Here is a 447,838-nt window from a genome sequence, read left to right on the forward strand (position 1 = left end):
ATTTATTGCATTTGTAGTAATTCATTAATACATTTTTAACTTTCAAATTTTTTGTAAGATGGACTGTATTAAGAAATGGCTGGGGTGACCGTATTCCAACCAATCCTTTGAAAATCAGTGAGAATGAGTACAATCACAATCTTACATTTGGTTGACTTTGACTTTTTCAGATTTATAGCTTGGCACATTTTTAAGAACTACAGAAGATTCCAGAAGGATCTGATGTTGCACAACATTGAGTTTTTGAGATAGGTAATGTATTCAGTTGCAGGAAATATTTACCTTCTGAGAGAAAGGTTAGATGAGTTAATATTTTCTTTAAAAAACATGTTTTTATATATTTTTACTGAATTACCCAAAACATTGTATTTCCAGTCTTCCTCTGAATGTAATAAGCTGCAATAAGCTACCAAACATCTTGCTCATAGAAATGCTTTTTTCTTCTCTACCTAGCAGGTTAAAAATCCTTATGGATTCTATAAAAACCTCTGGTTAACCTCCTCTGGTGTAAGAAGAACAAAAGTACGTTCTTGAGTATCTTTCCATGACTTCTGTAGTTGTACCGTGGAGAGCATTCTGACAGAACCGAAAGAAGCTGCAGAAGGTTGTAAATCTAGTGAGCTCTATCCTTGGTACTAGCCTAAAAAGTACCCAAGACACCTTCAGGGAGCGACGTCTCAGAAAGGCAGCTTCCAGCCAAGGACCTCCAGCACCAAAGGCATGCCCTTTTCTCACTGTTACCATCAGGTAGGAGGTACAGAAGCCTGAAGGCACACACTCAGCGAATCAGGAACAGCTTCTCCCCCTCTGCCATCTGATTCCTAAATGGACAATGAATTTTTGGGCACTACCTCACTTTTTTTTTAATATACAGTATTTCTGTTTTTGCACGTTTTTAAAAATCTATTCAATATACATTTACCATAATTGATTTAACTTATTTATTATTATTTTTATTTTATTTCTTCTTATTATTATCTTTTTTTCTCTTCTATATTATGTATTGCATTGAACTGCTGCTGCTAAGTTAACAAATTCCATGTCACATGCCGGTGATAATAAACCTGATTCTGATTCTGACAGAAATTGTTGGTATCAATTTTGTAAACCACATCTGCACCCTATCCAAGTTTTATCATCTTATGCACTGAACATGTTATTATGCATCTATGGAATAAAACCTATTGGGAAGTATATCCTTTCTCATATAGAAATTTGGTTATTGATTCTATTTTGTAGATTTTGTTCAGGATAGCACTGAACTTCATAGTCAATTCTGCCAGTGATTACTTGGAGGGGGTTCCCAGCACAGAGAACAGTAGAGAAGTACAAATTTGGTAAATCTCCAGCACCAATAGCAGTGAATCTGTCCAATAAACCTACAATAAATCAGGTTAGATCTGACACAGGACCTATAAAGGCATTTGTTTAAAAAGATAGATAACTATCAGGAAGCATGCTTCAGTTACATTTAGTAACTTAATTGTTTGTTTTAAATTTTTTTAGTTGTGTTTTTAAAAGTTTTTAATTTAATTTTTAGATCATTTATTTTTAATTGATCTCTAATTATTCTGAATGGAAAGCATTCAGAAACATTCTTAAAGCTTGAGAACTTTTACAGTCAGCATGGCTGAAGGCAATAGAGTAGATTCCGGTGAATTGGTCCATTGGTTAATCAGAGCAGCTGCTTATTTGGGACAACTCTTAAAGAACGAAAACTAATTGAGAAAAAAAGCCAGGATTCCCTTTGTTTATTTGGGATACTATGCCACTTAATTGGGACAGGACAGTGTTGCTGAACAGTTTCTAATTAGCATCAGTCATGTGAAACTTGTGTGGCTGTTAGATACTACACCGTGCTTGGAGTGAGCAATTTTTAAATGACTTCATTTGCTTGTGTTTGTGTTCAAAAAGCAACAATTTTGTCACTGATGGTTGGTGAGACATAAGCAGTAAGGCAACTTGGAAGTTTTTTGCTCACTGTAGCTTCAAGCATTCAGGTTTGGAGATGCCAAAAATGGCCAGGAGTGAAAATGAAACAATTTCACTACTTCAACAAATTAGAAACTATGAAGAATTTTAAAGTACTGGCAGTCATCTTGAATGTTACAATGAAAATGAAAATGAAGATTTGGAAGATGCAATTGTTGAAAGTGTTGTATGAAAGCAGTCCATTATCTGCACTAGGTGTCTACGGTAATTTTGTTCCTTACAGTCAATTGGAAGAACACAGCGGTGTGTTGGTTGTCTGTTGTATCCAGCGATGACAGTGAAGACTGTGTGGGAGAGTTTTTAAAGTGGAAAAGCCGTTGCACTGGGACAGTTATATTTCCTAGACTTCAGAATTTTGGGTGCAATGGTATGTCACAAACTGGGTTCTTCTTTGGTTTCAGTGGTGACCATGATTTCTTCTGTGCCTTTGCTTTCCATGAAGAATTGCAAAACCGTCTTCGTGGCTGTTGGACTTCACTGTTGATTTCATCCACGCAATCCATTGGAGCTAACTTCACATTATAGGCCAGACATCGTAATGTGAACGGTTAGTTTACATGTATGTCAAAAGGTGCTTCTGCCGTGCTGGTCATTGATTGGCTCATTCAAAGGATGCAGCAGCTCTTTCCCATTGGTTACCTTGTGTAGCACAGCACCTCTATCCAGTTTTGGGTGCCTCAGAATAACATGTGCAAGAGACTGCCTGGCTTTCTCTTGTCTCCAGGGGCTTCTCTTCACACTCAGGTTGCGACCATTGCTGAAGAACCACTGGGAAAGTGTGCTGCGAATATAGGAGGGCCCAAGTGTACGGTCAGCTAAGTATCTGTTGAATGTTTAGTTTTGTGGTTGCGTAACTTAAGACCGTAAGACCATTAGATGTAGGAGCAGAAGTAGGCCATTCGAACCTATTTATCTCTGCCAATGACTTGGCCTCTACAGCCACTCGTGGCACAAATTCCACAGATTTACCACCCTCTGACTAAAGTAATTTCTCTGCATCTCAGTTCTAAAAGGATGTCCTTCAGTCCTGAGGTCGTGCCCTCTTGTCCTAGAGTCCCCCACCATGGGAAATAACTTTGCCATATCTAATCTGTTCAGGCCTTTTAACATTTAGAATGTTTCTATGAGATCCCCCTTCATTCTCCTGAACTCCAGGGAATACAGCCCAAGAACTTGGGGAGACTTAATGCAGCACCTGTTGAGTCTGAAGTGTTGCTGAATGTTTAGTATCATACGTTATGTGACTTAGCATGACTTAGGTGTTTGGTTGAATGTTTTACTGTTTGTCTGTAAATAAATGACAAAAAATGGTAAAATAAATGTAAATACATGATTATTCATAATCGGTGTCTTCTGTCTCACGTAACGAATCTGTGAAACTACTGCCTCATATCAGGCACGTCCCTATTTCACAAGGGTATGAGGCCCACTGGATACCCTCATCCGGTTTAGCCCATCTTTTGAAGTGGTGTGCTAGGGTGTGGCAGCTGTTGCATGCAAACAGTTACTTGGAGCCACAGGTGAGAGCTGAGTGTCTGGTGGGGACCAAACGTGAGTGAGCTGCCCAGGAATGGACATGTCAAGCCCCTTCACCAGAGGTGCCACCTCCCTGGACTCCCTATACATGGCAACATACACTGGATGAATTCCTTTGTCGATAACAATTAGGAACTAAAACACAGTTTATAGTATTGTAGTGGCAATGGTACAGTTCTAATTTGTTTTGTATTTCATCGAAATACACAACTTGTTACTCAGTTAAATGGTACTTTGTCTTTTTTTATATGTTTTTAACTATTTCCATGAAATTTCGGCTAATTGGGACAGCCACTTCATTGGATCAAAATGAACTGGTCCCGACGTGCCCCAATTAACTTGAATCCACAGTACTTTTTCATTTGTCAATTCTTTTTCAGATATTTCATAGACCCAGCTGGCTCTGGCCTGTCCATGTGACAAGGTTCCATCATGCAAGACTCTACCACTGCACAGAGCCTCATCATTGTCAGTCCAACTTTATCGTTTAGCAAGTTTGGTCTTTTAGATAAGGATCAGGTAAATATGCCACAAGTGCAGACAACAGCAACAAGTATAGTCGATGATCTGCAATGTGCATGTTTCATGCCATTAACTTAAATTAAGATATTCTGATTTGTTAATTTGCTTTTTAGGATGAGCTGCAATCACCATAGAAAGGCTCTTTACACCTTTGAAACAAGTGATAAATAAGACTATAAGACCACAAGACATAGGAGCAGAATTAGGCCATTTGGCCCATCAAGTCTGCTCCACCATTCAATCATGGCTGATCCTTTTCTTTTCTCCTCCTTAACCCCATTTCCCAGCTTTCTCCCCATAACCATTGATGCCAGGTCCAATCAAGAACCTATCAATCTCTGCCTTAAATACACCCAACGACCTGACCTCCACAGCTTCATGTGGCAACCAATTCCACAAAGTCACCACCCTCTGGCTAAAGAAATTTCTCCGCATCTCTGACTTGAGTGGACGCCCCTCTATCCTGAGGCTGTGCCCTCTTGTCCTAGACTCGCCCACCATGGGAAACATCCTTTCCACATCTACACTGTCTAGGCCTTCCAACATTCATAAGGTTTCATTGAGATCCCCCCCTCATCCTTCTAAATTCCAGTGAATACAGAACCACAGCCATCAAACGTTCTTCATATGATAACCCTTTCATTCCTGGAATCATCCTTGTGAACCTCCTCTGGACATTTTCCAATGTCAGCACATCTTTTCTAAGATGAGACACAAGTAAGAGCTACAAAAGAATGTCACCTAGGAAAGCAGTTACGAAATAAATGAAAATATGCTGGATATATTCACGTTAAGCGGGATCTGTGGTGAGATAAACAGTTAACATCCCAGGCTGATGATCTTTTAACATAAACTATTCTCTGATGGAAGATCATTGGCATGAGGATTAATTATTTCTCTCTTCACATCTGAACAACTGAGCCTCTCCTGCATTTTGATTTTTATTACAGATTATTGCCGCCCACAGTGTTTTATTTTTGGATGATGTGTAACACCACAAAAACCTATTAAGTAGCAAATTTGTGCCCTTCTTCAGCAATGATCAAATAAATTACAAATCAAAACTTTTGCAAACAATTGACTATTTTAAACAATTTAAGCAGACTAAACATTCTAAGTGTATTCTTGTGGTATTTAGATGACATTTTCAAAGTAAACTTAATTTGCTCATGATTGGATGACTTTTTTCCTTAGTTACAAAGCTAAGAAAACAGGTTTAACTGGATGGCTTTAACAAAGGCCTCCTCAACTTTTAATAAGTAAAGCATACTTTACTGAAATCATGGAATATAATACCTGGATTAATATACTTGTATTTCACTAACAGTAATTAGTTTCTGTAGTCATGGTACGTTGAGTAAGGATATCTACACAAGTAGATTATATATCCAATCAAAAGGCCACTGGGAAGTCCATCTCATTTTAAAGCATAGCCGTTTTCCTTTTCCTAAATAAAAAAGCAAGGCAGCAATCTATAACTTCTTTCAAAATTCATAGTAATTAATATGACGTGAGAAACACAGAGGAACATCTGGAGAAACTTCTGAAATGCCCGGTTCGCTGCCGCTGCTACTGTGCGATCGAGAATCTCCGGAGGGAAGGCCCCAAAATCCTCGGCTTTGCCTGCTGCTGGCGACCGAGGCTGGGGTTGAAGCGTTCGGCAGAGATGGTGCTCGGTACTCGGTGTTGGAGGGCTGGTCAGAGGCTCGAAGTTTTCGGACGACTCAGAGTCGGACTGTGGCCGGGCATGGCAGGGAGAGTTTTCTTCCTTCTCCCGTCTGCGTGAGATGTGGGCCTTTCGAGAAACTTTGAACTTTTTTACTGTGCCACGGCCTGTTTTTTATCAAGTTATGGTATTGTTGCACTCTTGTAACTATATGTTATAATGATGTGGTTTTTGTTAGTTTTTCAGTCTTGGTCTGTCCTGTGTTTCTGTGATATCACACTGAAAGAAATATTGTATCATTTCTTAATGCACGCATTACTAAATGACAATAAAAGAGGACTGCGTGTCCTCATAATCTAATATTCTAATCTAATATACGGCCAAACAAAAGTTTAATTCAAAGTGAGGAACTGAGTTGTTATCCAGTAAACCAGTTATTTTGTCAGATACAGATGAACACAATTGTCACTTCAAACTAATGCAGATACAGTAAATCAGAAAAGAGTACATAAACATCTTTAACAGAACATTTTTCATTGAGCTAAGTAACTGGATACTTAAAAGTGGTTCACAAGAAGTTTTAAATTGTCATCAAAGCTCACTTAAAAATAACTTAGTAATATGATTGAGAAGTCAATGTTAGAAAGCTATTTAAAATTATGACTAAAAAGGTGAGTCTAGAGCATAGAAGAAATTGCTCCTGGAACCTGGAAGGTGGGGAACAATGGCTATGAAGCATTTCAAGGGGTAACGTACCTGTGGGAGAGGAGAAGTGTAGATTGCGGGACTGCTGGGTCTGGAGCAGATACTTCTTCCATGTGGAAGGGTCGGAGGCAGTGAAGCATTGCAGAAACTTCTCCACTTGTTGATAGGCCCTTTCTGACTGTCTGTTGGTGCGCAGATGATAGCCAGAGGACAAACTCACTGAGGCGCGCAGGAGGGAATAGAAGGCTCGCCAGAAGTGGGAGATGAATTGTGGGCCCCAGTCTGACATAATGTTCTGGAGTAACATGATGGCAAACTACGTGTTGGAGGACCGGGTGCAGTCCAAGCATCTCAGTGGCTGACAGAACTCTGGGAAGAGCAAGGAAGTGGGCAGCCTTGGAGAACCAGTCCACCACTGTCATGATTACCGTGGCCCCATCAGAAGGTGGTAAACCCCTGATGAAATCAATGGCAAGGAGGGACCATGGGTGTCGAGGAACCAGCAGGGGCTGCTGGAGCCTAATGATCTGCTGGTTGGAGGAATTGGACTGGATACGTTGAGGGCAGGCAGCGACAAACTGACATGTGCCTGCAACAATGGTGGATCACCAGAACTGATGTCACAGAAAATCCAGAGTCTGTCATGCACCTGGATGACCAGTGAGTGGCGAGGAGTGGTCCCACTGGACGCCCTCAAAGTGCACGGCCGCCAGTACGTGCATGGACAGTCGTGATTCATTAGAAGGACAAATAAAAATAAGGCACTGCGTGAGTAGACAAGGGTTAGAATGGGGAGGTTTCGGCTCATCAGGCTTCGGCGTGAAAGGGCTTGGATGAGGTAAGTGTCTGGTGTTTCTTCTTCTCCATCCTTCATCTGTCAGTGCATAGCTGGAGTAGTGGGAATGGCTCCAGGGCGGTACTGTGTTCTTTGTGTGAGATGTGGGAATTCTGGGAGACTGCCTGCTTCCCAGATCACCACATCTGCATCAGAGACAATGTTAAGGAACTGGAATGGCAGCTTGATGACCATCGGCTCATATGGGAAACTGAGGAGATGAGAGATAGGAGCTCCAGTCACCCCAAAGCTGCAGAAGGCAGATAAATGGATGACTGTCAGGAGAGGGATAAATATGGGCAGCTAGTTACTCTCAATAATAAGTATACCATTTTGGATACTGTTAAGGAGGAATGACCTACTGGGGAGGGGTTCACTGGGGGAAGCAGTAGTGACTGGGTCTCTAGCACTGAGGCTGAGAAGAAAAGAGAGGTGAAGAGTAGCAGTGATAAGGGATTCCATAGATAGAGGAATAGACACTTTGGACGCGAAAGAGACATCTCGATGGGATGCTGCCTCCCAGGTACCAAGGTCAGGAATGTCTTGGATTGGTTGCCCAGATTTCTAAGGGGGGGGGGTGAGCAGCCAGAAGTCTTGTTACATATTGGCATCAAGTAGGAAAAGCAAGGAGTTACTGAAGGGAGACTTTATGGAGCTAGGTAGAAATCTGAAAAGCAGGACCTCTAGGGTAGCAATATCTCGACTGCTGTTTTCGCTACATGCCTAGGAGGATAAGAATCGGATAATTTGTCAGGTGAATGCATGGCTGAAGAACCGTTGCAGGGGACAGGGTTTCAAATTTATGGATCATTGGGATCTCTTCTGGGGAAGGGATGGGTTGCACCTGAACCTGAGGAGGACCAATATCCTTGTAGGCAGATTTACTAGAGCTGTTTAAATTAATTTGGCATGAGGATGGGAACTGGAGTGATAGGGCTGTTGGTTTATAAGCTGAGGCAGAGTGTAGAGTGACCGTCAGGAAGGACAGGCAGATGATGGTGCAAAATTGCAGTCAGTGGAATGAGTTGCAGTGTAAAAGGTGGACAAAATCAAGAAGGATGACGGATACAGGACAGGAGGTGTTATATTTGAATACACACAGTATATGGAATAAGTTAGATGATCTTGGAGTACAGTTCGAGATTGGCAGGTGTGATATTGTTGGTATCACTGAACCATATCTGAAAGAAGATTATAGTTAAGAGTCTAACATCAAGGATACAAATTGTGCTGAAAGGACAGGCAGGCAGAGGGGGTGGTGTGGCTCTGTGGGTAAAAAATGAAATCAAATCCTTAGGAAGAGGTGACATAGGATCAGAAGATGTAGAATTCTTGTAGGTAGAGTTATGAAACCGCAAGCTTAAAAAGACACTGATGGGAAGTTACATACAGCTCTCCAAACAGCAGCTAGGATGTGGGCCACAATTTATAATGGGAGATAGAGAAGGCGTGTCAAAAGAGAATTATTCTGATAGTCCTGGGGGATTTTAATATGCAGGTAGATTGGGAAAATTAGGTTGGTGCTGGCTCCCAAGAGAAAGAATTTGTAGAATGCCTATGAGATGACTTTTTAGAGCAGCTTGAGGTCGAGCCTGCTAAGGGATCAGCTATTCTGGATTTGATGTGGTGTAATGAACCAGATTTGATTAGGGAGCTTAATCAAATAGGAGATAATGATCATAATGTGATAAGATTCACCCTGCAGTTTGAGAAGGAGAGCCTAAAATGTATCAGTATTACAGTGGAGCAAAGGGAATTGCAGAGGCATGAGAGAGGAGCTGTCCAAAGTTGATCAGTAGAGCACTAACAGGGATGATGGCAGAGCAGAAACAGCTGAAGTTTCTGGGAGCAATCTGAAAGATGCAGGATAGGTACATCCCAAAGAAGAAGAAATATTCTAAAGACAGGATGACACAGCCGTGGCTGACAAGGGAAGTCAAAGCCAATGTAAAAGCAAAAGAAAGGGCATATAATGACGCAAAAATTAGCTGGAAGTTAGAGGATTAAAACCGACAGAAAACAACTATAAAAGCCATAAGGGGGGAAAAGATGAAATATGAAGGTTAGCTAGCCAATAACATCAAAGAGGATATCAAAAGATTTTTTCGATACATAAAGAGTAAAAGACAGATGAGAGTAGATAATGGACCGCTGGAAAATGATGTAGAGGTAGTAATCGGGGACACGGAAATGGTGGACAAAATGAAGAAGTATTTTGCATCACACTTGAGGAGGAATTTCTTTAGCTAGAGGGCAGTGAATCTGTGGAATTCGTTGACACAGGCAGCCGTGGAGACCAAGTCACTTAAGGCAGAGGTTGATAGGTTCTTGATACGTCAGAGTGTGAAAGGTTATGGGGAGAAGGCAGGAGAATGGGTTTGAGAGGGAAATGGATCAGCCATGATGAAATGGTGGGGAAGGCTCAATGAGCCAAATGGTCAATTCTGCTCCAATGTCTTACGGTCTTATGTAGTCGTCAGGTGTGTTGGCCAGAGCAGCCTCGTGCCGTAGGGCTGGCAGATCTGATTCTCGGGGTCCGAGATGGTCAGGGCGAGGGTCTGGGAAGATGGAATGATGGGCTGAGGGTCAATCTCCATTTTAACTGGTTGATTTGTCATGACAAAGCGTCCACCTTAGTGCTGCATCAGTAGGACATGGTGAAGTTGAATTGCTCGAAGAAGAGGGCCCAGCGAGCCTTATGTGGGTTGAGCTGGTGGGTCTGTTGAATAGACATGAGGTTCTGGTGGTCAGTCCAGATCAGGAAGGGCTTGGTATTTCCCATCAGCTAAAGTCTCTATTCCTCTAAGGCCTATTAATGGTGAGTAGCTCCTACTCCACAACAGTGCTGTTTAGAGCTGAACCAGCACAAGAAGAGGACACAAGGGTATGTCTTCCAATCTGGTCCTTGCTGGGAGAAGGTGGCCCTGGAGCCTAAGTCAGATGCAACCACCTCTGCCACAAAAGGTTCACTGGGGTTCAGATGGCAAAGAATGGGAGCAGTGGTGAAGCGTCCTGAGCTCGTCAAAAGTGTGGCCCACGGCCACAGACTAGGCTATCTGTGAAGTAGATAACTTGGTGAGGGAGGTGATAGTGGTGATTTGGCTGTAGTTTCTGATGAACCAGCGATAGAAGTTGGAGAAGCCCAAGAAGTTGTAGCTGTTTGAGTGCAGTTGGGGCCATCCAGTGACAGTGCACACTTTCTCTGAGTCCATGATTATGTCATGGAGTGAAACACATACCTATGGAACATTTTTGTTAATGAAATATTGGAAGATGGCCAGATTGTTGCAAAGTCCAAAGGGCATCACCAAGTATTCACAGTGGCCAGTGGGTGTTATGAACACTGTCTTCCACACATCTCTCTGACGGATTGGAATGAAGTTGTGCACATTCCAAAGATCCAGTTTGCTGATCTGGGCCCCGTGGAGTGTTTTAAATGTGCTTTCTATCAAGGGAAGATGGTAGTGGTCCTTATTGGTGAGTTTGTTGAGCCTATGGCAGTCGATGGAAGGATGGAGACCCCCATCTTTCTTTTTGACAAAAAAGAATCCTGCACTGGCTGGGGACTGGGATGTTTGAATGAATCTGCGCTGTACCATTTCAACAATGTAGTAATTCATGGCTTGGGTCTTAGGAGTGGTGAGGGAGAACAAACAAACTTGGGGAGAGGTGGTGGATAGTGCAGTCATGTGGTCTCTGAGATGGCAAGGTGCTGGCTTCCTTTTTACTGAAAGTGATGGCTAGTCAGGGTATTCCTGTGGAAGTTTGGTGAGGTCGAGGGTTTCCACAGATTTGTGGGGTGGAGGTTGCAGGCAGGTAGGTCTCTAACTCAGCACTGAACTCAATGGCCAGGTGAAGTGAAGGTCTTGAGTGGAGAGCTAAGTTGAGAGGAATGTTGGGTGAGTCAATAAGGGGAAATTGGATAAACTCTTGGTGCTCTCCGATGTTCATGTGTATAGGCCTTGCGCACATTCTGACCATGCCCAGACCCCAGGGGATGTCCGCCAATGGCCATGATGCAGAAGGTGTGAGAGATAGACTTGGCAGGAAGTCCAGTCTGCACACTCAGAGTCCAGACCAGAAAGTTGGCTGGAGTGCTGGAATCCAAAGTGTGCGTCAGGACGTGGAGGAGGATGAAGAGACTGAGGTGGGCTATGGTGCTAGAGTGAGGAGCTGCAGTAGCTTACCAGATAGAAGGCCCCTCGTGTCTACCTGCTGGGACCGTTTTCCCAGATGCAATGTGCATTTGATGCAGCTCCACAGTAAGTGCTCAAGTTGTTCTCCCACTGAATCTCATGCTCTTGGGGGTGGGGTTAAGGGAGCTCTCCCTGACTGCCTTCGTTAAGGAGGTGTTGCTGATGAGGGTCTTTCATTTGAAATGGTTTAGGAACGGAATGAGATTCTGGCTGATGATCTGTGGGATCGTTGCATGAGATGCTTGTCAATTCGGAGGGCCAGTGATGCGGCTTTCAGCTTGGTAGGCATCTCCCAGGTAGCCAGCCTGTATTTTGAGTGCTCTGAGAGGCCGAGATGGTAATGAAACAGCAGAGCTTCCGCATTCCAGTTGCAGTCCATCTCGTGAATTTCACAATGTGATCCAGCATTGAGCGTGAGTTTTGATGCAAGCGAAGTATCTGATCCACTGCCACCCTTCCACTTCCCGGATGGTCAAACACCCAACACATCTCAGCAATGAATTCCTCACACTGGTTGCAAATGGAGACCTTCTTGTCCCACTTAACAGCAGCCCAGGTCAGAGTTCACCCAGTCACGAGAGAAATGACGAAGACAATCTTGGCTTGGTCCATTACGTACAGAGATGGTTGAAGCTCAAAGTGTAAGACACACTGCATCAGAAATTTGTGACATTGGTTTGAGGATCCCTCGAAGCATTCAGATACTGGAATCTACAGCTCCAAAGAAGGACGTTGACTGGCATGGCGTTGCTGAATTGAGATGGAGAGTTGGCTGAGAATGGCGAGCTGATGGTTAATGGTTTCCTGCTTCAGGATCGTGTGCTCCTGTTGAAGGACAACTTCCTTGAGGTGAACATACTCTGCTGGGTCAAACAAGGATTCACTCATCCTGTCAGGAAATGTATAGGAAGCTTGACCCAAAAGCAGAGCAATGGAGATGATTCAGTGATGACTGTTAACTTTAATAATAGACTGCAAAAATAACAAGCCATAAGGGGTCACGATACAAGAGAACAGATACTAAACATCACAGACAACAAGGTAACTGAAGGCTAGGAGCTACTGTTTGAGGCAGGCAGGTTTGTATGAGTGAAAAAGGACTGGGGATGAGAGCTGGGTTTAAATAGGCTGCAGGTGACTCCTGTTTGCTTGGTGGAGACCAGAAGGAGCCTGCTTGGGCAAGCCTGACAGGATATCCCCAGGGCATGATGGGATCTATCACAGAATATTGAAGGAAGCAAAGAATGAAGTAATAACAGCTCATGCGTGTCAGTATACATTCTGGTGCCAACATAGCACGCCCACAATGCTCAGTAGAACAACAAAGAGCATGACAAAACAGAAGAGAACAAATAACAAAACAACAACAGCAGAAGAAACCCATTTACTCCCTCCCATGCAGCAACACACAATGACAGTCCTCCAACTCCAAGACAAGCTTCCAATCTCCAGGCTTTGACTTCCAGACTTCCGATCAACCTTCAGGCTCTGACCTTCGGTATCAACCCCCGGACCATAGAACTATAGAACATTACAGCACAGAAACAGACCTTTTGGCCCTTCTTGGCTGTGCCGAACCATTTTTCTGCCTAGTCCCACTGACCTGCACCTGGACCATATCCCTCCATACACCTCTCATCCATGTACCTGTCCAATTTTTTCTTAAATGTTAAAAGTAAGACTGTATTTACCACTTCATCTGGCAGCTCATTCCACACTCCCACCACTCTGTGTGAAGAAGCCCCCCCCCTAATGTTCTCTTTAAACTTTTCCCCCTTCACCCTTAACCCATGCCCTCTGGTTTTTTTCTCCCCTAGCCTCATGGGAAAAAAGCTGCTTGCATTCACTCTATCTACACCCATCATAATTTTATATACCTCTATCAAATCTCCCCTCATTCCTCTACACTCCAGGGAATAAAGTCCTAACCTATTCAACCTTTCTCTGTAACTCAGTTTCTCAAGTCTCAGCAACATCCTTGTAAACCTTCTCTGCACTCTTTCAACCTTATTTATATCCTTCCTGTAATTTGGTGACCAAAACTGCACGCAATACTCCAAATTCGGCCTCACCAATGCCTTATACAACCTCTCCATAACATTTCAACTCATACTCAATACTTTGATTTATAAAGGCCAATGTACCAAAAGCTCTCTTTACAACCCTATCTACCTGTGATGCCACTTTTAGGGAATTTTGTATCTGTATTCCCAGATCCCTCTGTTCTACTGCACTCCTCAGTGCCCTACCATTTACCTTGTATGTTCTACCTTGGTTTGTCCTTCCAACGGGCAATACCTCACACCTTCTGTATTAAACTCCATCTGCCATTTTTCAGCCCATTTTTCCAGCTGGTCCAAGTCCCTCTGCAGGCTCTGAAAACCTTCCTCATTGTCTACTACACCTTCAATCTTTGTATCATCAGCAAATTTGCTGATCCAACTTACCACATTATCATCCAGATCATTGATATAGATGACAAATAACAATGGACCCAGCACTGATCCCTGTGGCACACCACTAGTCACAGGCCTCCACTCAGAAAAGCAATCCTCCACTACCACTCTCTGGCTTCTTCCATTGAGCCAATGTCTCATCCAATTTACTACCTCTCCATGTATACCTAGTGACTGAATCTTCCTAACTAACCTTCCATGCAGGACTTTGTCAAAGGCCTTACTGAAGTCCATGTAGACAACATCCACTGCCTTCCCTTCATCCACTTTCCTGGTAACCTCCTCACAAAACTCAAATAGATTTGTCAAACATGACCTACCACGCACAAAGCCATGTTGACCCTCCCTAATAAGTCCCTGTCTATCCAAATACTTGTAGATCCTATCTCTTAGTACTCCTTCCAATAATTTACCTACTACTGATGTCAAACTTACTGGCCTATAATTTCCCAGATTACTCTTAGAGCCTTTTTTAAACAACGGAACAACATGATGGGACCCAAAATCCAGGCTTGAACTCCAGGAGTGTTGACTGACTGGCCCTCATGCTTCCTGCTTGCAAGAACATCCAATCCCTGGGACCTAGGATCTTTGGTTTTTGCTAGATATGATAATCTGTTTAATGTCCAAGTGTTCCCAACAGTTCTTAAATGAACGAGTAAAATCAGAAATCTCAGAGTACCAAATAGCTTGGGCAATGATCTAACTGTTGGATTTCTTTGCTTGTTAATGCACCTGATAAGAAAGTTTGTCCGTCTATTGCCCGTTCATCAATACACTACATCTGAAATTCCCCGGTAAGACTGTAAACCATATTGCTTCAATTTAAAGTAACGTGGTTTGTAGATGCAACATTATTTCTCTTTGGAAATGTTATTTTTGATTATTGTAACCCCAGCATTTTTCCACCTAACAGTAGATTTTCAAATAACTAACAATTTCTGTTAATAATAAGTGTAGCACAGGTTATAAATTGCAGTAAGCAAACATGCTGCCTAATCCTTTAATGCTTTGGAAAACCATTTCTTGTGAAGTTAAATGCACTGTAGGATTGCTCACATACTTTATTTGGCTTTTGAGTACTGGGTCAGAATACTCTTGGCAGCTGATAGTAAACAGCACATCTTTGCTTTATATGTCCCAAATACAAGTAAGTGGTGTAATCATTACATTCTTCAAAAATGCATGATAGGCAGAAAAGATGATTTCAATCCTTGACCTAGAGAGCATTAATGTTGTTTATAATTAACCAATGAACGTAAATAACACTGAAATTTGAATCTTTCATCTCCAGTGTTGCAATGCAGTTCCTGGTTAGCAGAAAATATTATTTTATTTAATTCTAAGCTGCAGTTAAATCATGGATTTTATACCAAGATCCAGGTAGTGTTTCCTCTTGAACAAGATACAAGCTGTTACTTGTTGATTTCAGGAAGAGGGGCGGTACACACATTCCTGTTTCCATCAAAAGTGCTGAGCTAGAGAGGGTTGAAGTTTTCAAGTGGACATCACCAACAGTCTATCCTTGTCCAGCCCTGTATCTGCCACAGTTAAGAAACCACACCTGCATCTCTGCTTCTTCAGGAGGATAAAGGAATTTGTTTCCCCTTTGATCCTCACCAATTTTTATCAATGCACCATAGAAAGCATCCATCGTGGATTAATATGGCAACTGCTTTGCCCATGGCCACAAGAAATTGCAGACAGTTCAGTACATCAAGGATACCAGCCTCCCTTCCATGGACACTTCCATTGAGTAGGCCTTAGATAAAGTGACACAAAAAGGATTAGCAGACATGGTGAAAACTTATTACATTGGGAGTAATAAAACAAACAGATGATTGGCTAACTAACAGAAAATAATCAGGAACATGGGTCTTTCAGTTCAGTAAGCTGTATGAGATGGAGCCCACAGGGACTAGTTCTGCAGTCATAAAATTGGAGAGCTGCAACATAGAAGCAGATCTGTTAAGTCTGCCCCAAGCATCAAATGTCCAATTTTGCACTGATTCTTCCCTAATCTGTGTTATTCTCCTCATATTCCTATCAAAACCCTCTGATACCTACACACTAGGGGTAATTTTCTATCACCTAGCTTGCAAGTCTTTGGCGTGTGGGGAGGAAAATGGAACATCTGGAGGAAACCCAACAGAGGAAAGACATGCAAACTCAACACAGAACAGCAACGGAGGTCAGGACTGAACACAGACCACTGGAACTGTGAAGCAGCAGCTCTACTAACTGTGCCATTATGCCACACAACAAATCAACCACTGATCAGCTATATTAGCAACTTCAGTGAAGGAACTGCAAAGAAAGTTGGACAATTAATGAAGAGGATGCAGGGTCTTAAGAGAGACATAGATCAAACAAACAAACCGAGAAAAAACTTAAATATGACTGATGAGAGTTTAAGGAGGGTAAGATGGAAAAGTCATTGTACAACTTGCGTCTGAGCCAGGGGAGTTCTGGCAGTCAGAAGGGTCATGGTGTGGGGAAGAGGGAATGGGTGGGAGAAGCTGAGATCCATCCGTTTGAGGATCAATGATTCGCAAAAGTTTTGACCATCAGTGTGTCAGCCAGGGCCAGGGGTCTAACTGGCCAGTGACATTGCATCACTGGGTGTGTGTGAGTGAGGGGAGGAAGTCGGGTACATAAACTTCATTGCCTTCACTCAAGATATGGTGACTTGGGAATCAAGAATTTGGGTTCAATGATGCTTGGCAGCTGGGAATAAGGGGAAAAGGGGTTTCTTTCGTAAGTGGGAATGGGCATGAGATCAGTGAAAATGGAACTTACTTTCTTACTTACTGCCTGTTATACCACTAGCTCTTAGAGAAACTATGAAGGTCCTCCATCTCTGGAGGTGTTCAAGACTTCCTTCATTGAGTCAGTAGCTTCCTCTCGGTTTTCACTACTGTCAGTCATGCAAGACCTGGGTGGAGACTCAGGAATACCATCGCACTCAGATACAAGAATTCTTCATTGCTGTTTCCATAACAATTTTGTTTACTAGTCAAAGTTGTTAGCCCTGAGCTGAACCCCCAATCGTGGAGGATCAGTTAACCATTCTTAGTCTGGCCTCTACCCGTTGATCTGTTTGGCCTGGGTGACTCTACCAAGAGCCAAAACATAAAGACCTGACTCCCACCAACATAGCTCTCTGGACCAATGAGGCACACAAGCCTCCAAACCGCAACAAGGTTGTGGCCTCTTGGAAGAGTGAGAAGGGGAATTTGAACTATTTTTGGAAGGTAGGGGAGGAGATGCCGGAAGAATGTAAGGTAAGTAATTGAACTTAAGACTGCAAACTCTGATCCTTAAAGTGTAATACATTTGAAATACAGAGCAGGTCAGGCATCTTCTGTTTAAAGTGATACAGAGTTAATATTCCTGGTTGAACATTGTTCATCAGAACTGGAAAGTGAGAAAACAAGTTTAGTTTGTTGCAGACGATGAGGGACAGATGGATAAATCAGAGGGAATATCACTGATAGGGTGAGAGCAGAGTTGCTTAGGTGATTCTGATGATTTTACAAAGCCTTCTGTAAATCTCCTCTCTGCAGCCCTCTGTAAACATTGGGTTCACCGGGGCAGCACTGGCCACACTTTTTGCCCCATTCATTGCTTCCTGTCCTCTCTATACATCGACAAATAGATACTTTATTGATTCCAAAGGGAATTACAGTGTCACAGTCGCACTGCAAGTGCACAGGTATAAATATTAAAGAGAAGAAGAAAGAATAAAAAATGTTACCACAAACAGTCTGACAGGAGGAGGTCATCATTGCCCCAGCTGTAGGTTGACTCATGATTGAGCCTGATGGCTTAGGGTAAGAATGACATCATATGGTCCTCTTTGGAGCAGTGCAGTTGTCTTAGTCTATTACTAAAAGTGCTCCTCTCTTCAACTAAGGTGGCATACAGAAGGTGAGAAACATTGTCCAGAATTGCCACGATTTTCCATAGGGTTCTTTGTTCTACCACAGCCTCCACTGTGTCCAGTTTGACTCCTGTAACAGGGCCAGCCTTTCTAATCAGTTTATTGAGCATGTTGGCATCACCCATGTTAATGCTAGTGCCCCAGCACACCACTGCATAGAAGATTGTACTGACAACAACAGACTGGTTGACCTTGTGAAGGAAAGGCCTACACGCTCCAAAGGACCTCAATCTCCTTAGGAAGTAGAGGTGTCTCTGGCCCTTCTTGTACACAGCCTCTGTGCTGGTGCTCCACTCAAGTCTATCATCCAGGTGCACCCCCAGGGACTTGTTGAAACTAACCTTCAGCTCACTTTCTCATTTCTGATTCTCCGTTTTAAATATTAATTTTCTCTTTTCACTGAAGCTGCCAAGTGCAGCAGTCTATTTATTTCAAATTTCTAGCTTCTGTGGCTTGATTGTCAACATTATAACTTAGTGAGCACGATTGCTGTGCCTTGGAACAAAAACTCACCTTTTCTATGAAATTTCAAAAATAATGTTGCCTAGCAACAGTGTTGCTCAGTGTGCATCTCTCACAGTTGTCACTTCACATAATTAAGAGTGAATCATGCTGTGAACTTGCCAGTGAAATTTCTGAATGAAACCAAACAACCAAAAAATAATAATTATCCTGCTTTAACCTGGAATAAAGAGCATTTTCAAACATGTAAGTACTAACACTAATGGCCTTGTGATTAAATTTCTAGACATATGCAAATTCAAGATTTAATGCATTTTTTTCTTCCTATATTCTGGATTTGGTCTGGCGACAAATATGCAAAAGCATTGGTCCAATCATTATTTCTGGGGGTTATGTATTTGATTAATATGAGTAATTTATGCTTCTTGAAAGGTAAAACAGCTAACATGTTTCTTAGCGTATAGACTAACATATTAAACAACTGATGCTTTTATTTTTGGATTAACCAAATACAATAATCCATTTAAGATCCAAGTAACTCCATCAATATTGAGTGAATATGATCATCAATACCAAATTACAAATGAAAATTGCTTCTTAGTGTTGAACATCATCCAACTTCCAGATTCCCTTATTGGTTAACATATAGGTTAATATAGCTTTTGGCTTTTATGTTATGCCCAATCAATATTCTTTATCAATGTGACCCCTACAAGATTGTAAATTTATAGCATAGAAACAGTTCCTCAGCCAACCATCTTCATGATGACCAAAATCTATTTTAAAGTAATAGGCTTTGTAGAAATTGTACCAATCTGCAATGGAACTAAAGTTTATTTTTGATAAATGTGACCATGGCTTCATTCATTCAAGAGTGAGTGAACTTTCTTCTCTCAAGAATAGATTTTCACAAAATAAACAATTTCCATTAAAAATGAGTGTAGCAGAGATCATAAACAACTGATTAGCCACCAAGTTAAAAAATGTGCTGCTTAATCCTTAAGTATTTGCCGTGCTTCAGAAACTAATCCTTGCAAAGTTGAAAGTTGTGTAGAATGGTTCATAAGCTTTATTTAGCATTGTGGCATTGGGTCAGAATACACTTGGCAACTGCTAGTAAACTGCATATCTTTGTTTTATATGTTACACATCTAAGTATTGTGTGTTATTGTTACAGTCTTCAAAAGTGCATGATAAGCAGAAAATCTGAATTTCATTCTGTGGCTTAGAAACCTCCAATGTTGTTTATAATTAACATGAAAATAAATGAGACCAAAATTTGAATCGTTCAACTCCAGTCAATAAAAACAAATCAACAATGCTGGCTGTGCGCTATCTTGTTTGCAGAAAATATTTTCTTAGTTACTTCTATCTTGCAGCTAAATTATGGATTTTATATCCTTATTTAGATACATTGGATAACTTCAGTCTATTTTGTCTGTGCAGAACAAACTCTACAGAATACACTTCTTAACTCATAACTTTTTATTGATTGACCAACAGAATGATGGAATTCCATATTCAGTCTGACTACTGTGTGTCTGAAATGTGTGTCTTAGGCCTAAGTAGAGACCGTTACAAATTTGAGTGGAAAATAGATTAAAAGATATATGGTGGAAAAGCAGTGGAAGACATTACAGAGATATTACCTAGTCCTGTACAGACTCATCTAAGAGCTAATTTTGAGAAAATACTGAAATCTATAACTAAGAACTTACATTACTGGCATGATCAACACTTACTGTTCACTCCAATTTTCTCCTTGATAAGCATCTTCCTGAACTGCTACATGATTTTTATTCAGAGCGATTCCGAAGTGTTGCTGGGATGGAGTTTCAGAATTTAGAGCCAGTGACGATCAAGGAACAGCAACGTAGTTCTAATTCAAGAGGTTGTGCAATGTGAAGAGGAACATGCAGATGCTGTTCAACATGGTTTATGAAAGGAAACTATGTTGTGGTATTTTTGAGAGTTATTTGAAGATGTACCAAGCAGTGCATTTAGATTTCTAAAACGCATTTGATAGCTATCATGTATATGGTTACAACTAAAGTTCTTTCCAATTTTTTTACACCTGCATAGACCAGCCATTGCTCCAAGCAGAGTATTTTACATGGCCTGAAAACTGCATGGCATATTATACAGTACAAAAGAAAACTCCAGGTGCACATCAACAAAGGCTATATACGTGGGAGCATTTTAGTTACTGCGCAGTCCCAGATCTGGGCCGTACCCTCCAAATACCCGGACCGGCCTCTCGGTTTTTTTTTTGCACTATCTTACTTTCCCTTTTCTATTTTCTATTTATGATTTATAATTTAAATTTTTAATATTTACTATCAACTTTGTACTCCAGGGAGTGCGAAGCGCAGAATCAAATATCGCCGTGATGATTATCAATTGTTTGGCAACGATAAAGTAAAGTCAAGTCACGCACCTGCGCAGCTTAGAGGGAATGGTGGTAACAACATAAGGAAAGAATGCAATGTATTAGGGTAAGGTATGGACTGATGATTAGCTAATAAAAATCAGAATCAAGATAAATTGATCATTCTTGGTAGCCATTCTGTAACTGTTGGATTGGTCTGGAGATGCAATTATTTAGACCCAATCTTCTTCTTGGAAGTCAGTCGGGAATGATAATGGTGTCAGTGATGCCTCTGATGAGAGCAAAGCCCGAAATGGGAAGCACAGATGCGCCCACAGGTTGGGCATGTTACAGCCATTGAAAAGTCAGGTCATTTTTCCTCGCAGCCCTGGCACTTTGATCAAGGTTTATCAGCCTCGGCTCTTCGAATGTGCTGGTTCCTTCGTAGACTGCCAGGCGCCAGGCGTTGCGGTCTTTGGCCAAGTCCTCCTAACCAGTCACAGGTATATTGTATGCCTTCAAGGACACTTTCGCAGTGTTTTTATAGCACTTTGTGGGGCCTCCCTGCTTTCCAGTGCCATGTGCCAGCTCAGAAAAAAATACCATCTTTCGAAGGCGGTTGTCTTCCATCTGCATGTCCAACCCATTGAAGTTGAGCCTCCATGATCAGTGTCTCTGTTCCAGAGCTCACGGCCGTTCGTAGCACTTCTGAAATAGTAATGACTTAAATGAAGGATGCAAGCGTGTTTTAAATAAAGCAGGACATTGTGTCTCTCAACACTTAAACAGAATACTGATGTACAAAGGCATGAAACACAAAGTTAGTGAGAAGATACAGAAAGTAATTTGAAAGACATGAAGAACTTTGCCTTTCATTACAAAGTATGCGCTGTACAAAAATAGCAATGTGGTACAGCGCGATTTTTTTGAGACCATACCTGCAAAGCTGCTTCATTTTTGGTCTTCTTTTTTAAGGAAAGATTTGTCTGCACTAGGGGCAGTTCAGAAAATGATTGCCAGATTAATTCCTTGGACTGAGGAAAGATTGAACAGTTTAAGACAACACTTATTAGGATGTTTAGCAGAATGAGAAGTGATCTTATTAAAACAATGGATATTCAGAAAAGCTTTTACAGGGTAGAAGCTAAAAGGATGCTTTCCTGGAGCGGAGATCTAGAACTTAAGAACTTAATTATCCATTAAATATAATGCTTATAGAGACCATCTTTTTCTCAAATGCCTGATTGGAACTTTCTACACTAAAGACCTGCGGAGAAGAATCATTGAGTATATTCCAGGCATATTGTTTCGAAAAAAAAAATCAAGGGTTGTAGCAAACAGAGTGCAAAGTGCCAAGATCAGGGTAACCACAAAGTTGTGGAATGGCAAAACAAACTCAAGGAGCCATTTGGCCTATTCCAGTATTTTATGTGCTTAAATTCCAATGGTAATTGAAGTACAATAAAACATTTCTCTCATGCAAATGGACATGGAATATTTGCACAGGGATAAAGATGATTTTTCCCTCCAAGAGTTCAAGACAGAAAGGTTGGACTACATATATTAAGGATCATAGTAGAGTGGAAAAGTATCTTTCACAAACACCACAGTGGTGAAAGCAACTGCGCAGGGAGAATTTTATGTAAAGACAAGAAAGTCTGCAGATGCTGGAAACCCAAAAGCAACATACGCAAAATATTGGATGCTCAGCAGGTCAGGTAGCATCCATAGCAATGAACAACAATTGACGTTTTGGGCCGAGACCCTTCTTCAGCACTGGAAAGGAAGAGGGAGGCACCAGAATAAAAAGGTGGGGGGAGGGGAAGAAAGATAGCTAGAATAATAGCTAAACAATATCCATTGTTATATGGTTATAAGGTGACAGGTGAAGCCAGGTGGGTGGGTAAGGTAAAGGGATGGAGAAGGAGGAATCTGATAGGAGAGGAGAGTAGACAATGGGAGAAAGGGAAGGAGGAGGGTCACCGGGGGAGGTGATAAGCAGGTGAGGAAAGGTAAGAGTGGGAAATAGAAGAAGAGGAGAGGGAGAGGGAAATAATTTTATGTAGCGGAATGATGATCACAGCGAAGAGGTTCAACTGAAATAAACCTGATATTGTTTTACTCTCGTACAAATTTGCCATTAAAAATAAACTTCTTTCCCAATAATGCCAAATAACGTCAAACAGCCTCCGCTCCCGCACCAGCAGGCATGGGAAGAGCTTCTTCCCTGCGGCTGTGACCCTGCTGAACCTCATATCACAGCGCTAAGCAGTATTGCACCCATATTGTACTGTGTCAGTACTTTTATATTTGTGTGCTGTAGCACTTACTTTTCATTCGCAGTTATTTTGTAAATAACACTATTCTTTGCATTTCTGGTTAGATGCTAACTGCATTTCATTGGCTTTGTATCTGTACTCGGCACAATGACAATAAAGTTGAATCTAATCTAATTTAGTGGAGATCTGAGTTCACTAAGAGATTGCAGATACTGGAATCTGGAGCAACACACAAAGAGCTGGAGGAAGTCAGTAGGTAATACAGCATCAATAGAGGGAAGTGAATAGTCAATATCTTTGGGCTGAGGCCCTTCATCTGGACTGAAAAAAGAGGGGATATAGCTGGTATAATAAGACAGAGGAAAAGGGTGGAGTAAGAGATTGTAGGTGGAACCAGGTGAGGGCAGTCATAGGCAGATGAGGCGGGGGGGAGTGGGAGCTAATGTCAGAAACTGGGAAGTGACAAAGGGCTGAAGATGATGGAAGGTGGCCACCAGGAGATCCTGGTGGGGACAGTGGACAGGGCAAAGGTGATCAGTGAAATAGTCACCCATCTGCATCTGATCCCACTGATATAAATGTGGCCATATTAGGAGCACCACATGCAAAAAGCAACACTGGGCATTTCATATGTTAAAGCCTGCCTCACCTAGAAGGGCTGCTTAGGGCCCCGTATGGTGGTGAGGAAGGAGATGTAAGAGCAAGAGTAACATTTTGTGCAGTTACACAGGTGAGTACCTGGGGAGGGGGAAGAGATGTGTGGATTGCAGAGTCATGGAGAGAGTGATCACTGTAGAAAGTGAAGAGAGGAGAGGATGTGCCTAATGATAGGATCTCATCGTAGTTAGCACAAATTGCAAAGAATGATATATGTTGGATACATAGGCTGGTGGAGTGGTAGGTGAGGATAAGGGGAACATTATTCCTGCTATGTCTATTTGCAAGGGGGAGGGTTTTGGGGTGTGGTTGGTGTGAGGGCAGAAGTCTGGGAAATAGAGGAGATGTGTTTAAAGTCTCCGTCTATAGCAGTGGGGTTTGGGGGTTGTGGAGCGTTCCATTTTCTAAGGAGGAGGACATCTCAGATGTCCTGGCCTGGAAAGCTTCATCACAAGAACAGAGCTAGTGAGGCAATCCTCCACTGCTAATTTCTGCAGTGTTATTTACAGCATCTGACATTCCCATTGCGGCCTCCTCTGTATCAATGACGCTGGACACAGACAAGGTGACCATTTTGCAGAGCTCCCTCACTTTGTTTGTCATGCCAGCTGGGATCTCTCAGTGGCCAGCCATTTTAATTTTACTTCCCAATCTCACAGAGACATACCTGGCCAAGGCCCCCACCGCTACCAGGTTGAGGCTAAGTGAAAATTAGAGGAATAGCACCTCATATTCTGTCTGGGGAGTCTGAAATATAGTGGCATGAACATCAAATTCTTAAACTTCCAGAAACCATTCCCCCTCTGTCCCTTTACCTCGTTTTCTTCTTTTCTCTCTTCGCCCTATTCCTCAGGCCCCATCATTCCCTTACTCTACCCTCTCCATCTGCCTATCACCCACATACTCCTCCCACTGGTTCCCCTCTCCACTTCTCTACATTTATCCCATCACCTTTGTGATTGTAATTTCCCCTATCACCTCCCAGCTTCTGATACCATTCCCATTCTTCTTATCACCTTCCTCGCCTGGACCCACCTATCACCTGCCAGTTCTTTCTCCATCCCTTCCCACCACCATTGTATACTGGTTATCTCTCTTCCTTTCAGCCTAGATGAAGGGTCTTGACCCAAAACTTCGACTATAAATTCCCTCCGTGACCCGGTGAACTGAGATTCCCTGCTTGCTTCATCAGATTTTCTTTTTGTGAAGGCAGATCAAGATCCACGATATCAAACCATTAAATTGAAAAGAGAATGATCTAGTTATCTGGTGTTCCAACAAATCAAGAATGTTGATTATTAGAAGTTAATAATTACTTTAGCATCTATAGCATATAATCTAGGCCAGTACTTTAGAACTGTGCTGAAATCCGGTATCTCTGGGTACTTACTTTATGATGAGACATTAAACTGTGACACCATGTGCCCATTCAGATAGATGATAAACATCCAGAGACAAGACGAAAGAAGGGCATGGAATTCTTCAAGAGTCTGTGAAAATATTCACGTTAAAATAACAACGCTCTGAAGATGACCTTTAATTTTTACCAAATATCTCTGATGATCAAAGACATTTAAAAAGAATTGAAATAAATAATAAATTTTTAAATAATTTAAAGATAAATTTATTTCAAAACATTTAATTAATTTAAAACAATGTACATTCAAATTAAACAAACTAACTTAAACATTAACGCCCAAGATCACGTCTGTCACATCCATTCAGTTCTTCAGTATCTCCTGGAAACCCAACTGTACTGCAATTGGAAAATGCCAGATCCACACCTCAGTCATTTCCTTCCTGTGTAATGTCCTTTCACTCCAAGGCATGATCACGGACCCACATAAGGTGCACGCTGACATTGAATGGTCCCGATTATGCTCCCCCAAGCAGCTACAGCATTTCTTGGGCTTCAACTTCTAATGAAACTACAGTCAAATAACTGCTCCTCTCACCTCCCTTACCCAGTTACTTCTCTCACGGACAACTTGGTTTGCTGCTGCAAACCACGCTTTCAAGGAGCTTAAGAGACGTCACACCTCTGCTCCCATTCTCTGCTATCTGAAACACTCTGCACCATTTGTGGTAGAGGTGGATCTGACATGAGCACCAGAGCCATCCTCTCTCTGTGAAGGGTGGATGGGAAGACTCACCCCCTTGTGCCTTCCTCTCACGCAAGTTCATCTCTGTACAGCACCAGTATGCAGTAGGAAACAGAGCTACTTGCCATCAAATGGGCATTGGAGGAATGGAGATATTCACTGATGGGAAACACCAAGCCCTTTCTGATCTGGACTGACCACCAGAACCTCATATCCATACAGCAGACACACAACTCAACCTACAACAGGCTTGCTAGACCCTTTTCCTCAAGCAATACAACTTCACCATCTCCTACCTACTCGGCTCCAAGAACGTTAAGGCGGACTCCCTGTCACGATAGATTGACCCAGCTGAGAGGAGATTGAAACTCATCCCATCATTCCATCCTCCCAGATCCTCACTCCATTCGTCTGGGACTTGAGAAGTACATCCACCAGGCCCTACAGCATGAACCTGCTTTGGCTGACACTCCTGATACAGTAACTGCATATATGTGCTGCTGGCCATGCACTCTGAGAATTTCCAGAGTGCTGATTCCTCACCCCTCTCGAGGTGCACAATGGATTCCAGGATTTCTACGACGCTGGTTCTGGTGATGCACTGTGATTGCAGATGTACATCAGTTCATCGCTGCCTGCTCTCGATGTGCCCAGTCCAATTCCTCCAACCAGCAGCCCTCTACATTTCTCCAGCCCCCTATTTGTCCCTTGATGCACATGGTCCCATATTGTCACTGATTTTATCACGGGTTTTCCACCTTCTGATGGGGCCACAGTGATCTTAGCAGTGGTGGACAGGTTCTCCAAGGCTGCCCACTTCATTGCCCTTCCCAAATTTGTCAGCCTCTCAGATGGCAGGCTTGGTTCTCCAACATGTGGTTCACCACCACAGCTTCTCCCAAGCCAATATGTTGGACTGGTCGCCTCAATTCACCTCCTGTGCAGTTGTCCTCTGGCTATCACCCACAGACCAAAAGGCAGTCTGAAAGAGCCAATCAGCAACTGGAGAAGTTTCTGTGATGCTTTTCTGCCTCTGACCCGCCCACATGGAAGAAGTATCTGAGCTGTCCCATAATTTACACGCCTCCTCTGCCAAGGGTGTGTCATCCTTTGAAGTTCTTTATGGCTACCAACCAGTTCCCTGTGGAGGTCCCATCCTCCAGGGTCCCGAGTATGCTGTTGCCAGAAAGCTTAGAGGAGGGCTTGGAGGGACAACCTTACCTAATGCCACCAGGCCAACTGCCAGTGGTGCCCAGCCAGACTACTGTGGCCTGGGAACCATATCTAGCTGTCCACACAAGATCTGCCCCTGTGAACCACCTCCCATAGGCTCTCGCCCCAGTTCATTGTTCCCTTGAAGTTTACCCCATCGTGAAACTGCCTCTCAGGATCTCACCTACCTTTCACCTATCCTACCTCAGGCCCATTGTCCATGGACCACCTCAACTCCCTGAAGCTGCACTTCCAGATCCTAAGATGGTGGAAGGTGGCCCAGTGTACACGGTTCATGGGTTGATAGATACACATTGTCTTGGACAGTGTGTGCAGTACCTAGTTGTCTGGGAAGTGTACAGCACAGAAGAAAAATCTTGGTTCGCATCCACTTTCATCTTGGATCCATTGCTCATCAAAGAGTTACACTGGACCCATCAGAATTGCTCTGGGCAGCCTGATGCCAACCATAGGGGTGGAGGACTTATCAGGCCTGCATAGGCAGGTACCTCTCAGAATCCACCCAACTAACAGGAATCACCTGCCACTCATTTCCAACTCATCACCTGCAGCCTATTTAAACCCAGCTCTTTTGCACAACCCTTGTTCACTCATTGAACTGGCTAGCCTCATCCTAGCTTTCAGATACGTTGTTGCCTGTTGTGTTTAGTATCTGTTGTCTATTGTTTTATGGCCCCTCGTGGCTTGTTATTTTGTAGTTTATTACTTTATCCCTTATTCGAGTCCTTGGGGCCAGTTGCATCTCAGAATTCAGAATTTTTTGGATTTCAGAAAATTGATAATTATATTGATAATTAACTTGTCTCAGTGCGGGTGGACTTTAGGACCCAGGGGAGCTCCAGGCATACGCACATCCTCCTGTGTACTTTAAATCATCTCTCGATTACTTATAATACCTAATACAATGTAAATGCTATGTAAATAGCCGTTATACTGTATTGTTTAGGGAACAATGACAAGAAAAAAAGCCTGTACATGCTCAAACAATGAATGCTGGAGAGAGAACTTCTGGGTTTTCCTGATCCGTGCTCTTTTACAAATACTATTACAGTTTACTTACAGAGTAGTATACCGATAAATGAAATAGAGGGATAAATGTAGAACGTAAATACTCTAGGACATATACAGGTTCAAACTAAGCTAAATACGTACAGGTACCTCTAGTTAAGTTGCATTACGTCTGGCAGATAAAGCTACAGGTACCTCTACAGGTACTTGGTGGGCCAGGAACAGGATTCTCAAGTTATGAAGCAGCACTACGACAATCGGAGTTTTTAAAGACTTCTTCAAGCGTCATCTGTCTCATTAACATAGGTTTATGTCTAAGCAATTTCTCTTTAACTGAGTAAACTGCCATAATCTCTTGCTCACTGATAAATGCACGTTGTTCAAGGCCAGCAATTAACTGATCACACATTTTCACCATATCGTCTCTGGGGATTTTTTCACCTGTGTTCACTATGTCATCATCATCACTACTATCTTCATGCTTATCTGTATTTAACACTATTTCAGCAATTTCCCCATCACTCAAGGAATGCACGACAGGTGCATCATTGTCAATGTTCAGCATTTCTTCGATGTCAGCTTCCTCTAACTTATTTACACTTTCGTTCAATAACATTTTAGGGTAAGTTACAAGGTTTGCTATCATCATCTTCTCATTAGTGACACGAAATCCTTCAAAGTCTTGATCTGTAGGTTCAACAAAGTCAACAGTGAACACAAAATATCAGCATCAGCAAATGCACGTGTAACCAGTACAAGCGCTGAGCCACAACTGATGTCTGGCGGCCTCTGCTAGTGCTGCCACGTCACACCTGAGTGACGTCAGCTGTTGGCGCGTCAAACAAGCCTTGTTACGACACGCTCCACACTCCATGAAAAGGACTTTGGTTTTCGGAGCTTTTCGGATTTCAGAATTTCGGATAAGGGATTGTGGTCCTGTAATATAACGTTTACTGCGAAATGTCCCTGCTGTGCCACTTCTGGATCAAGCCTCCTCTACAGTTCCTGATAATGGACAGTAGAAAATATCTTACATTTACACTCATATGATTGATTTTTAAAACTAGTTTTGATCACTGGGTTCCATCATTAATTGTAATCTACAGTAAAACTCAAACAATCCACACTCAAACGATCTGAAATTCTGATGATTCAGCAACTGGTTCCGGAGGTACTGATTCTAGCGTTCCCTTCCACTCACTGTGGCCCCATTTCCCGCGCTCCCTCGAAACTTACCAGCTTCAAGGAAAAATTAATAAATTTACATCTGATAGCTCAGAAAATTTGCTCATCTGGCACCACCAGCGTCTGGATTAATGGACTGATATAATTTAAACTTTCTATTAACACTGATCTGTAAAATGAGTTTTCGTCACAAGATTTGCTCAATGAAAATAAATTGCATTTTATCCCATTTAAACAGACTATAATTTAGTGTTCTTTTATTAAGATAATATTTTAATACATCTATTCATTTTTCTTTGTTATCCTTTAGATTTCTTTTCTCTTTTCATTTACTTCTTTTCCAAAACTGAATATCGGACTATAGTTCTGAAAGTTCTGAGTTATTTTGTTTCCTCGGGACTTTGAAAGTGTTACACCAGTCTTTGCTTTTCCTTGCCAACGGGGTGTACCAATGTTTGTAGAGTCGGAATTAAACATATTTACATACAGATAGATAAATGATTAGAAATCAATCACAGAGAGGAAGACTCGATCACATTCAGATACTTTCAGAGACATGAAGCTACTCGCAGAGTCGTGAACACTAAGAGACACACACATAGACACGTAACCGTAGATTCACTCCCAAGACAAAGACCCAGACAGGAGTACGGGTGCGCACATCTCTCAAACTCAAACAAACAGACAGACAGACAGACAGACAGACAGACAGACAGACAGACAGACACACACACACACACACACACACACACACACACACACACACACACACACACCCCTTCCAGATTCACATCCACTGACGCCCATACTTTCACGGAGTCACTGGCCCCTTCGGGCCACCTCTCGCTCGCTCAGTTACAAAACAGCACATTTTGCAAGTTCCGGCAAGTTTCGCAAGATTTTTTTGTTTAAATTCTGTGACCAGATCTACGGTACCATCCTCTTTCCCTGTTCTGTTCTGCTTTGCCAGGCTGGCGTTTCTTTCTGTGTCCCGTAGCTAGACTATAAAAGACTGGACCCGAACGGTTTTTATTCCTTTGGTTAATGAGAGACGTTTGAGTGGATTATGGGGAATCCAGAAATCTCAAGGAAGTTCATGCTGATGTTAGTACTCCTCATGAGGCGATACACTGAAGGTGAGGCTTACCGGAAAAGCGAGCGAGCCAAAAGTAGTAAGATTTCATTCATCTTTCTGGGCCTTGCATTTTCCCACTATCTGACATGGAATCATACTAATCTTCAGATGTAAGGCAAGAAAGTGGATTTCATTCCTTTTTTTATGTGATGAGATTAACTAACGTCAGATCAAAAGGTACCATAAAACTGCAAAACTGGGGCTTCCTTCTTTCAAGGAAGCAACATCATGTGTGCTTTTAAGAATGACTTGCAGTTATGTTTTTTAACTTCCACGCTGCGGTGCACAGAGGACTGCTTGCAATGGTATTTGAGTCACACAAAAACAAAACAGCACGTTGAAGAGGGAAGAAGGGGGGATTGTCACAGAAAATAGGGTGAGGATCAGTGGGGGGGGGGTGTCATTAAAACATTGGAATTGGAAGGAAATATATGGGTTCAGCAGTGCAAAGGTTTCCTGAGATCACCCTGCATTCCCAACCACTACTGGCTTGGAACATCGTGCCAGATGGCTTTCAGTGATCCTGAACCTCCACTATCAGTGACAATTACCTGGTCAGTTCGCTGAAACTTTGATCAATTCCCAGTGCAGTCAGCAGAATAAAATTATGGAAATAAAAAGCACAGGGTATGAATATTAATACAGTATTTAAAATAGTTTTGCAGGGCAAGAGGAAAACACTTCATATCATTACTAACTCCTGATGTACTCCTGGTTGAACTGTATGTTAGGAGATGCCTGGTGCATTTTCAAAAGGGGCAGGACTTAACCAAGAAATATCTGCAAACAATGCAAAACGTGCTAAAAATCTCATACATAGTCTGAATATATATTTAAACTGAGCATAAACTGATTTTTTTTTCCAAATTACGAGACTTCATTTATATATTTACTTACTTACTGTTCTTATTTTAAAATATAATAGAAAATAAAAATGCCTATACTTTAAAATCCAAAAGAAAAGAGTTCAAAAACTGATAAATGTATTGAAAGGTGAAGAGAACTGGTGAGGTTGACAAGGGAAGTCAACTCCCAAATCAGTTGTGGGGATACTAATTTTACCGCCATCTAGTGCAGATGTTTGGGTTTATCTGAAGTTTTTGCCATGTTTTTACCATTTTACAGTAAATATGTATAAAAGCCTGAATCAGTGCAGTGGAATAAAACTGATAAATTATGCATGTATAAATAATTCAACTATGAATGAATAGGGCAAATTAAGATGACTTTAAAATATAATTCTGCTTCTATTACTGCAGAATTTAACAAAAACATTTGCACTATATGTGCAGGAAACAATCCATGCTTGCTTCAAAGTATAACCAGTCAGTTCAACCAATAAATGTTTAAGAAGGCTCACCATAATGTTTTGTTTCTTACCAATTTTACTTTACCCTCTTTCATCTCAGGTATTTATTATTATAAGTGGCAGTACCAACAACATCCTGGGGTCCCACTATTGACAAGAAATTCATTTGGATCAGCCACATAAATATTGACGATATATAATGACAGATCAGGGGTGGGGATGGTTATTCTGTGGAAGGTTACTCCTGAAACCCAAAACTTTTCCATCCTCTATAAGGCCCAAGTGATGAACGTGATGAAGCTCCAAATACACAGAAGCCGCACCCAGAACAGAGGCACCTGCTTGATTGGTACCCTATCCATCACACTAAATATTTATTTACTTCACTGCTAGTGCATCATAGCCACACAGTGTACCATATGCAATATAAACTATTGCTTAGACTATTGCAACATCATCTCCTAATACCATGATCTCTACTACTAGAAAGGCAGCAAGTAGGAAGAGGATGAGTAAATGTATAACCACTGGCATATTCCATACTAAATTGCACAACATGCTGATTCTGAATTCTGTTTCTTTAAATACCTCTGGGTCTAAATCCCCGTACTCCCTATCCGACAGTATTCTGGGAGTACCTTCACTATAGAAACATAGAAACATAGAAAATAGGTGCAGGAGTAGGCCATTCGGCCCTTCGAGCCTGCACCGCCATTTATTATGATCATGGCTGATCATCCAACTCAGAACCCCGCCCCAGCCTTCCCTCCATACCCCCTGACCCCTGTAGCCACAAGGGCCATATCTAACTCCCTCTTAAACATAGCCAATGAACTGGCCTCAACAGTTTCCCGTGGCAGAGAATTCCACAGATTCACCACTCTCTGTGTGAAGAAGTTTTTCCTAATCTCGGTCCTAAAAGGCTTCCCCTCTATCCTCAAACTGTGACCCCTCGTTCTGGACTCCCCCAACATCGGGAACAATCTTCCTGCATCTAGCCTGTCCAATCCCTTTAGGATCTTATATGTTTCAATCAGATCCCCCCTCAATCTTCTAAATTCCAACGAGTACAAGCCCAGTTCATCCAGTCTTTCTTCATATGAAAGTCCTGCCATCCCAGGAATCAATCTGGTGAACCTTCTTTGTACTCCCTCTATGGCAAAGATGTCTTTCCTCAGGTTAGGGGACCAAAACTGCACACAATACTCCAGGTGTGGTCTCACCAAGGCCTTGTACAACTGCAGTAGTACCTCCCTGCTCCTGTACTCCAATCCTCTCGCTATAAATGCCAGCATACCATTCGCCTTTTTCACTGCCTGCTGTACCTGCATGCCCACTTTCAATGACTGGTGTATAATGACACCCAGGTCTTGTTGCACCTCCCCTTTTCCTAATCGGCCACCATTCAGATAATAATCTGTTTTCCTATTTTTGCCACCAAAGTGGATAACTTCACATTTATCCACATTAAATTGCATCTGCCATGAGTTTGCCCACTCACCCAACCTATCCAAGTCACCCTGCATCCTCTTAGCATCCTCCTCACTGCTAACACTGCCACCCAGCTTCGTGTCATCCGCAAACTTGGAGATGCTGCATTTAATTCCCTCATCCAAGTCATTAATATATATTGTAAACAACTGGGGTCCCAGCACTGAGCCTTGCGGTACCCCACTAGTCACCGCCTGCCATTCTGAAAAGGTCCCGTTTATTCCCACTCTTTGCTTCCTGTCTGCTAACCAATTCTCCACCCACACCAATACCTTACCCCCAATACCGTGTGCTTTAAGTTTGCACACTAATCTCCTGTGTGGGACCTTGTCAAAAGCCTTTTGAAAATCCAAATATACCACATCCACTGGTTCTCCCCTATCCACTCTACTAGTTACATCCTCAAAAAATTCTATGAGATTTGTCAGACATGATTTTCCTTTCACAAATCCATGCTGACTTTGTCCGATCATTTCACCGCTTTCCAAATGTGCTGTTATCACATCCTTGATAACTGACTCCAGCAGTTTCCCCACCACCGACGTTAGGCTAACCGGTCTATAATTCCACGGTTTCTCTCTCCCTCCTTTTTTAAAAAGTGGGGTTACATTAGCCACCCTCCAATCCTCAGGAACTAGTCCAGAATCTAACGAGTTTTGAAAAATTGTCACTAATGCATCCACTATTTCTTGGGCTACTTCCTTAAGCACTCTGGGATGCAGACCATCTGGCCCTGAGGATTTATCTGCCTTCAATCCCTTCAATTTACCTAACACCACTTCCCTACTAACATGTATTTCACTCAGTTCCTCCATCTCACTGGACCCTCTGTCCCTTACTATTTCTGGAAGATTATTTATGTCCTCCTTAGTGAAGACAGAACCAAAGTAATTATTCAATTGGTCTGCCATGTCCTTGCTCCCCATAATCAATTCACCTGTTTCTGTCTGCAGGGGACCTACATTTGTCTTTACCAGTCTTTTCCTTTTTACATATCTATAAAAGCTTTTACAGTCCGTTTTTATGTTCCCCGCCAGTTTTCTCTCATAATCTTTTTTCCCCTTCCTAATTAAGCCTGTTGTCCTCCTCTGCTGAACTCTGAATTTCTCCCAGTCCTCAGGTGAGCCACTTTCTCTGGCTAATAGGGACTGCAATGGATCAAAAATTTGGCTCAACACCACCATCTCAAATAAATGATAGTTTTGCCAGTATTATTCAGATCACATAAAATAATAAATTTTGAAAATATTCAATGGATCAAATGTTATTGTTTTCATTGAGCTTGGAGCCTTTTATTAAGGCTGGTAAGAAAGTCTATAGGATTAATAGTTTAAGTATAGTCATATACAGTATATTGAAATAATCTAATGCTGTACTTTAGGATTATACAGAGAGAAAGAGCTCCATTGAAATCAAAGCCAGCCCAAGTGAAATCACAGTGCCTTAAAAGCAGAATCCCCTCATACTGAAACAGGACACTTTGTTGGAAAAAAAACTCATAAATATATTTAATATAATTAGAGAATGATTGTAGCAAATGCTTGTTTGAATATGTGTTGATAACTTATTATTCATTTTGCCAATAGGAATAATTGTAGATCTTGATTCTAATGCATTGTTCAAGTACAAGTACATTGTCGATTTGTCTCTGGAGACTTTGTTCCACCCAGCTACAATGCCGGGATCAGGACTGAGGATTGAAGCTCTCACTCAACTTAATGTAGTTTGGGAAAATAGCAGCAATCAGCATGACAAGCTAATTCAATTGCAAGTAAGTAAATTACGTCATTCTTTGCTATCAGTTTAAATTCTAGTAAATTACCCGCCAAGTTTGATTATTTGAATAACTGACAATTAGGGTGGCGATTGTGGCTTAAGGTGTTCCTAATCTTCCTGCCTTTGTAATTTTTCATCATTAAATGTCTCCAGGGTGCTTGTGCGCTAAGAATTATTGGTCTATTGCATATATAAATTTTCAGTGAAGCCCTTGCTGATTATGCCCTCAGATGTTAAGATCCCAAACACTGGAATTATTCTGTAAATATCTCCAACTTTGTTAAGCTGCTCCTTAAATTTCTCTCATTCACCTCATTCTTGCTTATTCTTTCAATAGTTGGATGTCAAATTTTCTCTGATGTCTTTGTAGTGTGCTTTTGAATGTGTTGACCACATAAACAGTGCTATGTAAATGCACGTGTTGTTATTTAATCAGATAGAATTGTGCTGAGAGACCAGGTAGGCTGAGAAGTGGCAGATGGAGTTCAACCCGGAGAAGTGTGAGGTGGTACACTTTGGAAGGACAAACTCCAAGGCAGAGTACAAAGTAAATGGCAGGATACTTGGTAGTGTGGAGGAGCAGAGGGATCTCGGGGTACATGTCCACAGATCCCTGAAAGTTGCCTCACAGGTAGATAGGGTAGTTAAGAAAGCTTATGGGGTGTTAGCTTTCAAAAGTCGAGGGATAGAGTTTAAGAGTCGCGATGTAATGATGCAGCTCTATAAAACTGTGGTTAGGCCACACTTGGAGTATTGTGTCCAGTTCTGGTCACCTCACTATAGGAAGGATGTGGAAGCATTGGAAAGGGTACAGAGGAGATTTACCAGGATGCTGCCTGGTTTAGAAAGTATGCATTATGATCAGAGATTAAGGGAGCTAGGGCTTTACTCTTTGGCGAGAAGGAGGATGAGAGGAGACATGATAGAGGTGTACAAGATAATAAGAGGAATAGATAGAGTGGATAGCCAGCGCCTCTTCCCCAGGGCACCACTGCTCAATACAAGAGGACATGGCTTTAAGGTAAGGGGTGGGAAGTATAAGGGGGATATTAGAGGAAGGTTTTTTACTCAGAGAGTGGTTGGTGCGTGGAATGCACTGCCTGAGTCAGTGGTGGAGGCAGATACACTAGTGAAGTTTAAGAGACTACTAGACAGGTATATGGAGGAATCTAAGGTGGGGCTTATATGGGAGGCAGGGTTTGAGGGTCGGCACAACATTGTGGGCTGAAGGGCCTGTACTGTGCTGTACTATTCTATGTTCTATGTTCTATGTAGCAGTTACACCAGGGAGTTACAGGTTGCATGAGAGGCCTGAATCACTGTGTACGTTCTACAGCAGAGTAGTTACATGAAACACCATAATCATATTATGGGATAGTGGTGAGCCAATAGGTTCTCAGATCTGAACTGAGGCGTACAGAATAATAATTAAATATGCAGTCCCTCTATACTATAAGTATGAACCAAATTAGACAACTACAGAAGAATATTAGTGCAATCCAAAGTATTACTGGAGAGGACATATAGGTAGGTGGGCGTCATCTGAAACCTCCTGAATTTCATTTTCTTTACTTCCAAGTTCACATGGATTTTGACAGCAAATTTACAGTCAAGTTTAGGTTTGACACTATAAAAATGCATTATCAAAATCAGTGTGGTTGCATAGGTTCAGAGGTCTGATAAAAGTATCTAAAGATCGAGAGCCAAGATCCAATAAAAGGGAAACACAGAGAAAAAGTGTTTCTAAAAGAACAGTATGCTTAATACTGTTAATTGCTATCACGCTTTATAAACAACACCTTTCAAAAAGATCTACTTGAAGATACCTGAAAACCACATCACAAATGATCTTTAACATTAATTGATCCTCAGAGTAAACTTTCTATCTAAGGATGACTGCATAAAGATAACTTGGGCTAAACTCATGTAGCACACCAGAGGAACTGCCCTTTGAATCAGGATGTTAAAAGATGCCTTTCAAGTGGGCGTAGAAAATCACATGATGCTATTTTGAAAAGTATTTTGGAGATTAGTTGAGCTGAAATCAAGCTCAATTTTAAATCTTTCAAACTACAGAAATAAGCCGTTTTGACATTCTAACCAATACACATTAAATTAAATAAAATCAAATTGATTGAATACTATCACATAGATATTTGTAGAATCTTTTTAAATGGAAATGAGACATGGTGTATCTACTGTATAATAGGCACATCAAGCGCTGAAGAAGTCCTATCACAGAATAAGAGAATAAACATCAGCGTCAAGTCCCAAAGCAGCATCCTCAGTCGACTCAAAAGGGCAACCTGACACCATACTCCTGTAACAAACGCACGATCTCAAGTTCCATCACTGCAAGATTACCAGGAAGATAGAGGAAATGATTGAAGGATGTTCTCAAAGCCTGCTTTAAGAAGTAACATCTAAGAGTAATATCTCCACTAATGTGCAGCAACCACTGTTCCTGGCTCACAACAGGGAAGATGCATTCAGGACTGCACCAAGAACTGTTGTGGTGATAGATTTAAAGTTGCAAAAGGAAGACAGTAGAATTGCTGTTCATGGAAATGTTGAGTGAATAGGCTCCAAATTTTGTTCAAAGCCCTCCTATGCACCTTGACATTGTGCCCAGGTATTCTGATAGTCTTATCGTTGTAGCAAACAATTTATTGGCACACCCATTATATTTATCTGCTCTTTAAATCCGCAGCTCTTGTCCAGGCTGCAGGTCACTCAAGGACAGATACTCAACACATGATCCTCCGGTGAGATGGCGGTACACTCAGGCACAGTTCTACGGGACCAACCAGAGGTGTTGTTGCCTATCGTAATCACGTGTTTTACAATCGCAAGACCGTGCTGGACATTGAGAACTCGGTGTGCCGCAGGTCTGCACCATCAGTGGGTTTCTCACTGGCAGAGGAGGTGGAGGAACTAGACTTGGCGCGGATTGCGTTGCTGCCTGTGTCAGAGGAGCCAATGCATGAAGGCAGTGTGCATTCTGGGTCGCTTTTCTCATGATCGCAAGACCCTGTTGGACATTGTTGATGTGGATGCTGCGGGTCCGATTCACTGATTTATTGGCGGATAGCGGGGGCGGGCGGCAGGGGAGCTGTGGGTCATGGCAAGACTGGGACTTGGGCCGCAAAGTCGCCTGTTTGCAAGTGCCCAGGAGAGAAGTGATGGAGCTGTTGTGCTCCACCTGAGTGCCAGTGGTGGAGATGGTGCTGCCTCCTGGTGTTTGCTTCACAGAGGACAGGTTGTATTGTGTTCCACTGGACTGCTGTAAAATTCATGGACTCAGGATCTTGGACTATATTTTTTTTGTGTGACTGTATTGATATCATATATGTGCTTGCTATCTTATATGTGCCTTGCACTGTGTATGACTCTTGCTACTGTGTTTTGCAACTTGACCCCGGAATTATGCTCTTTCATTTGGCTGCATTCATGAGTATTCATGTATGGTTGAATGACAATTAAACTTGAACTTGAACTCAAAATTAATCTGTGTAGAATGCCAGTAGCTGTGGTGTTGTTTGGGAAAGTTAAATCGCAGACTTATAATTTAGTATGGCCGGGTTGCCATTTTTGGCTGTTTAACGACTTGAGAGTATCCTTCAGGAAGATGAAACCACGGAAAGTGTCTGGCCCAGACAGTATACCTGGCCAAGTACTGAAGAACTGGCTGGAGTGTTCACTGACATCTTCAGTCTCTTGCTTTAGCAGCTTGAGGTACCCACCTGCTTCAAGCAGGCTTCAATTGTACCAGTGACCAAGAAGAACGAGGTAACCTGACTCAGTGACCTTTATCCAGGAGCACTTACATCCATTGTGATGATGTGCTTTGAAAGGTTGTTCATGAAGCATATCCACTCCTGCCTGATGAGAGACTTGGATATGCTCCAATTTGCCTACTATCAGAACAGATCAACAACATATGCCATTTCATTGGCTCTTCAATCAGCCCTGGAACATCTTGCCAACAGCGATGCATACATCAAGATGCTTTTTGTTGACTACAACTCAACATGCAACACTAATGTCCTCTCAAAATTAATCACTAAACTCCAAGTCTTGGGCCTGATACCCCACTGTGCAACTGGGATCCTTAATTTCCTTTCTTGCAGTCCCCAGTCAATCGCAAAGGCACTTGGTGAGGGATGGTACCGATGGAGGCATGATCAGGTCCTGAAGACCATCGCTGAAGCCATCGGCGCAGGAGTTGAGTGGGCGAAGCGGTCCCGACCCTCCAAGCAGACCATTGCCTTTGTCATAGCTGGGGAGCAGCCAATACCCGCCAAAAGAACATCTGCAGGCACCCTGACCTTTGCAAGGGACTGGCGGCTGTTGGTGGACCTCCAACGGCAGCTGAAGTTCCCCAACCATATCGCGGCCACCACCCTGCAACCAGACATTGTCCTTGTGTCTGAGTCTACTAAGCAAGTGGTGCTGCTGGAGCTGACAGTCCCATGGGAAGATCGCTTGGAAGAGACCTTTGAAAGGAAGCTCTCCAAGTACGCAGGACTGGTCAGCAACTGTCAGCAGGCTGGATGGAGAACGAGGTGTCTCCCAGTGGAGGTTGGTTGTAGGGGATTTGCAGCCTGTTCCTTAGCTAGAGCCTTCAGCAATTTGGGCATCGAGAGAAAGAGGAAGAGGAGAGCCATCCGCAGTACCACTGATGTGGCAGAGAGGGCCTCAAGATGGCTGTGGCTCAAAAGAGGGGAGCCATGGAGTCATAAGTAGCTAGCCATCTGGACACAAGCTGGGGTCTGATCAGCCCCGGCTGGGTCACCTGGAGGAGGTTGTATGATGTTGAAAGACCCGAAACACCGGATGATTCCAGGAAGATCACTGAAGATGTGTCCAGAAGCATCAGTAGATGTACAGTTAAAGTCAGAAGTTTACATACACCTCAGCCAAATACATTTAAACTCAGTTTTTCACAATTCCTGACATTTAATCCTAGAAAACATTCCCTGTTTTAGGTGAATTAGGATGACTACTTTATTTTAAGAACGTGAAATGTCAGAATAATAGTAGAGAGAAAGATTTGTTTCAGCTTTTATTTCTTTCATCACTTTCCCAGAGGGTCAGAAGTTTACATACACTTTGTTAGCATTGCCTTTAAATTGTTTAACTTGGGTCAAACGTTTTGGGTAGCCTTCCACAAGCTTCTCACAGTAAGTTGCTGGAATTTTGTTCCATTCCTCCAGACAGAGCTGATGTAACTGAGTCAGGTTTGTAGGCCTCCTTGCTCACACACACTTTTTCAGTAATGCCCACAAAGTTTCCATCAGATTGAGGTCAGGGCTTTGTGATGGCCACTCCAATACCTTGACTTTGTTGTCCGTAAGCAATTTTGCCACAACTTCGGAGGTATGCTTGGGGTCATTGTCCATTTGGAAGACTCATTTGTGATCGAGCTTTAACTTCCTGGCTGATGTCTTGAGATGTTGCTTCAATATATCCACATAATTTTCCTTCCTCATGATGCCATCTATTTTGTGAAGTGCACCAGTCCCTCCTGCAGCAAAGTAGCCCCACAACATGATGCTGCCACCCCCATGCTTCACGGTTGGGATGGTGTTCTCCGGCTTGCAAGCCTCACTCTTTTCCTTCCAAACATAATGATGGTCATTATAGCCAAACAGTACAATTTTTGTTTCGTCAGACCAGAGGATATTTCTCCAAAAAGTAAGATCATTGTCCCCATGTGCACTTGCAAACTGTAGTCTTGTCACAGTGGGGTGGGGCATTGGGAGCAAGGGTGGACCCAAATGCAAGACACATCTTGTGAGGTTAATTAAATTTAGTTTATTGTTCGAAACCAGGAGAGCAAGGCAGGAGTATGAATAGCGAACTGGACAAGGACTGACGATTACGACTAGGCTAGGACCAAGGGTCTGGGCTGGGACTTGGAATCAGCTCCCAGAACTAGAGGAGACATGAAGAGGCTAGGGTATGGACTCCGAGCCCGAGACTGGGCAAGGACCCAGTACCTGGGTCTTGCCTCGGGCTCAGACCCCAGAACCAGGCATGGACATGACATGGGCTAGGGAGAGGAGGAACATGGAAAACAGAGCCTTGGTCTCGGGAGAGCAGGTACATGGAACCATGGACACATACACAGAACACAGAGTTGGGACCCCTCCTTGGAAACAGGACATAGGGCCGGGACTCACACACACAACAGAGAGTAGGGACTCCTCCTTGGGAACAGGACATAGGGCTGGGACTCATGACTCCACCCCCCCCCGCGGGTCAACGGCAAGACGGCCTGACTTACCCCACGGAGACGAGGACAATACAAGACAAGACATGACCCCCCACGGAGCAACGGCAAGACGGCCTGACTTACCCCACAGAGGCGAGGACAAGACAAGACAAGACATGACACCCCCGTGGAGCAACAGCAAGACGACCTGACTTACCCCACAGAGGCGAGGACCAGACAAGACAAACACCCAAGAACAACACAGTACCTATCTAGCTCCAGTGATAGAACTAGACTGAGGTGCAAGCGAGGGCTACAGACGAGGGCTAGAGGCGAGAGGGACTTGGTACTCGGATGCCGCCAGGGCCAGGACTCGACTTGGTATTCGGATGCCGCCAGGGCCAGGACTTGACTTGGTACTTGGATGCCGCCAGGGCCAGGACTTGAGTTGGTACTCGGATGCCGCCAGGGCCAGGACTTGACTTGGTACTTGGATGCCGCCAGGGCCAGGACTTGGACTTGGACGTGATACTTGGATGCCACCGGAGCCAGGACTTGGACGTGGTACTTGGATGCCGCTGGAGCCAGGACTTGGACGTTAAACTTGGATGTCGCCGGAGCCAGCACGTGGTACTTGGAACCTCCGGGTAGTGGTGAGCTCTGGACTCGGCCCAGGAACAGTAGACAGCGGCTCCTGATTCTCTCCGGCGGGCTAACTGACGGACCCACCTTGATGAGGAAACTTTGCAGGCTCGCTTCGGTGAGGTAACTGGACAGGGTTGCTCCGGTGAGGAAGGGCGAATTACCGGCACTCGCTTCGGCAGAGACTAGGCTTGCTCCGGCCAGATGACATCGGCACACTGTACCTTTGATGACTTTGCAGATGCTCCCGCGTCGAAGGGCTGAAAGCCGGAGACTATAAACTACCGGTTCAGCCCAGCATTAATTGCCTCTGATCACCAAAGCCGAGGGACATGGGAAAACAGGGAATCAACGGTCCGGATCGTAACATAAACAAGGTAAATTTAAAGGGACCCCGATCTGGACCATGACAAGTCTGGCTTTTTTATGGCAGTTTTGGAGCAGTGGCTTCTTCCTTGCTGAGCAGCCTTTCAGGTTATGTTGATATAGGACTCGTTTTACTGTGGATATAGATACTTGTTTACCTGTTTCCTCCGGCATCTTCACAAGGTCCTTTGCTGTTGTTCTGGGATTGATTTGCACTTTTCGCACCAAAGTACGTTCATATCTAGGAGACGGAATGCGTCTCCTTCCTGAGCGGTATGATGGCTGCATGGTCCCATGGTGTTTATACTTGCGTATCATTGTTTGTACAGATGAACGTGGTACCTTCAGGCATTTGGAAATTGCTCCCAAGGATGAACCAGACATGACATCATTTTCTGACCTCAATCCAATAGAAAATTTGTCGGCAGAACTGAAAAAGTGTGTGCGAGCAAGGAGGCCTACAAACCTGACAGTTACACCAGTTCGGTCTGGAGGAATGGAACAAAATTCCAGCAACTAACTGTGAATAGCTTGTGGAAGGCCATCCAAAACATTTGACCCAAGTTAAACAATTTAAAGGCAATGCTACCAAATACTAACAAAGTGTATGTAAACTTCTGACCCACTGGGAAAGTGATGAAAGAAATAAAAGCTGAAATAAATCATTCTCTCTACTATTATTCTGACATTTCACATTATTAAAATAGTGATACTAACTGACCTAAAACAGGGAGTGCTTTCTTGGATTAAATGTCAGGAATTGTGAAAAACTGAGTTTAAATGTATTTGGCTAAGAACAACTTTAATGCTATATTTAAGTTTGCTGATGACGCCAAACAGAAGGTGGTGACAAATCAGCATATAGGAGGGAGACTGAAAATCTGGCTGAGTGATGCCATAGCAACCTCTTACTCAGTGTCAGCAAAACCAAATAGCTGATTGTTGACTTCAGGAGAAAGAAATTGGAGGACCATGAGCCAGTTACAGACAAAAGAAAATCATCAGATGCTGGAAATCCAAGCAACACACAGAATGCTGGAAGAACGCAGCAGGCCAGGCAGCATCTGTGGAAATAAGTACAGTTGACATTTTGGGCCGAGACCCTTCAGCAGGACTGGAGGAAAGAAAAGCTGAGGAGTATATTCAAAAAGTAGGGGGGGGGAGAGAGAAACACAAGGTGATAGGTGAAACTGGTAGAGGGAGGGATGAAGTAAAGAGCTGGGAAGTTGATTGGTGAAAGAGATACAGGGCTGGAGATGAGGGTGTCTGATAGGAGAGAACAGAAGGCCATGGAAGAAGGAAAAGTGGGGAGGAGCACCAGAGGGAGGGGATGGGCAGGTAAGGAGATAAAGTGAGAAAGAGAAAAGGGGATGGGCCTGACGTAGATTGGGAGACCGCTTCGCCAAGCACCTGTGCTCCATCCGCCAGAAGAAGCGAGATTTCCTAGTGGCCACCCATTTTAATTCCACTTCCCATTCCCATTCCAATATGTCTATCCACGGCCTCCTCTAGTCTTGCGATGGGGCCACACTCAGCTCGGAGGAACAACACCTTATATTCCGCGTGGGTAGTCTCCAAACTGATAGCATGAACATCAATTTCTCAAACTTCCGGTGATGCCCCTCCTCTCCTTGACCATTCCCCACCCCTTTTCCCTCTCCAATCCCCATTGGAAACACCAATGCCCAGGAATGGAAAGGTCTCAAAATGTGGTGGATATAGCACAGTCCATCGCAGACAAAACCCTAACCGCCATCGAGCACATTTACAAGGAGCATTGACACAAGAAAGTAGTATCCATTGTCAATGACCTCTATCATTCGGGCCCTGCTCTCTTCTTACTACTATTGGGCCTTAGGTCCAAACCACCAGATTCATAACAGTTATTACTCTAACCACCGGGCTCCTGAACCAGCATAAATAACTTCACTCTCCTCACATCTGAACTGGGTCCACAACCTATAGGCTCACTCTCAGTGATTCTTCAACTAACTTCTGAGCATTAGTTATTTATTTTTTAATAATTTGCATGATTTGTCTTCTTTTGCACTTTGGTTGTTTGTTAGTTTTATTTTATGTATAGTTTTTTTCATAAGTTCTATTATATTTCTTTATTTTCCTGTAAATATCTGCAAGAAATGAATCCCAATGTAGTGTATTGTGATATATACATACTTTGATAATAAATTTACTTTGACTTTGAAAAAGCAGAATTATTAAGTGAATATTAATAATACTGATGTTATTGCATACCTGTAAGTTCCTTCAGTACGTTTAAAATTTTGCTGAGCAATCCTAAAATTGTTATTGGAAGGTACTGATGACTAGGCCTTTGGTGGATGAAATGGGGTCTGCAATTTTAATCTGAAAAAAGCTCTGAAAACTATTAGGAATCTGCAGCAATTTAGTAAAATTACACTATGAATGAATGCTTAAAAAGTTTCTGTTAAAGTTATAATTTTATACAATGTCTTTCTCCCATACAGATCCAAGAAATAAAACTACTTAATGTGACTGAACAAAATGAGAATCAAAACAACTTCAAAAACATTCATGTTGAGAATTTGCTGGAGCCAACAATAATGGTAGCTTTGAAAATGCCTGTAATTTTCCATTGGAAATCTGGGAAGGTAATTCATTGCAGCAACATTCTTGATCAGTGTCAGCTAATCTCGGTGACAACAGCCTAACTGGTTCAGAAGAATATTAAGTTCAACGACTTTTCCAGTACTTAAACCTATCATATAGGTCCGTTAATGTGATAATGAAGAAAGAATTTGCTGTACCCTGACCAACATTTATACATCTGGAAGTATCTGCAAAACAGAATTAAGGTGAAAATCTCTTGGGTAGTGACAGAAACTTAGATGAAAATAAGGAGTATATTTTACTCTTCGCCTGATCAATTTTCCGCAGAAGGAAAGCTAAGTGGAAGGCCAGTTTGCCATTACGTTTTATATAGTGGCTTCAAGGTAAACAAAATGCAGGAAGAATTCAGCAGGTCAGGCAGCATCTACGAAAGTGAATAAACAGTCAGCATTTCGGACTGTCAGCTGTTTATTCATTTCCATAGACGCTTCCTGACTTGCTGAGTTTCTCCAGTACTTTGTGTTGTATTGGATATTCAGCATTTGCAGACTTTCTCATGCTTAATGTAAATTAACTGTTTCTTTATAAAATCTTTTCTTTCTTTTCTTTTTAAATCTTTTCTTTAATTTTTCCAAAGATATAAACAAAATAATAATGTTGATACAAAGAGATTGGAATAATCTTATTGTTATTAAACATATACAGAAAAGATCTCAGATAACACAGGTATAATAGACTTCCAAACTTGTGATGTAATTAATCATAGAGAAAAAAGATATAAAAAGAAAAAAAAACAAAGAAAACCCCCCAAAAAAAGAAAAAAAGAACTAAACCCAAAAAAGCAAACAGAACAAAACAAGACTAGACCAATATCTCAAATGGAATACGTTCAGTAATGTTGTCAACTCCGCTCCTCTATTCTTATATTTTAAGTCAATAAGAAAGATTCAGAAAGGTCAAATTACATCATATGAAAATGTTGAATAAATGGTTTCCAAGTTTCTTCAAATTTAACCGCCAAGGATCAAAAATATCACTTCTAATTTTTTCTAAATTTAGACATAATATAGTTTGGGAAACCCATTGGAATGTAGTAGGAGGATTGGTCTCCTTAAAGTTCAATAAAATAGATATTCTGGCCATTAAAGTAACAAATGCTATCATCTGACAGGCTGAAGAAGATAAAGATCTATGTTCTACAATAGGCAATCCAAAAATTGCCACAATAGGATGGGGTTGTAAATTAAAACACAGAACTGTTGAGATAATATAAAAAATATCTTTCCAATATTTTTCCAAAAGAGGACAGGACCAAAACATAGGAGTTAAAGAAACCACCTCACAGTGACATCTGTCACAAATAGGGTTTATATGGGAATAAGAAACGAGCTAATTTATCTTTAAACATATTGGCTCTATGCACTACTTTAAATTGTATTAATGTATGTTTAGCGCATATAGAGGAAGTACTGACTAATTGAAAAATTTTATCCCATTTCTCTATAGGTAGGCAAAGTTGAAGTTCCCTTTCCCATTCATTTTTAATTTTATCAAATATACCTGGCTGGAATTTCATAATTATATCATGGATAGATGCTATTAATCCCTTCTGAAAAGGATTTAAATCTAAAATTTTATCAATGATATCAGTAGGGTATGAGGTCTGAAAGGTAGGCAACATAGTATTTAAAAAATCTCTTATTTGTAAATATCTAAAAAAATGAGATCTAGGCAAATCAAATTTCTTAGATAACTGTTCAAAGTAAAATCTAAATGTAATTTTATAAGTAAAAGATTTAAATAAGGATTTCCTAGTTGGTTTGAAATTGTAGTATTAATGGATTTAAATTTAATCCATGAGGTAGATTCATATAGTTTTTTTGTAAGTAATGACGATTGATGATACTGTCAGTCAATGTGTGAACAGTTTTTTTGTAATTATCAACTTGTAGTGATCCCAAACAAAAACTGCCGGAGTAAAGCTAGAGCAGTGCATACAAGATGATAGAGGAACTCAGTAAGTCAGGCAGAATCGATGGAGGGGATAAACAGTTGACGTTTTGGGCCAAGACCTTTCATCAAAATGTCAACTGTTTATAACTGTTTATTCCTCTTCATAGATGCTGCCTGATTTGCTGAGTTCCTCCTGCATTTTGTGTGTGTGTTGCTCAAAATTTCAAGCATCTGCAGAATCTGTGTTTGAAGTAAAGCTAGAATGTTTTCATTGGCTTATTTCATGCTTTTTTCAGATAGAAACTCTGTATGGATCTGTTGAAGAAAGGGGATTACCTCTGAACCTGAAACGAGGCCTGGTTAGCCTTTTCCAATTACAACCAATCTCTGAGACAATCACTGAGGTAATCTATTCATTTCAGTTGAAGAATTGGTTATCTTTCTATATTTGTCTTCTAATACCATTTCCTTATAGAACCATGCCTTGTACAAATGGTAGCTGTGGATGCCAGAATTGCAACAATGGCTCTGATTCTAAAGTGCCAAAAATATTTTCAGATAGTTTATGAAGAGGGATAAAAACAATGTAAAGTGATTCACACTTTTCATTCACCTTTTGACATTCCTCCTAAAGTTCATAGGATTGGCAATATATTTAGTAACAGGCAGGACAAAAGTAAAAAGAATTGAATGCCTTAAATGTCAATATCATCTGGGTTCGGAAACAAGAAATCCAGGGCTTGAACTTGGAAAGAACACTCAAAATTTGCTGCAGGTGCTTAATATGCAAAATTGTTTGAGTATGTACAGTATATATTAGTTACTTCTATAAAACTCCCTCATATAATTTTGCTTCTTTCTTTAGGAGATGATTTGATCTGAATGATATTATCTAGGGTTTAGGATATATAAATATCTTAATCAGTAAAACTTAAATATGTAAAAATACTGGGTGGGTACAGCTGCTATGGATGCTTCACCTTTTCAATTTTTCTGTTCATTTTATGTGAAATGGTCATTTTGCTTTATTTTAACACGTATCTGAGAGCTACATTGGATTGGATTAAACTAGCCATCTATTGTTTCTAAATAGCTCCATTTACCAGATATAGATGCAGTATAAAATGGAGAGGAAATCTGACCATTGAATTCCATGTGAGTCTATTCACAGAGTAGAGCTGCAGACTGAATTCCACGTGAAGTCCTTTCAATAGATTTCAATAGGTACACTTAATGTCAGAGAAATATATACAATATACATCCTGAAATGCTTTTTCTTCACAAACGTCCACGAAAGCAGAGGAGTGCCCCAAAGCATGAATGACAGTTAAATGTTAGAACCCCAAAGCCCCCCTCATCTCCCTCCTCCCACGCACAAGCAGCAGCAAGGCAATGACCACACACGTCGCCAACCAGCAAAAAAGCATCGGCGGCCCCACCAAGCACTTAAGTGTGCAGCAGAGCAGCAATAAAGACACAGACTTGAAGTACCCCAAATACCGTTCACCTGGTATTCAACATACCACCGGCTCTCTCTCTCCCTAATAAGGGAAAACGCAATGTCCCCATTTCACAGCGAGAGGGGAAACCTAACAAAACAACTCACTGATTTATGGTGTTAAAAGTCTGTTGCGTTGCTTTTTTCAAGCTCTGTGCCTCTGGGCACACAGCCAACAGCAAGCCATTGTTCTCCACGACACATCAGATGGCAGCACCAGCCTTGAATCAGCCCGCCTCCAAAGCCATGAAAATCCAGCACCCTGAACGCGCGCTAGCCTCCCAGGCCGCACCGTTGGCACATCCATTGAAAAGTGGCCGGTCATGAGGCCCTGAGAGTGGGTCCCATTCTCACAAAGAACTGAAGTCAGTGTGTAACTCCAGGTCAGGGTCTTCAAAAGAATCTTGAAATGGAAAAAAAGGAGGTATCAAAGATAGAAATAGAGCTGTTTCCAAAGATGCAAGCAAAGAAGATGCCATTTAGCGCCATCTTCTGGTCCGCCCTCTTCTGGTCTGATTCACAGAGTAGAGCTGCAGATGAAGTGGTTTTGATCATCCAACACGTATTAGACTTAACACATATTAGGTACTTACTTACCTGGGAAATACTTGCTGCAGCCTGCATTAACTGGACCATAAAATGTTGTCTAACATATTCTGATAAGGTCTTCTTTGAGGTCAAATGGAATATATGAATGATAATAAATAACTGCCTATGTTTAACACACTATTTGAAACACAAGAGAGGGTACAGATTTGAGAAAGGAAGATGGACAGGAAAAGACGCCAGCCACTTGTGCTGACCCCCCCTCTGTAATTTCTCTAACTTTTTACATATTTATATGAATAATGATTTTCTCTCTGCAATATTTCTACTAAACTTATTGTGGCACTCAAGAATCTCAACTAAATATCATGTAGCAAGTTTAAAGATATGTTAGAGACTTTAATATTAGAGAATTCCATAACTTATTTAAGAAATTAATGGCTAGAGGCGGTGCAAAAGTGTATTATTATACCAAGGAAAATGGATTGCAGTTATCTGGAGACTAAAGAAGCTGGGATTATTGCCCTTTAAAGAGAGATTGCCGATGAGGGATTTAATAGAAAAGTTCTGATACAACTAATATAGAGATTAGAGTAAACAGGTAAAAAAAATCAACAGAAGTGTTGGTTATAAAATTCAGATATGCTAATTGAAAAAATATTACTGAATTCATAGAGACGTTAATTGGCATAAAGGACGAGGATTTTTTTAAACTGACTTATCATAGCAGTTAGCATAAAGTTTTACAGCACCAGCTACAAGATTGGGGTTCAATTTCCATCGCTGTCTGTAAGGAGTTTATATGTACGCCACGTATGGGTTTCCTCCAGGTGCTCCGGTTTCCTCCCACGTTCCAAAGAAGTTAGTAAGCTATAAGCAAACATGTTGATGCTGGAGTATAGTGACAATTGGAGGCTGCCCGCAGGGTGTTGGCCATTGATGCAAACAATGCATTTCACTGTATGTTCAATGTTTTGATGTACATGTGATAAATAAAGCTAATCTTTAAATGTTATGTTCTGAATGCACTGTGTGAAACTAAAGAACAAAATTATTGTTACTCCAGATATGTTGCAGCATATAAAAACACTAAGATAAAGAACATAATAATGCAGAACACAATCATAGCAGTGCCCAAGTCGAGCAGGGCGAACGGTCTCAATGACTATCACTCAAATGCACTTACTCCTACTGTGATGAAGTGCCTTGAGACAGGTAAACCTCAAGGATGCGTGCTTACCCCACTGCTCATCTCCCTCTACACCCATTACTGTGTGGCGAGGCACAGCTCAAACGCCAGCGGTAAATTTGCCAATGACACAAATATTGTTGGCTGAATTTTAGCTGGTGACAAGGACGCATATAGGAGTGAGATAGATCAGCTGATTGAGTGGTGTTGCAACAACAACAATCTTGCACTCAGCGTCAGTAAAACCAATGAATTGATTGTAGACTTCAGGAAGGGGAAGTCAAGGGAACACATATCAGGCCTCATTAAGGAATCAGCAGTGGAAAGAGTGAGCAGTTTCAAGTTCCTCTGTGTCAACATTTCTGAAGATCTATACTGGGCCCAGCAATTACTTATTTATACAAAGACAGCAGCTGTGTTTCATTAGGAGTTTGAGGAGAGTTGGTATGTCACCAAAGACTAGCAAATTTCTACATTTGTATTGTGGGGAGCATTCTAACTGGTTACATCACCATCTGGTATGGAGGGGCCATTGCACAGGATAGCAAAAAGCCGCAGAAAGTTGCAACCTCAGCCACCTCCATTATGGACACTAGCCTCCTTATCTTTGAGGACATCTTCAAAACATGATGCCACAGAAAGGCTGCATCCATCATTGAGGACCCCCATCACCTAGGACATGCCCTCTTCTCATTGCTACCTTCGATGAGGAGGCACAGGAGCCTAAAAACAAACACTTGACATTTTAGGGACAGCTTCTTCCCCTCTGCCATCAGATTACTGAACGGACAATGAACCCATGAACACTAACTTACTTTTTTTTTGCTCTCTTTTTGCACTAGTTATTTAATTTTTTATATATATTCCTCTTGTTTTTTTTGTATTGTTATGTATTTTTATGACATATATCTGTGATGTTAAACCTGATTCTGATTCAAACCAGAGTAAAACTTATACAGTGTAGGACTCTGAGGTGTGCGGTAGACCAACAGGACTCGAGAATACAGATTCATAATTCCTTGAAAGTGGCATTTTGGCCTTCGTAAACTGAGTAGAGGAGTTGAGTTGGGATGTTATGATGAATTTGCATAAGATGCTAGCGAGGCCAAATTTGGAGTATTGAGTGCAGTTTTGTTCACCTGCCTAAAGGAAAGATACAGGTGTCCCCCTGTTTTCCGAAGATTCGCTTTACAACACCTCGCTGTTACGAAAGACCAACATTAGTCCTGACGAAGGGTCTCGGCCTGAAATGTCGACTGTACCTTTTTCTATAGATGTTGCCTGGCCTGCTGCTTTCACCAGCGTTTTTTATGTGTGTTGACCAACATTAGTTACCTATTTTCGCTAACAGACGGTGTTTTCACTGTTACGAAAAAAGGCAGCACACACCCGAACAGCCAAGCTCCTCCCCTGGAACTGCATCCTAGCCAGCATTGCTTAAGCACGTGCTTTATCTTGATTTATTTTGTGCATCCGTTAGCAAGATGAGTTCTAAGGTATTGGAAAAGCCTAAAAGAAAGGGTGTTACACTTAGTGTAAAACTAGACATAATTAAGCGTTTCGATTGTGGTGAATGAAGTAAGGACATTGTCCGTGCATTGAACTTACCTGTGTCCACCATTCGCACTATTTATACGCAGAGAGAAAGAATTTTGGAGGCTGCTGATGTTACTGTTGGTTCTGATCGTAGCAAAGTGGTCTCCCTTAGTCGGCATCCAATAATGGATAAAATGGAAAGTCTATTGCTTGAGTGGATTGATGGGTGTACAAAGCGTGGTGTTCCGTTAAGTTTTCTTATACTTAAGGAGAAATCAGTCAGTCTTTTTAATAAGCTGAAACAGAAAGCACTGGACAATGGTGATGAAAGTGTTGCGAAAGTGGAATTTAAAGGTAGTCATGGGTAGTTTGATTGGTTTCTGAGGCGAGGGCAGCTTTATAGTTTAAGCAGTGGTCCCCAACCTCCAGGCTGTGGACCGATACATTGCCGCGAAGAATGCAGTGGTGCAGCGGTAGTCAGAACTCACGCAGCACATCTTTAAGAAAAAAGCCGAAATAAACAAGCGAATTAATTAGGTGCCGCCCGGCACGGAAATGTCGGCCCAGATTAGAGGCGATTGCCGATTGCGTCAGGTGGTTATTCGTATAAGCAAGTGTTTAACTGTGACGAAACTGCAATTTATTGGACTCTTCCTGATTCCGGTAAGTGAAACTACACTGTACATACATTATTTCTACTTTATATAGGCTATGTATTTTTATGTGTTATTTGGTATGATTTGGCAGCTTCATAACCTAAAGGTTACTGGAGAGTGTTTCTGCCGAGAGTGCTTCCGCGAGATTTTCGCTACACTAGACAGTGCTGCAGAAAAGTATTTCTACTTTATATAGGCTGTGTATTTATCATATCATTTCTGCTTTTACTATATGTTACTGTTATTTTAGATCTTATGTGTTATTTGGCATGATCTTGTAGGTTATTTTTGGGGTCTGGGAATGCTCAAAAATTTTTCCCACATTAATAAATGGTAATTGCTTATTCACATTCTGGCTTACGACATTCCGGCTTACGAACCGTTTCATAGGAACGCTCTACCTTCGGATAGCAGGGGAAACCTGTATGAATAAGGTTAAAAGCGTACAGAGAAAATTTACAAGGATGTTGTAGGATTTGAGGACCCACTAATCTGCTATCTCAATCGACCATTTTTAAGCCTACATTCTACTTCAAAACAGAAACACTTGATTATCTCTAGATAAACAGATCTTCATCTGTCCACACCCTTTTACTTCCATTGTTATTTATTTCCCAGCATATTAAAACCATGTTTACCATCAAGTGCCTCATATTTTTCCATACATAAATTAATTCAGGGAATACTAGTTTTACATTGATAAAGTCATTCACAGATAATAGCTATTTAAAGGGGTATTGCCTCCAAAAGAAAAATGCCTTGCATGGAAATTCCCTTGTGTTTCTGCTCTTTCAGTCATTGTTAATGCAGCTTGCTAAGGTAATTGATAACTCAATTTATGGTGTAAATTTATAGTACATTTAGTATAATTCTCAGCTTTGCAGTGTCACATTATCCTGGCTGAGATGTTCATCAGCGTGTTGTGTGATGTGGACATGCATTATCGACTGCGATTTTTTTCTTCCACCATTTTTTCCTGTTACTGCAAGATGTTCGAGCTTCTCTTTCCTCAGTACCTGTCCCAGAATTTCCGACTGCCATTTCTTGATCGATGATATCAGCTCTCTTCTTATTCCGGCTTTTTTGCAACACTTCCTCATTTGTTACTCAGTCCTTCCACGATGTTTTCGTCATTCTTCTAAAACAAAAAACACATTGATGCAGTTTCGAGTCTTCCCTCAGTTTACTGTAGTAACGTTCGTTTCCATATATAAGTGTGGAACGAATGTAGCACTGCAACACTCTTTGAGTTTCGTGTTGCTACTGGCCCAAAATGCTGGAATTTCTACCTGGCAGTAACATCGGGAAGGTGGCTCCATACTATCTTCTCTCGGCATCCACAAAACGCAAGGGGTATCTTCTTAGTGCTATATTCGACCTAAAAAATAATAGTAAATCATTATCAGTCAGGTGTATGATATTTTACATTTATTCTTCATATGTGTAATTTTTGAGTTCTAAGAGTAGCTTTACAAGGCTTTTTTTATTTGGGGTTACCTTGCGCAGACACAGGGCATCGACAGCACCAAATTCACTACTAACCAGAAAACAGGCTGCCAAGGAATCACGGAATAACTGGTGTAATGAAAAGATGTTTTAGCTGGAGGGGATAGTCACTATGGGGATGGCCAGGCACTTAACCTTGGGATTAGCCACTTTTCCCAGCACTCCCGTTGGGAGCTTCCCCGAGGGTGCGGGCACAAATGGCTCCAGATGTGAGACTTGCGCGGTGACTGTCGTGCCGTTTGAAAATTGGCGCTGTGCCAGAGGCCCAAACTCCACCCCAGTCCCAGTGCCAACCCCAGAGATATCACAAAAAGAGTGAGGACAGCGAGGCGGGATCTTTTCTGGAAATGTTGTGCATTTAGAGAACACTCTGAGTAATAAACTAGCGAGAGAGAGAAAAAAACAATGGGGTGGTAGGAAGAGCATTAGTTCTTTCCTGAGTAATTCAGTATAAAGACCATTTCTAGGTCATTTTGCCTTGTGACTGAATTTTGCTTTGGTATTGACTGTTCAGTGTGTTTCTGCCTGAAGAAATGAGGTCTGTGAATGCTGCTTAGTTTGCTGAGTATATCTGGCATTTTTTGTTGCCATTTCGGCTTTTCATAACGCAGTTTATGCCGCAGTTCCTCCGCTTAAAGGATCACTTCCAGTCTTAAAATAGAGTCGAAAACGTAGGATTTCTAGCATTTGCAGGTTTTCTCTTGTTTTTAAAACAAAGTCGGTTAGATTTGTAATGCTGGTATTAAAATCGACTCTCAATCACTGAACAGGCATGATGTAAAACATACATCAGTTTAGTGCAGGCCTTTTGGTTCACGGTGCTGCACCAACCTTTTAGCCCACTAGATCAATCCAACCCTTCCCTCCTACACAGCCCTCCACTTTTCTTTCATCCATCATCCAATCTGAGAGTTTCTAAAATGCCCTAATATATCTGCCTCTACCACCACCCCTGGCTATGTGCTCCATACACTTATCACTCTGTGTAAAAAAACACGTCTCTGACATCCCCCTATACTTTCCGCTAATCATCTTAAATGTAGGTCCTCTTGTATTGGCCACGGTTGCCTGGGAAAAAGGCTATCCGCTCTGTCTGTGCCTCTTATCATCTTATATACATCTATCAAGTATCCTTTACCCTCCTTCACTTCAAAGAGAGAAACGTAGATATACCAGGGATCCCCACAGATTTATTTATTTATTTATTTATTTGGCGATACAGCCCTTCTGGCCCTTTGCGCCACACAGCCGCTGACAATCCCGATCTAACCCCAGCTTTATCATGGGGGACAATTTGCAATGAGCCGGTACATCTTTAGACTGTGAGAGGAAACTCCCGAGGAAGATCCACACATTTCACAGCGAGGATGTACAGACTCCTTACAGATGATGCCGGAATTGAACTCCAAACTCTGACGTCCCGAGCCGTAATAGTGTTGTGCTAATGGCTGTGCTACCGTGGTGCCTAATCAGTGAGGTTCAGTGAGGTTATTCCATCCCCCCTCCACCCACGCATGTGAGTGTTCTTACTGTGATTTCTCTACACTTCTGGGGATCTGTCGTTGGCAAAACTATTCAGAAACTATAACAGTCATCAGTATTTTGGTATATCTTGCCCAATGTCATATGGAAGTGTTTTTCCACATATCATATCAGTTGATTTTTGTGTATAAGGACTCTTTTCTATTTCACGCTAGAAATCATGGGACCAGATTGCTGCCGAGGTCAACTTTATCTCTTTCTGAGAAATGCAGGATCTTCAGTCTACCAAGAGTTTCTGATGAAAACTGTATCCTAACTAAAACCTTGAGTTAGTTTTCCTAGCTATGTTTTCTATAAATGCTCCTAATGGTTTGCCGAATACAATGTTATTATTTTTCTGATTAGTTTTCAATGGTTGAATAGCTCCATTTAATATCAGAAAACGTATACAATACACAACCTGAAATTCTAACTCTCTGCAGACATCCTCGAAACAGAAGGAAAAAATCCCGAAGGATGAATGACAGAAAAAAACATAAAAACCAGAAAGCCACTGCCCCCTCCCATGCACAAGCAGCAACAACCCCTTACCCCACTTATACTGGCATAAAGCATCAGCATTCGCACCACTACCATGCAAGCAACAGCAAAGCCCCCAAAGAGAGATCATGGTCTACAGTCCATCAAAAACTAACTGTTCACACCAGCATTTCAACATCCCGCAGGCTCTCGGCTCTCTCTCTCTCTCTCACTACCAAGGGCAAGACAGATATCTCTCCTTCCACAGTGACAGGGGAGACAACAGTCACTATGTCGATGTTACAGTCAGTCGGAAGCATTGCTTTTTTATTTCGAGTTCCCCAACCCGAGAATCGGCAAATCGATTACCGAGAGCAGAGCACTCCGACAGCCAATCTTGCTGTCTTCGAAGTTCCAGCTCCAGTATGTGACACCGGCAAGAATTTGTGTCCACAGGGCCATGCAGGCCCTGAAGGTGCCCAACTTCAGGCCGAACCTGGACATGCCAAAACATGGCTGGTCGGCAAGCTCCAAGAGCATTAACATGCCACCGTGTAGAACCGCAGTCTTTGAATGCTGCTGTAGATCAAAGACCCCGATAGGACCCAGCAACCCTGAAAAGGGAAATAGAAACATTAGAATAGGAAAAATTTAACTGTTTCGCTGATGAGCTGGGAGAAGTTGCCCTCTGTCACCATCTTCAGCTCCAGCCAAAGGACATTCCAGCAAACAAAACCATAAATTTTAAATACAGTTTAATATCCTAACATAACCCCATTTTATGAATACCTTTGCTTCGTGCATTTATATTATTGTTTATTTATTAGCTAATCTTTTGTTCTTAGTTAATTGGCTTGGTAGCAGGATTCAAGATTTCTATATACAGTATTTCCTTCAAAACCTTTCTCACTTTGCCCTAGCATCTTCAAAGGTTTGTATGCACTAATTGATTTTTGAGAATGTGTACCAGGAGTTCCAAAATGTGTCTATGACATGCATGTGATCTGATGACTAACATGATGATTAGAACACAAGCATAGATTTGTTACAATTCGTTCACATTTAGTGCTTTCCATAGATGTTTGAAAAGTCATAGGGAATGGTGTAGCAGTTACTGAGAAACTTTGCTTTTGTTGTTCTCAAGGCTTCTGCATAAATAAGTTGCTTCCATACAAACTGCACTAATAGAGGAGGTGGCAGCCAGGCATCGGAGCATATCAACACAGGGTGTCTCGGGACGAATTCTACCCAGGAACCAAATGTGAAATGAGGAGGATCTCAATAAAGTCAGACAACTTCTGCAGCTATAATTAAAATCTCAAAGCAGGATGAGAACATAAGCTCCTGTAATAAGCATGGATATTGTTGGAAGCAAGCACAGGTCAGGTAGCAGCTGTGGAAAGAGAAGAATTTGTGTTCCTGATCAAAATCTCTTCAGCAGTTCTGATGAAGTGTTGATTATACTTATGTTTCCCAAATGATGCCTGACCTCCTGGGTGTTTACAACATTTCCTGAATGTCTTTTTAAATTTCAGTTTTCTATCATTTGTACTTCTTATTTTCACTTAACTCCCAATGGCATCCAAAGTAACTTTTATGCATGAAAATCCTCTTAACTTGGTACTTATGGTTGCAGTCACCGTGGTTCCTCATTCAATGGAAACTAATTCTTTCCAGAGATGAGTAGAGCATGAACAGGAGTTTTTTTTATTGATTACAGCATTTATCGTATTACAAGTTGTCTTTGAGCACCCGAGCATTGGTTAGCTAGCATTAGACAGAGACTGGAAAGAATTTAGTACCCTCAATATTCATCATTTGTGTGACCTGAGATACATGTTGTGAAGGTCAGTGGCCAGAAATTTGGCAGAAGTTTATCGTGTCTTTCACCAAGCAGCAGTTCTATATGATACTGGCTTCTTGCTGGCATGCGGTCATAATTCACTATTCGAATCTGCTCACAAACAGTGATAGCAAGGCTGTCACATGAAAAAATGATAGAACAGATTTTTGAGGTTCTCAGTAAGGGTTTTGTTACATGGCTTTCTCTGAATGATCTTGCTTTATTTGGCTGAATGTACCTCGTGACTCATGGGGAAATGCTAAATGCTATACAGCCAGGCCATCAGGAAGGGATAGCCTGACCCTCTGAACTTCAGGTGAGAAGCTGAGCTGTGGAGAAATGAGGAAGTGGAGGTGGAGGAAGAGAGTAGAAGAACAAATTAGGATCCACATTTTTACATGGATAAATCAAATGCACCCACAGTTTCCTATTGGAGTGAAGGGATATGGGGAGAAGGCAGGAAAAAGGTACTGATTGTGGATGATCAGCCATGATCACAGTGAATGGTGGTGCTGGCTCAGAGGGCTGAATGGCCTACTCCTGCACCAATTGTCTATTGTCTATCATAAATAGTTTCATAATCTTTAAGAATAGTGGAGAATGGCCAAGATCTAACCAAATGCTGGAACAAGCCCAAAGGGTCCAATGGTTTCTCCCTGTCTGTAGTGTTCTCGTGCAGTGTGTTGATAATAATACTGGATGTGAAAAAAGAAAACGGTAATCCTTGGCTTTTTCTTAATAAAAGGCATACAGAAATATGTTACTTATGTTAAATCCTTAAAAAAATGTTGCCAAGTGTGTGAACGTAGTAAGCTATTTGCAGCATATAAATGAGCCATCTAGATCCACTGGGTTAATGCCAATGTTTTTGATCCGCAGGAATATTCTGTCCATTTATCTGACCCCTATTAACACGTCCAATCCTTATACACTTCCATTCCCCATCAAGAAGGCCTCAAAGCCCTCCGCTACTTTCTGGACAATAGACCTCACCAGTTCCCCACCACCACCACCCTCAGATTGGGGGACCGCTTCGTCGAGCACCTCTGCTCCGTCCGCCATAACAGACAGGATTTCCCGGTTGCCACCCACTTCAACTCTGCTTCACATTCCCATTCGGATATGTCCATGCATGGCCTCCTCTACTGCCATGATGAGGCTGAACTCAGGTTGGAGGAGCAACACCTCATATACCGTCTAGGTAGTCTCCAGCCCCTTGGTATGAACATAGAATTCTCCAACTTCCGGTAATTCCCTCCCCCTCCCTTCTCCCATCCCAGTTTCACTCTGTCCCCTCCTCCAGCTGCCTATCACCTCCCTCATGATTCCGCCTCCTTCTACTACCCATTGTGCTTTCCCCTATTCCTTCTTCACCTTTCCTGCCTATCCCCTCCCTGCTTCCACTCCCCCACCCCTTTATCTTTCCCCTTACTGGTTTTTCACCTGGCACCTACCAGCCTTCTCCTTCCCACCCTCCCCCCACCTTCTTTATGGGGCCTCTGCCCCTTCCCTCTTCAGTCCTGACAAAGGGTTCCGGCCCGAAATGTTGACTGATCATTTCCACGGATGCTGCCCAACCTGCTGAGTTCCACCAGCGTATTGTGTGTGTCCCTATTAACATCACCCTGTATGTTTTCTCCCTCATTTCATTATACATTTCCCTGCATGAGAAGTTCTCACCTCCTAGCTGCTTGATTAGTATGGATATCATTTTTTCCGAATTCCTTCTTTGATATGTGGACTATTTTAGTTTCTAGTTCAGGTCTTCAGGGAAACAAAATTCTAAAGATAAAGAGTAATACCAGATCAGTTGCATGGAGAATGAGGAGAAAATGAAGTATTTCTCCTTACAGTGTAGAAGCTTGAGTGGGCGTTTAATAGTGGTGTTCAAAGTCTTGAACGTTTTTGACAGTGAGTAATGAGAAACTTTTCCATGTTGGAGGACTGGTAACCAGAAGATACAAAAAGAATTGGGGCAGAATGATGAAAATTATTTTAATAAAATCAGAATCGGTTATAATACTACTGGCATATGTCATGAAATTTGTTGTCCTGGATTTGTTGCAACTGATCTGGTATTACTCTTTATCTTTAGAATTTTGTTTCCCTGAAGACCTGAACTAGAAACTAAAATAGTCCACATATCAAAGAAGGAATTCGGAAAAAATGATATCCATACTAATCAAGCAGCTAGGAGGTGAGAACTTCTCATGCAGGGAAATGTATAATGAAATGAGGGAGAAAACATACAGGGTGATGTTAATTATGTATTGCATTCCATTGCAATACATAATAATTTTTTAAAAACTATAAATTGCGACAAGTAAATATAAAAACATTACATGTGAAAAAGTAGTGCAAAAAGAGAGGAAATAAATAAGACTATAAGACATAGGAGCAGAATTATGCCATTTTGGCCCATCAAGTCTGCTCTGCAGATCCTTTTCTCCCCTTTTCAGCCCCACTTCCCGGCCTTCTCTCATAATCTTTGATGCCATGTCCAACTAAGAACCTATCAATCTCTGCCTTAAGTACACTCAACAACATGGCCTCCACTGCTGCCTATGGTAAAAAATTCCACAAATTCACCACTCTCTGGCTCTGCATCTCCGCCACTCTATCCTGAGGCTATGCCCTCATGTCCTAGACTCCCCCACCACGGGAAACATCCTTTCCACATTTACTCTGTCTAGGCCTTTCAATATTTGAAAAGTTTCAATGTGATTCCCCCCCCCCCCACCCATTGTTCTAAATTCCAGCAAGTACAGGCCCAGAGCTATCAAACATTCCTCATTCCTGGAATCATCCTTGTGAACCTCTTCTGAACCCTTTCCAATGCAAGCACATCTTTTTTTCAATGAGGAGCCCAGATCTATTCACAGTGCTCAAGGCGAGGCCTCACCAGTACCTTATAAAGCCTCAGTATCATATCCCTGCTCTTGTATTCTAGAACTCTTGAAATTAATGCATTTGCCTTCCTCACCACTACCTCTACCTGCAAGTTAACCTTTAGGGTAAATAGTGGGGTAGTGTTCATGGACTCTTTGTCCATTCAGAAATCTGATGGCAGAAGGGAAGAAGCTCTTATGTATACACTGCACCAGAGGGTGGTGGCAGAAGATTAAGTGATAACGTTATAAAGTGGAGTTATTCTCCTTCTCAGGTTGATGTGTCTGGGAGCTGCAAAGTAAAATATGAAACGGAGAATAATCAGGTGACCAAGATCAAAGACATTCTAAGTTGTGAGAGATCAGAATTTGGCTTTATTCCATCCAACCAGGTATGTTACATTTGCTTCATTGGTTAATGTAATACTGAATCATGCAATATTCATTCTGTTGTTTTGCTTTTAATAATACTGTTTTGAATTTCATTTTCCCTAGTCATAGTCCCAGTTACAAGGGCAAAGATTAGCTAAAACTAACCTGGTGGAAAGTTAATTAGGGAGGAGGAAGCAGAGATAATGGGTATACTGTCAGTTGGATGAGAACAATTAGCCACGCCATGTCCAAATTTACTAATCTGGCCATCTATATTTTTATCCAATTTATTAACATTATTACAAAGATGCTGAAGTCCCAGCACTGATCTATTGATTATAGATCTCCAGTCAGAAGTAGATGCCCCTCTGCCACCTACTCTGTTTTCTATGACCAGACCAATTTTAGATCCAATTTACTAACTCACAATGTGACTTAATCTTCTGGACCAGCCTTCCGTGAGTGACCTTGTAAGATGTTTTATTGAAGTCCATGTAAACAACATCCACTACCCTACACTCATCAGTTACCTTTGTTGCTTCAGACTACTTAAATTGGTGAAACAGGACCTCCTTCCCACACAAAGTCCTGTTGGCTGTTTTCCCTGGTAAGACCATGCTTTCCCAAATACAAAAATCTTTCTGTAATTTGCCTTTACTTATCTTCCTTCCTATTTCACAGTTTTTGTGTTTCTTCCTAGCTTGCTGTCATATTCCATTTTCCCTTTCTTTATAAATTTCTTTCTCACTTTTTTCAAAATCAAATCAAATCAAGTTTCATTATCTTTCAAACCATACATAGACACAACTGAACGAGACAGCATTCCTCTGGGGCCAAGGTATAAAAAACATTCAAAATAGCAAGCAAACATTCAAAGACAGCAAGCAACATAATTCAAAATATCAAGCAAAAAAGAATATTCACTCGAAAAAAAAACATAGTCCAAGACCCTGAGCGACAATGTGCAGACACACACAATCCAGCCTGTCATTCACGGGAGGGCAGCACTAGCTGGAGAGGCCAGTCCCAGCTGAGCTCAACCATACTGTAGCACTTACATGTCCTTCACCTGGTCTGTAGCAGCAGTCAAGCCTGAAGCTTGAGGCCTCTAGTACTTGCTACAACCAAGGCTGCACAGCTCCCATGTCGACTGCCCATCCACTAGACAAGGGTAACAGGCCTGTGGCAACTTGCATTACCACTGTCCAACAGAGTCTTGCAAACGCAAGTGAAATGTCTGAAACAATCTCCCACGGTTGTACTGCACCAACTCCAATGCTTCCAAGTAGTGGGGAGCAACACAATCTGTAGCCAGATCAGCTCCCCCAGCATCCTGACCAGCTCCTTTGACACCTTCGCCGACCCCCTGGACACTTTGACCGACTCTGCCGCTGACACCAGTCCAGCTACTCCCGTCAATGACCAGCTCACTGATGGAGTAGCCCTGCAGTACCCGATGTTCTTGGATTGTCTTTGGATCATTATAAAAACAAATTTTAGGAAGAAGAAAGCATCTTTGGTGGCCCCCGAGAGGACGCTGCATTCACACGCACCGCCATCTTACCGGAAGTAAATTTTTGTTGCATTCTCAAGCACTCTTGATCCTCAAGTTTACTGCTTTTATGTGTTTCCCTGAGATTTAATACAACCTTTGATTTTCTCCTATAATCTGTGGTTGGATCAATTTTCTTGTGTCTTAAAGAAATAGTTAAAAATTCTCTGAGCATGGAAAGGACCATCAGAAATAAAACCCCCAGAATATGTCCAGCTCGCTGTTAACACCCTGACAGTGGCAACCTGCTTTGTATAAAAGGAGTAATAGTTTCTGTTGTAAACAGCAGATGGAGTATTGCAAATGGAAATACATTTTGACAATCGCATTCTCAAAAAGGTAGCAAATAACTTGCCAATATCATTTGACCTCAGGGAAAACAAGGTTTTTCATGCAGGTTACAGCTCGCTCTTATTTATTCAGCTTTGGTGATGGAAAGTAAAATAAAAATCAATTGCTATTGTAATAGTGCAGTATAAAATATTTAGGACAGTTGAATACCACCACAATTTGTCAAATGTTTTCCACATGGAGCTGTGATGCTTTTGAATATACAGACAGAAGTTAAGGAAGTTCAATAGCAGCCAGTCACAGTAGGATTTAGGGAGAAGCAATTGGAGAGGGGCCCTTCTTGTGGTCACTTTCTGGTAAACCCTTAAGGGGGTGCATATGTGTGGTGCAGAGAAGACCATGTTCCAGGTCAAAGGTACAGTACTGTGCAAAAGTCTGAGGCACATGTATGTAGCTAGGATGCCCAAGACTATTGCCTAGTACTATAGTAATTTTTTTAATGTATTGTACTGTACTGCTGCCATAGAAATCAAATTTCATGACAGCTGTGTCTACATCAGTGCAACCCCCCCCCACCCCGCCCCTGACACTCCTTCTCTGCCACCTATCCCACACCTTCCCGTGGCATTCCATCCTCACCATCTCCAACATCCTTTGCTGCCTCCAGATACTCAGACTCGCTCTCAGCTCCACGTTGGCTAATACAAAAGTCTTAGGTGCCCTAGCGATATATATGTGCCTAAGACATATATGTGTGTTGGCGCGTGACCAAGTAGTTAAGGCGTTCGTCTAGTGATCTGAAGGTCGCCAGTTAAAGCCTTGGCTGGGGCAGCGTGTGTGTCCTTGAGCAAGGCACTTAACCACAAATTGCTTTGCGACGACACCGGTGCCAAGCTGTATGGGTCCTAGTGCCCTTCCCTTGGACAACATCGGTGGTGTGGAGAGGGGAGACTTGCAGCATGGGCAACTGCTTGCCCAGGCCTGCGCTCTGGAAACCTTCCAAGGCGCAAATCCATGGTCTCATGAGACTAACGGATGCCTATATAAGACATTTGCACAGGACTGTAGTATACACACAGTGGCCACCTTATTAGGTGCTCCTGTATCTTAAAAAAATGGCCTCTGAATATATGTTTGTGGTCTTTTGCTGCTGTAACCCATCCACTTCAAGGTTCGAAGTGTTTTACGTTAAGGGATGCTCTTCTGAACACCACTGTTGTTAGGCATAGTTATTTGAGGTACTGTCATCTTTCTGTTAGCTTGAACCAGCCTGGTCATTCTCCGCTGACCTCTCTCATTAACTAGGCATGTTTGCTCACAGAACAGCTGCTCACTTGGTGTTTTTTGATTTTTGCACCATTCTCTGGTCAAAGTTACTTAGATTACACTTCTTCCCCCATTCGGGTGTTAGGTATGAACAGTAACGGAACCTCGTGACCACGTCTGCATGCTTTTATGCATTGAGTTGCTGCCACATGATTGGCTGATCAGATAGTTGCATTAACGAGCAGGTGTACAAGTGAGCCTAATAAAGTGGCCACTCAGTGTACATCCACCCCAAATGTCAAATCGTCAATTACAGCAACTTTGTTCGAGGAGGGTTTGATGAGACGCCAGATAGTTCAGAACAGTTGTAATAATGGACACAAGGAATCAAGGGGAGGAATTTAACCCCTCTTCCTACCTGAAGCAGAAACTCTGTCTGAATGGTGACCCAAAGCACTGATTATTAGAAGGCTAGGCATGTAACATGATTAATGTAGCCAAACCTCTCCCTATTCCTCCCCTCCACCATCCCATCATCTTGTATTGCTCCAACCTGAGGGTGGGGGTTGGTGGTGTAGTTTCTATTATTTCGCAGATCTGTAATGCTATGGTGTTTAGAATTTCTCGTAACCATCTGGTTACTCTTGCTTTTCCAAAGCTGCGAATTAATTGCTCCCATCAACCAAGAAATGTGAAGTTCGATTCCCTTCTTAAAATGTATGATAGTCTCATGAGACTATCAATGAGTTAATTTTTTTACTTCCGGCAGAATATTGAAATACCTTATAACATTAGGCCAAATAGCAAACTTCTCAACATGTTCTATGTTACAGAGGAGCGATTGACAGGTTAGGCTGTTAATGTTGTCAGCAACATGTATTGTAGTTACATATACAACAGTAGTACTTGCAATCATATGAGTCAGGAGCCTCATTCACATTTGCCATTAGCCACATGTGTTGCATGACTAATTTTTGCACTATACACCACCCCACCAAACAAATACGAATAATCACATTATATTTGTAACTATAGACATAGCCAAATCCTTTAATTTTTTTCATCAAATAATGATGTTGTGTGGTCATGTGATATTTGCTCTGTTCCATATAAATACCACAATCAATTTTCATATCACTGTGTTAAACAGCTGCCTACTGTTTACTGTTCAAATAAAGAGTTTTCGCTTGCTTATATATACGAGCTGGTGAAATTTCTCTGCACCTTAACAGTGTTTATTTCTGTGCTGGTGCTGGCAAAATTTAATGGGAAACTATAATTACTATAATATAAACCTTCATATTCAATCAGAGGTCATGAAGAACCAAAAGCTGTATGTCAAAGAGACATGCAGTTTGAGGGCCGAGGTCTAATTATCTCTGATACAGCGACATTCTAATACTGAAACTCTTACTTGAACTTTCAAGAAAATACTTCATTTCCTTCTCATTCTCTAGAGAAGAACATCCATGGGTACCTAAATTTCACAGACATCCAGGTGTCTGCATTTATCACTCCTACTTAATATCTCCCACTCTTAATTCCCCACTCTGGCCTCTTACCTCTTCTCACCTACCTATCACCTCCCCCTTGGTCCTCTCCTCCTTCCCTTTCTCCTATCAGATTCCTTCCTCTCCAACTCTTTATCTTTCCAGCCCACCTGGCTTCACCCATCACCTTCTGGCTATCCTCCTTCCCTTCCCCCCACCTTTTTATTCCGGCATCTTCCCCCTTCCTTTCCAGTCCTGAAGAAGGGCCTCAGTTTGAAACTCCAACTGTCCGTGGATGATGCCTGACCTGCTGGATTCTACCAGCACTTTGCGTGAGTTGCTTTGGATTTCCAGTATTTGCACAACCTCTCGTGTTTAATCTCTGTACATTCATGTTGTGCAGAACTACTTCCCTATAACCCTGAGTTAATGTTCTAGCATTTATACATTGATCACAATGCACTAAAGGCAACAAAGTAGTTTGTGTTACTGTATATTAACGCAATGTTACTGTATGTTAGTTTAAATAAGGCATCCGTTAGTCTTGCAAGACCATGGATCTGCGCCTGGAAAGTCTTCACTCTCTAGGGCGCAGGCCTGGGCAAATGTTAGTTTACTGTATATTAAAATAGGGGCAATAGTATCTAAAAGTTATTTTAATGGATATAATCCACTTTAAACTATTTGCAAGGCAATGAGACATTAAAACAAGTGACTAGAGGGAAATGACAGTTCTGTTTCCTGGCATGATTTCCTCTCATCATTTGTGCATTGATTACAACTGGGAAAGTTTATATAGTTTCAATTAGCACACTATTATATTCCTGTTGATAGCAACTCTTCATGATGCGAACCCATTCAACGTGACAACCAAAAAAAACAGCCAAGAGACTTTGGGTGAGCCTTTCAAGTTTCTCAGCAGCCAATCTACATGAGTATGTTACCTCTGTCACAAACTTCATCAGTAAGTATGTAGAGGGCTGTGTATCAAAGAGTTCAATTTGGGTGTTTTCATGGATGAACTGAGAGATCTGCTTTCTATTGAATACATGGACCACACTGTTCAAATTCGGTAACCTTGACCTACACAAGAATTAAAGACATGACCTTCATAAAACTGTCAGGGGTGCCAAGAGACAATACCAGTCCAACATTCAGTCCTAGACCAACCAATATTTGTTGCAGGGCTTACATACCATAACAGGCTACAAAATGAAGTTGGGCAGTATTGCTGACAACAGCACATCCCTTCATTTTGAGCTTAACTCATTCTGTGCAGATTTTGGCCAGAAGGGGAATGGAATGTCACCATCCACCAAACAGCATTCAATGCAATTGTACTAACTGTCACTGTTGCAGATGTCAGATTCCAGAGTGAACTCTTGGAAAGCATTTGGCCCGGCTGTGTCCTTAGTTGCTGCGCTGGTCAGCCGGTGGGTGATATCTACAAACATTTTCAGCCTCTCGCTATTTCAATCTGAGTTTCACGTCGGCTTTAAGAAAAACTGCACATGAGAAAATAAGTTAACATGCCTTAATGACTACCACCTGATCTGACGTCCACGACCATGAAGTGCTTTGAGAGGCTGGTCATGACACACATCCAGTCTAGCCTCCTGGGTAACTTTGACTCATTGCTGTTCACCTATCCTCAAAACAGGTACATGGCAAATGCTGTCTCCCTGGCCCTACATTCACCTTTAGAGCATCTGTATTGTAAAGACACCTATGTAAGACTACTATTTATTGACTACCGTTCTGTCTAGAGTACTATAATTCCAGGTAAACTCATCCATAAAGGTTATTAGGTCAGAAGTGGGGATGTTTGCAAATGACTGCACAATGTTCTGCACCATTCGTCACTCCTCAGATAGTGAAGCAGTTCATACCCTAATGCAGCAGGGCCTGGACAATATCCAGGCTCGGGCTGACAAGTGGCAAGTACCATTTGACCATTAAAGTGCCAGGCAATGACCATCTCCAACAAGAAAGGCTCTAATTATCGTCCCTTGACATTCAGTGTCATCACCATCACTGAATTGCAAACTATCAACATCTTGGGGGTTACCATTGACAGGAAACTGAACTGCTCTAGCCATATAAACACCATGGCTACCAGAGCAATTCAAAGGCTAGGAATCCTGTGGTGTGTAACTCACCTACTGACTCCTCAAAGCCTGTCCAACATCTACAAGGCTCAGGTCAGGAGTGTAATGGAATACTACCCACTCGCCTGGGTGAGTGCAGCTCCATCAACACTCGAGAAGCTCGACACCATCCAGTACAAGGCAGCCCACTTGATTGGTACCCCTTCCACAAGCATCCAGTCCCTGCACCATCGATGAACAGTTGCAGCAGTATGTACTATCTACAAGATGCACTGCAACAACACACCACAGTTCCTAAGGCAGCATCTTCCAGATCCACGACCACTACCATTTAGAAGAACAAGAACAGCAGATACCTGGGAACACCACCACTTGGAAATCCCCCTCCAGTTCACTCACCATCCTGACTTGGAAACATATCGCTGTTCCTTCATTGTCGCTGGGTCAAAATCATGGAATTCCCTCCCTAATAGCGCTGTGGGTGTACCTACACCTCGGGGACTGCAGCGGTTCGTGAAGGCAGCTCATCACCACCTTCTCAAGGGCAACTAGAGATGGGCAATAAATGCTGGCTTAGCTGGCAACGCCCACATCCCATAAATGAATGAATATAAAAAGGCTCCTAGACCTGGGATTCAACACTTCCATATGCAACTTGATCCTTTACTTCCTGAACAACAGACCACAAATAACAGACCCACCACGATTGCCCTCAACACTGATACTCCACAAGCGCCTACTCTACTCCCTGTACACTCACAACTGCATGACCAGATTCTGCTCTAACTCCATCTACAAGTTTGCAGATTACATCACTGTCGTGGGTTGAATCTCAAAGAACAATGAATTGGAGTACAGGAAGAAGATGGCATAATGGCAGGTTATCATGACAACAACCTTTCCCTCAATGTCAGCAAAACAAAAGGGCTGATCTTTGATTTCAGAAAGGGGTGCATATGTTCCTGTCCAGATCAATGGTGCAGAGGTCATGAGGGTTGAGAGCTTCAAGTTTATGGAAGTGAACATCACTAATAGCCTTTCCTGGTCCAATCATATGGATGCTAAGGTCAAGGCTACTTCCTCAGAGGGCTAAGGAAATTTGGCATGTCAACACTCAATAGTTTTTAAGAATGCACTATAAAAACATCCTATTTCTGTGCATCACAGCTTGCTATGGCAACAGCTGTGCCCAAGACCAGAGCGTAATGGACACAGCACAGCATATTACAGAAACCAGCCTTCCCTTCATGGACTCTGTCTATATTTTTTTGCTGCCTCAGTAAGGTAGCCAACATAAAGTCTTCACTCACCCCAGACATATTCTTTTCTTACCTCTCAAATTGGGCAAAAGATACAAACAGTTGAAAGCATATAGCACCAGGCTGAAGGAAATATAAGATTTAACTCTTGACCTCACAGTCTACTTTGCTATGGCCTTGCATGTTATTTTCTCCCTGCACTGCACTTTGTAACTGTAACATTTTATTCTGCATTCTGTTATCGCTTTTCCTTTGTATTATTACCTCAATGCACTGACTGACGTGATGAATAATTTCTAGGGATGGCATGCGAAACAAGCTTTTTCACTCTACCTCAGTACATGTGACAATAATACTCCAATAATAAAATAACTGATCCCAGAGGTACTCATTGCATCCCTCCAGCATAGATATTTTCTAAATGGGGAGAAAATTCAAAACTCAGAGGTGCATAGAAGCTTGGGGGGGGGTCCTCATATAGGATTCTCTGAAGGTTAATTTGCACATTGAGTCGGTACTAAGGAAGGCAAATGCATTGTTAGCATTCATTTTGAGAGGGCTAGAATACATTATGAAGGATTTAATGCTGAGGCTTTATCAGGCTTCACTTGTGTATCGTGAGCAGTTTTGGGCCCCTTATCTAAGAAAAGATGTGCTGGCATTGGCAAGGATCCACAGGAGGTTCACAAAAATGATTCTGAGAAAGAAAGAGTTAACATATGAGGAGCATTTGATGGCTCAGGGTCTGAGTGGAAGTGGAGAGCATGTTTCCTATAGTGGGTAAGTCTAGAACTAGAGAGCACAGCCTCAGAATACAGGGGCGTCCATTCAGAACAGAGATGATGAGGAGTTTCTTTAGGGAGAGGGTGGTGAAACTGTGGAAGTCACTGTCACAGATGGTTGTGGAGGCCAAGTCATTGGGTATATTTAAAATGGAAGTTGATAGGTTCTTGATTAGACAGGGTGTCAAAGTTTATGGGGAGAAGGCAGAAGAATGGGTTGAGAGGATTAATGGATCAGCCATGATGGAATGGTGGAGCAAACTCAAATGGGCTGAATAGCCTAATTCTGCTCCTGTGCCTAATGGTCTTATGCTCTTTTGGTCTTACAGACCCATTTTTTACAACGCTTTGCCTTCTATGTGACACTTACTTTTCAATCCATGCTAACACATCCTCCAATACTTTGGGCTGTTAGTATATGCACCAGCCTCTTATGCGACACCTTGTCAATTACTTTTGGAAACCTAAATACATTTCAGATACAAGTTCCACTGCATTGACTCTCCCGACCACATCTTCAAAAGAATTTGATAAAATTTGTCAAACATGATTTACTTTTCATTAAACCATGTTGACTGGGTCCGATTATATTCAACTTTACTAAATAATTAGTTACTTTCTCTTTTGGTTATTAACTTCATCATCTCACCAACAATAAATGTTAGACTAATTGGCTTATATTCCCTACCTTTTGTGTTCCCTTTTTAAACATTGGCTGTTTTCCAGTCCTGACGAAGGGTCTCGGCCTGAAACGTCGACTGCACCTCTTCCTAGAGATGCTGCCTGGCCTGCTGCGTTGACCAGCAACTTTTATGTGTGTTGCTTGAATTTCCAGCATCTGCAGAATTCCTGTTGTTTCTGTTTTCCAGTTGTTTGGTTTCTTCTTGGAATTCACTGAAAAATTTCACCTTAAGAGTCCACAATCTCTGCAGCCACTTCCTTTTAAAACTCAAGTGCAGACCATTGGATCTTATCAATTTGTTCACCTATGTTTCCCTGATAGATTTGAAATCATCCCATCTGTTATCTCAGCAATATTTTCAGAGCCCTCCCTGCTGATGAATGATACAAAAATAATTTAATATTTCTACCATCTCTTTGTTTGTTATTATTAATTCACCATCCTTGTTCTCTTCATTTCCACACTTACCTGAGCCACTTTAGTCCTGTAATGTTTGTTTTGATAGTGCATGCAATTTGTCTTTCAAAATCAGATTTCTACCTTCTTTCCCTCCTGTATCTGGCTTCTGGCCAACTCTTGCTCCTTTGTATGCCCTATTTAAAAAAATAGCATTATCTTTGACTTCCTTTGTTAAGCACAGATTGTCCCTTCTCTCATGGAAGCCAGCACACCAATGGAACATACCCATACTTGGCACAGGATAACCAGATGCTGAATAATGTATATTGCATACTTGGCCTAAATTGTAGCCAAATACAGCAAGTCTGCTGTACCTGTTAAATCTTATCAATTTCCCACAGCAGCTATTTTGAAGATTTCCTGAGAAAGAGAACAGAGTTAGGTTCCATCCTTGTAAGCTCACAGGCATAATGAATTGGAATGCATTCATCGTGGTCCTAATTGAGCTCAGCTACTAGAGGTGAATCCCCTTTATCTAGCTGACTGCACCAGCAGATTCCCTGATTAGTTGTCTCTATGCTAAAAAAAGATATGTGGATATTGCAATATAATACGTGTTTCAGAAATTTAAATATCCTTCATAATGCCCTATGTTAAGCAGATGTTTGATTAAAAATGTGACCTTTCATTCAAGGTTCTTGGAGTTCAGTGGCAATCTACATGTAAAGGTCTTTATTCTGTGGAAAACAGTGTTATCAAAACAGCTGTCATCGAGGAGGGTCATATGTTCAAGCTCAATCTTCAAACAACAAGTGGAGCCAAAATCAGCTCAAGGTTTGCCAAGTTTTACCTCTTATTATAGACAATTCTGCTCTTTTGTTGTCAAGGGTTTTATTCTTCCGATAGACATAAAAGTGTTCAAAGTTTAAGAAAAATCTAGATCCTGGCAAATCTTAATACTTCCACAAAATACCTATAAAAACATTTCTGCTCCATTATGTTTGTATTGTATTGATGGAAGTATGCATTTTGTATGCAATATATACCCACAGCGCAAAGTCACACATGTAGCATATAATGTAAGCTCAAAGAAATGCATATTATTTTAACCTCTCCCTAGGTCTAATAGTGAATTTAACAAACAAAGATAACCATCCCTTTTAGACTCACAAGCAGTATTTTTAGGTGTTAACATACAAATATATGCATACACATACACAACTACATATACTTTCCAGCACAATATATTATCTACTCAGATATATATTATACAATCAGGGGTGGATGCTGCCTAATTTTATTTTTTATTACACGTTGTTCATTGTTCATATTCTGGCTTAATTTAGAATCCCAATAGAAAATCTCAAACCGAGTACATATCTAGTAATCAAATTGATTTGAGCATTAATGCTGTAGTGAAGCAATTTATGTTATTCATCAGACCTGGTAAAGTGAGAAAACAGAGATTTGCAGAGATGGGGAGTTTAGAAAGAACAGAGGGAATGACTGTGATAGGGTGCAGCTCGAAGTTGTAAAGGTAACAGAAACTTTCAAAGCCAGCAATTAGAGACAGAGATATTGAAACAAAGAGTCACAGACACATGTAGAAAGATGAGCAAAGGGGATGGCTATCTAATTTTGTCAAATTCTTTCTTAAATATGGGGATGAGAGTGAGGATGGGAGGAAAATGGGATCTTTTGTTGATACTGAGGGAGTGGGTGTTGTCATGACACCATGCCACTAAGCTCTCTGACTCCTTCTTGTACTTCGAAGCATTGTTTTTTGAGATTCAGCCCACTATGGTGTGTAAAATGTAGATGAAGTTAGAGCTGAATCTGGCCATACAGCACTGATTGTATGGGGCTGAGGATGCAGCCCTGTGCGGCATTAGTGTTGAGGATAATTATGATGGAGGTGTTGCTGCCTAGCCTTGCTGATAGCATTCTGTTAGTCAGGAAGTCAAGGATCCATTTACAAATGGAGTTTTTGAGATATGGGTCTAGGATTTTAAGATGAGTTTGTCTGGAATTATAGATTTGAAAATGGAGCTGCAGTCAGAAAACGATAGTTTAACCTAGGTGTCTTTACTGTCTAGTCTCTCCAGAGATGAGTGTAGGTTCAGGCAGATAGCATTTGCCATAGACCTGTTACATCGATAGGTGAATTGCAGTGAACTGAGTTGTCTGGGACGCTGGAGTTGATGTGCACCATGATCAGCCTCTCGAAGCACTTCATGACGGTGGATGTCAGAGTCATTGGACAGTAGTATTGGCATATTGCTCATGTTGTTCCATTGTTTAAAAAGGGTTCTAAGAGTAAGCCTAGCAATTATCAGCCTGTGAGTTTGACGTCAGTAGTGGGTAAATTGATGGAAAGTATTCTTAGAGATGGTATATATAATTATCTGGATAGACAGGGTCTGATTGGGAACAGTCAACATGGATTTGTGCGTGGAAGGTCATGTTTGGCAAATCTTACTGAATTTTTTGAAGAGGTTACTAGGAAAGTTGACGAGGGTAAAGCGGTGGATGTTGTCTATATGGACTTCAGAAAGGCCTTTGACAAGGTTCCACACAGAAGGTTGGTTAGGAAGGTTCAATCGTTAGGTATTAATATTGAAGTAGTAAAATGGATTCAACAGTGGCTGGATGGGAGACACCAGAGAGTGGTGGTGGATAACTGTTTGTCAGATTGGAGGCTGGTGGCTAGTGGAGTGCCTCAGGGATTTGTATTGGGTCCAGTGTTGTTTGTTATATACATTAATGATCTGAATGATGGGGTGGTAAATTGGATGAGTAAGTGTGCAGATGATACTAAGATAGGTGGAGTTGTGGATAATGAAGTAGGTTTTCAAAGCTTGCAGAGAGATTTAGGCCAGTTAGAGGAGTGGGCTGTAAGATGGCAGATGGAGTCTAATGTGAGGTGTTACATTTTGGTAGGACTCATCAAAATAGGACATACATGGTAAATGGTAGGGCATTGAAGAATGCAGTAGAACAGACGGATCTAGGAATAATGGTGCATGGTTCCCTGAAGGTGGAATCTCATGTGGATAGGGTGGTGAAGAAAGCTTTTGGTATGCTGGCCTTTATAAACCAGAGCATTGAGTATAGGAGTTGGGATGTAATGTTGAAATTGCACAAGGCATTGGTGAGGCCAAATTTGGAGTACTGTGTAGTTTTGGTCACCGAATTATAGGAAAGATGTCAACAAAATAGGGAAAGTACAGAGAAGATTTACCAGAATGTTACCTGCGTTTCATCACCTAAGTTACAGAAAAAGGGTGAACAAGTTGGGTCTTTATTCTTTGGTACGTAGAAGGTTAGTGGGGACTTGATAGAGGTATTTAAAATTATGAGGGAGATAGATAGAGTTGACGTGGATAGGCTTTTTCCATTGAGAGTGGGGGAGATTCAAACAAGAGGACATGAGTTGAGAGTTAAAGGGAAAAAGTTTAGGGATAACATGAAGGGGATCTTCTTTACTCAGAGAGTGGTAGCTGTGTGGAACGAGCTTCCAGCAGAAGTGGTTGAGGCAGGTTCGATGTTGTTGTTTAAAGTTAAATTGGACAGCTATATGGACAGGAAAGGAATGGAGGGTTATGGGCTGAGTGCAGGTCGGTGGGACTAGGTGAGAGTAAGAGTTCAGCATGGACTAGAAGGGCCGGGATGGCCTGTTTCCATGCTGTAATTGTTATATGGTTATATGGTAGTGATTAAGACTTGTTATCTTAATTTTTCTTGGGTACAGTGATGATAGTGATCTTATTAAGCAGGTGGGAACCTCAGATTGAAATAGGGAAAGGTTAAAGTTTGCAAATACCCCTGCCAGCTGGTCTGAGAAAATAGCTGGGGACACCATCTGGGCTAGATGCTTTCCGTGTGTTTACTCTCTGGAAGGTGCCTGCAAAGGTGACTGTGGGTTCAGGTGCATTGAAGGCTGCCAGGGTGTGTGGTGACATTCTATTCCATTCCCCTTCCATTCAAATCGTGCACAGAGTGTGTCAATACTTAAAAGTACTCTGTTAAGCACTATAATGATCACTGATGCATCAAGACTATTGAAACCAGCCCCTGAGCATGGGACATCCTGATTCTGTTACATTTGTTTCTCGGCAGGAGGAGGTGATAAATAAATGTTTGTGTTAATTGGCCCTTATCAACTCCATACGTTCAATACCTGTGGATTTATGCATACCGCATCATGATTTTATGTATTTCTGATTTATTATCAAAATTACTTTTGGACTTCTGTAAAACTGGAACCCTTTCGTAACCCAGGGATGGCCTGTATCCAACACAGATATACATAGCTTGGGCTAGTGTGACTTTTGCTTGGAAAGCTGGATGAGTTCAAATTTTGAAATTGCAGGGTACATTTCATCATGGCTGACTACATTGCTAATTCTGCATTTTCTAAATTTATTAGATATATTTTTGTTTAATGGTAATGGTATCTTGTTTATATTTTTCTTATTCTGTATTTATAAAGATGTTTTAATAATGTGTGTGGGATGTGGATATAGTTCTGTAGTTACATGACTCGACTGAGTGAAACAATTATTCCTCACAACAGACAGCAGCTTCACTATTTGACTTCAGAGTTAAAGCCCAGACCAGTTCATAAGGAAGGTCTCCAGGAAACACTGCATGATCTTGGGATTTTTACACCCTTTTCTATGACTGGTGATCCGGAGAAGGTACACTGCAAGAAGTGTACACTTGTGAGTATTACACTGTATATTAACACTACGCATTTGGTGAGCCGATTAGCTGCAGTTTGTTATTTTTATGTCTGTCTTGGCTAAGTCTCACAAGATGTCCCATATGAGTTCCACTGTTACATAAGATGTTTTTGTATCTGGACCATATACTAATAACAGTTTCTATCTGTATTAAAACATCCCAAGGTGCTTTATGGGAATGCCATTGGCTAAAATTTAGTGTGGAACCATACAGGTAACCAAAAGCTTGGTCAAAGCTATAGATTTTAAGGATTATCTCAAAAGAGGAAGGAGAAATAAAGGGTTTGGGGTGGAATTGTTAAATATCTGCTAGAACTGCGAGAGAATTGGAGCAGTGAAATGATTAAAACTGGTGATGAGCAACTTACTTGAATTGGAGGATATCAGATGTCAAAGAGGATTTCTCAGCATCATTACAACAGGTTGAAGCCTAATTGGAAAACCACTAATAGATGCAGAGATCAAACTGAGGAGTGCACATTGATTACAGTGGAAATGACATGCCAACTGTGCCATGGCTATCTACTTCATGCAGCCAGTAATAACCCCACTGCATATCGGGTACATTCATCTGTGGGGATTCATTTTGCAACTTATCAGCATTGAATAAAATTACCCCATCTCTCTTAAAGGGGAACAAAAATATATAGTGCATTCTAACAGTCTTTCAAGAAGTGGTTTTGACTAGAAAATACTGGATTATCATCAAAAGGTTTAAAGTTTTACTGACACTATATTGTATGCCTTAGTGGCAAAGAAACAAGGACTGCAGACCAGGAAATATTCCAAGACCATGCTCAAAATGTAGTGAGTAAATGTTTTAGAAGCTAATGCAAGTGTGAATCTTGATAATCTGGTTGCAGTGACACAAAATGTTCAGTGAACTCACATCTATGGCGATGGTCAGTAAATGTATCTTTGAATCCTCTCTATATATATACACGCTACCATATACAACTCTAAGATTAATTTTCTTGCCGACATTCACAGGAAATTCAAGAAACACAGTAGAATCCATGAAGGTTATTGAGGCCAAGGTCTTGAAGCTTATTGATTAGCTTTGAGGTGATGATAGTATCGAATGCTGAGCTGCAGTTGCTGAAGAACGTTTTCATGTATGCATCTTCACTGTCCAGATGTTCAAGGGTTGAATGAAAAGCCAATGAGCTGACATCTGCTGTTGACCTTTTGTGTCTGGAGGCAAACTGGAGCAGATCCAAGTCTCTTCTTAGGCAGGAGTTGATATGTTTCATCATCACAGTGGAGGTAAGTGCTCCTGGATGATAGTCATTGAGGCAGGTTGCCATGTCTTTCTCAGGCACCCGTTTAATTGAAACCTGCTTGAAGCAGAAGGGTACCTCAGACAGCTGAAGCAAGCGGTTAAAGATATTGGTGAACGCTCCAGCCAGTCGATCAGCAGGTCTTTCGTACTCGACCAGGTACCCCATCTTGGCCAGATGCTTTCCATGGCTTCACCCTCCAGAAGGATGCTCTCACTTCAGGCTCAGAAACTGTGAGAGTTGGTGAAGGTGCCTCCATGTTTTGACAGTCAAAACAAGCATAGAAGTCATTGAGCTCATCTGGGAGCAAAGCCTTGATGTCACCTACGTTGCTTGGTTTCACTTTATAAGAGGAAATGTTGATGCAAGCCCTGCCACACCTGTCAAGCATCCTTCAGTGATTCAAGTTTGGTCCAGAATTGCCACTTCACATGTGGGATTTGTTTCCAGAGATCGTACTTGGACCTCTTGTATTTTACTTGGTCGGCATACCTGAATGCCACTCCTCTAGCCCTCAGCATATTCTGGATCTCATGCTTCTGGCTGGGGAAGACGCTGATTTTTAGCCTGGCTTAGAGCCCTCCCCTTCTCCCTCTCTTTCAGCCATGGTGATGTACCTTCATCAGCCTAAAGGTGCTGTAGCTGCATGTTTGAGAGTTAAGTCACTAAGTCTTTCAGAAGTTCGTCAAATTGCGAAACTTAGCACTTTTACGAAGCTCACATCCAAATCTCACTGTTGGGGCAATCCTTCAGGGAAAAGCCCTCCCTGCGAGACCTGAAGAAGATACTGTGGCTGATAGTGGAAAATCCTTACTGATTCCCTGACCCACAACAGAGCTAAAATTATCAAAACTGATTAGCGTTTCATACCTAATGAAGAAGTTATCTAATCTTCCATCTTAAATTTCTGTTTCTGCTCCTCTCACATCTCCTTATCAGCCATATAACACATTACAGATGACATAGGTACACAACTCTTACTTTCTCTTCCATTCGTAACTGCAGTTATTTCTCCCTTCAGGCTGCAGACAGATCCAACTGAAAGAACAAGAGATTGACAATAAAGAAATACTGGTCAATTTGATGTGCCCAGTTGCCAACTCAGATTTCTCTGATATGTCTTGTGGTAAACCATATATATATATGTTGTAACTGGGTTGCCTGTCTGGACACGCCCCTCTGCTGGCTGCCCCTGTGGCTCCTCCCACAGACCCCTGAATAAAGGCGATTGGGCCTTGGCTCCTCCTCTCAGTTCAGGGGCAGACACTCGACATGCTGGAGGTCACATTTTACTGCGAATAAAAGCATTTCAGTATTTACTCTACTTCCAGTCTTTTGGAGTTATTGATGGTGCATCAATTTTATTCGCAGTAAAATGTGATCTCCAGCATGCTGAGTGTCTGCCCCTGCACTGAGAGGAGGAGCCAAGGCCCAATCGCCTTTATTCAGGGGTCTGTGGAAGGAGCCACAGGGGCAGCCAGCAGAGGGACGTGTCCAGACAGGCAACCCAGTTACAACACATATATATGGTTTACCACACGTCTCTAGCAAAGGAAGTATAAGGTGCTCCTTCCCCTCCACTAGCCTGCAGGTCACCCTTGGGTAAGGTGTAGCAGCTGCTTATCCCCTCCCCTGCCGCTCAGCATCACATAAAGCCATGAAAGCAGGGGTGGATGGTTGTAAGAGCAACTGGTGCCTTTAACAAGTCCTGGTTATGCGACCACTGATGCTGGGCAGACAACCTCTGAAGAGTATTGATAATGACTGGGATTACCCGTCTTTTAGAGATGTTGCCCAGAAGAAGGCAATGGCAAACTACTTCTGCAGAAAAATTTGGCAAGAACAGTCAACGTCATGGAAAGGCCATGAACACCCACGTCGTACTTCACGGCACATAATGAATGAATGAAGAAGCAAGGATAGAGTATATGCTGAACTTTCACTCACTGATGGTGAGGCTACACAGAGGTTCAATAACCCATTATCTACATGAACACTTTGTTGAGGCAGCCTGTAAAAGACTGCTGATGGATATGAACAACAAATTCCTTGATGCTTTGGAAAACTGGTGACCAAGAAAGTTACTAGAGGTCCAGGTCCGTCTCTGGAAAGCTATCTCACAGGCAAAGTGGCAATTCCGGGCTAAACTTGAATCAATGAAGGATGCTTGACAGGTGTGGCAGGGCTTGAATGCTATCACCTCTAACAAATTGAAATAGGTGACAACAGGACTTGACTTCTAGATAAGTTCAATGCCTTCTATGTTCGCTTTGACCGTCACAACATGGAACCATCACAAGCTCCTACAGCCCCGAAGATCCTGTGATTTCAGTCTCTGAGGCCAATGTTGGAGCATCCTTCAGAAGGGGAATCCATGAAAAGCATCCGGCCCAGATGGATTCCCAATGTTGGCCACGGGGGATTTAAAATATGGAAGAAAACATTGAACTCGAATGGGTCAAGGACAGTGGAAGCAGAAAGATCAATTATCTTTGTCCCTGCCAACTGCTTGGAGATGGAGGCTACCATCTTGTGGAAATGTTTTACATCCTCCATTTTGTGAGATGAAGTTGATTGGCTTTCAGTGTTTTAAAGAAGACACATTGATGCTTGAGGTAATCTGCTGGACGGAGGTCATTTCTAAATAAGGAATTACTTGTGAGATGTTCATTGGTTGGACATAACTTGCAGGTGTGTGAATGTTGGAGTTGGTGCCTGCCTTGAGTGATTCGAGCTGGTTACTGAAGAGAACAAAGAGCCATAAATTACCGACTGTCACTTGCTGGGAAGAGGGTGATAAATGGATGCTGCCCTGGAGCAGAGTCAACAAAAAGATGTTAAAGGTCAATCAGATGACCTACAGCCAATGACACTGGAATGCAATATTTGAACTGGTAAGGAACAAGCATAAAAGTGGACATTTCGAGAGTGCTATCAGCGACAACTCTAGAGAATTACATCGCAAGGAAGAATCCCACGCCAGGGGCTGGGAGAAGAAAGGATCGATCGTCTGGTCAACGGAGATCCCGTATTTCGGTATTATAAATTGGACAAGTTGTCTGAATGAGTATTGGTACAGAGAGAACAGTAGAATTTATGTTCTAAGCTGTTGGCCCGGGGTCAACATATTACGTTGTTGTTTGTGCAGAGATAATAAAGTGCGAGCTTCGATTAATTATGAGTTGCAAAGTGAATTTCCTAATGTTGTTCTGTTGACAAAAGGTCAACACCTGTCTGAGTACTAAAGTCTTGTGCTGATTGACTGGCTGGAGTGATCACTGAGATCTTTAACTTCTCACTCCGAGGTACCCATCTGCTTCAAGCAGGTTTCAATTGTACTGGTGTCTAAGAAGAATATGGTCACCTGCCCCAATGACTATCGTCCAGTAGCACTTACTTATAAGCACAGTGATGAAGTACTTTGAGAGGTTGGTGATGAAACATACCAACTCCTGTCTAAGAAGTGATTTGGATCCACTTCAATTTGCCTACTGGCACACAGGTCCACAGCAGATGCCATTTCAATGGCTCTTCACCCAACCCTGGAACAGCTGCACAGAAAAGGTGCATACATCAGTATGCTCTTTATCGACTACAGCTTGGCATTCAAAACTATCATCCCCTCAAGACTAGCCAATGAGTTTCAAGACCAAGGTCTCAATACCGACTTGTGCAATTGGATCCTCGATTTCCTCACTTGCAGACCTCAGTCAGTTCGGATTGGCAACAACATCTCCTGCACGATCTCCATCAGCACAAGCGCACCACAATGCTGTATTTATATATTTTTGCTGACAACACCACTATTGTAGGCCGAATCAAAGGTGGTAGTGGATCAGAATATAGGAGGGAGATTGAAAAATCTGACTGAGTGCCACAACAACAAACTCTTACTCAATGTCCGCAACATCCAGGATCTGTTTATTGATTTCAGGAGGAGGATTTCAGAGGTCCATGAGCCAGTCTTCATCAGGGGATCAGAGGTAGAGAGGGTCAGCAACTTTAAATTCCTCAGTGTCACCATTTCAGAAGATCTGTCTTGGGCCCAAGTTCAATTACAAAGAAAGCACAGGGGCGTCTCCACTTCTTTAGGAGATTGCACAGATTTGGCATGACATCTAAAACTTTGACAAACTTTAATCACCATGTAGTGGAGATTATATTGACCGGCTGCATTGCAGCCTGGTATGGAAACACCAATACCCTTGAATGGAAAATCCTGCAAAAGTAGTGGATATAGCTCAGTCCATAATGGGTAAAATCCTCCCCACCATTGAAAACAGCGACACAAATTGTTGTCACAGAAAAGCAGTGCCCATTATAAGGGACCCCCACCACCCACGTCATGTTCTGTTCTTGCTGCTACCATCAGGAAGAAGGTACAGAAGCCTCAGAACTCACACCACCAGGTTCAGGAAGAATTATTACCACTCAACCATCTGACTCTTGAACCAAAGGGAATAGTTTCACTCAACTTCACATGTCCCATCACTGAACTGTTCCCATAACCTATGGTTGCACTTTCAAGGACTTTTCAACTCATTGTTCTAGATATTTATTGCTTATTTAAAAAAAAATTATTATTGTTATTTTTTGTATTTGTACATTTTGTTGCCTTTTGCATAAAAGCCTGAGGCATGACCAAGTGTATTCCTAAATGTTGTGGGAAGCAAGGGAGGAAATTGCTGGTGTCCAGCAGTGATTTTAGTATCTTCCTTAATCACAGGTGAAGTATCAGTAGACTGGAGGGTGGCTAATATGCCTTTATTTAAGAAGGGCTTTAAGGAAACCCAGGGAATTATAGGGCACTGAGCCTAATATCAGTAGTGGGTAAGTTATCGGAAAAGATTCTGAGAGACTGCATTATAAAATTATGTAGCACATGATGTGGATGATCATAGTCTTTTTCCCAGGATGGGAAATCTAAAACCAGAGGATATAGATTTAAGGTGAGAAGAGAGGGGATCTGAAGGGCATATTTTTCCAGGAAGATGTCAAGTTTCAAGATTCAAGCTTCAAGGTTGTTTAATGTCATTTCCAGTACACAAGTGTAAAGGAGAACAAAATAATTGTTATTCCACAACTGATATATGGAACAAATTGCCTGAATGAGTGATGGGGAAGTATAGCATTTGACAGGTACTTTCTTTCTTTCTTTTTAAATCTTTTTATTAAATAAGTATACAAAAAGGTAAGCCATATAGACACTAATACACTGTTAGAATATAATAAAATTACAGAAGATATTAATACAAAAAAAAACTACAAACAATGTAATTTAAACATAACATACCAAGGTAACAAAATAGTATACTAATTTTATATATATATCAATAGAGAAAAGGAAAACCCCCCCCCCAAAAAAAACCCACCGTGCAACTAACTAAAAGCAAAGCAAAGCAATGGGCTAACTTGAAACCAAACAGAGTTAAACTTAAAATCACATCCTCAATCCCGACCTCCATTAAAAACAGTAAAAAAAAACAAGAAGGGTATATATTACATTAAATGAAAATATTGAATAAAAGATCTCCAAGTCTGTTCAAATTTAAATGAGGAGTCATAAAGATTGCTTCTAATTTTCTCCAGATTCAAGCATAATATCGTCTGAGAAAACCAAAAAAAGGTAGTTGGAGCATTAAGCTCTTTCCAATGTTGTAAGATACATCTTTTCGCTATTAAAGTAAGAAATGCAATCATTCTACGGGCTGAAGGGGAGAGATTACTGGAAATTTTAGGTAGTCCAAAGATAGCAGTAATAGGGTGAGGAGAGATATCTATATTCAATACCTTAGAGATAATATTAAAAATGTCTCTCCAAAAAGTTTCCAAAGTAGGGCAAGACCAAAACATATGAGTTAAAGAGGCTATCTGCCCCAGACATCTATCACAAAAAGGATTAATATGAGAATAAAAGCGCGCTAACTTATCTTTGGACATATGTGCTCTATGAACAACTTCAAATTGAATTAGGGAATGTTTAGCACAGATAGAGGAAGTATTGACTAATTGTAAAATCTGCCCCCAGTCATCCACAGAAATGGTAAACCCCAATTCCTGTTCCCAATCTACCCTAATCTTATCAAATGGAGCTTTCCTAAGTTTCATAATAATATTATAAATCATAGCCGATGCACCTTTCTGACATGGATTAAGGTTGATTATAGTATCTAAAATGTATGTAGGAGGAAGCATTGGAAAGGAAGAAAGTCTAGTACTTAGGAAATTTCTAACTTGTAGATATCTAAAAAAATGTATTCTTGATAAGTTATATTTATTAGATAATTGTTCAAAAGACATAAGGGAACCATCTAAAAATAAATCCAAAAACCGTGAAATACCCTTAGTCTTCCAAGTTTGAAAAGCACGATCCGTAAAAGAGGGAGAAAAAAATATGTTACCTAAAATGGGAATCGCTAACCCAAATTGATTAAGATCAAAAAGTTTTCCGAATTGAAACCAAATACGCAAGGTATATTTAACTATCGGGTTAGACACCTGTTTAAGGCGTTTCCAATCAAAAGGAAGAGAGGAACCTAAAATAGAGCCAAGTGTAAAACCCTGAACAGATTGTAATTCCAATACTACCCATTTAGGAATGGATAGTATATCCTGGTCCAGTAACCAGAATTTCATATGTCGAATGTTAATTGCCCAATAATAAAATCTAAAGTTAGGTAATGCTAAGCCTCCATCTCTCTTAGCTTTCTGTAAATGTATTTTACCAGTCTCGGGTTTTTATTCTGCCAAATAAATGAAGAAATTTTAGAGTCAACTTTGTCAAAAAAAGATTTTGGAACAAAGATTGGTAATGCCTGAAATATATATAAAAATTTTGGCAAAAAAAAATCTTAACTGCATTAATACGACCAATCAAAGTTAAATATAAAGGAAACCATTTAGATGAAAGTTGAGTAATATGGTCTATTAATGGTAAAAAGTTAATCTTAAATAAATCTTTGTATTTACAAGTAATTTTAATCCCAAGATATGAAAAATAATTATTAATCAATTTAAATGGAAATTTATAATATAAGGGAAGTTGTTTATTAATCGGAAAGAGTTCACTCTTACTAAGATTTAATTTATAACCTGAAAAAAGACCAAATTGTGCTAATAACTCTAAAACAGCCGGGATGGATTTTTGAGGATTAGAAATATATAAAAGTAAATCATCAGCATAGATACAGGTACAAGGATATAAAAGGTTTAAGAGGGATATGGGCTAAAAACAGGCAAGTGGGATTAGTTTAGTTGGGCACCTTGGTTAACATGGACAAGTTGAACTGAAAGACGTGCTTAGGTGCTATATAACTCTATGAATCTATGATTAGGTAAAAATGATATCAGTTGAAAATAAAATCTTCTTTTGTAAAGTGCAGTAGTTTGTGGTCATATGTACATTTTTTTTTGCCAAAAATGACATTGAATTATTTGTTTAAAAAGTAGGACAAATTAAATTGTAATAACCTTGGTCTCTCACATGTTCTTGGATTCTTGTCAATGGTTCTGCCTTTGAGGTGAAACTGTGGTTAGAGGTTTACTGTATGTTATGACTGAGAAGTGTTACATTATTGTTTATGCTCCTTCCTATCTGATTTACACTTTTCAAGTAGCATGGGTCTGTGGGCAGTTAATAACCTGAATTTCATAACATTTTCAATTCCATTGTTTACTTCCCTCTCCGGCCAGCTCTCAAAAATATTGATCAATGTGTTGAATTGTTTCTGATGCCACATGAGAATGATTGTGTATATTTTCAAGCTTTCTTTCATCTCCATTCCACCCCACTTTGCCATAACTCCCCATTGTTGTTGAATTTGATTGCTCATCAAGTTTAAGATTGCCATTTTTGTTCTCAAACCCTTCAATGGATTGTGCTTCCTATTGTCTCCAGTGTTTATAACTTCCTCTGTATCAACTCTCCAATAACACTGCAAGGAACCATTACTGTATCTTGCACAATCTTTGTAAATAACAATCCAACCATTGCCAGCTATGTCTTCAGCTGGTTCATCACTGAAGTCTGAAGTTGTCTCCCTAAACCTCTTGTAGGTCACATCCTACAATCTATTCTTTTAACTAACCTTTTAGTTACCTATCATAATATCTCACATGAGTATGGAAGTATGAAACTTTCACTAATAATGTTGCTATCAAATACTTTGGGACAGTTTGCAATTTATAGCTGCAATAAAAGTTGGTTGATATTCATGCATAAAATAAATATTTGCACTTGATGCTCATTGTGGAAAGTACTTGCCTTGTGGAAATGAACCACAAGCGTATTCAGTAAATTTGGTCCAATCCAAAATCTGCTTCTGTATTGAGCTTTCTTCTCGGAAAGCACAAATGAACAGGCATCACATTTATGCCATACTCCATTCAAAATTGCTGACTACATCAGCTATATTATTTTTCACTTGGTGAATGGTTCAGAGAACGTGCTTCATCTTCATCACCTTCAATTTGCTAAATTTATAATTTTAATGAGAATGATGTGCGATGTGTGAGCCCATGATGTATTCTGAAATGATATATTCGTCAATCACACAGTGACATCAGTCATAATACTTTGTCCAAGAGTCTAAGCAGAGGTAGAGAAGCAATCTGTGGTTAATTGGAAGCAGATGAATGAGCTTACATTTACTTTGCATCTCTCATCTCCTTGGAAAATGGAATTTCATTATTTCTCCTTTGGCGATAGCCTATGGACTTTTTTGTTATATGTCTATCACTGGGAGAGATCTCAAGACAGTAACTTCCAAAAAATATTAGAACGCATGAAATACAGGAAGGGAATTTAATTTTTAAGTGTTTCTGAATGATTAGATTGTTGTTTTCAGTTAATACTGGTACCTATACTATTTATTTAGTTGAGGTAATGGTAAATGACAGTTTAACTACTGAAGGCTATTTTGTCAATTTCTAATCAGGGTGAGGGACTGGTGTTACAGCTTTATAAAACTCTGGTTAGATCACATCTGGACTATTAGATAGATAGATAGATAAATACTTTATTGATCCCAAAGGAAATTACAGTGTCACAGTAGAATTACAAGTGCATAGATATAAATACTAGAAGAAAGCAGAAAGAATAAAATATAAGTTACCACAAACAGTAACAGGAGGGGGTCATCACTTCCCTGGCTATAGGTTGACTCATTATAGAGCCTAATGACACAGGGTAAGAACGACCTCATAGAGTGCTCTTTGGACCGGTGCAGTTGTCTTAGTCTATGACTAAAAGTGCTCCTAGACCATAAGACTATAAGAAATAAGAGGAGAATTAGGTCATTCAGCCCATCAAGTCTGCTCCGCCATTCCATCATGGCTGATCATAGCTCCCACCCAACCATATCCTTTGATGCCCTGATCAATCAGGAAACGATCAACTATTGTCTTTAAATGTATGCACAGACTTGGACTCCACCACTGTCTGAGGCAGAGCATTCCACAGATTTACTACTCTCTGGCTAAAAAAATTCCTCCTTACTTCTGTTCTAAAGGGTTGTCCCTCAATTTTGAGGCTGTGCCTTCTAATTCTGGATACCCCTACCATAGGAAACATCCTCTTCACATCCACCCTATCTAGTCCTTTCAACATTCAGTAGGTTTCAATGAAATACCCCTGCATTCTTCTAGATTCCAGTGAGCACAGACTCAAAACTGCTATATGCTCCTCATATGTTAACCCCTTCATTCCCAGAATCATCCTCGTGAACCTCCTCTGAACTTTCTCCAATTACAACACATTCTTTCTGAGATATGAGGCACAAAACCGTTGATAATACTCCAAGTGTGTCCTGACTAGTGTCTTATAAAGGCTCAGTGTTATCTCCTTGCTTTTATATTCTATTCCCCTTGAAATAAATGCCAGCATTGTATTTGCCTTCTTTACCACAGACTCAACCTGTAAATTAATATTCTGGGAGTCTTGCACAAGTACACCTAAGTCCCTCTACACCTTTGATGTTCGAACCTTCTCCCCATTTAGATAATAGTTCACACTATTGTTCCTTTTACCAAAATGCATTGTCGTACATATTATGGTATATATATTGTAGCAGGATATATAGAATATAGAATATAGTATTAATGGTAAGACAATTGGCAGTGTGGAGGATCAGAGGGATCTTGGGGTCTGATTCCATAGGACACTCAAAGCTGCTGCGCAGGTTGACTCTGTGGTTAAGAAGGCATACGGTGCATTGGCCTTCATCAATCATGGGATTGAGTTTAGGAGCTGAGAGGTAATGCTGCACCTGGACAAGCTAGCAAGCACTGTGAGGGTCATGTTTTTTGACTTCTCCAGTACGTTGAACACCATCAGCCCTGCTCTGCTGGGGGAGAAGCTGACAGCGATGCAGGTGGATGCTTCCCTGGTATCATGGATTTTTGATTATCTGACTGGCAGACCACAGTACGTGTGCTTGCAACACTGTGTGTCCGACAGAGTGATCAGCAGCACTGGGGCTCCACAGGGGACTGTCTTGTCTCCCTTTCTCTTCACCATTTACACCTCGGACTTCAATTACTGCACAGAGTCTTGTCATCTTCAGAAGTTTTCAGATGACTCTGCCATAGTTGGATGCATCAGCAAGGGAGATGAGGCTGAGTACAGGGCCACGGTAGGAAACTTTGTCACGTGGTGTGAGCAGAATTATCTGCAGCTTACTGTGAAAAAGACTAAGGAGCTGGTGGTAGACCTGAGGAGAGCTAAGGTACCGGTGACCCTACAAATACCTGGGGATACGAATTGACAATAAACTGGACTGGTCAAAGTACACTGAGGCTGTCTACAAGAAGGGTCAGAGTCGTCTCTATTTCCTGAGGAGACTGAGGTCCTTTAACATCTGCCAGATGATGCTGAGGATGTTCTACGAGTCTGTGGTGGCCAGTGCGATCATGTCTGCTGTTGTGTGCTGGGACAGCAGGCTGAGGGTAGCAGACACCAACAGAATCAACAATCTCATTCCTAAGGCCATTGATATTGTGGGGATGGAACTGGACTCTCTCACGGTGGTGTCTGAAAAGAGGATGCTGTCTAAGCTGCATGCCATCTTGGTCAATGTCTCCCATCCACTACATAATGTACTGGTTGGACACAGGAGTACATTCAGCCAGAGAATCATTCCACCAAGATGCAACACAGAGCGTCGTAGGAAGTCATTCCTGCCTGTGGCCATCAAACTTTACAACTCCTCCCTTGGAGGGTCAGACTCCCTGAGTCAATAGGCTGGTCCTGGACTTATTTCATAATTTACTGGCATAATTTACATATTACTATTTAACTATTTATGGTTCTATTACTATTTATTATTTATGGTGCAACTGTAACGAAAACCAATTTCCGCCGGGATCAATAAAGTATGACTATGACTATGACTATAGGACCCTGGTCAGACCCCACTTGGAGTACTGTGCTCAGTTCTAGTTGCCTCATTATAGGAAGGATGTGGAAACCATAGAAAAGGTGCAGAGGAGATTTACAAGGATGTTTCCTGGATTGGGGAGCGTGCTTTATGAGAATTGTTGAGTGAAGTCGGCCTTTTTTCCTTGGAGCAACAAAGGATGAGAGGTGACCTGATAGAGGTGTATAAGATGATGAGAGGCATTGATCGTGTGGATAGTCAGAGGCTTTTTCCCAGGGCTGAAATGGCTTGCACAAGAGGGCACAGTTTTAAGGTGCTTGGAAGTAGGTACAAAGGAGATATCAGGGGTAAGTTTTTTTATGCAGAGAGTGGTGAGTGTGTAGAATAGGCTGCCGGCGAGGGTGGTGGAGGCAGATACGATATGGTCTTTTAAGGGACTCCTGGACAGGTATATGGAGCTCAGAAAAATAGAGGGCTATGGGTAACCCTAGGTAATTTCTAAGATAAGGACATGTTCGGCACAGCTTTGTGGGCTGAAGGGCCTGTATTGTGCTGTAGGTTTTCTATGTTTTTCTATGTCAAATTGATAAATTAGTTTATTGGTTTATTATTGTCACATGTACTGAGGTACAGTAAAAAACTGTTTTGCATGCCACACAGATCGTTTCTTCACATCAGTGCATTGAGGCGGTAACAAAGAAAACAATAACAGAATGCAGGACAGAGTGTTACAGTTACAGAGAAATAGTCATGCAGGCAGGTAATAAAGTGCAGGGCTACAATGAGGTGGATTGTCTGGTCAAGAGTCTACCCTTATTGTACTTGAGGGGCATTCAATAATCTTCTAGTAGCAAAATGCAAACTTAGTGTGGCGTTACATGCTTACAGGCTTCTGTATCTTCTGCCAAATGAGACGGAGAGCATCCAGAGGAATCTCACACAGGAGAATATACTTCATAAAGACATTGCTGTAGTCAGGATCGAACCTGGGTCACCGGACCTGTGAGGCAATGGCTCTATTTGATGCACGCTGTGCTAGCCTCTGAGATCTGAATAATCCATTCCATTGCTAGGTTAGGATGGCTGGTGGGCTTGTGCTGTGGCAGAACTGACTTTTGGTGGGCATTGTGGAGTAGGAAATGGTGAAACAGGGTATGTTCGGATGGCTGGATTATGGGGGGGGGAGGAGTAATGGGAAATTGAGAATGTGGCTGCATTTGGATCACAGAGATGGAAGTTGAAAGCCTAGAAGCTGAGTGGTGTTTAAATGTTGGGAGCAGAGTAGAAAAGAGAAAGCAACCGAAAGGTAGTAGGGGAGAGGGATTGTACAGTGGCAGCATGGCAATTGGGGACTGAGAATACGGCAATTGTGGATTAGGGATGCTAAATCTGAGGGCAGTCTCTGACAGCAGAGTGTAGAAGCTTCAGGGTCAGGAAAAACATCAAAATTACGTCATTGTGTGTCATCTTATCAGATGTGGAAGGTTAACTCGCAGTAAGTAGTGCTCAACTGAACACAAAAACATCAGAAATAGGAACAGCTGTACAAATACTTGAGCCAGCTCCATCAAAATCAGGTTTAATATCACTTGCATAGTTGCGAAATTTGTTGTTTTGCAGCAGCAGAATTAGAGAGCAATAAAAGAGAAGTAGGGAGGTAGTGTACATGGATTCATTGTCCATTCGGGAATCTGCTGGTGGAGGGGAAGAAGCTGTTCCTAAAACACTGAGTGTGTGATTTTAGGCTCCTGTACCTCCTCCTTAAGGGTAGCAATGAGAAGAGGGCTTGTCCTGGGTGACTGGGGTTGTTAAAAACAGATACCCCATTTTGAGGCATCGTATTGTGAAGATGTCCTCACTGCTGGGGAGGATAGTGCCCATGATAGAGATGGCTGAGTTTGCAGCTTTTTGAAGCTTTTTCCAATCTTGTGCCATGGCCCCTCCGTAGCAGGTGCTGATGCAACCAGTAAAAATGCTCTCCACAGTATATCTGAAGAAATTAGTTGAAGTCGTGGGTGACATACCATATCTCCTCAAGCACTTATTGAAAAGCAGTTCCTGTCGTGCCTTTGTAATTACATCAAAATGCAGGGCCCGGGATAGAGTTTCAGAGATGTTGGCAATCAGGAACTGAAACTGCTCACCCTTTCACTGCTGGTCCCTCGACGAAGACTGGTGTGTGTTCCTTCATCTTTCCCTTCCTGAAGTCCTGAATTTCATATGATCATGTCAGGTTCGACTGTTGGAATCAACTTTACTTTTGTGCCAAATCCATATTACCCAGCATTTTTTTGTTAACCAAGAGATGGTAATTCAGATTTTAAAAAATTCAATTCTGGAGTATAAAACGTATTTTTCCTTTAATTTTGAGCTAGATTTAGGAATCATTTGTTTAAGACTTGTATATGTTAAAATGATTTAAGGTTACTATATGAGGAACGTCTGGCAGCTCTTGGGCTATATTCCATGGAATTCAGGAGAATGAGGGGAGATCTCATAGAAACATTCCAAATGTTAAAAGATCTGAACAGATTAGATATGGCAAAGTTATTTCCCATGGTAGGGGAGTCTAGGACAAGAGGGAACGACTTCAGGATTGAAGGACGTCCATTTAGAACAGAGATGTGGAAAAATTACTTCAGTCAGAGGGTGGTATATCTGTGGAATTTGTTGCCACCAGCGGCTGTGGAGGCCAGGTCATTGGGTGTATTTAAGACAGAGATAGACAGGTTTTTGCTTAGCCAGGGTATCAAAGGGTATGGGGAGAAGGCAGGGGAGTAGAATGACTGGAAGAATTGGATCAGCCCATGATTGAATAGTGGAGCAGACTCAATGGGCCGAATGGCCTGCTTCTGCTCCTATATCTTCTCTCTCTCTGGCTAGCCATCCTATAGGATGTTGATGGTTCCTTTCAGTCAGTTAGTGGGGTTGACCCCACTCCTCAGAAAGGAACAGTGTATGCATGAATGGATTTTAGGTGAGTAGGGGGTTGCACAGGTCCAGACCCACCCTCTCGACATCCTGTCCCGGATCCAGCGGCATGGTGGGGTCCAAGACAGCTGGGGGAAGTCCTGTTGCAGTGAGTGGCCAGACCAAGCTTCGATGCAAAGGATGCCCTTTCCGCGCTTCACGGAATGTGTTTGCTAGATGGCTGTTGACCCTATGAGAGGGTTCATCCGCCCTTTGACAGGTCTTGTTTCTCGTCCTGCAGGGTGTCTAGCCACCCTCCTCACCAGGCAAGCCTGGTGGGGGAGCTGGTTTAGTTGCCAACCACCCGAGCATGCGACAGGTAGTACTGGGTTACATGGTACCAGTAGCACTCAGACCAGTGACCTGACCTGAGGGGTCCTATGTCTTATGGTCTTATAAAATGAAGGAGGAATACAGCAGTTTTTGTTATTTCTAAACACATACAGGGTTCTACTTATATTTATATATCTGAAGATAATTCTACAAGACAGAACTTGTAGCTTTGATTCTTCTGAGCACTCAGTGCAGATTACGTTGTGACAAAGCGGACAGACTGACTCTCAAATCAGGATCACAGACCACACACGAACTAAAATTGCTTATCCATGCATTTAGTAATTTCATACATCATTCTGCAAGAGGTCTGGAAATAAAAGTAAAATTTTCTTGCATTTTTTGTGTTTAGTTGCACTTCCTTTGCTGGAGCGTATGGCAATAGATCATAGGCGCTGGGGCATCAAGGCACCCGCAGGGACCAAGTGAAAGTTGCTTTAAGAAGTGCTCAACACACAAGACCTTATCTACTCAGACTTGTACTCATAGTTAATGTTCTCTAAGAGTGCACTTCACCAAGATAGCACTAATGAAGATCTGGGACCTCCTGGAACTCAAATGCAGCTTTATGTATTCAATCAAACAGCTGTCATTTGAAGTCAAGGTCATTATCAGTCTCAGTTTCCAAGCCTGAGATCATTCCAGACCACTGCCATTGATCTATGCCACATCTTACAAGTTTTCTGTGCATTGCTGCATCAGGAAGGTCATCCAAACTCTAAATTCAAGGAGAGATGACAGCATCTAATTTTCTGCGAGTCTACAGAAACAGGCGGCTTGAGCACAAGGACTTACTATCACTGCGGACGTGCTTAAGCGCATGCATTCGCACACTGGACCTTGTTAGCCCTTAGCAACCAGCTGGCGCAAGCATCCCGGATTGGCTCCTTGGCAGCTACAAAAAGAGCAGTGATTCAGTTAGAACTTTACTTCTCTTCTCCCATCATTGCAGCTGCCGTATGTGAAATCAAAGCTGCTTGTGTTTTGTTTGCATTCTGTGGATCTCTTTAAAGACTGGCTCGTGTAGCTGCGAAACTAAATGTTTTTTCTAAGGATCCATATAGTAGCTCACCCTGAAACTGACACTGCACAAGGGGGAACCTGGGAATTTCAAACAGTGCAGCGTTGCCATCTGAACCTCAAAGAATTTCAGGATTCTGGTTCTTTAGCGATATACTTGCATTACCTGTGGATAACTAAAAATTCCTCATCTGATGAGATTTAACAAAAAAGTATCTGTATTCCCTGAAAGTTAGATGTTTGACAGGCGATTTTTAGAACATAGAACTTATAACATAGAATGCTACAGATCCTTTAGCCCACAATGTTGTGCCAAATGTTTTACCTATTCAATCAAACCCTTCCCTCATACGTAGCCCTCCATTTTTCTGTCATCCATGTGCCAATCTAAGAGTTTATTAAATGTCCCTAATGTATTTGCCTGTACCACCACCACCACCCTCTGTGAGAAAAATGTACCTCTGGCTCCCCCCTCTACTCTCTTCCAATCACCTTAAAATTATGCCCCTGGTTATTTCTGGGCTGGGGAAAAAAGGTCTAGCTATCCACTCAGTCAATGCCTATCATCATATACACCTCTATGAAATCAACTCCTTCACTCCATAGAGAAAAACCCAAGTTCATGCAACCTAAAAGGTAATCTCTCTGCTTTAGGTAGCATCCCGGTAAATCTCCTCTGCTAAAGCTTTTACATCCTTCTTATAATGAGGCGATCAGAACTGGGCACAATATTCTGAATGTGGTCTAACCACATTACCTTGCAGCTCTTCAAATCAAACCCTGACTAATGAAGGCCTACACACTATATGCCTTCGTAAACATCTATCAGCTCTTCTAATCAAAACAACTTGAATAAGCTACATAATGATAAACTTGGTTGATATAATTGTTGAAGAAAGTGCAAAAATGGGTCTATCTATCAATTGAAAAAAGATAGAATGTATGGTGATACCCAAAAAGAAGGAGAATCCTATCTGCAGGCTGAGAATAAATGGGGAAGACATAAAACAAGTATAGAACTTTTGCTTCTTAGGAAGCTGGGTGACATCAGATGGCAGGTGTGACATGGACATCAAAAGAAGAATAAGGATGGCAAAAGACACCTTTACAAGAATGAAGAGTATACTGACCAATAGTAAACTAGGCATGACAACCCACCTCAGAATACTGAAATGTTACGTTTATCCAGTTATGTTATATGGCTCAGAATGTCGGGCAATATCTAGTAACATGAGGAAACAAATTGTAGCAGCAGAGATGTGGTTTTTGAGGAGGATGCAAAGAATATCATGGACAAAACAAATATCTAATAAGGATGTCATGAACAGAGCAAACACAAAAAGAGAAATAATGTATGAGATCATGAAAAGGAAACGTAACTTCATTGGACATGTGATTAGGAAAGAGGAGTTAGAATGCACGGTAATTATGGGAAAGATTGAAGGGAAGAAAGCAAGAGGAAGACAAAGACAAATGATGGTGGAGACAGCAGCCAGAGAACTGGAAATGAATATCAATGAATTGATCGACTTGACCCGAAACAGGAGTGTGTGGGCCATGGCAGTCAAGGCTCAAACTGGGCATGGCACCTGATGATGGTGATGAATCAAAAGAACAAATTTAGTTTGAAGCCCTCCACTGGTCCGGTCAACATGGATATTATGTCCTAGCTGTGTTCATAGGCAAGCTAGGGCAGTATGATATGGTGTACAATCTGTTGCCCATGCAGGGCTCCCCTTCTCTGTGCAGCTGATGAATCCAAAGCAATGGCAGAGATCTTTACAGTTTGGAACCAGGGGCATCACAGGAATTGCCAGTAAGTACTGAACTCAACATAGGACTGTCTTAGGGACTCCAGTTCTGGATTTTTCCTCAGGGTTTACACCCGAAGCCTTCCTCATGAGTGAATAAGACGGTGGCGATTTGAGGTCAGAGTTTTCCTTTTCTCAGGTGAGCTGCCAACCACGGCTGACGAGCCCCATCTGCCCGAAAACAAATAAACTCGGTAAGAACATAGAAAACCCATCACCTGAAAGGTTCCTTTTAAGTCATGCATCCTTCTAATTTGGGAATATATTGCCTCTCCTGAAACGATCTTCAGTTTTTATCTGGGAACTCCCCACTGAAAAGCACAGAGGGAGTACCTTCATTAGAGAGAGTCCATTAGTAGAATGATGTAACTTATTACCATTGTTACGTACCCCGTAACTGGGTTGCCAAACCAGCAGAAATGGATCACTCAGTTGGAGTCTGGAGTACTAGAACTAAGAAAGTTTTATTAAAGAAACAAGCAACACAGTAATCGAAAGGATAATAAATGCAACAATTCAACAATGATAACCACACATGTGCACAGAATTAAGATAACAGCATCAATCAAGCTCTATCGTTGTCTAGGGGTAAATGACCAATTTCAAAATTACTCAAAGTTCAGTCCAGTTAGTAGTTCAGTTCGCAGTAATCATTGCCATGGCGGTGGACAACGTGGGGGAAGAGAGACATAGAACAGGAACAACTGATCATTCAGAACGGCTTCACTCACAGACCAGCAAGATGGCTCACAGACCAGCGAGATGGCTCACAAACAGCTTTTGGGCAGGTCCTTGGTGATGTCACCTGAGGTCACCGACTGTGACCCCTCCTCCAGATGCGGTTGATCCTCTGCAGTGAACCCGGCACCCAGGCAAGGGCGGACACACACCGGGTTCCCGCTGATCGTACCTTTCCACCCTGGTCGTTGTCTGGTACTTCTCACCCACTCGTGAGAAGCGTACCGCTTCCAGGGTCTCGTTATCTCGGGTGGCGTGTGTCTGTCTTAGCGAACCTGTCCCTTTTTATCCCCCTGCTGGGGTATCGCCTGTCCATCACTTCAAACAGTTCAGGGTTCAAAGGGGGGAGCCGCTCCAGACAGCTCTCTCTCCCACATCCCTTCATTACACATCTCCAGACGCTGCTCCATTGTTCCTTATCTCTCCTTCCCCTGAGGGCAGGTGGCAGACCAACTGCTGATGCCACTGATGCTAGCCCAGGCCAGCAAACATCTTAATTTTATGTGTATTCTCGTAACACCATTTTCAAGGGAATTTAAGGATGGACAATAGACATAGGCCTTGGCAGTGACATGATTCCAAGTAGTAAATGATTTTAAAAATTATATCAATTAGGATCATATTCTCCAAAAAATTAGAGGATTACTTGGTGGCGATCAAAACTTTTGAAATATTAACCAAAATAAGTGCATAAAATGAAGCTATTTCTATTGTTGAGGACTAAGGGATGTAGTAGATAATGTAGAAGTTATGTTAGGATTCATTTTTATATGCAAATAGTTGATGGCTTACAGTAATTGTTTACTACAGAGCAGAAATTGATTTGAGTTTTGTGAGGTAAAGAAACTAAGACCAATGGAGATAAGGTTGATGTCATACATCAGCTACAATCTCACCGAATGTCAGAAGAGATTATAGGTCTAAATGCTCACCTTTTATTGCCAATATGTGTTATGTGTTTTTCTCAACACAATTTTTTGTGGAAACCTATTTGTACAGTATGTCTATCTGGTGGGGGGGGGGGTGGAGGGAGAGAGAGAGAGAAAAATATATATATATATAGATGTATTGATTTATTGATTTATTTATGATTGATTAACTTCTGGGAGCTATTCAGAAGGTGCAGGATAGATCCTCGAGAAGAAGTATTCTAAAGGAAGGATAAGGCAACTGTAGCTGACAAGTGAAGTCAAAGACTGCACGAAAACTTATAATATAGCAAAGGTTAGTGGGAAGTTAGAGGTTTGGGAATCTTTTTTTAAAATTAACAGGTAACTAAAAAGCAATAAGGAGAGAAAAAGATGAAATAAGAAGGTAAGCCAGCCAATAATATAAAAGGGGGAGTCTGCAGAAGGACTTAGACAGATTAGGAAAATGGCCAAAGTGGTGGACAGAATATAATGTAGGAAAGTGTATGATCATATATTTCGGTAGAAGGCAGAGACTATTTTTAAATGGGGAGAACATTCAGAAATCAGAGGTGCAAATAGACCTGGGAGTCCTAGTGCAGGATTCCCTAAAGGTTAACCTGCAGGTTGACTTAGTGATAAGGAAGGCCAATGTAATGTTAGCATTCATTTCAAGAGGACTAGAATATAAAAGCAAGGATATAATGCTGAGATTTTATAAGGTATTGGTCAGACTGCAGTTTTGTGAGCAGTTTGGGCCCCTTATCTAGGAAAGAAAGATTGTGCTGTCATGGGAAAGGATTCAGAGGAGGTGCACGATAATAATCCCAGGGAATGAAAGGGTTAATGTATAAGGAACATTTGATGCCTCTAGACCTGTAGTCACTGGAGTTTAGAAGAAGGAGAAATCTTATTGAAACCTATCAAAATATTGAAAGGCATTAGTGAACATTGAGAGGATGTTTCCTATATTGGGGGAATCTAGGACCAGAGGGCACTGCCTCAGAGTAGATCTGCAGATGTTCCTTTGGAATGGCGATGAGGAGAAATTTCTTTAGCCAGAGAGCTTTGAATCTGGAACTCAAAGCCATAGATAGTTGTGGAGGCCAAGTCATTGGATATATTTAATTCAAAAGTCAATAGTTTCTTGATTAGTAGGGGTGTCAAATGTTACCGGGAGTAGGCAAGAAAATGGGGTTGAGATGGATAATAAATCAGCCATGATTAAAAAATGGAGCAGACTTGATGGGCTGAATGGCCTAATTCTACTCGATGTCTTATGGTCTTAACACAGTTACAGTATTGGTCATCAGAACTGTGCAAACATGTTTGATCACAAATCTGAAAAAACAACTAATGATCATCTTAAAAATACTGATAGCTTAACTGGAAAATAACTGTGAATACAAAATATACAAAATCGAAAGAATGAGAATCAGAATTAGGTTTAATTTCATTGGCCTACGTTGTGTGATTTGTTTTGCAGTAGCGGTACATTGCAATACATTATAATAAAAAACTATAAATTACAATGAGAAATGAATATAAAAATTAAATAGGTTGTACATAAAGAGCAAAAAGGGAAAAAAATAGTAGGGTAGTGTTTATAGGTCATTGTCCATTCAGAAATCTGAAGATGCTGTCCTTGAAACATTAAGTGTGTGCCTTCAGGCTCCTGTACCGCCCCCATAATGGTAGCAATGTGAAGAGGGCGTCCCCTGTGTGCTGGGGGTCCTTGATGATGCATACTACCTTTCTGAGGCATTGCCTTTTGAAGACGTGTTTGATGCTGGGAAGGCCAGTACCTGTGATGGAGTTGGCTGAGTTTAGAAATTCCTGCAGTGGCAAGAGCTGGAGGTTGGGGTCCAGTTCAGAGCATTCCATGGTCAGATAAGAGTGATCCCAGAGGACGGGGTGTGGGGTGGGTGAGGTGGTGGAAATGGCTCAGCTGGCACTGATGAAGATGGGCAATTCTCAAGGTCAAGAACCGATTTTTTTCAGCACCGAGTATGAGTATTGTTGACGCTCGAGATCAGCAAATTCTGGGATCTTATGGGCATGTGGGCCGGAGACACAAGTTTGGTCAACAAGTCCTGATGTTGGACTCCAGTGATCCCCAAAGGAAATCAGATCAGCTGGTGCTGAGGACTAAGACCAGCCATCCCTGTGGTCCATGACTGAGGTGAGTGAGCCCCAAGGACGAGGGCCAGTGATCCCAACTCTGGTAAGACCTAGGATCAGAGGTCCATACAGGGCAAGTCCGGAGGCCTGAGTTCAGTTGGCAGGTCCGGTTGTTGGACTTCCATTATCCCAGAAGACGGAGGTCAGGTTGGCAGGCACTGAGGATGGAGATCTGCAGTCCCCAAGGTCAAGGATCATGATTGGTGGGCCGCAAGGATAAGGGCCGGTGACTACCATTGTGAGAGCGTGGAGGGTAGGAAGGAGTTTTGTTATGTCTGTCTTCAAAGGGCATCAATCATACCAAGAAGAGCAGGGTTTACTGCTTCAACGATGATCATCCAGTAGCACTCATGTCTACCATAATGAAGCGCTTTGAGAGGTCGGACATGGCCAGAACTGCAATTTTTCTACTGCCGCAATAGGTCTACAGCAGATGTAATGTGACTGACTCTCCACTGGGCCTTGGATCACCTAAACAGCAGTCTACCTACATCTGGCTGTTGCTTATTGATCACAGTTCAACGTTAAACAACATCATACCCTCAGTACTAATCAACATTTCAGAACCTCCCTCTTCAACTGGATCCTTGACTTCCTCAGCGGGAGACCACCATCAATCCAGATTGGAAATAATATCTCCTCCTCGCTGACAATCAACACTGGCGCACCTTAAGAATGTGTGCTTAGCCCACTGCCCTGCTCTGTCTCTAGACCCATGACTGTGGCTAGGCACAACTCAAATGCCATCTGTAAATTTGCTGAAGACACCAACTGTTGTTGGCAGAACCTCAGATGGGAATGAGCCATCAGGAGAGAGAGAGAGATGGGGCTAGTTGACTACTTGAGTGGTGTTGCAATAACCTTGCACTCAACATCATTAAGACCATGAAAATGATTGGAGATGTCAGGAGCGGGCAGACAGGAGAACACGTAGTAGTCCTCATTGAAGCATCTGCAGTGGAAAGGGTAAGCAGCTTCAAGTTCCTGGGCGTCAACATCTCTGAAAATCTAACCCGGGCCCAACATATTGATGCAATTACAAAGAAGGCACGCCAGTGACTATACTTCATTAGGAGTTTGAGCAGATTTCATAATTCATCAAAGCCTCCAGCAAAATTCTATAGATGCACTGTGGACGTCATTCTGACTGGTTGCGACACTGTCTGCCAGTGCACAGGATCAGAAGAAGCTGCAGAGGCTTACAAACACAGCCAGCTGAATCATCAAGGATATTTTCAATAAGAGATGCCACAAGAAGGTACAGCATCCATCATTAAGGACCTTCACCATCCAGGATATATCCATGTCTCATTGCTACCATCAGGAGCCTAAAAACATACACTTATTGTTTTAGGAACAGCTTTTTCCTCTCCACCATCAAACTTTTGAATGGACCATGAAACCCATGATCAATTTTTGATCTAATTGCTTATTTTTTAGATATTTCTTATTGTAACACAGTATTTTAAAAATATATTTCTTTGTACTGCTGCAAAAAAAAACAAATTTTCTGACGTATGTCAGTGATAATAAACCTGATTTTGATTCTGTATGTTGCCAGTGTGTTGTTCTCCTGAACATTGTGGGCATGTTATGTTGGCCCCGGAAGTATGGCAACAGTTGCAGGCTACCCCCAGCACATTCTCAGATTGTGTTAGTTGTTAACGCATGTATAGTATGTTTCAATATGTATGATGAATAAATGTTATTTAATCTAATCTAATTTATGTTTAGTTTATGATTTTCGTGTAATGCTTGTGTTGTATCTGGAAATAAATTTTTCATTGCACTTGTGCATACACGTACTTGTGCATGTGACAATGAACTCGACTTTGAAGAAGTTCTCTAGACTCCTTAAGTTGAATTCCTGTGAAGCACAGGATGGAATCCACAATGTAACATCACTTTGTTCTTCTTTTAGGCAAATGGCTACTTGAAAAGTCTCAATGAAAAAGACAGTGTGCAAGATCTTTCCAAGGTATCTGCAGCAAAAGTTTTTCTGGCTTTTGTTCATCTGCTTAGAGAAGCAAAGACGAAGGTGATCCTGAATTTTCTGAAGAAGGCAGCTGAAAATGAGATGTGAGTCCATGGCATATGTTTCTTTTGCTATTCTAAATGTACATTTGTTTAAGATTCTATAAAATACTATTTGGCAGATAAAGACCTTATTACTGGTCTGAAATAATCCTATTCTTTCATAAGCCTCTTTGTAGGTCAGGGCTCTATTTTGTGCATAAGACCTCTCTCTGGAGTCGCAAGAAAGGTTCAGCTGCGATGCTAAGGGATAAATTGTTTCATATAAAAAAATAAATCTTGGAGACCTTGCTAGAACGTACCATTCACATCTAGTCAACCTTCAGCTAATTAAACGAAAAGGAAGACAAGTAGAAATATGAAATTTAAACAAAATTATGAAAAACAACATTGAAAGGGAGCTAGATAGAGAGAGGGGGAGAGAGAGAGAGAGAGGTTTTTTGACTGCAGGAAAAAATGGTGAAAACAATGAGTTAGTAATAGAATGGATAGTTTGCAAAATATGGCGGTATAGTGAGTTGATAATAGCTAGGAGAAAACACATTGGTTAATTGTTGCACATAAAGCTGAGGTGTCAAATTAGAATGTTGTAATCTTATGTTTCAATCTGTAATCATAGTTTAGTGACTATTGTTTCTACAAGGCATGTAAGCCTCTTAATAAAAAGCAATTATTGAGAAAGCTGGACTTTTATTTTTACTTATAATTTTTGCATAGAGTGTCAGAGGATGAAGGCTTTCCCAACCTCAGTGTTGTGCGTAGTCATATATTCAATGCTCACCAAGAATTTATCTCTGCTACTTTTGAGTGGAATGGTGGGCGTTGACCTACAAATCATGACAGAACAAATCTGCTGTGAAGTTGTGCCATGCAGAAGGGAGGGAGAAAGAAGCAGGTGGAGGTAGAAGGGAAGTGCAGGATTAACGATAGGAGATGGAATAGAGAGCAAGGGAAGGGCAAAGAGGAGAATGCATGCAACGTTTGAGTGGGTCTCCGAAACTGGCGATATTCCTTCAACGTGTTGTGCATGATAAAATGGACTTTAAATAACACACTAAGACCTTCATGTTCACATCCTTTTGCTTAGAGTAAAGACTATCAAGAAATTGTGAAGGGGTGCTGTTGGTGGGCAATGTGATGGGATTGTGGGGTGGCAAAGGTCTCAGGCAGACAGATGATCTTGTTGAGGAAACATAGGAAGCAAAAAGAAGGTTACCAAGAAGTCAGTGATAAGGTAGAGAACAAGGAGGAATGACAAAAACTTAATGGAGGATCTAACTGAAGAAAGGCTGATGGTTGTATTCAGCAGCAGGATCCCATGTAATCTGTGGTCCATTAACTAACTCCAAACAGTCATCTGGTTCATTTCTGCTTCATAATTAAAGACTCCCTTATTGCACCCAGTACAGTTCTGTGCAAGTGATATTTAGTGATTGTATTTTCAAGGATCCATCTTGGCACAGAAAATGATTGTACGACATAGTTGAACTTTTAGGCCATTTTCTTTCTGAAAATCTTCATGACTTCTCCAAAAGGGACACTGAGTTTTCATGTATCTCTGCACAAACTTTGGGTCAGATCCCCTTGCTTCTTGCCAGTTTGTGAGTCATTTATCATTGGATAAAACCATTTGTTGGAAAATACAAATGCCAGATGTTCAAATTTACAGTTACCAAAACTGGGGTGCAGCACGTAAAGGACATTGGTAACAAACAATCTGGTGGAGGAATTCATGTTTTAGGTCAAAACTCTGCATCAGGTCTGAGGATGGAGAGACATGATGGCCTCTCGTTTTCTTATTAATATTCTGGCCATCTCTGGCCATGAGGAGGAACTTCTTTAGGCAGAGGGTTGTAGATCTGTGCAATTCATTGCCATGGGTGGCTGTGGAGGCCAATTCATTGGGTATGTGCAAAGTGGAGGTGTTGATAGGTTCTTGATTAGTAAGGGTGTCAAAGGTTAAGGGGAGAAGCCAGGAGAATGATGTTGAGAGGGAAAATAAATCAGTCATGATCAAATGGTAGAGCAGAATCAATGGGCCAACTGCCCAAATTCTGATCCTGTGTCTTATTGTGTTATGGTCTCATCTCACCTCCACTCTCAGGCCAGATGCAGAATTTTGACCCAAAATGTCGACATTTCCTTTTCTCACACAGATACCGCTCAACCCACTGAGTTCCTCCAGCAGATCATTTGTTGTTTCAGGTTCTTGCATCTGCAGTCTCTTTCATCCCTACTTAAGCCTGCTGTACTCTTTAATCTTCATAAAATTTCAACTCTTGAGATAGTTTCCTGCTTGTGAATGAAACAGAGCTGAAGGTTTTCCATAGAAATTCAGTTCCAGTGACTACATTTCTACAAATGAAGGCTTCTTACCATTTTTGATGTATTCTAGCTCCTTTCTGATAGACTCAGCGACAGCAGCGCAGACAGAATCATCCCTGAGTGCACTCTCGGAATATCTGGACTTCACCACAGAGAAACAAGTTCCTCAAATGCAGACATTTTTGCACGCTGCCGCCTTGTCTTCTCACCCATCTAAGGAGCTTTTAAATATGTTGCTGGTACGTATGTGTGTATTACAGGATCAGATGCTTGAGTGGTTCATGTTACTCAGTACGTGATTTGAGTGAGCCCAGTAATAAGAAATCAATATGCTTAAATAATTTTCTACTACTAAGCTGCAGGAATAAAATCTTATGTTCCAGTAGCCAATAGAAGCTTGCTGCCTTGCGAGTGGAGAACCAGTAATTTTTCCTGAGAAGTGGACAATACATAATGGCCAAAAGGTGGACTTGTTGTCATATCTCAGGATCTGACTCTTATAAAGGCATGCAGCACCTTCAATGCACCCATTGATTAAGGAAAATGGTGTTTTAAGATTAATAACCATGGTAAAACAAACCATGGTCTGCCATATCACTGCATTCCTGTACGCTTCTGAAACGTGGACTAACTGCAGTAGAGTACTGGAAATATACCATAAAAACTGTTTTGGCAAAATGTTCTGAATCTACTGAAAGGATAACCAAACAAACATCAGTGTTCTCTCCCAGGCTAACATCCCAATACGGCTCTAATTACCTTCAGTCTGCTCCATTGTACTGGCCTTGCCATTCTCAGAACTAACATCAGAAACTGACCACAAACCATTGAGGGAAAAGATTCTAAATCAAATGGAGAAGAAGCTTTAACATGTTTTGAAATCCTCCTTAACGCAACATAAATTTTCCCTTACTCCATGAAATCACTGCTCAGAATAGAGGATAAGCATTTCAAGATTCAAGATTCCAAAAACTTTATTGTCATTCTAACCATACATCAGCTCTGCAGGGCAGAATGAGACAGCGTTCCTCAGGGGCAGTGCAATCATAACATAACAAACGCAACACTAAATAATAAACATAACAATAAATAGTAAAACACAATGGCCACACGTCAGTTAAATCAGTTATAAGTGTCCAGTGCAAGTTAAAAGTGTCCAAAGCAGAGTCAGGTGGAGCAGCTATTTAGCAGTCTGACTGCCTGTGGGAGGAAGCTGTGGAGTAGCCTTGTGGTTTTAGTTTTGATGCTCCTGTAACATTTGCCTGATGGCAGAAGAACAAACAGTTCATGGAGAGGGTGTGAGGGGTCTTTAATGATGCACCGTGTCTTCCGGAGGCATTGACTCTGCAAGAGGTCTTGGACGGAAGGTAGGGAGATCCCAATAACCTTCTCTGCTCCCCTAACCACCCTCTGCAAGGCTTTTTTGTCGACAGCACTGCAGCTGGAGTAACAGGTTGTGATGCAGAAGGTCAGCATGCTCTCAACCACGCCTCTGTAGAATGTAGTTAAGATGTTAGTGGGGAGTGATGCTTGTTTAAGCTTCCTCAGAAAGTGCAATCTCTGTTGGGCCCGTTTCACAATCCCAGTGGTGTTTCTGGACCAGGTGAGATTGTCTGAGATCTGCACCCCAAGGAACCTGATGTTTTCCACTCTCTCCACTGTGGAGCCGCTGATGCTGAGGGGTGTGTGCTCAGGCTGAGACCGTCTGAAATCGACGATCATCTCCTTGGTTTTGGTGACATTAAGCATCAAGCTGTTATCCCTTCACCAGCTCTCTAGGTGTTTGACCTCCTCCCTGTACATAGTTTCATCATTTTTGCTGATGAGCCCCACCACTGTGGTATCATCTGCAAATTTAGTGATCAGGTTCTCCTTGAATCTGGCTGCACAGTCATGTGTTAGCAGTGTAAACAGCAATGGGCTAAGCACACAGCCTTGTGGGGATCCAGTGCTCAGTGCGATGGAGTCAGAGATGTTCCTGCCGACACGGACTGACTGTGGTCTCTCTGTCAAGAAATCCAGAATCCAGCGACACATGGCAGTGCTAAGGCCAAGCAGTGACAGTTCCTCCACTAGTCTCTGTGGGATGATGGTATTGAACGCTGAACTGAAATCAATGTACAGGATTCTGGCATGTGTCTTTGTTGTCCAAGTGAGAGAGAACTGTATGCAGTGTGGTGCAGTGTGGTGTGTTTTGAAAAACACGAGGCCACACTATAAGACCATAAGATATAGGAGCAGATTTGGGTCATTCGGCATATTGAATCTGCTCCATCATTTCATCATGGCTGATGTATTACCCCACTCAACCCCATTCTTCTGCCTTCTCCCTGTAACCTTTACACTAGGAATTCTGCAGATGCTGGTAATTCAAGCAACACACATCAAACGTTCACTGGTGAACACAGCAGGCCAGGCAGCATCTCTAGGAAGAGGTACAGTTGACGTTTCAGGCTGAGACCCTTAGACTTTGATGTGTGTTACCTGTAACCTTTGATGCCTTGACTATCTAAAATTTATCAACCTCGGCTTTAAACACACCCAATGACTTGGCTTCTACAAACGTCTGTAGCAATGAATTCAACAGATTCTCCACCCTCTGGCTAAAAGAAATTTCTCCTCATCTAAAAGGACATCCATCTATTCTGAGGCTGTGCCCTCTGGTCCTAGACTCCCCTGCTATAGGAAACATCCTCTCCACATCCACTCTGTCTAGGCCTTTCAATATTCGATAGGTTACAGTGAGAACCCACTCCTCACCCCCGTTCTTCTAAACTCCAGTGAGTGCAAGCCCAGAGCCATTAAATGCTCCTCGTACATTAAACCTTTTATTCCCTGAATCATCCTCGTGAATCTCCTCTGTACCCTCTCCAAAGCCAAGACAGCTTTTATTAGATAGAAGGCTCAGATCTGCTCACGATACAATGCAGTCTGGCTAATGCCTTGTAAAGCCTCAGCTGAAGACTCCCAAGTCCTTTTGTACCTCTGACTTTTGAATTTTCTCCCCATTTACAAAATAGTCTATGCATTTATTCCTTCTGCTGAAGTGCCTAACCATACACATCTCCACACTACATTCCATCTACCACTATTGTGTACATTCTCCTAATCTGTCAGTGTCATTAATGCAGATTCCCTGCTTCCTCATCCTACCAACCCCTCCATCTTTCTTTGTATCATCCACAAACTTGGCCATAAAACCATCAATTTCTTCATCCAAATCATGAACATATAACATGAAAGGAAGTGGTCCCAATACTGACCTGTGCAGAACACCACTAGTAACTGGCAGCCAAACAGAAAAGGCCCCCTTTATTCCCACTCTCTTTCTCCTGCCAGTAAGCCAATCTTCTAGAATACAAGTATCTTTCCTGCAATACCATGAGTCCTTATCCTGGTAAGCAGCTTCATATGTGGTATCTTGTCAAAGGCCTTCTGAAAATCCAAGTAAAGAACATGCGATGTCTAACCTTTGTCTATCCTACCTGTTATCTCCACAAAGGATTCCAACAGATTTATCAGGCAAGATTTCCCTTTAAGGAAATAATACTGACTTTGGGCTAGTTTATCATGTGCCACCAAGTATCCTGAAGCCTCATAATAGACTCCAATATCTTCCCAACGATTGAAGTCAGGCCAACTGGCCAATAATTTCTATTTTTGCCTCCCTCCTTTCTTAAAGATTGGATTGGTATTTGCAATTTCCAGTCCTCCAGAACCATTCCAGAATCTAGTGATTTTTGAAAAATCATTACTAATGACTCCATAATCTCTTCAGCGACCTCTTTCAGAACCCTCGAGTGTGGTCTACCTGGTCCAGGTGACTTAACTACCTTCAGACCCTTCAGCTTCCCAAGCACCTTCTCCTTAGCAACAGCAATAACTTTCACTTCTGCCCCCTGACACTCTTGAATTTCTGGCATACTGCTAATGTCTTCCATAGTGAAGACCGACACAGAAGTTATTCCACAGTTTCTTTACCCCCATTACAATTTCTGCAGCACCATTTTCCAGTGCTCCAATATCTGTTCTTGCCCCTCTTTTACTGTTTATATATCTGAAAAGTATTTCGGTATCTTTTTTTATATTATTGGCTAGCTTATTTTCATATTTCATCTTTTCTCTCCTCACAGCTTTTTTTGGTTGCCTTCTGTTGACTTTTAAAAGTTTCCCAATCCTCTAATTTTCCATTACTTTTTGCTCTATTATATGTTCCCTCTTTTGTTTTGTTTTTATGCTATCTTTGACTTCCCTTGTCAGCCACGGCTCCCTCATTCTCCCTTTAGAATTCTCCTTATTCTTTGGGATTTATCTATCCTGTACCTTCTGAATTGCTATTCAGGAGGGTGCTGGTGAACTGTGGCGAAGTTCTGTGGGCTACGTACAAAGCTTCTAAATATACCTCTTTTGAATTGCTCCCACTGCAATCTTGCAGCATGTGATTTCCCTTTAAATTGACGATGATCTACAGATTTCACGACTCGGCTCTCAAGAAAGCAGATATAGCACCTTTAAGTAGATGAGGGTTCATCGCTGTGGCTGGAAACGAGGCAGAAGGAGGGGTTGGACTCCAAGCCAGGCTGAAACTCAGATGAATGAGACCACTTCTATCCAGCATCATTTTAGCAAATATGCAGTCCCTGGGGAACAAAATTGAGGACCTCGGGGAAAAAATAGCTGTCCAGAGGGAAATGAAAGGTTGTTGTGTTCTATGTTTGACTGAGATGTGACTTATTTCCAGCACAGCAGATACATCAATCGGATCTGAAGGCTTCTTGATTCACAGGATGGACTGAACTGCTGATGCAGAAAATACAAAAAGGTGGAGGTGTATATTTCACGACAAACTCTCAGTGGTGCTCCGATGTGGCCGTTTTATCGAACTTGTGTTCCCCATTCTTGAACACTTAACAATCAAATGCCATCCGTTCTATTTACTTAGAGAGTTTTCATCCATGATTCCCACTGGAGTTTACGTCCATTCTATTTTACTTTGAGAATTCTCATCCATGATCCCCACTGGAGTTTACATACTATAATCAAGTGATCGACTATAATCAAGCACTTGAGATACTACATGATGCCATGTCCAAACAGGAAACAGTCCATCTCAATGCATTTTAAATCATGGATAGAGACTTCAACCAGGCCTGTTTGAAGAGAATCCTGCCCAATTAGCATCAGCATATAACCTGTAGAGATCCCAACACACTAGCCCACTGTTATACTAAGGTAAGGAATGCCTTCCATTCCATGCCCAGACTGCACTTCATTAAATCTGATATCTTGCTTCTCCTTCTCTTACCTGAATACAGGTAGGGGCTAAAGAGCAAAGGCCTAGGGATTAGAACAACAAGGAAATGGCCATGGGAAGCAGAGAAGCGGCTATGGGATTGCATTGAGTCAGTGGACTGGGCTGTGTTCAAGGACTCGTCTGTGGATCTGAATGAATACACCGTGGTTGTCATGGACTTTATGAAAACAGTTGCAGACAAGTGTGTCCCCACAAAATCACTCAGAGTCTTCCCCCACCAGAAGCCCTGGATGAACCATGAGATCTGCAATCTGCTGAGGGCCAGATCAGAGTCATTCAAGCCTGCTGACCAAACAAGTACAAGAAGTTCGAGTACAGTCTCCGAAAAACCATCTCAGAGATGAAGTGGCAATTCCAGACTAAACCTGAACCAACGTAGAATGCTTGACAGCTGTGCCAGGGCTTGTATGTTATCACCTCTCACAAAGTGGAATCAGGCAACATAGGTGACAACAGGGCTTCGCGTCTAGGTGACCTCAATGCATTCTATGTTTGCTTTGACTGTCAAAACACGGAGGGGCCGTCACAAACTTCCAATGATCCTGTAATTTCAGTTTCTGAGGCTGAAGTGTGAGCAGCATTCAGGAGGGTGAAATCAAGGAAGCATCCAGCCCAGACAGGGAACATCCACAACAATGAAGTTTTTTGAGAGGTTGGTGATGAAATATGTCAACTTCTGCCTGAGAAGCGACTTGGATCCACTCCAGTTTGCCCACTGGAGCAACAAGCCCACAGTAGATGCCATCTAATTGGATTCCTACTCAATTGGAACATGAAGACAGCAAAGATGCATACATCAGGATGCTCTTTCTCATCTACAGCTCAGCATTCAATACCATCAACCCCCTAAACTTAACCAATAAGCTTCAAGACCTTGGCCTCAATATATCCTTGTGCAATTGGATTCTTGATTTCCTCACTTGCAGACTCCAGTAGGTTCAGACTGGCAACAACATCTCCTCCATAATCCCCAGCAGCACAGGTGCTCTACAAGCCTGTGTGCTTAGCTCCTTGCTCTACTCGTTTTACACCTATGGCCGTGTAGCTAAGCACCGCTCCAATGCCATATTCAAGTTTGCTGAGGACACTACTATCGTAGGCTGAAGTAAAGGTGGTGACGAATCAGCGAATAGGAGGGAGATTGAAAACCTGGCTGAGTGGTGCCATAACAACAATCTGTCACTCAATGTCAGCAAGACTGAGGAGCTGATTATTGCTTTCAGGAGGAGGATACCAGAGGTTCAAGAGCCACTTCTCCTTGGAGGATCAGAGGTAGTGAAGGTCAGCAATGTGAAATTCCTTGGCGTTATCACTGTGAAGGACCTGTCCTGGGCCCAGCACGTAGGCAATTACATAGAAAGCATGACAGCGCCTCTACTTCCTTAGGAGTTTGCAAAGATTTGGTTTGACATCTAAAACTTTGACAAACTTCTATAGATACAGTATGTGGTGAAGAGTATGTTGACATTGTGCATCAAAGCCTGGTATGGAAACACCATCGCCCTTGAATGGAAAATCCTACAAGAAGTAGTGTATATGGCCCAGTTCCCCACAATGTATAAAAGCCCTCCCACCATTCAGCACGTCTCCACAAAGCGTTGTCTCAGGAAAGCAGCATCCATCATCAGGGACCCCAGCCACCCAGGGCATGCTCTCTTCTCACTGCTGTTATCGGGAAGAAGGTACAGGAGCTTCAGGACTCACACTACCAGGTTCAGGAACAATTACTATCCCTCAACCATCAGGCTCTTGAACCAAAGGGTTAACTACATTCAACTTCACTTGCCCCATCATTGAAATATTCCCACAGCCTCTGGTCTCACTTTCAAGACTCTTCATCTCATGTTCTCAATATTTATTGCCTATTTATTTATTATTATTCTTTCTTTCTTTTTGTATTTGCAGTTTGTTCTCTTTTGTACACTGGTTGAATGTCTAAATTGGTGTGGCCTGTCATTGATTATATTATGGTTATTATTCTATTATGGGTTTATTATGAATCTCAGGGTTATGTATGGTGACACATATGTACTTTGATAATAACATAACTTTCAGCTTTGAACTTTGAACTTTGCTCCCAGAAACGAGAGCTATTGCTGTTCTGACATCATCCCTGCTAGTGTCCCCTTCCATTCAACTTTAGCCAGCTCTTCTCCCATGCCTCTGTAATTCCCTTTACTCCATGGAAATATTGATACATCTAACTTTAGCTACTCCTTCTCAAATTTTAGGATGAATTCAATCATTTTACAATCACTTTCTGCTAAGGATTCATTTTCCTTAAGCTCCCTAATCAAATCTGATTCATTATACAGCACCCAGTTCAGAGATGCCTTTCTCTAGCGGCCTCAATTACAGGCTGCTCTAAAAAACCATCTCGTAAGCACTCTAAAAATTCCCTCTCTTGGGATCCAACACCAACCTGGTTTTCCTAATCTTGCTGCATATTGAAATCCCCCGTGACTATCATAATATTGTCCTTTTGACATGCCTTTTCTACCACGTGTGGGCACGTGACCAAGTGGTTAAGGCATTTGACTAGCAATCTGAAGGTTGTGAGTTCGAGCCCCAGCCAAGGCAATGTGTTGTGTCCTTGAGCAAGGCACTTAACCACACAGTGCTCTGCGACGACACTGGTGCCAAGCTGTATCGGCCCTTGCCCTTCCCTTGGACAACATTGGTGTTGTGGAGAGGGGAGACTTGCAGCATGGGCAACTGCCGGTCTTCCGTAGAATTTTGCCCAGGCCTGTGCCCTGGAGAGTGAAGACTTTCCAGGTGCAGATCCATGGTCTCGCAAGACTAAGGGATGCCTTTACTTACTTTACTTCTACCACCTGTTGTAATTTTGCAGCCCACATCCTGGCTACTGTTTGGAGACCTGGATATACAGTAATACCCATCACATTCTTTTTACCCTTGCAGTTCCTTAACTCTACCCACAAGGATTCTACATCTTTCAATCCTATGTCACCTCTTTCTAATGATTCGATTTAATTATTTACCAACAGAGCCACACCACCCTCTCTGCCCACCTGCTTGTCCTTTTGATACAACATGTATCCTTAGATGTTAAACTCAGAACTATGATCTTCTTTTAGACATGACTCATTAGAACATAGAACATAGCAGGAACAGGGACAGGCCATTTGGACCACAATGTTGTGCCAAACTAGCTAAAAAGTAAATCAAAAACACCCAAACATTAATCCCCCCACCTACACCATGTCCATATCCCTCCATCATCCTCCTTATATCCATATGCCTATCCAAATGTCTCTTAGAAGCCTCTAATCTATTTACCTCTGCCACCATACCAGCCAGTGTATTCCAGGCATCCACAACTCTCTGAGTTAAAATAAACACTTACACCTCACATCCCCCTTGAACCTTCCTCCTCTCACTTTCAATGCATGCCCTCAAGTATTGGACATTTCAACCCTGGGAAACAGATACTCTCTGTCCACTCTATCTATGCCTCTCATAATCTTGTAAACCTCTATCAGATTTCCCCTCACCCTCCGGCGCTCCAGAGAAAGTAATCCAAGTTTATCCAGCCTCTCGTGATAGCACATAGCCTCTAAACCAGGCAGCAGCCTGGTGAACCTCTTCAGCGTCTTCTCCAAAGCCTTAGCACCCTTCCTATAGTGGGGCAAGTGGAACTGTAAGTAGATGTGTTTTAACCAGAGTTTTATGAAGTTGCATTGATGCAACATCACATCTGCCAATCTCCACCTACACTACAAGTTTATCTACCTTATTCCATATATTGTGTGCATACAAATATAGCAGCTTTAGTCATCACCCTATTCAATATTGCCCCAATGTTACACTTCTACTCATCCCACCGTCTGCAATTTTGCCTAATCATCTGCATGTCCTTCCTCACAGTCTCACTACACATTGTATCTATTTGTATAACAACTGCCCCAACCTCAGCCCTGTCATTCCACTCCCCATCCCAGTATAAAATGCCCTCCCCAATAGCTCTAGCAAACCTGCCCACAAGGATATTGGTGCCCCTCGAGTTCGGGTGTAACCATTCTTTGTATTCAAGTCCTACCTTCCCCATAAGAGATCTTAATGATCCAGAAATCTGAAACCCTGCCTTCTGCACCAGTTTCTCTGCCACACATTCATCTGACAACTCATCCTATTTTTACCCTCACTGGCACGTGGCACAGGCAGCAATCCAGAGATGACTACCTTTGAGATCCTGCTTTTCGGCTTTCTACCTCATTCCCTATATTCTCCCTTCAGGACTTTATCCCTTTTCCTACTATGTCATTGGTACCCATATGTACCATGACTTCTGGCTGTTCGCTCTTCCTGGTTAGAATGCTATCAAGTCCAAAGAGTCTCCTGTCTGCTCTTCTAATTATGGAATCCCCTGTTACCACTGCACTCCTCTTCCTCCCCCCCCCCCCCTTTCCTTCTGAGCAACAGAGGCAGAATCAGTGTCAGAGATCCAGTCACTGTGGCTTCCCTCTGGTAGGTTGTCCTCCCCACCTCCCCCCAACAGTGGTATACTTATCATTGAGGGGAATGGCTACTGTAAAAGGGTACTCTGCACTGGCTGCCTAATCCCTTGCCCTGTCCTGACTGTCACCGAGCTAACTGCCTCCTGCAACTTAGGGGTGACTACCTCCCTGCAGCTCCTATCTATCACCTCCTCATTTTTCTCATGAGTCAAAGATCAGCCAGCTACAGCTCCAGTTCCTTAATATGGTCCTGAAGGAGTTGCTGCTCAATGCGCTTTCTGCAGATGTAGTTATCAAGGAGACTGGAGGCTTCACAGAGTTCACACAAAGAACATATCACTAACCCTGGATCCATTAGTACACTAGCTATGTACACATAGAGAAAGAAAGAGAAAAAAAGCTTACTTGAAACTTACTTAAGAGCCTCTGCCTGTTCTTGCCGAAGCTTGTTGAGCCAAAGCCTCCCACTTTAACCCTACCCTGCTCCAATAATGGTCAACAAACAAGAGAAGGTGTTCAACACCTCACAAATTAGACACCCATCTGCCTTGTTATCTTCCGTCCTTTCTGGGGGAGCGCTTCCTACATTGTCCTCATCGATCATCTTGTATGGTATTACTTGCTACATATCAGACTATATATACGATTTTTGTGCACAGCTTTATTATCTGAAGAGTACAAACATAGAACATTATGAATTTACAAGCAAACTGATAATGATATGAAAGTGGTAAAGACTGCAGATGTTTGTGCTGAGAACATGCTCCCTAAAAAGCAACAGTAGTGAGATGTTGAGGCTGAAATAATCACAACCACCACCTTTGTATTAAATATGACTCATTCACAGTTTATCCAAATCTTCGAGCCCAGCACACTTTTTGCCATTTAACATGCTATCTCTTTCAACTTGGTGCTCCTTATTTTCTTGGTTAGCCGTGATTGAATTTTTCTCACAACCCCCTTACAATCTCTCTTCTTCATTGGGATATACATTATTTTGCTGGTTATGGATTATCTCCTTAAATGTCTAATTCTACTCACGAGCACAAGGGATACTGTAGATGCTAGAAATCCAGAGGAACACACACTGAATGTTAGAGGAACTCAGCAGCTCAGGCAGCATCTACGGAAGTGAATAATCAGTTGATGTTTCAGGCCGAGACCCTTCATCAGGGCTGGTAAAGTCTGATTCAACAAATTTTGTAGGCACTCCATAATTGACCATATATGAGTAACTTTTATCATGGTGATTCATTTTATTGTTAGTCACAGAAAAAAACAAACAGGGAAAGATAAAAGATGGAACGATAAAGGAAATATTCTTCAATTTCCTTTACTGATGAATATTTGTGAAACATAGTTCTTTGCCATAATCCCGCAGTTTTGTAATCCTGATATTGACTTTTAATTTTGTGTCCTAACTGAAATTAAATTCTTTAGCTTCCTTAGTAAGATTAGACTTTGTGTTTCTTTATTATGTGTATCACCAGTATTACCAGTATCTAGTAAAGTCATAATAATTTTGGGCAAAAAAGAACTTTGATACATTGTTTACTCAACCAAGTAAAGCTGAGCCAGAGATTAGGAAGCAAATGGGAATTCCAGAGGTTAATGTGTAGATAACTGGAGGTTTCCAGCATCTGCAGAATCTCTTGTAGATAACTGGAGAGCTGTGTTATGGATTGTACGCAGCTATATTAGACGTATGGTGACATTTGCGGGCTACCCCCAGCACATTCTTGGATGCTGGTGGTCATTGACACAAATGACACATTTTACTGTTTTGATGTCTCGGTTATACATGTGGCAGATAAAACTCATCTTTTTAGCTGGTACTAATTGCAGGCCATGAAAAATAGAAGCTTGTTAGATGCCAAAATTGGAGGAATACAAAAATCTCAGAGAGTTTAATGAATGTGGTCCAATTACTGCTTTATCTCCATTCCCTACAATATTTCTGTTTTGAACCACTACTGTATTGAAGATTTGCAGATCAGTAGTTTTAAGTTTAAATGAACACTGAAGTGTTTGAATTCAAGGGCACAACACTAGTTTACTCATTGTGATTGCAGGCAGCTGTAAAGAGTGTATGATCAGAGTCTCTATTGTAAGTCTCAAGTTTATTCTCTGTTAAGTTGAAACTAGTGAACCAAGACATGCCCAAAAATAGACCTGGTCCAAGCTTGCTTTATATACTGTAAGTATTGCTGTAATCACTTACCTGACTGATATGTTTCATTTAAAGGCGAAGCTTAAGGGCGAGATTGCGAGCAGAGAAGTCCAGGAAACCACCATTTTGGTGATCGGAGCAGTGATTGGCAAAATGTGTCTGAGGAACCAGTGCAAACTCGTGGTTAGTAACTTTGGTATGTTTGCCCTATTGTTAATGTACAGGTCAATACTTCACAATTATGCTTGTTACATTGAGTGAGTAAATGATTATTCCTTTCTTGACAAATAAAAAGTTGTTAAATGCCTTTTTTAGTTCAATCGATGTTGATTCACTTCCGAATCATGGTCCTACGTTTTTAGTGTAACACACAATACTTGGCAAATTAAACAGTAACTCTGCATATACAGTACATGAACACTGGAAATAAGCAACACAGGCAATTGCTTATACAAATCCTTGTGGAATACTAATTTGACAGCAATCTGAAAAACAGAGAATCTCGGAGAATTTTCATGAGAAAGGACATTAGGCACCTTTGTGGTGCTGAAACAATGCCATTGAACAACATTGTAGAAAGACCCAAGTTACTTCTGGAGGTCAAACGTAAAGAGGAAGTACACAGTTAATGGCAGGACTCTTAATGTCATTGATGTACAGATGGATTTGGAGTCCAAATCCATAGCTTCCTGAAAGTTTGAGGAGTCAAGGTGGCATATGGCATGCTTGCCTTTATAGGTCAAGGTGCTAAGTGTAAGAGTCAGGAAATTATGTGGTAACTTTATAAAACTCTGGTTGTTCTACATCTGCAATATTGTGGGAACTCTGGAGAGGATGCAGAAGTGGTTTACCAGGATTCTGCCTGAATCGAAGAATAAGTGCTATAAGTACTTGGTCAAACTAAGGTTGTTTTTTTTTGGAGTGGCAGAGTGTGAGGGGACACAAGAGAAACTGCAGACACACATAAAGTGCTGAAGGAATTCAGCTGGTCAGGCCGTAATGATAGAGGTAAACGGACAGACCCAGGCTGAAGGAAACCTGATAGAAATGTATAAAATGATGAGAGGCGTAGTTAGAGTAAACAGCCGTTCATTATCTTTTTTCCAAGGTCAAAATATCTTTCACTAGGATGCATGTATTTGAGGTGAGGGGGGAGAGTTCAAAGAAAACGTGCAGGGCAAGTTACTTACATAAATTAGTTGGTGCCTGGAATGCGCTGTTAGGGATGGTGGAGTTGGCAGATGCGATTAAGACATTTAAAATAGGCATATAGATATGCAGAAAATGAATAGTTATGGACCATGTACAGGCAAAAGGGATTTGTTTAATTAGGCGTTATTGGAGTAATAGTTCAGCACAACATTATGCACCAAAGAGCCTATTCCTGTGCTGTCCTGTTCTGTGTTCTAAGGCAAGGGAGGAAATGGAATAGTAGGATTATGAGATTAGGAATAAACTGCATTCATCCCAGAACATATTTTAATTCTTCTTTATACTTACCATCGTTCCAGGAAGTTGAAATTGCAAAGAAAGTGATTTTGGATGGGCTGAATTCAGCTAAAGAAGAGGCTGATATAAAGACGTACCTTCTTGCACTTAAGAACGCACTTCTTCCAGAAACTATACCAGTATTGTTACAGTACACCAGGAATCAAAGAAATTCTGTGACATCTATTGCTGTGACTGCACTACAGAGATTCCCAAGTGTCTATATCACTCAAGAGGTAAAGGTCTTGCACAAAGTTTCAAAGTCATAGTGGAGTTTAATGTCATGGTAACAGGTTGAAATCTGTATTGCATACTGTATATACTCAGTATTTCCAATAAGTTTTCCTGAAGACTGCACTTTTTAAAAAAGTATGGAGTACAATAATTATATCTGTAAAATTCAGTGCCACCAATGATGGTTTGTCGATTTTACCTTAGCAGAGTAAAAATGCAGATTTCCCTCATTAGAGTGAACCAGAATCTGACAGATTGTGATCGTATTTAAGACTAGTTATGTCTTACTGAGATTCAAAACTGCCGTGGGTAGAAGTTGAACTTGCATCTCGAGATTTTTGCTCCAGGTCTCTTGGTTGCAAGTCTAACAAGTTAATATCTATGCTACATCAGTGTTAGGTAGTTAATAACATCTAAAAAGATATGCATTTAAAGAGCAGCCTGTGAATGGCATCAAAGCACATACCCCAGTGTGTCACACCTGGAGATTCAGATAGTCACTGAAATTTTCCATTTGGTCTTTTGGTGCAAATTTCAACCAAATTAAAATTATAGGGTCGAAAGATATAAATCATAATGTTACCATTTGTATCATTATAAACAGATTGTAATGTATATAAATCATGATAATTGATGTAAATATTGTAAAGAAACTTGGCTATACCAACTTGCACACCAAGGACTACTATTTTCAATCATGCCTTTGGATACCTCATCATCTACCACAGTAATTCTAGAAATCTCTCTGCCTGAGAAACCTCTTACTCACAAAAAAACTTGACTTGAGGACTTTTAGCCATATGCAGTGGCATCTACAGAGGCTGCCAGCTAAAAGTCCCTTGCTCATGCTCATGAAGTAGGTTATTCAGGCAGTTCTTTCCACCCAGATCCTTACATGAAGCAACCCTCTTCACAGGGTGCACAATTGTAGAGACCAGCAGACACGAAGCTGAAAGGACTCTGTTTTGAGTCAGCTGTATGTCCTTGTAAATAGCTCAGGTTGAGTCTATCTGCGCCATACAGGCAGAGATTGAGAAAGAAAGAGGGAGAGAGTGAGATAAAGATATAAACACACATAATATAGGTTGAAAAACATAAAGAGAAGGGACAGTATAAAGGACCAGACATACAGAGAGATAATGGTTCGATCAGGGTGGGAAAAATATTGCTACCCAAGTGAGAACTGGAACAGCCATGGTTGGGTTAGGCCTTGGCTGTATCCCAAACTTATGCCCATGCAGACCCTATTAACCTTTTGAAGGGAAGTATCAAGTATAATTTTCTCTGCATGGAGATCCTCACTGATCGATAGGGATGAGCCCTGCTGCAGGGAGTACTTTTTCTTGCACTGTTGAGGAGCACAACCTTATGACTATTTATATCAACAGGCTGACACATTTATTGCATGTGCAATGAAATTTCTGATGAGTATTCCCATTTTGAAGACTGAAATTATGCTCGTGAAATTAAAATCGATCCTGATTATATGGACCTCAAGTTGATTATTGGTATTCGAATTTCAAATCTCATAGCAGTTGAATCAGCAGTGCTTAACACAGTCCTTTTAAGCCTTTATTTTAAATCAATAGTGGAGCAAGCCCTAAGAGATAGAACATCTCATTCTGATTTCATGCATCATTTTAAGGAGGCACAAAGAAAGAGAGAGAGAGAGAGAGAGACTTAATGAGCAGTGGGAAGTATATAAGTTGGTAACAATGCATTCTGATTACCTGTCTCTATTTAAAAATTGATGTATTTTTTCACATTTAGGTGAAGAAGCAGATGAATAGAATTTTTCACCAAAGCAGGGAACAATATGGGGCCGCTGTGCGAATGGCTGCACTGGATGTGATCCTCAATAACCAACTTTCATCCATGGAATTGAAAAATATTGTGCTGTCTTTGGGAGAAATGGAATTGGAACTCTCTAAGTTTACAGTGGCAAAGCTGCAGAATATCATGCATTCAGACCACCACCCAGCAAGGTGACCGTGAACTGCAGTACCTAGCATCATAAAAATCTTGCAAAGCCGTAGGAACCCATTTAGTTCAACTGGTTTATGTTAGATTTTACGATGAGCATGGATTTCTCACTGTTTCATAATTTATCAACTTTTACCTTAAATGCATCTATGCCTTCAACTCTCATACTACTTATAAAACTATTTTTTTACATATCATTTGTTTTGGATAATTACCCTGCTTCACAGAAATTTATTTCAATATTGATAAGTTCCTCTGCCTGTTCGGCCTGTCAAGTCTGTGCTGGCTCCTAGTTAAACAACCCATTAGTCCCATTCCTCTGCATGTTTCCCATATCCCTGCAAATTACTCTACCACACATGCGACCTTCCCCCACCCTCTCTTAGTTTGTTTTAACTGTGCATACAGACACTGAATTGTAATTTTGTGCAGTGGTGTGGTGGAAGTAAAAATAATCGTAGTTTCTGCACACATTACTCAAAGCAGAGACTATATTCTGGCATTTTTGTACCGTAGTCTGAGATACTCTCAAGACGAAGTGGATAAAGCAGAGTTCGTAGCTTCTGCTGCATGTTTTCCTTGTTTTTGTTGTTGTCTCTCTCCATGGCGCATCAGGGTTTTCATTCCTGTTAATAGTGTAATATCATGGTGTGAGAATGAAATCCTCATACCAAAGATTTTTCTATATTATTGTGTCTGGGAACTTTGCTTGGAATGGCACTAATGTGGAACTCTAAGTCACCGAGGGATTTTATTTACGCCTTAGATAAAATATAGGTATTTTGTGCTCAGTTGCTTGCATATATTTATGTTTGTACTTCTGATACAGATGACAAACTGCAAAACATAATTTTCTCCTTACAAAATATTCCTTGTTCCTAATTTTTGTAGACAAGTAATCCGTGAATTCCTGAAAGATCCAATGATAAATAATTACAATTGTTTGTCCAGAACTGGGAGTTCATCTTCCGCTTCAGGATATTTAGCAGGTAAAAGAAGCTGGATTACATTACCTTACATTACCTTACATTATGCATTTTAGACCATTAAAATATATATGGATATTATACCATTTTAATTTAAATTTTAGAAAAAGTTCCAATTTAATTTCTTTCATTATCAGTTACTACAGATACAATATCCTCTTACAATATGGATTTACTCTTCGGAGACACTGGAATATTACAAAATAGTCTTACAGATTTCTTCATATTTACTCAGGGAAGTCAGCTTCATGTAACACAGGTATGTTAATATAATTGTGCATCTCTTGGCTTCATATTCATCTGAGACTAGCTATTTATTAAATATGCAATCTAACAGCTAACATTCAGTTTATAAAAATTATAAAGATTTGAATCACTCCCGTAACAAGAAGAAAATGCTTTTCTTTTCAGGAACAAATATTAAATTCAATTTCAGACCTAAACAAGTTTATAAACTCTAGATATTGAATAATATTGCAGCTATGTGAACATATGTGACATCAGTTACAATTGTCCTAAACGTTCCACCTCCAACTCGGAAAGAAAGAGTCTGCAGGCAGGCTTCAAACTATAAATGGCAGATTGATCTGTTTAAAGCAAAGGGAAATAATGGTAGCTCTACTTGCTTAAAGAAAAGGGAATTAAAACTTAATCCAATAAACTACGTCTCTGTCAGTGTGGTAAGAGATACAAAAGAAGAGAAGACTTCTTGTAGCATTTATTCTATTGAATATATGTGTATATTTACTTCAGCACTATAGACAGCTTAATGTAAAGTATGTCTAGGAATCTATTACTAATATATGCCTAGTAATTAGATCTAATCTTACTGACTTTCTTGCTCAATGCATTGAAGATACAATTTTATCTTGAGTGGCTAGCAATTGCAAACATTTCCAGGGAGCCATTTTTCAGCATTCCCAATATAAATTCGAGCTCCCAGGTGCGGACAGATTTCTGTGCTGCCGCATACTTCTTAAGAACAGCAATTAATCCAGCAGTCAGCTTCAGAGCCTGAAGGAAACTCTATTAACAACTTACAATATTCAGAGTAAACAGTCGATGTTTTGGGCCGAGTCCATTCATCAGGACTGGAAAGGAAGGGAAAAGGTTTCCTGATGGTGTTACGAGACAGCTCCAACCGCGCCAGCGTCCGGGATTTAGACGCTCAAACTCACTGGAGTACAGGTAGCTGACACAGCCCCTTGAAGTGTTCAGAACGTTCCCACTTATTGGTAATCATGTTTCGAGCACCAAGAATTGCGTGCTTAAGGAACATCTGAACTGTGGTTCGGTGCTCAACCTTAAGCCTACTAGTGATATTGTCTAGCATTTGTTTTGTGTTCAGATCCAGTTCAATACCGTTTCTAGAACCTTGCTTCAGATACCCCAGCATCTGGGTCCAAACGATCCTTGTCAAGGACTCTCATCAGAGATGAAGGGAATTGGCCCAAAACATCAGCAGATTCAGCCTGGCCTGCTGAGTTCCTCCAGCATTTTGGGTGTGTTGCATTTGCAGATTTTCTTGTGTTTGTGTTCCCATTGGTCAGTGCAGGAATAAGACTCATCTAGATCCATCACTATATGTGGACATATCTCAGAGCGCAGCTTCCTACTCCCCCCTTTCTTTAGGTTTCTCCAAGTTATTTTATTTCTTTTGAACAATACTCTGCTCCCAGGGGTTGATTTCTGCATTGTTGAGGACCCTTGGTGAAGAGACTAGATGCAATTATGAAAGGTTTATCTCTGGCTCTAGTGAACAGCTATCTGCCCACAGGTAGCAATGCGGTCTTCCTGATGGACTAAACTGTTCTCTGATGGCATCTCCCCAATCCAGAAAAAGAATAATTTGCTCAAGAATAGAAACATAGAAAATAGGTGCAGGAGTAGGCCATTCGGCCCTTCGAGCCTGCACCGCCATTCAGTACAATCATGGCTGATCATCCAACTCAGAACCCTGTACCTGCCTTCTCTCCATACCCTCTGATCCCTTTAGCCACAAGGGCCATATCTAACTCATCTGTCTTTCAATACAGCAGAGGTTCCCAACCTTTTTAAAACTCTGGACCAATAGCATTAAGCAAGGGATCTGTGAATCCCAGTTCAGGAACCCCTGGAAGAGAGGCAATAATCTGCTGAAGAGTTACATCACATTGTTCTTATGCAGCCTAGTCCAGGTGGCAGAAATCAGAGCTTGACTTGGACTCTAGAGTAATCTTGATATCGAAGTACATTTATTGTCAAAGTTTGTATGCAGTTACAACCCTGAGATTAGTCTTCCCCATAGATAGCCACATAACAAAGAAAACCATGGAACCCATTTAAAGAAAAACATCAAATCTCCCACACATAAAATAAAACCGCGCAAATGGCAACGGAAAAAAGAGCAAAAATCACAACATCGAAAAGAGTTCAGGCATATTCAGTTCAGCTCAGATTGTTATCTGCAAACAGCCCCGATCAATATCACTCAAAATAGCAACAAAAAGAGCAGCCAGAACCAGAAACACATCATAACTGGAGCTCCAGAGTCCAATCCACAAATTGCTTCGATTAATCTTTGCCCAAGATCTAGGACTCCAGTGCTCTCTTCCGACAGCTTTGAGGGAGAGAGAGAGAGAGACCATTTGAATGCAGGGAGGTGCCTCCAGGATCAGCAGGCAAGAGGGAGAGACAGACCGTTACATGCAGACATCTTTCTCCAGCAGCAAACAGAAGAGGCTGGCAGATGGCGCTGAACACCTCGCCTTCTGTTCTCGCCTCAATGATTTCAGTTTTCCTTGATGCTTTAATTGGCGAGATTGGTGAGAAATGGAGTCAATCATGGGCTCACAGGCTTCTTGACCTCGAGGCTGCAAGCTTCTCTTGAAGCCTCTCCGAGTCCTCTCAGAGACAGCAAAGCGCTAGATTGCTCAATCGACCTGAAAACACACCACCAAAATGTAGATCATAGGCTCCAACAGTAGCAGAACCACATATGAAAGAAAAAGAAGGCGTAAAGTAACTAATTTCATGAACCGTCTGGAGGATGTTGCCCTTGGTCGAGTCGTTCGCTGGCGCCATCTTCTTCCAGTTGGTTCTTTATTATTACAAAGTAGCATCAGCCTCTGCCTGTAGTGCTGTTGGGCCCTTGCATTCCCCAAGTGGAAACACTGGTCTACTCGTTCTTCCTCACCTCCATTCTAAAAGGACACCACTCTATTCTGAAGCTGTGTCCTCTGCTCTTACTCCCTCCCACCAGAGGAAACCTCCTTTCCACATCCACTCTATCAAGGCTGTCAACATTTGATAGGTTTCAACGAGGTCACCCCTCATTCTTCTGAATTCTAGTGAATATAGCCCCAGAGCTATCAAATGCTCTTCATATACAAACCATTCAGTCCTGGAATCATTTTTGTGAACCTCCTTCGAACCCTCTCTGCTTTCAGCACATTCTTTCTAAGATAAGAGGCTCAAAAATGCTCATAATACTCCAAGTGAGGTCTCGCCAATGCTTTATAAAGCCAGAATCTTCCATCTTAGTCCCTGGTTAGACCCTGTCCCACTAGCAAGAGAGACACACCAGAGGTGGTAGCACATTAAATCCAGATATCACAAAGTCTTTTAGTCCTCAGGTCAAACAAGTGTAAGGAAACCTCCAGAGTACCACCCACCAATGAATGTTGAAGGACAGTTTGAAAAAGCACTGTAAATAACAAGTGGAACAATGAACTCTGTTGGGATTTTCAGTGTGGCTCAGTATCACCATTTGTGACCAAGCTGAGTGAGTCCTCAGTTTCAAGTTTATTGTCACTTGACGGTACATATATACAACCCAATGAAACAATGTTCCCTTGGACCACGGTGCACCCGCAAAACATATACTACACACAGCACATAAAACGAATATTACCATAAAGAAGTCAACAAAATATAATTCAAGATGCATATGGTGTGCAGCATAGGTAAACAGTAAACAGTACAGTAAACAGTACAGTAAACGGTAAATAGCTCGCTGTCCTGGTGACGAGACCTCGGTGGTAGCAGAATATTTTTTACTCTCACAGCCTGAGGGAAGGAGCTGTTACCCAGTCCTGATGCTCCTGTAGCTCCCTCCTGACGGTAGTGGGTCAAAGGTAGGGATCCTCAACATTATTTTGGGCCCTTCATCTACAACGGTCCCAGTAAATGTCACAAATAGTGGGGAGGAAGACCCCAATGTTACTCTCATTGGTTTTTACTATCATCTGTAGGGTCTTGCGATCCGATGCCTTGCAGATTCCGTACCACACAATACTGTAGCCAGACCGGACACAGGGGATAGTTGTTAGAAAGTCATTAGAATGGGAGCAGGAAGGCTTGCATCTCCCAGTCTCCTCAGAATGCGTAGATGCTGCTGTGTCTTCTTGACAAATGAGGAGGTGTTGTGGGTCCAGCTTAGACTGTCTATTATATGCACACCGAGGAACTTTGTGATCTTCACTCTCTCTCTCTGCTGCAGAGCAATTGCTATGCAAGGGAGAGTAGTTGACCTGCATCTTCTTGAAGTCCGCAATCATCTTTTTGTCTTGTCTGCATTGAGACTCAGTGTGTTGTTCTCACACCATTTGACAAGCCTCTCTATCTCTTCTCTGTAGGCAGACTCATCATTGTTGCTGATAAGGCCAACCACTGTTGTACTATCAGTCAACTTGATGATGCGGTTTGAGCTGGATCTGGCAGTGCAGTCGTGAGTCAGTAGCAGGAGCACACAGCCTTAGGGGCACTAGAGCTCAGTGTGATGGAACGTGAGATGTTGCTGCCAACTCAGACTGACTGGGGTCTTCCCATCTAGACCCACGACCACTGCCATCAAGAAGAACGAGAACAGCAGATACCTGGGAATACCACCACTTGGAAATCCCCCTCCAAGTCACTCACCGTCCTGATTTGGAGACATATTGCTGTTCCTTCATTGTCACTGGGCCAATATCATGGAATTCCCTCCCTAACAGCACTGTGGGTGTATCTACACCTCAGGGACTGCAGCGGTTCAAGAAGGTAGCTCATTGCCACCTTCTCCAGGGCAACTAGGGATGGGCAATAAATACTGGCTTAGCTGGCAATGCCCACATCCCGTTAATGAATAAATTTTAAAAAGTCCCAAGATCCAGTTACAGAGGGGGCTGTTGAATCCCAATGAGAACAGTTTGCCAGCCACCCCCTGGGAGATGATTGTGTTAAATGCCATGCTGAAGTTGAGGAACAACATCCTGGCATATGAGGCATCATTTTCTAGGTGGGACAGGACGGATTGGAGGGCCAAGGCTATGGCATCATGAATGGACTGGTTTGAGTGGTAGGCAAACCATAAAGGATCCAAAGTAGTTGGAAGGTAGGATTTTATATTATCCATTACAAAGCACTTCATTATTATCCGCTCAAAGCACTTCATTATTATTGAAGTCAGTGCCACTGGGTGGGAATTATTTAGGCCAGCTACCATCACTCGCTTGGCACCGGAATGATGTGGCTGCCTTGAAGTCTGCAGAGAGAGTGGACTGTTGCAAAGAGATAGTAAAGATGTGCATTAAGACTTCCGTTAGCTGGCCTGCACAATCCTTTGGCACCTGACCATGTATGTTATCTGGCCCTGCCGCTTTGCATGGGTTTACCCTGGCTAAAGACCTCCTCACCTCAGCTGCGGCCAGACTGGGTGCCTGTTCCCCAGGGGGAGAAGGGGCTTTCCTCTACATCAGATCTTTCATTGCATCAAATCGGGCATTGAAGGCATTCAGCCTATCGGGGGGAGGAATTATTGTTGTTGGTGCGCGGGATGGACTTGTAATCTGTTATAGTTTGTATACCTTGCCACATGCGCCACGTGTCCCTGCTGTCACAAAGGTGTCTGTGAGTTTTCTGTGAGTACTCTTGTTTTGCCTTCCTGATGGCATGGGAGAGCAGGGCTCACGCTGACCTTAAAGTCATCCTATCCCTCAGTTTGAAGGCAGCGTTATGATCCCTAAGCATTGCATGAACCTCTGCAGTCAGCCATCATTTCTGGTTTGCCCTTGCCATGTGGTGTTTAATCACGGTAACGTCCTCAATGCACTTTCCTATGTAGCCAGTCACTGATCTCACACATTCATCAGTGTTGACATGATGATCATAGATAGCCACCAGTAGTTTCAAAACTGTCTTGTTGTGCCTAGGTGGCACTTTCTGGCCAGGTCCTGATCTCCCTGTAAACTGGTTTGACTTGTATAGCCAGTGGTCTGTATGAAGGGATTAGCAAAGTGGATATGTGGTCTGCGGGTTTGAGTATCTGAGATAAGGGCAGGGGGGCAGCCTTGCAGGCTCCACAAACATTGGTTTTGAGCAAGTCTTTTTTTTTTGAAGAATACCCCTCACGATGCTCTGAACACAACATCAGTGATGTAACCTGGGGTCATCAGGTGTTTCGGGTCTTTCAACATCAGACCCCCTGACCCAGGTGACCCAGTCGTGGTTGATCAAGCCACAACTTGAGTTCAGGTAACTTATGCTGCAGATCCCCATGGACTTTCTCTCTTCACATTGAGGCTTTCTCTGCTGTCTCGGTAATGTGACTGATGGCTCTCTGCCTCCTTGTAACAGCGATGCCCAATGCATTGAGTGCTCTACAAAGAGACTATCCAGAAAAGCACCGGCAGACCACTTCAACAGGCATGGTCTAAGATATTCTCTCCTCTGGTTGTGAAGTTGACATGCTAGTAGAACTTTGGTAGGACTGTTTTTAAGTTGGCATGATTGAAGTCACCAGCAACAATGAAGAAACCATTGGGGTGAGTGGCTTTGAGGTTGCAGTTTGTGTTGTAGAACTCCTGCAGCACTTCCCCAACACTGGTGCAGGGGGTGGTTGTAAACAGCATCAGTCACAATGACAGTGAACTCTATCAATAGGTTAAAACCTCAATCTGCGGTGAACAGTGGGCCGTTACTACCAAGGCACTCACACAACAGTTCTTATTGGCATAGACGTACAGACCTCCTCCATGGGTCTTACTGGAGATCATCACATTTCTGTCTGCCTGGAAGGAGATTAAGCCTTCTTGATGGATAGCTGAGTCTGGGTGTTGGGTCCTGGAGATACATTTCTGTCAGGACGATTGCACAGTTGTCCCTTACCTCCCGATGGTTCAAACACAGAAGCAGGTAATCCAGTTTATTTTCTAGCGATCGGAAGTACCTGCCACACTTCTGGTCTGTTAGTTAGTGAGCGAACAAAAATTAGCATGTATTTACTGCATTACCAGTCTAGAACTAGGGGACATTGCCTCAAGATTCAGGGGAGAATATTTAGGATGGAGGTGAGGAGAAACTGCTTTTCCCAGAGAGTGGAATTCTCTGCTCAGGGAAGCAGTTGAGGCTTCTTCACTAAATATATTTAAGATACAGTTAGATAGGTTTATACGTAGTAAGGGAATTAAGGGTTATGGGGAAAAGGCAGGTAGATGGAGCTGAGTTTACGGACAGATCAGCCATGGTCTTATTGAATGGTGGGGCAGGCTTGATGGGCCGAATGGCCTAATCCTGCTCCTATTTCTTACGTTCTTGTGCTCAGTCTATCTTTGCAGAAAAAGCACTAGTAGAAATAACCGTCTGACATTCCTCATGAAGACAGCATTATTATTCCCCCACTGAGGTCACCCACTTTTGAGCTAAAGAACTATCAGGCAGCATGTGTGATGCTAAAATTAACCCCAGTGCTTCTGGAAGGGGATAGAATAAATTCGTACAGAGCTTCCCCTCATAATTTCAGTTCAGTAATATATGGGATTAGCAGTCTGCTTTGGGAGGCTTCAATTTTGATTTGCCCTCACATGCCTATTAACATTATCATATTGACATGCTTATTTATTGCATCTACATCTTTACATTTGAAATAGGTATCAATTGAAGCAAAGGGTCTGGACTCATTCTTCAAGGAAAGAGCTCAGGCTGATGATGATGATGATGATGATGAAGTCATGGCCGGTATGTCAGTGATTCTCTTTGATGTCCAGTTCCCTCCCATTGTATTTTTCCAAGGATACAGTGATCTGATGGATAAGCTCTGGTCAGTCACTGAAGAGCCTACAAGTATAATAAAAGGATCCATTTTACTGATTGACCATCGACAGGTAATGAACTCAGACACATCCTTGATATTACAAAATGGATATTATTAACTCGTGTAACCAATATTTTCAATAATCTGGTATGGTCAATCACAACAGTCGAATAGGATTATCATTTTGCCACTTCTATTATAATTTTATGGGTTTGAAGTGAATTAATTGAGAAACAAGAGAATGCTGGAAAATCATAGGTTAACCAGTAAGCGTAAGAACTCTGATAAGTTATTGTTTTGAGGGTGGACACATTTCAAAACAAAAACAGTAGATTGGAATGTTAATGTAATTTGAATCAGGAGATGGGGACATGTATATGGAGAGAGAAATCATAAACAGAGCAATGTTACAGGTTATCTGTCGAGTATCAGCTGAAAACCTTGAACACATAAAACATGTACATCCTCTTTGCAAAGAACATCGATCAGTACTGCACAGGCCAGGCCCTCCATCCCACAATGTTATGCTGAACTAATTAAACCAATCACCTCTAATTAATCTCCCATGGTTATCTTGATTATACCTCTTCACACCCTTTCTCCTGTAAAAACGCTATTCCCTTTTCTCAGTTCCTTCATCTCTGCCACATCAGTTCCTAGGATGAGGCTTTTCTTCCCAGGACATCAGAGATTCTTCAAAGAATGGGGTTTTCCTTCCCCCACCATTGATGCTGCCCTCACCTACATCTCCTCCATTTCCCAGACTTCCACGCTCACCCCATCTTCCCGCTGCCTCGACCGTGATAGTGTTCCTCTTGTCTTCACCTACCACTTCATGAGCCTCAGCATCCAGCATATCATTCTCTGAAACTACCACCATCTTCAGCGGGTTCCTACCACCAAACACATCTTTAGCATCTGCCCACTCTCCACAGCGATCGCTTCCTCCATGATTCCCTTGTCCATTCGGCCCTCCTTTCTAATCTTTCTCCCAGCACTTATCCCTGCAAGCAGCCAAAGTACCACACCTGCCCATTCACCTCCTCCCTCACCTCTATTCAGGGCCCCAAACAGTCCCTCTAGGTGAGGCAACACTTCACCTTTGAATGTGTTGGGGTCATGTTTTGTAACTGGTGCTCTCGATATGGCCTGCACTACACTGATGAGTCCCACTGTAAATTGGAGGACCACTTTGTCGAGCACACTGCTCCATTTGCCAGAAGCAGAATTTCCCAGTGGCCAACCATTTTAATTCCTATCCCCATTCCCTTTCCGACATGTCAGTCCTTGGCTTCCTCTTTTGCCACAATGAGGTCACTCACAGGGTGGAGGAGAAACACCTCATATTCCATCTGGGTAGCCTCCAATCTGATGGCACGAATATCCATTTCTCCTTCCAGTAAAACATTTTTCCCTTGCCCTCTTCTATTCATCACTCTGACCTTTAACCTCTTCTCACCCGCCTGTCATTTCCCCTTAGGTCCCCTCCTCCTTCCCTTTCTCCTATGGTCTACTCTCCTCTCTAATCAGATTCCTTCTTCTTTGGCCCTTTACCTTTCCCACCCACTTGGCTTCACCTATCGTCTCCTAGCTGGCCTCTTTCCTTTTTTATTCCGGCATTTTCCCCTTTCCTTTCCAGTCCTGAAGAATTTGACCTGAAGCATCAGCTGTTTATTCATTCCCATAGATGCTGCTTGACTTGCTGAGTTCCTTCAGCGTTTTGTGTGTGTTGCTTTGGATTTCCTGCATCTGCAGCCTTTCTCGTGTTTAGGAAATTGCTAAAAGTGTTACCGATTAAGGTGAAGTGACATGAGAGTGTGAGATTAAAATGAGAGAGAGGTATTTATAAGGTGGCGAGCAATGTGTTAATTAAATTGGCTGAAGCAGCTTCATTCATGATTCTTCTTCCCTCGTAAGATCAGAACTGAATGTTCTCTGAGTGTATAGTGGTTGATTCTGTTTGAAGCTTCAGTAGATGAATCAGTTTTCTCCTGCATTAGGCTGGATTTGGACATCATCCAAATTATGAACAGGAGTTGGACATTCACTATCACAAGCTTTCCCTTCTACTTATTAAAGACATGGCTGATCTGAACTTCATATTCATGTTTATCTAGGGTAACCTTTTATTCTCTTACTTTTCAAGTGGTTATTTATCCCTTCCTTAAAAATACTCAAAGACTGCTTCCACCATTCTTTGAGAAAAAGCGTTCCAACCACTCATGATTCTCCAAGAGAAAAGAAATCTCTCTGTCTCCGTCTTAAGTAGTTGATAGCATTTTAAATCGTAAACCCCTAGTTTTAATTTCTTCTAGATGAGCACATATCATCTCCAATCTACCTGAATAGCCCTCAGAACATTATATCTTTCAATCCTTTCGAACTCTTCTAAACTCCAGCAGTTATAACCAGACATGAGGTGATAAATAATGAATCACATTCATACCTGAAAAATTAAAGGGAATTACAATCTCAGGCAGAGTCTAAGTACCAAAATTTCATGTTTAGTGGGAAATTCCCCACTCGCGATGTTCTGAAGGTGACCTTTGATCAGAAGTTCATCTCGAGCAACCTTGTTAATAATGTGGTTACAAGTGGTTGCATGTTCTGTGTTCAGTAACTCATCTCCTGATGTTTGAAAGCTTGTCCATCTTCTACAGGACAGGAGTGTGAAGGAATTCTTTCTACTTGTTTTGATGAATGCAGCTCGAATATTTAAGAAACTCAACACAATCAAGGTCAAAGCATCTCATTGATTGGCATACTATCTGCTACCCTAAACATTCAATCCTTTCACTACTGATGGACCAAGGCAGCATCGACAAAATGCATTGCACTTACTCATCTAGGCTACTCCTACCACATATGCCAAGCCCTTGATCTCTATCGCCATACAGGACAAGGACAATAGACACATGCAACATCATCACTTGCAGATTCTCCTCCAATCTGCGCACAATCTTGCCTTTAAAAAAAACTACTCTTTCACTGTTACCAGGTCTAAAATCTGGAATGCTCTATCAAACAGCACCGAAAAACTGCAGGTATTTAGAAAGCTGGCTTACTGCTACCTGTTCAAAGACAATTCAGAAAAAATGCTTGTTTTCCCAAGAATTTTTTTTTAAAAAACCAGTAGCTGTGGCTTTATTAAAATGTGAAATATTAAAAATATGGCAGTGATGTGTGAAATTAAACACATTGAAAGTAGGAATAACAATATTCACCATGTACCCTTTAAATACAGATTTGAAATGTTTAAATGGCATGTACATAATGAACATAACACATATATCCACTGCTCTTGGCGATGTTCAAAAACAAATTATTTTTTCACAGTCTCATAGCATCCAATTTTCCTGCAGGCATTCATGTTGCAGTCGGGCCTTCTAGCAAATGCTGAATTTGAAGGGGGGCTTGGAATTGATGTTTCAGGCACTATTGAGCTCAGCTTATGGAGTCAAAATTGTAAAACCAACATTAAAAGCAGGTATGGAAGAAAACATATTGAAATCAGATAATTGAGTTTCTTTCTTTAGTAATAAGGCACTGACATAGCTTACTGAATAATTCTGATGTGACAGTGGTACCTCTCTTGATTTCCTGTTCTATTAGTTTCCTTTCATAATTACAGTACTTATATTTTCTTAGAAATCAGCACAATTTCAAGTTGTTCAGTTCTAATTAGTTACATGAATTCTTGGAACTTCCTTCATCTGAGAGCAAATGTAATAGCAGAGGTACTTAATGAATACTTTACTTCAGTATTCACTATGGAAACAGATCTTGGTGATTGTAGTGATGACTTGCAGCAGACTGAAAAGCTTGAGCATGTAGCTATTAAGAAAGAGGATGTGCTGGAGTTTTTGGAAAGTTGGATAAGTTGCCGGATCAAATGAGATGTACCCCAGGCTACAGTGGGAGGTGAGGGAGGAGATTGCTGAGCCTCTGACGATGATCTTTGCATTATCAATGGGGACGGGAGAGGTTCCGGAGGATTGGAGGGTTGCAGATGTTGTTCCATTATTCAAGAAAGGCAGTAGACATAGCCCAGGAAATTATAGACCAGTGAGTCTTACTTCAGTGATTGGTAAGTTGATGGAGAAGATGCTGAGAGGCGGGATTTATGAACATTTGGAGAGGTATAATATGATTAGGAATAGTCAGCATGGCTTTGTCAAGGGCAGGTCGTGCCTTACGAGCCTGATTGAATTTTTTGAGGACGTGACTAAACACATTGATGAAGGAAGAGCAGTAGATGTAACGTATATGGATTTCAGCAAGGCACTTGATAAGGTACCCCATGCAAGGCTTATTGAGAAAGTAAGGAGGCATGGGATCCAAGGGGACATTGCTTTGTGGATCTAGAACTGGCTTGCCCACAGAAGGCAAAGAGTGGTTGTAGACAGGTCATATACTGCATGGAAGTCGGTGACCAGTGGTGTGCCTCAGGGATCTGTTCTGGGACCCCTACTCTCGTGATCTTTATAAATGACCTGGATGAGGAAGCGAAGTTTCTGATGACACAATGGTTTGAGGTGTTGTGGATAGTGTGGAGGGCTGTCAGAGGTTAGAGCGGGACATTGATAGGATGCAAAACTGAGCTGAGAAGTGGCAGATGGAGTTCAACCCAGATAAGTGTGAAGTGGTTAATTTTGGTAGGTCAAATATGATGGTAGAATATAGTATTAATGGTAAGACTCTTCGCAGTGTGGAGGATCAGAGGGATCTTGGGGTCCGAGTCCATAGGACGCTCAAAGCAGCTGCGCAGGTTGACTCTGTGGTTAAGAAGGCATACGGTGAATTGACCTTCAATCGTGGAATTGAATTTAGGAGCAGAGAGGTAATGTTGCAGCTATATAGGATCCTGGTCAGACCCCACTTGGAGAACTGTGCTCAGTTCTGGTCGCCTCACTACAGGAAGGATGTGGAAACCATAGAAAAGATGCAGAGGAGATTTACAAGGATGTTGCCTGGATTGGGGAGCATGCCTTATCAAGACAGGTTGAGTGAACTCGGCCTGTTTTCCTTGGAGCAACGGAGGATGAGAGGTGACCTGATAGAGGTGTATAAGATGATGAGAGGCATTGTTCGTGTGGATAGTCAGAGGCTTTTTCCCAGGGCTGAAATGGCTGCCACAAGAGGGCACAGGTTTAAGGTGCTTGGGAGTAGGTACATAGAAGATGTCAGGGGTAAGTTTTTTACGCAGAGAGTGGTGAGTGCGTGGAATGGGCTGCCGGCAACGGTGGTGGAGGCGGATACAATAGGGTCTTTTAAGAGACTTTTGGATAGGTACGTGGAGCTTAGAAAAATAGAGGGCTATGGGTAACCCTAGGAATTTCTAAGGTAGGACATTTTCGGCACAACTTTGTGGGCTGAAGGACCTGTATTGTTTCTATGTACAATCAATCAATGGGTACATCTAATGCAATGAGTTTCATTACTTTTCAAGTGGGGAGGGGCCATTTCAGCAAAACAGTTTCAGAGAGCCACAGTATTAAATTAACACACTTTTTGCCACCCCACAACTACTGCTCTCTCTCTACTTCACACTCTATCTCACTTCACCTTATTCTGTGCCTGACCCTCTAATATATTTTGCCATTCACTGTCTCTCTCTTGCGCCCTCTTTCATTATCTCTCACCATTCTCATTTTGTTGCCCTCTCTTTTCTGCTCCCCTCTGTTTTCCCAATCACCCACCTTTTTCTGTCTTTGCACCTTGCTCAGCCACTCTAATTTTATATTCTGAACGCCTCTCCCCATTTAATTTTTTGCCCCTATTGCTCTCTCACTACTTTCCTCTATATTTATCAACTTTGACCAGTCATTCACTCTATAGCCCACTTGAGCTTCACATTATCTTTCTCGCTACGTGCCCCTTACCTATTTCTGCATCATTGGCAAACAATTAGGAAACAAAATTTTTGCTTTCATTATCCCTGTAGGATGGCGGAGAGAAAAGCCTTCCCGTGTTGGGAACCGCTTATTTTCATTGCCTTACCTGTGTTTTTCTCAAGCTTATTCTACCATCTAAGGAATCATGATCTAGGCTCCTGCATGATAAGTAACCACTAGGTGGAGACCGTAGATGGTTACCATTTCAATAGAGTGCCTCAGCTTTAGTCAGCTTCTCCAAAAAGAAGTGTAAGGAGGCATTCACTTTGTAATAAAATTAGATTTTAAAAAGAGCTTGAATTAGTTCTTTGAAATACTAGTAAACATTTTTTTTCTGATTTCAGCATAAAATTTCTCCTTTGAAGCAAAAGGGATTTTATTTTCTGTGAGAGTTTGCATTTCACTTCCAGTCCACAGACTGTTGTCAATGTATCACCAAATGGACCTTGTTTTTTTGTCTACATTTACTCTTGTAAATTGATATGACAACAATTCAAGTTGCATTCTTTCTGGTGTTGTCTCTCAGTAAAGGTATGTAGGTTTTGCCCTCTAGCACACCAATGGGATTCTTTAAATTTACTTCTCAAGCCATAGCATATTTAATTGTTGCTGAGGATTCAAAGCATTTTTCCCCAGCTAATGAAGATTTTTAGGAAGTGGATTGGGATCAGATATATGATTTACCAATGTATTTCCCAGAAATTCGATCAGACAAAACTTGATCTCGAGCCACATAAAAAAATGTTAGCCCGGGTAAGTGTCAATAGTATCATAAACAAAGTTAGGGATGCCACAAGTGTTATTCCACATGCATTATTTCTTCATATCCACTCTCTGAATAGTCTGTGTTTAACCAGTCTGTTGATATATAGTACAATAGGTGTCTCCAATGCAAATGAAATTAAGCTGTAAAATGCTGGGAACTGGTTTTAAGATCTTTAAAATTTCCCTGATCCAAAATGGAAGGGTGAACAATTGACTGGAAGCAGTGTAAATGCCTATCTATTGCTTGATCAGACCTTTAAGTAATGTATAATATTTTTCTATTTGATCTACAGAGGGGCACTGGTGATTAATTCTATAATCAGAGTCGACACCACCTCTCTTCAAATAGGAGTGAAAAATAATTATGAGGCAACAGCTTCTTTGGATTTCATCAGCTCTGTTGAATTTATAGATTCCCCCATTCCTGTTTGCCTTCAACTGTTGAATGGGCCATTCAAATACAGGTAAATCTTCCTTCAATCCATTCTCCTATATATACATTTTACCCCTTTGTTTCTGCTATTAAGCTTGTTCAACTATCACCTACAAGAGGGTCCTAATGCTCTATAACCAAGCTGTTTGCCAGCTGTTAAATTTTTCTTCGGTATTATGTAATTTGAAATATTTTTCCCCAACTCAATCATGATTGAAATCATTAAGAGATCACTTCAGCTCACTCTGGAAATTTAATTGGGCATTTACAGACACGGATCTTTGTTATTTTGGTATAATCAGGTGAATCCGTTTGGAACATTGCACCATAAATTCATTTTGGAATGACCATCTTGGTTTTACTTAAATAGGGTCAGTGTGTGTTGCTGGCAGGCAAGCAGATTCCACATTGGGGGTGGGGAAGTCCAATCCAGTTCTCATCTCACCCTTTTAACCGTGCCACCCATGGTACGGTAGCATACCGTTTAGCATATCACTTTACAGTACCAGCGACCCAGGTTCAATTCCCACCACTACCTGTAAAAGGTTTGTATGTTGTCCCCGTGACAGCGGGTTTTCTCTGGGTGCTCTTGTTACCTCGCACAGTCTAAAAACGTAGCAGTTGGTGGGTTAATCGGTCATTGTAAATTGTCCTGTGACTAGGCTAGGAATAAAGTGGAGAATTTCTGGGCGGTGCAGCTCGAAGGGCAGGAAAGGCCTACTCTGCACTGTCAATCAATCAATCAGTCAAAACCTGATCTCCCCACTATGAGCCTGCAGATCTGATCCCAGCCTCTTAATCACCCAGTAAATGCTCCCTCACCATTGCTACCCCTCCCTCTCAAATACTGATTCACAATGAATTTCTGCCCACTTGTCTGTCAGGGCACACTTGGCTGATTATGTACATGGTCACCAAGTTTACCAGTCTTTCCTCAGCATTTTCATAACTGTTCTGTGGCACCCAGCCTGCAAACGTGTCAGCGTACATCAGAATTTTGAGAATAATGTTTTGTGAATAAATCAGGGAATTTGGTGTTGGACTAAGAAACACCTGCATGAATTTTTGGTACTGACCTTTTTTTTATGAAGGGACATGCTGCATAGTTTCTGTACAGAATGATATGTAGACAATTTCATTTTTCTGGCTAATAATTGGTAGCTATTGTTTTGACCTTTTAAAAAAATAATTTGCTAGTTTCCCTATTATCATAATTTTTCAAGGCATGTAGCAGACAATTATTTTTGAAGTGGAGAGCACTGTTATAAATTGGAGGAACACAAAAACTAATTTACTCTTACTAAGAACCCACAAATATGAACTACTATTGAAATGAATTACTGGTCCAGTTCTAAATGTCATTGTTGGTTGATGTATAAACATTGGTGAAAATATACAGAGAATTCATTTCTTTTTCAATCAGCTGAGCAAACAGATGAGTTGAAAGACAGTAATTCTGTGACTGGGTTTCTCATGGTACAATACTGAAATGTCAGTCTGGATTATGGGTTTTAGGATGAAATGGGGCATTAATTGACTCAATGCATGAACTCTCAGCTATAAATAATTACACTCTGAGAAGCTAATGTTAAGCATATCAAACTTTTCCCTTTCTAAGACTGACACATTAGGAATGAATATGTTGAAATATCTATTATTTTGAAAATTATTCAAGTGCAGTTCAAATAAACTTTTGAAGTTAGTCTTAAATTGTCTTGTTTTCAGAGAGGAGGTTACAATCTACAAATCATTGCAAGAGCACGTAGCGTTTATCAAGAGAAAGAAGAGAACAAGGACTGCTCAGGAAGCGGAGTTACCTCTTCACCAAGCCAATTCGGAAATGTGTAAAAAACTGTTGTAGGCTTCATCTGGGTGCTGAATTGGTTTGGCACTAGTGCTCAATGTAAGAGTAAAATTAGCTGGGTGGAATATTTCATGTGAATAGTTCCCTCCTCTTTGCCATTCCATAAACCCACTGAGACATGGTTCTAAGGTTAACGGTGTTTACTGTTCTTTGGCAGGTTGTTAACCAATCCTCTGGATATGATCATTATTATTAACATTTGCATTTGATTTAAAAGGAAAATGCATATATGAAAATCAGTAAATGCCCTGGGATTTTGATCACAAATATCCTGCAGATCGAAGTACGCAGTGTTAAAAGTCACTCATCAATTTGATGCATTGGTTAATCTTTCAAAGCAAGTATACAGCATTTCATATTATTTCTTCTCCTGATCTCTGCCAATCCCTGACCTATGTTTCAATTTTTTTTGCCTCTTACCCAGTATTTTTTCTTCTTATTTTAATCATCTTATTACTCCCATGTGTTTATTAATTGCAAGGTCAGAGCAACAAGGTTTGACTAAACTGCATATTTATGTGAAGCAATTAAGAGGTTGTTGAAATAGCAGTGGGTGTTTCAAAGCAAATGTGTTAGTTGAAAAGGCAAATTGATTTATCCAATTACCCACAGTCTCACACCTCTCAATAATTGGTTAATATGGTTGCCATTGTACTTTTGAATTCAATTTATTTAAATTAAAACCTATTGTGAGGGCTTGTTAACTGCAGTTCACATGGAGGATGAAACAAGTGGAAAATGAATGAGAAAAGAGGAACTAATTGGAGCTGTGATGTATAAAACACAGCAGTTACTGGAAATTTTAAATTTAAAAAAATATTGATATCGCCCAGATGGTAAGGCAAAATTTAGATAGAAAAAAACTGAGGTAACAGTGGAGGTTGATGACCTTCCATCAGAATTGGGCAGGTCTGATACAAACTGGCATCACTAATTGTTGAAATCTAAAAGTTACCCAGTGGGTAAGGTAACATATATGCAGGGAGAAAATGATGTTAATGTGTCAGCTCAATGAACCTTAATCAGAAATACTTTTTATTATTCACTAGAATTTGCTTGTCATTTTCAGCTGTTTATAATATTAGCTCTCCTTATCTCCACCCTAACTCTGATATTTCCTTTGTCCTCTCCTTCCTTTCTCTGTAACTTTTAACTTTTCCCAGTTCTGATCAAAAGCTTTGAACTTTGTACGTCTCAGATGTTCCAGTATTTTCTGTTTTTATGTGACATCTGATTTATTATAACATAAGTCATTTATTTCTGTATTCCAGCATCTGCAGATTCGTCATGTTTACATCATGTTTACGTCATTTCTGTGTTCTTGATTAAAATGTAAACCAACAAACTGAAGGCTACTAATAACTATTAAATGTGTTAATCTGAAACAATATGTAATAGAGTATTCGGCAGATAAATTAAAATGTTCTTCTCAGGCAGTCCCTTGGGATTCAGGATTATTTACTTTGCTTTCTGGGTGGTAGCCAAGGAAGATAGGGTAGGAGGTGGATGACTGGGTGGGTACTTAGCTGATGACACCTCTGCTGCCTATAGTGAGCTTCTGTTCACTCAACTCATAGGCTCAAGGTATTCAGCACCATTCCAAATACTTCTTTTTGAGCTACCTAGGATTCAGTGAGGCTGTTGTAGCTTTAAGGAAGCTTTGAACACTTCCTTGAATTGTTTCCTGCTAGATACGGATATGGATGAAGGAACAATGGCGAGCTATGTGAGGGGAAGGGTTAGACCGGTCTTGAGTAGGTTAAAAAGTTAGCACAACATTGTGGGCCAAAGGACATACACAGTGCAGTCCTGTTCTGTCTGCTTGGTAATCTTCTGTCATGGCAAAGTTTACAATAGAATGCAACACACACACACAAAATGCTGCAGGAACTCAGCAGATCAAGTAGCATCCATGGAAAAGAGTATCGTTGACGTTTCGGGTCAAAACCCACCGGCAGGACTCGAATGTCTGTTTTTGGGAGTCTGATGTCAGGCACGTGAATGATGTGAAAAGCTCGAAGCTAACTGTGGCCAAGCTTTAAGACAGTGTGAGGACCATGGGCTTTACAGTTAATATCCACAATACAGAAGGTCTCTATCAACCTGCCTCCTGCTGCGCTCCTCTCAGAATAAAGATTCATATGATGACTCTGGAAACCTCGGATCAGTGTCCCTCTCTGTTGTGAAAGCAGACATTGATGATTACATTCACTACTGCTTTCTCTTCACCAGCACAGAGTTTGACCAACTGAAGAAAATGGCATTGGAAGACTGACCTCAGACCCAGCACAAAACTCATGGTTGACCATCCAGAAAGGATCCCCATCTCTCTGAGACATGGACAACTAAGAGCCAATGGTATCTCCGGTAAATCCACCAAAATTACTGGCAGGATAAGCAACCCAATATTAACATCCTCTCCCAGGGTTTCATCTCCAACATCAAATACAGTACCATTGACCAGCAAACTCTGAGGGGACAAAGACATGAAAGATTTTTTATTTGTAAATTTAAGTTCTAAGGTCTATAATCAATTGGATGACACTCAGAACTATGATGTAGATATTCTGATTGATATGCTTCATTTTTGATGGCTCTGGGCCTGTACTCTCTGGAATTAAGTGTCATAGAGAAGTATAGCATAGAATCTAGCCCATCTTGTCCATACCAAAACCATTTAAACTGTGTAGTCCTGTTGACCCGCACTGGGACCACAGCCCTCCATATCCCTACCATCTATGTACCTATCCAAACTTCTCTTAAACTTTAAGATCAAGCTTGCATGCACCAGTTGTGCTGGCAGCTCATTCTACACTCACAACCCTTTGAGTGAAAAAGTTTTCCCTCATGTTCCCCCTAAACTTCTCACTTTTCACCTATAACCCATGATCTCTAGTTGTAGTCCCACCCAACCTCAGTGGAAAAAGCCTGCTTGTGTTTACCCTATCTATACCCCTCAGAATTTTGTACATCTCTATCAACTCTCCTTTCAATCTTCTAAAGAATACAGTCCTAACCTATTCAATCTTTCCTTCTAACTCAGGTCCTGCAGACCCAGCAACATCCTTGTAAATTTTCTCTGTACTCTTTCAACCTTGTTTACATATTTCCTGTAGGTAGGTGACCAAAATTTCACTTAATACTCCAAATTAGGTTAGGTCTCACCATCTTATACAACTTCCACATAACATCCCATCTACTGTATTCAATATACTGATTTACGAAGGCCAATGTGCCAACAGCTTTCTTTACGACCCTATCTACCTGTGATGCCACTTTCAATGAATTGTGGACCTGTATTCCCAGAACCCTTTGTTCTGCTACATTCCTCAGTGCCCTACCACTTACTGTGTCAGACAGCTGGCATCAATCTTGGAACAGAGGTTTATCACCACAAATGCTCTCCCACAAACATCGCAGGAAATGTCCACATCACACAATTTGTACCAGCAGGCTAACCTCCAGAGCACCATATAACATCTAAAGATGTAAGCATTCTGCAGGTTGCTTGGGATTGGAAAATGGACGTGGACTTGGTAAAAAAGCTTGTGTTTCCCCCAGACATTGTGGCTACAACACTCCTGCCAGATATGGTCCTGTGGTCCACAACAGCCAAGCTGGCATATGTTGCGGAACTGACAGTACCATGGGAAGATGGTGTCGAAGAAGCTTATGAGAGGAAAAAGACCAAGTACTCTGAACTGGCAACTGAAGCTGCCCAGAGTGGCTGGAAGACCAAGATTTTCCCTGTAGAAGTGGGATGCAGGGGATTCGTTGCTACATCTCCGACCAGTCTATTGAAGAAGATGGGGGTGAGGGGTCACTCCCTCCAACAAGCAATCAAGTCCTTGTCAAATGCAGCAAAAGAAAGCAGCAATTGGATTTGGATTAAAAGGAAAGACAACAACTGGGCTGCAAGATGAAGACAGGAGGGTATGGAACTGAGGGGGGTGTATCTGGGACGCCAGGTAGCACCATTGAGCCCTCTGGAGACGTTGTGGGCTTATTAACGAAACGTCAAAGAAGGAGGATGCCCACCTGATGACCCCAATGATGTACCTGCCCTCCCTCCTTGTCACCACTCCAAGCCTACTGCAACATCAAGAGTGTCGACTTACCATAGGGATTGAAACATCAAGTCCCAGTAGCTCTACTCTACTGTGTAAGACCTACCCTAGTTGATCCTACTGAAGTGCTAAACCTCGCACTTGTCTGCATTAAATTCCACTTGCCATTTTTTAGCCCATTTTTCCAGCTGATGCTGATCCCTCTGCAAGCCATGATAGCTTCCTCACTGTCCAATACACCACCAATCTTGGTGTCATCCGCAAATTTGCTGATCCAGTTAACCACATTATCATTCAGTTCATTGATATAGATGACAAACAACAAAGGACTCAGCACTGATCCCTGGGACACACCACTAGTCACAGACCTCTAGTTAGAAAGGCAACCCTGTACTACCTCTCCCTGGCTTTTCCTACAAATCCAATTGCCTAATCCAATTTATTACCTCATCCTGCATGCCCAGGGACTGAATCTTCTTGACCAGCCTCCCATGCGAAACCTTGTCAGATGCCTTACTAAGTTCCATGTAGACAACATCCACTGCCTTACCTTCGTCCATTTTCCTGGTAACTTACTCGAAAAACTATAAATGGTTAGACATGACCCACCACACACGAAGCAATGCTGACTATCTTTAATCAGTCCATGTCTAGCCAAATACTTATATATTCAGTCCTTTAGAATACCTCACAATAAATTTCCCACAACTGATGTCAGGCTCACCAGCCTATAATTTCCTAGTTTATGTTTAGAGCCTTTCTTAAACAGCATAACAACATTGGCTATCCTCCTGTCCTCTGGTACCTCTCCTGTGATTAAGGATGTTTTAAATATCTCTGCTAGGGCCCTGGCAATTTCTACATTTGCCTCCCATAGGGTTCAAGGGAACACCTTGTCAGGCCCTGGGGATTTATCCAGCCTGATTTGCCTTAGGGTAGTTAACACCTCCTCCTCTGTAATCTGTACAGGGTCCGTGAAGGGTGGGTTAGGGGGAATCTATTTGAAACCTATCAAATATTGGATAGAGTGGATGTAAAGAAGATGTTTCCTATAATGGTGGAGTCTAGGACCAGAGGGCACAGCCTCAGAATAGAGGGACATCTATTTAAAAGGGAGGCAAGGAGGAAGTCTTTAGCCAGAGGGTGGTGAATCTGTGGAACATGTTGCAACAGGCAGCTGTGGAGGCCAGGTCATTGTGTGTATTAAAGCGGAGCTTGATAGATTATAATTAGTCAGGGTGTGAAAGGTTATGGGGAGAAGGCAGGAGAATGGGATTGAGAGGGAAAATGGATCAGCCATGATGAAATGTCAGAGTATATCGAAGGCCTGAATGGCTGAATTCTGCTCCTTTCTCTTATGCTATCATAGTCTCATCGTCTCACTCTGGTTCATAATCCCTAATGACTTCCCAATGCAGAAGTACCTATAATTCTTCCCTGGTTTACTGTCTCAGCAAAGAGATGGAGCGGCCAGGTGTAGAAAATAAAAAATATAGCGCATTAAGATACTGTCCTTGAGCAAGGATTAATGAAGATTGTTTCGGTGAAAGTAGGATGGTACTTTTAGAGACCTCTATTTATATAGCACTTTTACATTTTATTGGAAAGCTGCCAGGATGATCGTTCCCCCATTTTATGCACACAGTTTTTATCCTACACTTGGAGAGTCAAGAAATAGAAGGCATAGACTTAAAGTGAGATAGATTTAATAGGAACCTGGTGAGAAACTTTTCCACCGAGCAGGTGTTCAATATGCGGAATGAACTGCCAGAGGTACTGGATCAGACAGCATTTATGGAACTGAATAAACAGTCGAGCTTTCAGGCCGACACCCTTCATTAGGACATCTGTGTGTTTTGCCTTGGATTTGCAGCGTCTGCAGATTTTCTCATGTTTGTTACCAAGCTGTTTGACTGTATGATTTAAAGAAAATCAAAAGGAAGCTATGCACACCTACACATATTGGTTTGGTGTTGATTGTGGAATTACTGATGATTGTTGATGTTATGAATTGCAGAAATCTAATTTAAATCTTTCAGAAAGTAACATTTTGGGATGTAGTATGATTTGGAACATGTCAATTGAAACATTTTTGGGAAAATACATGTCTTTGAATTTACAAGTCTTTGAAGTTTCCCAAGATTCCCCCAGTTTTTGTTTAGATCTGTTGTAGATTAGTTTGCTACAATTAAACAACAGCTCTGTCACTTTTGTCAACATGACTACAGGGATGATAGAAGATGAAGAATATGATATTGGTCTTTTTCCATTCATCATTTTCTATCTGTCATAACTTAAAGTTATAGAGTCATAGAATACTATAGCACAGAAACATGCCCTTCAGCCCATCTACTGTGACAAACCATTATTCTGCATAGTCCTGTGGACCCACACCTGGACCATAGCCCTCCATACCCCTCCTATCCATGTACTTATCCAAATTTGTCTTAAATGCTGAAATCAAACCTACATCCACTACTTCTGTTGGCAGCTCATTCCACACTCTCACCACCCTAAGCGAAGAAGTTACCCCTCAATATTTTACATTTTACCTTCAACCTTTGACTTCTAGCCTCTCCTAACAGCAGTTATAATGGGTGACTTCAATCTACATGTAGATTGGGTGAACCAAATTGGTAAAGGTGCTGAGGAAGAGGATTTCTTGGAATGTATGCGGGATGGTTTTTTGAACCAACATGTCGAGGAACCAACTAGAGAGCAGGCTATTCTGGACTGGGTTTTGAGCAATGAGGAAGGGTTAATTAGCAATCTTGTCGTGAGAGGCCCCTTGGGTAAGAGTGACCATAATATGGTGGAATTCTTCATCAAGATGGAGAGTGACATAGTTAATTCAGAAACAAAGGTTCTGAACTTAAAGAGGGGTAACTTTGAAGGTATGAGACGTGAATTAGCTAAAATAGACTAGCAAATGACACTTAAAGGATTGACGGTGGATATGCAATGGCAAGCATTTAAAGGTTGCATGGATGAACTACAACAATTGTTCATCCCAGTTTGGCAAAAGAATAAATCAAGGAAGGTAGTGCACCCGTGGCTGACAAGAGAAATTAGTGATAGTATCAATTCCAAAGAAGAAGCATACAAATTAGCCAGAGAAAGTGGCTCACCTGAGGACTGGGAGAAATTCAGAGTTCAGCAGAGGAGGACAAAGGGCTTAATTAGGAAGGGGAAAAAAGATTATGAGAGAAAACTGGCAGGGAACATAAAAACGGACTGTAAAAGCTTTTATAGATATGTAAAAAGGAAAAGACTGGTAAAGACAAATGTAGGTCCCCTGCAGACAGAAACAGGTGAATTGATTATGGGGAGCAAGGACATGGCAGACCAATTGAATAATTACTTTGGTTCTGTCTTCAATAAGGAGGACATAAATAATCTTCCAGAAATAGTAGGGGACAGAGGGTCCAGTGGGATGGAGGAACTGAGCGAAATACATGTTAGTAGGGAAGTGGTGTTAGGTAAATTGAAGGGATTGAAGGCAGATAAATCCCCAGGGCCAGATGGTCTGCATCCTAGAGTGCTTAAGGAAGTAGCCCAAGAAATAGTGGATGCATTAGTGATAATTTTTCAAAACTCGTTAGATTCTGGACTAGTTCCTGAGGATTGGAGGGTGGCTAATGTAACTCCACTTTTTAAAAAAGGAGGGAGAGAGAAACCGGGGAATTATAGACCGGTTAGCCTAACGTCGGTGGTGGGGAAACTGCTGGAGTCAGTTATCAAGGATGTGATAACAGCACATTTGGAAAGCGGTGAAATGATCGGACAAAGTCAGCATGGATTTGTGAAAGGAAAATCATGTCTGACGAATCTCATAGAATTTTTTGAGGATGTAACTAGTAGAGTGGATAGGAGAGAACCAGTGGATGTGGTATATTTGGATTTTCAAAAGGCTTTTGACAAGGTCCCACACAGGAGATTAGTGTGCAAACTTAAAGCACACGGTATTGGGGGTAAGGTATTGGTGTGGGTGGAGAATTGGTTAGCAGACAGGAAACAAAGAGTGGGAATAAACGGGACCTTTTCAGAATGGCAGGCGGTGACTAGTGGGGTACCGCAAGGCTCAGTGCTGGGACCCCAGTTGTTTACAATATATATTAATGACTTGGATGAGGGAATTAAATGCAGCATCTCCAAGTTTGCAGATGACACAAAGCTGGGTGGCAGTGTTAGCTGTGAGGAGGATGCTAAGAGGATGCAGGGTGACTTGGATAGGTTGGGTGAGTGGGCAAATTTATGGCAGATGCAATTTAATGTGGATAAATGTGAAGTTATCCACTTTGGTGGCAAAAATAGGAAAACAGATTATTATCTGAATGGTGGCCGATTAGGAAAAGGGGAGGTGCAACGAGACCTGGGTGTCATTATACACCAGTCGTTGAAAGTGGGCATGCAGGTACAGCAGGCGGTGAAAAAGGCGAATGGTATGCTGGCACTTATAGCGAGAGGATTCGAGTACAGGAGCAGGGAGGTACTACTGCAGTTGTACAAGGCCTTGGTGAGACCACACCTGGAGTATTGTGTGCAGTTTTGGTCCCCTAATCTGAGGAAAGACATCCTTGCCATAGAGGGAGTACAAAGAAGGTTCACCAGATTGATTCCTGGGATGGCAGGACTTTCATATGAAGAAAGACTGGATGAACTGGACTTGTACTCGTTGGAACTTAGAAGATTGAGGGGGGATCTGATTGAAACGTATAAGATCCTAAAGGGATTGGACAGGCTAGATGCAGGAAGATTGTTCCCGATGTTGGGGAAGTCCAGAACGAGGGGCCACAGTTTGAGGATGGAGGGGAAGCCTTTTAGGACCGAGATTAGGAAAAACTTCTTCACACAGAGAGTGGTGAATCTGTGGAATTCTCTGCCACAGGAAACAGTTGAGCCCAGTTCATTGGCTATATTTAAGAGGGAGTTAGATATGGCCCTTGTGGCTACGGGGGTCAGGGGGTATGGAGGGAAGGCTGGGGCGGGGTTCTGAGTTGGAGGATCAGCCATGATCATAATAAATGGCGGTGCAGGCTCAAAGGGCCGAATGGCCTACTCCTGCACCTAATTTCTATGTTTCTATGTTTCTAACCTTACTGGAAAAAGTCTGCTTTAATTTACCCTGTCTACACCCCTCATAATTTTGTATACCTCTATCAAAGAAGGCAAGACAGCGGCTATATTTCATTAAGAGTTTGAGGAGAAACACTCAAAAACTTCTTCAGATGTACCGTGGAAAGTATTCTGACAGGCTGCATCACTGTTTGGTATGGAAGGGCCACTGCACAGGATCAAAAGAAGCTACAGAAAGTTGTAAAATTAGTCAGCTCCATCTTGGATACTAGCCTCAGTAGTATCTAAGATATCTTCAAGGAACAGTGGCTCAGAAAGGCGGAGTCCATTATCAACGACCCCTATCACGCAGGGCATGCCCTCTTCTCATTGTTACCATCAGGTAGGAGGTCCAGAAGCCTGAAGGCACACATTCAGTTATTCAGGAATAGCTTCTTCCCCTCTGCCATCTGATTCCTCAATGGACATTGAACCCATGAACACTACCTCACTTTTTTACTATTTCTGTTTTTACACTATTTTTAATCTATTTAATATACATATACAGTATATACTTACTGTAATTAATTTAATTTACCTTTCTATATTATGATGTTTTGCATTGTACTGCTGTCACTAAGTTAACAATTTTCATGACATATGCTGGTGATATTAAACCTGATTCTGATTCTGATCTCCCCTCATTCTCCTACACTCCAGGGAATAAAGTTCTAACCTACTTAACCTTTCAATATAACTCAGGTCCTCAAGACCCAGCAACATTCTTGTAAATTTTCTCTGTAAGATTACAGAGAAACTTCAAACAAACCTTCTTAATAAAGTAATATGGGCCTTTGGTTGTAGAAAAGAGGATCGCTGTATAAAATCTTGGAGAAGGTGGTAAGCATTTAAACAATCACATCCAAATAAAGCAGAAATGCTGTTTTACTTGTATTCCAAGGGTGGATGGTGCAACAAACCGGATTGTGGAGGAGATGTTGTTGCCAATCTGAACTGACCAGGGTCTGCAAGTGAGGAAATCAAGAATTAAAGGATATATTGAGGCCAAGCTCTCGATTAGTTTTGAGGGGATGATGGTAGTGAATGCTGAGCTGTAGTCGATAAAGAGCATCCTGATGTATGCATCTTTGCTTTCAAGATGTTTCAGATTGAGTGAAAAGCCAATGAGTTAGCATCTGCTATGGACCTGTTGCTCCAGAAGGCAAATTGAAGTGGATCCAAGTTGCTTCTCAGACAGGAGTTGATATGTTTCATCGTCAACCTCTCAAAACACTTCATCACTGTGGATGTAAGTGTCACTGGACGATATTGAGACAGGGTTTACCACATTCTTCTTCGGAACCAGTATAAGTGAAGTCTCCCTGAAGCAGGTGGGTAGCTCAGACTGCCAAAGCGAGAGGTTAAAGATCTCAATGAACTCTCCAGCCAGTCGATCAGCACAGGTCTTTGGTACTTGGCTATATACCCTGTCTGGGCCAGGTGCTTTTTGTGAGTTCACCCTCCTGAAGGCTGGGCCCATGAAAAGCGTCTGGCCCTCCTGAAGCTTTTAAGGAGCATCTTAGAGCAGAGTGGTAGGGAGGTAGAGAAATTTGTAGACAGGGCTTGGGTTTGAGTTAACTGAAAACATTGCCATCAGTGGTGGATCAATGAACAAGAATCCAGGGGTACAACAGTGTCAGTTTATGAGCCTGGTGGAGGTTATGGAGAGGATTGTAAAACAAGGATGAGAATTTTTAAATCAAGGCCTGTCTTAAGTGTGCGTGATTTTCTGTGGACAATGATAATTTATAAAGCTCAGTTTCAGTCAGAGCACAAACTCAGAATGATTGACAATACATCCAGGAGAATGAAGGCAATTTTTAAAATAATATTGTGAGTTGCTTTGTTCTGAATTTTTCTCTCAAGGAATCAAGGAAGCAGATTTAATAATTAACTTTAAAAAGCAAATTAAATATTCCTTTAAAGTGGGAGACTGATCAAGGTTATCAGGCATCAAAGCAGAACTCATTGGATTATTTTTCACTGACAATAAGCCGAACAGATTTTTTTTGTCTATATGTACACTCTCTACAGTACTGTCTGAGCTAGAGCTGAAGACAAATTCAGATCTCAGGAAGTTGTGAATAAAGATCATCTCACATGGCCAATGGTCCAGCATTTAGATATTATCTAAAAAAAAATTAGGAAGCCGATTTAAAATCATTCTGCTTGACAGGTTTGGGGCAATAACAGTTCAGAATTGGTGGTACTTTGGCTTTCATTCTCACCTACCTGACTTTTCCAATTTTCTCCACTCAGAAGCTTGCCTGATTCAGAAGAGGCCCTCTTTCCAATATTTTATTTATAATTGGTTTGATAATGCAAAGGGGCAGAACTTTTGCTTGTCACCTTGTCAGCAGTGGAAAAGCTACTGGAAAAAGTACCCTAATATGTCTTGATTTCCCCTTATTTTCTGCATCTCCCACTTGATTCAGCCAACGGTATCTACCTCAACAAATGGGAAGGTTTTTAAGAAGATAGGATCAATCCTGCCAAAGTCAGTCCCATTGCTTGATGTAGTTCAAGTGCTACACTCAGTAACAGAGGGAGATTGTACTGCCCTTTACCCACTCAATATCCATCCAAACCATTAAGATACCTGCTTGAGAGAAGTCATGTGAATGACCTTCTGAAATGCGCTCAGCCTTGTCCTTGAGTTAATCATTATTTGTTTAATCTGTCTAGTCATTACGCTGGTTTTGAATTAATCACGTCTCTAGCAGACTGCTCAATGTACCAGTCTCAATCTGCAGCCCTTTGATAAAGAATTAGGCTCTCCATTTAAAACTTAAGGATCCACTGTTCTGCATTGTTGATGACTGCTTTCCTTGTGTTCTAAAGCCTTATCAGGTGAGTTAATGATTCCATAACTAGCCATGCCTGTGGCAGAATCATAACTCTGATGTATGAGAGGAAGAGAAGACCAGACTTTGTAGAAAGTGCAGAGAAAATTTCAAATCCTTCAGTCGGGAAGAAAAAGGGACACTGCGAAATCAGATGAATGAAGTGACCGAGGTTGAAGAAATCCATTCCTCTGTGGGTGTTAATTCCATTCTTGTGGCTCAGAAAATGATCCATTCTTGGTTAATGAGATGAAGGCGAGGGATGCAGCTCATTTATTAAGGATGTATAAAACTACGCTTTGGGGTGGAAATGGCAGCTTCCTCGATACTCCCAACCCTCCACCCCATTCACACAAACACATATGTGCTTCTTCACTCATAATTCACACTTTGGTTGTGAGTTCAAATCCCATGATGCCATGATGGAAAATTGAATGTATTGCATCTGTGATCTCTGTTAGCACAAGCTAACACAATCATGAAAGGTGCTAGGTTGTTAAACAAAACCCTAAGAGATCCATTCATGCCCCTTTCCCATGGAAAGGAAACCAGCTGCACAGCTTGACTGGCCTACACTTTACTCCAACCTCTCATTATGTGATTGACTGACAATACCTACTGGAAATTGGAATTCATCCAATTTTACCGTAGTTTGTCAGAACAAACCATCATTGCTGGGGAACGTTCCAAGTGTGTATATATTATTGTCCAAGCCAAATTAGTCAGTTGATGTAAAACTGGAAATGGTGAATTAGCAAGATCAGTACATGACACCTTATTCCCCTGGGTAATTGACCTTCAGCAACTGTAACCTTGTCCATTAAAGATCCATGGTCAGGACTCAGCTGATTCCAAAGTAGATAGATAATTACCTGGATCCATACAATTCAGATGGAACTTCTGGGAAACACTGGGAAGAATCCTTCATAGTGGGGCAGGTATGGCAACTTTCCGCAGAATTTTATAATTAAATGTCCTTCGTTGATAGGCAGCTGGATCAAGGGCATGTCCAAAGCCATCTCTCAAAGACTGGGATTTTAATGCAGGACGCTGATGGAGGAAGGGAGGAGGAAAGGAAAGAGGGGGTTGGATAAGTCTTTACACTTCTAATTGGGTTTCAGCTGTTATGTATAATATCTATATAAGAATACCTTTCACCTATATAACATTTTTCTGACGTACAAAGAACTAATGTTGGTTAGTACAGAGTCAAGGATTTCTTTGTCTCAAAGCCACTAAATAGAAACAATGGTCTAGATGTATAAAAGTGGCTTGTCACAGCATCTGTATAAAGAGAAACGGTTGGTGTTTCAGGTCCAGGACACATCATTAGACAGGCAAATGCATGCAAGGCTAGTGTGTGTGTTGGGAGGGTTGAGGAGAAGCTTGCCATTTGGCACATGGATGAATTCCTGGAGGCAACAGAACATCAGTGATAGAAGTTACCTGGCAGCAACTTTATCCACTTTTCTCCCACTGTTGGCAAGTTCTTCCATCAGCTTTTTATTATAGTCAAGGGAAGATTTGGCATAGTGGTATTTACCACTGGATCAATAATCCAGAGACCAAATTATACGCTGGGGACATGAGTGTGAATCCCACCATGAATTCAATAAAAATATCTGATGACCATGAAACCATATCGATTGTCGTAAAAACCCATCTGGTTCACTAATGTCCTTTAGGGGAGGAATCCTGCCATCCTTACCTGGTCTAGCCTAAATGTGACTCCAGACCCACTGCAATGCCCTTTGAAATGGCCTGGCAAGCCATTCAGTTGTATCCAACCGCTAAAAAGAAAACAATAAGGAATGAACCTGGACGGATAACCTGGCGTCGACCGAGGCACTGGAAACGACAAAATCAAACCAGCCCTGTCAAAGGCCTCCTTACTAACATCTGGGGACTTGTGCCAAAGTTGGGAGAGCTGTCTCACAGACTAGCCTAACATTGTTGTAGTGACAGAATCATACCTTACCATTAACATTCCAGACTCCACCATCACCATTCCTGGGCATGTACTGTCTCAGCATCAGGACAGGCCTAGCAGAGGTGGTGGCACACTGGTATACAGTAGAGAGGGAGTTGCCCTAGCAACTCGCAACATTGACTCTGGACCCCATGAAGTCTCGTGGCACCAAGTTAAACATGGGCAAGGAAACCTCCTGCTGATTACCACATACTGTCCTCCCTCAGCTGATCAATCAGTACTTCTCCATGTTGAGCCGCATTTGGAGGAGGCGTTGAGGGTGGCAAGGATACAGAATGCACTCTGGGTGGGGGACTTCAATGTCCATCAGCAAGAGTGGTTTGGTAGTACCACCACAGACCGAGCCGGTTGGGTCCTACTGGACGCAGCTACTAGACTGGGACTACAGCCGGCGGTGAGGGAACCAACAAGAGGGAAAAACACACTTGACCTCATTCTCACCAATCTGCCTGCCGCGGAAGCATCTGTCCGCGACAGCATTGGTAGAAGTGTTTGTGGAGACTAAATCCTGTCTCCACATTGAAGAAACCCTCCACCGCATTGTGTGGCACTACCACTGTACTAAATGGGATAGACTTCGATCAGACCTAGCAGCCTAAGACTCGGCATCTATGAGGTGCTGTGGGCCATCAGCAGCAGCAGAATTGTACTCAACTACTATATGTAACCTCATAGTCCGGCATATCTGCCACTCTAACATTACCACCAGGCCAGGGGATCAACCCTGGTTTAATGAAGAGTACAGGACGGCACGCCAAGAACAACACCAGGAATACCTCAATATGAGGCGTCACCCTGGTGAAGCCACAATACAGGACTACTTGCATGCCAAACTCCATAAACAGCAAGTAACAGAAAGAGCGAAGTGGTCCTACAACCATCAGGTCAGATCTTAGCTCTGTACTTCTGCCACATCCAGCAATCAAACGACTCACCGGAGGAGGAGGCTCCACAAATATCCCCACCCTCAGTGATAAAGGAGCCCAGCACACCTGTGCAAAAGGTAAGGCTGAGGCATTTGCAACAATCTTCAGTCAGAAGTGCTGAGTAGATGATCCAGGTCGGCCTCCTCCAGAAGTTCCCAGCATCCCAGATGTCAGTATGCAGCCAATCCGATTCACTCCATGTGATATCAAGAAATGGCTGAAAGAACTGAATACTGCGGAGGCTATGGGCCCATACAAAATCCTGGCAATAGACTTGTGCTCCAGAATTTGCTGTGCCACTAGCCAAACTGTTCCAGTACAGTTGTAACATCGGCATTTACCCGGCAATGTGGAAAATTGCCCAGGTATGTCCTGTACGCAAGAAACTGGACAAGTCCAACCCAGCCAATTACCGCCCTATCAGCCTACTCTCAAATATCAGCAAAGTAATGGAAGGGTTATCAACAGTACTATCCTGCAGCACCTACTCAGCAATAACCTGCTTACGGATGTCCAGTTCCGTCAAGGCTGCTCAGCTCCTGACCTCATCACCTCCTTAGTCCAAACATGGACCAAAGAGCAAAATACCAGAGATGAGGTGAGAGGGTTAGCCTTCAACGTCAAGGCAACATTGACTGAGTTTGGCATCAAGGTGCCCTAGCTAAAATGGAGTCAATGGGAATTAGGGTGGTTGGGATCATACCTGACACAAAGGAAGATGGTTGTGGTGGATGGAGGTCAGTCATCTCATCCTCAGGACATCACTGCAGGGGTTCCTCAGGGATTTGTCTTAGGACCAACCATCTTCAGCTGCTTCATCAATGAACTTCCTTCTGTCATAAGATCAGAAGTGGGGATTTTCACAGATGATTGTACAATGTTCTGCACCATCCCTGACTCCTCAGATAGTGAAGCAGTTCATACCCAAATGCAGCAGGGCCTGGGCAATATTGAGGGTTGGTCTGACAAGTGGCAAGTAACATTCAAGCCACGCAGGTGCCAGGCAGTGACCATCTCCAACAAGAGAGGTTCTCACCATCATCCTTTGACATTCAGTGGCATCGCCATCACTGAATCTCCTACAATCAACATCCTGGGGGTTACCATTGACAGGAAACTGAACTGGTCTAGCCATATAAACACCGTGGCTACCAGAGCAGGTCAAAGGCCAGGAATTCTGCGGTGCGTAACTCACCTCCTGACTCCCCAAAACCTGTCCACCATCTACAAGACTCAGGTTAGGTGTGTAATGGAATACTCCCCGCTCACTTGGATGAGTGCAGCTCCATCAACACTCAAGAAGCTTAACACCATCCAGTACAAGGCAGCCCACTTGATTGGTACCTCTTCTATAAGCATCCATTCCCTCCACCATCGACAAACAGTTACAGCAGTGTGTACTATCTACAAGATGCACTGCAACAACACACCACAGTTCCTAAGGCAGCACCTTCCAGACCTACGACCGCTACCACCTAGAAGGACAAGAACAGCAGATACCTGGGAACACCATCACTTGGAAATCCCCCTCCAGTTCACTCACCATCCTGACTTGGAAACATATCGCTGTTCCTTCATTGTCACTGGGTCAGAATCATGGAATTCCCTCCCTAACAGCACTACACCTCAGGGACTGCAGCGGTTCAAGAAGACAGCTCATCACCACCTTCTCAAGGGCAACTAGGGAAGGGCAATAAATGCTGGCTTAGCTGGCAATGCCCACATCCCTTAAATTAATAGATTTTTAAAAATTGGTGTGTGTATTCAACTTCCACTGCTGCCAGTGTTGTGGAGTGCACAGTAGGCCCTCACCGTTCTGGAGACCGAGAACTTGGAAAGTAGGAGCTGTAGAAGGCCATGTGGCTCCTTCAGCCTACCCACCACTTAATAAGTTCAGCTCCATGTTTCTGACTATACCCCATAATGGTCCTTATCACAAACGCTGGTCCATCTCGGCTTTAAATTATTAGTAGTACAGTAGACAAGTCAACCTTCAATTTCGCTCTCCAATTAATAAGGTCATGACTGATCTGACTGTAATTTCAGCTTCTCAGTCCCATCTCCCTGTGGTAACATTTCAACCCTTTTCGGTTATCTATATACCCCATCTTAAAAATTTTCACTGTGCTTCCATCATTACTTGAGAAGAAGCATTCCAAAGGCTCATAACCCTCAGGGGAAAAAAGCTCATTTTATTTATTTTTGATAGTGACCCCTAGCTTTGGATTCTATCATTATTTGGATTCTAACATTATTATGAATCATGCAGTAGGATACACAGATCTCACTGCATCTCAGAGCTCTGTAATCTCTCAAATTTAAATAATAAACTAATTTTATTATTTTATTATTTTGCATACCAAAATAGACAATTTCAATTTTACCACATGATATTCTGCCATTACTTATCCACTCGTTTAACCTATCTGCATTCATTTATAGGTTTCTCTTCACAACTTGGTTTCTTACATACAGATCTTCATATCCTCAGCAAATTTAACTATACTCAAGTCAATTATATAAATTGTAAAACACTGAGGTTCTAGCACTGATCCTTATGGCACAGCACCAAATTGCATTTTAGTAACCAGAAAAATCATTTTGTTGCTCAATATTTCTTGCTAATTAATCTTCTTCCATGTGAAAATCTTAACAGCTACTCCATGAACTTTTATTTTCCGCAATAGCCTTTGATGTGGCACTTTGTCAATTGCCTTCTGGAAATCTAGGTGTAGAACATCCATTAATCCATAGCCCATGTCCCTTCTTCTAAAAAATACGCTTCCCTTCCTCAAAGCCTTATTGACTTTGTCTGGTTTTGTAGGATTTTTTTAAGTGTCCTTGTATAATCACTTTGATAAAAGTTTCTCATGATGCGTCTATGACAGACGTGAATTGAATTGCCATGTAGTTCTCTATTTTATGTCCTTGTTTTTAAATAAAGGGAAAATTAATGAAACCTTCCCCAAGTGTGAAACCTGAAAGAGAATTAAAAGCAGTGCATCAACTACTGCTCAAGTCACTTCCGTTAAGTCTTTAGGATGAAGTCCATCAGCATTAGAATAATTGTCGGCCAGCCGCTTCAGCTATTTAAAACCATAAGATACAGGAGCTGAATTAGGCTATTCGTCCCATTAAGTCTGATCTGCCATTTCATCATGGCACATCCATTTTCCCTCTCAGCCCCAGTCTCCTGCCTTCTCCTTGCATCCTCATATGCCCTGACTAATCAATATCTGCCTTAAATATACACAATGACTTGGCCTCAACAGCCGCCTGTGGCAACAAATTCCAGATTCACAACGCTTTGGTTGAAGAAATCCCTCCTCATATCTGTTTTAAAAGGACACCCTTCTATTCTGAGGCTGTGTCCTCTGGTCTTAGACTCCCCCACTATAGGAAACATCCTCTCCACATCCACTCTATCTGGGCCATTCAACATTCAATAGGTTTCAGTGAGGACACCCCTCATTCTTCTGAATTCTAATGAGTACAGAGTCATCAAATACTTCATATGACAAGCCTTTCAATCCCAGAATTATTTTCATGACCTCCTTTGAACCCTCTCCAATGTAAGCCCATCCTTTCTTAGACAAGGGGCACATAACTGCTCACAATATTCCAATTGAGGCTTCACCAGTGATTTATAAAGCCTCAACATTACATCCTCGTTTTTATATTCTAGTGCTCTTGAAATGAATGCTAACATTTAATTTGCCTTCCTCACCGCAGACTCAACCTGCATTTAACCTTAAGGGAATCTTGCACAAGGACTCCCAAGTCCCTTTGCACCTCAGATTTTAAAATTTTCTCTCTTTTTAGGAAATAGTCTACTCCGTTATTTCTTCTACCAAAGTGCATGACTGTACAATTCCCAACACTGTATTCCATCTGCCATTTCTTTGCCCATTCTCCTAATCTGACTAAGTTCTTCTGTAGCCTCTCTACTTCCTCAAAACTACCTGCCCCTCTACCTATCTTCATATTGTCCACAAACTTTGCCACAAAGCCATGAATTCTGTCATCCAAATCATTGACATATAACATAAAAAGAAGCCCAACACAGACCCCTGTGGAACACCACCAGTCACCGACAGCCAACCAGAAAAGGCTCCCTTTATTCCCATGCTTTGCCTCCTGTCAATCAGCCACTGCTTTATCCATGCTAGTATCTTTCCTGTAATACCATGTCCTCTTAACTTATTAAGTAGCTTGCTATTTCTTCAAAAAATTCCAACAGATTTGTCAGGCAAGATTGTCCCTTAAGGAAACCATGTTGACTACTGCATATTTTATCAGGTGTCTCCAAGTACCCTGAAACCACATTCTTAACAATTGACTCCAATACTTCCCAACCATGGAGGTCATACTAACTGTCCTATAATTTCCTTTCTTCTGCCTCTCTCCCTTCTTGAACAGTCGAGTGACATTTGCAATTTTCCATTTCTCCAGAAGCATGCCAGAGTTCACTGGTTCTTGAAAGATCATTACTAATGCCTCCACAATCTCTTCAGCCACCTCCTTCAGAACCCTGGGGTGTATATCATCTGGTCAAGGTGACTTATCCACTTTCAGACCTTTCAGTTTCCCAAGAACCTTCTCCCTAGTAATGGCAACTTCAAGCACTTCTATCCTGACACACTCGAACTTCTGGCATACTGCTAGTGTCTTCCATAGTGAAGAGTGATGGAAAATACTTATTCAGATCACTACCATTTCCTTGTCCCCACTACTATCTCTCAGCATCATTTTCCAGTGGTCACATATCCACCCCTGCCTCTCTTTTACATTTTATGTATCTGAAGAAACTTTTGGTATCCTCTTTAGTATTATTGGCAAGCTTACCTTATACTCCATCTTTTCCTTCTCAATGACTATTTTGTTGCATTCTGATGGCTTTTAAAAGCTTCCCAATCCTCTAACTTCCCACTAAATTTTGCTCTATTATATGCCCTCTCTTGGGCTTTTATGTTGGCAGTGCACATCCCTAGATTGCAACTTTCCTGAGCTCTTCGATCTCATTTACTAAATAGTAACGATTTATGGATCGTATATATTTTCAGTACTGATGTAGAGTACCTATAAAAATCATCTGAAATCCCATTGATTTCCATTATTATTTTGCCATTCTCATTTCGTGTAGACCCAGCACTTTTTATTAAACTCTATAGTAGTTTTTAACTAGCTTTTTTTATATTTCCGGATAGTAGTACTGCAATTTTCCTTCCCTATTTATCTTACTGCTTTTTGCCTTTTTTATATTCTATCCAATCATTTGACCTACCAATGGTATTTGCAGAATTATATGTTTTCTCTTTTAAATATGATGCATGTTTAACTTTTTAAGCACGGATGGGTTCACTACTTGCAGTTATTCTTCCCCATTGGAATGAATCTGTTCTGTGTATTTTAAAAGATTCCTTGAATAACCACCATAGCTTGTAGGGTCTTTTTAAATGTTATGCAACCTTAAATATTCAGGGCACAGCTTACTTAACCTTGTAGCCATTTATTTGAAGTGCCAATTGGGTAATTAAGTCTTCATTGCTCTCTGCAGATGAAGATTCTGAAAATTTACTGAAAGTTAAAATTTCTCATAGTCTATCCCCCTTGCTGAAACAATGCCTCTTAGTTATAGATCCCATCAGAATCTTGTGTCTTAAAATAAGATTTCCTCCTATTCTTTCAAACTGAATTAACTCGAAGTTCAGCTTTTCTTCATCGGTCAGCCACCTCGTTCCAGGAATAAACACATTGAAACTTTTCTGAACTGCTTCCAATTCAAATTTATCCTTGTTTAATTAAGGTGACTAAAATTGTACAGAATATTTCAGATATGGTCTCCGTAATGTCCTTTATATTTTTCACAGGAGTCTCATAGTTTTCTACGCCATCTGCTTAGCAATGAAGACCAGTACTTTCCTGTATCTGCTTGAGACCACCCAGGTGCCTCATTCTGTAAAACCTCTCTCTTAATACAATATTCTTATTTTCTATTCTTCCACCCAAAATAGATACTCATTTTTCCTCACATGATGCTTCATCTCTATTTCTCCTTCCTCTATCTCCCTCCAATAACATTGATAGATGAATCTCAGTCTTTGACAGATGCTGATTACCTACTTTCCCTATAAAGTCCATCAATCTCCTGCTGAATATTTGTCCTTCTCTGCCAACCTTAGAGACACTTTGAGACCCAAATTGTACTCAAAGGTTAATGGCAACTGGCCTTGCCATCAGCCTTTGCATTATCAGCAAGTTCGATGGCAATAAAGCATAGAACAGTACAGTACCAAACAGGCAATTCGATGTTGAGCTAAATTGTTTAAACTAGCTAATTAAATATCTAACTAAATTCATCCCTTTGGCCTACACAAGGTCCAATTCTCCCATTCTCTGCAAATTCCTGTGACTAAGAGCCTTTCAAATACCTCTATCATATCTGCCTTCACCAATGTTGTGTATTTTATATTTCAGTGATACTTGAGTAACTTTGTAAATTGTCTGATTAAGCATTCTTTGTTGTTTTCATAATTCATTATAGGTTACATGTAAAAGTATGTGAATGACATATGTCTCTATGCCACCACGTCAAAAGTGTGTGCCTCTCTGAAGTAAAAAATGAAACGTACATTGGTTATTGCTGGCTCTGTCTTTTTCTTTTGGTTAGTTTCTGAAGTTATAAACCATAACAACCACCATGCCTGTATTCCAGGCATCCGCCACTCTGTGAACAGAACCTGCCCCATACATCTCCTTTGAATTTATCCCCTCTCACCTTAAATACATGCCCTCTGGTATGAGGTATTTCAACCCTGGGGAAAAAGATGCCATCTATCGCTCTATCAATGCCTTATATAATATTATACGTTTCAATTAGGTCTCCCCATCAGCATCCACTGCTCTAGAGAACACAACACAAGTTTTATTAGAGTTTTATAAACCTGTAACACAATTCCCTGACTCTTGAACTTGTTGTTTTGACTTAAAGGTAAGCATGTGAAATTTCAAAGAAAATTTATTATCGAACTTCGTATATAGAAACATAGAAACATAGAAAATAGGTGCAGGAGTAGGCCATTCGGCCCTTCGAGCCTGCACCGCCATTTATTATGATCATGGCTGATCATCCAACTCAGAACCCAGCCTTCCCTCCATACCCCCTGACCCCCGTAGCCACAAGGGCCATATCTAACTTCCTTTTAAACATAGCTAATGAACTGGCCTCAACAGTTTGTTGTGGCAGAGAATTCCACAGATTCACCACTCTCTGTGTGAAGAAGTTTTTCCTAACCTCGGTCCTAAAAGGCTTCCCCTCTATCCTCAAACTGTGACCCCTCGTTCTAGACCTCCCCAACATCGGGAACAATCTTCCCGCATCTAGCCTGTCCAATCCCTTTAGGATCTTATACGTTTCAATCAGATCCCCCCTCAATCTTCTAAATTCCAACGAGTACAAGCCCAGTTCATCCAGTCTTTCTTCATATGAAAGACCTGCCATCCCAGGAATCAATCTGGTGAACCTTCTTTGTACTCCCTCTATGGCAAAGATGTCTTTCCTCAGATTAGGGGACCAAAACTGCACACAATACTCCAGGTGTGGTCTCACCAAGGCCTTGTACAACTGCAGTAGTACCTCCCTGCTCCTGTACTCGAATCCTCTTGCTATAAATGCCAGCATACCGTTCACCTTTTTCACCGCCTGCTGTACCTGCATGCCCACTTTCAATGACTGGTGTATAATGACACCCAGGTCTCGTTGCACCTCCCCTTTTCCTAATCGGCCACCATTCAGATAATAATCTGTTTTCCTATTTTTGCCACCAAAGTGGATAACTTCACATTTATCCACATTAAATTGCATCTGCCATGAGTTTGCCCACTCACCCAACCTATCCAAGTCACCCTGCATCCTCTTAGCATCCTCCTCACTGCTAACACTGCCACCCAGCTTTGTGTCATCCGCAAACTTGGAGATGCTGCATTTAATTCCCTCATCCAAGTCATTAATATATATTGTAAACAACTGGGGTCCCAGCACTGAGCCTTGCGGTACCCCACTAGTCACCGCCTGCCATTCTGAAAAGGTCCCGTTTATTCCCACTCTTTGCTTCCTGTCTGCTAACCAATTCTCCACCCACACCAATACCTTACCCCCAATACCGTGTGCTTTAAGTTTGCACACTAATCTCCTGTGTGGGACCTTGTCAAAAGCCTTTTGAAAATCCAAATATACCACATCCACTGGTTCTCCCCTATCCACTCTACTAGTTACATCCTCAAAAAATTCTATGAGATTCGTCAGACATGATTTTCCTTTCACAAATCCATGCTGGCTTTGTCCGATCATTTCACTGCTTTCCAAATGTGCTGTTATCACATCCTTGATAACTGACTCCAGCAATTTCCCCACCACCGACGTTAGGCTAACCGGCCTATAATTCCCCGGTTTCTCTCTCCCTCCTTTTTTAAAAAGTGGGGTTACATTAGCCACCCTCCAATCCTCAGGAACTAGTCCAGAATCTAACGAGTTTTGAAAAATTATCACTAATGCATCCACTATTTCTTGGGCCACTTCCTTAAGCACTCTGGGATGCAGACCATCTGGCCCCGGGGATTTATCTGCCTTCAATCCCTTCAATTTACCTAACACCACTTCCCTACTAACATGTATTTCGCTCAGTTCCTCCATCTCACTGGACCCTCTGTCCCTTACTATTTCTGGAAGATTATTTATGTCCTCCTTAGTGAAGACAGAACCAAAGTAATTATTCAATTGGTCTGCCATGTCCTTGCTCCCCATAATCAATTCACCTGTTTCTGTTTGCAGGGGACCTACATTTGTCTTTATCAGTCTTTTCCTTTTTACATATCTATAAAAGCTTTTACAGTCCGTTTTTATGTTCTCTGCCAGTTTTCTCTCATAATCTTTTTTCCCCTTCCTAATTAAGCCCTTTGTCCTCCTCTGCTGAACTCTGAATTTCTCCCAGTCCTCAGGTGAGCCACTTTCTCTGGCTAATTTGTATGCTACTTCTTTGGAATTGATACTATCCCTAATTTCTCTTGTCAGCCACGGGTGCACTACCTTCCTTGATTTATTCTTTTGCCAAACTGGGATGAACAATTGTTGTAGTTCATCCATGCAACCTTTAAATGCCTGCCATTGCATATCCACCGTCAATCCTTGAAGTGTCATTTGCCAGTCTATCTTAGCTAATTCACGTCTCATACCTTCAAAGTTACCCCTTTTTAAGTTCAGAACCTTTGTTTCTGAATTAACTACGTCACTCTCCATGTTAATGAAGAATTCCACCATATTATGGTCACTCTTACCCAAGGGGCCTCTCACAACAAGATCGCTAATTAACCCTTCCTCATTGCTCAAAACCCAGTCCAGAATAGCCTGCTCTCTAGTCGGTTCCTCGACATGTTGGTTCAAAAAACCATCCCGCATACATTCCAAGAAATCCTCTTCCTCAGTACCATATGCCACCATATGCCTGAGATTCATTTTCTTGTAGGTGTTCTCAGTAGAGTTATAGGCATACAATAGACTCAATGAAAATAACTACACACAAAGATTGAAAAACCGCCAATATGCAAAAGAAGACAAGTTACAAATACAAAAAAGTAATGGTAAATAATACAGAGAATGTGAGTTGTGGAGTCTTTGAAAGTGAGTTTATAGGTTATGAAATCAGTTCTGTGTTGAAGTGAGTGAAGCTTTGCACGATGGTTCAGGGTCCTGATGGTTGAATGGTAATAACTGTTCCTGAACCTGGTGGTGTGGAACATAAAGCTCCTATATCTCCTTCCCAATGACAGCAGCGAGAGGAGAGCAAGACCTAGATAGTGGAGGTGCTTGATGATGGACGCTGCTTTCTTGTGGCAGAGCTCCTTGTAGATGTGCTCAATGGTGGAGAATGCTTTTCCTGTGATGGACTGGGCCATATCCCCTACTTTCTGTAGGCTTTTCTGTTCTTGGGCATTGGTATTTCCATACCAGTCTTGAGACTCTGTTTCTACAGAAGTTTGTCAAAGTTTTAGATAGCATGCTGAATCTTCGTAAACTTCTAAGAAAGTAGAGGCACTTCCATGCCTTCCTTGTAATCACAGATATGTGCTGGTCACAGGACAGATCCTCTGAAATGATAATGCCAAGGAATTTAAAGTTACTCACCCTATCCAGCTCCAATCCCCTAATGAGGACTGGCTCATTGACCTCTGGTTTCTTCCTCCTTAGTTTTTCTGATGAGGATGTTGTTGTGGCATAATTCAATTAGATTTTCAATCTCCCCCCACCCCCATATGCAGATTCGTCTCCTCCTTTGATCTGGCCAACAACAGTCGTGTCATTAGCAAACTTAAATATGAGATTGGAGCTGTGCTTAGCCTCATTAAAAAATAAGGCGAATAGGGCAGGGGGCTAAGCATACAGCCTTATTGTGCACCTGTGCTGAGAGAGATTGTAGTGAAGGCGTTGCCAACCTGAACTGACTGGGGTCTGCAAGCAAGGAAATTGAAGACCCAATTACACAAAGAGCTATCACGGCCTAGGTCTTGGAGCTTATTGATTAGTTTTGAGGGGATGATAGTGTTAAATACTGAGCTGTAGTCAATGAAGAGCATCCTGATGTATGTGTCTTCATTGTGCAGAGCAGAGTGAAAAGCCAATTAAATGTCATCTACCGCTGACCTGTTGTGGTGGTAGGCAAATTGGAGCAGGACCATGTCACTCCTAAAGCAATAGTTAATATGTTTCACGACAGACCTTTCAAAGCACTTCATCACGGCTGATGTACAGTAAATGTCAATGGCTGCCTTCTCACCCTGTCAACTTGTGCAGCTACTTTCAGGGGTAACAGCTCATGGGGACGTAAATTTAAAGTGAAAGGGAGAGACGCAAAATTTAAAGGTACGTGGGGTAAGTTTTTTTTACAGAGTGGTGGGTGCCTGGAATGGCCTGCCACAGCTGCTAGTGGAAGCAGGTACAATAGTGATGTTTCAGAGGCTGTTAGACACATGGGTATGCAGACAGAATAGAATTAGTTTAATTCCACCTCATGTTTGGTGAAGACATAATGGGCTAAAGGGTCTGTTCATGTGGTGTACTGTTCTGTGTTAACTCCCTTATTTAGTCACTTCCTCATATTCCCAGAGTTTTATTTTGCTCCGCTATTACTGGAACCATCTGTATGCCCACAGTGTCAAATACCTACCTCAAACGTTATATATACATATATATATATATTTTGGACTGAGACCCTTCACCTATATATAGTTGAAGGTTTGAAGTTGAAGGACCATTTAACTATATATTGTTAAATTAAATAAAGTAGTGTAAAAAGAGAAAAAAATGTGTTCATGGGTTCAATGTCCATTCAGAAATCTGATGGCAGAGGGGAAGCAGCTGTTCCTGAATCATTAGGTGTGTTCCTTCAGGCTCCTGTAGATCCTCCCTGATGGTGGCAATGAGAAGAGGGCATCTCCTGGGTAATGGGGGTCCTTGGTGATCGATGCCATCTTTTAGAGGCATCACTCCTTGAAGATGTCCTAGATGTCCTAGGTGCTGAGGAGACTAGTTCCATTATGGAGCTGACTGAGTTTACAACTTTTTACAGCTTGTTTCGATCTTGTTCACCCAATACTTGAAGGTAATACAGCCAGTTAGAACGCTCTCCACAGTACATCTGTAGATTCTACACCTGTAGAAATATGCAGGTATCTTTGGTGACATACCAAATATCCTCAAACTCCTCATGAAATATAGCCACTGCCGTGCCTTCTTTGTAGCTGCATTGACATATTGGGACCCAGGATGATTCCTCAGAGATATTAACTCCCAGCTACTTAAAGTTGCTCAGCCTTTCCAATTCTGATCTCTCAGTGAGGACTAGTGTGTGTTCCCTCGTCTTACCCTTCTGAAGCCCTTTGATCTTATTGGCATTGAGTTCAAGGTTGTTGCTGCAACGCCACTCAGCCAGTTGATCTAGCTTGCTCCTGTACACATTCTCGTCACCATCAGTCCCCTGAGGCATGATATCAAGACTCAGAAACCTAGAAACCTTCAATAGAATACTGAACTTAAACCACAATCACCTTGAAAATCACCCCAAGGCAGTCATATTAAAGATGCCAGAGCAGTTGCATGCTCCGACTCAATTGCTGGTCAAGTTTCCTGAAAATATGATAACACTAGTATTTGATAGTAATGTCATTAAATAGCAATGCAACTTTAACTTTCTAGTATCGAACATAGTCAACACTTGGTGTTGTTCAAATATTACTTGAGGTTTATCAGCACAGAACTGAACACTGTCCAAGTATGATGCACATATACGAAACCTGCCTCATACGGTATTATTTTCAGATACATAGGACAGACCTCAGCACTTTGGAAATTTCAGGAGCACATGACAAGATCTTGGGTAGGATTCAACAGAGAATGAGACTATTGGGATTTCTCTTACAGAAAGTTGACTTGGACTCTTAGATGAATGATATTCTTCCATGTTGCAATCATTATTGTCATTCTGTGGCTGGGACTGTTCTAGAGAAATGGCCAATGCTTCTCTGTTACTCACTTTATTTGGTGGCAATGGAGGAGTGGTGTATGCATTGGTCCACAGAGTTACAGGTTGTGGAGGGTCACGATTCTGTTACTTCGTTGGCTAAATTGCTCATGGATGACCAACACATTGAACAGAAACTGTCACCAGCTTATTTCTTTTTTAGTTTGGTGACTGTTTCAATTCAATAGATCCTTTGTGAAAAGCCGGTTTTCACATTGACCACGAAGTCTTAAACCCTGGTGTGGGTCAATGCCATAGATAGGTGTTCTTCCATTCCTCTGCCAACAATCTGATTGCTTCAGTTATTTTATCTGATATCATGCTAATGATATAATCTGAGGCTTTACAGTATAAGGCATTGGTCAAATTGCATGAGTATCATAAGCAGTTTTGGGCCCCTTATCTAAGAAAGGATGTGCTGTCATTGGAGAGGGTCCAGAGGAGCACTGAGCTAAGCAAATGCTCAGCCAAGCAATAACTGCAAACACGAGGAAATCTGCAGATGCTGGAATTTCAAGCAACACACATAAAAGTTGCTGGTGAACACAGCAGGCCAGGCAGCATCTCTAGGAAGAGGTACAGTCGACGTTTCAGGCCTAAACGTTTCAGGACTAACTGAAAGAAGAGCTAGTAAGGGATTTGAAAGTGGTGGGGGGGAGATCCGAAATGATAGGAGAAGACAGGAGGGGGAGGGATGGAGCCAAGAGCTGGACAGTTGATTGGCAAAAGGGATATGAGAGGATCATGGGACAGGAGGCCTAGGGAGAAAGAAAAGGGGGAGGGGGGGATAAAGGCCCAGAGGATGGGCAAGGGCTATAGTGAGAGGGACAGAGGGAGAAAAAGGAGAGATAGAAAAAGAATGTCTGTATATAAATAAATAATGGATGGGGTACAATGGGAGGTGGGGCATTATCGGAAGTTTGAGAAGTCACTGTTCATGCCATCAGGTTGGAGACTACCCAGATGGAATATAAGGTGTTGTTCCTCCAACCTGAATGTGGCTTCATCTTTACAGTAGAGGAGGCTGTGGATAGACATATCAGAATGGGAATGGGACATGGAATTAAAATGTGTGGCCACTGGGGGATCCTGCTTTCTCTGGCGGACAGAGCGTAGGTGTTCAGCAAAACGATCTCCCAGTCTGCGTCGGGTCTCGCCAACATATAGAAGGCCACATCGGGAGCACTGGACACCGTATATCACCCCATCCGACTCACAGGTGAAGTGTCGCCTCACCTGGAAGGACTGTCTGAGGCCCTGAATGGTGGTGAGGGAGGAAGTGTAAGGGCATGTGTAGCACTTGTTCCACTTACAAGGATAAGTGCCAGGAGGGAGATCAATGGGGAGGGATGGGGGGGACGAATGGACAAGGGAGTCGCATAGGGAGCGATCCCTGTGGAAAGCGGGGGGGGGGGAGGGAAAGATGTGCTTAGTGGTGGGATCCCATTGGAGGTGGCGGAAGTTACGGAGAATTATATGCTGGACCCAGAGGCTGGTGGGGTGGTAGGTGAGGACAAGGGGAAACCTATTCCTAGTGGGGTGGTGGGAGGATGGAGTGAGAGCAGATGTGCGTGAAATGGGGGAGATGCGTTTGAGAGCAGAGTTGATGGTGGAGGAAGGGAAGCCCCTTTCTTTAAAAAAGGAGGACATCTCCCTCGTCCTGGAATGAAAAGCCTCATCCTGAGGGCAGATGCGGCGGAGACGGAGGAATTGCGAGAAGGGGATGGCATTTTTGCAAGAGACAGGATGAGAAGAGGAATAGTCCAGTTAGCTGTGAGAGTCAGTAGGCTTATAGTAGACATCAGTAGATAAGCCGTCTCCAGAGATAGAGACAGAAAGGGAAGGGAGGTGTTGGAAATGGACCGGGTAAACTTGAGGGCAGGGTGAAAGTTGGAGGCAAAGTTAATAAAGTCAACGAGCTCTGCATGCGTGCAGGAAGCAGTGCCAATGCAGTCGTCGATGTATCGAAGGAAAAGTGGGGGACAGATACCAGAATAGGTTTGGAACATAGATTGTTCCACAAACCCAACAAAAAGGCAGGCATAGCTAGGACCCATATGGATGCCCATAGCTACACCTTTAGTTTGGAGGAAGTGGGAGGAGCCAAGGGAGAAATTATTAAGAATAAGGACTAATTCCACGAGACGGAGCAGAGTGGTGGTAGAGGGGAACTAGTTAGGTCTGGAATCCAAAATGAAGCGGAGAGCTTTGAGACCTTCCTGATGGGGGATGGAAGTATATAGGGTCTGGACACACGCATAGCCTTTGTTGTTGTGCAGCTGGAATTTTCTTTTATATAATATTAATTTAAAATGCCACGCAGTTTTCAGGCTATGCAAAATTATCTGCTCAGAGCAATAATTGGTCGGCACAGCTATAGAAAATAAATTTGAGGGAACGCTGCAGAGGAGTTCAGAAGAATGATCCCTGAAATGGAAGGGTTAATATATAAGGGGTGTTTGATAGCTCTGGACCTGTACTCACTGGAGTTTAGAGGAATGAGGGGGGGATCTGATTGAAACCTATCGAGTGTTGAAAGGCCAAGATAGAGTGGACATGGAGATAATATTTCCTATAGTGGGTGAGTCTAGGGCCAGAAGGCACACACTCAGAACAGAGGGGCGTCCCTTTAGAACAGAGATGAGGAGGAATTTGTTTAGCCAGAGGGTGGTGAACCTGTGGTACTCATTGCTAGGGACAGCTGTGGAGGGCAAGTAACTGGGTATATTTAAAGCAGAGGTTCATAGGCTCTTGATCAGTAAGAGCATCAAAGGTTACTGGGAGAAATCAGGATAACAGGTTTGAGAAGGATAGTAAATTAGCCATGACAGAATGGTGGAGCAGACTCGATGGGCCAAATTACCTAATTCTGCTCCAAAGTCTTATGGTCTTATCAAAACTTATTTCTAGATATCCATATTTTACACAGAATTTAAGTTGTCAAGTTTTTATTATTGGATTTAAACTCATATTCCTATTGGATCATTAGCTAAATTAGAAAGATAATGTACAAATATCAAAAGTATTAGAATTAATAAAGCCTCTAATTAGCTAAATATTATCATAACTAGTTGCCTGTTATTCCAAGTGGAAGCTTTCATTTCTGGCTAGTTATGTAGTGTCCTCTGAGTTAACCTCAACAGTTCCTTCAGTTTGAAGGCTTCTTGCACCATTCACTACCTCTTCTGTTTCATAACCCTATGTAGTTACTGATTTTCAAATATCAAGGTGCCTAAAACAAGGAAACCATCATAAGTTCTGTAAAGTGTGGCAAAACACGAGGTATAAGTGTACTTGGCGTTCCCTTGCATTGATGACGTTAGAGTCAGTTTCTTAAATGGTAAAAGAATCATAGAAATCTTGTAAGCACTGTTCTTGAATGAGTTTGAACCTCAACACTTAATCAAATTTTCGCTGATTGCAGAAGCATATTTTCTAAACAGCCTATTGTTGAGACTACATGACATTTTAACTATTAATTTTGACTGCAAACTTTTACTTTATGATGCAATTATATTTTAAAACAAACTATTAAAATATAAAACATCTAAACTTAGCAAAAACAAGTCTGGGGTATTGTTTAGCTAAGCAGCGTATAAATATTAAGGCTAAACAAAGTTCAGTGATGTTTGGCTGGGAAAATCCTGGAAGGCGTTACTTGATAAAGGTGTTGCTTGCTATGGGAGAAAACTTACAGATGGTCCTAGATTTGATTCTGGAATTAATGTCAACTCATTAATGTAATTCAGAGTGGCAGTCCCAATATTCTAAACTGGCCTTGACACCCCCCAGAAACATCCATTAGACCAAAGAACAAAATAAGCCAAGACCATGAATTGCAACCTAGTGGGCTTTGCCAGAGTGTACGTGTTCACCTCTGGTGTACAGATGTCTTTGGCTGGATTAGACTGTTGATTTTCAGATCCAGGGTTTCTGACTCCCTAGAGCCACTGGAAAGGTACGAGAGTGTGCTGTGTTTTGCTAATTCAGTCTGTAGCTCCTAATTTTTTTTATAAATTCTCTTCACACACTCCCTGCATTTCACTTCCATCACCCCAGAGCTTTGTTTTCTATTTTAAATGGAATTTTTAGTTGCCATCTCATTTCTTTTACAAAACACTATCCAAGACTCCATGACACAGCCTCCACCTTGTGCTAATTCTTCCTTGCGTGAACCCCACATACTTGTACCATTGAAAAACTCTTCAAGGTTCACCTCTTCAACTGAGTTTTTAATTGTCCCTCCTGATTTGGAGTTTTAGCGCAATACAGTTCAGATCTCAGCCCATCAGCCCAATCAGTTCCTGCCAACCACAGTGCCTACCCAGCTAGTCCCATTTTACTGTGTGCAGCCCATATCTCTCCAAGTCCTGCCCCTCCATGTACCTATCCAACCGTTTCTTAAATTTACACACACAAAACGCAGGAGGAATTCAGCAGGCCAGGCAGGACCTGAAGAAGGGTCTTGACCTGAAAAGTTGACTGGCTACTCTTCTCCATAGCTGCCGCCTGACTTGCTGAGTTCCTCCTGCATTTTGTGTGTGCCGCGCTGGATTTCCAGCATCTGCAGGCTTTCTCGTGATGTTATTTACCCGCCTCTACCACTTCCTGGCAGCACTTTCCACGTACTCACCAACTTCTGGGTGAAAAAGTTGCCCCTCAGGTCCTTTTTAAACCTTTCCCATCTCTTCTGAAGGTATGCTCCCTACTTTAGGATTCCCCTGCTCCGGGTAAAAGACTACTACCATCCCCCTTATCTATACCCCTCACAATTTTAAACACCTCTATAAGGTTGCCCCTCATTTTCCTATATTTCAAGGTATTAAGACCTAACATGGCCACTCTTTCCCTATAACTCAGGCCCTTTACCCTGGCAACATCCTTGTAAATTTTTTCTGCACTCTGTCCAGTTTAAGCACATCTTTTCTATAACAGGGAGACCACAGTACTCTTAGTACTGCCTTACCAATCAGATGCAACTGCAACAAGATCTTTCTCACCTTCTTGATATGTCATACGTGCTTTAGGATGTTGTACACATGAAAACGTACAATCACGTTAAAAGGTGCTGAAGATCCTCTGGCTGATGTTTACCTCAATATTGCAGCTAAAATTGGTATGTCATCATCGTCGTTCTGTAGGAAGCTTTCTGTATGCAATTATATTTTGTGAAAAAAATTACACACAGTCACTTCACTGCAAAAGTGACTACATGAGTATTTCAATGTCAAGCAGGGCTTCCCAACCTGGGGTCTACAGACCCCTTGGTTACTGGTAAGGCTCCATGGCATAAAAAAGTCAGGACCCTTGCAATAAAGGATCTTTGATGGTGTGGACTATAAAAGGCATTTATAAATCAGTCTTTCTTCCACTGAGTTGGACTTCAACTAAATTTTTATGTTCTGATTAACACTTAGTATAATTTGGAAAGAGATTAAGCGAAATTTCTTAGAGTACTCCGGAAATCTTTGCACCTCACTCAGCTCTTTTGTCAGCAACCTAAATGCTCTCAGTCAGATTATACTTTGCATGTTAAAACCATTGACCATACACATCTACAACAGAGAGATTAATTTTGAAATCTTTCCTTTAACATTAATAATCTACTGGTGCTCCACACTCTATTTATGGCTCCATATATAAATCTGCTAAAAGTATGAATGGAGGCATTAGCCCATTTCCTGGAATAAAACAGTGTCCAGAGTCCTTCACTGGCTGGGGGGAAAGAAACACACTGAATTCTGAGAGAGGAAATTTCCAAGCATTTCAAATAAATGGAAAAATTACCTGCAAATATGTACTGTTAACACAAGCTATAATTAGTGTTGCATTTTAATTATTTAAATGTGGTGGATCTTGGAGAGCCCATCATTCATTAATTTCTTATGAAAACCATCTTACCTCTTTGTAAAAGAGATAATCAGCCATTACCCATAATGAAGATCAATAGATTTAGGTTCTATGTTCTAATGGATTTAATATCTGCATTGCAAATGTATCTGTCTATCAATAATGGAGATTTTTCAACTACTCCGTAGCAACTCTTTCGAACACTTGAAAAACATTGTACATTTAATACAAACATGCAACAGGTTATTCTGAAAAATAATAGTTAAATGCTATGTTAGTTAATATTATTTATTTGTGGATGTGTCATGTAATAAAGCCAGAATTTTTTGCACTCTGAACAGTGTGTGATTTCAAAGGGCAGTTGAGAATCAATAATGTTGAGGGCCCAAGGTTGAACCAGGGCTAACTTCCCTCCCAGAAGGAAATTAATGAACCAGATCTTTTTTTTAGAAAAAAACTGACAATTATATTTTAACGCCAGACTTATTTAATAACTTGAATTTATACCTCCCAGCTGCAGTGAAAGGATTTTTAAATTCAGGTCAATAGTTCAAATCTTTAAATAGCGCTCCAATAACTTCACCACTAAAATTATGACGTTGACTCCAAATATCAGAGAGAAAAACACCAGTGGATCATTTTGTCTCACAAACTTTAAATGTCATGTTTTGCTATGCTCCTGCTGTCTATTTCTAGCACTTTTTAATATTTATTCAACCTTTATAACATTTCTATCTTTAGCAAATCTGAAATATGTTTTTGAATTGTTGCCAGCAGCTTCTACTGAGTGAAGAAGTTCATAACTCCTTGAAAGTGGCTACAGAGGTCGATGAGGTAAGGTTTATGGAATGCTTGCTTTTATTAGTTGAGGCATTGAGTTCAAAAGTCAAGAGGTTATGTTGCAACTTTATAAAACTCTGGTTAGGCCACATCTGGAGTATTGCATACAGTTCTGATCACTCCACTATGGGAAAGATGTTGAGGCTTTGGAGAGGGTGACTAAGAGGTTTACCAGCATGCTGCCTGGTTTAGAAGGCATGTGCTATTGTGAGAGGCTGGATAAACTTGGGTTGTTTTCTATGGGGCACCAGAGGCTAAGAGGAGATCTGTTAGAAGTTTATAAGATTATGAGACACATAGATAGACAGTGAGTTTGTCAGCTGAAATGTATAATACCAGAGAGCATGCATTGAAGTTGAGAGGGAGTAGATTCAAGGGGATTTGAGGGGTAAATTTTTTACTCAGAGAGGCATGGATTCCTGGAAAGCGCTGCCTGGTATAGTGCTGGAGGCAAATACATCAGAGGCTTTTAAGAGACCTTTGGATAGGATAGGCGCATGGATGTAAGGAAGATGGAAGATTATGGACCTTGTGTAGTAGAAAGGATTAGTGTTTGGGTGTTTTTGATTTGCTATTTAGCTGGCTTGGCACACCACTGGGGGCGAATGGCTATTCCTTTGCAGTACTGTTCTATGTTCTAAGCAACACTGTGTAACAGAACAGACTATATGTGTATAAGCAGCTGCTTGTTCAATGTATGGATCAGGAATTAATCTATTGTTTGCTGACTTAATTTTTTGGTTAAGGCACAAGAGACCTCTGAGTTTGTCCCTCTTCTTAGCAGCAGTTTGACCGGAGTCCAATTTGGGGCTGAGATGAACTTCCAACCATGTATACATGTCAATATCAAGAGCACCTTCATAATATCCTGTGCCAGTCCTGCAGCATGCCTGTTGAAATACACATCATTCCTTTGCTGCCTTTGAATTTGGTGCACCATCCATAACTCCACAAGACTGGAAATAGGGTAAGTACTGAAAGGCTTTTATTCGCATTAAAATGTGACCTCCAGCATGCTGAGCGTCTGCCCCTGGACCAAGGAGGAGGAGCAATCGCGAAATCGTCTTTATTCAGGGGTCTGTGAGAGGAGCCACGGGGCAGTCAGCAGAGGGACGTGTCCAGACAGTTAACCCAGTTACAACACATATATATATATATATATATATATGGTTTACCACATTCACCCCTCCTTTCTTAAAAAGAGTCTCGCGGGGTGCAGTGACTGACAATATTTAAAACAAGTATATTTACAGGTCAAGTCTATCAGGTGGTTGATTCCGTCGCTGTGACCTACGTAGCACCGGTGGTGATTGCACCGGCGACGACGGTTGTGCTGGCTCCGGCCTGACTTGAGGTACCAGCACGTTGGGCGTCGGTAATCCCTCGTGCGTATGCGTTGTGCCAGGTATGGGAGTGTTGTGGGGTGTCTGTGTAGGGCTTGGAGTGCACAGTGTCTGGTGGGTATATATATCAGTGGATACGGGGTCAATAGTCACCACGGAGTGTTCAGGGTAGGGGTCTGGTGCTCCTGCGGGCGCCAGGTCGCGGATGGAGACCGTGTCCTCCCGCCCATCAGGTAAAACCACATAGGCATACTGGGGGTTCGCATGAAGTAAATGAACCCTCTCGACCATCGGGGAGTATTTATTGCTCCTCGCATGTTTCCGGAGCAGCACTGGCCCCGGGGACGTCAGCCAAGTTGGTAGGGTGGTCCCAGTGGTCGACTTTCTGGGAAAAGAAAAGAGCCGCTCATGAGGGGTGGCATTGGTGGCCGTGCATAACAGGGAGCGGATGGAGTGGAGTGCCTCCGGAAGGACCTCCTGCCAGCGGGAGACCGGCAGTCCCTTTGACCTGAGGGCTAAGAGCGTGGCTTTCCAAACCGTGGCATTCTCCTTCTCCACCTGTCCATTCCCCCGGGGATTATAGCTCTTGGTCCTACTAGTTGCAATTCCCCTAGCCAGCAGGTACTGGCACAGCTCATCACTCATAAACGAGGACCCTCTGTCACTGTGGATATAGCATGGGTATCCGAACAGAGTGAAGAGCTTGTGCAGGGCTTTTATAACTGACGTGGTAGTGGTCTCAGGGCAGGGGATGGCAAAGGGGAACCGTGAGTACTCGTTGATAACGTCAAGAAAGTACACATTGTGGTCAGTTGCGGGAAGGGGGCCCTTAAAGTCAACACTCAGTCGCTCAAAGGGGCGGGTGGCCTTGATGAGTTGTGCCTTTTCAGGTTGGTAGAAGTGCGGTTTGCACTCTGCGCAGACTTGGCAGCCCCTGGTCATCGTCCTGATCTCCTCAAGGGAGTAAGGCAGGTTCCAGGCTTTCACGAAGCAGAAAAGCCGGGTGACCCCCGGGTGGCAAAGATATACATGTAGGCAGTATAGCTGGTCGACTTGCGCGTTGGCGCATGTTCCCCGGGATAGGGCTCGTTGAGCTTCCCAGGCCTGTACATGATGTCATAGTTGAAGGTGGAGAGTTCGATTCTCCACCCCAGAATTTTATCATTTTTGATTTTGCCCCGCTGTTGGTTATTAAACATGAATGCGACTGGGAGCTGGTCAGTTAGCAGGGTGAACCTTTTGCCGGCGAGATAGTGCCTCCAGTGCCTAATAGCTTCCACTATGGCCTGGGCCTCTTTCTCCACTGTGGAGTGCCAAATTTCAGGGCCTTGAAGGGTACAGGAGAAGAACGCCACTGGTCTTCCCGACTGGTTGAGGGTAGCAGCCAGTGCAAAGTCGGAGGCGTCACTCTCTACTTGGAAGGGAATGGCCTCGTCCACCACATGCATTGCTGCTTTGGCAATGTCCCCTTTTATGCGGCTGAAGGCCGCGCGGGCCTCGGCAGAGAGGGGGGAAGGGGTGGACTTGACCAGGGATCAGGCCTTGTCTGCGTAGTTAGAGACCCATTGGGCGTAATATGAAAAGAAGCCCAGGCACCTTTTGAGGGCTCTGAGGGTGTTGGGAAGAGGGAGTTCCAACAGGGGGCGCATACAGTCGGGGTCAGGGCCAATAACTCCATTCTCCACGACACACCCAAGGATAGCAAGTCAGGTGGTCCCGAATACACACGTGTCCTTGTTATAGGTGAGTTTGAAAGCTTTGGCCACTTGGAGAAATTTTTGGAGGTTGTTGTCGTGATCCTGCCGGTTGTGACCGCAGATGGTGATGTTATCCAGATATGGGAATGTGGCCTTCAGTTGGCACTGCTCCACCATCTGGTCCCTTTCCCTCTGGAAGACAGATACACCATTTGTGACACCGAAGGGGACGCGCAGGAATTGATAAAGCCTGCCGTCCGCCTCGAAGGCGGTGTAAGGGCGGTCCTCCCGGTGGATGGGGAGCTGATGGTAAGCGGATTTTAGGTCTATGGTCGAGTACACCTTGTACTGTGCTATCTGATTGACTATATCTGTGATGCGGGGTAGAGGGTACGCGTTGAGCTACGTGAACTTATTGATGGTCTGGCTATAGTCCACGACCATCCTATTCTCCTCCCCGTTCCAAACAATGACCACCTGGGCCCTCCAAGGACTTGTGCTTGCCTCAATGACCCCCTCCCTGAGCAGCCGCTGCACATCCGACTTAGTGAAAGCTCTGTCCCCCGCACTGTACCTCCTGTTTTTAGTTGCCACAGGTTTACAGTCGGGGGTCAGGTTGGCAAACAGCAGTGGGGGAGGGATCCTGAGGGTGGAGAGGCCGCAAGTGGTGTTGGTAGTGTGGCAGTTGGCATGGTGTTGGGTGGGATGCGCGGGTCGGTGTGTGTGGGTGGTCAGTAGCGGGGTATGTGACGTATTCCCACAAAACTGGGGATTTACGACAGTGATTGGTGGGAGGGGCCCATCATACTCCATTGTCACGCTTTTCAGGTGGCTCTGGAAGTCGAGCCCCAATAGCACAGGGGCACACAGTTGAGGCATGACCAGTAACGTAAAGTCTCGATATTCTGTGCCCTGCAACACTAGTGTTACTACACAAACCTCCCCACCCCCCGGATGTCTGTTGTATGCGACCTGGAAGCCATGGCGACCCTCTGAGTTACCGGCCGTATCGCGGGTCCCCAATGCTGCACCGTGTTCGAGTGGATAAAACTCTCCGTGCTGTCTGTGTCAAACAGGCAGCTTGTCCTGCGCCCCTCCACCAGGATGTCCATCATTGACCTTGCGAGCTGGTGGGGAGCGCTTTGGTTGAGGGTCACGGAGGCCAGGGTTGAGTCGCTGTCTTGGTCCGGCACGTTGGGGTGCCCTGTGAGCACCCGTTGGTCGTAGGCGGTGGGAGGTGGTGCCGACCAAGATGGCTGCCCCCATGTCTCGCACGTGGTGGCAGCATGCAGGGAAGATGGCGGCAGGCAAGATGGCGACCCCCATGACCCGTACACGGCGCTGCTTGATCCCACCCGCGGTTTGGACTTACAGACCTTGGTAAAGTGGCCCTTCTTTCCGCAGCTGGAGCAGGTAGCTTCTCGGGCCGGGCAGCGTTTCCGGGGGTGCTTCTCGAGTCCGCAGAAGTAGCACTTCGCGGACTTATGACTGGCAGCAGCCGAGGTCGATTCGCCGGCGGGTTGCGGGGCTGCGGCACCCACGAGGCCATCGGGGGATCACATGCCTGGAGAGCCTCAGAGTTGTGCAGAGTGGCGGCCTCCAGCGTGTCAGCCAGCTCGATCGCTGAACGTAAGGTAAGATCAGCTTTTTCCAACAGCCGCTGGCGCACATACACTGACCTGGCCCCCGTGACGAAGGCGTCTCTCACTAGGAGCACTGCATGCTGTCCTGCCGTCAGCCCCTGGCAATCGCAGGCCCGCACAAGCGTCTGTAGTGCCTGGACAAACTCAGCACTTGATTCCCTGGGCCGCTGGTGCCGAGTCGCTAAGCGGTGCCGAGCATAGACGCTGTTTATCGGCCGCAGATATTGTCTTTGGAGTGTGCTCATCGCACCGTCGTAGCTCGGCTGGTCTCTGATCATCGAGCAGACCCGTGGACTGACCCTGGAGAGTAGAACTCTGCGCTTCGCTTTGGGGTCAGTCGCTTCAATCGCCTCTAGGTATGATTCGAGCAAGCCAGTCAGAGTTCGAAAATGTTTCCAGCTTTAGGTGTTTGCGGGTCGAGGTCTAACTTGTTGGATCTCAGGGATTGTTCCATGCTTTAAAATTACTGCGAATAAAATTGATGCACCTTCAATAACTCCAGAAGACTGGAAGTAGGGTAAATACTGAAAGGCTTTTATTCGCAGTAAAATGTGACCTCCATGCTGAGTGTCTGCCCCTGGACTGAGGAGGAGGAGCAATGGCGCAATTGCCTTTATTCAGGGCTCTGTGGGAGGAGACACAGGGGCAGTCAGCAGAGGGGTGTGTGCAGACAGTTAACCCAGTTACAACATACATATATGGTTCACCACAGAACTTGACCAACGTAACGCATTTTTGAAATAAAAACTGCTGGATATCACAGAACCCTGAAGTTCTGACGAAGGGTCCCTGACCTGAAACGTTGATCGAGCCTGACTTATCTGTTCGGGGTTTCCAGCAATTTGTGCTCTTTATTTCTAAACTACTGGCCTGTTTTCTGTTCTTCATGAATGTGCATCAAAAATACTGTTTCCTAGGACTAGAGGGACTGAGATATAGGGCGAGGTTAACCAGGCTATGTCTTTATCCTTTGAAGCATAGGAGAATGAGGGGAAACCTTAAAGATATCTTTAAAATTATAAGGGGTATAGATAAAGTGAATGGTAAGAGTCATTTCCCCAGGGCATGGGAATCCAAAACTAGTGGGTATGGATTTAGAGTGAAAAGGGATGGATTTAAAAAGACATGAGAGGCAACTTATTCACACAGAGGATGCTGAGTACTGTATATAGAACAAGTTGCTAGAGGAAGTAAATGGTTGAGGCAAGTACAATAGTGAGATTTAAACAGCCCTTAGATAGGTACATGAAGGAGGGAGGCTTAAAGGGATATGGATGGAACACAGTAAATTAGGACTAGCTGGAAGGGATGGTTTGGCTGGGTCAAAAAGCCTGTATTATTGAGCCTGTTGGCTCACTTCACCTGTGAGTCAGCTGGGGTGATATACTGCGTCTGGTGCTCTATATATTCTATATATTGGCGAGACCCGACGCAGGCTGGGAGACTATTGCGCTGAACACCTACGCTGTGTCCGTCAGAGAAAGCAGGATCTCCCAATGGCCACACATTTTAATTCCACGTCCATTCTCATTCTGATATGTCTATCCATGGCCTCCTCTACTGTCAAGATGAAGCCACGCTCAGGTTGGAGGAACAACACGTTATATTCCGTCTGGGTAGCCTCCAACCTGATGGCTTGAACATTGACTTCTCTAACTTCCGTTAATGCACCTCCTCACCTTTGTACCCCATCCGTTATTTACTTATTTATTATTTTTTATTTTTCCCCCTTTATTCCCTCTCTCTTTTTTCTCCCTCTGTCCCTCTCACTATAACTCCTTCCCTGCTCTCCATCCTCTGGGCTCCCCTCCGCCTTTCTTTCTCCCTAGGCCTCCCATCCCATGACCCTCTCCCTTCTCCAGCCTTTTGCCAATCAACTGTCCAGGTCTTAGCTCCATCCCTCCCCCTCCTGTCTTCTCCTATCAGTTCAGATCTCTCCCTCCCCCTCCCACTTTCAAATCTCTTACTATCTCTTCTTTCAGTTAGTCCTGACGAAGGGTCTCGGCCCGAAACGTCGACTGTATCTCTTCCTATAGATGCTGCCTGGCCTGCTGCATTCACCAGCAATTTTTTTTTGTGTGTGTTGCTTGAATTTCCAGCATCTGCAGATTTCCTCGTGTGAAGCCTATATCTATGTTGTATTACTCTATGCATTTATACTGTACTGGTTCACCTACCACTTTTGTACCTGCAGGTCCTCCGAAATAATGAACACCTGAAAAAGTTTAAAATACTCATGATCATCAAATCCTTTTAAGGACTCCCCCATCCCTGTCTATGTTAAGCTGCCCCAAACCCACAATCCACGTTATTTGCACCCTCAATTGTAATTGCTCCAACATTAAGAAAATATAATACAGCTGCTGAGGTGAGAATCATTCAAATTTTCAATATAAAAATCTGCATCTTGACAACTCTTGCCCCTCTTAAGATGTTCTCTCATTATTTCATTATGTCACATTATTCACATGTTTTACTGGTCTGTTGTCACCAGTACTATTTCCTGTGCAGTGGTGTACTAGGGCAATGGCATCAAGACAGGTGATGCCAACAGGCTCAATAAATTGATTAGAAAGGCTGGCTCTGTTATAGGAGTCAAATTGGACTCACTGGAGGCTGTGGTAGAACATAGAACAAAGAATAGTACAGCACAGTACAGGCCTTTCAGCCCATATTGTTGTGCCAACCCTCAAACCCTGCCTCCCATATAAACCCCCCACTTTAAATTCCTCCATATACCTGTCTAGTAGTCTCTTAAATTTCAGTAGTGTATCTGCCTCCACCACTGACTCAGGCAGTGCATTCCACGCACAAACCACTCTCTGAGTAAAAAACCTTCCTCTAATATCCCCCTTGAACTTCCCACCCCTTACCTTAACGCCATGTTCCCTTGTATTGAGCAGTGGTGCCCTGGGGAAGAGGCACGGCTATCCACTTTATCTATTCCTCTTAATATCTTGTATACCTCTATCAGGTCTCCTCTCATCCTCCTTCTCTCCAAAGAGTAAAGCCCTAGCTCCCTTAACCTCTGATCATAATCTATACTCTCTAAACCAGGCAGCATCCTGGTAAATCTCCTCTGTACCCTTTCCAATGCTTCCACATCCTTCCTATAGTGAGGTGACCAGAACTGGACACAGTACTCCAAGTGTGGCCTAACCAGAGTTTTATAGAGCTGCATCATTACCACGCGACCCTTAAACTCTATCCCTTGACTTATAAAAGCTAGCACCCCATAAGCTTTCTTAACTACCCTTTCTACCCGTGAGGCAACTTTCAGGGATCTAAGGACATGTGCCCCCAGATCCCTCTACTCCTCCACACTACCAAGTATCCTTCCATTTACTTTGTACTCTGCCTTGGAGTTTGTCCTTCCAAAGTATACCACCTCACATCTCCGGGTTGAACTCCATCTGCCACTTCTCAGCTCACTTCTGCATCCTATCAATGTCTCTCTGCAATCTTCAACAACCTCCTACACTATCTACAACACCACCACTTTGTGTCATCTGCAAACTTGCCAACCCACCCTTCTACCCCCACATCCAGGTCATTAATAAAAATCCTGAAAAGTAGAGGTCCCAGCACCGATCCTTGTGGGACACCATTAGTCACAACCCTCCAATCCGAATGTACTCCCTCCACCACAGACCCTACGGAAAACCCTGGCAATTCTGGACAATGTTTCTCCCCCTCCGAATGCCACCTTGGATGAACAGAGGAGCACTTTTAGTAATAGTCTAAGACAACTGCACTGCTCCAAATAGTGCTATATGAGGTCATTCTTACCCTCGGCCATTCGGCTCTATATGAGTCAACCTATAGCTGGGGAAGTGATGATCCCCTCTTGTTAGACTGTTTGAGGTAAGAATATTTATTCTTTTTTACTTTTAATATTTGTATATTTGTATATCTGTGCACTTGCAATGCTACTGTGATACTGCAATTTCCTTTGGTATCAATAAAATATGTATGTATGTATCTATGTCATTGACTGTAAAGCTCTTTGGGATACCTTTAGATCCTGAAATGTGATTAGATTCTGGTTAACTGAATGAATATTTTCTTGTGGGATTTTCTTTAAAGAATTGCTTGTGTAAACTCCGTGTTAATTCCTTGAAGATTACAAGTATTTTATAAAGATAAATTATTACTGATTTAGGCATGAGCAGATCAGAATAAAACACTGACATAAAAACATCAGCATCTGTGTCACCACCCAGTGGTTAGCTCCAGATATTACAGTGATTGACATCAAAAGTAGACAAAGACATGTAGATACTATTCAGCCAGATTAATAATGACAAAGTATTGTAAATGAATAAATAAATCTCAAAGAGACACAATCTTATAGCTTTATTAAAAATGTCTTTAGATTTAACCCTCCAGAATTTGATATTTAACTTGTGAATTAAAGAGTAATCTGCAGGTTACCTCTGTGAAAATCAGAATCAGATTTAATATGCCATGAAATTTGTTAATTTTATGGCAGCAGTATAATGAAATACTTGATAAATGAATACAGATAAAAATAAACGAGTTACATTAAGTATATTTATTTATTTATAGGCCTCTGTTAGTCTCGTGAATCCATGGATTTGAACTTTGGAAGGTTTCCAGGGCGCAGGCCTGGGCAAGGTTGTATGGAAGACCGGCAGTTGCCCATGCTGCAAGTCTCCCCTCTCCATGCCACCGATGTTGTCCAAGGAAAGGGCACTAGGGCCAATACAGCTTGGCACCGGTGTTGTCGCAAAGCAATATGTGGTTAAGTGCCTTGCTCAAAGACACAACACGCTGCCTGAGCTGAGGCTCAAAGTAGCCACCTTCAGATGACTAGACCGATGCCTTAACCACTTGGCCACGCGCCAACACGTTAAGTATATATATTTTTAAAAAGTAGTGAGGTAGCGTTTGTGGGTTCAATGTCCATTTAGAAATCAGATGTCTGAAGGGAAGAAGCTGTTCCTGAATCGCTGAGTGTGTGCCTTCAGGCTTCTGTACTTCCTTCCTGATGGTAACAGTGTGACAACGGCAGGTTCTGGGTGGTGGGGATCCTTAATGATGGATGCCACCTGCCTATGCACTGCTCCTTGAAGATGTCTTGGATACTATGGAGGCTGGTAGCATGATAGAGCTGACTAATTTTACAAGTTTCTGCAACTTATTTTGACCTTGTGCAGTAGCACCCCTCCCAACCCACACCCACCCCACCCCCATAACAGAGGTGATGGAACCAGTCTGAAAGCTCTCCACTACAGTACATTTGCACAGGTTTTTGAGTGTTTTAGTTGACAAACCAAATCTCCTTAAACTTCTAACGAGATATAGATGTTGTCTTGCCTTCTTTATAGCTGCATTGATATGTTGCATTCAGGTTAGGTCCACAGAGATATTGACACCCATGAACTTGAAACTGCTCACTCTCTCCATTTCTTATCCCTCTATGAGGATTGGTTTGTGTTCCCTTGTCTCACACTTCCTGAAGTCCACAATCAGCTCTTTGGTCTTGCTGATATTGAGTGCAATTTGTTGCTGTGACACCACTCCACTAGTTGGCGTATCTCACTCCTGTACGCCCTCTTGTCTCCATCTGAAATTCTGCCAACAATGGTTGTATCATCAGCAAATTTATAGATACCGTTTCAGCTGACCCCTAGCTACACAATTGTGGATGTAGAGAGAGTAGAGCAGTGAGGTATCACACGTCCCTGTGAAGCGCCAGTGTAAATTGTCAGCAAGGTGGGGATACTACTTCATCAGATTGTACACAGATTGGGGGCTTCCGGTTTGGAAGTCGAGGATCCAGTTGCAGAGGGAGGTACAGAGGCCTGGGTTCTGTCATTTTTCGATATGGACTGTTGGAATGGTGGTGTTAAATGCTGAGTTATAGTCAATAAACAAAATCCTGACATAGGCATTGTCCAGGTGATCCAAGGCTGCATTGAGATCATATCTGCTGTCGACCTATTATGGTGATACGCAAATGGCAGTGGGTTCAAGTCCTTCCTGAGACAGGAGTTGACTCTAGCCATGACCAACCTTCCAAACCATTTCATCACTGTAGATCTGATTGCTACTGGACAATTGTCATGGAGGCAGCTCATGCTGTTCTTCTTGGGCACTGGTATAATTGTTGCCCTTTTGAAACAGGTGGGAACTTCTGACTGTAGTAGTGAGAGACTGAAAAAATAGAATCTCAGATGAAAGTGAGAAGGTGTACAGGAGCGAGATATACCAGCTGGATGAGTGCTGTCGCAGCAACAACCTCGCACTCAATGTCAGTAAGACGAAACAGCTGATTGTGGACTTCAGGAAGGATAAGACAAGGGAACATGCATCAATCCACATAGTGCAATCAGAAGTGGAGAGGTTGAGCAATTTCAAGTTCCTGGGTGTCAAGATCTCTGAGGACCTAACTTGATTCCAACACATCGATGCAGCAATAAAGGCAAGACAGCAGCTATATTTCATTAGGAGTTTGAAGAGATTTTGTTTGTCACTAAAACACTCAAACTTATATAGATGTACCATGGAGAGCATTCTGACAGGCTGCATCACTGTCTACTCTGAGGGGGGTGCGGTCTACTGCACAGGACAGAAAGACGCTGCAGAAAGTTGTAAAATGCGTCAGCTCCATCTTGGGTTCTAGCCTCCACTGTATCCAAGACATCTTCAAGGTGAAGTGCCTCAGAAAGGCAATGTCCCTCATCAGGGACCCCCATCACTGAGGGCATGCTCTTTGCTCCATGTTACCGTCAGAAAAGAGGCACACACTCTGTGATTCAAGAACAGCTTTTTCCTCTCTGTCATCCAATTCCTAAATGGACGTTGAATCCATGAACACTACCTCACTTTTTTAAATATATATTATTTCTGTTTTTGCACTATTTTTAATCTATTCAATATATATATATACACACACACACACACATATATATACTTACTGTAATTGATTTACTTACTGTTTTTCTTTCTCTATTATCACGTATTGCATTGAACTGCTGCTGATAAGTTAACAAATTTCACGACACATTTTGGTGATAATAAACCTGATTCTGATTCTGAAAATATCTTTGAATACTCCCGCAAGTTGGTTGGCACAGGTTTTCAGAGCCTTACCAAGCACTCCGTTGGTCCCTGCTGCCTTGCAAAGGTTCACCCTCTTGAATGAAAGCCTGACATCAGCCTCTGAGACAGATGTAGATAAGCAATTAAAAATTCAGTCTCTTTGAAATTTTGTTTTAAATATATTGCATATTGGAAGAGAAAGGCACCAAAAAGGCAACTCAAATTCCAAGCATTATGAAACAATATTTTAAAATGAATCACACAAGAAAATGCTAATTTAATTAACTGCCCAATTAGGCATCATACTGTGAAATGGGACTTGAGACAATCCTGATGGTAACTCAAATATGGAATGGTTGAAAACACAATAACATCCATTGAAACTCCAGGAACCATCCATCCAGAGTTGGTCATCCTAGTTTTGACCAACAGCAACACACACAAAATGCTGGAGGAACTCAGCAGGCCAGGCAGCATCTCTGGAAAAAAGTCCAGTCAACGTTTCGGGCTGAAACCCTTCGGCAGGACTGGAGAAAAAAAAGCTGAGGAGTAGATTTGAAATGTGGGGGGACGGGAGAGCTGAAACTTGGAAGGGGAGGGATGAAGCAAAGAGCTAGGAAGTTGATTGGTGAAAGAGACAGAAGGCCATGGAAGAAACAAGAAATGGGGGGGCGGGGAGAGGAGCACCAGAGTGAGCTGGTGGGCGGGCAAGGAAATAACATGAGAGAAGGACAAGGGGATGGGAATTGGTGAAGGTGGGATGGGGTGTAGAGGCATTACTAGAAGTTTGAGAAATCGATGTTCATGCCATCAGGTTGGAGGCTACCCAAATGGAATATAAGGTGTTATTCCTCCAACCTTAGTGTGGCTTTATCCTGACAGTGGAGGAGGCCATGGATAGACATCAGGTAGCCTTCAACTTGATGGCATGAACATCGATTTCTCAAACTTCCAGTAATGCCTCCACCACTGCCCGCCCACCCTTTTCACCATTTCCCATCCCCTCGTTCCTCTCACACGTTATCTCTTTGCTCGCCCATCACCTCCCTCTGATACTCCTCCCACACCCCCATTTCTTCTTTCTTCCATGGCCTTCTGTCTCTTTCACCAATCAACTTCCTAGCTCTTTGCTTCATCCCACCCTTCCAAGTTTCACCTATCGCCTGGCATTTCTCTCTCCCCTCCCCCACCTTTCAAAGCTACTCCTCAGTTTTTTTTCTCCAGTCCTGCCGAAGGGTTTCCGCCCCGAAACGTTGACTGTACTCTTTACCATAGATGTTCCCTGGCCTGCTGAGTTCCTCCAGCATTTTGTGTGTGATGCTCGGATTTCCAGTATCTGCAGATTTTCTCTTGTTCGTGATTTGACCAACAGCAAGTTTCTGGCATGTCTTATTTTTATTGCCAGGCAGGATGACATGCAATTTAAATGTCCATGAACAAGAACACTCGAGCAGGTTGCTGAAAAGTTTGGCATCAGTCTTCTCTGATAACAATGAAACAACATGGAAAGTCATATGCCCAAAGTGAGTAATTTTTTATCACGCAGTTCTCTGCATTGTATGAAATCTATCACAAAATCACCTGCGTAAAACTTCACTCATTACTCCATCTGCCGTCCTTGAAGGCTGTATTCAGCTGGTGAGTAATTATCCACACATTCTTATCAAAAATTCTGGCCTTCATACAATAAGTATAAAAGTGGAACAACACTACAAATGAACCATAAGCTCAGAACAGAGCAGGAAGTCGCACAAAAACCATGTTGCCAGCAGTATTCAAATTATGTTGTGGCATCTCATATCAGCACTTCAGGATCATGACAGGTAGAGACTTGCAATTTGTTTCCAATCTGCTTTCTTACGCTAAAAACATAAAACAGCAAATAATTTTAATTCAGCAATGTAGTAAAGCTGTTATTCTGTAGTTAAGAGGGCTATATGGAACATACTTCATAAAATGGAGGAGTCTTTAGGAACTAACCTGCCCATTATTCAATTTCCTTTCTCTTGCAGGATTGAAGAAAACTGCAGTGGTTACAATAGCACAGGAACTGAAAAGTATGAAAAGAGAAGAAAAAGTTCTGCCGAGCATCATTAATACGCTATCTCAGAAAGAAGACTTCCATGAAGGTTTGCATCTACTTTGGTACACAGTTTATATATTGCTGAGGTATTAACACAAGACTATATTTACTATTAGGTGTAACACATGCTTTGCTGTTCCTGCCTTTTAGTGGTATATAACTTAACGACAACTGAAATAGCTCATCTTTATTTGAGCAATATAGAAGGCTATCTTTTTTTAGCGTTTCTTAACCAGGGAAGGGATACATTTGACTAGATCACATGATTGGATAGCTAATGAGAAACTCCTATTTAATGAGATAATATATTTTTGTTGAGCAAGTGTATTAAAGGACAAGGAGCCCAAGCAAGTAGATAGTGCAATGTTAGAGAATACAATGAATAGCTGAAGAAAGCTTAGGGAACTGAATGACCTATCCCTGTTCCTTTGAAAATGCACAATCCCAAATGAAGGCAAGATCAGATTCTAATCTCTCTATAGCTCACTTGTCAGAGGCAACCATATACCATCGAATATGCACTGTATAGCTATAGCTGCTGAAAAAATGTTTCCCAAATAAGACACTAAATAAAGCAGAAAGGCATTGAGAAGGGAAAGAGTAATGAGTTCATATAGTCATGCAAATTCACTTCTCTAAACAATATTTAATTTTATCACAGCTATCAGGGTAGAAGATGAAAAGCAGACAATAAACAGCACTTTGAACACAGAAGAGTTGTCATATGTTAAGCAAGGGGAAGAAGCTTTACTAAAAGCACGAGAGATCTTAAAACAGGATGCTGGATGGACAACGGAAATCAAAATGGTAATTTTCTTATTAATGGATCTTGAAAATGAGCATTAAGGGGAATCTGATAGTTACATTGAAATAAGTTGCTGAGTTCGCCAAGCCTCCAAAGAGGAGTGTGTAAGACATTTTGCTTGGTCTTAAGTGTTCACAGTTTTATGGTGACAGAGCACTGGTTTTAATCATTTTTGATAGTAAGTGCCATGGATTTAAAAGAAGAAAGGCATTGGGAAGGGAAAGGACTCTGAATTAATAGAAGATATTATTATAATTAGAACTGTTTATGAAATTGGTCCAGTGATGGATAAAAGCCATCTGGGATCACTTTGACTACTTCCTTTATACATTTATGTGTGAAAATGTCAGAGGACAAGATCAAATCCACCTCTAATGCTTCCTAGGTTGACTTATTTGCTAACGTTTGACATAGGCTCAATAATGAAGAATGGCAGATTGGGTAGAATGTTGGATAAAAATGATATTGAGAGGTTAAAGATGATGAAATTGCGAATGGCAACCATTTAGAAACAGATACCTGCGTTTTGTTTTGCAGAAGAATGGTGATAATGTTGCAAGCAAGATTCTACCTGGAACTGGAAAGGTTTTCAAGTTGGAGGCGGTATTGGATGCAACTGTAGAACATGTGTATTCAGAGCTTCATGAAAAAGTGGATCAAGTGAGCTCATGGAATCCAAGTGTTAAACACATACAAGTAAATTGTCTCTGCTATGTTACCCCCACTTTATGACATTCAAATCATATAGGATTGCTTGCCCTGAAAAAAAAGTTGTCTAATGTTTCTTATAACGTTTTTTTTTAGATCCTCCAAAAAATTGGTGATAAAACCATAGTAACTCATGAAATCATGGGAGAGACAGCTGGAAACACCATCGGACAGAGGGACTTTGTGAGTGTAAGATACTGCAGGAAAGAAGGATTATGTTATTACTTGGCCGGAATAGCTGCAAAATCCAAGTTGATGCTACCACAGAAAGGCTTCATTAGGTATGGATTAATAGCAGTTATTGACAAGATCTATTGCAAATTACTGAATATATGAAACATGGATTTCTAAGATATGTTTTCTAACAACAGAGCTGAAATTGGACCATCCTGTATAATATTATGTCCTGTGAGCAACAACAAGAAAAAGACTCAATTTACTTGGCTTCTCAGCATGGACCTTAAGGTTAGTTTGCGGCTTCACCTGTGTAAATTTCTCCAGGTTTGACTCTCACTGTTTTTCTTGTCAGATGTAATAGCATTGTTATAATACCTCCCCCAAGTGTCTAATCTTACTGCATAACTCAAATGGTAAAAAAAAAATGGATCCCACCATTCTGGCTGGGCTGTACTTGTCAGAAGATTGTAGGAACTGTATTCACAGCTTTCCAATCAGCAACACAAGTTACTATGGATTAAGTGTTTAAATAGATTTCACCCAGTGTGGTGGTCTTAGATCCCAGGGAATAGCAAATACAGCTGCCGTCTCACAGCTCCAGTGCTAGGTTTGATCCTGATCTTCAGTGTAGTCTGTGTTTGCATGTTCTTCTTCTCACCATGTAGATTTCCCCAGATGCTCCAGATTCCTCCCACATCCCTTAGATGTCCAGATTGCTGGGTTAATTGTCTCTACTATGTTACCCCTAGTATGTAGGTGAGTGATAGAACCCATGAGTAGCTGATGAGAATGTAAGGAGAATATGATTAGTATTAAATTGGTTGCTTAATGGTCAGCATAGACGTTGGGCCAAAGGGTTTGTTTCCACTCTGTAGATCTGACTCCATCTATGGCACATGTAACTCTCCAGTGGCTGTGGTCACTAAACCAGTGCAGAATTTTACACATAATTTACACTGGCCCAGGGCGAAGAACAGATACTGGTTACAAATCTGGGATGAATTAGCAACCAAGTCAAAAAAATACTCTGGGATCATCCTGAGTTATTTGGCTTGTTATCACGTTAATAATCAATTTAACTACACTGCATATGTTTGATATGGAACTCATCACAAGGAATAGTTAAGTCACATAGTAAAGATTAATTTAATTGGCTAGCTAAGCACATGTGGAAGAAAGGAAATGCTAGGTAGAATTAGGTTAGTAAAATCAAGAGATTCCTATAGAGCATAAATTCTTGAGTTGACTGGCCTTCTGTGGCATACATCCTCTGCAAGTTTATGTAATTTACTTCGCAACTGTTAGTTCTCTTATTTCTACTATTAAGTCAACTAGTTTCATATAGTTAATGCAATTCCAGAGCTCATTCCTTAAACTTTTTGTTGTCTTTTTACAGGGTTGGCTTCCAAAAGCCCTTATCAACCAAGTTCTGTCACGGGCACAAGTGGATTTCGCAAAACACTTGCGCTTGCAGCTCTCTGCCAATTTGACATCCCAGTTGAACTAGTTAGGAGGAACAAGAGAAGTATAATTAGAAATGGAGTCACAAGGGACCACCTTACATCTGTTTGTGCAACTTAACAGTCGATCAAAGAAGTCATGAATCAATGAATGCTATATGCTATATGATCAACTCATGATAAAACGGCCGAGCAGACTCGATGGGCCGAATGGCCAACTTCTGCTCCTTTGTCTTATGTCTTATGGTCTTATGGAATTGCAGCTTTGATACTAGATACTATATCTGCAAATTATTTCAAGTGCAGGCTTGTAAAGTGAGAAAGACAATACTTTGTGAAACTTGTGTGTGATATGTACAACATATTCATTCCATAGCATATCAAAAATATACTATTTCAATAACTGCTAGGATTTCAGAATCTGCAATTATCACTTAGAATTTAAGTGAAACAAATTCTGACGACTGACAGTAAATGAAAGAGAATTAATACAGATCTTGCAATGGTAATGAGACTTGCTGCTGGTTTTATGATAATGTTAACTTATTTCTGATTACTTGAAAGATTTATCAGAAAACTATGAATTCATAAGATTTTTATTTGTTTACTACAGTATATTAAAAGTTTTCTGGCAATGTTTATCTTACCAGTATTAACTGAGCTTTAAAATAGTGAAAAACTGGGAAAAAAATGGCGTCTTGGGATGCAGAATTTACTGATGGTTTGTAACCCAATGAAAATCAACTCAGTAAGCACTAATACAGCTTTCTTGATTGTCCACATCCAATTAAGTGCTTTTTGAGTCTCAGTCAACTCTTCTCATTGTCCTTCAAGCATTCCTTCATTCATTCAGGAGAAAGCTGCCCCAGCTAGCGTGTTTTTTTTGTAATCTTTGGTTGCTGTTGAAATTTTGTTGACTAGTGACCTTTCTAGGACTGTTGGCTTGTGCTGTGGTGGTGGTCCTACATGCAATTTTTGTAGGGAGTAACTTGGAGAACTTCCAGTGCCCATGTTGCCCTTATTCTTCAAAGTGGTAGAGGTCACATTTGGAAGATGCTGACTTAATAGCCTTGGTGACTTTCTGAATGCATTTCAAAAATAAAACAGCTACAGAAGGCCAGTAATGGAAGAGTAAATGAGATACTAATCATACATTTTTATCCAAGTGATAAATTGTTGGGATAGGCTCCTAACTAATACCTTGATGTCAACTAAGATCTCCTTCATCTACCTCCACATTACATAATTCAGCCCAAGCTTTAGTTCATCTAACTAATGAATTTTTCATTGGTTCCTATTGTCCCTCTACACTGGATTATTCTGATGTATTCCTAACTGATCTTCACATTCTATCAGTTGTCATGTTAAAATTTCAGCCTCGGTTTTAAATCCTTCTGTGGTTTTCCACTTCCTATCTCTCCAATTTATTACAACTCTAATCCCATAGTACCTGCCTTCCTACTGTTTCGAATTTTTGATTAATCTTAAATTTAAGGTCTTCACATGTCTTCAGTCTTCCCAAACTACAGCATTCCCAGAGCTTCGATTTAAGGCCCAAATAGGAACCATGCTGGTACCTGGGAATGTCCAAGGCTATATAAGTGATTTTGCAAGGGAATCCATGGTGGAAAAATTGATCATAATCTTCCTTTCAACTTGATATGAGAAAAGCAATAAATAAACCCTGATCATGTTCAGAGGAGGTAACCTAGCCACTCTCAGCACCAATTTTAACTGTCAATACCTGCACCTGAAGTACATCTGATGCACATCAGAATCAAGAGTGTAGGGCCATATTTAGATATTAATGGCAGACATTCTTAGAGCCATAAGTTCTTGCATACATAAATGAGGTATCCAACCCCTGTTTCAGAAACCCTGTCAAACCAATCAGCTGAGAATTATTTCCTCCATTCAGGAGGGAATTGTTTGCAGCAAACAAATCTTGGGCACTGAAATCCACTGAGATGTGTCTCCTTTTGAAGCTATGTATCACTTAACTGTGGTGTCAAGGAGGCAGCCAACTAAACTTTATGCTTTTAAAATGGGCAAACTCCCTAAGGTGGGAAGAAAGGCATGAGTACCCTGGACAACCCATGCAGTTGATGTAAAAAAGAAATCAAGCAGCATCCGTGCAAAGGCAAACTTATGCTTCAGGTCAGGGATCCTTCAGCGTAACTGGGGAAGAAAAGAGGGATTACAACATGCTCAAGGGAGAAATGAGAAATACCCAATCCTATGAAGGCCATAACAGCTGTTTCACATCTGGAAACTGACCTCAAAATAGGTAAGATAACCAGAAGTAAGGTTGTCATGTTCTGTTAAACTCAAAAATTGGGCTAGGATCATTGGATCAGAACAGGTGGTTCATCACAGCTTAAATTCTGATGTTCAGTATGCCAATGAAAATCCAAGTAACCTTAATTATCAACTAGCCTGATGTTAGGACACTGATGGAAATATACAAAAATAGGATCCTGGTTTAAAAATCAAACTTGTAAGGTGTAACTGAATGAATTCTCAGTAGGCCTGAACCTTATTCATCCATGTGGAACATGTCAGAAATTCCAAGGGTAGGTCCAGCTTACTGGGAGCAAAAATTGATGCATTTTGTTGTGCAGATGTTCAGCCTACATCTTATAAGTTCCAGACAGCACTTCACTCAAAAAGTAGATAAACTCTATCAAAACTAGAGAGGTAAAAACTCTTATATATCTTCAAAATTGATATGATCAAAATCCATTGGGAAAGGCTAAATACATCAATCAAGTAGATTCAATTTAACAAAATTCTGTTAATCTGGCACAATCAGGACTTCAGTCATGCCAAGTCTGGCAGATCTTTTAGACTATAGATAGTATTTCAATTGATACTCCGATATATTTTAAAATCCATTTTTACACAATATGCCAATACATTTTCCATCAAACAAGTTTAAAGGGAATGCAGGAAAGCGCATCCTGGTAAGTTTCAAGGGTGTGTGCAAAACAGAACAAGGCAAGTTTCAAGGAATAGCGGGGAAACAGATCCCCAGCATGTTGAAAATAGTTTGGAATTGTGTTAAAGTGAGTGTAGGAAACCAGGGCTCTGTTGTGTTACAACAGGAATGTGAGCTTCAGAGAATTGAAGGGAGCACGTGAACCTGGACTCAGGGAAGTGGTTGCTGAACAATTGCATTTCTGAACAGGTAGCATATTATTGGAATTTTATTGTACTTAGACCTAAGGCAGGAGATTGGGGCTGAGAGGGAAATGTATCAGCCATGATGAAATGGCACAGCAGACTCAATGGGCCAAATAACCTATTTCTGCTCCTATATCTTATTGTCTTGTATATTACAATGATCAGAAATATTAATTTAAGTATAGGCAGCAATATTTATCAGCAATGAATGCAATCTTTTGAAAGGATGAGAAGTACATTAAACTATTTTAAAATTATAATTCAGTCTGTAAATTATAAAGAGGTGGAATTTCCAAAACAACTTTTGACCAAGATATTGAAATAGCATTTATTACCAATCTTAGCATGATCTATCAGTAAACTAAACAGTGATTTAAGAATGCAAGGAATCTATTATTTTTGCATATTTTGTGTTAGTTGCTAATCAAATACAATGTTCAAAAACACAATCATGATTTAAGTGTTGGGAGTGAGTAGAAGAATTAAACAACTCACTAAGTGCTAAGTGTACTGTGTTTTCCAACAGTTCTCAGTTACTTTGAAGAATACACTGATACAAAAAGTTATTACTAATGCAATTAACTGCATTTACACTTAAACAATTAATAGTGGGAGGTCAGTCATGCACAGCACCAGTTCTAGGTCTTACATACATTCAGTCTGTAGTCTATTTTGGTTTTCATTAATCCAGTTCCAAAAAACTGTTTTTCATGAGGTCAGATAATATTTGTAGAGTTTAAACACTGTTCACATGCTCATGATAGACTAATATTTTCACAGTTTGGTTCAGCCATTGCACGGATAATAGGCTGCATGTTTAGATTTTATACAAGAATGTACAAGACCTGAAAACCCGTTTAAAATTTTACATGCAACAACTTTAAAGCATCTAAAATTTAAAGAGTGTAGACTTTAAAAAAAATCACTTCTACATCATCGAATGAGAATGCATTGACCGTTATGTGGAAATACACTTTGCACTGGCAATATCCAGTTGCTCCATAAATTAATATTAAACTGTTTGAACCTCCTTTCAATACAAGGAAATGATGATACAAATGAGGGGATATGGAGGCCAGCATTAATAAATTCTTTCAAAAATGAAAAACTGAGATTTCTTTTCCATTCAATAAATATTAAAATTAAAAGCTCTTAATTCATTTATGTACAGGAACTATACAAATGCAAAAAGAATGTAAATGTATGTACTCTGTAATGAATGATGTGCCAAACAGCAGTAAAGGCAGATCTGTACAAGCAACATCTAAATTAACAAAACAACCATCATTTACTTGCATATTATAAGCCTATTAACTTTTAAGATGCTAACATTTACATTATATACAATATGGATAAAAGTTTATCATTTAATTATCACAACATTATCACAAAAGTCTCGAAGAAATTTTAAATTGCATCATTCTTTATGAGAAGCAGTCATTCCATAAATGTGAGATCTTTTGTTTCAATGATGCTGTCAGAATGAATCTGTTGACTAAAGTGTTCATTGCATATTGAAAATGCTCAATGTAGTATCTTTATATTAAATCAACCTAATTTTGTATCCAAAGACGCTGACCTTTGCCATGAGGTGGTTGTTACCTTTTACAGTATCTGTACAATCATCAGTAACTTGAACGAAGATGGTCTAAAACTACTGATCCCAGCACACCTTTAACTGCAGCTTAAAATGAAACTGGCTGAAGTCTCCTTCAGTTGAGCGAGAGTATTAAGCAATTCATGAGTGCTATGTGTTAGCACTGAGAAGATACTGGAAAACCAGAGTTTATTTTAATGCAAAGCAGTGTTGTTGAATTGGAAGTTCATGTTGTGATGGGTGAGATTCTGTTGGCCAAATCTGCTTCTGATTCACCATCATCCCTTCTCTGTCTTGTTGTACTTGCTGAGCTCCAACTATTGCTCCAGGTAGTTGTACGAGGCAAAGTCTTGCCGTTATTTATAAACAACTGATGGGTAGTTGAAGAGTCAAAATGGTCCTCCTCTGTGCGTTGTGTTACCTGTTGAGCAGTAGGCAACCTGAATGTACTTGCAAAAGTGCGAGTATTTAGCCTATCAAAGCCTTTGGTAGTTCCCTGAGACTCTGCGACAAATATCTTGGGTGAAAATGCATTACTGCCATCAGTGTTGTCTGCTACAGTAAGAATTGTTGGCAAAGCCTCATCCTTTATAGTGGTCCCTCTGAATGTTGGATAATGGTTGTGAGGGGTTGGCTTTGTTGTTGTTTCTGGGCTGGGACTAGAATGGGTAGTGCCCTTAGAAATTTCAGTTCCTGTGGCAGCCTGAGAAACAGGAGGTGGTGAAGTTGGGTTTCTCTCTTTGCAGGATACACAACACAACTTCCGATACCCAGGAATGGAACAGTATCGAGCCAAAACCTCCATCTGACAGAAAATTGATTTATCACCAAGACATGGCTCCCCTGTGAATTGAATCAAAACAAAGTTAATTAGGTTTGTTAAAAGATAACTAAATTATGAATAACTGATTGATTGCGGATTCTGATTTTAAAAACTTAAAATTGTTTACTTATTTAATAGGAAATCAAAATACTGGCTTCTGTTGGAGCTGTATTCATATCAGAAGTTAAAGCAAAAAAAAAACCCCTAAAATTACCATGTTTAATTTTAGTTATAAACGATGAAACTTGAGATTGCAGAATCAATGTGGCCATGTGCCTACATGAAACTATATAGTAGCTGAAAATTAGATTGTCTGATTGCATTAACTTCAGCACTAAGCAAATGGAAAAATTATTGTCTTTGAATGAATTGAGTCAATAACCATCTGTTGGTTGTTTTCCATTGGTGTAGAAGTTTGAATCATTTCGAACACCTAATGTAATTTCTGTATCACATCTTTCCTTGTACACGTTCCTTTTGAACCACTATCTAGGAAATTATGCCACATGATTCTGGTCAACACCACACTGTTTGGCATTTGCAGGACATCTAGTGCTGTGACAAACTGGGACACCATTTTGATGATTCTAAAAGTTGCCTTTAATCCTTCATACCACTACTTCCCTCATCTCAAACAAGGAAGCATCACCATTTCCACACCTACCAAGTTCTGGCAGTGAGGGTCATGCCAATTCCACTGACGATTTCCATCCTAACTGATCGAGGTCCCAACAATACCCAACTGCGACCTAGAGGCTTCTGTAGGAGAACCATAGTGGTAACCTCTGACCTGTCCCAAACTTTTATTCTGATTGTCAATAATACCTACAGTATTTCCTCTCTCCACCAACATTACAACCCCCCTTAACACTCCTCCACCTCTGTCCCTACTGCAACCCTCTAACTTATATTGGACAAAACCAAACTCAAATTGGGTGCACTTTGCACAACAAGGCTGACGTTAAGTTTCCAGTCACTTGTCACTTTAACTTCCACCCTTCCCCACTCCAACGAATGTGTCTTTGGCATCCTATACTTTTCCCACAAAGCTCAATGCAAATTGCAGTGTCAGCCTCAACAATTTCTGATAACCAGATTTTCCAATTTATTTCTCAAATAACCAGTTCTGATAAAACATTATAAAATTGCAATTATTTCTCTCTCAAGACTTCCAGCATTTGTTTCTCCAGCAGTTACTTCACAGTTCTCTTTTCCTCCTGCAGTGTAGGATGAAATGGAACTGTCAACCAGCACAGCTCTGAGGCACCGTAAGATGGTGCTATTGAACAGAGATCGAGAGGATGCATGTCTCAACATGAAGCATGGATCTTACAATGTAACGAGAGCAGCTATTTGAAAAATGCTTAAAATCTAGAATATATTGTGGATCCTAAAGGTGAAGAGTTGATCTTTGGTTGGAATCCATGTGGAATAAGTCAGAACAGAAGATATTCACTAAATAATTAGACATGATATATCATAAGGTTTGAAGGGGAATGAAAACCAATGAGAGTAAATAAGGTAAAAACAAATAAAAATCCTAAATAAGGAGGGAAATTTCTTCAGGGAGGGCATTTTGAGAAGTGGTTTCAGAATTACAAAGTAGTCAAAAAGAAAATAACTACCGTCCAAGTCCCAAACCTAATATTATGGAAATAATTAATCGTTCTCAACAATACCCACGGTAAGTGCGTACAGAAATAGATCGAGTGGTCAAGAAGGTAGGTGGCATGCTTGAGTTCAAAACACTGAGTTTAAAAGTAAGGAAGTCATGTTTGACTCCATACAGCAAGGATGTGGAGGCTTTATAAAAGTTACAGAAGAGATTTACCAGATGTTGCCTGTTTTAGAGGGTATGAACTCTAAGGAGAGGTTGGACTCATTTGAGTTGTTTCCTTTGGAGCATTGGAGGCTGAGGGGAGACGTGATAGAAGTCTATAAAATTATGAGAGACATTGATAGGGTAGATAGAATCTTTCTCCCAAGGTAGAAAAGTCCAATACTAGGGGACATGAAATTAAGTTGAGAAAGGGGAAATTTAAGGGAGACATACAAGATAATTTTTCTTTTACATAGAGAGTATTATGTGCCTTGGAACAGGCTGCCAAGGGGAGTAGCGGATAGTGGCATTTAAGAGGCTTTTAGATAGACACACAAATATTCAGGGAATGGAGGAATTTGGATAATGTGCAGGCAGAAGAGATTTGGTTTAATTTGGGATCGTGTTCAGCACAGACACTGGGGCTGAAAGGTCTGTTCCTGTGTTGTGCTGCTCCATGTTCTAATATGTATTTTACTGAGAAATAAAGATTCCATGAGATTAATTTATCCACAGTCCACTAAAGTGATTAAGGATAATATCAAATTGAAAGAAAAGGCATACAGAGGCTCTTCACTTTGCAGTGGAACACCTGGAAAATGAAGATGCATACTTCAGGATGCTGTTCATTGACTGCAGCTAAGCACTCAACACTATCATCCCCTTGAAGTTCATTATTAACCTTCCATACCTGGGTCTTAGTACCTCCAGGTGGAAATCGATCCTTGATTTCCTCACTGACAAACTCTAATTGGTACAGATTGGTAGCAACATCTCCTCCACACTCACCATCAGCACAGGTGCACTACAGGGCCACGTCCCCAGACCCTTGCTCTACCAACTAATATCTATGATTGTGTGGCAAAGTACAGCTCCAAATCCATATTTCAGTTTGCTGACAACACCACTATTGTGGGCTAAATCAAATGTGGTGACAAATTGGCATATAGAAGGGAGAATGAAAATATGGTTGAGTGGTGCCTCAACAGTCTTTCACTCAATATGAGCAAAACCAAAGAGCTGATTATTGACTACAGGAGGAAGAAGCTGGAGATCCATAAGCTAGTCCTCATTTGGGGGAATGGAGATGAAGAAGGCCAGTATCTTTAAATTCCTTGGCATTAACACATCAAAGTATCTGTCCTGGAACTAGTGTACATTTACATGGAGCATTGCCACGATAAAGCAGCATCCATCATCAAAGACCCTTACCGTCTCCATTCCCTCTTCTCGCCATCTACCACCTACTACGTACTAACATCAGGCAAGGAGGTACAGATGCCTCATCTCTCAAACACCAGGTTCAGCAACAGTAATAACCCTACAACCATCAGATTCCTGAATTGACGTGGATAACTTCATTCACCACTACACTAAACTGATCTGAAAACCTATAGACTCATTTTCAAGAACTCTATACGTCTCATGTTGTCAGTATTATTTTTACTTGTACAGTTTGCTTTCTTTTGCACATTGGTTGTTTGTCACTCGTTGCATATGTATACTTTTTCACAAAATTCTATTGTACTTCTTTTTTCCCTGCAAGAAAATGAATCTCCAAGTAGTATATGATAACATTTATGTACTTAGATAATAAATTTACTTTGAACATAGAACATGGAATAGTACAGCACAGTACAGGCCCTTCAGCCCACAACGTTGTGCCGACCCTCAAACCCTGCCTCTCATATAACCCCCCACCTTAAATTCCTCCATATACCTGTCCAGTAGTCTCTTAAAATTCACGAGTGTAACTGCCTCCACCACTGACTCAGGCAGTGCATTCCACGCACCAACCACTCTCTGAGTAAAAAACCTTCCTCTAATATCCCCCTTGAACTTCCCACCCCTTACCTTAAAGCCATGTCCTCTTGTATTGAGCAGTGGTGCCCTGGGGAAGAGGCACTGGCTATCCACTCTATCTATTCCTCTTAATATCTTGTACACCTCTATCATGTCTCCTCTCATCCTCCTTCTCTCCAAAGAGTAAAGCCCTAGCTCCCTTAATCTCTGATCATAATCCATACTCTCTAAACCAGGCAGCATCCTGGTAAATCTCCTCTGTACCCTTTCCAATGCTTCCACATCCTTCCCATAGTGAGGCGACCAGAAGTGGATACAGTACTCCAATTGTGGCCTAACCAGAGTTTTATAGAGCTGCATCATTACATCGCGACTCTTAAACTCTATCCCTCGACTTATGAAAGCTAACACCCCATAAGCTTTCTTAACTACCCTATCTACCTGTGAGACAACTTTCAGGGATCTGTGGACATGTACCCCCAGATCCCTCTGCTCCTCCACACTACCAAGTATCCTGCCATTTACTTTGTACTCTCCCTTGGAGTTTGTCCTTCCAAAGTGTACCACCTCACACTTCTCCAGGTTGAACTCCATCTGCCACTTCTCAGCCCACTTCTGCATCCTATCAATGTCTCTCTGCAATCTTCAACAATCCTCTACACTATCTACAACACCACCAACCTTTGTGTCGTTTGCAAACTTGCCAACCCATCCCTCTACCCCCACATCCAGGTCGTTAATAAAAATCACAAAAAGTAGAGATCCCAGACCAGATCCTTGTGGGACACCACTAGTCACAATCCTCCAATTTGAACGTACTCCCTCCACCACAACCCTCTGCCTTCTGCAGGCAAGCCAAATCTGAATCCACCTGGCCAAACTTCCCTGGATCCCATGCCTTCTGACTTTTTGAATAAGCCTACCGTGTGGAACCTTGTCAAATGTCTTACTAAAATCCATATAGATCACATCCACTGCACTACCCTCATCTATATGCCTGGTCACCTCCTCAAAGAACTCTATCAGGCTTGTTAGACATGATCTGCCCTTCACAAAGCCATGCTGACTGTCCCTGATCAGACAATGATTCTTTAAGTGCCCATAGATCCTATCTCTAAGAATCTTTTCCAACAGCTTTCCCACCAAAGATGTAAGGCTCACTGGTCTATAATTACCCGGACTATCCCTACTACTTTTTTTGAACAAGGGGACAACATTCGCCTCCCTCCAGTCCTCTGGTACCATTCCCATGGACAATGAGGACATAAAGATCCTAGCCAGAGGCTCAGCAATCTCTTCCCTCGTGTCATGGAGCAGCCTGGGGAATATTCCGTCAGGCCCCGGGGACTTATCCGTCCTAATGTATTTTAACAACTCCAACACCTCCTCTCCCTTAATATCAATATACTCCAGAACATCAACCTCACTCATATTGTCCTCACCATCATCAAGTTCCCTCTCATTGGTGAATACCAAAGAGAAATATTCATTGAGGTCCTCACTCACTTCCACAGCCTCCAGGCACATCTTCCCACCTTTATCGCTAATCAGTCCTAACTTCACTTCTGTCATCCTTTTGTTCTTCACATAATTGAAGAATGCCTTAGGGTTTTCCTTTACCCTACTCGCCAAGGCCTTCTCATGTCCCCTTCTTGCTCTTCTCAGCCCCTTCTTAAGCTCCTTTCTTGCTTCCCTATATTCCTCAATAGACCCATCTGATCCTTGCTTCCTAAACCTCATGTATGCTGCCTTCTTCCACCTGACTAGATTTTCCACCTCACTTGTCACCCATGGTTCCTTCACCCTATCATTCTTTATCTTCCTCACCGGGACAAATTTATCCCTAACATCCTGCGAGAGATCTCTAAACATCGACCACATGTCCATAGTACATTTCCCTGCAAAAACATCATCCCAGTTCACACCCGCAAATTCTAGCCTTATAGCCTCATAATTTGCCCTTCCCCAATTAAAAATTTTCTGTCCTTTTCCATGATAATGCTAAAGGCCAGGGAGCAGTGGTCACTGTCCCCCAGATGCTCACCCACCGAGAGATCTGTGACCTGACCCAGTTCATTACTTAGTACTAGATCTAGTTTGGCATTAGCCCAGTCGGCCTGTCCACATACCGTGACAGGAATCCGTCCTGGACACACTTAACAAACTCTGCCCCATCTAAACCCTTGGAACTAATCAGGTGCCAATCAATATTAGGGAAGTTAAAGTCACCCATGATAACAACCCTGTTAATTTTGCACCTTTCCAAAATCTGCCTCCCAATCTGCTCCTCTGTATCTTTGCTGCTACCAGGGGGCCTGTAGAATACCCCCAGTAGAGTAACTGCTACGACCTGTTCCTGACTTCCACCCATACTGACTCAAAAGAGGATCCTGCTACATTACCCACCCTTTCTATAGCTGTAATAGTATCCCCGACCAGTAATGCCACCCCTCCTCCCCTTCCCCCCCTCTCTATCCCTTTTAAAGCACTAAAATCCAGAAATATTGAGAATCCATTCCTGCCCTGGTGCCAGCCAAGTCTCTGTAATGGCCACTACATCATAATTCCATGTATGTATCTAAGCTCTCAGTTCATCACCTTTGTTCCTGATGCTTCTTGCATTGAGGTACACACACTTCAGTCCTTCTGCCCTACTACCTTTACACCGTTTATTCTGCTTCTCTTTCGTCAAAGCCTCTCTATATGTTAGATCTGGCTTTACTCTTTCACTGCTCTATCGCTCTGGGTCCCATCCCCCTTGCAAATTAGTTTAAACCCTCCCGAACCATACTAGTAAACCTACCTGCAAGGATATTGCTTCCCCTCGAGTTCAGGTGCAATCCATCCAATCTGTACAGGTCCCACCTTCCCCAGAAGAGATCCCAATGATCCAAAAATCTAAAATCCTGCTCCCTGCACCAACTCCTCAGCCACGCATTCAACTGCCATCTCCTCCAATTCTTACCATCACTGTCACGTAGCACTTTGAACTTTGAAGATTGTGGAGGAAGCACTGGAGCTGCTAAGTAGCTTGATTAGCTACCACTGCAATCTCCAGCTGCTTTAGAAACATAGAAAATCTACAGCACAATACAGGCCCTTCGGCCCACAAAGTTGTGCTGAACATGTCCCTATCTTAGAAATTACTAGGGTTACCCATAGCCGCCTATTTTTCTAAGCTCCATGTACCTAACCAAAAACCTCTTAAAAGACCCTATCGTATCCACCTCCGCCACCATTGCCGGCAGCCCATTCCACGCACTCACCACTCTCTGCATAAAAAACTTACCCCTGACATCTCCTCTGTACCTACTCCCAAGCACCTTAAGCCTGTGTCCTCTTGTGGTAGCCATTTCAGCCCTGGGAAAAAGCCTCTGACTATCCACACGATCAATGCCTCTCATCATTTTATACACCTCTATCAGGTCACCTCTCATCCTCCTTCGCTCCAAGGAGAAAAGGCTGAGTTCACTCAAACTGTTTTCATTAGGCATGCCCCCCATTCCAGGTAACGTCCTTGTAAATCTCCTCTGCACCCTTTCTATAGTTTCCACATCCTCCCTGTAGTGAGACAACCAGAACTGAGCACAGTACTCTAAGTGGGGTCTGACCAGGGTCCTATATAGCTGCAACATTACCTCTCGGCTCCTAAATTCAATTCCTTGATTGATGAAGGCCAATACATTGTATGCCTTCTTAACCACAGAGTCAACCTGCACAGCTGCTTTGAGCATCCTATGGACTTGGACCCGAAGATCCCTTTTTCCTCCACACTGCCAAGAGTTTTACCATTAATACTATATTCTGCCATCATATTTGGCCTACCAAAATGAACCACTTCACACTTATCTGGGTTGAACTCCATCTGCCACTTCTCAGCCCAGTTTTGCATCCTATCAATGTCCCGCTGTAACCTCTGACAGCCCTCCACACTATCCCCAACCTTTGTGTCATCAGCAAACTTACTAACCCATCCCTCCAGTTCCTCATCCAGGTCATTTATAAAAATCACAAAGAGTAAGTGTCCCAGAACAGATCCCTGAGGCACACCCACTGGTCACCAACCTCCATGCAGAATATGACCCTTCTACAACCACTCTTTGCCTTCCGTGGGCAAGCCAGTTCTGGATCCACAAAGCAATGTCCCCTTGGATCCCATGCCTCCTTACTTTCTCAATAAGTCTTGCATGGGGTACCTTATCAAATGCCTTACTGAAATCCATATACACTACATCTACTGCTCTTCCTTCATCAATGTGCTTAGTCACATCCTCAAAAAATTCAATCAGGCTCATAAGGCATGACCTGCCCTTGACAAAGCCATGCTGGCTATTCCTGATCATATTATACCTCTCCAAATGTTCATAAATCCTGCCTCTCAGGATCTTCTCCATCAACTTACCAACCACTGAAGTAAGACTCACTGGTCTATAATTTCCTGGGCTATGTCTACTCCCTTTCTTGAATAATGGAACAACATCCGCAACCCTCCAATCCTCTGGAACCTCTCCCGTCCCCATTGATGATGCAAAGATCATCACCAGAGGCTCAGCAATCTCCTCCCTCACCTCTCACAGTAGCCTGGGGTACATCTCATCCGGTCCCGGTGACTTATCCAACTTGATGCTTTCCAAAAGCTCTAGCACATCCTCTTTCTTAATATCTACATGCTCAAGCTTTTCAGTCCGCTGCAAGTCATCACTACAATCACCAAGAGATGAAGTAAAGTATTCATTTAGTACCTCTGCTATTTCCTCCGGTTCCATACACACTTTCCCACTGTCACACATTCTTGTGGAATGCCTTGGGGTTTTCCTTAATCCTGCCCACCAAGGCCTTCTCATGGCCCCTTCTGGCTCTCCTAATTTCCTTCTTAAGCTCCTTCCTGTTAGCCTGACAATCTTCCGGATCGCTAACATTACCTAGTTCTCTGAACCTTTCATAAGCTTTTCTTTTCTTCTTGACTAGATTTACTACAGCCTTTGTACACCACGGTTCCTGTACCCTACCATAACTTCCCTGTCTCATTGGAACGTACCTCTGTAGAACTCCACACAAATATCCCCTGAACATTTGCCACATTTGTTCTGTACCTTTCCCTGAGAACATCTATTCCCAATTTAAGCTTCCAAGTTCCTGCCTCATAACCCCCTTACTCCAATTAAATGCTTTTCTAACTTGTCTGGACCTATCTCTCTCCAATGCTATTGTAAAGGAGATAGAATTATGATCACTATCTCCAAAATGCTCTCCCACTAAGAGATCTGACACCTGACCAGGGTCATTTCCCAAAACCAAATCAAGTACAGTCTCTCCTCTTGTAGGCTTATCTACATATTGTGTCAAGAAACCTTCCTGAACACACCTAACAAACTCCACCCCATCTAAACCCCTTGCTCTAGCGATATGCCAATCGATATTTGGGAAATTAAAATCTTCCATCACGACAACTCTGTTATTATTACCTTTCCAGGATCTGTTTCCCTATCTGCTCCTCGATATCCCTGTTACTATTGGGCAGCCCATAAAAAAACCCAGTAGAGTTATTGACCCTTCCCGTTCCTAATCTCCACCCAGAGACTCCGTAGACAACCCCTCCATGACGTCCACCTTTTCTGCAGCCATGACACTATCTCTGATCAATAGTGCTACGCCCCCACCTCTTTTGCCTCCCTCTCTGTCCTTTCTGAATCATCTAAAAACCGGCACTTGAAGTAACCATTCCTGTCCCTGAGCCATCCAAGTGTCTGTCATGGCTCCAAGTATTGATCCACGCTCTAAGCTCATCCGCTTTGTTCACAATACTCTTTGCGTTAAAATAGACACATCTCAAACCGTCAGTCTGAGTGCATGCTTTCTCTATCACTTGGGCGGGAGGAGAAGATGGCGGCGCAACGCAGCGCGCGCAGCTCTCCGGTGAAATGATATATTTGTAAGTAGGATGCCGTGCACAATTCTGATTTGATGGAGACAGACGTGAGAAGGCACAGAGGAACATCTGGAGAAATTTCTGAAATGCCTGGTTCGCTGCCGCTGCTACTATGCGATTGAGAATCTCCAGAGGGAAGGCCCCAAATCCCCGGCTTTGCCTGCTGCTGGCGACCGAGGCTGGGGTCGAAGCGTTCGGCAGAGATGGTGCTCGGTACTCGGTGTCGGAGGGCTGATCGGAGCTTGAAGTTTTCGGACAACTCAGTGTTGGACTGTGGTCGGGCATGGCAGGGAGAGTTTTCTTCCTTCTCCCGTCTGCGTGAGATGTGGGACTTTCGAGAGACTTTGAACTTTTTTACTAAAATCATAGCCTGTTCTTCATCAAGTTATGGTATTGTTGCACTGTTGTAACTATATGTTATAATTATGCGGTTTTTGTTAGTTTTTCAGTCTTGGTCTGTTCTGTGTTTCTGTGATATCACACCGGAGGAATATTGTATCATTTCTTAATGCATGCATTACTAAATGACAATAAAAGAGGACTGCGTGTCCTCATAATCTAATCTGATCTAATAATCTAATCTATCCTCCCTCACACACTGTCACCGAGCTTTCTCTATTTGTGAGCCAACAGCTTCTTCCCCAGTCTCTTCAGTTCGGTTCCACCCCCGAACAACTCTAGTTTAAACTCTCCCTAGTAGCCTTAGCAAACCTCCCCGCCAGGATATTGGTCCCCCTGGGATTCAAGTGCAACCCGTCCTTTTTGTACAGTTCACACCTGCCTCAAAAGAGGTCCCAATGATCCAGAAATCTGAATCCCTGCGCCCTGCTCCAATCCTTCAGCCATTCACAGATTCAGTAGATTTTTTTGAACTTGTGCTAACCAGGTAATAGTAGAATTTCTGTTCATATTAATAGCTCAAAGATTTGGTTAGTCACAAATACAAGCACCTGATTTTCTGATTAGTTACCCAAAGTGCAAATCTATTGTGGTATTTCTTAAAATCTAATCCAAATTTTAAACATTGTTAGTACAAGCTCTGGTAAAGTGTGATTTACTTGTTAGGATTTTATGAAGAGGCTTCTCTGGTACGAGCTGTGACACCCAGTTGTCCCGTGGAGTTACTTGGACAATGGTTTCCATACTTGGAGTGAAAACAGAAGATTTTCCTAAATGAACCAAAGGGATTATTTAATAAAATTGGTATTTTATTTAACTTTGTAGCATGATAGTGAAAATTCATTAACTGACAAAATCAGATGCATGAAAACCAAAAGTTAATTTTTTTCAAATCGTTCTCAGAGCAATGTCCCCAGAGAATGCATATTGGGGGCTTGATTGCAACAAACACCAAATTCAATATAATTTTTTTGTCTGCTGATGTTAATAGACAACTAATTATGTACATTACCAGCAACCTAGGCACTGGAATACCCAACGTATGCCTAGAAAGTTATAGAATTATAGACATTCTTAGCGCAGGAGCAAGTCATTTCATCCTGGTCTATAAGCAAACCAGGCCAATTTTATTTCCTAGTTCATAATCTACAGACCTGTAGACCACGGCTCTTTAAAATGTGGTGAGGGTTTCTGATAGCCAGTTCTGGAGGAGTGACATTTGTTTGTACCCCCGAGATTCCCTCCAATCCTTCAAATGACGAATTGAAACTTATGCTCAGTATTTACTGATGTATCTACCAAGGGAAATAAATCCATCTTGTGCATCTTGTCCAGCACAATAACTTTTATCTCAATTATACCTCCTCTCATATTCTTTTGTTCCAAAGTAAACAACTTCAACTAGCCAGTCTGTCCTTAACTATAATTCTGAGGCATGTTAATATCTATGCAAATCCTCTTTATACCTTCTTCAGTGCTATCATATCCTTCCTGCAGCACCCTAGGACAGTGGAGGGATGATGGGGGGTGGCTTTTTATTTCATAATCTATAAGCTATTTAGGCCTGAGATAAGCAGAGATTTCTTATCACTGAGGCTGGTAAATCTTTGCAAGCCTCTACTTTGGAAAACTCAGTTGTACTTATTCAAAACAAATGAATAGCTTTATAGGTGTTAAGGGGAATCAAGGGAAAAAGGATTGGTGCTAAAATGGCTTGATGGTTGGGTAGCCTATTCTTATTTCTTACGTTTGCAAGCTGTCCACTACAAAAAGCAAGGAGCCACATATGTAGCCTTGCAGAATCCCATAGCAGAAGCTCTCTTATCAACCTCTTACCTTCTGTGTCTATTTTGAATCCAGTTTCAGTTTCCCAGGATTTCATGGGCTTTTATGTTTTTTTTATCTGGTATTGTCAAATGCCTTCCTCAAAACCACGTATAGAAATCAAATGCTTTATACACATTGGCTTTCATTATGACCTCCTCAAAAAAATCAGCGCTAATGTTCTGGAAACATAGAAAACCTACAGCACGATACAGGCTCTTCAGCCCACAACGCTGTGCCAAACATGTCCTTACAAATCTCTTAACAAATCTACTCTATCTTCGATTTACCCGTGTTTCACTAAATGCTTATTTATCTTCCCCCAGAATTTACTCCAACAATTACCAAAGTGAGTGATCTGTAATTACTCAACCCATCACTTCCTCCTCTTCTAACAGTTTTACATCTGTTCTCTGGTAGCAAAGAGTGTTGGAAAACTATAGTGGGAGCATGCACTAATTCCTCCCTTGTTTCTTTAAGAGCCTGAGGTATATTTTATCTTGGCCTGGTGACTTATTAATTTTTAAAGATACTAGATCCTTTAACACATCATTTCTCTCTGTTTCTCTCAAATTCTTCTAAACCTGATGGTATGAACATCAATTTCTCTAACTTCCAGTAATTTCACCCCCTCCTCTTCTCATTCATCATTCTGACTCCCCACATACCTCTTCTCTTCTCCTCACCTGCCTATCACTTCCCTCGGATGCCCCTCCTTCCCTTTCTCCCATGGTTTCACTCTCCACTCCTATCAGATTCCTTCTTCTTCAGCCCTTTATCTCTTCCACCTATCACTTCCCATCTTATTACTTCATCCATCCTCCCCCACCCCTTACCTGGTTTCATCTATCACCTGCCAACTTGTTTTCCTTACCCTCTCCCCACCACCTTATTCTGGCTTCTTCCCCTTCCTTTCCAGTCCTAATGAAGGGTCTTGGCCTAAGAAGTCAATTGTAAATTCCCTTCAATAGATGATGCTTAACCTGCTGAGTTCTTCCATCATTTTGTGTGTGTGTTGTTCTGGATTTCCAGTATGTGCAGAATCTCTTGTGTTTCATGGTCTATCTCTGTTTAATATTTTTGATACCTCACATTCTTCTTCCTTAATGGAAATATACTCCTCTGTTAAAAACATTCATTCGAAACTTCACACACCATTTAGGGATTTAACCAATCTCTCTTTCTTGTCTTTTAGACTATTCCATTACTCCCTCCCTTGGAGGCTTCTTGATTTTATCATGTCCCTTCTCTGCCCTCAATTTTTTAAAATTTCACCTCTATGATCCAGACTTTCTGTAGTGTGTGCTTTCAATATCTTTCATAAGTTTCTCCTTATACCTTTGTCCTGCCTGTATATTCTTCAACATACATGGGGGTCTAGAACTGGACGATCTCCTTTTTCTTTTAATGAGTACATATTTGTTTTAGGCCTTCATTATCTTTTTGTTCATTCCTCTTACTTCTTTACACAGATCTATCTTCAAGTGACCATTTCCAGTCTACATATGCCAGCCTAATAAATCTGGCTGTGCCCCTAAAATATCTTATACTCCTTTCTGTCCTTTTCTATTACCATGCTAAACAAGCTGAATTATGATTCATTATGGTCTCTCACTGACTCTTTTTAGACCATTCAGATTCACTAGGGGAATGAAGTCTAGTGTGGTTCCAAACTACTGACAAAAATGGGCATTAAGATACTCTGACATCTGCATACGTGACCTTCTTGTAAAGCCCTTATTCCCAAAACGCTTGAATTAAATAAAATAATTTTGCACTTCACAAAATCCTCATTTATTTCAGACTTTTTTCTTCTGCCTTTCAAACTCAACCATACTTTCCAATCATGTTTATCAAACCCCATCTATCATATTGAATTTTGCCTCTTCATCAGTAGTGCCAAATTCATATCATAGCAAAAATATCCATTACCAAGCAGGTTCTATTTACTTTGGGTATAGTGTACTGACCTCTATATCTAATTCAATGTAACTCTGCATTTCAATGGAAACCAACATTAACAGTGCAATTAAAATATTGCTGTTTTATACAACATGGCGAACTACGGTTAGCTTACTCACATGTCATATCCTTACTCATATCCTTACCAATGCACTGTGCCAGTTTGCACACTTGGACACTCTCAGGCTTTTCACCCACACATTGACTGATGGTGTTATCACTGCCTCGGCAGACCACCTGGCGTTGCTGGAAACCTTCTCCACAAGTCACAGAACACTGGGCCATGAAAAGTAAGGACAGAGGGATAAGAATGAAGTTCTCGCAGTGGGAACATATAAAATATATATGGAAACATAGAAATGTACAGCACATTACAGGTCCTTTAGCCCACAATGTTGTGCCCATCATGTAACCTACTCTAGAAAAAACCTAGAATTTCCCCACTGCAGAGCCCTTTATTTTTCTAAGCTTCACGTACCTATCTAAGAGTTGCTTAAAAGTCCCTATTGTATCTGCCTCTATCACCTTCGCTGGTAGTGCATTCCACGCACCCACCACTCTCTGACAGCCCCCTTGTACCTATTTCAAGCACCTTAAAACTATACTCCCTCGTGTTAGCCATTTCAGCCCTGGGAAAAAGCCTCTGGCTACACACACGATCAATGCCTCTCATTATCTTATACACCTCTATCAGGTCACCTCTCATCCTCCGTCGTTCCAAGGAGAAAAGGCCAAGTTCACACAATTTATTCTCATATGGCATGCTCTCCAATCCAGGCAAGATCCTTGTAAATCTCCTCTGCACTCTCTGAACTTGCCATTCAAATTTTTTTCTAAGAATATGATGTTTATCATGAAGGTTTAATAATAACATGTCACTTAGGCTTCACTTCACTTAAAATTCACTTTGCAGAATTAAGTAATTCAATCTTTCCTTCAATATATGATTCATATGAGCTTCCTATCATCTGAGTAAACCTGAATCTATTCTTTCCATTCTAATCCAGCCTCCTCCTAAAGATATTGGCCTAATAAAATGCTTTAGTACAATGTAATAACATTAAAACAGTATAGTGGATCACTGTAACACTGCTGTAAAGACCCCATGGAGTTCAAATTTTCAATTGTAACATCCCTAGAACATTGGATGGCACTTGGCTATGCAACTGTGATAGGCCACATGTTAACCTTAAACCTTAGGGTGATATAGAAGCAAAATTCTTCCAGTTGCAGGGGAGTGATACTCTTTAATAAATGGCTGCTGTAATAATGGGAGAGATGTTAGAAACTGCTCCCAGGGAGTCTGAGTGACACGGACGAGCAGTTGAAGAACAGTGTCCACAGGAGGCATGCTCTTTGTGCAGAAAAGCCACAGACTACCTAAAAGGTTACAGTCAAGCTCTATGCAGAAGCTAGTATAAAATGTGCAGTCAATGAATGCCTGTAATACCCATGCTCACTATACCCCGTCCTGTAGATGGAAAGAAAAGTAAATGATGCTTTCTTCGCTTGGGTAACCACCCTAATTTAAAAGCAGAAACTGATGAGACGTAGCAGTACATTGGAATGAAACTGAGAGGAGCCATGACTTTGATCATAAAGGCAAAGCAACCTGGGCACATTTGTAAATCTTGTATTTGAGTTGCAAGAAAGCTACAGATCTCAATGGGAATGGAAAATGTAATCTAAGTGTTGCCCTCTACAGAGCATGGTTTCAGGAGAACTGGATTAGTAACAGTTGGTCTGTGAGGAAAGAACCAGCAATTTCAACCTGTGAGGTTGAAATATCATGCTAGGAACAAATATTGGCCATTGCACAAGAGTTGATAATATTGGGGTAATTTCACAACATAATCAAACAAAATGAGTTAAAAATTTGAATTTCCCAATGGGTGTTAAGATGTGCTGATTTGTATATAATATTGCTCTGCTCCACAGTGACTACTTTCAATTCTTCAACACATTTTGTGATTTGCAATGGATATCCGGCTATTGCCTTTACTTAAGTAGTAGCGAATTTCATATTCATATGTTCCATCAAATTGTTTTCTGTATTTAAGACCACAAGAAATAGGAGCAGAATGAGACCATCTGGCCCATCGAGTCTGCTCTGCCATTCAATCATGGCTGATCCTTTTTTCCTCCTCCTCAACCCCAGTTCTGGCCTTCTCCCTGTAACCTTTGATGCGATGTCCAATCAAGAATCTATCAATCTCTGCCTTAAATACACCCAGTGACCTGGCCTCCACAGCTGCATGTTCCACAAATTCACCACTGTTTGGCGAAAGAAATTTCTCCACATCCCTGTTGAGAAAGGGCACCCCTCTATCCTGAGGCTGTGCCCTCTTGTCCTAGACTCTCCTATCATGGGAAACACCCTTTCCACATCTACTCTGTCTAGGCCTTTCAACATTTGAAAGGTTTCAATGAGATCCCCCTCATCCTTCTGAATTCCAGCGAGTACAGACCCAGAACCATCAAACACTCCTCATATGATAATCCTTTCATTCCTGGAATCATCCTTGTGAACCTCCTCTGGACCCTCTCCAATGCCAGTAAATCTTTTCTAAGATGAGGGTACCAAAACTTTTCACAATACTCAACATGAAGCCTCACCAGTGCCTTATAAAGCCTCAGCATGACATCCACTGCATCCCCTTTATCTATCCTACTTGTAATCTCCTCAAAGAATTTCAACAGGTTCATCAGACAGGATATTTCCTGAAGGAAATAATGTTGACTTTGTACTATCTTGTCCTGTGTCACCAACTACTCCATCACCTCATCCTTAAACAACTGACTCTAACATCTTCCCAACCACTGAGGTCAGGCTAACTGGTCAATATTTCCTTTCTGCCGCCTTCTTAAAGAGTGGAGTGATATTTGCAATTTTCCAGTCCTCTGGCACCTCCATGACAGAACCTAATGATTTTTGAAAGATCATTTCTAATGCCACCACAATCTCTAACGCTACCTCTTTCAGAACCCTAGGGTACAGTTCATCTGGTCCGGGTGACTTATGTACCTCTAGGCCTTTCAGCTTTCTCAGCACCTTCTCCCTTGTAATAGTAACTGCACCCACTTCTCTTCCTTCGTACACAACATTAGGCATACTGATAGTGTCTTCCACAGTGAAGACTGATGCAAAATACTCATTTAGTTCATCAGCCATCTCCTTGTCCCCCGTTATTATCTCTCCTGCCTCATTTTCAAGCAGTCCTATATCCACTCTCATTTCTCTTTTATTTTTAACATATTTGAAAAAACTTTTACTATCCACTTTGATATTATTTGCTAGCTTGCTTTCATATTTCATCTTTTCCCTTCTAATGATTTTTTTAGTGCTCACGGTAGGTTTTTAAAAACTTCCAAATCCTCTATCCTCCCACTAACTTTTGCTTTGTTGTATGCCCTTACTTTTACTTTTACTTTTACAATAGCTTTGGCTTCCCTTGTCAGCCATGGTTGTACTATTTTACCATTTGAGTATTTCTTCACTTTTAGAATACATATGTCCTGCACCTTCCTCATTTTTCCCAGAAACGCACACCCTTGCTCCTCTGCTGTCATCCCTGCCAGCAGCTCCTTCCAATTTACTTTGGCTAACTCCTCTCTCATACCACTGTAATTTCCCTTACTCCACTGAAATACTGCTACATCAGACTTTACTTTCTCCCTATCAAATTTCAAGTTGAACTCAATCATATTGTGAACACCGATTCCTAAGGGTTCTTTTACCTTAAGCTCGCTAATCGTCATTACATAACACAGAAACAAATATAGCTGATTCCCTAGTAGGCTCAACGACAAACTGCTCTAAAAAGCCATCTCTTAGGCCTTCAACAAACTCACTCTTCTGAGATCCATTACCAACCTGATTTTCCTAATCAACCTGCATGTTAAAATCTCCCATGACTACCACAACATTGCCCTTTTGACTCACCTTTTCTACTTCCTGTTGTAATCTGTGGTCCACCTCCCAGCCACTGTTGGGAGGCCTGTCCGTTTTACTGTTGCAGTTTCTTAACTCAACTCACAAGGATTCAACACCTTCCGATCCTATGTCACATCTTTCTACTGATTTGATGCCATTCTTTACCAGTAGAGCTACACCACTCCCTCTGCCTGCCTTTCTATCCCTTCCATTTAATGTGTACCCTTGGATATTCAGCTCCCAACTACAATCATCCTTCAGGCACGATTCAGTGATGGCTACAACATCCTACCTGGCAATCTGTAATAGTGCAACAAGATCATCCAACTTATTTCTTGTTAGCGACTATTTTATTGCCAGTGACTTTTAATTGAACCACAAATTTAAACATTTTGACAAGTTTATAACGGTCAGATGAATATAATTTATTCAAGAATTAAGATATTTGTACCTGAGACCAAGCTCCTGTCCGCCACAGCCCTGGACATGGTGTGCGGTTACATGGCCTTCGATTGTCAGGGCGTTCTCCCGCGCAGTACTTGGTGTGCACTGTTTTGTTGGCACCTTCATTAAGATATTGGATACATTGTACAACTCTTACTTGGTATCCTACTTTCCCACAAGTTTTACTACAGGGTCCCCATTCCTCTGTTAACCACCTGCAAAAAATCAAAAATAAACATGTAAACAATGTACAACATTAATAATCAACACTGACAGATACTTTCAATTGGTTGTCCTTTAATGGCAAGATCTGTTTGAAACTTTGTTCACAGTTTCCAAATAAGAAAGGAGTAACATTGTACTTACGATGGCTGAGTGCACTCTTGAAGGTTGCAACGTCTCCTTATAGGCTTTGGTTTTTTGTCGTTATCACAGAAATTCCTTTGAACCATTTTACTATCATTTTTTCGTCTGCATCCATATTTTGTATATTGTATGCCTGAAAATATTATTACAGTATCACTATAATATTGCAGTAAAATAATATGTAGAGTATACACAAAATCTCAATTTGGAGTTTTGTTTTTGAACTATACTACAAATTAAAGACTTCCTTTTGAACTGGATAACTGAAGTAACTTTACTGCTACCTTTTAAGAAGTGAAATATATAACTGGAGATACAAAAGACTGCAGATGCTGGAAATTAGGGGCAACTAACAAGTTGCTGGAGAACAGAGTAGGTCAGGAAACATTCATGGAGGGAAACAGGCAGTCAACATTTTGGATTAAGACCAAAATGTATAATTGTATAGCACAATCATATTTAAATCTTTAAAGATTTTACAGGCAGTAAATTATGCAGCAACACTGGTCTTGAAATTGACATTCTTGATATATTCCCAAAACACAAAAACTTCTGTTTGTATTCTCATCTGTTAACTGTCCTTATTTCATAGTTTTTGTTCGTGTTCTTTCTAACTGCCCCCGTTAACACACCAATTCGATATCCTCTACAACAACTTCACAGTAATACTAGCCTTACCCTATCAGAGATATTCCTATTATCCCTTTCCTTGTAATGACAACATAATCAACCAGAAATATTATTTCTGTTTTCCTTTACATGGATGCTGCTGAATGTTTCTTGAATCTTTTATATTTGTTTTTGATTTCCAGTATCTGCAGATTTTCATTTACAGTACAGCTGGATTCTACTGATCTTGCAAGATTACATACCAGCAGCAATAGATTACATGTTAAAACCACCACCTTTATTAGTATCTACTCATAACATAGAGAATTAAACAAAATAAATAGAAGGTAACAGTGTTATGCGTGTGAGTGTGTGTGTGTGTCTCCCAAACAATCAAGCTTAGGAACAGTTTTTAAAGTCTTAAGATGGCAAAGTAGGAAAGGGTCCAGTAATCCACGAAATGAGCGATGGGAGAGATTTGGAAATCCACGTTAAAATGTAGAGAGAAGGCGATTACAAAGAAATTCCACAGGTTCCATGCTGGGTAAACGAAATAACAGTCGCCGAAGATCTTATCCATCAAGTCGTTCTGAAATCCACATAAAACATCACAGGGTGACAGTCAAAGAACATCCCTTCTTCCAAGTGGTTACCACATAACACACCCGAATCCAGGTAAGGGTTAACGAAAGTGGGACCACAGGATACTCCAACAAAATCCATGTATGGATCATATGAAGTGACAATCACACATCCAATCCATTAAACAACACAATCTTTTGGGCTTGGCAAAGTATCAGACTTCACTAATTTCACAGCAAACTCCTACTAGCAGTTTGCAATCCAAAGTCCTTCTTCTCTCTTTCTCTCTCTCCTTACTACTGAAAATCTCAGCAGTTCGTCACAGCTTGTTATACTGATATCATAGTCCCTCCTCAACCAAGCGTCTCTTAAAGTGACACATAGTAAACGAAACCCGTGGGCACGTAACACCTTCCCCCCAAAACAGAAAATTTTGATCTAGAAGAGCAAAATTTTTAACTGCAAACTACAATATATGAAACAATACATGTATGGTTACCCTATAGCATGCTACAGACTAATATATTTTGCAGCAGCATATACAAGCAAATAACAAATTCCACTCCACTATTAAGAGTACATCGCAAGCTTAACATCTGGAAAGACAATTGGCAATTATAATTATCCTTGCCTTTAATGTGAGTTATCATGAGATCATACTCATGCAAACTCAAACTCCAATTTAACAACTTCTATTCTTGTTTTTCACTTTACTCAGAAACACCAATGGATTATGACAAGTGGTTTCTGAGCTGGACAAACATACACATCAAAATGCTGCAAGTCAAAATAAGTGATAATAATTCCTTCTCTATGGTGGAATAATTTCTTTCATGCTCATTAAATTTCTTTGAAAAGTAAACCACAGGATGGTCAACATCACCACAATCATCCTGCAGCTTCATCACTGGCACCCACAGCTATAGAAAATGGCTTTGCAAAGTCAGGTGACCTGAGCACAGGTTGGTGACATAAGATGGCTTTCAATTTATCAAATGCCTGCTGACAAGGCTCTTTCCAAACAAACTTTTCACCCCTCTTCAGGAAGTTAGTCAAGTTTTTACAGAACTTGCAATAATATCCGAGCATTCCCAGGAATCTTCCGAGTGTTTTTTTACTGGTTGGAATGGGAACCTCAAAAATTGCCTGAATAGGAGCCAACCTGCCCTGACCGACAACATAACCAAGATATGTCACAGTGGCATGGCCAAATTCACTTTTAGCCAAATTAACTGTAAGATTGGCCTTTGAAAGCCCGTCAAACAGCTTTTCCACTGCGGAGATATGGGCTTCCCATGTGTCATTTCCTATGACCAAGTCATCAATATAGGCATCGGTGTGCTTTAACCCTTGAATTACAGAATTAATCATTCTCTAGAATGTTCCTGGAGCATTTTTCATTCCAAATGGGAAAACATTGTATTCATACAACCCAGTAGGTGTTACAAATGCAGAAATTTCTCTACCTCTATCAGTTAATGGAACACATCAATACCCTTTTAACAGATCGATCTTTGTAAGAAACTTAGCTGTTCCAACATTGTCTACACAATCATCCACTCTGAGGATGGGATAAGCATCTGTTTTTGTCATAGCATTCACCTTTCTGTAATCAGTGCAAAACCTGATACTACCATCTGGTTTAGGTACCATAACACAAGGTAAGCTCCAATCTGAAGTAGAATGCCTAATACCATTTTCCAACATATACTCAATTTCTTGTTCAGCAAGTCCACATTTTTCAACATTCATGCGATATGGATGTTGTTTTATGGGTTTAGCATTGCCGAAACCTACATCATGTGAGGCTGCTGTGGTTCTTTTTGGGACATCAGGGAACAAATCCCTAAATTTCATAATTAACTGCTTCATCTGCTGCTGCTGCTGTGACTGTAAATGAGCCAATTTCTCATCAAGATTTTCCAAAATAGTCGAATTCATCAATCTGGCTGAAATAATGTTTGATTTAAAATAGGCCTCAGATGGGTCAGCTGGTAAGTTCCCAGAGAGGTCAGCTTCATTGTTATTGACAAAAACAGTCACAGCTGCTGTTTGTTTCTCATAATACAATTTCAGCATGCTTACATGACAAAGCTGCATTGGCCTTCGTCTATCTGGTGTTTTGACTACATAATACACATCATTAACTTTAGACACAACCTCAGAAGGACAGTGAAATTTTGCTTGAAGAGGATTTTTCTGGACCGGAAACCAAACAACCACTTTATCTCCCACCTGGAATGCTCTCATTATACCAAGCTTTCATTCCTTCCTGGGCTGATTTTAAATTTTCTCTTGCTAAATCGCAAGCCCTTTTCAATCTGTCCTTGAATTTCAAAACATAGCCTAACAAATTAACATGCAGGCCACTGTTAACCCACTGTGCCTTTAATAATGCCAAAGGTCCTTGGACCCGGTGTCCAAACACAAGTTCAAAGGGGCTAAAGCCTAGGGACTCTTCCACTGACTCCCTTACTGCAAGTAAAAGTAAGTGAACTCTCTCATCCCAATCCTTCTCATTTTCAACACAGAATGTCTTAATCATGGTTTCGAGGGTAGAATGAAATCTTTCTAAGGCCCCTTGGGATTCTGGATGGTACGCAGATGATGTAATTTGTTTGGCTCCCAGTTTATAAACTATCTGCTGGAATAACCCTGACATAAAATTACTTCCTTGATCAGATTGGATTTCTTTAGACATACCAAATAAGGTGAAAAACTTCAACACGGTTTTAGCTTTTATATTCCTGAGAGGTATTGCTTCTGGAAATCTAGATGCTGTACACATGATGGTTAGCAAATACTGATAGCCAGCTTTAGTCTTTGGCAATGGGCCAACACAGTCCACAATAACTTTAGAAAAGGGTTCATCAAATGAAGGAACAGGCTGCAGTGGGGCCACTGGGGTGACCTGATTAGGTTTATCCAGAACTGGGCAAGTGTGACAAGTTTGGCAAAATGTCGCTACATCTTTCCTCAAACCAGGCCAGAAGAATTATTTCAAAACCTTGTTCACAGTTTTATTCACACCCAAATAGCCACCCAAGGGCATACTATGGGCCAAAGTTAAAATCTCATTCCTATAAACTTTAGGAACTACAACCTAGTGAACAATTGCCCATTCCTCACTTGCAGGAATATCAGTTGGTCTCCAACTCCTCATTAACACTCCCATCCTTGAAATAATACCCTACTGGCACTTTCTCAATCTTAATCTCATCACCTGGGACAGCTTTTTCTTTCAAGGCTGCAATCTCAGTGTCACGGGTCTGTTCTGCTATAAACTTCTTCCTGGACAAAGACAAACCTTTATAGTCAGCCCTACTACAAGGATCTTGATCAAACAATGAAGGTAGGAAAGTCGCTGACAAGTCATCAAAATCTGAATCCTGATTTGGGCTATCATGGGCAGCAGAATCATTCTGCACAGAACCATCCGCATGGGCTAGCTTCTTGGCCATAGCTTGCACAGGATGGATACATGTCCAAATCCGTCTTTGGATCATCAGTGATTGGCTTAGTTGTCAGCTGCACTGCAGGGACAACTTTACACCTGCTAGATCATTCCCTAACAACAGAGAAACACCCAGCACCAGAAAACTGGGTCATAGTCCTATCTTAACAGGTCTTGAAACTAACTCTGACTTCAAAATTACCTTGTGCAGAGGTACAGGAACAATGTCGTCCCCAATACCCTTAATAAGGTTTACCTCACCTATGGCAGTCTCATCACTAAACTTGAGAACATTGTCTAACAAGAGTGACTGAGAAGCCCCAGTATCTCCAAGAATTTTCACTGGTACCGGAGGTGACCCCTCATTCACTGACACAAACCCATCCGACATAAAAGAATGCTTTTCTAACCAGGCCACACATCTTAGCCTTTGACAGAGCTTTATCAACATGTCCAGAACCCTGTGGGTTTATAGGTGTTTCAAAGTGTTGAATGCAAGCACCTGGAACTGCCTCCTTTTCTTTCTGCTTCTTTAAGAGGAAATTGTTAGCCATAACATGACCAGGTTTCCTACAATAGTGACAAATAGGACCAGAATGTTTCTCTTTTAACTGCTTCCCTTCATCCTTACCTTTGTCACTAGTCCCAGATTTAATTTCTGGTTTACCCTGACTGTCCATGCTACCCTTTTGGAAGGTCTTACGCGAGGTAAACTTAAACTTTTAGAGCAAACTCATCCGCTAATTTAGCAGATTCTTGCAAAGTGGCAGCATCCTTCTCATCCAACAGGAATTCTGCAGATGCTGGAAATTCAAGCAACACACATCAAAGTTGCTGGTGAACGCAGCAGGCCAGGCAGCATCTCTAGGAAGAGGTACAGTCGACGTTTCAGGCCGAGACCCTTCGTCAGGACTCCTTCTCATCCAAATATGTCTTTATGTCGTTATGGACGCACCTTTTGAACTCCTCAATTAAAATCACCTCTTTCAATTTGTCGAAATCACCATCCACATTTTTAGATGTGCACCATCGTTCAAAACACACAGCCTTCTCATAAGCAAATTCCACATGAGACTGGTTCACAGATTTCTTCAAATTCCTAAACCTTTGTTTATAGGCTTCTGGAACCAGTTCATAAGCTTTGAGCACAGCCTGCTTCACAATCTCATAATTAGCTGCATCTTCAACTGATAGAGCAGAATAAGCCTGCTGAGCCTTACCCTTAATTATACTCTGTAACAGAACAGGCCAACCAACTTTTGGCCACTTTAAATCCTGAGCTACTTTCTCAAAATGCTGAAAGTATTTATCAACCTCAGCCTCATCAAATGGAGGAACCAATTTAACCTCCCGACTGGCAACAAACTTATCATCAGAGTCAAACGCTAGACCCCGTTGCTGTAGATTCTCTAACTTCTCTAGCTCAAACCTCCTTTGTTTCTCTGCTTCCACAGCTTCGAACTGTCTTTGTCTTTCATCTTCCTCAGCTTCATCCTAAGTTTCTCTCGGTCAAACTTTAATTGTTCCAGCCGCAACTGAAGCGCAGGGTTAACTGATTTACTTTCAGGAAACATTTCTAACACTGCTCCTTCAAACTCCTTCGTAGATACATAGTGCTCAGCCATTCTCCTCTGAATCTCTACCTTTTTCATAGCCAGCTTTACCACAGTAAGTTCCAGCTTTTTAGCAGTGGCCAAAAAGTCGTCCTTTCTGGCGTCCCCCATGCCTCAGGGGTTGGCGATGCCAGAAATCCCTCAATCTCCATTGCTCCTGGTTTCCACACAGAAGTCAATCAAAAAGGAATTGACCAATGAGATCAATAATCAATCAATGAATAAGCTTCAATAGATTACACATTGAGTCAGGTTTTAATGTTAAAACCACTATCCTTATTAGTATCTACTCATAATATAGAGAATTAAACGAAATAAACAGAAGTTAACAGTGTTATGCGTGTGAGTGTGTGTGTGTCTCCCAAACAATCAAGCTTAGGAACAGTTCTTAAAGTCTTAAAATGGCAAAGTAGGAAAGGGTCCAGTAATCCATGAAATAAGCGATGAGGGAGATTTGGAAATCCACGTTAAAATGTAGAGAGAAGGTGATTACAAACAAATTCCACAGGTTCCATGCTGGAACATAACAGTTGCCGAAGATCTTATCCGTCAAGTCATTCCGAAATCCATGTAAAACATCACAGGGTGACAGTCACAGAATTTCCCTTCTTCCAAGAGGTCACCACATAACACACCCGAATCCAGGTAAGGGTTAACGAAAGTGGTGCCACAGGATACTCCAACAAAATCTATATATGGATTATACCAAGTGACAGTCATACATCTAATCCATTAAACAAAACAATCTTTTGGGCTTGGCTAATTTCACAGCAAACTCCTACTGGCAGTTTGCAATCCAAAGTCCTTCTTCTCTCTCTCTCTCCTTCCTACTGAAAATCTCAGCAGTCTGTCGCAGCTTGTTATACTGATATCATAGTCCTGCCTCATCCAGGCGTCTCTTAAAGTGACACTCACAGTAAACGAAACTCATGGGCACGTAACAGTACAAAGGCTAGCTTCAAGAAGTCTCAGTAATTAGAAATAAAATGGAAAAGTTCTTAGTTTTTATTACATTGTGAAGAAGTCTTCACAAAATACAATAGCATTCAGCAACAGCACGCTAAGTAGCTAAAAAGAAACTCACTGTTTCCTTGCATGCACAGGTTGAAACTCTGGTCTAGCATTCTGTCAACTGGCAATTTCAGTGGTCCAGTATGTTTTGAATCAGTAGTACAGATCTGTACTAATTAACTAATTCTAATTATATTATGCAAAATACTACTTTAAACTATCAAATAATTGCATTTTTATAGGAGCACAGTTGGTTTTGCTCAGGAACTACCTACCAAACATAATGCACTACAGTTATTTGATCTATAAATTATTCTTCTGAAAACTTTAATGTATTCCATTTTATTAATTTTAGGATCAACATCAGGCCTATAAGAATTTCTTCTGAAATAAAGATAATAGCATTTAATCCAAATATCCTGGACCTCTGCTGCTGGATCAAGCCTACTTGTATAACAGGTTGAGGTAGTTTCATTTTACTCCAGGGATTCTCAGATGCAGCTGAAAATTCAGAATAGTTCCCAAGCATGGATTCACAAAACATTAAACTGAATGTAAGCATACCATAGTTATATGGCTGGCATTAAAAGCCTTGTCTGGCACCTACTTTCACAACTCTGCTGTTGTTAGGATGGAAATGTTTCTGCTTATTTTCTTGCACCTAATGTATTAAGTTTTAACGTGGAATTTCTTATGGCCTTGAGTTTTTAAAGCAGGAAATCCAGTTCACAGTTAAGTGGAGTGAGACAAAATGTATTAATAAACATGAAACATAGTGCTGTAATCAAAGCCATTGATAACATACCTCCTCCACAGGCTTTTGAACATTGGGACCAACTTTTTAAAGCCCACTCATAACTTTCAGTCTCTTCCAGGAGAACATTGTTGTTGCCAATCACAGGAAGTAGATCTTCATGAATAATATACTTGTACATCATATTTGATTTAGCATCTTTACCTTGTGGGGTAATCTGAAATAAGAGAACACCCCTTCTATTTAAGTAAGCTTCAGTAAATCCACAACACTATGGCCTAGAACTTCCTTGGTGTTTTCATGGTTGTATTGATCATTTATAGTATTTGGGTGTGGGCCTGTGTCCAAAGTTCAGTTGTATCTGAGGCTTAAGGCATTAGGCTCTGATACACCAACTTTATCATCACTCATTATTCCATTGGAGAGTACGTGAAGAAAAATGCTCAGGAGCAAGGTCTGGGTTCAGAGAGTCAAGAGCAATCAAGGCCAGGCATTAGAGATGAGGGTCATGAGTGGGAGAATGGTTTTGTGTGAGAGTCAAATGCTGGCAGCAATGAGCCAGAGACTTACTATTAGTCTTAAGGATAAGGGAGAATGGGGAAGATGAAGGAGGAAATCTGTTAATGACTTGACTGTGCCAGAGGTTGGTGTTATGAAAAACAAAATCAGTAGGGTGGTGGACTTGTGATTAAAGGTTGGTTGGGATAGGGGAATCGAGACATTTGATATGTCTGACTATAGGTCGTGCTAAGGAGGATTTAGTTATAAAATATATATATATATGGCAGTATCAAGTAAGGATCATGTACTGTACATGGAGAAGAGGGCAGGGTTTCTGAGAGCCTGAGTAAGAACAACAAAGTATAAGAAATTTATGTGAGCTTTTGGTAGATAATAACCCCATCTTTGACTAACTTTTCTATATTCAGTCTTGGCTAGCATTAAACTGGGCTTTAAGATGAAATACTGTGGATTCGGGTTAATTGGGCCATTGGTTAATTTAGACAGCCATTTACTTGGGACAACTCTTAAAAGAGCACAATCTAATAAAGAAAATAGCCTCATTTATTTGGAACACTATGCCGCTTAACTGGAACAGGAGACTGTTGCCGAGAAGTTTCTAACCAGCGTTAGTCGTGTGTATGTCATGTGGCCGTTAGACACTACACCATGCTTAGAGTAAACAGTTTTTAAATAGCGGCACTTGTGTTTGTGTTCGAAAAGCAATGATTTTTGCTAATGATAGTTAGTTAACAAGAAGTAGTAAGATAGTTCAGAAATTTTCGCTCACTGTGGTTCTAGGCATTTGGGCTTAGAGATGTCAGAAATGAGTGAAAATTAAATGATTTCACTACACTAGTTAGGAACTACAAAGAATCTGAAGGTATTGACAATCATCAAAAGCATTGTTTGAAGGCAGCCATTATCTGTACCATGTGTCTGTGCTGACTGTTCATTTACAGTCAATCAAAAGAACATGGCAGTGAACACTGAATTAATTCCTCCATTGATAACTATTAAGAACTAATATACTACTTTATAGTACAGTAGTAGTTTTGGTAGTGTTCTATTTAATCCTGTATTTCATTTAAATACTTAACTTGTTACTCAGTTAAATGGTTGTATATCTTTTTTATACCTTTTTAACTATTTCCATGAAACTTCGGCTAGCTGGGGCAGCCGCTTAATTGGGCCAAAATATACCGGTCCCGAAGTGCTCTAATTAACTAGAATTGACTGTATTCGAAAAATGGAATCTTGGAATGAGTTAGAACACTGGGAGGAGAAGGAAAAGTTATTTCTTCTGAGAAAGGAAAACCGAATCTTGCATTGCTTACATAGATAATTATGCTGTCATGTAGTGGGCCACTGGTTTTAAGGACTTCCTTGTCAGTTTCTACAGAGTACTCCCATTCCAGACCCATTTCGATAAATATCTTTGGCTTTGCATTTTCACCTTTGGCATTGAGAATGAAATTACCAGATGCTTGAATCTTCACAGCTGTTCAAAAGATATAATCATTAAATGCTTAATATACTGTAACTTGCCCCAGAGATGACATTAAATATTTTAGAACAGTAGTTTTTTTAAACTAATTTTTTTTTTTGCTCAGCATAACAAAACTTTCAATTTTCAGATACACTTACATTTACATTTCTTCACTTGTCAGGTAATAAAAGAGGAAGGATGAATTCTGGTGGATTATTGCATTAATTTCTATGGTAACAAATCTTGCTGATGTTTGAAGTTTTATCCAACACGGAAAAGACTGAAACAATTTACAGACTCAAGTACTGAGTTGCAGGGAAAAACTTACAAATTAGATTTGTCGATAGTTCAGTTTCTTCTATCTGAATATGTCTTGCTCCAGCTGGTATTTCAAACATTTTGAACATCCCTGAAGGATATAAAATATCACATCTCATTTACTCTACCTGTTTGACTTGAACACTGTGAAAGCTGAGAATATTTCCAAGCCTCCCAAGCACTGCACAGAAGTGTTGAACAAACTAACAGGTATTTGTTTCCATAAGACCATAAGACACAGGAGCAGAATTAGGCCATTCAGCCCATTGAGCATGCTCCACCATTCCATCATTGTTGATTTACTATCTCTCTCAACCCCATTCTCCTGCCTTCTCTCTATAATCTTCGTTGACCTTACAAATCAACCTCCGCTTTAAATATACTCAATGACTTGGCCTCCAAAGCCATCTGTGGCAATGCATTCCACAGATTCACCACCCACTGGCTAAAGAAATTCCTCCTCAGCTGTTATGGATGGACCTCCCTCTACTCTGAGGCCGTGCCCTCTGGTCCTAGACTATCCCACTATAAGAAACATACCCTCCACATCAACTATATCTAGGCCTTCCAATGTTCAAAAGACTTCAATGATATTTCCCCAATCTTTCTAAACGCCAGCAAGTATAGGCCACGAAGCATCAAACGCTCCTTATATGTCAACCCTTTTATTCTCCTCAGGGCCCTCTCCAATGCCAGCACATACTTTCTTAGATAAGGGGTTCAGAAATGCTCACCATACTCCAGCTGAAATCTAACCAATGCCTTATAAAGCCTGCATCTTTGCCTTTATATTCTAGTCCTCTGAAATGAATGCTAACATATGCCTTCCTTACCATTGACTCAAACTACAGGTTAACATTTAGGGCATCCTGCACGAGGACTCTCAAGTACCTCTCATTCTTTAATTTTCTCCCCATGTAGAAGATAGTCTATGCCTTTAATCTTCTTCTAAAGTTCATCACCATACACTTCCCTACACTATAATATTAGGATGTGGGATACTAATTACAATGGGAGGTAGAAAACGGATGGAATAAGGTAACGTTATGATAGTCGTGGGAGATTTCATTATGCAAGTAGATTGGGTAATCAGGTTGTTCATGGATCCTAAGGAAAGGAATTTATAGAATGCCTGTGAGGGTTTTAGAGCAACTTGTGACTGAGCCCACTGGGGAAAAGGCAATTCTGGATTGGGTGTTGTGTAATGAACCAGATATAATTAGGAAGCTTAATGTAAAGGAACCCTTAGGAGACTGATCATAATATGATAGAATTCAGCCTGTAGTTTGAGAGGGAGAAGCTAAAATCAGATGTATCTGTATTACAAGGAACCTATAGGGGCATGAGAGAGGAGCTGGCTAAGACCTTATACTTCTTTCTCCCCTCGTCCCCCCTTCTTACTCTGACCTCATTTTTTTTCCAGTCCTGATGAAGGGTCTTGGCCCAAAACATTGACTGCTTATTCCTTTCCATAGATGCTGCCTGGTCTGCTGAGATCCTCTAGCATTTTGTGTGTGTTGCCATGGATTTCCACTGTCCGCAGATTTTCTCATGCTTGTGCTGGCTAATATTGATTGGAAGGGGACATTAGCAGGGACGATGGCAGAACAGTAGTGGTTGGAGTTTTTGGGGAAAACTTGGAAGGTGCAGGAAAGATCCACCCCAAAGAAGAAGAAGATTCAAGATTGTTTGAAGTCATTTCCAGTACAAAAGTGTAAAGGAGACAGAAATAATTCTTTCTCAGGATCCAATACAGCACAAAAAATAAAGAACACAATAATAAAAAAGCACAATAAATATAAATGCATAAGATAGCTTATATACATAGATTGATTATATGTCCATAAAATGACGATAAGCACAGATATGTCCATACATAAGGTGGCTCACAGGAAATGATAGAGTAGTGGTGGTGGGTGGTGTGGAGGGCTGGTTTAGTGTGTGGAGATGTTGATTAGCCTTACTGCCTGGGGAAAGGAACTTGGGGAAGTATTCTAAAGGGAAGATGAGGTTACCTTGGTTGACAAAAGAAGTCAAAAACAGCAGAAGAGGAAACGAGAAGGCATGTAATATAGCAAAATTCTGTGGGAAGCTAGAGGATTGGGAATCTTTTAAAGAGAAGGAAACTTAAAAAAAACATTAAGGAGAGAAACGATTTAATATGAAGATAAGCTAGTCGATAATATTAAAAAGGATACCAGAAGTTTCTTCAGATACATGAAATATAAAAGAGAGGTGCGAGTGGCTATTGGACCGCTGGAAAATCACACTGGAGAGGTAGTAATGTGGGACAAAGCAACGGCAAATGAACTGAAGAAGTATTTTGCATCAGTCTTCACTGTGGAAGACACAAGCAGTATGCCAGAAATTCAAGAGAGTCGGGGGTAAAAGTGAGTGTAATTGTAATTACTAAGGAGAATGTGCTTGGGAAGCGGAAACGTCTGAAGGTCGTTAAGTCACCTGAATCTGATGGACTACACCTCAGGGTTCTGAAAGAGGTTGCTGAAGAGATTGTGGAGGCATTAGTAGTGATTTTTCAAGAATCACCAGATTATGGAATGGTTCTGGAGGACCGAAAAATTGAAAATGTCATTCCACTCTTTAAGAAGGGAGGGAGACAAAAAAACAAGAAAATATAGGTCAGATATTGGGAGCCCATTATTAAGTTTGAGGTTTTAGGGTACTTGGTGACACATGGTAAAACAGGTCACAATCAGCATGGTTTCCTTAAGTACAAATCTTGTCTGACAAATCTTTTGGAATTCTTTGAGGAACAAACAGGTAGGAGAGACAAATGAGAGTCAGTTGATATTGTTTACTTGAATTTTCAGAAGGCCTTTAACAAGGTGCCATACATGAAGGCTGCTAAACAAGATAAGAGCCTGTGGTATTACAGGAAAGGTACTAGCATGAAAAGAAGATTGGCTGACTGGCAGGAAGCAAAGAGTAGGACTAAAGAGAGCCTTTTCTGGTTGGCTACCAGTGACCAGTAGTTTTCTGCAGGGGTTGATGTTGGGACTACTGCTTTCATGGTAGACGTCAATGATTTAGATGATGGAATTGATGGCTTTATTTGCTAAGTTTGCAGATGATACAAAGATAGGTGGAGGGACAGCTAGTGTTGAGGAAGCAGGGAGTCTGCAGAAGGACTTAGATAGGTTAGAAGAATGGGTGAAGAAGTGGCAGGAGGAATGTAGTGCAGGTAAGTGTGTGGTCATGCACTTTGGCAGAAGAAATAAAGGCATTGACTACTTTCTAAATGGGGAGTATATTCAGAAATCAGAAGTGCCAAGGACTTGGAAGTCCTTGAAAAGGACTTCTTAAAGGTTAACGTGCAGATTGAGTCAGCGATAAGGAAGGCAAATGCAATATTAGATTCATTTCAATAGGTATAGAATATAAAAGCAAGGATGTAATGCTGAAGCTTTATAAGGCATTGATCAGATTGCATTTGGAGTATTGTGAGCAGTTTTGGGCCCCTTATCTAAGGGTGTGCTGGCATTGGAGAGGGTCCAGAAGTGGTTCACTGAATGATCCCAGGAAAGAAACGGCTAACACATGAGGAGCGTTTGATGCCTATTTGCTAGAATTTAGAAGAATGAGGTGGCATCTCATTGATACCTATTGAAAGGCCTGTATAAAGTGGATGTGTGGAGTACGTTTCCTATACTGGTGAAGTCTAGGACCAGAGTGCACAGCCTCAGAATACAAGGACATCCTTTTAGAACACAGATGAGAAGGAAATTCCTTAGTCAGGGGGTAGTGAATCTGTGGAATTCATTGCCACCACAGGTAGCCGTGGAGGCCAAGTCATTGAGTATGTCTAAAGCGGAGCTTGATAGGTTCCTGATTAGTAAGGGTGACTAAGACTGAGACAAGGGAAGAGAATAGGATTGAGAGAGATAATAAAACAGCCATGATCAAATGGTGGAGTAGATCTGATGGACGAATGGCCTAATTCCACTCCTATGTCTATGGTCTTAAGGTTTACCAGTCTACATTTATTTCAAGCTATTCCTACCTCCAATCAATACTGTTCACATCTTCAAGTTAGAATCATCAGAAAATTTTGCACTTTTACCTCTCATAGCTATATTTAAAATATTATCATGCCAAAAAAAACAGTGGATCTTAGCAGTGACTTTCTGGGGAAGATTATTCTCTCATCTTAAAAAGCAATTGTTCACCACAGATCTCTGCTTTCTGTCCTGTTTCTTATTCATACTGCCACATGATCTGTTTATTCCATTAATCTCCATTTTTCTAGCTAGTTTATTATGTAGAACAATATCAAATGTTTTCTGAAAATGGCATTTACTGCATTCTTTTTATCATTTTATCAGTTACATCATCAAAATTTCAATTAGTCTGTCCTTTATTAATTCAAACTTCTCCAAGTGCCTATTAATATTTTATACTGGTTACTGAACTCAAAGGTTCCCCATCACTAAGGGTAAAATACCTTCATCTTGGGCATCCAGTAGTAAAAAAATTTATAGTTGATCAGTTTAAGAGTAAATTTGTAAAGCATTTTTTTCAACAGGTGGAGATAAAAGTTTGAAAGCTTTTCATCAAAGGTCTGTGAATACTCAGTGAACTGAAATTTCTAAGATTAAGGCGGTTAAGAATGTCAAGTAAATAGAATTAAGGTACATGTCCAAAATGTTTTAACTCGATGAATCAATAAAGAGTCCTGATGAGTAGAATGATCTACATCCCTAGATATATTCCAGTACTTCTGAAACTGAGTGTCTCTAAACTATCTCTTGTTCCAGTGGTTTAACTGCTACAACCCTGTATTCTGGAAATCATTACTTTAAGTACTTCCAATTTACTAATTGCTGTTTCAACATCAGAAGTTTCCTCAACATCTATTTTTTTGACTACGTCTCTGGTCACTTCCAATTCATTCATATATTATCATCCACTTTTCCTCTGTGAATCAGTGTAGGATGGATGCAGAATTAAAAGTAATGTAAAAGTGCGCAAGTTGTGTGATATGACTCAGAGATGCAGTATAAAATCAAAATGAAATACTTGCAATTGCGCTGAAAACAAACAACCAAATACAGTGTACACTGAAGAAAAACAAAGCAAAATATCTTTTAGGTCTTATAATATTTCAGTAGCTTATCACAATCCTGTTGCAATGTGTAGAGTTATTTAAAGATGTCAGTATTATCTGAAGGTATTGGACTGATTTTCCAAGTTAATGGAATTGCTAAGGAGATAGTTATGCAACAGAAATATTGCACGTGATTTCCTCCATATTTCCAAATTCAATTATTTTTGGTTTATGATTTTTGAAGTGCTGTAAATGGGGAATCAACAAGAGATCATGGTATGTATTAATTGAAGTAGTAAATTAATTTAAATAACTTGAAATAGGTCTTTTAAAATAGACAACTTTGTACCAGAAAAGTGAGCTACATGTGATCACTGTGGATATAACTTACTCATTTGTTTGGTTGTCTTGGCAATGGTCCCTTTAACAGTTCGACAATGTGCATTATCACCACCACAAACACCACATTTATCTTCTCGTTTAAAAGAACCTACTTCTTTGTCACAGCCTACAAGCTTCAAAACAAAAATTATTCAACATTGTTAAGTATCATCCCTTGCCAAAAAGATCAGAATTAACTCTACAACCAAGGTTATAAATATTAAGACCAAAATCGTAAGAAGCAATCCTTTTCTACATACATTCAGTGGTCACTTTAAAAAATAAAATGGCCTCTAAGTGTATATTCATAGTCTTCTACAGTTCTAGCCCATCGATTTCAAGGTTTGACATGTTGTGCACTCAGATGCTTTTCTGCACATCATTGTTGTAACAGGTGGCTATATGAGTTACTGTTGCCTTTCTGTCAGCTTGAATCAGTCTGCCTATTGTCCTCTGGCTTCTGTCATTAACAATATGTTTTCGCCCACAGAACTGCTGCTCACTGTATGGGTCTTGTTTTTTTGCACCATTCTCGGTAAACTCTTGAGACTGTTTTGCATGAAAATTCCAGCAGATCAACAGTTTCTGAGACACTCAAACCACCCTATCTGGTAACAACAATCATTCCATGGTCAAAGTCACTAAAATCACATTTCTTCCCCCATTCCGATGTTTGGTCTGAACAAATGAACCTCTTGACCAGTTCTGCATGTTTTTATGAATTGAGCTGCTGCCACATGATTGGCTGATTAGATATTTGCATTAATGAGCAGGTATGCATGTGTACCTAACAAAGTGGCTGCTGAGTGTTAATACGTTATCAACAATTTACGTATTTATGCAATGCATTTAACACAACAACGTCTTGAGCCATTATAAGCCACGTGGATATGTTAGCATAGTATTCATAAACTTGGCCTAAGACCCAGCTACATTTTAGGGAACATTTTAAGATGGGGTAGTTTAGAGTGAGAATTCTACAAAGGAATTCATGAATCCAGAATTAGAGGAATTAAGGAAAAAGTAATAGTGAAGAGCACCTACCACACATTCTCCTCGAGCACACACACTGAAGGGATCCTTGTAACTGCAGCGAGTACCATCGTGCACAACCTGATTCATGAACACCACATCACCCGTTTCCTTGGACTTGCAAATCAGTTCACATTTTTGAGCCTCTAGCATTTGTTGATAGGAAAAGAAAAACAGTGGAAGTTTATATAGGCTTATGAGTGAAATTAAAGCTCTGAAAACAAAACACAAAAGGGTTAGAAGTACCCAAACCATCCAGGTTTGGTTTACCTGTAATTCACTCCTAGGCATTCTTCATTTCATTTCAGTATATTTCCTTTCCTTATTATCTTGGAAGAAAATGATTTGAAACAATGTTGGCAACAGTACTGCTCAGAGAATGAAGGGAATGGTGATCAATGGGTGCAGTGGAGTAGAAGAGGAGCTTAAAGCACATTAATGAAACAACAAAAGCAGCATCAAAGAATGGATGTCAAGATTTAAGTCCAACATGTTATTTTTACGTGACAGGATCCTCAGATTTATTAAGATCTCTGCGGGTACACTGGAAAGGATAAGGCCTGAAGTGTTAAATTGCTGGGCAGCAAGAAATACAGCATAGTTAGACAGGGTGGTGAAGGTGCCATTTGGCATGTTAGTCTTTATCTGTCAGGATAGTGAGTACAAGATTTGGAATGCCATGTTACAACCATACAAGATGTTGATATTCAGAGTACCACAGACAGTTCTAGTTGTCCTGCTACAGGAAGGATATCATTAAATTGGAAAGTGTACAAAAAGGAATTATGAGGGACTGGAGGGCTTAAGGTACAGGGAGAAACTGGATAGGCTAGGTCACTTTCACCCCTGTAATCTAGGAAGTAGCTCCCCACAAGCATGATAAAATCATAATTTATCTCCAAAAATCACTTAATGACTCATTACCCAGTATTCAATATTTGTAGTCTCTGCTTTAAATAGAGTATTAAGGACAATCTCACCATCTTGAGGCTCATAAGGCAGCCAGGTATGCTTAACATTTTGGTGAAGATAGTACGAGTTTCGCTGTTGACACTGCTGAGCCCGAAAATCTTTAAAATGCCCCGAGCAATCTTCAGAATTGCAGACTTTATATTGAAAAGCAGGGCCACGGCAGTCTCGGCCACCATAGGCAGGGCTGCAGAGCAGTAAAGATGCAATTAGTGACAAGATATGCATTCTTATTTTACTGCATGATTTTATTAATAAGTCATAATCTTATTGTCTTAATAGTTTGTGAAGCTTTCCAGGTAGCTATACTGAAAGTTCAGTAGCTTACAAAATAGTCATATTCAAATAACTGACAATTGATGGTGTTCGATTAGCTATCCAGCTACTTAGTGTAGCAAGGAAGATGGTGGTGGAATCCATGGAGGAGAGATGCCAACTTGCATGCATCTACACTACATTCATATTCAAGCATATTTTCCAATGCATTAAATATGCCTATCCTTCAGTGACAGTGTACGGGAAAGAAACGCTGATTTTAAAGTTGGAAGTGCGTGGGGAAGAGGAAAAGAAAAAATGACCACTTCTGTTGACTGTGGTTATGATACAATCTGAAAAATCATACTACTAGGCTCAAGGACAGCTTCTACCCCACACATTAGACTACTGAATGGTTCCCTAATACAGTACAATGGACTCTTGACCTCACAATGACCTTAAATCTTTTTATCTACCTGCATGCGCTTTCTCTATAGATGGTACACTTTATTCTGCATTCTGTTACTGTTTTACCTTTACGGTGTAATGGATTGATCAGTATGCAAGGCAAGCTTTCAATGTATCAAGGAACAATAATAAACCAATTCCAATTCCATCCATTTAAATTCCACCTATCACCTCCAAGCGTCCCAGGACATTCCCTTTCATTCTCCCCTCCCCGCCCACCCACGGTCTCCCTCACTTGTACTGACCTATCACCTGCCAACTTGTACCCTTGCCCCTCCTCGCTGGCCTCTTTCCTTTTCAGTCCTGATGAAGAGTTTTGGCCTGAAGTGTCAACTGTTTATTGCCTTCCATAGATGCTGCCACACCTGCTGAGTTCCTCCAGCACTTTGTCTGTGTTCCTCATGACTTCCAGCAAATGCAGGGTCTCTTATGTCTCCAATTCCAATTTTTCATAATTTATAAAATATACTATAAAAATTGAACCCCTTATCTATGTTGGTAAAGATATGTAATTAAGTATACTGTACATTGATGAAGGTTGTGAATGCTGGACTTACATAGTTATTACAGTTTTTTACTTAGTATACTACACAATTATGTTGAAAAAATATTCTTATTACTTTCTAAAATAACTAATTTGTTATCTCAGTGGGAAGTATTCGTATTCAGAAAACAATGAATTCAAACAGTTTTTCAGGGTAATTGGCATGCCAAGAAGTCTGCAAATACTATTCTGAAATATATTGTTCTTAGGTCTAAGTAGTAGACAGAAGCCGCCTTAGTGCCTTGCAGATGTTTAGATTTATTATTCTAAGTGGGGAGGCAACATTTCTCTCTGAATCAGATTAACTTCAGTTATTGGTTGTGAAATCTTGGTGCGAGCTATCACTAAATTTCAAAGTGCAATATGGCATATGAAGAATCTGAGATACTGCTGAGAAATGTGGTAAAACATCATCATTATTGCTTATGCTGTGTCTCCTGTTATAAAGGAAAATGATTCTTAGTAGATGACTGCAAAATGGATTTTCAGTGGAATGGATTTATCACTCAACAGATTATAAGAAATATATGTTTAATTGTTGATATGCTGAATAAATTGGCTGTGGTTCTTCTCATATTGCAAATGTTAGAAGAGCAATGTTATGAACACACAATTAAGTGTATCATTTGGTCCAGACTTACAAAGGATTGTTGCATTGCCTGCTACGGAAGCGTATTCCGCCACCACAAGTCCTTGAGCATGTTCCAAACCTTGTCCATGAACCCCAGCTTCCATCCTGACTGTACAGCTGATCTGGACTCTTCCAAATACAGTGACCCTTGAAGCACCACTGGAAAGTAGAAATGGTCAACTATTGGTCAACTAATGGTCAACAATTCGTTAATAGCTAATATGGATTAAACTCAGAGGTTTGCATTCCTGCTGCTGAGCTATCAATGACAAAGTTCAAAGCAAATTTATTAATGAAGCACATATCTGGCCATATACTACCTTGAGATTTATTTTCTGGTGGGCATACATAGTAAATCCAAGAAACACAATAGAATCAATGAAAAATGGCACCAAACAGGATGGACAAACAACCAATGTGCAAAAGACAACTGTGTGCAAAAGACAACTGTGGGCAAATACAAAAGTTAAAATAAATAAATAAATGAGTAATAAATATAGAGAACTTGAGATGAAGGGTCCTTGAAAATGCTTCCATCGTTCTGTGATGGAGGTAGTAAAATTGAGTGAAGTTATCTCCTCTGGTTCAAGAGCCTGAATGGTTAAGGGGTAATAACTGTTCCTGAACCTGGTAGTGTGGGTCCTGAGACTCCTGTATCCCCTCCCTGATGGCAGCAGAGAGAAGGATGATGGATAATGCTTTCCTGTGAGAGTACTCCATGCAGATGTGGTGATGAGGGCTTTACCCCTGAGGTATCCACTATTTTCTGTAGGCTTTTCCATTCTAGGGCATTGGTGTTTCTATACCAGGCCATGATGCAACCAGTCAATATGCAGACAATATTAAAGGATGCAAATTTAGAAATAGAACACTTATTGCCAATTAGTTGAAGATGGGGAAGGAGATGCAACTCACAGGAAATAATTCATTGCACAGCAAAAGAGAGTCAGAAAACAATTTTAAGCCTCACCAGAGGAATTACCTCATCATTTCTACACTATCTAGCTATATACTACTGTCACTAAAAAGTTAATTGAAAATTGCACCCAATTTTCAACATAAATAACTTTTCACCCATTCAAGTTAAAAATTAGTTCTCCATGATTTGGATGAGTATCAGTTCCATTAAATCCATCGTATAGAGCCCAATGGCAGAGAAGAATATAAGTAAAACTATTCTCTCCATCCACTGTACATAAAATGACCATCAACACACAGAATACTTGGGAGAGTAAGAAAATTGGATCTTTTACACATACCCAGACATCCCACCTCTCCCGGAGGTTCCGGGAGTCTCCTGCATATTAAGAGTGGCTCCCTGATGCCTGCAAATTATATACAATGTCCCGGAAATCAACTTTTTTGAGAGCGAGCGAGAGAGAGAGAGAGAGAGCGAGAGAGATCACGTGAGCGAGAGAGCGCGCGCCATGGCAGAGTGTTCCAAAAAAAGAAAATATAAAACGTACGTCACCCCAGACTACCCTAAAGTGTACCCCTGCCTAATAGGGGTCAAAAATAATGACAGTGTTGTTCGCTGCACTGTTTGCAACAGTGACTTTTCTATCGCCCATGGTGGGTTAAGACTGTAAAAGACATGTTGAGGTGAGTTTAACAGGTGTCATTCGTTCATTAGCGTAGGTAACATTATTTAAGCTAGCTGGCTAGCTGCTAAGGAGCTACTCTATTGCAGACATCCCACTTCTCCCGGAAGTCTCCCACAAATTGATGGTGCTACCTCCATGAAATGAGGTTTTGCGGGTGGGATGTATGCATACCTCTTTATAAATGTTGGAATAACTATGTAAAAGATCAGTCATCATATTTTTGAATGGTTGAATAGGTACAGGAGAGGGGGACAAAAGACCTACCCTGCTTGTTTTTCTTCTGTTTATATGAACAGGGAATAAATTAAAGTGCTGGAAATGTGGCAATCAGATGAAATACAATAATAATATGATGAACCGTTGAATATTTGACACAGAATCACTTTTAGTTGTGTAATTTTGGCAGGGTGGGAATCACACTCAATCGGTGAGCCTGCTAGAATTCTTCAGACAAATGGCACTAAATTAGATTACTGAGTAGAGATGGGGTGTTGTTGATAATTTATTGGGCAAATGCTGAAAACAAGATTTACTGGAGGTTATCCAGGCAGAAATCTGATGTAACATTTAATTAAAACAAAATGGCAACTTTTGTAACGGGGTGACTTTGTCTTTGTTTCCTCAGTGGTGTCTTAGTCCTGAGCAATTTTCGTGGGCCTCATTTGTGATGTAACTTTCTACTGGATGTCTGCATTTGGCTGCAACCAGCATATTTTAGATAAGGCAGGGAGAATTTCAGTGGACAAAAGTTTCCAGAGGTTTACTCCAATCCTCAAAATGTTTATTTCATCTTTGACACAAAGACCATGGACTCCTTGAATCCCGCCCATTTTATTTCATGCTATGACACACAGGAATACCTTCAAAGCATGCCCATAGCAAAAAAAAGAACAAAAACTTTCTTATTTTAATTGTTGGCAAAAAGGAGTGTCTACTTCACCATTTCCAGTTTGTTTTAATTATTGCAACCTTACCTTTACTATTATAAGTGGCTTCTTTTACATACAAACACTGGATAGTTATTGCTAATAATTAGTATAACCCCCTCAAGATTGCCAAGCAAGTCCCACAGCTCCAATCTGCTAATTAAATTTGCCAATGATACTATATTGATTGGCTTTATCTCAAATAATAACGGGGCAGCCGACAGAAAAAGTCATCACACTGACACAGTGGTGTCAAGAAAACAACTCCCTCAATGTCGCTAAAATTACAGGAAGAACAAAGACAGACTCATCCTTATTGACATCAATGGATCTGAGGTTGAGAGGGTGAACAGCTTCAAGTTCCTCTGTATACACATCACCGAGAATCTGACATGTCTGTACATATCGGCTGAATGGTGAAAAAGCGTAACAGCGCCTCTTTCACCTCAGACGGTTGAAAAAGTTCAGCATGAGTCCCCAGATCCTAAGTACTTGCTACAGGGACACAATTGAGAGCATCCTGACTGGCTGTATCACTGCCTGGTATGGGAACTGTACTTCCCTCAATTGCAGGGCTCTGCAGAGAGTGGTGCAGACAGCCCAGTGCGTCTGTGGACGTGAACTTCCCACTATTCAGGACATTTCAGCAATAGGTGTGTAAAATGGGCCTGAAGGATCACTGGGGACTCAAGTCACCCCAACCACAAACTGTTCCAGCTGCTACCATCTGGGAAATGGTACCACAGCATTAAAGCCAGGACCAACTGGCTCTGGGACAGCTTTTTCCACCAGGCTGTCAAACTGATTAATTCACACTGACACAATTGTATTTCTCAACTATATTGACTGTCCTGTTGTATATCTTACTGTACATACTATTTATTACAAATTACTACACTGTATATTCAGACGGAGATGTAACGTAAAGATTTTTACTCATGTATGTGAAGGATGTAAGAAATAAAGTCCATTCATTTCAAATAATTTGATTAGTTAATACAACAATATGATCATTTATTAAATGGAGTTTACAATAATTTTAAACCTCAGGTTATTGGTTTACCTTTCCTGATGCACACTCTGTCCCATCTAGTGGTGGACCTTTTTTAGTTTTGCAGAAGTAAGGATTATCAGGATGGCTGCACCATAATTGCTTGCAGGGATCAAAAGTTCGGAACTGCAATCAGGACAAAGAAATTTTTGGTCTGATTACGAAAGCCTGTGATGTCTAGGATAATAAAAAAAAAGCATAGTGCATACAACACATGAAAATTCTAGAAAGGAAAAGCTGGTCCACCAGGCGAGGCTCAAATAAACAACCATGTTGTAAGCAAACATCAGAACCAAAAGTGGTTCTATCCAGTGATGGCAATATAATCACCTGGGAAAGATAAAAGAAAATTCATTTTGGATCCACTGTTCAGGTGGAGGGATAGGGAGAAAATCTGAGAAATATTTATCTAACTTTGCAAGGCTATTCTAAACAAGTGTAAAAAGATTACAGTTACTTTAAACCACATCATCAACAGCATAGTGGTCTGCATGATGCTACTACAGTTCGGAGTTCAATTCCAGTTAGCATGACACTATTACAGCTCTGAGCGTTGGAGCTTGGAGTCAATTCCAGTGCTGTCTGTAAGGTATTTGTACATTCTGCCTGTGACTGTGTAGGCTTCCTCTGGGTTCTCCAGTTTCCTCCAGCAGTCCAAAGATGTACCAGTTAGTAGGTTAATTAGTCATCGTAAATTGGTCTGTGATTAGGCTCGTGTTAAATAGGTGGGTTGCTGGATGGTGCGGTTCGTTGGGCTGGAAGGGCCTGTTTCATGCTGTATCTCTAAATAAATAAAAAATAAATAAATCTTGTCCAAATATTTTCTACATCTGAATATTACCTATCCCATGACAGGATCAGAAATCAACATCATATGTTAGCTGACGCCCAAACAAGATTTAAAAAACACACATAAATGCATAATATTGAACAAAATTAGAAACTGAAAAAAATTCTTCACAGAAAAAGACTATTAGAATCTTTTATTATTTGCTTTATATCATTTTAAAAGAAATGCAATATGATATCTAATTAAGCTAAGACTTACAGCTGTACATGTTTGGTAACCTGCTCCAAAATCAAAACGGCATTGCTCATCCATTGAGTAACTGATTCCTGGAAGCTCTGGCAGCATTGGCCACTTGCGTTCAAATGGGTCATCCAGCAAGCAATCATAAGAACTGACAAAAGTAATAAGAAAATATCAGATGTACTTGGATTTAACCCTCATCAGATTTTATGCTGTTTTAAAGTAATTCACCTTGTTGCATGTTAAGTATCCACTTCTGGTGAAATACAAACGAAGAATGTTGTTAATTTATCTGCTGACCATTACTCATTGAGCTGAATGGTTCATAAGATTCATTATAAGCTATGCAAAATTGTGGGAAGTGTCAAGTAGACAGGCCTCAGGAAAATACTCAATTATTCCATTTATGCCCATGTTAAAGCTTACAAGATACTTGTTCTATCTAGGAAAATCAATCCTTTCATGCTTTGTAAAATTCCTCTTCTTAAATGCTTACTTAGTTTCTTGATTCCTTAAGATTGTTATAGTGAGATGGTAGTGGGGATAAGTTCCTATTATCTATTAAATACTCCCAATGGTGTTCATCTCAAATAGCTTCTGACATCTAAGACCAGCTCATGGCCTTCACATGTGGCTTAGGTACCAAGCCTGACGGAACCATTTCTACTGACAGAGAGGACAAAGGTGGGTTACTGGAGCCTTAAAATCAGCTGGTTTGGACAGATAAGGCTTGTCAGACGTGGTTGGAAGCTCTTCTAGGAAAAGAAAAACTCTGATCTCAAACCCCCGTTGCCTTGCGGCTATACCCACTCATGGGGAAAGCCTTGAGAGTAAACGCCAAGGTAAAATCTGGAGCTGGAGTCCCTAAAGCAGACCAACACTGTGTTCAACACTGACTGGTAACTCCTATGAAGTCGCTCATGCCAAGCTCTATCAGTCTCTGCTTTTCCTTTGGGTACATCAGCTGCATGGAAATGGGGAGCCTGCTACATGAGCAAGCCTGCTGCTTGCTCTCCATATTGTACTGACCTGGCTTGTGTATCACATAGATTGCTGGGATGTAGCAACCATGGTCAAGCCCGACCAATGGAGAAGCCTTAATTTAGTTTCTTCCTTCAAGAAGCTTTTGCTGCTATTACAGCAACATTTTGTAGCAGAGAATGCTAAACTCAAATAGTTGTTCATATAAAAATTCACCAACCTAGATTTTCACTTTCCAATGAAATTCTTAAATGGAGAGCTTCACCACCAACTGTCAGAAACTATTCATCCTGTCAACACCTTTCACAGTTGAACATTGTTGTCTAGAAATTCAAAAATGTAAAAGGCAATTTTTCTGTGTACAGGTGGTTGAGAATGGCCGGCAGTGACACTGAAGCTTTGCAATTTGAATGGTGGTGGTGAAGTGCTCTGTGGATCGGAAAATGGGAGAAGACTTGAATTGCAAATCAGTTCTTTGTCCAACTGGGATTGGAGAGTGTGCTGATGGATTGGAAAAGGTAGTTGTGAATATGATCAATAATCAGTAGTTCAACAGGTTGCTTGGGAAGATATTATTGGACTGAGATCTGTGGCATAGCAATTTCAGAGTAGGGGAACCGGGTGGAGATGGGTGAGTTGGTGAGAGAGGAAGGGTGGCAAGGATGTTGGTGGAGTGCAGTTGAGATACTGTCACCTAATTTTTCACTGGTAGGTATCTTTCTGGTTCTCTTCCATTTCCTGCACTGGATTCTCATTAAACTGAGTTCATACAAGGTTTATTATTCCCCCAGGTAAACATACTTTACCAATGCCTTGCCATTTCACTGGAAATTCACATCTATTGTTTCCAATCTTTGCTGTAGAGCATAACTTAAACAGGCATATAATTGTTCCAGTGATAAAGAACCACAGTAAGTCATTTACTTATTTGGTAATATTCCAACCTGTACTGTGCCATGTTTGGAAGTATATACAGTACTGTGCAAAAGTCTTAGGTACATCTATATAGCTAGGGTGCCGAAGACTATTGCACTGTACTGCTGCCACAAAAAAAAACAAATTTCATGACATGTGACTGATGCTAAACTATATTCTGATATGGGTCTATATTGTGGACTTAAGAATGGGAAGTGGGCAGAAAGAGGGGAATCATGGTTGGGGAAAAGAGGAAGGGAGAGGGGAGGGAGCAGAAAACACCAATGAGTCATTCTGTAATGATCAATAAACCAACTGTTTGGAATCAAATGGCCTTGCCTGGTTTCTCAGGGCAGGGTGCGTCTGGCACTCTTCCCACACCCTTCCCACAGTGCTCCACCCTCATCATTCCCAACATCCTTTGCTCCAGCCAGATTTACAAACTCGCTCTCCACTCCATGTTGACAAACATAGTACTGTGCAAAAGTCTTAGGCCTCTTTAGCCATATAATGCGGCTAAGAGTTTTGCACAGTGCTTTACTGTCCTGGGAATACCCAGTAACAAGGATGCACAGGACAACTTGTTCCAAATTCCCCTACAACATTTCAAAAGCAGTGCTGCACATGAATTAACAACATCTTGTGTGTCCCAATACAGAAGTCACGTCAGCTGCAAGGCTAACTTGTTGCCCTCTTAAGCTTTTGAGAGTTTGCAAAAATATCTTTAAAAATTACTGTGTTTTATTTTGTTAAAAAATCATTCTTAGTTGTATAATGCTGAAAAAAAAACACCATGCAACATTGCTCTAGGGACAAGTTTACTTTCAGAATTGCATTGAAACATAAAAAGGACATATATACAATGTCAAATACTGTTGTCAACTCTACCACATTTTGAAGTTTAAATGGAGTTTGGAAGCCACCGAATGGAGATTATGGATATTCATGTCAGTTCTATTATGATTGAGCAAGGGTGACCCAGGAATGAGTGATGCAGTTCTGGTCCTGATCTAAACCCCTCAGGGAGCTGTATAGAAAAAAAAGCAATTATACTCAGCTATACAAGTTATCTTATATTTTGTAATTATTTGTATATGCTCTGTGTTACTTTGATATAGAAATTCAGTTTTTCAACTAATATGCCTTACAGATACTTTTCCACATAAAACTGGAATTACGGTATGGATGATTACTAAAAAGATGATTACTAAATTTGATAACCTACTTTAGGTAGCGGCTGAGCTCCTGCCTGCTGCAACGAGACCAGTGATAACGGTGAAACGCCGCCTGTACCAAAGGTGCCATGATGCTGCCCATACTTGTCTCATCAGCACAGCGATTACCTTGCCCATCATGTTCCATTCCTAAACTGTTAGCATGTACTAGTCATTTCAGAAATTCACTTATTCAAGAAAGCATAATAAAACTATATAATATACATGAATTCAAATATTGTTGCAACATTTTGTTCAAATTTTAAAACATTCCACTACTTTTGGAGGCACAAGCACAATTTTCAAACACCTGACTCACATGCCCCTTACAGAAAACAAAACATAAAATCTGATATTGTAGACAATTCCTAACTACTAATGTCACATCCTTCAAGTCTCCCTATTGAATCAAAACCTAATCTTTTGCTGGTAAATGTCTTTCTAATTCTTTTCCACTTGCTGCATCAAATCCTCATTAAGCTGAGGTACAAAAAGATTTATCACCCCCCCAGTTAAACATACTTTTCCTGGACCTCACCATTTCATTGGAAATTTACCTCTATTTTTTCCATCCTTTGCTGTATTGCATATCTTAAACAATCATATAATCGCCTCAATGATAAAGAACCATAGTAAGACACCATCTGGAATTTTAAGTATTCTAACCTCTCGACTCAAAGCAGGATATAGTTGCTCTGCAGGAATCTGTTCCTCATATCAGAGTTAGTTAAAACTAGAGGATATAGATTTTCCATAATGGGTAAAAGATTTAGAGGGGATCTGAGGGAGACTTTTGCATCCAGAGAGTGACGAGGACTTGAAATACACTGCCAGAGAATAGTGGGAAAAGAATTGCTGACAATATTCAAGTGCCTAAGTGAACATCTGAATTTGCTAGGCATAGAAGTAAGTGGGCCAAATGCCAGAAGGTGGGATTAACGGATGGGTACCACTGGTTAGTATGGACGTGTTTGGCCTTAATGGCCAATTTCCATGTTGTATGATTTGGCACTAGGAAGAATAGCAAATCACTGGACTGATTTTCTCATTGGTTGAGAAAAGAGTAAGCAGATTAGGTCAGCATATTCCTGACTTTAGCAGAATGAGAGGTGTATACAAAATTCTTAAGGATTTGACAGAGTAAATGTAAAGTTGGGTGCTTGATAGTACAATTGTGGAAGACCAAGGAATCTGTTTCTGTGTTGTAAGGCTCTAATAACGATTGGTGAACCACTGATGTTTAACAACAATCCATTAATTTCTAGCCCTCTATTCAGAAACTGCAGAGGGTTAAGGTTGCAGCTCAGCACATCACATAACGGAAACATGATAGTGTAGGGAAGTGTATGATCATATACTTCGGTAGAAGGAATAAAAGTATAAACTATTTTCTAAGTAGTGTGTGAATTCAGAAATTGGAGGTAAAATGGGATTTGGGAGTCCTAGTGCAACACAGTCCTAGAAAGCACATACCACCAGCTAAAGGATAGCTTCCAATCCGTTCTTATAAGAATACTGAATGTTCCCTATTATGATAAGCTGGATTCTTGACTTCACAGTCCATCTGGTTAAGATCTTTCACCTTTTTCTCTACCTGCACTGGACTCTATCTGTAATTGTAACACTTTATTCTACATTCTGTTACGGTTCCACTGTAGCTTGGGATATGTGACAGTAGTAAACCAGGATATATAGACAGTTAGACCGCCTGAATTTAAATTATATTATTCTGCCGCCTTGGTGGGATTTGAATGTATTGATCCAGATCAATGATTCAGTTGTCTGGTTACTAGGCTATTTCAGTGAGCAGTTAGGAATCTTGAAGGAAAAAAACCTGATGGGATTTAAATCTGCAATCCAGTAGTATCATTGTTACCAATACTGAGACTACATTTTTATTTTGCTTTGAAATTTCATATTCATTAATTAACTATATTTAAATTATCCGATTGCTCAGCTGGGACTTAAAATTCAGGTCTCCATCAAAAGATCCACTATATCAAATTCTTCCTCATATATGTTGAGGATGCTGATGCTACATTCAACAGTTTTCTGATTTCATTTTAAAGCACAAAAAGTACTTTTGCCGAGTGTGGTTCAAGAAATTGAAGAATAGAAGAAAAAATATAGGAGCAAGCCTTGGCATCCCTTGAATATGCTTCACACCTCATGATATCATCAAATTTCCAAGTTCAAAGTAAATTTATTATCGAAGTCCATATATGTCACCATATCCAACCTTGAGATACATTTTCTTGTGGCATACAAAGTAAATCCAAGGAACACAATAGAATCAATGAAAGACCACACTCAACATGATAGAAAAACAACCAATGTGCAAAAGACAACAAACTGCAAATACAGAAGAAAAGGTAAATAATAATAATAATAATAATAATAAATAAACAATAAATATTAAGAACATGAGACAAAGAATCCTTGAAATTAAGTCCATAGGTTATGGGAACAGTTCAGTGACAGGGCGAGTGAAGTTATCCCCTCTGGTACAAGAGCCTGATGATTGAAGGGTAATAACTGTTCCTGAAACTGGTGGTGTGGGTTCTGAGGCTCCTGTACCTTCTTCCTGATGGCAGAAGCGAGAAGAGGGCAAGGCCTGGATGGTGGGGGTCCCTGATTTTGGATGCTGCTTTCTTGTGATAGTGCTCCATGTTCCGTGTAGAGGTGTCAATGGTAGGTAGAATTTTGCTTGTGATGGACTAGGCCGCGTCTTCTACTTTTTGCAGGCTTTTCCATTCAAGAGCATTTGTGTGTCCATACCAGACTATGATGCAACCAGTCAATATATCGTCCACCACATTTCTATAGAAGTCTGGTAAAGTTTTAGATGTCATGCCAAATCTTGGTAAAGTTCTAACGAAGCAGAGGTGCTGCTGTGCTTTCTTCATAATGGCATTTACATGCTCGACCCAAGACAGATCCTCTGAAATAACACTGAGGAATTTAAAGTTGCTCACCCTTTCCACCTCTAATTCCCTGATGAGGACTGGCTCATGGACCTCCAGTTTTCTCCTCTTGAAGTCAATAATTAGTTCCTTGTTCTTACTGGCATTGAGTGAGAAGTTGTTGTTGTGGCACCACTCAGCCAGATTTTCAATCTCCCTCGTATACTGTGTGCTGATTCTTCACCACTTTTGGTTCAGCCAACAACAGTCGTGTTGTCAGCAAACTTAAATATGGTATTGGAGCATTGCTTAGCCTCACAGTCATAATTATAAAGCGAGTAGAGCAGGGAGCTAAGCATATAGCGTTGTGGTGGACCTGTGCTGATGGAGATTGTGCAGGTGTTATTGCCAATCCGTACTGACTGGGGTCTGCAAATGAAGAAGCAGAGGATCTAGTTGCACAAGGAGGTATTGAGGCCAAGGTCTTGATTAGTTTTGAGGGGATGATAGTACTTACTACAATCATACCAAAATAGTAATGAGCACAAGGATCTGGATCAACGGAGATAAGTTAAGATAGTAGGTCCAGCACTATGAAGCAGTAGCTATGACCAAACTGAAACATTGTACAACTTGAGGATTTTAATGGTCTCCTATTGTGGTCTGTGACTGTTCTACTAGCAAGGAGTCAGAAGCTTTTCTAACTAGACCAATAGATGGTGCTCTAACACTCCAATGATTGTGGTAACTACACATTGAACTGCGATACAATCGAATGTGCTGGAATCTGGAGCAAAATAAAACACAAAACATCCATACAGGCATACATTGGCATTTCAGGTCAAAACCCTGCAAGAGGACCTGAAAAAGTAGAAAAAAGATAGGCAGTATGCAGAAGTGAGAGGGAGGGTTCTTCAAAAGCTGGTAGGTGATAAGCCGTAACAGATGGGTGGGGCAGTGGATGATGGGCAAATGAAGTCAGACAGGGAAAGGAGAGGAGGTGAGGAACTACTGAGACAAAAGTCTGGTAGACAATAGATGGAAACAGATAAGAAAACAAATTAGGCAGGTGGAGCCAGATGGATGGGGGAAGGGAAAGGGTACAGATCAATGCTGGTAAGAGATACTGTAGGTGGAACCAGGTCTGGAAAATTTAATGTTCATACCATTGGGTTATAGACCACCCAAGTGGAATTTTAGGATTGCATTTGGCCTCAGCTTGATGTGGAAAAGATTCATGATAAATACATGAGTGTGAGAATGGGACGAGAAGTTGAAATGGCATGCAACTACAGAGAATGAAATCATGTATTCTGAATGAATTCTAGAAATTGACCAAAGTTATGGATAAAATTAATGAAAAGGGAGAAGGCTCCTAAGTCATAAATTAGAAATACTCCTCACTCCCAACTTAGGCTGTTCCTTCTTCCTCAGGATTTATGTATTAGCTCTTTCCTCTCCTATCCTTTCCATGATTCAGGCAGCCAGTTCCATAGAAAAGTCCTCTCAGGCATCAAACTACAACTTGACATATGTTTACAAAATTAATCTCTAACACATTCTCATCTGTAACACAATCTTGGCTTCAGTCAATGCCTCCCCTCATTCTTGGCCAATGTAACTTGACTTTAGTCTCTTTTATATTATACCTAAATGTACTTCATTTGGGCTGTAGTTCTCCCTCCTCTAACACTCTTGCTCCAAAACTGGCATTTTCTCATCTTTGCATTCCTTTTCTCTCATACACGTACAGTGAGAACTGTCCCTAAGAGCTTCTTTCCACATGGTCCCCTTACCATCTTTCAGTCCAAAATATATTGCTGACCACCTGAACTGGATACTGAGAGACCAGTCTCATGGGAAAAAAACATATACAGTGGGAAAAATATTACAGGAAATGTGGTTAATAGAGTGAACAGCAGGTTAAGGACATTAAAAACGCAATCACGTCTGTGCAAGAACCATGGTGGGAGGGTAGGAGATGGACGAGAAAGGGGTGGGGAGTAAGGGAGAAAAAGACAACATGCAAGGGTTAGAGAGTCATGTTCTCAGGCCTTACCACAACAAATTAAAGCTAAGCACCTGCTAAAATTATGTCACAATGATGAAGGTTGCATAGCTATTGCCAACACTATCCTGACTTTCTGCTTGCCAACTATGAAAAAAAGTGATTTTCTAGTAGGCTACTACCTCTTTTTTGTATTGTTTGCTACAACTGCTAGTCAGGAAATGACTATGAGAAAGACCATTTAGTTTTGGCTAAATCCAATATAAAAAAATAGACTTTTTACTTCAATTAGCCCTGGATAGTATCAGTATGTACCATTATTAATCTTCTCACCTACTGCCTGAAAACTAACATTGATATACATTCTAAGATAATTGTGGTAATAAGGTTTAACAGATTGAATTAAATATTACTTCTTCCTCTTTTGTGCCAATCCCCAGTCTAGTTATATATGTGCCAAGAGTAACTGTTCTGCAACACAGAACTTGCACTGAAGTTTTGCACTTAAGGTATCTGCAGTGGTGTTTTCTTGCAATGCATACTTACACATGACCTGTTTCATGGGCTACAACAAATGCAGAAGAGAATCCATCTTCATGGTTGAGGGTACAGCTTCTTAGTGGATGGCACATGCCTGTCACTGGAGCATAACCTGTGCATAACACAGAGCACAGAACCATGAAAAAACTGAGAATGACCCAGTTCTTCACATACATTTATAACTGGAGCTCATCAACATATAAGGACCACAGAAGTGTAAATCCTCTGAAAAACACAAAATATAGACTAACATAATACTAAAATAATATCTTTTTTCCATGGTAGTTAATACACAAGAAACAGCGTTACTCCATGCTTCTATCTTGGGGAAGGATTAAAAAAAGTGGGCTGAAACATCAACTATTTATTCATTTCCATAGATGCTGTCTGACCTGCAGAGTTCTTCCAACATTTTGTTGTTTTGCCTTGGATTTCCAACATCTGCAGATTTTCTTTTGTTTGTCGGGCTGAATACAAATGTTTCTCTGAATAAGATCATTGCTGAGCAAAGTTTTAGATAATACTGTAAGCCCTAGTCTCAAAGGTTCTGGAGCATGCAAGTGTAACATTAATTATTGTAATACATTAATAAATTCATAACAATTAAAAATACTGCAAAAATGGAAACTGTAGCCCGAGAGTGACTTCATTCATTGGAGAGAGGCTCTACAACATGTAGTCAAAATTATTTTGCTCTCCTTTATATTTCAAACTGTCCAATGCATCACTGGGACTAACCTACCCACCATCAAGGACATCTATACAGAAAGGTATCAGAAAAGGGCCAATAACATCATGAAGGATCACATCCACCCTGCTTATAGACTGTTCGTCACATGCCCATCAGGGAGGAGGTTCTGTAGCATCCATGCCAGGACCATCAGTCTCAAAGGGGAACATCGATACAGACCATGAAAGGCCGCGTCGGGCATTTTCATGCCTTACAAGTCGCAGATTGGAAGTCTGTGTGGGGCGCCACTCCTCGCACAGACTAGAGCAATGTGTGATTAAGTGCCTTGCTCAAGGACACAAACACGCTGCCATAGCTGAGGCTCGAACTAGTGACCTTGTGATAACCACAAACAGATGAACGCCTTAACCACTTGGTCACGTGCCTCAAAAACAGTTACTTTCCCCAAGTAGTAAGGCTGATCAACAACTACACCCACTAACTTCACCACTACTTTATTATTTCCATTCGCTCACCTTATGTACAACCTAACATCATTATCAATCTGCTGTATGTGTATAAGCTATCCTATGTGTTTATATTAATAGTGCTTTTATATTACTATGTTCTTCATCTTTTGTGTTTTTGGCGTGTGCTTTGGATCCAAAGTAACAATTATTTCATTCTCCTTTATATTTCTATACAGAAATGACATTAAATAATCTTGAATCTTGAAATTATTTGGTTCTAGTAAGGTACTGACCAACAGTTTACTTCATAATTCAGATGTAGAATCTATTATCTTTCTATATGTTGTAATCACAGTATAGTACTACAAATTTAAGTTTGAAGAGATGAAGGGACACTTGTTTTTGTCAATTTGATCAATTAAAACTATTTCTCTAACAAGAAATCTGCATACTATAGGTGAGGCTGTTCCTTAGGTACATGTTTGAGATCTTTACAAATGATCCAGCTGGAAAAGTATTCAGTAAATGAAAACAAAAAAAAAAGACTGCAGGTGCTGGAAATCTGAAATAAAAACAGGAAATGCTGGAAATGCACAGTAGGTCAGATAGTCTTCTGACAAACAGTCATTGACCAAGAACGCAAACACTTCTCCGGGTTGAACTCCATCTGCCACTTCTCAGCCCACTTCTGCATCTTATCAATGTCTCTCTGCAATCTGTGACAATCTCCTACACTATCCACAACACCACCAACTTTTGTGTCGTCTGCAAACTTGCCAACCCACCCTTCTACCCCCACATCTAGGTTGTTAATAAAAATCAGGAAAAGTAGAGGTCCCAGAATCAATCCTTGTGGGACACAACTAGTCACAACCCTTCAATCCGAATGTACTCCCTCCACCACGACTCTCTGCTTTCTGCAGGCAAGCCAATTCTGAATCCACCTGGCCAAAATTCCCTGGATCCCATGTCTTTTGACTTCCTGTATAAGCCTACCGTGTGGAACCTTGTCAAATGCCTTACTAAAATCCACATAGATCACATCCACTGCTCTACCCTCATCTATATGCCTGGTCACCTCCTCAAAGAACTCTATCAGGCTTGTTAGACACGATCTGCCCTTCACAAAGCCATGCTGACTGTCCCTGATCAGACCATGATTCTCTAAGTGCCCATAGATCTTATCTCTAAGAATCTTTTCCAACAGCTTTCTCACCACAGACGTAAGGGTCACTGGTCTATAATTACCCGGACTATCCCTACTGACTTTTTGAACAAGGGGACAACATTTGCCTCCCTCCAATCCTCTGGTACCATTCCCGTGGACAACGAGGACATAAAGATCCTAGCCAGAGGCTCAGCAATCTCTTCCCTCGCCTCATGGAGCAGCCTGGGGAATAGTCCCCGGGGACTTATCTGTCCTAATGTATTTTAGCAACTCCAACACCTCCTCTCCCTTAATATCAACATTTTCCAGAACATCAACCTCACTCATATTGTCTTCACCGTCCTCAAGTTCCCTCTCATTGGTGAATACCGAAGAGAAGTATTCATTGAGGACCTCGCTCACTTCCACCGCTTCCAGGCACATTAAAGGCAAAACACTATGTGGTTGAGCATTCGGTACAAATTCACCCCAGCAATTTCTATGGGATCCCGACGCAGACTGGGAGACAGCTTTGCTGAACATCTACGCTCTGTCCGCCAGAGAAAGCAGGATCTCCCAGTGGCCACACATTTTAATTCCACATCCCATTCCCATTCTGACATGTCTATCCACGGCCTCCTCTACTGTAAAGATGAAGCCACACTCAGGTTGGAGGAACAACACCTTATATTCTGTTTGGGTAGCCTCCAACCTGGTGGCATGAACATCGACTTCTCTAACTTCCACTAGGGCCCAACCTCCCCCTCGTACCCCATCTGTTACTCATTTTTATGCACACATTATTTCTCTCACTCTCCTTTTTCTCCCTCTGTCCCTCTGAATATACCTCTTGCCCATCCTCTGGGTCACCCTCCCCCCCCCGTCTTTCTTCCCGGAGCTCCTGTCCCATGATCCTCTCGTATCCCCTTTTGCCTATCACCTGTCCAGCTCTCGGCTCTATCCCTCCCCCTCCTGTCTTCTCCTATCATTTTGCATCTCCCCCTCCCCCTCCAGCTTTCAAATCCCTTACTCACTCTTCCTTCAGTTAGTCCTGACGAAGGGTCTCGGCCTGAAACGTCGACTGCACCTCTTCCTATAGATGCTGCCTGGCCTGCTGCGTTCACCAGCAACTTTGATGTGTGTTGCTTAATATATTACACCTATTTTGACTAATTCTCAAATACTTTCCTGTCATAGAAAATATATCATGATATTGACAATATTCTGGTGATGTCTAGTTTTACAGCAAAGTGATACTTGCTTATATGTGTTACTTAAATAGTGAAAACTACAGTATACTTGAGAGCATTAAATTAGATTTTAACAGCTGTCTTAGGCCTTTTAACAAATGCCTGAAATTTCCACACAGGGGCTTGGCCATGGCAGGAGCATATTTAGTAAATGGATGACAGACAAATAACTTTGAGGAAAGTTCAAGCCAATAATAAATGGGCAAAACAAGCAAAGAAAAAGCATTTGCTGTAGTTGTAATCGATAAGAAAAAGGAATAATAAGTAATTCAAATTTCTTTGACAGAACTATCAAATTATCACTATATGAACATCAAGATTTTGAAAATAAAAACACCGAGCTAGAAACATCATGCACTTGTTTTCTAATTCAATTAAATATAATGTGTTGTACTCATTAGCAGTTGATTAAACAGACGTGGAAAAAGTTGAAGACAAAACTGAAATGTGGTAAGTTCTTCCACTTGCCATAGAAAGAGACAAGCAGGCAATTGCACACCGACAAAGATGCAAAGTTTGGGCATTCTGACGGTACAAAAGGAATCTCAGGGACAAACTATTAAGAAACTTTAAATAATATGTGTATCAAAAATGAAGCACCAGAATGGGAATGCAAATGTTTTTCTAAAGAATATGTTGTATGAAAGAAATGAGCCTTTGAGAAAGAGAAGTAGTTATATAATTCAAAACTGGATCATTCAAAAAACAGCAAATAAAGTTAAGAACACATCAGCACTACCGATGTCTACAGAATGTTAATTGCTTGTAATAAATACATTTTAATTTATATTAAATTTATGTCAGAGTAATTATATTCCAAGAAGTTACCTCTTACGGCTGCAGAATTCAGACTGCACACACCTGATCGAGAACAATACTGTACCTTGCATACCTGCAGGACCAAAATCTTGCCTGGTAAGGAATATGGCATGATCGTGATGCTCCGCGTGCTCTGGATCAGAGCGTTGTTGAACATGAGCCCACCGGCAAACTTGTTCTAAACTTCGAGAAGGATTCCCATGCTCTATTAAGCTGATCGACTGCAAAATAAGAACAATGTATAGTTAACAAAACAAAATAAGTTTATGAAAACAGAAACTCAACAAAATTGAATTTTAATTCTTCATGACTTAAAATGAATTTAAGTTTCTTGATGTTTTAAAGGTGCATGGTTATCTGTGGGGTCATTGAATATATGTTTGAAAATAAAATTAGATTTAACTTTTGATTGGCTTCAATTCCATAGTTTTCTGTCCCCAACAAGCTTTTTCTATTCAAAAATCTATGTTTTCAGAGGTGGCAGAAAGAAAATTAGGATTGCAACCATATCCCAACTCGGGAGATGCAATGGCAAGCACATCCAATATGCTGAATTGGCTGAGATCAGAGAATTTAGCACATACCTGGAACGCTGACTCGGAATTACAATCACAAGTGCATTTACAAACTTAGCTGTCAATTGATCAAGTAAACCTAACTGAGCACATCACATACAATCTTATTTTTAATGCACCTTATCAAATTTAATTCAACTGAATTACAAGATTGTATTAGAATATGCAACACAAAAGTTCATTTTCAGCTATGAAATTTTTCCAAAGTTAGAAGCTACCTGCATGGAAAAAGTATGCTATTTGTTTTCTATGCTTTGTTTCATCTATAAATGAAGTCCCGTTTCAGTCCTTTTCTTGCCCATTATTTCCAATCCATGAATACAAAATGGTAAACCTTCAAAGTGACAGAGATAAACTACACAAATAAGAGTGTTACAGCCTTTATCAGATAAGCACAATGATCAGCTGGTGCATGATCTATCCCGCACTGAACTGCTGAGCATAATGATTTTCCTTTTGGTTCTTTACAGTTCAAATCATTTATTACATACCCCAAATACAAATATTTGGTAAGACATTAATTAGTCAGAATAAACAACTAACTCAATTGAATTGGTACCAGGGCTACACCAAATGTCATAAACAAAGTTAAAAATTTCACTACCGTGCATTTTACTTACTGTTAAAAAGGCTCAGTAATCATAATTTCTGACAGATTTAAGACCTCTGTCTTAAGCAGAGTATCAAAGAGACACAGAAATTCCTGCATTTTTGTTGAAGAGATGACAACAGTTGTTTGTTGGCTTCTTCTGGTTTGGCAGTTGAATGATGTGCAGGCATAAAAGTACTGAAAGAACGATATATTAGGCATAGGCAAAAGATGTTCTTCATCAGAAAAGCAAAAAAACTAAGTGATGACAATGTAACTGGCAACATCTTGTGTGCAAATTGACAAGTGATTCATATTCCAAATATTTGGGAATTTTGGTTGATCACAAAAAGACTTTTAGAATTAATATCGACCTATTAGCATGCATACTCATAAAACTAGTGTTCATGAATAGAGATCCCAACTTTGCCCATTGTAGCACATAGAGGAGCTCGCTTTATTACCTTGAGAAGGCAGCCCAGACTACTTCCATGAAATGCCATCAATTCGGCGCACCTCTCCATGTAAGGAAGACCAAGACTGAGATTCTTACATGTGCTTGGGCAATTGCAGTTGGTGGCTCTTCACCAGACTTTCCATAGAATCACAGCAACTTATCAAGGAGGTCATCAGTCTAAAATCTGCACCAGGTTACTTCCAAGTGTCAGTTCTTAAGACTGTAGTCTTATCGTTATGGCTTTTCAAATGCTCGTTCATGTACCTGTTGAAATGTGATGAGGATTTCTGCCTCCACTACCCTTACAAGACTGTGACTTATAAATACCCAACTCTCCCTTGGACTTTACACCAACTAACATACTTAGTTGATGTGGTCTAGTTATCCATCTGTCTATATTCTTCCTATTTGCCAATCTTCCTATGGCCTTCTAAGTTCTAAAGAAAACAATCCTAGCATAGTCAATCTCTTCTCCGAATAATTCTTTTTGAAAATATCTTTTTTATAATGCGTATGTTGCAGGTTAACTGGGGTTGAACTATCTCTTACACAGTTTTAGCATAAATTCTTTGCTCTTAAAATTCTAAGCCTCAGCCAACATAGACAAGTATTTCCTATACTTCTTTAGTTGTCTTATCTGTTGATCTCCACCTTTCCAGATATATGAACATGCACTCCAAGAGCCTTCTATGTCTCTACACTTCCTCATATCCCAACATTTACCAAGTACTCTGTCAGACTGTTTACTTTTACAACATGTATGACCTCACTCTTCAACAATGACCAAGCTTTGAATGGCATAGTTGGCATTTTGGGTACATGCCAGGAAGTGAAGGAATCAACATAGAGGATAACCTGATCTGATTTTGTCCTCTTCAATGTACCTGTGACAAATAACAATATGGACCTTGTAAATGTGAATTTGTGGAGACAAAGAAGTCTTTATTTCATTAGGAGTTTGAGGTGATTTGGTATGTCACCTAAAATATTCTTAAATTTCTACAGTTGTGCAGTGGAGAGCATTCTAAATGGCTGCATCACCGTCTGATATGGGGTGGGAGGCTACTGCACAGGATCAAAGTAAGCTACAGAGTTGTAAACTTAGCTTCATCACGTGCACTAGCCTCTGTAGTATCCAGGACATCTTAAAAGAGCAATGCCTCAAAAAGGTGGCGTCCATCATTAGAGACCTCCATCATATAGGTCATGCCTTGTTCTCATTGCTACCATGAGGAAGGAAGTACAGAAGCGTGAAGGCACACCATAACAATTCAGGGACAGCTTCTTCCCCTCTGTGATCCGGTTTCTGAACAGATATTGAACCCATGAACACTACCTCACTATTTTTATTTCTGTTTTTGTACTACTTATTTAATTATTTAATATACATTGCCTATAAAAAGTATTCACTCCCTTGAAAGTTTTCATGTTTTATTGTTTTACAACATTGAATCACAGTGGATTCAGGTTGGCTTTTTTGACACTGATCAACATAAAAAGATTCGTTCATGTCAAAGTGAAAACTGATCTCTAAAAATTATCCAAATTAATTACAAATATAAAACACAAAATAATTGATTGTATAAGTATTCACCCCCTTCAAGTCAGTATTTAGTAGAGGCACCTTTGGCAGCAATTACAGCCTTGAGTCTGTGTGGATAAGTCTCTGGACACGGCAATTTTTCCCCACTCTTCTTTACGAAACTGTCCAAGCTGTGTCAGATTGTGTCAGAGGCATCGAAAGGCAGGCAGAGCACTACTAGACGTGGTGAGTTCTTTCTCCTTGCATGGGGATTTTTTCTTAAAAACAGTAGCTAGTGCGCAGGCGTAGGAAGCATCAGAGACATCGGCGGCAGGGGAAGGCAGGCAAAGCACCACCAAACGCAGTAAGTTCTTCCTCCTTGCTTGGGTTTTTTTTCTTATTTTTCAAACCATAAAAAAGAGATAGGGTCTAGTGGAGCGGCCATCATCGAAGTGGGGGCTAGAGTCAGAGTGGGAACTTAGAGGCTTTGACTCAAGAACCTTCAACAAGAAGAGGCTGAGGCCAAAGAAACACGTAAGAAGGGTAGGTTTTTCCTTTCTTTATTGCTGATTTGATCCTGGTTGCCCATAGTACAGTGCAGGCAGGATGGCAGTGGAATACTCCTCCTGTAGGATGTGGGAATTCGTGGAACCTGATGGTCTCCCTGATGACTACACCCTGGGAAGTGCAGCCAACTCCAGTTCCTGAAAGACTGCATCAAGGAGGTGGAGGTGGATGAACTCAGGATCATCAAGAAGGCAGAGCAATTGAGAGATAAGACTTTTGAGCAGGTGGTTACACCCAGAGAGCAGAATTCAGAGAGTAGATGAGTGAACACCGAGAGAGGTAAAGGGAGAAAGAAGTTAGTGCAGGGTCCCCTTGTGGCCATTCCCCTCAGCAATAGGTATACCCCTTTGGATACTGATAATGGGGATGACCTATCTCGGGAAGGCATCAGCAGCCAGACCAATAGCCCTGTGGTTGACTCGGAGTCTCAGAAGGGTAGGGTGAAGTCAGCTGGAGCAATAGTCACAGGGGACTCAATAGTTAGGGGGACAGATAGGAGATTCTGTGGCAGCAAAAAAGATACCAGGATAGTGTGTTGCCTGCCGGGTGGTAGGGATCAGGATGTCTCTGAGCGGTTGCAGAATATTCTTGAAAGGAAGGGTGAGCAGCCAGAAGTTGTGGTACATATTGGTACCAATGACATGGGAAGGAGAGGGGTAGCGGTCATGTGCAGTAAGTTGAGAGAGTTAGGAAGGAGGCTGAAGAGCAGGACCTCCAAGGTGGTCATCTCTGGATTACTCCTGGTGCCACGAGCTAGGGAAGGTCAGAACAAGAAGGCAGCACAGATAAATTAATGGCTGAGGAAATGGTGCAGGCAGCAGGATTTCAAGTTCTTGCATCATTGGAGCCTATTCTGGGGAAGGGGTGACCTGTACAAGTGGGACAGAATGCACCTGAATTGGAGGGGAACCAATATCCTGGGAGGGAGGTTTGCTAATGCTATTGGGAAGGGTTTTCACTAGATTTGCAGGGAGTTGGGTACTGAAGTGAAAAGGCAAAGGATGGGGTAGATGGCGCACAAGTAGGGACAGCTTGTAGGGAGTTTGTGAGCAGGGATAGCAGATGATAGAGCAAAGACTGAGCCAGATGGTTTGAGATGTGTCTATTTTAATGCAAGGAGTATCATAAACAAGGCGGATGAACTTCGAGCGTGGATCAATATGTGGAAATATGACGTTATGGCCATTACGGAGGCTTGGACGTCTCAAGGGCAAGAATGGCTGCAAAAAGGATAGGGAGGGATGCAAAAAAGGGGGGGGTGTGGCATTGCTAATCAGGGATAATGTCACAGTTGCAGAAAAGGAAGAAGTCATGGAGGGATGGTCTACTGAGTCAGTGTGGGTGGAAGTCAGAAACAGGAAGGGGGCAATAACTCTGCTGGATTTTCTAGACCCACCATATACTAACAGAGACATCAAGAAGCAGATAGAGAGGCAGATTCTGGAATAGTGCAATAATAATATGGTTGTTGTGATGGATGATTTTAACTTCCCTAAATTAGACTGGCACCTCCTTAGAGCAAGGGGTTTGGACGTGGTGAAGTTTGTTAGGTGAGTTCAGGAAGGTTTCCTGATGAAATATGTAAATAGGCCAACTAGAGGAGAGGCTGTACTTGATCTGGTATTGGGAAATGAACCTGGTGAGGTGTCAGATCTCTTGGTGGGAGAGTATTTTGGAGGGAGTGATCACAACTCTATCTTCTTTGCCATAGCACTGGAGAGGGATAGCAGCACACAATTTGGGAAAACATTTAATTGTGGTAGAGGGAAATATGATGCTATTAGGCAGAAACTCGGGAGCAGATGTTCTCTGGGAAATGCATGGCAAAAATGTGGCAGATGTCCAGAGATAGGTACGTTCCATTGAGGCAGGGAACGGATGGTAGGGTAAAAGAACTATGGTGTACAAAGGATGTAGAAAATCTAGCCAAGAAGAAAAGCTTACGAAAGGTTCAAGAAACTAGGTACTGTTAGAGCTCTAGAAAATTACAAGGTTGCCAGGAAGGAGCTTATGAATGTAATTAGGAGAGCTAGAAGGGGTATTGAGAAGGTCTTGGCAAGCAGGATTAAGGAAAACCCAAGGCATTCTACAAGTACGTGAAGTATGTGAAGAGCAAGAGGATAAGCCTTGTGAGAATAGGACCAATCAGATGCAATAGTGGAAATGTGCACATGGAGTCAGAGGAAATAGCGGAGGTACTTAATGAATACCTTGCTTCAGTATTCACCAGGGAAAACGAACTTGGCGATTGTGGGAATGACTTACAGCAGACTGAAATGTTTGAGCATACAGAGGATATGCTGGAGCATTTGAAAAGCATTAAGTTAAATAAGTCGCTGGGTCCAGACGAGATAGACCCCAGGCTACTGTGGGAAGCAAGGAAGGAGATTGCTGAACCTCTGGCAGTGATCTTTGCATCATCAATAGGATGGGAGAGGTACCAGAGGATTGGAGGTTTACAAAAGTTCCTTCGTTCAAAAAGGGAGTAGAGATAACCCAGGAAATTATAGACCAGGGTTTTACATCAGTTGTTGGAGAAGATCCTGAGAGGCAGGATTTATGAGCATTTGGAGAGACATAATCTGATTAATCTGATATGGTCGGTAACCAGTGGTGTTCCGCAGGGATCTGTTCTGGGACCTTCCTCTTTGTGATTTTTATAAGTGACCTGGATGAGGAAGTAGAAGTGTGAATTGGTAAGTTTGCTGATGACACAGAAGTTGGGCGTGTTGTGGATAGTCTGGAGGGTTGTCAGAGGTTACATCAGCATATCGATAAGATGCAGAACTGGGCTGAGAAGTGGCAGATGGAGTTCAACCCAGATAAGTGTGAAGTGGTTCATTTTGAGAGGTCAAATTTGAAGACAGAATATAATATTAAAAGTAAGACTCTTGGCAGTGTGGAGGAACAGAGAGATCTTGGAGTCCTTGTCCACAGGACACTCAAAGCTGCTGCGCAGGTTGGCAGTGTTGTTAAGAAGGCATATGGTGTATTGGCCTTCATCAACTGTGGGATTAAGTTCAAGAGCTGTGAGGTAATGTTACAGCTATAACCTTAGTTAGACCCCACTTAAGAGTACTGTGTTCAGTTCTGGTCACCTCACTACAGGAAGGATGTGGATACTATGGAGAGCAGAGGAGATTTACAAGGATGTTGCCTGGATTGGAGAGCGTGCCTTATAATAGGTTGAGTGAACTTGACCTTTTCTCCTTGGAGTGACAGAGGATGAGAGGTGACCTGATAGAGGTGATGAGAGACTTTGATCATGTGAATAGCCAAAGGCTTTTTTGCCAGCCTTGAAATGGTTAACACGAGGGTGCATAGTTTTAAGGTACTTGGAAGTAGGTATGGGGTATGTCAGAGGTAACTTTTTCACACAGGGTGGTGGGTGCATGGAATGCACTGACAGCAATGGTGGTAGAGGTGGATACAATAGGGTCTTTTAAGACACTCTTAGATAGGTACATGAAGCTTAGAAAAATAAAGAGCTATGCGGGAAAGGGAAATTCTAGGCAGTTTCTAGAGCAGGGGTCGGCAACGTTTTTGCCTCTGTGGGCCGGGTCGCTTATTAATGAGCGGACAGTGGGCAGATAAATGCCATAAAAAACTTGAAATATGGGAATTGTCCATTTAAATACATATAGTTATGTTTTGCCTCAAATTAATGAATAACACATGCTAGAAAATCATTTGTGCTTAAGGTTGCCTACCCCTGTTCTAGAGTAAGTTATATGGTCGGGCAACATTTTGGGCCGAAGGGCTTGTAATGTGCTGTAAGTTCCTAAGTTCTATGTTCCATAGGATCATGAGTGAACAGCCCTTTTTTAAATCCAGCCACAAAATCTCAATTGGATTGAGGTCTGAACACTGACTTGGCCACTCCAGGACATGAACTTCGTTACTTTTAAGCTATTTCTTTGTAGCTCTGGCTTTATGCTTCGGATCATTGTCTTGCTGAAAAACAAATCTTCTCCCAAGTCGCAGTTCTCTTGCAAACTGCATCGGTTTTTCCTCCAGGACTTCCGTGTATTTTGCTGCATTCATCTTACACTCTACCTTCCGGGGCCTGCTGCAGTGAAGCCTTCTCATACTGTCATGCTTCACAATAGGGATGGTGTATTTCTGATGATATATGGTATTTCGCTTACACCAAACATAGTGTTGAGTCTGATGTCCAAAAGGCTTATTTTTGGTTTCATCAGACTGTAGAACCTTCTTCCAGCTGACTTTAGAGTCTCCCACATGCCTTCTGGCAAACTCTAATCTTGGCTAGAGTTTCACATGGGAATATTTCCAACAGTGGCTTTCTCTTTGCCACTCTCCCATAAAGCTGCAACTGGTGAAGCACCTGGGCAACAGTTGTTATATGTGTAGTCTCTCCAATCTCAGCTACTGAAGCTTGAAACTCCTCTGGAGTTATCATAGGTCTCTTGGTGGCCTACCTCATTAGTCCCCTTCTTACACACCCAATTTTTGAGGACATCCTGCTCTAGGCAGATTTATAGCTGTGCCATATTCTTTCCATTCTTTGATGATTGACTTAACTGTACTCCAAGGGGTATTCAGTGACTCAGAAATTTTCTTGTATCCATCTCCTAACTTGTGTTTTACAATAACCTTTTTGCAGAGTTGCCTGGAGTGTTCTTTTATCTTCGTGGTGTAGTTTTTGGCAGGATACTGACTCACCCAGCCATTGGACCTTCTAGATACAGGTGTAGTTTTACTACAACCAATTAAAACACTTGACTGCACACAAGTGATCTCCATTAACTAATTATGTGACTTCTAAAACCAACTGGCAGCACCAGTGATAATTTGGTGGGTCATATTAAATAGAGGGGAGTGGGGTGAATGCTTATGCAATCAATTATTTTGTGCTTTATATTTGTAATTAATTTAAATCATTTTGTACAGATCTGTTTTCACTTTGACACGGAAGTCTTTTTCTGTTGATCAGTGTCAAAACAAAAACAAATTAAATCCTCTGTGATGCATTGTTGTAAAACAATAAAACATGAAAACTTCCAAGAGATGTGAATACTTTTTATGGGCACTGTATATATTTACTGTAATTCATGGTTTTATTCTCTATTATTAAGTATTGCATTGTACTGCTGCCAAAAAGTCAACAAATTTCACAACATATGCTATTGATAATAAACCTGATTCTAATTCTGATTCTTTACACTGACGACTTCCTTAAGTAGAATGTCATTGCCATCGTGCTACCGACATTAAAAGCCAGGTATTCATAGAGGTACTGTGAATGAACAGCAGCAATAATTATACTACCATAATCTGTAACTTCATAGTTTGGCATAACCCTCACCTTACATTGTAATCATCAGGATATCAACCCTGATTCCATAAGGAATGCAGAAGAGCATAGCTGGAGCAGGATGAAGTGTACAGAAAAATGACGCGCCAACCTGGTGAAGCTGCAGCAATGTAACACATCAGTTTGCTGCTGAACAAAAACAGTATGTTACACACAGCTAAGCAATTTCACAATCAATAGATCAGATCAAAGGAGTGTCAAATTTGGTTGTTCATGGCAACAAATGATAAAAAGCTCCAAATATCTACATCGAAGTGCCAAATATATGATCTATCTTGGTTTCCTCCTGAGATTCCCACTATCCTCAGAAGTTAGTCTTTATCCAATATTTGTTCCAAGATTTTCCTTAACAGTTACAACTTCAGCATCTACATGGAAACTGTTCGGACGTGTTGTATTAAAAAGAGTCTATCAACTCTTGCTAATTACTGCCCAAACATTTCACTATCAATCAGCATCAAAATTGTGGGAGGTGCCATCAATATGACTGTCAAATAACTTACGCACTCACCAATAACCTGGTTAGCGAGTTTGGGTTTTACCAGCACTACTCTATATACCAAATCTCAGAAGAATGAGGGGTAACCTCATTGAAACATATTGAATGGTGAAAGGCCTTGATAAAGTGAACATGGAGAGTACGTTTCCTAAGGTTAAGACCAAAGGACACAGTCTCAGAATAGAGGGGTGTCCTTTTTAGAATGGAGATAACGAGGAATTTCTTTAGCCAGCGAGTGGTAAATCTGTGGAATTCTTTGCCACAGGCAGCTGTGGAAGCCAAGTCTTTATGTATATTTAAGGCAGAGGTTGATTGGTCAGGGCATGAAGGGATACAGGGAGAAGGCAGGAGACTGGGGCTGAGAGGAAAATTGGATTGGCAATGATGAAATGGTAGAGCAATCTCAATGAGCCAAATAGCCTAATTCTGCTGCTGTATATTATGGTCTTATCTCATCACAGCCTTGATCCAAACACAGATTAAGGAGCGGAATTTCAGAGGGAAGGTGAGAGTGACTGTTCTTCACATTCACACAGCACTTGAGCAAGTATGGCATTAAGAAACCCAAGAGAAAAAGAACAACTAAGTCAATGGTCATTGGGAGAAAATACTCAAGTCATTTCTGGACATCACTGCAGAAATTTTTTCAAGCAGTGTTTTACACCCAAACATCTTCAATAGCCTTCTATCCTTCAAAAGATCATAAGGGGGTACGTTTACTGATGATTGCACAATATTCAATTTCATCCATAACTCCTCAGAAAAGACACAGTCAGGTGGCATGAAAGTGGTGCAACAATACATAATGCCACGTCATGACTAATTCCAATAAGCATAAAAACAAACACCAATGTTGTGCAAGGCACCATCAATTGTCAAATTAGCCCCCGTCAACATTTTTGGGTTCACCCAAACAAGACGCATACATACAGTACCTTCAAGAAAAAGTCAGAAGCTGGCTATCCTGTGGTGACTGACTCAAAGCTTATTCACCATCTAAAAAAGGAACAAATTAAAGGCATGATGGAATGAATGCTCTCTCCTAGACTGGATAAGTGCAGCTCCAACAAAACTCAAAAGAAGCCCAACACCATCTGGAAAACACAGCCCTAATGATCAGCACCTCATCCATCACCTGAAACATTCATTCCTTGCACTACTGTTGAACAGTGGCTATATTGTATACCATCTGGAAAATGCACTGCAGTTACTCCCTTAGACAACAACACCTCCAAATCTGGGAGTCTACCATCACAATGAACAAGTGCTGCAGCCACTTGGGAACATCATTACCTGCAGATTTCCATCCAATTCAAACACATGAAATTGGAAGCTTTTTTTCTGATTATTGCAAGAAATAAAAATATGAAAACTCTCTACTCAATAGCAGTATGGAAATACCTTCACTAGAAAAACTCCAATGATTAAAAAAAGATATACCACCATAAGGGAAAATAAGAATGGCAGAACATGTTGCCCTTATCATGAACACCCACAACCCAAGTTTAAAATAAACTGAAATCATCCAAAGTTCAAAGTAAATTTATTATCAAAGTACATAAACGAGGGGTGATTGCTAAGTTTGTGGCCTAAGGTAGAAGGAGTCAATTTTAGAAAACCCTGCACATCTATTTTTCAACATAGTCCCCTCCTACATGTACACACTTAGTCCAGCAGTCATGGAGCATACGGATCTTGGACCTCCAGGTGGCCCACAGCAGGGGTGATTGATAAGTTTGTGGCCTAAGGTAGAAGGTACACAGTGGTGGTGCCAGAGATTTTTTCTTGCTGGTGCTACAGTGGGGCTGAATTATTCAGTGATGGTGCTGAGGGATGCACTGTATGGTAATATGTATTCGCAAGCCCAGACGTGCGGCGTTAAAAAGTCAGTTTCATGCATTATGTGCCTACTGTAAATGCCTCTGTTGATTTACAAGCAACAGCAATTGATAGATCTAATATAGAAGTGAACTGTTACAGTGTCAACAGCATCAGAGACAACCTGGGCTACTTGAGCATAAACAAAAAAAACAAATAGAGCATCTGAGCAAAAGCGGACAACGTGAATCATGCACCAATCCTGCAATCAGCGTCAAATGCATGCTTTTCAACTGAAAAACACAAAACGGATCCACTGCTATTCGCATTACATAGACAGCAATGCCAAAAGATACACCGTTATTAAAGTCAAACAAGGCAAACAACAGATGCAAGGCTTTACCAGGAGTTGGACAAATCGTACTCTGACCACACAATACCTCAATTAATTTGGCTATTGAATTTACAACAAAAATCAACAGAATCACCACTTGGAAATCTAAGCAAAACCAGTAAGCTTAATAGCAGTAAATGTAATATTTTAGGATTTGTAGGAAACATAAGGACTATGGGGTATCCACCACAAAATAATAATAATAATCAGCATTAGTCTTGACCCAAATTTTTAAAAAATCAACTGCACTCACCATTAATATTTTCAGAGAAGCACAATCCATCTGTTGTTGTGATTGGTGGAGAAAGCATCAATGATTTTCTGGATGTCAAGTGCTTTGGTCCTCCGGCTGTTTATGGCCAACAGAGCCAAGTTGCTGTTCTTAGCATCGCCGCTGCTATTCCTTAAGTAGTTTTTGACGCGTCTGAGGCAAGAGAAACTCCGTTCACATGAGGCAGATGTAACAGGCAGAGTCAGTGATATACAGATTAGTTTGTATAAATCTATAATTGCATCTCGGTAGGGTCTCATTAGAGCTAGAGATTCCACTGTGTTATTCACTGTCTGTCCTTGCTTTTGTTTTGTTTCCAGCAGACGCCGAACTTGATGTAGCTCTGCAGTCAGGTTCACTTCAGTCACTCCATAGTATTGGGCCATTGGCCAAAGACAATTCTTGTCTAAGAAGAACTTGCGTTTGGGACTCAATGCTGAGACTCCAGTCAGAACACTCCCAGTCTCAACTGAGAACCATCTTTTCATTTCAGTCAGAAGTCTGTCTATAACTGGATAGAAACAGTGGTTGCGAAGGTCATCAGAGGATGTCACAGGTGTGCGTTCAGTTTGGGCCTCAACAACAAAATCATGTAGGCGGCAGGGTGGCAGGACCTGTCTCCTTTCATGTGGTCTGCTCTGTATACCGGCCTTGACGCATAAGTCCCTAGCTCTTGTCTGAATTTCACTCCATGATTCCTCTCCCCGTTTTGCTGAGGTGCATCGATAACAGACTGAGCCAAGTCCACAGCGTATGAAAGCTCCAATCTGAGAGATTGTAGCTGGTCTGACATGAACTTGGTGACTCGGAATAAATCCTCAAACAGAGTGAGAAGTAAAGCAAACTGCTCGTCAATCAGTCCATTTACAGCTCTGGCCTCTGTTTTCCTCCGTGCATTTGGTTGACCCATAATATCCTGTAGTGTAGCTAGAATGGCAGGGAGTGATTTCCTTTTAGCCCACAAAGCTGCATACTGCCATGCCCAGCGTGTATCTGACAATTTCTTCAACTCCATGGGCTGTGCAGTTGATCCCAGTTCTCTCTGTTTCTTCTTGAAAAGATCGGGGGCAACAGAGTTTGAAAAGAAGTTGTAAAGCAGCTGCACAGTTTCAAGAAACTCACCCGCTTGTGGTACATTGCTCACAACATCCACTAAAACAAGGTTAAGTCTGTGAGCATGGCAGTGTGTATATATAATGCCTGCGGGACCTCTTTCCTGAACCTCTCGTGTACCCCGTTATTGCACCCGGACATCACTGTCACCCCGTCATAACACTGACCTATACACGCGTTCTTATCAATAACACACTGGGCGAGTGCCTGTTCAATGCTTTTAAGAAGCGACTCTGCGTCCAACCCTTCTGCTGGAGTGAAGTGCAAGAATTCTTCAAGCACTGTTTCATTATTCAAATACCACACCACCACTGATACTTGCTCCTTTTTACTCAAGTCTTTACTTTCATCCACCATGATGGCAAAATATCCAGCCTCCTTGATTTCTGCACTTATTTGACGTCTGACCATATCTGCCATAATACCCATAATTTCATTTTGGATATCGTGATGGGTATTTTTTGCATTTCCAGGACTGTCCTCTACTTTTTTAGCTACAGTCTTATCAAGCTTCCCAATTACACTGAGCAACTCAACAAAGTTTCCCCTATTGCCAGATCCATCATTCTCCCGGTGTCCTCGGTGGGCAATTCCTTGGCACGCAGTATAGCGTAGAGACTCAACCACTGCTCTCATATACTCACGATTTTCTTGGACAATCTTTGCATGCCCTTTATCAAGCATATTTCTCAATCTTGAACCATCTTGTTTTCTCAATCTGAATTCGGTTCATGCCTCCATAGCAAACTTATGAGCTGCACTTACATGGTGGGTTTTGAAAGCTGTTGTAGCTTTCCACCAGTTGTGGTAACCGGTGACAGTGAAGGTAGACTCAGAATGGAACCCATGTCCTCCACACAGGAAATGCCTGCATGTGAAGCAGAATGTAGCATCTTTTGTGATTGAATATTCCATCCAGGAGTACAGGTCAAACCAGCCACGAATACTCCTTTGCTGATTGCCAAACTGTTGCGAAGGGTACTTTTTCAATGCTGGCCGATGGGGTTCTTCCTCAGGCTGCTGGCTAACATCGCTAACAGTATTCCCACTTGCACTAAGAGCAGCTTCATCCATGTTCTCTTCCAAATCCCGCTCCATTTCTTGTTCCTCTACTTTGCCCTCACAGTCCTTCGATGAACTGCTGTCGTCCTCATCCCCACTTACTCTTTCTGCATGTCACTTTCAATTAAGACATGCTCAGGCTGAGATACCACTGATTCCCCTGGATGAGGTCGCTTTCTGACTAAAAATCAATCTATTTTTCATGCCGGCCAAAATAATGCACGAGCCAGGCCCACGCTCGCTTGTAAAAGCACAATGTGTGTGTGTGGCATCCGTTAGTCTCGCGAGACCATGATTCTGCGCCTGGATGTATACTATCAATCTCTCGCGTGAGTAAGAGTGAGTGACATCACCACCTTAAGTGATCTTAGATCAGCTCAACTGATCTGAGGACAGCAAAGGCAAGACATTGACAACAAACGAATAAGCAGAAGTGTAAAGTGGATCTGACAGAGTTTATAACTTTATTGCTGTGTGGGTGCTATGGTAACTGGGGGCACTGTTTCACTAGATCAACTGGAGAAACAAGCTGTATTTAAAACCATAGAGATAAAGCAAAGCAGCTGCAGTTAATTTCTTGGTGGTGCTATTGCAATTTCTGCTGGGGCTATAGCCCCAGCTAGCACCACCTTAGTGCCGCCCCTGAAGGTACATGCACATGCAGTTCAACTCTTTTGAGTGAAAATGCAGAAAGTTTGAAGTTTCTCCTCATCTCCTTCTACTTTAGGCCACGAACTTATTGATCACCCATCTGTGGACACTTTCTGGAGGTCCAAGATCCATATGCTCCACGACTGCTGGACGAAGTGTGTAAATTTAGGATAGGACTATGTTGACAAATAAATGTGCTAGGTTTTCTAAAACTGACTCCTTCTACCTTAGGCCATGAACATATCAATCATCCCTCGTATGTCACTATATACTGCCCATTATCATTTCCTGGAAGAACCGAACTAAGGAATTGAAATTACTGTTTTACTGATTCAAAATGTCATCATCAAACTTGAACCTGATATCTAGATCAACATAAAGGCCGAAGCTGAACTGTAAGTGACACAAGATGCTGTAGGAATTCAACAGGTCAAGCAGAATCTATAGAAAGGAATAAACAGCTAATGTTTCCAGCTGAGAGCCTTCATCAGGACTGGAAAGGAAGGGAAAGAAACCAGAATAAGAAAGTGGAAGAGGGGTGAGGAAGGAATACAAGATAGCAGGTGATAGGTGAAACCAGGTGAGGGGGAGGTTGGGTGGTGGAGGAGGGGGAATGCTATAAAAAGTTAGGAGGTAGGTAATAGGTGGAAGAGGTAAAGGGCTGACAAAGAAGGAATTTGATAAGACAATGTACCATGTGAGAAAGAGGAGGAGAGGCATCAGGGGAAGGTGATAGGCAATTGTAAAGAAGAGAAGAGGTAAGAGGTGAGCCAAATCAAATTTTTTAAAACATCAAGTTTAATTTTCATTCAAACCATACATAGGTATTGTTGAACGAGACAGCGTTCTTCTGGGTCTGAGGTGCATAACACACATCCAAAATAGCAAGAAAAAAAACCAAACATCGTTACATAAGAAAACACATGTATAGTCAGACCCAGAGCAACATGCAAATTGATTGTACAGTTCATGACAATCCAGCCTGTCATTCCACCAGTTGAACTCTGGAGGGCAGCACTGATGGGAAAGGCCAGACTCCAACCGAGCATCGATGCCACACTACATCACCACCAGCATCTCCTCACCTGGACTGCAGCAGCAGGCAAGCCCACAGCTTGAAGCCTAGTCTTCACTACAACTGAGGCCGGCCAAGCTTCTGCCTCATCACCTGTTGCGCCACCAAACAAGGGAAACAGGTCTCAATGTCCAACAGGGTCTTGCGATCACAAGAGAAACGTTCAAGACATTCTTTCATGATTGCACTGCATGCTGCTTTTGTGCACCAACTCCAATGCCTTCAGGTAGCAGGCAGCAATACAGTCTGCACCCAGATCAGCTTCTCCAAAACCTCTCCAGCCCGTCCACTGGCTTCACCTTCTCTGACCCAACCACCAGCTTCTCCTTCTCCACCCTGTCTGCCGGCTCCTTCAACACCCTGGCTAGCTGCTCCAATCAATGAACAGATCAGTGATTCGATAGACCTGCTGTATCCGTGGTCCCTGGATTCCAGCATAGTGTTACGATCATAAGAAAACACATTTTAAAAAGAAAAGTGCATCTTTGGTTGGCCCACAAGAGGTCGCTGCATTTGAACGTGCTGCTATTTTACTAGATTAGAGAATGGAAAAAAAGAAAAGTGGGGGGGGGGGAAATTACTGGAAGTTAAAGAAATCAATGTTTATGCTATCAGGTGAGAGGGTACCTCGACAAAATATGAGATATTGCACTCCAGCCTCTGAAAGGCATCATCATGGCCGGAGAGGAAGCCACAGAACCATATGTTGGAATGGAAGGTCACAGTGAAATGCTGGCCAATGTGAAAGCCCACATTTTGTGGCATTCAGACCAAAGGTGCTCAATTAAGCAGTCCACCAATCAAATGTAAGCCCTAATTTTCAGTCGGACACTTTTTAGCCTAAGAGACTTGAAGACAATGCACTTTCTTCTCCAAGTTACAAAAAAACTGATAATTTGTCCCCTTCAGGACTTTGGCGGTGAGAATTGTTGTTTTGTAACTCCAAAATGTAAAACAAATTGAAAGAAAAACACTGAGCAGGAGATACATGTCTTAGTTTTGTTTTTTACTTCAATGAAGCATGCACTTTTGATGTGGCGGCATAACAACATATGCCATTTATGTACTTATATATATAAAACCCATAATTATATAACCAACAAAGAATATTTAATCAAACAACATATTTGCAATATTACTGCTATTATATATTTTCAATATTATAGCAGGGGAGTGGGGATGACTGGAAGAATTGGATCAGCCCATGATTGAATGGCAGAGCAGACTCGATGGGCCAAATGGCCTACTTTTGCTCCTATATCTTACAGTCTTATGGTCTTACTGAATACACAACACGCCTTCCTGCTTAGTTATAAACTCTAACTCAATATAGATTTCAAGTTACCTATAAATACAATATACTATGTAATACAACTACTATATGAACATCCACAGCATAGTAAGTTTTTAATTGTCCTATTTGGGCCTAAGGATTTAATCGCTGTGGAGGATTTCTTACTCTTGTGGGATAATGTCTTTTCTGTCAAGGAGGGTCACTCTGTTGGCAGGTGAGACATAGAGCTGTGAAACAATCTCAAGTTCTGAGGCCTCTTCCATGGTAGTTGTAGGAAAAGACTCTGGGACTTATGGTGAGAAACACTTTGGACTCTTCTTCCATCACTATCTATAGGTAGGCCTCAGCTCAGGCTACATCCACACTACGCTGGATAATCTTAAAAACAAAGCTTTTCCTCTTTGTTTTAACCCTCTGTCCACATTGAAATGGCGTTTTCATCCCCGAAAATGGAGCTTTTCTAAAACTCTCCAGAGTGTGTAAATTTGAAAACGATTGTTGCGCGTTGTAGTGTGGACCGGGTAAATGGAGATATTTAAAAATGCTGTCATGACAACACCACAACGACAATGCTTTTTCTGCTTCTGCTTGGTACTGCGCAAGCACTGCCGGACGGCTGTTATAACACACAGTCAGTGTGAACGGAATGAGCGTTAAATTGTAAAGTGAGCTTTTTTGACTATTTAAAAACGTTGTCATGACGTGCCGGAACAGATGGCGGCATTTCATTGTTTTCTCGAACGCAAACCCCCACACAGCCTAACAATTTCAGAAGACGGCAACGAGACTGAAGCCAGAAGAGTTAGAAATGTGCTCACCAAATACTTTGACCCATAGCTTACTGAATAAATAAGTATACTCACTTTGCCCTGTTTTCTGTCCTTGCTTGTATGAAGGTGGTTTACCTATTTATGCAAGTACTTCTCTGACAATAGATGTGTAACAGCCTAATGTAACGTTGTATGGAAATACAAGATAACACTGATGCAGACGTTTTATACATTTAACAAGATGCTTTATTAACGCAACAGTTAGTCAGTTTTTCAATGTTCGTCATCAGCTGGGTCATACTGTCCGTGAACTCCCTGTCAGTTGCCTCCATACGCTCCAGTATTTGTTGTTTTTTTTTGTTTTAAGTCCTCCTCCGCAACAGCCAACAGCAATTGCTTTAAAGTTTTTCTAGTCTGTAACTGGACAAACGCGCACCAAGTACACCGTTTCCTCTTCGCTTGATTTGTGTGTGTCCTGCGCATGCCCAGTAGGAGATTTGCCCAAATATCCGTTCTAATGTGGACGGAGATATTTTGAAAAACGCCTGGTGTGGGACGCCTGTCGTTTTTACTCGAAATCGGCATTTTCAAAATTATCTGGTCTAGTGTGGACGTAACCTAAGTCCACCTTGTGTTTCCCTCCTGAAAGACTTGCCAACATATTCTCTATCCTGGGCAGAGGGTATTGATCTATTTTTAGTACTGGGTTGATGGTGACTTTAAAGTTACCACGACCCTGACAGACCCATTCTTCTTGGTTACTGGGACCACAGGTGTTTCTTATGAGTTCCACTCAACCTTGGAAAAAATTCCTTCAGCCTCCATGCGATCTAGCTCACTGACTACTTTGTCACGGATGGTATAAGCAACTGGATGGGATTTGTAAATTTTGGGTGTGGCAGTTTCATTTAATAGTATTTAACTTTGATATGTTTCGACTTTCCCAATTCCATCCTTGAACACTGCTGTGGCATCATCCAGTACCTTTCTTAATTCACTTTCAGTTGACTCTATTACAGGGTGAATGGATCTCCAATCATTGTAGTTGTCTCAGCCTATCACACCCCCATGATACTGGCCCTCACGTTTTTTTTTAAACCACTTACAAGTCCAATGTGGCTTGTTGGTTGTTGTATTTCACTGTTATGAATGCCATTCCCACAGGAATGATCTTATCTGCAGTATAAGTTTTTAGCTGGATATCTGTAGGCTTCAATTCAGTATCTTTGAAATGCCATTCACACTCATTTTGTGGAATGACTGAAACAGCTGAGCCAGTGTCCAATTCCATTTTAATTAATTTACCATTACTTCTGATGTCAGCCATATTGCTTGTCTATTGTCAGTTTTCACATTGTAAATCTCAAGACTAGCCAGTCCTGTGTCACTCTCACCATTATCAGATGTTTCATCAACAGCATGCAGATTAGTGCTCTTTTTGGAACTGCAACTTCATATTTTATCTTTTTCTCTTCCTGGTGCAGTCCATTTATTTTTGCCTGTCCAATATGCTCTTAGTATGTATCCTACTTTGCTGTATTTCCTGCAAGTTTTGCCTTTAAACCTGCATTGGCCTGGTTTATGTGAGCCCCTGCTGCAATGGTAACACAATTTGTTCAGGCAGGAAGGTTTTTGTATAGACGTTACAATTTTGTTCATACTCACTTTCATTCCAGACTGCAACTCAGTTGTATCTCTGTCTGCAGTTTCTATTGATAGAGCGATTTCAACTGCTCTTTTCTACTTCAGTTAGCACTTTTTGAATGCTTTCTTGTAAGATTCCACAAACTAAATGACCTCTCAGTGCATCATTAAGCTCATCACTGAACTAACAATGATCAGGCAATTTCTTCAATTCAATTACAGAAGCTGAAATTGACTCCCCTTCCTTTTGATTCCGGTTATGAAACCTACAGTGTTCTGCAATCAACAGCGGTTTCGATTCTAATTGTTCCTGCATTACCAAAGCTAATTTTGGCTGGTTTGGTTGGAGCAGTCAAACTTCTAAGCAAACTGTATGCTTTTCAACCGAATGCACTCAGCAAAACTGGCTCTCAATTTTCATCGGCTATTTCAATAGCTTCAAATTACATCTTAATTTGCTCAATATCCAAAATCCAGTTACCTCCTGTGCAATTGAACGTGTCAATCTTTCCAATGTAACCAGGCATTTCTGCTTTTTTTGTATATATTTATGATTATCATCACCCAGTACTCACTGTTTACGAACCTGTGAATTTTGTCCATTTTCTGCCTTTTTTAAAAACATGATTGTCTTTCCTTTTCTGAAGAAACCACATGTTGCACTTTAAAAAAAATGTGAATGGCTCGCTGCCCTTTTTTATAACTTGAACATCTCTTTTCAGGTCAACAGATAGCTAATTATCTTGGGTTCATTTAAAATCCCATCCTCATAGTCACTGTTATGTATTTTAATTCCAAAAGATTAAACTAATTGACGGATGCATGTCTTAGTTTCATTTTTTACTTTAGTGAGGTGTGCACTTATGACATGGTGGCGTAATGACGTTGCCATTCACGTACTTTACTATTTAACCTGTATTGAATTATGTAAACAAAGAATACTTATTCGAACAATATATTTACAATATTACTCAAATATTACTGATATACTAAATACACAATTTTTCTATTACTCCTACTTTTTCATTTTTTATCTCCTATTCTTTCTAAGCTCTCATATTTGTTTTTCTTTTATTTCATGCTTTGTTGATTTAATATTCATGAATTTCATTTTCAATGCTCATTCATTTTTTGTTGCCATCTTGTAACTCAATGCCTTTCTATTTCCACACTTTAAAATTTTGCTGGATCTCTTGTAAAGTTGGGCTAGTCCAGAAGCAAATGAACAAAAATTAAGAACTTATTATTGATTGGTAGGCCAGAGCACACGCTCGGTATTTGGGCAGACTGAAAAGTTATCTGAGCTGTGGGACAAACAAGCAAACCAGCTTAGAAACACTTAAAGCCAGCAGAAAGCCTACATGATTTCATCCCTTTATTGTTAAAACCATCCTCAACTTTCTTTTTATCCTTGTCATTTGTATCTAGGATCACTTGGTTATAAAAGATGATCTGAGGATGGAACCAAAATGACAATCATTAACTAAATAAGAGAAGCTAAGGAAGTCCAGATGGATTAAATGGGTACTTAATTCTGGGACTAGAATTTGTATTTTAGGAATAAACACATAAAAGCCTTGTCTCTTGACAGATAGAGAAGGCAATTGGGAAGGCATCAGTCTAAATCAAACAACAGGAATTCTGCAGATGCTGGAAATTCAAGCAACATACATCAAAGTTGCTGGTGAACGCAGCAGGCCAAGCAGCATCTGTAGGAAGAGGTGCAGTCGACGTTTCAGGCTGAGACCCTTCGTCAGGACTAACTGAAGGAAGAGTGAGTAAGGGATTTGAAAGTTGGAGGGGGAGGGGGAGATCCAAAATGATAGGAGAAGACAGGAGGGGGAGGGATAGAGCCAAGAGCTGGACAGGTGATAGGCAAAAGGGGATACGAGAGGATCATGGGACAGGAGGTCCGGGAAGAAAGACAAGGGGGGGGTGACCTAGAGGATGGGCAAGAGGTATATTCAGAGGGACAGAGGGAGAAAAAGGAGAGTGAGAGAAAGAATGTGTGCATAAAAATGAGTGACAGATGGGGTACGAGGGGGAGGTGGGGCCTTAGCGGAAGTTAGAGAAGTCGATGTTCATGCCATCAGGTTGGAGGCTACCCAGACGGAATATAAGGTGTTGTTCCTCCAACCTGAGTGTGGCTTCATCTTTACAGTAGAGGAGGCCGTGGATAGACATGTCAGAATGGGAATGGGATGTGGAATTAAAATGTGTGGCTACTGGGTAGCCTCCAACCTGATGGCATGAACATCGACTTCTCTAACTTCCACTAAGGCCCCACCTCCCCCTCGTACCCCATCTGTTACTCATTTTTATGCACACATTCTTTCTCTCACTCTCCTTTTTCTCCCTCTGTCCTTCTGAATATACCTCTTGCCCATCCTCTGGGTCACCCCCCCTCCTTGTCTTTCTTCCCGGACCTCCTGTCCCATGATCCTCTCGTATCCCCTTTTGCCTATCACCTGTCCAGCTCTTGGCTCTATCCCTCCCCCTCCTGTCTTCTCCTATCATTTTGGATCTCCCCATCCCCCTCCAACTTTCAAATCCCTTACTCACTCTTCCTTCAGTTAGTCCTGACGAAGGGTCTCGGCCTGAAACGTCGACTACACCTCTTCCTACAGATGCTGCTTGGCCTGCTGCGTTCAACAGCAACTTTGATGTATGTTAGTCTAAATCAAATGTTATTTTTCCCATATAAATGTTTAAATTTGATGTATGATATCTAAGGAGAAGTATTTTGAGCTGAGACCACTTTAAAATACATGAAATCTTGATGGTGCAAGATAATAGACTCTGATAAACTTAGATATTCATGATCTTGCATTAGGTTGGCAAGTAGTATGATGTCTGAACATGAAGTATTAATACAACTGAACTAAACTCCAAAATATCATTTAATTTGAATATTAAATAGAGAAATTTCAAATGCAAGGGAAAAGCAATTTTTATTTTTCATGATTTAGAAATATTAACCTGTGATTTTCATGCTAAATAAGTTCCAAAATGTACAGAACAGTTCAGAATGTTGTGGAAGATGATAATCAGAAACATTATCCATCTTTCTCTTAAGATTCTTTTATATATTTTCTTCATTACTTTCTCTTATTTACTTTTTTTCTTTCCCATAATATTCAATTTAATATAAATCCATGGAAACTTTGAACATTTTGCCAAACAGATCAAATTTAGGATTTCTGCAAGATTTGCTTTGATTTTCATCCATTATTTATGAGCTGTAGCACATCCATGGGTTGGTCATTTGTTCAGTGATCCAAAAGTGAGCAGGTGGAAAAACACCTCAGACTGTGCTCAAAGAAAATTTTGACCTCAGCGTAAAATATAGTCCTGAATTCTTTAAAGGCATACTGAGTTGTTAATTATAAATCTCCTTGATCAGAGACTGTGACAGTAAAGCAAAAGCAAATTTTAGAGTAAAATACATGCGTCCCTACAGAAGGACAAGGCAGTCTATTGTATCACCCTTGGATAGCAAGTTTAATGACAATGAACACAGATACCTGTGACTTCAAAAAATGCTACTCTTCAGTGATCTCTTGATATGTATTTTCTGCAGGCTAAAGATCATCCCTCTACACCATTTCTATCCATGTACCTGTCCAAACGCTTTTTTAAATGTCGTAACTGTACTCGCATCTGCCACTTCCTCTGACAGTTTGTACCACATATCACTATCTTTACCCTTTCACCTTAAATCTACTGTATGCTCCCTCATTTTTGACTCCCCTACCCTGGGAAAAAGATTGTGACATTTTACTTTATCTATGTTCCTCATATTTTTTATATCTCTAAGCTCACCCCTCAGCCTCCTGCACTCAAAGGGAAAAAGCTCCAGCCTATCCAGTTTTTCTTTATAACTTAAGCACTTTAGTCCCAGTAAAAACTTTCTAAATCTTCTCTGCACCCTTTGCAGCTTAATGACATCCTTTCTATAGTCATGTGACCAGAACTACATATAATATTCCAAGTGTGGTCACCAACATCTTGTGCAGTTGTAATATGACATCCTAACACTTGTAATCAAAGCCCTGATCAATGGAGACAAATGCAGCAAACTCCTTTTTCTCATTACTTGGCTTATCTGCGCCATCACTTTTAGGGAAGCATGTACTTTTACTCTTAGGACCCTCAGTTCTAAAACACTCCCAGAACTCTGCCATTTATTGTCTAAATCTTGCTCTGGTTTAACTTACCAAAATTCAATGTAGACACCCAAATATTAAACAGAGCAACAATGAAAATTTACAGTACAGGCGGCAGCTATTCAGCCTATTTTACCTGTGATAGTAGTAAAAGGAACTGTCCCGACCAAGGTTCATAATATTGCAGGCCAAGTGCACGTTCCAAGTTTTAAAGTGATTAAGTCTTCTGTTCTTGTTACCTCTTCATGTACAAAGTTACAAATTTCTATCATTCTCTAAGTAAAATTGTTTTCTCTCATCTCTCCTCTACTTCTTCTACCAATGGCCTTAAATCTATGTCATTTGATTTTTGGCCTTCTGATAAGGTCCATCCTTCTAAAGAGGCATTTCATAATTTCAAACACTGCCTGCCCTCAATCTCCTCCATTTCAACAAAAACAACTTTAGTTTATTCAATCTTTTCCTAGTTAAAATGGCAGCATTCCCATAAATCTCTGCACCATCTCTGATGCAAACACATCTTTTCAGTAATCTGGCAATCAGAACTGTACACAATACAGTGATCTAAACAGCATTATAAACAGTTTTGTTTAATCTGTACTTATATTCTATGCAGTACTGAATTTTAAAAGACAGTATCCTGTATATTATTTTACTTTAACTATCTGTTCTAGTACCTTTAAGAATTAGTAGATGTATTCACCGATTTCCTTTTGATCCTCCACATCATTCCACACAAATCCATTTATTTTATTTTCCCTTCCTTTGTTGCACTTCCCCAAATACATTAAGTTAAACTTCTCTGAATTAAATTCTATTTGCCACTTTCTACCCAACTGGGTAGTCCACCTATCTTGCTGTAGTCTAAAGCTTTCTTCATTGTGCACCACATGGCTCATTTTTACGTCTTCTGTAAAATTCATCATCATACTCCTTACACTTAGGCACAGCTACTGGAGCTGCTCCCTCACAGCTCCAGAGACCTAGGGTCAATCCTAACCTCCAATGGTTTCAATGTGGAGTTTGCAAATTCTCCCGTTAACTGAGTGCATTTCCTCTAGGTGCTCCAGTTTTTTTTTCACATTCCAAAAATGTGTAGGTTGCCTGGTTAAATCTGTCAGTTGTACATAGTATGTAAAAATCTGGTGGATAGTTGTTGGAATGATGAGAATAAAATGAAAAGGACTGAAGGGCCCACTTCTGTGCTGTGTGTGGCTCCAAGTCAGCAGGGAGCCCCCTTGAAACTCTGCTATGATCTGCCCTAGAAATACAGAACACCAGTCAATTTTGATCTTCTGGTTCCTATCAAATTTGGATCTGATTTGCCACTTGGATGCAAAGGGCTTTTACTTTTATTAATCAACTTTCCAAGTAGGACCTTTCCATAAGCCTTGGTAAAATTCATGAAGACTATATTAATAATTTTGCCCTCATCATCCCTCCTTATTACCTTTTCAGAAGTGAATCAACTGAATCACACAGGATCTTCCCATAATTAATCCAGAACCACATTGATTATAAAAAAATAGGAAGGTGGAGTGCGTGATATAATGCATTCTTGCATGGCTATTCCATTTCAATTTGCATCCAACACTTTTGACATCAAGTGAAAAAGCTAATTCCTATGTGCTAATTTCTTTTTGTGGAAGAAACTATGTACATTAATTCTCAATGATCAAACTGAGCAATCAAATCACCTCAATACAAGACGTACAGTCAACAATTAGAATATTGAAGTGGAAGAAGAGAAGCTGAACAAATATTGAATGGAGAAAGTTTATTGCTTCTAATGTTCCTTGTACTTTATAATAAAATGACTAATTCAAGAGGCTGACTTATTTAAACAAATTAAAATGGTTTAATTCACCACTTACTTTAAATGATACAAAAAATTTTAATTAAAAAGCCTTATTTTTGAAATCCTTCCAGGGAAACGTATTTTTGGATATTTTAAAGAACCCTCCTGACTCCAGGCATCTCATTTCTAAGTTTGTACGTTTGTTTGATGATTGCACTGTAGCATCTACTGTGAAGATTAGAGATGCCTGGAGAGAGGAGTTGGGCATTGAATTACCTGAAGCTGCCAGGGACAAGTGTTTGTCTATGACAGCGGTCCCCAACCACTGGGCTGCGGACCGGTACCAGGCCGCTAAGCATGTGCTACCGGGCCACGAGGAAATGATATGAGTCAGCTGTACCTTTCCTCATTCTCTGTCACGCACTGTTGAACTTGAACACAGGGTTGCCAGAACATCCCGTATATTGAGCTAAATTGGTTTGTCCCGTATTTCCCCCGTTAAGGCAGAGCGTTCCTATGAAATCTCTCGTGTCGAAATGACATGAAGTGAAGAAGCAATTACCATTAGTTTATATGGGAAAAATTTTTGAGTGTTCCCAGACCCAAAAAATAACCTAACAAATCATACCAAATAACACGTAAAACCGAAAATAAGTAACACTAACATATAGTAAAAGCAGGAATGATATGATAAATACACAGCCTATATAAAGTAGAAATAATATATGTACAGTATAGCCAGGAATATGAAGGCAAAACCGATTAGTGGGAAAAAATTTGGCACGTACGCGCATGCGCACACAGGTGCCCGTGCAAGGCTTCATGGTCACGGTAGTCTTTCCTGGGGTAAAGTGTCCCGGGATTTGACTGCTACTTTTGTCCCTTATTTGGGAGTGAGAAAGTTGGCAACCCTAACTGTAGAAGACATGTTGAGGTGAGTTTAACCTTACTTGAGCACCCCCCCCCCCCCCAGCTGGCCAGTCCGCAAGAATATTGTCAATATTAAACCGGTCCGCGGTGCAAAAAAGGTTGGGTACCCCTGGTCTATGATACAGGTTTACTCTGTTAACAGCAGATGCCAACTGATCCAGTTTAAAGTTGTCCACCATCTCCACTTCTCTAAACTTAGATTGCACAGGATTTTCCCTTCTGTCTCACCAATATGTGATAGATGCCAAGGGACGGAGGCCATGTTGTCACACACCTTTTGGTTTTGCCCATTACTGACTGGATTTTGGTCCAAAATATTCGACTGGTACTCAGAGGCCTATAAAAGATCCTTCCCCTTGGAAGGAGGTCTCGCCATATTTGGCTGCTCGCAATCTACTATTTGTTTCCCTGCAGCCATACAACAGTCTTTGATGCTGGGGATGATTGTTGCCAAAAGACTTATCTTGATGGAATGGAAATCACCCTCTCCTCCTTCCTTTCGGAGATGGATGGCTGATATGATATCAGTCATACAGATGGAGAAACTTAGGTTCTTGAGAACCAATTCTATTAAAAAATTTTCGGCTATCTGGGATCCATTTCTTGCCTACCTGGACGAGGCCAGGGGCGGATGAGCAATTTCCCCCCAGCTGATTTCTCATGGCTCTCATTTGAGATTTAATGTTTAGTATTTTTGAGCACTTTGTACAATAGGCATCCCTCTAATGTTATGTCTTTTTTTTTGCTTATTTCATTTTTACACATGTCTGAGCTGGTATGTTGTTGATTTCGCTGGGTTTTTTTTTGAAAATTTTGCAAATAAAGCATTAAAAAAAGACCTTATTTTCAAAAATTTATGTTAAATAATTCCAGACATCTACTCAACTGTTTGCAAACACAAAGCCGAAGGGACAATTAATCCATACCGTACTTAAACATTCTAAGGAAAATTGTCAAAATAAATGGAATGTCAAAATGAAAAAGGCTTCAAATAAAATTCTTGGGTGCGAAGGTAGGACCCGTAACAGCACAGCCCAAGTTGACATCTTGTGGTCTTTAGACCAGTACAGTGAATTCTGGTTAATTGGGACACATTGGGACCAGTACATTTTGGCCCAATTAAGCAGCTGTCCCAATTAGCTTAAGTTTCATGGAAATAGATAAAATGATATAAAAAAGACAAACTACCTTTTAATTGAGTAACACGCACAAAATGCTGGAGGAACTCAGCAGGCCAGGCAGCATCAATCGAAAAGAGTACAGTCGACGTTTTGGGCTGAGACCCTCCAGCTGTACTCTTTTCCATAGATGCTACCTGGCCTACTGAGTTCATCCAGTATTTTGTGTGTGTTGCTTGGATTTCCAGCACCTGCAGATTTTCTCGTTTGTGATTTTAATTGAGTAACAAATTATATATTTAAATAAAATACAGAACAATGGAGAACACTGCTAATGCTACTGAAGTATTTTAAAACAGTGTATTAGTTCCTAATAGTTATTGTTGGAGGAACTCATCTGGAGTACACTGCCATGTATGGGAGTATCCAAGGAGGGATAGCACCTCTGTGAATGGCAGTTGTAGTGTCCATTCTGGGCAGTTCACTCACCATCAGTCCCCATTGGACAATCAGCTCTCACCTGTGGCTTCAAGTAGCTGTTACATGCGACAGCGGCCACACCCCGGTGCACCACTTCAATAGGTGAGCTAAACCAGGTGAGGGTAGCCACCGAGCCCGTAAGCTGGTGAAACAAGGGCATGCCTGTGCCAGATGTGAAGTCAGCTCCAGCAGACTGGGCAGGTGAGATCAAAAGTGATATCCAATGGCCAAGAAGGCTTCATGCAACACTTCATGGAGAGTGAAGAGCAGTTAAGGCACTGAAGAAGTCATGGTTATCCATTGCAACAAAGGAAGACCCCAGTTTGTGATGATTACGGTACCACTGAACACAGACTTATGAGGTTGAGAGAGTGGAACTGTCCCAGTTCAATGGCTTCACCACTTTCTCTTTCAATATTTTTATTAGTTTCTACATAAAAGAATACAGAGTACAAGAAAGTATATATAAAGGCTGAAAAAAGACAACTACCAATTACATTATATCTATTCATAATAACAATTTCATTACCCCGTATTCATGTAGGTTAGTCGAAGTTATATTGAAATCTACTAATCTTTTACAAAAAAAATCTAACCCCTACCAAAATCGAAGCCGTTTATAAAGGAGAACAAAAAGGTAAAATACCTTCTTGTATAATAAAAATTAATAATAGCCAACATCTAAATTTAAATAACAAATTGAGTGTTTTGAAAGTTTTGAAAATAATTCAGAAAGGGTTCCCACAAAGTTTGAAAGTCTTGATGAGATTGAGAAATTGAACAACGAAACCTCTCTAAATCTAGGCACGACATAACATCGCATAACCACTGAGCATGAGTAGGAGGAGAAATATCTTTCCATTTAAACAAAAGCACCCCCTCCCCCCGAGCTATAAGAAAGCTAAAGGCCAAAATATGTAAATCTGATGTCTTCAACTTGATATCTTGTCCAGCAACAATAATGAATAGGGCCGTCAGAGGATTTGGCTTAAAATTGACTTTGAAAAGTAAAGAAAAAGTTTGAAAAACTTCCTTCCAATATTTTTCAGGACATGGACAAGTCCAAAACATATGAGTTAATGAAGCTTCTCCACTATTGCATCTGTCACAGTAGGGAGATATATCTGAATAAAAATAAGATAGCTTATCTTTAGTCATATGGACTCTATGTACCACCTTAAATTGTATGAAGGAATGGCGAGCACATAACGATGATGTATTAACCAGTTTAAAAATTTCATTCCAAGTTTCCTCAGATATTGATGTCTGTAAGTCTTGTTTCCAGAGATTCTTAATTCTGTCTAAAGGAACATTCTTCGTCTCCAGTAACATACCATAAATATTAGATATTGAACCATTATAAAAAGGTGTCAAATTAAAAATTACATCTAGTAAATTCTTATCTGAGCTTATAGGAAATGTGTATAATTGAGATCTTAGAAAGTCTCTAATTTGTAGATATCTAAAAAAGTGAGTTTTGGGTAGGCTATATTTAGCTGACAATTGCTCAAATGAAAAAAGATTTCCTCCAACAAACAGATCCCAAAAACATTTAATACCCAACCTGTCCCATTCTTTAAAACCTGAATCAGTCATGGAGGGTTTAAAAAAAAATTAGAATAAATGGGACCAGAAAGGGAAAATCTCAATAAACCAAAATGTTTTCTAAACTGTATCCAGATACTCAGAGTATGTTTAACTATTAAATTATCAGTTAGTTTGCTTACAAATAAAGGAAGTGAGGATCCAAGAAGAGAAATAATAGAAAATTTATTAACAGTATTAGCTTCTAAAGAAACCCTTAGCTGACAGTCTACACATTTAATACAAACATATCCAAAACGTAAGATATCGTATATTAACTGCTCGGTAATAAAACTTAAAATTAGGTAAGGCTAAACCACCAGACTTTGTAGGTTTTTGAAGATGGACTTTATTTAAATGAGGATGTTTACTTTTCCATATATAGGAGGGTAAAATAGTTTCAAGAGAGTCAAAAAGGATTTAGGAATAAAAACGGGTAAAGCCTAATAAAGATATATAAATTTAGGTAGAATATTCATTTTAATAGAATTAATTCGTCCAATCAATGATATTGAAAGAGGTGACCAATTTAATAATACCTTTTTTACATGGTTCAATAAAGTAAGAAAGTTTTCTTTAAAGGGTATTTGTAATTCTTAGTGATTGTTACACTCAAATAAGAAAATTGATTCCTTAAAATTTTAAAAGGAAGATTGGTATTAATTGATACCAAATTATTTAAAGGAAATAGTTCACTCTTATGTAGGTTCAATTTATATCCTGAAAAATGGCTAAAACAGGAGAGTAAAGACAGTACACAAGGTAATGAAATCTCAACATTAGAGATAAAATGCAATATATCATCAGCGTAAAGCGAGATTTTGTGGGTGATAATTCTCCTTGAAATACCACAGATATTATTAGATTCTCGAAAAGCAATAGCAAGGGATTCTAAAGCTAAATCAAAAAGCAAAGAACTCAATGGACAACCTTGTCTAGTTCCGTGGTGAAGTCTAAATGGTTTGGAACTTTGAAAATAAGTTAAAACTCGAGCAGAAGGAGATAAATAAAGTAATTTAATCCATTGAATAAAATCTGGTCCAAAAATTTTTTTTCTAAGGTTTTAAATAAATAATTCATTTAACCCGATCGAAGGCCTTCTCAGCATCTAAGGATATCACACATTCCGATATCTCCTGAGAAGGAGAGTAAATAACATTTAACACACGAGGTATATTAAAATGGAAATGTTGGCTTTTAATAAATCCAGTCTGATCATCAGAAATAATAGAAGGTAAAATATTTTCAATCCTATGAGCCAGAAATTTAGAAAGAATTTTAGTATCTACGTTAAGTAATGAAATTGGCCTATATGAAGAGCATTCAGTTGGATCCTTGTTCTTTTTTAGGATAAGCAAAATAGAAGCTTCATAAAAAGATTGAGGCAAACTACTCAATTTGAAAGAATCCAAAAAGATTAAGTGTAACTGCGGTACAATTAATGAAGAAAAAGCCTTATAAAATTCTCCAGAAAATCCATCTGGACCTGGAGCTTTTCCCGAGTGTAATGAACATACAGCCTCAGCTATTTCCTCATAAGAAATGGGTTGATCCATCTGTTTGCAATTATCTGCAGAAAGTGCAGAGATATTTAATTGATCTAAAAATTGTTCATTACAGTATTATCTTTAGGGAAGTCAGGACTATAAAGTTTAGAATAGAATTCTCTAAAGGTATCATTTGTTTCAGAGTACAGGTTTCCCCCACTATCCGAAGGTAGAGCGTTCCAATGAAATGGATCGTAAGCTGAAATGTCGTAAAGTGAAGAAGCAATTATCATTTATTTATATGGGAACATTTTGTGAGCGTTCGCAGACTCAAAAATAACCTACCAAACCATGCCAAATAACACATAAAACCTAAAATAACAGTAACACATAGTAAAAGCAGGAATGATATGATAAATACACAGCCTGTATAAAATAGAAATACTTTTCCACAATCATTACTGCACTGCTCTCCGTAGCGAAAATCTCATGCAAGCGCCATCTGCAGAAAATCTCGCACAAGCGCTGTTGGCAAAACACGGCGCAAGTGTCTCCAATAACCTTTAAGCTATGAAGCTGCCAAATCATACTAAATAACACGGAAAAATACACAGCTGATATAAAGTAGAAATAATGTATATACAGTGTACTATCACTTACCGGAATTGGTTCAGCGCCAAGCAAACTGATGGTGTATTAGACTGAGTTGTCGCAGGTTGGCTGGTGCAGTGGCCCCCACCCTCCAGGCCGCCGACCAATACATTGCCGGGAGGCATGCAGGAATGCAGCGGTAGCCGGGAGGCACACAGCACATCTTTAAGAAAAAAGCCGAAATAAACATGCTACTTAAATGGGTGCTGCCTGGCACATAATTGTCGGCCCAGATTGCATCGCCTTTGATCTGGGCCGACATTTACGTGTGGGGCGGCACCTAATTAATTAGCATGTTTATTTCGGCTTTTTTCTTAAAGATATGCTGTGTGCCTCCCGGCTACCGCTGTATTCTCTGCGAATCGGTACAGTATCTGTCTGCGGCCTGGGTGTTGGGGTGGTGGGACACTGGGGTGCCATCTCGTCGTCTGTTTCCATTAGAGCAGGCAGCTCATCTTCTCCTATGACTTCCCGCCTCGATGTCGAAGATCGAGGTTCGTCGTCTGCTGTGGCTGATGTGGAAGGCTTGCTTGACTGCTGAGCCTCGCGCATTTTCTATCATACAGTTCCTTGTAAGGACTCAAACCATCTTGCAAATATCCCCTAAACCTACGTACCCTTTCAAAATTAAAGTCGTACTTTATCATTGCAGCGAAAATCTCACGTAGTTGCTTCACTTTCGCTACTGCATTCGCTTTTGATTGTTATCCTTTCCTCTTCCAATTGCATCAGCTCCCTTACTTTGTTCACCACGATCAAAACGATTAATTATGTCTAGTTTTACGTTAAGTGTAACACCCTTACGAGCTCTTTTAGGCTTTTCCGACACCATAGAACTCATCTTGCAAACGGCTGCTCACAGGCACGTGTTAAAGCAATGCTGGCTAGAATGTAGTTCTGAATCCGGGGAGAGTGGCTGCTCAGGGCGCGCGCTGATTTTTTTGCGTGCTAAATTTTTTATTGCGCGCTGCTTTTTTTTTGTAACAGTGAAAACACCTTCTGAAAGCGAAAACAGGGTACTAACGTAGGTCTTTCGTAACAGTGAGGTTTCGTAAAGAGAATGTTCGAAAAGCAGGAGGACACCTGTAATCATTTGTCCTATCACCATTAGTTTTGCAAATCCCTTTAACCTGTCGTTTAACTACAGAAGTTTTTATTTGGTTGGCCAATACTTTGCCTGATTTATCTTTGCGAATGTAAAATTGAGGTTTATCATTAAGAAGTTGAGTTTCAATTGGGTAGGTTAACAGAAGATCATATTTAGTTTTAACTTCAACACGTCTTTTATATAAAACAGGTTCTGGACCTATAGCATATTTTTGATCTAATGGTTTTAATTGATTGGCTAATTCAATTCTTTATTAGCTTTATTCTTAACACTTGCAGTATAAGGAATAACTTGTCCTCTAATCTTGGCCTTGAAAGTATCCCAAGTATCCCATACAATAAGATTAGAAGTCTCTTCCTTTCTATTCTCTTCAAAAAACAAAATAATATGCTTCTCTAGAAATTTTAAAAATTCCTTATCAGATAACAAAGTTGTATTAAAACACCAGAATCTGTTGGTTTGAAGAAGACCAGGGAGTTTTAAAGATAAAAATATAGGAGCATGATCTGAAACAGCAATCTCTTTATTTCCACAGGAACGAACTGATGAAATCATTTGACTATCAATAAAAAAAAATCAATCCTCGAATATGTGTGATGAACATGGGAAAAAACAAATATTCCCCATCTAAGGGATGTAAGAAACACCAAACATCAACTATACCACACTTCAATAAAAAGGATTGAATAAACAAAGCTGATTTATTAAGAGACGCTGGTTTAGAAGATAATTGGTCTAAGACTGGGTCTAGCCAACAGTTAAAATCTCTTCCAATCACCAAAGAATAAAGATTCAGATCTGGTAAAAACGAAAAAAAAAATCTCAAAGAATCCTGGGTCATCTACATTTGGGGCATACACATTGGCAAATACTATTAACTTATTATCTAGTTTTCCTGAGACTATAACAAAACATCCATTAGTATCAGACACTACTTTATGTTGGACAAAGGAAAGTGTATTATCTGTAAGAATCGAAACCCCTCTAGATTTGGCCTGAAAAGAAGAGTGAAAACAAAGTCCATTCCAACAGCTAAAAAACCGTAGATTATCACATTTGCGTATGTGAGTTTCTTGTAAAAAAATAATAGGGACCTTAAATTTCTTAATATAAGCAAAAATCTTATTATGTTCAACAGGGTAATTTAACCTTTTCACATTAAAACTGAGCAAATTAATAGTTTGGTCCATTTTTAATATTATTTAAAGGAAGGGTTAAAATGTAAGTTAAAACCCAAGCCATAAGTCTTGAAAAATGGTAACCAAGCAACAAGTTGGCTAAAAATTCGAAAACAGCTCCTAGGAAAAAAAAACATAACCCCACCCACCTCCCAAAGAAGGAAAACCAACCAATAGAAAGTCAGCATCTACAAACTACTGACAACTCCCCAAAAAACCTGGTGATTGCTCCAATTAGTTTCAAGGTTAGTTATATTCCAACCTAGACTAAACAAAACCCAAACAAGAGATTCAGGTCTCGTATATCAAAAATACAGTATTAAAAAATACAAAAGGAAATTAGCTACAAAGGTTTACCAAAAGTAAAAGATACAATTATTCATACAGATAGACATTGAACATTAATCTTATATCTTCATGGAAAAAACAGACCAAGCAATTAGCTTTCAAATTTTAAAAAATGTTTGTGCTTCGACATTCAAACAAAGCCATTTGAAGAATCCATCTTTAATTAGATTCTCAGTCAAACTGGGTAGCCAAGGGACGGGTTAAAACCCTTGTTAAAAAAAGATTCCAACAGAGCTTGTTTAAACTTAACACACTCCTGCATAACCTCAAGCGAATAACCTTCGAGAAACTTAACATTCCATCCTATAACCAGACATGCCCCTTCGACGGGATTTGCGAATTAAAAGTTTCTCATTTAATCTTAAGTCTTCATGTAAGGAGAAATTAAACAGTTGGCCTTGGGATTTAACCTTCATACTTTAAAAACTTTTGTGCTTCAATAGTCAAGCGGAACCATTCGAAAGAACAGCTTTTAAGTGTAATTCTGAGTTGGGCTGGGTAGCGAAGGGAAGCCTTGAAACCCATATTAAAAAACTCGGACATAACTTCTTTGAATTTAACACGTTCCTGCATAACCTCAGGCGAATAATCTTCAACAATTCTAATCTTGTGACCATTATAGTCGATCATGCCTCTTCGACGAGATTCGCAAATTAAGAGTTCCTTTGTTTTAAATTCATGAAAGCAGATTATTACTGATCTTGGTTTCTGAGCATTAGGAGACCTAAATGCAGGAGATCTGTGAACTCGTTCAAACATAGGCACAGACTTCAAAATCTCCAAAAATAATTCTTGCAAAAAGTTTGCAAAAAACTCTATAGGATGGTTACCTTTAATTCTTCGAGACCCAGAACCTGTAAGTTATTCCTTCTACTTCTATTTTCTAGGTTGATAATCTTCTGTCTTAACTTTTCGTTGGACTTCGATTGCTTTTCACAAAGCTTCTGCAATTCATCCACTTCCATTTCCAGAGCCAATTCTTCCAGCACTCCTTCCAGCCATAATGAAAGAATATCACACTTTAAAAAAAGTTTCAAGACAGGTTGGAAATAGTAAGATAATTAAAATTGGAGCAACGGCAGATTGCTGTTACTCCATCAGCCACCACCAGGAAATTCCGTTTCACCACTTTAAAAACTCTCCCGCACAGGTTTCACTGTCATCATCAGAAACAACGGGCAACCAACACGCTGCAGTGTTTTTTTGATTGACTGTAAATGAACATTATTAGTGCAGACGTGGCTAGTGAAGATAATGGACAGCCTTCATACAATGCTTTCGATGACTGCATCTTCCAAATCTTCATTTTCACTGTAACGTTCAAGATGATTGTTGATAGCTTCAAGTTCTTCGTAGTTCCTAACTTGTCGAAGTAGTGAAATTGTTTCATTTTCACTCCCAGCCATTTGTCATCTTCAAGCCTGAATGCTTGAAATCCCAGTGAGCAAAACAATTTTAAACTGTTCTACTACTTATTTCTTGAGAGCTATCAGTGACAAAATCACTGCTTTTAGAACACAAAATATATGCAAAAACTGTTCGCCCTAAGTACGGTGTAGTATCTAACGGCCACACAAGTTCACATGACTGATACTTGTTAGAAGCTCTTTGGTAACAGTTTCATGTCTCAATTAAGTGGCATGGTGTCCCTAATAAATGAAGGGAATCCCGGCAATTTTCTCAATTAGTTTCTGTTGTTTAATGACTGGCCTAAATAAGTGGCTGGCTGATTAATCAGAATCTACTGTACTAATAAATCAAAGAGTGCTTGATCACCAAGTCCAACAACATACTACTATTTTGATCTCTATATTCTTCAAACACCTACTTAATATTTTAGTACAAATGAATTTGTAAAATAGGTATTTTACTTTGTGCATTGCACAAATCTTAGCTTGCAAATATCATGGAAGATATTAGCTAAGCACGCAGCCATTGATCTTGTAGATAACAACGAAATAACAAAATACAGCCATGTTTACCAATTGAGTAAATCAGTTTTTGAGTCTGTGAAAGAAAGGTGTGTGAGGCACATATTGCATTTCAGCAGATTTTATTTAGGTATTATTTTCCAATGTTATATATAATGTATGCTAATCAGCCCTTTCCATCTTTCAAGTTTAATGTAGGGGAGAAAGTACAATTAATGGAATAAGGGCAATGGCAGAAAACAAAGAAATGAATCAAGAGCACCATGCAAATACTTAATTCATAACTGAAGAACAGGTAGAAAATCATTATAAGAGTGTTATACAGCCATTAGCACATTGGTCATGGGGTTATCTCTGCAGATGTCAGACAAACGTGAAGACTCTGTACCCTTTGTATTCCACATCATTATAATTCTTTTGCAGAAAATTCATACAATTTGCCAACAGAAATTAATGTTGGTTACATTATACTTATGGATCCTACATAGTGCACTAAATCACCTATAACACTTCATAATTAATTTAAAATTATGTAATCACTTGAGAAAACTTAGTAATTATCATCTAAAGGCTAGTAAAATAATCATATTGTCATTGACTCACCTGCCTGTAGCCGACCATAATCATCCTGACCAAAACTATGTTGATGTGGGTACCTAATGATTCATCATGGTAGATTTCATCAACCTGAAACAACAAAACCATACACTTTTAAATTATGTATAAACACGCTTCTGCTGGGAGTGTCACTACAGACAAATGATTCAAATTCAGGAATGTATACCATCCTCTGATAAATAACTCCCAGCTGAAGAAATAGCATTTTTTTTTTCTCTTTAACCAATAATCGTTTAAAAATTTATGTGTGATGGTGTGATTTACACCTGGAATTATAAAGTAAACAGGAATGTTTGTTGTTTCTGATGAGAACCACATTAAAAGCTTCTAATTACTACATGTTTGCCCATATCAATTTGCCCAGTGAAGATGATTGGATGTGCATAAAGAACAGACTTCTGGGTTTTTATGTTTATAATATGTAAAAACCAGTTTCTGTAATTTTGAAAACAGTACTTCACATGATTCTCTTCATAACTGAAATTGGGGAGAACTGGAAATATATCCTTAAGTAAAACAACTTCCATCTCAATTGCTACATTGCTTTCTTAATTAATGTTCTTGCAAACTGTCATTAAAATCTTTACTGGTGTTCAAATCACTGGCTTTAATAGTCAGAATTTAAAGAGGTTGTTGTCCATCATTCATGAGAGTGAATAATACAGTATTTGAAAAAATTGATTAAATCTTGGGGAAATTCATTGAAATCTGGAAGAAATAAAATGAAATTAATGTAGATGGTTGCTTGACACTAGAGAGAATTTGCTGGACCTGTTCTGTGCTATATGACTGTGATTCTGTGATTCATTTCTGACATTAAACAGAACCCACAAGGATCAAAACTAAAAACATCAACTTCATCCTTAAAAATCTTGATTATGAATTTTGTTTTGTTTTAGGACAGTCCAAAGAGTTTGGAACATTTTGTAATATATGTTTCAGAACATAAATAATATCCCAATGGCAATGTTAAATTAAAATCTCATCGGATCAACAACCTATCAAAACAGAGACTAACCCATGGCTATGAAAACATGGAAATAGTCTGCATTGGACAAGTTTACCATGTGAAAACAATTTAAACTGTAGAACATATCAGCTAAAATGCTACACAGATGTTCAAACCTAATCAAATCTAATCTAACCATGAGATCAAGGAATGTGAGAAACTATTTATTATGAACGCAGGTCCTCTCCTTGGACTAAAGTAAGTGCATTCCACATATGAAGCTAAGCTGGTACACAGTTCTGCCAAAGAAAGAACTGGTTGCATTGGAAGGGATGAGAAAAGAAGGCTATTACAGTACATGGCAACCTGAAGTAACTGCCTAGATCAACAACATGTTTCCCAGTAAGGGAATTAAACAGTCTGAAAGGGACTCTTTAAATCAGGGTGATTTTAATATGTGTTAGAAATTTCTATCAGAGTACTAGTTTTTGTATTGTTGGCAACAGTAGCAAGAGGACAAGAAGGAAGCAGAATGTTTGCAGGTATTTTCTCCCCCATGCACGATCTGAAATGTGACAAAACGTAAGAGTGTGTGTTACTTTTGCGTTTTTTTATGTGTGCATATATATTCTAATAAACATGTCTGGAAATTGCTTTGGAAATGCTGATGTACCACCCAAAGCTTTTAATGTCACATTCTACATGAGGAAAGAACTATAACATTATAAAAATGAGGAAGGAATTATAAAATATTTGAAAGCAACATATCTTTCATGGAGACCGTCATAAATGCATTACTATCTTCAATTTCGTAAAACGTGAGCAACATTAACAGAAAATCATAAATAAAAACAAAATACAATGAATGCTATCTATGTAGAGAGAAACACATTTAGCATTTCAATCTATGACATTTCATCAGAATTTATCTGTACATGGATGGACTTCCTGGGTTTCTGACATGTAGGAAATCTCTATCTCTCCAGAATGGGGGTTCCATAAGAAGTTTAGAAATTTCCTATATATTTAGGCTATGTGGTACATGCAGTAAATGGACAAAAAAAACTGTCATGTTAATGTTTCTCATCAATCAGCTTGTTATTGACAACAAAATCCAAGGTTTTGATTGAGCTCTGACTACTGAAGGTGGATGGATTAAAAATAACAGGGAGCACACTTCAACCAGTCAAAGTGCACATACTGCCATTTTGATGTAGTGAGTTCCTTGTAACAGCATGGTCCATTCAGTGAGATTAAGATGCTTGAATTTCTGCGATGAGGAACGTATGGATCAACTAGTAGATGAATAAACCAGATAAGAATGTAAATCCAATCAGGCAGTGAGAGGATTTAACTTAGATATCTAAATAAATCTGAATAATAAAAAACTAGCATCACTAACGACAAACCAGCTTATTTTTATATGATAAAGTCAACTGTCCTTATCTGATCTGGACTAGACATAGCTCCAGGCCTTTAACAACGTGGCTGGTTTTTAACTGCCTCAAGGAGCACAACCTTGTGAGCCCCTCGACTAAAAAGACAGATTACACTAAAGTATGCTCATTATTTGTTGGCCGTTACATTCCATGAATGAATTAAAAAAGAAATGGTACTTCAATCAGTCTTCCACAACACAGAGCGGTAGGGGGTAGCATTGGAAAAAGCTCACCAGATGAATTCCTGGGACTTCCCTGGATTTAGTGTCTGCAGATTCTTTTTATTGAATTCTTGGGATGTTGGGATTGCCATGAGGAAAATACAAATCCACTAGGCCTATATTTGCTAGGTTCAATAAGAGACCTGATTGAAGAATTCAAAATTTCTGACAGCAGTTGTCATACTGGATGCAGGAAGAAGGTTTCTCCCAGATAGGGCAAAAGTGTGTCTCAGTCTCAGGACATCTAGCACAACATGAGAGGACGCTCTTCACTCTGAGTTACCTACCATGGAAAGCTATGGATCTCAAACTATTTATTTAACAAGAAGGAAATCAGGGATAATCCTGGAAACTACAAACTGGTGAGTCTCACTTCAGTGGTAGTGAAGTTACTGGAGAGAACTGTAAGGGATAGGATTTATCAGCATTTGGAAAACCATGGCCTAATTAGCATGGCTTTGTGTGGAGCAAGTTGTATCTTACTAACTTGATAGAGTTTTTTGATGAACGTAAATTTTATGTATTATGGCAATAAAGTTGTCACTTTATAGTACATTAAGAACCAAACAGTTAAGTCATTTTGACGTTTTGGGCCAAGACCCTTCAAGGTCTTAGCCTAAAATGTCGATTACACTCTTTTCCATAGATTTCCAGCATCTGCAGATTTTCAATCACAAACAAGAGAAAATCTGAAGATACTGGAAAGCCAAACAACACACACAAAATGCTGGAGGAACTCAACAGGCCAGGCAGCATCTATGAAAAAGGGTACAGTTGACGTTTCAGACCAAGACCCTTCAGCACAGAAAAAATGATGAAGAGTCAGAGGTAGAAGGTAGGGGAGGGGAGAGAGAGAGAGGGAGCGAGAGATACAACTGGGGGGAGGGGGAGAGGAGGTGAAGTAAAGAGTTGGGAAATTGATTGATGAAAGAGATACAAGGCTGGAGAGGGGAATCTGATAGCAGAGGACAGAAGGCCATGGAAGAAAGAAAAAGAAGGAGTATCACCAGAGGGAGGCAATGGACAAGCAAGGAGATAAGGTGAGAGAGGGAAAAGGGGATGGGGAACAGAGGAGATTATCTGCAGTTTTTCTCTTGTTTGTAGTTAAGTCATTTTATGTGATAGCATATAACAGCAACAGCATGAGATTAAAGACATTAAGTCACATAGCACGGACTCAGGCACTGTACCCAATTCCATGACAACTATCAAGTACCCACTAACATTAAACCTACTCTAGTCCTACAATATTCTCCCCCATGTTCTCATTAACAACTTCTATTTCTCAGTTGCAGACTATGGGAAGCTTACAGGGGCAAATTAACCTACCAATACACCAGCCTTTGGGATGTGGAAGGAAAGCAGAATACCCAAAGAACCATATGGTCATGTAGGAAATGTATAAACCCACAGACAACCCAGAGGACAGGACTGAACCTGGGTCACTAGTGCCCTGAGACAGCAGCTCTACTTGTAGCACCACTATGCCATGGGGTAAGATATGTCTCTTCACTGACATGAAAACTACACAATGCTCTGAAATATTAACTTACCTTTAATTTTGTGAAATGGAGATATAAATTTGCTACTTGTCACCACGTGAAAAGAAATAGATCAATTTTATTGCATTTGAAGTTGACAGACCTCAGAACTTAAATTTAAGGTCTATTTTGTTTCAGCCATTGCTGAGCAAACACCTTGAACAGTCAGATTAAAAAAGCAAATCTTTCCTCAACTCTGAATGGTGAAATCTGTCTCCCTTAGCTCTGCATATAGTAACCTTGTTTAATCAAAAGAAATATTGCCTTAATCTGTGAAAACACTTCTTGTGCTTTAACAGCTTCATACAGAATGAATGTATTGACACTGGATGGGGTTCAATAGCTCAAGAAAGACACGAGAGGCTGCTGATGTAGAACAACAAACTGACTTGTTGTGAAAAGATAAATATGCTCGTTCTGACATCAGCAAGGACAAAGCCAACATTCAGAAGTTCATTCATAGACCAGTACTGAGGTATAGATCAATTGCTTGGCAATGAGGAATCTTCAGAAATGCATCCTATTTAGTTGTTCTGCATTTATCAAAAGAGAATGTATTTTAAATGATTTATCTTTACTTGATAATCTCCACTTAAATACTACATTATCTGCCAGGACAGCTTTCACCAAGCAGCCAGCATGAACAGCAACATTTCTGGGATTACATTCTAAAAATGTTAAGATGTAGCTCAGAATGTTGTGCTAATTTCCTAAATGAAGGAATATGCTCACATTACATTGAGAAGTTTTCAACAGACTGCATGTGAGCTCACTGGTGCAATTTAAGGCCCTTCAGAACTGGATTTATTTCTGGCAAGAGAGAAGACTCTTCCAGACATCCCACCCTGCAAAAACTCATTTCAGGGAGGTAGCACCATCAATTTGCGGGAGACTCCCGGAACTTCTGGGAGAGGTGGGATGTCTGCAATAGAGTAGCTCCTTAGCAGCTAGCCAGCTAGTTTAAATAACGTCAGCTATGCTAATGAACAAATGACACCTGTTAAACTCACCTCAACATATCTTTTACAGTCTTAACCCACAAATAGAAAAGTCACTGTTGCAAACAGTGCAGTGAGCAACACTGTCATTATTTTTGACCCCTATTAGGCAGGGGTACACTTTAGGGTAATCTGGAGTGACATACGTTTTATATTTTCTTTTTTTGGAACACTCTGCCATGGTGCGCGCTCTCTCTCTCTCTCTCGTGGTTGCTCTTGCATTCACTCTCTCGCTCTTGCGCTCACGCTCTCTCGCTCTCCCTTGCTCTCTCTCTCTCGCTCTCAAAAAAATTGATTTCCACGATATTGTATATAATTTGCAGACATCAGGGAGCCATTATCAATACGTGGGAGACTCCAGAGACTCCCGGGACTTCCAGGAGAGGTGGGAAATCTGCTCTTCTCTGTACTAGGGGGTCTATTTGCAAACAGAAAAATAGACGCATCATGGTTGATTTTCTTCTTCAATCCTTCTACTTAGGAAACTTATTTTAAAAATTTTAATTTGTGAACAAGTTACCTCAACAAGTAAAATCTTCAGATTAAGATGCCTACAAGTAAAAATTAAAATGTCAATTTCTTGAATGTATGCACGTTTAGCATCATAAACAAAAATGGCATGGAGTGACTACCCAACTCAGAATATGTTGATGTGGCTTTTGATATAAAACAAAATTCCAATAATCTTCTAAAAAATTAATATTTCTGTATTTCTATTTACATAATTAATCAAAGTATTATTAGAATGTGACATTTGCATGGGTATCCTGAATTAAGGTACTGTTTCAAAAAAAAATGGTTGGGGTTAGGGATATTCTCTGCCAAAATCCCAGGAAGCGGAGCTTCTAAAATTATTCCTAAAACACACGAACATTTCTGTCACTGAACAGGTTTTACAGAGCAGCATCCTTCCAGTTTCAATCTGTGTCTTTTGCATTCTACATTAGACCAGCAGTGAGTATTAACATTTATCTCAAGAGTCCCTAAATTTTCCAAACCTGGTATTATTCAGCACATACACGTAAACATTGAGCATTAATTAAGTCAGATTTGTATGACATCTTCCATTGTCAAATGGTCTACTATTGTTCATCACATATTAACAAAGTATGGTTTTAAATTATCAATGGTACGCGTAGATTGAATTTGAATAAGACTAGAGAGAGAATGCGACTAATGTTTTTAATACATCCAAAATACCTTTTAACAGATTATACGTTAATTATAGATAGCACATTCAAAACAGTAAGACGAGCACAGATAATGATACAACATCCTAAAATAACCAAATGCTGAAAATGTAGAAGTGATGGTTTTAGTAAATTAATTCCATAAACTAATAGCTACTAAAACAAAATAAAATACTTCATTTTCAAAATCCTGAATTTTCTGTTTTTAGTTGAACAGGTCACAAGTCAAGAAAGCAAGAAGTTCTCTTTATACTGATCCATGACAACCAAAACTATATTAAGCATCTGGAGATCAAGGAACTTTGGCTCAGAGCAGCTGAGGTGGAGTCCAATACACATAAATAGTGGCCACTTTATTAGATACTTCCTATACCAAACAACTTGGCCACTGGGTGTATGTTTGTGGTCTTCTGCTGCTGCAGCCCATCCACTTTAAGGTTCAACATGTTGCGCATTCAGAGATGCTCTTCTGCACAACACTGTTGTAACTCTTGGTTATTTGAGTTATTATTGCCTACCTGTCAGCTTGAATCAGACTGGCCATTCTTCTCATCGTTTTCATTAACAAGTGTTTTCTCCCAGAGAACTGCAGCTTATTGGATGATTTTTGTTTTTCACATTTTCTGTAAACTTTAGAGAAAACCCCAGAAGATCAGCAGTTTCTGAGATAACTAAACCACTCTGTCTGGCAGCTGAACAACAAATGAACCCCTTGACCATGTCTATGTGCTTTAATTGTTGAGTTGCTGCTGCAAGATTAGATATTTGCATTGACGAGCAGGTTTGTAGGTGTACCTAATAAAGTAGCCACCGAGTGTAAATTTAGTCTTTTATAGCATTTTACATACCAATGACCACAGTCCAAGGTTATAAATATTTCTCTCTTCAAGCTGTGATTCATGATGCCAAATATTCCTTGCCAAAACAGCAGGAAGACCATGCAGTTCAAGAATAAAGAAATATCCTGATTCTGATTTGAGATTATCTGTTAACTCTGTAAGGACAAAAGCAGGTAACTTGTTGTATTTCCTTTTTATCTCTAATCATCGCTTCAGACCAAGTTACACTGAATCTGCGCACAGAATCATCTACTTAGTGTTTTTCTGGACTTCATTTATATTCTGGAAAAAAACTTCCTCTCAATCACCTTCATATAAACCTCATGGGATCACCTAGCTTCTCTTACATTGAAACCAATTGCAAAAAAAATTAGTTATTGATATAGGAACAGTCATGTATTTAGTATACAGGCTCTTGTGGAATAATATAAGGAACCTTCCATAAAGCATATGTTGTACTAGGAAGTTTGACTATTTTATAATTATGCATGTGTAAGTCGCATTAAGAGTAAACTGGCATTATTGAGCTACTTCATATCTGAGAAACTACAAACTTAAAATTCCTTTTATCACTGATGGTGTTTAGCTGCCTGTGACAGTCAATGTGTTTGGAGAAATGTACCACAGTCTTTAATGAGACATATGCACAGACTATTTTTGATGACATTGAAAATACCATAGGCCATGCAAGATCTATGGAGAGAGATAGAGGATAAAAATTTTAAATTGCAGAAAAGGTGGAAGACGGCTAAAGAGAACATGAGGAATATCTGTGATAGGGTAGAAACTTAATAACATAGTATTCTTATCAACTGAAGGAGGGTGATGAATGCTTCTTAACAGGAGCAAAACCAAGAAATACGTAAATAAAGGGAAATGAATGAGCACAGGAGAGAAAGTGATACAGAACTGTGAGGCAGAACACAGTAGTTACTGTAAACCTGAAGCAAAAAAGAACAATAGAAAAGCCCAGGAGATCAGGGATAAATTCAATGTTGAAATTGAAAGCTGCAGTGTGACTGGACAGAAAATGAGATGTTATTCCCTGATTTGAAGTACTGTAACACATTAACTTGCATGGCAACAATTTATAAAATATGACACGTAGAATTCCTAACAATGTTTTCAATAGAACTTATCTTTAAAAAGATCAGTACATAACAAGCTTAGCAAAATGAAACCTTGGTAGTGCAGAACATTTTTCAGGTAGAAATCATAATTCAGATTTAGAAAACGACAGAGGTAGGGTAAATTTTACTGGACTGACATATGATGTAGCAAGTGACATCGGGAGGAACAAAACAGTGGAAGGGACTCAAGGAGATAGCAAAGGTTCAGATTGATTATGTTCCCATGTTAGCAAAAAGGGTAGATTCCAAGCCTGTCCTTTATGAATATTCCAGAACATGCAAATTAGGAAAAAGCAAAAAAAAACACAAAAATCTGAATGGAAAGTAAAGATCTGTACAATTCAAAGTAAGTACTTTGCCTGACTTTATGGAAGGGGCAGTAATACAAACATTGATATTAAAAAGGAAATGTGAAATACTTATATAGCAGTCATATTAAAAGGACCATTATTTTTAAGAGTGATCTAATGATACGGCCCAGCCCAAATAAATCATAGGCTCTTATAAGAACTAAGGAAGAAAACAGCAGAGACTCCTGCTAATTTCAGATGTTCTTTGGCTTTAGGCACATGATAAAAGGACAGAAAAATTGCCAATGCAATACTTGCTATTTAAAAAAAAAAGGAGAAAGAGATAAACTAACTGTAAGTCAGTCAACCTGATGCAATTTTGGCAAGGTGTTTGATATAGTCAATAGACAGTGAGGGATAAATTTACAGGCTACAGAAAGATAAATAAAATAAAAAGAATATTAAAAATACTATGATGGATTAGGCAGGCACAAAAATGATAATTGGAATTCAGTGCAGAGGTATGTGCATTCAAGAACATAAGAGAAGATGGTGGCATGACGCAGCTCGCAGTGGCTGCTCCGGTGGTGATATCTGTTATCTGTCAAGTACGGCACCGTGCACAATCCTGATTTGATGGAGACAGACGTGAGAGCACGGAGGAACATCTGGTGAAACTACTGAATGCCTGCTTTGCTGCCGCTGCTACTGTGTGATCCAGAATCTCCGGAGGGGAAGGCCCTGAGTCCTTGGCTTTGCTTGCTGCTCGGCAGCCGGGGCAGGGTCGAAGCACTCGGCAGAGGATGGCGCTCGGTACTTGGTGTCGGAGGGCTGGTCGGAGGCTCGAAATTTTCAGACGGACTCAGAGTCTGCTGCGGTCAGGTGCTTCCAATGGTGCGGCATCGGCAAGTTTGCAGCGCTTGGAGGTTCATGGCAGGGAGTTTCTCCCTTCTACCGTCTGCGTGAGATAATGAGGCTATCGGAACTTTGGGACTTTTTTTTACCGTGCCCATGGTCTGCTCTTTATCAAATTACGGTATTGCTTTGCACTGTTGTAACTATATGTTATAATTATGTGGTTTTGTCAGTTTTAGTCTTGGTTTGTCTTGTGTTTCTGTGATATCACTGTGGAGGAACATTGTATCATTTTTTAATGCATGCATTTCTAAATGACAATAAATGCGGACTGAGTGTCCTCATAATCTAAAAAAAAGAGCAGTACAGCACAGGGGCAAGCCCTTTGGCCCACAAAGTTGCGCCAACTAATTAGTAGTGAAATGCCCAACTAAACGAATTCCCTCTGTCTACACAAAGTCCATATCCTTCTATTTCCTGCACATTCATGTGCCTACCTATTTTTATTTTTAAGAGTAGCCCTTCTAAGAGTCTCTTGATCACCTCTTTTGTATTTGCCTCCACCACTGCCCCACACAGCGCATTCAAGGCTACGTGTGCTGCACTTTCGCTGTACCTGTTACACTTTATACTCCATACTGTTATTGCTTTACCTTGTATTACCTCAAAGCATTGTGTAATGAATTGATCTGCATAAACAGTATGCAAAACAAGTTTTTTTCACTGTACCTTGGTACATGTGGTAATAATAAACAAATTCCAATTCTAAACATTCCACTCATCTCCTTTGATTATGCCCCTCTCACCTTAAATGCATGCTCTATGGTATTAGTCACTTCAACCTTGGGACAAAGATACTAGCTGTCTGGTCTATCTGTGCCTCTCGTAACCTCAGCCTCACCTCGGCCTCCGCTGTCCAGAAAAACAGCCCAAGTTTGTTCAATCTCACCTTATAGTACATCCTCTCTAATCCAGGCAGCATCCTGATTAACCTTTTCAGCACCCACTCCAAAGCCCTGACATCCTTCCTATAATGGAGTGCCAAGAATGGAATGCAATACTTCAGATCAACCTCACTGGGGTTTAATAAAGCTGTAATATAAACTTCCCAACTCTTGAACCCAATTCTTTGACTAACAAAGAGGCAAAGACAGTGGGAGAATACATAATAAATTATGGGATAAAAAATACTTAAAGGGGCAAAAATTCTTCAAGTGCCTTTTCACAGATTCATAAAGGTAGTTGTACTTTTATACAAAACGGATAAGAAGGTAAGTAGTAACTTGCCTCAAAGCAGTGAGTGCAGAATCAGGGAGTACACATTAGAACGATATAAAACATCAATTTGACCAGAAAACGAATCTGCAGCTGCATACTATGAGTCTTACTGGGATGTTGCCATTGATGGAATAAATTAGTTTTGAGGCTAGATTGGGTAGTTTGGGTTACATTCAGCAGGACAAATATGACCCAGGGGAAATTTAGGTGAGGTGTATAAAAGTGTATGGCCTAGAGACGGTGAACAGAATTTCTCTTAGCTGTGGGGTCAAGTAACCAGTGGATATAGATTAAACATGTGGCAAAATGATTAAAATTAAGTTAAAGATTACTGTTTTCATCCACATATGCTGAGGATAATAAACCTGCTAAGTGAAAGAGTGAAGAAGGCAGACACTCTTGATACCTTTAAAAAGTACTTGTCCACTACCTCGAATCCGGCAGTCACCAATCCGGTCCCACCGCTGGTCTGGACATAATTTTCGCCAGCTGATTTAAAATTTCCCGCATTACTACGCCAACCAGTCGCCACTGTTTTGGGGTGCCATTAGCAAAATTATTGGCTTTGTGGAACAATCTATGTTCCGTGCCTATTCTGGTATCTGTCCCCCACTTTTCCTTCGCTACATCGACGACTGCATTGGCGCTGCTTCCTGCACGCATGCAGAACTCGTTGACTTTATCAACTTTGCCTCCAACTTTCACCCTGCCCTCAAGTTTACCAGGTCCATTTCCAACACCTCCCTCCCCTTTCTAGATCTTTCTGTCTCTGTCTCTGGAGACAGCTTATCCACTGATGTCTACTATAAGCCTACTGACTCTCACACCTATCTGGACTATTCCTCTTCTCACCCTGTCTCTTGCAAAAACGCCATCCCCTTCTCGCAATTCCTCCGTCTCCGCCGCATCTGCTCTCAGGATGAGGCTTTTCATTCTAGGACGAGGGAGATGTCTTCCTTTTTTAAAGAAAGGGGCTTCCCTTCCTCCACTATCAACTCTGCTCTTAAACGCATCTCCCCATTTCATGTACATCTGCTCTCACTCCATCCTCCTGCCACCCCACTAGGAATAGGGTTCCCCGGTCCTCACCTACCACCCCACCAGCCTCCGGGTCCAACATATTATTCTCCGTAACTTCCGCCACCTCCAACGGGATCCCACCACTAAGCACATCTTTCCCTCCCCCCCCTGCATTCCGTAGGGATCGCTCCCTACGCAACTCCCTTGTCCATTCGTCCCCCCCATCCCTCCCCACTGATCTCCCTCCTGGCACTTATCCGTGTAAGCGGAACAAGTGCTACACATGCCCTTACACTTCCTCCCTTACCACCATTCAGGGCCCCAAACAGTCCTTCCAGGTGAGGCAACACTTCACCTGTGAGTCGACTGGGGTGATATACTGTGTCCAGTGCTCCCGATGTGGCCTTTTATATATTGGCGAGACCCGACGCAGACTGGGAGACAGCTTTGCTGAACATCTACGCTCTGTCCGCCAGAGAAAGCAGGATCTCCCAGTGGCCACACATTTTAATTCCACATCCCATTCCCATTCTGACATGTCTATCCACGGCCTCCTCTACTGTAAAGATGAAGCCACACTCAGGTTGGAGGAACAACACCTTATATTCCGTTTGGGTAGCCTCCAACCTGGTGGCATGAACATCGACTTCTCTAACTTCCACTAGGGCCCCACCTCCCCCTCGTACCCCATCTGTTACTTATTTTTATGCACACATTCTTTCTCTCACTCTCCTTTTTCTCCCTCTGTCCCTCTGAATATACCTCTTGCCCATCCGCTGGGTCCCCCCTCCCCCCTCCTTGTCTTTCTTCCCGGACCTCCTGTCCCATGATCCTCTCGTATTCCCTTTTGCCTATCACCTGTCCAGCTCTTGGCTCCATCCCTCCCCCTCCTGTCTTCTCCTATCATTTTGGATCTTCCCCTCCCCCTCCAACTTTCAAATCCCTTACTCACTCTTCTTTCAGTTAGTCCTGACGAAGGGTCTCGGCCTGAAACGTCGACTGCACCTCTTCCTACAGATGCTGCCTGGCCTGCTGCGTTCACCAGCAACTTTGATGTGTGTTGCTTGAATTTCCAGCATCTGCAGAATTTCTGTTGTGTAAGTTGTTCCTCTGTGTTATTCTGCATTTATTTTTATAACCTGTGCTTATCTAGCCCCAGTCATGTCTGCATTGAATGAAGTGCTTCTCATGGTGTAAAATGGAAACACGTTATCTATACAAGATATATTCCAAAAAAAACTCAACAGTGGCATGCCTGTGAAAAGCATATGCAATTTGTATAACATTGCCTCTTCCACAGTTTATGATATAGAGAAACAAAAAGGTTGCTCCAGTTCTTTGCTGACAGCAAATCAAAAAAACAGGTATGCATAAGGAAAACAATGAAAGATGGAAGATGTTCACCATTAGATAAAGTTGGGTTTAAACTCTGTGTCAGTGAATGTGTAGAAGTGTCAGAACAGATGGTGAAGGAACAAGCAAAATTATTTCATGAAGAATTTGAACAGGATTATGAGTGTGATTACAGTGAAGGGTGGCTGCAGCGTTTCAAGCAACATGGCCTAAAATTTTGTGCAGTGTGTGCTGAAAAACAGTCAGCAGACAAGAAAGCGGCTGCTGAGTTTGTTAATGACTCCGCTAAGTTAGTTTCTGATGAAAATTTAAGTCCCCAGCAAGTCTACAATTGGACGATACAGCCTTATATTGGCCTTGTACTCCAAGACGAACACTGAACAGAGGACACAGAAAGTCCTGACGAAGGGTCTTGGCCTGAAACGTCGACTGCGCCTCTTCCTATAGATGCTGCTTGGCCTGCTGCGTTCACCAGCAACTTTGATGTATGTTGCTTGAATTTCCAGCATCTGCAGAATTCCTGTTGTTTACACAGAATCACCAACAGGTTATAAAGCATCAAAAGATCGTGTCACTGTGCTGGGTTGCTCTAATGCTGTAGGAACCCACAGGTGTAAGTTGTTAGCCATCGGCAAAAGTTTACGTCCAGAACTTTCAAAGTTCTGAAGCAGTTTCCAGTTATTTACCATGCCAACAAAAAAGGATAGATTACAACTGATATTTCATTGGAATGGTTTGAACATTACTTTGTTCTAGAAGCAAGAGCTCACTGTGACTCTGCTGGTCTAGACAAAAATAGTAAGACAATGCTGATTTTAGATTACTGCTCTGCACATCCAAAAGCTGAACTATTGGTAAAGAATAATGTTTATAGTATCTGCCTGCCACCTAACTATACGTCATTAATTCAATCCCTGGGCAATGGCATATCATGCTCGTTGAAGGCTAAATATTACCCCCTGTTTATGAAGCAATTACTGAATGCAGGTGACTCTGATAGTCTAATACAGGAATTTGTGAAACAATTGCTTTTCATTTGTTGTTTCTTTTTTCTTTATTATCTAAGGGCGAGGAGGTCATCAAGTGGGTTAGAGGTGTTTATTTATTTAATCCTAACCTAACCACCTGTGATTTGGCAAAATCACTAATCTGACATTGCACAGGTCCCAATCATTCCAGATTTGTGGTGGCCAATCCGTATTTAGGTCGACCTTAAATGCTGGAACCCAAGAAAGCTGAAGAGTGAGATTAAACCAAATAATTCCTCATTAGCCAGTCACAGCTTTTTTTAAAAATGTCACAATATTATAGCTTCAATATAATACAATTTTCTTCTCTCTAAACCATTTTCATAATATAAGGAAGGGCAAATCATATTTAATGCTATTTTAAGTAAAATTTATCATATAATATTTGCTATTTGTTTACATTTATATTTAAGGAAACTATCTTAAAACAATATTTCACACACAGTATAATAGATTCTGCAAAAATTATGAGTTAATTTTGATAAAGGTAAAGAAATATATCTTCAGCAGTGGATCAAAAGTAGGTTGATCATTTCAAATTTGTGATGCAAAATGTTTTCAGTAGTAAAGAAATATTAACTCCTAAAATCTTTTGCAAGCTATACAAAAAATTATTAAATCCTAAACACTTCTGTTATATTTACCAGAGTTCAAAATATCTTTATTCTTCAGTAAAATTTAAAGGATAAAAATAATTAAAAATTACAAACTATCAGATAAAGGTTAAGTCAAATGATCTTAAAATATTTCACTGCCATTACCAAACTCAAGCAAACATAAGCAATGACTACCAACTATGGTAGTCAGATATCTCATCAGTTGCAAGGAGAAAGGGCAATTGGCAAAATGCATCAGTAAAAAAATTTAGTTGGCAGGAAGAGAAAAAAATTACGAATCTCACAGTAGAACTTATTTTTCATTTATTGGCTCAAAACAAAATAGTCTGTGCCACTCTGAAGAGTTATTTACATAAAGTGCAGATGCAGTTAAAATATTAGCAATCCAATGAATATCATTTGATTTACGCAGTGAAGTGTCTTAAACTAAGTGTCTTACATTAAGTGATTTGTACTAGTTCATTTTTTAAGGCCAGAAGAATTGAATATTCAAGCAGCTATAGTTTTTAAGCAAAATAAAATGTGTCAGACTAAGTTAAAAAACACTGTTTAAACTTAATTATCAAAGAAATAATAATATTCATGTAAGAGAATAAGGTTAAAGTGGCCACACATTTTAATTCCACGTCCTATTCCCATTCCAATATGTCAATCCATGGCCTCCTCGACTGTTGAGGTGAAGCCACACTCAGGTTGGAGGAACAACACCTTATATTCCGTCTGGGTAGCCTCCAACCTGATGGCATGAGCATTGATTTCTCTAACTTCCGTTAATCAAGTCAAGTCAAGTCAAGTCACTTTTTATTGTCATTTCAACCATAACTGCTGGTACAGAACATAGTAAAAATGAGACAACGTTTTCCAAGACCATGGTGCTACATGAAACAATACAAAAACTACACTGAACTACGTAAGAGAAAATACAAAAACTACACTAGACTACAGACTTATCCAGGACTGCATAAAGTGCACAAAACAATGCAGGCACTACAATAAATAATAAACAAGACAGTAGGCACAGTGGAGGGTATAGTAGCTTGGTGTCAAGCCAGGCTCTGGGTATTGAGGAGTCTGATGGCTTTGGGGAAGAAACTGTTACATAGTCTGGTCATGAAAGCCTGAATGCTTCGGTGCGTTTTTCCAGATGGCAGGAGGGAGAAGAGTTTATATGAGGCATCCATGGGGTCCTTCATAATGCTGTTTGCTTTGCGGATGCAGCGTGTGGTGTAAATGTCTATGATGGCGGGAAGAGAGACCCCGATGATCTTCTCAGCTGACCTCACTATCTGCTGCAGGGTCTTGCGATCCGAGATGGTACAATTTCCGAACCAGGCCGTGATGCAACTGCTCAAGATGTTCTCAATACAACCTCTGTAGAATGTGGTGAGGATGGCGGGGTGGGAGATGGACTTTTCTCAGCCTTCGCAGGAAGTAGAGGCGCTGCTTGGCTTTCTTTGCTATGGAGCTGGTGTTGAGGGACAAGGTGAGATTCTCTACCAGGCGAACACCAAGAAATTTGGTGCTCTTTAACGATCTCTACGGAGGAGTCGTCGATGTTCAGCAGAGAGTGGTCGCTCCGTGTCCTCCTGAAGTCAACAACCATCTCTTTTGTTTTGTTCACATTCAGAGACAGGTTGTTGGCTCTGCACCAGTTCGTTAGCCGCTGCACCTCCTCGCTGTATGCTGACTCATTATTCTTGCTGATGAGACCCACCACGGTCGTGTCATTGGCGAACTTGATGACATGGTTCAAGCTGTGTGTTGCTGCACAGTCGTGGGTCAGCACAGTGAACATCAGTGGACTAAGCACACAGCCCTGGGGGGGTCCTGTGCTCAGTGTGATGGTGTTGGAGATGCTGCTACCAATTCGGACTGACTGAGGTCTCCCAATTAGGAAGTCTAGGATCCAGTTGCAGAGGGAGGTGTTCAGGCCCTGTAGACTCAGCTTTCCAATCAGTTTCTGAGGAATGATTGTGTTGAATGCTGAACTGAAGTCTATGAACAGCATTCGAACATACGTGTCTTTTTTGTCCAGGTGGGTTAAGGCCAGGTGGAGGGTGATGGCAATGGCATCGTCTGTTGAACGGTTGGGACGGTACGCGAACTGCAAGGGGTCCAGTGAGGGGGGCAGCAAAGACTTGATGTGCCTCATGACAAGCCTCTCGAAACACTTCATGATGATGGATGTGAGTGCAACGGGACGGTAATCATTGAGGCAGGACACTGAAGACTTCTTCGGCACGGGGACGATGGTGGCGGCCTTGAAGCACGTAGGAACAGCGGCGCTGTTCAGGGAGATGTTGAATGCCCCTCCTCCCCTTCTTAACCCATCCCTAATTTATTTATTTATCTATCTATCTTTTCTCTTCTCTCTCTTTCCCTCTCACAATAATTCCTTGCCTGTTCTCCATCTTCCTCCAGTGCTCCCCTCCCCCTTTCTTTCTCCTTAGGCCTTCCGTCCTATGATACTCCCCCTTCTCCAGCCTTGTATCCCTTTTGCCAATCAACTTCCCAGCTCTTGGCTTCATCCCTCCCCCTCTTGTCTTCTCCTATCATTTTGGGTCTCCCCCTCCCACTTTCAAATCTCTTACTATCTCTTTTTTCTGTTAGTCCTGACGAAGGGTCTTGACCTGAAACATCGACTATACTTCTTCCTATAGATGCTGCCTGGCCTGCTGCATTCCACTAGCATTTTGTGTGTCTTGCTTTCTATTTTTGCAGGAGGTGGGGAGAATACAGTAGTTCATTTGCTTTAGAGATACACAGCTGAATTATGGATTAATATTGTGAATATTTTAATCCCCCAGCTTGCTGTTGAATGGCCAGTTTCAAGTTGAAAAATCACAGAAACAAAGCCATGGTCAGGGATCTTTTACAAGTGAGCAACCTGGGCAAGATTCAGTTGCTGATTGGTTTGACAGCTGATGAGATTGCCAGTTGTATCTGGGCCTACAGAAAGAACATGATAAATAGGAAGGAAAACAAATGTGTGCAAAAGGAACCAATGAGAGCACATTGCTCCACCAGGAACGATCAAAAGCATACATTTGGAGACAATTTACAGGTCCACATTCAGCTGTGAGGTTTCCTAAGTCCTAAATAATTAAATTTTCAGGCTCATCTTGAAGTCAGTTTATATATAATAATGAATATCTAGCTCTTAAAAGGCACACTGTACACATCCTGTGCCTATCACTTTAACAAACTAAATAGACATTCTCAGATAGATGTAACTAAATCATCTGCTAATCCTGAATCCTCAATTCCTCATGCTCCAAGAGGAGTACCAATATTCCCTTTTCCTCTTGAGGCATAACGAAGATCCACATCTGAATTTAAAACTGAATAGGAAAATATATATTGGAACTGAATGCCTCTTGGGATTCGAACCACTGCTCATGTGTATACTTAATACCAATGCTAACTGGTTAAATTGGCCTGATACAATTCAATTTAATATGAATTTTAGCAACAGGACTACTGCACCACAACATAGCTCAATCATTTTAATTCTGAACCACTGATGCTGGATTTTTGTATGCAAAAATCATGAGTTTTAAAAACGTTGCAAGGAAATGCTTTGTGGCATAAATACTTGGCCAGTGAGCTAGCTCAGAAAACAGTAAGGGAGCTATACCTTGGCAGCAGTTTTCAGATTGGTCAACTTCATTCACAGTTGGAGCCAGGATCTTGGGATTCTGCTAAAGTACACATTCTATCAGTCATCTGCTGCCATATTTAGCATGCCAATTTTAATAAAGTAGCAGGGGGTTGAATATACCATCATTAAATGCAGTGGTACAGGGTCAACACACCTCTATTATACCGGGATTCTTTTAACTCAACTCTTTTCACTCATAACAAATGGAAATGTACATGGTGATCTTCAAACTCATGTGCTTTGTGTGAACAGTCCCCCAGGCAGTCTGTTGTGGTGGCAACAGATCACAATAAATAATAAAGATGTGCAAACCTTAACCATTTAAAAGAAACTAGACTAGTCAAAGCAGACAGCAGAAACACACATTTACCTTACTTTGCATTTGAACTGGAGAACTCGTTACTTGTATTGTGCTTGTATAATTTACAACTTTATCAAATGCACAAAATAAAAATCTATCAATTCCCACTTTTCATTAGATCAGACTTTCTCTGCATTTTAGCAGATGTTCAAGGCATTGGCAGCCTGTGGGTGCATTAGTGAATACAGTACTAAATCTGCTTACTGGTCTAAAAAATCTAGCAAATGCACCATGAGTTATTTTAATAAATTACAGCTTTACTGCTAGATATTGTTACATTCATCTATCATTTTAATCGATTTTTACTAACTTTAAGTCTTATTTAATTAGCACTTGTTACCATGTGAAAACCACATTAATCACTTGTGCACTGCGAGATCCCACAAACAATAAATACATATAATAACTACTACTGGGGGATAACACTGGACAGAATAGTTCTTGGTATTGGCATATTATTGTCACATGTACCAAAATGTAGTGAAAAGCTTGTCTGTATATTGTTCATACAGATCAAACAATTACACGGTGCATTATTGTAGAGCAAAACAATGCCAATGCAGAATTAAAGTGTAAAAGCTACAGAGAAAATTCAATGCAGGTAAACGACAAAATGCAAGATCATAATGAGGCAGATTGTAAAGTCTGAAAGTCCATCTTATTGTACAAGTTTATTCAGGAGTTTGATAAATGTGAAATAACAGAAGCTAACCTTAAGCTTCTTCATTATAGTTCTAAGGAATAGTACAAAGTACTATTGTGTCCATCCAAAATAAGGCAGGGGTTTAGTGTAAGGTTTCATTTTTAAATTGTGTTGGATTAGGGTATAGATTGTTATTTTTCTTGTCATTAACTTTCCTATGCCTGCTTGTATTTTTATATAATCACTTATATACATGTTCAGTGAGTTTTCCAGTGGTTGTGGTGCAGTTGCCTCTGGATTTTTCTAGAAACTTCTTGGTTTCAATAATAGGTGTCACATTACTTGAATGTGGCTATTTTATTGATTGACTGTTATCTCTAGTCTGGTATGAGACCACAACTACTTTTAGTCTGCTCTTTTCTTTGTTTCTCTTGCCACACTATTTCTTCTTCTCTGCTCTTGTAACACTTAATAAAGTGGCTGTAAGCAACAAGTTTTATGCCTCATTCTTGACTTCTGAGGAACCTATGGATTACAAAAGTATCAGGGTCCAACATTTGACTTCCTTGATAATACAACACCATTTCAACGAATAGATGAGTGCATGACAAAAGAGGAAATACTGTACAAAGAAATATGGGTGTTCCGTACACAAGTAACTAAATGCAAATATACACCTGGAAGAAGCAAATATTACGTTAACTTCATTTCAGGTGGATTTCAGTAAATGAGCAAGGATGCGCTGATGTAATTATGCAAGTCCTTGGTAAGACCCAAAATCTTGGTTCCCAAGGGCAGTTTTGGTTTTGTTATTTAAGGAAGGATACACATACCATGGAAGAAGACTAATTAAACTGATTCCTGGGATGCAGGGCTGCCATAGGAGGAGAGGTTATGTCAACTGTGTTTGCATTCACTGCAACAACATCCAAAAAGCCAGAGGAACTCAGTGGATGGCAGGATCTACAGAGAGATATGTGCCATTGACATTTCGAGTTGGGACCCTTCATCTGTACTTCACTTGCCATGGTAGGCTCATTAATTCTGCCTACTCCCCACAAAACTTCTCTTTCTTGATTGCATCTTTTCCCACTGGTCCAGCCCCCTTCCGACCTAAATCCATGACACCTCCAACTTTCAAATCCATGGCCCTACTGCCTTAATTTCCCCATAGACACCCAGTCCCTGTACTCTCTATACCCTATCACAAAGTTCTTAGGGCTCTCTTTTTCTTTCTGGAATGCAGAACAGACTAGCTCCCTTCCACCAATGCTGCCTCTGGAAGAACTTGTACTTTGCCTCAGCTCCAAGCCTTGCATTCACTGGAGTTCAGTGGAATGAAAGATCTAATTGTAATTTACCAAATTTTGTCAGGAGTGGATAATCTAGATGCAAGGAGAGTATTTCTCCTGGCTGATGTGTCTAAAATGAAGGGTCACGGATACAGAGTTAATACTGAGTGAAGAAATCTCTTCCTATTTGAGTACAGTAGATCTGTGAAATTTGCTACCACAGGAGGTTATAGAGCCAAATCACTGAGGAATAGATATAAAAGTCATCATGGGTATTGTAAAGAGCAGAATATGGTATTAAGGCAGGTGATAACTACTGATTATTTAGCATGATGGAGAAGGCTCAATGAAGAGCCAAATAACTAATTTCATCAACCATTCGAGTTACTTCAGTCACTGCACTGCACTGTAAACACTTTAAACCACTTTTTGTAATGCTGTTTACATTGTAAATACGCATTGTATTTATGCACATTTTATTCCATATCTGCGCTTTAACCTCAAAGTTTATATTTTATGATTCTTTATTCTTATAATTATTTGTCGTTGTTTCTGTTGTAATGTTGCGCCACTACACCATGGCAAATTCCTAAAATAATTTAAATGTACATGGTGAATAAAGTTGATCCTTCATATACTCCTGCTACTATTTCTCTGCATTTCTATCTTTCAAAGCAGTATATATGGATATTTTAGGACAAAACAAATGACAAATTCAGTAAGCTTGAACAAGTCACTGTGTAACTATGGTTTACCAGAAACAACTGCACCAGACACTTAAATAACATGGCAAGACCAGTTAGAGCCCAATATTCTGGAACAAGTGACGAGTCTTACAACTGACAAAACCTCTTCTGCCACCTACAAAGCACAAGCCAGGTGTGCAGTAGAAGTATTTCCATCAGCTGGTTGGGAGTATTCCAACAACAGTCAAGTAACTGAATATCATCCAGACCAAAATAAGACTGTTTGATTGACATTTTATATAATTAAACACTGATTCTCTCTTGCACTAATGCACTTGGGACTTGTTACCAAGTCTTACTTGACAGAACCTCCCCACTCTGCAAGTTTTACCACCTAGAAAGACAACAAAAAAAATGCACATGGGAACAGTATCAACTGCTATTACCCTGTGAGTCATGCAGTGTGGAATTGGAAATATTGAAAGGCCCAGATAGAGTGGAGAAGATGCTTCCTAAAGTAGGAGAGTCTAAGACCAGATGGCACAACCTCAGAATATAAAGGCGCCCCTTTAGAACAGAGATAAGGAGGAATTTCTGTAGCCAGAGGGTGAATCTGTGGATTTCACTGCCACAGATGACTGGAGGAGAAGTCCTTAGGTACAGTATACTTAAATTGGAAGTTGATAGGTCTTTGACTAGTAAGGGCGTCAAAGGTTACAGGGAGAAGTCAGGAGAATGGGTTTGAGAGGGATATAAATCAGCCATGATAGAATGGCAGAGCAGAATCAATGGGCTGAATGGCCTAATTCTGCTCCTATGTCTTATGGTCTTGTACATTGCTTTAATAATTGCTGGATCAAAATCCTGTAAAACCCTATTTAACATCACATTTCCAAGAAATGTTTTAAGAAAATATTCATCACATCAAAAATACTCATCTCATTACATCAGGGTTGAGCTGACTTTGCCAATGACAGCACAAGCTGTGATTGAATGTTGTCAGGCTGGACATTATTGACTTTGTTTTTATCACGTTGTGGTTTTATTTATCTATTATTTATTGAGATACAGTGCAGAATAGGCCCTTCCGTCCCTTTGAGCTGTGCCACCCGATTTAACAACCTAATCACGGGACAATTTACAATGACCAATTAACCTCCCAACTGGTACTGTAGAAGGAAATCAGTGCACCTGGAGAAAACCCACACACTCCACGGGAAGGATGTTCAGACTCCTTACAGATGACGTCGGAAGTGAACTCCGAACTCTGATGCCCCAAGCTATAATAGTGTTGCGCAAACCGCCTCATCACCATGGTGCCCGTGCTGTGGTTCTAATGTAAGCCAGTTGATGGAGACTTATTGTTAACTTCAACATCAAAGTTATTGTATCAAGATGGTGGTAGGATGGTATTTTCTCATCATCCAGGATATTCATATTTCTATGACACAAGGCATTGGCTTACTGAACCTATGATATAGGTGGTCTACTACTCCAATAACTAGGCATGTGGCTATTTAGTTTTTGACCAATTAAACATAAACATATATTTCATACAACTATTCTGCTATTAATTTCTCTCATCAATGCACCATAAATCCAACAACTAAATTAATCACATTTCTACTTTCATTTTTGAATATTTCCTACAATCTCTTTTCCATAATTCTTTCTCTGTAAATCCACTCATTTGTTCTTCTTCAATCTCTCTAAGTTTTATTCCATGTAAAAACTGCCAGGTACAAGCTTTCATATAAATCAAAATTTTCTAAACATTCATAGATCAAGTAAGAATTCCATAAATACATGTGATATTTCTATATTAAGAGCTGGTGTTCTGTCAGTTTTGAATCACTGAACTGCCAGCTTTTATGTTTTGTAACTCAAAAACATCAAAACTAATTAAAAGCAAAACAAGAAGCTGGGATATTACTCGTGCACGTGTCTTTATTTTAAGCGTATCATGTGCTAGCGTCATGAAGCATGCAATTCATGTGTTTTACATATAATCCATAATGAATTATGTGAACAAAGAATGCTTAATCGAACAATATATTTACAGTATTACAAAAATATTTCTTAAATATTAAATACATGGCACTGTTCCCTGCTTAGCTAGAAACACCAACTCAATATAAAATACATCTCAACTTATATACATATACTATATATGGCATACTATATAATACAAGTACTGGAAACAATTTGCAAAATGTGCAGATCAGGCAGTTGATGCTTGTCCTCTGACCTTGGCAAATTACTTGCAAATGTTTCATTACCATATGAGGAGACATCATCGGTGCACTGTTAATTGTGTTGTGTCCTCCAAACGTTTAGCATTTATGTACTTATCAGTCAGCTGATTGGTTGTCATTTTGGAAACTCAATTGTGATGTGTGGAGGAAATCTCATTGCTGATTAGTTGCATGGCAAGCTTCCTACATTGTGATCTGGAATGTTACCTGCATTCGCTCACAAATAGGATTGAGATATTCATGTTTGTTTACAGAACTGTTCACAGAAAACCTCACTTCTAGGAACTCTTCTGCATGCTGCATGGTTGCTTGTGCCATGACATTCAGCGATGCACAGCTGAGTTTGTGCCCCACTCTATCTTCATAGGTAGAGACTAGGGAGAGTTGGTCATACTGTTTTACAGCCAGCTGATCTTCATGGATCCTTGTGGAAGGTTTTCTCCCAGTATGGCCAACGTAATATTTGCTGCAGTCCCCACAACAATCTTAGCTGACTGATAAGTATATACAGGCCAAGCATTCAGAGGACATACCACAATCGACAGCGCACTGATGATGTCTCCTCATATGGTGGTGAAATGTTTGCAAGTAAATTGTCAAGATTGGAGAACAACTGAACCCAATACAACTACTATATGGACATTCATAACCTTGTAAATTTTAAATTGTTCCATTCAGGCCTAAAGATTTAATTGCTGTGGAGGATCTCTTACTACACGCTGTTTGGCAAGTGAGACGTGACTGAAAACAATCACAGGTTCTGGGGACTCCTTCGTGGTGGCTGTAGGAGTTGACTCTAAGACTGCAGGAAGTGGTTCCTTTTCTCAGCTTTTCTCTCTGGATCTACTTAAATCATTACTTCTCTCCTGGTCCCAGCTTCTTTCCCTCTCTTTAACCTGTCTTTTTCTTTCTCATGTTCCTTCTCCCTTTCATGTCTTTCACCTTCTTGCTCACGTTCTTTCTCTCTATCTCTTCTCCCATTCTTTCTCTCTATTTCTTCTCTCCTTTTCAACTTCCTGTCTTTCTTTTTCTTCCAATCATCCAGCTGGGCTTTGGTCTTTGCATCTACTTTAAAAACAATCTCTAGTCTCCCACTTGAAGTTCATGCAATAAATTTAATGCACACATCTGGTTCTTTATACTCACAAAAGCCAAATACTTGCAACTTTCCTGAAGCTCCTTTTTTTTAAATTAAGTGCAATCGTGAACAATAGTCAGATCAGAAATGCTGATCAAGTCAACTAGTTCCCAAAAGAACTCTGATAAGCCAATCAGATGGTTCACTGCTGCTCAGCGATAGAACACAAAAAAATCATATGTACAATTAAGAAACATTAAAAAATAGTAGAAATACTGGAGTCATGATGATCACGATGAGGTCTGCTGGAGAGAGACATTTATACACATGCTGTCCTCCATAGTTCAAAGAGATTGAAGGATAAGGTTGCAGGGTAACAAAACGTGGCAGAAGCACTTGGAACTAAAGACTAATCCCCACTGGGAGAAAACAGGACCTGTTCTTTCTGCAACTGTTCTCCAGCAGTTCAAGGACTAAGTCCAGCCAGAACATAACTCACAAGAGCTCTTGAAAGCCAGGTACTAACCTTACCTACCAACAACCAAGCATTGCCATCCTGGTCCCCTTCATGATAGCTTATGAAGAAGCATGTGACTTCCCTCCCAGAGATGATAGGTGTTTGTGCACTCAACTCTTGAAGGCTTGAACTCTCTTCCAGCTTAAGACCAAGCCACATTTTGTAAGTAACTGTCTAACTTAACAGAAACTTTCTCAGGTATGCTGCCAACAAAATCTGTAGTAATCAGACCACTGCTTTCATTACTTTCACAATTCCTCTGAGCAGCATGGTCCTTCTCTAGTCCAATATGCTTTCCAACCAGAGGCACAGGGGTTGGCATCAACACCTGTTTGCACTATGTTGAGCAATGGTTCATGGAGATAGTTGCAGCACAATCCAGTACCTTTCTTAATTCACTTTCAGTTGACTCAATTACACTGATGTGCCATGCAAATTGTGGATAGATCTCCAATCAAATGGTAGCTGCCTCAGCCAATCATGCCCCCACGAAGCTGGCTTTAGCAAAAACAAGCACAATATGGCTTGTTGGTTGTTGTATTTCACTGTTACAAATGTCATTCCCACAGGGGTTATCTTTTCTCCAGTATAAGTTCTTATTTGGATTATCTGCAGGCTTCAGTTCAGTATCTCTGAAATGCTGTTCAAACTCATTCTGTGGAATGACTGAAACAGTATTCAGTTCCATTTTAATTAAGACCATAAGATATAGCAGTAGAATTAGGCCATTTGGCCCATCAAGTTTGCTCTGCCATTCAATTATGGCTGATCCTTTTTTTCTCCCTCCTTAGCCCCACTCCTCGGCATCACCCCATAACCTTTGATGACATGGCCAATCAAGAACCTATCAACCTCCGCCTTAATTACTACCAATGACCTGACTTCCACAGCTGCCTGTGGTAACAAATTCCACAAATTCACTAACCCTCTGCTAAAAAAAAATTCTCTGCATCTGTTTTAAATGGACTCCTCTCTATCCTGAGGCTGTGCCCTCTTGTCCTAGACTCCCCATTCATGGGAAACATCCTTTCCACATATACTCTGCCTAGGCCTTTCAACATTTGAAAGCTTTCAATGAGATTCCCCCTCATCCTTCTAAGTTCCAGTGAATATAGTCCCAGATCCATCAAGCGTTCCTCATGATACCCCTTCCTTGCCAGAATCATCCTTGTGAACCTCCTCTGTACACTCTCCAATGCCAGCATATTTTTTTCTTAGAAAATAAGCCCAAAACTATTCACAATAATCAAGAGACTAGTGCCTTATAAAGCCTCAGCATCACATCCCTGCTCTCATATTCTTGACCTCTTGAAATGAAAGCTAATATTGCATTTTCCTTCCTCATCACTGTCTCAACCTGCAAGTTAATCTTTAGGGTCTTCTGCACAACAACTCATAAGTCTCTTTGCATCTCATATTTTTGGATTTTCTCCCCGTTTAGAAAAAGTCTGTACATTTATTTCCACTACCAAAGTGCATGACTGTGCATTTTCCAACACTGTATTTCATTTGCCACTTTCTTGCCCATTCTCCTAATCTATCTAAGTCCTTCTGCAGCCTACCTGTTTCCTCAACAATACCTGTCCCTCCACCAATCTTCATATTATCTGCAAACTTAGCAACAGAATCATCTAAATCACTGGCTTACAGCATAAAAAGAAGTGATCCCAACACCCACCCCTGTGGAACACCACCAGTCACTGGCAGCCAACCAGAAAAGGATCGTTTTATTCCCACTTACTGCCTCCTACTGATCAGCCAATGCTCTAACCATGTCAATAACTTTCCTGTAATACCATGGGCTCTTAACTTGGTAAGCGGCCTCATGTGTGCCACCTTGTCAAAGGCCTTCTTAAAGTCCAAATATAAGACAGCTACTGCATCCCCTTTATCTATCCTACTTGTAATCTCCTCAAGGAATTCCAACAGGTTCATCAGGCAAGATTTTCTCTGAAGGAAACCATGCAGATTTTGTCCTAACTTGTCAGTGTCACCAAATGGCCTAATTCTGCACCTATGTCTTATGGTCTAAGACAGAGGTCAGCAACGTTTTTGCCTCTGTGGGCGGGATCATGTATTAATAAGCAGACAGGGGGCTAGATAAATACCATAAAAAACTTGAAATATGGGAATTATCCATTTAAATACATCTAGTTTTGCCTCAAATTAATGAATAATGCATGTTAGAAAATCATTTGTGCTTAAGGTTGCCTACCCCTGGTCTAAGACATCTGGCTGATCTCCATCCCTCAGCAAAACGCTGTGGATGTGATCCAAAACTTCTCTAACTCTGGCACCTGGGAGGCAACATATCCACATCCACAGAATCTCCCGTCTGTTTCTCTGAATATTGAGTCCCCTATCACTACCACTCCCCTCTTCTCCCTCTTTCCCTTCTGCAGCAGGAACCCATGCTCGCTGCCGGTAACCTGGTCTCTGTGGCATTCCCCCGGGAGGTCATCTCCCATAACAGAATCCAAAACAGTATATTCATTATTGAGGGGAATGGCTACAGGGGTGCTCTGTGCTAATTGCCTATTTGCCTTTTCGTTTCCTGTCCTGACAGTCACCCAGCTTCCCACCTCTTGCAACTTAGGGGTGACTACTTCCCTGTAACTCTGATTGATGATCTTCTCACTCTCCCATACAATGCGAAGGTCATCCAGCTGCTGCTCCAGATCCCTAACACAGTCTTCAAGGAGCTGTAGCTCTTTACACAGATGTAGTTCCCTGGGGAACTTTAGGTCTCCCAGGACTCCAACATCTGGCATAAAGAAAACACAACAGCCATTTAAACTACGCTAACTACCCCTGACACAGTAAGAAAAAAGGGAAACTTAACAGAAATTTACCCAGAGCCAACACCTCTTCCAAGCTGAAGCCTCCTTTGAGCCAAAGCCTGACAATCTCACTCTCGCCACTGGCTCATTCCCAACAATGGATGCTCCACTTGTCCCTTATGTAGTTTTATTTACTCCTCTTGCCACTGAAATAACATTAAATGTCTGCAAAGCTCTTCTTTTAAGCGAGCACCGATTACCTGTGAGAATCCTCACTGTGTACTGCTCCTACATCTGAATGGACTGCCAGAATGACAATGAATCTCTGCGAAGCTCTCCTTTTAAATAAGTGTGGCCAACCTGCAAGAAACCTCCTCACTGTACACTGCTCCTGCTGCTGACTGGCTTGCCGGAATGACCATTTTGCCATTCACTTCTGGTGTAAGCCATATTGCTTGACTATTGTTAGTTTTCACATTGTAAATCTTAAAGCTACACAGTCCTGCACCACTCTCTTCGTTATTAGATTTTTCATCAATAGCATGCAGATTAGTGCTCTTTTTGAAACTGCAACTTCAATTTCTATCTTTTTCTCTTTCCTGTACAATTCATTTATTTTTGTCTGTCTGACATGCTCTTGTTGTATGTGTATTACTTTGTCGCATTTTTTTAATGTGCATTGGTCTGGTGTATGTGAGCCCCTGCCACACCAGTAAAGGCTGATTTATACTTGTGCATTAAATGTATGCCGTAGGTATAGTATAGCCGCAAACCCTACGCAGTATCTACGCTGAACCCTACGCCGTAGCCTAATGCGCACCTCTCCCAAAATGTAACTAAGCGTCGCGGCGACACAGACAGCAACAACTGTGATTGGTCCGCTTGGTAGCATCGCATTTCCTCCTATGCTGCAATAGCTTGCCATTGGGCGACTGAAGGGCAGGGAAGGAACTCTGGCTGCAATGCTTTCCATAAAGCTTTACAGACCTCCGAAATTACAGAGGACCCTGTGCTTGATGCCAGTTTGTAGCTAGCTGCTACAGCCTGTTGACTTCTACCTGAAGCTAAAACTCGAATGGTGATTGCCAGTCTCTGAGTATAGTGTGCGTACACTGATGTGATATTAATGGTTGGAGATGATGAACCAAATCGTCAAATCTACTTGCTGATATCCGAAAATATTTGAAACACATTTCCTCGTCCATGTCTCTCAGTGGCTGGACAAGCACAGAAAATTCACCCTCCTTCAGTTTCAGTCGCCATTGTTTGAAATTTGAGTTTCTTCGTGTTGCCAACTAGCATTTTGGCGGTGAATTGCAGCGCGACGCAGACACACCAATCCACGAGTATAAATGCTCACAATGGCGTAGCTCACTTGCGTAGGCTACGGCGCAAGCTAGTACGCAAAAGTATAAATCAGCCTTAACATAATTTATTTGACAGGCACTCTTCTATTTAGACATTGCAATTTTGTTCATGCTCACTTTCATTCCTGAATGTAACTCAATTGTGCCTCTGTCTGCTGTTTCCATTTGGCAGCTACGTCAACTATTTTTTTTAATAAGTGAGTTGTGCTTCAGTTAGGTAGAATTCCACAAACTAAAGAACCTCTCAGGGCATCATTAAGCCTATTACCAAACTGACAATGCTCAGACAACCTGTTCAATTCAGCCACATGCGCTGAAATACACTCCCCTCCCTTTTGATAACATTTATGAATCCTAAAATGTTCTGCAATCAACAATGGTTTCAGTTGTAAATGTTCCTGCAGTAGTCTCATGATATCAGTGAAGCTAATTTCAACAGGTTTGATTGGAGCAGTTAACTTCTAAACAAACTGCATGCCTTTAAACGCAAGGCACTCAGCAAAAGCACACGTTTCTCGTTAACTATTTCATTTGCTTTAAAAAGACCTCTCAGTTTGCTCAGTATATAAAAGCCAGCTATCTCTTGTGCAACCAAATGCGTCAATCTTTCTGACGTAACCAGAGATTTCTATTTTTCTTTTATTTCAGATTATTATCAGCCCATACTTACTGTTTATGAACCTGTGAATTTTGTCCATTTCCTGCCTTTTTAAAAACTTGACGCCTCTGTCCCCATGCAAAGAAGCTCATACTGTGCCGCTTTTTAAAACCTCGAATGTTTTGCCGCATTTTTTTCAACTCGAACATCTCAATGTGCTTTAACAGGTATGTAATCATCTCAGCTTTCTTTAAAACTTCCTCATTGCCACAGTTATGTTTTGTAACTCCAAAACATTAAAACTAATTGAAAGCAAAGCAAGGAGCCAGGAGCAAACTTGTGTATATCTGAATTTACTTTACGTGAGGCAGGCACATATCACATGGCACCGTCATGATATATGCAGTGCAAGTATTTTTACATATAACCCATAATGAATGATTTAATCAAACAATATATTTACAATATTACTCAAATGTTACTGAAATATTAAATACACAACACCAGCAGGGGTCAGGACAGGATATCATACATCATTTCACTCAAGTGACCTAAGAATTGTGCATTCTGCAAAATGATCTTTCGCACAGGCACAATTGAATTGATGTTTATATGTCGACCTAGTCTTTTTACACCCATAATGTGCATTATTTTATGTAAGGGCCAGCATTTCATTGTTCCTCTTTTTGATTTAGAAGTGGTAGAAAAGGCTAATGAAGAAATCACAGTGACAGCAAAATTAGAGATTTCAAATGGGCCTGTTGAAAATAATTAACATTTATAAATGAGGAAAACAAAGTCATTAATGTCCAAAACTGGAAAGTATGTGGCATGCTGTCACAGAAAGCCACAACCTGTGCTACAATCCTCACTGACGGTCCATATTGGCGCACCTCAGGGATGTGTGCTTAGCCCACTGTGCTACTCTCTATACCCATGACTGTGTGGTGAGGTGTGGCTCAAATGGCATCTATAAATTTGGTGATGATACAACCATTGTTGGCAGAATCTCAAATGGAGCTGAGAGGGTGTACAGGAGTGAAGTATACCAGCTAGTTGAGTGGTATCACTGCAACAACGTCAGTAGACCAAAGAGCTGATTGTGGACATCAGAAAGGGCAGGATGAGGGAACATGAACCAATCCTCATAGAGAATCAGAAGTAGGGAGAGTGAGCAATTTCAAGTTCCTGGGTGTCAAGACTTCTGAGGATCTAACCTGGTCTCAACATACCGATGCAGCTATAAAGAAGGCAAGACAGCTGCTATATTTCATTAGGAGTTTGAGGAGATTTGGTTCATCACTTAAAACACTTGAAAACCTCTACAACTCTACAGATGTACCATGGACAGCATTCTGACAGGCTGCATAATTGTCTGGTATGGGGGGCGGTGGGGAGCTACTGCGCAGGACCGAAAGAAGTTACAGAAAATTATAAAATTAGTCAGCTCCATCTTGGGTATTAGACACCATAGTAGCCAAGACATCTTCAAGGAGCAGTGCCTCAGAAAGGCGGTGTCCATTATTAGGGACCCCCATCACCCAGAACAAACCCTCTTCTCATTTTACTGCCAGGAAAGAGGTACAGAAGCCTGAAGGCACACACTCTGCGCAACAATTCCTAAATGGACATTGAACCCATGAACACTACCTCACTTTTATTTCTGTTCTTGTACTATTTTTAATTTAACTATGTAATATACATATATATACTTACTTTTTGATTTACACTTTTTTCTTTCTATATTATCATGTATTGCATTGTATTGCTGCTGCTAAATTAGCAAATTTCATGACGTATGCTGGTGATATTAAAACCGATTCAAATACAGATACTGATTCTGAAATACTGAAATCATCCTCCTGTTCTAACCTGTAGGCAAAGTTTAGAATTAAATTTCAAAGTGCTATGCAATATTACTTTATTTTGACCCTCATTTTGTATATTTCCTTTATTTTCAACACACCTTTATGTCACATTAATCTAAAGATTACTTTTCATTCGAATTGTTTAGATTTCATTCTGCAGTTGTGATGTTACCTCCAATCTAACCATCCTCAATGCTCAGGAATCCAACATTCTTCGCAATAGAACTCTGAACTTAAAAGTCAGTTTTCTATAACATCTCACATGCATCTGTGAGCAATCTCAGAACTCAACTGGGAAAATGCCATTCCTAAACCACAAAAGAACCACAGTTAACATGCCCATACACATTTTGCTGGTATTGAATTAATACATTTTCCAGTTTTCTCTTCACCAGTATTTACATTAATTGCATCAGCTACTGACAGAATTGAAAGTGTTGGCCATGCCCAGTAATGAAAAAAAAATCTTGGAATGGTATAATTCCTTTCACAACCTTGAATATGCACTAAAATGTGCTACAGCCAATGATATACCCTTGAAACTTTGGCAGTTTATAAGAAGGAAATTCCACAGTCAGTTTGCACTTTGCTAAGTCACAGTTTGATGATGAGTATACTGTGTATAGAAAAACTTAAGATTATCCTACACTTTTCAGGATTTGGGTACTGCCAGATGAGCAGATTTCCCAAAATACGGGATATTACTCATATTACCCACTATTTTTTTGAGAGAGTGAGAGAGAACAAGAGAGAGAATGAATAAATTTTCCTGTGTAGTCTAGTAAGTGTAAAAGGAATGGAAATCTGAGCTCTGCTGCATTAAAAAGGAGCATGTGACACAGAACCCAGCGAATTTCACCTTCCAAGTTTCAGTTTGTAAAGCAAGTAATGCATATGCACTTGCATGTACAATGGATTCCCAACTCCAACCACACATCTACCCATGTTTCTGGCCCCATGTCAACTGCAGTAAATAATAGATGAGAGTATGTGGATGTATGGATAGTCGGTCTGGGGATAACAAGGACATAGTGTTTTAATAAATATGCTACATGCTGAACTATTGGGATTTTCAAACAAATGGATACCAGATTGTCTAAATTTTACTGTAACCTTTTCTAGTTCATCAGGACAAAGGCAGGAATGAACTTTATATTATAAAGAAGTAGGGAAGTTGTTTCAAATGAAATCATATTTATGTGCATTTCCAAACTTTTGTTTACAGTTTTCCAGCATTCACTTTTCCTCTCTAATATAAAATTCCACCTTTATTGTTCACTAACTCAAGACAATTTCTTATAAGGTACATTTTTATTTGAAATTGAAGCAAATAGAAGAAATGGTCGCTCTGGATACACGTTGATCTGTAGATGTGTGCCAGAATTCTGTGTTTCTGTCTGCAAGCATGAGCAAAATTCATGGCATTCAGCACAAGGTAAGTGTTTATATTTGTGACGATGTCTATTCCAGACTGAGCTTCCTGTCTGGTACAGCACTGCTCAAATCGGCCATTTACCATTTTGACTAAACCTACCAACTGATGTAGATAGCACAGTTTTTCCTTAATAGAAAGTTTTCTGACTGTAAGTATACAAAGTGGATTGTGCCAATTTTTTTATGCTTCTGCAAGGTATTCTAGTGACTACTCCTCATGTATGAGAAATGGCTCACCAGTCTTCCAATGGTATTCTTGTAACTATTCATCGTGTATAAGGAATGGCTCACCAGTCTTCCAGTGGTATTCTAGTGACTACTACTCATGTTTGAGGAATAGCTCATCAACCTTCCAATGGGTGCTTTTGAAGAGTCATGCTCTGCATCAGAAATTTGGATTTATATGTGTTTTTTTCATTTTAGGAGGTGGCTGGACACAATTCCTGACTGCTTTATTGTATTTTGTTGGATTATTGACAGATGTTCAATATATCATCACATGATGAGCTTGAAATATGTTTCTGACAACTTATACTTATGACATTGATGCCATTCCAGAATGGTGTAGAGCTGGTAGATTATTGAAATAAATGCTATCATGCATTTCTCAAACCCAAATTGATTTTTTCGTGCAAATACATACTATATCTGGTGGTTGTGTACATGAGATTCTAGCAAATACAATTTTTTTCTACTATAGCTTTAAATGTTTAGATATTCATAATATATGCACACCTTCATCTATGATGGCCTGTCAAGTAGCTGTCAGTTCGATATGTCTTGGGTAATATGAATGCAGACCTTAGTAAATGTCGTTCACACTAAGGGTGGATACCAATGGCAGCAAGTTTTGAGACTGACACAAAGAAAAATGTGTCAACCACCATGCTGCTTTCAGTAATTCTCAGCAATAATCTTGGTATAACTAAATCTTAAAGTATACCCCTAAACCAAACATTCCCACTCTGATCAGTCATAGGCACCCTAACTCAATAGGTGGCCATGTCCACAACTATTTGATGAATTAATCCAAAAGTGGATTATAGCACATACCACAGAAAAAGCTAAAAAAAACCTGGTGTTTAATGGAGGACTCAAATGTTGCAAATAGTTCACTTGAGGGAACGCTTACTCACTATTTTAAATCAACTAAGATTTTGGTTTACTTATGCATTTTTCTTCAACCACTTAATTAGACCTCTGCAGCAGTTTCTATCTTCCCAGGCAACAGTTAACTACGTACAACAATCAGACCATCTTTGGAGCCAAATCGTAACTGTTACAGACTGAAACCATCTGCTACAAAATCTGACTTGAAGGATTTATGTAATAATCTGATTAAGGTGTCAGGAACTGCTGGAGCCTTTAATGAAAGAAGAATAGAGGCAGACTGCAATCAGTTACTTAATTAGCTTTTTTCATAAAACATATCTGAACAGTTTTATTACTCTGAAGTATCTTATCACTGGCAACAACATGGATTGTCCTCATTGGGATAAGTATATAACTTCTATCATTGAGAAGATTACTATAGAGAAAAAGCATTCAAGATAATTCACAAAAAATGCTCTTTTTCATAGATGCTGCCGGGCCTGCTGAGTTCCTCTAGCATTTTGTGTGTGTTGCTTGGATTTCCAGCATCTGCAGATTTTCTCTTGTTCAAAATAATTCAAATCTTTTCTTAATTCATTATCTCTTCATTATGAGTTTATAGGCAAAAGTTTCAACCCTCAAAAGATAAATTTGTGTTGTGACCATTTATATTTTGTCTTATATATCTACATTTTGTTACAAAATGCTCCATGTCAAAATTGAATGTGTTAAATAAATTAAAAATTAAAAAATAGCTTTATTTGCCACATGTACGTCGAAGCATACAGTGAATGTCTCATTAGCATCAAACCAAATCAGCAAGGATTGTGTTGAACAGCCCGCAGATATCACCACACTTCCAGTACTTAGTGTGCCCACAACTCAATAACCCTAATCGTATATCTTTAGATTGAGGGAGAGTGTATAATCTCCTTACAGACAGCACTGGGAATCGAATCCTGATCTTATAGGTGTCACTGTAAAATGACTGCGCTACAAGCTACGCTAATGTTATTCAAGAATAAAATCGACAACAATAAAGTTTTTTGTCCCTTAGACAATATCATTTTCAGAAGTATTCTAGAGTGACAGAGTTTCCCATATTGCAATGCTCAATTTATATTAAGTGGCCACTTTATTAGGTAAACCTGTACATATGCTTGTTAATACAATTATCTAATCAGCCAATTATGTGGAGGAATTCAATGCATTAAAGCATGCAGAAATAGTCAAGAGGTTCAGTTGTTCAGACCAAAGATCAAAATCAGAAATAAATGTGATCTAAGTGACTTTGACTGTGAAATGATTGTTGGTGCCCGATGGGATGGTTTGAGTATCTTAGAAACTGCTGATCTCCTGTAATTTTCAGGCATAACAGTATCTAGAACTACAGAGAATGGTGCAAAAACCAAAATAAATATTCAGTGAATGGCAGTTTTGTGGGCGAAAATGCCTTGTTAATGAGAGAGGCCAGAGGAGAGTGGTCAAAATAGTTCAAGCTGACAGGAAGATGACAGTAATTCAAATAACCACACATTACAACAGTGGTGTGCAGAAATGCCTCTCTGAACACACAGCACGCCGACCCTTGAAGTGGATGTGCTATAGCAGAAGACTACATACAGTACACTCAGTAGACACTTTATTAGGTGCAGGACATATCTATCAAAGTGGCCACTGAGTGTACATCACTGAATAAAACCTACTCAACTTTAAGAATTTTGTTTAAAAATTGACTAACCCCACTTTTCAGATTGTGGAGTCTTTTATCATATACTCCCCAGTTTCATATTCTGGCTTATGCCTTCTTCCTTCTGACCTGTTGGGTTACCTCAGCATTTTGTGTGTGTTGCTCTAGATTTCCAGCAGCTGCAGAATCTCTTAATTAATAAGCTCCAAGACCTTGGCCTCAAAACCTCCTTGTGCAATTGGATCCTCGATTTCCTCACCTGCAGACCCCAGTCAGTTCAGATTGGTAACAACATCCTCTATGATCTCCACCAGCACAGGTGCACCACAAGGCTGTGTGCTTAGTCCCCTGCTCCACTCGCTTTACAGTTATGACCGTGTGAATAAGCACAGCTCCAATGCTATGTTCAAGTTTGCCGACATCACCGTTGTTCCTTTGTTCATTATTTGCTCATGTCACATGACATAGGCGACTATGGTTTTTCCATGATCATGATTGTTCTTGGCAAATTTTTCTACAGAAATGGTTTGCCATTGCGTTCTTCTGGGCAGAGTCTTTACAAGATGGGTGAACCCAACTATTATCAATACCCTTCAGACATTGTTTGCCTAGTGTTAGTGATTGCTTCAACAGGACGTGTGTCATAGGCTGAATCAAAGGTAGTGATGAATCAATATATAGGAGGGAGGTTGAAAGTCTGGCTGAGTGGTGCGATAAAACAATCTCTTACAATGTCAACAAGGCCAAGCACCTGATTATTGACTTCAAGAGAAGGAAACCAGAGGTCCTTGAGCCAGTTCTCATCAGAGGAACAGAGGTGGGGAGGGTCAGCATCTTTAAATTCCTTGGTGTTATTATTTTGAAGGACCTGCCTGGGCCCAGCACATAAGTGCAATTATGAAGAGAGTACTGAAGCGCCTCTTCTTCCTTAGGAGTTTGCGGAGATTCAGCATGACACCTAAAACTTCGATAAACTTCTATAGGCGTGTAGTGGAGAGTATATTGACCGGCTGCATCACAGCCTGGTATGGAAACACCAATGCTTTTGAATGGAAAATCTTACAAAAAGTTGGTGGATATGGCCCAGCCCTTCATAAGTAAAGCCCTCCCAACCATTGAGCACATCTACATGAAACACTTGTCACAGGAAAATAACATCCATCATCAGGGACTCCTACCTCCCAGAACATGCTCCCTTCTCACTGCTGCCATCAGGATGAAGGTACAGGAGCCTCAGGATTCACATCAACAGGTTCAGGAACAGTTGCTATCCCTCAACCATCAGGCTCTTGAATCAAAGGAGGTAACTTCACTTATCTACTCTTGCCCCATCATTGAAATGTTCCCACAACAAATGGACTCATTTTCAAACACTTTTCCTCTCATGTTCTCCATGTTTATTGCTCATTTATTTATTATTATTATTATTTCTTTCTTTTTGTATTTGCTCAGTTTGTTGTCTTCTGCACATTGGTTGAACACCCAAGGTGGGCAGTCTTTCAGTTATTATTATGATTATTATTCTATAGATTTATTGAGCATGCCCACAAGAAAATGAATCGCAGGGTTGCATATTGTGACATGTATGTACTTTGATAATAAATTTACATTGAAACTTGAACTCTTGTATTTATGAAATACTGCAACAATTGTGTATTCTTGTACAGTGAAAGATTTGCAAATTTGAGGAAATAAGTCCTTTGGCTCAATAGTAAAAGCACAAAAATCAAGAGATGAGAATCAAATGGTAAATTCTTAATTCTTAGACATGTCACAGTTTAGCATAGGTACAACCCATCTTACTTCACTATCCAGGATTACCCTCAAATGACCCAACAACCTCAACATATATAAGGAAGTTTCAGTGAAAAGTTCTAAGGTGTTACATGGATGAGTAACCACAGAAAATTTAACACATATGAAATCTTTATCACCTCAACATTTCCAAAGATAGGATATAACTAGAACAGAAACAGCAGGAAAGTATTTCTGAGGCGGAAAATGGTGATCTTAGCAACGGCCAGATTGTAAAATCTGAAATATGCTGGGAATTTAACAAGGCACCAAAGTAATATATATTACAAAGACATTGTAGCATTCACAGAGAGAAAACGAGCATAAAGAACTAAACTGTAGTGTTTATTAGAGGTGACTAAATAGAATGACTTTATTCTTGAATACCAAATGGCAAAAAGAATCTAACACTTCTTTCGTAACATTAGATGAGCAATCATCCTGTTAAGCACTATTACCTTTTAATGATAGTGGAAAATATAACAAAATATTTTTGGAATACATACAGGTTTAGTTGATCAAAATGGTAAAATGAACAAATCAAATGTGGAAAAACAAGATTCAAGGCATAATTTTTTGCAGAATACTAGTAAATACCTATAAATCGTATGAACAGTTAGAAAAAGAATTGTGAACCAGAACTTCTTGCATTTCAAACTTGAGCATTTTGTACAATTCTCAATATGTTTATTGGCTTTTGCCACCAGACAGGCCATTTTTCCCCACAAAATGATTGCCATAGTAACAAAGATCTCAAAACAAACATAACTCCATGAACAATAGCTCAGGATGAGGTAATGCAAATCACCTTTCGCTGAATAATAACTGAAAGTCATCTAGTTTTAAAGTGCTTTTGTCTGAACCACAGAAAACTCTCAATTTTTTTTTTGTATAAGTCCCTGAATTATCAACTGATCATTAGCCGTAACAAATCCAAAATTCCAAATCAGCCAAATATGGAGTACAATACTGTGGTGCTAAATATTTCTTGACTGAAACTATGCTATGAAGCCATCCTTACAATATGTCAGTGATTTGAATAAAAGTATCAGATACAATATACTCAGGGTTGCTGTAGATACAAAGCTTGATGTCAGAGGCTTAGATGGGGCAGGATTTTTTTGGGAGCATTCAGGAGGGATTTTTTGAAACAATATGTCAGGAGTCCAACTTGGGATGGGGTCATACCTGACATTATTATTGAGGAATGGGCCTTGGTGGATGATAAAAGTTTAAGGCGAGGAGCATTTTAGGTTCAATTCCCACTTTTGCCTATAAGGAGTTTGTACATTTTCCCTGTGACTGTGTGGGTCTCCTCCAAGAGCTCCAGTTTCCTCCCACGGTTCAAAAGACCAGAAGTGGGGTGAGGGGAGGGATGGATAGATGGACAGACAGAACAATGACCATAATTCTGTACATGTTAAGACAGTTTTGGCTAAAGATAGGCTAGTTCTCAGGTTAAAGTGCGAAATCAGGGAAAAGCTAATTATAATGGTATTAGACATGAACTGGAAAAAGTGGACAATGAGTTAGGAGTAAATACACAGCTGAAAGGTGGGAACTTTTAAAGGCCAGTTGATTAGAGTTCAAGTCCATCACAAAGGTACAGCTATGATTGTTAGTAAGGCACTTTGTAAGTCTTATAAGGTAGAAGACTAGAATGCATGGGATCCACTGTGACCTGGCTGTTCAAAGATGATACAAAGATTAGTGGCATTGTGGATAGTAAGAAGATTGCCAAAGGATACAGTGGGATCTAGATCAGTAGTTGACATGGATGAAAAAATGGCAAATGCAGTTTAATCCGGTCAAGTAAGAATTTGTGCGTTTCAGAAAATCAAATGTAAAGGGACAGGACATTGTTAGTGGCAAGACCCTTAACAGTGTTCATGTACAAAGAGATTTATGGGGTCTAAATTCATAGCTCCTCGAAAGTACCGCACAGATTGATAGGGTGGTAAAGAAGGTGTGTAGCATGCTTGCCTTTATTAGTTAAAGTACTGAGTTCAAGAGTCAAGAAGCTAAACTGTAGCTCTATAAAACTCAGGTTAAGATGCATCTGGTATATTGCATTCAGTTCTGGTTACCTCAGTTTAGGAAGGGCATGGTGCTAGGGGAGAGGTTGGACAGGCTTGGGTTGTTTACTCTGGAGTAGCAGAGGCTGATGGGAGACATGATGGCAGTGTATAAGATTATAAGATACATAGATAGAATTATAAGATTATGAGGCATATATAGACAGTCGACATCTTTCCTCTGGGTCAAAATGCCTAAGACTAGAGGGCACGAATTTAAGTTGAAAGAGTGCAAGTTCAAAGGAGATGTGAGAGGCAAGCTTTTTTTAAACACAGAGAGGCGACTCCCTGGAATACACAGCCAGGGAGGCAATGGAGGCAAATATGATGGAGATGTTTAATAAACTTATAGATAGGCAAATAAATGAGCAGAGAATGGATGGATATGAACATTGTGTAGGTAGAAGGGATTAGCTTAGTTTGGCATTTACTTCTCAAGGTAGCAAGAGCCAGAGAAGTGCTACAGTATAAGGACTCAAGTGATCCGAAGATGGCTAGAGCAGGGATCCAAGTGAGGACTGGCAGGAAGTGGAAGGCAAAGGAAGCTGTTCAGGAAGCCGAGGCAAGGCTGCATCACAGGAGGCTGGTGGGAGTGGTCACACGAGGCCGAGCTGGGCTAGGATCCTTTCCAACTCCCCAGATGGACACCAGAGGGAAGGAAAGGCGTCGTCTAATTCAGGAGGAGGTGAGAACAGTAGTGGAAGAGACGAGAGCCTGCAAGGCGGTGGGAATGAAGCAACAGGGAGCTTGGACAAGATGGGAGAATGCGGTTGAGAGGAAAGTGAGCTGGGCTGATCTTTGGAAAGCCGAACCACACCGCATCCAATTTCTCATCCAGGCAGTGTACAATGTGCTTCCAAGCCTATCAAACCTGCACACATGGGGCAAGGTAGAGTCATCTGTGTGCCCATTGTGCTCCAAACGAGAAACCCTGGAGCACATCTTCAGTGGCTGCGCAAGGGCACTTGGTAAGGGCCGGTACCGATGGTGGCATGATCAGGTCCTGAAGACCATCGCTGAAGCCATCCGCTCAGGAGTTGAGTGGGCGAAGCGGTCCTGACCCTACAAGCAGACCATTGCCTTTGTCATAGCTGGAAAGCAGCCAGTACCCGCCAAAAGAACATCTGCAAGTATCCTGACCTCTGCAAGGGACTGGCAGCTGTTGGTGGACCTCAAACGGCAGCTGAAGTTCCCCAACCATATCGCAGCCACCACCCTGCGACCAGACATTGCCCTTGTGTCTGAGTCTACTAAGCAAGTGGTGCTGCTGGAGCTGACAGTCCCATGGGAAGATCGCTTCGAAGACGCCTTTTAAAGGAAGATCTCCAAGTACGCAAGACTGGTCAGCAACTGTCAGCAAGCTGGATGGAGAGCGAGGTGTCTCCCTGTGGAGGTTGGTTGCAGGAGATTCGCAGCCCATTCCGTAGCCAGAGCTTTCAACAATTTGGGCATCGAGGGAGAGAGGAAGAGGAGAGCCATCTGCAATACCACCGATGCGGCAGAGAGGGCCTCAAGTTGGCTGTGGCTCAAAAGAAGGGAGCCATGGAGTCATAAGTAGCTTGCTATCTGGACACAAGCTGGGGTCTGATCGGCCCCGGCTGGGTCACCTGGAGGAGGTTGTATGATGTTGAAAGACCCAAAACATCCAAGGGTACCAGGAACATCACTGAAGATGTGTCCAGAAGCATCAGTAGATGTATGTAGACAGCTAGTTTCATTAGTTCCACACAATATCATTGTTCTATGTCCCTACAAGGATGAAAAATAAGATGGCAAGGTTCAGAAACAATGGATAATAAAAGATATTGTAGTTTGGTCAAAGGCATAAAGGAAGGATGTGCAAGGTATAGAAAGTTGAAATCAGGAAAGGCCCTTGAGGGATATAAAGAAAGATGGAAATAAAGAAAGATGGAAAATACTTAAACAAGAAATTAGAAGGGCTAAATGAGGGCATGAAATCAAGTAGGATTAACGAGAATCTCAGTACATGAATGCATACACACACGTGTGCATGCGTGTGTGTGCGTGTGTGTGTGTATGTATACAAAATTTATATATATTTAAAATTTATGGCAGAGGTTGGAAGGTGAAGGTGGGGAGCTCAGGGAAGATGCTCACAGAATTCTGCTCAAAGGATAGACCCTGTTCTAAGAAGTGCTTTTTGCAGACGAATGGTTCCAAGGAGGAAGTGCCAATACTCCTGAGTTAGCCAGTTCATTTGAAATGGTCTTCGACAGAAGCTCGAACTGTGGCTGGTGTTTTTTTTACGCATAACGTGGGTTCAGTGCCTAAGTGATCAAAGCGAAACATCCGACTAGTCTGACGTTCATGTGCATATTTTGACTGGTTTAACTGTACTAGGCCCTTTTCTTTCTTTCCCCCCATTAACTGTTTGATAAAGTTGAAAAATCTGTAAATATACTTCCACTTTAACTTTATGCTAGTATAAGGTCTTATTTCCAGGCGAACAATAATTTTGCATGGGGCAGCACTTACACAGCATTCACAATTTTAATTCCCTCAGTGGAACATTCCAAATTTCCCATTTGGTTGAACCCAAATCATACTGACCCTAGACGTGTGTTTTATACACACACACACACACACACACACACACATGAATATAAACAGGGTTGCTTCACTGAAGGACAAGGGAGTGGACTTACAGAATCAGAGAAAGTGGATGAAGTCCTTAATTAGTAATCCACATTTCCATTCACCAAGAAGGACATGACTGATGGTGAGGTTTGAGACACATGCTAGCATTCTAAGGTTTGCTGATATTAAAACATGGAGGTGGTATCGGTTATCTTGAAGTACATCTCCAGGTCTTGATGGTATCTATCCCTGGATATTGAAGGATGCAAAGTAAGAGATTGTTGGGTCATTTACAGAGACCTTTGCATCCTTTGTAGACATGGGCAGAGTCCTAGAAGAGTGGAGACTAACCAATCAACAGGAATTCTGCAGATGCTGGAAATTCAAGCAACATACATCAAAGTTGCTAGTGAACGCAGCAGGCCAAGCAGCATCTGTAGGAAGAGGTGCAGTCGACGTTTCAGGCCGAGACCCTTCGTCAGGACTAACTGAAGGAAGTTAGTCCTGACGAAGGGTCTCGGCCTGAAACGTCGACTGCACCTCTTCCTACAGATGCTGCTTGGCCTGCTGCGTTCACCAGCAACTTTGATGTATGTTGCGAGACTAACCAATGTTGTTCCTTTGTTTAAGATGTTAACAAGAACAGTCCAGAAAATTAAAGACTGGTGAGCCTTACATCAACAGTAAGGAAATAATTAGGGTAGATTTTTAGGAGCAAATTAACACATATTAGCAAATGCATGGACATGATGGATAGTCAGCATGACTTTGTGTGGGACACATGTACAGGGTTTTACTCAGTGCAGAGTCATAGAACACTACAGCACAAAAACAGGCCTTTCAGTCCCTCTAGTCTGTGCCAAACCATTAATTTGCCTTGTCCCATCGGCCTACACCCAGACCATAGGCCTCCATATCCCTGCCATCCATATACCTAACCAAATTTCTCAAATGTTGAAATTGACCCTGCATCCATCACTTGTGCTGGCAGCTCAATCCAGACTCACACCAGCCTGAGTGAAGATGTCCCCCTCGTGTTCCCTTTAAAATGTTACCTTTCACCCTTAACCCATGACCTTTAGTTGTAGTCTCATCCAAACTCAGTGGAAAAAGCCTGCTTGCAACTACCCAATCCATACCCCTCATAATTTTGTGTATCTCTATCAAATCTCCCCTCAATCTTTTATGTTCTAGGGGATAAAGTCCTAACCTTTTTAACCTTTCCCTATAACTCAGGTCCTCAAATCCAAGCAACATATTTGAAAATTTTCTTTGTATGCTTTCAATTTTACGTACATGCTCCCTGCAGGTCAGTGACCAAATAAAACTGCACACAAGGCTCCAAATTAGACAGAATATCAACAGAATATTCCAACTCCTGTACTCAGTACATAGATTAATGAAGCCCAATGTGCCAAAAGCTTTCTTTATGACCCTATCTACCTGGGATGACACTTTGGAGGAATTCTGGATCTCCTCACTCCTCAGTGCCCTACTGCTCACCATGTAAAACCAACATTGGCTGGTGCTCTCAAAGTTCAACACCTCAAACTTGTCTGCATTAAATTCCACCTGTCATTTCTCAGCCCATTTTTTCCAGCTGGTCCAGATCCCGTTGCAAGCTTTGATAGTCTTCCTCACTATCCACTACACCCCAAATCTTGGTGTCATCCACAAATTTGCTGATCCAGTTTACCACATTATTATCCAGATCGTCATTATTATCCAGACAAAAAACAATGGACCCAGTGCCAATCCCTGCAGCACACCTCTAGGTTCAGGCTTCCAGTCAGAGAAGCAACCATTTACAATCACTCTTTGATTTCTTCCACAAAGCCTATGTCTAATCCAATTTATTACGTCATCTTGAATGCCAAGCAACTGAATCTTCTTGACCAGTCTCCCATGCGGGACCTTGTCAAAGGCCTTGCTAAAGTCCATGCAGATAACGGCCACTGTCTTGCCTTCATCAACCTTCCGGGCAACTTCCTCGAAAAACTGTATAAGATTGGTTAGACATGACTTATCATGCACAAAGCCTGGTTGACTATCCCTAATCAATCCCTGTCTATCCAAACACTTATATGTCCGGTCCCTTAGAATACCTCCAATAAATTTCCCACTACTGATGTCAGGCTCACCATTCTACAATTTCCTGGCTTATTCTTAGAATCTTTCTTAAACAACTGAATAACGTAAGTTATCCTTTAATTTGTAATGACCAGTGTGTGCAAAAATCTTGAGCTGTGTAAATTTTTTGCCCAGAGACAACAATATGTGCGCACTGAATTTTATATAGGGGTATTCATTTTAACAGCTAGAAAAACATTGTCAATAAGAACTTTGATCTCGTCTGGGTTTGATCGTTATTGTTCTCGTTCATCTGCACTCCGCAAAATATACACTACAGGCCTGTAGCATGTAATGAAGGATTTTCTCGCCAGAGCTTTTGCACACCGTCCATATGTGATTTGCTTGCTAAATGACGCTTTAAAAAGTCAAGTTTCCAAATATCACTCTATTTCTTCCCACTTACAAATTCTCCAGCAAATTTGGCAAGGCGACAATACGCGCAGGTAACACCAATATTGTACATAAATATTTCTCGTAGCTGCACATTCCTAACCTCATGAGCTTTCAGTATAGCAGTTTCTACTATTTTATTATGCCATTCCACTTTAAATGAACTAACAGTTCTTTTGCACTTCAAGGCCTTTGATTCTGTGGAATTTGATATAGTGAATCAATAATTTTTTCAATAAAAATGGTATAAATAAGCCAGTTCTAAAATCTGCAGACAAATCATCGCAAACTCCACATTGTCAACACCGCCCGCATCAGAAACCAGAAAAGGAAATGTGATTATGTACGACGGTGAAATATATTTAACATGTCAACAAGGTAGAGGATGACAACCTTTTGTGCGCAGTTTAAATTCCTTTGTGCACTAGTAGAGAAAGGTGTGTGCTCACGCACACGTACACACCTTAGAGGGAATATTGCCTCCAGTGCTCTGGCATCTCATCCGCGGCTAAGGATGTTTTAAGTACCTCTGCAATTTCTGCACTAGCCTCTCACAGGGTCCAAGGGAACATACTGTCAGGGGATTTATCCACCCTAATTTGCCTCAAAACAGCAAACTCCTCCCCTGTAATCTGTATAGGATCCATGACCTCAATGCTGCATTGCCTCACGTCTATAGAATTCGTGTCTGTCTCCCAAGTAAGAACAGAAACAAAAAATCCATTTAAGATCTCCCCACATCTCTTCCAGCTCCAAGCATAGATTACTACTCTGATCTTCCAGAGGAGCAATTTTGTCCCTTGCAATCCTTCTGTTCGTAATGTGTCTGTAGAAACTCTTAGGGTTCTCCTACACCTTGTCTGCTAGAACAACCTCATGTCTTCATTTAGCCCTCCTGATTTCCTTTTTAAGTGTGCTCTTGCATTTCTTACACTCCTCAAGTACCTCACCTGTTCCAACTTGCCTACAGCTGCTGTGCATCTCCTTCTTTTTCTTAATCGGGGCCTAAAAATCTCTTGAAAACTAGAGTTCCCTAAAACTATTATCCCTACTTTTTATTTGACAGGAACATACAAACCCTGCACTTCAAAATTTCACTTTTGAAGGTCTCCCACTTACCAAGTACACTTTTGCCAGATAACTATCTGTCCAAATCTTCACTTGGCAGATTATTTCTGATACCATCAAAATAGACTTTTCCCCAATTTAGAATCTCAACCCGAGGACCAGATCTATCTTTTCCCAAATTTACTTTGAAACTAATGGCATTATGTTCACTAGATGCAAATGTTCCCCTACACACACTTCAGTCACCTGCCCTGTCTCATTCCAATAGTATGCACTCTCTGTAATTGGGACTTCTAGGCACTGATTAAGGAAACTTTCCTGACGACATCTGACAAACATTTTCCCATCCAACACTTTTTTCCATATGGGAGTCCCAGTGAATATGTGGAAAGTTAAAATCACCTACTATCACAGCCTTTTGTTTTATGCAACAGACTGCAGTCTCTACAAATTTGCTCCTCTAAATCCTGTGGACTGTTGGCTGCTCTATAATATAATCCCATTAACATGGTCATACCTTTCTTATTTCTAAGTTCTATCCATAAAAACACACTAGATGAGTTCTCCAGTCTGCCCTGACTAAGAACTGCCATGACATTTTTCCTGACTAGTAATGCCATCCCCTCCTCCTTTTAATCCCTCCTGTTCTAATATGTCTAAAACAACGCAACTCTGGAACATTAAGCTGCTAGTCCTGCTCCTCATGCAACCAAGTCTCACTAATATCTGTCTGTCTAGGTACCATATCCGATGTGGACGTTGATGACCATGGTTTTCCATATAGTCATCCTCCGTTCTTTGGTTGACTTCCATTTCCTTGATGTGTAGCCACCCGGCTAGGCTTTTGATGTACATAAGCCGAAGTCTTCCTCTAGGTTTGCTCCCCTCGATCTTTCCAGAGAGTATGAATTTTTCTAGTTCATCTTTCCATATGATGTGTCCTAGGAATCTGAGTTGTCTTTCTTTTATTGTTGGTACGAGTGATCTAACTGCTTGGGCTCTTCTGAGAACTTCTTCATTTGATGTGTGTGTGGTCCATGATATCTTCAACTAATGACTACAACTTCATAATTCCATGTGCTAGACTATGCCCGAAGCTCATCTGCCTTTCCGATTATACTTCTTGCTTTTAAGTATATGCAGCTCAGAACATTAGTCCCACCATGCTCAACCTTTTGATTCCTGACTTTGTATGTAAGCTTGACAACATCCTTCTCCATAACTACTCCAACATCTGTTCTGGAGCTCTGGTTCCCACCTTCTGTAACGCTAGTTTAAACCTTCCCCGTGCAGCACTGGCAAATCTTCCCATTAGGATATTAGTTTCCAGTTCAGGTGCAAGCCGTTCCTTCTGTACAGGACCCAACTTTCCAGGAAGAGAGCCCAATGATACCAAAATCCAAAGCTCTTCCTCTTGCACCAGCTTCTTAGCCACGTGTTAAACTGTATGATCTTTCTATTTCTGGCCTCACTAGCACATGGCATGGGAAGCAATGCTGAGATCACAACCCTGGAGACCCTGTCCTTTAACTTACCACCTAACTCCATGAGTCACCTTGCATGACCTCGTCACCCATCCTACTCATGGCAATGGTATTGATGTGGACCACAACATCTAGTTGCTTACCATCCCATTTAAGAATGCTGTGCAACTGATCTGATATGTCCCTGACCCTGGCACCTCAGAGGCAACAAACCATCCAGGAATCTCGTTATAATCCACAGAACCTCCTTCCTGTTCCCCTAATGAATGAATCCCCTATCACTGCAGCTCGCCTCTTCGCCCCTCTTCCCTTCTGAGCCACAGACCAGACTCAGTGGCAGAGACTTGACCATTGTGGCTTTTCTTGTTAGGTCATCCCCACCCCAACAGTATCCAAAGCAGTATACCTGTTGCTGAGGGGAATGGCCACAGGGGTACTCTGCATTGGCTCTCCTTTCCCCTTCCTGACGGTCACCCAGTTACCTGTGTCCTGCACCTTGGGTGTTACTATCTGCCTGTATGCCGTGTCTATCAATCCTTCAGCCTCCCAAATGATCTGGAGTTTATCCAGTTCCAGTTCCAGCTCCAACTCCTTAACAAGGTCTGTTAGAAGCTACAGCTGGATGCACTTCCTGCAGGTGTGGTCATCAGGGACACTGGAGGTCTCCCTGCCTCCCCACATCCTGCAAGAGGAGCATTCCAGTATCCTGTCTGGTATCCCCACTGCTCTAAATGTGCAATAAGAAAGAAAGAAAGAATAAATAACCAAAAAAATCTACTTATGGCCTATGCTTCTCCTTACCAAAGCCTTGATGAGCCAAAGCCTCAACTACCCACTCCAACTCTGGCCCACTCACACGAAGGCCTCTCCTTAAACCAAACTTCTTTTTATTGGTCCTTGCCAAATGCCGAATTATGCACAATCCATTGTCTTCTCGGGAACCGTAGCATGCAAAATGTGCTGACAGCCCTCACTCATTTCTTTCAAACTCTCTCGCTCCCTCTACACAATCCAGTGTCTTCTCGGGACTGTGGCACGCAAAAGGAAACTAGACAGGCATATCAAAAATAGTACTTTCACAATTCCACAGCATTCAGCACATTATAGCATTATTCTTTGTAAAACTATTTTAGACCCATACTTGGAGAAGCTCGTTCACATAATCCAAAGTACACCACTACCTAGGAAGTCTTAGCTCAGCCCAGTACTAACCCTGCTGCTTGCTCTGCACAGGGCAATTAAAAGGGGCTTTTATGAGCAGATCCCAGCCTGGCATTGAAAAAAAACAGATATGCCCCCTTTAATATATTTACTTGTATCTTTATATCTCCCCTTTGCCCATCATATCCACTTCCCTGTCATACCACCAAACATAAAGCCTTCATCTAATAATCCTTGGCACCCAACGAACGCAGCCCCAGATTCACCCAACTTATTGGCATCTGATTCCTATCCCAATCCTCCTTCTATTCTATTTTTCTTCTTGAACGCCCCTGGTCATTTTCTACTGGAACACCCACAGAATAATCAGTTTTAATCTGTATAAACTGCGCTGGCAGAAGTGTGAAGGAGTTTCCCTATTCAAGTACAAAATTTGATTCAGTGAGAATACAGAAAATGATAAACATATTATATATACTAACTACACCAAATTACAGGTGATGTGAACTTTAACTTTTATTAATGAACAAGAAGTAAATATAATAAATGGTATATAAGATCACTTACAATATTCATTAGTGTCAGAACATAATTCTGAACATGCTGTTTTCCATGGAAGCGGACAACAGAATCATCTACTGCCAACAGAACTTCAATGTTGTAGTCATCTTTCTTTGCATGTCTTCTTTTTCGAGCTGGATGACTTAGATTCTCCTCAATGATGTCTAAAGAGTTTGCAAGTTCACCAATACCAAATTTCAAGGCTTTGGAAAAATAAATTTAGCAAGACAGAAGAAAAACAAATCAACATTGTTTTCGTAATATACTGTCATATTTTAATATGAAAATACATCTTTTTAGCAGTTTCAAAAAATTCAAATACAAAATATTACCCAGTTTAATCATTCTCAGTAACATAAAGCATAGCTAACAACAACTAATATAAAATTAACTGACTGATTTGCATTTTGAATTTCAAATGCAGTTATTGTACATTTAAATTGAAATTTACACGTTCATTATTTATACTTTACATGTCCTTTCCTCTAAAGTTATAAAAATCAAATTTCAATCATGAATTTAATGATGTTACTTAGGATACTAATATCTAATAATGGCTGTTATAAACAACAATACATATTCCTATCATCAATTAATTACTCTTGCTCAAGCAATTAAGTGTCATAATGAACTACGCAAGTAAAATACCAGAAGCAGTTTTGATCATAAACATAACTAACATATAGGTACATAAAACAAGTTCATAAGTTTTAAGAATGCATGAATGAATATTTAGATAAATAGGATATCTACATTCAGAAATATCTTAAATGCTTTTTTGTGCCATGGATCAATTCACATGAAAAAAATAGATGCAACAAATATAAAGAAAAGTGTTGGAAATATTAAGCAAGCCAAGTAGAACCTGTGAAGAGATCATTTTTAGGTTGTTCAGTATGTGCTTGGTTTCCAAAGTAGAGGAGATTCATGACTACACATTAAGCTGAAAACATTTCAGTTAATAAGCAGTCCAGAAATTCTATACCAAATTCCTAGTATTCTTTCCAATTCCATAAATCAATTTTTATTTGTGCGTTTTCAAGACTTCTGTTATCTTCTACTATACAACACCTTGCTTCATTTAGAATCTCTTGACTCCCACTCCATCACTAACCTACCCACCACTCATTCATACATTATTCTTCATATTTTAACCTAATTATCACTTGACAGACAATACCTGATCAACATTTTCAGCTTTAATAATAAATTGTTTCACATTCATTGTTCACTGCCTCACCACTTTAGAAAAATATTGCAAGGACTTTGAACTTCTGAAGTTAAGACTAGATTAAACTTACCTTTACTAACATTACAAATAGATTTTGATTTCTTATTTACACTGGACTCTCTAAGTTGCTTGCTAAATGATGCTATCTCAAAGTTCAAATTTCAAAGTAAGTTTATTATCAAGGTATGTACTGTATATGTTACCATATACTACCTTGAGATTTACTTTTGAAGCATTCAAAGTAGAACATGTAAGTACAATAATCAATTGAAAATTACCAAAGACTGACAATCAACGTACAAAAAAAGTCAAACTGTGCATATACAAATAAATAATTAATACCAAGAACAAAATAGTTGAAAGGGAGTCCATGGGTTGTGGAATGGGTTTCGGAGGAGGACACCTTTACCTCAAGAATGGTACAGGTGGAAAGTATGATATTTGAAAGATCACCATCGTAACACGAAGAGTCATGTGTTCAAAATATAACAAATAAAACTTGCTGCATATGCAGGTGCAATCATATGGAAAGCACACCATTTTTTCTTTCTGGGGAAACTCCAACAAACTTCAACTGTGGAAAGTATTCTGACCAGTTGCATCATGGTCCGGTATGGCAATTTGAAAGCCCATGGAAGTATGAAGTTATAGAGAGTAATGGATTCAGCCCAATAAATCATGGGCACATCCGAAACTGATAGTATTTGCAGGATACTCTCAAAAAGTCAACCCTGGCCAGAATCAACCCACACGAAGTTGTGGGTCTCTATACCAGGTCAGGTTCTAAGAGACTGTACGGCCCTGTTAACCAAGCTGCTGATGGATATATTCAACATTTCTTTGGAACAGTCCACTGTCCCCTTGGTTTTCAAGGTAGTAACCATCATTCCAGTGCCAAAGAAGGTGACAGTAATCTGCCTAAATGACTATCGTCTGGTGGCATTAACATCAACCATTATGAAATACTTTGAGTGGCTGGTCATGGAGCACATTAAAGTATTGCTCCTGGCACATTGGACACTCTCCAGTTCGTATCGCTCTAATCGATTCACGGACGATGCAATGGCCTCGTCCCTCCACTCTGTCCTGTCCCACCTGGAAAATAGGGTCTCATATACCAAACTGCTATTTATAGACATCAGTTTGGCATTTAACACCAACACATCACAGAAACCGGTGGGGAAATAGTCCTTGCTGGGTCTCAACACCTCACCCTGCAGCTGGATATTGGACTTCTTAGCAGAAAGGCCACAGTCAGTTCGTGAAGACAGCACTGTCTTTAGTCCCATTACGCTGTGCACTGGTACTCCCCAGGGCTGTGTGCTCAGCCTGCTGCTGTTTACACCACTGAAAGCATGACCGTGCCACAGGATTCAGCTGAACAGTGGTTTGCCTAATCAACAACGAAAATGAGGCAGAGTATAGAGAAGAGGTGGAGTGGCTGGTGGATTGTTGTGAGAAGAACAACCGGAGTCTAAACATGGAGAAAACCAAGGAAATCAATGTGGACGTTAGGAAGGTGCAGATAAACCAACCCCCCTCCATGAATACATGGCTCCTCTGTCGAGAGAGTTAAGTGCATCAAGTTCCTCACCTGGTCCCTTAACAGTACTTCCCTGAACAAGAAGCACAGCAGCACCCTCACATCCTAAGGAGACTGAGGCAAGCAAGGCTACCCCCTCCCATCTTAAATGTACTTTACAGGAACACCACTGAAAGTGTCCTGACAAGTTGCATCTCCATCTGGTATGGGAGCAGCTGTGCCTCAGACCAGAAGTCCCCACAAAGGACTGTGAGAATGGCTGAGAGGATCATACAGGTCTCCCTACCATCCATCAGGCACATCTACTGGGAGTGCTGCGGATGCAGGGCCCTTAGTAGTATTATTAAGGATCCCATCCATCCATCCAGCATCCTGTTTGACTTCTACCATCAGGCAGGAGACTCCAATGCATCAAAGCAAGAATGGTCAGGATTGGAAACAGCTTCTTCCCTCAGGCCATTAGGCTTCTGAATTCCCTGCCTCATCGCATTCAAAGTGTCACTGGTTAATCTGTTATGTATTTTAAAATACTTAATTTGTGCACTTTCGTTTGTTATTTATGTGCAATTGATTTGTAGATTTCATTCTTACTTTCATACGCTAATGTGTGTTATGTGTATTACTGTGCTTTACACTCTGGTTGGAGAAATGCTGCCTTGTTTGACAGTATAAATGTATCTATTTAAATGACAATAAACTTGACTTGACATCAGTCATCAAAGATCCTCACTGTCTGGACCAGGCCACCTTTTCACAGCTACAATCAAGCAGGAGATACAAACCCCTTAACTCCCACAGCACCACTTCCCTTCAACCATTTGATTCTTCAATCAAGCAGCAAAACCCTTATCAGTACAGTTTAGCAATACTGTGACCACCTTGCACTAAAATGGACTTTTTTTCTTTTTGTTCTAGTGTTTTCTTGTAAAAGTTGGTATAATAGGTTTAATTCATGCGTCCTTGTATATGCTGCTTACACCATGCAATGTGATGCTGCTGCAAGTATATTTTCCACGTACTCGTGCATAGGACAGTAAACTTGACTTTGTATGAAAGAGACAGTTCACCTTACTGCAGTGTATTTGTGGAACTACTGTTTGTGCAAATTCTTTCAAATTATCTAGTCTCAAGGGACAAACATTTGAAATGATTATGAGTTGGCTAATTAAATGCAAGCAAATAATGCATCAAATACGCAACCAGCTAAATATGAACAAATCAAAAGTCATCAAAATGGAAAATAAGAATTTGCAATGATCAAGAAAATTAATCAGAAGTTCCAATTTATCTTCAAAACTGCAGTTCAGGGCTATAGTGTATCCTGTAACTGAGTATTTAGAATAAAAGGTAAACATCCACAAATTATAACTACTCAACGGAAATTGTTGCTTGTCTCCAGATCTAAAGCAGAATAGTAAGAACATATACACAATATAACAAAGGTATATAAAAAAACAAAAATGAATATTTTGCAAGTGAAAGGGAGGCAGAAAGAGATTGCATTTCAATCTGCACAAAGGAATGTACAACGTTCCAGCTGAAGAGTGAATAGTGTCAAACAAGGTAAAGACATTTTAACTATGTTGAGAAAAGCATACATGTAAAACTTCAAATAGGTATTAGATTTGGGCAATGTTTTAAAATCTACATTTCTGAAATAAATGTATTAAGATTAAGTATTGTAAAAATGGTTCTGCAATATTTTGCTTGCATTTAATTAGCCAACTCATATTCATTGCAAATGTTTGTCCCTTGAGACTAGATAATTTGAAAGAATTTGGCACAAACAGTAGTTTCACAAATACACTGCAGTAAGGTGAACTGTCTCTTTCATACTTAACAGAACATCCTTACACATTCTCATAATTTAGTACAAAAGAAAAGGTTTGGGAAAAAGAGACTGAATGTTACCTGCTCTATTAAAGTAATTGGTTAATGGTCTTCGTAGGTATGATAACTGAGGTTTGCATCCATCACTATCAGTAAGGTACCTCATATCTTTATCTCAAATTCCTTTAGTCAATTTCTTGAATTAATGTTGATTTTAGGACCTATGTAGATAAATGACCACATCGATCTATGTGGTCCAAGTGTGTACGCATCATTATTTGGATCAATCAAAAAAACTTCAATGCTTGAAAACATTTGGATCAGACAAAAACTTTGCTACCACCATGGGAAGAATCATCAGAAATGATAAAGTAGCATTAAGGGCACCAAAGCCATTTAAGAACAAAGGGGGCACTGCAAGTTGGAGAGAAATAAGGAAGCACCAGAGACTGTATCATCAGCAAAAATCATGAGGATAACATAACCATGACAGAGAAAGTTCAAGGGCTGAAAGGGTAAATGGAGCAAGAGAGATTCAGAGTGGTGATAAGGTAGCTAAAAATAAATGGGAGGTAATGAAGTATTAAAATGCTACTTTGTTGAAGAAAAAGGCCTCAACTAATAGCTGACTTAGTAATGGAAAAGTTGTAATGCCAAAAATAATTTAACTTTGACAAAGACTGCAGCACCAAACATTTCCAGTTTCTATGAACCTGCACAGCAAATGCAGAAACAAAACTTTCAAATCTTTAACAACAGTTCACTGCTCGCAAAACATCTTCCAAATGGTACTGAAAGAATCAGAAACGATCCGCTGTAGGCTATAATTCTGCTTTGATAACCTTGTTATCTAAATATTAGGAAAACAACTTATCTGCAGTATGTACAACAAGCTGCTCAATTGATCCTTCAACACTAAAAAAAAATGTTGCAGCGCAGGAGACAGTATTTTTGCACGATGTGATGGTTGAGTTGGTGATTTATAAAGAATCATCAAGAATGGCTTCACCTCTTAGGGGAATTACACAAAGATTTATTTGATTAATAAAGTTTTTGAGTTTGAAATGGAAAAACTGAATGGTGTTTAGACAGATGGCACAGTGTCAATGACAATATAACATAATGGAAGCACTTCAAATAAATTGATGCAGAATAAGGAAATATGATTTATCATGCAACAGAGATACAGTCTGTGACTCGCTGTCAGGGAATCAAACAAATTTCCATGGAAAAAGTCTCCCTGGAAAAAGAGTAACTGACTTGTGTTCTGTCTTTCCTTACTGTATTAACAGCTCATCTTCAAGGAAAGAAACTATTTCCTTTACTTTTCCAATTGAAATAAATTTTCTCAGGCTAATCTAACTGTAATTCAGAACTATTCCAACATAGCTTTTCACTTTTCTTTCTGCCAGTAGATTTTACTAATCACAATCCTGGATTCTGTTGTGAGGATGTGGGTAAGAAGTGATTCTAAGTAATTTCCAGAATTTCAGAGCCCAGAAAGACGAAATCTTTCATTGACTTATTTTCAGTTGACCTAGAATAAATAGAATTGAGTACTGACTTGAACTTTTCACCCTTCACAGCACTGACCTCCTTTGCAGAAAAATCTCTCGTGCTCTACATCTATAACTCAAAATAGCAAGCTATGAAGTAGCGCAAACACTCCCCCTTTTCTTTCTCCCCGGGCCTCCTGTCCCATGATCCTCTCATATCCCTTTTGTCAATCAACTGTCCAGCTCTTGGCTCCATCCCTCCCCCTCCTGTCTTCTCCTATCATTTCGGATCTCCCTCCCACTTCCAAATCTCCTACTAGTTCTTCTTTCAGTTAGTCCTGACGAAGGGTCTCGGCCCAAAACGTCGACTGTACCTCTTCCTAGAGATGCTGCCTGGTCTGCTGCGTTCACCAGCAACTTTTATGTGTGAAGCTATGAAGTAGTCTTTTTTCTTAATGCTCTTTTATCTAAGCTTGCCTTTTCTCTATTGAGTCTGAAAAAAAAAGCACAACTCCATATTGAAAATAGCCTGTAGATCTCTTAAAAACATGCTACAACATCTAAGCGGTCTACCAGAGCAAAGAAATACTGCAAAGAATCTTGAAAAGGCTACATTTCACTTTCTGAGAAAGATGCATTTTTTCTACTTGATGAAGTGTAAAACCATTATCATCTACTCTCCAATCTTTTGAAAATTCTTATGGTTTAATATTTGGCTCAGCATATGATGTTTGAAATTTCCACTCTCTGGGGCCCAGCTCACTGGGTCCCTATATTCCCTGTCCACCCACCAGGGCTTAGGTTCCTTTGCTCCTGTCCAACATACTGGGTTCTTGTTTTTTGTCTTCTGCAGCACCAATCAGGGTTCAGGTTGAGGTGCTTCCCAACCACCTACTTGCTCAGGCCCCATTTCTGTATTTTCTAAACAATTGTCGAGGTCCAGGTTCCCATTCTCCTTTGACATGAATCATCAAAGATTCTCTGGTTCTGTTTCTTGACTTCCGTTCAAACTTAACAAACTTACTGGCCACCTGGACAATACAAACACCTATGTCAGAATGCAATTCATTGACTATAGCTCAGCACTTAACACCATCATTCCCACAATCCTGACTGAGAAGTTACAGAACCTAAGCCTCTGTACCTCCTTCTGCAATTGAATTCTCAACTTCCTAACTGGAAGACCACAACCTGTGAGGATTGATGATAATACCTCCTCGTCACTGACAATCAACACTGGTGCGCAAGGGTGCGTGCTTAGCCCACTGCTCTACTCTCACTATACCCATGACTGTGTAGCTAAGCATAGCTCAAGTTCCATCTATAAATTTGCTGATGACACAACCATTGTTGGTAGAATCTCAGATGGTGACAAGAGGGCGTACAGGAGTGAGATACGCCAACTAGTGGAGTGTGTTATAGCAATAACCTTGCACTCAATGTCAGTAAGACAAAAGAGCTGTTTGTGGACTTCAGGAAGGGTAAGACGAAGGAACGAATATCAATCCTCACAGAGGGATCAGAAGTGGAAAGAGTGAGCAGTTTCAAGTTCCTGTGTGTCAAGATCTCTGAGGACCTAACCTGGTCCCAACATATTGATACAGTGGCATGCAAAAGTTTGGGCACCCCAGTCAAAATTTCTGTTACTGTGAATAGCTAAGCAAGTAAAAGTTGAACTGATTTCCAAAAGGCATAAAGATTACATATTTCTTCAATATTTTAAGAAAACTTTTTTATTTCCATTTTTTACAGTTTCAAAATAACGAAAAAGGAAAAGGGCCCGAACCAAAAGTTTGGGCACCCTGCATGGCAGTACTTAGTAACACCCCCCCTTAGCAAGTATCACAGCTTGTAAACACTTTCCGTAGCTAGCTAAGAGTCGTTCAATTCTTGTTTGGGGGATTTTCGCCCATTCTTCCTTGCAAAAGGCTTCTCATTCTGTGAGATTCTTGAGCCATCTTGCATGCACTGCTCTTTTGAGGTCTACCACAGATTCTCAATGATGTTTAGGTCAGGATACTGTGAAAGCCATGGTAAAACCTTAAGCTTGCGCCTCTTGAGGTAGTCCATTGTGGATTTTGAGGTTCATTACCGTGTTGTAGAAGCCATCCTCTTTTCATCTTCGGCTTTTTTACAGACGGTGCGATGTTTGCTTCCAGAATTTGCTGGTATTTAATTGAATTCATTCTTCCCTCTACCAGTAAATGTTCCCGTGCCACTGGCTACAACAAAAGCCCAAAGCATGATCGATCCACCCACATGCTTAACAGTTGGAGAGGGGTTCTTTTCGTGAAATTCTGCATCCTTTTTCCTCCAAACATACCTTTGCTCATTGCAGCCAAAAAGTTCTATTCAAAAGGTTCAAAGGAGCACCTAAACAAGCCTGATGCATTTTGGAAACAAGTCCTGTGGACTAATGAAGTTAAAATTGAAACTTCTTGGCCGCAATGAGCAAAGGTATGTTTGGAGAAAAAAGGGTGCAGAATTTCATGAAAAGAACCACTCTCAAACTGTTAAGCACGGGGGTGGATCAATCATGCTTTGGGCTTGTGTTGTAGCCAGTGGCACGGAGAACATTTACTGGTCAAGGGAAGAATGAATTCAATTAAACACCAGCAAATTCTGGAAGTAAGCATCACACCATCTGTAAAAAAAGCTGAAGATTAAAAGAGGATGGCTTCTATAACAGGATAATGAACCTAAACACACCTCAAAATCCACAATGGACTACCTCAAGAGGCGAATGCTGAAGGTTTTGCCATGGCTTTCACAGTCCCCTGACCTAAACATCATCGAGAATCTGTGGATAGACCTCAAAAGAGCAGTGCGTGCAAGATGGCCCAAGAATCTCACAGAACTAGAAGCCTTTTGCAAGGAAGAATGGGCGAAAATCCCCCAAACAAGAATTGAAAGACTCTTGGCTGGTACAGAAAGCATTTATAAGCTGTGTTACTTGCCAAAGGGATTGTTACCAAGTACTGCCTTGCAAGGTGCCCAAACTTTTGCTTCGGACCCTTTTCCTTTTTTGTTATTTTGAAACTGTAAAAGATGGAAATAAAAAAGTTTTCTTGCTTAAAATATTAAAGAAATGTGTCATCTTTAATTTTATGCCTTTTGGAAATCAGTTCACCTTTTACTCTCTTAGCTATTCACAGTAACAGAAATTTTGACCAGGGGTGTCCAAACTTTTGCATGCCACTGTACAGTTATAAAGAAAGCAAGAAGGCAAGTTAGGAGTTTGAAGGGGATTGGTATGACAACAAATACACTCAAAAACTTCTATAGATGTACCGTGGGGAGCATTCTGACAGGCTGCATCATTGTCTGGCATGGGTGTGGGCTGCTGCAGAGGGTTGTAAATTTAGTCGGCTGCATCTTGGGTACTAGCCTGCTAAGTACCCAGGACATCTTCAAGGAGCGGTGCCTCAGAAAGGCAGTGTCCATTATTAAGTACCCCCAGCACACAGGGCATGCCCTTTTCTCACTGTAACCATCAGGTAGGAGGTACAGAAGCCCGAAGGCACACACTCCAGCGATTCAGAACAGCTTTTTCCCCTCTGCCATCCAATTCCTAAATGGACATTGAACCCCTGAACACTACCTCACTTTTTAAATATATATTATTTCTGCTTTTTGCATGGTTTTTAATCTATTCAATATATGTATACTGTAATTGATTTACTTATTTATCATTATTTTTTTTTCTTCTTCTTCTTCTGTTTGACTTGCTGCCATCCAGCAAAAGGTTCAGGACATTAAAAGCCAGAACAAATAGACTGAGGAACAGCTTCTCTCCCAGAGCTGTGGCCTCCATCACACCACTCCCACAGAACAATGACTGAAACTGTGAGCACACACTTGCACACACAAGCACTCAAATACTTGCACTAACGGCACTTTGTGCATTACTGTGATATTCTGGTGCTGCTGCAACTTATTTTCTGCTACGTATCTATTTAATACTACTTTTCTATTACTGTCTTGTTTTTATCTACCACTTTATTTAATTGCCTGAGAGGAAGCCAGAGTTTCACTGTACCTATGTATAATGATAATAAAGATCATTCAATTCTATTCAATTATGTATTGTATTTAACAGCTGCTGCTAAGCTAACAATTTTCCCGACACATAATAAACCTGATTTTGATTCTGAAATGTTATGTGTAACCTATTTTTTTTAAAGTGTGTTGATACATTGATAGAATATCAACCAATAATCTTGTATATCAGCTGCTCAAGTATTCTCAAAGTTCTGAGCATACCAGATTAATAAAGTTTTATTGTAGTACAGATATACTTACACTCAGTGACCACTTTATTAGGTACACCTGTACGTTGATGCAAATATCTAATCAGCTAATCATGTGGCAGCAACACAATGCATAACAGCGTGCAGACATGGTCAAGAGGTTCAGTTGTCATTCAGACCAAATACCAACAGTCTCTCGAGTTTACAGAGAATATATATACGTATAGTGTGTGCATGCGTGTGTGTATGTATGTGTATGCGTGCGTGTGTATGTGTGCGCGTATGTGCGTGTGTGAGAACATGCATGTTGTTTATTTATTGAGATACAGCGTGGAGCAGGCCCTTCCAGCCCTTTGAGCCCCGCTGCCCAGCAATCCCTGATTTAATCCTAGTCTAATCATGGGACTATTTACAATGGCCAATTAATCTACCAACCAGTACGTCTTTGGACTGTAGGAGGACACCCAAACCGTCACAGGGAGAACATACAAACTCCTTACAGACGGCGTCAAGAATTGACCCTCGGTTGCCTTTACTGTAAAGCATTGTGCTAATCATAACGCTACCATGCCGGCCCTATATTTTTTTAAGATCAGAATTCTAATATCCTTGCATCAATTTTCATGCATCGTCTAGTATTTTACTATTAATATGTAGCTGCAACCTAAACTAGCATACATACATCAAAGAAAGCTCAACTACATGTCAAAACCAACAAATAAATAATTGTCAAAGCATGGAAAATCTGAGACATCAATGAATCACATCAGTAGCTTAAGCACATTTGGCAGGCAGTTCAATCATTTTGCTAAGTATAAACTGGGTATAAATCAGTATCCTTATACAAGAGGTTCCAAACATCATTCATATCTAACTCAGTATTGCTTGAGAAGTAGGCTGACAGTTGAAATGCACTTCAAATGCATCAGTTATTTAATACATTTATAAAACTGGTAGGAATTGATCTGTACTTCTGACAAGCATGTATTACAATATTGCCCCTGTTTCTACAAAAAAAAAGGTAACTTGATTGAGCTTCACTGCATTCCTTTTAAGCCCATGAGTATTTCAATGTTATTGCACAGAATATCACCTAGGAAATAGAATCCATGGAGAACAACCAGACAACCAGAAAAAAACTCTCAGCAATCTCACTATTGGACATCTTATAAGTAAAACACATATCTTAGGATCCAGAATGGTAGAGAACATGACACCGTGAGAAATTATTGCTGTTTTCTCAATATCTCATCACTGCCCTTGATCCTCTGGAGATGGGTGTAAGTTCTTTTCTCTGGTATGAGGATTTATGCTCATGATAAGCAACTCAAATAATAATGCTGCATTTGAAAAAAGGTTAAGACATGTTGCTGGGCAACCGGTAGAGCAGACTGAACTTGACAATTAACATGAAACCACATAAATTCCACAAATAAGTTCTTCAAAGCTCTCAAGAGCAATTCAATACCCTTTAAAGTGCACTCTCCCTTATAACTAAATTTACAGTGCAGGAGGCCACCATTCAGCCCTTAACTCCATTACACCAAAAAACAGACTGCAGTTTCCAGCTTTTGGATTAAAATTTTCAAATGCTTTTCATGATCTCCTGTTAGGAAACGAGTTAGGACAAGTGATGGAAGTCTGTGTAGGGGAGCACTTTGGTTCCAGTGATCATAACACCATTAGTTTCAACTTGATCATGGACAAGGATAGATCTGGTCCTAGGGTTGAGGTTCTGAACTGGAAGAAGGCCAAATTTGAAGAAATGAGAAAGGATCTAAAAAGCGTGGATTGGGACAGTTTGTTCTCTGGCAAAGATGTGATCGGTAGGTGGGAAGCCTTCAAAGGAGAAATTTTGAGAGCGCAGAGTTTGTATGTTCCTGTCAGGATTACAGGCAAAGTGAATAGGAATAAGGAATCTTGGTTCTCAAGGGATATTGCAACTCTGATAAAGAAGAAGAGGGAGTTGTATGACATGTATAGGAAACAGGGAGTAAATAAGGTGCTTGAGGAGTACAAGAAGTGCAAGAAAATACTTAAGAAACAAATCAGGAGGGCTAAAAGAAGACATGAGGTTGCCTTGGCAGTCAGAGTGGAGGATAATCCAAAGAGCTTTTACAGATTTATTAAGAGCAAAAGGATTGTAAGGGATAAAATTGGTCCTCTTGAAGATCAGAGTGGTCGACTATGTGCGGAACCAAAGGAAATGGGGGAGATCTTAAATAGATTTTTTGCATCTGTATTTACTAAGGAAACTGGCATGAAGTCTATGGAATTAAGGGAAACAAGTAGTGAGATCATGGAAACTGTACAGATTGAAAAGGAGGAGGTGCTTGCTGTCTTGAGGAAAGTTAAAGTGGATAAATCCCCGGGACCTGACAGGGTGTTCCCTCGGACCTTGAAGGAGACTAGTGTTGAAATTGCAGGGGCCCTGGCAGGAATATTTAAAATGTCGCTGTCTACAGGTGAGGTGCCGGAGGATTGGAGAGTGGCTCATGTTGTTCCATTGTTTAAAAAGGATCGAAAAGTAATCCGGGAAATTATAGGCTAGTAAGTTTAACATCGGTAGTAGGTAAGTTATTGGAGGGAGTACTAAGAGACAGAATGTACAAGCATTTGGATAGACAGGGACTTATTAGGGAGAGTCAACATGGCTTTGTGCGTGGTAGGTCATGTTTGACCAATCTATTGGAGTTTTTCGAGGAGGTTACCAGGAAAGTGGATGAAGGGAAGGCAGTGGATATTGTCTACATGGACTTCAGTAAGGCCTTTGACAAGGTCCCGCATGGGAGGATAGTTAGGAAAATTCAGTCGCTAGGTATAGATGGAGAGGTGATAAATTGGATTAGACATTGGCTCAATGGAAGAAGCCAAAGAGTGGTAGTAGAGAATTGCTTCTCCAAGTGGAGGCCTGTGACTAGTGGTGTGCCACAGGGATCAGTGCTGGGTCCATTGTTATTTGTCATCTATATCAATGATCTGGATGATAATGTGGTAAATTGGATCAGCAAATTTGCTGATGATACAAAGATTGGAGGAGTAGAAGACAGTGAGGAAGGTTTTCAGAGCCTGCAGAGGGACTTGGACCAGCTGGAAAAATGGGCTGAAAAATGGCAGATGGAGTTTAATACAGACAAGTGTGAGGTATTGTATGTTGGAAGGACAAACCAACGTAGAACATACAGGGTTAATGGTAAGGCACTGAGGAGTGCAGTAGAACAGAGGGATCTGGGAATACAGATACAAAATTCCCTAAAAGTGGCGTCACAGGTAGATAGGGTCGTAAAGACAGCTTTTGGTACATTGGCCTTTATTAATCAAAGTATTGAGTATAAGAGATGGAATGTTGTGATGAGGTTGTATAAGGCATTGGTGAGGCCGAATCTGGAGTATTGTGTTCAGTTCTGGTCACCAAATTACAAGAAGGATATAAATAAGGTTGAAAGAGTGCAGAGAAGGTTTACAAGGATGTTGCCGGGACTTGAGAAACTCAGTTACAGAGAAAGGTTGAATAGGTTAGGACTTTATTCCCTGGAGCGTAGAAGAATGAGGGGAGATTTGACAGAGGTATATAAAATTATGATGGGTATAGAGAGAGTGAATGCAAGCAGGCTTTTTCCACTGAGGCAAGGGGAGGAAAAAAAACAGAGGACATGGGTTAAGGGTGAGGGGGGGAAAGTTTAAAGGGAACATTGGGGGGGCTTCTTCACACAGAGAGTGGTGGGAGTATGGAATGAGCTGCCAGACAAGATGGTAAATGCGGTTCTTTTTTAACATTTAAGAATACATTGGACAGATACATGGATGGGAGGTGTATGGAGGGATATGGTCCATGTGCAGGTCAGTGGGACTAGGCAGAAAATGGTTTGGCACAGCCAAGAAGGGCCAAAAGGCCTGTTTCTGTGCTGTAGTTTTTCTATGGTTTCTATGTACTTCTTAAATTTGATTACAATTTCAAGGTCATCTCTCCTGGTGAAGAGGAATTGTTCTTCAGCAGGAGAGATGTCCCAGTTGTTCAAACAACAAAATCTATAGACTGAGATCCTGGATCTGTTAAAACACTGGTAAAGAGGAGGTACTATAAGGTGCTTAGACAATATTCCAGGATCTATTCAGCATCACTGTAGATATTGTATGTTCAATGAACACACCATGAAATATGACATGATTTAAAACAAACAGAATACAGTTTTTGGAGCCATGGACAAAGTAATGTGGAACATTGAATACATTCATTAGTTAACGCAATTTAGTCTATTTTATCGGAGTTACTACTTACCTGCAGGACCACTGAAGGGCCTCTTGAAATAGCTAAGAATCTTCTACAATAGCAATTAAAATGAAGTAACACAAATGTGTAGAGGGGCAGCAAAAACTTAATCTGTAACTCCAAGGCAGAGTACAAAGTAAATGGCAGGATACTTGGTAGTGTGGAGGAGTAGAGGGATCTGGGGGTACATGTCCACAGATCCCTGAAAGTTGCCTCACTGGTAGATAGGGTAGTTAAGAAAGCTTATGGGGTGTTAGCTTTCATAAGTTGAGGGATAGAGTTTAAGAGTCGCGATGTAATGATGCAGCTCTATAAAACTCTGGTTAGGCCACACTTGGGAGTACTGTGTCCAGTTCTGGTCACCTCAATATAGGAAGGATGTGGAAGCATTGGGAAGGACACAGAGGAGATCTACCAGGATGCTGCCTGGTTTAGAGAGTATGCATTATGATCAGACATTAAGGGAGCTAGGGCTTTACTCTTTGGAGAGAAGGAGGATGAGAGGAGACATGATAGAGGTGTACAAGATAATAAGAGGAATGGATAGAGAGGATAGCCAGCGCCTCTTCCCCAGGGCACCACTGCTCAATACAAGAGGACATGGCTTTAAGGTAAGGGGTGGGAAGTTCAAGGAGGATATCAGAGGAAGGTCTTTTACTCAGAGAGTGGTTGGTGCGTGGAATGCACTGCTTGAGTCAGTGGTGGAGGCAGATACACTAGTGAAGTTTAAGAGACTACTAGACAGGTATATGGAGGAATTTAACGTGGGGGGTTATATGGGAGGCAGGGTTTGAGGGTCGGCACAACATTGTGGGCCGAAGGGCCTGTACTGTGCTGTACTATTCTATGTTCTATGTTGCTGCTTCATTCAGTTCAATTCTGGTCTTCATGCCTTTTGAGTTTACTGATCCCCTTCTCATTAGCATTAAGCAGCTCTGCCAGTCTCTGGCTTGTTACCTGGTCCCACACATCGAAGTCTCTTCGGCAAGTTTAGCTGGAAAATTAATTTTTTCCATAAGCTGCTGAACTTATGCTTCCCTTGTACAATGTGCTTGAAGACAATACCCACTTGACCGGCCAGTGGATGTGACCAGGGCATCCGATGATATCAAACAAGCTCTTTCCAATGCAACCCTACTGGCACACCCCCTCCCCAACACACCTATAGCCATTACTCCTGATGCTTCAGACTACATGGTGGGTGCTGTGAATGAGCAGTTCATTGTAGGCATGTGGCAGCCACTCAAGTTCTTTACCCGGCAGCTCCGACCTCCTGAAAGGACGCACTGCACATTTGACTGTGAGCTTCTCAGTCTCTATCTGGCTGTCCACCATTTTCATTTTCTTCTAGAGGGGCGCCATTTCAGTGTTCAACTGGCCTACAGATCAGAGTTCACAACTGATGTATAACATAGCAAGCGGAAAAATAATGCTGTAGCTGATTGCCTTGCACTTCACACGTACCTGGGTTGAAGAAATCTGCCATTCTCAGCCTAGTTCTGCATCCTATTGATGTCCTGCTGTAATCTCTGACAACCCTCCAGACAATCCACAATGCACCCAACCTTTGTGTCATTAGCAAACTTAATAACCCAACCTTCTACTTCCTCATCCAGGTCATTTATAAAAATCACTTACGGAAATACATATACACTACATCCACTGCCCTATCTTCATCAATGTGTTTTGTTACATTCTCAAAGAATTCAATCAGGCTTGTAAGGCACAACCTGCTCTTGACAAAGCCGTGCTGACTATCCCTAATCAGATTATGTCTGCTCCTATCCTTTTCCAACGCTATGGTAAAGGAGAGAGAGTTGTGATCACTACCTCCAAAATGCTTTCCTATCGAGAGATCTGACACCTGACCAGGTTCATTTCCCAATACCAGATCAGGTACAGCCTCTTTTCTAGTTGATTTATCTATATATTGCGTCAGAAAATCTTCCTGAACACATCTGACAAACTCCACTCCATCCAAACCCCTTGCTCTAAGGAGATGACAGTTAAAATCACCCATCAAAATAATAATTATTATTGCACCTTTCTAGTATCTGCCTGCCTATCTGCTCCTCAATGTCTCTGTTACTACTGCGGGCTATAAAAAACATCCAGTAGAGTTATTGCCCCTTTCCTGTTCTAACTTCCACCCACACTGACTCAGTAGACAATTCTTCCATGAGTTTCTCCTTTTCTGCAGTCATGATACTATCCCTCATTAGCAATGCCACTTCCCCACCTCTTTTGGTTCTTTCCCTATCCTTTTTGAAACATCTAAATCCCGGCACACTCAGCAGCCATTCCTGCCACTGACACATCCAAGGCTCTGTAACGGCCACAATGTCATAGTTCCACGTATTGATCCACGCTCTAAGTTCATCCGCTTTGTTTATGATATTCCTTGCATTAAAGTAGACACATCTCAAACCATCTGGCTGAGTGGATCTTTACTCTAACATTTGCCTATCCTTCCACACAAACTCCCTGTCTCTACTTGTGTGCCATCCTCTGCCTCTTCACTTTTTTTCCCCACCCCTCCTGCAAATCTAGTTTAAACTCTCCCCAATAGCATTAGCAAACCTCCCTCCCAGGATATTGATTCCCCTCCAGTTCAGATGCAAGCTGTTCCACTTATACAGGTCACCCCTTCTCCAGAAAAGTTTCCAATGAACCAAGAACTTGAAACCTTGCTCTCTGCACCATCTCCTCAGCCACTCATTCATCTGCACCATCTTCCTGTTCTGATCTTCAACTAGCTCGTGGCACCAGGAGTAATCCAGAGATGACCACCTTGGAGGTCCTGCTCTTCAGCCTCCTTCCTAACTCTCTCAACTTACTGCACAGGACCGCTACCCCTCTCCTGTCCATGTCATTGGTACCAATATGTACCACGACCTCTGGCTACACATCCTCCCCTTCAAGAATAAAAAGCAACTGCTAGGAGACATCCTGGACCCTAGCACCCAGAAGGCAACACATTATGTTGGTGTCTTTTTTTGCTGCCGCAGAATCTCCTATCTGTGCCCCTAACTACTGAGTCCCCTAAGACAATTGCTCTGCCTGGCTTCACCCAACCCTTCCAAAGCTCAGAGCCGACCACAATGCTATTGGTCTGCCTTGCCCAGTATCCAAAGGTTGCTGAGGGTTATGGCCACAGGGGGACCCTCTCCTGACTTCTTTCTCCCTTTACCTCTCTCGGTGTTCGCCCATCTACTCCTGAATTCTGCACTCTAGGTGTAACCACCTGCTCAAAAGACTTATCTATCAATTGCTTTGCCTCCCGGATGATCCTCAGTTCATCTAACTCCAGCTCCTTAATGTGGTCTTTCAGGAGCTGGATTTGGCTGCACTTCCCACAGGTGTAGTCATCAGGTTCCATGAGTTCCCACATCCTACAGGAGATGCATTCCACTGCCATATCTGCCATACTGCCTGCATGTACTATGGGCAACCAAGACCAAATCAGCAATAACGAAAGGAAAAACCTACCCTCCTTACCTGTTCCCTTGGCCTCACCCTCTTCTTGTTGAAGCCTCTTGAGTCAAAGCCTCTAAGCTCCCACTCTGACAGTGGCTGCTCTGCGAGACCCTATCTCTCTTTTATGGTTTAAAGATTAAGAAACCCCCCACATAATGAGAAAGAACTGGCTGCTTCTGGTGGTGCTCCGCCTGCCTTCCATTACCCCTGATGCCTCTGTCGTTTCCTGCGCCTGCGCATTGGCTACTGCACCACTAGGTGGCCAGTACTGTACTATCATGGTGGACTATACCACCAGGTGGCCAGAGGTCGTCCCTCCAGCATCTACGACAGCCACAGATGTCACTCGGGCATTCATCAGCACCTGGGTTACTCAGTTTGGCACCCCATCTGATATTTCCTCTGACGGCGGTTCCCAATTCATATCAGACCTCTGGGCTGCGTCAACCCAAATCCTAGACATTAGGGTACATTACACCACAGTGTATAAGGCTCCCGAGTTCGAATCCAGCTGGGTCCCTTGCACGCTTTCCATCCATGCTGGGTTGAGTGTTGAGCTAGCAACTCAGCCTTGTAAAAATAAGAAAGCCTACTTAAAAAATGCCATCATGACGGCATCCCGATGACTCCACTCGGAGATAAGGGCTTTCTTCTTCTTTTTCACACCACAGTGTATCACCTGTAGTCCAATGGCCAATGTGAGCAGTTTCACTGCTCCTTCAAGGCTGCTCTGAGGGCTTCCCTGACAGATGAGTGCTGGTGTTACTGTCTCCTGTGGGTCCTGGTGGGTCTCAGGACAGCTCCAAAAGAGGACCTGCAGTCATCCATAGCTGAGTTGGTATACGGGCAGCTGTTACGAATCCTAGGTGATTTTATTCCTGACGCCATTACTGCCTGGTCACCCTCTCAACAGCAATCCAACCTTCTCAGTAAACTCAATTCCTTTTCACATATTCCTACCTCCTATCATGGTACACAGCACTCTTCAGCTCCTGTTGACATCCAACCTGCCTCGCTTATTTCCATCTGCCAAGATGCACGTCAACATTTTCTTAGGCCCTCTTACGATGGCCTGTTCCATGTTTTGAAACAGAAAGAGAAGACTTTTATCATAGATAAAAGGGTAAACCTGAAGTGTGTTAACACACCACTGGACGAGCCAGATGCCTTTGCTGTTCCTCCACCCATGGAACATTGGACCTAAGCTCCAGACAGGCTCACAATGCCGGTTTTAGTGAATTCTTGGGCAGAGGGGGGACCTGTGTAGGGTTATGTAATTGGTGGAAACGTACACAATTCACAGCCACCAACATTGGGTTGGGGTTCAATTTAAGAGACTGGCCTGAGGTGATGATGTAATTACATGAAGTACTTTTACCGCGTTAAGTGTTCGGAGTACAAATGAGTTTCTATGGTTTTCCTTAAACATAAAGCGTCTCCGCCATTTTTATTAGCAAAAACCTACAATAGCTTCTAGGATATAGCTTCAGTTAATAGTCTTCTTATAACCTTTTGACATTTTTCCTCTTGCATAGTGACACCCAGGATCTCTTTTTTTTGCGGAATTGTAGATAAGAATAACCTTTGAGATTTTAAGCCTATATGGAAATTGGCCTTCAACTGGGCCAACTGCTCACTTCAAAAGCAGTAAATACAATTTTACTAGCTTGCATTACTGATCTTCCACAAAATCTTTGAGTATGCACCATCTCTTGGCTGTAAATTATAGAAAGTACACAGCTTGAGCTTCAACTCTGCATTCTCAGAGTGAAACTATCTCTACTCTGGTTAAAAAAAGCCATGATAAATACACTTTATAAAATGATACCTTGCTTTCATGAGACAACTTCAAGTTGATTTTGATCAGAGATGTTAAAATTTTACTTTTGAACAAAAGAAATAGAAGTAGTAAGCCATTCAACATAACACACACAAAATGTTAAGGTACTCAGCAAGTCGGCCAGCATCATTGGATAGGAATAAAGAGTCCATATTTCGGGCCAAGATCCTTCATCAGAACTGGAAACAGGAAGAATCCAAAATAAGAAGGTGAAGGGGGGGTGGGAAGGAGAAGGTGATAGATGAAGCCAGGTAATGGGGGAAATGAAGGTGGGTGGGGGAGAGGTGTGAAGTGAGAAGCTGGGTGGTGATAGGTGGAAATGGTAAAGGGCTGAAGAAGGAGGAATCCGATAGGGGAGGAGAGTGAACCATGGGGAAAAGGGAAGCAGGAGGGCACAAGAGGAAGATGATAGGCAGGTGAGAAGAAGAAGAAGCCAGATGGAGAATAGAAAAGGAAAGAAGAGGGAGGGGTGGAAATTACCAGAAGTCACAGAATTATTCTGCTTCTTCCCCCTTCCATTCCAGTCCTGATGAAGGGTCTCAGCCTGAAACCTCGCCTCTTTATTCCTCTCCATTGATGCTACCTGATCTGCTGAGCCTGTCTAGCATTTTGTGTTACTCCAGATTTTTAGAGTCTGCAGAATCTTGTGTTCATGATTTGTTCTATGCCATTTAGCTCCTTGTACTCACTCCAATAAACAAAAAAATTAGGGGGTTGATCTTTCTCCTCAGTGACAGTTTCCTGCACTAACCCCATGCTCTTCAATTTATTGATTATCTACAAGTATATCATGTGTGAGCACGTGGCCAAGTGCTTAAGGCATTCGACTAGCGATCTGAAGGCTGTGAGTTTGAGCCCCAGCCAAGGCAGCGTGTTGTGTCCTTGAGCAAGGCACTTAACCACACAGTGCTCTGTGACGACACTGGTGCCAAGCTGCATCAGCCCTTGCCCTTCCCTTCGACAACATTGGTGTCGTGGAGAGGGGAGACTTGCAGCATGGGCAACTGCCGGTCTTCCATACAACCTTGCCCAGGCCTGAGCCCTGGAAAGTGAAGACTTTCCAGGCGCCGATGCATGGTCTCGCAAGACTAAGGGATGCCTTTACTTTACTTACTTACAAGTATATCAATTGGAATTGAATATACCCAGAAACTGACCCTCCATATTTCCCAGAAGCCGATAATTCAAAAGATTAGCTATTCTCTGAGTGAAGAAATTTATCCTAGATCCTAAATTACCCCTTATGTAAAGAAATGGGCCCTGGTTCTAGATAACCCAACCAAGGAAAATATCGATTCCAATACTTACAATGCCAAGCCCTGTAAGACATTTGCATTGCTCAATACAATCAGCTCTCACTCCCCTAAATACAGTTCAACAAAATCCTATGGTATCAGAAAGAAATCAGATTAAACCAGAGTCCATGAAGTCAACAATATGCTAAATTGCACAAATCTTTTATATTTTGATATACATCACAAGATATAAGAAATTAATAGATGTCCAATATATTAGTGGTGTAAACCTTTGGATACTTTGTAATCAGTTATTCATTTATATACAATTTGGTACTGAAATGGGGAAAACAGTGTTTTTAGAAAAAAATAATGAGAAGGGTCACGTACATACTAGATGCACTGCATATTCTGTCTGATTTGAACCCTCTAATATGGTACTGTGCACATTTCTCTGTCTTTGAAAACTATATGCTTAATTCAGAATTACTGCTTTACTGCTTTGGAGAACTGATGGACAAACTTAATTGTGCATCATCCAAGATTCAGCTCCAGTCATTCCATTCAAGAAGCCAGAGAAGACTGGAGATTCAACAGATATTTACAGTAATGTAAGTGCAGTGATATGACACATTTCATGTTATAGAACTATCTTGTTTGTATCAGTGATTATTATCTTTATGAAACTAGTAACTTCAGAATAAATTCTTTCAGAAAACCACTGCAGCCATCATTTATTCTAAATTATCCTCTTGGAATAATATGTTAACATGATACCAAGCCATGGACTGCATAAGCATCAGAATGTGTGTTAGTTTTAGCAGTCTTACATTATTCCTTATCCAATACTTTCCACATCTTTAATGAGTGATCTCTCTTAATTCATTTCCACAGATGCTGCCCGACCTGCTGAGTTCCTCCAGCACGTGTGTTACATACATGAGCTGTTCTCAATTCTACCCACAGGCAAGCTTACCAATTTCCCCATTATAATTTCTCATGGTGAACAGCAGAATCAGAATCAATCAGGTTTATTATCACCAGCATGTGGCGTGAAATTTGTTAACTTAGCAGCAGCAGTTCAATGCAACACATAATATAAAAGGAAAACAACAAATAAGTAAATCAATTACAGTATACATATATTGAATAGATTAAAAATCATGCAAAAATCAGAAATACTATATATTTTTAAAAAAGTGAGGTAGTGTCCAAGGGTTTAATGTTCACTTAGGAATCGGATGGCAGAGGGGAAGAAGCTGTTCCTGAATTGCTGGGTGTGTGCCTTCAGGCTTCTGTACCTCCTACCTGATGGTAACAGTGAGAAAAGGGCACACCCTGGGTGCTGGAGGTCCTTAATAATGGACACTGCTTTTCTGGGACAGCACTCCTTGAAGATGTCCTGGGGTATTTTGTAGGCTAGAACCCAAGATGGAGCTGACAGCAGGACCCATAAACAGAACTTGAGATACTGATGTCATTTAGTAGAACTAGCACCAACCTGACATCCATCCTTTCTCCAGCCAAATGTTCAAACTTTATCCTTATTGTTTCTGAAACAGGCCAGGGTCTAAAAGAATCCTCAAGCCTACTGCTTTGTATAAAATTAAACATTTCTCCCAAAGAATTCAGTGGATGTACAAGTTCATGATAATACTTGTTATTAACTACACTAGGATCGAGAGCTGAGCTTTCGGCTTAATCACTGGAGTTTGAATATTTCTGACATCAGAAATTTTAAACACAAGCTTCAGAGAATTTGAAAGGATGTAAAGGAACAGTATAATATTAGTGACAGGACCTTTAACAGTGCTGATGTGCATTGCGGCATTTTGGGGTTCAGGTCTATAGCTCCCTGAAAGTGGCTACACAGATCAATGGGGTGGTAAAGAAGACATGCTTGTCTTTCATCAGTCAAGGAACTAAGTTCAAGAGTCAAAACGTTATGTTGCAGTTTTATAAATCTCCAGTTAGGCTGTATCTGAAGTATTGCACTCAGTCCGGACATCCCGTAATTTTGATTTGAAGAATACAACTCACGATGCCCTGAATACATTATCAATGATGTAACCTGGGGTCATCAGGTGTTTCAGGTCTTTCAACATCAGACATCCTCACCCAGGCGACCCAGCCATGGTTGATTAAGCCACAACTTGTGTTCAGGAAGAGCATGTGCTGCAGATCCCCACGGACTTGCTCCCTTCATCCAGAGCCATCTTGAGGCTTTCACTGCTGCCTCAGAGATGTTGCTGATGGCACTCTGCCTCCTTGAACCAACGATACCCAATGCGCTGAGGTCTATGTAAAGAGCCTGCCCAGCAAAGCCCTGACAGCCCACTTCAACAGGCATGTTCTTTGCCTTCCATTCCTGCTTCCGACAGTTGCTGACCAGTTCCTCATATCTGGCAAGCTTCCGCTCATGGGCCTCCTCCAGATGCTCCTCCCACAACATTGTCAGCTCCAGCAGGATGATGTACTTTACTGACTCCGAGACCAGGAAGATGTCTGGTCTCAAGGTGGTCTTGACAATGTGCTGTGGGAGCTTTAGTTGTTTCTCCACGTCTGTCATGAACTGCCAGTCGTCAGCAGGTGCCAAAATCCCTATGGGTAGTTTTACTCTTGCTTCTGGTTTCTCTCCAGCTCTCACAAAGTTGATGGTTCGATTGCAGGGTTGAGCTCATTTGCTGTTACTGATTCTCAAGAGGATTTGCTTCTGTGAGGGTCTTCAATACCTGGTCATGTCTCCAGCAGTTTTGGCCCTTTCCAAGAGCTTTTGAGCAGCAGCTCAGGATGTGATTCAAGGTTTCTCTCCTGGAACATAACAGACAGTCTGGGCATCAAGCTTCGCCCAGCTACGGAGGTTGGATGGGCTGGGCAAAAATGTCATACACCACCTGGACAAGGAACTTGATTTGGTGTGGCTCTGCATTCTGTCTGGGCACCCCATTATAGGAAGGATGTCAAAACTTTGGAGAGGATGCTGAGAAGTTTAGTAGGATGCTCTCTGGAATTGAGAGCGCATGCTAAAGGAAAGGTTGGAAGGTTGGAGGCTGAAGGAAAATCTGATTGAGGCTTGTAAGACTATGAGAGGTATAGAGAGGCAGCTAGTATCTTTTTTTTCCCCCCAGGGCTGAAATGTCTAAAATCAGAGGGCATGCTTTTAAGGTGAGGGGATACACAGAAAGTGGTGAGTGCCTGAAATGTGGTGTCTGAGGTGGTGGTGGAGACAAAAAAGTGTTTTAGGGGCTCTTAGATAGACACATGAATGTGTTGGAAAAAATAGGGTATGAATATTGTGTAGGCAGAAGGGCTTAATACTGTTGGACATTTGAATACTAATTTAAATTAGTTTGGAACAACATTGCGGGTGAAAGGCCTGTCTCTGTGCTGTACTGTTCTGTGTTCTATATTCTGGAACTCATTTAATCCTAGCAGTGAACATAAAACCACAGGCAAATGGAACTTTGTACTAAATATTTAGCTGCCAAAGTGTCAGGATTAAACAACTGCATGCAGGAAGTTGCTTAGTGAATTATTTCTGGTACGATCAAGGAGCCTATCTTTTCAGTGCCAAGAGAGTGCTGCAAGAGGTCCTTTGATAAAGCAGTTGAAGATAGCTATGTTTAGGTTCCTTTGCAATGTCCTTCCTTTGTGGTGGAGGTCAAAACAAGAGCTGTTCAATGAAGATCAAAGTTCTATTTGAAATACGTCCGATATTAAAATACTATTTCCATTTATAGCAAGATCTAGGCAATATGCAGACTTGAATGGAAATATAGCAAATAAATAGTGCCAAAGAAGCAGAAAGACAATGACTCCAACAAATGAGGATAATAACTGATCTGTCATTCAATATCAAGTACACCAACACCATCAATATCCTATGGTCACAACCCAGTTGAAACTGGAACCAATTAACTTGCATAAATACCGATATGTTTGATCAGATAAAAATGCTGCAGGAATTGCAAGTTAAGCAGTTGCTATAAAGTTTAATTATTACAGTTTCAGCAAACTGCACTAACCACTGTCTCAGTAAACACACTATGATGCCCATGGTGCAAAGTGTTTGGCACACACTGAACAGTTTTAAAGGAGGTAAGGCTTTTCCACACTATTAAACCTGAAAGAAATTAATCAATCTGGGACCACACCCGCTTAGTGGTGTGAAGACTGTCTGCAAATCAGGGGACTGTGATAACATGTTAAGAATAGCAAAAGAGAGGATGAATGTTTTAAAATGTTGCAACAGTAGAGAACTACTTGATGAGGTTGGCTGCATGTAGGAGAGTTACCGTTGCAAGATTAATGATGAGGAGGTGGTAAGGAACTTGATTGAATGGTTGGTACCTTGGATTGGGAGGAATTATCATGTGGAATGGATGAGGGTAAAAAAAAAATAATCAGATGAGTGGAGTTATATGTGGTGTGAAGGTATCATTCTGCTATGAAGGAAAATGGAATCAGCACTATATTTGAAAGACTATAGGAAGAGGTACAGCTGACGTTGAAAGAGACCCAAAATCTCTTTCACATCTCTTACTATCTCTTCTTTCAGTTAGTCCTGACGAAGGGTCTCGGCCCAAAACGTCAACTGTACCTCTTCCTATAGATGCTGCCTGGCCTGCTGCGTTCACCAGCAATTTTTATGTGTGTTGCTTATTCTAATAATGTTTTGTTTGGGAAGCAGAGCATTGTACAGAAATAAAATAATAATGGGTAGGAAAACCAACAATAGGGCAAAACACACACATGCTACAACAATGTTTTGGGCAGAATGGCTCTAATACAGTCAAAGTTACTTCTAATAAGAATTAGTTGTTTTAAATTTCTAACAGACAAAAGATTACAGTTTTTAAAAAAACATGAAGTGTGGACAGGATATAGATATATATGTAGGATAATTAAATTCTTTTATATTTATCTTTGGCATCTACTTTGCTGCTGTGGCTACACACTTGGGCTTGGCAACCAAACCTTAGCCAGATAAGACCCAAACATGTGTCAGGTTTGGTCACACTGTGCCATATACTGTATTAGTCTGGCTCACTAACTAGCACAGGATGCCTTGCTTCCAATTACTACAATTGTCCATTGTTCCTTGTAAATGCTTAGTGCTTCATTCTCAAAGAGATCAAGAGCATGTTTAAGGTAACTGGATTGGAGCCATAACGACTGGGCTGAGTATGGAAAAAATAAGTGTTCCTGTCAATTTTGAATAAGGTTTCTTCAGTTCAGATTTTAACTATCTCAACAATACTACTTCATAAGAAGAATATAACTGGTAGAGAGAAAAAAAACACCGCTGATGGAGCATTTAATTTATTCCACTTCTCCACAGATGTTGCCTGACCTGTTGGACATATCAACCACTCCTTCTAGTTATCCTTTAATTACATTTTGTTATCCACTCTCAGCAGAAGCCACCACTATTTGTACAAGTCTCTCATGATCTGCATCCTGTCTCAAACATTCTCTTTCTTTCTTGTACCCTCAACTTTCTGCAGAGTTTATAATTTGCTTGTTTTCAAACTTGCCTAGTTCTGACGAAAGTTCATGGCCTAAAATGTTAGTTGTTTTCATATATGCTGTTTTATTATTTAACAGGAGGCCATGTTCACTGCTTCAAATTCTAGACATGATATTACTCAGAAACCAGCCAAAGTCTTTCTTCAGAAACCAATTAAGTGGACTCAGTTGCTTACTGAAAATAGTAACATGGTCAGGTTGACATGTGCGATACATGATTTTTAATTTCTCTAATTGCAGAATCAAATTCAATCACCTAGATTGTGTAGATTAGTTCATTAGGTGACCAAAATATTTTATTTTACAGAAGCATTAAGAAGTTAACCTTGTAATATCCTTACCATGGAAGAGAAATTATCTGAACAACGAGTCCTGCTCTCACATAAAACAATACCTTCCACATGGGCAAATGTAGTTCGCAATATGATACTTTGCTCAATTCCATTGTTTTGTGCTTATCATTGTTAATTTATTGCATTATTATTTCCACATGTACTATCTACACTGAGTGTCCTGTGGACAAAGCCATTTTATTGCACTTTGGTGTGTATGACAATAAAATAACCTGAATAGATAATTTGTTTTGTCACTGTCATTTGTACTAAGGTACAGTGAAAAACTTTGTTTTGCATGCCATTCATACAGATCATTTCATCATTGGGAAAGTACAAGCAAAAAGCAGTAACACAATGCAGAAAAAAGTGTTAGAGTCACAGAAACAATGCATAGCAGGCAGACAATAAGGTGGAAAGCCATGAAAAGAGAGGTTATGAAGACCAGAGTCCACCTTGTACTCGGGAACCATTCAATAGTCTTATAGCAGCAGGTTAGAAGCTGTCTGTGAGCCTACTGGTACACGATTTCAGGTGTTTGTATCTTCTGCTAATGGAGGGGTGTGGAGAACAGAGAATATCTGCGTTGGGTGGAGATTTGATTATGTTTTCTGCTTTACCGACGTAGTCAGAAGGATAGAGAGAGTCCATGGAAGGGAGGCTAGTTTCTGTGATGAGCTAAGATGTGCCCATAACTCCAGTTCCTTGCATAATCAGCCAGAACAGTCGCCATACCAAGATGTGATGGAGATGATGTTTTCTATGCTTTTTAAATTTCTATTAAAAACTAAAAGGCCATGGACCAACATGTCAAAACAGTACTGGGAGAAGAATTAAAATGGTTGGCCAATGGCAAATTTCTTTAGCCTACTAAAAGAAGCAGAGGTGCTGGTGCACTTTCTTAGTCACAACATGTATGTGGTTGAACCTGGACAGGCCACTGGTGATGGGTACTCTTAGGAACTTGAAGTGCTCAACCTGCTTGACCTCAGCACCACTGATGTAAACGTGTTGGATCAGGACCATGTATACTGCCCCACTTCCTGTAGCCAATAACTAGATCATTTGCTTTGTTAACACTAGGGAAAAGCTGTTGTCATGACACCATGTCATTAGGCTCTTTATCTTCTTCATATACTCCAACTCAGCATTAATTGAGATTGGCCACTATGGTGGTATTACCTACAAACTTGAACATGGAGTTATAACAAAATCTAGCCACATAGATGGAATAAAATAGGGGTCTAAGGACACAGACTTTCAGAGCACCAGCAGAGGATAATTGTGGTGAACATGTTGCTGCCTATCCTTATTGATTGTAGTCTGTTAGTCCAGGGGTCCCCAACCTTTTTTGAACCGTGGACCGGTTTAATATTGACAATATTCTTGCGGACTGGCCGACTGGGGGAGGGGTGGGTGTTACACATGACCAGAATATAGGTGATAAGTCAACTATAAGTCAATTATAAGTGGCTAATACACTTAATTTCGTTTCTAAAGGGGTTTATCTAATGCACTTAACATTAAACATACAGTGCATATTTTCCTCGCAAGAATATACTGATAAGTCAATTCTAACAGTGGTCCTAAACTCCCGGGCCGCAGACCGATACCGATCCACGAAGCATGCAGCGGTACAGCGGTAGCCAGAACGCACTCAGCACATCTTTAAGAAAAAAGCCAAAATAAACAAGCTAAGTGATTAGGTGCCGGGCGGCTGGGCGGTAGCCATTAAGGCATATTACCTTATTTTTCCTCAGGTACCAGACAATAATAACTTTCTTGAAGTAGGTGAGGACCTCAATTTGAAGTATGGAAAAGTGGCTGCCCGGCACCTAATCAATTAGCTTGTTTATTTTGGCTTTTTTCTGAAAGATGTGCTGAGTGCGTTCTGGGTACCGCTGCATGCTTCGCGGCCCGGAGGTTGGGGACCACTGAATTATAAGTCACTTATAAGTCAATAGCATCATAACATTTTAAGAAATATTTGGATATTAAACACACAGCGCATATTTTCCTCATATGAACATATAAAGTCATTGCAACACACCAATATCACTGAATCAGTGGGAGCCCTGGGCTTGTTTCCTGCAACAAGACGGTCCCATCGAGGGGTGATGGGAGACAGCGATACTCGAAGAGGGTTCCTTATGTCCAGCCTATTCCGCAATTTAGTTTTCGTTGCATTCATTGCAGCAAACTCCGCTTCGCAGTGATATGATGTTGGAAATGGAAGCAACGTTTTCAGTGCTTTCATGGCTATCTCAGGATATTCAGCCTTGACTTTGATCCAGAATGCCGGCAGAGATGTTATGTCAAACAAACTTTTCAGCCCACCATCACTTGCAAACTCGAGGAGTTGATCTTTTTCCCGCGCTGACATGGAAGATTCACCAGAAACATTCACAAATGGGTCACGGACCTATTCCTTTGCACATCTTGGGTCACTTGCGTCTTAGGTCACTGATGACCTTAGTCTTAGTCATACTTTATTGATCCCGGGGGAAATTGGTTTTCATTACAGTTGCACCATAAATAACAAATAGTAATAAAACAATAAATAGTTAATTGAGTGCGTTAAAGGTCAACAGTGGGCGTGACAGGGAATGAGGAAAGGTGCAGCTGACTCATATTGTTTCATATCGCCAAATCATATAGTTGCCTCGCAGCCCGGTAGCACATGCTTTGCGGCCCGGTACCAGTCCACGGCCCGGTGGTTGGGGACCACTGTGTTAGTCAGAAAGTCAAGAATCACATTCCTGCCCCAGGTCCAGGTGTTTGGAGATAATATCATTTGGAGTTATGGGATTGAAGGAGGAGCTTCAACACTATAATTATAGTGTAAATATAGCCAATAAACAATTGTATATAACAGGAATTCTGCAGATGCTGGAAATTCAAGCAACATACATCAAAGTTGCTGGTGAACACAGCAGGCGCAGTCGACGTTTCAGGCCGAGACCCTTCATCAGGACTAACTGAAGGAAGAGTGAGTAAGGGATTTGAAAGCTGGAGGGGGAGGGGGAGATGCAAAATGATAGGAGAAGACAGGAGGGGGAGGGATGGAGCCGAGAGCTGGACAGGTGATAGGCAGAAGGGGATACGAGAGGATCATGGGACAGGAGGTCCGGGAAGAAAGACGGGGGGGGGGGTGACCCAGAGGATGGGCAAGAGGTATATTCAGAGGGACAGAGGGAGAAAAAGGAGAGTGAGAGAAAGAATGTGTGCATTAAAAAGAGTAACAGATGGGGTACGAGGGGGAGGTGGGGCCTAGCGGAAGTTAGAGAAGTCAATGTTCATGCCATCAGGTTGGAGGCTACCCAGACAGAATATAAGGTGTTGTTCCTCCAACCTGAGTGTGGCTTCATCTTTACAGTAGAGGAGGCCGTGGATAGACATGTCAGAATGGGAATGGGATGTGGAATTAAAATGTGTGGCCACTGGGAGATCCTGCTTTCTCTGGCGGACAGAGCGTAGATGTTCAGCAAAGCGGTCTCCCAGTCTGCGTCGGGTCTCACCAATATATAAAAGGCCACATCAGGAGCACCGGACGCAGTATATCACCCCAGTCGACTCACAGGTGAAGTGATGCCTCACCTGGAAGGACTGTTTGGGGCCCTGAATGGTGGTAAGGGAGGAAGTGTAAGGGCATGTGTAGCACTTGTTCCGCTTACACGGATAAGTGCCAGGAGGGAGATCAGTGGGGAGGGATGGGGGGGACGAATGGACAAGGGAGTTGTGTAGGGAGCGATCCCTGCGGAATGCAGAGAGAGGCGGGGAGGGAAAGATATGCTTAGTGGTGGGATCCCGTTGGAGGTGGCGGAAGTTACGGAGAATAATATGTTGGACCCGGAGGCTGGTGGGGTGGTAGGTGAGGACCAGGGGAACCCTATTCCTAGTGGGGTGGTGGGAGGATGGAGTGAGAGCAGATGTACGTGAAATGGGGGAGATGCGTTTAAGAGCAGAGTTGATAGTGGAGGAAGGGAAGCCCCTTTCTTTAAAAAATGAAGACATCTCCCTCGTCCTAGAATGAAAAGCCTCATCCTGAGAGCAGATGCGGCGGAGACGGAGGAATTGCGAGAAGGGGATGGCGTTTTTGCAAGAGACAGGGTGAGAAGAGGAATAGTCCAGATAGTTGTGAGAGTCAGTAGGCTTATAGTAGACATCAGTGGATAAGCTGTCTCCAGAGACAGAGACAGAAAGATCTAGAAAGGGGAGGGAGGTGTCAGAAATGGACCAGGTAAACTTGAGGGCAGGGTGAAAGTTGGAGGCAAAGTTAATAAAGTTAACGAGTTCTGCATGCGTGCAGGAAGCAGCGCCAATGCAGTCGTCGATGTAGCGAAGGAAAAGTGGGGGACAGATACCAGAATAGGCACGGAACATAGATTGTTCCACAAACCCAACAAAAAGGCAGGGTCCTAGCCTAAGAATGCACACATTCTTTCTCTCACTCTCCTTTTTCTCCCTCTGTCCCTCTGAATATACCTCTTGCCCATCCTCTGGGTCACCCCCCCCCCGTCTTTCTTCCCGGACCTCCTGTCCCATGATCCTCTCGTATCCCCTTCTGCCTATCACCTGTCCAGCTCTCGGCTCCATCCCTCCCCCTCCTGTCTTCTCCTATCATTTTGCATCTCCCCCTCCCCCTCCAGCTTTCAAATCCCTTACTCACTCTTCCTTCAGTTAGTCCTGACGAAGGGTCTCGGCCTGAAACGTCGACTGCGCCTCTTCCTATAGATGCTGCCTGGCCTGCTGCGTTCACCAGCAACTTTGATGTATGTTGCTTGAAACAATTGTATATTGTAGGTGAGGTGTTTACTGTGCAGATGTACCAGAGATGACTGTAGGGACAGGGACATGGTGTCTGCCATGGACCTGTTTTGACAGTAGGCAAATTGATGGGCTGAGGTTATCTGGGAAGCTAGAATTGATGTACGCCATGATTAGAATTTCATAGTGGTGGATGTTAGAGCTGCTGGGCGGTAGCCATTAAGGCATATTACCTTATTTTTCCTCAGGTACCATGACAATAATAACTTCCTTGAAGTAGGTGAGGACCTCAATTTGAAGTATGGAAACGTTAGAAGTGGCTGCAAATGTTCTGCGCAGCATCTAAGGCCACTGCCAGGGATGCTCACATCTCAGTTGGTAAAGGATTGACAGCTTGTGTATAGATCTTCTTACATTATAGAAAGAATACAACTGCACTGAAGAGGATGTGGAATAGCTTTATGAGATGTTGTCAGGGCAGAGAAAGACTCGATAAGCAAGGGCTATTTTCTTTGGAACTAAGGGAGGCTTAAATGGAGGTACATAACTTAAAGAAGGGCCTATTTCACCTGGAGGAGTCAAAAGCCAGGGAGCATTGATTTAAAGTAGTCGGTAGGATCAGAATAGATTTGGAAGTATTTTTTCCACTTATAGGGTGGCAGGGGTTTCAAAAGCCACTTCATGAAACAATAAAGGCAAAAATCTTCAACGCAGTTAGGGAAACAATTAAAAAACCACGATTTACAGAGGTATGGATCCATTAAAGTGATGAATGGGCTGCTGATCAAGAATACTGGTATACCACTTGGCCTCAGAATGCATCCTAAGTACAAAATAAACTAATGGACAGTACTGAAAGAGATCATTATAATGTTGCATAATTGCAGATGCAATACTGTCAGGACTACAGTGACAAGAGTTGAGGGCTCAGCCCATCCACTAGCGCTCTTGCAATAACAAAACAGTTAAAGTGATCTCATGATTACTTAGTTTTCTGTAGTGTACAAATGCTGCTTGTTACGACTGGAACAGCATAGGCTGGGTTGAATCAAATGGAATTAACATTACATAACTCACTAGTTTTTTTGAGTATTGTCTTGCTGTTCTGCAAAGACTTCTAAACATCTCAGCATAACCATAAGAATACTTCATTCTCATTTAGAACAGATACTCTGTGATTGTTGAAACCAGAAAAGGGTTGAACATGTTAGATCCAAACCATTCACACATCTACATAATTAATTTTAACTGCTCAATTTAACTATTCATTTTCTGCTGACATAGCCATGTTGAGCACTCTGACACATAAATATTTCAATGAAGATGTATTTATTGCAGTTCCAATGTTACTAATCCTACTGCAACGTCCAATAAAATCTGCAGTTCAAAAATGCCATAACATTCTTCATTGCTGGCTGGTTTTTTGAGGCTTAAGTACAACAAAGGCCAATATAGATCTAACATAACTTGATGTATATTTATATACACTCCACATAACATCTGTAGTACTTATGAAATGATGACAAAATGATAAGAAGTGGATGTAACATAGCTAATGTTTCAAAGTTCCTAATCCCAAATGTCTCAAAATACTAAATGTTGCACCGCCATTTAATTCTACTTACTCCATGAGTGAAAGATGTGCAAAAATAAATACTGTAATGTGCAAAAGGATTTCATACTGTTAAGTTACAAGCTGCATTCAGGGTTTGACAGCACTATTTCCTTTACAAATGTGCTTAAATGGTCTAGAAGTGCTTCATTTACAGCACTTACAAATTCTCTGAAAAATTACCCTCTTTATCCATGTTTAAATTCACTAACACAAAGCCTTATAACTTTCCTGACAAATTGTCTATAATTTCTCATGTTTCCTTTAAGACCAAAATCACTTCTAAAAGGAAAGCAGCTCAGCAAAGCAGCATCTAATTATCCACTAAGTCCACATGGGCACAGGAAGAGGTCACTTTGACCCAGAAGTGTGCTCCCTCAATATAGTAAGATTATGAACTATGATACAAATCCAGACACTCACTTTTTCCTCAGATTTCTTAATATACTGCGTAAACAAAATCAGATCAATTCAGCCAATGCCTCTGACACAAGCATGACTTAGGCCAAGCAATACCATCCTCCATTTGACAGACAATGGACTTAAGCAATTTAATGTCACCTGGGTTACATCACAGAATGTCACATGGAAAAACAGAAAAATACAATGATATTTTTGAAGTTATATGCTAAAAAAGCTGGACATATTAAATACTAAACTATTAAAATTGGGAAAAGGTGGACAGCAATGTATTTTGATTTCCCATATAAAAACAATCTGTTTAAGCAAAGGAAATGCAAAAGCATTCTCAATTTGGATGATAGAAAGATTTTATAAATATAGTATACATTTTAATAAACTCCAATCCTTTCATGCAATGTCCGATTAATTGAAACAAAGTTCCAGATGGTTGTAAAGTTTGAAATATCATGAGTTCTCAGTTTAGGGAACTTGGGTTCCCTTATAAGGAGTTGCCTTATTTAGGAAACAGCATTTAACAAATCAAACATAAAAGGTTCTGCAGATGCTGGAAATCTTGAAGACCGCATACACAAAATGCTGCAGGAACTCAGCAAGTCAAGTGGCATTATGGAGGGAAATATACAGTTGATGCTTCAGACCAAGATTTTTCAACAGGATTGGAAAGGAGAAGTCAGAATAAGAAAGTGGCAGGAAGGGAGTAAGTACAAGCTGGAAGGTGATAGGTGAAACTAAGTGAGGGAAAAGGTAAGTGGTTGGCAGTGTGGGTGATGATGTAAGAAGCTGGTAGGGGATAGATGGAAGAGACAAAGGGCTGAAGAAAAAGGACTCTTATAGGAGAGGACAATGGACCATGGAAGAAAGGGAAGGAGGAGGGGAACCAGAGGGAGGTGAGAAGAAGAAAAGGTGTGAGAAGATAATCAGAATGTGAAATAGAAAAAGAGAAAAAGGGGGAGGGGAGAGAAACTACTAGATGTTAGAGAAATCTTATTGTATTATGAGGATAGGTTGAGCAAGCTAGGGTTTCTCTTTAAAGTGAAGGAGGCCAAAAGGTGGTTTGATTGTGGTGTACAAAATGAGAAGAGGAAAAGATTGAGTGAACAGCCAAAGGCTTTCTTTCACAGGACACAAATGGCTAATATAGGGGAGCATAATTTTAAGGTGATTGGAGGAAAGTATAGGGGGCATGTCAAAGTTAAGTCATTTTCTTTTTGTTACACAGAGAGTAGTGGCTGAGTGGATTGCCTCTCAGGTGCAGTGATAGAGGCAGGCACATTAGGAACATTTAAGAAATGGTTAAAAAAACTGGAAGGCAATGTGGGAGAGAAGGGTTAGATTGATCTTGGATGGATTAAAAGGCTATCACAACATTGCAGGCTAAAGGGCCTGAACTGTGCTGTAGTATTCTACGTTATAAATCAATATTCACGCTACCCAAACGGAATATGAGGTGTTGCTTCTCCAACCTGAGTTTGGCCTCATCATGGCAATGGAGAAGGCCATGGAGAGATGTTTAACAAATGTTGGTTTCATTAAAAGACAGAAGAGTGGAGAAAATAGTTTAATTCCTAATGCTGTTTTCAGCAGGATAAATAGCAAAACTTCCCACCTGCCTGTGTTTGATAGAATGATCATGAATTTCTTTGCCAGACATCATAAAGTAAATATATGTATTCCCAGCCCCAAGACAAACAGTAATTGTTTGCAGGTTGTTTTTAAAATGTTCAAAATTAAATGTAATAAAACCCAGCAAGAAAAATAACCTTATGTAAGTAATGCTTTGTTTTCTTTTTCAATTAAGATACAACCGTATAGGTAACCAAGGTCTACAGTGCACTAATAGTACATTCATAGTCAATTTCAATTCAGCATTGCAGACCGATGCAGCATTTGTTTGTTTGGGGTTGAGGGATTTAACTTGCTGTGTTTAAACTCATTGGTCTTAGAAATGCTTCCCTGGATAGTCAACATCCAATTAAATTTAGGACATAGTTTCAGGGGTGTGGAGGTGGGTGCTGAAGGGAGGGTGAAGGGAAGAAATAAGAAACATGGATTACAGCGGAGTATATTTTTCTGGACTATTATTAATTGGTTATTTTATTAAATTTATATGATGCCAACAACATGGAAAGATGCAAAAGCTTTAAGTTTTCAAATGTACATGGGCTATTATTCTTCATATTCCTTGGGATCCAGGATAATTTGTTCTATAATGGTGCTAGAAAGTTTGTGAACCCTCTAGAATTTTCTCTATTGCTGTATAAATATGACCTAAAGTATGATCAGTTCTTCACGCAAATCCTGAAGCTAGATAAAGAGAACCCAATTTTAAGAATAACACAAAAACATTATACTTGTTCATTTATTTATTGAGAAAAATGATCCAGTATCACATGTATATATTGGGAATGGTATGTGAACCTCTGGGGTAATGCTTTCTGCAAAAACATTTTGGAGTCAGGTGTTCCAACCAATGAGATGAGATTGGAGGTGTGAGTTGTAGAGGTGCCATGCTCTATAAAAAAGACACACAAAGTCAGGTTACTGACAGAAACTACTCAAGAAATATCTGTTTATGTGCACCATACCTCGATCAAAGCAACTTTCAGAGGACCATAGAAGAAGAATTGTAGAGATGCATGAAGCTGGAAAAGGCTACTAAAGCATTTCTAAAGACCTGAGCCTTCATCAACCTACAGTAAGAGAAATTGTCTACAAATGGAGGAAACTCAGTACTGTTGCTACTTTCCCTAGGAGTGGGCATCCTGTAAAGATTACACCGAGAGCACAATGTACAATGCTGACAGAAGTGAAAAATAACCCAAGGGTAACAGCAAAGGACCTAAAGTCTCTGTTCATGTGTCCACTATAAGAAAAACACTGAACAAGAATGATGTTCATGGGGGGGGGGGGGGGGCGTCACGTGATGACGTGGGATTGAGATGTGTAAATCCAGCTCTCCCGCAAGAAATTAGTAAAGTACCGTTTAAACAAAACAAAGTTAATAAATATTTTCTGAAAACTATTTATAAACTTTGTAAGACTACTTTACGATATGCCTCCTAAACCGCAACAAAAGAAGTCTGCTGTTGCGAAGCAGCCGCGAGAGGGGAAGAAAAAAGGGCCTACTGCAACGATGGAGCCTCGGACTCAGGTTGGATCTCCTTCGGTAGAACAGGGTGCAATGGCGGTAGTAACGGGTTCTTCGAAGAAGGCACCGGAAATGCGCATGCGCAAAGAAGAGCGCATGCACAAATTGACACAACGCAAACTACAAGAACCGTCAGCCACTGCAATTGAAAATGACTCAGAGTCAGAATTGGATTCTGCAGAGAACACAGATGAAGAAGAGGAGGAAGAATTGGAAGCGATTGGAAGTAAAGGAGATGATAGAGACATAAGAGAGGCTATATCGCAATTAACGGCTGAACTAAGAAAAGTAAGAGAAGAGCTTAGAGATACGAAGATGTGCTATAATAAAGTTATGGAAAGACAGGACAAAATGGATAAGAAGCTTCAAAAGATGGAAAGAGCAATGGGGCATATGAATGGTAGAGTGGAAAAAACAAAGTGATTTGCTTGTCTGGAACTCGGAAAGAAATCGACTCTTGGAGAAAGTGGACATGTTGGAAAATTTCAGTAGACGTAATAATATTAAAATTGTTGGTCTTAAAGAAGGTACGGAGGGAGAAAATCCAATAGAATTTTTTCAAAAATGGATCCCGGATGTTTTGCAAATGGAAGAGGAGGTTCGACCGATTGAAATTGAGCGGGCACATAGAGCTCTAAGACCAAAACCAAAAGATGACCAATATCCACGATCGATTTTAATAAAATTCTTAAGATTTCAAGACAAGGAAAGGATTCTACAGGCAGCTGCTTGAGCTGCCAAGGATAGAAAAGGGCCATTGATAATTAAAGGGATCAAAGTTTTTTTCTACCCTGATATAAGTTATGAACTTTTGAAGAGAAGGAAGAAATTTAATCCAGTGAAAAAAACCCTATGGGATCATGGTTATCAATTTATACTGCGTTACCCTGCAACCTTGAAGATTTTTTTGCCTGGTGGAGAAAAAAGATTTTTTGATGACTACCAGAAAGCAGAGCAGTTTGTGCGAGATTCTCTGAATATTCACCAGATACAAGAACAAATCCAGGGGAGCCAGATAGATTGAAGATGAAGATTGGGTTAAAGAATAGACTTGTTGGATTTTTGAAGCTGGATGAATATATAAATATATCATTAATTATACGAGGGGTTTAAGAAAGGTTAAAACTGGAGGAATATTAGTTGGGAACAGTAACATTAATTTTGCCTATATATATATATATAATTTTTTTTGTTGCGGGGGAGCTGGACGAAGCACTGATCGATTGCTACGCTAATCATGTGTGCAAGCGTGGCTTTTGCCACGACCCGTAAAATGGAGGGGGGTAGTGTTGTGTATCTTTTCATTCACAACATTAGTGGGGGGGTATTTTGTTTTTTCTTTTTTTGTATTCTTTCTATCTTTTCTTTTCTTTTTGCCTGGAAGGTTGGGAGGGAAACACATAGCAACATGGTGAAGTTTAAAGAGATTCCCCAAGGAACTATGAGAGTTGAGAAGATAAGTAATGTTTTAGATTGGAGTAACTTTGCTAAGAATAATGACTAATTTATTGAATTTTTTGAGTTTTAATGTTAATGGGCTTAATGGACCAGTGAAAAGAAAAAGAATCTTAACACATATTAAAAGATAGATTTAGCTTTTTTACAGGAAACGCACCTAACAGAAACAGAACATCAGAAACTAAAGAGAGATTGGGTGGGAAGTGTTGTTGCGGCTTCATTTAATTCAAAAGTGAGGGGAGTAGCAATTTTGATCAATAAAACGTTACCAATTAGAATACAAAATGTAATAACTGATTCTGCAGGGAGATATGTGATTATACATTGTCAACTTTTTTCTGAATTATGGACTTCTTTGAATATTTATGCACCAAACGAAAATGATGCAAAATTCATACAAGAAGCTTTTCTGAATTTGGCGGATGCACATGAAAAAATATTAATTGGAGGAGACTTTAATTTTTGATTAGACCCAGTCTTAGATAGATCAACCAAGGCTGTTATAAAATCGAAGGTAGTAAATTTAACTTTATCATTGATGAAGGATTTAAATTTGATTGATATATGGAGAAGAATCAATCCTAAAGAAAGAGACTATTCGTTCTACTCCCATAGACATAAAACTTACTCAAGGATAGATTTGTTTCTATTATCAATGCATATTCAACACAGAGTGAAAAATATGGAATATAAAGCAAGAATATTATCAGATCATTCCACTTTATTAATGACAATAATAATGGCTGATAAGGAAGAAGTGGCTTATAGATGGAGATTTAATTCAATATTATTAAAACATCAAGATTTCTGTGATTTTATGAAAAAGCAGATTCAATTTTTTTTGGATACAAATTTTCATTCAGTGGATGATAAATTTATATTATGGGATGCGATGAAAGCATATCTTAGGGGCCAGATAATAAGTTATACGTCTAAAATTAAGGAAGAATATATGGCAGAACTAGATCAATTGGAAAAAGAGATTACAAAAATAGAAAATGAATCTCAAAGATATATGTCAGAAGAAAAAAGAAAACAACTGGTTAATAAGAAGTTACAATATAATAGGCTTCAGACATATAGAACGGAAAAAGCAATTATAAGAACTAAACAAAGGTATTATGAGTTAGGTGAGAGAGCACATAAAATTCTTGCCTGGCAGTTGAAAACAGAACAAGCTTCCAAAACAATAAATGCAATTAGAACAAGGGCAAATAAAATATCTTATAAACCTCTTGAAATAAATGAAACTTTTAAAAATTTCTATTCTGAATTATATCAATCAGAATCCCAAACTGATGTTAATGAGATAGAAAGGTTTTTATCACAAATTTCTCTTCCAAAATTGAATTTGGAAGAACAGAAGGGATTCGATATGCCTTTTACATTAAAAGAAGTTGAAGAAGCTTTAGGATCACTCCAAAGTAATAAATCTCCAGGAGAAGATGGTTTTCCACCTGAATTTTATAAAAAGTTTAAAGATTTATTATTTCCTCTTTTTATGGAACTAATACGTCAAGCAGAAAAAATACATAAACTTCCAGAATCTTTTTCAACAGCGATTGTAATAGTATTGCCAAAAAAAGACAGAGACCCTATGAAACCAACATCATACAGGCCTATTTCTTTATTGAATACAGATTATAAAATAATAGCAAAAATTTTATCGAATAGATTATCTAAATATTTACCAAAATTAATACATATGGATCAAACAGGATTTATTAAAAATAGACAATTGGCAGATAATGTAACCCGGCTACTCAGTATAATTCATTTGGCACAAAAAAGGGATGAGAAGAGTATAGTAGTAGCTTTGGATGCAGAAAAAGCATTTGATAGATTAGAATGGGATTTTTTATTTAAAGTATTAGAAAAATATGGGTTAGGAACATCTTTTATAAATTGGATTAAAACTTTAAATTCTAACCCTAAAGCTAAAGTAGTGACAAATTCTCAAATTTCAACACCATTTCAGTTAAAAAGGTCAACTAGACAAGGTTGTCCATTATCACCTGCTTTATTTGTACTGGCGATAGAGCCATTAGCAGAACTAATCAGAATTGATCCAGATATTATGGGTTTTAGAGTTAATCAGGAGGAATATAAAATTAATCTTTTTGCCGATGATGTTTTGATCTATTTAACAAACCCACAACATTCGTTACATAAACTATCTTCTAGATTGGATGAATATGGGAAGGTATCAGGTTACAAAATAAATTGGGATAAAAGTGAAATTTTACCTCTTACTAAAGGAGACTATAGTCAATGTTGATTAGTAACCCAATTTAAATGGCTGGTAAATGGTATAAAGTATTTAGGTATAAGACTTGATAATGATGTAAAGAATTTGTACAAATTTAATTATTTACCACTGTTGAAAAAAATTCAAGAAGATTTTGACAAATGGATGATACTACCAATAACATTAGTAGGTAGAGTCAATGTTGTAAAAATGAATATATTTCCGAGATTACAATATTTGTTTCAAACATTACCAATACAATTGCCACAGAAATTTTTTCAAGAGTTAAATAAATGTGTGAGAAAATTTCTTTGGAAAGGTAAAATGTCAAGAATATCATTGGAAAAATTGACATGTAAATTTAGGTTAGGAGGGTTACAACTTCCAAACTTTAAAAACTATTATAAAGCAAATCAACTTCGATTTATTGCATCTTTCTTCGATGATCAAAAACCAGCATGGATTAAAATAGAACTAGACAAGGTAGGAGAAAATAGACCTGAAGATTTTATATATAAATGGGAATCTAAATGGATACGGGAAAAGAAAGAATCTCCTATATTAACACATTTGATTGATTTATGGAATAAGATAAATGATGATAATGAAACACAGAAATCTCTATTAGCAAGGAGACCTTTGTTTCAAAACAGACTTATTCCTTTTACAATGGACAATCAACTTTTATATAATTGGTACCAAAAAGGGATTAGATTTATAGGAGATTGTTTTGAATGAGGTATATTGATGTCATTTGAACAACTAAAGGATAAATATAAAATATCTAATAATACTTTCTTTTGTTACTTTCAATTAAGGGCTTACTTAAAAGGTAAGCTGGGTCAAACAATGTTTTTGCCAAAACCTAATGAAATTGAAATTTTAATTCAAAAAGGGAAAATTAAAAAATTTATTTCTTGTATGTATAATTTGATTCAAGAACAGACAATTAAACAAGGAACCCATAAGTCAAAGCAAAAATGGGAAACAGATTTGAATATTAATATTGATGAAACAAATTGGTCAAGACTCTGTCTTGACAGTATGACAAATACAATAAATGTTCGACTTAGATTAGTACAATATAATTTTTTACACCAATTATATATTACACCACAAAAAATAAATAGATTAAATTCAAATCTATCTGATAAATGCTTTCGGTGTAATCAAGAAATTGGTACTTTTTTACATTCTACTTGGTCTTGTTTTAAAATTCAACCCTTTTGGATAAATTTAAGAGTCTTATTGGAACAAATTACTGGAACTCAACTTCCACATAACCCTGTATTATTTCTATTAGGTGATATTGAAGGGATAAAACCGAAACTTAAATTGAATAAATATCAGAAAGAATTTATAAAAATTGCATTGGCAGTAGCTAAGAAGACTATAGCAGTTACTTGGAAATCTGATTCGTATTTAAGTATGGATCGTTGGAATAATGAAATAGCTAGTTCTATTCCACTCGAAAAAATTACTTATAATTTAAGAGATAAGTATGTAACATTTTTGAATATTTGGCGCCCTTATTTACAAAAGATAGGATGGCATATTTAAGTGCTCCGATAAAGACCTTGGTCCCTTGGGGAAAGTAACGAATAATTATACCAAATTTATTTTGAATCCCATGGAGCATGTGGAAACCTTCCAACATCCAGGCGGTTCTTTTCTTTTTTCTCTCTTTTTTTCTTTTTAGGTAGGACTATATATATGGGGGGGAGGGTTAAGGGGAGGGGGGAGGGTAGATTTTATCTTTTCATGTATTCTTTTTGAAAACTCAATAAAAATTATATTAAAAAAATAAGAATGATGTTCATGGAAGGACGCGAAGGAAGAAATCACTGCTCACCAAACAAAACAGTGCTGCGTCTCAAATTTGCAAAATACCAGCTGGATGCTCTACAATGCGTCTAGGATAATCTTCTGTGGACAGATGAGACAAAAGTTGAACTTTTTGGCAGAAATGCAGAGTGCTATGTTTGGAGGGAAAAAGGCATTGTACACCAGCACCAAAACCTCATCCCAACTGTGAAGAATGGTGGAAGGAGCATCATGGTTTGGGCTGCTTTGCTGCCCCAAGGGTTGGACAGCTTGCAATCGTTGAGGGAACAATGAATTCAAAATTGTATCAAGACATTTTACAGGAGAATGTCAGGGTAGCAGCCTGTACCCTGAAGCTTAATAAAAGTTGGATAATGCAACAAGACAATGATCCAAATGACAAGAGTAAATCAACAACAGAAAGGTTTAAAAAGAAGAAAATTCATGTTTGAACCCTAATGGCCAAGTCAAAGCCTGACCTTAATCCTATAGAAATGTCGTGGAAGAACCTGAAGCAAGCAGTTCATGCAAGGAAGCCCACCAACATCCCAGAGATGAAGTAGTTTTGTAAGGAGGAATACCCTAAAATTCCTCTAAGCCTACGTGCAGGACTGATCAACAGTTACCAGAAATGTTTGGTTGAAGTTATTGCTGTACAAAAGGGTCACACCAGTTACTGAAAGCAAAGGTTCACATACTTTTTCCATCAAATACATGTAAGATTGGATCATTTTTCTCAATAAATAAATGAACAAGTATAATGTTTTTATGTTATTTATTTAATTGGATTCTGTTTATCTAATTTTGTGACTTGTGTGAAGATTTGATCACATTTTAGGTCATATCTATGCAGAAATAGAAAAAATTCTACAGGGTTCACAAACTTTCCATTTCCATGATTCTGAGATGGCTGATGAAGCCAACATCCACAGACTCTGCCATGTTCTGGTCAAGCAGGAAATGTTTGATTAGAGCCCGCAAATAGTGAGGTTGGGAGATGGCTTGATTCTTGGAAGGATCTTGGATCTGGATGTAAAAGGGCATCTGAATAATCAATTTTCCACTATCACCATTTAAGTAACCCCACCTTTTCTTCCCCATGCTGAAATGGATAGCTTCATAGTTACCCACATTATACAAGATCTGTCATGTATTCACTCACTCAACTTGCCTTGAAACCTGAATGCATCCTCCTTGTAACTTGTCATCCAACATTCTTGTGTGATATATATATATACACATAAATGCTTATATCACAATGTTTTTCTCTCCTCAGTGGTATGTTAAAGCATAATAACATAGGTCAACTATGTCTATTTCCATTAATATTTTCCAAGTCTCATTTTTAATGACATCCTTTCTAACAAACTATGCTTTTCTCTACATTTTATAGTGCTGCATCTGCCTCCCAGATAGATAGATTACATATATACAGTACATACATGTATGCATACATATGCATGGATTGCACTTGATTCCCTCCAATCTGTAGGACTGGACCACCTCATTTTGTAGCCTGATACAGGTGATCGATCCCAGTGATTCAATCCTATTACTTTCTCCAACATTTTTTGTTATTAATAACACATTACTTCATTTTCTTTAATATTTCTGGGAAGTTATTTGTTTCCTCTTACATAAAGCCATAACTAAAGAATTTGTTTAACTGTTCTTTCCCTTTGCTCCCATTATCCAATTTCTGAATATAAAGGATCTACATTTGCCCCTTACTTTGTTTACAAAATTATAGAGCCCTTTACAATAATTTCCAAGAACCATAAAAGCAAATTGTATTTTTGCTCTCCTAAACTATTTTAGTTGAATTCTAAACTTTTTTTCTAGCAACTTTCTATGCTTTCTGCTCTACAGTACCACTATTGTTTGCAACCCTACAAATCCCATCAACGTTTCCATCTGCTGGTGTATCCTATACCTAGACTACCTCTTGATCTTGATCTTTATTTTCTGATCCAATCCCGTTTTTCACTGTTTCATACTGCTCATTTTCCATGAAGAGAGAACCAAATTATTTATTTAATTGCTCTGCTGTTTTATTGTTCCCAATTATAATATTGTCCAACATCTGACTGCAAGGCACCTACATTTGTCTTTTTTAAATCAAACCTGCAGGCTATTTTACATTTCACAATTACAGTCCTTGCAAGTTATTTTTTAGCACACTAGCTCCCTTTTCGGATCAGTTCTTGAGCACAGGTATTCATAGAACACTTATAGAGCAGTATGATACAGGAACAGGCCCTTTAACTATAATGTCTGTGTCAATCATGATTCCAAATTAAACTCATCACATCTGCTTGCACATGATTTGTAACCTTCTGTTCCCTGCCAGTTCATGTGCTCATCTGAATGTCTCTTAAGTGCCACTGTGATGTCTGCTTCCTCTAAGCAGCTTGTTCATGTACATCTTGTCTTGTACATCTCCTTTAAACCTCTGCCCCCCCCCCCCGGCAACACCTAAAGCTATGCCCTCTCATATCTGAGATTCCAACAATGGGAAAAACAATCAACCCTATCAACCCTATGTCTCCTAACTTCAAGCCACTCTACCCTCCAAAACTCCAGAGAAAACAATCCAATTTTGTCCAAACTTTTCTTACAGCTAACACTCTCTAATCCAGGTACTTCTAAATCCTCTCCAAAGCTTCCACAAGCTTTCTGTAATGTGGTGACGAGATTTACACACAGTACTCTAAATGTGGCCAAACCAAAGTTTTAGTCAGCTTTAATATCATTTCCTGACTTTTATACACAATGCCCAACCAATGAAGACAAAGATGTCATACACTTTCTTTACTATTCTATCTACTTGTGTTGTTCAGGATGCCATAAACTTGCAGGCCTAGATCCCTCTTTATCCAAGTGCAACCAACAATCCAACCATTTAATGTATAATTTCCCCTTACATTTGATCTAGTAAAGTGCAACACCTCACGCTAGTTCAGATTAAATTTCATCTGCCATATTTCCAACTGATCTATCCTGCTGAATCCTTTGACAAGCTTCCTCATTATCCACAAGTTCACCAATTTTTGTTCAGTTCGCAGACCACCTACAGTACTGTGCAAAAGTCTTAGGCACCCTTTTTATGTAGTTTCAAGATGGTATGGCTCCCACAGAGCCCTGATCTCAACATCACTGAGGCTGTCTGGGATTACCTGGAGAGACAGAAGCAAACAAGACAGCCAAAGTCTGCAAGTTCTCAAAGAAGCTTAGAACAACTTACCAGCTGATTTGCTTAGAGAAGTGTACTTAAGAGAATTGATGCAGTTTTAAAGGCAAAGGGTGGTCGCATGAAATAATGATTTCATTCAGTTTTTTTACTCTTTCCTGCTCTTTATAATTTTTTTATATTTAAAAACTTTTCATTTCATTATTTTTCAGTATCTTCGCTTTACAGGTTTTTTTTACATGTACCTAAGACTTTTGCACAGTATCGTATGTTTTAGCAATGATCCTCACAGAACACCATTAGTTACAGATCACCAGTCAGAGACACTCCTCCACCACTTCTCAGTGCCTTCAATGGGAAAGTCTATTTTGAATCTAATCTACCAAATCACTGTAGAGCCCATATGTCATAACTTTCCAAATTAGTCTAACATGAGGTAATTTATTGAATGACAATATCCACTGATATAACATCAATCAGCTTTGTCACCCCTCAAAAATAAAACTTAACTGTTCAAGCCCTAGGGATTTATCTACCTTATTTTTCAAGAGCCCCATACAACCAGTTGATAAGGTACCCCATGCAAGGCTTATTGAGAAAGTAAGGAGGCATGGGATCCAAGGGGACCTTGCTTTGTGGATCCAGAATTGGCTTGCCCACAGAAGGCAAAGAGTGGTTGTAGACAGATCATATTCTGCATGGAGGTCGGTGACCAGTGGTGTGCCTCAGGGGTCTGTTCTGAGACCCCTTCTTTTCGTGATTTTTATAAATGACCTGGATGGGGAAGTGGAGGAATGGGTTAGTAAATTTTCTGATGACACAAAGGTTGGGGGTGTTGTGGATAGTGTGGAGGGCTATCAGAGGTTACAGCAGGACACTGATAGGATGCAAAACTGGGCTGAGAAGTGGCAGATGGAGTTCAACCCAGATAAGCGTGAGGTGGTTCATTTTGGTAGGTCAAATATGATGCCAGAATATAGTATTAATGGTAAGACTCTTGGCAGTGTGGAGGATCAAAAGGATCTTGGGGTCCAAGTCCATAGGACACTCAAAGCTGCTGTGCAGGTTGACTAACGCATATAAAAATTGCTGGTGAATGCAGCAGGCCAGGCAGCATCTATTGGAAGAGGTACGGTCAATGTTTCGGACCGAGACCCTTCGTCAGGACTAACCCTGTCCTGACGAAGGGTTTCGGCCCGAAACATCGACTGTACCTCTTCCAATAGATGCTACCTGGCCTGCTGCATTCACCAGCAATTTTTATGTGTGTTTGCTTGAAATTCCAGCATCTGCAGATTTCCTTGTGTTTGCACAGGTTGACTGTGTGGTTAAGAGGGCATAGGGTGTATTGGCCTTCATCAACCATGGGATTAAGTTCAAGAGCTGAAAGGTAATGTTACAACTATATAGGACCCTGGTCAGACCCCACTTGGAATACTGTGCTTAGTTCTGGTCACCTCACTACAGGAAGGATGTGGGAACTATAGAAAGGGTGCACAACAGACATACAAGGATGTTGCCTGGGTTGGGGAGCATGCCTTATGAGAATTGTTTGAGTGAACTTGGCCTTTTCTTCTTGGATCAATGGAGGATGAGAGGTGACCTGATAAAAGTGTATCAGATGATGAGAGGCATTCATCGTGTGGATAGTCAAGGAGATTTTTCCCAAAGCTGAAATGGCTAACACGAGAAGGTACAGTTTTAAGGTGCTTGGAACTAGGTACGGAGGGGATGTCAGGGGTAAGTTTTTTTACGCAGAGACAGGTGAAGCGTAGAATGGGCTGCCGGCGACGGTGGTGGGGGTGGATATAATAGGGTCTTTTCAGAGACTCGGATAGGTACATGGAGCTTAGAAAAACAGAGGGCTATCAGTAACCCTAGGTAATTTCTAAAGTAAGTACATGTTCGGCACAGCATTGTGGATCAAAGGGCCAGTATTGTGCTGTACGTTTTCTATGTTTCAACCATTATAGGCACAACTCATTGAGCAAATTATTTTCCCTTTGCATATAACATTCATGTAAAGTCAACTGGAATACAGAGTGGCTGTCCTTGCAATTTCTGTTTGGCTTCTTTGCTCAACGAGCTTTCAAATTCTGTAACAGCCTAACCCCAATAACCAGTGCTGAATAGTTAACATTGTGTCTTCACAGTAACATTACAATTACAGAACTGTACATAATTTTTGCAGGATCAAATAAAGCATATCACTCTTAGCAGTGGTGTCATTCAGATTACTAGCAAAATATTTTTCAGTTCTACTTCAAAGAATGCAAGATTGTTCTATTGCCCTATGCACTCAATCAACAGTAATGATACCCATATCTTAGTGGGGCATTACTGTCTATATATCAAAGTTCAAAGCAAATTTATTATCAAAGTATGTATATGTTACCATACATATATTGTGTTCACCTTCATAATGGTTCAACACAAAGCCAGAAGCAATAAAACATCAAGAGGAAATGTGATATTTGAATAAATGTTCCTTGCACATATGTTGAAGTGAAAGAACAAGGGAAACAAACCAAAAAGAAAGAGATCCATGCAAAATCTCTTGGATAGGGAATGGCAAAGGCCATGCCTGATTTGGAAACTAATAGTGAAGACCTGGAAATCAACTTACTTTAGCAACATAAGGCAATGGCCCTACATGTGGGACAGAACTCACAGCACAGAGGTCTGGATTACCTGATGTTTGTGAAAGGATGAAAGTATTATGCAATGCTGAAATAGACAAGGTCCAATGATTCACCACATTTTATTCAGAGGTTCAACTCAGATCTAAAAAAGATAATTGTAGGAAAAAAACACACATCCTGAAAACTAAAAGAAACTTAGCTACAGACTGTTAATGAAGATGCAGGACTATATATTGGATTTTTAAATAATCACCTATACTGCAGAGCAAAACCTACGGTATAATCAGTAGTAGTACAGCAGAGGTAGAGTCAAGTGCATGTGGAAACTGCTCTCTTGCAGTTTTAAATTCCTCAGTGTTATCATTTCAGAGGATCTATCCTGGGTCCAGCATGCAAGTGCCATTACAGAGAAAGCACACAGAACCCCTAATTTCTTATGAGTTTGCAAAGATTCGGCATGTCATCGAAAATGTTGACAAACGTATACAGTATAGATGTGTGGTGGCAAGTATACTGACTGGTTGCATCATGACCTAATATTGAAACACCAATGCCCTTGAATGAAAAAGCCTACAAAAAGCAGTGGATATGGCTTAGTCCATCACGGGTTTAACACTCCCTGCCGGAGGGCGACTTCTCACAGCCCATCAATGGAACAGTTTAAATTCTTCTTCTAATATCTCTGTTTTCCTTTTCAAAGTGGCTGGGATCCTATCAAGAGTCTATGATCTACAGCTGTACTCAAACTGCGGTTCTGCACAGCAACACATTCCCATTCTTGGAACTCGCCGATTGGCCACATTTTCAAATCTCCAGGAGTGGCTTGGAAAACAGGCACCTTCGGAGTGCAGACCTGTGGACCCGATTTCTCGCCAGTGTCGTGAACAGCATCACTGTGGGGAGCCAGAGCATCGAGACAGTGAGTACAGCTGTCAGAGGCCTTTACACTCAGGTGATTGCTCCCTCCCTCTCTCTTTTTTGATGGTGAGTGACAGTTTGCTGCCAATTCTCCAGTTGGGGGAACTTGAAATAAAAGCAGTGCTACAGACTATAACATTGAAACAGTGACTGCTTGTCTCCCCTCTCGCTGTGGAAGGAGTGATATCTCTCTCTCTCTCTCTCTCTCACTAACAAAGGAGAGGGAGAGCCCGAGGGAAGTCAAACTGTTGGGAGGAACAGCAGTTAATGATGGACTGTACAGGGTCTCTCTTTGGGGCTTTGCTGTAGCTTGCATGGCGGGTGGTGGGAGGGCTGGTGGTTTCTGCTAGAATAAATGGGTGGGGGGAGGGTTGATGCTGCTTACTGCGTGTTATTATCGTGTATTTTTTAATTTTTGTATTTGCACAGTTTGTTGCTTTTTGCACATTGGTTGTTTGCCAAGGTTCCAATGGGGGTGGGGGGGAGGGAGTGGCAGACAAGGAATACGAAGATCAATTATAGTATGCAAGGCTTAAATTTTATTGATATAGAAAGATATCATGGAAACATGATGACTGTGTTAGGGATGTGACACTAAAAAAGTAGTCACAAGAGCCCTGTAGATTGAAAAACGACTTCACTGAACACCTTCTCTCCATCTGTCACAAAAGGCAGGATTTCCCAATGGCCAACAATTTCAATTCTACTTCCCATTCTCATTCCATCACGTTAGTCCGTGGCCTCCTCTACTAAGTTCCATTTCTCGAACTTCTGGTAATTGCCCCCTCCCCCCTTCTCCATTCTTGTTTCCCTCTTACAGCTTCTTTTCTAACTGCCCATCTGATGCTCCTCCCCTTTCCTTTCTTCCATGATCTTCTGTCCTCTTTTCCGATTCCCCTTCTCTAGCCCTTTATCTCTTCCACTAATCAACTTCCCAGCTCTTTATTTACCCTCCCCTCTTCCAGTTTCATCTATCAACTTCCACCATGTACTCCTTCCTCCCCTCCTTCTTAACTGACTTCTTCCCCCCTTCCTTTGCAGTCCTGATGAAGGGTCTCAGCCTGAAATGTCAACTGTTTATTCCCATCCATAGATGCTGCCTGACCTGCTGAGCTCCTCCAGCATATTGTGTGTATTGCTCTAGATTTCCAGTATCTGCAGTACCTCTATGCTATTGACCATCAAAAAACCAAATGAGGAATATTTATATTATATACAGTAGAGCCAGGCAGCAGAGCAAGTGAATAGTGAAGTGCAGACCCAACTCATGACAAGTCAATGATAAACTTAATCAAAAGGCTACGCTACTGTGGCTGGGCAGAAAACAAGCATGCCTTAGCAATTATATTACAGTTTTTGGATGCATTACAGGTGCTGAAGAATCCATGTCTAAGAGTGAGATAGGATACCTGGTTAAGTGGTAGAGCAACATCAGCAAACTAAAGAACTGATCATTCACTTCAGGAAGGAGGAGAACAAAAACACGTCAGACAACAACATTGGTGGATTGGCAATAGACAGGACCAACAATTTAAAATTCCTGGATGTTCTGGTCAAGATGGCACTGACCTCCAGTCTCCATTAGACTTACTTGTTTTCTTTTTTTAAGGTTTGTAGGGATGGCTTTGGGAACAAAGTGGCAAGTTACAGGTCAGGTTAAGTTTTAGAAGCAGAGATGTGGAGATTTAGAGGTCAGGCCAGAGTCCACCCTCCTCTAGGTCAGTAAGTTCCCCATGGGATCAGCAGGGTCAGAGATCCGTTCAAGCAGAAGGTATGAGGGCTGATGACCCTCTAAGTACATGAGTTGGTGAGTCTAGAGTCTGGGTCTGTCATCAGAGCATCCAGACTTCCAGTCCTGGAGTTTGGGTCCTGTCATCAGCAAGTCCTGGGGTGGATACCAAAGATCAAAATCCGAAGGTCAGTCGGAAGTCCAGAGTTCAAGGCCCAAAGACAGAGGCCCTGGGTCTATGAGTTCACTGGAGAAGTTGGAGGCTGATATCTGTGGGTTCGAAGGAGGCTGGGGGCCCAGTCTATCTTGGCATTGGAGGATTGTTTGTGTGTGTGTGGGTGGGTGGATGGGAAGGGGTTGCTGTTGTTCTGTTGAACATTGTAGGCATACTATGTTGACACTGGAATGTGCAGCAACACTTGTGGGCTACACCCAGCATATCCATAGGTTGTGTTGTTAAAATAATAATGCATTTCACTGTATGTCTTAATGTACGTGATAAATTAATGAATCTGAATCTGTTAACATAATTGGATGACCTGTCCTGGGCCCAGCACATGAATGTCATCACATGGAAGGTGCATACCATCTTCACTTTAGTTATTTATTTAGAGATACAGCACAGTAACAGACTTCTACGGCCCAACAAGCCCAGGGTACCCAATTACACTCATGTGACCAATTAACCTACTAACCTGTACGTCTTTGGAATGCGGGAGGAATTTGGAGCACCTGGATCTAATCCATGCAGTTACAGAGAGAACTTACAAACTGCTTACAGACAGCAGCAGGAAATGTACCTGGGTCGATGGCATTGGAAGTGATTCGCTAACCCCTAAGCTACCGTGCCACTCTCCACAATAACTTATGGAGGTACAGCACTCCAGTCACTGAACACTCTAATTAACTTCTGCATTTATTGTTGCTTTCATGTGAATACATATTCAACATATAATGTTGAAAGTATCCTGACTGGTTGCATAATACTCTCATACAAAAATCTGAATGCACTGGATTGTAAGATGCTGCACAATCGAGGACCCAGCCCAATACATCACTGGCACATCCCTCCCACCATCAGTAGTATCTACACATGGTGCTGTCTCAAGGTGACAAGCTTGACGTCTTCTCGTAGCTACCATCAGGCAGGAGGTACAGAAGCCTGAAGTCCCACATCACCAGATTCAAACACAACTTCTACTATTGTTTAATTATTCTGTTCTTGAACCAACTCTAATCACTACATCAGTATAGCAACAATATAACCACATTGCACTACAATGGACTTCATTTTTTTGTTCTAATTGTCTTTGCTCTTGTATAATTCAGGTATGTTTTCTTGTGAATGTTATGTATCTGACGTTGTGTGCCTGTGATTCTGCTCGAAGTAGGTTTTTCCTTGTACTTGTGTACACATGTACTTGCACATATGACAAAAAATCAACTTTAATGTGACCTTATTTACCAAGATATTTGGTGAAAAGCAACTGTAAATCAAAAGAATGTCCTTTTGAAAAGGTTCCAAGTACTTTTTTTGCAAATAATTGGAACAGGTCATCTGAGCATGACTGCCAAAAGGTGAAAAATGTAAAGAGCTTGACTCTGATTGAAGCAAAAATTGAGAGCAGCAGGAAATCCAGAAAAACAGAATAACATCAACACTGTAAATAATCAACGAGGTTACAGTCATTTCCAAGCACATCATCCATTGAAACATCCAGGAACTGTATAGTGTCTTCCCACAAAGACTAACTTGTACAATAATATGCAAGCTGTCATAAATTGGATGTGGCCAGCAATGGCAAAGCATGAAGACAAGTAAGACAAAATAAACCGAATGTTACTGCAATTACAATTCAAGTTAACTATACATCTTAAACCAAATGCTATACAAGTCCAAATATTTGCAGTACTTACTTTTTGATTTAGAGAATTCTAATATACATTTGTCTTAATGAACAGTCAATATCATTCTCTCTGCTCACCTGACTCCTGCCTCCTTTTTTGGAATCATAAATTAAGATAATGGTGATGTAGAATTCAACAACCTAATTAGTATTGTGCTTAGACTGAACAATTAATCCAAAGATTGATCAAATATAACAAAAGCAAATGCCAGTTTAGTTTAAAATTGTATGTGGTGTTCCACAGCACCATCATAACCACATAAAGTATTTCTCTCTCCAAGTGCTAATTTACAATAGTTTATTGCTTTGTCTTTCTATAGCTGTCATATATTCAAGACCTAGAATAAATGCCAGTCATTATTTTGTACTCTGTAAATTACCTCATATGCTCTTACATCAAACTTAGTAACCATGCCATTCAAAGTTTCTAGTTTTGGATTTCAGCCAAGATAATTATATACGTATTTCTCATGAAAACATTTGGGCAGACAGAATTCGGGTTTAAAAATTAGCTTTAAGCTGTGGTACTAAGACAGAGGTCCCCAAACTTTTTTGCACCACAGACCGGTTTAATATTGACAATATTCTTGCGGACCAGCCGACGGGAGGGGGGTGTTCAAGTAGGGCTGCCAACTTTCTCACTCCCAAATAAGGGACAAAAGTAGCAGTCATACAGGACACTTGTGTTTACCCATAGAAAGACTACCATGACCGTGAAGCCTTGCGCGGGCACCTGTGTGCGCATGCATGTACGTACCCATTTTTTTTTTCTACAAATCGGTTTTGGCTTAATCTTCCCGATTCTGTTAAGTGAAACTGCACTGTACATACATTATTTCTACTTTATATAGGCAGTGTACTTATCACATCATTCCTGCTTTTACTATACGTTAGTGTTATTTGGTATGATTTGGTAGATTATTTCAAGTTCAACAGTGCGTGACAAGGAATGAGGAAAGGTGCAGCTGACTCATATTGTTTCATATCACCAAATCATATCGTTTCCTCGCAGTCCCGTGGTTGGGGACCACTGCACTAAGAAAATGCAATATGTCTTTGAATATATAATTTCTACTGACACCTGGCTCAGTAGCAATACACACTAATCAAAGAATTATGATTCTACTAAATGATATTCTCAACTATTTCTCAGAAGTTACATGCAACAGTTTTATGATACAAAAATAATCAAATGTCCCTCTTTGAAGTACAATCAGATGAGAGTGGACTCTGAACTAAAGATGATTTTAAGGAGAAGCTAAACAGCTCTTAATCATTTTATACATGGGCAAGTTATTTTAGTTTAACAGGTTCAGTAATCCTTAATTAGTCTGTTTCTTGGACTTTAATAAAAACATTTGGCAAAAACCATATACAGCATCAATTTGAGGGGTGGGGGACGCCACACTTTTCAAACAAAAATATTAAAAAGCCCTCCCCACCATTGAGCACATCCACATGAGGGGCTGTCACAGGAAAGCATCATGCATCATCAAGGACCCCAACCATCCAAAGTCATGCTCTCTTCTCACTGCTGCCATCTGGAAGGTGGTACAGGAGACTCAAGACCCACTCCACCAGGTTACCACCCAACCATTATCAGTCTCTTCAACCAGAGGGAATAACTTCACTAGCCTCATCACTGAACTGTTTGCATAACCTACATACTCACTGTCAAGGATTCTACAACTCATTTTCTTAATATTCATTGCTCAGTTACTTATTATTATTTTGGTTTTTTTCCCATTTTATATTTGCACAGTTTGCTGTCTTTTGAACATTGATTGTAGTCCATCCTATTGGGGGTGGTCTTTTATTGCCTCTATTGTGGTTTTTTTGTATTTACTGTGAATTCCTGTAAGAAAATTAATCTCAGGATTGTGTATGGTGACATATATGTACTTTGATAATAAACTTACTTTGAACTTTGAAGAATACAGAACTAAGTAGTTTAATCAAATTGATCTTGTAAAACAAACATTTAACATTGTATAGTATTAGTAAACAAACTGCATTTTGGTGATTCCAGAGACTTAAGAAACAAGATTTTTACTTTTAATCAAGACAATTATTTATAAAAACTTTTAAGATGGAATTTTTTGTAGTCTTTAATCCTTTTTGATACCTTCAATATGGAGGTCTTTTGGGGCTGTTTGTTTGATAGATGATCTACGATACACCACATGAACACGACCTTTTTCCTCCTGTGCCTTCTGGCCCTTTTCCAATGGCTCAATAAAAAACTCACCAATATCTGCATGAATCAATCCAGCCTAGTGAATATAAAATTTAAATATTAATTAGTTTCCTTTTTAAAATAAAACAGGGTATTATACAATATGGTTAACAAGCAGTTGGCAAAAAAGTTTGTGGTATTTTCCCATCGATCAAAAATTCAGGTGGATTATACTCCGAACAGACTTTCTGTTACATAATAATTTGTACAGCCCTCTACTGCTGTAGTGCTTACATTTGTTACAAATGTTAAGTCAGAAGCTAACCAATCTAATCCTATAATTAAAAAGCAAATTATGCTTTTTGTGACAAGCTGAAGCATAAAGGTGGATTCCGATTAATTGGGACACATCGGGACCAGTATGTTTTAGCCTAATTATGTGGCTGCCCCAATTACCTGAAGTTTCATGGAAATTGTTAAAAAGGTTTAAAAAAAAACAAACTACTTTTTAACTGAGTACCAAATTATGTATTTAAATGAAATGCAAACCAAATTAGAACAGTACCAATATTGGTACAGTGCTATTAAACTGTATTAGCTCATAATGGTTATCGACAGAGGAATACATCAAGTGTACTCAATTGATAAGCTTCCCATTCTATGCCCCTTAAAGCATCAAGGCCAACACATTTCCCAATAACCAACTATTTCTTTTTGTCAGTTCCTGACATACAGTATAGTAGTTGATTCATTGTTTTCTTTGAACCCGATAGTGTTGTGTGTTTATTGCAAAGGGAACTATCCAGCGTGTTATGGCACGGAGATATCATTGGCACAAAATATTAGAAACAAGTCTGGAAGTTTTGTAGATTTACATGTTTCTGCACTTACAGCACCATCGCTATCTTTCTCGCGTGGTGCCTACATTTCCAAGATAACAAATCAGCTATCTGTTATTTTAAAATCTTTGTGACCCAGCTTCTTAGCTAGCTCCTTTGACTTGTTTTTTTTTAACATTGGTTCACTTACTTATACAAGTCATCCAGTTACAATGGAAAACCATTGATTAAGGGTTAATTTAACAGCTGGATCCCGACCTTCACACTTCCATTTCTGGGATGTTGCTGTTGTCCCTTGCCTAATGGCCATTCTTCTCACACTTCATCTTGCTGAAGTATCATAAGACCATAAGACATAGGAGCAGAATAAGCCCAATCAGCCTATCGAGTCTGTTCTGTCATTCCATCATGGCTGCTTTATTATCCCTCTCAACCTTCTCCCTTCTGCCTTCTCCCCGTAACCTTTGACACCCTGACTAATCAGGAACCTGACAACCTCTGCCTTATATATACACTCAATGACCTGGCCTCCACAACTGCCTGTGGCGATGAATTCCACAGATTCACTATCCTCTGGCGAATAAAATTCCTCCACATCTCTGTTCTAAATGGACATCCCTCTAGTCTGAGGCTGTGACCTTTGGTCTTAAGACTCACTCACTATAGGAAACATCTTCTCCACATCCACTCTATCTAGGCCTTTCAATATTCGATAGGTTTCAATGAGACACCCCACCCCCCTCCAATAAGTACAGGCCCAGAGCCATCAAACGCTCCTGATATGATATGTTTATCCTTTCATTCCCAGAATCATTCTCATGAACTTTCTCTGGACCATCTCCAAATGCCAGCACTTTTTTTTTCTTAGATAATTGGCCCCAAACTGCTCATGTCACTCCATGTGCAGCCTGACCAATACCTTATAAAGCCTCAGCATTACACGCTTGCTTTTATATTCTAGTCCTCTCAAAATGAATGCTAACATTGCATTTGCCTTCTTTACTCAGCCTGCAAGTTAACCTTTAGAGAATCCTATACAAGGATTCCCAAATTCTTTGCACCTCAGATTTTTGAATTTTCTCCTGTTTAGAAAATAATCTATGCCTTTATTCCTTCTACCAAATTGCATGACCATACATTTCCCTACACGATGTTCCTTCTGTCATGTCTTTGCCCATTTTCCCAATCTGTCCAAGTCTTACTGCAAAGTCCCTGCTTCCTCAGCACTACCTGCCCCTCCAAATATCTTTGTATCATCTGCAAACTTGGCCACAATGCCATCAATTCCATCTCCAAATCACTGACAGAATGTGAAAAGAAGCTGTCCCAACACTGACCGGCAGCCTACCATTAAAACCCTCTTTATTTCCACTCTTTGCCTCCTTCAATCTTTTATCCATGCTGTTATCTTTCCTATAATACCATGGGCTCTTATCTTGTAAAGTAGCCTTATGTGTGGCACCTTGTCAAAGCCCATCTGAAAATTTAAGTAAACAACATTCACTACCTCTCCTTTATCTCCCTTGCCTGTTATTTCCTCAAAGGATTCCAACAGATTTGTCAGGCAAGATTTCCCCTTAAGGAAACCATGCTGAGTTTGACCTATTTTATCATGTGCCTCCAAGTATCCTGAAACCACAACCTTAATAATGAACTCCAACATCTTCCCAACTACTGAAGCCAGACTAACTGGTCTATAATTTTCTTTCTTCTGCCTCCCTCCCTTCTTAAAGAGCAGAGTGACATCTGCAATTTTTCAGTCCTTCAGAACCATTCCAGAATCTAGTGATTCTTGAAAAATCATTACTAATACCTCCACGATCTATTTAGATATCTCTTTCAAAACCCTGGCGTGTAGTCCAGGTGATTTATTTACCATCAGACCTCTCAGATTTTCAAGCACCTTCCCCTTGGTAATAGCAATTACATTCACTTCTGCTCTCTGACACTCTCAAATTTCTGGCATACTGCTAGTGTCTTCCATTGCGAAGCCCAACACAAAGTATTTATTATAGACAATAGACAATAGGTGCAGGAGTAGGCCATTCGGCCCTTCAAGCCAGCACCACCATTCACTGTGATCATGGCTGATCATCCACAATCAGTATCCAATTACGTTCATCCCCAATGACTGCATGTCCAGTATCATTTTCCAGTGGTCCATTCTCACCTCTCTTTTACTCTACATATTTGAAAAAAAAATTTATTATCCTCGTCTATATTATTGTCTAGCATCCATTCATATTTTATCTTTTCTCACCTTATAGCTTTCAAAAGTGTGCAACCATGAGTGGTGTTAGATGTATGGCTTTTAATTTGGTGCAGCAGATTAATTTTTTCAGTTAATGTCATGCAATTTAAATCGCCATCCATCGTCCTACATAGATAACATAACACAAGCACGTGGAATTTACACAACTGTTCGCTCTAAGCATGGTGTAGTGTCCAATGGCCACACGCAAATACACCTGACTGATCATCTCCTGCCCCATAATGTCCTTTGTTCTTTAGGGATTGTTCCAAATAACCAATGTTCAATAGACTGGAATCCACTGTATAAATGTACAAACCATTCATCCAATTTTCACTGCAATAGATGCAAGAGTACAGGTATTTCCCTCCCCTCTTATTTTAAATGAGTCATTTATTTAATAAACTCTTCCCAAGACTTTTTAAAAATTAACGGTTTTCACATTCTTGTGTTTGTAAGAAGCCTCCAAATATTATAGTGAATGCAAATTTCCTTAAGCAACAAATTAAATTAATCTCTTTCTTGCAGCAAAGACTCATTAAATAGTCAATAACTGGGAGAACAATACACACAAGCTGCTGAGGAACTGAGCAGGTCAGGCAGCACCTAAGGAAATGAATAAACAGTCGACTTTTAGTCTGAGACTTTTCTTTGGGACCACATTTCCCGTGTCAGCAGAATCTTTTGTCTTGGGGAGGTGTGTACTAACTTCCTTTTACCAAATCAGGCAAGTACACTACAGCTCAAGGTTATTTTTTTTGGTAGAATGACCCATTATCAAATGCTTGCCTCAGGTTGATATGGGGAAAAGTAAATGATAATGTTTGATTGTTCTTTGTAATCTTATCTCCACATTATTTCTACAAGAACCTTACAAAATAAAAATATTTAAATAACAAAAATTAGCTATCAGGCAGCTCGCTTACCTTCCACCCCACTCCCACCCCCAGCCCCACTTCTACTTTACAGTAAGCCAAGAGCAAGAGCAGGAAATCATCATTTGAGGAGAAAGTCCATCACAGGTAAAGTCCTCCCCACCAGTGAGCACAGCTACATCGAACACTGTCCCAAGAAATCAGCATCCATCTTCAAGGACCCCCACCAATCATGTCATGCTCTCTGCTCGCTGTTGCCATCCGGAAGATGGTACAGGAGCCTCAGGACTTACACCACGGGGTTCAAGAACAGTTATTACCTCTCAACCATGAGGTTCTTGAACCAAAGGGGATAACTTCACTCAACTCCACTCACCCCATCACTGAAATATTCCCACATTCGAGGCTCACTTTCAAGGACTCTTCAACTTATGATCTCAATATGTATTGCTTATCTATTTATTATTACTACATTCTTTTTGTATTTGCACAGTTTATTGTTTTCTGCACACTGGTTCTACGCTCAGTTGATGCAGTCTTTCATTGATTCTATTACGGTTATTGCATTTATTGAATATGTCCACAAGAAAATAAAATTACTTTAGACTTCTGGACGTTGGACATTAATTTATGAACTTCTAAATGGAAACCAGGACATAAAATATAAATAATTAAAATTAATGAGTCATTGGATCATTTAAGCTATTTTATTATCATACTTCAATACAGAAGACCAAACAAATAACTAACATTAAGAAGTTAAATCAAAAATTGTAACAGAATCAGATAGATTGATCAAAATAAATTCAGTTCTGGTTAAGGGCCTGAAACCTAAAATGTTAACTTTTTCCCACAGATGCTGCCTAATCTGCTGATATCTTATGACTAAAAATACATCAATTTGAATGACAACAAAATATGGACTGAATTAAGATAACTGACAGCTGGCAAATTCACATACAGCAGCTATGCATGTTCAGTCAAATATCAAGTGCAAAAAACGTTCTGGAAGTTAGATGACTAGCAAGTTAACAAGAAGCACATTACTGATCATGTGGTAAAATGGAAACACAATATCAACTTTAACTATCAAAAATCAAACTCCAGAAAGAGATCCATCAGTCCACCATGTACGTTCTACTCATCAAATGGCCATCAGAATCACATTTATCCTCACTGACATATACTGTGTTACGTACCCCGTAACTGGGTTGCCAAACCAGCAGAAATGGATCACTCAGTTGGAGTCTGGATTAGTAGAACTAAGAAAGTTTTATTAAAACTTTATTAAAGAAACAAGCAACACAGTACTCTAATCAAAAGGATAATAAATGCAACAGTTCAGCAATGATAAACACACATGTGCACAGAATTAAGATAACAGGATCAATCAAGCTCTATCGTTGTCTAGGGGTAAATGACCAGTTTCAAAGTGACGCAAAGTTCAGTTCAATTTAGTTCAGTTCAGTTCGCAGTAATCGCTGCCATGGGAGATGGACAGTGTGGGGGAAGGAGAGAGAGAGCAAAACGAATGAATATTCAAGGCTTCCACACAGACCTTCGCAGTCAGCTTTCAGGCGAGTCCTTTGTGATGTCATCTGAGGTCACCAACCGTGACCCCCTCCGTTTCCAGATACGATCGTTTCTCTGCGGTGAACCTGGCACCCAGGCAAGGGTGGACACACACCAGGTTCCCGCCGATCGTGCCTTTCAAAAATTCCCACCGACTTGTGAGAGACGCACCGCTTCCAGGGTCTCGTTACCTCGGGTGTCGTGTGTGTGCTGCCTTAGCGAACCTGTCCCTTTTTATCCCCCTGCTGGGGTATCACCTGTCCATCACTTCAAACAGTTCAGGGTTCAAAGGGGGAGCCGATCTTGACAGCTCTCCTTCCTTCATTAGCATCTCCAAATGCTGCTCCATTGTTTTCCTTATCTCTCTCTCTCCTGAAGACAGGTGGCAGACCAACTGCTGATTCCACTGGTGCCAGCCCAGGCCAGCTACATCTTAATCTATGTGTATTCTTGTCACAACTGTAAAATTTGTTGTTCTGTGGCAGCAGTGTAGTGCAAGACATTAAAAAATACTATTAAGTTACAATAAAAAGAGGAATAGTGAGGTGGTGTTCATAAGTTTATGGACCATTCAGAAATCTGATGATGGAGGGGAAGAAGCTATTCCCAAAACATTGAGTGTGCATCTTCAGGCACCTGTACCTCCACTGCCATAGTAGTATTGAGAAGAGGGCACACCCTGGATGGAGACGGTCCTTTTTAAGATGTCCTCTAAGCAGGGGAGGCTTGTGCCCATGATGGAGCTGGTTGAGTCTACAGCCCTCTGCAGTGACACTACTCAACCTGCCGATCTATTTCACTGCTGTACTCTTCCTCATCATTAACTGATATTTTGCTAGCAACAGTGGTGCCATCGGCAAACTTACAGATGATGTTTGAGCTGTGCCTAGCAACATAGTCATGAGCATAGAGAGAGAGCAAGGCAGTGGGCTTAGCATACATCCTTGAGGTACACCCGTGTTTACTGTCAGTGGGGAGGAGATGTTATTACTGATCTGCACTGATTGTGGTCTTCCGATGAAGAAGTCAGATCCAGAAGTCAAGGATCCAATTGCAGAGGGAGGTATGGAGACCCAGGTTTGAAGCTTGTTGTTTAGTACCGAGGGTATCAAGTACCCATCTCTGCTAACCAGGTTTACCAACACTTTACCCGTAGCCTTCTATATCTTTGATTCAAGTATTCATCAAAATATTTAAAATGTGAGAGTTTCTCTTTCTACCTTCTTCTCAGGCAGTATGTTCCAAATTACAACCACCTTGTTGGTGAAGAAATTTTCCCTCAGATCCTGTCATTCCAGGAATTAGCCTGGTAAATCTCTTCTGGACTGCCTCTTGTTACCATATCTTGTAAGCTCCATTTTCTGTGCAATAAAGGCCAACATATTGTTTGCCTTCTTAAGTACTTCCCACACCTGGCCAATAACATTTTGCAAGTAGCCATAAAAACACATAGATCTCTTCGCGCATTCACAACTGCTATCTATTAATTCAAGCAACACACATCAAAGTTGCTGGTGAATGCAGCAGGCCAGGCAGCATCTGTAGGAAGAGGTGCAGTCGACGTTTCAGGCCAAGACCCTTCGTCAGGACTAACTGAAGGAAGAGTGAGTAAGGGATTTGAAAGTAGGAGGGGGAGGGGGAGATCCAAAATGATAGGAGAAGACAGGAGGGGGAGGGATAGAGCCAAGAGCTGGACAGGTGATAGGCAAAAGGGGATACGAAAGGATCATGGGACAGGAGGTCCGGGAAGAAAGACAAGGTGGTGGGGGGGGTGGGGGGACCCAGAGGATGGGCAAGAGGTATATTCAGAGGGTCAGAGGGAGAAAAAGGAGAGTGAGAGGAAGAATGTGTGCATAAAAATAAGTAATAGATGGGGTACGAGGGGGAGGTGGGGCCTTAGCAGAAGTTAGAGAAGTTGATGTTCATGCCATCAGGTTGGAGGCTACCCAGACAGAATATAAGGTGTTGTTCCTCCAACCTGAGTGTGGCTTCATCTTTACAGTAGAGGAGGCCGTGGATAGACATGTCAGAATGGGAATGGGATGTGGAATTAAAATGTGTGGCCACTGGGAGATCCTGCTTTCTCTGGCGGACAGAGCGTAGATGTTCAGCAAAGCGGTCTCCCAGTCTGCGTCAGGTCTTGCCAATATATAAAAGGCCACATCGGGAGCAGCGTACGCAGTATATCACCCCAGTCGACTCACAGGTGAAGTGTTGCCTCACCTGGAAGGACTGTTTGGGGCCCTGAATGGTGGTAAGGGAGGAAGTGTAAGGGCATGTGTAGCACTTGTTCCGCTTACACGGATAAGTGCCAGGAGGGAGATCAGTGGGGAGGGATGGGGGGGACGAATGGACAAGGGAGTTGTGTAGGAAGCGATCCCTGCAGAATGCAGAGAGAGCGGGGGAGGGAAAGATGTGCTTAGTGGTGGGATCCCGTTGGATCCCCCCTCTGATCCCAGCTCTCATCCGTGCCGGGTCTTTACCATCCCTTCCGACCTTCAACTGTCGGAGGCAGAACACTCTGTTCTCAGTAAGGGCCTCACGTTTGTCCCCCTTCGCCCACACCTCAGCGAGTTTCGTGTTCGCCATGATGCGGAACTTTTCTTCCGCCATCTCCGTCTCCGAGCCTACTTCTTCGACAAGGACTCTTCCACCCCCATCGATGACCCCTTCACCCATCTTCAACCCTCTTCTTCTTCATGGACACCCCGCTCTGGTCTTCTGCCTGCTCTGGATCTCTTTATCGTTAATTGCCGACAGGACACCAACCGTCTCGACTTCACCGCACCTTGTCCCCATTCCAACCTCACTCCTTCCGAACGCTCTGCTCTCCACTCCCTCCGCACTAATCCTAACCTTACTATTAAACCCGCCGATAAGGGGGGTGCTGTTGTAGTCTGGCGTACTGACCTCTACCTTGCCGAGGCACAGTGACAACTCGCGGTTACCTCCTCTTATTTACCCCTCGATCGTGACCCCACTAAGGAGCACCAGGCCGTTGTCTCCCACACCATCACCAACTTTATCCGCTCAGCGGTTCTCCCATCCACTGCTACCAACCTTATAGTTCCCACACCCCGCATTTCCCGTTTCTACCTCCTACCCAAGATCCACAAACCTGCCTGTCCTGGCCGACCTATTGTCTCAGCTTGCTCCTGCCCCACCGAACTCGTTTCTGCATACCTCGACACTGTTTTATCACCCCTTGTTCAATCCCTTCCGACCTATGTTCGTGACACTTCTCACGCTCTTAAACTTTTCGATGATTTTAAGTTCCCTGGCCCCCACCGCTTTATTTTCACCATGGATGTCCAGTCCTTGTATACTTCCATCCCCCATCAGGAAGGTCTCAAAGCTCTACGCTTCTTTTTGGATTCCAGACCTAATCAGTTCTCCTCTACCACCACTCTGCTCCGTCTAGCAGAATTAGTCCTTACTCTTAATAATTTCTCCTTTGGCTCCTCCCACTTCCTCCAAACTAAAGGTGTAGCTATGGGCACCCGTATGGGTCCTAGCTATGCCTGCCTTTCTGTTGGGTTTGTGGAACAATCTATGTTCCGTGCCTATTCTGGTATCTGTCCCCCACTTTTCCTTCGCTACATCGACGACTGCATTGGCGCTGCTTCCTGCACGCATGCAGAACTCGTTGACTTTATTAACTTTGCCTCCAACTTTCACCCTGCCCTCAAGTTTATCTGGTCCATTTCCGACACCTCCCTCCCCTTTCTAGATCTTTCTGTCTCTGTCTCTGGAGACAGCTTATCCACTGATGTCTACTATAAGCCTACTGACTCTCACAGCTATCTGGACTATTCCTCTTCTCACCCTGTCTCTTGCAAAAACACCATCCCCTTCTCGCAATTCCTCCGTCTCCGCCGCATCTGCTCTCAGGATGAGGCTTTTCATTCTAGGACGAGGGAGCTGTCTTCCTCTTTTAAAGAAAGGGGCTTCCCTTCCTCCACTATCAACTCTGCTCTTAAATGCATCTCCTCCATTTCACGTACATCTGCTGTCACTCCATCCTCCCGCCACCCCACTAGGAATAGGGCTCCCCTGGTCCTCACCTACCACCCCACCAGCCTCCGGGTCCAACATATTATTCTCCGTAACTTCCGCCACCTCCAACGGGATCCCACCACTAAGCACATCTTTCCCTCCCCCGCTCTCTCTGCATTTCGCAGGGATCGCTCCCTACACAACTCCCTTGTCCATTCGTCCCCCCCATCCCTCCCCACTGATCTCCCTCCTGGCACTTATCCGTGTAAGCGGAACAAGTGCTACACATGCCCTTACACTTCCTCCCTTACCACCATTCAGGGCCCCAAACAGTCCTTCCAGGTGAGGCAACACTTCACCTGTGAGTCGACTGGGGTGATATACTGCGTACGGTGCTCCCGATGTGGCCTTTTATATATTGGTGAGACCTGACGCAGACTGGGAGACCGCTTTGCTGAACATCTACGCTCTGTCTGCCAGAGAAAGCAGGATCTCCCAGTGGCCACACATTTTAATTCCACATCCCATTCCCATTCTGACATGTCTATCCACGGCCTCCTCTACTGTAAAGATGAAGCCACACTCAGGTTGGAGGAACAACACCTTATATTCCGTCTGGGTAGCCTCCAACCTGATGGCATGAACATCGACTTCTCTAACTTCCGCTAAGGCCCCACCTCCCCCTCGTACCCCATCTGTTACTTATTTTTATGCACACATTCTTTCTCTCACTCTCCTTTTTCTCCCTCTGACCCTCTGAATATACCTCTTGCCCATCCTCTGGGTCCCCCCCCTTTGTCTTTCTTCCCTGACCTCCTGTCCCATGATCCTCTCGTATCCCCTTTTGCCTATCACCTGTCCAGCTCTTGGCTCTATCCCTCCCCCTCCTGTCTTCTCCTATCATTTTGGATCTCCCCCTCCCCCTCCTACTTTCAAATCCCTTACTCACTCTTCCTTCAGTTAGTCCTGACGAAGGGTCTCGGCCTGAAACGTCGACTGCACCTCTTCCTACAGATGCTGCCTGGCCTGCTGCGTTCACCAGCAACTTTGATGTGTGTTGCTATCTATTAAGATCTTATTCTGTCTTTTGAGTTCTCTTAATCTCACACTACCCCCACATTAAACTCCATTTGCCAAATTTTTGCTCACTTACTCAATCTATCTATCTATCTATATTGTGCTGTAGAGTGACAATAACCTGATTGCAAGATAGACTTATATCCATTTTTATGCTAGAAGTAATATTACTAAAGCATACACAATTCTTAGAATCATAGGTTATACAACAGAAACAGCCTTTTGGCCAAACTGATCCATACCAACCACAGTATCCCTCCCACTTGGCTCAGTTGCGAGCATTTAGCCTATAATCCTCCAAGCCCTTCCACTTTATATGTCTATCCAAATACCTCTTAAATATGGCAATTGCACCTGCCTAGTCCACTTCCTTTGGCAGCTCATACAAGGTACTCATGACCATCTATGCTACATCTCAGATATCTTTTAAATCTCTCCACTCTTGTATTTGTGCCCTCTAGTTTTGGACCCTTTTCGGTCTGATGGCTTTGCTATTACAGAGTGACCAAAACTATACACAATACTCCAAGTATGGTCTCACAAATGACTTGTGTAACTGCAGTATTCTTATGGAACTTGAAGAAGTAAAAGCAAAGTTAATCTTTCTATGTAGCTTCAAGAAACAGGGGCACACAGTCTTAAAATAAGACTTTAACTATTTGGGGCAGATGAGCAGAAATTTCTTAATCTAGTCTGGGGTGAACTGTTGCAGTTCTCTACCTACCAGGGCTCTCAGTCAGACTGAGATATTAAGAGAATCAAGCAATATTGCAATTGTGTTGGAAAGCAGCCCTGAGGTAAAAGATCAGTAATAGTTTTAAGGTGCCATGGTAGCATAGCAATTAGCACAATGCTAATACAGTCGAGGTATCAATGTATATTTCAGCATAAGGCACCTTAGATGAAACAAAAAGATCATGATTAAATGCCTGTGACACAGACAGGTATTTATGTAACAATCACAAGTACTGCAAGGCATTCTACATCATTGCTACCAAAGGTAAAGTGTAGAGTATTCAGCCAGAAATCATGTCAATAATATGGAAGTGTGGGGGCATGAGTTGAACTCCCTAATTAGACAGATAAAAGTTTTTAAAGAAATGCCAGAGCAGACTCAATGGGCCAAATGGCCTAATTCTGCTACTACATATTATGGCCTCATAGTAATCCTTGGGTGTACAGTGGGGGGGGGGGAGGGAAAGGAAGAAGGCTTATAATTTGAAAGACAATCTGCCAATCTTCATGTGGGATTCCCTAAAGATTAAATTGCAGGGCAACTTGGTAATAAGAAAAGCAAATGCAATGTTAGCATTCATTTCAAGAGGACTGGAATACAAAAGCAAGGATGTAATACTGAGGCTTTAAAAGGCATTGTTTGGACCACATTTTTTCAAGAGACACAGACACACCACAATATACTATATAATGCAGCTACTATTACATCGTTCCATTTAAGCCTAAAGATTTATTCTTGTGGGATAACGTTTTTCCTACAAGAGGGAAAATATATGCTTGGCAGGTGAGACTTGTGGCTGTGAAACAATCTCAGGTTCTGGGGTCTCTTCCATGGGTGTTATAGGAGCTGACTGCTCTGGACACCCTTGTTCTGGACAAGTTGGCATCCCAGGTTCATCCCAGAGTAAGTTGCTCGATCTGCTGATCTAACCAAGGCCACCAGACAAGCTTCGAGCAAACGCTTTCATTTTGACCACACCAAGATAACCAGCATGTAGCTCCTCCAACACTTAAGCTCTCAGCTTGGATGCTCAACAAATTTCCATCCCCACATAAGGCAGCCTCCATCAAGGGCAAGTTCATCCCAACACTAGTAAAAACGGGAAAAACTGCTGGAATTTCTGCTGCATATTTCAGCCATTTTGAGTTGCCATGTAGACTGAGACAATGTGGGATTTTTTCTGGTTTCCCTTTGCATCATTTCTGCTGTAATAGGGAGACTTTCAATTTGCATTAGAGAGAATACGTAAAGAGGAGTTTCCTCTTTGGTAAATTTTTTCATGTATTTCCTTTTCCAGGGCAAGTAGAACAATCCATCAGCACTTCCATAATTAGTTGTTCTCTTGAATTCGACCTTGCAGTTGTGCCCTCCAAGAAACAGAGTCCGTCCTGCATTCATGTGGCTACTCTTAGTGGAACACCCCTCTGTGGATTGAAAATGGACACTAGTGTTTGAGGGTAAACTCTCTATCATACAAGTACTGGTTGAAACATTTTAAACACCAAGACTCAAGGCCTCTGTCAATCTGAGCGTAATGTTTGACTGCAGTGATTAGGGAACGTGATGCAAAAGCTATGAGCTATTCACTTCCATCAGTTATAACAAGTGACATAACTGCATCTATAACATAAGGCGAGCCATCACAGGCAAGCTTCACCGGATGAGGTGGATCATAATGTACGAGTACAGTGGTCTGACGCCACCATTTCCTTTGTATTTTGGAAAGTCTCCTCACACTGCTTTGTCCATTGCCAATTCTTTCTGATCTGTAATAATGAATTCAAGGGGTACAGTACAGAGAAAGAGGAAGGGAGGTGGGCTTGTTGTGCTCATGAACAACAGATGGTGTAATCCTGGTCACATTTCTGTAAAAGAATGAATCTAGTCAGGACATCGAACTGCTTGCTGTGAGTTCGTGTCCATTTTATTTACCACGCGATTTCCTTTCAATTTTTTTTAATTGATTTAAAAGAATAAGGGTAAATACAAACCAGAGGAGAGGTTATCTCAAATACATAATTCAACAATAATACAAACAGAAAGGAGTATACACTGTCAAAATCATGTATAGTATTAAGCTACTATAAAGAGAAAAGAGAACCACCTCGCCTCTTAATGGTTCATAAAAAAAAATTCAAAATTTTCTAACCTAAAACAAAAAAAAAGGGGACTGGGCAGTCCATTTTGAGGATACAGTTAAAAAGAAAGGGAAGATCCTTCTGATCAAATCTAAAAATTCGCGGAGAAAAAAGAATAATTAACTGTAAAAGTAATAAAAGTTAGATCATATGAAAATATTGAATAAAAGGTCACCAAGTTTGCTCAAATTTAAAAGATGTATCAAACGTCCAACTTTTTATTTTCTCCAAAGTTAAACAAGACATAATGGAGGAGAGCCAAAAAAATACAGTAGGTGGATTGGGATCCTTCCAGTATAATAGAATTGCTCTCCTAGCCAATAAAGTTGAGAAAGCTATCATGCATTGAGCGGAAGCAGGAACGTTTCCTGCTTCCGTTGGAATAACAGACAATAGACAATAGGTGCAGAAGTAGACCATTCGGCCCTTCGAGCCTGCACCGCCATTCTGAGATCATGGCTGATCATCTACTATCAATACCCGGTTCCTGCCTTGTCCCCATAACCCTTGATTCCCCTATCTATAAGATACCTATCTAGCTCCTTCTTGAAAGCATCCAGAGAATTGGCCTCCACTGCCTTCTGAGGCAGCGCGTTCCACACCTCCACAACTCTCTGGGAGAAGTTCCTCCTCAACTCTGTCCTAAATGACCTACCCCTTATTCTTAAACCATGCCCTCTGGTACTGGACTCTCCCAGCTTCTGGAACATATTTCCTGCCTCTATCTTGTCCAATCCTTTAATAATCTTATATGTCTCAATCAGATCCCCCCTCAATCTCCTTAATTCTAGCGTGTACAAGCCCAGTCTCTCTAACCTCTCTGCGTAAGACAGTCCGGACATCCCAGGAATTAACCTAGTGAATCTGCGCTGCACCTCCTCCACAGCCAGGATGTCCTTTCTTAACCCTGGAGACCAAAACTGCACACAATACTCCAGGTGTGGTCTCACCAGGGCCCTGTACAAATGCAAAAGGATTTCCTTGCTCTTGTACTCAATTCCCTTTGTAATAAAGGCCAACATTCCATTAGCCTTCTTCACTGCCTGTTGCACTTGCTCATTCACCTTCAGAGACTGATGAACAAGTACTCCTAGATCTCTTTGTATTTCTCCCTTACCTAACTCCACACCATTCATTTAATAATCTGCCTTCCCGTTCTTGCTCCCAAAGTGAATAACCTCACACTTATTCACATTAAACGCCATCTGCCAAGTTTCTGCCCACTCACCCAGCCTATCCAAGTCACCTTGAATTCTCCTAACATCCTCATCACGTCACACTGCCATCCAGCTTAGTATCATCAGCAAGCTTGCTGATGTTATTCACAATGCCTTCCTCTAAATCACGGACATAAATTGTAAGCAGCTGAGGTCCCAATACCGAGCCCTGTGGCACCCCACTAGTCACCACCTGCCATTCCGAGAAACACCCATTCACTGCTACCCTTTGCTTTCTATCTGCCAACCAGTTTTCTATCCATGTCAATATCCTCCCCCCAATGCCATGAGCTCTGATTTTACCCACCAATCTCCTATGTGGTACCTTAACAAATGCCTTCTGAAAGTCAAGGTACACCACATCCACTGGATCTCCCGCGTCTATCTTCCTGGTTACATCCTCGAAAAACTCCAATAGATTAGTCAAGCATGATTTACCCTTGGTAAATCCATGCTGGCTCGGCCCAATCCTATCACTGCTATCAAGATATGCCGCTATTTCATCTTTAATAATGGACTCTAACATCTTCCCCACTACTGATGTTAGGCTAACAGGGCAATAGTTCTCTGTTTTCTCCCTCCCTCCTTTCTTAAAAAGTGGGATAACATTAGCCATTCACCAATCCTCAGGAACTGATCCTGAATCTAAGGAACATTGGAAAATGATCACCAATGCATCCACAATTTCCAGAGCCACCTCCTTTAGTACCCTAGGATGTAGATCATCTGGACCTGGGGATTTGTTAGCCTTCAGTCCCATCAGTCTACTCATCACCGTTTCCTTCCTAATGTCAATCTCTTTCAGTTCCTCTGTTACCCCATGTCTTTGGCCCATCCATACATCTGGGAGATTGCTTGTGTCTTCCCTAGTGAAGACAGATCCAAAGTACTTATTGAATTCATCTGCCATTTCTCTGTTTCCCATAATAATTTCTCCCAATTCATTCTTCAAGGGCCCAACATTGCTCTTAACTATCTTCTTTCCTTTGGGAATAACCCCAAAGATTGCCGTAAGTGAATTAGGTTGTAGGTCCAGACCTCTGACTTTTGATAAGGTTCTAAAAACATCTCTCCAGAAGTTATTTAACTTTATGCAGGACCAAAACATATGCTTTAAAGTGGCCACCTCAGTGTTACATCTATCACAAGCAGGATTTATATTAGAAAAAATATGCACTAGTTTATCTTTTGACATATACGCCCTGTGCACTACCTTGAACTGAATCAAGGAGTGATGGGCACAAGTAGATGAATTGTTAACTAAACGACAAATATTATTCCACTGATTATCTGAAAATGGTTCCTGAAGTTCCAATTCCCAAGCACGTTTAACCTTATCATTAGACATCATTTGTAAATTCAATAGCCGTTTATATATGATGACTATCAATCCTTTTTGGAATGGTTTAAGCTGAAAGAGAACACCTATTATATTTGGTAAATGAGCAAAAGGGTAATTTGGTAACAAATCACGTAAAAAATTCCTAACTAGTAAATATCTAAAAAATTGTGCATTAGTTAAATCATACTTGTCCATTAGCTGAAAAAAAGACATTAAACAATCCTCGAAAAACAAATCTAGAAAAGTTATTATTCCCTTAGTTTTCCATGTTAAAAAGGCCTTGTCTAAAATTGATAGTTTAAAAAAATAATTAAAATGGAGATTACTAGTACACGCAATTTCAGCCACAGCATATTGCTCATTGTCTACATTCAGCCTTCCCAGCGCAGTCCTGATGCTACATGTGACATCATACACACTACCATCATGAGACTCCAGGCTCAACAGCCCAATGCATTCATTGCAATATAGGGAGACTTCAACCATGTTTCTCTCTTGACAACCCAATCCACCTTCAATCAGCTTGTCAAGTGTTATACAAGAGAAAATAAAATACTGGATCTCTTGTATGGAAATGTTAAAGATGCATCCAGCTCCATAGCTCTCCCCCCACTTTGAAGATCAGATCATAACCTGGTTCACCTCATGCCCTTGTATAAGCCTAAAGTACAGTATAGCAACAGCTAGCTACATAAGAACATAAGAAATAAGAGCAGGAGTAGGCCATCTGGCACATCGAGCCTGCTCCATCATTCAAAAAGATCTTCTGAATTCAAGTATGTCCCAGGCGACTCAATCTCTCCTCATAGTCCAGCCCCCTTACCTCTGGAATCAACCAGGTGAACATCCTCTGCACTGCCTCCAAAGCCAGTACATCCTTCCTCAAGTAAGGAGACTAGGACTGCACACAGTACTCCAAGTGCAGATTCACCTGTACCCTATACAGCTGCAGAATAACCTCCCTGCTCTTCAATTCTATCCCTCTAGCAATGAAGGCCAACATTCCATTTGCCTTCTCGATAGCCTGCTACACCTGCAAACCGACCTTTTGCGATTCATGCACAAGCACTCCCAAGTCCCTCTGCACAGCAGCATGCTGCAGTTTTTTTTACCATTTAAATAATGATCTGATCTTCTATTTTTCCTTCCAAAGTGGATGACTTCGCATTTACCAATCTTGTATTCCATCCGCTAGACCCTTCCCCACACTTAATCTATTTATATCGCTCTGCAGACTCTCGGTATCTTCTGCACAATTTGCTTTTCCACTCAATTTAGTATCATCAGCAAACTTAGATACACTACTTCCAGATCGTTAATGTATATCGTGAACCGTTGTGGGCCCCGCACCAAACCCTGTGGAACACCGCTCACCACTGGTTGCCAACCACAGTAAGACCCATGTATCCCAACTCTCAGTTTTCTATTAGTTAACTAATCCTCTATACATGCTAATAGATCACCCCCCAACTCTATGCATCCTTATCTTACGGATAAGTCTTTTATGTGGCACCTTATTGAATGCCTTCTGGAAATCCAAGTACGTTTGTGAATAACGTCCATCAGTTCCCCTCCATCCACTGTGTTCATTATATCCTCAAAGAACTCCAGTAAGTTTGTCAAACAGAACCTGCCTTTGCTGGATCCATTTCTTTCCAGATGCCTCACTATTTCTTCTTTAATGATAGCTTCAACCATTTTCCTAACTACAGATGTTAAACTAACTGGCCTATAGTTACCTGCCTTTTTCCTACATCCTATTTTAAACAGTGGCATGACATTCGCCGTCTTCCAATCTGACAGGCCCTGCCCAGAGTCCAGAGAATTTTGGTAAATTATCACCAAAGCCTCTACTCTAACTTCTGCCATTTCTTTCAGTGCCCTTGGATGCATTACATCAGGACTAAGGGACTTATCTATCTTCAGGCTCACGTTTACTCAGCACTAACTTTTTAATAATAGCTATTGTATCGAGGTCCTCACCTCCCAACGCATCCATAACATCTCTCTTTGGCATGTTAGACATGTCCTCCACCATGAAGACCAACACTAAATAATCATTCAAAGCCTCTGCCATTTCCTCATTATCCAATATCAATTCCCCCTTCTCGTCTTCCAAGGGGCCTACGTTCACTTTAGCCACGCTTTTCCACTTTATATAATTATATAAACTTTTACTATCCATTTTTATATTTTGTTCTAGTTTATTTTCATAACCTATCTTCCCTTTTTTATTGCTTGCTTTGTGGTTCTTTGCTGCTTTTTAAAGTCTTCCCAGTCTTCCAGTTTCCCACTACTCTTGGCGACTTTGTACACTAAGATAGTAAAGAAATGGTCTCCAGAGACCATCGAAGCCTTGAAGGGCTACTTTGAGGTTACTGACTGGAATGTGCTTTGCGAACCATATTGGGAGAACATTAACGGACTTACTGATTGCATCACTGGCTATGTCAACTTCTGTGTGGAAACTGTAGTACCATCAAGGACTGTTCGCTGTTTCCCAAACAAACCACAAGAAGAGAGCCTTTAGATCAGGAGACAAGGAGGAATTGAAACATATGCAGAGGGAGCTAAAGGAGAAAATTAAGGTGGCTAAAGAGGAATACAGGATAGAGCTGGAGAACAAGCTTGGGCAGAGTAGCACACAGGAGGTGTGGAAAGGCATGAAGAACATCACTGGCTTCGATGTCTAGCTGTAGAGCCCTGGAATGAAGTTGTGAATGGACTAATGAGTTAAACCAATTTTTCAATAGGTTTGACAATTGCCTACCTGTTCACATGCACCCCCACCCCCGGCTCAGTACACCAGTGCAGGTGCAGAGGCACTTAGTGCTCCCCCAGTACCAATGCCTCCCTCTTCCCCCCTCCAATTCAACATGTGGATGAACAACACAAGCTACCACAGTCTACATCCCTTCCTTGCCCTGCACCTACTATCCACACCTCCGCATACCTACTGTTATTGTCCCAATCTTCACCTATCCCAGCCCCCACCTTTCATTAACTCCCCAGTCATCATGGACACTTTCACTACTGAGCTGGTGAGATGGACTCTGGGGTAACTCAGACACAGCAAAACAGTGGGGCCGGATGGTGTGAATCCCAAGGTCCTGAAGGAGTGTGCTGAGCAGTTATGTGGAGTTCTCAAGTATACTTTCAATCTGAGTCTCAGCCTGTAAAGGGTCCCGACTATGTAGAACACATCATATGTGGTCTCAGTACCCAAGAAGGGCCAACCCAAACTCTTGAATGACTACCGTCCAGTGGCCCTGACCTCACACAGCATGAAAACCCTAGAGGCTACTCCTAGCTCACCTCCGACCCCAGTCAGATCAGCCCACGATCCCCTGCAGTTTGCCTAACAGGAGCATATTAGATTCAATGATGCTGTCATCTACTTGCTGAACAGCGCCTACTCCCATCTGGATAAGCAGGGCAGCACTGTGGGAATTATGTTTTTGATTTCTCAAGTGCCTTCAATACCATACAGCCCTCATCGCTGAGGGAAAAGCTCCTTTCAATGCAGATTGGCACTTCCATTGTATCCTAGATAATGAACTACCTGACTGGCAGACGGCAGTATGTGTGGCTTCAGAGCTTTGTGTTAGACATGGCTATAAGCAGCATTTTGGGCCATTCAGGGGACTGTATTGGCTCCCTTCCTGTTTCCCCTGTATACCTCTGACTTTAAAGACAACAGTGAGTCACGTCATCTGCAGAAATCTTCTGATGACTCAGCAATAGTTGAGTATATAAATGGAGAACAGGAGGATGAATACTGTGCCCTGGTGAAGGACTTTGTCAAATGGTGCAAGCTGAATCATGGGTAGTTCAACATTAATAAGAGAAAGGAGATGATGATGGACTTTAGGAAGACTAAGCCTGCTAGTTACTGTTACAAAACCTTCCTGTTACTACTTATGATGTGGGTGTGGATGTGGTGAGGACCTACAAGTACATGGGGGTGCACATGGATGACAGACTTGACTGGAACACCAACACAGAGGCTATGTACAAGGGCCAGAGTCACCTCTACTTCCTAAAGAGACTGAGGCCCTCTGGAGTATGCAGGCCTCTCCTTCACATGTTCATACAGTCTGTTGTCACCAGTACAATCTTCTATGCAGTGCTGTGCTGGGGCAAAGGTGTCAACAGAGGTGATGCCAACAGGCTCAAAAAACTGATTAGAAAGGTTAGCTCTGTTATAGAAGTCAAACTGGACACACCAGAGGCTGTGGTAGATTAAAGGACCCTATATAAAATCCTGGTAATTCTGGACAATGTTTCTCACCCTCTGCTTGCCATCTTGGCTGAACAGAGAAACACTTTTACTAACAGACTAAGACAACTGCTCTGGTCCAGAGCACTATACAAGGTCGTTCTTAATCTTGTTAAGGTTAAAATAGCCATTAGCCTCTATAATGAGTCAGCCTATAGCCATGGAAGTGATAACCCTCTGTTAGACTGTTTGTTTTTTCATTTATTTTTATAAAAAATTTTTGTTATTCTTTCTACTTCTCTTCTAATATTTATCTGTGCACTTTTAATGCTACTGTAACACTGTAATTTCCTTAGGGATCAATGAAGTATCTATCTATTCCTGCCAGGTTTGGCAGGAACCTGTTGTAGTAATTGACCAATCCGAAAAAGGGCCACAACTGTGATATGTTCTTTGGTCTTGTAGTATCCACTACCGCTCGAGTTTTCTCAGTACTTTTGTAATTCTTGTGTGTCGATGATGTGACCACAGTAAATGAAGTTTGGTCTAAAGAAGTGCACAATGCAACAAGTGTGAATAAGTCCATAATCTTCTTAACACTGTATTGAGATTTTGGAGATGTTCCTTGACAACAACAGTGTCATCCAGGTAACACTGAGTGCCTGGACAGCCTTGCAGCACCCGGGACATAGCTTTCAGCTACGGATGCTACTCCAAAAATAAGCCTATTATAGCGATAAAGGCTTTTGTGAGTATTTATGGAGAGAAATACTTTTGACTTTTCTTCCATCTTCATCTGTACATAGGCCTCAGCTAAGACCAGTTTCCTGAAATATTTCCCTCCAGAAAGGTTTACAAAGATATCCTCTATCCTGAGTAGAGGATATTGATCTTCTTTCAGTACTGGGTTAATGGTGAGCTTAAAATCCCCACAGAGCCTGACAGGCTACTGGGAGCACTGGCATTGCCCATGAGCTCCACTCAACTTTGGAAAGAATTCCTTCAGCTTCCATGCAATCTAGCTCACTGGCTACTTTATCACAGATGGTATAAGAAAATGGACAGGCTTGGTAAAATTTGGGTGTGGCATTTTCATTTAACTTTATTTTATCCTTGATATGATTCACTTTTCCAATGCCATCGTTGGACACTGCTGTGGCATCATCCAGTACCTTTCTTAATTCGCTTTTAGTTGACTCTATTGCAGGAGATATGGCAAATGATGGATGGTTCTCCAATGAAGTTGCAGTACTCAGCTAATCACATCCCTACAATGCTGGCCCTCCTATTTTTACTACATACAAGTCTAATGTGACCTTTTGGTTGCGTTTCACTGTTATGAATGTCATTCCCATAGGAGTTATCTTTTCTCCAGTGTAAGTTCTTAGTGTGATATCTGCAGGATTCAGTTCAGTTCGGTTGAAATGCCGTTTAAACTTATTTTATGGAATGACTGAAATAGCCAAGGCAGTGTCCAATTCCACTTGAATTAATTTGCCGTTCACACCTGGTGTAAGCCATATTGCTCATCTTGTCAGTTTTCACATTGTAAATCTCAAGGCTTGCCAGTCCTGGTCACTCTCGTCATTATCAGATGTTTCATCAACAGCATGCAGATTAGTGCTGTTTTTGAAACTGCAATTTTACCTTTCAACTTTTCCTCTTCCCAGTGTAGTCCATTTTTTTTTGTCTACCTGACACAGTATTTGTATGTGTGCTACTTTTTGCATTTTCTGTAGGATTTGCCTTTAAACCTGTATCAGTCTAGTATATGCGAGCCCCTACCACAACCATGGCACAATTTGCTTGGTCAAGCCGGTTTCGGTTTTGACAATAAAATTTCACACTCACTTTCATTCTTGACTGCAACTCAATTGTGTCTCTGTCTGCTATTTCCATTGATACAGATATTTCAATTGCTCTTTTAAATGTCAGCTGTCCTTCAGTTAGGAGCTGTTTTTGAATACTTTCTTGTAAAATTCCACAAACTGAATGATCTCTCAGTGCATCATTAAGCCCATTACTAAACTGACAATCCTCAGACAACTTCTTCAATTCAGGCAGCTACACTGAAATGGACTCCCGTTCCTTTTTATTCTGGTTGTGAATAAAGTGTTCTGAAATCAACAATGGTTTTGGTTCTAAATGTTCCTGCTTTAGTTTCACAATATCATCAAAGCTCATTTTGGCTGGTTTGGGGGTGGAGTTTAACATCTAAGCAAACGGTATGCCTTTAAGCCCAATGCACTCAGCTTTTCATGTTTCAAAATTTGCTTCATATACAATATCCAGTTATCTCTTGTGCAATTGAACCAGTATCTTTCTGATATAGCTAGCTATTTTAGCTTTTTTATGATTATTTTCACCCTGTACTCCCTGTTTATGAACCCATGAAATCATCTGTTTTCTGTCTTTTTTAACTTCACAGTGTCTACCCCTTCCCAAAGAAGCATGTGCTGCACTCTTTTTTTACTCGGCCATTTCTTGTTGCACTTTGTTTTTTTTAAACTCTAACATCTGGGTACGCTTTTACAAGCATGAAGCCATGACCGTTCTTTTTACAACTTCCTTGTCACCACTGTTATGTTCTGTTACTTCAAAACATAAAACTAATTTAAAGAAAAAGAGAGTCTGGAATGTGTGCGTTTAGTTTCGATTCTACTTTAAATGAGGCATGCAATTATGATGAGGTGGCATGATGATGTATGCCATTCAGATACTTTTACATATAACCCATAATGAATTATTTAAACCAACATGAATGCTTAATTATATATCACTCAAATAATAGTGAAACATGAAATATACAACAGAGGGGAATTTCACTGACACCTACTGAATATTGAAAGGCCTAGATCAGGGATTCCCAGCCTGGGGTCCATCGACCCCTCAGTTAAAGGCAGGGTCCATGGCATTAAAGAAAGGGTGGGAACCCTGGCCTAGATAGAGAAAATGTAGATATAATGTTTCTATTAGTAAAAGAGTCTAAGACCAGAAGGCACAGCCTCAGAATACAAGGATGTTCCTTCACAGCAGAGATGAGGAGAAATTTCTTTAACCAAAGATGCTGAATCTGTGGAATTCATTGCCACAGATGGCTGTGGAGGCCTTGTCATTCGGTATATTTAAGGTGGAGGTTGGTAGATTCTGTATCAGTAAGGGTGTCGAAGGTTACAGGGAGAAAGCAGGAGACTGGGATTGAGAAAGATCATAAATTAATAAGATGGAATAGCAGAGCAGACTGAATGGGCCGAATGGTCTGGCTCTGCTTCTGTGCCTTATGCTTATTTCCACAGATTTTCAAAAGGTATTTGGAAAAACCGCAACTAAAAAAACAACTGGTTAACAAAATTGAGCCTCATAGAATCAAGGAATCAGTGTAGTACGAATAAGAAATTTGCTAAAGGACACAGAGCTGTGATAATTGGTTGTTTTCCCGCTGGGAAATAGCAGGCAGTTGTATTCTCCAAGGTTTAATATTATTCTGGAAAATATTAGTGAACTGGATAGTGATGTGCATTGTAAAACAGCAAAATTTGCAAATGACATCAACTTTGAGATATAGCAAAAAGCAAGCTGGATAAAGGCTGCAAAAAGACCAGATAAGCTCACAGCACAGGCAGGCAAATTTTAATGCCGAGTTTGAAGTGATAAAGTTCAGCAGAAAGAATGAGATAAGGAGACAAAATATATTGTGGATCAAACACTCCAATACTATAAAGAGTGTGCAGGGACAAAACAACTTTAATGGATATGCATTCAACTTTGCAAACAGCAGCATATATTGATTACATGTTTAGTAGAGCACATGGAATTCTGTGCAGGATGTACAAAAGCAGGAAAATTATGTTTAATATTTACAAAATACCACTGAGCTCACATGGGTATGATATTCTATTTCTGATGTACCACTTTGTGAAAATGCAAATGCTGACAGACACACCAATCTGAAACTTGTTACATTTCGGAAGCAAAAGTAGGCATCATCTATTCAAATGGATGGGTGATGTCCAACTGTGCTTTAGAAATCGAACACAAAACATATTTCTTGTATGATAGTAGATGGTTTTCAGCATTTGCAATACCCTTGCCCAATAAATTAGCATATAATGTCAGGGAAAAGGGAGAAGAGGTGTTTTAGTGCATTATTTGGATGGGAATGCATGATAGTTAGTGTCACAATGGTTAGAAAATAAAGGCATTGATTATTTTAACAAATAAATACATTTAAGTACTGTTAAAATTCAACACCAGAGATACAAATTGTTATTTCATGTACAATAGCCGAGTGCAGGAACATGCAATAAAGCAGAACACTTATACCACATCAGAACAGGTTTCACTGATTAAAAAAAATCAGTTCTAACACCAGTGTAAACAAGTTCCAGGCTCACAAACAGGATAACAAGGTGCTAAGACAGTGTAATGTACTGAAAAACCTGCAAGGCCCTTTTCAACAGGAACACCACTTAAATTGCTTCCACCTTCATCTGCCTTGTCATCAATTCATAAATGGCATCCATTCACTACTCTCCATAGGTTATAGCCTCATTGGACATCTCTCCTATTAAATCTGACTTGTCTTCTCCTACCATCACACAATGCAACTGTCTATTTGACATAGAAAACTTCTTACCCCAAATCAGCTGATAGAAAGCAAAACTAAAATCTAAAGCAGCAGCTTTACATAGGATTGATTCACAAGACTAAAAATAAAATTTCTGTTCTTTGTTCCATTTCCAACCTGTTGCCTGCTTCTACATTCTTCATTTTCCTACTTTTCTATCTTCCCTTCAAAACATAGCTACGCATAGAACCAACTTCCTTACTCAGCTCTTGATCCAGCTCCCAATTGTCTAGAAATAGCTGAGTAGTCCCTTGCAAATTTTATTTGATCTCTGGTCCTGTCTTTTCCCAACCATCAATCTATCTAAAATCAATCAATCTTGACTCTTGTTGAATTTTGTCAAATCTCCCTTTCTCTCTAAAGCATCACATATATTATCACCCAATTCTTATTATCCTCGCTTCACATGAACCCAGTAATTCTGCGAACTTTAGATTTACTTAACCTTCAAAACTTGATTTCCAGTCGCTTGCTTGGCACAATGCTGTCATATTAAGGCCCAAATCCATAAAGGATACAACAGAAGAACTTGCACTTGCTTGTAATGAACCAGGCACTTTACAGCCAGAACACACAGCCAGAAATGGAATAATAATTAAATCCAGGGATGATCAAAATGCCCGAGTTTAGGAGTGCAGATAGCACAGAAGGTCATGGGGTTGAGGCAATTTAAGTGTTAGAGAACAGAGAAGCCACAGAGAGATCTGTAGATTTTTGATAGACTTTTTAAAGTTTACTTAACTAGGAGCCAATGCAACTTCATTATCATTAGTACTGTGGGTGAAAATGAGCAGAACAATGCAAATTAGAGCATTAGAGCTTTGAATGACCTTATTTACAGAGGGTAGTGAGAGAACTAGGACTGCATAGAGGAGGTCAAATTTAATGAGCAACAAAGAAACAGCAAGAAGTTTAGCAGCAAATGAGCCAAAGAGACAGATACTGTTTCAAAGTTAGAAATATATATACATACGTCTATACCTATCCCTGGTTGTTTTAGCTGGGGATAGTGAGGTGATAGTAGGGATAAGCTCCCACTAGATGTTAAATGCTCCCAGTGGCACACATCTCAAATAGCCTCTGACAACCAAGTTCAGCTCCTTGCCTTCACATACAGCTTAGCTAGTAAGCCAAGCAGAACTATTTGTACTGATGGAGAAGGGGCAAAGGCAGGTTACTGGCACCTTAAAATCAGACGCTTTAGGCATATGGGGCTCATCAGCTGTGATTGGCAACTCATCTCAGAGAAGGAAAACTCTGCTGCCTTGTGGTTTCATCGGGATGGCTTCTGAGGTAAACTCCAAGGAATCCTGAGCTAGAGTTCCCAAGGCAGTCCTACGTTGAGTTCAACGCTGAATGGCAACTCATGCAACGCCACTGGTGCCAAACTGCATCAGTCCCTGCTGTTTCTTTGGATTCATCATCTGTGTAGAGAGGGAGAGCCTGCTACATGGGCCACAGCTTGCTTTCCATATCATACAGCCCTGGCTTGCGTACTGCCTTCCATTTCACATAAACAGCTGGGGCACAACATCCATGCTCACCCTGATTAACTGAAGGCCTCAAAAGTACTTGCATTTTACCTAATTTTGAAAATAGCTTTAAACTGGCTACAGTACTTTTTTTTTAAAAAAGGAGCATATAACCTAACTGTAATATATCTAAATTGTAAAATATAGGAAATGCTATCAAAACTCCCAACTAAAAGTTTCATATTTTAATTTCTTTAAATTTTTACATGCTTAAAACTACAGAAAATCAAAATGATGTCTTCACTCTTACATAGGCAACCTACAGCACAATACAGGCCCTTCGGCCCACAAAGCTGTGCCGAACATGTCCCTTCCTTAGAACTATCTAGGCTTTACCCATAGCCCTCTATTCTTCTGAACTCCATGTAGCCAATCCAGGAGTCCCTTAAAAGACCGTATCGTTTCCACCTCCACCACCGCTGCCGGCAGCCCATTCTACGCACTCATCACTCTCTGCGTAAAAAACGTACCCCTGACATCTCCTCTGTACCTACTTCCAGTCACCTTAAAACTATGCCATCTCATGCCCTCCCTTTTCAGCCCTGGGGAAAAGCCTCTGACTATCCACACGATCAATACCTCTCATTATCTTGTACACCTCTATCAAGTCACCTCTCATTCTCTGTCACTCCAAGGAGAAAAGGCCGAGTTCACTCAACCTATTCTCATAAGGCATGCTCCCCAATCCAGGCAACATCCTTGTAAATCTCCTCTGCACCCTTTCTATGGTTTCCATGTCCTTCCTATAGTGAGGTGACCAGAATTGAGCACAGTACTCCAAGTGGGGTCTGACCAGGGTCCTATATAGCTGCAACATTACCTCTCAGCTCTTAAACTTAATCCCACGATTGAAGGCCAATGCACCGTATGCCTTCTTAACCACAGAGTCAACCTGCGTAGCAGCTTTGAGTGTCCTATGGACTCAGACCCCAAGATCCCTCTGATCCTCCACACTACCAAGAGTCTGAACATTAATACTATATTTTGCCATCATATTTGACCTACCAAAATGAACTACCTCACACTTATTTGGGTTGAACTCCATCTGCCACTTCCCAGCCTAGTTTTGCATCCTATTAATGTCCCATTGTAACCTCTGACAGCCCTCCACACTATCCACAACACATCCAACCTTTATGTCATCAGAAAATTTACCAACCCATTCCTCTACTTCCTCATCCAGGTCATTTATAAAAATCACAAACACTAGGGCTCCCAAAACAGATCCCTGAGGCAAACCACTGGTCATCGGCCTCCATGCAGAATATGACCCATCTACAACCACTCTTTGCCTTCTGTGGGCAAGCCAGTTCTGGATCCATAAAGCAATGCCCACTTGGATCCCATGCCTCCTTACTTTCTCAATAAGCCTTGTATGGTGTACCTTATCAAATACCTTGCTAAAATCCATATACACTACATCTACGGCTCTACCTTCATCAATGTGCTTAGTCACATCCTCAAAGAATTCAATCAGGCTTGTAAAGCACGACCTGCCTTTGACAAAGCCATGCTGACTATTCCTAATCATATTATGCCTCTTCAAATGTTCATAAATCCTGCCTCTCAGAATCTTTTCCATCAACTTACCAACCACTGAATTAAGAATCACTGGCCTATAATTTTCTGGGCTATCCCTACTCCCTTTCTTGAATAAGGGAACAACATCCGTAACCCTCCAATCCACCAGAACCTCTCCTGTCCTCATTGATGATGCAAAGATCATGGCCAGAGGCTCAGCAATCTCCTCCCTCGCCTCCCACAGTAGCTTCGGGTACATCCTGTCTGGTCCCAGTGACTTATCCAACTTGATGTTTTCCAAAAGCTCCAGCACATCCTCTTTCTTTGTACAAGAGTTGTGCTAGATTTAATCAAGGTCCTTAAAAGAAAGAGGGAACAAATAGACGGGGTGATTTGGGAGTTTTTCTGCCCTAATTAATGCAACTCTCAATTTGTTCAATATTGCTGTGTCATCAATCATATCAACAGTACGTTTACTCCCATGTGGATGTCGGTAATTCAAGCTCAAAATTATTGTCATGGACAGACATACCCAGGGTACAAATGCAGCACAAATTAGCATTTTGCAGCAGTAACAAGGCACATCCCAACATGACAAAATAAACAAACCTAAAGAACATCCATACAAAATACAGTCCAAAGTAAAATTAAGGTTTTCAGGCCACGTCAAGAATCTGATGCCAGTGGGGAAGAGCGGTTGTTAAACCTGGAGGCGGATACCCAAGTCTTCAGGCTTCTGTACCTCCTGCCCAATGGCAGCAATGGGAATATGGCCCAGATCATGGATGACAGCTTTCTGAGACATTGCCTTCGATGGTAGAGAACGATGTACCTACTCTCTGTGAGGCCACTACTCTCTGTAACCTCTTACATCCTGTCCAATGGAATTTAGGCCTTGATGTAACCAGTCAGAATGCTTACCATCCGTAGAAAATGTTCCTTGTCTTCGCCAAACATCTAAGCAAAGATGGTGGAACGCCTTCCTCATGGCTACATCTATGTGCTGGACAGACAACAGATCCTCCAAGGAACTTGAAGCAGCTCTCCTTTTCCACTGCAGATTCTTCAATGAAGACTGATGCTAATTTGCCTGACTTCCCCTTTCTGTTTCTGAATCTTTCAATATGGTCTTCATGCTGCTGTACCACTTCCTTGATTGGAGTAATGAGGAAAATGGAGGATAGTGAGTGTCCTTAGTGACAGACACTGCCTTCCTGAAGCATTGTTTCCTGAAGACGCCTTCAACTGTGTCTCCAGCTGCCCAGAATTGGCTCTTCACTCTCAGGATAGCCTTCTACAGGTTGTATCTGGACTTCCTGTAGGTCTGCTGTTCTGAATGCCACAAACTGACTGACCCTCAGAAGATTATGAATCTCCCAGTTCACCCAGGGCTTCTGGTTTGGGAAATCCCAATGTAGTTTTGTAAGCACACATTTGTTTATGCAGGACTTGAAGTTGCTGATAAATGTGGCATATTTGTTCATATCCATTTATGAATTCCCCACCACTGAGCACGTTTAGGTGGAGCATTGTCGCAGGAACGCAGCATCCATCATCAAGGACCTCCCACCAGCCAGGCCATGCTCTCTTCTAGCTGCTGCCATCAGGAAAGATGTATAGGAGCCTCAGGACTCACACCACCAGGTTCAGAAACAGTTATTACCCCTCTACCAGCAGGCTCTTGAACCAGAAGGAATAACTTCACTATCCCTATCACTGAACTGTTCACAAAGCCTATAGACTCACTTTTAAGGACTCTTCACCTCATGTTCTTGATATATACTGCTTGCCTTTTTTTTTTTCTCCCTTTTTTGTTTTTGCAGTTTGTTGTCTTTTGCACATTGGTTGCATGTCTGTCTTTTTGGGTGCGGTCTTTCACTGATTCTATGTTGTTTCCTGTACACTCGCAAGAAAATGAATCTCAGGATTGTATATGATGACATATGCACTTTGATAATTAACTTACTTTGAACTTTTGGCCACTGGCTCAAAGCAATATTGTATACTCTTCTCTGTATGTAGGAAGCTAAAGCACAGCCAGGTGGTAAAATTTCACAAAGTGCAGACATGGAATGGCCTGAAAGTGCTGTGACAGTGGTCAAGTGTGCTGGAACCTCTGGTTTTAGTTAAGTAGTTTAGCAGAGGCTTCTTCAAGCTACCTTTCAATGATGGAAAAGGCATCTGGGTGCAGTGTTTTGTGCCTGTTAATAATGGTACTCAGGGAAGGAGGCGATAATCTGAGCTATACCGAAAGGCAGCAAGGATCAAATGGAATGTGGGTCACTGAGACCAATATCTGTGCTTAATGTGGATTATAGAATATTTACCTCCATCATGGCCAAATGATTAGAAGAGTTTCTACCCACACTGATATATAATGGTCAGACAGGTTTCATACAACAATGCCAAACACAAGACAATATACGAAGGACACTTCACATTATGGATCATATAAAAAAAAGAAAATGAAGCAATAATGATAAGCGTGGACGCTGAAAAGGCATTTGATTCGGTTAATTGGAATTTTCTCTATAGAGTTTTACATAGATTTGGTTTATGTGACACAATTATTAAAACTATACAGGCACTATACGACAATCCTACTGCCAGGATTAAAATCAATGGGTATTTATCTAATAGTTTTACCCTAGAAAGGGGCACGAGATAGGGCTGTGCATGGACACCGCTACTCTTTGCATTATATCTGGAATCATTAGCTCAATACGTCAGACAAAATGAAGATATCAGGGGAATTACTATTAAAGGGACAGAGCATAAATTGGCCTGTTACACGGATGACATTTTGATCTATCTAGGGCAACCAACCGACTCTTAACCTAAGTTGATGCCATCCTTTGGACAATATGGCCAATTATCAGGATACAAGATCAACGTAGATAGAACCCAACTGCTTTCATATAACTATAGCCCACCAAGAGAAATTGAAAGTAGATATACTTGGGCATGGCAAATAGAGTCAGTCAAATATTTGGGCATCACTATGCCAAAAGATTTGGCAAAATTATCAAAAAGCAATTATCAGCCAATATATAAAAAAATAAGGAAAATAGCAAGGTGGAACCTAATTCTTTTTCTTGGTCTCAGTTCAAGGATTGAATCTATTAAAATGAATATACTGCCCAGACTACTATATCTCTTTCAGACCCTACCAATAGAGATTAACCAAAATCAATTCAATCAATGGAACAAGATGCTATCAAGATATATATGGCAAGGTAAAAGGCCTAGGGTTTGTCTCAAAACTTTGCAATTAGCCAAGGAGAAGCGGGGATGGGGCTTACCTTCTCTTAGAGATTATTATTTTGCAGCACAGTTGAGAGCCGTGATATGCTGGTGCAACCCATCATATGATGCTCAATGGAAAAACATTGAGGAGAGGATACTTTCCATCCCCATACAGGCAATTTTGGCTGATAACACCCTACAAAGTTACATAAATAATATTGACAACCCGTGAGTGAAATGGATTCTTAAAATATGGAAAACTATTATAAAAGAATATAAACTAGAGAGAGGCATTGCAATTCTTAAATGGTGTGCATATGACTCGGATTTTATGCCGAATAAACTGGATGCTAGATTTAAGGACTGGACAGCTAAAGGAATAACAGCTTAATGAAAGAAGGAACACTGTTCTGTTTTGAAATGCTCAAAGAGAAACACTTATTAGAAAAACAAGACTTTTACCGGTATTTACAGATGTGACAGTATGTTAATAGGACGGTTAAAAATGTAACCAAGGCAAGTACATGTCTGATAGAGAAAAGCATATAATTCAGACAACGGTAGTAAAATCATTTCAAGCATGTACAAGGTTTGTCAAATCTTAAAATACATTCAACTTCACACATTAAAACAAAATGGGAAAAGGAAGGAGAAATAATAATACCTGAGGAAGAGTGGACAATAATATGGAGGTATCAATGGAAGTGTACCAGTTCACAGAAATGGAGGGAGTTCAGGTAGAAAAACTAATGAGATATTTTATTACACCCTCTCAGAAATCCCATTATGATAATAACCCCACTGTTTGCTGGAGAAATTGTGGAAATCAAAATGCAAACCATTATCATATTTTCTGGGAATGCCCCGTTATCAAAGACTATTGCAGTGGGATACATAATGCCCTACAAGACATCTTTGAATGTGAAATACCCTTGGAGAGTAAGACCATATATTTTGGGTATATACCTCAAGAATGGTTGAAAAGAGATAAATATTTAATGAATGTACAGCTGGTGGCTGGTAAAAAGACCCTTACCGGGAAATGGTCATCACAGGAGAGCCCAACTCCAAATGTATGGATGGAAATTACAATGGACATTTACAAAATGGAGAAGGTAACAGCATCTGTTAATCTAAGTTGGAACAATTTTATTCATACTGGAAAAAATGGTTTAACTACATAACACCTCATAGGCCTGATTTTATTCTCACAAGTCAATGAATATGTTGTAAAAAAAAAGATCACTCACTCCCTACGATGTACATAGTTTTCTTCTTTCGATTGTTCTTTCTTTCCTCTCCTTTCTATAGGTGTATACCTCAGATAAATATTATGTGGAGATTTGTGACAAATATGATTATATGATATATGTACAGTAACTGAAATACATCTTATGGAAATGTTTGTTTGATGATGAAATTCAATAAAAAATTAATTACAACAAAAACGTTGCTCAGTTCTTCCAGTGCCAGTTTGATGTCTAACTGGGGTGGGATGTATACTCCGACCAGGATAATGGTAGAGAATTTCTTCAGCAGTTAGTACAAATGACAATTGACTGCCAGAAGTTCCAGATCGGGCGAGCAGAACCACTACATCTGAGCAGCACTATGTGTTAACCACTGCCTCTGCCTTTACCCAACGGTGCCGTTCGCTCTGTATAGTGGATGGTGAAACACCTGAGGCTGCAGTACAGTGCCCAGAGATTTGTGAATGAGCCTTGAATCTGAAATAGAGTAGATAACATGTTTTCACGTCTCTCTGATACAGTAACTTGCTCAAAGGTCATCTAAATGTTTAATGACTACACGGTAGCCAAGAAGATGTTAGTGTCGGGATGGACGGTGCGGGCAGAGAGTGGAGGTCTCTAGCACTACTGCTTTAGTCTTACGTGATGTCTTCCCCAGCATTCATGTTTCCTGGCACAATAGGGACCTCCTTGATGTTTCCAGGAGCTGAACTCATTCTCTGGGTGGTCTGTTCTGCTAAGTATATCTAAGATTGCTAACGCATTTAAATAGGATTATAAGTTACTGCAGTCATTGTGGCTGCAGATTTGAGAAAAAAGGTTGGAACAGGAATATTTTATTGTTCCCTTGAGAGCTGACTACAAAATATTGCCACTCCCTGGCACCATCACAAGGTCTGACGAGTCTTCGAATTCCAGCAAGCTCAATATTCATTGCACATCCCTAACTTTCCATGAGATGGTAAGAAGCCACTTACTTCAATCACTGCAATCTCTCTAGTGATGGCACTCTAATGCTGATGGACAGCGATTTCTCAAGATTTAGATCCAATGGCAAAGAAGAAATAGCAACGTTTCCAAGTCAAGACAGTGTGAGACTTGGCATGGAATCTGGTTTCCACATTTGTACAAAAGGAATTAATCAGTCAAAAAATACTAAAACAAAACCAGATTGTGTAGAATCAAGTAATGTCTCTTCAGGAAATAAATATAAAAATACCTTGGATTAACAATTGAAAATATTATTAATTCAACCTGAAGAAATAGTTACTTTACTGAGCCTTTCAGAGTGGAATTAAACATAAGAATATGATGTACAAAAATCTGGATCTTCAAGTTGTTAAAAGAAACAACTAAAGAACCTTAAACAAGAGAAAATCTGCAGATGCTGGAAATTTTGTGTTAACTAAAGTGTGTGTGTTAACTAAAGAACCTCAAGCTTGTATATTAGTAAAATCATCATCTTTGCAAATATTTACATATCGTTTAGATTGTCATTTCCACCATTTTCTTGGTTAATATTGCTCTCTACCATACATCCACATTATAGCGGATAAATCCCCAGGGCCTGGCCAAATGCATGTTCAGATCTCATGGGAAGCTAGGGAAGAAATGGAGGCCACTGCAAAGTTATTTGCTTTACCTTTAGCCACAGGTGAATTTTCAAGAGCGGAGGATAACTAATTACCACTATTTAAGGGCAGTAAAGTCAGACAAAGGAACTTCAGGCTAGTGAGTCGGACATTAGTGATGGGCAAGTTATTGGTAAATGATTGACCATCCTTAGGATTAGTAGAGCATTGCATGTGGGAATTAGTTTCACAAAGTTTTTCTGTAGAAATAAAATTGGTGTAAGGGCAGGGTAGTGTTTGTGGTCTGCTGCAAGGCATTTGATCAGTCTTGGAAAGCTAAATCACATAAGAACCTGGGAGAGTTAGCTAAGTGGGTACATAACTGGTTTTACGTACTGGAGGCCTGTGACTAGTGGTGTGCCATAGGGCTTAGTGGTGGGCCCACTGTTTAAGAATGTACAAGGCCCGGTTAGTATGTTTGCAGATGACACTAAATTAGGTGGTATCATGACAGTAGGGGTGGATATCAAAAATTACAAGATGATCTTGATGAGCCAGGTATGAGGGCTGAGGAATAGCAAATAGAGTTCAATCCAGTTAAGTATGAGGTTTTGTTTTTTTGATAAGTCAATCCTCAGTAGTATTTTTATACTGGTTGACAAGGCTCTGAGAAGTGTTGTAGAGCAGAAGAACCTATGAGTACAAATACATACTTCCCCCAAAGATGGCATCACAGGTAAACAAGATATTGAAGGTGTTCGGCTTGCTGGCCCTCATCAGTCAGGGAAAAATGCATAGAAGTTGGGATATTGCATTGCAATTGTACAAAACGTTGGCGAGGCCACAACTAGAGTACTATTGTATACGGTTTTTTTTCTTTTTTTTTGCCCTATTCTAGGAAAGACAATTAAGCTGGAAAGTGTACAAAAAGTACAAAGGTTTATGATAATGTTGCCAGGACTCAAGAGCTTGAGTTGGGTAGGCTCCAATTTTATTCATAGAAGCACAGGAGACAGAGGGATGACCTTATAGAGAGGCATGAGAGGCACAGAGAGGATGAATACACAGTCTCTTTTTCTCCCCAGGGTGGTACATAAATCAAACAAGCTACCAAAAGAAATGGTTAGGGTAGGTACAATAATAACATTCAAAAGACATTTGGAGAGGTAAAGGATTGGAAATGCTTAGGAGGATATGGGCATTTTGGTCATCATGAATAAGCTGGACTGAAGGGACTGTTTCTTCAAAGTGCACTTAATAACAAAGTATGCAAACCTTGAGATTCATCTTCTTACAAGCAGTCACAAAACAAAGAAACACAATAGAACCCATTATAAAAAAAGGCCAATCACCCAATGAGTTAAAAAACAAATCATGCAACAATAAAAACAAAAAACTAACAGATCATCAACACAGAGCCTGTTTCTCATTCTGTGTTGTATTACCCTACGACTATAGAAATAGGTACAAGAGGAAGCTTGAGTGGAAACTCCAGCAGAACAACATGAGAGAGGTCTGGAGGGGGATGAGGACCATCACTGGGTTCCGGCAAACTAGCAACAGCGGAGCTGAAGGCAGTGTGGACAGGGCCAATGAACTTAACCTGTTCTTTAACAGATTTGACATTGTGGCCCCTATCCATCCCCCACAGGAGCCATCTGTTGTCGGCCCCCAACCAACACATATTCCACTCTCCCCTCCTACCCCTCCTCACAGTCCCCCACCCTGCTCTCATGACTATACCCCTTCCCCACACGAAACCACCACAGTGGGCTTCACAGCTGAGAAGACAGCTGAAACGTCTCAACCCAAGCATGGCTGCGGGACCGGATGGTGTCAGTACCAGCGTGCTCAAAGCCTGTGCCCCTCAGCTATGTGGAGTACTTCGCCATGTATTCAACCTGAGTCTGAGGCTCTGGAGGATTCCTGTACTGTGGAAGACATCCTGCCTCGTCCCTGTGCCGAAGACGCCGTGCCCCAGCGGCCTCGATGACTACAGACCGGTGGCATTGACCTCCCACATCATGAAGACCCTGGAGAGACTTGTTCTGGAGCTGCTCCAGCCTATGGTCAGGCCACACTTAGATCCCCTCCAGTTCGCCTACCAGCCCCGACTAGGAGTTGAGGATGCCATCGTCTACCTGCTGAACCGTGTCTACGCCCACCTGGACAAGCCAGCAAGCACTGTGAGGGTCATATTTTTTGACTTCTCCAGTGCGTTCAACACCATCCGCCCTGTTCTACTGGGGGAGAAGCTGACAGCGATGCAGGTGGATGCTTCCCTGGTGTCATGGATTCTTGATTACCTGACTGGCAGACCACAGTACATGTGCTTGCAACACTGTGTGTCCAACAGAGTGATCAGCAGCACTGGGGCTCCACAGGGGACTGTCTTGTCTCCCTTTCTCTTCACCAATTACACCTCGGACTTCAACTACTGCACAGAGTCTTGTCATCTTCAGAAGTTTTCGGATGACTCTGCCATAGTTGGATGCATCAGCAAGAGAGATGAGGCTGAAGACAGGGCTTCGGTAGGAAACTTTGTCACATGGTGTGAGCACAATTATCTGCAGCTTAATGTGAAAAAGACTAAGGAGCTGGTGGTAGACCTGAGGAGAGCTAAGGTACCGGTGACCCCTGTTTCCATCCAGGGGGTCAGTGTGGACATGGTGGAGGATTACAAATACCTGGGGATACGAATTGACAATAAACTGGACTGGTCAAAGAACACTGAGGCTGTCTACAAGAAGGGTCAGCGCCGTCTCTATTTCCTGAGGAGACTGAGGTCCTTTAACATCTGCCGGACGATGCTGAGGATGTTCTAAGAGTCTGTGGTGGCCAGTGCAATCATGTTTGCTGTTGCGTGCTGGGGCAGCAGGCTGAGGGTAGCAGACACCAACAGAATCAACAAACTCATTCGTAAGGCCAGTGATGTTGTGGAGATGGAACTGGACTCTCTCACAGTGGTGTCTGAAAAGAGGATGCTGTCTAAGTTGCATGCCATCTTGGACAATGTCTCCCATCCACTACATAATGTACTGGGTGGGCACAGGAGTACATTCAGCCAGAGACTCATTCCACCGAGATGCAACACAGAGCGTCATAGGAAGTCATTCCTGCCTGTGGCTATCAAACTTTACAACTCCTCCCTTGGAGGGTCAGACACCCTGAGCCAATAGGCTAGTCTGGACTTATTTCATAATTTACTGGCAGAACTTACATATTACTATTTAACTATTTATGGTTTTATTACTATTTATTATTTATGGTGCAACTGTAACGAAAACTAACTTCCCCCGGGATCAATAAAGTAGGACTATGACTAAAGGTGGCATTGCATTATAGATATTTTAAAGATCTAAAATTATCAATGACAGATACAAAACTCCATGTCTTATTATTTTAAGCTCACAACTACTGTAGGCTTATTAAAATATAATGAATAAAGAAAGCAGCACGACATCAAACGTTCCTTCCTTGAAGACAAAGAGGAAGTAAAATTTGTTTCCGATCATTACTAATTCAGTACTTAAACTTTGATTGGAGACTTGGCATATGGCCATATCAGAAATGGGCACCTTGTTCACTTTCCAGAAGTACTGCCAACAGGCTCCCTAAATCACTCCCTCTTTTCACCGCTGATCCATTTTAAATGGTAATATGCTATTACAGTGAGGTTGTAAATGCTTAAAGCAGTTCTTACACTTCCTCATCCAAGTTATTTTTATAAAAAAACAACAAAGAGCAGGGGGGTCCCAGTACAGATCCCTGCAGCTCACCACAGGTCACTGACCTCCAGGCGGGAGAATGGGGTTGAGAGGGATAAAATTCAGCCATGATGACAAAGCAGACTCAGTGGGCCAAATGGCCTAATTCTGTTCCTATGTTATATAGCCTCTTCTATCACCAACTGGTCCTACCTTTACTCTAGTCATCCTCCTGATCTTCACATATGTGTCAAGTGCCTTGGGGTTTTCTTTATCTTACTCACAAGGCCTCTCCTTCCTCCTTCTTGATCTCCTAAGTCTGTTCTTTAGCCTCTTCCTGATTACCTTGTAACTCTCTAGAGTCCAGTCTGATCCTCGCCTCCTAAACCTTAATTAAGCTTCCTTCTTCCTCTTACATATGCATTTAGACAAGTGGAAGATAAAGTTTAAAGATTAGCTTTATTTGTCACATGTACATTGAAACATAACGGTGAGATGCATCATTTCCACCAGATCAGCAAGGACTTGCTAGGCAGTCTGCAAGGGTTGCCATGCTTCCAGCACCAACATAGCATGCCCACGACATCCTAGCTCTAACCATAAGTCTTTAGAATGTGGGAGGAAACCCATGCGGTCATAGGGAGAATGTACAAACTTCTTACAGAGAGTGATGGGAATTAAACCCCAATCTCACAGCTGGTGCTGTAAAGTGATGCACTAACTGCTACACTACACTGTTGTCCCACAAGTAGTGGAATGCACCTTTTGAACTAATTTTTCTCATCTACAATGACTGAATCTATCTTCACATCCATGTTTAACTTGGGGCACTGATTCAAAATTATTCCACTCTCTCCATACAGCAGAGGCCAGAATTTAGGGCCATAATCCCACGATGAAGGGGAATTTCTTGAGATTTTAGTCCTCAATGATCATAAGAAAATAATAAAACTTGAATTTAATGGAAAGGAATTAATGAACTTGACCATTTGTTGATAAGACGCTTATGAGAAGAGATGTGATAAATCTTGATGGGAGAAGAAGCTTGAAAGCCAGAAGAAATTTAGAAATAACACTGGAAACAGAAAGAATGCAGGAAAATAGTGACTCAATGAAATTAAAAACAGTGAGGGAAACAGACCTGGAGAATTTTAAGACACATAGGAAATTAAGGTTCAGCAACTTTAAACAACCATTTGGTTTAAATGAAGAACTGGGAAAATAAATTTAATCAGGATAAGTAAAACATTAAATAATTTAATAGCAAGTGTACATTAAATCCCCCATTTATCTGTGCTCAACTTATCTGTTAAAGGAGTTAATCTAATAAATAGAGCCATGCAATAGACTTCAGAATGAATATTCTCCATCACATGGGAACTGCAGAACATTACACATGAACAGGAAAACCTCAAATCCAGGAGGTCTGGAATGTGAACAATAGCTCATATCACGACTATCCATCAGTACAGCTGTATGTCTCCACAGACAGTATGTTTCAGCAGGTTTTGCACCCAAAGCTCAAACACTGCAAGCAGAGAGAGAATGAGTAACTGCTAGGCAGACAAATAAAAGCAGACAGGTTATTCAGACACATACTTCCAACAAAGGAACTTTTGACCCGAAATGTTAACTCTTTCTATTGATATTGCCACACGTGTAGAGCATTCCTAGCATCTTCTGTTTATATTCTAGACGTCCAGCATCTGCAATGTACTTTTGTTTGTTTTGGGCATTTAGGATATCCACCAAGGATCACCTTCTCTTCCTCCTCACCAATTAGTATTCAATTCAATATATGCTGGGAGAAGAATTTGTTCAGTGGGCAGGCAAAGCCAAGAATATAGTAGTACATTATTGTGGTGGGGGGGTGGAGAGAAGGGGGGTGTTCTGGTGAAAGGGGGGAGGTTCTGGTGGAGAGGAGGAGTGGGGGAGGTGGGGGGTGGGAGGGGGTTCTGGCGGAGACAGGGGTTGGGAGGGGGTTCTGGTGGAGACGGGGGGGTTGGGAGGGAGTTCTGGCGAAGATGCGGGGGGTGGGAGGGGGTTCTGGCGGAGACGGGGGTTGCGAGGGGGTTCTGGTGGAGGGGTGGGAGGGGGTTCTGGTGGAGACGGGAGGGTTCTGGCAGAGACGGGGGGGAGAGGTTCTGGTGGAGACGGGGGGGAGGTTCTGGTGGAGACGGGGGGGAGGTTCTCACGGAGGGGTGGGAGGGGGTTCTGGTGGAGACGGGAGGTTCTGGCAGAGACGGGGGTGGGAGGTTCTGGCAGAGACGGGGGGGGAGGTTCTGGCGGAGACGGTGGGGGGAGGTTCTGGCGGAGACGGATTGGGGGTTCTGTGGAGGGGGAGGGGGGAGAAGGAGACAGACTTAATGATGCCAAGTTCTTGAGGCATCATGTATTGACGTTGGGGAAGCTAATGCCTAAGTAAGAGTCGGCTGAGTTTACAACACTCTGCAGCTTTTTCCGATGCTCTGCATTGATGCCTCCATCCCAGAGGGTGATGTAACCAGTCAAAATGCTCTTCATAGTATATCTGTAGATGTTTGCTAGACCTTGGTTACAAACAAAATCTCCTCAAACTCGTAATGAATATATCTGTTGGTATGCCTTCTTCAAAATGTTATTAATACAGAATATTTAGTCTAGGATAAATCTTCAGTTAACCAAAACCTAGGAACTTGTAGCTGCTCACTCTTCCCACAGCTGACCCCTCTTTCAGGATTGATACGTGTTCTGACTTTCCCCTTGTGAAATTGATAAACCGTTCCTTTGTCTGACTGATGCTGGTTACTGTTGTGGCTCACTCCTGTATGCCTCCTCATTACCATCTGAGATTCTGCCAACAACAGTTGTATCATTGGTGAATTTGTAGATGCTATTTGAGTTGTCTAGCCACACAGTCTTAAGTGTAGAGACAGAAGAGCAGTGGGCAAAACAGTATTCTTGAGGTGTGCCTGTGTTCATTATTAGCAAGAGGAGATATTATTTCTGATCGAGGATGACTGGATATCCTGATAAGTAAGTCAAGGATCCAGTTGCAGAGGAAGGTACAGAGGCCAGTTTTTGAAGCTTGTTGATTAGTACTGAGGGGATGATGGTGTTGAATGCTGACTGTAATTAACAAACGAGAGTGTGAGGTAGCTATTGCTGTTCCTCAGGTGATCTAAATCTTAGTGAAGAGCCAATAAGATAGCATCCACTGTAGACCTGCTGTGGAGATAGGCAAATTTTAGTGGGTCCAGGTCTTCGCTTTGGCAGGAGTTAATTCTCACCATGACCAACCTCTCAAAGCACTGCATCACTGTAAGTATGAAAGCTACCGGACAATAGTCATTGAGGCAGCTTGCCCTGGTCCTCCTCCTCTGATTGATGCACTTTTGAAGCAAGTGGGAAACTCTGAATGCAGAATTGAGAGATTGAGGATGTCCTTGAACACTCCACTCAATTGGTTGACACAGGTTTTGAGTGCCCTGCAGATCCACCATCAGAGCCTGACGTCCAGTGAAGGTTCACCCTCTTGAAAGACTGAAAGATGATCGCATGGTCACAGTGGGCCTAACCTGCCTTAAATTTATCATAGTTTAATACATTAAAACCAAAAGACAAATTTACATTAATAGCAATCTGATTTAATGAACTTTCTCAGTAAACACAACGCTGGTCTATTTAACGCCAAACGGTTATTATAGTTAACCAAATCCACCTCTATTTCTGTGCTTCATCTTGTCCTTGGTGGGTGAATTCGCTTTCTAAAATCCGACCTTAAAAGCTGTCATTCCTGTTGAAATGTTACAATAGCTCTAGCGACTCGCCCAAACTTTACGACGGCTCAATCACAACATATCCATGACGAGCGGGATGAGGAATAACAAGGCACAACCTAATCACTAACTCACTATATTTTATTTGTGAATTACCCGCAGCTCCACAATACTGGGCCCAAAAACACTGAACATAAATGGCCATTCCACAAATAAACAATTTTTCAAAAAAAAAGTCGATTTCCTAATGGGATTTTTCCAAAACTAAAAGCCCGCTCGCTTTCCCAGACGGTGTCTGAGTACACGGAGTAAAAGCCAATCCGGAAAGGAAGATGAAGGTCAATGTCTCAATCACCCTGACATCTCACCAATCAGAACAACACAAGGAAGGGCGGAAAAACTGAAACCTTCAACATGAAAGAATGCCGGTACTAGTACAATATGAAACCGATATTCAGCGAATTCTGCTATTTCTGTCCTTAGTGCAAAATACAATACAAAATGACAAACTTAAGCTGGTATGTTAAAAATGTCATTTGAGAATATACTTCAAATCACTCTTGCCAAATGATCCGAATATACTCAGTAAACTTAACCCAATATTACAACTCGCTTGTGTCTAACCTACAAATGATGATTATGGTCGCAGATCTCGATTAAAAAAAACTCACATAACTTTTAAAAGAGAATTGCCGAAATGTTCCTGAACAAGGTTACTGAAAGATTTTTACAAGATTTTTTTTGCTGCAACTTTGATTGGAATGTCCCAAAAATCTTCAATTATTAATCGCATTAATTAATAATCAGTACATTCCCCAGTATCGTGCATGTATCTACTTTTCCACACTCACCAAACCATCGCAATTGCTTAGTGCCACGGTTGCTCCTGGTATGTCAGTAATATCCCCAGAAAACACGCAGTCTCCCTGGATAGGTTCGGTAACCAGGTGCCGAAAATCTTCCTGCCATTCCGCCGTGGCACCGGGAGCAACCAGCTTGCTGTTGTGTTTCAGCCGCAAATGTAATTCTCTGCCAAAAATGGTGACGTTGAAGTAGAGTCCCCGTTCTGTGCTCTGATGTGGGCTACTCCGTGCAACGCGCCGCCCAGACCGAAGCTCACCGTGGCCAGTCGAAACAATGTGTGAAATATACCGACCCCGGTCATCGGTACTAAACGGCACCACCAGCCCGTAATCAGTAAGCTTCCCGAAAAGCACGCCTGTGGAAAAAATAAATAGTTGCTACTTCCATACATCTGCAAAATAGCATTTGTCTGTTGGCTCCGAATTTAAGCCACAAGTTACAGTAAGAGAACTACCGGTGCCGTTCCGATCAAATATTATTTGCTGAAAATGCTTACATCTAATACATGTTATTCATAAAGAACGTTATCTTTGAAATGCTTACCTTCTGTTCCTGCTGCGTGAAGTTTGTGTTTTAATAACAACGGAATAAAAGAAAGCAATATGTAAACATATTCCATATCGCCTATCTTGAATGGAAGCAAACAAATCTGGGGGGGAAAACTCCGTGCAAACTCCCGATTCCACTTCTTGTGCGGTGGAACTGCAATGCAAAGGGTATTGCTCGCACGCTCTGTTCCGACTGACAGGCTGCATACAAACGATGCACTATTTTTGGCCTTCGATGAACTGTTCTTTAGTTTGGGGGCAACCGATCCCTTTTATCAAAGCCCTTGGAGGCAGGAGCAGTTGAAACATCGGCTTCTGGAAATGCAGTGACGCCATATGATTGGCAGATCACGCGTCAACCGCACAGATTATCCCGGAGCCACTGCTGATGAATTTGCATGAGCATCGCAGTATCACTGCCAGCAACTCACCTGAGTTTAACTAGTCCGACTTTCTTCCCCATTCCTATATTGAACTCAATCAACGCTATATTATGAAATGTTCTGTCCTCCCCCCACCCCAAACATATTTTCTTATTTATCCACCCTCAACTGACGGGAACGTAGATGTTCATTCACTGCACCAGTTGTTAAGACATGTCCTAAATAAGTGACATTTAAGTGTATAATTTCAGATAAAAATCTGTCAAATACGGGAATTTGTATTGCAAATTTCGAAAAATGTGACGAACGAATGCCAGGCGTTGTTGACCGAGCCAAAACTACACACAGAGCGAGAAAAAAGGTCACTGAATCAAATGCTATTATCTCTTCAATAACTTTGTTGTCCTAACTGCATTCACAGCTGATAATAACAGCACACATCCCTGTGGTAAAAAGCAGCTTCAGATTTGTCAGAAGAGAGATCCACATAAATACTTGCTTCATTTCCTTCAGGCATCTCTTCCTAAAAACATGGCATTTTTTTTCAAAACTTAGTTCATGGGAATGTTCTACTGAAGCTCTCGCTAAACCGACAAACGTGGCGCCAGCCCGCAGGCGCTCATCGCTTTTGGACTCCTGGCACATGCGCTCTCCCGAGGCTTCGCTCGCGGTGGTGATGGTCGCGTTTCACGGCGCAGCCGTAGAACTTCAACTCCCGTCCTCACGGGCGGCGGGCGCACCTTCGCCCCCTCAGGACAGGTTTGAATGCGTCCCGCGTAACGTTGATGTTTTAACCGAAGGTAAGTTAAACCGGGTTTTGTCCATATTTCTAACAGGATATTTTTAAACCCCAAAATGTATAGTACACAACAGGCTATTCGGACAGGTTAATTTGATCCGTGTTATACGGTGAAGAGCTAGCTGTTTCTTGGCTTCGTATTTGTCCATTTTACGGCTTGAAAATATCGAAGCTCACTTCCAATGATAATGAGTTCCACTCAGTGTGTAAAGAGTTGTTCTATTTTCTCTGGATTCATTAGTCACTAATTGGTAATTGGAATTGGTTTATTATAAGCACCGAGGTACAACGAAAAGTTCATACAGATAAATTCATTAAACGGTGCATGGAGGTACTTCAAGGTAAAACGATAGCAGGATGGAGGATGAAGTGCAACAGCTACAGAGAAAATGCAATGTAGGTAGACAATGAGCTGCAAGATCATACATAACGAGATAGATGAGGTCAAGAGTCAATTTTGTCGTTTAAGAGAACCATTCAATAGTCTTATAACTTGAGTGGACAGCCTGGTAGTACATATGCTCAGTGGCCACTTTATTAGGTACACTGTTCACCTACTTGTTAATACAGATATCTAATCAGCCAGTCATGTGGCAGCAACTCAATGCATAAAAACAGTAGACATGGTCAAGAGGTTCACTTGTTCAGTCCAGACATCAGAGCAAGGGGGAAGTATGATCTAAGTGATTTTGGTGCCAGATGGAGTAGTTTGAGTTTCTCAGAAACTGCTGATCTCCTGAGATTTTCACACACAGCAATTTCTAGAGTTTAGAGAATGATGTGAAAAGAAAACAGTCCAGGGAGTGGCATTTCTGTGGGTGAAAATGCCTTGTTAATGAGAGAGGTCAGAGGAGAATGGCCAGACTGGTTCAAGCTGACGGGAAAGCAATGTAACTCAAATAACCACACATTACAACAGTAGCGTGCAGGAGAACATCTCAGGACACACAACATGTTGAACCTTGGAGTTTGTTCGTGGACTACAGCAGCAGAAGACCATGTATATACTCTCAGTAGCCACTTTATTAGGAAGAGGAGGTGCCTAACAAAGCGACTACTGAGTGTATTTTCAGGATTTTGAATCTTCTGTCTGATGAGAGAGAGAATGTGTGGGGTGGGTGGAGTCTCTGGTTTTGCTGTTGCCTCATTGAGGTAATCAGAAGCACTGTATAGACAAACTTGTAGATGGATCTAGAGCAGAACCCAGTCTCATAGTCATGAGTGTACAGGAAATAGAGTAGTAGGTGGCTGAGGATATAGCCTTGTGGGTCACCAGTGCTCAAAATCAGGTTTAATATCACTGGCATATGTCATGAAATTTGTCGTTTTATAGCAGCAGTACATTGTGCAATACTGTAGTGTTCATGGGTTCATGTCTTCAGACTCTTGTACCTCTTCCTTGAAAATAGCAATGAGAAGAGGGCATGATCTAGGTGATGGGGGTCCCTGATGATGGATGCCATCTTTTTGAGGCATCACCTTTTGAAGATGTCCTTGATGTTGCGGGGCTAGTGCCCCATGATGGAGCTGGCGGAGATTAGAACTTCTGCAGCTTTTTCCAATCCTGTGCAGTGGCACTTCTATACACAACAGTGACGCAACCAGTTAGAATGCTGTCCGTGTGGCATCTGTAGTAATTCGTGAGTGTCCATCTGGGACCAAAATCACTTGGATATTTCCCACTCATTCTGATGACTGGACTGAACATGAGAGGGCACAGTTTTAAGGTGCTTGGAAGCAGGTACAGAGGAGATATCAGGGGTAAGTTTTTTTTTACACAGAGAGTGGTGAGTGCATGGAATGAACTGCCGCGCGACAGCGGTGGAGGTAGATATGATAGGGTCTTTTAAGAGGCTCCTAGACAGGTATATGGAGCTCAGAAAAATAGAGGGCTATGGGTAACCCTAGGTAATTTCTCAGGTGAGGACATGTTTGGCACAGCTTTGTGGGCCGAAGGGCCTGTATTGTGCTGTAGGTTTTCTATGTTCTATGTTTGTTTGTTATTGGTGATTTACCAAGTCTCCTCAAACTCTTGAAGAAATATAGCTGATGTTATCCCCTCTCTGTCATTGTGTCAGTATGTTTGACCCGGGATAGATTTTCAGAGATGTTGGCACCCAGGAACTTGAAACTACTCACACTTTCCACTGCTGATGCCTCAAAGTACACTGATATGTGTTCCCTCCACTGACCTTTCCTGAACCGTACAATCAATTCCTTGCTCTTACTGAAGTTGAGTGGAAGGTTGTTGTGAAACCACTGATCTATCTCGCACTTGTATGCCTCCCCTTCATCATTTGAAATTCTGCCAACAATAGTTGTGTTGTCAGCAAATTTATACATGCTGTTTGAGCTGTACCTCGTCACACATTCATGGGTGTAGAGAGAGTACAGCAGTAGGCTAAGCACACGTCCTTGGGGTGGCAGCCTGACATAGGTGTTACTATTATTTAGGTAATCCAAGGCCAAGTGGAGAGCCCGTGAGATTTTATCTACAGTAGACTTAGTGTGGCGATAGACAAATTGCAGCAGGTCCAGGTCCTGCTTAGGCAAGAGCTGATTCTAACCATAACCAACCTCTGAAAGCACTTTATCACAGTAGATGTGAGTGCCACTGGGCGATAGTTATTGAGGCAGGTCACCCTGCTGTTGGGCACTGGTATGATTGACACCCTTTTGAAGTAGATGGGAACCTCCTCATGGTCCCCTTCTGAACACAATATTTAACTTCTTGGTTTGTTGGCGTTGAGCAAGAGGTTGGTAAGTGCTACCACATGGCAATCAATGAGACACATCATGGTGCTATTCTTGAGTACTGGTACTGTGGATGCTGTTTTGAAGTGGTTGGGAACCTCAGACTATAGAGGCGAGAGATTAAAGATGTCCTTGTATACACTGGCCAGTTGCTCTGTACAAATCTTCAGCATTCAGTCTAGGGACATTAGCTGGGCCGTGCACTTTTCGTGAGTTTACCCTCTTGAAGAACGCTCTGATATTGGGTTTCGAGATTGATATCAAAGGGTCTAGCCTGTCCAAATCTTTCCTCATTAGGTCAACAGAGCGGTTAGCAGCAGGAACCTGTATTCAATTGCTTCTTTGGCTGCTGTAATTACAAAGTTGGCATATCTTCCTTATGACCTTGAGGGTTTCCACTCATTGGTCAAGTTTCCTCTTGCATCCTGCAGATATAATGGCAGACAAGCTGGTCACAGTAATTTATCTCTTAGTGTAGCTAAGTAGTTAGAAAGGGGAATTTGATGGATATTTGTGAGACAGTAAGTTGCAGAGCCACGTAAAATATATGAGGAGGAGTAGGAATGGTAGAATAATTCTATTGATAGTTAACAGGGGCTAGATGGGCTAAATTATTTTTATATGTTATAATAAATAAACAACCACCTGCCCATTTTAGATATCATTTTAGAAAGTCTTATCCCAACTGTGTTTGCATCCTTAAGATAAATAATCAGTTTTGTATAGCAATATGTTTTTTCTACCAAAATAGACAATTACACATTTTCCCACATTATACTTGGTGGTGTTTACACTCACTTTACCTACCTAGTGTCAATGCAAGTGAGACTACGCCTGCGGCAACTCAAAGCCACAGGTCCCAAGGAGAAGAAACACTGGAAGACATTCTCCTCACGACCTACTTTTCAAGCCTAGTACACAGTGGAGGTGTGAAATCACTTCGGCCCACTGGAAAGGGGGGGAAGGAAGAGACTGCCACCGACCGCTATCAACGGCTCATAGACGCACACACAGATGCAACAAAGAGCTTGCCTCCAGTGAATTGAATCAAGAAGAGTCGGATCTCGAAACATCCTGACATCGTCGCAGCAAGAAGTGTGGTCAATGCTTGTCATGCCGAACTTAGAAGGAGCGAAACGGAAGAGCTAAGAGACAAGTTCAAGACAGCAAAGAAGAATCTCTTTGCCACCGATGACCGACTGAAGGAAGAGGAACTAGCTGAGAGGATTAGAGAGATAGAAGCTGCTAATGAAGACATGCAGCATGGAGAAGCATGGCGCCTAGTCAATGAGATCAGTAGACGGATGAAGTCCCCATCAGGTCAAATAAGTGGTAAAACAGCAGAGGACCATGTCCAGACATGGTTTACCCACTTTAAGAACCCGCTGGGAAGCCCTCCAACGAAGAAGAAGAAGAGGACATACCCACTATGCAAGTCGACATCGATGACAGGCCATTCACCTTTGAGGAACTGAAGAAGGCCAAATATGCACTCAAACAGGGCAGGAGCACTGGACCAGATAGGATACCACCAGATGTCCTGAAGAACTGCGACCTGGACGGCATCCTGCTGGACATATGTAATACGGCACTGATAAAAGGCAGCAAACCAGAACAGTGGTCATTCTCAAACATTATCCCAGTCCCCAAGTCTGGATCCCTCATAAAGACAGGTAACTAACGCGGTATCAGCTTGACCTGCATCTTAGCAAAGTTATACAATTGGATAATCTTGAACAGGATTTGCACCGCCGTTGACCCCAAGCTAAGATTCAATCAGAATGGTTTTCGGCAGAAGCACACAACAGTAAGGCAAATACTTGCTCTCTGTAGGATCATCGACGAAGTCAAGAAGAACAACCTACCAGCTGTGCTTACTTACATCAATTTTTGCAAAGCTTTTGACTCCATTCACCGACGTAAATGCTGAAGATCCTGAAAGCTTACAGAATGCCAGAACATCTACTGAGAGCAATAGAGTCCAGCTATACCAAAACCATGGCGAAAGTTGTATCACCAGATGGAGAAACAGCAGTGTTCAAGCTCCTAGCTGGTGTGCTGCAAGGAGACACTCTGGCACCCTACATCTTTATAATCGTCCTTGATTATGTTCTACATCAAGCCACCAAAGATCATGACAAGCTTGGTTTTACCATAAAGCCAGGGCGAACCAAAAGGGTCAGACCAGTTACGCTCACAGATCTCGATTTTGCAGATGACATAGTCCTGCTCTCTGACCAGATGGAGGAAGCACAGCAGCTAATGACAAAAGTGGAAATTGAGTGCAATAAAGTTGGACTTCACCTAAACGCTAAAAAGAGTACATAGTGTTTAACTGCGACGAAGGTACTCTCGAGACCGTAGAGAATGATACCATTAAGAAAGTCTTTGACTACAAGTACCTCGGGTTAAGAATGATGAGTTCGGAGAAGGACATAAAGATATGGAAGGCGCTATGGAGGCCTATGAACGACATGAAGGAAATCTGGAAGTCGAACCTGACCAGAAGGCTTAAAAAGAGGATTTTCATAGCAGTCATAGAGTTCATTCTCATGTACGAATGCGAGACGTAGACACTCACCAAGACAATGCGGAAGTCTCTAGATGGTTGCTATACACGAATGCTCTTGACGTGAGTTGGCAACAGCACATGACGAACGTCGAGCTCTGTAACAACCAACCGATGCTCAGCACTAAAATCGAGACAAGAAAACTGCAACTAGCGGGACACTGTCTACGCCACCCCGAGCTACCTGCCAGCCTAGTTATCATATGGGAGCCCAAGCATGGGAAGATGAACCCTGGGCGCCCTCCCAAGACTATGGTCAACACGCTCCTAGAAGACAGCGGCACGGCTAATGTAGATGAACTGAACACACTGATGAGGGAGAGGGAGAAGTGTAGAGTCTGTTACCATGCCCGACGCCGGCCCCCTTGGCCTGAGTCGACGTAGTAGTAGTAGTTACCTACCCAAGTTGCTCTGCAGCCTTCAGATCCTATTTCCATAGGGTGGCACAGTGCAGCTGTTCCACTGTTCCAGCAAATCAGAATCGACTCTGACTTCTCGCACTTGTCCATATGTTTTTCTTCCTTTATTCCAAAAATGTGTTGGTTGGCAGGTTAATGGGCAACTGTAACTTATTCCTTGTTTAGGCGGCTAGGATGCTCAGAGCAGATTTAATAGGAACATGTGAAAGTAAAGGTCACAAAGAAATAAGTAGTGGAATGGATTGTTCTAAGAGCTAGCATAAACTTACTGGGCCAAATAGCTTCCTACTCTTCTGAAAGGATTCCTCTTTGCAGCTTAGTAACTATCTTTGTGTCAACAACAAACTTAGAGTCATCGAGCATAACAAGAGAGAAACTGGCCCTTCGGCCCAACTAGTATGTGCCAACTGTTCTTCTGGCTGGTTCCATCAACCCTCATCTGGAATGTAGCACTCCATTCCCCCCACCCCATCCATTTACTTACATAAATTTCTCTTAAATGTAACAATTGAACCTGCATCCTCCACTTCTGCCAGCTGCTTGTTCCACACTCGCGCTACTCTCTGAAGAAGTTCTCCCTCAGGTTCTTAATTATTTCACCTTTCAACCTTAACCTATGACCTCTAGTTCTACTCTCACCCAGCCTTGCTGGAATAAGCTTGCTTGCATTAACCCCATCTACACCCCTTATTTTGTATACTTCTATCAAATCTCCCCTCATTCTCCTATGCTCAGTGAATAAAGTCCTAACCTATTCAACTTTTCCCTATAAGTCAGCTCTTCAAGCACCAGCAACATCCTTGTAAATTTTGTCTGTTCTCTTTCGAACTATCTAGCATCTTTTCTGTAGCTAGGTGGCCAAAACTTCACATAATACTTTAAATTAGGCCTGACTAATGTCTTATACAACTTCAACATAACATCCCAACTCCGATATTACTTTAATTTTTGAAGGCCAATGTGCCAAAGCTCACTTTATGACCCTATGTACCTGTAATCAAAAATAATTTTGTTTCTGTCACAAAATATTGAATAAGGTGAGAGGAAGTTAGAAATAATATGGCAGGTAAATCTTGCCAATAATTAGAAGGGAGCTTTTTTTTTGCTGACTGGGTTAATCAAAAGTATTTGTGAGATTGAAAGGCATGCTTCTGAAGCTCCTTGCAATGACAATATTAGTTGCTGATTTAATAGCACTGAAGCTGCACTTATTCTCTAGATAAACACGTTCAAGCAAGTACTTGCAGTTTTTTAAGAAAGGCCAATATGAATGCCGAGCCAGCAACACCAAGGGGAGAAATTCCACCACAGTTGTTGTAATTGCTTGATTTCCAAGTAAAAAGCAAAGTCAATATGTCAGTAAAAAGTTATTTTTGCTAATGTGGAGACTATTGCACACAGTGAAATGAAATTGACCAACTTTCCAATAGTTTTTCTTTGCTGGTTCATGAAGAATGTGAATCGGCCATCATTCTAAGAAAGCTGCATTTAACACCGAAGGTTTCAGTCTTTTTCTTACCCATGTTGAATAATATCTAGACCATAAGAGCACTTGGACTCTTAAGAGTGTAAGACATTGGAGCAAAATTAGTCCATTCAGCCCATTGAGTCGACTTTGCCACTCCATTATGCCTGGTTTATTATCCCTCTCAACCTCATTCCCCTGTCTTCTCCACATAATCCTGCATGCCCTGACTAATTAGAACCCACCAACCTCTGCTTTAAATATATCCAGTGACGACCTCCAGAACAGTCTGTGGCAATAAACTCCATAGCCTCTCTACCATCTCTGATTTAAAAAAACTTCTCACCTTTGTTCTAAATGGATGTCTTTGTATTCTGAGGGAGTGTCCTCTGAACCTAGACTCCACCACTATAGGAAATATCCACTCTATCTAGGCCTTTCCGTATCTGATATGTATCTATAAGATTACCACCCCCCCCTTCTAAATTTCAGCAAGAACAGGACCAGAGCCTCAAACACTCCTTAGACATTAGCCATTTCATTCACGGAATCATTCTCATGAATCTCCTCTGGACCATTTCCAAGGTTGCCACATCTTTTCTTAGATAAGGGGCCCAAAACTGCTCTTATTACTCCAAATATAGTTTGACCAATGCCTTATAAAGCCTCAGCATTACATCCTTGCTTTTATATTCAAGTCCTCTTGAAATGAATGCTAATATTGCATTCATGAAAAGAGGTGGACCCAACATCAGCCCCTGAGAATCACCACTAGTTACTGGCAGCTAACCTTTAGGCTCCTTATTCCCATTCTTTGCTTCCTGCCGGTCAGCCAATTTTTATTCCGTGCCTGTATCTTTCCTATAATACCATGGGCTCTTGTTAAGCAGCTTCATGTGCAGCACCTTATCAAAGGCCTTGTCAAAATCTAAGTACACAACATCCACTGACTATCTTTTGTCTCTTCTGCTTGTTATTTCCTCAAAGAATTTCTGATAGATTCGTCAGACTAGATTTCCTCTTAAGGAATCATGCTGACTTAGGCCTATTTTATCATGCACTTCCAAGTACCCTGAAGCCTGATCCTTACTAATCAACTCCAACATCTTCCCAACCACTGAAGTCAGGCTATCTGGCCTATAATTTCCTTTCTTCTGCTCCCCCCCTCCCTTCTTAAAGAGAGGAGTGACTTTTGCAATTTTCCAGTTCTCAGGAACCATTCCAGAATCTAGTGATTCTTGAAAGATCATTACTAATGTCTCCACAATCTCTTCAACTGCCTCTTTCAGAACCCTGGGGTATAGTCCATCTAGTCCAGGTGAGTTACCCACCTTCAGACCTTTCAGCTTTCTAAGCACCTTCTCTTTAGTGATAGCAACTACAATCACTTCTCGAATATCTGGCGTGCTGCTAGTGCCTCCCACAGTGAAGACTTGCACAAAATACTTATTAAGTTCCTCCACCGTTTCTTTGTTACCCATTACTACCTCCCTGGTGTCACTTTCCAGCGGTTCATTATCCAAGCTCTCCTCTTTACATATCTGAAAAAAAACTTTTGGTATCTATTTTTGTATTATTGGCTAGCTTACCTTCATATTTCACCTTTTCTCTCCTTATGGCTTTTTAGTTGCCTTCTGTTGGTTTTTGAAAGCTTACAAATACTCTAAATTTCCATTAATTGTTACTATAATATACGCCTTCTCTTATGCTTTTATTCTGTCTTTGACTTCTCAGCCACGTTTGCTTCATCATCCCTTTTGAATACTTCTTTATATTTGGCATGTATCTGTCCTATACATTCTAAGTTGCTCCCAGAACCTTTAGCCATTGCTGTTCTGCCATTGTCCCTACTCGTATTCCCTTCCAATCAACTTAGGTCATCTCCACTCTCTTGCCTCTGTAATTCCCTTTATTCCACTGTAATACTGATACATCTGACTTTAGCTTCTTTTTCTGTCTCAAACTTACGAGCGAATTCCGTCATATTATGATAACTGCTTCCTAAGAGTTCCTTTAACTTCAGCTCCCTAATCAAATCTGTTTCATTACAAAACACCCAATCCAGAATTGCCTTTCCCCTAGTAGGCTGAACCATAAGCTGCTCTAAAAAGCCATCTCAACAAAAGAAAATCTGCAGATGCTGGAAATCCAAGAAACACACACAAAATGTTGGAGGATCTCAGAAGGTCAGACAGCATCTATGGAAAAGAGTACAGTTGACGTTTCAGGCCAAGACCCTTCAGCAGGACTACAGCCATCTCAAAAGCATTCTACAAATTCCATCTCTTTCAATCTAGCAACCAACCTGATTTTCCCAATCTACCTGCATATTGAAATCACCCGTGACCATGGTAACATTGTCCTTTTTACAGTGCCCTTTCTATCTCCCATTGTAAATTGTCCTCCACATCCTGTTCCGAGGCTTGTACAAAATTCCCATCAGTGTCTTTTACCCTTGCAATTTCATAACTCTGCCCACAAGGATTCTATTCTGATCCCATGTCACTTCTTTCTAATTTAGATCATAATCTCTGAAAAGCCTATTTAGTGAAGGAGTCTATCTTAAATTTGCAGCAAAGATAGAATGTGATGATGTGGTCCATTGTTTGATCCAGGTTACAGCATTGACAGACAGAGCAGGATTTGATTTGTGAGATCCTGTTTAGAACGAACTGTGTTGTTTGAAACTGGTGAAACCTAGAGAGCCTTAACAAAAAAAAAGTGTTTAGGCATATCTGGCAGGTCAGGCTGCATCAGTGAGAAGAGAAACAGAATCACTATTTCAAGTAGTGGCTTTCAGGATTGAATGAATTTCTTATTTCAGTAAGTGTTTATGGTCCAAGCTTTATTCCATTCATTGTTACTGTTAAAATTGATGAGGTGTGGGTAGGATGAGAAAGGGTTTCTTATTGTAGTTAACTAAAAAGTCACCAAATTACAACTAATTAAATAAGGTTGTGAAGTAACAATCCAGTGATTATTATCTTTTTGGCTCTGAATTTAGCTTAGTCCCTAGGTGCTCAAAGTCCCTCAGTAGAACCTCTTCCCCTGTTCTTCTTACGTCACTGGTACCCACATGGACCATGACAAACTTGGCTGGAGTTTGGAAGAATGAAGATGGATCTTATTGACCCTACCAAATATTGAAAGACCTGGATAGAGTGGTTATGCAGAGGTTGTTTCTGATGGTGGGAAAGTCTAGGGGCAGATGACACAGTTTAAGAATAGAAGAATGTGGCTTCAGAACAGAGATGAGGAAGAATTTCTTTAGCCAGACGGTGGTAAATTTGTGGAATTCATTGCCACAGATGGTTAAGCCATTGGGTATATTTAAAGCAGAGGTTGATAGGTTCTTTATTAGTAAGGGCGTGAAAGGTTACATGGAGAAGGCAGGAGAATGAGGTTGAGAGGGGAAAATAACTCACAATCGAATGGCAGAGCAGACTCGCTAGACCTAATTATGCTTCCATGTGTTCTGGTTCCTTGAAACCATGTGGAAAGCTTTGAAGATAAGGTGGTCAGAGAATCTCGATGGATTGGGAAGTACAGGTTATTGATGGTTTACACAATCTTTCTGTGTATTGTAGCATCTTGACAGCATTATTGAAGAGTACCATTGAGTTGGAATCTGCATTGAGTTTTAAGTGATCTGCCGAACTGTATGTAACTGAGATTTATGCAGTGTCTCGTTGACCAAACTGGACTGTGCTACTGGTGGTAGAGTATGTGGGAATGAGAATGGAATCCTGTAGTTATCATCTTTGGTATTCCCTTCGGATGAAGGATAAGTTTCACTCCTGCGTAGTGGAGATCGCAGAAGGGACCAAGGGAAAATGAGTGCTCTTCCACAGATGTGGCAGGTGGTGGCTGATGTAGTGAGGATTGTTCTGGAGTGTTCTGCTACTTCAAGGGGTTTTGTTTGCTCCCAAAGCATGGACTCAAGATGCTTGATACTACTCTGAATGCTCTTTTTCTCACTTTTGCGAGTCATAGCCCAGAGTCCAAGGAATCAATGGGAATAGTGCATTTCTTCATGCATTCTTTGAGCAAATCCTTGAACCTTTTTCCATGTTTGACTAGTAATCTGTTCTCAAGACAGATTGCCTGAATTCCCACGTTATTGTAATAAAGTGATACCTGCATAGTTGGGTTTGTCCTGAAGATTCTGACATTCTAGGTCCTAAACTTCACCAAGTGAGTGGAGCAGAGTTCTGGTTTATTTTAATATTGGTGTAGCCACAGCACAACAAAGTCAGAATCGGGTTTAATATCACTGGCATGTGTCGTGAAATTTGTTGTTTTGGTTTCGTAGTACATTTCAATACATAATAGTTATGAAGAAGCTATGAATTAAAATAAGTGTATATTTAAAAATTAAATTAAATACATTCTGCAAAAAGGAGGAAAAGAATAGGTGTCTTCCTGGATTCATTGTCCATTCAGAAATCTTACGGCGGATGGGAAGAAGCTGTTCCTAAAAATTTGAGTACATGTCTTCAGGCTCCTGTACCTCCTATTTGATGGTAGCAATGAGGTGGGCATATCCTGAGTGATGGGAGTCCTTAATGATGGATCCCACCGTTTCGAGGCATCGCCTTTTGAGGATGTCCTCGATGCTGGGAGGCTGGTGCCCATGATGGAACAGGCTGAGTTTACAACTTTCTGCAGCTTTTTATGATCCTGTGCAGTGGCTCCTCCCATACAGACAGTGATGCAACCAGTTAGAATGATGTCCACAGTAGATCTGTAGAAATTTGCAACAGTAATTGGTGACCAAACTCCTAATGAAATATAGCCACTGTTGTGCCTTCTTTGTAAGTGTGTCAATGTGTTGGATGCACGATAGACCTTCAGAGATTTTGACACCCAGAAACTTGAAATTGCTCACCCTTTCCATTGCTGATGCCTCGATGAAGACTGGTATGTATTCCCTCGACTTCCCCTTACTGAAGTCCACAATTAACTCCTTGGTCTTACTGATGATGAGTGCAAGGTTGTTGTTGCAACTCCAGTCAAACTATTGCTCTATCTTACTCCTGTGTGCTTCCTCATCACTATCCAAAGTCCTACCAACAACAGTTATGCCATCAGCAAATTTGTGATGGTGTTTGAGCTGTGCCTAGCCACACAGTCGTGAGTGTAGAAAGCGTAGAGCGGTGGGCTAGGCACGCATTCTTGAGGTGTGCCAGTGTTAGTTGTCAGAGAAGAGGAGATGTTATTTCTATCCATACAGACTGGGGTCTCCTGGTGAGGGAGGTACAGAGTCCAGATTTTGGAGCTTGTGGATTAGAACTGAGGGGATTTTTGTGTTGAATACTGAACTGTAGTCAATAAGTAGCAGCCTGACATGAGTATTACCTTACTTTTGTCGAGGCCGAGTGGAGAGCCAGTGAGATTGCATCTGTCGTAGATCTATTGTGGCGATAGGCACATTGCAGTAGGTCCTGGTTCTTGCTTAGGCAGGAGTTGAATCCAGCCATGACCAACCCCCAAAGCACTTTATCACAGTAGATGAGTGCCATTGGGCGATAGTCCTTGAGGCAGCTCACCCTGTTCTTTGTAGAACATAGACTTCACAGAGCAAAGTCTTGATATGGTGACATAAATAAACAAATTCTGCTCTATGCCTATTGATGTTCACACGTTAGTGGTACACACGTATTGTCTCTGTGAGTTCTCATTCCATTGATTCAAGATTCCTTAACCTTTTTGGAGTACTCCATCTCTATTTTAAGTGATCATGAACCAGAGCCCCAAGTATTTGGCAAAGTCACTTGTATATGAACAGACTTGTGGTATCAAGTCCAGCCTAATGCCAGGTTTTGAGCCAAGACCTTGGTTTTAACACACACCCAATCATGTCCCCAAATTTGGAAATCTAATTAGGTTTATAAATAGAATAATGAATACCAGGAAAAAGTTACAGTCTGGAACTTAATTGGTAAGATTATGTGTGCAGCCAGAGTTGGAGGTCAGGTAACGACTCAGCGTGTGCTGGACCTTGAGGTTGGGATCATATTTTCATTATCTTTGTTCTTTTACCTCTGCAGGGTCATGCTGATTCTGAACACTTAGTCTCGCTCTTAAATGCTTTCTTCTTATCAAATGTTGTCTTCCTTCCTAGCAGCTGCTTGCCATCTGCTTCTTCCAGGTCTTGCCTTCATCATCCTCATTATGTGCCATGTCATATGTCATAAGTGATCATAGTCTCATGACCATGATTGTTCTTGGCAAATTTTTTTACAGAAGTGGTTTGCCATTGCCACCTTCTGGGCGGTGTCTTTACAAGACTGGTGAGCCCAGCCATGCATGATCAATTCACTTCAGAGACTGCCTGGCATCAGAGGTTGCGTAACCAGGATTTGTGATATGCACCAGCTGTTCATACAAACATCCACCATCTGCTCCTATGCTTCATGAGACCCTGATCAGGGGGCTAAGCAGGTGCTACACCTTACTCAAGGGTGACCTGCAGTCTAATGGAGGGAAAGAGCACCTTGTACCTCCTTTGGTAGAGACGTATCTCCACCCTGCCACCCAGGTCCTGTTTTAGACCATTGAAATCTACCTTCTCCCACTTTAGCACTATGACTTAAGAGTAACTTTTTTTGTAACTACCTTAAAACTTACCAGTTATGATCATTATTCTCAAAGGTTTCTTCCACAGGCACTTCAACCTTACCTATGTAATTAGGTGTGCCACAGCAGCGTAGCCGTTATCTCAATGCTATTACAGCTGGGGGCGTCGGAGTTCAATTCCAACATCGTCTGTGAAGTG

The 447,838-nt window shown here is 41.0% G+C and overlaps 3 protein-coding genes and 1 long non-coding RNA gene across 5 annotated transcripts; 2 read left to right on the forward strand and 2 right to left on the reverse strand.

The window, feature by feature from the left end:
• Nucleotides 1-19,181: 19,181 nt before the first annotated feature.
• Nucleotides 19,182-30,183, reverse strand: LOC134358452 (uncharacterized). The gene is made up of 3 exons (XR_010020874.1): nucleotides 30,082-30,183; nucleotides 25,008-25,107; nucleotides 19,182-21,389 (listed from the first exon to the last, which is right to left on the reverse strand). It is a non-coding gene; the product is annotated as an uncharacterized LOC134358452 (long non-coding RNA).
• Nucleotides 29,565-137,340, forward strand: LOC134358451 (microsomal triglyceride transfer protein-like). The gene is made up of 18 exons (XM_063070690.1): nucleotides 29,565-30,281; nucleotides 34,667-34,851; nucleotides 44,568-44,711; nucleotides 46,920-47,027; nucleotides 60,562-60,678; nucleotides 71,182-71,321; nucleotides 75,064-75,211; nucleotides 99,770-99,927; nucleotides 102,278-102,446; nucleotides 114,245-114,352; nucleotides 115,681-115,893; nucleotides 117,662-117,876; nucleotides 118,766-118,863; nucleotides 118,998-119,119; nucleotides 126,747-126,980; nucleotides 130,273-130,397; nucleotides 133,863-134,033; nucleotides 135,728-137,340. Exons 1-18 carry the CDS (start codon nucleotides 30,212-30,214, stop codon nucleotides 135,861-135,863), a joined length of 2,661 nt encoding a protein of 886 aa, XP_062926760.1. The 5' UTR covers nucleotides 29,565-30,211; the 3' UTR covers nucleotides 135,864-137,340.
• A 46,226-nt stretch (nucleotides 137,341-183,566) lies between these two features.
• Nucleotides 183,567-187,792, forward strand: LOC134358192 (steroidogenic acute regulatory protein-like). The gene is made up of 7 exons (XM_063070185.1): nucleotides 183,567-183,643; nucleotides 183,833-183,949; nucleotides 184,565-184,710; nucleotides 185,246-185,404; nucleotides 185,513-185,697; nucleotides 185,788-185,881; nucleotides 186,990-187,792. The coding sequence occupies exons 1-7, from the start codon at nucleotides 183,580-183,582 to the stop codon at nucleotides 187,098-187,100; spliced, it is 876 nt and encodes a 291-aa protein (XP_062926255.1). The 5' UTR covers nucleotides 183,567-183,579; the 3' UTR covers nucleotides 187,101-187,792.
• A 2,793-nt stretch (nucleotides 187,793-190,585) lies between these two features.
• LOC134358453 (A disintegrin and metalloproteinase with thrombospondin motifs 14) lies at nucleotides 190,586-433,204 on the reverse strand. 2 transcript variants are annotated; one of them, XM_063070691.1, is made up of 22 exons: nucleotides 432,667-433,204; nucleotides 432,111-432,478; nucleotides 389,735-389,882; nucleotides 334,717-334,913; nucleotides 285,362-285,445; nucleotides 248,405-248,561; nucleotides 243,991-244,096; nucleotides 238,545-238,688; nucleotides 235,442-235,574; nucleotides 234,406-234,519; nucleotides 230,823-230,971; nucleotides 228,926-229,101; nucleotides 227,958-228,091; nucleotides 226,924-227,047; nucleotides 221,478-221,558; nucleotides 220,998-221,161; nucleotides 219,211-219,376; nucleotides 211,137-211,269; nucleotides 210,778-210,985; nucleotides 206,539-206,668; nucleotides 203,266-203,376; nucleotides 190,586-192,676 (listed from the first exon to the last, which is right to left on the reverse strand). In XM_063070691.1, exons 1-22 carry the CDS (start codon nucleotides 432,740-432,742, stop codon nucleotides 192,060-192,062), a joined length of 3,720 nt encoding a protein of 1,239 aa, XP_062926761.1. In that variant the 5' UTR covers nucleotides 432,743-433,204; the 3' UTR covers nucleotides 190,586-192,059. The 2 variants fall into 2 exon arrangements, with proteins under 2 accessions (XP_062926761.1, XP_062926762.1); XM_063070692.1 differs by lacking the exon at nucleotides 203,266-203,376.
• Between the last annotated feature and the right edge of the window lie 14,634 nt (nucleotides 433,205-447,838).

Source organism: Mobula hypostoma, chromosome 18 (genome assembly GCF_963921235.1).
Source record: "Mobula hypostoma chromosome 18, sMobHyp1.1, whole genome shotgun sequence".
Taxonomy (NCBI): Eukaryota; Metazoa; Chordata; class Chondrichthyes; order Myliobatiformes; family Myliobatidae; genus Mobula; species Mobula hypostoma.

What these genes read in the sequence shown, in the direction of transcription:
- LOC134358451 (XM_063070690.1), top strand. Translation starts at nt 30,212, where the DNA reads ATGGGGAATCCAGAAATCTCAAGGAAGTTCATGCTGATGTTAGTACTC. An exon ending in TCTCTGAGACAATCACTGAG is followed by an intron (nt 47,028 to 60,561) that starts GTAATCTATTCA and finishes TCTCCTTCTCAG; the next exon opens with GTTGATGTGTCTGGGAGCTG. An exon ending in TACTGATTGACCATCGACAG is followed by an intron (nt 126,981 to 130,272) that starts GTAATGAACTCA and finishes ATTTTCCTGCAG; the next exon opens with GCATTCATGTTGCAGTCGGG.
- LOC134358192 (XM_063070185.1), top strand. Translation starts at nt 183,580, where the DNA reads ATGTTGCCAGCAGTATTCAAATTATGTTGTGGCATCTCATATCAGCAC. An exon ending in CCACAGAAAGGCTTCATTAG is followed by an intron (nt 185,698 to 185,787) that starts GTATGGATTAAT and finishes TTCTAACAACAG; the next exon opens with AGCTGAAATTGGACCATCCT. An exon ending in TTCTCAGCATGGACCTTAAG is followed by an intron (nt 185,882 to 186,989) that starts GTTAGTTTGCGG and finishes GTCTTTTTACAG; the next exon opens with GGTTGGCTTCCAAAAGCCCT.
- LOC134358453 (XM_063070691.1), bottom strand. Translation starts at nt 432,742, where the DNA reads ATGGAATATGTTTACATATTGCTTTCTTTTATTCCGTTGTTATTAAAA. An exon ending in GTGCTCGAGGAGAATGTGTG is followed by an intron (nt 227,048 to 227,957) that starts GTAGGTGCTCTT and finishes TTTGTTTTGAAG; the next exon opens with CTTGTAGGCTGTGACAAAGA. An exon ending in GGACAGGAGCTTGGTCTCAG is followed by an intron (nt 206,669 to 210,777) that starts GTACAAATATCT and finishes TTCATGGCCCAG; the next exon opens with TGTTCTGTGACTTGTGGAGA.